The following is a 576,716-nucleotide window of genomic DNA, read 5'->3' as shown; positions in this document are numbered from 1 at the left end:
CTTGGCCAAGTTTGCAAAGTGGAAAAGAATAATCATATGATGTGAAGCTGTAATAAAAGGTGTGCCGACATTTTCAGTGAATGAGAGTAGAGAAAAAGCCATCACTTTGGGCTGAAAGATTGATTTAAATGCCAAGTTTCCCTTCATATTTTGAAATAAAATTGAAATAAATCTGGAGATTAAATGTTGCTTTGAGTGTGTGTTAAAAAAAGCTAAACATGCCACTACAAATGTCTGACTGAACTAGTATTTTCAGATTGGTTTACCCTGCTTTTGGTTTATTTTTATTATGGCTGTTTTCCCAAAGTAAAACCAAAATTCATGGAAAGTTTCAGGGCATTTAAGGAAGCCCCTATAAGCAACAACCCCCACCTCAGCCCTTGGTGGCATCTGTCTCAAAGCCTTGCCCAGTTCAGTACCTGCCCATGGCACAATCATCCCCTGTTCCCACAGGGCTGTGGGTCCTCTCCTGCGGCAGACAGCCCTACGCAAACCCTGCCCCCGTGTCCTGGGAAGGCGTGTGCTGCAGCCACGTAGCTGCTAACTGGCACGCCAATCTCATGTGATAAGTGTCAAACAGACTCTTCCAGTCAACAACGTTAAGGAGAAATCAAATAGGATAAGAGGGTTTCAAGAAATGACGTGCTTGGGCAGACGGCAATTAGGCACACGGGCTGAGTGAAGAGCAGATGTTTAATAGGGCTCCAGTGTAACTGAAACGATGTGCTATATTAATTTTTTTTCGTTTTCTATTGATCTCAAAAGCTTCAACCCAGCAAAAGAAAAAAATTGTACATTGCAGACTGAACAATATACTAAGGCTTATCTTAATTGAACATTAGGGGATGTTCATGTGGCCAGCTCTGAGCTTTTGCTAGTTCAGCATTCAGGATGGTATCTTCCAATTACTGCGATTAGCAGTATACTTAGAGGAAACGTTTTATTCTTTCACAGGGAGGCTGAGCACCTGGAGGTGTCACTGAGGATGAGCCAGGGTGCAGACCTGCAATTTGTTAGCTACTCTGTTGTAAGTGCCCTTGTACCTGCTTTTAACCTCCTGATAAATGTAATGTAGCTCACCCTTTTTTTTTACTGTTGAGTAAGACATCTGAAATTACTTCAGACAAAACTGTGGGATTAGAGCATGTGTGCAGGCAGACTCTTAAGTTACTATGGAGAAGACAGCATGCTGTAAATTCACATCCCAGTGTATACTGCAGTAACTTCTTTACACACATAACCCTTCCCACCCCTCACCTCCAGTATTGCAGATTGGAAGCTGCTATGGTGACTGGACTACTGAGAGAACCAGCACAACCAAGAGTGCTTTTCTGCAGGCAATTTCCGGCTATTCTCACACAGGAGTTTTGCTAGTTTATTGATTTACCCATTTCTTCCAGTCAGATTCATTCCAATACCAGAAATCCAGTTTGTCACATTATAATTTTCCCTTTGGAAATGATTTGTGACTAGAGCACTACAAAAATACATACTGGCTGCAGTGTTATTGGAAAAATCTATTTAAAAATATGTATTTTTTCACCATCCAAAGCTTAGGGAGATGATTTTTCATTCATCCACACCTTTTCCTGCTGGGTAGAAGTGCTGTGATACTGTAGATATCTTACATTATGCCCAGAATTGAAGAAAGCAAAACAGATATTTTCCTGCCTAACTTCACTCTTTTTCTGGGTTTTGGGGATGTTCCAGTGTATAGTAACTCTCACCAGATTTGTTTTCAGAATGCAGGCTTCTCCAGATGAAGTTTGGAGTCTGGTATAAAGAGTTTCAGCTGCCAGGTTATGCTGCACACAGCCTCAGAGATTTTGTTTATCGTATGGTTTCTTTACCAAAATACTGAAGATCATGTTTTTCACAGTTCTTTCCTGAAGACACGCACATAGTGATAGATGATTGTCATTTTGCATAGCTGATTGCTATCCAAGAGCTGTAAGTGAACACTCGCAGGCAGCTGCATCATGCACAGCTTTATAGAGAGATTTGCCATGCAACACTGCCTGGGCGAGCAGAAGCTACATGTTTCGGATGTAGGTTGCATATGACAGAGAAGACAACAGTCCCATAATCTGGTCATGAAGATGTAGGAAGGACATGAAGATGTAGGAAGGACAAGAAGATGTAGGAAGCAAAAATACTTCTTTTTTTTTTTTTTTTTGTAGACACTCTTTGGGCTTCTACAGCAACCTGGGGAACCAGGAACCATCAGTGCAGGCTTTGTCTAGGAAAAGAGATCACAGGGGAGGGAGTGCTTTTCTCTCTCTCTCAAATGTTCTGAGGAGAGTTGCCACCTTGATGCTAATTATATAGTATTCTCCTACCACCAGGGCCAAAAGTGATTGAAAGAGACTTTTTATCCTGTCGCGCAGTTTTAGTTGTCTGTGCCTAACTGAAATTTGTCTTTGGAATTCTCTCCGTACTTCTAGTATCTTGGAAACTGAACCTCTTCAAGGAAGAAACCTAATAATATATCTTCTTTTTCCCAGCCAGAACTTACCTTAACAAAAAAAAAAAAAAATTATTAAACTCAAAGTTCCAAGTAATTATAACCAATCAAGATGTGGAAGCTCTTTCAACAGCAAGAGTTTTGTGGTCTTTCTGCACTTCTACAAATTCCCTCTGTTCTCTCTCCAGACTTTAAAGCTTTAAACATTCAAGTTTCCTGTTTCCTCTTAATGCTCTGTATTTTAGCGATCAATAAGTCTGGATCAGGGTTTCCAAGCAAGTGTGTTCAATAATACAAATATATATACTTTTCATTCATTTTTTTAAAAAAGGCTGATTTGTTTAAGGGAAAAGGAATGGAAATAATCCGTCCTGTGTTACCATCACAGGTGGACATGGCCCATGCATGTGGAGTGTAGGACAAGGCTTGAGTTCCTTTACAATGTTTCTGGTTCTCCTTTTAGTTTTCATTTACAGCTGAAAACATCTGGCAGGAGGGAGCAGGAAACTCCTACACTTAAGAGTTTGTAAGGACCTTCCTCTCAGAAATGTATCTACTCTGTCTTCCCTTCCATTTACAGTATTGCTGTATAGATCCCTTCTAGTTATCTTCCATATTTTCAGATTATTTCAGCTCTGCTGGAACTTTTCTGCTGCTCCTGTCTTCCATTTAGGATATTTTCTTTAATTTCTCTTCACACCTGGTAGTTCACAGTATTCAATAATCTCTCAGGGTCCAAACCACTTGAAAGAGATCGTGCGTATGCAGTCTCACACTTGCAACTGCTTCAGTTTAAATGAGCATGAATTTCTTCAGCGTGTCATGCTCAAAATCCTCATTTCTGGGAACCCTTTCTTAGTTACAGTCCCCAGTACTACAGTTATCACCTTTATTAATCTTCTTTCTCCATTTTTATGTTGGGGAGTTCTTTTTAAGGGGCTCCAGGGGGGAACAAAGAGCCATAAAATTCTTCAGTCTCAGGGTCATATAAGAGCAGGTACAAATTTGGCAGACACCAGACTGGTGCCTCATCCCTCCATCTATAATGGTTCACTGAGGCAATGAGAATAGCTCAATCTATCCTACATAGGTCAGCTGTACGTCATGCTAAATTGTGTGTGATACTTCCAGGAGGAGCTGGACAGAAGGTGTTGGCTGTGGCGGGGCAAAGCTGGTAAAGCTCCGTTGCATTAATCCCCTTCTGGGCTGCCTTGGTCCAGATGAGCTGCAAGTATGACCTCAGCAACTTCTCTGGGGATTTCTGTGATTCCCATGACAAGTCAGATAGTCGTAACAGATAACAAGCAGCGAGAAGTGCATGAGTAAATATGGAGAAGCGTTGGGAATGCAGCTATGCCACTTGATCTAATTTGAGATTCTGGGATGAAATCCAATTTATTTACACTGTAATTTCAATACCTGTGCACTGGGAGCGAGCAGCAGGTAGATGCTACAGGGTAGGTGAATCCAGGTAGAGTCTGGGAGGGAGCAGAGAGCCTTACTGTTTGTTCCATTTCAGCTGCCTTCTTTGTGTCTTAACGAAGCTTCATCCTTGACAATAGCTTCTTCCTCTGAATGCTCACAAAGCTCTAGTGCAACGTGGCATTTTATCCAACGGAGCTGTAGAGCTAGACAGTCTCTTGCCTTGCTCTGCATGGGCTTGGGAGTAATAGAATGAGTCATCAGCTGGGAGCTTAAAATTACGATATGTGCCACTGCTTTTGAAAAGCTAAAGAGATTAATATTAAAAAAAACCCAAACAGATACAGTTCACTCACTGGTGTAATGAAGAGGCATTATACACACCAGGCACCTGTTGGTTAAGGTATATGTTTAACAATCTATTACCATTTGAATGCAGAGAAATTAAATACACATTAGAAACTAAGCATGGGGGAAGTTATACTGTTGTTTCTCCAGGACTGCACTATGAAAGAAAAGAAGCAGCAAGGAGAAATGTTAAAAAAAAAACCAACAACCAACCAAACAAACAAACAAACCCCAAACAGAAAAAGACTAAAAAAGATATTGCTGCTGTATATTTTGGGTGTCCTTGCTGCTCTCAGCACCAGGTGTTTTTCTGTAAAGTTACAAAGTCAAGGATAAAATGCAGTATGCTGGTTGGAGAGTTAGGTCCACCATCTTCCTTGCATGTGCAGGGATTGGTTCTAATGAGCCTGAATGGAGATGCCCCCAAATGAGTTTCCAAATTCGCAACTTTCCAGAACCCTCATATATGTCACTGACAGTCATGCTTTGTTGGAAATAGCACTCAAAAGAAGGTAGTTCTGTAATAAATGCCTGCCAGACTCCAAGAAACTAACACTTCATGCACAATGTCATCTTACCACACACTTACAAGCAAGTACTTCTCTTGCGTTTTCTTTCCCATCATTACTGATAAATAAAATAATCTTACTTTTATCTAGTGCCTTTGTGAGTGTTATACATGTTATTTGTGCAAGAAGAATGCCAATGAATGTATTCATTTCCCTTTACTTCCACAAGAATAAAGCCCAATTTCTCAGTAGAGGTAGTACCAGATCTCTAATATCTGGATGGGGAAAGCCAGATTATTCTTCTATTTTTAACTTGAAATTTAGCAGTGCTGAGTTTTCTAACACCAAAACTACAAAGCTTTTGGAGTATACCACTGACATAAAGAAGTGCTACAAAGTCATCAGGTGCCCTGCAAATCCCACAAGTCCCAGTACAACCTAATGTACTGATGGGTAGCTAAGCATTCTGCAGCTCAAGATAGGTTTTTGTGTTGGGTTTGCATGTGTTGTGGGGTTTTTGGTAGTGGGGGAGGGGGATACAGCGGTGGTCCCTGTGAGAAGCTTCTCCAGGATCCCCTGGCTCCAAGTCAGACCCACCTCTGGCCAAGGCTGAGCCAATTAGTGACCGTGGCTGCACCTCTCTGGTAAAATATTTGAGAAGAGAACCTGGGAGGAGGAGTGGGAGTTGTGAGGAGGGGTTGTGAGGGAGACATCTCTGCAAGCATCAAGGTCAGTGGGAGAAAGGAGGAGGAAGGGAGTGGGGGAGGTGTGCCTGTGCAGAGACTCCCCCCTGCATCCCACGGGGAGAGGGCAGGGCTGTCCCCCTGCCACCCATGGAGCAGATGCTGACCTGCAGCCCATGGAGGACCCCACGCTGGAGCAGGGGGCTGCGGCTGAAGAAGCTCGGGCCTCTGTAGGAGGAAGCCCACACTGTTGTAGTTTGGCATGGGCTGCAAGAGCCGGGAGGGACCCACGGTGGAGCATCTCAGGAAGAGCTGCAGCCTGTGCGAAGGGTTCATGTCAGAGAAAGCTCGTGGAGGACTGTATCCTGTGAGAGGGGAATCATGCTGGAGCAGGGGAAGAGTGCGAGGAGTCGTCCCCCCGAGGAGGACGGAGCAGTGGGACTGACCACATACCCCCATTCCCTGCCCCCTGTGCTGCTGGAGGGAGGAGATTAAGAGATTGGGAGCAAAGCTGAGCCCGGAAAGAAGGGAGGGGTAGGGGGAGGGTTTCTAAGATGTGGTAATGCTTCTCACTGTCCTACTCTGTCTGTTAAGTGTTGTTATTGTTAGTGTTTGAATTAAATTGATGTTCTTTCTCTTCCCCTAAGGAGTCTGTCTTTTGCCCATGACCATAATGGGTGAATCATCCCTACCTGTCCTTATCTCGATTCCCAAGCCTTTTGTTGTATTTCTCCTTCCCAGTCCTGAGGGGGAAGGGGTGAGTGAGTGGCTGCCTGGTGCTCAGTTTCCCTCTGGGCTCAAACCATTACAGCCCTATTGGTGGTCCTTTTATTGCTGCTTTTGTTAATGATGTCCCTGACCTCCCAGAAGGTATTCAAAAGTAAGCTCTTGATGTCTTCAACATGTTTTCGCCATCTGATGCCCCTCTGGCTGCCAAATTATGGAGGGGTGGTCTTTGGAGCAGAAAAGCTAGATCATGTTGCCACATTTCTCGGTCTTTGTTTCTCTTGGGAACTGTGGATGTCGGTACAAGCCAAACTGTGGCACTAGATGAGGCATAATCTTGGGATCATAGCCATGTTCAAATTTCTTTACACTTTATATAGATACATTTTCTTCTATACCCCCACCATTGTCCTGCATTCTCTTTGTACGGCAGCGTTTTATCAGGATATCCCCAAGCTATCCTGCAGAATTTGATTTGTTGTTTTATTTTCATTGAGAAAGATGGGTGGGTGAGGAGGAAGGATGTTGATTTTTCCTGCATTAAAGGCAGTAAAGAAAAGAAAGCAGCTGAAACCTAAGAAAATTGCACCACTAATCATATTTTCGTAAGCAGTCCTCTGTAGCATTACAGTCACAGAGTATATTTATAATTTGGTTTATATGAGCAACAGTTTAAGTTGAGGAAAATTGGTTTCCTTTTCAAAATGTCATGTTTCTCATTTCCTCGCAGAATCTTGGGCTGCTTCGAGCTCTTATCAGTCTTTAAATCATTCAAAAACACACTCCATAATTAAAATGCCGTAAATCCTCATGAATCAATTTAGGGGTTTTGATTTGTTCTAAAACACATTTAAATAAAGTTGAAGGCTTACTAAAATATCAGATAATACACACAAGTGCAAAGCAAAGGAAAGATAAACCCACCCTAGGATAGCTGCACGGGGTGAAGTTAGACTTGAGATCTCGAGAAACATGACTTCTTCCGAACACAAGGTACATGATGCTGGGCTCCCCAAAACAGGAACGAGCTGACTTTCTTTTCAGGTATGGGTGCTCTGACAGCTTTTTTAATTTGTTGCTGTTTTGGCTTTGGCCTCTGCTCCTGTGAGTATACTGTAACACGGTCATTTTTCTCCACTGAAGGATCAGTGGGTCTATTTGTCTCTAGACCCTCCTTACTTGTGCCAGTGGAGTAACAGGATTGTAAACTGTTACCAGCTGCTTATGTTCTACTTCTTACTACACTCATATAAAGGAAATGAGTTAGATGTAAGTATCCTTAGGCCTCATATCTTGCTTCAACAGCAGTTCCTCTACCTGGCTTGTATTTTTTTGTGCTTTTTCACTGGCCACTCTGTGTCCTGGGTTTAAAGGCTTCAATTTTCAACTTTGTGGGTTTTATTTTGCTTTGGATTTTTTTTCCTTCACCTCTTTTTTTCTGGAGTATTTAATGCTCTCTGTAGCACCCACAGTATCCCAGCTCCTTCTTGGCTCCATGAAGTCTCCTCTGGACCATATTTTATCCCATGTTCAAATCAAGATTGGTACTTCATAAGGTGAAGGCTCTGAGATGCTTTGTTGGAGTGGGAAGGGATACAGTTCTGCCACAGTTCACAGATGTTAAATATTTTGGACATTTATCACCATAAGGGTTAGAAACAAATCACTCACTGATCAACACAGGAATCTGCTTCTGAAGTTATGCATAGTCTTGTGACATGTGGTCTGGGGTTTGGACTTGTCCCATTTGTAATTATAAGAATGTGATAAAATCACAGTGTATGAAAAAACATGGAGAAAATATCAGTTGATTCATAGGACAAAAACTCTGAGCTTCACAATGCCATGTTGGTCAGCTGTCCCTTCCTTAAGCCTACTTTATCTTGCATGAAAATAGGTGGGTTTATAGTGTTACAGAAGACAGAAGTCCATGCTAAGGCTGTATCCAATTACTAGTAATGGTATTTAGATTTATTCAACCTGAGAAGTTGCCTTCAGATCTCCATAAGTGATAGAATAAGGGAAAATAAATTAAAATTTAACCAAAGAGAAATGAAAAGGAAAACAACTGACCCCTGGGCCCCAAGAATATCTTTGCTTTCTGAAATCCTAGTTGCAGAGCCAGATACAGTAACAAACTGGTTGTATAAGAAACAGCAAATAAAGATGCCACCCTAGAGGGAACAAAATATTAATATTTCAGAAAGGATATTTCCAGAAGAAAGATATTGGGCCTTTTTTGTTCAGACTTTTCATGTCTGTTGTTTGGGCAGGTAGAACCAAAGCCAATAATTAAACATTATGAAAAGATTTAATCCTTTTTCTAGAAATTTACCTTCAAGAAAATGTGGCGAGGGAAAAGCAGGTTGTTGAGGATAAGGGCTATTAATGCAACACTTCATGAAAAAAATGAAGTTTTCTTGGAAAGGCAGGGAGATCAGGATCCTTATATGTTTCTATTAAACTGTGATAAAACCCCATTCTCCCGGGTTACGGGATGTTGACAGACTCTCTGCATATAGATTTCTCTTCCCCTGCCAGCACTAGGCTGGATGAAAGCCCAGCAGTGCATTCTGTTAAGGAGCTTATTCATACAATTAAGTTTAATTGTCAGCAGTTTTGATACTTCAAACTAAAATGAAACCTGGCTCCATTTCTGCAGCTTAGATTCACCTGCAGCCTGGGAGAATTCTGACGGTATTAAAACTAGAGTCTTATATTGCTAAAATACCACCCAGTTGCGAGGACAAATTCCACATAAACAGGTTGTTTCCTCCCAGCTCTGGATAACAGAGCAGCAGGCTTTGGATAGAGTCTATTTATTTTTTTAAGCAATAGTTTCTCAAATACTGGAGCGTAGGGAGAGTCTTCCTTGTTCACGTTGGCAGTGTGGTCCTTCCAGAGCTCAGTGGGCTTCAGGACAGATATTTGAAATAAAGACATGCGTATCCTATTTCGAATTTACGTTAGGCTGAGGTATATGGCATTTTGCAAATATCACCAGACTCATATGCAATGTGCTAACGAGCCTTAACCTTGTTGTTGCCCTCAGTATTAGAACAGAAAATCTGAGAATTACTCCACTTTTGCTGTTGCTTCCTCTGACACTTAACCTTCATGCTCTCTGTCTCGAGAATTCCTATGCTTTGTTTCTCTTTCATTTTAAAACAGGATCTCAACAAATCAATATCTGCAGTCCTTCAGTATCATTTTTTGCATTAGGAATCCTGGTGCTCATGCACATCTCTCAACTGCCTGCAATGAGGATTTTATACAGTTAATAATAGTGCTAGCTCCCACACCATAATAGGTGGGTTCGTTACACATCATCTAAATTTTCCTTTAATGACAGTATCAGGATGGTGAGTAGGTAGTTCATCATCTATCTTGGCCTGTGTCTTAGGGTGAGGTTATGACCATGACTGGTCACTTTGGACTGTAGGATAATAACTGAGTTAAATGGCTTTTATTTGAGCAGAGATGGAACTGAAGTGCACTCCTCACTGTATGTGGAGGCTGGAGAGCCTAACGGCAAGAGGCACAGAGCCGCAGCAGAAGATTTGCAAGTCCCGTGACTGGGATACTCTCATAAAATGCAGGAGCATTTGGGTCAAATTACTGCCCTCAGTCAGTGTAATGGAGGCTTTGAACCTGAATTTCCATCATTTCAGACAAGTCCTTTAACACTTGTATATAAGACCAGAAGACTTGTATCCTATTTCCCCTACTGTTTCGTAAATGGTGGCAAACTCCTTTTCTAGATCCACCACTCCACTTCCATTTATCCTTCACTTTTTAAAGTACTGAAAATCAAAACAATGTATTTTGTTTAATTTAGACCACGGGTTCACATATTCACACATTTTGTTTTAAATGGTGTTTCCAGATGGTCTTAATGGACTGTTCCTTTTTTCCAAGACCTCTCATTATAGTCACCTTGCTCACACATTAGTGATCATTTATTTGTGCTATAATCAACACCAACAAAAGTGCTTTCAGGAACAAGAGTTTAGTGCACAGCCCAACTCACATTTCTGTGACATGAGCAGTGGTTTGCAGAAGCAGGATAGCCACAACTAATCACATTCTGGAAATCATGGAAATTGTGACATTACTTAATAATGTGTTGCTATAAACACCAAAACCTCTGTCCTCCTTTAGAAACCAAATTACAAGAGAAAGACAATTTCATCAGAGCTTTACCTGTCCATTATAGTACTGCTGGCTCATTAGGTAGAGTAATTAAACATCAAGCAGAAATAATTATTATAATTATACAACATTTGAGATGTCATTTGCCTTCATGAAATATGAGTTACATAAACTAATTCCTTCTGTAAAGTCCACTCATAATAGCAATGAATGTCTAAACAGCTATGCTCTTTGCCTACTTATTTTTGCAGCATTATTGGGCCAACCTTACAGAAGCCATTAAGAACTCAACAATTACCAACTATTATGATACCAGGATATCCAAATGGCCTCTATGTAGTTAGAAAATAGGAAATTACCATAGTAATTGTATTCATTCATTCTGTTCCTGCTTTCCAGGGGGAAAAAACTGTAGGGGAATAGTTCAGTATTTTCTCTACCACGCTGATTACTACTAGAAAACGTTCAGCTCCTGATAGCAACAGCCACTGCTTTTATTTATATCTCATGTTATATTTTGTGTGCAGCTGGATTTTGGTTCTGTGATTCCTTTGTCAGGGTACTGAGCTAATTTGGCATCTAAGTTCTGCAATATCCTCTCCTCCAGCTCCCCAGGAGCGGTTTGTTCTCGGTCTCTACCTGAGCTGTGTTTGCTCGAGAATCTTTGCCAGCACATCTGAGGCAATCTAAAGTGATCCAAATTCAAAATGCAGCACCACTGAAATATTTCGCAGTGAAATATTCTTTTCTAGTGAAGTTGTTAAGAGGAGTAAGCCATCTCGTATTGAAATGCAGGGCAGTTTCCCATGGGACACTAATGAGTGTGTTCTTCTGCAGCTAATCATAAGATTGCTTTGCCATGTGTATAGAAAAATATAGATGTTGCCAAAAGAGTGCATTAAGTTTGGACACCCAGACTTATGCAAACTACTTACCTCTATATTTACCTCAATAGACCAGACAACAAATGTACTGTATAAGGTAATCTCCTTCACAGAGGCTTGCAGTAAGAAGGCACCGGTCACGCAATAGCAAAGTGCATGTGTAGTAAGAAAAAGTGAAAGAAATAACGGGAATATCAAAAGCACCATTATAATACTATCTTATAATTGAATTTCTCCGGAAAAGGGAAGGTGTCAGACAAGTGGGGATGCGAGGCAATGTAAAAGATAGAAGTGAAACCAGAGAGATTGCATTTATGTAAAAAGCTTAAAATACTTAGTGTGGCTTGGCTAAACAAATGCTGTAGACCTAAATTCAGAGCACGCATACACCGACATTGTTACTACTGCCTTTAAACACCCCTGGATCAGTTTGTGGTTGGCAAGTGCTTTACATGCAGGGTACAGGGAGAAGGATACAGGCTTGAAAATATGTCCAGAAAAAGCTGCCAGCAACGGGGCAAAGCAACTTTATATTGCCTAATTTCTACTAAAGGCATTACTAGCAAATGTCCCTAAACTCAGCAGGATTTACTTCCTAATATTAAAGCAGTGGTAAAGGTCTCTCCCTGTGAGCCACTGCAAACTGGGCACAGCTAAGCAGTGACAGCACGCAAAACTCAGGTGGGAGGAGGTTATTTCTTAACTCTTTCTCCTGAATCATGAGTCTGGATACCTGGTATGCATTTTTAGTTTAACACCAGCCTTCCTATCTCTTTCCTTTCTGCCCTTTCATGATCGCAGCTCAGATCAGCTACGGCCACCCTACGGAGCTGCTCCAGCCATGATTTGCACCAGCTGCCCTTTCAAATGGAAATAAGTACAGACTGGTCTGTGAATACAGACTTCTTGAAAGGTTTCCAGGATTACATTAAAGCAGGCGATTTGGGCACAGAAGATCAAAAAAGAAAGTCACAGTCAAAGTTTACCTAGGTTTCCAGGGAGCAACCTAATAAAGAAGCATGAATAATACCCAACGAGAGGCTAAGACTCCTATTAATTCATTTGTTTACTTGGCTCCCAGAGAAGCTCCTGCTACATTATTCTGCAAAGGAGGCTCAGGTGGCTTTTTATTTGCTTATTTAAACACCTTCCCCACCTTATGCTGAGTCCTGGTGGGTTTTGTGAACACGTTAGGCTAACACTGCTACTGTTATTCCCTCGAATGTCTGAGTTTATTCAATTCTCTATGGGATTATTGGGCAAGGAAGAAGATAACAAAGAGATCCATCGTCTACAGGTAGGAGAATAGAAACATTTAAAATGAGTCCAGCATCTCCACAAAAGTATTAGCTCTGGCAAACTGTATCCCTTCTCCTCACATAATGAAAAAGTTATTAGAAAGCGTCATTGAGAAACCAAATTAATGCAACAAGGTACTGTTAATATACAAGCTCAGCAACCTTATTTTTAAAATGTTTTTCTCCTATTCAATTTCAAATGCACATAATTAATTATTGCATTTAATCTCTGTTCTCCCTCCAGTCTGCAGAATGCAGACCAGCACTTACTGGTGTCACAGCTCCTGTCAACATAAGACAAAAAAATATATGGGTTCTTGTCATACAATTTCTAGGCTTCTTCAGTATAGCCAGACTAGTAATTAAGATGTAATTGGAAAGAAATTAATTGAAATAAGTAAGTTATTAACATCACCATTGATTAAGTATAATCAAAATCAGTGTGTAGATGAGATATTCATTGCCACTCGCTTTTTGTAAGTGTAATTGTAGCATGAATTGTCTGTGTATGGCTGTGCCTTTTATTGTTGTAAATGTCCAACTGAAGCAAGAGATTAAATTCTGTAGAAGCTCTAAAATGTCTGAAATAAGTGTGATGCCCTTGCTTTCATTTGTTGCTGTGAAGATTTAAATAGAGTATGAAGGAATATTTTTCTGTTTCCTGGATTAGATTATGGTCCTTGTCATATTTGTATGAGGATAACAATCTCTAGACTGTGAGGCAGACTTACGAGACCAAAAATGTGTCTGCAGTCTCTCAGGTCATATCTGGCAATGTCCACAAAAGCCTAGCCTGATACAGGAAAAATCTAGTTCTGAGTCAGATGGGCAACTACATACGCACAATTTAACTTCTTGCATAAATTCTCCAACTTGACCATAGGATTTATCCAATACCTAACACAGTAGGATTTCAGTCCCAGTAAATTTGGAAGTGCCGCAAGTGCAAAATCACTGCATCTGATTTTTGCTTATGGCACGTTTTGGAAGTTGTGACCAGTCATGTTACTTGAAAATCTGACTACATGTTTCATCTGGAGTATTTATGCCATAAGAAAAATACAGACCTGATTGTGATGATTCATCCTTTTGAAGAAAATATTAAGAATTACAGTCTAAATAAAAAAATACAGTAGGTGATAGAAACATAGAATGGTTTGGGTTGAAAGGGACGTTAAAGAACATCCAGTTCACCCCCCACTGCCATGAGCAGGGAAACCTTCCACTAGCCCAGGTTGCCCAAAGCCCCGTCCAACCTGGCCTTGAACCCTTCCAGGGAGGGGGCAGCCACAGCTTCTCTGGGCAGCCTGTGCCAGTGTCTCACCACCCTCACAGGAAAAAATTTCTTCCTTTTATCTAATCTAAATCTACCCTCTTTCAGTTTAACACCGTTACCCCTCATCCTATCCCTACACCCCCTGATCAAGAGTCCCTCTCCATATTTCCTGTAGCCCCCTTTAAGTCCTGGGAGGCTGCTCTAAGGTCTCCCTGGAGCCTTCTCTTCTCCAGCTGAACACCCCCAACTCTCTCAGCCTGTCCTCACAGGGGAGGTGCTCCAGCCCCCTCATCATCTTTGTGGCCTCCTCTGGACCCACTCAAGCAGGTCCGTGTCCTTCTGTTGCTGGACACAACACTGCAGGGGAGGTCTCACAAGAGCGGAGTAGAGGAGGAGAATCCCCCCCCTTGACCTGCTGGCCATGCTTCTCTTGATGCAGCCCAGGACCATGGTTGGATTTCTGGGCTGTGAGCACACACTGCTGGCTTACAGTCAGTTTTCCACCCACTAACACCCCCAAGTCCTTCTCCTCAGGGCTTCTCTCAACCTAGTCCTCGCCCAGCCTGTATTTGTGCTTGGGATTGCCCTGACCCATGGGCAGGACCTTGCCCTTGGCCTCGTTGAACTCCATGAGGTTTGCATGTCCCACCTCCCCAGCCTGTCCAGGTCCCTCTGGATGGCACATCCCTTCCCTCCAGCATGTCACCGCACCACACAGCTTGGTGTCATTGGTGAACTTGCTGAGGGTGCCTCAATCCCACTGTCTGTGTCTCCAACAAAGATGTTAAACGGTGCCGGTCCCAACCCTGACCCCTGAGGATGCCACTCGTCACTGCTCTCCACTTGGACATGGAGCTGTTGACCACAACTCTCTGAGTGTGACCATCCAGCCAGTTCCTGATCCACCGAGTGGTCCATCCATCAAATCCATGTCTCTCCAATTTAGAGACAAGGATGTCATGGGGGACAGGGTCAAATGCTTTGCACAAGTCCAGGTAGATGATGTCAGTTGCTCTTCCCTGATCTACCAATGCTGTAATGCTGTCATAGGCCACCACATTTGTCAGGCACCATTTGACCTTAATGAAGCCACGTTGCATGTCACCAATCACCTTCTTATTTCCCATGTGCCCTAACAAAGTTTCCAGGAGGATCTGCTCCGTGATCTTGCTGGGCACGGAGGTGAGACTGACTGGCCTGTAGTTCCCCAGGTCTTCCTTTTTTCCCTTTTTAAAAATGGGTGTGATGTTTCCCCTTTTTCAGTCAGTGGGAACTTCACCAGACTGCCACAGCTTCTCAAATATGACAGATAGTGGCTGAGCCACTTCATCCGCAAGTTCCCTCAGGACCCATGGATGCATCTCATCAGGTCCCATGGACTTGTGCACCTTCAGGTTCCTTAGATCTTCTCCTACAGTGGGCAGTTCTTCATTCTCCCAGATCATGATGGTTAATTAGAAAAGTTATCTAATTAAGCTTTGTTTTTTTAAAAAAAACCTTGTTATTTTGAATCTGCTTACATTTTTTCCTTGCTTTACTTTCCCTTTGCAAATTCAATGCAGAGCAGTGGGAAGAGGTGGGGGCCAGCAGTCTCAGAGGGTCAGTATCAGACTATAATCTGGAATTCTTGCAGTGTTGGTGCAGTTTGACCAAAGTCTCCATAATTCCATAGCTGAGCTGCTCCTCTTCATCCAACCAGTGAGTCACTTTCTGCAGGTGGAAAATCAGGACCAAATATCAGCACTCAAGACAGCTAACATCGCCCTCAGATGGTTTATTAGCCACATGAGAAAATAATTTTGGAACCTTTTAGCTTCAGTATTGTTTTTTCAAATCAAAGATGAAGCACGCTGGTGGGGCAAGGCGAGAAAATCTGCGCAGCTACTGTGGGTGCTGCCTGTTCTGTGCATTGGAGATGTCATTCTGCAGCTCCACCACTGCTCAGTTCTTCTACTTAATTTTAATTAAACAAAATATAGATACTTATTTTCCTTGAAGATGTTGTTATCCATAGCTAGTATCAGAGATGCAATCAATTAAATTGCAATGGGATGGACACTTGCTCCTAAGCTATTTAGTGTGTTGGGTCCTGTCAATCCAAACTGGACTGAGCTCTTCATGCAAAGAACAAATGTAGGTTGTTTGAGAAGGGTTTCCAAAGCTGTTTCTTCACCCTCATCCGCAAATTTAGAAAGAAATTTGAACTGAATGCGTTTGGCTCTGGGAGTTGCCATGGTTGCAACACAGACGATCTAAATGTGGGAGATTATATAATCAGACAGAATGACTATTTATACAAAGAGTTTAATTTAAACAAAAAGGGAGTGAAAAGCAAATGTGCTGTACAATACATGACTTAGTCACTTTCCACTCCTGCGCGGCAGAGCTGCTGTAGCACCGATGGTGTTAAATCACAGTACTCGCACATCCGTTCTTTGCAAGGTGTTTATAATGTGCACTAAATCTAAAATAAAAATAAAAAAAGCATTAAGTAAAAAGTAACGGTCCAGATCTATCCAGGCAAGAAGGAGGCTGTTTTATTATACCTGGATCAGCGGCAGTATCTTCTTTATGGAAGATGTACAAGCTCTTCTATAATTTTTGTTGTTGTTTTACAATCCTATAGACTTTTAAAATGCAGTAGTGTGGATCTCCTTCTTTGGAAGGATCATCCTATGTAATGCTATCACAGGGATTAATTTATCTTCCCTTGAAGCAATTAAATGTATGGGAGCAGATGATATGGCCCATATGATGTTACCTATACATGGCGATTTCGTTCTTTCTATGTAATCTCCCAAACAACCTAAACACCTTCTAGAAAGGAAAGTTTCTGTTGAAAGGCTTTTTTTGTGTTTTGCACTGGGCTTTCGGGAAATGCAGTACTGAGTTGCACTATGGAGCTAAAGGTAGTTTATTTTAATTTTTTGACAACCTGGTGTGAGGGTCACTCTGGGGCCTTGCTGGGCTGCCTAAGGCTTGCAGCGCAGACAGAAAGGCCAAAACAGCCTTTGGCATGTCTTTGGCCTCCCCGTTAAGTCAAGCGTGTGAGCAGCATGCTTTTCTCCAAACAAGACAGTTCCTTTCTTCTCCCCTTTCCATTAACATAGGCTGGGCTGGTTCAGCAAATCCAGCCAGCTCTTAAACTGCTCCCTCAAGGCTGGCTCACTGCATCTCCCCATCTTGCACATAGGGGGCCATCTGCAGCATCAGTCAGAGGCTGGCTGGAGTGGGATTTCTCCCCTATAGATTTCTCTTCTGATAAGCAATGGGGTTCTATAAAAATGATTGAGTCGGGAGGAATTTTCCCACAAGGTGCTGTTAGCCGATAGTGTGGCAAGAAGCAGTGATAAAAATAAATATTTACTACAGGCAATGCAGGCAAATAGATGTGGCCCAAATGTAATGAGGGCTGTTTTCCTTTGGTGGTCACAGAGTAGACAGACATGAACAGATTGATTTCATGCTTTAGCATTATATGACTAGTGTCCCCAGGAGGACCCCTTAATGCCCATCAACCGGAATGTGGAAGGACCATGTATTTATTAGGCATCTTTTTGGAGTGGGGGAACTTTCTGCCTAGTGGCAGCAAACGCTGGGGTAACCAAACTAAGTTGATGCTGCATTCTGACATCAATCAGCTGAGCCATTAGTTTGAACAGTGGGTGTTTCTCCTCCCTGCCTTTCACTTTCTGTGATGATAAACTTTCCATGGAGGTATGGTTCTGCTCAAGTGACAAAGAGAAATGGGCTGTGTAACTGCAGAGAGCAAGGACAGAAGAAAATCTCTATTGCAGACACAAAAATGATATTAAAAATGTTAAGGCTGTGCAAGTAAATCCAGTTAGAGGAGAGATATACACAGCAGAATACCTCTATCCAACAAGCCATGGAGGAAAGTGTGTGCCTCGTTTCATCGTTTACTGATTTTCCAGGGGTTTTTTATTGCCTTGTAGCATAGTGTGAATACATCAAGACTGTGGTTTGAGTAAAAATGAGCTCTTTTTCTTTTTAGACGAGCTTGACCCAAGAACTGGTGGTTGTCACCTGACACCAAGAGCCAGTGATGGGGCTGCCATAACTTCCTGTAATGGGAATGTGAGACAGTGCTGACCTCTGATTTGTAAGGGAAGGGTTATGCTCTCCATGGCTGCAGGGAAGATCACAGCTGCTGTCACTGCAGAGCTGTCTGGGGAGGCGGCTCTGAGGGGAAACCTTGGTCCTGCAAGGAAAATGAAATCAATGTCAAGCAGTTTTCTCTTATGACTTGGGCTGTGCTGGGAGTTAGATCCTGTCTCACTGCTGAGAGAGAGATCTTGGGTGGTTGCAGAATGTAGAATATAGACAGTGTCTTTGGTAGGATACCCTGCTTTTTTCTATTGACTTCAAATCTTGTAACATGTGTCTCTTTCCAAGGTAGGGTTCCCCTCCTCTACCTTTTGGAGTGGAAAAAGACTTGCAAATGTCGTCTCTCTTCTGTGAAGTTCATTTTCATTTTAAGGGAGTGCAGGGAGAAAGCTTATATTTATAATTCAAGCAGGGAAAGCAGATTCTGTTCTAGTTTTCTAAACTAAAAGCACTGTGTGAGAAAGGCCTTGCAGCAGCCCAAAGCAAGTTCCTGCTGCTCTGCTATAAATCTCAGAAAACAGGGATGATGCAGCCTCAGCTCTGGTTTTGTACAGACTGTTGTCACTGGAACACAAGAGGTTTTTTTAAAGGTGATTAATGTTGCTGTCCCACACCGCAAGCAGCCACACACTTGCTGTCTGCAAGGCTCATTTCAAAGGAAGGGATATATGAGAGCTGAAGAGTCTCCTGGGAGAGCAGAGCACAAGCATCTTCCTGGTGGTCAGAGAGCTCGAGCAGCTGTGTGCCGCAGCCTTGCCGAGTAGATGGAGGTGTGCGGCACGTGTGTCTGAGTTCAATAGCCAGTGGTTTGTTCTCCTGTTGAGACTATTAGCTAAGAGCTTCAAACGGTACTGCTGCAGGCATACTGCTTTGTCTACCCTTCTGCCGCATCCTTCTTGGTAGACAGTGATGGGTCAAAATGAATATGAGAAGTGATCCTTAAGCAAGGTTACTGGATGTGCGAAGCATTTCCCATACACTTGTGGTCTGCTGGACTCTGTTGGGCTTCTTTAACTGTCAGTCTGAACACGGTCAGAGAAGATGGTCCTAACTGCATGTGCTTTCTAATCAAAGTCTAAATGGAGTTAGTTTTCCATTATTATATCTGCTGTATATCCTGAAGCACATCTCAGACAGCACCTGCTTCCTTCAAACCCTGTTTTACAGGAGGATGACCCTGGTACTTCTCCTCTGTCCTTCCAACCTCCCTTTAGCAACAGCTATGGATCTAGACAGATGAAAACTAAAATACAGGCAAGAAAGTTTTAAAAATCAGAGAGGCTTATTAGATCTCTCCCACCTCCTGTTCAGCCTCTGATGAACTAGCCTTTGGCAAACGGTTGGATGGTCATTTGAAGATGATTCATCCCTCTGAGCTTTAGAGGTCCATGGTGTAGACATGTCACTGGAGCGAGTGACCCTTGGCTCACCAGAGAAGAGTGGATGCTTTTACGGGGTGATTCACCTGACTCCTGTGCTAACACAGCAAAAACCACACCCTAAAAATACTTATTTCTCTCCTTTGATTTCAAAGGCATCCAGGGTGACTCACTGAAATGGAGACATTTACTTTGGGCAGAGTCTTACCTTGATGGGTCAACAGATCCACGAGTCTGCTGCGTGAGTGTCAGAAATTTAGATGATGAGATCATGAGCTCAGTTATTTGAAGAGGTTTTGTTGTGGGTTTTTACTGAGGTCTAAGGCAATATGCTTTGCATTGATTTAATTTCAGACTTTTCTTTTCATCAGGAATCTTCCTTACAAGCTCTCATGTTTATTTTGCCATCCCCCAAATCCTGTTCACTTATACCTGCTTCCATAGTGGCATTTCTGTGATGACATGGGATTGTACTCAGGCCTTAAGAGGTCCTTTTTCATCTAGCCTTTTATCTTTCTAAAGCTTCATGTTATCTGAGAAGTACTTCAAACTGAAGTCTCATTGTCCTCGCATGTCTTCTAAATAAAAAGTATGAAATAAGCTTAGTCCAAATCTCTGGAGGAATTTTTTCTGATTGACAAGTCCTTGCAAATATGTCCTGAGACCTGTCTGTTCTGCCTAATAAATCATCATTAACTCTCACCAGATAAAGAGAGCTTCTCTTCATCTGACAGGGTATCAATTCAGTTGCCTTAATGTATATAAGGTTTTAGGATTCTCCCCCAGCAGGCTCCAAGAGAGGCTTTTTGTCAAGCGAAAAAATGGAATTTGGGCAGCAGAACTCAGCTGCCAGGTTTGCCAGTGATGGACGATGCAGATGGGAATGCGGCTCTTTCCTCCTCTGCTTTATTGATCCTATGGCTCTGGCCGGTGTAGCAATGTTTCTATATCAGTAAAACCAAGCAGAAACGAATAAGGGGGGAGATGATGGCTTAAAGTCAGTGTCAAAGCCAGAGTACTCTCGGGTAGAGCTTTTGGGAGGTCAGTGCAATGGCAGCTCTAATGTGGGTCAGTGCTTGACCTCACAGGACAGGGAGTTACAGTGTAGTACCAACTCACTACATGGGAATACTACGTGGAAGGTAGTTTTCCATTTTCTTGGTCATCTTCTTATTTACGCATGTCAACAAAGAGCTCATGATGAGAAAATCAAGAAACCAATGTATGACATGCAAGCCACAGTTTCAATATTCATTGTTGGCCAGAACCATCCCGTGCTGGAGTTGAGAGGTCTGCTCTGGTTGTTGAAATATGCCTCATGTTATCTGGCTTTCTGTTCTGTAGTTCCTACACTTCTGTTGTCCAAAGTTTAAGAAAAAAACCCCAAACAACAACTCCAAAAACCCCCAAAATAACAAAAAACCCCACCACACTGTCCTCCTCTGCTCAGGCTATGATTCTGCAGCAGGTTTCTTACATGCTAGTAAATTAAAAGTAATCCCAAAATGATGCTGGTAGAATAAAGCAACTTCTAAAATAATAAAACCCACAATACTAATATAGTGCATGAATTCTTGCTAACATTAAATATAATCCAGATATTTCACTAACTCTTTAGTTTTCTTTAGTTGTCTTTCTCATTCTTAAGCTTTTTAAAAATGTACTTGTAGATTTTTAAAAAATACTGCTGTGTATAACTGCAAGTTATGTCCTTTTGCATTTTTTCCCCATAAACCACAAGATTTAAAAAAAAAAAAAAAAAGGATTTAAGGATTTTTTAACTTAATCCTTTCCCTGCAAGAGCTGAGCCATTAAGAAATGCACCAGACGGAAGTCTTTTAATGCACTTACAGAAATGGCAATACTGAAATCGCTGCAGTATTTTAGGCATTGTGTTTAATTCCCAGGATCCTGCTTAGAAAAAAATTAGTTGATACCCAACGTAGTTTATTGTCTATTTGTTATCTTAGTTACTATGGCAGAGAGTTCAACATGAGCGAATCTGTGGGGAGGCAAATGCTACCTTATATTTGAAATTGGGATGTGGTCCTTGAGGAAAACATCAACAGAATTTGTGCTGCCTATCAAAGGAGACGTACAGGGAAAAGACTGACTGTGTGTAGCCTTTGAAGAGTCCAGGGCTTTTCCGAGATGCTGATGTCCCAGCAGGAGGTCAGTGCTTCCAGATCCACACTGACAATAATAGTACCAGGGGAAGTCAGATAAATATACTGAGCTGGTTGTAACAAATTGTCTTGGATCAAATAGACACGGGTATCTTTGCCGAGTTGGGGCAAATTCTGAAGAAGTTGGGACATTCACCAAAACACCAAAGAAACATGTAGCAGATGGCCAGCAACCAGCAGAAGAAAAGATGAAGAAAGGAAAACTCAGTCTGGGTGCCCAGATAAAGGTGTCATCTGCTGGAAAGTAAAAATAAGTAGTTTTGTTCTGTTAGCATCGGTAAAGTTTGTGTCATGAAGTGCAAACAAGATTAAAAAGTCTAGTCAAATATTTCCTTCCTGAATGTGCAAAGATTTTAATAGTCATGCTCTTACAACTGTACTAGAGATAAACCAGGTTTTTTTTAATATATCTACACAAACTTGCTTTTCAGCCCTCCCTGAATGTTAGCTTCATTCCTTAGGTAAGCTGACCATTTGAGTCTGTTTTCCTTTGCAGCCTTGGCTCTATAAATAAATTAAGATTATTTCTATTGTATGGTCCAATTCTTCAAGCTTTTGACAGGGCTTTTAAAGGAAGCTACTTGAAATCCATGTTAACACAGAAAATAAAAATAAAATACCTATATCCCTCAAGACTCTTCCCAGTACTTAGACTGTGAGAGCATAGCAATGCAGCCAGGATGTAAACATGGCATTTGGGGAGTAGAACTGCTTCTTGCAGTGCCTCTGGGGCTTGAAGGAAAAACAGCGATTGGGGCATGGAACAAAACAACAAAGAAACATGTAGCAGATGGCCAGCAAACAGCAGAAGACAAGATGAAGAAAGAAAATTCAGCAACTCATGTCGTTGAAGCTGTGTTATAAACACAGTCTGGGTGCCCAGATAAAGGTATCATCTACCGGAAGGTAAAAATATGTAGTTAGCATCAGTGTCAAGAGTCATCAAACAAACAGCAGAGTCCTCCTTTTGTTTCTCAGGCCCATCAAATGAAGGAGGAGGCATTGACTTACAACAAAAAGGAAATTTCTCCCAGTGCTTTCCAGCACTCATCCCTACTGCAGTGCCTCTCCTGTTGAGTGAGAGACGTTGTAACACTTTTGTGGTGCAAGGTAAAACACTTTCACCCTGACTATCATGAACATAGACCTCTTGTTGGATGGACTCAGAGCTGCTGGAGTGCCAGAGGATTGTGGCTTATCCAATTTCTCAGTCCGACAAAGCAGAGGGAAACAACCCTGTGGAATAGGTCGTGTGTTCTGGTCCCGTTTTATGGCATGTATCATAAACTTACAACAGCACAAACACTGTCAGGCTTGTTACAGCATTACTGCCTGTTTATAGCTGGGTTAACAGCACGTGCACACACACACACACACACACACACACACAGAGTCCACCAAAGTTGAGTGAGGTTCATAGCAGAAACCAACAGCAGTTACTTAGTAAACATTTGTTAGTCGTGATCACTAAAGTAGGCCTCCTTTTGTAGCTTAACTAATGTTTTGTAATCTTCAGTGTTCTGGAAGAGGTTAAACAAGTGCTGGTTCTTACTGGCTGTGTTTTCTCATGCCCTGTTACTGAAATACCGCATCTGTTACCTTTCTGTTGATAGCAGCTTCAGAAAAGCTGGCCAGTTTACAGAACAGTACCTTTTCTTCATCACTGTCAGCTTCTGTCAGGTCATCTCTCAGTCATAAAAATTATAAAACAAAGTCCACTGTCTGTTGTCTAATATTCCTTCCATTAGACATGCCCTGCACTTTTATTGCGGGCATCTGACATTAACTTTTGGCACAGGTAATGTTTTACAAATCTTGAAATACCTTGCTGACACTACCCAACCCTCCCTTCACAGTTAGAGAATGGCCATAACTATCTTTATTTTACAGAAAAGCTTGAAAGGAGACTCAGACAGAAGTGCTACCCCAATTTTCATTCGGGGCCAGTAATTTAGGTGTCCTGTTAGTTCTGCTCCCGACACTTCCGCCTGAATCTCACCGCTGATAAATAATCAGTTCTAACAGGATATGTGTGTGCTTTATTCTTCTGGAAACAAGGAACTGATAACAAGATGCCGCAAAAGAATGTGTGCACAAGAGACATTTTAGCCCATGTAAACCTGAAGCTTCGGTCTTGAACAATAGACAAGGATCTTAAGGATCCTTGCAGATCCTCTGCAAGAATTTCAATGTGCTTACAACTTTTTTATTATCTGGCCTTCATTTATATTTTGTCCTTGTCTGTGCTGTTTTCCTGCAGTAATTTCCCAACCTTCTGCTGAGGTATGCTGTGTCCCAGCTAGCAGAGGTCTTGTTCCTCAGTATTGCCTGTGCTGCATTATTGGAACCTGTGGCTCAGTTTATAACCCATCATTTTTTCTCTGACTCTCTCCAGAGGAATAGTGCTTCTGATTAATTTTATTAGTGGGTTTATTTCAGTTCAAAATGAGGCGTGGGTTTCCAAGTGACAGAAAATAGTCTTTTTCTTAGAGTATAACAATGTAGTTCAGAGATGTATTATCCAGAGAAAATGAGAAGATTTTAAAGGCTTCTTTAAAGGAAGAAAATTTCAAGCTTGATTAAAAACAGAACTAAAGGGAAAAAAAAGGTTCAGCAGTAATTCCAAAACAGGAGTTGCAAAGATTGCTTCAGTGGGTTACTGCTGTAGTCTGTCATGCTCACAGCAAAACGGTCCTGAGCACTGGGTGGTAAAAAATTCTTCATACTAGGAGCTAGTGTACAAAATTTAGAAACTTCCAGATAGAAGAGAGGGAAGGGACTGGGAACTTGAGGAACTAAACCTTGGTACAAGAAGGAAGGGAGGGAACCACAAACTCTGCGGCAGTCTCTTGATCCAAGGGCTGTTGCACCAAGTGGAGCTCCCCTGCCTTGAGTAAGACTATTCATCTTAATGTCTTCCTCTTGCCTTGCAAATATCTGATGCCACTGGCCATCTAATGAATAATACTTGAACTCTTTCTTGCTCTCCCGAGACAGGTAGTATCCTTTCTATACCGAGGACCATGTTCCTCACGAAACATTTGCTCATTTCTATTCCAGCTTCCTACCTTTACAGCTGAGCTCCTTTCTCATCTTTGAATCATGTGCCTTGCCTCTTGATACCAGAAGTGATGTGACTACTATATTTTGCTTAAATTCAATGAACTTCTTTTTCAGCCCATCTCTTTTTAAAGCATTCATCAAGCAAATTATGGAGTCTCAAGAGCAACCAAGTCTTCCTGTTCAACCATTTTCATCAGTTTAGTTAAAGTTGTGAAGACAGAGAGCAGAACTCATTTACAGAGAACTGAATGTAACTTTTGTCTCTGCCTTGGCTCCAGAGAGCTCTTAATACAGAGCAATTTCCTCTCATCAAAAGCTTTCTCCAAGGTGGTGCTCGCTTTACTCAGAGTGAGCTTATGTGCATTCATCTTCCTCAATACTTCATTAAACACACAGGAGAGGGCTGTTGTGGTGGATCCTGACTGAAATTCTGCCTACTCTCTGGTTTAAAATGGGAGTTAATGGCTTAATACCTTTGTAGGAAAAACCTCTATGGAGCAGGGAGCCCCATGGCAAGGCTGGAAGAACTGGAAGCTCAGCTCAGCTCACAGTTGTTGACTCTACTGACTCATTTAAACCAGGAGTTTCCATTTAAGTTTTTCAATGTTATGAAGTTCAGCATTGCTTGATTCTAATATTGTTTATTGTGCCTTACAGAAGTGACTTACTTTTCCATGGTTGACATTTATAGTAATTTTCTAAATGAAAGATTGCGTTGCTTTGTTCATGGTTATGCAGTTGTTGACAGCTACATGTATTTAACTTCATTTTCATGAGTTATTTACAAGGGCAGAGTTAACTATAATTGTTTGCTACACAGTTTGCATACAGTATACTTACACACACAGTTCATATGAAATATTTATGATATTTGTGAATTTTTCTAAATGGCAAAGGTTGAACTACTGCAAAAAACTAAAGCCAAACAAGTAGCCCCTTTCCCCAAGAGCTATAATTTAGACTTCAGAATAAACTTCCACCCCAACAGTTACAAATCAAATAGAGAATTATACTAAAACTATTTTGCACTTCCATGTCCCTATATATTCCTGGTACACACATCTACCATGTACAAGACGTTCAAATTTTCATCCTTTACCTAAAGGCAGTTTCTTTTCATGTCATTTGTGGTAGCACAGTGTAGATCTACACAGGTAGATTGTTTTTAGCATCAGTAAAGTATAGTTGGAATATAAGACCGAATTTATTTATCATCTGATAGTTTATCAAATTTATTTATCACTTGAGTGTCTTCAAGAGATCATTGGTGAGTCCAACACATCAAGGCATACCTTGACAGGTGGAAGCAGTCATTCAAAAGAGGAAAGGAAATTATATAGGTTCAGAGTTGGTCATAGTTTAAGAAAGGATTGAAAGCATTTTAAGTAAGAAGAAAAGTATGATGGAACTCCAGACGCAGCACAAACATAGGCCTTGCTCCACCTTACCCCACTACTCATGGAAAAGAATAATGTCAATCTTCAGTGTTAAAAAGATACTTTGAATCAGGCCCCAAATTAGCAGAAGTCTGACCTATCACAAGACATACTATTTTTTCATTTCTGATTTTAAATTTTTAGGATTCAGCATGCCAACCTCCTTGACACAGGCTAATAGACAGAAATTTTACTTGTGAACTTCAGCTTAAATTTAATTGTAAGTCATCAGGAGTAACCCAATTATTTTACTTGAAAAGAGGGCTGAAATAAGGCTGTCAGCATGACCCTGCTAGTGTTGCACACTAACTAGTTAAACAAACTGTTGGGAGTTGAATTAATAGACTCCAGGCTGCTTAGTCCCATGGCAACAATCAGCCTTACAGATCTTTTTAACCTTTCATTAGAGATATAGGAAAAGGGAAAATAGTTAAAGAATTGACGATGTTAGGTATTAAGCAGGGCTTTCATTTTAACTATATTCCTTAATCCTTTTTCCTTTAGCTATTGAGAGAGCTTTTTCTAAGGAAAACTCAGGTTTGGAGACTTTCAGGTGGTACAAAAAAAAATATTTGGGAGAAAAGAGCGGTTAGTAGAGATAATGGAGCTGATGTTACTGCTGCTGCTATTGTTCCTGTTGAAATCTCATTCTAATTCCTGGGGGGGGGGGGGGGGGGGAAGAAAGAAAACACTCACAACAGGAGCAAGAAGAGATTAGGCAAAGAAAAGATGCATCCTCTGTCTTTTGTGGGACAGATTTTTCCTGGCAGTCACACTAGTAGAGAAACAGAGATAGCCTGTGATCTGATCAGCTTCGCCAGCATGGATGTGGTGATACTGAAGACTCTGCTTTTAGCTTCACTTCCAGTAGCAAACACAGCAGTGCTGCAAAAGAGATAGTGCAGTCCTGCCTGGCTGACACTGTCTTTTTTGTTCTAATAGAAGAAGAAAACAGAAAAGGGGAATAGAAAATACAAGTAGATCTATGAGGACTAAAAATAAGTGGAACCTTGTTTTTTATGGATGAGTGTCCAGTGGCTGACTGAATCTTCTGCCCAAGAAGGTTACAGTGGAAACTCCTGCATGTTTAAGACCCTTATCTTACAATGACTACCTTATGTCCAGTACCATTAGCTTATAATACAGCTCTTCACCCCATGCTGGGCATTTACTGGGGACGTTAATGTGTTTCTATTTCTCTTTCCCTTTCTCCCAGCTGTCTATCCTCACAAGACTTTTGAGGATCCAGTTGTCTTTGAGCTTTCTACTGTTCTGTCAAACTCGATCAAGACAGACCTACAGGCTTTAGAAGTGTGTGAGGTGAAAGGAATGAGAAAGACAGCAGGATCACACAAGCCTTGTTTCCATAGTAAATGAGGCTAAGAAGGTGGAGGAAGAAAGAGGAGGCATATGGCAAGTGGTGATAGCAGGAACCAGAGCTCTTCTGAGGGTGGTTTCAGGTTTTAGTCATATATTGGAGATGCAATTTCTCTGTATCAGTCAAGATGTCTTTCAGGATTACATCAAGTTGCAGGAATATCCATGATCCAGGTAATTATAAGATTTGCTCTTATGGTAAACACAGATCTTCCTCTTCAAGCCTTTCTATCCAATGTCACAATACTTGATCACCTTCCTTTTAAACTTTTTTAAAAAAATTATTTTATTTTAAAAGATCCCCAAATGCTGATGGCTTACATAGTTTTTTTGGGACCATTTTTTCCCTTGTTTTGCTGTTTAACACATTAGATATTGACAAATATTTGTATATCTTTTCATCCAGTTGTATTCAAAATAAATAGCATTTATTAGAGAATAGACCTCTGCATAACAAGTTTTAAAGAATTGCGACCAAATATCAAGAATTCATGATGTTAAGGGAATGGCCAGGGTGTATGTGTCTGCAGTTCTAGCAGAAAAAAACCTAATAATAATGCACCATTATATAGATGGGGTTTACTACTTGCTGTTTACTACTAATAATCTGTTTTATAATGTGTCCTTAATTATCTTCATTAAAAAGTGCTCAGAAAAATCTTGTTTACAGCAGTAATGCACTTATTGCCAAAAAAGCAAAGTGTTTTCCACACATTCTCAGGAGAAAATAGGTTTTAGATACACAGCTAAATGATTTGGATCACACACTGGAAGCAGCCGGGAAGAGGTAAGTGCTGTAAAGAACACAGGAATTTTCAGTCCTTCCAATACAGAAGAAAACAGGCGACTCTACCTCCTGACACACACTGCATGGTTAGAGAAGGGCTGCTATAGTCACAGCCTCCTGTCAATGCGATGTCAATAATTTGATGGACCCATGGGGTTGGGTTTCTTTCACCCAGCCCTGGCAGGAGCTGCTGCTGGGGGCTCAGCCTTCTGGTGCCTCCCCCAGACCCCACCACAATTCTTGGAGGTGGCAGTTGTTATCTGATCTGTATTTTCTGACTCCTTCTCTACACCCAACCCCAGCATCGGGTTAGACCGTGGGACATGTGGACATAGTCCTGGGCTGGAAGAGTTAGACTGTAATGGCAGATACCATACCTCTTTCCCATGTGCTTGGAAGACCATCAACTAGAGGTGCATTTCTTGACATGGCAGGCATTATCACCAGCAGTGACGAGAAAACCAGTGCAGGTCCTTCAAAGCAGGTGCATGTGATCCTTGTGCCGGGAATCGTGCCACCGAATCTGGATGCTTGATTAAATGCAACTTGTTTGACTCTGCCTGCCTCATTACCTCATGCTTTGAATGATTGTCAGAGTAAAGATAAAAGAAACCAGAGCATAAAGGTATCATTATCTGCAAGCCCTGTTCTCGGTGGATTACGGTTGTGGAGAGACCCAGCTCTGTGCTCCAGCTGCACATGGCAAGCAAGGATGCTGCTGTGGGGAGGTGCTGGAAATTGAAGCCACTTATATACCTTGTGCCGTGCTAAATCAAAGCTAACCTTGTCCCCTTCGGCTGCGCTCAAATCATGGGCTGCAGGGCAGCGAGAGGGAGGGAGAAACAGTCTTTTGCCAAGTGGCAAAGAGTGAATTAACACAGCGGGTAAAATTTTCTTGCTTTTAAGTAATTGTAAAACATAATGGCAGTTACCTGCCTGTTTTCTTGAGGGATTTGTACTGAAGAAGGGGAAGAACTGCTAACAGGATCCCAGGGTTGAGGAGAGATTTGAGAGAAAGGATCAGAAGAATTAAATATGTGGCATGTAGCGAGGAAAGATGACAATGAATGGTTATATCTTCCTGGTCCAGCACTGTGTCACTCAGTGCCAGCCTCTTGAATGAATTTATTTAGGGAAAGAAGCAAAACAGCTGAGTTATCATTATTCTCCATCCAGAAGCATACCCTTTTCTGTAAAACATATCAGTTAGCTTAAGGAAAGCCTTCCTTCCGGTACCATGGGGCTGAATTGTTCCTATAGGTCCACTTTTGGGATGATACAATAGTCATTCAAATCAGTGGAAACCCTTCCTTTGACCAAGATGTTACATCCAACTGTTTGAGGAGGAAGGGATGTGACAGAGCTCGCTGTATTTTGGAGGCTGTAAATGCTAAGGTGAGAGGAGGGGGTTATTTCATGTAGTACAAAGAGATCTATTTAAGCACAGAGTTACACTAAAATAGGAATTTTTATATGAGCCATAAGAGTGTCAGATGGCTCAGATAATAATAATATCACATAAAATAAAGTAATTGTACTGTATAAAGGTTGTCAGTTTATTTGCAACACATCTAGTCATAAAGCTGATCATTTTCTGTTAAATTAAAGTTGCACAATTTGCCTCTGAGCAAGAAATAAAGGGCCTGGTACTTTTCATTTTGTATTTGTAATTTGGGTTGCTCTGTTTATTGGATTTCTTAAGTCATTAACTGAAAGACAGAGGGCCAGACATCTGCTCGCTCAAAAAGAGTCCATTTCAACTGCAAAAGTTAAGTCAGCCTTAGAAAGTTGATTTTAAAAAAGCATTTGGATGATGGGAGAGTGTCTCAAGCAAGGCGGAACGAGCATTGTGACTCAGTGTGGTTAAACGAGGCAGGACAAGGCAGCAGAAGCCATGTTGGGTTGACTTCACACAAGGGCATGGACTAGATATCTGATTGGGCTCTTAGCAAGGCTGGGAACAACCTGTAGCAGAAAACTCTCTGTTACAGAAAAGCAGAGGCTGGGAAAAATTAAGTGACTGAGCCAGTGTTGTACAAGACAAAGTTCAGCCACAGCCCTTAGCAGTGGGCTGACATTAACCTTAAGCAGCTTGGCCTGTATGCCGGAATGTCTCTCAAACATGGGGTTGAAAGTGCATATTTGGGAAGAGGCGACAGTCTCGTTGCAGCACCTATGAAATGTCCGCAGGAAGGGGGATGCCTCAACAAAACTTTATTAGAAGTGTGCAATCTCAGCTGCCTGGTAGTTGCTGCTGGAGACTTTTATTTTTATGATGAGTGACAAACTGGTTCCAATTCTGTATACTCAGCAGCAAGTCCTGTACATCTTCCATCACAGGTCATCAGTTTGGTGGCCTGCATTTAGTGGCACAGCAAATAGGCACTCACATTTTATTTACTCTCTGGATCAGGGCATATATAATTGTCAAAACTTATAATAAAATCCTTTTTTTTTTGGTCCTTGCTAAATGAGTTTAAAACTCCAACCCTTCAGATCAGTGAGTAAGGAAGATAAAGTAGTAAAGCAGAGAAGATACTTGTTGCCAAATGGATTAGGAATTTGAGAACTCTCTCTATATAGGCTATAAGTCCCAAATCAGATTTGATAAATCAAGTGATATTAGAAGAGGAGATCTGCAGGGCTCAGTAGACTTAAATATTGCAAAGAACTATTTACTCTCATATCCATCTCAACAAACAACTGTATGCTGTATATTAAATGGCAATGGATCAGTCTCCCTACACTTGTTACATTTTTGAAAGACAATAGATCAGTAACTTAATAAAAATAAAAACAGTCCAAATTTCTATTCAACTGGAACTGCACGAAGGATGATTTTTAGCTATTCATTTATTTACAGATTAGTTTTATGTAGCAAAATTTGCTTCCCTTCCATGGGTGCAACACAGACACAGCTGGATATACCAGAATGGTGCATGGTTACAACCTCTGAGATTTGTGTATAATTTTCTATATTTTATTGAAATTATTCCAGCTAGAAATGAAAGCAGGGTTAGAGCATGGTCTCCACCTTTTACATATTCGGACAGCACAGGCAGAGAATCTCTATTAGAACTTTGATCCTTTCGGCTCAAAAAACACAGGCCAGTTCTACATGGAGTTACAGTGAAAATCAAACTCCTTTTTCTTGTGGAGGCTTGCTTCAGGTTTGTACCAGTTCATGCAGTGACACAGATGACATGTAACGAAACACTGCGTGTGTGACATGCTGTACTAAAAGGACACACCTCAGGGAAATTATTCAATATGCAGCTTCTGCATACACCGTGTTTACAACATACAAAGTTAGGAGTTTAGCATGCTCCGGTAAGACTTTAGAGCAGTAGGGAATGCATCTTTGTTCTTATCTTTTTTTGTGTCTAGTACTTCATTAAAATAAAATACGTGGCATAAATCTGCCATGCTTTCTGTCAGCCTGTCACCTCCACCACTGTGCAGGGAGGGCTGAAAGCAGCAGCTGATGGCTTCAATCTGGTCTCAGGGAAACAAAACTTGTCTCACAGAGAGCGCACCGCCAAGAACAGCACATTTGTGTCTTTGCATTTCTCCTGCCTCCAGTTCCTATATGTCCTAATTCCTGGTGAACTCCTGAAGAGTCAAGAGATGTCACTCAGCTGTTTGGTTCCCCCACCAGAAAGGTGCTGGGGGTGCCATGTGCCAGCGCAGGCAGAGCTGGTGCAGCGGAGAGCTGGGGTCAGCCAGGCAGCAACCGAGCAGCTGGGTACCTGCACTGTGCCTCAGGTTCCCCTGCCATGGAAGGTCTTCCACAGGGTTGAGGTTCCTTTCCTGCTACCAGGTTTCTTCCAGGTGTCCTGGAAATTTTTACTTCCTCAGCAAAAGTTACTTAGACCAAATATGATGGACTGGATAATTTTGAGGATATTCATGCCTTTTTAGGTTTGTAATGTAGCTACTCTAAACAGTCCTCTGCAGGTGTCCATAGTTCTTGGTAGACAATTTTATCTTCTAAATGTAGGTGCTCTAAATTTCAACTTGGATACCTGTAGCGCCCTGAAGTAGAGGCCACTAACACCGTTCAAACTGCCTATGTCTTCACAGCCAGTTCAGTTTTTACTTTAATTGGGGTCTGACAGCTCCAGTCTTGTTACCTCCTGTATAGATATCAGAATAACAGTACTTATCCCTGACAAACCAAGGATTATTTCAGATCCACTATTTTTTTTTCTTCCAGCCTCCCATGAAGTGTAAAAGTGGCTGCTAGAGAATCTGCTCAAAAAAGAAAGGTAAAAATACTTTTGTCAACTTAGTCTACAACCTGCCTTAAAAGCTTGGGTTGAATTCCACAGACAATTTTGCTCTCATAATTATGATCATTTTTCATTATTATCACAACCATGATCAATTTAACTGAAGATATTATCTTTAGTAATTTCTTTTTCTGCCATTCACCAGTGCATATACATTGCCAGCACCTATTTTTGTGTGTCCAGGTTATGGAATGACAAGCATAGATTGGCCAGGTAGGTGCAAAGTATGTCCATGTGCAAATATGTGAATTACTCCGTCTTGGAAATGAGCCCCCTATAAAATCACCTAATACAGGGAAATGTTTATGTAGTGTTCAATATAATCGAGCAATAGGGCTGAAAGGACTCGTCAAAGGGCTCCAATTAGGCTCCCGAAGAAGGGAATGCTGCCCAATCAGACACGCACCCTTGACTCTGAAAATCAGGCCCTAGACAGGTACAAATGTGTACACATGATGAGCCTATTTAAAGGGAAACTAATTAGAAGTATAGACAATCCACCTTTCTTCAAATGAAATTATTGTAGCCTCTGATCCATAAATCTGACATTTATACATATTTATAACCTATTGCTCAGTGAATACCTGATTAAGGAATACAGCTGCCAAGTGAATACATTTGTTGTTAATCAAATGATACTATAAAGACAGATCATCAGACCTATTAGAATATATTCATTCAGCAGATAAATCTGCATGCTGCAGCCTGTTAGTGCAATGTGTAATGCAAATCAAACTGTTCTTTAGAGGTAAACCTTGAGCTTTGCCAGAATAAAAAAGACTTTGCATGGAGGCAGATGAGATGAAATCCTATATATTTAGTGAGGGCATGAGAGCCCTTGGCATTATGTCTTGTATTGAAAGTAAATTTCACCCTAATTGAACACTAAAGACTAAGAAATGCTTAAGTCTGTGGACTGAAGATTTTACTGTGGTATATAATTGCCTCTCTCTTTTGTTAGTGTATCTAATTCAGCAGTATAAATTACCAGCTTAATTTTTTTCTTATTGTGTGATGTACTAATACTATTATTTTGCACTAGCAAGAATTAGCAACTGGCATTTACGTTTATAGATCCTTTCATCCAGGGAAAATCTAATAACAACATTGGTCTAAGTATTACGTTAAAGGGCTGAAAAGATAGCCCGAGGTAACTGTGAAATAGCCACAGTGTTTGCAGGGATCCGTCAAAATACTACAGTGACTTTCATGAGCTTTGAAATGTTAGTACATTTCTGAATTCAGATTTGAAGTGCTATTTGCAAGATTGTATTTCATGCTGAACCATGAAAACTATATTTGTGCTTCAGATAGTAATGAAGGGCAGAATCAAGGCTTCTAAAGCAGTCCGTGATGTGAACTCTGTGCCCGCTCTTCTCCAGCTGGCACTGATTCTAGCAGCATCAGCACCTGTAGCCTAAGTTTGTAAATGCAGGTGAAGAGCCTGCCTCTGCCTTTACTTCAGTCCCTTGCCAAATCGGGGCAATATTTTGATGAGAAATGCTACATCTGCATGTAGCTGAAGTGTTCAGGGCAGTTTTATATTCAGCACAACCCTTTTTACCCTAATCATGTATAACACATGCAAAAGTCCTGGTTAGCCTGCATAAAATATGAAATCAGGCAGATGACCCATTTCCCCCCCCAGCCTACTCTTACTCCCCCGCCTACTTTTCCTCCTCAGTCTACTTTTCACCTGATGAGTATTTGCAGATATAAATAGTAGATGTAAATATAATAGTCCTGCTTTAGGCCATGTTCAGTTGAAATTATTCCTGTTAGGTTTATTAGTATCTGTGAAGAAAAAAGTAATGTGAGGAAAAAGTCCAAGAAGAAGGGAAAAGCTTTGTGACTGCTGGGCGCAGACTGTGGTTGGGAAGAACAGGTATTTCCCTGAACTGATTTGCTTCCTCTAGCTGCAGAGGACTTGTCGGGAAAGTGGAAAAGGCTTGGAGAAAAGCAGGAGTAGGCTGGACTACAGCGTCTTCCTGAGCCACTTCCAAGGGAGATGGGTTGGTGCAAGGGAGAGTCAAGAGATGATAGTATATCCAGGGAAAGACTGTAGTCCTTCGCCTGTCTCCAGGAGCAAGGTGAAGGAAAGCGTTGTGACTGCCCCTTGTTTGCTGGTCTGCTCCTGGCACAGAAGAGCAGTTTCCCATTTTATCTGCTGTCCAGGATTGAATGTGAAAATCTAATCTGGTGCCTTATTAATTGCATTTATCATGTACTTTGACCATCTCATGTGAAGCTAACCCATCAATTTGTCTCTGATGGCTTGCTCTTAAGAAACCTTTGGAGCTGCTTCAGAAAACGTTTTTCAAGCCAGACATTCTGAGTAATTTCTCCTTAAATCCCAATTAAATCCCCTCAGTCTACTCCATTCATTGCCCACAGAATTGCGGTGGCAAGTGCACCAAATTCAGGTCAATCTGCTTTTTTGTGCTGTGAATGTTCCCTTCACCATTGACTATCCAGTGCGCCAACAGCAGCAGTCAGAGCTTCAGTGCTTGAGCCAAATAACCCAATAAATGCAATGGAGAAAACTAAAGACTCAAGTGGACAGGAAATTTCTTTGTCTTCCATTGACCCTTAGCATTATTATACATGTATGCAGATGTGAGCAGATGTGTGCAGATGTGTATGTGCACAGACGCACACACACTACAGTGCTTCTTGAGTGCTTGGATCTGGTCCTGGTGGTTTCCCAGCTTTGGTGGGGATCTGTTGTTCCACTCCCAAGCAAACTCTTTGTCCATAACTAAGCAGCCTTCTAGTATGATTAATGGGCTAGATGAAGGCTTTAGATACCCTCTTTTTTCCTAGTATACAGTATATTATTCTTTCCTTTAGCATGTGTTCAGACAGAGTCTTGATGATCTTTATTCCAGAATTTGTACAGAAGCTTTTCTTCACTGTGAGAAGTTTCAACTGGGATTCATTGTGCACTCATCAGCATTTCTGAGGTTTGCATTGAATAACTGAAATGTTGCTGAGAACAAGAAATATTAGTTTTGAGAGTCCCAGAAGTTTTGCAAACAGTGGAGTCCACCCTCGCATCTCAGTTGTGTCAAAAGGTCGGGGGTTTTTTTTTCATTTTTGAAGTTAACAAAACAAAACTGAGCAGCACTATCTTGTTTGCGAATACAGAGACTCAGAGGTAAGAAATTTGGAAACCTATATTCAGAACTATCAAATGTGTATAACCTTGGAAAAAACAAGGGTTCTTCTGAAAGCAGTGAGTGACAGTGGGAACAGAGGACAGGTGAGAATTTTTTTTTTCTTTTTTGGAGGTTGCATATGAAGAGGGAGAAATTGGCAAAAAATACTTATAAAATTCAGAACAGACAGAAGAGAAAAGATTAAGCAGTGATTATAAGCATGCTGTCTGAAGAATCAGGTCGTGCATATGCTTAGGTTATGCATAGCTCTGTGATCTCACATCACTCCCATCCATCTCCCTTCCTGTTTGTTCTGTTCCTTTGTGTCATCTGAAGCTAAATGGCAGGAAATCTGTGAAAAGACCTGTCTGCTGCCTTGCATTTATATATCATCCAATGCAAGGCTTTCAATACCAACTGGAGTTTCTGAATACTGTTGTAATACAAGTTCAACCCTCCTTTTCTATGTACCAGAGTCAATATGCATATAGATTAGTGTTCTAGTTTTTCAGTAGAGTACATATGATTTGAGTGGTTTAATACTTTCTGTTCAATTTTCTGTTTCATTTCAACACAGACAGTCCTTATCAGTGGTCCCATTGTGCTGAATCGTTACAACCGCCAGATTACGAGATGGGCACAGATTTCTAATAGCTCTCTCACGGCCAGGCTGAGCAGAGCGGGCGCCCTGTTTCATTTAGCTGAGGTCCTCATTCCCCATCAATCCCACCTGAAGGCCATGGTGTATGTTTTCCCTTGCTGTCTCCCATGGAGAAGAAAGATGTGTGGAAATGCCTATGAAACCGCATCATTGGCAAGTTTGAGAAAATTATTGAATCCACAGCGATGATAATCATAGCCTTAGCAAACTGACTGAAATTAATGCACCATCTGAACAGTTCTGTGTCCTCTGCCTTGATGTTCCTCATTTAAAATGAATCTCTCTAGACCTGAAGGCTGTTTGGAAACAGCTGATGGTGCCCATAATGAGGATTCCAATCTTCAAGTCTCCAAACTGAAATTAGACATATGTCCTGACATGTTGACATTAATTTGAGCTGTTATAGCTGTAATGGGTTTATTTTGCTAGCATTTTTAATAGAATTTCAGGGGAGACAGGCTTCAGTCCATGAGCCAAGTTGGGGAAAGGCTGTGGACAGCCATCATTCCAAAGGTTAATTTGAAAATGCTTTTCTCAACAGAACTTTTCTGAATTGCAAGGTTATTTGAAAACATGGTATCGCAATAGCTGATACTACAGTTGGAAAAGTGAGCTGGATGTTGCAGTTGGCATGCACTAGCCTTTCATTTCCAGGTATGAGTATTCAACTCCAGCTTGACTCCAAGTAAAATGCAATAATAAACAAAAGCAATAAAGTAAAAGTAATAGATTCATTCTACTCCCTATATACATCAATGTATAGGCCAAAAGTCCAGGTCCAAACCGCAATTTTCTACTAAAAAAACTTTTAAGTATTGACTAGAATAAACTGACTGAGCTTGTTAACCTCATACAGGGTGGGTTCAGTGACTGGTTTATGTGATTTTTAAACCCATGAAGTAACAGGCCGTGGCAAACCTTGCCTCCCTCAGGGCGCAGGGCCAGTGGCCCAGCCAGCATTGATGGTGGAGCACGGGGACAGCCGTCCCCTGGGCACCTCAGTGACCCTCCTCCGTCACAAGCCACTTCAGCTCCCCCAGGACGCCGTCTTCAAGACACTGGCTGTTTATGGGAAAACTGCAAGTGAGGGAGGCAAAATCAGTCGTGAGCATGGCCAAGTTAAAATTCTGTGTTTGAATCGAGGTGAATTTGTGGCATTTTCTGCACTCCTATGCTCTGGAACTGGTAGATAACTGGTCACTTAAGACCTATTGGATTAGTAATTTACTGTGTAGCACCTGAGGAATTAAAAAAGACCCAAAGGGAGAGAACGCCCTTGTCCTGACAGTTTCCTTCAAGCAGAATCCAGCTGGTTCCTCCAAAAACCCCCACCTGCCCCAGGGACCACTGACACTGATGGAGAGCCAGCCTGCTGCTCCACACTCCCACAGAAAGTCCCAAGATGAGCCAAAGGTAAGCCAAAACTATTCATCTGGTTTATTAGATACCATTTAGATCCCACAGTCTTTCTAGGGAGATTCTGTGGAGAAGATGAGTGTCAGCATTGGAAATAACTTGATTTAGGAGAACAGGATGTAGCAACTAGCTGTGTTTTGAAGGGTTTTGAAGGGTAAAATGTCGCTGATGGCAGATTTTTAACCCAGTGCAATTCAGCAGATATTTGATACTTTTATTTCCTTCTGCTGACTTTATGCAGTGGAACAGGAGGCTGTTTGCAGAGATTAAACAATATTCTGTCCACAAATTAAAATCAATAACTTATTTATAGGGCTGCCAATGCTCCCACAACAAAACAGGCCTGCCAAGTGGCTGTAAAGTCCTGAATCAAATGCCATGTATCTCCAGCCCATCTACACAGTTGACTGTCTGTGACCACAGATACAATGCCATCTATCTAGTAGCTGTATCACTTGATAATCGTAGTACATAAATAAAGATGATTCCTGAACCAAGTAGAGGTGATGGTTGTTTTCAGATCTATATGCTACCTAGTTGTTTCCCACACACATCATTGTTAAACCTAATACTGCTCATCAGGATTTTTTAGGAATCCATTTCTTTTCATGAAAGGGGGCTGGCCAGACACTGCACTGTGTTTTAACCTCCTGCAGATGCTCAAAATAGCAAATCATACAGCACTATTGGGAGCATGACAGAAGATCGAAGCCTAATAATTGTTTGGGTTTTTTTTTTCATATTCCTTTTGACAAACCCCTTCCCACTATGGCAGCAGTGGTATTTTGCAAAGACAGCTAGCAAAGTTCAGTGTAAGTGCAGATCTGCACTGTTGGTACGCTGTGCCATTATGTTCATCTGGGGGCTAAAATTCTTCCAAGATGGAATATCAGCAGCGAGATCATTATATGGACAGGAGGCCTGGCAGCATCTTCTTCCAATGGGAGAACACCCAAAAGTATTCTCTCCTTCCAGTAGTTGCCTTCTGTCTCCTCACTGGGTGCAAGACACCCTGAGAATGATGTTTGTTAAATCCTAAATATCTTTTTTCATCTGGTACCCAGCATTGAGAATGGATATTTCAAAGCACATCAGAAATGTGACTAAGTTGCCCACAGCAACTGAGGGATCACACAACCGTCTACTGATATACAGCCATCTTGAGAACAACAGTGCACAAAACCACTGGATGACAACGCCAGAAGGATTGTCATCTCCTTGAGTCTGACCTTCTGCCTAACACAGGCCATAGACTTCATTAAGTGACTGAAAGTAAAGAAAGTGCTATCCATTTATCTCTACATGGGAAGCTTCTGGAGGTAGGACATAGCTAGCCAGGGTGCAATATAGGCAGGACATCAGGGTCAATGCCTCTTGATTTTAGACCACATTCATGTGGCTTGACTCTGAGTTAAGTCCCCTAGGTTCATTGCTTTTGTCCATCCTTCTGGTCACCATTCCTCTTCCTTGAGGTCTTTTGGCTTGGAGTGACCTTTGTTGGGACACCAGCACCTCTTGGAGTCTTCACTGCAAGTCTCAGTGCGCAGCATTTTCACATGGAGCTCCACTATCTGAAGACAAATCACTACATAAGAATTGTTTTGAATAGTTTTATCCCTCAGAGTTGTGAAATGATCATCTTGGAAAGGTGAGCTCTGTTTTCAGAGAAGTTGTTTAAAATAAGAATCATATATTTAGGTGATGCTTTTGGTGGGCTTGATGAGATTTTTATACCTGGGACTGCATGAAGGATGTATTTGGCCTGTCTGTTCAGGTACTGTTCTTACCTGAAAAATCAGTAAGTGCTTGAGCATACAGACCTTGGTGGTGGTGGGATATAAACCGCCCATATTTTAGACTCTTTCTATCTCTTTCAGGCTGGGACCACTGTATCCAACACTTTCTGTGAGTTGTGGCTGAAGCAGATACATATTCAGGTTCTTGTGCATTGGGGTTTTGTTTTTCCTTCTCTTTGCCTATGTGATCTTTAGGTTTATATATCTGCTCTGAGACCTGTAAAATAGAGTAACTTTCCCATCCTGCTTTCTTCACAGTCTTTTTCAGAGCCCTAGAGCTTTCTGCCCTTTCCTTTTCTTCCCCCTGAGTTAGTGCACCGGGCAGCCTCAGTGCCTGCTTCGTTAGCAGCTCCCAGCAGCAGAGCAGTGATGGAGAAATCTCCCTGCTCCTGCCGAGAAAATCAAGTGAATGGGAATGGGAGGAGAGATGAAAATAGATGCAGCACAAATTGTCATTTTGCAAAATGACTTTTTACCAGAGCACTGCTCTGAATACATAGTGACACTGTACAGATGATTCTTGGCCCGTTAAATAACAGTTTTCCCCATATTTATTGCTCTTGAGTTGTGGCTGACAGTTTTATTGCACACAGACTGGCACATTATGAAAAGAAAAGTAAATAGGTCTGTGGAATCATGGCCGCAGTATTCCTGTTTAAGGGGAAAACAACTCTTTGGTTTTACCACGTTTGAAAAGAGAAGACAGTTCTCCCTCAGTGTTTTATGTCAGTTCTCCCTCCCACCTCCCCCTTCTACCTTAAACAGTCTGGATTTGTTTTGCTTGTATAATTAGGCAATAGCAGCTGATCGGATTTGAATCAATGGCATTATATCATTGCAAAAGCTGCGTCAATTGATAGACAAGAGAGGCACCAGTCTGTTTATTTGCAGACATAAAATGGCCTGCCTGTGCCATGCACACAGAAAAGTGCATTAGCTTCAGCTTTTTTATAATTCTTTGAGAGTAGATATACTGCCAAGGCACTTGAACTCTATTATGATGTCAAGCTTCTGCTATTTTCTATTATCCTTGGGACGAAAGCAAAAGAAATCCCGTATATGGTCTCATGAAAGAGAACCTATTCTTTGAAAATAATTGTGGCCATAGCCCTTAGTGAGCTGTCAAACCTATACAAATTAAAAGAACCATTATCAATGTTAGTACAGTATTTATTTAGGCTAAACCACCTCTTTGCTAAATAATTGCAATGATGGCGCACAGCAGCAGTGCTGAAAATGTGTTTTACTGATTTATTTCCTTCCTCACAAATCCTGCAAGAAAAGATACAGCTATCTTCTTCTATCAGCCAAGATTTGGATTTAATGACTTGCCCTCTTTCCTCCCAGCCTTTTCTGTCTGGTCAGTTAAGAGCAGAAGTAACTCTTTTTTCCCATGTATACCTCCCTGGTTTTGCCCTCAATTGCTCACTATTATCTCCAGCTGTGAACATCTTCTGGATAGCGTTTCTTGGTACGCCTGTGAGTGCAACAGCACCCCAAGGATGGCTGTACGTAAGGATGCTAACAAACTCAAGGAGGTAAAATCACACAAAGCCAGAAGTTTTTCACTGATTTAACTGAGGGTTAGAGACTTAACTAGTTGGGTATAAAGCTGTGCTTACTAGTTCAACCATATCCCTTCCAGTAAAATAGTTGAAATTGTCTGCAGGAACTCCTACAGGGTTAGAGCTAAATGACTTGCAAGACAAGACATATATCTAATGTATGCAGGGACCTGCTGCTTGTTCACAACCAGGTTCATTTACCACCTGAATTATTATTAATACTTTGAAATGCTTTTTTCATTTGAAGTTGAAAAGCAAGATGAGTTTTTCTCAGTGCCTAACCAATCACACAGATGTTTTGTGTCCCTGCACCCTCTGGCCCCTGCAGTCCCTGTGTTGGCAAGTGGGTTTGTGAGCAGGGGAATGAAGGCAGCCTGGCCTCCTACCAGCTTTGGTGGCTCAGAAGGGGCAAGCTCAGGCTCTCCTGATGTGGATTCCCTGGTGCCTGATAGGAATTGAACTCAAGATGCTTCAACCTCAGTGGAGCTGCTGGCAGGATGTGTTTCCTAAACCTGACTCCCTGTTTTAATGAATGCTTTGGGAACTAATATCTTGGAAGCCTGTCACATTAGGATGACATGGTCAAAAGTCTTAAAAGATTGGGTGTAGGGGAGAGGGAGGACTCACTGTTGGACAAAAGGATCACAGGAGCTTGTTTGCTTAGCTTAAGAAACCCTGCTGAAAACAAGCTTTTCTCCCTTTTGTTGCTCTTGTATCTATAATATAGCTCTAATAGTCTCCAGAGCTAAAATAAGTAGAAAGAATAAAACATGTATTTGAAAGAAAATTTCTGTAGCCACAGTAGTGCCATGGGTCAGCGTGGTTCTCTGCTGTCCCCACACCCCAGCTCCAATTGCTGCTCAGGTCACTATTAAAAATAAGTTTATGTGTCTCTCACAGGATACTTACTCATAACACCGAATGCGCCAGCATAATTGTGGCAGGCTGGGCTAGGAAAGGGTCTGCAGGGCTTTGCTGGCTGCTGCATGTCTCGGATCAGTGGCTGAGTGCACCAGCTGAGATATATGTGCAGGAAGATTACATTTTGTTGGGAGAGGCTGTGCCTGTCCTGGCTGGGGCTCTTGGTCTCATTTTCATAGATACCAGATTTATTGTGACATTACAGCGAGTATTTTTCTCCTATCTGAGAGGGGGGGAGAACAAGCCAAACAACAGCACTCAGCTAAACAGGCTCTTTCCATTCAGCTATATAAAAGGTACCCTGCCATACTTGTAAATATGAGATAGAAAATGGTGTCATCAGCCTGTAATAAAGTATTCGAGCCTCAGATTGCCATCTGTCAATGATATTTTAGCTTATTTTCTTTCAGGAAAGAAAGTGAGCTTATTTTCTTTAATCTCCTGAGAAATTACTCCAGCTATTTACAGCATTGGATTTCCTTAAAAAAAGATTGTGATGCAGCCAAGGGGATTATTTGACCAAATAGGGCTTTTTGCCTTTGTTTCACTGCATTAGACTATTTTAAAGGAGTAAAGAAAACCTTAGCTAGTGCTTTGTGGAGGCTGCTGCAAGTTTCTTTACTTGCCGTTTCTTCTTTCTCTGCAAAATACATTATTACCAACCACACACCCTTTAGAAGTTATGAAACCCAGACTATCCAGGACTGATACTTTTAAAAAAGTCAATTTTTACACTAATATTTTCATGCTTTTATTCGCTCTCTGTTTTGAGCCTCTGCTCACTGAATATGCCTATCATCTGGATGCTATCAGGCTAGAAACGTTTTGAGTGAAAACAGGGCTTTGCAATCACCTCAAAGAACTGAGACTCCAAATAAAATGTCCAAAAAACCGGAGCAGGCGCCAGTCAGTTGGCACCAGTTATGGTCTAGTTTTGGTGCAGATGTACAGCAGCAGGAGTAGAGAGAGGAAAAGTAGTTACAGTGAAGGAAAATACCCCCACTTGCCTTCAGATAGTCAGGGGTATATCACCAAGCGATAAGTAGTGTGCGACTCAATAAAATGACATGGTGTGGGCATATTCCCTTTCATAATTTCTAAGTCCTCCTTGAGGAACATGTTTCTCACCCCAGATCTACAACCTGCATTTAGTGAGCTGAGGCAGGATCAGGCATTCAGAATTTTAATTACACTCAAGGGGTTCTGGTGAGATCAAATCCCATCTCCTGAAAGAATAAGGCAGGGAATACACCTGGAGGCAGCTGCATGCAGCTACTGATGTGCAGATCTGAAAACTGGGAAACAATTCCCAACAGAATTACTCTTCCCTAAATATTGCAACTTCCATTCACTGAAGCTGCTGATGTTAGAAAAAGCCTAAAGAATCAGCTTCAAACCCCATTATTCTTTTTGCTACCAGCTAATGAATTTTCCCTCTGCCCTTCTACATTAGTTTTCTTTTAGCAAGAGACTTCTTTTTTCATATTACTTTCAGCTATCACTGGTGTTGGAGCTTTGATATCTAGTTAGTACAATCTGTAAATACGACTCTGCAGACATCGCTCAAGGGCAGATTTTGACCCTGAGCACTCCGGCAGTTTCTTCCTTAGAAATTATATCTACAAAGAGCTGTTTAAAGATGTGGGCTGACATTGCAGGCTTGCGCTTCAGCAAAGAGTTAATGTGAGAAGCGGGAAGTGGAATGTGACGGTGGCCGAGCTTATCCCTGTCACACAGTTGTTTTGGCATAAAAATATTCTATTATGACAAAGTGTTGCCAACTCTCACAGTTTTAATACGGTTCACACATTATATTTGTTTAGGCTTTTTCCCTTAAAGTTCTGGTGCCTGGAGTGATGCCAGTGTAGAGAAATTCAGCTTTCCCCCCCCCACCCCCCGAGAGTAAGTTTCTACTTCATGATTAAGAACAAAGGCTTGAAAATATGGTTTAAATGCATTTTAAAGATTAAAAAAAGCAGAAGATAAATAACAACATGTATTATTTTTCTGAAAGATAATACCTCATGTTTTTGTGAGGGCTGACTCGTGACTTTTAAATGCTGGTAGTTGGCAGCACTGTTGTTATAATTAATGACTAAGTTTGAAATGTTTTTTTGTTGTTATCAGTCATATCTACATCTATATATTTATATACATTCCAAAATAAATGGATGTAACTCACATGCTTGTATTGCAGGAACTGGTTTTTACGTATCTGTATCGATAGCTGTATAGATATAGTGTTAGTCGAAAGGGGAGAGAAGCACTAGGCAAGAGGTGTGGTTTAAATTTGAGTGTGGTATCTCTGTGTAGATGTGTAAAAAGGTGGTGAACTTAGACCCAGAAAACATCTTCCTCCTCCCCACAACAAGCTTATCTATTTTAGACTTGCTCAGGAGGAATTGTTTGCCCTCTTCATACTAATTTAAAGATTGCTTGATCTTGTTTCAAGATGGAGATGTTGCTCGCGCAGAGCAATGCCATCTCTGGTGGTACTTCAAGGGCTGATGAGCAGCTCTGGAAAAAGCAGACAGAGCTCCTCACTCCCAACACCTGCCTCCAGGACTGGGTCTTTTTACACTGTTTTTTAATGAGTTAACCTTGTACGAGCAGGTTTTACGCGGAATGAGGTGCCATCATAAAACATAAATCTGGATATCATCTGCTTTGACTGATCTGAGAGATGTGTAGCTGTGTGCCTACAGCCAACCTGGGTAAAACGCGTGCTGAGGAGCGACGCTAGTGGAGACCCTGCTCTGTTCTCAGCGTGTACACGTCAGTGGGAATTATCTCTGACACAGAGCTATGTCTCAACTTGCAAACTGGTAAATGCACTCATTACGGGGCTCAAACAGCCTTAACTCACTCCATTCACAACTGGCCATTTCAGAGCAATAACGGTGTGGGGGAGGCAGTTTGGCGAGCTCTCCCTGCTTGAGGGCTGGTTGAATTGTCAGACTCCGCTCCCGGGGTCACCCTGGCAAAAGGGCACCTGCGGGAGGATGTTGGCAGAAGAGAAGTAGGATTCACTGTTTGCTTTCCTTTTCATGAATCCTCCTTCCTTCAGCCCCAGAAACCTCCCTCGTCCTCATAAAGAAACCAACCAAAAACCCTGTATCATAGACATATGTATTTATTGAGGCTACTGCAAAGCAGAACATTTTATTATAAAGTATATTTCAGAAAATTGCAGCATACTGAGCAGTACTTTTTCAGCAGATTCTCTTCCATGTTGAAAATACAGGATTTCATGCGTGTGGGAATTTCTTGCCCAGCACAAAACCTAGCAAGGGTTGTTATTTCAGTAAAGCCCTGGCATTGCAGCAGTGAGCAAAATCTATTCAGGAAGCACATGAAAATGTATAGAAATAGTAACAAGGAACCAGCCATCTTAACCCCAGATATGCTGAACAATCACTGCAAAGCAGCACTTACTTCACTGAGAACTTTTTGTGCGTGTCCACAGGGAGAATAAAATGGATCCGTAGGTATGGGAAGTGCTGTGCTGCAGTTCTGGCACTGCGGAGCCGCGCTGCCTGCTCACTTGGTCCAGCTCTGCCCATCCCAGCACTCCCAGCAGTTCCAGTGCCAGATGGGACCAGGCTGGAGAACTGCCTTAGAGCATGTCTTGCTGAACTACCCTTTTGCAATTGGCCACTTGTGTTATTTTCTAATTGCACAGTTCACAGCTACATCTTCCAGTTCTAGGACTACTTTCCAAAGCCCCGAGTTCAGTATTTGCCTGGCTTCTGAACTCCCCAAAGTCCCCCCTTGCCAATCCACCACTGTGCCATGCGATCCGTCAGCTTGCCACGTGCTCCTTGAGCCAGCAAACAGGGCTGCTAGTCCACTGCTAATAATAGAGAGTTTGTTTGAACGCCTGCAGAAATAATACTGGAAATTTGATTTACAGTTTTCAGAGCCTCCTAAGGATTGCATCTCAAAATTAAGAAGGGAAAACTTATTTTTAACATCTTGGAGGATGAATAGAAACCAGTAACTGCTTGCTTTTCTTACTTAACTTACACTTTTGCTCCTCTCTGTCTAAACATAGCCTTGATACTTCATTATTTCAGCCTGGAAAATTCCTGAAGGTTGACTAGCTGGAAAATCTGGAGTAACATGCAGTTTAATCTTTTAGACTGAAAAGTATTTGAACTAATTTCATCCTAAACAATTTACCCACTTTTCACTGATGCTCTTTCTTTGTTTTGGTAAAATTCCACAAATTTAATCTGTCTGTATGTATACCTTTGGGCCAATAAAGAATTATTTCAATTAAATAATTCCTTACATTTTCATAACAGGCATTTGATTTTTTTCAAGGATTTATCTTTATATAACATCTCAATAAAAAATGTTATGTATTTTCAGTCCTGAAAAGTAAACCAGGGACCAACAAGACAGCTAAGGTCAAGGCAGTACCTGTGGAAGCACAGACTCTGCTCTTTAAAAATTTTATAAAGTTACAGAAACCATGACCAAGTGAAAACAAATTCTTGCTAGTTGAGGTACCTGTGAAATTCTCCAGCACACAGCTAGATCCCTCCTATAAACTGAAACTACCTGAAGGAAATCATGCAAAGATTCACGCAGCATAACAAGTTATTCTCAAAGGGGGAGCACAAAGCATCCTCCTAACGTGTCCCAGGTGACTGTCATTTTGAAGAGAGCCTCTTCCTGGCTGCTCACAGAGTTACAATCGTCTCTGAACTTGTGCTCTTGGTGCTCGATGAGGCTCCCTCGTTTGCGTTATCAAGACTTTGTGTGGCAGATAGCACTTAGGTAAAGTGTGCAGTGGGTGTAGATCAGCAGCCTCTTGTCCCTCTGTTAGCCATCACCATCTGCCTCTCAGTCTCACAGATGGGCACTCTGCTGGCACTGGCAGCGAGCAAAAACACCCTTTCCTGGGATCAAATGTCCAGGAAAAAGGCTTGTGAGCCAGACCAGCTGAGAATAAGCCAGGTCTCCCTGAGCAGCGAGAAAGTCTGCACTTCTAGTGTGGTCTTTTTTTTTTTTTTTCTCTAAGTAAGGAAAAACTTTTTCTAGTTTTCTACAGCAGCAACTTTTCCAAATCATACTGCATTTGCATGGGCGAGTCTGCCACAATATTTTAGCAGGATTTGGAGCATGACAGAGAAGTACATGATCTTATTTTTTAGTTCAGAAGACCCCGGTGCTACCAAGAGAGGGTTTGTAACACATAAAACACCCAGCTGGCAACAGCTGAGGAGCTTGAAAATCAAAGCACAGGCTACATAACAAAAATACTTGCACTTTAGGTGTTGGGGGGCGGGGGGGGGGGAGTTTAAGAAATGTTAAAATTTTGAAGAGTCCTAAGGATTGTTGGTCTCTTGAGGCTGGTTATTCTGTAGTCATATAGAAAAGAGACTCAGGCCCTTTGTTTATGTGATAGGATCTCTAATACACATGTGAATACTGAATGTAAGTAACTGTGTCCAACTCCATTGGGAGAAAAATTCATTGCTGCAGCAAAGGTTTTCCATCATATTGCTGTATTTTGATAATTTCAGTGCTGGTGGTAAGGGAGTCTACAGCAAAAGCTTAAAGAATTATCAGCTAATAGCTCCTGAAGGCCTGCAGCTGATATTAAACTTGAACTTTTATGAAACCAGATTTCCTTCTACAAAGTGGTAAAAAGCACATTGAATCTGTGCTAAATGAGAAAACATTTTCTCCGTTTGAGTGGGGAGTAGGTTATCCACTTCTTCAACACTCACCCTGCCAGACCTTTGGCTAGCAACTGGCAATATTTGGCCAATCCTGTTTGCAGAGCTGTTGCTGACACGGCTGTATAACTGCCCACTGTGAGAAAAGGGGTGACTTTTGCATTTGGCTTCTTAATTGCATGGATGCAAGCACACCTCACTTAGTGTTGATGGCAGGGCAGCTAAGTATAAAAGCTTCTGGAGACAATGAGACAGCTACCTGTGCTGTGGGCAAGAGTTAAAACCAGTAATATTGTACCCACAATGGTAAAGGGGCCAATAAATTCTTGCAATGCAGAGCCTGGATTCAAGGCTTGTGGATATGAATGGGAAGCTTATAACTTATTTCAGTAGGCTCAAGTGCAGAAGCTGTAATAATGAACAATTTAATAAAGAAACCATAATTCGACAAGCCTGAGGAAATAAAGGGCATAAGGAAAAAATCAAGAACTAAAAACCTGATGGTATATAACCTGCACTGGCACATTCTTGCACTTAGCTAATGTACTGAGTAGACAGCATTATTAGCAACAGAGTAAGATACTTCAGTCACTATCTTGTTGGATACAGTTGATATTGAGACAAAGAAAGAAGTGACGTTCTTGCTATGTGGTAGACAAACTAGAAAATAATGCTGAATTACTGTCTAAACCCCCAAAAAACTAGCTGAGGAAGGCCTTTGAGACAATACTGGATATTTTGACTCACTTTCTCTTTTAATAGACCTGTGGGACATGGAAAGTTGCCTTCATAAAAGCATAACAATGCAAAATCGATTATTTCAGTGCCATAGTGTGTCGGCTGGCATTTGTGTGCTACTTTTGTGACTTGCATGATGAGAATAAATCACATATCACACCATATTTTAATCACTCACATTTTATAGAAGAGGTCTTAGCAAGCTAAATGAAGCATGGTGAATAGCCTTTTAGCTACCTATTAATACCTAAATTGCCTGTCTGGGTAAAGTTGCTTCAGTCTGCAGGTAGGTGCTTGAGCAAGAGGATTTTAACGGAGAATGAGCAAATTTAGGCCAGCTGCTTGCAGCACCTGCACTTCACCCTATCTGAGCAAGGCCCCCACCTGGGAGGAGGTCCTGGCAATGGGGAGTGACCTTGAGCTTGCAGGCACTGCAGGTATTCTGCTCCCAGGAGGCAAGACTTCACAAAATAAATTTAGACTGCAAAATATGGGGAGTCTGGTGGCTGTGATCAATTCTCTTTTTTATAAATGATAATGTGTTTGTCTACTCTGTTCAGAAGACAATTAAAAGTACAGTCAGGAAAACCCCACAGTGGCATGAAGCTGACCAGGGAGACATCCAAGGGCTGGAAGACCCCCAGCTTGTCAGGCTCCAGAGCAAAGGGAGGAGAAGACCTCACAGGCTTGCCATCTTCTGGAAGGTCTGTGTAAGAATGAACTAGCTGTGAGTGAGGAAAAAGCTTTGTAGACAGAAGTAATGTCTTCTATTATCTATTCATGTACCAATTAATATATTTGTGGAAAAAATCCTGGTGAGATATTAAGTACAGAGGTTTTCAGGCTGAGGTATTTTTCCAGGGTACAACTGGGAGAACAGTCTCATAGGGCTTCCATTATCCATTGAGCATTTTGGATGGTTTCTTTCAATGTTAAAAATCTGAGTTTCACCAAAGTTGATAAAGGTCTGGTTGCAGCAACCTCGTGGTACATGTTTCTTGTGGTCTACAGTTAATCTGCTAATTGATCCCAGCTGGAATAGAGAAGCTAAGAAACTTTCAGTTGTGGTTACAAAAACATGGGGACATACAAAAGACAAAAGCTGCTCATACTTTTTCTAGGTTTTCACTAAGTTTCTCTGACCACTGTGAAAAAAACCCACCATGTAGTTTGCTTGCTTGTGTTGTTTAAAGCAGTGACTAGGTGAGGTGAGTCCATGCAGAGGGTGCAATACAGGACGCTGCTGTGCAGGGCTGGAGGAGGCAGTTTGCAGGGTACAAAGAAGGTGAGGGAAGAAAAGAGGTAATCAAATCCAGGTGTGAGCAGGGGAGGAGTTAGTAATCATGGAAAGGATAAATTCCCAGAGACGCAGAGGGGCTGTTCTGACTGTGTGGTAGGGCAGAAGGCCCTTGGGATCTGAAACTGAAGCCCTTGGAGAAGAATTCACCTGGAGGAATAGGGTAGGCTGGCAGAGAAAGGTTTAAAACTTCTTAAATTTCTGTTTTGTCTTTGGTGTTTTGTGCTTTCTTGTAGAAAAATTAATTAGTCTAACTTACATTCTGCTAAAATCTGACTCTCTCAGCTCAAAAGCTGTTTTAGTCTTTTGTGGTGGCCTGCAGTAAGGGAAAGGTCTAGACAAGTTTCCCTCAAAGCCCTCTGACTGATGATCCTGTATAGCCTACTCTACCTTTGATGCAGACTTGTGGGCTAGTACCCAGTGGTATTTGCACTTATATGTATTTAATTTTAACAAAAAGAAAGAATGCTGGAAGGAAATTAAGTATAAATCTAACTTATTCCAGGTCAACTTAATTAATTAAAGAGAAAAATCTAGCCTGCAGCAAAGTCCAGTAGGGTCTAAAGCAGAGAGAACAAGTAAAGATAAAAATATATTTAAAAATAACATGCTTTTGATCATTGCAGAGTTCCCATTCTTAAAGTCAAATCCTTCTCTGTCCAACAGCATTAACAAATGCTACTAACTTCTGTGGCAGTTCCATTGTTTGAAGCCTGCTGTGATAGGCAGCATTTCTTTTACTGCCTTGTTTTGTGATGCTGTGGGAGAGGGTGCATGTTTTTTTTTTAAATGAAGAAGCAATGTCTCTGGATAAAGGGAGGTCACACTTTGCACAGGGAGGTCGGTAGAGAAGGCTCCAGGCTGGGGGGATGCGGGCGGAGGGAGAGGGTGGGTCGTCAGAGGGACATGGCCAGCTGGGGACCCTGCTGAGATGGGGCTCAAGGAAAGCTCCCCCAAGAGATGAGGGGACCGTGTAGAGTTGGCAGCAACACAGAAATTTGCTAAACTGGATTAAAAGTAAACCTGAGAATACCTTGTGTGTATCGATACAGTGGCAGGGAGCAGGCTTCTTTTAAAGCCTCCACTTGCTTCTACTGTGTTTGTTTCCTCTGTTTTAAAACTGTATCCATTTAGTGCCTGTTCAAAAAGAAAGTGTTTTTTCAACTTCAGTGCTCTCAGGAGGTCTAGATACACCTACCTGAAAGCTATGGCTCACCCTGAATCCTACCATGTCTACCTCCTTGGCAAGGTGATTCTGCACCTTGTTTGCCATGATAAAATGGAGAGTTAGTAAAAAAAAAAAAAAAAAAACAAAAAAACCAACCAAAAATGTAGAACATCAGTTCATGAGATAACTTCTGACTTGAGGGATTTCATCTTGCTTTTAAGTATGAGGTTTTTTTTTTTTCTTTCTGATGATCTTTCTAGTAATGAGAATGCAAGTTATTCAGGAGGGTTTATAAATGTTGACAGTGAATTATTATTGGTCTTTTGGGTATTTAAATTGCAAATATTATACTCAAAATCATGCTTTACAAGGCAAGCTCTTCTTGAAAGATTTATGGCTACAGTCACATAGGGTATAGTAAATTTAACACTGAATAGAAGCTGTATCAGTCATGGCTTTGCTTACTGGATTACTCTTCGCATTAGCTGTGATAGTTGCTACCTGTTCTTGAGTCTTCAGCAAGTATATTTGAGTGCGTGACTTTGGCAGGAAAAGCTTTCTGGAAACTATAGAAGTCATCACTTGATATACAAGGACTGAAAAAATGATGTGTGTGTCTGGCTGGGGGCCTGCTAATGGAAGCAGGTCTCCTCTGTGTCTACCTGAAGGGGAAGAACAGGGAGATGAAGTCAGAACGGAGTTCCAGCCTTTAGAAATGACACTCTACACATGCTTCCAGATAACCTTATGGTAGCAAAAACGGAGGCAAAACTGAAAAGTCTTCTAAATAATGTAAGGTCCGTTATTAGCTATATGGTAGACGTTTTTTTTCTTAAGTTATGGACTTGGATGTGCTTCTTGGGTGTTTTCTTCAGAAGTAGATTGAATTTATTGATAATTCAGAACCTGAAATTCACCTGCTCATTTTAGTTCTCTTCTTGATACTGTGATGGCAGTGGCTGATCAGCTGCAGCAGAAACAACATCCAAATAGCTTACTGCACCAAGCACCTTAAAATCCCATCTACTCTCAATGAGTTGCTCAGAGGTATGTGTTTCACCTTCCCTTATTCATGCACACCAAAAGTAATCAAAGTTGCCTTTCTATTAATTTTGTTTTGTACTTCTGCCTAAAAGAGTTTTGAGGTGTAATTTAGAGCGCAGCTCCTGTGCTCCGCTCCATTCTGAAATAATTAGGAGATTATTTTGGTCAATATGACTGAACTATGATTTAATGCTTTTCAATGGCTAGTTGCATTAGTGACTCTTTAAGGATTAGAAGCTTAATGAAATGCACACATCAGGGCAGTGATTTAATCTTTTTCTCATAAAAATCTTCACAACAAGATAATAAACCATAGGAATAAAAATCATTTTGACAAACCTGTCTAGATTTCAGGCTGTGTGAAGTCTGAGATAATTACCTGTGGGCCACTTCTGCTATACCGAGGATTGTTGAAAGGGCAGCTTTCAGTAAAGGTGTAAAGTTCCTGTGTAAGCAATTACGGTTTGAAGGCAAGGCATGAAGAGCAGGAAACATCCTTTCCTTGCATACCAGGAGATTCATCCTCAAACATACCAAAGTGTGTGTTTACCAACAAGTCACTTTAAATTTTCTAGTGTTTATTTTTCAAAAAATTCTCAAATATTGTAGTGGAAGGAATCACCCTTATGAATCAACTAGGTTTTGATCAATTTTCAAAATTTAATAGAACAGCTAAGCATTAGCAACTTGACTGGTCTGTCTTTTGAAGCAGTATTGTCTCATTGCTATCAGTCAAACAAAATCTCTCTCTTTGGGTTATCAAGCTAAACTTCTCCAAGGTTCATAGAGAAGTGGAAGGCCCAATTTGGTAGCTGTCCAATGGCCTGTGTGAAACAAGTTTGGTGTCTCAGTCCAATTTGCAGTAGACAGACAGGTCTTGTGTCCTGTGTACATGTTGTCTTCTACTTCACGCCTGTACTGGAAGACCTTTTTTCGTCTCCCTATTAACTGGTGGATACAGGTAACAGACAGTCCTCTTGTAACCAGTCCTATTCTGTGCAACCTGCTAAACTCATGGCACTTCTTGAAAGTAATTAACTGCTGCTGGAGAAGGGATCTATGTGACAAAAAAAAAAAAGATTTTTTTTTTTTAAAAAAAGTTTAGAATTACTCATATTTATAACATGCAAAAATGTTTCTAAACTCAGGCTAGAGCTCTAGTGCTCATCTGTTGCAAGATGTGCTGTCCCACTCTTCCCCCCCCCCCCCCTTTCTGCTTAGCCCCCATTTAGTGTGTGTAGGTGGAGTCAGGTGCTACTAGACTCCATAGAAAAAGATACCACATCCCCAGACTGTCCTTCAGATAAGGAAATAAACAGAGATGTTGCATTGGAGACATGGCATATATGCAGAGATGTGCTTACTCCTGCACTTGGAAGCCTACAAGAAAAATATGTTCAAACAGAAAGGCAAATGTGACATTGTAAACAGCATACTGGAACTTAAATGTAAAAAATTTTCAATTTTTTAAAAAATACTTTAAAAATAGATGGAATAGAAAAATAAGGTGGCTGAAATTTGTTTCTCATTAAACTTTATTCTGGGCTTTGCATATTGTTCCCTCCCTCCTTTGAGAGCTTTCTGTAGACACAACTGAATTGCTTTGTAAATGGTTATAAAATGGAAAGTGCCCCTTAAATGGTGTGGTTTTGCCAGAAATAATACGGACTGACAGTTTAGGGTGAAACATAGTAAGTTTTTTGTATTTTAATATCTTTTGGCAGTCTCTTCTCCTTTTTTTGCGCGGCTCTAAACACAGAGCTTTCCTGGGAAAGCTGGGGATGGAAGGGGGAGCAGCATCTCTTTCTTGTTAGATTTATATAGCTGTTCGGGGAGGGGTAGAACTTGCATAGGGGAAATTTCATTTATCATTGGCACTACTGCTAAACTTGGACTTCTAAGACAGATGTGAGGAGGATGAATATGACTCCAGGGAGGTTGAAATGTATTTTCTTAGGGATAATGGCAAGACTTTCTAGAGAACTCTCTCTTGTTTCTGCAGACTGGATGCCCTTAAGCTGCTATCCTGACACTTCTCTCCATATTTCTGTCTTCCTGGTAATCAAAGCTGAAATGATTCTGAGAATTACTATATTTAAATGAACTGCTTTCTGGTACTGTGGTTCAGTGATGACTTTTTAGATAGTAATTTTGAGGTTGAAGTCTATTCTGAACTTGAGTGTAATACGGACCATACAATAATCTACTGGTTATCCAAGTAAACACTTGTTCATTATCTGAATATTTTTTTAACATTTATTTGACTTTGTGATACTGTGGTTAAAACTAAGATAGTTTTTCAAAAAGAAAAAGGCAAAATATCTTTCAGTATAATTTGAAAACAGGTAGGATATGAAGAGATGCCTTTTATCAGGGATCTGTACCAAAGCAAAAAAACTCAGAAGATGTTTTTTGACTCTGCTGCCATAAAAAGGAAATGCCACTGTTTGTTTAACCTTTTCTTACTGATGAACCAATCGACTGAGCCCAAATGTTGTGACCTGGTTCTGTGAATGTGCTTGATTTATAATCAACTTAGTCTGACAAGCTGTACTACTGCTACCTTTTTTGTTGGTTACTTTTGAGGTGATGTGAGGCTTGAAATGGTTCTTTTCATCTTTGAGATGTTACTAAACTATGCATGCTTTGCTAACTAGATTACCCAGCCACCCTGCCCCTTCCTTTGTTTGCTCACTGGCAGTCCTTCCAGTTTGATGTGTATAATAAAGAAGCCAATTCCAAGTGGTACTTTAAGGACAAAGTCCTGTTTTGGACGGGAATTGAAAGGTTGCATGGACAAAACCTGAAGGATAGGTAGGGTACTTTAGTGATGCCATGTCTGGAAAGAGTAGGGAGGAGAGGAATGGGGAACATGATCTTGTTCACCCTCAAAAAACAGGGCCTGCAGTATAATAAATAGCCACGTGAACCCACCGGTAACAAGGAAAATACAGCTGTGGGAAAATCATGAGCTTAATATATCCAAGGTGGAATGTTTAGCAGGAGCAGGCAATAGCCTCACTCAAGTTTCTTGAGAAGGAAATAATGACAGAAATAATTTTTTTTTTTTTCAGTATGTCTGGCAATAAAAACTATTCCCTCTTCAGAAGTCTAGCAACCCCAGAAATCAGGAGATGAAAGTACAGACCTGTGAAGGATCTTAAGAGAGTAGTACCTGCCACAGACAGGCTGCACTGGAAATCATTTCAAGTTTGGTAACAGGTGAGGAGGCAAGGTAGAACTGTAGCTGTGTATGTAGGAGAGTTTATTTAAAGAGAGTAGCAGCACGTAGCTCATTAAGGTGTGTGCTGCAGGATAGATGAGTCTGTGGCATTAATAATGAGAATCCACAGGTGATTGCTGGCAGAAAGCAGGTTCGTGTGGCTCAAAACTGCAGGAATTCATAGCAGCAGAAGCCAAAAAATGTGTGCAAGGCTTATGCATAGACAGCAAGGATTTAATAAGCTAAATGTGCCCCTTAAAAGGTGCTCAAGTTCTTAAGGGAAGTTTCCAGTGTGATAAGGTTTTAATTCTCATCTTCCACACACCTTTTGAAATCATAAGTGGCCCAGTGTTATAAATACCACAAAATTGTACACTTCAAAATACAAAGAGTTTTGGCTTTTACAATCTCTGGCAAATAACCTGGAAGTGAGAAGAAAAAAAAGAATTTTTGCCTTGGTAGAAGACTGATTCCTGTGAAGCAATGGGAAGAGTTAGTCATAAAATGTTGGTTATGTGGACTTCCCTTGTTGAAATAAAGTCATACACTTTACAGCAGTGCAGAGCAAAATTAAATATCCTGGTGAATTCAGAACTGGCCATGCATGCTAACAGAGGATAAGCCATGAGCTGGTCCCTGTCGAGAGGCTATTGGAATGACAAAAGAAGCAAATTGCTGAGTCTAATGATACTGGGCCAAAGACAAAGTCTGGTTGCAAGAAACTAAAACTACATTTGGGGAAAGCTTTACAAATAGGTTGTAGCCAAATGCCAGGGCCCTAGGAAAACTTGACTTTCAGCCAGTCATTTATAAAGGAGGTTTGCTGTATTTAGCAAACTTCATGGTTGGGATACATAGCTACATGGGGGGGTTCCATCCAAAATACTAGAAAGCGGGACTCCTGTATACCTTCAGAGAGAATGCTGGGAGACTTAAACATGCGTGAAAATGAGGACAGTATCTTAGAGCAATTTTCTGAATGTATCAGAATAGGTGATTGATAGACATGATTCTTGGCACGTAGAGATTATAAAAATATTATGAATGAAGTCTTTAGTTTAGGTGGTTGTTCTGTACACACATGACTTGCTGCTTGTGCTATGCATTAGTGTCTGTGTGGCTGGAGGAAGAAAGCTGATAGGTGAACACCTTGCATGTGAACTGCTGGACAAGGTATAATCAAGGTTAAATGCTATAAATAAAAAGGCTTATCCCAGGGGAAGACTGGAGTTTTCCGAGATGAGGAAAATCTGTTGAAAGACACATTTTGTAGTGAGGATTGACAGGCTTTCCATACTGAAAAAAATGAATCTGAACATATGTCAGCATTGGAAAAAGGTGTTTCAAAGATGACAACAAACATGTTTTTGCTTCTTCTTTTCCTCCTGGAGGCAGATGTGAAATACTTGAGATGGGGAGAAGGATGCGCTCGGTAGGAGAGCGTGATGCCTGGTAGTCGTGTTGCTCTCTGAATGCAAATGCCCTACAGGCTTGTTAGACGAGCTACGCTGCTGTTGCAGGTTTCCGCTCTGTTTTCAACATGTTCAACATCCGTCACCTGCTGAGAGCTGCCATGTGCATTGGGCAAAGAGCGGATTTTCCAAAGCCTGAAGTTCTTAGGGTCCTTGGAACTCTTGGAGTTGTTCTTTGCCAGCATCAAAATTATGCCAGCCAAGTTCTTATGTGAAGCAGCTGCCGCCTTCTCCCAGAAAATATAGGTTATTGGCAAACACTCTACTGCATATCCATCAAGGTCACCACTCACAGATGAACAGGGTTTCTCCCAGCTCTAGAAAGAAATCTATTTTTGTTTCTTTTGTTTTAATTTATATGTAAGTAATATTTCTCTGGAAATCTTTTTATTTTCCTGACAGATCTCAAGTCTAGCTGCAGGACTGTTAAATGAATGCAAAGGTATGAACGCTGTTCTCTGCCAATAACAGACCACATTTTCCCTGTGGAGTGCAGAGACTTGAGCAAGTGTCAAACCTTTGAATTGACTTTTACTGCACGAAAAAATGTAGGCTGGAAGAGACCTCTGAAGGTAATCTGGTATAAACCCTGTTGCCTAAAACAGGGACACTGTTGGATTGTGTTGCTGAGGGCCTTATTCCAGTTAAATTTAGAAGAACTCCATGGATGGAGATCTCATAACTGTCCTGTGCCCCTCTGGCAATTATTTACTGTCCTCATTGTGAAATATAAACATGTTCGTATTTATATTCCCCAAAATCTAATTGGACTTTCCCTTATTGCAACTTTTGTCCATGGCTTCTTTTCCTATCACTGTGCACCTCCAAAGATTCTGGCTTTATCTTCCCTATGATCTGCAGTTGTTAAAATTCTAGCTGGAAGACTTGTTAGTTTTGGGTTTTGATCGTTTTTGTTTCCTAAGAAGGCTTGAATAAAATGTTGGCAGTTGAAATCAAAACAGAATCAATGTGTTTGGTTTTGGGTTTTTTTTAAACAGACTATAGGGACCTAACTTTTGATAGTCATTTCCAAATTAATTGACCAAGATGGGGAGATTCATACAAAGGAGCTGATTTTTTTGACAAGCCCATAAATATCTAGCTAAACATGGAGCGCATGCTCTGAGTTTCAGTACCTGTAAGTGAATGTGGCTTTTAGTACTCTTCTTGAGGAAAAAGAGCTTCTGCCCTAGTGTTTAAGTGATGACAGTCATAAAGCATCATCCATATAATGTCATCTCGTGGAGGGATAAATCAGTTCTAGAGTTTTTTCTTGAGGTAGTAACTGTATGAAGGAGGAGTAGAGGATGTTGTCTTTGTTGCAAGAAAGGTATTTGGAGTAATAGCAGGTCTGCAGGACAAGGAGAAGTATGTCCTTTCCCTGAGGAGACACTTTGTAGCTGTGAAGAGGTAATATTTTACAAGAAAAGGACTCTGTTTAATTTCAAGACTATATATAAATGCAGTAAAACAGATGAGGGAGGGACGTTGACAGTTCTCGGGGCTTTACGTACAGTGGGGGCTGTTTCTGTTTCATCTTTTAAGTCAGTAAAAGTTTCTCTTTGTTTATAATTCAAGTAAAGCAGAAAGCTGTAACCCAAAGAGCTGAGAAGGCACTTCGCACCCTCCATGGCCTATCATCAGATCTGCTTCAAGGAGGGGTGAAGGAATTTCCAGGGAGAGTATGATTATGCTACAATACTGGTTTTGGATTGTTTCCTATTTGAAGAGGAAGGTGTTAAAGCAGTCTTGTTTTGTGTTCTTGATGTGGCCTAAATCCAGAAATCAGGTTATATTGAGAAGGAAAACAAAAGATTTTCATAATTTAGCAGAATACCCTCTCAGCTGCTTTTCCCTGAAGGGTACTATGGAGTGTTGGGGAGGAAATATGCAGATAACAAAGATCAGCTTCAAGTTAATTTTTTTAAAGTTTTTTAAAAGTTTAAAATGCATTAAAAAAAAAATTAAAGTGTTGATTTGAAAAAAAGGATTCAAAAACGTCCTGTGAAATTAAATAAATGAGATTACAACCCCTAAGCAGTGAAAATGGACCTGAAACTTTAAGACAGCAGCTGCAACTCTCCCAGCAAGTGCAGGGCTACCACTAGCGAGTGTTGTCACCTGTCTCACGTGGACTGTCATGGGGCCCATCCAGCATGGGCTGAGGAGTGGGAGAAAGTGTGAAATGAGCAGGTGCACAGCCAAAGAGCACAACCAAGTATAGCATATCTCAGTATTTGTAATATGCTTGGTCCAGTGTTCCCACAGGAATGACTTGCAGGAGATGTCATTCATGTTCTTCTGTCACCCCACTATTTGAAATGTGGCTGTACTAGGAATTTACGTGTTATGGCTTTGTGGAGTGTTAGTGTCCTTCACGTGGCTTTGCATTTATTCTGTGTACTTGTGGTGGCACACCCTGATTTCAGAGTGAAGCTCTGAGCAAGTGAGGGCTTTCTCCTGTGGTTTTCTCTTCCTTTTGCACAATGATTGAAAAAGTTTTGTGCGTTGATTGATGTCTCTACGCGAAGATATTGATTGGGTTTTTTGAAAATGGCCAAATAAAATAAAGCAGCATTTGGTTTGGTGCAGACTGAAAAATTCATCTTTTGCAGGCTCTTGGTGGTTAGATCGCACTGGGCTTTCTTTTCTTTGCACATCTTTGGCTCAACCTGGTACTAAAAACCTTTGTGATACCTTAGCTGAAAGACCACAGTAAATAGCTCAGCTGTGTTTCTGAGGGTCTTTAAAACTAACAAAAGAACCTCTCCCTGTGCAACAAATAAGGATTGATACAGTGACCTGACCCTTTCTTGAGCCCACCCATAAGAGGCAAGGCTGTCTTTTTTTTTTTTTTTAAGGCAAGAGTCACTTCCAGTGTTCCAGATATAAATGGTTGTGAATTTATTTTTGCCTTCCACAAAAAAACCCACCAAAAAAACACTTCAAAAAACCCACCACCTAAGCGACCAAAAAAAAAAAAAAAAAAATCCACAAAAAACCCTGAGACCCTTATATTTTGCTTTTACCTGTGAAGCTGATTACTATCACTGGAGACTAGGGTTTTGATGAGAATTGCTGAACAGTCAGATGAATGGTATTGATACCTTTCAATTTATTAAATCCAATTTGGTAACTTGAACTCCAAAAAACCCAACGAAGTCTGTCTCCTGACACCTCTGAGGACTATAGGCATTTTAAACTCAGGCATGGAAAAACTGTTTCTTGCCCAGCCCGGTTAGCAGGAAAGTGGACATACCTCTTTGTCAGGAGGGATCCTATATCAAGTTAGCCTTTTTGGACCCAAATTCTGGGGTTTGTAACCTCCAAGAGAAGCTGGGCTGCAATGCACACGTCTGAGGAAAGAGGGGCTGGCAGTCTGGGGCTATGCAGAAAGCATCAGGTTAAGATTGAAGAAGCACTTTGTTTCTGAAGGGCACTGCAGGAGAAGGGAGAAATGCAGAATAACTTTTTAGCCCATGGAGAGTTGCACAGTGGTCAAAGCACTGAGGTGAGCTCGAGTTCAAATTGGAGAATACTTTTGCCTCCAGAGAGTGAGGGAATAGGTTTAAATAACTTTGCTTGTTAATAGTAGCACAGTAGCCAGCTGTGACTTACTGTGCTGGATGGAATTTTCCCATAGCAGAATATAGGTAGTGCACTAAGCAGCCCTTGAACCCAGGTATTTGCCAGCTTAAAGGCTTTGGGATGTGTATGATCCACACTCACGCAGTTATATTTACAACTGCACATGGGAGTCATTAACAGCAAACATGCTTAACCTTGTATCACCTGATAGTCACAGGTGATGCTTCTGCAACTACAGTTCCATCTATTTTATGCCTGCTTATTTGGGACAAAAAGTTATAGTTGCAGTGTAAGAAATGAATGGTGGTGGTTGTTCTGCACTGACAGCTAAATGACTGGATCTGCATTGCTTGTTTGCTTCAGTGTGCTACTATCATAATAGAACATTTTCAGTGGATTAAAGATTTGCTTTAAAAACAGTTGCTTTGGCCTTCACTATAGCATTAAATTCTCTTATTCTGTTTTCTGTGAAATAATTTGTTTCCTTCTTTTGTTGTGTCTGAGAAGTATTTCAACCACTTGGCAGACGAATAAACAGATATAGCTTCAAAATAACTTGTTTGAAATAGCAAGGAGTCTCTTAAAATGAAAAGAGGAAAAAGCAGGTGTGGGGGAAGCTTATTGTATAACACTTTGCTAAAATAATAAATTTCCCAGTTCCAATGCTTTTATTGCTCTGTTAATGACATAACTTCATTTTTTGAAGTCATCAGATGGAAGGAAAATCATGGCTTCTCGAGACACCCACTGTAATCTCTGCTTTATACCATTTCAGTAAGGAATTTTGTTTTAATATGTTAGCATAGGAAAAGCTAATAGGTTTAAGGCAAGGATAGGTTTGATTTGGAAGTTTCTTAACTCTGAAGTCTTTTCTGTAAAATACAGCTATTTCTCAGTTGTAAACATAAATGTCAGTGTTCTGTTGTGTGGGTTAGCAGCACATTGTGCAGCTTCAACTCTGTTTTTCAGTCATTTTATTCAGCAGTGTTGTGCATATGCTTGAGCTCCTGTGGGTAAAAGGTGGGGGAATGTTGATGCAATCCAGATCAAGAGCTTTCTTGTTAAACATAGTTGCTTAGCTTTGTCGTAATGATAAGAAAACTGGTAAATGCCAGTGTCCTTGGTGTTTCGATCACTCTTCAGATTCCAGACGCTCATGGAAATTAAAAAAGGAGTTATTACATCAGACAGAAATATACATCAGAAGAATATTGATGCTGGTGAGAAGCCCCCGGTGAGCTATTGGGCTGGATGGACTGGGTTGTGTGGTCCCCTCTTACGCTCCATCATGTCACAAGGGAGCATAGGGGTAGCAGTGTGATTGACTGGTTATTACCATCTCCCCAGCTTCAAATATTCCCTTATCAAAATGTTGCCTCTGAACATACATAAATGCTGAGATGTTTCCTGCGTAGTTGGTTGTTGCTCCCTCTCTACAGTTGCACTTTTATCCTCTTCTGTATGAGGTGTGGTGTATTAGGAGGCATCTCCCAGTCTAGATTTTTAAACGTTACCATTCTGTGGTTTTGGATTGGTGGCATTTTGTTTTTTGTTTTTTTTCCAAGTCTGTGTCTGCAGAAATGGGACTATTATATCGTCACAGCAGCCTATGGGTGAGCTAAACCATGTTTGCAGACCGTGCTTAGTATGGCTTTTTTCCAACTTAATTTTTTAAAAAAATTATTTATTAACATAGCTTTCATAAGCCATTGTGTAAGGTACATGAGTTAGTTCATACAAGTGTTAAGGTACCTTGGGTGCTCCAGCTTTGGACAGAACTCCTCACATTTTGGCATCTGCTGCTACTTTGCATTTGTGATGTGCGAGATGCAGGTACTGTGTTAGTAGTGCTGCAAATGCAACTGATACGCTCTTGAGTGCCTTAGTAACATTATGTCATCTGATAACCCATTTTCTCCTGAATAGTTTGCTTCATTCCAGATTGTGTAATTAAATGGATTGATAGGTGCCAACAGATTGGACTGCAAAGTCTGCATGTGCTGTCTATACCTGTGTTAAAAGAAAAAGCAGGGGGAGTATGTCTTCTGAAAATCTAGGTTGGAGAGCACTAAATAAGCAATGCGACTGCCTGTGATATTCAGGGCTGTTTGAAATATAATTGTACTTTGTGCAAGTGTCTCTTGGTGTATTTTCTCATTGTAGGGCTCTTCTAAGTATTGCTAAAGTGCTGTTCCTATGCTATAAATTCCTAGAGTTAAAACCAGAGACACAGGTGAACCCACCTCTCCAAGAGACCCTGTAATTACATTTTTGATGACTCAAGGCTGGTGTTTGTCTTTTTGTTTGATGCTGGCAGGTAACAAGGAGCAAAAAGGCTTTTGAAGTTAACACATAATTAAGATGGATGGAGAAGGTCACAGCCCTGGTAGTGCTATTGGTTCAGGCTGTCGACTGCCTCAGTAAGACATCAGTGAGAAGATTTAGAGGGAACTGTTCTCTGCATCCAGGATGGGAAATGTTATTTAAAAATCAATTGGTAAACTAAAGTCCTGAGTTCTGCACACAGAGATAGCTGTCTGCCAAACATGAAAGCCAAGGTACTTAGCTTACTTCCCTGTAAGAACATCCTTGTCTCTCCTCTCCTCTGAATAAACAGAATGCAAGAGGGGTTAGATTCATCTGGGGAACTGGAAACGGTGCCACTGCATTCACAGGTGTGCAATGTAGATGCACCCACAGTTTATCAGGCTCTATCTAGATGGGGCAGTCAAGAGCTTTGGCTGATGTACCCCACTCCTCAGCTGTGTTTTGCAGCCTGTAGTTGATCTGTGCTGCCATAGCTGGATTACTACTGGTACCTATGGCAGCACAACGTTAAATCTAAATATAGGACACGAGCATCAAAATGCAAGATAGAGATATGTTCTTAAGTGTACACCTAATCCTGAGCTGATGTTAGTCTTTCAATGTAAGCTATGTATGAGCTTTAAGTGAACCCTAGACCATATGGCACGGGAGAAAGGGAAGCACAAGGCAAAGTTTTAGGTAACACTAAATTAATTAACACTTTTCAGAGCCCAGCTCTGTTCATTGTGTGGTGTGGATCAGAGATACTGATATCCTGAGACGGAGGTCAAACAATCTTACAATAACATCAAATGGACAAGAGAGCCAGACCATTTCTTACAGGCATGATGTGTTCTGTGTGCCTAATGCAGGCATGGACTAATGAGTGCCCGAGCTATGGGAAGTCACACTGCTGTTAGACTGGATATAGAAAAACAAACTAAAATACATAGACTGTCTTAGTCTGGTGTGTGCACCTATGAGTTTATGGACAGCAAACGTCTAACTTGTTGTGTCTCTGAATTGAGTTCCTGCTTGCTTATGTTTGCAGTGTTACTGCTCTTTCCTCACTGCTTCTGCTCAACTACATGAAAACTTCTCAAGGCTTAGATGAGGCGTTACTGCTATACTACAGAAATCTGACCCCAAGGTGGAGAGCTAGAAGAAGGTGGTGCCATTGGATAAGTAATACTTGAATTCATTCACACAGGCACCAGTAAATGTTTTGCACCACTTCAAAATTCAGGAGAGCTAGTGAGAAAACACTGTTGGATAATCACAGTACAGAAACTAGTTTCATCCTGGATAATTCCTTCTATCCGAAAATGAGGTCTTGGTGCTTTCTGAAGAATAAAAGCACTTTTTGGAAGAGCATCAGTAACCCAGATAGAATCTTCCTTTGCACAGGATGGCTCGGTCATATCAGAGGGATATAACACATATCTAGGTCTAGTGGTGGATAGGATGGCATGTTAGATTACAGAGAAAACCCCCTAACTTTTCCACATAACTCTGTGCTAACTACAACCTTGTTTCTTCGTGTCAGTTTGTTATTGCTGCCTCCTACACGTTCCTTAGCACGTTGGCCCTGTCATGGTCTCTCCTGCTGCTTCACATAGTTAGAAAAATATATACTCGTGCCTGCAGTAAAAGTACATGGTTAAACAGGGAAACTTTGGAGGTGTATTTATGAAGATGTGGAAAGACAGGATGGCTGGTTTAGCTGTTAGTTCTCGTGTGAAGGTGTGTGGGCATTGTAATGGGCCTTAACACTGGCTCAGCTACTTGAGAATGGTTGTATTCTGTAGTTATTTTCAATTAAATTTTATTCTTCTTGCTGCCTATGAAAATACTTACTACAGCAAAATGTCAAGATTGTTTATCATACTATATTTCTCTTTCAAAGCTAGTAAACAAGTCCTTCATAGTATTAACAGAAAAAAAAAAAAACTTGGAAAAAAGCAGTAATATAGGTTCAACATTGTTATAAGTATGTTATTACTGATTTTGGAGAAATTTCAGCTAGGGTTAAATTGGTCCCATTGTCTTACTTTGTCCAGCATCACCTTGGATTAATTATGGGGAGAGAAATTACAGTTTTACCACACTAGAAGAGATTGCTAAATATCTAGTTCAGTAGGCCACCAGAGCAGAGATAAAAGTGGAGAACTAAAATCTGAGCATTTGGACATCCATTAGTAATGCATTTTTCTTCAGTTTTTAGAGGTCCTATTCAGGAGTGGAAACTCAGTCCTGAATAACATGGAAAAAAAATCCTTGATTTAAAGGTGTTAAAGGTTTTGTGTGTTTAAAAGTCTACAGCACAGGGCACTGTCAGTTTGTAAACAGACATTGTATTTACAGTAGATCTGAGGATTTCCTCCTATTTAAAGACCTGAAAAGTAGCGGTGAGCGTTTCTGTGTGTGCATGACTGATTTTTACTGAACAGATCACCTTTGTTTGCATGAATATCACAGCTGAGTCTGGGAGGATATGTGTAGGGACTTATGTAGTATATTGCCCTTCGTATTCAGAATGGGTATGTTGCTAGGAGAATGGAGAGGGAGGAGGAGGAGGACCTTTGGGATCACCAACCAGAGAATATGCTGGTTTTCTGGTAGCTGTTTTGGGGGATGGAGCATTGTTATCTCCATCTGCTACACTGAATACCCAGCTATTGCCCCCCCTTTTTTTTAAAAAAAATTCCTTTAACCATGAGTGCTGCTGATATATTTGAAGAAGAGAGTGCAACAACAAATGTGTAAGCATTCAGAAAAGGCACTAGGAGTGCTTGCACTGAGATTTACATTGGATATTGAGTCTTCCAAGTGAAGCTGCTGGCAACCTGCAGAAGAGTGAAAGCATCCTCTCTGGCCAGTCATCCTGCTCCTCCTTTTCATGGCACATACTATCCCTGTATCTATTCACCCAGTGTGTTTCTTGGGTCCCTGAATTAATTCCTCTGACTCTTCTGTATTAATTCATATGGGAAATTAATCTCAGACTAATGATGCTTAATGGAGGTGGATATTAGATATCTGATGATGAACTCTGAAATACTGTAGAGCAGTGATGTCTGTCAGGGTGTTAAACTTTGCATGATGTAAATATGAGTGAATGCTGAGGTGGTGGAGAGACTTGTTTATTCTGAGTTGAGTCAGGATGTGGTAGGGTCAGGCCACCAGAGTAATATTTGTGGGTGACTGAGAACATGTAGAGGTAAAATAGGCTGTAAAGAAGAAACAGAATAAGAGGAGCAGCTGTTTATCAAGGGCTAAGGAACAAGAGAATCTAAGGGAGAAGACAGAAAGGGAGTTTAAAAGCGTGTGAGGAAGAAGAGCGGAGAAAGTAGAGGAAGAAGGTGTGTGTTTTATAGCAAAAAAAAAGTCAAACATTGCTAAAGAACCAAAAATAAAGTGGATTGACTAAAGGAGTTGCTACAAAACAAAGCAGTTTCAAGACTGAGGAAGCAGTAAACATCTGTAACTGTAATTACTACTGTAAACATCACACAAAGAAAAGATCTAGCGAGGATGACTTAGGACCTAGGAAGACATTATTTGGCAAGAATTTTAGGAAACTCTAATCATGTGTGTAATATTTCCCATGTGAGTGAAGAAATCCGTATGTTCCCAGGCTGATGAGTCTCCTGGGGACCAATGTACTGCAGTCCCTGGTGAGGGATAATGCAGAGCTCTGTGTCAAGGCTCCTGGGTGCGCCTCTGTCTGTCAAAGCTTCCTGGGGAAGCCCCAGTATTGCAGACTTGGGTTTGGGGGCAGAAAGGGCTGTATGGCTGAGGCTGCTCATGTTCTTTCCTGCTGTCACAGACTTTGTGGCTCCTGGAAGAGAGTGCCTGAAGTTTTCAGACTGCTTAAAAAAAATTGCATTATTTTTCAGCTGGCCCAGAGTGTTATCCAATGGCCTCATCTTGAGCACTGGGACAGCATGGGTTTGGAGTTGTTATTCTTGAGGTATTAACCCTGGTCTTTGGGTATCTTCCTCTGGTTGTTCAGTCCTATTTTAAACTGTTACTATTAATCAGGTTGTTCCCTGGGGGGAGATGACATTTGCTGCTTGTGTGTAGTCCTTTGCAGTTATTTTATATTTTAAGCAAAAATGTTGCTTCTGCACTTGGTCAGAGGGCACCATGTTGTCACTAGCCTCTTCCTAACACCCTTGCAAGCAGGCATGAATGAGATCTCCATTGCTAATATTTATTAGAGTGCTACACTACAAAGTACTTTATAACCCTTCTATCGTATGTTTCAAATGATTCTACTTCAGCCAAACAAATTGTCCAGGCTTAATTTCTGAGAAATCATTGTCAAAATTGCTGAACCAGTTTAATTCCAAAGCACATATTTATACTGAACTGCACAAATCACGCGGCCAAGTGAGATTACAAATGGGAGAGAGAAAAGTTTAATCAGAAATGAGATTAAATTTGAAAACGTAGAGTGTTAGTGATTGCTGCTGAGGCTCAGACAGGGTGTAAAGTCATAGATTTTTCTTAGCAGGGCTCAGAATAGCTCACTTGAGGAAGCTGGAGAGCACATATGCCCTTGCGCTGACAGCGGGAGAGTGTGGTGGTGGCCTGAAAACGGGGAGGCTGTTATTTGTAGCAGGTTGCTGCAATGTTGTGTTGTAGAATGAAGTTAAAGTGGGAGGAAGAAAATAATTCAAAAGGCGTGCCCTGGTGCCAAGTGGAGATGGGGGACAGGGAAGAAATGAGTTGGTTTGTGCTGATGATTTGGGAGGTCTGACGCCCCCCCAGCACCTCTGAGGTGACTGGCGAGGGCTGTTGGTTTGTCTTGAGCAGCTGGGCGACCTCTGTGCATCTCAGCAGAAGGACTTGCAAGCTGAATTTAGAGGATTAGTAAAATGGCATTTCTCAATGGATGTTAGTGTCTCTGCCACGCTCCAGCAGTAAAATAATGAGGCAGTGCTTACTGATACCAAGGGTCAGTTTTAAATGTTGCCTTAGCCCAGCCTCATCTGAGAGTTGCCTTTTTGTATCAATCCTTATGTCATTACAGGGGGATGGAGTGTCCTTGTTCTTAATGTTAATAAACAGTTGCATAAATACCTTGTATTTGTATCCATAGAGCTGTTGTACTGTGCATCCCAGTGCCTGGTTACTCTGTACAAACGAACATCAGTCTGATGCACGGAGGAGACAGGACTGCACACAAAATGTTGTCTCAACCTATTTTTCAGTGAAAATGTACACTTTTCAGCACTTCACTGTTTCTTGGATATAGCTGTTGATCATTTCAGCTGTAGGAGGAATTCTGAACCTCGAAATGGAATGTTTTGTCTTTGGGGAAACTTTTTTTTTAAACACTTTCTTGTTGTCTTTCCAAGCCACCTCTTAAACATTTCTAAATAGGAAAGAAGAATTGGTGCAAACCTGCTGTCATTTGCCATATTCCCTAAGCTTCACGATGAACTATGGAAAGCTGCAAAAAATCCTCTAATTGAGAACTGAGCAGGTCCCTGCCCCCAACACTTACAGAGATTATGTGCTGACTTATAATCACTACAGGGAGAAGCAAGACATAGCAGCAGCTTCTTTTATTACAGATGAGCCAGGATGTGCTCAGTAATCTCCCAGGCCTGTATTAAATCTGGGAGAACTCTCTTCAAATTTCAGGCTGATTAGAAGTGCAGCCCAGGAACAGCATTCCCATCAGTTTGACATGTAACATAGATTACACCAGCCACTGTTAAACTGCTAGTGTTGGCTGCACTCTGAAATGTGTACATCTTCTGACCACCATGGGGGGCCCTGAATATCCTTTTTTTTTTTTTTTTAAATTAAGGATCAGTGAAAGAATTCCCGATTTAAGTCTTGCACTTCTCTGTGACCAGTTATTTCTCAGCTCTGTTGGTTCTACCTTCTTTTCTCTCTTGCAGCTCTTTGTTTCTGTCTTTCCTCCTAAAATTTGTTTATCGGGTAGTTCTTTCTTGCTGATGGGTATTTTCAGCGTACAGTGGGGTGTAAATTAGAGGTGGTATCTGGGTTTAAAAGGCCATGACCCTCATTTAAGGGATCTTCCAAGGAGCACCAAAGTGCTGTCGCTTCTCTTTGTGCACATTTGCTGTGAGGGTAGAATGGAGAGAGAGGAGTCTATTCCTTTGTGGATGATGTCTGTGTGGAAAGTTAACCCATAGGATAGTTGCCAGTTGTGATCAATATAGAAAGGGCAAAAACTATAGAAGAGACGCTGACCACTTAGCTGCATTAATACATCAGGTGATGACAAATGTTGGGTAACTAAATAACCCTGCAGTAGGCAGTAATGGTGAAAAATTCAGTCTCAGGAAAGCCTCCTACCTTGTTTAAATAAAAGTCATGCTGCTTTTTAATTATCTATAAAGCTGCCTGAATATACATTGGGTAAATGTGTTTGTCCTGGGAATGGGGTAGAATATCCTAGGAACTGGGAAAAATTTTTTGTTCCTTTTCATACTTGTGGTTGATAACTTGGAGTATATGGTGCAATTGTTAATGGTGCTAGATTTATAGCTGCAGACTGAATTTCATGTTCAGTTACTGTGGCTGTGTTTAAAGAACTAGAAAACTGCAGAGTGCGGCGGCCGGGTGCTCAGCAGGCCTGGCTGCTTTGTACAGAATTGAAGCTTGCAATGGTGCACTTAATTGGTTAAGAAAAGGTCAGATATTATACAACAAAGTCAAGCCTTCTTTTACATATGGGTAGGCACAAGTCTTCTGAAATTATATCCATAATTAAAAAACCAACCAAACAGAAACCCCATACAAACAACCCCTCCCAAACTTCCTGACACGCAAACACCTGATTGCCTAACTCATTTCATATTCTGATTTTATTTCATTTAGTACAATGCCAGTTAGCCATAAACTAGATTGTAGAGCTTCTATTAGTATTGTATTTCATCTTTGAAACACTGGACAAGCTTTAAAAAACCTTTACTGACTTTCAATATAGTAATGGTAAAATCAGCCCAAGGATTATGTTGTCACTTCTACCTAATGTAGAATTATTAAAGTATATAAGGAGAGGAGCAGAACTGAAGGCCAATACATCATGCAATAGACTTTGTGTCAGGCTGCTGAGGGAATGATGCTCACGGAGGCTAGGGCAAAAGTGTTCCTTCACATGTGAACAAATTGATCAAAGTGGCAGAAAACTGTGCAAACATTAAACAGTGGCCTCCAATTAAGGAGGAGGAATGGCACTTCCGAGGAGAAGAGGAAGCTGGCAATCCTAGCGTAAGCCATGGGAAGGAAGGGCCGTGTTGATGAGATAAAAACTTGGTGCTGGGGAGAAATCCATAAGCATCCCAGAGGGACCCATTAGACAGTAAACACTGTATGTGGTCTTGCACTGGAATGGTTGTGAGAAGCAGAGGATGAATAACATGTGGGGTATTAAGTTGCTTGATAGTATGCCCTTAAGTGTAATGATTGCTACAGTGCTAAAGTTCCATGCATAAAATAGGCTCTGATGTACTGTATATATTTTCTCTGTAGCTCTAAAGGGGTGGCATTGTCTGCATATAACAAAAAAATGAAAATGTCAAGGAAAATCTGAAGTGCTACTGCTTCTTCGGAAAATTATTAGCTTTGCATTGAAAGGAAAGTTCCTCACCTGCATGAGCATGGATCCTCTCCTTGGTTATACATCCTGTTGTGGTGGTTTCCAGAAGCTATAGTGTAGGAAGGTACAAATTAGTCTGTAACCTAAATCTGAGCTTTTACACCAGGAGTGAATCTGACTTCTAATTGTGTAGTGCCAGTACAAATTGGATGGGTTTGAAATAGCTGGCCTGCACGTGGGTTAACCAAGCCATTAAAGCATGGCTTTTTGTAGTGCTGCTAGCATCCTATGAAGGACACTTATTCAATTATTTTCTTTTCCTCTACTGTGCCTAGGAGTATAGGTATAAAAGGAGACAAAGACTGAAGAGTGAGACAGTAATTTCGTGGCATTACAAGGACTCTTACTTTGTTCAGTTCTTTCCTTCTTTCCTCTCAATATTTTGTTTCACATCTACTTTAATTTCTAGTTGGCTATAGCTCCTTGCAGAGGACACCGCTGAGATGAGGTGACCTGTGTGAGTTAAGGGTGGCAACCAGCATGTAGCAAACTGTGTAAAGGGATGAAAAACTTTGGCTATGGGCACCAAGTTTACAAAATGTCTTTACAAAAATAAAATAACACTTAGATCTCAAGAGCTTTATCAAGTATTGAAGAAATTATTATCCTTACTCCATGCATCAGGGAGCTGGTAGCAGAGAACAGCAGTCTGACAGCTGTAAGGGAGGTTGTGTGTGACCAGTCCAACCCAGTGTTGTAGCCAGGAAACTGAATATGGGGGTCTCATTTGAAAGACCCCAGGGGAACTCTGTTACATTTTTAGGCTATAAAATGGTATGGCACTTTGGTTTTCTGCCTTAAGAGGAAACGGTGCCAAGCAGATCCTGTTGACATTTGAACTTGTAGCTCCACCAAGGCTAGCTATTTAAATATCAGACCCTTTGACCAAGCAGCTAACATGAAAGCAGCCAATTTGGTGTGTGAGTCACCACCAGCATCCTATGAAGGGTTATGCTTTTGTGATGGAAGATTCTCACTTGCTTCTGTCAGCCAGCCAGAAATGGATTATTCTGGAGGAACAAGAGGTGGACCCTGGGCTTTTGTCAGCTGCAGAGCTGTTTTTCTCTGGTTGGCAGCAGCAACTTGCTGTGCCTCTATCCTGTTCCTCAGCTGGGGTTCCTCAGACAAATTAAACTGCAGACATGATGGAGAAAGAAGTGGTAGTAGCACTAGAAGATGCCCCTCAGATTTACATTTGCTTAGTGAACCAGAAGATCCTGCAGAGTCTTACGGGGATGGAAGTGGCAGTGCTTAGCTCTGCTACATGAGATTCCCCCCCACTTTCTGTTATGACTGAAATGGGAACTGGGCTATGTTCCAGACCTGTAGCCTGTGGCATTGGGCTGAAGAGATAAGAATTCACAGAAATGTACAGCACTGCAAAGTGTACAAGAAAAATTGAAATGACAAAGTTCTTAAAGTAGAACTTCCATAATTGGAAACGTTTCAAACTGTTTTGTCCTTTCAGATAAATGCAGTCAGCTTTCATGCTTCTTTCGTATCTTCTCCTGCCATGTATGCAATTATTTAGAAAGTTTGTTTAAAAACTTCCCTTGCTTGGGTTTTCTGTTCTGCAGGAAATCCTTAGAGCCGAACTGGATGTGCACATAGGTGCTGCCTTCCAGAGGTCTGAGCAGGTGCTGGTGTATACAGTGGAGCAAGACTGGTGTTTACAGACAGCCACAGCCTAGGTAAGCCATGGTCATTGTGTATGCACAAAAAATAAACAGTTGTTTGCACTGAAATCAAGATATTGCTTGTTTGCAAATGGCAGATGCAGAATTTTGCATATGTAAACGATTTTGCAGGCACATTATTCTGCTAAAGAACTGCTTTGGTGCTGATATACAGCTACAATTTTATTGGCATTGTTCTCTGAATGAAGATGAGCTGGGCAAATCATCCTGCTGTGACCCTCTCCCCTCCAACCCCCATGTCTGCTTCTCATTGAGTTGTTTTGTCTTGTAGTAACTTGACAACACTTTGGGGAAGGAAGTGGTACTTGGCACCAAGAAGCCCGTAATCCTTCAGTGGGGCCCTTGCAGCTTGAGTAGCAATGAAGTTTTCACTGTTCCCTAGTCTGACACAAGGTGTTGCTCCACTGTGTTACAGGTGTGTGTATTGGTACTGTGGTGTTCACAGGGGTCATGAGCCAAAACCTGTAGGTTTTTACATTTTTAAACTCATTGGTCACTTTGCTAATGGGTAAGTTTTTGACTACTTCTTGCACCCTTAAAAATGGTCTGTCTTAATAGTGCCATTTATCATAGTTTCAATATAGCCTTACTAATGAACAGGTCTTTCCTTCATAATAATCCTGGCCAAACATCAGGAGGGGTGAGTAAGGCATGATCTTGGCCCCATTGCAATGTATCAACATTCTCATTCTTTCCTCCCCTTCTTAGAAAGCAGGATTCTTGTTCAAGACCAGCATTTGGGGGTGCTTCACTGGAACGTGTTCAAATTTCTATTGCATTCCTCTTACTATTGTTTTCTTTGCTTTTGATTCGGTGGTGTTGGGTAGGATTAGAGGATCATTGAGAGAGGAGTTCAAGAGTAAATGTGCCCATCTGTGCGTGTGTATGGTCTCCATCCCAAGTAATGTTCCTTTGCTAGCAGAAGAAAAAGGAAAGGATAATGTATAAATTTGCTAGATCAGGCTGATCTGATGAATGTCATCAGTCTGACAGAGCTCTTTATGACAATTCAATAGCTGGAATAGATTCAGTAAATTTTCCAAGCCCTGTAGCTCAGAATACATTACATACTCATCTATTGCTGGACTCCTGGCATTGTAGCTATTGACAGTTGTGTAAAGCGAGAGACCCTGAGCAGTTCTGTAATGTCATTCCATGGTAGTGTGATTTACATTACCAGGTTTAAGTGGTGCTATCTGTTAGAAATACAATGCAATTTTTTGCTTTTATATCATAATAGGAATAAATCCAACACCCATAAAGACTTCTTTATTACACGTGCTCTGTTTTATATAATATATGCATACATACTTTTCCATTGCACTGCAGGACTCTACAGGACTCTGCCTTATTTAAGTCTCTGGCGGTAGAAAAATCATACAATTAGGTTCATTAAGCAAGGCCACATTTTTGTTGGTGGGGGAGGGTAAAGGGGAGGAGGAGGAATGGGAGGGCAAAATAACAGTGACATTTATGAGTGAATAGATGGCAATAAATGAATGTTGTAACAAGAGACACAGCGATACTTTTCTTCTCTTACTGACATTCAGTGATGCTTTGAAGACAGCAGGAAGCTTTGCTTTGAATCCCGAGCATATCAAAATTAGATAATTTAAATTTTTTTTTTGCCTCCAAATATACCTTATCCTCGAGCAGTTTTTATTAAAGATGCTAATTGCCCAGACCCTGACTAATGCAGGCTGTACTGTGCTGCTGGATTATTCTCCTTTGCATCTTCTGAAGTCAGGCTAGGCAAAAATTAAAGCAGAAGATGTAAGTACTCCTTTAGTGCTTTAATATTGCAAATGCCATCGCAATGTAATTTAGCCTGAAGCCATGGCACCGATGGACAGCTTGTATAGTTCTTGTAGCTGCGTTCCCTATTAATACTCATGAACTAGTGGTGTTATGGACATAGTATCTTGCATATCAAGGAGCTGGCTACAAATTTATTTGTTCTATATCTTTAACATATATGGATATGCACACTGAATGGATGCTTGTATAGCTGTATATGTGAATTGGGTCACAGGTTCCATTATCACTTGATATATCAACTTCATCAGTTACATAATTAAATTGTATAAAGTGGAATAGCCATCCTGCAGTTGATGCCCAGGTATGCTCGTCCTTCAAATGTGTGGGGGATCTCCCCCATTCGTGTTTCACAGCAAAGAGCTTCTTGGCTGTGTTAGTGTGTGCATCTCGGATAAAAGGGACTCTATAAGCGACAGTCTGCTGTGTGCTTTCCTTTGTTGCTTTAAGGCAGCCTTCAGTTTTTTTCCTTTTAATTTTCTTGCATTAATAAATCTAATCTCTCAAAATATCAACACTTTCTAATGATTTTTTTCCTCAAATCAAGACTTATTTCCCTATAACCTTTTAAAAATCCTCACATTTATTGAGTTTATCTGTTTCAAGTAATTCAGTGCCTCTTTAAATAATAAATTAACTGTTGGACTATTTTCTTCTATATTGCCTTCATTGGTAAGAAAGGAGACTATAGATGTTTTCAGGTGAAAATAGTGTATAAGGCAGTGTTGTTTATGCTGGATAAGAGCCTGGGAATCTTAACAGCTTTCTTCACAGACTGTAAGCACAACTAACTTAATGGCTGTTTATGGATTGTATCGAGTTCTAGCTCTTCAGTGTTCTTGATGCTTATTTAGCTGATTTTTTTTTTTTTTTTAAGGATGCAGGATAATTCCATAGCATGCACTATATATTTTCATTGTCCTTATAATTTACATTTCAATCTACTCTTGCTCTTATAAGCTCTGCCAATTTAACTGGTGACTTATCTTGCTGCTTTTTATATGGAGAAGAAACTAATTAAAGATACAGCAGCAATCCAATTCATTGGCTGACAATACACAGCAGCTCTGCTGGATACCCACAGGATCTCATCTGGATTCCACCAGCAGTTTTGTCTCCTTGCTCCTTGGACTTGCTCCAGCATTGCCATTTTTCTGCTGCACCCCTCAAAGGCACAAATCTTGTACTGCTGACTATTTCTTTCTTAGCATAGGGGTGACCTGGGAAAGCAAGCTCTTCTGTGCAATGCCCATTACTGGGTTTATCAGAAGGAACAACTTGATTTGAGAATGAAGGTCTGGAAGGTCCTTATTTCCCTTGTCAGAAGGACTGTGTGAATCCGTCACTGCAGAGTGTGTTGGATTTTCATCTCAAGTGGAAGTTCAGCAAGTCAGCAAAAGTTAGGGTGTCCGTGGTTTGTTGAAGAATGATTGCCCGTTTTATCCTTATCTAATTCAATAGCCTACAGAGCATCTTTCAAGTTTCAGGACAAGATAAGCTGTTTTAAAGAAGTGTCCCTCTTATTTGCTTACCTGGGGTACAACTGTGGGTACAAAAAGGTTTGACGTTAGTGCTTCCATTCAAAGACCAGCTTTGCTCTGCATGTAGGGAGTGGTAAGTGTGTCTGAAATGCAAACTTTCAGAGGAACTGGGATTGGTCACATACTGACTAAGGTGTAGGTCTGCTCCTAGATTCTAAACCACATAGTCTTAATTTGAGTGGCTTAAATAGCTAATGGCAAGCAAAACTTCTTGTACCTCTGGTGAGGTGCAGGAGGTGAGGTGAGTAGCTATTGAGTACTGAATTTTTATGGGGGAGTAAAAAGAGTTCAGAAATACTTTATTTTTCCTTCCTTCTTGACTATCCACTTAAGTGTGTCATGTTCAAGTCTAAGTGGCTGAGTTGTTACAAGGAGACTTCTCATTTCTTTGTCACTGATCTGCCATTTTTTAAACTTATATTCTGGAAACTCTTGCTGTAGCAGTGCCTGTGATAACGGGCACGCTAAGTTGTGTTTTAGAGATGCATTAGAAATACTCTTTGGATCTAGACAGCTTTACAAACCCCCAGCTGGAAACCCCTGTATGTGATACCCTACAGATTCTCTTCATTGCTGGTGGATTCCAACTGTAGTGAAAGCATGTGCCTTACAAGTACAGGTTTAGGTGTTTTTACTCTGTGGTTGGAATGCTTTTCAGAATTAGAGAAGTCTTGGAGGTCAGTACTGGTGTCCTGTGAATTATTTCTTCAGCAATATGGACTGTAGGATCTTGCCCTGATATTAATGATTTGCTTATGACTGGAACTCAGCTTGTGCAACATCATGGTTGAAGGCTGAGAGAGAGGAAGGAATGATTGATCAAGACTAAATTCCGGTGAGAGTACCTTGTAGTCTACTGAAATGTATTCCTAAAATTGCAATCTTCTTCCTCGGTTCTATTTTGACTAGAGAGGGAGTTTGGAGAGTGAGGGTATATGCATAGGCATCTCCGGATGTGCTTAATCATTGCTTGCAATTTACCTTGAGCCTTTCAGATGAAAGATGCTATGAAAGAGTCAAAATACCATGTAAAGTAAAAGACTTGTTCGGAAGATATAGCATATGTAAACGAGCTAAACATCTGGTCTATGTGCTTAGTTGAAGCTCACAGAAAACTGACTTGACTGGGGGAGGTGGGCAACAGGGAAGCAGAGCTCTGCAGGCATTTTGCAGTGAGTGTAAGTGAACTTTGAAGCTGAGGAGTGAGCTTTTATGTCCTGATTACTCTTTATTATTTGTCATTTCTATTGAGTCTTCCCACTGGGTTTGTATTAGCTGTATAAAATATGTCTTCATGAAGGTGTAGAAATGTGTCATAGGTTCCTTTTTGTTTTGTTTCCTAAAAAGCACTGCATGCTGGGCAAAGTAAGACAAAGTAGTGTGTGTTTACAAACTGCAGGCAGAGACTAGAATAACAGGATTGTTGTGAATTATTCTGTATATAGTTTTATCTTCTTAATAGAGAAGCTTACCTTGAAACCAGTTTTGTTCATCAAGGTGATACCACACTGTCATTTTCATGGCAGAGTTTCAGCAGACCTAAGATTGCTAACTTTATAGAGATACCCATTTCTGTTTCAAAGTGCCATATTTAAGAATTAAGCCATGTCAGCTTGGTCTTCAGCTACTAACTTCAGCATCCCTAATGACCATTTCACACTGCTTCACAAGGTATAATTTTTTTATTAAGGATGGTGAGGGGGGTGGAAATAATGTTGCTGGGGCTTTGTGGTTTGTTTTGTTTTTTTCCCCATGTGGTTGGGCAAGGGAAAAAACTTGCCAAGTCTTTAAACTTGTCTGATTTGGCCTTGCAGACATTGCTTCTTGTTATGTTGTTCTCTATTACGTTAAGAAGCTCTTTAGTAGATGGTATCTTATCCCCAAGGACACACCTGTAATTGAGTCCCTTTCAATCTTTTTGATAAAATAAACAGACTGATCTCTCTCTCACTATCCATTGTGAGATACTTTCTCCTCTGGCCTTAAAACAAATATTCTGATGCTTTCCGTAGCATCTAGACTTTTTTTTTTTTCTTCAATATCATCTCTGAAAGTGAGCAAATCTTAACCATTCCACTAATAGTCTCTGTTCTACCATATGCAGTGTTGGGAATAACTGCTGTTCCTGTGTTTCATACGTTCTGGAAAACCTTATTGCTTTAAAATTGTTTGGTAATCAGTGTTTTAGTACTGGTTTTGTTACTGACCAATATGACCTATTGGTTGAGGGGAGACCTCATTGCCCTCTACAACTACCTGAAAGGAGGTTGCAGAGAGCTGGGGATGAGTCTCTTTAATGAAGTAACAAGTGATAGGACAAGAGGTAATGGCCTCAAGTTATGCCAGGGAAGGTTTAGACTAGATATTAGGAAGTATTTCTTCACAGAACGGGCTGTTGGGCATTGGAATGGGCTGCCCAGGGCAGGGGGGGAGTCCCCATCCCTGGAGGTGTTTAAGAGTTCTGTTGACATAGCGCTTAGGGATATGGTAGAGTTGAGAATGGTCAATGTGAGGTTAATGGTTGGGCTAGATGATCAAGGTCTTTTCCAACCCAGGTGATTCTGTGACCTGTTAACCCCTCTTGACTTCTTTCCTTACCAGAATCTCCCATTCCACAAGTACTCATGTCCTTTCTCAAAAGAGCACCTAGCATAGAGTTGTACTAAAATACTTTTTTTTTTGTGGGAGTGGATGCATGCATGCCAAAGCCCTCCAGGCTGCTGGACATGACTGGCCTTCCTGGTCCTCATTGACAAATTCTCCAAACACTAGTAATCAATGTGTTAGGTTTACCCCAGGTTATTGATAAAGATGATGCTATCTGATATACTTATTATCATCTTCTGGAGAACTCAGGACAAAACCATTTGATTACAGCTCCTGGATGACAATCACTGTTGTGGAGTAATCAACTTCCTACTGCTTACTCTAAGTGTTATATTTTTCTTGTAGCTTATAGTATCTATTAGGGAATGATGTACATCATTAAACCAAGCACCTTAAAACATTCAGAATACCCCACACCTGTCAAGGTCAATTTTATGAATGGTAATCAACCCAACCTTCTATAAATTCCTGCCCCATAACTCTCCATCAGTTAAAGAGTTGGGCCCATTTTTCCTTTTTGCCCAAGACTTAGCCCAGAGCTAACCAGTTTTTGTGAAGCTGAGTCATTTCACTTGCCTTTACTTGGATATTGGTATGATGTTATCAGCCTTCGGAGATGTATTAACATTAGTACCAGCATGTCAAACATGTCCCAGGGTGTTTTCAGTGAGTTCCTGTTGTTATCCTTTCTGAGTTGCTCTTGATTGCAGCTGCAGTATGAAGTACTTCATCTTTCTCAAGTGATATCCTCCTGCTTCTTTCAAAATGTAAACCAGAAATGTTTATTGAACTTTTCTGTCATTATTAATAATTTTACCCTTCTTATGCAGTAATGGGTCTATGCCAATGATAAAAATCTCATTATGCTTTAAAACAACAACTCTTTATCATACTTAGCCCTTCTGCTACAGATTTTCCCAAGTGCCTTCTGATTCTTCTGTTAGTTATTCTACATCTATAGTCTCTCATGTATATTGACTGACCTCTATTAATTCGTAAATGCTTGGTTTTATTTTGAATGCTCTCTTCAGTTTTTAGCTGAAGCAGGATGGATTATTAATCTTTCAGTTTCACATCTCTTGATGAGAGGGCTGTTGGCTCCATGTTAACCATATCAGAGGTGATAATGATAAAACTGTTCAGATGGGAATGAAAGAAGACAACTGGGCATCAGTGCAACGCTTTATGCAATTGACCTATTGTAAGTGATAGCCAAGTGCTATCTAGCCATTAAAGTCTGATGCTGGATAGTGCTTAAAATATTATTTTAGAACAAATCGACTTTTAAGAAACTTCTTTTTCAATGTCACCTAAGGGAATTAATTTTAACTTTCCTGGGATTTATTGGAAGCTTAATGCTACCTTTGAGTCTCTCTAAACTCCCAGCCTAATTTCTTTTTTCTAAATGTCATGAATACATGCTTAAGTGCTGTTGACTTTTTATGAGAAACTGACTGGTATCACTTTCAAAACTGTAACAATCCACTTCTGCAAATTGTTGCTTTTTGGTGTTGAACAGTCAATTGTATATCACTTAAGAACATGGAGCACAAAACATGTGCAAGATGGAACTGGATTATTCTCTAAGATTGATGTTATGCGCTTCTTGTTTTCAGGGGTAGATTTATTGGGGATTTGGGGGGAAGAGATACTAGATATTGCAGTGGACCAAAGTTGTACCAGCTTGTGATCATTGGGAGTATTTAATCTGATGTTATTACTGAGTGAGCTGGATTTTTATAAACTTTGTGTTGTGGTTGTGCCCTCAAGTTCAGAGGAAATCTTGTCTGTTTATCTGCAGAGGGAAGCAGAACCGAAAACTTCTGCCTTCTACGAGCTGTTTTGTTGCTGTTACTGTATGACATGGGCAGTGAAATTTAATCTTTGGCTTGCCTAGCCTTAAGGCTAAAAAAAGTTCACCTGTCATGTAAGGGAAAGTTTGAATATTATTAACTAGTACTTTGGGAAGGCTTTGAGATAATGTAATGGGGATGTCATGTAGGTGAAAGTGTTGGACTATATAACCTGTATTTTATTTGGTTTTTTTCCTTTCCCCAGTGGCAGGCCTGTTAAAAGGACTAGAAAAAGGGAAATCTGTTTCTGCTGGCTGAAGCAGTAAGAACTAGGTGAAACACCTCCTAAGTGGAAGCCACTTGTACATGTATTACAATTAGAAAAAATGTTCCCATGTGAGATTTATCTGATTATATAGATTTTGGAAGTTGTGCTTTTACAATTTCACTCGTTAAGGTATTGCTTTTACTGCACACTTAACAGGTTTATTTCTGGCTCCAGCAGAAAGCAATTACTGCAGCTACCAAAATATTGAGTATTGAACTAGAACGTTCAGCTTCAGAATTTCTGGATCAATTTTTTTCCTGTTGAAGCAGAATTTGGTGGTGGTATACCAAGATGAATTTTATTTATGGTAGTTTAATTAAAAAAACAAAACACCAAAAAAAAACCTACCCCCCACTCCCCCCCCAAAAATAACCCAACCTCCAAAAAAACCTCAAACCATGGCTTAATGCATGTCAGGGTCGGTTTTGTTAGTATGATGTGTGGGGTTGGGTGGCTTTGCCTGTGTGGGTTTCTTGTTTGGGTTTTGGTTGGGGATTTTTTTTTTGAGATCTTGATTCTGGTACAGCAGTGTCTTATTTTCATTTTTTGTGTATGATGGCTAGCTAAAGAGTTGGTGGTAGACTAGTTCTTAAATGAAAGGTGAGATGAAATCTCAGCTGAGGATAAAGTTTTGTGTTTAGGTGTCCAATTTGTCAGCCGGCTGAACAGGAGCCAGCAGTGTGCCCAGGTGGCCAAGAAGGCCAATGGCATCCTGGCCTGTATCAGCAATAGTGTGGCCAGCAGGGACAGGGAAGGGATCTTGCCCCTGTACTCAGCACTGGTGAGGCCGCACCTCGATTACTATGTTCACTTTTGGGCCCCTCACTACAAAAAGGACATTGAATGACTCGAGCGTGTCCAGAGAAGGGCAATAAAGCTGGTGAAGGGTCTGGAGCACATGTCGTATGAGGAGTGGCTGAGGGAACTGGGGGGGTTTAGTCTGGAGAAGAGGAGGCTGAGGGGAGACCTCATTGCCCTCTACAGCTACCTGAAAGGAGGTTGCAGAGAGCTGGGGATGAGTCTCTTGAACCAAGTAATGAGCTATAAGACAAGAGGGAATGGCCTCAAGTTGCACCAGGGAAGGTTTAGACTGGATATTAGGAAGTATTTCTTTACGGAACGGGTTGTTAGGCGTTGGAATGGGCTGCCCAGAGAGGTGGTGGAGTCCCCATCCCTGGAGGTGTTCAAGAGGCGGGTTGACATGGCGCTTAGGGATATGGTGTAGTTGGAAACTGTCAGTGCTGGGTTAACAGTTGGACTGGATGATCTTCAAGGTCCTTTCCAACCTAGATGATTCTGTGATTCTGTAATTTGAATTCAGTCTTGTATTCGCCAACATCCATGGCAATGTTCCTATCAGCTTCCTGGGCAGGGCAGCCTACTGTTACTTACAGGAATAGAAATAGTGCAACAAACACTGTATGAGTTCTCAACTCTTTATGCAAACACTAATTTCTAAATGCATTTGTGAAGAGTTCTTGCCTTCATTTAGCTCATTTATGTGACTCCTGTTCCATGGGATTTTCATGAATGTTCTTGTTTCATGAGATATTTAAATTGGGCATGCCTATTTCAGCAGATATACTTGAAAGAAATAGCTGTTTTAATGAAATTCTTGCTTAGTGTTAATAGAAACCAAATTTTGGCACTTCAACGTGTTACGCAGCCTGACTCTGCCAACTGCAGGCACTGCGTGGTCTGTGTGGTTTGAAGCCAACCAACAGCAGCAGCAGGAACTCCAAGTACCAAATCCTTGCAACAAGCTGCAAGCACCCCTTGCTCTGTCAAATGAGTCAAGCACGTGGGAAGTCTATCTGCAGCGGGTTTAAGCAAATAATTGAAACATTTCCATATATTTTTACTGAAAGCTGGGCTTTTGGAAAGAAACGGTGATTGTTGCTATGTTTTCAATTCTTGTTTTTTGTTTAACTGCTGTGGGCCATAAGGATACTGATAACACTGTAATAATTACAGGTTTTAATCCTAGTTCTGCTATGTACCTCTTCAGTATGTTGGGAGAACTTGACCCTTCTGTCTGTTTTCCATCTGTAAAATGGAGATAATGATGCTACTCTGTTCACCGGGGTTATTATAAGGGTAGGTGCTTGAATGTGTATGAAAGGATGTTAGCTGAAAAAGAAGCTTAAAAAAAAACGTTTAGGTATGCCTATATGTCATGTACGTAACCAGAAGAATTTGTGTTCTTAGTTTAAGAGTGGGAGTATGATAGCCATGCAGTCTCGTAGCAGGAGGGCTGAAAATGAGGTTAGATGCTTTTATAGAGAACTCTATAAAATTCTCTTTTCTACTAGATGGTAAAGCTGAGGCTTTTGGGTACAGAGATCCTTGCCACGTTCCTGGTAGGGGACTGATTCTTTACACATCTCTTTGAGTGCATCCCCACTTAGTAACTTCCTAGGCTAAAATGTTTTCTCCCATCAAAAGCTTAGAGCTTTTGTGTTGTTGGTTACGTGGTTGTTTTGTTTTTTTGTTTTTTTTAAGAGACCCTATGTAAGTGAGCTGGAAATATCACCGGTAGCTGTGATTCAAGCAAGATTCCTGCTGCTAATTACACAGGCTTTTTGCTAAAGGTAGTAAATAGAAATCATTCATGGGTCCTTAGAGGCCTCAAAATCATTCAGTATTCATGGTAAATATATCAGGGAGCTTCATAAGAGAATCATTTTAAAACAAAGCCTGGTCAGCTGTTTAATAATTTACTGATAGTGATAGCAAGAAGAATATCTAAATAACTAGCAAGACTGGCTTTCAAGTAGAAAATAAATGAGTATTAGAGGAGTGTTTTTTCAAAGAATCATAATTACTATTAGGGAAACATTTGGTTATCATGTCAGTTCCTGATTGCTTTACAAGCACTTACCAAGGCAAAGGCACTTTATTTGATTATTTAGGAAGCTGCAAAGTCGAATTTATTCACACAACGCTTATCTGAAATGGGCAGCTCTCAACAGTTTTATAAAGTCTAGTCTCAAAATATTTTATTGGACTGGGTGCAATATTTGATGCCAGTCCATACTCACTGGTCTGCCACATGAGGGGATGCTCCTTGACTTTGGCCAGCTGTATATGGCTACTTAATTTTTAAAAACTAAATTTAGAATAGTTACAGGAATTCAGTGGGCACTACAGACTTGCACAGAAAGGCAAGTCCTTGCTGTAGGATATCTTGTATCTGCTGATGGTGGTGACTACGGTAAACTCAGATTAGTCTGCAGAAAAACATTAAGAAAAAAAGTATATGAGCAGTCCTTGCCTGCATCCTTCAGGCCTTGGGTCTGTTTTGGTCCAAGTGGCCAAAGAGAGTCAGCCACTGAAACAGCAAGACCAGGGTGTTTTGGTAAATTTGTTTTTTATGAAGGATTTCAGGGGAGATTAAGGACCATAGTGTGGAAAACAGAGAGAGGTGGGGGCTTGTGCCCTTGTGTTAGTCTTGAGGGTTCATCTACAGTGATCAGTTGTGTTCATCTAAGCAGCTTTAGAGTTTTTGAGTTTCCTATGGGTCCTTTGTCTCTAGCACCATATTGGCATGAGGAAGAAATTGTTCCTTTGTTTCCAAAGCTAGTAAAGCTCTGATGTGTGATACTGTCTTCCTGCTTCTTCTACTAATGACTGCTAATGACACAGTGCTGTAGCACGGATAGGAAAATATAAGTATTCATCAGGGTTCATTAAAGCCATGTCTCAAAGGGATTAAGTGATATTTTTTGAGGGGTGAAGAGTGACGATACAGTAATACTGATTTTTTTTTTTTTTATGGTGCTCTATATTTTCCAAATACTTGATAAAGTTTATGCTTAGCTGTGGTGCTACAGTAAATTCCTAACAAAAAATATTTTGTTATGCTAGCTTATAAATTTCTCTGTAGATTTTATTAGATGAGCTTCATGAGCAATCCATTAAAAACAGGCGCTCTACAATTTGCAAGTTTTCTGTGTAGCTTTCTGTACACTTCTATGCTATCCTGAATGAGCGCATAATGGATGTGACTCTTTAGTCACAATTCATTGGCATATTGCTGGGGCTGGTGTTTAGCATGCTGTGCAGGAGGAAAGGCTTACACCTCCTGCAAATACTCAGCTGCTTTGTGTGGGCTCAAATCCCCCAGGTACAACTCATGAGAATAAGTGAACAATTTATGGTTAACTGTGAGCTAGTGCATATCGTCATAAATTTTAACTTAACTGGTGTATTTTAAAACAATTTGTACTTTTCACTAATGTTCTAGGCCTCTTTCTCCTCCTAGAGAACTTCTTATATTGATCGCTTCTGGGGTACATCCACGTAGTGACAGAGGTGCTGCTTATATCTGCAAAATGGAAGTGAAAAACCTGCTGTAGGTTCACATGCATGAAGTGCTGAAGACTTCTTGCTTTTCTATTCTGACAAACAGTGTTTTTGTAAATTTGATGAGTTAGAGCTGTTGAGAGCACTCTTTGCTGACCTCCATTCTTCAATGATTAAGTTAAATAGCCTTTACTGATATTTTTTTGCTTTTTTTTACCTGAGTTGGGAATTTGTGAAATGTGCCTTGTGGAATCTTAACTTTCGAATTAGGATTCTGCAGTTTCTTGGAAGGAAGACAGAGTGAGGCAGTGAAAGAACTGGCTGTGATTTGTCATACTGAGTTTGATGTATTGGGGGAGGAAAAAAATGACTTGCAGATACGCTAGCTAGAGTTAAACTTGTCAGAGTTGTTGATTCTTCTACCCCTAATAACCAAGGAAAGGTAAGGAGGAAAAGATACCACAGAAGTAGAATTTGTATCAAGATAACTGGAAAATATACATGTACACTGAAGATTAATAATTACTTTAGTACGCACAAATTAAACAATTTGCCTCCGTGAGTTCGGTGTGACACAAGTTGTCAAGTACTCTTATGATCATGCTTCATATTTCTCCTTGAGCATCTCTTGCTTCTGAATAAGCTTTGGCTGCAAAAGCGTGTAATAATATTCTTACTAATTGATTACTTGGCTTGTAAGGAGGAGCTGTTTGGCTTTATTGGTGCAGCAGGGTGTGATTTAGAATAGCTAAATTGAATGCTCAGTAAACTGGGGACACAGAAGATGGTGTTGGTTGTGCTGCCATGTCACCTTCTGACAGGCCTCACTGTTTAATTATTAATCACATTCATTATAGTGGTTTCTGATGGTCCCATTGCTCTAGGCATTGTATACACAGGGTTTCTGTGCCTGGGAGGTTTCCATTTCCAGGGCAGGCATGTGATGAGGTGTAACAGGCACTGTGGCTTGGTCTAACCCAGCCCATCTCCACATGCCTAACTCAGATGTCATTAGGAGACTGAAACTCCAAGGTTCAATGTGCAGCTGGTGGAGAGGGAGAGGCTCTTTCATGGGACAAATCAGTTTTCTCTAAGATCAAAGTCATCCTTCATGGATACTTTTGTATTCACCAACTCTCTAGTTAGTATGGGGCAACAAGGCTCTTAATTTAGCTGCTTGATCTGGATGAGCCCTGGTAAGAGTGAACTATAAGATGGCAGTAAGTAGTGTGTAAGTTCCCTTACTTTTAATAAATTCGCTTGAGATAGGAAAAAAAATTAAAAGGAGGGCAAAAGCAGAAGACAGTGTATTGAAATGTTGTGGAGGAGCAAGGGAGAGAGAAATTAAGGTAGAGGAACATGGCTGGGGAAAAAACATCAGGTTGAAATTCTAGAAAGGACTCCAAATACTTGGGGTTTTTTGGTTTTGTTTTCTGAGGTACCTCTGCTGGCTTCTCTTTGCTGAATTTATGGTCTCAAACAGCTGAGCATTTGAGCACGGTTTGTTCTTTCCCTTATTCACAAGCAGAACACACTTTGGTAGAGGGATGACTTCTTCCTATATTTAGATGTGAAGCTGAAGCACAAGGTCTACGTTGAGTTTCTACTTTCCTCAAAGAAAAAAGATTAATGACAAAGGATAAATATTATATTGTGTGGAGACAGAAAAACGACTTTCATCCAGAGGTGCTAATGCAGTCACCCTTGTTCTTCCTTCTGTTATGGCACTAAGTAGAGAATGGGGGAAAGCTCCCAAAAGCTGGAAATCTGCATTTGAAATTCTTTGTGTGTGATTGTTTTCCTGAATGTAATTGACCCTGACATGGCTCGATCACAAATTTTTAGAAATAGTCATTAAATCAGAGCTCATGCTACTGCCTGCTCCAGAAGCTGGGCTTGGATAAGTCTTTAGATGGAATGCAACTATTTGGCCTTCCTTCTTTATAGCTGACAGATTTGATAGTTATTTCTGAATCCAAATAGATTTAAATTTACAATGATATAATATCACTCTCAGATGTTTTTCTGAGGTCTCTTATTGCAATCAGAATCTGTGAGTTGTCTGAGGTAGATAACAAATTTATATCCCCTACCTGGAGGAGCTGTTCCTGTTTCTTGTGACTAATGAAAAGGCATCTGCTTCCCCATTCAATGGCAGAATCCTCTGGAAGGTTGTGCAGAACACATGTAACCACCTGCTTGATAACACATAGGTAATGTGGATACCCATTTCACAGTGTTAATTCAAGAAAATTTTATATTGAGCAAAACTTGCATGGAAGCTTTTAATGAGAAAACTGAGTAGTGTCAAGGACTAGTGCTTGGAATGTAACATGGTACATGAAGTGATGAAACCCAGGTAAAACATGAGTTATATCTGTTCAGTGCTTTGGAAACAGCTAAAATTAATAGAACCAGTGGAAAAATATTCCACACGGAAAATTATGCTCAAGGTACTACTGAGTCAGAAGATGGCAGTAATGACACTAACATCCCTTGTCTTTGTTCTTTACCTTGAAAATAAGTTACAGCTAGCACTGTTAGAACTGCAAACTTTCTAAAATAGCAAAAGCTCAGAGTGGTCTGGAAAATACTGAATAAAAATAAAAGATTGGCTAAGCAAGTCTTCCCCTGCCCACTCTCTCCCTTCAGTCAGCCTTGTCCTTCAGGTTTGCTTTCATCCAACAAAACAGTGAATTCCTGCAAACGCTGCAGCATCTATTCTGGGTGCTCAGAAAAGCCTCTCTTTATTCCATCCAAGGCCTGGCTGTGTATCTGCTCCTGCTCTTCTTTGCAGTCTCACTGGCTGCGTTGCTGATGCGGGCTCCCTTTTGGCTCTGATTTTTTTTTTTTTCTGATCCTGTCATCTCAACCTGCACATGAGGAACTTTCTCCACTGAGCATGTTCAGGTGTTTTCCAAAGGGAATATTCCCTCTCCCATTACAGGATTTCATCTACCTCGAGTCAGCAGCCAGCATGAAGAGCCAGGTGCTGCATCTTCTGCTGTTCAGCCTATTAAAAGAAGCAAAGTGTGTAGTAAGGTACAGACAAGCAGTCTAAATATTGTGTATTACAGCTGTCTCTGCAGTCTCATTAATTTTTATAAACTGAGCTACAACCATGAAAAACAGTTTTGTTTTAGAAAGACTTATCAGAGTACTCTGACCCTATTGTATTACATAGGAAGATGAAGAGTTCAAAATGGAGAACAACTGATGGGCTGTTTGACATTTTCAGACTCTTTCAATGTTGCCACCTTGCTGTACCTTTCTACTTGCCTGTGTCTCTCTATGGTATTAATATATTGCTTTTCCATGATACAGCATTGTCAAGATAAATTCGTGGATCCAGGCCTTTTTGGCATTTCCTGGAAAGTGTCATTGTGTTCATGTATAAAGGTGAACTTTATATTTCTAAATAATTGATGGCTGGTAGTTAGTTTTTTATCTTTGGAAAGGAAGAAACTTATTAATGAGGATGATGCCAATGTGTCTGACATCTATTAATGATTTCAGCTGGTATCTGCATTTGCACACATAGTTATCTGTGAATGTGCTGATAACTTGGTGGGAGTGGAAAAACAGACAAGGCACCACTTAAAGGGTAGAGGCAACTGGGCAGAGGTCTTCTCCCTGATAGTTGCTGAGTTGGCCTACTATTACCTCCTCAGGATTTAAGGTGATGCGCCACTGTGGTATGGGTTTCTTTTTTCTGCATGTGTGCATATGTAAATATGGGTGAGCTCATATGGAGAACTGAAACAGATGCTGGAGACACAGATTTAATTTTAACAATAAAAATTGAAATCAGGAAGACAGACGGGTGAAGTTGCAAGTGATATCAGGAAAACAGCACAAGGTGTTAAGTTTCCTTTCTTTAACTCCCCCCCTCTGCCCACCAGTGACAACAAAAAATTTAGCAGATCACGTTCTAGACCTGAATTTACAGTGCACAATATAAGGATGTGGGAACTTTAATGTGCCCTTTGAACTTGACCTACAACTTTGTCACGAATCCTGCTGACTAATTTGTACGGAAGGTACTGCATAACAGGTAACTCCATAATGAAAGCTGCAAATGTTGTGTGTATTTGTAAGAATATACATACTGCTTGCCTTGGGGGAGAAAAAGTAGTTTACCATATAGGATCAGACTGATTTTGATGTGTACTGAACTTCTCAAAGAATGATGAGGTTCTCTTTACGCACCCGTTGTGTGTGTGATGCTCTGTGCATGGAATGAAGTTTCTACTGTATCTCTAGGAATCTGCCTATACCCAGACAGCTGAGTGGCAGTTGTGCTTTGGTGACCTGTGCACCACTGAAGAAGCCCATAGAGCTGCAAAAAGATGTTTTTCTATCCTTTAAAAAAAGCACATGGGTTGTGGACTCTTATTTTTAGGAAGAGGAACTGTGTTGTCTGTTGGGGGCAGAGGTAGCCTGGCTACTGTCTGTGAGCTGGCTTTCTGCGGGAGGTGTGAGATGTTGTACACACTACAGGGGATTGGATGAGTTCTTCATGTTTCTGTTCTACCCTGGTAGCAGGCTTGGATATTTACAAACTAACTTGTTTGTTAAATACTTCAAAAACATATGTATTCAAGTCCATGAGACAATTTTTTTTTTTTGGATAGGTTTTCTTGGTTAAATGCATTTAATGGCAGAATATGAGAGTGCCTTCAGTTGATTAGCACTTTGTTTTCCAGGGGCAAGCTGTATCATTTGCAGGTGAGTAAAACTAAGAATTAAATTTTCTTCTCTCATCTGACACAGTGAGGGAATGGTTTTATGGAGTCAAGAAGCCTCGAGCAACAGGCTCCAGAAAACTTCAGAACTTACGTTGATGTTTTCTTTTTAAGGCACCTGAGACCTTGCTTGAGTTATTAGTACCAGCAAAATAAGCTATGATGATATACACTAGGATGGGATCAGACTTAGAACTTTTGTCATTTTTATAAAATAATGTTGTATAGGACATATTAGCTCAGAAAAGTAGAGATTTAGTAAGACCATTTTGTAGGGGTTTTAGCTCTTTGTGCCAGCTCAGAGGCCACACATTATTGTTGTGGTTTAAACCCAGCTGGCACTAAGCACCACTCAGCCACTTGCTCACTCCCCCCGGTGGGATGGGGGAGAGAATTGGGAAGGGTAAAAGTGAGAAAACTCGTGGGTTGAGATAAAGACAGTTTAAGTAAACCAAAAGCAGTGCACGCAAGCAAAGCAAAACAAGGAATTCATTCACCACTTCCCATTGGCAGGCAGGTGCTCAGCCTTTGCCAGGAAAGCAGCGCTCTATCGTGTGTAACAGTTCCTTAGGAAGACAAACACCATCACTCTGAACGTCCCCTTCTTCCCCCAGCTTTACACGCTGAGCATGCACCATATGGTCTGGGATATCCCTGTGGTCAGTTGGGGTCGGCTGTCCTGGCTGTGTCCCCTCCCAACTCCTCGTGCACCCCCGGCCCCCTCACTGGTGGGGTGAGAGGCAGAGAAGTCCTTGACTCTGTGTAAGCCCTGCTCAGCAATAACATCCCTGAATTATCAACACTGCTTCCAGCACAAATCCAAAACGCAGCCCCATATTGGCTATTGTGAAGAAAATTAACTCTGTCCCAGCCAAAACCAGCACAATTATATGAAAGCATATACAGTCATGTGTGTTATTTCTTGGTTAGTGTCAGGGTTTTGGAGCACAGCTTGTTCCTGTCTTGCTTGATCATTGAACCAATGTTATGGCCCTGTTTGAATTTCAGGGGTTCCCTTGGCTGTAAACCAGTTATACTGATGGTATGTCTTTTTATTTTTAAATTACACATTCCTGATCTGTAGAATGTTTTCTCATTGCCCTTCTCCAGTGATACAAGTTTTTTTTTAATGCTTTTATCTCATCCCACCACTACACATCCAGTCCTCAAAGGTGCTGTTGTTTGAAGGACTATTTCAATCCTGTAGTGTTACAAATATCTATTGACTTTGTCATCAGTATATTCCATTAGAAGCCAACCAGTGGTATTAATGTAAAAATTAAACTTTAACAAGATTCTAAAAGTACCTGGCTGTTAACCTCATGTCCTTGTGATCTCTGCTTGCAGCTCAGTCTTGTTGATTTTCTCTTTTAGCACAGTTCCTTGCTGTGTGTGTTTTCTTGTAATATTGCCTATTTTCCTACGTGCCATTCAATTGGATGTTTTGGTAAAACACTGATAGACATGACCTCATCGTACTTGTTTCATTTACAAAATAACCTGTGTGTTGAGGGGATTTTGGTTTGTGTTGTGGTTTTTTGTGTGGTTGGTTTTTTTTTTAAAAAAAAAAAAGGTTGGATCTCCCTAATTTCCAGTTGAAGATCCATGTTTTATTTTAAACTATTTTTTTTTTTTTTGTGTAGCTCTACAACTTTATTCCTTCATAGTTTCTTCTACCAAAGGCCTTGTACACTGTGAGAAGGTAAGTGGCTCCAGAGTTGATATTGTGTGTTCAACAGTTAGTACCAGCTCAGTGTTGTCATTAACTGAAGTATTCCCCTGAGGGTTTGGGTTTTTTGTGCTAGTATCTGCCTGGTTTTAGTTTATCCTATCTTCACTGCAGCCATCCTACATCTTATTTTTTGTTTTCCTCTCTCACAAGAAAATGTTTCCGAGTTCAGCAATCTTTTATAAGGTTTTAGCCTGATTTAGTTCAGCCTAATGTTTGGCTTTACAGTATTTGATGTCTAGGACACAGTTGTCTCTTCTGATCAGCCCTTTTTCTAGATTCTTGTAGATCATTTATTTTGAACCTCTTTCCACTTTATCCAGTTAGAGGTAAAAATCTTCTCTTCCACACTTCTTCACTTTGCTTACGACACAGATTCTTTTTCTTAGGTTGACACCTTTCCTTGGAAGAAGTATTAAGCTTTTCTGCTTTCCATTCCCTAAGCTCCTTGGACCTCAGTAAATCAGTTTACCAATTTTTTGTCATTCTGAACACTAATTCCAGGCTTGCTTTTGTTTCTTTTATTTGGAATATATGGAAACAACTAGTTTGTATGGACAATGTTTGTATAAACAACTATGTTTATATGGAAACAACTAGTGATCGCTTGATTTAGGGTTGTATTTTACAGCTTGTTTTTTGCTACTGTTTTCTTCACTTCTTACCAGCACCATCTTTGTGTTTCAGGACTCTCTGTTCTTGTTGTCCAAGCAATTTGCATTGATACAAGAATTATTCCAGCAGTTTCTGACTATGCCTGCTGTGCTGGTTGGATCCTTCCTACTACCTGGCAGACTACTTAGCGGTATTTTCTTTCTCCTTGCTGTTCTGTGCTCTGCTTTCCCTTTATCTCCAATTGTGTACTTGTTTGTGATTGTCCTTATACTCCACAAAAGATAGTGGTGTGCCATAGTTTTTTGAAGTGATGCTGACATCTAAAGAAAAGACCACACTTCATCGGTCGGAGGGCTTTTTTGGACTTGGGTGGGGTTGGTTTTCAGTGAGATATGTGGACCTCTCAAACTCAGCTCTGGATAGGGATTGCTGAACACTACTGAGGGGGGAGTATCAGCTGCAAACTGATGCTGTCTCCCTTGGCGAGCAGGGGAGCGCTCGCCCTTGACGCAGAGGAGGGTTGCAATGTGAAATTCTTCAGTGGTGACTTCAAAATGTCAAGTTTGGCCCTTCAGTGCTAAAACATGAAGCCTCTTCACCTGATGAGCCCTGCAGCCTTTTTGGTCTTTCCTAGTGACGGAACACGAGGTGGTTAAGGGGTAGCTAAACCCCTGCTTTGTGTCTGCAAGCAAACGCCTTTCCTCTAGCCCCAGCCACTTGCCCGTGGCCCTCAGGGTGACAGGGGCAGTGGCCCTGCCGTGGCGGTGGCCCAGGGGCAGGGGCCTGTGGCGTCGGCCGGGGGCCTGGAGACACTCAGGGCCCTGCACCAAATTCATCTTCATACTTCGCGCGCGACTTCTAAGCCTCTGGCGCTCTCAGGTATTTAATGTGAAGTGCAAACTACTAAGTTTTAAATGCACGTTGGTGTCAAGGGTGTAGTTCCTCTCCGGGCTTGGGCCTGGCCCAGACCGCGCCAAGACCGCGAGCACCAGGCACAGGCCTCCCCGCTGGGGCCCGCCCGGTGCCGCCGGCCCGGGCCCCGCAGTCAGGCGGGCGGGGAGGCCCCTCCCGCCGGGCAGGGCCGGGGCGGCCACGGCGGCGCAACAGCCCCCCCCTGCGGGCCGGGCTCCGCGGCGGCCGGGCGGGACGGAGGGGAGCAGGCCCGGCGGCTGAACCCCAGGGCCGGGGGGCTCGATGTCACGAGGAGCAGTGCTGGGTTTAGTGAGGAAACGGCGCCATTAAACGTGAAGTACCGTGAGGAAAAGCGTGCCCAGCCCCGCTGGAATTGCTGCTGAAACTTGAGTTACCGTCTAAAATAGCCCCTGCGCTGTCGGTGATTAACCAGGTGCTTTATCCAGGTGGTCATCGCTTCCCTTGGCCTGTGCAAATTCGTGCTCAGATAGCTGATGTGATATGTCTCCTATTTGTGTTGTGTTTTTTTTTTTTTTTTCTCTTGAGGCATGCTTTTTTGGTAAAGTTGCTAACCGAAAGCAGTTCTCAGCATTTTGTTACAGATTCTCTGCCTGTGTGTAAAAGCCTGGGAGTGCGGCAGTACCCGCTGTGATTCGGTATTTACCAGTTAACTCTCTTGAAAGTAAAGTAAATAATCCTGAAAATGACTGTTTTTAGCTGCAAACGCCTGTGCGCTGCTCGAACAAAGGACCCTCCGAAGCTGGCCACCGCTGGCCCCGCCGGGCTCCGGCGGAGGGGGGGGGGCACCCCCCCATTCCCGTCGCTCCCGTCCCCCCTCCCGGCCGCCGTGCCACCCCCCGGTTCATGCGATACCCTGCACTTACTCTCCATCCCCGCTGGAAACAGGGCAGGAGCAGGAAGCCCAGGTTTGCTGGCAAGATGCTGCACTTCAGCCGCTACCGATAGGAGATTTGTGTGTGTGTGTGTGTGCAGCTGGGCTGGCATAGGGATAAAAAAAGCCCAAGCCCAGCCACCCCCAGCCCAGCGGCTGACGAAGCCTGTGGAGCCGCGGGAGGGGGGCCGGGGGTGCTGCCCCCCGCCGCGGCGGGGCAGCGGGGCCGGCTCTGCGCGGGCGCGGCCGGCGCTGGCTCGGGGGGGCCGCCCGCCCGCCCGCCTCCCGCCCGCTCCCCGCGCCGCCCGCCGCCACTTCGGCGGCTCCTCCGAGCAGCACCGCGGCTCCGGCTGCCGGGGCCGCCGCCGCACCCGAGCCACCAATGCGGGGGATAGCTGCAGGGAGGCAGCGGCGCCGCGGCAGCGGGGAGGGCAGGTGAACTCCGGGGAAGGATGACCGGCGTCGCCGCGATCGTCTTTCTCCTGCAGCTCTTGCCCAAGGCGGAGGGACAGGTCTTCGCAGGTGAGTGCCGCCCAGCCTCGGCGCGCCCCGCCGGCTGCCCCCCCCCCCCCCCGTCCACGCCCGGCTCCGCCGGCCCCCGGGGTGTCCCCCCGGCACCTGAACTCTTCGCCTCGCCCCTTCTTCCAGCCCCTCGGCCTCGCAGGGAGCTCCCTGGGCAAGCCCCGGAGCAGGCAGGGATGGGAACGTCCCTCGGCAGGCGGCTGCTCGGCGGGGGAAGGAGCGGTCTGGGGGAAAGTCGGTCGCCGAGGCGAGCCCGGAGCCGCCGCGCGGGGCTGCGGAGGCTTCGCCGCGGGCGGAGTGTGTCCGCGTTTGGGACCGGGGAGGCTCGCTCCTCGGGAAGTTGCCCGTGGTGGGAGAGGACCGCAGCGCCTTTATTCCTGGATTCACGACCCTCGAGTCCTGGCTGCAGCTGACGGGCTTTCCGAGCCCCAGGCAGGGGCGGCAGCTCGGCAGCGGGCGCTGCCTTTCCCCGCCCGCCGGGCCCGGGGGCCGGGGGCGCTTCGCTGAAGTTTAGCGGCAGCTTTTTTCCCCCTTTTCTCTCAAGTAACTTCCTCGGGGGGGCTCAGCTACTCGGACTGGCCCCTTCCCAGTTGTCACTTTCTCTGTCGCTCTGACGTTAAGGAATACTTTGCTCCCTGGCATGTGTACATTAATAGTAGCCAGCTATTCCCCCCCTCCTACGAGTTCCTTTAGGCATAGTTTGAATTACTTGAAGATGACAGGTGCTTACAGAGCTAGTTTTCTCCTCTTGTGCTGTTTTGTAGGTAAACCAGAGATATGTGTGGTTTTATTTTTCTCCTGGATGTTGTAATATGATACTAATGTTCTCATTGCAGTTTTTGTTTATATTAAAAAATAAACAGTTGTAACTTTCTTCTCTCCTGACTTCATGTATCTTGGCTAAGTTGTTTGTCTTTTATCTCCCCCCCCCCCACCCCCCCCCCCCGTCAGTATACTTGAGGCAAGTAAAAATTCCCTGTGCAACATTGCTTAGTGTAGGGATAAATCTCCGTGCTTGTGACTTGATTTCGTACCTCCAACGTGCCTAAGTTGAGTTCAGCTCCAACAGTGGAAGATTTTTCTTAGTTAAGACTGAGAGCTCGAGTGACTTTGTCTCGCGTCTTCAGAACAGAAAGGGCGCCGAGGGTAGGAGCTGCCCGAGCCCCCTGCGTGCCGCGAACCGGTGGCTTCCGTGGCTGAGAGGAGGGTGCGGGGAGGCTGGGACCCACCCGGCACGCGTGGCACCGCCGTGGGCTCGGCTTTACATCGCCAGGCAACTGCGCGCATCGCCTGTTCCCGGCGCTTGTCACATCAGTTGAGCTTAGAGCCTCGGCTTTTGATGAATCATTTAGCCAGATGCTTAGAAAGAGGAGTGTGCTGTGAAAATGGCAAACTTTTAAGGGGGCAGAAAACACTCTGTGTTTGAGGGAATTAGCAATATAATATGAGCTAGACGCGTGCAAACTTAACGAATGTGTCCGACTAACCTCTATTTTCAGCAAGCCGTGAAATACTTTGTTTTCATTACCAGTTTAGTGGGGATGGTGACTGTGGGGCTTCCTAATCGTTAGTATCGCTTTCTGCCTCCTGTTTTAGCGCACTCCTTACCGTTCAAAATAAGAGGAGCTGATTTTAAGAAATAATGTTTTCTGAGCTGCTTCTGTTAATTAAGTTAAAAGATAGTTTTCTCCTCTTAGATTATATATCTGGCGTGAAGGGTCGTGGTCTGGACTCTGTCCATATAGCCGATATTTTTCTAGTAAAAAGCAAAGTTTTCTAGATGCACTTTGTCTCTAAAATTTCAGTGAAGTTTGGAGAGACTCGAGTTAATGCCGTCGGTGCATTTTCGCATCTTCCATGAGGTGGTGCTGTCTCCATAACTATTAGGATGCAAATACCTCCTGTCTCTTTCTGATTGAATTATTTTTCAAAGCCTAATGCGTTTATTTAGCAGCCTTTTGTTAAACATCCCGAAAAATCACTGTGCGAGGAGCTGGCTGGGTTTTTGGATTTATTTTCTTATACGTAGTTGGGCTAAGAAGTAGGAAAGACACAAGATGAAATGGTATTCAATTCCTACCCAACTTGCACAGCTGCTGCTGCTTCTTTCATATTATCCACAACACAGAAAATTAGGAGTACTACAGAGCGACAGCAGAATGCTGATGGCTTCTTCCTGGAATACCTAGTTTCACATGGAGGGAGCTGGTTAACACTTACTTCTTTATGTAATTTCTTTATTGCTCCATCTATAACTCTTCTTCCCAGCAATTACTTTCAGTTGCCTGCAGTCTCTGTATTTATTTACGACTGGAGGTATGGTTTTGAGGTTCTAAACTTTTTGTTAGCTTTAGGGTCAGCTACTCATTTAATTCTTCTACTTTTCCATAGAGGAGACAGAAGCAACACCAGGTAATTCTAGTAATTGCCAATTATTTCAGGATTTCAGAAATTAAGGAACTTTGCTTATGGGGAAGTATTTTCCTTAAAGCACGTGTACAGTTTTTCTCCCACCAAATATGTGAAGTATTCCTGCAGTTGCTCTGCACTCTGCTGTGGTCTGTTTTGTGTGCATTTTCAGCACAATAGAGCGGAGAATGGAGAGATTAAATCATTTGCAGCTGTGAAAAAGCATCCAGGGGGAAAGTAGGACACTGGGTTTACATTAGGACTGTTCACCTGAACACCAGATTACTTTGACGCTTGTTTTTCTTCTGATGTCAGTGTTTGCTTTAATTTTTCCCTATACTGCTCCTTGTTTCGCTATGGCAGAGCTCCTGAATGTTTGGACATGTAGCTGGCTGCTTTCAAAGACTGCTGCCACATCATAAAGTTATGGCAACTGATAGTTCATTACACAGGGTTTGTCCAGGGACAATTGAACGGGGGAGCAAGGGAGCCAACTGCAAGGAATTTTTTGGGGAAGATTAATTCATTTACTAGGAGTTCATTTACTCACAGATTTTGCTGTCAGTAAATTGGCAATGAAAAACGGATCTTTCTGTGCAAGCTACTCTATGTGGCAATTGTTAACAATGCAGCCATTTAACTCAATAATCACTTTTCACTCCCTCTGGGGAGCTGTTAGCACTACAATTCAACTTTATTTTTCATTCCTGGCTGGCTTGATTTGTTTTCTAATAAATAAACAATTAATATTTAAAAGGTGATGTTGTGAAACTGCCTGTTTCGACAGTGGCAACGAAAGGTCACTGTGTGTATAAAGGCATTTGTGAATCTGAGTGATAATCCTTCTCCTTTACAAATGCAGAGCCCTTTTTTTACCATCCACCCTCTTGAAAGTCCTCGAGCTCTTTTCTTGTTTAATTGTACTCTTTTAGTCTGTTATGCTCTGTGTGCAGGCCCACGTGCTCTAGTTCTCATTAATATTATGGGAATGATTTGGGACACTTACTGTAGAATATTATAGTATTTTTTTAGAAGGCACTGTCATCTGTTACCATGGAAACCTGAATAGTGGTAAAGATGTAGGTCTGAGGCTTTGTGAACCTAAAGATATGGACAAGGGTTGTTTCTTACAGGAACAATTACTTTTGTATATAAAATCCAGTTAAGTGGGGAGAAGAAAGGGAAATAAATTGATCTGTTCAGCATTGCACTGACAATTCTTCTGAATAACATTCAGCATAGAAGGATCAGTGTGTCTGATTCTCCCTCTGTATGTGTATGGTGGGGTTTTTTTTAAGCTCATTATTTATCCTAATATATGTTTTATGCCTCTGGTAATTTTCATTGTAATTTTTATAAATGAGGTAAATGAATGTGTATTGGCAGGTATTGTTCTTTGCTTGAATGAGAAGTGCTGAGTGTAGAATGGAGAGGTGTGCAACATTAGCGCTGGAGCTTAAATATTTTGGCAATGAGCAAATTTGAGATTGCCTTAACATGGCCCTAATAAAAAAAACTAAATTAAAAAAATAGCAGATGTCATCTGAAATCCACCTACCAAAATGTGATTGAGGTATATATGGGTTTGCTTACTAATGTGAGCAATAAGAGCAATAATATGTATCTGTTTTGCCACAGAAATGCTGAAGCCTACTTAACATTCATAAAAACTCTTATGATGTTTGGGTGACGAGCAGCAGGAGTGCGTGTGTGTATTGCTATATAAAGCGTATGTCCTTTAGAGAGAGATTTCTTAATTTTTTATGGAAACTGCTTCAGTCTGTTTCCTCGGTGTCTTGTAATGCATAGATAAAATATGTAATGAAGCTTCTAAAATGTGCTTGTAGGTACATTCATAGACGAGGCTTTCCTTGTAGAAATTTTCAACAGCAGCAGCATATAGAGGTCACCTGCTGTTACGAACTGACCCAAGTTGTAGTCCAGGTTTCTCGCTGCGATGCAGGAAGCCTCCTGTGCCTCCCATTGCCTCGGTACCGGAGGGCTCTACTTCCACCAAGAACAGCTTGTGGGTTGACATTTCTTGGCTCTGTGTTGTTGTTCTTGAGAAGAATATGGTACACTTGGCTTTTATGGTATTTCTTGAACATTTTATGAAGCAGTAGTACTTGGCTCATTTAAAATAGCATCTTTGGCCAAGAGTCACTTCTTCCTGGTACCACTCACGTTTCCTGGTTCCCTAATTTTTCTTCTGATGGTGCTTTCCCTGTTTATGCTGGCTAGCACTACTTGGATGGATATTGCTTCATTTAGATGATATTGATTTTTTGGGGGAAATCCTTACCCAACTCTTGACATATCACCTTCCTGGCCCTGTGCTGCCTCTTACTTTTGAATGCCACTTGTCACCCACCACCCTGCTCTTTCCAGGCAAACCCAGAGGAGAAGAGGAACCCTACGCACCTCAAAGCAGACACACAAAGAAGGTGAATGTTGATGGCATCAGTAAGGACTTCTTACAGCCTGGCCTTGTCTTTCTGTACACTCGGAATTACGTAACGAGCAATTGCTTCTAGTGTTCATTATTACAAGCTCTAAAGATTGTGTATCTTCATGGTAGAGGAGACAATTACTATGTCTTAATCAGACTATGCATCATTTAATCAGACCCACTTGGTTTTTAATACCCGATAAATACATCCCATCTATCATGCCACAGTTCAGAGATGTAAAATACTTTGCAAGTTGGACGGCAGGGTATTGCATATTCCAGAAGAATATGCTGATAAGTCAGTTAAAGAAAACAAGGACCTTTGGAGAATGAAGACTTTAAGTATTTAAATGCTACAGTTAAAGATGATGTAGTTCTGGGAAGCGCAAGCATTATCTGCCTGTGAACAAGACCTGGTGAATAGGACAAGAAACCCCAGGAAGAGTGAACCTGCTTAGTGCTTGGTCTCCTCTGGCTTGCTTGTTTTCTTTAAACTAGTGCTTGTAAATCAATCCAAGGCCAGACGGTTGTTTTCTTCTTTTTTTTTTCTAGCTAGATCCCTCTGGGACCACAGGCTTGGGAATCCAAGCTGACTTGGTGAATTCTGCTGCCGTCTGATGTGATGCAGCTCATGGAGTTAAAGAATGATTGAGCTGCTCATGAATTTTGGGAGGATGGGACCTGACTCTTATTCCTTGATATTTTTGAGTTTATCTTGCAGAAAGGCTGTGGGGTTTGACAGCTGATGATATTGTGTGGGCACAGATCAGTGCTGCAGCCTGAGCAACCTACGGTTACGCAAACTTTATTCAGCTATGCTGTTTCTTTTGTACTGGAAATGCTCAAAGTATCCCATATCTCATGTTTTGTTAGCTGAAATGTCTTCAGAACCTACGTAAAAGAGGAAACAGAGTTTACCACATTTTTTCACATACATCCTTCTCATAATCTCAGCTTCATTCCTGGGGAGTGACTATGTTAAATCACTGGGAAGCAGCTCTTGGCTGCTAATTCAGCTGTACATTGAGCGAAGGAGGGCTGTTTCACTACTTGTCCTCTGCAGTGTTGAAAAGAACAACGATATCAAGAGTATTACAACTTAATTGAGGCTTTATCCATTTACATGTTGGGGATCGATTCTTCTCTCTTTGAATTTGAAGAAAATATCATTACTTGCTTGAGCTGGAAGTAGGGCTTCATGCTGTACTGGGGATGATATTCTTGAAATGTTGTGCTTTTGACTCCAGTACTGCTGAATTTGTCACTGTTACTGGGATGACCTTAATGTGCTTGTGTGTGAGTCTTCATTTCCTTAGTATTGACTCAAAGGCCAGCCCCTAAATAGGCAAATACAGCAATTGTGTGCAGTGTGCTTTCATGTTCTTTTTTTAATGAAAAAGCATGGAGTTGAGTATGGGAATGGTGCCATGTGGTTTTGTTTATTTAAGAAGATAATGAAGATCAGTAAAAGTATGGCTTGGCAGAAAGCATGTGTGGTTGTGACCACCTAGTAGACATAGAGTGTGAAGATGAAGCGGGGGAGGAAGAAGGGAATTAAAGCAATTTGACTGCTATATAGATGGGTTTTTCTTCCTTTAGAAATACTCTTATTGGAATTGCAGCATTATTTGCTGGATAAGCAGAAGGGCACTTCTGTCAGCAAGATGGGAAGCTGCTGCGCTTGATGGCTCGTTTTTCCAGAACAGGGATTTTCTGTCAACGTGCACCCATTTGCGTGCTGGCAGCCCAAATCTTATTCTGTGTTTTTAGGTGTGAATTCAGTGCTCTAATAGAAACAGTTGTTGATGAAACCGTAAAGTGTAATGTATTTCCACCACAGTCAGTTGTTTCTCAGGGAAATACTTTGCGTTTTGGTGTTTTTTCAGAGGTGTGTGGCTGAAAGGTATATTAAAAAAACTAAAAAAACCCCCACAACACCCCCCCCAACAACAACAAAAAAACAACCACCAAACAAACCCCCAAAACTAAACCAAGAGGCTGTGTGTATGTAACTCCATACTTGACTGCGTTGTGTTGGTGTCAAGAATTTTTACTACTTTGTTCCTAAGAACTGAAAAGCACCAATAGAAACATGAACTATTTCTAGTGTTTTCCACACAAGTCCACCTGTTTGCAAGAGGTGTATGTACCTGCATTTCTGTTCTAGGGGGGGTAACCGCTTTCTCTAGTTTTTAGCTTGGGTGTGTTTGTAAGCTGGCTGAGCAGAAGAGCTGTTACCTTCCTTCTCGTTCTCCACTTGATAAGCAATTGTCAGTTTAACAGTATCAAGTCATCTCTTCCAGTGAGCATCTTTAATAGAAAGTTCCTTTTTTCCTCTTTTGGAAAGTTTATTGAATCTAATGCGATTGCTTTATTGTCTAGCAGCTTTGAAACCTTTGAAGAGCCAACAGTGTTAAACGCTTCAGAGGCACAAATGACTCATTTTTGTACCCTGAAGAACGTTTTCATCTTGCAGTTGTACAAGAGAGAAACAACAGAAGAAAAGGGAGCAGAAGCGCTGCAGCCGTGCAGCAAGGGTGGCAGCTGAGAAGATGCCGGCATGTTTGGGTGGGGGGTTAGTTATGGAGGAGGTGATGGGAAGGTGAATGTGATGAGATTATAGCAGTAGGAAGAGGAAGGGAGCAAGTATGAAAAGAAACATGAAAGGCAGGAGGAGCCTGGCAGGATAGAAACAGTGAGGAAGCAGACATAAAATGAAGCTCAGAAACTGGCTGCTGTTCCTGGTGCGCGCAGATGGGGAGGATGGCTGGCACTGCCATCATCTCTGCCATCTCCCTTTCTGTAAGTTAACTGTCAACCGAAGTTATTGCTAGATAGTTCATTGTTGCAAATTCTGGTCCTTAGGCTGAAACATGGGATGCAGCGCATATTTTTTTTATTGTCCTTCCTTAATTTCACAGTGATGTTTTCTCAAACTGGTTGAGCATATCTCTTCACAAACCAAACTGATACGAATATTTTGAATTTACTAGCACCCTGTTCTAGGTTTGCATAGAAAAGCATATGAGATGGAGACGTTAAATTTGCCAGTTGCTATATTTTAAGAGCCTAAAACGTGATAGAAGCAGTTTTCTTTTTTGTTACTCTAGCTCAACTGATATTTCGGAGATCTGTTCCTGTGTTCACACTACAGCTGTACATTGTTTATTTCCGTAATGAAAAAGAATAAGCATGCAAAAGGTTTATATATATTATATATAAATCTATTTTATATATTTGCCATCTGAAAAACACTGCTGTCCACCCCTGTCCATACCAGAGTAGCTCATCAGGATTGCAGCTATGTCTGGGTACCTTAGTGCATCGCTGGGCTTGGTTCAGAGCCTGTGCCAGGCAGCCCAGGTGTATTGCACAGTTTTGACCAGCAGCCAAACAAAACTAAATGTCCAGAAGCTGTTGTGTCCATCAGCAAGCTAAAGCAATTGCTCATCTTTGCTCCTTCCCTTCAAAAAAATTTTTTTGAACCTCAGTGTTGGTTTGAGGCACACCTTTTTGTTGCATTGTTGGCTCTGACTAAATAGGACATCATCTTCTGGTAAACTTGACTTTCAGATTGGTGGTTTCCAGCTCTCTGTGCTCCTGTGGTCTGGCTGTAACACTGATTCATTCCCTTTAGGGTGAACAGATCCCTCAGAGGCGCCCTGCAGCTCTCCGCTCCTCCTGCCTGCAAAAGCCAAGGAAGGAGGCAGCAATGACCGGTTTGTTTGTCAGTAATCCAGTTATTTCGTGTTAATCCTGCAAACACACACATGCATATAGTTATTCCCAGGGATGCTGCTGATGGTTTGCATGCTCTGTAGTTGAATTGGGCCCGCTATTAAATTTCTTTGGGGGGGGGGGGAACATTTTGTTAAATCTAGGACCAGTTGAAAAGTTTCCACAAATGTGATCTGAAAATTGATTTGTAGGAAAACAGGTGTTCTAAAACAAGCAGTTTCCCTGCAGTTCTTGAGATTCAAACATTCCAATATGAATTGGAAAAAAAATCTATATAATCTAGTACAAAATAATAGGTTTCAATAAATCTCAGAGGGAGTCCTATGTCTACCTTTTAAGGGGATTTCTGTTATGAAAAGGGTGGTCAAAACACTGCTCCAGCTGCCTGAATAAATTATTTTTGTTAGTAATAGGGTCTCATAGACAAACAGTAAATATACTTTTATGATTAAAAAATGGGAGATGGTGTATTTACTAACAGATATCAGCACGTGGTAGCAATAATCAGAGAAGTGGAAAGCTTGGAAATAAACAGACACACTGTCCCTGTTGGCACAGGGATAACCCTGGAGACTGCCAAGGCCACAGCCTGCAAAAATAAGAAAGTATAATTAATTGTCCTTAAATGAACCTGCCAAGCAAAAATAACCTTTTTAACGTAAACTCTCAACTTTGCATCTTTTATTATAAAGCTTTTCCATGTGCCAAAGGTTTTAACGTTCTATAATGGGCTTATTAATATTTCAGTGCATGTTTAGTGTAAGGAATCAGCATACGGAGTACAGCTGCATTGGACATCTGTTTTGCTCTTGCACTTTGATGCTTTTCTGACAATAACACAAAATTATTTATCAAAATGGCTGAGAAGTAATGTTTTGGAACAAAGTCTTGGTGGTGTTTGAAGGTCAGTCAGTAGTTATCTATATTAAATCATTGCCCTGGTTTGTTTTGTTTTTTTTTAAAAGAGGCTTTCTTTTCCTTCCAGTTGTTCCTATGGCTGTGTTGACGTGAAGTGAGAAGGCAGGAAAGTCTTATTCTGTGTCCTCCCCTGCCTCCCCCCCGGCTCTGTGCTGATGAGCTTCCATTGCTAACAGAATGCTAAATAAACGAGAGAGTTTCTTTCAAAGAAGCAGTAAATTTCCTTGTGTCACTTAGTGTAATTCCCAGTGGTTGCTGACTTCAGGGTGACTTGCGGGTGTTTGGGACCCAAAGCGTGCAGGAAGCAACAGAAGCATTATCAATACATGATGCAAGTTTGGACTGTACCCTGCTTGTCAAGTGTAATTCATGTCAAAATTTCTGAAGAGAGTACAGAATGAGTGTTTGGATTATATAGTGTATATAACGATTTACCCATAACATGCTTCCTCACAGTATAAGGGATGGCAGACACATTACTCATCAGGATCAGACTTCAAATACAATTTTCATTAAAGTTCAGGAGAAATTTAGAAGTAGTTCCTTTGTAAGTTTTTCTTAGTGAAGGTAAACTTTAAAGAACTGCAAATTGGAGAAATGGTCTGAGTTCAGAATCACAGGCAGAAATTTGGCCCAAATCTGAGGAAGTATTGCACTATAGATCCATCCAGAGTAGATGTTATTTTGAGTGGATGGGAGAAATTTGGGAGTGATTAATGCTGAGATTTTGAGAGAACTGACAGTTGACAGCATATTTGCATGCAGTTGAATATGAACTTGAAAAGAAGCAAGTACACTAAAGACAGAATGTGCCACCTGCTGTGCACGTAGTTTAAAAAAGTGTATGTCTGGGATTTTTTTCTGTCTGGAATATTCCCCTCAGCCCTGAACATCATCTTATTCCTGAGAGTGACAAATTAAAGTACTGAGAGTACCTACAAGTGACAGCAGCTTCTTCACTTTTGAACAAAGATTTACAATATCTTAAATACATTTAGCTTCTGGACCTGTAACTGAGAATGGAGCTGTGAAAGGGAGAGCACCTCAGAGGAAAGAAAGGGGAAGAAGAGAGAATTATTTAATGTGCACCAAGAGTACTAGAATGAGATTAAAACAAGAAAATAATTTACTTTGAGCATTATGAAAATCTTATTGCAGATCCATGAGGCTGTGGAATTGTGTCCCAAAGGAAATGGTGGAAACTCTGTTGCCCGAGTCATTTTAATTTAGACAGGACAAAATAATTGACTGTCTTCTGTAGAGGAAAGAGTACTGCACTCTGTGAGAAAATGAATAATCCACTGCAGACTTTTTTTCTCTAAATTTCTAACTTTCTTATAATGCTGTTGAAGAGAGAAAAGAGGAGGAGGTATAGTGAGGGGGGAAAAAAGAGGATGCTGTATTTAGCATATAATAAGTGTAAGTGATGTTAACACATGCTAATGCTTCTCAAATGTGTTTTTTAATTCATCTGATTTATCTGTTGCATATCTGTTAAATATCAGTAACATGGTGAAGTCAAGATTGCATGATTGCATTGTGTGCCCCCCCAAATTCTTCCCACTCCCCACCCCCGAGATCTGTATTCAGACTGTATCTAACCTGGGGGCAAATAGGGAGGGCAGTATTTAAAAAACAAAACAAACCCCACTGTAAGTGCCATGTATGATTTGTAGGTGCTAGAAAAGTACATAATGTACAAGTCGGAGAGAGGAGGAGTGTTAAGCATGTGATGCCTTATTTCTGCATTGAAGTTCCCGAATGATTCTGGGTGAGTTGTTCAAGCCAAGCTTCAGCAGGTGAGCATGAGCTGTTACCGCAGTGGGCCCTGAGTTGAGGCCCTGGATGTAACATTCAGAAGGGCTTTAGAAGTCATATCTGCAGCTGAAATCAGTGTCACTGTGTTTCCTGTGCGTGGGATTGATGCAGATGCCAGAGAACCCTGAAAATCCTTGGGTGCTTCAAAGGGGGACCATGGAGTTAACATGGGTATCTTCTTTAATCTCTCCTTGAGTCCCTAAAACAGGGAGGGTTGAACACAGTGCTCTGAGGTGGGGTGGTGAGTGCATCTGTGAATGTTTGTGAAGGAACAGAAACTCTATAGCTGTAGAGAAATCTGAGATGAAATTAATAATCCTCTTTGTGGAGATCAATTTGCATAGCATGCAGTAAATAATGCATAAGGCCACGGAGCTAACAATAAGAATAAAACAAACTATTGAATAGCTGCTCATTCAGTAAGTACCATCCGTCTTTTGCATAGAACAACAAAAGGTCCCGTGGCAGAAAAGAGTATATGATCAGGTAATTTTTTTAAAAGTCAAATCTACAAAGAGGATTGATACAGGATTTTGTGGACAACCTTCTTCTAAGGCAATTAATACCCTTCAAAAAGCTTGATTTTTTTTTTTTTTTTTTTTTTTTTAATTGATGTTAACAATATTACTTTTTTCTTAAGTCTCCCTTTGTGATAGGGAAGCCCAGACAGTAATTTGGGGGCTTCTCTTTTTGACTGCATGTGTGTACTGGTGGGGGCTTTTGTCTGCTGTTTTGCAATCATGAGCTGGTCTGTGTGTAATTGTGCAATAGCCTGCCTCTTCTTTTTTTGGTACAGTATCACCCCAGAATTGATAAAGGAAGCATACAAGCAAAAGTTTGGATGCTTGGGCAGAGTGAGCTGTGCCAACAACTCCTCTGTAAGGTGAATGTGTAGGGCTGCGAGGAATTGTATGGCTTAGACTTGACCTGCAAGCAGTCAGTTGAACTGTAATGAATCAGGATTTGAGGTTTTATGATTGTTTGTTTATAAATGTGTTTACTACATGATGCCTTGTGGTGCACTCACCCTTCTTGTGTGAATCAAAATCAGCGTTGTGTATGCAATTAAGGTCATCCTGTGCTTTGTTCACTTTAACTGAAATAGAAAGCTGGGTGGGAAAACCAGTGCTGTTGCAGTTAAATTGAATAATTGATTATTTGAATCCCATTAAAGAAAAAAGGAGGTGAGAAAACAGACTTGTTATTTATCAGTCAACTGGAGGGAATTCATGTCTTCTGAAAATTAACTTCAATTCTATTCTTATTGTTCTCAGTATTTACATTACTGCAGTGTGAAGAGAACAAATAATGAATTTCTTCAAAACTTGCTCCTTTTCCTTTATACCCTCTTTATACCCTCAGGCTTCCAATTCATTTTCCTTTGCTCTTTCCTTCTACGAGCCATATATAGTGGCCATTCACTCCTCCTGTGTGCAGTGTGCTTCCTGTAATGCCCATCAGTGGTGTTGGGTGACATTTTAGAATTCTGAGGCTGTAAGGTGAGTAGATTTATTTAGGAATACTCTCTAAATTCTCTTCACTGCAACAACTTTGTGCTAAGAAAAGTGAAAAGGCAAGAAAAAATCTTTTAGCAGAATTTTTTCTAAGTCTTTTTCTAAGTCTTCTTTTCTAAGACTGAAGACTAAGAAAAGACTTAAAATTTAAATGTTGAATGTGTTTGTTAGAGGGAAGACAGCACTGTGGTGGCTTTATGCCATGTGGTTGGTACAAGGAGGGGGAGGCCCTATCAAAGAGTATCTTCTAGTGTCATTGAGCTGCCATCAGCTCATGGGTTTTGTTTTCCCAAGGCTGGTATTTAAGCTCATCCCAACCAGCCATGAGTGCATCACAGGCCTGCTAGCTGCTGCTGTGTGTTAAAGCATCCTCTGCTGAGAATGCACACCTTGAAATCTCTAAGAAATCAGGAATAGTGTGGCCAGCAGGGCTAGGGAAGTGATTGTCCCCATGTACTCGGCACTGGTGAGGCTGCACCTCGAATACTGTGTTCAGTTTTGGGCCCCTCACTACAAGAAAGACATTGAGGGGCTGGAGCACGTCCAAAGATGGGCAACGAAGCTGATGAAGGGTCTAGAGCACAAGTCTTGTGAGGAGCGGCTGAGGGAATCGGGGTGGTTCAGTTTGGAGAAAAGACGGCTGAGGGGAGACCTTATTGCTCTCTACAACGGAGGAGGTTGTAGTGAGGTGGGTGTCAGTCTCTTCTACCAAGTAACAAGTGATAGGATGAGAGGAAATGGCTTCAGGTTGTGCCAGGGGAGGTTTAGATTGGGTATTAGGAAGAATTTCTTCACTGAAAGGGTTGTCAAGCATTGGAACAGGCTGCCCAGGGACGTGGTGGTCACCCTTGCTGGAGGTATTTAAAAGATGTGGCACTTAGGGACATAGTTTAGTGGTGGATTTGGCAGTACTAGGTTTATGGTTGGACTCGATCTTAAAGGTCTTTTCCAACCTAAATGATTCTATGATTCTATGTTGTGGAAGAAGTTTGTGATAAGTCACAAAAATTTGGGAGAAGCGTGGTGGGATTAATAAATTTGCTTTTTTACTCTCATGGATTTAGATTCCACTGGCATCTAATTCATGCAGAAAGGAAAGGCTGTAATTTTTCAGGATATCTGTGCTGGAATGGTGGCTTAGTTAATTGTTCAGAAATAGCTAGCACTTACAATTTTTATTTCATGGAAACTCAGGACAAAACAAAAGCCTGGAACTTAAACTGCAGTTTACTGATAGTACGTGTTCATAGGACACAGTAATGAAATAATATAAAGTAGTGGGAGCAGGAATCACATAATCAAGTTGGTTATTTGTGTAGGACTTGACCTTGACTCTTTCTGCTCCTTTCCTTCCACTTTAATGTTTTAAAAAAGAAAGTAAATAGAGATGAAGACGTATTTGTTGTATTGAATACTGTTCCCCAGGATACCTCTCTTCAGATAACTTTGATTCTAAAGATATTAAGGAGGAGGAAAATGTTTACATTGCCATTTTATAGCAAGGAGAATAGAGTACAAGAACATTATCTGTAATATATGTTTAATTACACAAGGGAAATGATTTAAAGAAAATGTATTCTAAGATGAATGTGAATCAAGGTTTTCCCCCTCCCACAATCCTTTATGATACTTTACTGTTAATTAATTCTTTTAGAAGTAAGTATATTGCAGCCCTCTGCACTCTCTCTGCTCCTGGTTTTCTAGGAGAATCGAAGAGCTCTGACTTGCCATGCAAGGCGTTTTGTAATCTTACAGGTGAAAATGAAGCCTTGCTCTTTTTAGCTAACTTCAGCTTTCCTTGATGACAAAGCAGCCTATTGAATGTTGTACTGAAATCATGCAAATTGTGTGAGAAGCATGCTCCCTTCATAATACTTTTTATACTCGCAGGAATTTCTGCATTGTGAGACAGTCAGGCAGGGAATAGATGAATATTTTGTAATGTGCTTAGATTGGGGATTTGGGATTTGGAGGCTCAGGTCTTCTGTTCCAAGCTCTGTCCCCATCTTGTTTTATAACCCTGGGCAAGTTAATTTTTCCATGTCTCAATTAAATCTATTGTCAATGGCATATATGTTTCTTTTCTATCTCACAGGAGTCTGGGGAAGCTTAATTAGCACTTGTGAAATACTTCAAGATCTCCTGATGAAAGGCATTATGAGTGCAGTGTGTTTTCAGGCTGGCTCCCTTCTCACTCCCAATATTATCAAATGATACCTTCTCTAGAAGGTTTGATAAGATCTTGACTGTCATCCATGAACATGAATTGAATGAAATCAGTAGAGGTGCTTATTTTTTACCTTCCAAAAGTGAACACTAAGTGGTGTACAGCTCTTCCTTGCAGGAAGTGATACCAGTCCTCTACTAACCAGTTGGAATGAGAACTGGTGGTCCCATCACTGTCTGTAAAACAAAAACAAAATCTGTCAGAACTTGCATACTGAGGCTTGTGTCTTCCAGAATTTGTCTTAGAGCGTGGCAGTTCTGTATCTTAAACTCTTCTGCCCTTGTTGCATTTCGTAGACAAAGCATAGAGGTCAGGGTTAGAAATGAAACTGTGCTTTCACTGTAGGACTTGTGTGCAAGATAAATAATGGTTTCACTTGGGGTTGGGAGAAGGTGGTTGTAATTATCTTTGGGGAGCTCATTTAGGTTAGGGACTGTGTGCGACCTTTCTAACAAAAGGAATTGGAGAGGTTTACTGGAGGATATGGATGTCTTGCTCCCCCACAACTAATTTTGTGCTTCCTCAGGCAAACTCCTGTAAGTGAGCCCCTGACCCAAGTGCGTACCCATATGCATGCTCATGCTCCTTTTCTCCTTACAGCTAGTCAGACTTGTGTTAATAGACTAGCACCTGAATGAGCAACGGAGCACAGTCACATTGCTTTTGCAAGGTAGATGCCTGGGGAAGTCTCCATCATTGATGAATTATGGAACTTGCCTTTTTGGAGGGTGCTCTGGGGCAGGGGACATGAGGCAGGGCAGACACTGACTGTCACACAGCTGACAAATATTCTTCTTAAGAAAGATGGTATGATAGTAAGTACACAAATGCTAGGAAGTGAAAGAGGTTTGTTTTTTCATTTCAGAAGTTGTTAAGAATTGATTTTCAGGTGAGACTGTCTTTTTCATTTGTGACTGATTTACGTCTGTGTTGTAGAGAAAAAATTTAATGTATTTCTTTTGGGCATTGGGGGCATTTATAATGGACCCAGGTCATGCTTTTCGATTTCGTCATGCAACGACAAGTTCGTGAGTGGTGAAGCACAGTGCTATTTGGATATGCTGTTGGGTTTTCCTCCTGAGTAAACAAAGCATTTAATCTGTCCTCTGAACCTCTCTCCCCATCCCCACCCCCCCAAGTCAGCAAGAAGTAGTTCCTCTTATCTTTATCATGTGTGGTTCATGTCAACAGTGAAGATGCCTCCAGTTTAAAATGGCCTAAACCAGTACTTTCTACCTTCTTGATCTGTGGTTGGTCGAGTATACATAGAGAGCTATGCAAGTGTTACATTAAAAGGCATTGATATTGGAAATGAATTGCAGAATGGTCGAGGTGAGGCAGGACCTCTGGAGATGGTCCAGTCCAATGTCCTGCTTAATGCAGGATCAACGCACCTTCAGCAGGTTGCTCAGAGCTGACTCCAGATGGGTTTTGAATATATCTAAAGATGGAGACCCACAAGCTCTCTGGGCAACCTGTTCCAGTGTTTGACCGCCTTCAAAGTAGAAAAGAATTTTCATGTTTAAATGGAAGCTTTTGCATTTCTATTCACGGCCTTTGCCTCCTGTCCTCTCACTGGCTGCCACCAAGAGGCATCTGGTTCAATCTTCTTTACTTCTTCCCATCAGGTGTTTATAGACACTAATAAGATCCCCATGAGCCTTCCCAAGGCTGAGCTATCCCAGCTTTCTCAGCCTTTCCTTGTATGTTGGGTGCTCCAATCCCTTAATCATCTTCATGTCCCTTTGCTGCATTTGCAGCAGTACATCCATGTCTGTCTTGTAATACTTGTTTTAATTCTCTTTGCACAGATCAGTGCAACCCTAATGCAGTATCTGTTCTGATTTACACATTTTGTCTGTGTATTTTCACACATATATATATATTTTAGGATTTTATTTGGAGATAGCTGATACATAGGGCAGGATTTCCCAGGTGGTTCTTGCTTGATTAAATTTCAGTGTGTGCTTCATCAAATATTTGGCTTTGTTGAATAAATTGGTATATTATGTTAGCTCATCCTGATTTACTGTCTCAGTGCTGTCCACTAGGTACAGAAAGGTAATAATCAGTGTGTCAGTACCTGTTATATTTTCATTTAAGGGAAAACATACTAATTCTTTTTGAGACAATATACAAGAGAGGAAGTAGAGTTGTTGCTGAAATACTGATTTACCTAAAATGTTTTCTGCTAGAAGCTGAGACATTTTTTAAGACATCTTGGGCAATTTATTTGGCTCTTGGAGACCTGAAAAGGCTTCTAGTACTAGGACCTCCTTAAGTCTGGAGGTGTCCTTGTTGTCCAGGTGGCTTGGCTTTGTAGAATTAAACTTAGAGTGTGTTCACATGCTGTAAATTGAAGAAACAAAGTCAATTTATTCTCTCTTATGGTATGGTGAATGAGTTGGGGCTGTTTGTGGTTTAACTTAGTAAACACTTTTACTGGGAGTGGTGTTACAAAGTATGGTGTTGCGTATTTGACACCTTCAAAATCCTTCTTCTGCCAGCTCTGTGTTTTAAACTTATTTTTGCATTTGTTCACATCTTAAAATAGCATAGTGGTCTTTGTAGGAAAAAGGGGAGGGCTTTTTCATTGATGGATTTAAACTTCCCTAGAGCAAACTCTCCATGGAAGTAGATTCCTGCTCAGTATTGTGGATGTGGACTGTCTGCCCAAATCCACCTCAGCTTAATCTGGCCTATGGTCGTTCACTCTTGTACGTTCACGAGTGACTCCACTGGTACTTCCAGTTCCCATTACAGGATTGATAGTACTGCTGCTCTGCCTGCTTGGACCAGTCTTATTAAATTTACTGATTTGCCTATCTGCTTGCAGTAGTCTGTAAACTGCAAGTAGTCTTGGAAACATGTTTAATAGTATTTTAAATGTATGCATTAAACAGGGTAAGATAAAGCTCCTTGGGGCAGGCTAGGCCTCTGCTCTAAGCTCCCGCTGCTTTAGTGAGGAAAGACGTAGAATCACAGAATGGTTGGAGTTGGAAGGGACCTTAAAGATACCTGGTTCCAATCCCCCTGCCATGGGCACGGACACCTTCCACTAGACATAAGCATTTATGTAGATTTGTATGTGTAACACAAGATCAATAGTGACTAGTGCTCTTTTTCCCTGAGTTTGAATGAACTCCTGGTTTAGCATTATTCTTCTCTGGATGAGCTGATTGCCAGGTTGTACAGGCTCTCTGGCTGTAGAGAGACTTTGGTTAGTATCTGGGTGTTCACAACAGCTGCTACCAGACCAGAGTTGGCCCCAGTAGTGTCTTTAGCAGACATGAGTCTTCTCAGGTGATGGATATTTCCCAGTAATAATGTCCCATCTTCTACTCAGAACTGGAGAACTCCACATCATTAGCCCCAGTCCTTGGGGACTTGATACCACTCTGGGCAGAGAAGGAAACAAATCCCCTGTGATTCTGGTTGTGATCCTGGCTAGAATATGGATCTATAAATGTGTCTACATCTTTCTCTTTATGGCCCATCACATACCTGTCTTGGGGAGTGGGTAACCTGTTAGGGCAGGGCTGTGGGTGCAGGCAGCAGACCTCATGCCTGAGACCTTGTTTGCTTTTATAGCACTGATCTCTTGCAGACTCACACAACTGAGTCTGCTTGTGCTTCGAGCTGACTGTAAGGTGGCTGGGCAGACTGCTCAGCATGACCTTGAGCACAGGGGAACTGGCTGTGTTGCAAAATACTGAGCTCATCAGGCTGTTAATGTAGCTGTAGCACTTCAAGTTTGACTTGTGGATGGAGCAAACTCTTCAGTTTAGGCCACAGACTAAGTGAGTTTCCTTCTATATAAGAAGACCTGCAGATGTCTGCATAACGTTATCCTCACGTTAAATTACCAGTAATATTGCCCATTAGTCTTGTTTAGGAGTGATAAAAGGGAAGGAGTGTAGAAAAGAAGTACAAGTTGTAAAGTGCCAGGGAACTTGAGAAGCTCAGGAGGAGGCAGGAGTGAGCAAAGCAAGCCCTGAGAGAGACATGGGCTGTGCTGAGCTTGGGCACTATGAAAGTGGACGTAAAAAAGGGGTCATATGCCATACTCTGCTCTGTATGCCTCCCTAAAAGATCTGTTACCAGCTGGAGGAAGGTGAGGATTTCTTAATCCTTAAGAAACCGTGGGAGGACCTGGGCTGCTGTTAGCCTGCTTGGTGACTTGCTGTTCCACAGATGATTTAAAGAGTTCTCCTTGTGAAGACTTATGCTGCAAGAAGCATTTTTTCCAGACTTGAAAGAAAATTCCTTTCCTCAGTGGAAGATAGGAGGGGGAAACAAGGCAGTACTGCGTAAGTCTCTTTTCTGAATGTATTTAGAATGCTGCCCTGGTTTTGTACCTTCTGTTCTGAGCACTGTTTGGATAGAAGGTGGGTGTCAGTCATGCTGATAAACAGCCTGAGACTGAATTACTGTGTAAAGCCACTTCAGGGAGTCCTTAGATGTGATGGCTGGTAAGAGGAAGGAGGCAGAAGGAAAACCAGGGGGGCTGTAAAAATGGCAGGAGTAGGGTATAAATGGGAGGAAAACACCATGTGGGGGATGTTTGGGACTAAGAACTGGTAACTTTTATTCCTGCCTTTTCTGTGATTCTGGGTATTCTGATTGATTTGGAGCAAGCCCAGTTCCCTTGGCTCCTAGTCCTAGGACAGGGGCTTCTGTCCTGACCATGCCAATGGCCCTCCACTAGGCTCAGTTTCCCCTGTCCTCCAGTCCATCCCTTATCTGAAGCTCAAATCTCCATCCTAGTTCAGATGGATCCTTGTCTGGATCATAAATCTGCTGGCAGAGATGCTCTTACCTGCTTTGTTGGATGAATGCTGTCTCTTGCTCATGGTCCTCAGCCCTTGGAGGTTCCTGGGGGTGTAAGAGCCCAAGTGCTCTGCCTGGGACACAAGCCATGCAGCTGTGTGTTAAATGCAACCTCAACCCGTACTTCTGCCCAGTAACATGCTGAAATCTCGTTATGACAGTGTTCTGCAAACTAAACACTGAAAGGAGCTGTGATAGCAGCTAATTACAAAAGGCTGTAATTTGTCTTCTCATTAGTTGGTGTTTCAGGGTTCTAGTTGCAAAACCACTTAAGGTACTTTTTTCTGTCTTTTTAATGAGGAATCCAGAGGTGCATTGCCTTGTTTAATGTCCCTATTATAATTTCCCACCAACTTCTAACTAAATATATTTTAAAATTGATTGTTAAATAAGCGTATCCTTCTTTGTTTCTTGTCTGCTTTGAAGAATCTTAACAGCTGACTGGAGCTCTTGGACAGAACTGTATTCCCTTAGACATGTGGTTATGGTGACAATAAGGTTGACAAACTAGAAACTTTTTGGAGGGGGTGGGAAGACAGGAAAAAACTGTGAGTTTTCACTGTATTCTTGGAGCATTGCTTAATTTTTTTTGGTTGGAAATTTCCAAGTTTCATAATGTAAGAGTTTGAAATTGAGTTTGTTTTACTGATGAGAAAAATCTTGATCAATAATAAATAATTGTTCAGGAGCTTTCTTTAGCAGAGAATGTGGAAATTCTTTTTGCTTCAATTCAGAGCAAAGCATTACTTTGCACTGAACAATTAAAATCTATTGATTTTTAACTTGGAGGTAAGTTAAGTAAGGAAGTTAATGTCAGGTTCTAAATTGCTTTCTCAGTGCTGTTTTCTCATACAGATAAAGCCTTGCATATATAGCCTACTACTTCCCCCCCCCCCCCCCCAGCACCTTCCTCCAAGTCTCTTAAAATGTCTGTGCTTCGCTGTAGATATGCACTGACTGTTGCTTGTCAGAATTACTAAGGGGTGTCTGTTTGCATGTCTAGAAATATTTCTGAATTTGATAGTAAGAGAAGTGCTTTTGTGAAGACTCTACTGGCTTTGGGAATCTGATGAACTTTCAAAGTAATTTTTGTCCTGTTTCTCTGCTCTGTATGCATCCTATCCCTGCTATGTGTATTTTCTACTGTGGTGAAAAGTACTAAGTTGTAAATTTTATCCCAAATCAGAGGTTGGGTCAAATGATACAAATGATACTCTTGGGAGTTTCTCTTTGAATTGAAGGATATTAATCTGCACACAAAAACTCTTCACACAAACTAGTGATCCCTGCTGAGAAAACAAAGCTGGGAATAATCACCCCACTCCCACAAAGCCATGCAGCCTACTCCAAATATATTCCTTTACTTCCTCAAAATAAGAAACTATTTGAACAGGCTTTTGGGTTTGGAGTTGATCACCCCCCCCCCTCCCCCCATGTTTTGGGTTTAAAAGTTAAAATAATGTAGCTGTGTGTAACTCAAATGGTGTACACTCAGTTATTTTGACTCTTATGCTTCAGGGTTTTCTGTACCTTTTTTTTAACTACAAAGGTTCAAGAGTGTGTGTATGTGTACATACATTTGTGCACATAGTCCGGTGTAGAAGAGGGTACAGAGGCTTCTGGGGAATTCTAGTGAAGAGAGTTTTTAATTTTAATGAAGCTGGGAAGTTGATTAGCAATCCCGTAAGTAAATGCTGTGATTTTGTTTTGAATTTCTTTGCTATTAATTATTAAAGGTAAATTACAGTGCTAAAAAAGGGTCTGTGGAAAGACTGTAATTTACATATATGGGCCAAAGTGCCTTTTCAGGTATGGTAATTTCCAATAAAGCAAAGAAGGATGCTAAAGAAAAGGCTTGGGGGGAGAGTTGGTAGATTAATTTTTAAACTGAAAAATCTGTGTTTCTGATCTAGCTTGCTTTCATTGATGCTGCTCACAGATAAAATGTAAGCCTCTGAATTTTGGATATGACATCAGCCATATAGAGGAGACATGAAGGCGTTCTTTGAATTTATTTAAAGGTTTGCGTATTAACAACTGAGCAGCTGTGCTCAAGGGTCTGCTTCAAAGCCCGTCAAAATTATGTGGAAAAGCTCCTGTCGACTTGTTGGAGCTGACCCACAACCATTCCCTACTTGCAGCTTTTTTTGAAACAGATGAGTCCCAGCAATTTTTAAGCCATCTTTCTTCTTGTGATCTTCTCTTGTCAGCATATCTCTGTTTGCAGACCTTAGACAGGATTATTGCCAACAGTTCAGGTGATAGACCGAGCACTTCTAGGAGGTGAAGGTGCTTAGCTCCAGTCCCAACAGGGACAGAGACCTTACGCCGCTTTGACTGTGAATCCTCACGCTCTGTCAATATTTGGTGGTTCTACTTCTCATCTATTGGCATATTGCCCTTCTCAGAAAAGCAAACATTTGCTCTTCCCTCATTTCAATATTGGGCTGTGAGAGAAAGGTGGTGATTACTGCTTCATACCAAGTGCCTAAAATGCATCTAACTGCTACTGTGGTTTTTTTTAAATGCCAACTTGTTTTTCTGCTTGGATTGCTGAAAATAATGTGTGTGTGTGTAACTGCTCCGTAATATATGCAGATGGAGGCCCTGACTAACTGTGAGTTTTGGGAGTAGCTTGGCCCAGTATTAAAATGATTAATCATATATGTGAAGTTATGCATGTAGTTTCACTTTTTCTGAATGTAAAGCTTTATCTGGCACCTACAGTATCATATTTGGGCTGATGGCCAAGAAGAAAACATGGTCAATAACGATTGCCAGCTAAGAACCAATTATCCCATCCTGTTTCCATCCCTCTATGCACATGTCGATAAATAATCACTCAGCCATGATCCGAATCAACTCTCTCTGATTAAACATATGTGTCCTGAAAGCTTCTAAACTGTTAGTGATGGCAAACATCAAAATGCCTTTACTCATTTGTATTTCTTTCGATCTGTTAAAATACCTATTAAGGCCTTAAATTATTTGAACACACTTAAAGTATACTATGGAAAATCAGTTACACATTGCAGGGACGATCCATATTGACACAGAAATACTCATACACCATCTGAACAGTGTAATAGCTCTAGGAAAGTGTCTCAGTACTGAATAATGGGATGCTGTGCTTCAAGTAACTGGATTTCTGTCTGTTTTGGAGCTGTTCAACTTTGAAAATCGTACAAAGTGACTTTGTAGTTGTTCTTGTTTGTGAGAAGATTATTATAAAACTGTTCTGCTTGCAAATTATGCATCTTAAAGTCTTGAAGATAAATCCAAGATTAAAAGAATTACTTTATAAACACTAGATATAGTTATTAGTAGATGGTGATAGAGATGGGTGATTTTAAAGACTGTGGGGTGGTTTTAGTGGTAGTTGTGAAGGCAGCATGTTCCCAGCATTGCCTGTAGATTCCCCAGCCCACAACCATGCTGTGCTCGAAAGTGTGACCACTCCAGTGCTTTGGTCCATCTCAGAACTGCAGCAGGCAGCATCAAATTGGTTCTTGGGTTCTGGAAAAGAGAGCAGCTGTGGCTGCGTGACTTCAAAACGAAGGTGGTATTTGTGCTTCCAGCAGCACAGGGCACGCACATGGAGAAGAAGAGCAGTTGTAGACAAAACTATAGTGACAGCAGCATGGGTTTTTCTAGGGACCCCTTGCGCTGTCAGTGTGTTCACTACTGCTGTAAATCTTGTGTTATGATGTCAAGTATTGTGTGATGCATCTTTCATTTTGATGACACGTTTTCATTTGAATGTTCAAGAGCAGATGTCCTTTTACTTTAGGAGTTAACATGTGGATGTTGGAAGAGTGGTGTAGGAATTGCTGCTGGAGTAAGAGACTGAAGCTTTGTAGGCAGAGAATGAAGTTTGCCAGAGGCACAATTTAATGTTAAATGTAAATGTAGGGCTGCAGATGGCATCCTCAGGTTTTGAGCATGTGAATTTAAGCTGCTGCTGAGATGGTTTCAAATTGTCTTCCAACGTGGAGAAAGTGAAGCTGCACAAATGAGACTTGGGTTTTCCTTTGTCTTGAGCAGAACAGATTGCTCATTTAATAACTGACAGCATTTTGTGCTGAAAAAAAGAGCAAGTACTCAGGAAGTTACAGGTGCAAGGTGCTTTGGCTGTGAATGGTGGTTTTTTGTCTTACTGCTTTGTTTACCTGATTCCAGCCATGTTGTGCTTCATGCATCAGTAATCATTTAATTTTTAATGGTCCTGCACTTCTGTGAACTTTGTGCCCTGTTTTCTGTCAAACAACATTTATTTTTTTAAAAAAGTGCTGCTTTTTGTTGACACTCCTAGAAAAAGCTGAGGTAAATAGTAGCATTCTACCTATTGTGTTTAGTTCTTTCATTTGGATGTGTAATTTTTCAGTCCTTGCTCCAAATTGTTGCTGAGTAGTGTTAGCAACTGGTTCACCCTGTCCCATCTGCGTTTTAGTACAGTGTGAGTTATAACACTATCAATTTTGTAAACATTTTCTTGAGATGAACAAAAATATTACATATAAAAGTTATGATATTTTCATTTGACAGTGTCTCAAATCTAGTAAAATCCTTCTCTGTGCTGCACTGAAACCTTGGCTGTAGATGTTTATCTTGCTGTCTTTCCTGGTGCATATACAAATGAGGTACATCCATATAAATCAGTTATTTTATATTCTGTAATGTAGTAACCACTATGGTTTAAAAAGGGAGGGGGGGAAGGCTAAGGTTTCTACTGCAGACTGTTTAGCTACAGCACAAGGTAGATCCAAGGATGTTAGTTCAGAGACTATTTGCTCCAATATATCATTGTGTTTAGACCTAATCTCAATTTTAAGGTAGTTTAGCTCTTAAGAAGATCAGTCTGCTTGACTTCAATAGGAGTGAACTTGAATATATAAATTTTATGCAAAGAAAGTAATATTTATCAAATGGTTCTTTCAGAGATCCTTCTGTGTATAGTGCTTCCTTCGATGCTCTGGTTTTGGGACTTCCCTATTTCTTACTCTCACAATTCATCTGGAACTCCTGCCTGTGGTAGAATTTGAGGTTATTTGGGCATAATTTGGGTATTTCCAGGTGCTCTACAGACCAGTCAGATCAATAACTTTAACTGAATTGCAGGACTTCTTGATCATATGTATTATGCACACAAAATGCGTGTTACCTAGAGCTGCTCAGATACCTTAAACATGTGGCAAAGGTGCTGTTCCAGTAGCATGCCTGTGCACGGTCAATACAGCACACTTGTGATGCTTTGGACATGCTGTTTGTGCACGACACGACCCAGGTCATGACACACTTGCCCACTCCTTTGTGAAGCTGCATAACATCAACTTCCATAAAACTTGCACGACTGTGCTTGAGAGAGTTTTGGAAGGACTCATGTGCTGGATCCATAGGAAGGAATTATGCTTCCAGGATCTTTGTGCAGTCAAGGCACAGCTGAATTCCATCAAGGAAGAAAATACATTTAAAGTATACACTCTTCTAAAGAGTAGTGCATTTTCTGTGCCTGAAGTCTGAGAACTAGTGTACAAGTTCAACTTCATCACAGTGCACGGCTCTTTCCCTCTTGTAGAACGCATGTGTAAGGGCACAGATGTTACAGGACAAGTATTAATTCCTTAACACACCAAGAATCTGTTTAGTTACTGCTGCATCACTTCTGTGGTAAAGAACTTCTATATAACAGAATTTGAGAAAAATAATTTGTAGAAGTCATTTTTATGGAAGAAGTTGGGGGGAGATAGTTTTTGTGCTTTTGTTGTTTAACTCCCTGGAAATAGTTTAGTAGTTCAACAGGAGCTGTTTTTAAATTAAGGAGGTCTTTGGTTAAGCAAGATGTGTAAATGGTTCTTAAAGCCCCTTCTGTGTTTCATAAAAGCTATAAATCATCTTCATTTATTGTCTTTCAGATCCTGAATTTTGCAAAATAGCTGGTCTGTATCTGGGATAGAGTTCACTGGCCATCTGATGAGATTGGGGCAATCGCTACAAAAAGGACATTGAATGACTCGAGCGTGTCCAGAGAAGGGCAACAAAGCTGGTGAAGGGTCTGGAGCACATGTCATGTGAGGAGCAGCTGAGGGAACTGAGGGTGTTTAGTCTGGAAAAGAGGAGGCTGAGGGGAGAGCTCATCGCCCTCTACAACTCCCTGAAAGGAGGGTGCAGAGAGCTGGGGATGAGTCTCTTTAACCAAGTAACAAGCGATAGGACAAGAGGTAATGGCCTCAAGTTGCACCAGGGAAGGTTTACACTAGATATTAGGAAGTATTTCTTTACAGAACGGGTTGTTGGGCGTTGGAATGGGCTGCCCAGGGAGGTGGTGGAGTCCCCATCCCTGGAGGTATTTAAGAGTTGGGTCGACATAGCACTTAGGGATATGGTGTAGTTGGGATCTGTCAGTGCTAGGTTAACGGTTGGACTGGATGATCTTCAAGGTCCTTTCCAACCTAGATGATTCTGTGATTCTGTAATCTTGTCAACTGCAGTAATTTGTCCAATCTAAATGGGCAGAGGCCACACTAAAAGTGATCCGTGTGTGTGTGTCCAGACGGTTATGTACAAAATATTCAGGAAGCTTAATTTTTATGACTCTGGGGCAAGCTAACAGCAGTTGTCACTGCACTGAACATGGAAAATTCCATAATGTGAACATACTCTGTGCCAAAGGAAACTTGATGGTGCTGTAGATGACATAATCAATAGAAAAAGAAATATGAACAGATCAATAACTTTAGATGGCTCTTCTGATTTGGAGAGAGGCACAGCATTGATTTTTAAGATAAGAGTATGGATGCAGCGGTTAAAATACGCTGTGTGTACATGCATTAGATAATAAAATAATGTGAAATGCCCTCAGCCTCAATCAAAGGCAGATAGTAAATCATCAGTCAGTAGCATGCATCCCTTCTGAAGCAGAAGGCTATGAAGCATGCAAATCAACGCTGGAGCCATGCAGAATGAACTGTCTATGAGAGACAGAAAATAAAACCTGAAGATGATGTTCATCAATCCGGAAGATGAACAGTTCTTGGTACACATTGTGTAGTTGTCCTGCGTGATGCCGTGTGAGAATTAAAAGTGCTAGAGGATCATAGCAAAACAAAAAGCAGCATCTGATTTGGTTCACTACTGTGGACATCTCAAAAGCTTTAGCCAGTAAACTCAGACAACTGTTCTGGGAACTACTTCAATATATAAAATCAGGAAAATTCACCTTTCTCCTGATGTATCCTGCTTCTTGCCAACGCAGACATACAGAGAGAAGAGCTGACTAGGGCTCACTGATGTGTCAGCATTTTTTTTTTCTTTATTTTGTTCTTAGACTTGACTCTGTTTATAGACTAGGTGGTGCACCCTTTCCTAGCCTCAGTTCCCTACGTGGGTACCAGTGTTATGGGGACAGAGGTTGCATATGATTCCACTGTTAGTAGTATATGAAGTGGGGAAATCCAACAAGATTGCAGGAATAGGTAAGGTCCAAATGGCATGCCTGTAATAAGCTCCTATATCTGGATGAGAAAAAGATGATGTGACATTGACCAAACATTAGTGTTAAAAGAATCGTATTAATAAAAAAACCTAATTGTTCTATGACAGTTCAGTGCCCCTTCCTCATATCCTTGTACCACTGTGTCTTTAACCGTTGCCGTGTTTCTAGATAAGCATATCAGTTTTAACATGCCATAGGTTATACTACTTCTTTGGGTATGTATTAAGCTAAACTAGACGGGTTTTGTGTTATGTGGGTTAACATGTGCAAAGGTAACATATGAACTTCCTTTATAAATTTCTTGCTCTGAACACATGATTGAAATTGGGTAGCTGGGATCCATGTGATACGGCACGCCGCAGAATTGCTCAGAATTGAATATTGATCTGCACGTTTTCTGGCAGTTTTCATTTTAGGTAGGCAGTGGCAATTATTATTAAGAACCATACATGCAGTTGTGATGTTTAATATTAAAGTTTCTTTCCTTTGTGGTTTTGGAAAGTGAGGTTTTGTTCTCCTGAATGCCCTGAGCTTGAGTGTATTCTTCCCTTGCTTTTGGGAAAACTTACGATAGTAGTGAGAATCAAAAGCTGCAGCTTTCTACTTGTTGGATGCCTTTGCTGCAGTGTTGGAGAGAATGACTGTCTTTTAAAGGACAGATTCCGGAAGTTCCTTACCCTGTGTCACAAAAGATGCAAGGGGAGTCTAGGTAGTAACTACAAGTGTGTACCCTGCACAGGTGTGTATGTTCTGTCTGTGTATTTGGGGAGGAGAGCCTCCAGATGTCCATATCTCCATGTCATATGGGCATTGTCTGTCCAATCCTGTAAGAACAGCCCATACTTAGGTTTAGAAGTTGTACAAGATAAGCACTGTCAGTGATTATAACTTGACATAACAAGATAAGCCCTCACCCTGGGCTGCTGAGTGGGCTCCTCTGTGCAGAGGAGACTTGATATAACACTTTGGAAAGGTGATGAGCAGCCTATTGCTGCAGTCTTTGTGAAGCAGATACCTGCATGAAGCCCTTGTGAGACTTACCTGAACAGAAACTGTACTTGAGGATTTGGAACCTCTATGCCTATGTTGATATGATAGGGAAAGTAAAAACAAAATAATCTCTCCAAAACAACTTCCAAATAAGCAGTTCTAGTTGTTCAGCCTTGCTTTGCATCTAAATGATATGTTGTCAAAGATAATGTTGTAGAGAGATATTGAAGTATTATAAAAATGTTATTGAATTAAAATGCAAGCAAGATCCAGCCCAAGCCATTCTATAAATATCTTATTATGAAAGGATCAGAGATGTTTCTCTTAGCAAATTTAAAATAATCATTAGAATCCTTCAGCAGATTGCTGTTAATTGGATTGAGAATTAAACAGCTTTGTATGAGTGCAAAGTTAATTAATAGCTCATTACTTTTTAATAAGGCAAATTCATTTGGAAATAAAAGAGATGCCGTGGAGTTTACCACAGATTTGATATGAGATTTGGAATATCAGATATTCTTTTTGTGGGAGAAAAGATTTATAATTAAGTTGCAAAGGTTGGCTGGTGGTGGGGGAAACGACACGGAATAGACTTGATTTCTAAGTCCTCAAAGGGCTCGAGCCCCCTCGGTGTGCCTCGTGCTGCTGGGGAGCAGCCGGCACTGTCTCCAAACCCCGCTCTGCTGCTGCGGAGTTGGGCGCTCTAGAAAGGTGAGGCACTGGAGAGCAATAATGGGAATCTAAGAAGCCTGAAAGCATTGTGTGGTTAAGTTTAAACCTTTGGAAAAAAAGGTTTAAAAAGTGCCTCCTATGTATCAAAATGTTTGTGACTTTTCTCCTTTCCTTGGCAAATATTCCCAATCACCAGAACTAGCTCACTTTCTCTATTGCTTCCTTTTTTCTCATCTCCCACATCCTCTGCCTGCTTCCATCTCCAGACAGGCTCTTGCTTTTATGACCCCTCCTAGTCCATTAAGTTGTCCGTATATCTCATGCCTCAAATGTGCTGGTTTAGCTTCATAGCAGCAAATTGGGGGGAAAAAGGACCCGCACCTCAATCTTTGTTGTGTCTCTGGGTGCTGTTATTGATGCCTTGTAAGCTGTACCGAGGAAATGTTTTGTGCCAGTGATCCTGAAGAAGGCCTGGAAAGCAGCCAGGCTGGCCCTGGTTCCTGAATATTGGAGACTGAGAAGATGTCTTCACCGTGCAGTAGATCTGGAAGTGGTGCAGTAACCAGTTCTTGTTCTGTTAGCGTGCACTCTGTTCTTGCAGCAGGCTGGTTCATTGAGCAAGATGTCAAATCACGCCAAGTGAAACTCCTTGTGAAAGTTTGAAGTATCTTTGTCAACACTTACCATTACTGGTATTTAATAAGTTTTTATGGAAAAGATCATGTTCATCTGTCAAGGCCTGTTACTTCAGCCAGCATGGGTTTATGGATGAATTGTATTAGTGTTCTTTAATTCTTTATTAATTGAGTTCTGTATCAGCTGTTCATTTATTTTACCTGGGATTGATGCCAAGCTGACAATTCTACAGTTGCTCAGGTCATCTAATTTGTCCTTTAAAAATATATCAATAAAAAACCTCCACTGCACATGTCCTCTAGGCTAAGTCATAGTTTTTGCTTTTTACTTGGTACATAAAAGTAAATCACATAGTTTTTGTCTCCCCCCACAAGCACACAAGGGTGTTTCTGAACATCATGTGTTCTAGAGCTAAATTTCTTCTGTTTCCTCATTTGCAGAGGTGACAATACATGGTAGGTATCTTCCCATGCAGGGGCAGAATTTAAAACTTGTCACTGTTCTGTATGCATAGATCCAGAAATCTGTTTTCTTTCACGTTCCTCCATTTTTCTTCCTTGGCTGCAGTTAGAAAAGTGGTTTCCAGTCATGTTGAAATATGATTAACACTTTGTACCATTTATTAAACCTTCTTGTTTTTAAAATCAATTTTTTTTCCCCCTTTTTTCCCCTCCCAAGTGAAGTCAGGCCACAATCACCATCTGCTTTCCCTCCTTCCACCCCTTTTCTCCCATATAAAATACAACTGATGTAAAACTTGGCCAAGTGAAAAGTGTATTATGATGGCTATAAAGAAATTTTTATTATTTCTTGATACCTTTGAGGGGAAGGAAATCCCCTTTGTGTTACCTTGCCACAGCCAGCCCTCCTGGCTCGTGCTGAGCAGGATCTGGCCATGCAGCAAGACCAGCCAGTTGCTTAACAAGTTACTTTTACAAGCAATAACTGGAAATTAATAAAGAGTGCAAGCTCATTAATTTTATGGCTTCTTCAACTATGACTTTTGGGAAGAGGTAAGAGATTTGACCTGGATTAAAAAAACCAAAGATGGTACCAAGTCTGAAAGCTGGGGGTGGGGGGGCTCACCCAGTATCGTTAGGGAGTGTTACAACTCCAGATAAAAGCTGATCATTAGCAGTAGCTATTTTTAGAGTAAGAACAAGGAAAGTAATTTAAATATGAAGAAGCAGTTTTGTTCCAGAGTCAGATAAAACTTCACTAGAATCCTCCTGTGAGCTAGTGTCAGTTAAGGAGTTCTACAAACTGATAAATACCTGACCGTGCATTTTTGACTGCCTCCATCATTTCTGATCCTCAGGACTCGCTGTGCCATGGGGATATACCTTGCTGATGGACCCATCTGTGCACTGACCTCAGGGGTCTCCAGTGATCAGTGGTTTGTCGTTTGAAATCTCTGCTTAAAAAATGTTCAGAGAACACTTAAAGACAGTTACCATCCCACCCCTCAGTTTATCTGTTATTAGTATTTTGAGAAGCGTTATCAAAATCACTGGGTTAGAAATGTGGTTAAGGATTTCCATTATTACCTGGAGAGAGGGGAGGGGGGAAATGCCCCAAACCCCTCTAGGCTTATTTAGAAATAATTAGGTCAGAATAAATGCCTGAACTATGCAGCTGATTTTTTCAGCTGTTTCTGGTCTATGTGGACTTACTTCCAGGACAGAGCACCCTGTTCCTAAGAGTTTTCAAAACTGGAGTGTGCAGGTGAAGTGATGGTCACTGTATCCTAGCCAAAACTTCATGTTATTAAATGCTTTGAATGGAGGAGTTCTCTAATTGAAGGTGCATTGTTGTAGACAGCTGATCAACTTGACTTAGATGGCAGCAGGAGTGCGGGTTTTGCCTTTAATATTGGGATTTCACCAGCCTGTGCTCAATTTTCATTTACTCACCGGAGTAAGTGCCGTGTGCCTTTACCATTTAGCACTCTGCAGTACTCATCACTGCCTGCTTCACAGCCAGAAGAGTTATGCAAAATCCTGATATGATAATCCACGGGTCTGTAGCTGCCATCTAATGGCAACTTAATGGTAACTTTTTAGCTGTTAACATGCTGTTTTGCTCCAGCGGTAGGGAGAGATGATGGTTCAAAGATCTAGGAGGCACTTTCAGGTATGATTGTCTAATTCGTGCAGAAAGGAATTGAGGGGTTGCATCTTGGGATTGAAAAAGCAAATGTGACCCTGATTAGTGCTGCAGGTAATGGCAGTGCAGGCACTGAGAAGTTGGTTGATGCAGCTCTTACTGATTTTAAAATAAAACCACCCCAAAACTAGACACTGACTGTGCATCGGTATTACTCGTAGGCATCAAACCTGGGCTTCATCTAAGCATTTTTTTTTTTATTTCAAGATCTTTTAAAATAAACTGAGATGAGCTGATACTTTTAATTTGGAGGTTACATTTCAAGCTTCAATAAAGGAGTGAATTTAAAAGAGCTTGAAATAATGTTTGTATTCTTGTAATATGGCAAATGATATCACTGGATCTTTAAGTGTACTGAAACAGTGGCCTTTAAAGAGCAAGGAAATTTGCTCAATGTAAGAAAACTATTTATTAAATAGAAGTCCATGAAAGCTATTCATGTCTGAAGCCATTTGTTACTACTTATTTCTGACTAGTCAGAAAAATCTTTCTTGACCACTAAGTCATTGCGGAGACTGTCTTGTGAATAAAAGATCTAATGGGGTGGATATTTTCTATTCTCTGGGTCATGCATGACTGCCTTAAATATCATAGGCATTCTCAAATTTTGGCTGATTTTGTGTAGATGCAGTGGAAAACTTAGTGTACTTTGTGCCATCTCAAGTGCTTGCTGCATCCCAGATGCCTTTTGAAGCATCTTCTCCAACAGGCATGTCTGGGGAGGAGCAGCACTGGCATGGAGAGAAGTGAGAGAATGAGGATGCTGCAGACTTCATCTTTTTGAGGCTAAAATTTAGAATGTTGCTTCTGCTGCCCTGGGGAAGTGGTCTTTAATCAAGAATCAGCAGAATAATTGTGTGTCTTAGTGTTTTCTCTATTAACGTAATGGGTTCAAGATCTTCATAAAACTGATGTTTCCTGGAGTCTGCTTGCTCCTTAACTGCTCTCGGGGTGCTGCTGGGTGGCTGCAGCTGGCAGGTTCAGCTCGCTGGGTGTTTGCTGTGTGGCTCTGTGCAGCTCAGCAGGGCAGCAGGCGTCTAACTTGGACCACGAGAAGCATCACCGCCTCTAACCAAGTCAGGGGTGTGAATGGAGTGGTCACGGGGGCAATAGCAATCCTACCTGCTACTTCAGCCGCTTTTCCAGAGAGAAGGTGGTGGTGAGGTGTGGCCTTTGCTTTGTTTCATGCTCTTCACTGAGGCCTGGAGGGAAGAAGTAGAGGCAGCAAGCTGGTGTTTCCCTTAGGTAAGAGTTAATTGTGTGGGATCATCAGGAGTGGTGAAAAATAGACATACAGGTGTGAAACAGTCTGCTCCTGTGCATTGTCTTTGGCAGAACAGCCTGTGATTAAAAAATTTGGGTTACCATCCAAATGGTCTCTCAGTTTAGGGGTCAACAAGATCCTTTCCTTGATGATGTGTTTAAAAATCTGGTAAAAACCCAAATGACCAAAACAAGTTGTTACGTGTAGAGTATTTAGTATTTGCTGTGGGATTGGGATTTTCTAGGTTTGTTTGAAGAGGTTTTGTTTCTTTTGTGGTTTCGTGACTTGTGGTAAATGATAAGGTAATGATAAATTGGGCTCATCTTTGTGCTTCTCAGCTTCTTCATTTCGACACCTGATTATAGCAGGAACTTAATGCACGTGAGCTCTCTGAAGAACTTCAGTTGTAAGTGTTATTGTAAACTAAATGCTTGATTGTCCTACAAGCAAATGAACGGAAATTGAAATACCTGGTGTTTCTGACAAGGCTATGGAAGAAGATGGCTGAGAGTTGTTTTGATTTTTCTTTTCTAAGCTCCTGTCATTTTTGTTATATTTTTCATACATACACAAACCACAAATTCTGCGTGTAAAATGCATTTTGTATTGGTGTGCAGATACCAACACTGCTTTTATTTACTTTGGTTTTGGAAAATGAAATTCTCTTGAAATTTTTCAAGAGGAATCGGTAACAAATTTGTAATATGTCTCTATGCCCAAAGCAAGTGTCTTTTAAGGTGATGAATAGCTGGAAAGATGAAATTTGCACCTTCTGTAGACTGATTTCCACCACTTACCTTCAGACAGGTATAAATCTTCCAGTATTTTTCCTTCCGGCGTTGCTGTGAGATCTCAGTCTTTTATCGGTTATTTTCATTATGTTTCAGGAATATTTGAGAACAATTGTATTTTCTATTGGTGAATGTAGCCAGAAGATGGACTTGGCCACTTGTTTCCTCATAGGCTAGCCTTGTCTGCTCTGTATTTCTGATCTTTTTCATAAAATGCCAGCTTTTATTCATTTTAAGACATTTAAATCTTTATTAAGGAAAAGCAGTTTTCCTAGATCCACAGGTCACAAACTTCGGCTTATAATGTATGTGGTCAGTCCTAAAGTGTTACACCACCTGCAAGACCCAGTTATCTCCAGGGAGATGTACATGATGCTGCATGTCAGTTTGACTTGTGCGTAGTTTCGGTGGGTTTTGTATCATGGTGCCCACGATATGTTTCATTTCCTTCAACTTTTTTCTTTTTCAGCTTAAAGAAGGTAAAGAATAATCAGTAGTGATGAGTAATAATAATGATTGATCAATACGAAATAGAAAATAGGAGTTCAAAGGCATAAATGGCTCTTCTGTGCTGCAGGAGCCTCACAGTGGAAGGGAAGCCTACGCTGTGGACATAAGCTGTTGTCTTCCCATTAGAGCCAGGCAAGTGACTACAAATACTGTGTGGTTGGTGTCCAGCTGACAGCCGCGTAGAAATCCCATCCTGTTTTCAGGATTGAGCCACAAGGGGATATGTAGGGCAAGGCTGAGGACCGATGTAGAGTCAGGAAGTTAAATGAATACTTCTTAAGATCTGTTCTAGCTTCCTATCAAACCTCCTTTCCAAAAGGGGCAAATAAGATTAATGCTGCTTTCAAAGAGAATGATGGTACTGGGGAAGAGTGCCTCAAGGAAATACATTTGAATAGGTGCTAGTTTCAACAACTGAACAATTCATTTTGAGAATAAGGCATAATTTTGTGTATTTCAAGTGTATAATTTTGGTCCTTACCTCAATAATCCTAAATTTAAGGAAATAAAGGAAACATTAGGTTTTTGTCCACGTCAGGTAATGCAGTGCTAGCTCTGTCAAAAGGCTTAATTTATTTCTCCAGTATATGTATTAGCTGAACTTGTTTTCAGACATGGGTGTTTAAAGAAGAAAACATAGCATAGGTACCTACATGCAGTGTCAGACTTCAATCCCTGATATTTAATGGTTTGGCCCAGCCAGTGTGACCATCCTGGCTGGAGTGTCGCACTGCTGGTGCGGGTGGCTGAACAGTCTCCGGCCACGCGTGTACCCGACGGTCTTCATGGGGCTGTCCTCCGACAGCAGCAGCTTTTGGGAAGTGCCTGGCTGTCCTGGGCATCTGCTTCTGGGGGAGAAAGTCTCTGTATGTTAATATTCTGATAACAGTCTTAAGAATGCTTTTTTTCTCATTTGAGAAACTTCTTGTCAAGTACTTGTGTGAAATCTCGGTGTATTTGGGGTTTTTTTGTTGTTTTTAAAAAAATGTCCTTTTAAATAAAGTAATAGTTTTCTTGTCTATTTTGGTGTATGTGGGAGGGGCAGAATGCAGGTCACTTCGAAAGCTGCACCCAAAGCGGAAGAGCAACAGAATGCAGACAACTAGTCAAATTTAAAATCACTCTTTGAGATCAATTCTCCTGTGCCCTGGGAGTTTGGGTGATGCATGGTCAGTGTTTGTGGTTAGCTTTTGTAGGACAGGAGAGGTGGTAAAGTCCCAAGCTGGATAGCTTTGTGAACTAAATTTTGCAGAAGTGTCTTTTGTGATGCTTGTAAGTGCCACAGGTGTGTTTGGTCTCCAGAGAGACAGAATTTAGGGGAGAATTCTAGGTGGAAATAAGCTTCACCTGCGTGCTTGCAGAGGGCCGGCTGTGCTGCGTGGGGGCTGTCGGCTGAGCAGGGCTGCCCGTGCTTCAGATGGAGCAGCTGTTCTATTTTATTTTGCTGGGCAGGGCAGATCATTGGTGATTCATGGAATAGAAATGTTGCTCTGAAACCTTAAAGCAGAAATAACAGGAGTCAAGGCATTTATTAAATTTTGCACCCTTATTGAGTAGAGATGGTTTACAAGAATCTTGCAGTTGCTTTTATAAAATGAGGGTTTGCGTTCAGAATTTGCATGGACAAGTGACATTGCCCAAGTTGTGAAGTATTATCAGTCTTTTCCTGTCTGAATGCATTGTCCAAATTGTGTGCTGTCTTATTTAACAAGTCCTTCTGCCTTTCCGTCTCATAGTCCTCTGCCTCTGCGTGGTGACTTTTTTTTTTTAAGATGCATTTAGGCGTTCAAAACTGAAAACAAAACAGATGCTGATTTATCCCATCTGGAAGGGGAGCCGCCTCCCTCCTCCTTCTCCCTCGTTGAGCTCCCCACAGTGCTGTCTCTGCCTGACTGAACATGTCCATTTATACCTATTTAGCACCACTGACAAGATAGCTAACCTGTGTTTGATGGATTTTTGGCACTCCCCACTCCACAGCATCTTATTTCTTCTCTGTTGAAGCTTTTGATGGTTTAAGGATTTGATCTACCTTTTCTTTCCACGTGGAGCAACTTTATCTCAATGCAGAGCAGGCGCAGCTGATGTTCTGTGTGTTACTACAAATGGCAACTGTGGTGCCAAATGCCACAAATAAGCCAGCTGATGCAAAGCATGGGCGGCTGTGGTGGGTCACATATGATAACAGCATCATACAGAAACACTACTCTATAATAGCAGGTTGGATGATTTCATAGTTATTAAACAGACTGTCTTGGACATGCTGCTGCTACGAATCCTCTTGTGTCAGCTTTGTAGCTACTTTGGGGAGGAGAGGAGGATCCTTTGCTGTGCCTCTTATGCCAGCTCTGATCTTGCTCTGCAACCCCCCCAAATGCCTCCTGTGCTGCGTGCCAGAGATCACCAAGAAAAGGAGCTGCTGGGGCCTCTCCAGTGAGTGGAGATGAGACCTGTGAGCTGCGCAGGACCTCCAGGAGGGAGGTTGTGGTCTTTGTGGGAGATTGGGTTGGGACAGAGGGGCTGGGTTGCTGGTTTCAGCTCCTCGGGGGCAAAGACCACTCACTTCTCTGTCTTGAACTTTAATTATTCTTGGGAACAAAACAAAAGTTCTGTCAGAAGAAACATCACATCAGCATTTGCTGTGGATAGTTCAGGAGGGATACTCTGCTGAACGGGCTTGTAATGTTCCTTCCCAAATGCCATTTACTGGTTTTGCTTGCTCTTGGTAAAAGAACCATGAACAGATTTAACATAGAAAGCTGGCTGGTGTGTATTGGGGTGGGGATTAAATTAATGATCCTGAATTTAAGGATGCTACTTATCTTTCTGCTTCTATTGCAGTCTTCAAATAAATGAAATTCATGAGGTTTATTGGCTTGTAGTTATAAAGCATCAATAACGTTCCCCTTGGCAGGCTTTTATATGTGTGTCTGAGTGTGTGTGTGGTGAATAGAGGGAAATGTAATCTCCAAGTTATCAAACTGTTTTACAGTGTTCTTCTGAACTGCAGAAACCCTTGGGAATATTTATGCCTCTCCTGAGTCTTATTACCACAAAAATTATATGTGTATTTTATGGGATAGGAAATATATTGTACTTCTTTCTGATCATAAACAAAACAGAAATATGAGCTCTTACCAAAAAAAAATATTGTAGTGGATGCTTTTGGGCTTGTTTCAGTTGTTACGTGTCTTAGAGATGCTTTTCCCTTGATTCTTGACACTGCTACCCCCAAGACAGTTCTTGGGTTCGTTTGCTTTCTTCCCTGGCGGTAACATCATGTGAGCTGGATGCTCCTGCTCATCGCAGCTCATTATCCCTCATCAGAGCTGTTCCCCAGGCTGTGCAAGGGCAGCCAGCTGCCCAGGACCCTCAAAGGAAACTCGTGGGTGAAGGGATAGAAGGGGCTGAATGCTGACTTTACTTTTTTCTCCCAGATAAATTGGTACAGGACCATGAGAAGAGTCTGTAGATCACATAGACTTCACTGGGAGGTGAATAGCTCATTGGATTACAAGATCAAGCACTTCTGCCACGTATTTTTGCTCTGGGCTTTTCCTTGGGTTGTGTATATGCTGCCTCTGCATATGAAAGGATTGTTTAATGATGTGAGGCTGAACTGTGGACCAGGATTCATTTGCCTTTTCTTTACAGAGTTTTTGCCTGATCTTGGATAACCAAGGTCTCCCGGAGCTAACAGAAATGCCTGCCAAGACCCTCTGTGTTTAGGCACCTGCTTGTCTTGACAAATCTGAGCTGTGGTTCTTGTGATTTATTTACAGGTGTACTATCAGAATAAAAGTTACTTCATGTCTAAGGATCTAGGCAAATGAATAAAAAAAACTTGATGTGTCCAGATGCTATGGTCTCGGGGGACTGCATAATTAATGTAGATGTAACTTACTGTTGGTAAGTGGCTGTACCCCAGATAACACACGTATTCCTTGTCCCAGACAGCATCCAGTCATAGAGGTGACTCTGAGGACTGGGGTTTGGAAGTTTCAGTGATGTTAGTATCTTTTGAATTTTACCCATGTGAGAGAGTTAAAGCAGGTGCAAGGATTAAAGGGTGGTGTGGAATAAACCTGCTCAAATGGGTCCTCTTAACAAGACCTGTAGTGGATTAGGTGTGTGACCATAAAAAGCTGTTTGATTGCTCCACAAGTGACAAATACCCGAGCATGAGAAAGGAGCGTTCAAAAACAGTATTTCTGTTTTCATTGTATTGATGTAAAATTTGTCTTTTATGAAACTTACGGAAATGTTTTCTGTTAAGATCATAATTATCACTTGCTTTCAAGATGGTTACACTCACTTGAAGGTTAGGAGGAAGAGACAACATCCTCTACAAGACTACTACTATCTGGGGAGCGGAGTTGAGGAGGTAGGACACGTTAGCTTTTTAGGTGCATGAGCGTGGTCTCTTGTGTTTTAATTATATATGTAATGCCAGACTTACAAAAACAAAAGTGAGAGTGCCCTGTCCTTTCTTTAAAAATGGAAAGCTGCTACATACCAGCTCAGGGAATACAGTCTATTCATCTGCTAGATGTGCTGATGGGTAAGTCTTGCTACTGTACCAAAGACTGTACTCACCTCGTTGTTGATGGTTTTTCTAATTGATTGTATCTTTTTATACTGTTTTTTGTGGATGCTGAAATCAAAAGGAAAAAAACCCAACCCAACAAAAACTGGACTATTCCTTACCAGAATACAGGAAGAGCTGAGGGAATTACTTTCTAGTCTGGCCTGTGGCCTTGAGGTCCACTGGTGACACACGTGCACCATTGTGTTTGCTGTAGTGCTGCTGGTGAGGAAGTTGGGATGAACCCCTATAGGATGAGGCAAGATGGCTTTAGATAAACCTTTAAAGATGTTTACTTAGTTTCTTCTCTATTATGCTATCACCAGGACTTAAAGGACTGTGCTGCAGTAGGGGCTGCTCTTTTTTTTTCCCTAGCTCAGTTTCTCTATAAATATTCAAAGTCCTTTCATCCTAAGCAACCCTAATTATTTTTAGAAATTGCTCAGTATTTTCTGCACTTGTTTTACCATGGAAGTGCAGCTACCCAAAACGTGAAATACGGTTCTTGCCCTGTCAGTACAGAGCTCCTCTGCTTTTACACTTGTTCTCACTGGTTTTGGGCTCGCAGGCCAGCTCCAGAGTATTACTTCTGATGTTAAAAGGCATTGTGCTAGCAATCCTAATTAGGAGTGCCATGAACCACAGTTAAGAACAGAGCAGCTAACTAGGACAAACAAATGTGCAAGTGACAGTATAATTGAAACTGCAGGGGAGTGTAGCAGGAATAGTTTTCCTCAATGCCCTTGCTGAATTTCTCATTGACATTTGCAAACTATTACTCTTAAAATTTGCAGTCGGAATTTCCTCAATGACCATAGGCAGTCAGGACCTCTGCTGAGTCTTTCATCCGTTTTTAATTAGCTGTTCCCTTCTGACTGATTCCTGCCTCTCGCGACCTCTTCTAACAGTTTTCATCTGTCCCAGCTGCTGCAGTGGCCGGACTGGCCTTTTGGTGGCCCATGGCTGCTCCTGCATAGGTGCCCTTCTTACATAGATTTGTGAGCCACTTGGCCTGTCCGTAGTTGTTTGTGTGGCTGAGGTGGATGCAAGTTCTGGAATTCAGTACTAATTAAGTTCCTGGACACGAACTGCTTCACAAACTCGACTTAGAGGATTTGTCTAATTGACTGAGGAAATAGTTTGAAGTGGAGGAACATTTCTTTCCATTAATGTTCAAATGAACTGCAAATTACAGAACTTTGAATCCTCCATATTTCCTTAAGATAAAAGCTTTTTAAAAAATGGCAATTGAACTTTGTTTTAAATCAGAAACAGATGCATTTATATGTGGTGGGGGGAGGGGTTTTAAGTAATTTTCTGCATGAATAATTTGAAAGCTGCTGATGACTAGTGAAGATGGGCTGCAACATTTTTCAGTCTTAGACTGGGGAATATATATAATTTTTTTTTTCTTTTTATAGAATGGGAACTGATGAGAGAGAGAAAGAAATTCCCTAGGCTTAGCAAATGTCTCAGCATCTGAGTTGACTAGTGCAGAGTCGTTCCCTTTATGCAGCTGTGGATATTAACTGTATCTAAGATCTACCTTGCTATCGTGATATAGTAGCAGAATTAAGGTGTGGATTGCAGAACACAGATGTGTTCCTTATGGGATGAAGTACTGGGGGGTGGTGGGGTGTATATGGAGGGGGGCTACTAAGCTCAAAATGGGAAGGAAGGGGCAGGGCTACCAGATGTCTGCTTTCCCTGTGACTCTTTGGAGAAGCATACGAGATCTCAAAAAATATTACATGGTCTGTGCAGTTAATTCAGGGTCTGACACCAGTTAAATTAGTCTATGTCAGCTGAACTGTGGTGGTTGATGTGTAGCAAATTCAGGGTATGTCTCTCCAGTGGTGGATCATTAAGCCATGTTTTATCAACTCCTATTTGTTGTGAGCTGAGAGCGTTCACGCGCGTCGTTACTGTGTGGTAGCGGGGTAGAGTACAGCTGCCTGGAAATAGATGTGGATGATTCTTTCCTTTCATCTCCTTCAAATCTTTCCCCTGCTAATGTAGACTAATACAAAAATCAGGAAACTGGCAAGTCTTCTGAATATGAATACTAGCTCTTATGCTTTTAGGGTATGTCGTGTCTGCTCTGCAGTAAAGGCATAGCCCGGGGTAAGAGGTAGTGGTCTAAACCTAGTTTGCATATTTTTACCTACTTTTCGTAGGATTCTGTCATTACACATAGCTGACTGTTTGTGGTCTACAGTGTGTATGTGCCACAATATGGTTAGTCATTATTAGGCAAGAAAATAAATATTTTACTTAATGGTTGTCTTGTTAAATTGTGGTATTATCCTGCGTATTTAATAGCAACGGACCTTGTACCAACCCTTCCACTACACTAGCTGTAACAGAGAAAAAAGGGCTTTGGATCGAAGGAACTATATGGACATATATATGTTTGCAATAAATAAAAGTAGAGTTGGTACATTAAGGTGGTAACCTGTTTTATAGAAATAAAATTTAAACTGATATTAAGCTGTACATTAGTCTTCCAAAAATAGTCTTTGGTCTTCCACTTCTGTCTTTTCCACACCGATGGAAACTCAGAGATAGTTTTAGTACTAAGAAATTTGTCAGATGTTTTGTCTCTGTGGGCAACTAAACCTTGCTCGTAGAGGGGTTTTTTTTAGCTCCTGGGGACTAGATTTTACCAATGTTGATTACAACAGTTGAGCAGTTGGACCTTTAAACAGAAAGCTGAGTAGAAGGTGTATGTTTTTGTGACAGAGGGGATGCTGGAGATCACCTCTTGGATAAAACAAACATTTCTTTTTAAGAGCATCTGTGATGTTTAACTCCTCTGATGAAAGAAATTGAAGAATGTGTGAATATCTCTCCTCCTATGATCAGTTAGGAGCTGAAGAGGTAATGATGCTTTTTAATGATGCTTTTTTTTTTTTTTTAATGATGTTTAAGCATTTGGCATGAAAGAATAGAGGCAGCTGGGTGCTGTAGAAGTACAGTCAGGGACTGATGCAAGAAGAGACCACCGTGAGAATGGGCTCACTGCTCTGTTTTGCATAGTGATGGAGTAACTCTTGAAAAAGGCCTCAAAAACTACTACTGTTTTACCATATTCCCTCTTCCTTTTAATCCAGATTACATATGGAACATTTTTAGTGTAAATGCTGCTGTTGAAAGTTACTTATTAAGATCTATTCTATGTAATCTGTAAATTTCCAGAAGCTGCAGTATACTTCTACAATTCACGCCCTACCCTTGTGTAATTATGTAAGGAACAGAACAACTGTTCCATGTAATATGGGTTTGTCCTAATAATATCCTTGTATTGGTTTTCCCCATCTGTTCTGCAGCCATTATATTTCTGTGCAGAGTTGTATACAAAGAATAAAGTCTTTACCTACAGCTAATGTGGGTACTCTCAGGGGATATAAATATCATGACACTTTTCTGGAAAGGGTAACAGATGGCACCTAGCCACATACACACTTTGATTTTCTGCGAGCTGTTTTGATGCTATCTCAGGGGGGAAAAAAGTTTAGCATGCAGCCATTCTTGCTACCTTCAGCAGCCAAAAGTCTCGAGTGAGCTGACCTCCAGTGAACAATGTCAGTGTGGTGAGCAAAGATGACTGGGAAATCTTTGCACATGCTTTTATTTTATGGAAAGAGAATGCCCTCTGAGTTCTGGTTCTCAGATGTAAAAGGCTGATGGGTTCTCACAACCACTCCAGCTCACCCACATCCTTAAAACAAAGATGAAAGATGTTTCCTAGGGAGAACAATGATGCAATATTTACTCAGAAGATAGAGAGGCAGATGAAAGGAGCCACTTTGTTCTTTCCCTACACTGTATGATGCTGTTTTGTCTTGAAGAATGTTAAAGGAAACTAGCTGTTCAAAACAAAGCCTAAAGAAATAAAGATAATAGGGATTGACTTCCATGGGGTTTATTTAGCTTCATAGCTCTGCATCTCCTTTTTACTATGGAGAAATGATCCCTGGTTTGTATTAAACTAATGTAGATCTATACTGTGTTAGCTTAATTCTGATGTACAACATGTATCTTACCCATTTTTCAAAGTATTTCAGTTCTCTAACTTTTAGAGACTCAGCTTTGTGATACTAGTTTAGGTTTATAAATTGTTTTTAACCCTGAGCCTGGGTGTGATGATCATTAATCTTTGACCTAAGAGCATTGCTGGTGTGAGCCGTTGCAGCTCTGTTGGTGTCAGTAGAATTGAATACCTGTGTACCATCACTCAGGGAGATTATTGTGTTTACAGAGAATTACAGGCTGTGAGTGTGCATACATAAACTGTATTGGGCATATTAAAGGAATTCCACACATACTAAAGAAATTTAGTCTTTTGGAATATATTTTGAGCATTCCAAGCATCAAGTAATTCCAGGTAACTGCCATTAGTAAAGCTAATTATCTTCTTCTGTTTCAGTGCCCTTTTGACCATTTCCTACAACAAACTCTGCCCTCGTGCTCAAGACAAGTTCAGTTCTGCAGCAATTACAGTTTTTTGCAGTCTTTGCTAGACTCTGTAATTAGAACCTGGGATCTTAGAGCTACAGAAGGAGCCCATCTTCACAACAGTGCAGGTTTACTATGGTTAGATACTATGCATATGGTGCTTAGCAGTGATCGTTTTAGAGGCTTTTATCGTTTGTCAAGGAAGAGTTCAGAAGAAAAAAAAAAACTCATAATGAACAGATATTGCCAGAAATGTCTCTGGCTCTGTATAGTGAAGAGGATACGTGCAGTATTCCCTGCCACACAGGTTAAACACTTTCTGGAATGTTTCTCCCCAGGGCAAAAATGATCCCAGAATTATGTCGTGGTCTGAGACAAGTATGTTATCGGCTGTAGTCTGTAGGGCATAAGCTGCGTGTGAGCATTGTATTGTCAAACTGAACTTCTGAGCAGACCCTGAATCATGCTGTAGGTTCTGCAGAGGAGGTGCAGCCTGCTTTGGGCGCTGGGGCAGTGCTTTGGCAGCGTTCTGTGCACTAGCAGCTTTGCGTTGTGTGTTTCAAGTCAGTGGTTCCTTAATGCACAGCAGTATCTAACTCTACTGAAGACTTGGAATTACGATTTTTGTTTAGGGCGCGCCTGAGCATTTTCTACCAATGCTGCTGTCCCATCTCTCTGTAAGGGCATTACTTGGTGAAGAATGGATGGGACATTTTTTGGTGGTATGAGCTGTGAATGAAAACCCTTGTATGGCTGGGATTTGCAAGATAGTTGTTGTGTAACTGGGAGCGAGGAGGAAAGCAAGACCCAGGTGCCAGAAGCAGACAGTTTCAGCTTGAGGAGCAGATCCTGCCTCTGCACTCTGGGGTGGGGCTGAAATAGATGTACAGCTAAAACCCTCAGTGGGGTCAGACCTAGCCCTTGTCAGAGATGGAGAATATCCATCAGCAGGGCGAGGTGCCACAGCTCTGATGTGAAAACTTCTCTTGAAGGCTTTTGAGCAGTTCATACGGCTGCAGAGGTTAGCCATCCAGCTGTAACATAATGTATAGGTAGCATCCTATAGAAAATTAGTTTTCTTCAAGTCTAATGTCATCAGTTCATTCATCTGTTGAAAGGAAATGATTATAATAATAGCTCTAAATGCCTTTAAGAGACTTTTCTTAGTTCCTGTGCAGTCACACACATCTCTCATTTTCCCCTCAAGGCTGCTAAGGAAAAGCCTAAATGATAAATCTGTAGAGACAACTAATGGGAAATAGTATTGATTGTTCTTTCAGCCTGTTAACTTTTTACGTGAATGGCCTGTATGTCAGTTGTTCATATTCACGTTGCGGTTTTTATTTTTTATTTTTACACAGGTTCTGTTACGGGGGCTCTAGGGATGTTTGGAGTGATGGCAGGTGGTGCAGGGAGTTGGTAGGAGCTTGTTTTCATTGACTTTAAATTCTGTGTTTCTGAGAAATAACAGATAATAGCTAATTCCTGAGTGTGTCATTTCTATCTATTAAGTACCATAGGGCTTTTTCTAGCCCTATGAGGACAACTGTTAGCACTCCTTATTTCAGCCTTTTATGTTGATGGAAGGAGTGTTTTACTGATGAATACTACATAACTGTGGATGCTCCTGCACAAAGCTGTGATATCTATCCATACAGTATAACTGTGGTATAGATTCTGCTGATAAAGCTGCAGATTTTTTTTCATGTCATTGTGACTTTTGCATAGCACTGACTCCAGCAGGGTGGAGCCATGCCCTGATGTGAGGTTTAGCCTTTGTCAATATGCTGCAGTCCTCAATGTGCATAATTGGTGTCCAGGACAATTGTAAAAGCTGGAAATTAGGCTGTGATGATAGCAAATTTCCGGCTTGCTTATTTGCCAAGGAATGAAAATAAGAGCATATTATGCCTTTAAAAACACACTGCATCTCCTCTTAGGATTTTCCAGCTATCACAGCCAGTTTCCATTGCCATCTCCAGCAACTGTCAGGAGCAGTGGGGTATGTTTCTAGTGAGATAAGCCACTAAGGTTGACCTCAAGCGGGGCTTGTTTGCAGTAGTATCGATAAGTAAGTGCAGATGCAGCGCTATTACATTGCTCTTACAGCCTCTCATGAGCATCTGTAAACCAGTTAGGTATTGCCTTCCTCTAAATTCATGTTCAGCAGCCTTGATCTACTTTGGATGCAACCACAATACCAGTAGTAAATGACCCTCTGCTATCTTTTTGTTGTTCCCAGTGTTACCAGAAAATCCCTGATTTTCTCAGCCCTTTATGATACAGCTTTCTAAACTGTTCAAGAAAACATTGTGCTATTGCACAATTAGCAAAAACGTATATAGATCTCCTGGAATATAAATGCTATGTCTGCTTTCAGTGGAATGAAAATGATTAAGTTTGTTTGTCATGGACTGCCCAGAAAGAATAAATCTCTTACTGGAACTCCTGAGAAGAGATCGAGTAGCACGCTTTTGTCTCCTTGAAATGTCATCTTTAAAAAATACTGTCACATAACTCTGGATGATGTGCTGTATAGCCATTAACATTGAAAAGTTGGTACTTTTTTGTAATCTCAGATGTTTATCTAGAACATATGTTGTGAGAGTGGAAGAAAAGCCGTTGCAGAGAAGAAATAGTCAAGGCTGTTCTGGGTGGGCTGAAGATGTCATCTTGGTTTCACATTTGAAAATGTTGGAAGCATTGCTGTAGCGTGGGAGAAGTCACAATATTTGGTACAGGGTTTTGAGGGTGGTTTTTTTCCCCTTCAAATCTTTACTCTCTCCACCATGTGTTTTTGTGAAAGTGTCAGCTGATGTTATTACACTTGGCATTCTGAACCCTAAGGTTTCTAAAAAAGAAATTTCAAGTGTACAATTGCTTTCTCTTCAATAAAGCAGACTTTTTGATGTTGTATGGTCTTTAGGGCAGGTACAGCTATGTTTGTACACTGCCTAGTACAAGGAGCAGCATACTGCAGCCTTTTCTCAGTCAGTGCAATATAAATATACCACCACCACCACTAGATTCTTTTGAGAAGGAAAAAACAACGAAAAGAAAATCAGGCCAATCTCATAGCTTCTGATGCACTTGACCTCTGCAGCAGCAGTTTAATCTGAGTTTCAGCTTTTTTTATACTTTGAGATATGGACTCAGTTTATTCTACCATACCCAGCAGTCAGGGTGAAGGCTCAGGATTTACATTCACAGCAGCCCTGGGTTTCTGGACCCTGTTCTCTTGCCTCATACAGGGGACATTCCTATTCCCTGGGTGCTGGAATAGGCTGTAGTACTTGGTGCAGGGAGTTGAGTGCAGTGGGAAAACGAAATATGAGACTATAGATACTCCATCACCTGTACAATTTGTGTGCAATCTCAGTCTTTGCTCATTTACAGCAAAAACTCTTATGTAAAGGCAGAATAAGTTTCAGCATAACAAATTGCTGAACATTGAACATTTAAAAAAACCCCCAAAACACTAATTACCTTAAAATCCAGTGACTTGAACCCAGGATATTAAAAGCAAAAGTTGCCTTCAAAGAATGAAGGCATGCGGCTGTTGGAGCATGCAATTGCTGCGCTGTAATCTTTAGTCTGCCCTTGTCTAGCTCGCGGTTGAGCCTTGCATGGGGATGAAGCGGGATGTGAGTGAGCATGAGAGCCCCAGTGTTTCCGCGCGCTGCCTGGACAGTTGGGCTGTGTTTCCAGCTCCGGCCGGTGAATGCCAGGATTGTTTTGACAGAGCACTGGCGGCGGCGGCTCCCGCTGTGGTGTGGCACAGGAAACCCTCCCGGGGCTGTGAGGAATACCGGGGGGCTCCTCTGACCCGCGCACGCAGCTGGGGGGTTCTGGGCGCTTTCTGCTCTGCCCTGCGAGTTGCGTGTGCAGTGTCCACAGGCTGTTCTGGGTTTGGAGGTATATGTACCCACTCTGATGAGATGCAGTGTTTGTATTACCAAGGTTTAAGCGTACACTGTGTTTGCTTATGGCCATTTGGCAGGGATTCGTTGCCTTAAAACCTCATAACCTTGCTTTTTATGTTACGTAGTATCAAAAATCCTCTTTCATTCAAAACTATAAACATAATAAAGTAATTATAATCTGTTTTTTTCCCATTATAGATTTGTGAATGTTATGGTAATGGTGCAGAATGTACTTTTAATCTCTTGTTTAAAGCTTGAGTTAATCTTTTATTTATATAAGTGTAAACTCAAAAACCCTAAACTACTTCCAAAATCACTCTCTCTATAGCAAGTAGTGTTGTACTTCTTTTTGCATGCAGGGTGTGTAGCCACGTATCTATGTGATCATAACTGCAAAGCAGCTAAATTACTCAAAGGGGATTTTCTACTTTGGAAACACAGTCTTACCTTGTGTACTAATAAAGCGAACGCCTGCCAGTCCTTTTGGTTTTTTATGGCATCTTTGTATAACTGTGGTCACTGAATGTGAGCTAGGTGTTATAAACAGTGTTAAACCAATGTCAGTGTTAAAACTACTGCTTTAATTGGTATTTCTCTCTCTGCAGAGGACCAGAAGGTGTGTGCCGTGCCCTTGGATGAAGGGATTATTTCAGAACTTTGGTCTTTGGGGTGCTGTTCTACCTCCTGCTGTGGGGTTACTGTGTTACCATTTCAGTTTATTTCTGTGTAAAATGAGAAAGGGAAAATACATTTAGAATATGCTGTGGAGGGGAACGGACAATGAAGGAAGCTTTGAAAGCGAGGAGAGAACAGAAGTCCAAAAGATATCCTCTGAAAACTTGGAAGTTAGCAGAGGAATGAGCAGTTATGCTGTTGTACGTCTATTGCGCTTCGCAGTGAAGTTCAAGAAGAATTAGCAAGCAGGGAAGCTGTAGGTGATATTTTTTAGCTGACTTGTGCAGTCACTGGTTTTATACCCAAGCAAATTTTGGAACCTTGAGAGTGCTGTGTGGAAGAGGAATTCATAGCAGAGACTTGAGTCCATGGATGGTTAATTTTGTATCCTTTTAAACTTGAACTTTAAAATTGAAACAGAGCATAATAATGCTGAGATTGGGCTCTGCTGAGTTTATAGCCAAAGTAACTTAATGATGTAGTCCTTTTCTGCTTCCTCACCACTGCCCTCGTTCCCAGAACACTACAAGTGTCTGCTTTGATTTTCTTTCAAAATCAAAGACATCCATATCGGGAGGCAGTATGAAGTCTCCGTAATAAACAACCAGTAATGGATGACATAAAGTCATTTTCTTTAGTAAGAACAGTCAAGGTCTATAGTAACCTGTGACAAAAGCAAATCTAGCATCAGCTATTCAATTTAGCATCAGCCAGCAAATTGGAAATGTGTAACAAAAAAAGGTGACTAGCTCTGCCAAGGACTGTGGGAGCAAAAGAATAAATGGCAAACATTATGAATTGCCATATTGACAAGCATGTGATGACCTCCGTGTCCCCTGGGGACTGCTGGTGGCAAAGCAGCATGGCTTTGCCCTTGGGTTACTTTGGAAAGTGATGTTTTCCAAAACTGACTGTTGAGCTGTGGCCAGGATTCATTCCTGATGAGATCACCAAGTTGGGGGAGGAAAGGAGATGAGAAAGGGGTGTTCTGCAGAGTTGCCTAACAGAGAGGACTGTAGGGATCGGGTTTTTCCCAGATACATTGAGATAGCTTCTGGCTGAAATACTGGTTTGAGTGGAAGTAAATATTTCTGAATGAGAAAGTTTTCCTGTCTTAGGGGAATTTATAAAGAAACTTCTCTACTGCAATCAGGTTATTAATGTTCAGTGGGTCCTGACACATCAAAGGGACTTGTGTGTCTGAATGCGTCTTCTTGGAAAGCAAAGCCATTCTGAGGAAACTCAACAGGGAAGTTCTTCAAAAGGGGGAACATAAGCCCCGGTCAGCCTGTCACAAAGCAGGCGAGTGCATTGCAGCTTTTCCAGTTGAGCCTTGGGCTCAAATTTTAAGACTTCCATTTCTCCTCTGGTTCACTCCCCAGCAATGCTGTCACAAGAGGTCAAGCCTGTAATATTAATGATCTCTCCCTAAAAAGTGATTACTCTTCCCCCCTACCTTTTTTTTTTTTTTTTTTTTTTTGGAGTGATTGTGTTGGTTATCTTGGGGTGGCCTGTGTGGGAGCATGCCAGGAGCTGCCCTGGGCTGGCGGCAGCTGGCCCGAGGTGGAGACTGACCCTCCAGTTGCTGTGCTGGTCTGGAGACCACTACTGCAGGCTTTTCCATAAGTTACTTTAGAAGTCCCAGGTGGAAGCACTTTATAAGGTTTAATGAGACAAGAGTGGATGGACAAATGGTCACTTTTCTGGAAGCAGTTTCTTGGCCAGCCCTGTGCTGCTGGGGAAGGCTTTTCCTGGGGACCTTGGGAAGTTGGGTGCCAGTGTCTGGCAAACAATTATTTTCTTATAATGACTCTGGAGTGGGGAATTGGGGGGAATATCTCACTTTAAGAATGCCTTTATTGGTCTTTAGCATAGAAGAAGTGGGGCTATAGTCCCTGTGGGCTGGAGAGGGGTTTTGGGTTTTTTTTGTTTCTTCTTTTTTTTTAACAGATGACATTTCTAGGAGAGTGGTTAAGAGAAGATAATTTGATCTTTTTTTTTTCCTAAGCCAGAGAAATCTCATGTCCCATGCAGAACATGAGCAAGGAGGGATGGACCAAAAGGTTTAGAAAAGCTTTCGTAGTATTAGTGTCTGATACATCTATTTATTATGCTTATTACCCAATTTTGTCAAATGGCAAACACAGTAAAAATTCTTTATCAAGCATTTACAGCACACCATTAAGTTCTTTAGACCTTGTATTGTACAGCACCTATAGCAGAGACACTCTGTAAATCACCATAAAAAGAATACATAGTGTTGAGATGGATAATCATGATTATTTAAATAGGAAATAACTTTGGTCAAGTAAAATGCTAACTTTTTCTTTTTAAAGACCACTCTAGAGAATATTCTGTAAAATAACTTGTCTCCTGCATAAATTTAGCACAGATTATCAGCTAATTTGCTTCTGCTTCATACTCAAGTATGCAAAGCTGCTAAAGACTTTTTGCCTTAAACATCTCTGGGCTTTTTTGTCCTAATTTATTCTGTATTTCCAATTAAGCTGTATGTTGTAAAAAAAGTTACATCTTCTTTCTTTTTTTTTTCTGAAAAATAAATTCCTCTTCTAGTTGAATAAATCCCCAATGGAAACTTTGTGCAGCCTTTATTAAGCCAAATTTACAACCGTTTTCCTGGAAGATCAAGATCTACTCCAGAGTAAGAAATACAAGATGGCAGCTGGAGAAGCCAGATGAAGACTTGATGTGAATATTATAGCATTCTTTGGCCTGAAAATTCATATGTGGAACACTTAAAAAGAGGGGAAGCAAAAGAAAATAGCATGTTTAGGCTTCATTTAACATTTTGGGGATAATTTCACTGCAGTTAAGTGCAGCTGCATCAATGGATCCTAGTATCGAGTCATTGCAGCCATGTGGTCATGATACAGGTTTTCCTTTTGTCGGAAATCATGATGAAGCAGTGCCTAGGCACTGTAAGGATGAACTAAAGGGTTACTTTTAGGCACAGGGCCAGTGCTGGCCCTCAAATCTGGTGCTACCATGCATTATTTCAAGATCTCAGTTAATTTGTGGGTTTCTTTTTCCCCTCCACCTGCCATTTACATCACAACTGTGGGAGCTGAGAGATCACATTTGAAATATCTTTATTGTTGATCTCTATAGCCAAAGCAGGTGAATGTAAGAGATAATTCCACATCCACATGATGACAGAGAACTTTGTGTTGTTCAGGGTTAGGATACGTGAGTGATGGCAGAGGGGGAAGGATAAGGGACGCATCTGTACAAGATCTGGTCAAACACAGCACTGGGTCTCCAGGGCAAGAATGTGTTATGCTTGAACTGAGTAGGTTTACAATACCAGATAATGATATATTAATGTTCCCCTCCAGGTATAGAGCTTCTTTGATTCTCAGTCATGGGTATTTCCTATAAACTTGTAGTTTTGATTTATATCTAGGAATGGTAACTAGTATCTTACAAGCAAGTAGGAAGATGTCTCGAAGGCAAATTCTGAGTTGAGGCTGTGATGCCTGGGATGGGAGAAGGTGAGATTGAACCCTTTTCTTCAAGGACTGTGCCACAGAATATTTTTTCGCTTTGGGACGACTCTCTGGTCTGTGCCGATCTCTGTGTAGCCGTGGCAGAAAACTGCATCGTTCTTCCTACTGCCACCCATACGCGGGTGCACGTGGTACTGCGGGGAGCAGAGACACAGGAGTTTCCAGAGATAACCGGTGCTTCCCTGCGACTGATCACTGAGTACTCGGGTTTTGAGGCTCTCAGGCTGTGGCTTTTGAGCCTCTTGGCTGAGATGAGAAGTTATTGGGAATAAAGTCACTGGAAAGCCAGGGCTGCAGTATCAAGATGTTTGTCATCACTAGCAGACTTTTTCCCTAAAGCCTAGTTCAAAGACATATAACAAGGACTTTGTGTTTCTGTCTTCATGTGACTTTTTAATGCTGTTTTGAGATGCTTTCAAGGGTGTGACAGTGGATATATATTTTTTTTAAATATAGGTAGCAAATACCTTGTCATTTACATACTACTATCAAACATCTATATGCAGAGGAAAATTAATTACTGCATACAATACTTACCAGGCAAAGGCAGGACAGTTTCTTGATAATTACAGCATCACTGCAGAGTAAATACATCGTTCTTCAGCTGACAATATAATTAATAACATCTGTTGAGCGGTTTGACTGCTGTACTTAGTTACTGTTATAAGAACGATTTTTTTCAGTGGTGCTGAGCAGCTGTAGGTCCTTGTAGTTATAACTGGAGCTGTTTGCTCAGTGCCCCTGGAAATCACACCAGCAATACCTAGTTTATCTATTTCTCTTTCTGATTGAGCTATTGAATTCTGAGAGTTGGGATTAATGCAAACTTGCTTTTTTGTAAAACCCCCTGCTCAGTCTGAAAAAGAGGGAGAAATCCAGAAATAGAAATCTCCAGTGTGAACTTTTGATGCCAGATTTTTTGACAGTTTAGTCATGGAAGTCATAAATTTGAACATTCTGGTAAAACCTCTGCTGAAGACAGACAATTTTAGCCTTTCTGTTCTAACAGGATGTGCTGTGCAGTTTAAATTTTAAACATGTCACTGAAAGAACAAAGACTCTCTCTCCATTTTGCCCTCCAACCCTCTGTTTTCTGACTGCTGCAATGTCCAGTTTTTGCAGCTCCCGAAGCCTTTACCATCACTGTCCCATTAGTGCTCATTGGCCTTTGGCCATCAAAGTGATATCAAGAGATAGTTTGTTGATTGCTTCTGTTCTTAGAACACAAGAAAAACAGGACAGGAAAAAAAACCCAGTCAAACCAGGGGGACCTTACTGCTGTCTTTCCAGTGGCTCATGTCTCTGCATTGTTGCCTTCACTGACAAAAGCACGAGTGTTTTGGACAAACTGCCACACTTCATAATGGTGATGTTTGAGGTGAATGATTTTGTTTTAAATTTAATTTTCTGCTTTTTTATTGCCTCCACCTTTCTGCTCCTGTTTGTTGTCGGGGCATACTTAAAAAAAAACAAACCCCAAACTAAAAAAAAAAAATCCCCAAACACACTTTACATGCTTTGTTGTCCAGATCTGTGAAACTTTTAAAGCCATGGTAGTATTAATTAATGTCATTAAGATTATATTGCCTCATCATTTTTAATCTTAAGCCTCAGGTAATAGTTAATGGTGCTGCAAAGCATATTAACAAAATTACTTGTAGTAATTAAGGAAGAAATGAGGAGTATGTGAGGAGCTCAGAGTGTAGATTGGAAAGAAATGGGAACGCAGCCCAAGGGGCTTCTGGCTGTTTGTCTCCATCCTCAGGGCAGCGTGTGGCCCATCGGGGCTGGACACGGGGCTTCCAGAGCTGTGTGAGAACATCCTCTGCCCCTCACTCCCTGTGGCAGGGGACTGGCATTTACGAAAAGGCAACTGAATGATAGATTGACCTGTAAGTGTTAAGTAAGAACAGGATAGACTTAATTCTCTCATTGTTTACTCAGAAGAATTAGTCATGGATCATTTACAGTGTTTTTGCTGCTGTAGAGAAGCAGTGTAAGGACCTGAAGATTGATTCGCAACTGCTGCTTTGCAGGAGCATCTCGAGTAGTTCTGCCAAAGCATCCTCCAGCTCTGGACGATGGCTGTTATCAACAACTTCTGGCATATAAAGTAAGAGGTGTGAACTGAGACATGAGAGCAAATGAGATTCTGATTTTGAGCAAAGCTGACTGCCACTGATCTATTTTGCTTCCATTCTTCCTTCTGTTCATGTGACTGGGTGCTTGTTTACAGCTAATCGTTAAAATCAAAGGGCTTTGGTTGGCCACATAAAGATTGCCCATCTTGCCACTCTGTTTGTTTACTAGTACATGGTTGCAATTACTTTGCTTATCGCCAAGCTGATCAACATGAATGAGGCATGGGATTTTGCAAAGTGGTGATCAAAAGACACATCTTCTGTCCCATGCTGCTTCCCCTTAGTGAAGCCCAAAGCATTCATTCCCAGACCCACGGTCATCTCTGCCCATGACAAACATTACTGCGTCCTATCATTGTTCATGTCACCTAATTTAGCAATCGGAGAGAAGAAGAGATGATCTCCTTATTTTGCTTTTCTTTCCCTGACTTCAAATGGTGGCACTAACCAGCTTCCTTCAATTAAATGTTACGGCGGAACAGCTGCTCATACTGCATGCTAGAGTGCATTGTTTGTCAGCAGATCTTTCCTTCAAGGATAACTATGCTCAGTGTAAGAGCACATACCACTGGGGGTGAAGAGGGAGAAGGTGGTTGCCACAAGAAATAGAAAAGGTAAAATATTGCCTTTGGATCTCTCTATTGAGAGAAAGAGAATTGAACTACTGTTAATAGCTCAAGATGCTGCATGGCCTTTTTTCAATCCCATGAAATACGTAGCATTGTGCTAATTACCAAAACCTCAACGGCTGCAATATTTTATGTTAATTCTGGAAACTTCCTCTATATTTAAATTAATTTGATCTTTCCTCCTGATACAACAGGAAGTGTGAATAAAAGCAGATCTCCCAGACGTTACACGACTATCTATGCTTGCTGAATTTCCAAACCATGTTTTTCTGTTCTGGCATTGCTTGTTGGTATTTGTAGCTTCCTCAGACGTTTTTGCTGGCTGCTTCAGAACAGACAGAAAGGACAAAAAAGGCAGTTGGAAGATTTATGACAATTGGAATTAATTGCAGGGGGTGCTTGTGGCCCAGCGGCCAGTGCCCAGCCCTAAAGGAACATTGAGGGGAAGAGAAGCTGCAATGAACAGTTCAAATATGAGTTGATTTACAGTTTTACATAAAAACTGCTTGGGAATTATTAATCCTAATTATTTTACGGTAGAAAGTGCAGTAGTATCTTCAAAGTCAATTTCTCTGTGGAAGTTTTAAGCCTAGAGTCTTGAAAACAAGCAAGCAACTCCTCCCTCCTCCCTGTTAAAGAAAAGAAAAACGAGAATATTTTTCTGATGGTCAGTACAAAAATATTGGTACACGGTCTGAAGTGTCTGAACTGTCTTCCAGTGTTTTCCTTTTGAATCAGAAAAATTGTCTGTGGCTTTATTTTGCTATGAAGTCCTTGCTGACTAGGAGTTGTGAAGCTGCCGAGAGCTCAGCTTACAGATAAAAGGCTTGAGCTTCATCTCCTGCAATAATGTTCCAGACTTCTGACAGATCACCAGAGTGCTGTAAGAGGGCGTCCACAAATAGATGGTCCTGCCAGCCTGCGAGGAGATGTGAGCTCTGTGTTGCAGTAGGAAAACATAATATCAAGCTGACTTGCAGCTTTGAGAACTGAAAGAAGTGTTTCGGAAATATCAAAATGTGTCATTTTGATTAAAAAGACTATCAAAACAGAGTTTGACAAGTCCTATTTTAGAGGTGAAAAGAAATTCAACTCCTTACTCTGATTTGGGATGCAGAGAAATATTTTCATGTTTGAATTTTTACTGGCCCAGAAATTTTGAATTTAATTCAACTTCTATTATAGCCTGGCAGAAATCTCTAGTGTCTTTGATTCTTCTGTTCGTTACAGAGAAATGTTAAATTAAGATGAGGATGTTTTTGGTTTATCCAAATGAGAAATTCTTCATCTAATTTGGGACTCGGAGCAAACAATCAATGTGAGTGTCTTCCAATATAGATCTATTTCCTCTTTGAAAATGTAGCAAGACCAAAAAAAAAAGAATCCAGATTGTGTTATCCTTTCACTGGTAGTAGCCTAAAAGAGTATTGTTGTTTAGCAGACAGAAGAGCACCAGATGGAGAGGCTGTGGGCTGTGTGTTCAGTTGAGTCCTTGTCTGTCTTATGGCTTTTGGGTAAATCACTTTTACTTTCTTCATTTGTAAAGAGTGAGTAATAGTACTTAACTCCCAAGAATGCTTAATGTACTCATCTTTCTGCAGATATTTGCTTTTATCATAGAAATAGAAAAGATAGTAATGTGCAAAGCCAGATTTCATCTTGTTTTCCTTAAGCCTGTCAGTTTAGCGTGGAATTTAAAAAGTACTTGATGTGGTCTTAGTTTTTATTCCCCTTGTAAGCCTGTAGCAGTACTTGTGCCAGCTTCATCCTGACTGGAACTGCACTTTGCTTGTTAAAAATGTCCCACTCTTAATCTTCTGTAGTTACGTAAGAAAAAAAGGGTATTTACCAAGTAAAAAGTATAAATTAGTTTTCTGGTAGCATTATGTAATAATATGTTTTGAAAAACAATTATTTCTCCAATTTTTTGGGGCTGATTTGGGCAGTAACAGAGGAAGGTCAGTGTGGGCCAGGAGATGGCTGTATGGGCATTTTAGTAGCTGATGTAATATTCATTGCACCGGTAGCACCGTTGTACTTCCTGCAGTTAATGCAAGGTAGATGAGAAAGCTGGCCCAGACAAGAGTTTCCTCAGTCCCTGAGTTAACAGGAATTTGTCAGATTTGTACTTGATGAGATCAGCAGGGAGATGGATAAAATGATAGATGTAGCAAACACTGGGATGGTCTCTTGCTCTCTCCTCTGTGCTGCCCACACCTTGTGACACGGCTGCTTGCTGGGTATAATAAACTTTGGGATGAGGCCTTTATTAGGAAGGTTAGAAAAAATGCCAATTAGCCCAGTCTTTCTGAAGTGACTGATACGGATCATAAAGAATGTAAATTAAAAGCATGCTGCTACTGTTCCTGCCACCGCAGCTGCTTTATGTGCAGTATCACTCTGGATGGGAGGTATGGGCTTTTGTCTTTTAAATTCAAAGTTGCAGTTTTGATCCTAGGCTCGATTGGTAACCTCTGAAAGTCACCGCCATCTGACAGCTCTCTTGTGGCCTATGTGGAAATGATTTATCGACTCCTATATTCGGTTTTAAAAATAAATGCACCTGTTTAGTGCAGTGTTGTTCTGGCTTGCATTCAGTTCAGAGCTGACCTGTGATTTTACCTCTATATATGGGTTCTCTGCTTTTTCAAGTATGTGTTCCACCTTAATTTTCTCTTGTTCCTGTTGCTACAGATGGATAGCTGTTTTCAGTTGTGGGCTCGTTATGCTTTTTTAACCTCTTGGAAGTATGGGCCTTGAGTTGCCTTCTGCGCCTGATACACAGCAGGGGAAAGTCTATTAAAGGTCTGGCCAGGGAGTTTCAGATGACTTTTTGTTGCTGCTTTTCCTTCGGGTGAAACAAAAGCCAGCTCAAGCAGTGAGAAAGGTATTTTTCCTTGGATATGGAAACCTAATGCAAACAAGTGGCCATGTCATAGCAGCTAGCAGAAATCATCAGTCTTGGGGACGAGGTTGTAGGCTGAATGAACCCTGAGCTGTACGTATAGCTCAGATGTGCGGAGTTGATGTCTGCAATGCACCGTAGGAAGCTTCCTGTTGCAATCTTCAGTTTGTAACTTTTCTTGTGGATTATCTGGAAGAGGACTAGGCCAGTCACTGCTATTTCCAGCAACTTCTGAGCTCTGAATTTCCCTCAGGCAGAGAAGAGCCCGATACAACCTTGTGCTACCTTGAAGAGCGCTGCCATGTGCTGCACTCTGCTCCATCGCTAGCATCTCACCAGTTGCCATCATGAAAAGCAAAGTTTTAGATACAGGGCATGCCAGCAATATATCCTATTGCAATTCCAAAAACTTCCCTTTTAATGGCCAACAGGGGCATTATAAAATCCATGTGCTTATGTAGACTGCCTAGAAGCTTTGAGAGTTGTGAAGAGGCACTAGTGAGCCAATTTTGGAGCCATTAAACCACAGCTCTTTTCCTGAGAGAAATTTTCATGAAACAAAAATTATGTTCAGTAAAGATGCTCATGTTTGTATTGCGGCTTTCATTCTCTGGAGGGTTATTTCATTAACATGTGACAGTCACTGTGGGTTTGGAAAAGTGATATTGAAAATGGAGCTAAAGGAAAAATGAAGATCAGTGGATATAACGCTCCCATATCTGATGGGAAGGAATTGAGCATCAAAAGGATGGGGTGCTAAAAGACGGAGAGGAGCTTGGGGTTATAATGAAAGAGAGGTAGCAGTTCATATTTGGAGCCTCCTACATCTCAAAGGCATATTAAGTCCTTTCTTCTTTCTGATTTTGAGAGATGGGAGTTGAGAGGAGCTGGTTCCTGAGGGGTCCAAGGTCCTCCTCTTACTTCCCAGATGGTATTGAGAGGTTAGAAGGTGTCTCTAGAGATCCTTCAGTCTAACCACCCTCCTCCAAGCAGGGTCCATTAGAGCAGCTTGCTCAGGGCCTTGTCTAGTTTTAAATATCTCCAAGGATGGAAACTCCACAGTTTTTCTGGGCAACCTGTTTTTGTGTTTGATCAAGTTTATGATAAAAATAAATTAATTCTTATGTTTAAATGGAATTAACTGTATTTCATTTTGTTCCCATTACCTCTTGTCCTTTCACTGGACACCAGTGAGAAGATCCATTGTCTTTATTCCCTCCTATACATGAGTCAGGTGGAGCAGTGATACCTGGCAACAACACAACCCTGAAGCTGCTTCTTGCAACAGTTCCTTTAGCAGAACTTCATCCCCTCTTGATGTTCTGCCTAAGTCTGGGTTTTTCACATACCTGTTGTCAAATTCATGGGCTCTCAGGCTTTCTCTCACCACTAGCTGATTTTTGATTTCTTTTACCCTGCTGTTGGCACAGGGCTGAAATGAGACTCCTGTATAGCCATCATGTATGCTTGCTTCTCCCCTTTGTTCTAGGCTGTCCAAACCCTCTGAGAGATGCAGGACCTCTTATCACTTTAAACTGTCATGCAGAGCCTGCAGAGCTGCTCTGGTGGTTTGTCTGCGGGTCAGTGCAATCACTTGATACACTTAATACTGCTGTGTTCTTGCAGCTGGTGATTATTAGCTTGCTCCTTGTCTTAATTTTCTGTCTTGCAAAAATGCTGGATGACCTATGATTTTTGTCAAATTGTTGGTCAAATCTGAAAACAGATTTAAGTAAATCTATGGTAATTGGCGTGCTAACAAACGGAAGTGTAGATATCTGAGGATTACTGTCACACCTAGATGAAAATCTTGAGCCAATTTATAGTGTGAATCAAAGGCTATTTAAACATGGTAACAGTAATCAGAGTGGTTGTGATACTAATCTCATACTTCAGGGAGACAGGAGGAAGTTCCTATAGAACAATTTCTGCTTTTATCTGGGGGATGGGCAGAGAAGATATTTCCCAGATTTTTTTTATTAGCATTTAAAAAAAAGATTAAAATTACATTTTAAATAATCAAATTTAAATCTTTATCTCCTTTAAAAGCACTGTCTAAATAAACCTGAGTATTTTAGACCTGTGACATTACTTAAGAGATCTGGCTGCATTATCTTGGTAACCTTTGTGAGCTGTTATTAACAGAGCTGCAGAGATTCCCAAAGCAGCGTTTGCAGTTTGCGGGGGGAGGGTTAGGATGAGGACACAAAATCCAACCAATCTAAACAAATTACAGAGCTCCAACCCCTTAGTCAAAATATGCGGAGGTATTTAAAGAGGAATTAGTAAATAAAATAACTGCTCAGAATTAATAAGAGGAGGAAAAGCTCTCCAGTCCCTGTTTTCATTCCAAGGTGTAAGATAACTGTTTTCTTGCATTTCACAGCATACCCAAAGCATCTGAGAAAGGGTTATTAACCCTTGCTGTCCCTGGCAGGTCAGAAGACCAGGATTGTCTTTTGCAGCTGGTAAAGGGAGGTTCACAGCTCTGACCTGTCAGATTTAACCTGAGAAAATATTGACAAATGGCAGAAGCAACCCACATCTTTAGATCCCCGCCCATGCATTATATAGCTACTAACTGTGAAATCAGCTTCTGGTTTTCTGTCCTTCAGTAGGATAAGTAAATTGGTTGTAAAGTCATTTTTACTGGCCAAATGTGCCAAAACAGCTGGAGCTCTGCCTTGCTGCTGCTATTTCAGTGTCTTTCCCACTGATTTCCCCCCCCCCCCCCCCCCCCTTATTATTTCCACGGTGGTGTAATTTTAGCTTAGTTAGTGGTGGCTCATCTGCTGCCTATTGTTTTTTACTTTTTCCTGTCCTGGCATTTAGAGGCTGCAGTACAGATACTGGCAAGTAATGGGTCTCTTACCAACTTCAGTACAGTTGGCAGTAGGAGAAGATAGCAGTCATTCTGATGAAAGTTGGTAAAATGGGAATCTTCAAGAACCTCATAATAACATGATAAAAAAAAAATCCTCCAAAATAATTTTGAATGTTGTAGTGACATCCAAAGAATCAGTAAACCAGCGCATATTCCACTGCAGAAAAACGTTTGTATTTGATATGGGTACTAAAGAAACATTGAAACTGTAACTCTGTAAATCATGCCCCTTGCCTCTTAGGGCAGTTTCTTCTTCATATTTTCCAGTATTGTCTCAGTTGTGCATAACCTGTGCACGTCTGGAGTCAGGAATAGCAAAGTCAGCAGATTCTAGCTTTGGTAAAATAGACCTACGTCAAAACCATACTGCATTTGCCATAATGGTTCATGGCAGTTATCTGTCATCTTCAGTGTCTTTTTTTCTAGCTGTGTCCAACACTTGATCCTTAAGAGAAAGGCAGTGCTCCTCCCAACAAACAGCACGGTAATCCTTTCAGTAAAGCGATCTGTTGTGATCTGTGTCCTGCAAGGGCAAATCTATGTGTGATTCTGTACTTTGTGTATACTATGGGAAAACAATGGCATTTATACCATTCTACTTTGTCACAGTGTTAGATGCAAACTGTTATTTCAGCTGATGGGATCCACTTATTCTCTAGAAGCTATAGCTAGCTCTTTGATATCCAATGAAAATATTTGCCACTTTCAGTACCTTACATATTCAAAGCACTGTATACACATTTAATTTAATACAAAACCCACTAGGGATGATAAATGAATGAAGTATCTACAAACTTGCACTTACAGGACTACAAGGCCTTTCACAGAATTGATGGAAAGTTACGCTTGCTTTACACAGCATGTTATTTATACCAGTGCTGACTTGTCCCTTGCAGGCAATACGCAGGTACGTCTTCCCTGGTCAGATAAGCATAGATAAGAACCTCTTTCCCCCTCCTTGGCGTTATTTGCAGCCATTCCTTTTATCACTGTCAAACACTTGTTTCCCTGTCAAAGTGGATATTCTAGGAAGGAAGTTTGCTGGCCCTTAAACTGCCAGTTGAACAGCCAGCAGAAAAGCCAGAGCTTCAGAATCTTTAAAAATTTTACTGCAGATCTAGTACCCTGTTTCAGTGTCCGGAGCGACGTCACCTTTCGTTTGACAGCACTAAGGTTTCTGGCTCACATCGTGCATGTTTTGCTATCATGGTGAAGGGATCTAGTGAAAGGTCTTAGAAGGAGCCTGTGACTTAGTTCCAGTGGATCCCCAGTGTAAAGCAAATACTTTTTCAGAGCCTTAGATGTGAGTGCAAGTCCAGGCACCTGTAACAACAGTTGGTTCACTCCTGTGCCTGCTTGCCTCTCTGTATTAAGTCAATGTTGTTAGCCTTTTCTCAACAATGAGTCTGATCTACCCACAAAAGTGTTTTTATTTCAGCTGTTGCTATCATAACATAAGCTTCCTGGATTAATCATTGTCATCTGCCTTGTCTGAGAGGCACACACAGCTACTGTGTGGGGTTTTGGTTAGAGCAGGCTCAGGTGTGGGATGCCCAACGCTATGGCAGCAGTGTGCAGCCAGGCTCATGCTGGCTGCTGGGGGCTGGTTATTGTCCTGCTGTGTTAATTGCCACTGGTTGAAATGCTGGGTTCATCCTTTTTGCTGCTGCTGCCACCCACTACCATGCTGTGTAGAAAGGTGCTGAGTGTTTTGGTGTTACCAAATAAATTGCAGAGCCTAATAAAGTCCAGGGTGATGAGCAAGCTCAATATGTTGCAATTAAAACTGCAGATTTCCAGCCAGATGCGGAGATTAGAAGCATTAAACTAACTTACAAAAGTCATACCACTGACCAACTTCCAAAGAGTTTCTTTTATCTTCAACCAACCAGAGATGTAGAGAATGCAGTCTGTCCTCCAAGGCATAGGAAATCTTTTTGTGCAGTACTCTCTGCTGTGTTTTACAGCTGATAATTTTGTGAGCTATTTCTCTGCTATATAGCTTCTGGTAAATAGATATCTGTAGAGACACAATTAGAGATGGGGCTCTATGAAGTGTGGTCACTGCTGGCTACCAACGCCCCAGCACAGTTTTCGGTGTGAGCTGGGCTGCCTGAGAAGGCACCCAGAGTCCTGTGAGCCAGAACTTGTATCGGCCCTTCTCCGTCACTGTTGATGCCCAAAGGCACGCTCTGCCAGCTGCCATGCAAATTCAACTTCAGGCAACACATGTACTTGAAATCAATGAAAGAGGGTCAAAGCAGGCAGCTCTGAGCACAGGCCTAACAGAGATGATACACAGTATCATATACTTTTTGCTTTATGACATTTGATTTTCAGGCGTGTTTCCATCCCCTGAAGGTGTTAGATTTGATGTGGTGTAGTAATTAATGCCTCTGAGTAGCTGTTTCCTTGCACCGTGTTCTGGATTCCTCATGGGTTTGTTAGTAAAAATCTAACACAAATTACCTTATTAATCTATCTTTTATAAATACCACTGTAAAAGGCACAAACTTTATATCCATGCGTCCTTTCATTATTATGGTAATTAATTTCAATTTGTAACTAATTAATGCTGTTCTACATCTAACCTGCCCCTTATTAGCAGTAGCAAGTGGGAATCAGTGAGTATATGAATTGCAGATGCTGGTCCATACATTGACAGAAAAGCTACCTGGCAGCTTTGTAAGGAGTCGATCCTGCAAGGAGCTGCCGCTTTGAGACTGTCATGTTTCCTGCTGCTGTAAACCATGACAGATATGTTGAGCTTTGCATCGCTGTGATGTGTGAGGAGGAAGGTGAGAAGTGGGAATGGCACGCAATTAAAAGTAACAATTTAGCTGACGGAGTGATCAGAAATACAAATCTGTCTCGTGGAGCAAAGAGAGGGAGGAGGAAATACAATAATGGTATGCACAGATGCTCTTTGATCTTGGCTGTAATTCAGAGCAGCACAGTCCTGCTGCAGGTGGCATTAGATAAGAAGATGTATTCCCTGGATAGATTTTGCTGGCACTCTGAAGCAATTAGCTTTTGCTTGTTTGTAAAGTGAACATAACCAGGTGCTCCCCCAAACCTTCCCAAAAAAGTGTGTTTGAGACATCCCCATCTCCCAAATGGATTAATTATGGTTTCATCTCCCTCCTGGATCAATTACAGAAGTCTATGCTACTGGGTTTGCTAAGGGGGTTTCTTGTTCCCTTTCTGTCTCTTTTTTTTTTTTTTCTTCCCCTCTTTCTGAAAGGTGCTCTTGAACTGAAATCTGTCTTAATGGGTGTAAAGCAAAAAGTTCAGAAGCTCTGTAACATTAAAATGAGACCCAGATAGTTTTAGTTTAAGGGCCAGAAAGATCCTTGTTGGCATGCATTGGCATTCTGAAAGTAGAGGAGGATGCAAGAGAGAGTTCCTCGGGGAGGGAGAGCTGTTCTTCAGAGCAGAGATGCTGCACATCCTGCTTCAGTGATACACCATTATTTTCCAGACTGTCTTTTACAGAATACAAATCTGTGTAGCTGCTTTTCTGCTTTGTCCTAACTTTCTGCTAGATGACCCTTACGAAAAATAATGATGTGCATTAGGAACTGCAGCTGGGCCCCCATGGCAGCAGCAGGAAGAGAAAGCTGCTCTGGCTTTGTAGAGCAGGAGAGGCACGTGCGGCGCTGCTCTGGAAGGTAAACCTGCAGCCCTGCAACCCTAGACTAAGGCCTCACCTTAACAGGTGTTTTCTTGCAGTCTGTAGGTGCCTGGCAGTGGGGCTCAGCTGAGCGCAGCCTTGGAGGTAGACGAGAGCTGCCAGCCAGGAGAGGTGTGCTGCTTGGTCAGGAGATCAGCTGTTACAGCTGGAGCTAAGCTCCGACTGCAGCTTATAAAATGAACATTTCAAATAAACCTCCTCTCTTCTGTGAAGAAATTCATAGGTAAAGAGGTGAGATGGCTCAGGTCACTTCCTCACCCAGTTGTTATTTTGTACCTTTTTCATCTCAAGGAAGATTGAAGGATGCTCTGTAGCATCCCCTAGAAAGCGTTGAGATTGCATTTTGAGCCATCACTTACCCAAGTTCTTACTTCCAGCAACTAGTCTAAGACGTCTTTCTCAAGATCCTCGGCCATTTGCTGCCTTACAGTGTAATTGTGCATGACTGTTCCTCATTAGACAGCAATATTTACCTCTAGGGAGTGGGCTTTTCAGCCTGGGATGAATTAAACTGAAACTTTGGCAAATGTCACTGCTTTTGTCAGGACTGAATTAAACGAGCTGGCTTTGAGCACATGTAGCTTTCAGCACCTGGATACTGTGTCACTGGACGCTGTACGCTAGTGGGGGGTTCGTCATGAAGCTCCGACAAAGCTGCTGCTCTTAAATCCTGCTGCTTTCCCATGAAGTGAGAATACAGACCTTGAGCAACATTGGAGCGTGTTTTATTGTGCGCATTTGGATCGCACTGGAGACCAATTGGCAGGGAGGCCTTATTCATACCAATGCTGCACAGGCTGCCAAACATGTCAGCAGTTGTGTTTTAGGATATACACATCTGTGATTCTGAGTTGGATCCAAACTATTAGCCTATTTGTGTGTGAAGGCAAGAGGTAAATTCCAGCTTTAAGCCTGAAGGTTGTAGTTCTCCCCTACATTCATCTCTGCAGGGGAAGGTTGGGAATTCCCCTTTGTTCAGGGTTTTGACAGAAGGAGGGGAAAAAGCTCTGCTTTTTCCAGTTTATCATGTATTTTATCATTTTATTTATCTTTTGTTGTCTTCATACAGTTCTGCTCTAGACAGTGGATTCTTATCTCCAGGGTCCAAGCACAAGAAGTTAATGAACCATTTGAACTCCAGTAACCACTGATCTCTGTTTAAGCTGAATAATGCATGCTGCAGCTGTCTGTGCTCCTGTAATCAGTGCGGAAGGGATGGCGACAGGATGGGGGTGTTGGGAGGAAAAGGAGGAACAGGTGAGTTCATAGAAGTTAACTGGCCTGAGATTATTTTTTTTTTCTTACAATTTATATTCTTCTACCAGTAGTTCATTCTTTAGGGCTCTGCATGGGTCCTTTGCCGCTATGAAATGAATTTGTTTCCTTTGGGCTTGCAGTGTATTTGTAAGGAGATGTTAGTAAGTTTGCAGATGACACCGAGTTGGGTGGGAGTGTTGATCTGCTCGAGGGTAGGGAGGCTCTGCAGAGAGACCTGGACAGGCTGGAGCGATGGGCTGAGGCCAACTGGAGGAGTTTCAATAAGGCCAAATGCCGGGTGCTGCCCTTGGGCCACAACAACCCCCAGCAGGGCTACAGGCTTGGGGAGGAGTGGCTGGAGAGCTGCCAGTCAGAGAGGGACCTGGGGGGGTTGATTGACAGCCAGCTGAACAGGAGCCAGCAGTGTGCCCAGGTGGCCAAGAAGGCCAATGGCATCCTGGCTTGTGTCAGAAATAGCGTGGCCAGCAGGGACAGGGAAGGGATCTTGCCCCTGTACTTGGCACTGGTGAGGCCGCACCTCTATTACTATGTTCAGTTTTAGGCCCCTCACTACAAAAAGGACATTGAATTACTCAAGCGTGTCCAGAGAAGGGCAGTAGAGCTGGTGCAGGGCCTGGAGCACAGGTCTGATGGGGAGCGGCTGAGGGAACTGGGGGGGTTTAGTCTGGAGAAGAGGAGGCTGAAAGGAGGGTGCAGGGAGCTGGGGATGAGTCTCTTGAACCAAGTAATTAGTGATAGGACAAGAGGTAATGGCCTCAAGTTGTGCCAGGGAAGGTTTAAACTGGATATTAGGAAGTATTTCTTTACAGAACGGGTAGTTGGGCTTTGGAATGGGCTGCCCAGGGAGGTGGTGGAGTCCCCATCCCTGGAGGTGTTCAAGAGGCGGGTTGACATAGCACTTAGGGATATGGTGTAGTTGGGAACTGTCAGTGCTAGGTTAATGGTTGGACTGGATGATCTTCAAGGTCCTTTCCAACCTAGATGATTCTGTGAATATAGTTAATACTGCCTGGTGACTACTTTTATGTTTTTCCCTGAAACTCTGGATGTGCCTACGTGGACAGGTGAGGCATCTGAGTTCCCATACCTTAACCCGGATGCTCCCTGCCCCTTGGACGTTCCTGGGAATGCCTGGTGTTGGTATCTGGCAAACAGAATCACCATCTTCTAATGCTGTAACTTTTTTCAGAGATTACTGCAATTCTTATCTCATTCTCCACTGTTCACTTTTCACTTATCAATATTAAGCAGTATATGCATTTTACCTTACGGACTGTAGATTTCCAAACATAAAATAGAGCAGACAGATATTTTTGTTAGGATGTCAGGTGGTTCAGCTTATCCTCCCCAGTGGTGGTACTCAGTTCAGTTCGTAACCATACCAGATTAAATGCTGCTCACTGAATTCATGTGGGGGTTAGATCCTTTGTTTAAAAAAAGAAAACCCCAACCCAAAAAACAACAAAATCAAAAAGTACTGAAGCTAACGGAGCTAGATCATTTCAGGATGGCTGAGTGAAGGGAGTCTGGTCATGGAAGAACATGGCTGTTCTAAGAATCGAGCTGGTACTTTTAATGTCTTGGTCAGATTTCAGTGGATGGATAGGGTACACTGTGCTTCTGAACCATGAAACAGGAAGGGTGAGATTCATCTCCCTTACTTTTAGATGTCTGTATTGTAGACAGCTGCACTGGAGTGAGTCTTCAGCTGCCTTTAGAGCCAGTGGAGAGGAATAGGTTGTTCTCAAGGATGATTCATCTCACCTAGACATCTACATGAGGATAAGATGACATTCAGAATAAAAGCACCAGTTTCTCTTTGCTAACTGTAAAGAGAGCAGAAATGATATGGCTGTCTGTTATAAACATCTAAAATTTAGATAAATCCCACCTGACGTGCTTTCTGTTCCTCTCTGAAGCTGGTAGGATTTCAAAGCATTCAGTTTGATGCAAGGGATGTTCAACATTCACAAAATCAAGCTTGAACTGCCTGTGCGAGATGTGAAAGCTGTTCCATGTTCGTCCTAAACTTCTGTGGGTGGCGAATGCATTGCTTGTACTTGTCAGGTGGAAAACCATTATTGTTGGGTACTATGACAGTAAGAAAAAAAATCTATGTATTCTTTTGATCTCTGCAATAAAATGTGATGTGGAGATTTGAAATGAGCCACTGTCCAGTGACATTTCAGCATAGCTCAGTGTATCAGCTTAAAAACTGAATATATCCAGATATTCAGAATTTTCAAAGATCTTACTTTGTTATACTCATTTCAGTGCTTTTCTAGGGCAACAGTTCATTTGCTTCCTCGCATTTCACATGCAAAGCATCCAGTTTAAATACAAATTAGTCTGAAAACAATCCTCTTTTTACTTTAAATTTTTAAAGCTTGGATTTAGCTTTTAGGCTCATTAATATTCACAAACACTGCTTAGTTAAGCTTGCTTTAATTTCTCTGTGTGCTTTGTTAACGGGGATTATAGTGGTGTTCGCATTTGCATGCGAGACTTTTACTATTGTGTAAATTTTGGTCATTATTATGGAAAAATGAAATTAAAAAAATGTTGAATATCTACCTCGGTCCCTCCAGTACTTTCTCTAACTTTTTTACTTCTTGATAGCTTTGTGAAAGTATTTCTTTCCATATTTATTAGGTGGATTTTTCATCTCTTGTTTTGAAAGATGTTTGAGAGCCTTGGAACCCCAGAGGAGAAGGCAGGCTTTTGGTCTCCAGGTATGCCTTTGGCACGCAGCATCGACAAGGGAACGTACCCCTTCGAATTTGGAAAGCAAAGACAGCCTTGGAAGAGTCCCACAGTTGTACAGTCTTTCACTCAACTGAGACAGTTGTAGGCATTAGTTACCAGTCTCTGCTGCCCTGGCCAAATGAGCTGGAAAGCACAGCAGCGTTTTCCTAATGATGTTCCGGAGCCAAAGTCTGCTCACAGCAAAACACCTGTATTTGCAGTCAGTGGTTGGCTGGCTGCGGAGGCTGTGAAGTGTTTACAGAAGGATAATCCATAGCTGCTTTTTTCCGTTTAATTCTAAACGTGTTCAGTGTTCTTGAAAAGTGGTAGATTAATAACCGTGGAAGCTACAGCCTGCTATCTGTCCTGAGAAGAGACAACTGGAGTTGCCGCCGGGCCGGCCCCGTGTGTGACTCTGGGGCTGTACCACAGATCTGTCCTGCTGGAGATGCCCGGTGGCAGAGCCTTCACCCCCAGCCTGCGGAGTCACAGTGCCTAGGCAGGGGCACACCCGATGGCTGGAACCAAGGTGGATGCCACAAACTCATCGTAGATGAGCAACCATTGCTGCTGTTGAGTTGGGGTGGTTGGGATCACCTTCTGAAAAGTGAGATGCCTTGATTTAATTTCAATTTCTTTTTCCTGAGTCACAGCTTTAATGTAGAAACTTTGGGGGATTTTTTTTTTTGTTGTTTATCTTAACATTTCCAAGATAGTCATATAGGTGTCGTTATAGTCCCATTTTAACGCTTAGTTTTGAAGTTCATTTCAGTTCCCTAAGCTAGGCCTTCCGTTTTGCTAGGTGCTATTGGCACCTTGATCCTTTACTCTTGGTGGGAAGGACAGCGCAAGACGGCTGTTATTTCCTGGGAACTGGATGACAGATAAGAGTTGCAACTGAGGCAGAATCTTGAAACTTCTTGTCCACAGAGTACACGTTACACCTGCCCAGGCTGCTAGATGTGAAAACCCATGACCTGTGGAAAACTCCACCGGTCTTCCGTTGAAATTGTGTCTTTGAGAGTGTCAATCAGTGAGAGGGAAGACATGTTATACTGAGGGTATGGAGTAATGAATAGGTTTGATCTTAAAGGCATAAACTTGCTCTCCTGAATCTTACAGGGTACTTTGTGTGCATTTTCTTGCATCATAGAGCAGTTTGTAATTCTCTTGCCCCCGACCTGTCAGCCTGACTTACAGAAGTACTGTAGCATGGCTTTCATGGTAACTTCCAACCTGTATGTTGCAAAGAAGCAAGTTTTGGCAGCTGTTGTCCATAGAGACCTCTACCTCATATATTAATGGCATAGATAACTCCTTCAGTCTTTGGAGGACCTCAGGCTATGGGGTTTTTGTCATGTATTTGCTGGCAGGTGTATCTAGGTATGTGAGGGACTAACGTTAACATAGGCTGCCTCTGTCTTGAGCCATAGAGGAAACCAGTGCCTGTGCAGAGGCTGTGTCAGTGCACCAAGGCAAAGCTTGAGCTGAGCAAATACGCTCTGCCTCTCAGCTGAGATTTTGAGCTTGGACTTGGTGCATGTAGCTTTTGGCAAGCATGGAAAATGGGGGAAGAAAGAGAGAATAAATGGCCACGTCATATAGACAACCTCCATTGCAGAGCAAGAGTGAGCAGGATACAGATCACTGCACAAGGCCGTGGATGATCAAGAGGAACAGTTCTTCACTGTGTGTAATTTAGGATAACTCTGCAAAGGGAGCAGACGTCAGCTGAGGCATACCTGGAAATAATCTTCAAATGTTACTGATGCTTGTCTGAACCCTAGATTCAGCATTGGTGCTTAGAGTGAGTATTCCCTTTCCTCTCCTCCTGTCCCTCCCCAAATTCTTCCAACTCACAAATCAGCAGCCAAAGGAAATTCATACATCTGGGAACTTCCCATGCAAAGAGAGAGCTTTCTTTTCCCTGACTGTTTTGAATGCATGCGTATTGCACCTTCCTTGTAGTCTGGAATTTCATGCATCTCTGTAATTCGTCACTCATACAGTTTTGGCTTGTGTAGCGAGAGATGCAGCAGAATCAGGTAAAATATTATCGTGCTTGCGTTATAAGACGTACGCATATTTGTTTCGTGTTATGTCTTCAAAAAATAGCTTTTGGGTGGTGTTTTTTTGGGGAGTGGGCATGTTAAGGGGAAAAAATACAACGGAATTGTCTGGCAGACCACCCTTTGCATTTAGACTTGGCAGGACATAATTCATTAATTATTTATTTCAGACCAGCAGTCTGCCCAGTCCACTTTTCTTGTACTGAGAATGTCTGTTGTGGAGTGCATCACAGGAGGAGCATGTAGGAAACATGGGAGGAAAGTCATGGTGTAACTCTTGGGGATGTTCTCTCTCCCACTTAGCTAGAAAGGTGCAGAAAGGTAATATGCCTTAGGATTTATTTATTTCTTTATTGAAGTTCAGTCTGATGGGTTGAACTTCAGCCCCTTAATAGGGGTTTCCATTATCCGTGTTGGTATCTAATCCTTTGTTGAATCAGTAGCAGGATGTAGTCTTTGTTTGCTCCAATCTAATAAACCATGGGAAAGGTTGCGGAAGGGTGTGGGGGGTAATAATTTCTGTATCTTTTTACATTATGGAATGCTTCATTTGAAGTGTCAGTAAAGTAATCTGTCCTACTCAAAAAGAGATGAGAACCTGAAGGTAGCCTTTGGTAAAATCTGAGATAGAAAGCAAATAATCCCTTTTTTTATTTAATACATGTACCAATTAAAACTCAGGTTGCATGACAGTTCCATAGATAGTTTTGGGCATCTTTCCACATTCATGAAGGAGATGTGCATATGTCTCTGTTGCTCATGCCTATTCAACTGCTTTACAAAGTCCAGTTGTGATGGGTGTTACTCTGGAGAGTCTTGTAAATTTGTGTAGCATCTGTCCATGTAAGTGAAGATTATAGGCTTGGGAAGTGTAGCTTGAAAGCAATATTATCAGTTGTTCACTGTTAAGTTTCTTCACAAGGATCCGCTTTTCTACTTTTATTCCATAAAATAATTGTCCGTTTTCTGACTGCAGTTACTGCTGTACCCTGACCCCCAGCGCTGGTCACAGACGCATGGCGTTAGGGCTCTGTAGAGCCCTACTGAATGTTCTTGTACAGATGTGTACGTGGGCCGGATTTTGGGCTGGCATTTGTGTATTAAAGAGAACAAACAGATGCAAAACCTGGTTCTTGTAGTTCAAACTGTCAGAACTTTTGGGGACAATATTGCACTAAAAATCAATCTTGGCTTTGGCTTTTGTGTTAGAGGTTCTGGCTTTCTGAAACTTATTAATTTTTTTTTGTGGTTTAGTTTTCTTATTTGAGTAGACTCCAGCAGAGTAGTGTTCAGAGATCAGTGCTGTAAGAGGCAAAACACTTCATCCTGTCAAATTCACACACGCATTGCTTGAGTCCTGCTGATTCAGAACAGAGTGCTTTTGATTATGTAAATGAGTATCAATATCTTTTGTAAGATCAGGAATTCAAATAGAGAATTTGCCATAGTTTACAGAATCTGTCACTCCAAGATAAAACTGCCAGAAAGTGATGAAATTTTGAGATTTAGTTTTAAAGTTTAGGAAAATAAGGTAGTTACAACTGCAAAAATCATACAGCATCACCAACGTGGAAGTGTTGGAGGAGGCAGAATCATTAGATCTGCCCCAGTTTGCTTTGATGCAGCCAGCACTGTCTTGCTGAATCCCGCCGAATCGAAGGATGTTCTGAGAACGAGCTGCTGGGGCTAGAGAGGGGCCTTCTTCAGGTGTGCATCTATAAAAACTGTTGGTATGCCTCACTAAATGGAAATTAGTAACTTAAATAGTTGTCAATCATTCTAACTATCTTTTATCTAGAACCAAGTAGCCTTTACTGTCTGTAGTTTTTGGTGTGGTATTTCAGGGTGAAAAATCCATATATATAGTCCCAATATTAAGGGCCTAATTACCTGAAACTTTACTGCTACAAAGAATTTCTTTAAGTGTGTAAATTGTATCATGGCTTCAAGGTATTATTTGTATCCATTACAGAATGAACCTGAGGCTTAAGGTGTGTTTGTGCTTCTTTGTGAAGCTTAGTGTAGCATCAAGGTTTAAGAATTCTTGTGTATGTGATGCATTCATTTATTATTGGGAAAGGAAAGAAGAAATATAAGAAAAAGGAAGTGGCTAAAGGTCCTATAACAGCCTTGAAAACATCCAGTTGCACAGATCCATAAACTGTAAAGTTTAGGACTTGTAAAGATGAGATTATTGTTTCTGAAAGCATGCTGTAATAATGCACTCTTTGCTTTTGAGACAATGATAAGTCTCTTCATATTCTTTCTCATTTTAAGAGATGAAAACTGCTAAGCAACAGAATATTTTAGCTGTGTACTGGCAAGATTTTTCTGATTACGTAGGAAGGTAATTGCAAGATCTTTTTTTTTTCTAAAGAAATGGCAGCAAAACCTGATTCCAAAGCAAAATCACCATTTTCTCTACTTAATAATAATGAAGTTCCAAAGCATTTGTTGAAATACACCTGAAATAGTTCTCTTTAGCCAAATCTTTTCATTCACGTTTTTTGTATCTTCAGATTTATGGTTATCTACTGTGAAGGGGTCAGTGTTGCCAGACATGTTCTTCTGAACAGATTATAAGTCTGCCTATGAGTCGGTTTTCTCAAGGAAGCTGGGAAAGGTGGCTAGGTTAGAACTACAAACCTTCAAGGCTGGGTGAACTGGAAATGAGACTTGTCTGGATGGTGGTGAAATCAGGAGCTGTGAGATTGAAATGGTTTTCATTTTCCCCCTCACCTTTTAGTTGAGTAAAGCTCTTAGAGCTCAGGACATTTGAACTGGTGTACAGAAGACAGAACAGATTAACTAGTTTATTGAATCCTCTTTGCTTTCATGCTCAAGCCATAGCAGTCACTTTTATTTGAAACAAAGGAATATTTCAGACTGGCTTATAGTATGATAAGAAAATACTTGTTAAGAATGAAATAATTATGTTATCTAAAATAAGACTATTTTAACATCCTATGGCTCAGTAGGCTTGAAATCTCAAGTTATTGCCTTAAAATTTTCTCTCAAAAAATCCCATAAATTCACTAAAAAAAGGTTCTTGTTTCCGTTCTTCTCTCAAAAGTGGATGCTCTCTTTCGGTCCACTGAAGCATGTCACCATCCTAAAGAAAACCTTGTAAAGTATATTATGGAATATGCTGTGTTAAACCTCTAGGACCTAACATTTCTAAGGGATATCAATCTAGCCTTTAAATTTATGCTGTCAGGTTTGTAATTTTTATTTTTTTGGGGGGTAGTGGTTGGGAATCTTTCCAGCTTTAAGTCATTTGCACGTTTCTGTTCCCCACTGCTCCTTTTGTCGTGCATACATGTATTCTTTGCCCTGGTAAGGATTCAATGCTGGAGCTGTGGATCTACCTGAAAATACAAAATCATAGTATATTGGGCATCTTTGATAAGAATGTGAAAGAGTTTCCACAGCATCATAGTTTTTATGTGTGTGTGTCTCACATTATTTTTTTTTTTTATTCTGTATTAACCTTTCCAGACCCCACCCTTCCAAAAGTATACTTAAACTGCATCTAACTCATCGACCAGCCCCAGAGAGAATCCCACTGTAACACCTGACTCTTCCAGCTGATTGTTCTGGGAAACTTTGACTGTACTCCAGAGGTAGAGCATCCTTTTTGTCAGATCTTGCGTATCTTTCAAGGCTGTCTCTTCTTACTCGTGCAGTTCTGTTGCTGCTACTCCGATGGTACAAAGGAAGTAGCAGGAGCGAGAGTGAAATAGAATCAATGGGGTTTTGTTTAGTTTTCCTCTAGAAAAAAACCCAGCATGCTAGCATGTAAACAATATTAGCATACATTTTGTCTAGATTATTCCTGACAATGTTAGTATTTATTCACAATAGTGAGGTTATGTTTTCAGCAGCAACTTCACTAGAATATTTTTTTAAGCCTGCTTGTTACATTTTTGGGGTTTCCCTTTTACCTATTTCTTTAAATCAAAGGTTTGATTCCCCCCCCCCCATATATAGTCATCTTCTGAAGAACTACTAGTCTGTCTCTTGCTCCTTTCCTTTGCTCTACTGCTTGCCTATTAATTCTCACTGAGCTTCTGCCCTGAATTTTAAAGCTCTTCATCTCACCAATAGACTTCAGTAAATACCTTACCGTATGAGTTTTCCTAAAGTTAGAGTGGCTACCTTGATTTTTATTGAAAGTCTTTCCCAGGCTGTTTGGCTTCTCTGTTACTTTCAGCAAGACAGCAAACTTATTACTTTCCTCCAGCCTGCTATTTTTAAACTGAGAGGCTTTACATTATGATTAAGGGTAGAATCATCCAAGGACTTCTCAGTCTCCGCAGTTTCTTCTTGTTCTGTTAAGGCATAGACAGTTCAGAAGTTTGCGAAGTTGTGTGTGAGAACGGTCATTAAAACTCATATTCACAGGAATTAGGCACAGGAGGGACCATCTAGTAGTATCCCATCTTCTGGTAGTCAGGTTACTCCTTTTCACTTACTTTCTCTTCCTCAGAGCCAAGAAATGACCTGTAACTGTTACCAATGCCTACCTTATATTTTTGGCTTATGTTGTGTCTTTCAGAAACTTTCCATCTCGTACATCAAGATACGGAGGATAGATACAGCCAGCCCCTCCCTTTGCAGCTTGCAATAGTGGTTAATCACCCTTACTGTTAAAAATGTGTCCCTTCTTTCTAATTTGAAATTGTCTGAAATGCCATGGAACAGCAGCTGCGAATCTGACAGAGCAGTGTTTCATGATCTTTCCCTGAAGTGATCTAATAGTATTTAACATCTGTGGACCACTCGGGTTGCCAAGATTTTACAAGCCTGCAGTGAGAGAGTTTGCATTATAAAGGACACCCCATTTTTGTACTGGCATCATACGTGCAATTTTGATGACTTTTTAGAAATCAGCTAACACTTGGTATCCAGGTAGGTATGGAGTAGATTTCATGTGCTTTAGAGTATTAGTGTAAATGTGCATTTGCTGTTTTCCTCATCTTTCATCCACATATCCATTCTAACTCCATATTCTCTGTGCTGTCCTAGAAAAAGGTGTCATGGACAGAAATAGTAATTAGACTTGGGGAAATGTTGCAAGCGTTCGTCAATCCTAGAAAAGTATTGAAAAAATTAAAACCTGGAGCGAGCACCAGTTTGTGCTTGAACTCAAGGCTGGTTTAAAAAAACCCAACAAAATAAAACATTATCTTTTGTTACTGTGAAAAAATATTTGTTTCAAGTATGTTTGTGCTGCTTTATATTGCTTTTCATAAATGAGAGTTTTGGTACTACTCAAAGAGCTTGTTATTTACTGAAGGACATGTATTTGGAGGCAGAATAGAGGATTTGTGCCTGAAGGTTACATGTTGTCTCTTCCTGGCTTTGTGAGATGCCCCAAAGAGCCTCTGAGCCAGGATGGTGCGGTGCAGCAAAGCTCCTTCCAGAGGAGAGCAGCCGAGTAGCTTTGGGGGGGGTTACGAGAGATGTGAACAGTGTCTCGACTTGTCAGGAGGATAAAAACGTGAACCCAAAGGTCTGTGAGTTGTGTGACTGCTTGGAAAAAACCAGGGGGGAGAGCAGAAGGGTGTGAGGGGACACGAGTCAGGTACCTGTGCCCGGTGCAAAGGCAAATGGAGCTTGCTGTTTGCAGTCTGTCAGCCATTGTTGGGCTTAGTTCTGCTTTTGCAAAGTGTTAAATATCAAGGGGGTTTTTTGGATGACAGCACAGACTGCTTCAGAGTACCCTGAAAACTAAGAAAGGACAAAGTTGCTTGCACTGCAAGCTGCTTAGGGCAAGCACTGTACTCTCTACTAGCCTGTTAAGACTGTCTTAAGGTACTTGGAGTGGTGTTGCAGTCATAGGAGTCTATTATAGCAAGTGTAGAAACACACTGAAAAGTGGAAATAACAGAAGGGTCGCAGTCCCAGAATTTTACTACTTGAGAAATACAGTATCTTTGCTACTCTTATGGTTTCTACTTTCAGATTAATTTCTCCTTAAACTAACCTCTACACACTTAACTTCTCTAGAGCTTTTTGACTCAGTGGCACAGAAATTCTGACTATTTGTACCGAGATACTAGCATAGGCTGAGTTGTTGAGTCATTCTTGTCTGACCGGGTGTCTAAGCTACAAGCCAGCGCTCATCATCTCTTGCCTTCTCCAGGCTTACTGGGACAAGAACAAATGACCCAGTGGCAGGTAGAGAGGAGCCTGGGTCGATCTTATCTGGATTCAGTTCTTTGACATCCTCTGGAGGTTTTGTGCAAATTTGATAAAAATTTCAAAGGTGTTAAGGACACAGGAGATGTATAGGAACTTAATGCCAGTTTTAGAAAGGTGTTAAGTGATTAGCTCCCACTGGTTTTCAATAGGGGTTATACACCTGGCTGCTGCTTTAAACCTTGCTAATTATAATTTTATAGCTTTAGGTACATTACTACATCTAAAAGCGTGTCCTGTGGTCTTCATATGACAGTTTCTTACTCGTACAATAGGGATGTTTCTTCATTTCACCATAATGAAAAGGGTGAGCATGTGAAAAATTGTTAGGTTCTTGAATTCTGTGGAATTATGAACTACACATTTAAACTAAACCTTTGAACGGCACTTGATCATAAGCAGTTCACTGCTCGTAACTGTAGTTGCTTGGTTTTCTGAGCAACGCCTGAAACATTTTGTCTTTCATTTGAAAGCTGAGTTTTATATGAAAAAACAAAGTTTTGTGTTTATCTTGCCTCTGGAGCAATGCCCTATGAGCATAAAACACTGGGGCAGAGGACATTTCAGAGAACTACAACTGACACATGATATTCGGGGGGGGATGCTTGAATTAATTTCATCTTGTTACAGGATACTTAACAGATTGTGTTCTGCATCACTGCAATCTCGCTGTGCTTCCAGTGGCTTTGGAAGGGATGGGATTAGAGGAATAGTGATTAAGATTATCCTTTTCTTTTAATGCTTGTGTTATGTCTGTGTTGGAATAGTCACTGTGATTATCCGTATACCTTGAGATTGATTTCTCGCTGTCCTCCTAAGACGCTGGAAATAGGAGTGTGGCTTTTATGCAAACATATTGCAAGTGTCTGACAAACTCAATATTGGTTATGAGCTGAGAGAATCTTTCTTTAGGCATTGGTCTGAGGTGCAATCTTTTTGTATTTTGCTCTTACATGAAAGATCTGCCTCTGGCCTTCAAACAAAATATTTTGGTCCATTCCTGCTCTTGATCTCCTGTAGTGTTTCTTGAAGTGGAATTAGTTTTTTCAGATTTCAAAATGCTGGTTTGTTGGATACCAGTCCACAATACATTTAACTTCAAATTATGTTGCATTAAAGTTCAGTGAAGCTGAACCTCTGTTTTTATTTCTTTGCCAGTCAAATCAATATCCTTCATCTATTTGCCAATGTGAGGTAGAAAAAAAATGGTTTGTGTAGGTGGGAGTGACTTGATTGGCACACATGATAGGAACAAACAGGAGGAGAGAAGTTCTGTTTTTTTCATGTTTCTTTGTTTTTGAAGTTCCAGGTTTTCCAGGAGGGTCTTAAGCAGTTCTCAAAATGATGCAGTTTCATCTTCTGAGGAACACATGCCCTGTCAGTGTATAATTTGTTGTCAGCTACAACAGAAGGCTCTTCCCTAGTGAAATCATTTAGGACCAGTTGCTACTGCAGGTGTCTGTCTTCCTCATATCATCCCAGTCAGACACAGTTGATTTCTCTGACAACACCTGGATACACACTAAAGAGATAAGTCTGCTTAGAAAGGAAAGCATGAATACGACCAACTACTTAAATCTATTCCTGCTTATAAGAAAGCCTTTTCAATTCTTAAAATGATAAGAATTATAGGATTTTATTATTGCTCTTTTTGAGTCAATTAAAGCTAAAATACCACTTTGATAGTCTGGAACAGAGAATAGAAACTAGGATAAAACTGACATAAGTGGTGACTGCAGTCATAGCACCCAGTGGAAGTATTAGTGGAGGTTAAGATTTTCAAAAATATGCTCCGCGGTGCTTTAATTCTGCTTACGTCAAGGGTGGTGGTGAAAGTCTCCCTGGTATCATTTAGAGCAAATGTAAGCTAATGAAGAATGCTTTGACAACTCCACGCTGTAAAGGTTGGCCACTGTAAAACTGCAGGCTGCTTTTTAAACCTGTCATCTCTAAAGTGCGTGGGCTCAATCAGTTCTGGAGTGGCTTGATCTTTAAATTTTAATTTAACATTTCAGTTTCTAATATGATTGTAAACTGGCAAGCAGGATGTCGTCTTGCTTTGCTTTTCTACCTGGTTATTTTCCCAGGTAAGATTCTCAATGGATAAATCATTTAAAGGTTAATGCAGGGTATATTCTTAGAGTTGAGTTTTTCAGTGCTAAAACTGCGATGTATGAGGATTTATTCAAGCAGGTTTACAGATTAATATAGATATGGGTTCTTGGTTTTCTCTATATTTTTATCAGTGGGTGAATCGTGTGCTGTTTTCATTAGATTTGGTTGTTACTTTTGATTTGTCTACATGTATTTGAATTGAGATTGGGGAAAAAAATGGTGTTTCAAGATAATTAGATACATAAAACAGTTTAAACATACTGTCTACAGAAGAAGAAAATAAGCTTATAAGAACATTTACATTAAAATTCATTTATGGAAGTAACTTAATAATATAAAGTTGAATTAGATGGATGTAATATGAGCTATGCAGAAACTTCCACTGACTTGCCTTGAGGGTGACTTATAAGAAACAGGGAGGTGGCTCGCTCTGTGGTTTTGCAGTGCGAGTGGGGGAAAAGGTCAAGGTGTGCCGAAGCGAAGGAGCAGGGCACGGGGGATTCCTGCGCTGGTGGCAGTGCTGCCCACAGGGGTGCAAATCAGTACTCTGAATTGGGGAGCTTGCTTCCTTTCAAATTCTTCCTTAAGTTAGTAACCTTTTTCCTAGCAAGCTGTAATACCTTACTAGTCTTCTTTAAAATGTTCTTTTGGATGAATCCACACTCCAAATTTTTACTTAATTCCCACATTTTCACTTCTGCTGGCCTCCTGATCACTGCAAATCCTCTTTATCCTGGTGAATGGTGAATATGGAAAACTTGTTTTAAATAATGCTCTGTATGAGCACAAGATAATTATGTTTATCTATTTCACGCAAACCCAGCTTTCACACCACATTAAGTCTGAGAAGTCAAGCATTTAGAAAAAGCAGTATTACAGCTGAACAGCAAATGTACGTGCTGTTTTTATTGCCACTTCAGAAGTCTGTTTCTGCCAGCTCTCCCTTTACCTTGTTTCTTCCTGTGATTTTGCTCAACTTATCACAGAAGGGCTGTCCTTGAAGGCAGTATTTCTTCTGTTGGAAATCTGTTTCTTCCCCTTGTCCCTTTTCCAGCGCTGCAGAGTAACTTTTGTAGTGGAGAAAGCAGTGGCCTCTGTAGCTGGTTCCCGTCAGGCAAATGGAAGCCGACTGATGGGAGGAGTGCCGGTTTGCACCGCTCGGGAAGCCTGCACCTCCCGAGCCTCCTGCGTGGTTGGGATGGAAACCCGTAACTCTCTTTGCTACCAGTAGCAAAGTTGGTTTCTTTTACTTCAACCGGACATTCAGCAACTGGTTGAAAAGTGACTCTTCACATCAGTTGTTGGATTCACCTGTTGGGGCTTTTTAAGAGCTGAGGAGTGGGGCTTGCTAGCACTTCACTTTCAAACATGTATTTCTGTCTGACTTCGTTGAAGTTACAGGTTTTTCTTTCATTCTAGACAAGCGTAGAACTTCAGCCAACTTTCAAATGAAACAGAAGTCATCTATTGGCGAACTCAGCTACTGATCAAGAACAAAATTTATGTGCTGCTTTTTTTTTAAAAAAAAAAACACCTCAAAGACTTAAGATTGAAGCTGTCATGCTGTAAGTTTTAGGCAAGGCTGCTGAAGTGGATTATTTTATACTTTGTGAAACTGCATAGAATGCAAGCGCTTAACAAGATCAGACCCTGCAGACACATCTGACAGCAGCTTTATAAAGCTGGTGTGCATACACTGAAGAAAAAATAACATGTAAAGGCCAGACATGTTTTTTCAGACAGATACACCACTCTTGATAAACCACTATTGATTCACAAACACGGGTACCTTCAAGCTTTGAGATGAGCGTCTGGCACAGGTGTAGCTGTGCCTCACAAAGAGCAGAGGAGTTTTGCCCTTTCATTGACAAATACGTAGTTAATAACTCAGTCTCACTTCTGTTCCAGAAATCAATCATAAGGCTTTTACTCAGCCCTTTGGTAACTTCCTACGCCTTAATAAACAAGACAGCTGTCCTCTAATGCCATGATTATAAATCTGGATAAGCATCCCTCTGTAACCGTGGTTGGTTTCTGCCTGCTCCGTGTTATGGTAACTCATAAAAGCAAGTTTTGCTGTGTGTAATACAAACACAAAGTAAAGAGGATCTGTGCCCCACAGTGTTCACAGCATAAATGCAAGGTGAGAGAGCACATGGATATCGATGATATGCAGAAGGAGATCATGAACTGGTGCCACTTTTGTGTTATCTTGGAGGGAGGAGTGTGAGGGCACAGGCGCTGGGTTGCCATCAACAGGTCAGGTTTCTCCTGTGGTCAAGAAGATGCTGCTCTGTGATGAAATGCCCTCAGCAAATGATGCTATGGGGTGCTGTGCAAGAATTCTCTACAAATTCTAACCTTACTATGGACAGGGCAAAAATCAGTGCTGTCTAGAAATTGTTCCCTGTTTTGTACAAATGTTCTTTTAACTGTCAATACTTACTACTTCAGGTTTACTGTCAACTCTAAGATTACAATGAAAGCTGCTCGTCCTGATTGAAATGTCATTGCTTTCTGTATAGGAGATATTTTCACTTGTTGAAACAAACCTGTACAGTATTGGGCAGTTTTACTGTACAGTAGTCTTCAAACTTATGCTGGCAGAAGGACAGAAAACCAATTCCAAGGGAATTCTCATTCTTTCCCTTAACAAAAGATCTCTCCGCTGAGGAGGACAGTCTGTTTGTAACTGTGCAGTGCTTATATTCTCTGCCTTGCTACTGCTCTGTGACTGAAATGTTAGCTCACTGGCTGACTTTGACTCATTGTAGAAATAGAGTTATTTTTTGTCAGCTGCATCTAACATATCAGTCAAAGATGACTCAAATGGCTTGGGAAGAATTGTGTCATCTTTGAGCTCTCTTGGTCAGATCCATTTTTTAACCAATTTATTCTGAAGGTTGAGGTATCAAGTGAAATAGTATGTTTGCATACCTAGACAAGAACGAGTAAGAAGACAGCCAATTAGTTATGTTTGATTTTCTCAACCTTTTCCTTTTTTTGTCTGTGTGTGATCTGTTTCCCTATAATGATTTTTAGATATACTAGCCAACTGAACTATTTGAAACTGGTTTTAAATTCAGTCACTGTGAAAGAGTTGAAGCATTTCTTTGTCAGCTCAAGTGCTGTTAGTTAGTAGCTGGGAGAAGAGGGGGACTGAAATTTGTAGGTAGCTGCAAGAAGATGCCTGGTTGAGCAGTTCTGTAGTAGATGGCCACTGCCTGGCCAGCCTGTACAGGCAGAGCTCCAGACTAACCCCGAATGCTGTCTCTGCTGCAGGGAACGGGGCAGGAATGGGAGAGAATATTGAGAGAAGGATGCAGAGGGAAACAAATCCAGGGAAAACTAGGTTTCATTACAGCCTCTGCAACTTGTTTGACGCTGCCGTTGCACGCCTTTCTCTCCCAAATCATTAAAGCCCCAAGGTTTGCAACACTGCAAAAACATCCGTGTTAAACGTATTTCAGGAACTGGACAGAACTTCTCGTGGAATAATCAGTCAGTCTTTAAAACCAGAGCTATGAGTGGCAGTTGCTGATCCAGTCCCAAGAGCTGTAACGCTGGAGAGCTGTGCTTGGTTGGTTTCGTCCAGGTCTCAGCAGCTGAGGCTGTTGCTCTGCATTCTTCTCTGTGCGTTCTGGGAGAGAGGTGGTCAAGACAGCATTAGTTTTGTGGCTTCTGGGACTATAGGCACTAGGGAGACGGAGGGTATCCAGCAGGTGTCTTGTTTTAGCAGAAAAAAACACCCCTTTGATTATGAGCATAGGAGGATCACTGCTGACAGCATGTATTGGAGCCAAGTTCTGTTCGGAAATGCGTTAGTACAGATGTAGAGTCGCTGCTTGAAAAAAATAAGACATCTGGATTTGTGCTGCTGTAACAAAGCGGGATGTTGTCCTGCAGGTATAGTTTCTATGCACTGAACAGATAGAGGCTCAAACATTTTAAATATTGAATTTCTACGTTTATTTTCAAGGTGCTCAATTAGCAAAAATTGACCGGGAAAACAGGGAAGGTAACTACTGCCTTTTCATGTGCCTCCAAGGGAGAGAATCCATTCTCCTGCAAGCAGAGAACTCAACAGCTCACCTGGAGACTTAGTAGCTCTCTAATGTAGTCAGTCCCTTCCCAAGGACTGGATCACACACTGTGAGAAAACACTTCCTCTGGACTGGCAGCACTTTTGTAACTCACACTCTTGGAGTCCAAGGTCTAGGAACTGAGAGCTGTCGGTATTTCTGTAACCTGAAATCTTGCCTTGATCGGGTGCACTTAATTCTCTTCTCCTCACACATATTGTGTTATCAACAGATATGTAGAGCAGAGTTTGCATAAGTGTTTGTTCATCTGCTCTTGGGTTTATTGGAATTCATAATCTAAATTGTGTATTAAAAATAATGGTAAATGTTGACACAGCATTTCCCTCTTCTAATTTCCTGCCTTTTCCCAGCAAGCTCAGCATCAAATCCTTGTTTTTTCAACCACTGCCACACTAGACTTGACGTGAAGACTATTCCATATTATGTTCTCTCTGTTCTGCCAAGTCAATATTTTCTGTCTGCTATTCTGTACATATCTCACATTGTTAAGTCTCTTTCCTTTATTACACCTCATTGTGCCCTACCTCCTGGCATAGGGCAAATATTTGCCTCCCTGGGATTGCAGCAAGACTCAAATACTAAGAGGCACCACCGAAGTGATTTTTTTTTTTTTTTCCTTGTACCTAATTAAGGTGGATATTTGTACATGTTTTTTTAAAAGCAGCCTAATTAGCCATAGCATTCTGCACTACGTAAGTCTTCCTCTGCTTAATTGCATGGCTCATTCCGTTGCTGTTGTAGATGTGTCCTGTTTGTCAGTGCATTTTTTTCTGTCCCTACTCAGTGATACCCGTTTCTTGGTTGTGTCCGAGTATTTTGGAAGCATGGCAGCTCTAGAAATAGCACTTTGTCTCGGTTTTTGAGAACGTAGGTTTTGGTGGCATTCCTGAGGTGTATTCCTGTCCTGAAGATGCTGTGAGGATCACTGTGCCAGGGCTTATTTTATTTACTGGAAACAGAAGAGAGCAGGAAGACAATGGGGAGATGTCTTGATAATGAAACTGAGATAATGAAATTCATCTTCCCTATGTCCTTGGTCTGCAGTCTCACCTCTGCTTCCCGACATAAAATAGTAAGAAGGAAATTAAATACTTGATTACTTTAAAATGGTAATGCTATTGAACTTAAAGCTCTAAGATTAGAGGAGACTTAAGTGGGTCCTATCATTTTAAGTGGCTCGTTACTGGGATGAAACAAACTTTCATCTTCACTAGATGCTATTAACAGTGATTGGATCAGGCACATCTTGTACTATGTGACTTACCTCATTATCTCAAAGATCGTTCACAATAAACCATTGCATTTCTTACGGGTCTTGGGCATGTGAAAGATATTTTTCTCCTACTTTCCAAAATGCAGGTATCCTCCTGGGGATGTGTTGCACATCTGCCTTGATAGCGAAGTCTGCTTATTCCTTTTTATTAAGGAAGTCAGAGATAGTCTTTGGCTTGCTCTACCTTCCATTATTTTCGAGATCTAAGAAATGAAGGGCCACTGTAATATGAAGTGATTGACTTGTCATTTCTGTCTTGATTTGTCACCTGCAACAAAGGGCCCTTCACACTGGGAAATGCAGGAGCTCAGTGTTTTGAGAACAGCACTGTATCTCGCAGGCTCTCTGATGCGGAGATGTCTGGTAGCTTTAAACTGAAGTTTATACATCAGTTAAAAGAAAATCACTGTCCTAATTGGGAAGGATGTGGAAGGTTTGGATGATGGTGTCAGTTTTCCACTAGTTATTATGTAAATAATGTAAATTCATAGGGTGTGTTTTGTTCCAGTGAATGCAGGAGACTTTTCTGCCTTTTTGAGGATTTGAAATATCAAATCTGTGTGAACCAACTAAATGTGATACTATGTCTAGGAGTACAGTGAACTTTTTTCAGTAGCTGCTGAACTGTATTTAGATGAAGACTTACTGGCTTCAGCCACTTTATATGGTTGTTCTTTATTTGCCTTTTCTCATCCTTTGCCCAACAAAGAGATTAACAGATCTTTTTTCAGTTTATTTTGCCTAAAGCAGAAAATCTACTCTGGAAATAGAAGCTTGAATTAATAATGTAAGCATTTAGAAGCACTTTGATTAACGACATCACCATTTTGCATTTTGGGATAAAATAGAAAAAATGCATTCTAGGCCTTTTGTAATGGAAATTTTAATTATTCCCATGTCTTTGGGAATAGATGATTTTCTCACTGGGTCATATTCATGGGAGTGAAGGGATTGTTTTGAGTGAATACTTCCCCCCCTTCACTTTTGCTCTTACAAATTCATCTGATGGTTCTTTTATATGGAGTGACCTAGAGTGAAGTATTTGCTCTACTTCTGAATACCCTACAGAAGTGACACTTTCACATTAAATTGCAAATACCTCTCTTTTTGAATATTGGCACTCCAATGACAGAACAAGGGAGGAAAAGGTTAATTTACAAACTTTGCAAGAGAGTTTGGAACCAGATTCAAAGATGTTAAAGACACGACATTTCATATGCTGTGTGCAAGCACTAAGGCTTTTCCTCCCATGCTGGCTGGAGGCACTAGCTGCTGAGAGTGGAAAAGGCTCCAGTCATTAACTAAATGCTTTCATCTCATTTGATGTGTGGAGCATTAGCTGAGAGAAGCTTTTTCTTATGAATAAAGTTGTCACCTTATATTTCATATGCAGTTTGTGAAGTCCATAACTTGGACTGTGTGTGGTTTTTCCTTGTATTTCTCTGCCTGTGTTGGTATGTCTGTTGGTTAAGTTTAGTTTGATTAAGTTTGTTTGCTTTGCTGTTTGATTTGAAACAATTTGGGTTACAGGCCTGAACGCTTGGCAGTATCTTAAAGCGGAGATGCTCAAAGCAGATCTGTGTAATTAAAGCTATAGAGGATTTCCCCCTGTCTGCTAACATGGAGCTGGGGTCAGGCAACTAGCTTAGAAAGGGAAAATGATTTTTCACTTAGTATTCCATTGATTTTTCTGGAGACTGTTAGCACTTTTTTTTAAGTGGCAGGGCACATGTGACAAATCAGCACTGTTCATAAGGTGGTCAAGAGGAGAAAAGCAAAGTATGTTCATGTGGCATTGAATCAGCACGGAGAGAACAGAACTGCAGGGGAGTTCTGCCGAGCCTTTGTGTTATGGGGATAAGAGTCTGACAAAGGGAAGGTGGATGTGGAGAAACATTAATGAATAAAACCTATGAAAGTCATCGTTGTCTTTCTTCTGTCTGTATCAGAGAACACACAGGAGTGCTGGATGGATAGCAACACTCTTGACAAGTGAAGTAGGGAATGGAGGCTTTGTCCTGGCCTTCTATTTATACACAAGGGATAAAAAAGTTGTATTGTTACCGCTAAGTAGAGAAGAGCTTGGGGTTGTTTCTTCTCCTTGTTCTTTCTCCAGTGAGATTGCACACATCTGCCACTCATAGGTCAATTCTCTTACCTTTTTCTTGACTTAGAATTATCTCTTTCTTTCCTGGTCCTGTTCTTGCCATCCTTTTGTTACAAATTACTTGAATTAGATATTCTGTGAGTTTAAAACTCAGAAGACGCTGTGTATTTTTTTGATATATCCATCCTGTTTATGGTTACCGTTACTCTGACTGGTTTTCCCTTTCTTGAGTACTGGGCATTAGCTGCAGATACAAACTTCACCAATAGGCCTTTTCCATCCTGGGCCCATGTGGGGCTCTTGGTTGACTCTTCAGTGCTGAGTTTTAATTAACTTGAGCAATGGGGCTTCTAAACTTTTACTTTAATGGTCTCACATTAAAATATGTATTGTTTGCTGCCTTTAGCTCTCTGGCTCTTTCCTGATACTTAGATAACAGCAAAACACTGTCCTGCATATAACATACTCCAAAGAGAAGATGAAAAAACAAAGCTCAAGTGACAGATGTTAATCACAATACTTAATGCTCTGGAAACACGACACTGATGAGGGCTGGATAAGAACCCACAACTGCTGATTCTCCTCTCTGCATACAGGGATGAATATGTGTGCAAGGGAACTAATGTCAGCAGAGCGACTCTAGGTTTACACTGATGTTACTCAGTACAAACCTATGCCCTTGATCGTATTTGACGTCTGGCAAACTGAAAGCCTTCCTTCTCACTGATCGTAATTGCAACATTTAAAGTAAAATCATAAAGCTTTATTACCCCTGCTGCTCTTACTGCCCCGTCCTTTCAGGTTTCTAGGGACCTGAGGGAGTCTCTTTCATCTCCTCATTGAGGTAAAGGGGGATCCTTTTTCTGCTGAATTCTGCTTTTGCTTGTTTAAAAGCTTTTCCTTCAGGCAACAGTCTGTGCAACAGTATTAACACCAAGTGGCAGGGTTTTTCTCCCTGTTCACTTGGGAGAAATTACAGAAGAAAGGGAATTAGCTGCTTCTGTAAAATTCTGGAAGTAGATGGTAACTTTTCATCAGAGTGTAGTATGCATGTATGAATTTCAGAAGGGTTGGTATATCTTTAAGTTACAGAGCACGTAATACAGGAGAAATATTTGGAAGAGACTGAGTTAAATAAATCTTCTAAATTTCAGTGGGGTGCACCACTCAGTCTGCTTTCAGTTCCTTTGCAAATCTTCCCTTTAACCCTTGGCATTGACATACCTTGTAGAGAATGCAGAATGCACTTAGCTTCTGGATGAATTTTTTTTCTCTAGATATCTTTGTCGTTTGGTGAAAGGATGCTGTACTTAGACGGTTAAATTTCTACATGTTTATATTAAACACATCTTGTTGCGACCCTGGGCCATCAGCAGTTGGGGAAGAATTTCTCCCTCTGAAGCAAGCCCTCCTGCCCCGTTCAGGCAGATGGATCATCAAGGCTCAGCTTTGCAGTGTGCTGTCAGGGTAACACGAGTCAAGGGAAGTGAATTGTGGAGCTAGAGGCCATCCCCATGGAGTGGATTGCATCGTGCCCTCGCATATACATCTGTTTTTTTCCACTGCTGTGTCTTAGGTCATTAGCAGAGAAACTAAGCAATTTTAGCTATTCCCAGGAGATATCTCCAGTTTTCCTTTTAGCTGACAAAATGCTTCATTTTTTCTAAAACCCTGGAGCATTGCAGACTTTAATTTACAGAAATTAGTTTCTTAAACTGAAATTAGTTTAAATCCATGAATTTTGCAGAACTTGAGGAAGCCATAGTGCATAAATAAAACAACAGCACTGAGTTGAAAGAGGTTCAGTGTACAGGACCAGCATGCAGGTTTTCTGCAGAATTGTTTGGGGCTGGTCTTTTTCAAATGGAATAATTTAGCAGCACATAATGCATTCACATTCAAAGTGCCTTGCACATGTTCCAAGTTACTCCCTGCCAAACCCCTTTGCATTGCTTCAGGAAAGGCAAAAAAACTCTTCCAATGCTATAGATGGGGGAATTGGGTTGAAAAGTGACTTGTTTAAAGTGGTAAGGAACATCTGTACAGAGATGATACTAGTATTTTGGAAACTGGTTGATCTTTGCTCAGATTTCCTGAGACCAAGTCCAATCCAAAGAGACTAAGCATCCTGTCTTGAATTTTGTTGCAAATGCTATTGATGTCAATGAATTTTGCATCAGGTCTAAATGATCATGTGGTACAATGCATTGAATTTTCATCGGTTTGGGTTTTTTAAACTTATATTTCTGGAGATGCCTAAGTGATTTGTGCCTGTATACAAAGGAATTTTTATATGTAATATCGTTCTGGAATTTACCTCAGGTAACATTTGTATTAAGAAACAGCTTGGCTTTGCAGTGCTGATTTTGAAAGCTGTCAGAGCATTTTTGAGAAATTTTAAATGCCTTGAAAACTTATCAATGCTATTTATAAAGGAAGGGAAGATAAGAAACATTGTGTATGCCAAGTCTGAAGTGGTAATCAAAAAATATATGTAGCTATAGCGAGTGTCGCTTTCCTTTTTTTGTGGTATAACATTGGTTTGTAAATGTAAATGAATGCCTCTTTCTAATTTATAACATTTTATTCTTCAATTAAAACTATTAATGCCAAGCATATAATGCGAACGCTCTGTTGTTTGCTGTTGCAATGGCGTAGGCTTTGGTGGGCACCACCCTGTTCTTTTACACTCGAAGGCCTGAACATTCTGCAAATAAAACCAGTGGAATGTAGCAACAGAGATTGCCCTTTGGCTTTGCAAAAAAGGGCACTTTCCTGAGGATGCTACCTCTAGTCCATCTCTTAGTTCTGCCTGTAAATGAAATAGATGCTACAGGAGCTTTAGTTGTAGTTCTAGTTTTCAGGAAAACTTTTTTCAGGACCCTTTCTTGATCTTTCACAGCTGAAGTTCTGGCCAGTCCTTCCCCACTGTGTGCCATTTCTGACAGTGTAACCAAAACTGCCTCCTAATTCTTTACAGTAACTTTGAAGCAGCCTTGTCAAGGAAGTGAACTTAACCCTAAAATAGCGGTCCGCTGTGCACGTGTAGGATGTTTCTCCATTTGCCCTATACGTGTGCAGTCATTGTTTGGAAGATGTGCACAAGAGCACAGTGGGAGACGACTCACCCTGTGATGAGCACTGCATTTCATTTAAGGTTTTGATAGCCAGGACATGCTTTTCTATTCTTTGATTATGGTGAAGCAAACTAAACTTATATAAACATAATCAGGAAACTTAACAGAGGGGCAGGTCACTGAATGAGGCTGGGGTGTAAATGCAGAGAAGATGGGGTATACGTGGAGACATCTGACAGCAAATCGCACAGATCAAGCCTCGGACATTTTTTGTAAGTTGGTTGTTTCCTATTACCTAAACACAGGAAATAAACCAAGGATTTTTTTTTCATGGATGGTACTGTGGTGGTGAGCTTTTTCAAACTCCTGGACACTAAAAGGATCTTAGCACTCCCATCTCTTCTTATAACACTGTCTTCATAACCAAACTGAAGATTTCCCATTGTGCACTGCAGATTGTTGTATCTGTTTACTGTTACTGCCTGTTCTGCTGTTCACCATCTTTGGGTTCTGTTTCCATTCTCAGAAAAAGAGCTTTTTCATGATGTCATTGTATGATCCAGTAGAAATGTTCTGCCCCATTTGGTTCTCTTCAGCCTTCCTCCCACCGGTCTCCCTGCCTACCTCCTCTTGCTCCTTGTGTTCACCAAGCATCCTCTCTACCCTAGTTCTCCTTTCCAAACTAATTTTTTCTGTACTTTTTTCACCGTGTATTCCATTGATTAACTAATCCAGAATGAAAATACAAATCACTAATGTTTATTTTTTGTGTATCTTGCTTATAATGCACAAAAATCCATCAGAGAGAATTGAACATCTGTGCAGTTCTTTGTTAGCTATTTGCCACTCTTGTAATGCGGGAACAAAGGGTCGTCCAAGAAATTTGGAAGGTAGTGTATTTAAAACTGATAAAAAAGAGCACACGTTTTACTTGTGCCATTCTGTCTTGAGGCAATTCAGGAAAATAACTTAGTAGGCTTGGCAAAAGATTAGACATTTACTTGAAAATCCACAGTTAAATTATGTAGGATGAAGTTCTAGAAGAGATATAAAGCTGCCTGCTTTAGGACATCAGCCAACCATTCATTGCCTGGGGTTAGGCACTGCCTTCCTCCCCATGAGCCTTGTTACTGTGTGTAACGATCTTTTGCTGGTTGCTTATACCTTCCTCAGCAGCCAGCTCCTGTTGGAGGCCGAGTACTGGACAAGCTGCTCCATTGTTTTAATCCAATATGTTACTCTTACTTTAGTTTACCTAAGTACACCAATTAATTGGTCATAAAGTTGTTCAGGCTTTTCATTAATAGGGAACGTGAGTGATTTACAACCCACGGGAATAATATATCTGTTGAACTGTGGAGTTTGGTCTAGCTTCTTTCTGAAAGACTCTGTATGGTTATGCCACTTGCATAGCAAAGAGCTGCACTGCAGCCATTGGTATTCAAGGAGTGCTACCCAAAGGGAATTTTTAAAAAATAATTATGGCGTTTTATCCTTTTCTTCCCTCTTTCCTTAGCGCTTTGCCTACATGATGATTTTGACGGAGATGTACGCGGCACAGGGCTCCCTCCCCCTGCTCGATGTACTTAGGCTTATTGTTACTGCAGCAAAGGGAGGCTGTTGCTATGAAAAGGAAGAAGGTTACTAGATCACATCCCTCATAAATATCGGATGAAACCAGCGGGAAGGAATTAGGTTGGGAGTAAATGACACAAAGCCCTGTGTTGGTTTTACACGTGTGGGGGGAAAACCTAAACAATCAATCTTTCTGTGCTGACAATTGAATATTTCTTCCCTTTGCTTTACTACAGTATTTCTGTTTCTATAGCAACCAGGGATTTTTGCAGGCTGGCAAACTCTCCCACAGCAAACCCAGAGAAACAGGTGTTGGCCAAGGCTTTTAGTTTTGCCAGGGATGCTCCAGCTATAGCCTCCAGAAGAGGATTGGCCCCCGGCTGTCGGATCCTCCTTGTGAGCGATGTTCTGCCATTGCATCCCGTGGGTCAGTGCAGCCCACGATTAGTGTTTTGTCTCCTGAGGATTTAGGCTGAAAATTGAAATGAAGTTATCAGGGCTTCCGTTTCAGAGTATAAGTTAAACATGCAGAAGGGCTCAGAAAGCCCCGACTTGTCTTTCACACACACAATTTTGTGGTGGTGTGGTATTTTAAGCAGGTGTTTTTTTCTTTCACATTAAGTGTGAATGACTGTGGTTGGAAGCTCAAACGCCTCATTACCTTATGTCCTCCAGATTGTTTCACTGATCCACGTTTTTTCTAATAAGCTGGGGTAATACCCAGCACACATTACCTTTGGATGCTAAGGAGTGTAAAAAATAGTTAGGCTTAATAATTTAGATCCATGAATTGCCACTGAAATAAACACCCTGGGCAAGTAAACTCAGAACTGTGCTATTCTGTTTTTATATATCCTCTGTTAAGAAAGGAAAAAAACTGCAAGCTTTTCTTAATCCTGTCTCCGTAGGCAGCCAGTGAGATGTCTTGCTGACGGTTGTACCAAGGGGAGAGGGAAAGCTTTCCATAAGCATGACTTTGTCAGCGCTTGGATGGGTGCAGCGATCCTGGCAGCTCCAGGCTGGCAGTGGGGAGATGCGCTGTCAGGTTGGGTTCCCATTTCCATCCCTCCTTGTGGTCTCAGCATCACAGCTGTGTCCTGACAGTTGCTTTTACTGTGAGACTGGAGAAAAGGGGATGTTTTTTAGACTGTAAAATCAGGCCTTTGAACTTGTATTGCAAAAGGACTTTGGGGTTTCTTTTTCTGTGTAGAGAAGGGCTTCCACATTGCTACAACCCACCAGTCATGTATCAGGAACTACAGTGCACTTACGCTGTGATTATAATATTCTGCTCTCCACATTATTTGTCTACTGCAGGACGTGTTACTTAATGAGGGGAAGGGGAGGAAGAGGGTCTTGCCAAGTGTGTCTCTTTCATTGGTAGCAACGAATGAAGTGTAAAATAGTCACTGAAGAAAAAGTTGTTTTGGTACAAAATGATATACCCTGTTTTCTTGCTGAGGAAAGAAGGTAAAATAAAACTACTAGAGATCAAAATGTATTGTTTTCCTCCCAGCACAACATTCAGTAATATAAAGATGTGAACTGTAAAGTATGAACTGGTATTTGTAATATTTAGGAAGAGCTGGCTACCTGACAGCAGCATGCACCTGCCTCCTCCCGTATGCTATCCAGTCTAACGTGGTTTTGTAAGAGACAGGTGAAATTAAGAAATACTGATTCTTAGCAAAGTGCTCAAATTCATAATGTATACCCAAGTCTCTTCAGAGTTGTTGTAGAAGTGTCACTGGATATCAGACTACCATACCATGACAGGATTGAAAAGGCTCTGAACAACCCTAATTGCTGATTTTGGATGTATCTATTTCTGTTCCAAGGTAGAGTCTGGAGGCAGAGGCCAATGTTGGGCTTTTTGTTGTGTGGGTGGGGTTTTTTTTCTTGTGTGTGTTTGTTTGTTTTTTAAAAAAGAAATTGGAGAAATTGGAGCTTTAAGGTGCTTGGTAGCTGCTTAGATGCAAATGTTCCATTTCTTCTGTGTCCATATCTGTTTGACAGAAGGAGCAAAATCTTAGAGGTCTCGAACTACCCAAATGTAAATGATCTTTCACTGATGAGCACATGTAACTGGGGTCTTTGTTCAGCCCCTGGTAGAATATTTTCTCTCTAAGTACCGTTCCTGTTTTGAATAGTTTGTATGTTCTGCAGGTCATACTCAGAAAAGTATCCATCCGCAGATGATTCCTTTAAAGCAGCGCATCTATCTACTCACCGTGGTGTCGAAGCAGTATTTATTTCTGCTAGACCTGGAGGGCTCCTCTGGGTGAAGTGGCAGGGTAGAAACCACGGTGCTGGGAGCCGAGTTCTTTCAAGCAGAGATGATTTGATTATGATCCTGCTGGATGTTCTCACTCTGCCTGTGCTATTGAGACACTGATGAGAAGTGAGGGGATGGACGTGGTACTTGTCTGAAACGAGCTTTAGCTAAGTCCACATGCTGGTTGAACAAATCAGCAGGGCCTATGATTTCTCCCTACTGAGTAGGAGAGATGGATTCAGGTACCGTGCCAGCCACTTCTCCTCCTCTTCCAGTCACAAATGTACAGAAATGTTCTTTTGCTCCCTGTACCCTGCAGAGATTAGAGTCCAATAATTAACCCAGTCTGAGTGCTCAGAGTTGCAGGAGGATTCAGTGCTTGTTTTTGCTGATAAAACCTTGAACTAATCGTGTAATCACTTGTCTTATTTAGCCATCTGTACAGGGAAGTACTAGGGGTGTTACTTAGCACTTAGAAAACATTTTCAAGTGAACCAAAAATTAAATCTGGAAGTTCAGCATGGCATTTTGTCAGGCTTTTCCCCAACACAGGATTAAGTCTGTCTGATCTTTAGAGGACAAAAGTCCAGGGCTGGAGATCCAGTAGCCTTCCCAGACAAGCTGGTCCCATTGCTGGACTCTACTTTAAAGAGAGATTTGTAAGCATCTCCCCTCTGCTGTGGTCCTCCACAGTTAGTTATGAAAATGCTTCCAGATGCTTCGAAAGCTTTCAGCATTGTGCCAGGCCACATTTTGTTTTGAAGTGTCTGATGCTTCATTAAGAATTTCTGAATCGTTGGGGAACTACTGTATTTACAAAATAAGGAGAACAAAAAAAAAAAAAGGACCTCTCCAAAATGAACGTGTTTCAGAAACAAGGTTTAGAATCTGTATGACAAGACAGTGTTGAAAGCCTCACTAGAGTCTAGATATCTAGCTTCTGTTATTGCTTTATCCAACAGTTTGTTACATGGCTATGGAAAGAAATTAGATTGATCCTTGACAAATCTGTGTTGGCTGTTACTCATCTCCTTATCCTCCAAATTGGATATACGTGGTTTGTCTACCAACATGTGCTATCACTTTGAGGAGGAAATTCAAGATGACTGGTCTATAATTAGCTGGCTTTTTGGTTTTTTTTAATAGGTACTATGGTTTACCTTTGTGTATCTTCTAGATTCTCATCAATCCTCTAAGCTTTATTCAAACAAAACAATGAAACCACCAGTTCTGAGAATTTTATCAGGTCCAGCCACGTTACGGACATCTGACATTTGTAGATATGTTCAATTCCCCCCACCCCCCCATTTTACCTGCTATCATAATACTGTTTTCTTACTAGCTTCTGTAAGTGTGACCTCTTCACTGCAGTACAGTGTTTTCTTGTCAGCTTTTATAGCCTATCTTTAGTTATTTCTGTGCCACTGGTCTTTCCAGTTTTGATCTTCACCTGCCCCTGCTGTGTTTTTGAGCTCACTTAAGTAACGTGGTCCAGTTTCACTTTCTTTAGACTTCCTGCTTGCACATGAGGTCACTGAAGAATTTTTGATTCGGTTCTTTCAGTTTCTCGCTGCCATCTATTCTCTGTGCTGTGAAAGTTTGCTTTAAAGAACTGCAAGATTTCCAGAACTGCTGCTACCTTTTGGCTTGTTTCACTTGGCAAATTATCTGCCAATCATCTGAACCCACCAAAACTGCTTTTTCAAAAGTTCATTGTTTCTGCTGTTCTTGTTCTTCTTCCATGAGCTGTGAACTCTACCCCTTCATGGTTGCTATTGTTAAAAATTGTTTCAGTTTTCATATTATTGACCACTTTCACTTCATTTGGTCAAGTTAAAGCTAAAGAGTCTTCTAGTTACCTTTCTCCTTGTGTGTCAAAAAATGGTTCCTAATATATTTATTTCCAAAGCCTTTTTTTTTTAACAGTTGGTGATGGCTTATATTACTTTTCCAACAAAGTGGTGGTCCTATCACTGCAGTTATCCAAGCATTGATCATGGTTCTGTCATCTGGGTTAAAAATTTTTCTGCATGGTTGATCTCAGTCCAAAGGTAAGAACCTGCAAAAACCGAAAAATGTAATAGTGTGCTTGTAGAAGAAGTATGGTTAGCAGAGCTGTAACGGGCCGTGTAATCAGGGTTGCCCTCTTTTCCTCATCTTTCCACAGCTGTTAAGGTTGCCCAGAATAGGGAATATTTTCTGCTAAGCTGCAAAGCATCTGGATGAGGGATGATACGTTATGAAGAAATTAATCCAGCACCCATTTGCACTCCAGAGAACAAATCCCAAACAGCACCATCATATAGAACTGGTTTTCTGCTTGCGTGGTGTGCTCATCTATGGGTTAAAGAAGGTAATTTAGCTCTAAGGAGCTGTAAGTGAGGATGGAATGACTGATGGGCTTTGCTCACTATTACCTAGGGTTAGATTTTCAAAACGGAACAGAGGGGTTCAACCAAATATGAATGAGAAGGAATGCCTTGCAAATAGTGGGGGGATTAGAAACATCTCTCCTCCTCCGGCACTAACACAGGTTTCATTACTAAACACTTCTCTCTTACTGTTTGATCTGATTGCAATTTAATTTTTTTGGGTTCCTTCCAGAAGGAGCTTGTGCCTTCTGTCTCTGGCACTTTCCACCTCATCCTCGCAGGAGAAGGGAGCACCTAATTAGATTTCATGTTCCAACCTAGGAACAAGCTCTGGTTTTGGCTGCCATGTCACAAAACCATAGTGAGAGGTTGAGGGGGAGATGGGAGAAAATAGTGATTCAGGCAGATGTTACAACTTTACAAAAAAGAGGAAAAAAAATGGGAACATGTTACCCTTCTCTAATTGTTGCAACATTGCTTAATATCTGACTTTTTGGGGGGGCATACAGCAAGCTATAGAGTACTCAGGGCTTTGACTTAAGGTTAAAGATGAACATCCTTATTCTCAAGAGCACAGAGCTCTCAGTGCTTTCTCAAGGCACAGAAGGGATAAAGGCAGAAAATTTCAAGTTAAATGAAGAACACTTCAGACTGCTTCAGAAGACCGTAGGTATTCAGCTCTGTTTTCACCTTTTTCCTTCCACCAGTGAACCTGGTGTGCTCTCTGATCCTGTGGCAGCTAGAAGTGCACCCATTGATGCCTGTTCAAAGTGACATGTCAGTGGAATTACAGGAACTTCATTTCAATTCTTGGCTGAGAAATAATGAACAGTGAGTTTAGGGAAAACCAGACTAATAAGAGATCTTAAGCAATGTGGGTTTTTAGAGCTATGTTATGTACCTTTAATCTTTCTGAAGATTATAGGGTGACAGGATTTTCTAGAAATGGGCAGGATTGTTAAAACAGTGTGTGGAGATCAGCTGCGAAATGACTACTTTTATCATAACCCCTCAAAGAGACCTCTCTTTATGCTGTTGGGAGATAAGCGTAGGTTGTACCTAGGAAGTTATAATAAATGCTAATTGTGTTTAAGAATTACTTCTAAAACTGCTGCTTTTTCTATTTCTAGGGGGGAAAGAAGGGGAAGAGGGTAGAATTGTGACTCCTTTGAATGGTGACTGAGCTAATTGACAAAACATGTTATTAGACTGTGTGTTTAAAACGTTTTTCTGTGCTTTGTAATAGATTCCTCTAGTTTACAGAAACACGCTTTGTTTAGAAACAGTTATGGTTGCATGAGAACTTGCTTTGCCCACCCACATGGTTGCAAACACAAATATATTAAGAATGAGGAAAAATGCCACCGTTCTTCATCATTTTTAGCTGCTTTCATAATATCTACTGAGGTACATGGTTCCTTTGCTTGCAGCAGGTACCAGAAAGCAAACGTGTATCCTGCTGTCACCCAGATTTTTTGGTTATGTAGTGAGTGACGCTGCTGTGGCAGTGGGTTGAGATGTTTTCTCACAACTGACAGTGCAGGTTTGCAGGTCCTTTGTGGTGGCATTTCATTTTCCTGCTTTTTAATCTGGGTCATGGGCAACAAACGTGACTGTTCTGGCTGACCAGTTAAGGTTTGCTGCCTGTGTAGCTTTGTCCTCTCTGTAGGTGTGATGAATGGGGTATGTGGGATATGAAGACAGCCTTTAAAAAAAGGCATTATAAAGAATAAAAAGTTGGGTCACCTTGTGGCAAAGGAGATCAAGGATTAAGAAAATGGCTCGTTCACAAATTCTACCTGTCTAAAAGCTTTACAAGACAGTAGCCTGGCAGACTGGCCTAACTGAGCTGCTTTGTCTCACCCTGATGTCTTGAACTAGACTTGCCAACACAGTACCTTTGCTCTCTGGAGAAATGTTTGCTGCTGTTCTTATCACAGGTTCATAGCTGTGACAGCATACATCCTCGCTCTCCTGGAAGCAAGGCACCTTCCCAATAAGTAACTGAGTCTGTTGCATCTTTGTGACCCTTGATGGGTTTTGTTGGAGGCATAATCTTTTTGCCCTCTTTTGCTTCCTGTACCCTGAAATTCTGATTGTAAGATAGCCAGTGCCACAACAGAGCATACAAAATGTAGGTTAGTATTAAGTTATGGGAAATTGTCCCCCCTATATGTTTTTCCAGTCTGGATGGATGTTGCCAGGAACTCTGTGCAAACTCTTCCCTTTGGATTTTGTGTCTGTCCCAGGAGCAGGTTTTGCTCCTGTTTGTGCTCTCCCATCCTGGGCAGAGGGAAGGAAATGGCATACTAAAGCCTACTTTTGATGAAAGGAGCTGAGTCTACAATAGCTAAATATTCCCCCTGGGTCTTTACAACTGTCAAGGAAGAAACTGTGGGTTTTTTGTGAAAATTCTACTCCAAGCATGTGCAATATAAACAGTGCTCCTGCTCCCGTCCCTCCCTTGTGTCACCATGCCATCTGAAGAGTTTAATGAGGCTCAAGTAAGCAGGAGGCTGAGAGATGTGGCTGTCAGTATCCCCATAGGCAGAGTGAGCTCTTCTGCCAGCAGTGACAGCAGGAAAGGACAGCATTGCCTGTTTTACTACCTGTTTGATGGTTTATATGCACATATACTGGGACTAGTAATTTTTTTTTACTGTAAGTTGCCCATGACACTTTTACTGCAAACATTGTGTAAATGCTGTGAACCCCTCTGTGGGTCTGGGTGTCTCTCCAGGAGCAGCATCGCCTGCTAAAGGTGAGATCTGGTGCCAGCCTTTGACCTACCTCTGAAACTTGTGTTTATAAATCCATCCCATGGTATTTGTTCCCTGGAGCAGACTTCAAGTAAAACGTCATTATGCATAAAGCAGCTACTAGGGAAGGGAGAAAACATCGAGTAACTGATGTTAACGCATGATGCGAAGTGCCACGGGCCACAGAAATTTAAGTATTCTGTGTGGGGACTGAACTTTGTGCTGCCAGGCAGAGCAGCAGCACCACCCAGTACTCAGGTCGGAGGAGGTAGTTTGTAAAGAATAGTATGTTCTAGCCTATATAGGTAGACTGGAAACTATAAAGAAAAAGCTGATGGTGTTGCGGAGGTTACAGACTGCTGCTAGTTGGGGAAAGCTTGAATTACATTTTGTGGGAACAAAAAAAGAACTTAATCCAACAACTTCATTGACTGAAAAACACAGAAGTGGAAGAGTGAAAGTCCTGGTCACTTGGGGAGAAGGGGGAACATTCAAATTGTAGGATAGCTTAAAATTGTACCTTCTGTGTGTCAGATAAGAGAGGAAGATAGCTGAAATCCTGCACTAATAACTGTGACTACTGTTAGTCTGTATGCAGGAATGTTGTTTTGATGGGGTCCTCCTTCAGGCAATTATACCTACTAAATGTCAGCAGTGACATCAGTTAATTATTACAGTGGTATCAAAAGCTTCTACACTTTAAAAGCCCTGGAAAACCATAACTATGAAGCAGTATCTATTGCAACTTGCAAATTCTTTGCTACAGGGAGGTTAACCCTGCATGATCCTTCTGTCTTCTGTATTAGGGTCTCCATTTAAAAAAAAAAAGACATGAGAAAGTTGCAGTCACGTGGCATGATGAAACAGCTGTGTTTAACTGTTCTTCCCTGTGCAAACTGCCAAAAGAAAAAAAAGAGGTTGTTCACAAGGTGTAATAAACACTTTCTATTGATGCACTGGCTTAGATTATTTGAGCTTTTTTACATCATTGCAATAGAAATCCTGATCAGCCATATCTCTACAACAGGAAATTACTTATTACAAGCAGGAAAGTACAAATACATAGAAGGTAATTTCTCTCAGGTCTTGAGAGAAAGGTAAGTGGCTTACAGGGAATTAGGAGAGGGCAGTCTAATTGGGGGTACAGGTAGGGAGACTGGGCATTCAAAACCTTTCTTGTTGATTAAAGAAATATTTTCCTGGTTTTCTTTCTTCCTTATTCATGTGAAGAAAATAATAGGGCAGAATTGATCAAATGTAATTCTAGGTGGACGAGTATGCTCTGTTATACAGAGGACAGTGGCAACTGCAGGGCCAGAAATGCCCTTTGAAGCTTATAAACCCTCCACCAGTACTGTTGGCCACAAAAGAAAATTTGAGACCTGTGTATGTATGTGTATTTTGGATGCAAGGTGTAGAAATAATTTGTAATTGCACACTTCAAATCTCTGTGCATTTCAAATGACAAGCCAATGAGAACCATGCCTGTATTTTGTATTTAGAGCAAACATCTGTGACACTGTATCCCCACTCCCACTCTAGGACGGGCAGAACAAGCGGGGAGCTACACACTGCATTTTGGTACCTTTTCAGGTTTGAGAGACCTTAGAGTATCTCTACAGACATTTTTAGCTGGCCAAATCGGTCATCTTCTGCGACCTACTTCTCATCAGGTAAGATCAGATTCTTATCTACAGGAGTGATAGCCTGTGATGTACGCTCACATTTTCAATATAGCTGCTGCTGAGGCACAGCTGACAGTATTAACAGGCAGTGGTTTTAGCCTGAGATTCCTAAGCTTCACTTACACGACAAGCTACCTTTACCAATGTTGCTCTATCTCTTTTCCTTGATAATTTTTGAAGCAAATAACCAACTTCAGCCAAATTCCAAACAGAAGTTAGTCTTGGGTAAAATTTTGGAAGGGTGGGGTAGGGGTGAAAGTAGGTAGGAAGGAGACACCCAGATTAGCTGATACGCAGCTCTGCTGGGTTCTGCTCCAGCTGGCTCAGGTCCGTGAGCTGTGGCTTTGGGAGGGGACGGGGAGGTGCTGACATTACCTTGTGGGAATGTAAGGAGATAAAAGGGACACCTCTTCAGAAAGCTTATTTATGCTAAATACATTACATTATGGTTTAGGTGGTTGGTTGTTCTTGTTGTTGACATGTTTTAATGATGCTATTAATTCCCTATTAATTAGCTTCGCTTTAGACGACTTTATTACTGCTAACAGCCCTTTCACTGTGACCCTTTTTGAGAAGCAGTCTCCTGGTTCAGCAGCCATAGGTGTGTGTTTGTGCTTTTCTGTTGTATCATGCTAAAAAGTGGGAAGGTATTTGCCCTGTTCTGGTTTGCAGTCTTAGGTGGCAAACGCTTTTTTTGCTGCACTCCAAAAGAGTAAGTCTCTACCTCGGAAACTACTTTTATGGTTCCTTTCAAATTAGCTGTGTATTTAAGTGCTATGTTATACCACATTAAAAATTCAGAAATTTGACTTCATCCGTGGAGAGGCTTTGAGCAGAGTATACTCACCCTCATGAGGACTTCTACGCAACGGCTTCAAAAGTAGTTCATTTTGGCTGGCACACTTTAGGCTGAAATTGCTGGTTGTGAGTGTGTGGAACCAGCAATTTATAACTGAAGGGCTTGTGAAATCTGCCCAACAGTGGAGACCTCCAGCCTGTCTCTGGCTTGCCCTGAGGTATGATTCCTTATTTAGGGTCATCAAAGCTAATGTTATGGCTGAATCTTTCATAGCTGCTGTTCCTTTGAAGTCCGCTTGGCTTGCCTTGTCATTTGCCCTCAACCAAATAGGGAAAAAAGTGAAGTCACTGGCGACTTCTGCTTTGGATTATGCTGTGCAATTCAACTCCGATCTTCAACCTGGTGAAGTCAGGTTGAAGTTCATATTTTTCCTCTGGCTTCAGTGAACTGCAAAGGGATTCCTTCTCTCTCTGAACTGTTTTTATCTGCTCTATTAATATTTTTGGGTTTGTTTCTCTTTGTTAGAATGCAGGACTCCTTATGCTGCTTTCTTTCTGAGGTATGGCTAGACTTGTCTCCATTCCATGTAAGCCTCTAATAACATTATATGTTTAAAAAAAATCAGAAAAACCCCACAAATCGAACACCCCAGGCTCTCCTCCTGTCTCCCCTTCAAAAAACCCAAAGAAAGAGTTCCAGGTTGAGTCGAGTGTTATTTGGGTCTCATTAGCCTTGTGCCTATACATTATTTGGGCGTCTGTTGTTAGAGATATTTAAATGAGTAGAGAAGAACTCTTCTTTGACAGCCATATGCTTTGGAACAAATCTAGTTGTTACTTTTGCCTTTTTAGCTGGAGCTGTCTACAGACATCATACTGCTCAGTATTTTTGCTTCAGAATGTATGTATCTGTTTCAAAGCTTGTGCTTATTTGCAATCCTGGATTTGTACACAGTTGATTATTTCCTACCTGAATGAAAATCATCTCAGGAGGTATTACAGATGCAATTTTTATTGCAAGACAGCGTGCATCTGTAAACATACTTTCAGCGAATATTTGTACACAGAGTTTAATGTTTTCTTTTTGTGAAGAGAGTATGCCAGAAATGACTCTATTTAAGAATTGTACACCTGGTATCAGTGTGATTAGAGGCAAGATTGCTTCCCAGTTTTAGAAAGAGTTTTTGCTGTTTGCTAACTTGTTGCCATGGTGGCACTAGTTTTGTTTCTGTAAATTTAGACTGTGCCTTCTTTGTTTTTAAAGCTGTATCAGTACTGTATTGGCTGCTTAGAGTTCAGATTGCTTGAATTCTCATTGTTTAAACAGGCGAGTCTGAAGATCTTGTACATAGAACTGGCAGATAAATGTTTAAATGGCTTACCAGAAAACTGCTATAGTCTTATCCCCCCACATCCAGGAGTTTTATCTTACTGGTTCCAAATTGCATTTTTTTTTTTTTAATTCACTTTTTGTTTTCTTCAAACAAGCGAGGGTAACGACTGAAGGTCCTGTCATCCTGTGAAGAGCAGAGACCTGGCTGCAGTTTGCTTTCTTCTTATTTTAGGCAAGTGGTAGGCATTAAAGAAAGTAAGAAAGTATTGTCTCCATCCTTTCTATCCTCATCATTTCAGGAGCTGGTTCATTTGACTGAAATGGGGCATGTATTTCATGGACCTAAATCTTCTGGTTATAGCTCTTATGGAGGAGGTGATTGGGCAACTGAGAATTTTTGGATGAATTGAACAGCGTGGAATCACAGGCAGTGTGAAGTAAACCAGCACATCCCTTCGTAGCCCTCTGATAACACGTTTAGGCAATTGAATATTTGACAATGGGTGAGAAATGGAAGAGTTTGGGTTTGTGTAAATACTCCAAATGAAAAGTGATAATTTCTGCATCATTTTTGATGTGCTAATGATAGCAGTGGTTTTATTGTGTTCCGCTGTCAGTAATGTCTGGAAATCAAGGTTACTTGGGTTGTCTGTATTTTCTGCAGTGTTGGAAAAAAATTTCTCCTACCTACTGGCTATGCCTCGGGGTCTGTTCAGGTCTACAAAGCTTCTGAGGACTTGGGGTTTGGTTTGCTGTTTGCAAAACACATCAGGAAAACAGCTGATGATACCTATATGTGGCTGTTGCACTGTTGAATAGAAGGACTGACATTTTTAATGACACCTCCTCTCCTGTGCAGGACGTCTAAACAATACAATTCATGTGAAAGAGAAATTAATTTTCTTTGCTCAACTGAGGTTGTTTCTTCTTCTCATGTTTGTTTACTTGGAGAATGCTACACAGGAGAAAAGGATCCAAAGTAACAATTTAGGAATTTTTTTGAGCCCCTAAGAAGTACCTGGTGCTTGTAGTACCCAGAAGTAAGGCTTTCAGTACCCATTTTACAAGTGGGAAAGATAGGCACAGAAATCCCAAATATCATAAGCACCAGAAAGTTCTTTCCTTCCAAAAATTAATCTTGTGAATATTTATAGTTTGCCTTGTGATTTAAGACAAACTTTAGATTTCTCACCTGAGTATTATATTTTCATTGTCACTTCCACTCAGCACCTGGACCAGCTGTTCCTAATTCCTTCACTTTGGTTTCCCAATTACTTGCAGCTGCAGGAGGTTTGAGTGATGATTTTCTGAATATCGACAAATTCTGCAAGTGTTTCAGGGAAGGGAAGCAATAGATTTTGTGACTCCTGAGTTTAGCAAAGCTTTACTGGCTTAAAGGCTTTGTAAAAATCACTAAGAATTAGGATTTGATCTGCACTTCCATTTGTAGCATGTGTAGGGTCACAGCTGTGAGTACAAAATTGTCAAAGAAAGTTCAATGTGTAAAAACCTCAGAGCATTCAGCAGTATTATTTATTGTTTGTTGGTTGTTTCTGTCTTCTACTGTTGCTGCTTTGTGTATAGTGACATGATCTCAGGTTGTGCCAGGGGAAAAATTTCTTCATTGAAAGGGTTGTCAAGCATTGGAACAGGCTGCCCAGGGAAGGGGTTGAGTCACCATCCCTGGGGGTATTTAAAAGACATGTAGATGTGGTGCTTAGGGACACGGTTTAGTGGTGGTCTTGGCAGTGCTGGGATAACGGTTGGAATCGATCTTAAAGGTCTTTTTCAACCTAAATAATTCTATGATTTTCTCTAATGCCGGCAATCCCGGCAGCTGGAGAAAAGGCTAAAATGGCAATGGTGTGAGTCAGGGGTGTGTCAGGGGCAGCCTGTGCTTTTGAAGGCAGCTGCTCTCAGGGGGTATGAATCTCCCCTCTCCTAGGATACCCCCAGCCCTGGCCCTTCCTAATCTGCAAAGCGTGGGTGCTGCTCCAGAGCTCCGGTGAAGGACATGCCGTACTGATACCGCAGGTTTTTTTAACCACTGAGTGAGCAAAGACATTTCTCTGCAGAACATGTGTTGTGCAGCTTTGCTTCAAGAGACAATGAAGTCTCCTTATAGTGCTCTGGCACGGGTTATTTATTTGTAAAGCAGAATTTACATGTCCTAAAAATAGGTGAAGTGACACTGGCCCCACGAACCAGAAAAAGTAGATTTGCTGGAAATGTTTAGAGATGGAACATAGCATTGCATTTCAAAATGATAGCACTTTGATTTTCAGGAAGCATTAGAAAAATTGAGAATTTTCCATTTCCGCCCCATTTGTGGAATTTCTCTGTTCAGCCAGTCACTTTCTGTGATGTAAAGTGGACACATATCTGTCTTAACCTCTGTGGGGAACTGATGCTGTTTAATTTGAAAGACAGTTTGAAGTTACTTGTATTCCTCTAGAACAATCAAATCGTCTCTGAGGAATTCTTGAATTACAAGATCAAGTAATTGCTTGAATGCACTGAGCATGAGGATATTCCTTGTGAAGCAGGAGCTGCTTGTATTCCTGCATTGTGTGAAGGAAGAAGAAATCCTGGCTTTCCTAATTGCAGCTCAGATAACAGGGCAAGATGGTCCTGATGGCCACAGCTTTTCTGTGCATGTGGTGGCAGGGAAGAGTGCACCAGGTGGGAATGGCTGTGGTTATTTCCCCACGTAGCTTTCTTTTCCAGATGACACTCAAAGCTGCAGGTGGTGGTGGCATGCGGTAAGCTCCTCTGGAAACTGCAACAAACCAAATGAATGTTTTGCTGTCATGCTGTTTCTTTTCCTCCCAGTACCCCATGATGGTCTGTCTCCAGAGTGCTTCTCGCTAACAGCAGCTGCTGGCTGAAATTTTGATAAGGCCTTTGGTATTTTAAATTCAAGAATCTTCAGATATTTAAGATCTGTATTAAAAAAAAAAAAAGCACCAGATGCTTAGTGTGGGGTGGGACGTGGAGAAAAAAGCATAGGAATTTTAAGTAAGCAAATGCTGTGTATTTAACAAAGGGTGGTTTCATCTGAGGCAGCAGTATGAGGCATTTTCAGGAAATTCTGTATGTTATGTTCCCCTGTAGCCCCAAATGTTTCTATAGTCAGTCCTTAAATGCACAGCAAAGAGGTCTTTGTGGAGTAACTGTGTTCCTAGTGGCTGCTTTGTATTTAAGTTACTACCAAGTAGGGTCAATGTAAGCTTTTGTGGGCAGGTGCACAAGCAAAAGCTTTCCAAGTCTGTTCAGGTTTTTGCACTAAAATGAGCTTTGCCATTCTAATTGTGTTTGTGTGAAAGGGTATTGCTGCTCTACTGCATGCCAGAATCATGATAGTGATAAAAATGCCAGGAGATTGTGTAACACTTGCAGAATGGGATGAAATAGAGTTTGGCACTTCTGGGTTCTGTTTCATGGAGTTGGCAAGTGTCTAAATATCTTACTTGGAATGCTGAAAACGTAGCAATTTTTTTAAAAAGCAATTTACCGAGGGATTAAGTGACGTTTCTGCTTGTGAAACTGTATTAAAGCTTGCAGGAACTCTTGTGCAATGCTACAATAAGTTAAAGTCCCAACATCCTATCTATTCTGCTGTATGACAGTAGTTGGAACCAGCGGTCATTTTCTTCCACAGTCATGAAAAAATCACTTTTGTGGGATTTATTTTGTTTTGGTCCCTCCCCTCACCAAGTTTTTATAATTTCTTGGGAAGATCAGAATTTTGCTCATCAAAGAAGAAATAGGAGGGAAGGATCTGCACCAGAAAGGAGCAGCGAGTTAGCTTTTGGGTCCGTGCACAAGCCCACACAAACACTTGAGCGGAACAGCAGTGTAGGTGGGGAGGGTGTTAAAGCTGGTAAGGGCTCGGGGATGCTTTGATATGACTGTGTAGGAAGGGAGGAAGAGAGGGAGCTCACACTGTACCATATATTCTTCATTTTTAAAAAACGACTGTCCATTCCACAGCCTTAGAAGATATATCAAATTAACTCCCCTCTCTCCCCATGCGTAGTTTTAATATGTCCACTTGTATTGCAGAAAAAATGCGATTAAACCCTTGCTTTCACCAAGGCGTCTGTACGGTGAGAACATTTGTTCATTCGCAGCAGTGGCAAGGCCACTAGCTGTAAACTTACTTCAATCTAATTTTTCTCTGTTCCTGGTTCTGTAGTTGACTTTTTAACTGAAATTTTCAGCTCTATAAATTAAATTTAAGCAGTGGATTTTTTTTTTCCCATCTAGGATTATCAGTTAAAAGGGAAAATGGGGGGGGAAAGCACAAACACTCCTTTTTGCTACTCCTTCTTGATTTGAATTCTGTGTGATGCTGTTAGTATTAGAAAAAACATGGAGCAGTCTGGAAGGTGAAACCTAGAGCTGTCACTGCTGGTGACAGGTGAAAGGAGGGGGGGTGATACCTGTTGTGGTCAGTTTAATATAACAGAGAAGGAAAGAAGAGACAATATGGTTGTTTCAGTGGTAGATAATCCCTTCAAGCAGTATTAATTAAACTCAGTTTCAGAAAGTTGTATTAAAATCATTCTTCAGAAAATCCACCATCAGAAGCCACTTCTGAAGCTAAATCACATTTTCCTAATACACTGAGCAGTTGCCAAAGGAGGTTCTTCAAACCTGTCTTGTCTCTCCATGTGCATGTTCTGCTCCTAATGCCCTTAGCTACTTTTATTCACTTATTTGACAAGTTAACTCTTCCTGGTATGCAGTGTTAGGGAGGTCTGCAAACAAGCCCAAATTAAAAGTCTGTCAGTATTTAAGTTTCTCACAGTTCAGTAAAAAGCACTGCTTTTATTGCAGCATTATCCTTAACACCAGATAATTCTATGAAAAGGTCTAAAAAGTAACACTTAGAAGTCTTTTTCACGTAATCTAAACTTATGGCAAGCATTGCCCCAAAACAATTGCCTTTTCCAGAAATACTGCTTTTCCCTATGGAAGAGAAATCTGGTTATTCTTCTATTTAGGCTTACTTTTCTAAGAGAGAATTTGAAGGGGAAATGACTGACCTGCTAATTGATCGATCTTATCCATGATTTTAATGTAGTCACCTAAGGATGCATTTGAATTGCCTATAGACACATCTATCCCAGGATTCCACGTTATGAAGCGTTTCCAACATCGTTTGCCTTTCAGGGAATTTTAAACCTAAATTGTAAGTGTAATCTTGATAGTCACAAGCAGTAAAAGTTTGCTCACTTGTGAATGCAAACATGACAGTGGAGTGTGCATGTGAATACAATCTTATATCAGAAAGTAAACTGCCAAGTTCTGCAGTTGTACTCTGTATATTAAGTGGGAGCAGAGCTGCACGTGTTACCAGACTTAAGGCTTATCATCTTGCTGCTGAGCTGTAGAGCAAGGGAGCATCAAACACGTTTGGTGCATAAACTGCTAGGGAGCTTCTGAGCTTGCAAAACCCCAGAAATGGGCAAGGGAACGCTTACAGATGGAAGTCTGCTTTCTCTTCTGGTGTAAATGAACCTGTCTGAAGTGAACGTAAATGATGATACAGGATCATGGCATTTGTTTCAGCTGAATGCAGTGTTTCATACCTTAGGAGAAAAAAAACCAACCAGTAACTCTTTCCTCAAAAGCTGTATTTGTCTTGAAAATTCCTGTTTGCTGTTGTATGGTGAACATTTGAGATCTTAGAGGAAGTTAGTGTATGCATTACTTTCTAGTTTTCCAGGAGTAGTAGCAGCATGGAGAGTAGAACATCACTCCTATAACCTGTCTCTCTTTATAGATGGGTGAAGGTAGTGGTGGTATGAACTTTGTCAGTCAAGCTTTTGCTAAGGCTTTAGCATCTTGCAGGCAGAGCAAGTGTGTTACTTGTGGGGGCTTTCAAGCAGATCATGCTTCTTTAAAAGTCATACAAAAAAGGAACACAACTTAATTAAAAAAATAATAAAAAAGGTAAAGAAGGGGTAGTGCAGTAAACTATTTTGTGTATCTCCTGGCAACCTTTTCAACATACCCGGTGTTAGTGGTTAGTATATATAATAGCTTAAGAGTTCATGAAGTCCACAAAGCTCATTAAAAACAGGTGAAGCCTTTTTGGTCTGTTGTAGAGAATCATGTTAGTGGATAGAATTATGTGACCTTTGTAGGAGCCTAGAAATATGCTAAGCTAACTGAAAAGTCATACAATATATTAAATAAACAAACTAAATCCCCTGGTAGACACACTTATTCTCATGTATGCAGATACCTTTTTAAAAAAATCTTAAATGACTAATGGTACTTTAGAATTCTGTGGTGGGGTGTTTTTTGTTGTTTTTTGTGGGATTTTGTTGGGGGTTTTTTTGTTTTTTGTTTTTGTTTGTTTTTTACCTATTATTTACCTGTTAGGTTACCTATTGCCTGCCTTGCATGAAAAACAGAGCAGTGACTGTTATTTGTGTACGTGTTTTTTCACACTGAAGGAAAAGCAACAGCTACTACCATTCCAGGTGTAATGTAGATCAACATCCTGAGTTTTACAGTTAGCAGTCAGAGGATAGAATCTCTTTTACTAGCTATGTGTATGAATATGCTTATTTTTATATGTATATAAAAAAGTAAACTTTCAAAGCCAGGGTAAGAACCAGCGTGCTTTCTACGTGTAGCGTGCATCAGCAATATTGTGAAGTTCTCCTAAGATTCAATGAGGGGAAAATCTAAGTTTGTAGTAACTAATAAAGGTGCTAATGAGTTACTAATTCTAGATTATTCATGTCAAAACAGTAGCTTCAGATTTGAGAAAGTCAAATGGAAACTTGTTAAATGAAGGGTTTTAGAACAAGTATACTTGTTCCAATGTTTTTCATTGTCACTTTCCTATCTGTTAAATACTGTGTCAATATAACAGTACTGGAAATCAGATTCTATTTAATAATTGCCCAATTTAATCAGTACCAGCATGCTAGCCAACTTGACTTTATCTAAGATACTAAATCACATAGTCAACACCTTTAATATCATTAAGTGTGGAACTGGATGAATGGATGGAAGATTGGTCCAAGTGGGTATAAATGTTTTCATTCACTGCTGAATCTTACCATGTTGATTGCTAAAGCTAAAGGCTGGGTGTTTGGAAATGCACTCACATAGATCCTAAAAGATAGACTTTACAAGGGAATCAGTTCATGGATATCCTGTTTGACTGGATGCTGTTGAAAAATTATTTGTGGGTTCGCGATGGGATGGACTGTTTCGAAAAAGGTAGTATAGTAGATCTATCGCAGGTTTCATAACATTTCTATAGAAGAAATGTGTTAAATGGGTGAGTTGAGGACTAACCTGGACGTTACTAGCTTTTTTGATACCTTTTTACTGTATCAGACTGGACGCATGTTAACTAAGGGATAATTCTTGAGATCTAAGGTTTTTTTTCACAGATGCTCTCAACATAAAAACAAGGAATGTGCTAATACAGGTAGTCAATCACACACAGCTGGAGGAAGATAAAATTATCAGACTGCAGGAATTAGGACTTTGAAATGTGATGAAATAAAAAAATGGGATGTAATTTAGCATTACAGAGTGCAAGGTCATGCATCTCAGGACTAATTAGTTTTTTGCTTTAAGATTAGAAATCAGTTGGAAGTGATAAGAAGCTGCTGGAGCATTAATACTAGGAGATTGAGATGAGTCTGTGAGATTTGCTCCTGAAAAGAGAATGTTTCTGTAAGGTGAGATGGTGAAATAAGAATGCTGTTATCTATATAAAAAATTATTTAATCTGGAGTATTCTGTAAAATTATTTCATCTGGAATATTCTGTACAGCAGAGGTACTCCTTCAGAAGAAAGATGAATTCAGCACATCACAGATGCAAAGAAGGGCCTTGACGATTATTGGCAAATTGAGAACTTTTCCTATGAGGAGACTACAAGTGGGTGGCTTGCTTAATCCAGTAAAACAGAGACTAGGAGGTGCTCCTTATGAAAACACATAGAGGTAAGGAAAGGAAAGCATGGAATGCTCCAGCCACTCCAGGTTAGAGAAAGAATGAATTGACCAGCCCTTCACTGGCTGTGAAGATCCAGAAATGTCATCACAGGACTTTTCAGAAGAACAAGTAACGGAGAGAGGCCCAGGAACAAGACGCAATGGTTTATGTGTCTTGGTACTTTCCGCTAGCTGAGGCAACTCAGTATTTTACTTTCACTTGTTATGTAGATATAAGTAAACTTCATTCTTGCATCCCCAGCTCTCGCATTCAGCAGAAGACAGTCTGTTGCAGGTTTGTGAGGACCATCCTCACAACTGTGTGCTTTAGATGAGATTTCTCTTTGGTGTGGGAACCTTGCACTAGGACAGCCAAACTTTTCTAAAGTGAAACTGTGATTTGCACAAACTCCTTATTTTCTTTTCCTAAACAGCAATAAGCAGTGTTCCACTTTTATACTATTCTGTCCTCACCATGGTGTCTTCCAGCCTTCCCAAGAAAGCTATAAGATGATCCCTGGTAACACTGGGAAGAAAGTGGCATGTTACCAAGGGATTGCCATGTCATTGGTTATAGCTCTCTCAAGTGTGCATAGCTATTTACTTCATCATTCAATGTTGCTTAAAAAAAATCAGATCATTTATCTGATTATCTGCTAATAAATGCTGTAGTTTTTACTTCAGGCATACAGCTTATGCTGTCGTCATGAATACGTGTTCCCAGCGGCTGCTGTCAACTTTAAGGAAAAGAGAGGGTCACTTTTTAATAGCTCATATTTTCATTTTCTTGTTTTCAGAGTTGAGTGTAATCAAATTCCATGTTTGTGATAATAACTCTATTAAAGAAGCGTTGTGGCAATTAGCTCTACATACATGAGAAATCTCACTGCAGAGATTGCACTGAGCTTCAGTGATTTTGTGAGGAGTGGGATCACTGAAGTGTAACTGTTTTAAAGGTTTGTAGTGTAACTAAAAGTCAGGTCAAATGTGTTCAGTAAGTCAATGTTCACACCAATCCTGCGGCTGAATGCAGATGATTTATGGCTGTATAATTTCTCTTTCTCTGGGGAAAGACTGGAGAGAAAACCTGATCTAGGCAACTCTGGTATAATCTTTATATTTGAAACCAAGTCCACTCACGTGGATTCTTTTTAGTCTTTATGCTAATAAAAGTATAACTGCTGGTTGAATATTCCTTTTTTTAAAGTCCATATTAATTGTAGTCTCTGTTCTGCGAAATTCTATTTGTTTTCGCCATAGATGAGTGTTTTCAAATGTAGTTAAGTAACATCTTTATTTCACCTGGGACCTCATCGTCAAGTTTCTGTTCATTATCTATTCTTAAAATGATCTGAAACTGCTACAAATGCTGTGGTACAGTCAAGTATCATAACTTTTTCCTCCCTGTGAGACAGTGCCGTAGGAAAAAAAACCAAACCTGTTGTTTGATAGCCTAGTGAGAAGTCTGTCTTGTCCCAAAGTGCAGAATGTGATTTAAAGCAGTTGTGCCTCCTGGGTACAGCCTGCCAGGCACAGTCATTTCCATGGAGAAGCAATACACTGCAGTCCCTTTCTCATCATTGGAACGTCAGTTCAGCACGTGGCAAATGCTCTCTCTGCAAACGGAGCGCCACTGTCCCGTGTTTGTATGGCCTTGTGTAAGGGCCAAAGTACCCCTGCCCCCCTGTTTCCAGCTATCCCCGTGAAGGTAATAGCCAGAAGCTCTCAGAATATGGCTGAGACGTAGAAGTCATCACAGAAGTTTACAGATTCCAGAAGTGCATGTAGATTCTGAAAACAATTGGGGAGATTCATTGAAAAAGAGCAGTTGCCATCAGTGAGGCTTGTTCAAGGCTGGGAAGGTGTTTCTGGGGAGATTCAATGCGTGCTTGCCCTGCTCTTGCATCTTTTCTAAGTAATGTCTAGCAGATGTCTGACATGCTTCAGCCTTTCTTCTGTTTTTGAGCTGGCTGTGTGAAACGCTCTGTTGTCTTTTCCTTTGCCAATCCCAGATATGTGTTGGTCAGGTGACTGAGAGAGGACTCTGGGGTAAAAAACACGGTCTAATGCCATAATTGTTCTAATAGGCTACAAAGTGTGTGGATAACAAATGGGGATGCCCGATTAGCTTATTTTATTATTGTTTTTAACCTTACTTTATGCAGTGTTCTAAGGCTTGCACAGGAAGAGTTACAGATTTTAGATTGCCTCAGTTTAGGAGAAGGACCATAAGGCAAACACCAAGAAAACATTGCTTTCACTCCATCTCTCTTACATTTTTGGCTGCAATAGCCTAATGTGTAGTTAGCTGAAGTATCAGTATAATTTCAGTATGGTTCTAATGGGGTAAGTATATTTAATACCAATTCAGTTGATCAGAAACTGAATCTAATTTCTGAATTACTTAATATCATAATCTTTTGAAGCATCATGTATTTAATGAATCAGATTCTTGCACAGGTATCTTAAAATTACAATGGCCTGTATAAAAATGAACAATTAATTTATTGGAAACTTTACACTCAGTTGAACTGCATAACTGAAGTCTTTAGGAGGACACTTTTTTTATAAATCTCTGCTTCTGAGCATCTGCACTTTTACCTGGGGACTCTGGGAATGCATTACATTTTAATGAAGTTTCCTGTGCTGTAAAATAGTGTATGCAGCTGTACTCACAAATACCCTTCCATCTACCAAAATCAAGTGGAAAGGTATTTTATAGGGCTTGATGAGGATGTGGATAAAACAGTATCACGCAGAAAGTATTTGTCTAATTTATGGAGACAGTGTCATTCAATGTCTAATGTAAAGAGGAATCGTTTAAGCAAAGACCATTATCTTCTTAAATTGCTGTTAAGCCCTTATTTCTGGAAGTAAATGTCCAATAAATGAGCTTTTTGTGCATCTGAATTGCACTTATGAGCCTAGACTACTTCAGTGTAGGAACAGCAATAGAAAGTTTGTCTACAGTACTTTCAAAGTGTCTTGTTTTACACTTACCTAGAACGTGTTAACACAATCCTCCTAGGTGACTAAAAGGAAATATTGATGTACTGTCAGTTAAACTATATCAAAGCACGTTTCAAATTTAGACTTTTAGAATCTGTCCTTCACTGGATGATCTCGGCTGCGTGTCTGTTTGGACTGCAACATGAAGTGTGCTTGGGGATAAAAAGCTCAGAGGATCTAGTTCACATATCTCTATGAAACAAGGATTAAATCATGACTGAAAACATGGTTTATATGACAGAAAAGGGTTTCTTCTTAGAATCTGGTCATTCAGTATCCTGAGAAGTGATTGCATTTGGATTCCTTCACCTTGTGACTTTCAAGTCTTAGAAAGAAGTGCCTTAAGCATTTAACGCTTCCTGGCAGAGTTCAGGCTTGATGCTGTTTGAAAGGAATATGAACTGGGGATTTCAGAAAATCGTTCTTTAAAAGTATTTTCTGTTGGAAATGTATTATTCCAAGTTTCAGCCTCAAACTGGAGATGATCTATCCCAGAAACAGGAAAAAAGGTCTTAGATGATGGAAGAGGAATCTTTTTCTGTGTGTTTGTTACCAAGCAAGTTCTGTACAACAAGGATTGTACAGCCTGAAAGTGTTCTGAAGTGACATGCATAGTCAACATAAAATGTTGAAGACTGTCCATTTTACAGTTTGGAATTCATCTAAAATCAAGCAGATATTGAATTGTTGACAACCTGTTATTAGCAAATAATTTCCCCACATCAGAGGAGGGAGGCAAGCTGCCTTGTAGTGACTAAGAGGGACTGCCTCAGAGAAATGTGGCCAGTTGTCATTTTTTCAGATTACCTGTGATTTGTCACTGGCTGTAGGTGGCTAGGATGTGTCAGAATAGCACACGGAGTGGTGAGATGTGCTGTGATGGCCTCCTTTTTAACAAAATCTGAGCTACATTTGAGTTGACATTGCCCTGAATTTTTTCTCCTTTCTCCTGCTGTCCCTCTTCAATAGGGGGTTTGGAACACTGCAACTGTAGCTCTGCTAAATGCATGTTCTGGGTCAGATATTGTAGATTCATAGCTGCAATTAGAGAGACACTCTTGCACATACGCTTACATACCACAGTAGGAAATTTCGTTAAACAGAAAAGGAGCTCTATATATTTTCAGGAACTCACATGTGCTATTAGGCACGGATCTATTTATTCCTGGCACGTATTTACTATATGTTATGCTCTTTGGGCAAAGAATTTACACAGAGGAATCTGGAGGCTAAAAGCAAGCAAATCTTCCCATCATTCCCATGTTTACAATGTGCTGCAGAGGACAGCAGGGCTTCCTGTGCTCTGTGTTTGCCCCACTTTGCTGTGATTCTGAAAAGCATCCTGGATATTGCAATGCTAATGGGACACCCAGGAACGTCAGGGGAGAAAATGTGTATGAAAAATGCAGAGATAGAATAAATGAACAACAACAACAACAAAATTTAAAAATGAGGTAACGTTATTAAAATTTGAATCTCTTAACTGATTGTTAGTGCCTCAACCATCAGTCAACTGATCAAACTTTGCAAGGTCTTTAGCATAGTCTAGCAGTTGCCCTCCTGCCCCCAGTCTGACTCGAGGGCACCTGAACTCAGAGCAGCTGGCTAACCACTGTCACTTCTGGGGTTGACTTGCTCCTGACACATTGAATGAAGATCATGGTTTAACTGAAAACAATTTAAAATACATATCTTCAAATATCCTTGACACTGCACTTTATATGTAATATGAAACAGCAACTGTCAGCAACAAGTAAAAGGATGTTTTGTAAGAGATAACCTCAGTCTGAGAAATGTACAAACTTGTAGCTATAAGAATTGTTAGACCTCAGTAAAAGTTTGTTTATACAGCCACTCCCTGGGAGTAGCTTGCAATAACCACCTTATTAAATATAACAAGATATACCAATTGCAACACTCGTTGCAAATTATTACCATTGTACTAGACAATTAGATTTTATTTGTTGATACTCAGTTACAGATGAGATCTATCTTTTTAGATAAACTTCTGATATTTAACCAGTATACAGCTGAGCTAGTACATATTAACTATGCTACCTCAAATATCAAGGAGCAGTCTTTGGACACCTGCACAATGCTGGAGCTTTAATTGCATGTGTTGTTCAGGAGCAATATAAACAAAATATCAGTATTGTTCACCAGGAATCAACCCACCATATTAGAGTCTTCTACAAGAAAACATTTAAACTATTGGTATTTCTTTTTGGAACTGCTTAGAATACAGATGGGATGTGTGTGTATACACACATACCTTTTTGTCCTTAGGTGTACTGTGGGTAGTTTTCGGTGAGTGCAAGAGTCAGATGTAGTCACTAGGCCATGCAAGGTGTTAGTGGGGGGTTGGGTTTGCTAATGTGATGGTGAAGCTTCAGAGAATGCCAAGTGCAAACAGCTTTACAGAGGCCTTTGGACTGGATGCTGGGAACTTCCAAAGAGAACAGGGGACTTTCTGAAGTTCAGTGTTGGTTTAATTTACTTCCTTTGGCTTCATTTGGGAAGACTATTGAGCTAATGGAATGACTGCCAGCCCAATAAGCACTTAATTTCTTCTCTAAAAATTATGTGTTTGTTATAGTTACATTTAATTGCAAGCAGATCATGTTTAATTTTATGCCATGTTCACTGGTGTGGCAATAAACCAGACTTCCTACCCTTATTTAAGCTACTGTCTTCATGTTTTCTGACCATGAACTTCAAAGAGAACATCTCAGCTACAAGGAGATCTTCCTCCAAAACAGGAGCCCCAACAGCACTCAAGGAAGAGCAGTACAGGGAAAGGAGAAAGATTAGAAGACTTGTACATGGTATTGGAATTCCTGAAATTGTGTCTTTTGAGACAGTATTTTATTCATCACCAAGGATAATATGAGTCAGTCAATGACTGCTTCTTGCTTAAAGTTCAAACACATTAATTTGAAGTTTGTATAAAAGCTTATTGAGAAAGATAGGCTTACTAATGGAATATAAAATAAGTGAGAAACAGCTATCTCCAGACAGTTTTTTGCTCCCTTGGTGTATGGTAAAAGTAAAATAAGTACATAATTTAAATGACTGTGCAGCTTGAATAGCTATTCCATGTGACATTACAAAATGCTGAAATGAAGTAAGTCAATAGAGAGTTCTGACTGATCAAGACTCTAGAGCAATAGTTGATGTAGAATTTGGAGAAAACGCACCATAAATACAATGTTAGACAATCCTGTTAAGGTACACTGAATAATTAGATGCAAGAATTTTCAGATGCTGGAAGGAAAGAAAAGCAGTGTTACCTTTTTTGCAGAAACAATGAATAGCCACAGATGGTTTTTACTCGTAACTTAGCTAAGCATGTCTTCAACAAACATGGCTAATCATTTAAGATAGATTTTTGGAATGCAGAACAGCATTATTTTAGGAAAAAATTTGGTCCTGTAACTTAAGAAACAAAGTAAGGCTTATCTTATATTTAGGCTACAAGAATAAAAGCAAGTGCTACAAATTTGCATTTTTAAAAAGCAGTCTTCATTTCATCGTACTATGAATAAAGCAGGAGCCTGCTTCAAGGGTGGAAAGCCACTGAACTAATGAATTAAAAAGATTATTAGCTAGAATCATAACAAAAGATGATGGAGAATATATTTTTAAGAATCTTCTATGGTTTTGAAAACCTGTGTTAATTTTACAAGTTTCATTACACCGGGATAGGCAAGTCTGAAAATTTTTCACATAAATAAATCTTGGTGTGTTACAGCAGACTGAAACTAAACTGAACTTGCAAAGTTAGGGTTCTCTGAAAATGTGCAGTGTATTAACTGACTTTGTTCCATATCTTAAAAAAAAAAAATCCAGTGGGATTATAGATACATATATACTTATGCTTAAATAAAGCAATAAAATGTTAATATTGAGCTATCGAAAGAGTGACAGCTAAGCTGTCAGAAGCAAAAAGATATTCTTGGTATTAAATAAAGGACATACATACTGGCAAGTGAAGTTAGGTGAGTCATCCTAGATTTGGACATATAAATTTAAACAAATGACATTTAGTGTTAGTTTTACTCCTAGGATACTTCAAAGCGATTTCACTGATCCTTGGTGGATTCTGAAGCAGCGAATTAGTAATGAATGTACAGGCTGGTCTGGGGCTCAAGTTATGAGACATGTAGGCAAGCTTTTGCAAAGAGAAACCTATAATAATGAATTTAAGAATGAAAACTTAGCTTAACCTGACAAGTTCAGGAAATACAGCTTAAATACTTGTTCCATATATATCAGGATCCTAGCCTCAATGCTTGTTTTGCAGCAGAGTAGTTCCATGGGATTAGGAGGATAACTGATAAACTTTGTCAGACTCTATTGCACATTTGGGACCAATAATTTCTGCAGAGAAGTGCTGGAAGAAAAGCTTCTTACTACTCGGGACACTTTGTCTTCAGGTGTTTCACTAGACAATGCTAGGCCTGTTGGATCTGTCCCTTTCATAACATTAAGCTGTTATTGGTGACGTTCATCGCGACGACCATACGTGATCCCTTGTGCAGTGTCAGCAATATTTTGATTTTAGCAAGGTTTCTATGCAATGAACATGCAACCAGTGATTGTATTCATGCACGTGTTGTGTGTGTGCGTGTGGAAACTGTGCTCATAAGCTGCTTCAGAGCATGTGGAAATAGATGTGTAATGTTGAACCTGCAAAGATAGCAGTATGACATGGCATACAAATTTGGAAAAGACTTTCAGAAAATGTATACCCATAGTATGGCAGTTTTCCTTAATAGGTTGATAGCACTTGAAATCACTGTGCTACAAAAAATTCCAGTCTTGAGCCTACTTTGGGACCATTACAGTTTCCAGTTAAAATGAAGAGCTTTTTGAAGCTACATTCAGTTTTTTCAAGGATTAACTTGATTTAGGAAAAAAACCCTAAACCTATGTATTTTAATCCTAAAGTGAAGTGATTTTCATCACTGCAGTCAAAAACAAGCACGCAGTTTATGAACATTCCCCTTCCCCATCCTGAAAAATCTGATTGTCAGGACAGAGAACATCCAAAAGGAACGAAATTTAAGTCAAATCTAACAAGAATGATCCATACCTAAGCCAGGCAATTGTTACCTATATCTCGGAGGACTAGTACCTTCCAGAGTGTAGATAAAACCTTCTCTGCTTACAAGTAAATCTAATAATACTACATTAAGAGTAAGATGGAAAGAAAAGAAATAGAACGGTCCTGTGGCAGATGACTCATGCCTTGACAATGAGGACTTATACTTGAGCAGAAACCAAATAGCATACAGGAATGTGTTTGAGGCACTAGAGAAATCACTGGTGTTTACTTCTAAAACCCGAACATCTGGATACCTTGAGAGAAGCACTTTTGTGAGCACCAGAAGTAGAGAAGCCTGGTTTTCAGTGGATTTGTGCTTCATGGTTGAGTAATTTATCTGAGTTTATGCTAGGTCTAAGCTCAGTTCTTAAACAATTGACATCAGAAAAAGATGTTATGAATGCTTTACTTTGGAGTTTATGCCTTATTACACACTGGGGATTCTGTTCCTCAGTTTGCTGATGTAGATCCTCTGTTAACTAATGAGGCACAAAAGTTGATCAAAGCTTTCCCTGCAGTTTGAGGAGTCGTAGCATCTTTCTCCCCCTTGTAGAATTTGAGTTTAAATACACGGTGAACATGTGGTGCCCTTAGACTCAGTAAAGATAACTCTTTTCTCTTTGCAGAAACCTTTTCCTTGAAAATCTGGGAATACAGAATAAATAGTTGAGTAAAATAATGAAGTACTGATTGAAATTGGCCAGTTACAACAGCAGGGTAGTAACGTGATGGCAAAAGGATGATTTTCTGACAAATGAGATACCCAGTTACTGCTGGCTCTTCTGAAGCTTCTCATCCTGGGCTGTGCAGATACCTAAGGCTATACAAAACGCATTGCTTCTAGGGTGTTACGGCTCAAGCTAATGACATCTCAAGTGACAAGTGCCCTCCCCCAATCCCTCCATGCTGGTCCTCTTTGGCATGACATCTGTGGAGAGCTGAGGCTGTTGGACAGTGCTCATTAGAAACAGGCCTGGTCTGCAGAATTTGGATCTGCTTTCTTGTTCAGCTTAGCGTTTTGGGTTGCTTGTATGCATGTTTATGGTGTCTTCTGTCTTAATCTTTCTGGAAGGAGTAGAAAGCACATAAAACACTAACTACACTTCCTGAGGGAGGAAACCCCAATAACCCTTCATTTATCCCATTTTAAACAAAGCAACTCAGCACAAGCTTTCCATGCATGTTTTTATTCTCCTCTCCCTCCCACCTCCACAAGAATATGTAATAAGATTTCTCAAGGATATACCATGTGAAGTCTACAGTCTGAAAAATAAGTTATAAATGGATTTCTATACAATAAATCCCATAACAGAAGTTATCCCAATGAGCCAAATGCATCTCTTGCAGCCCTTTTAAACAAGAATGTCTTTGGAAGAGATGAGAATGAATGATCAGAAACAGTGGTGTGTTAATTTCTGGAGTTTTATAGTTTACAAGTACTACCTCATCATAATAGCATTTGTTTCTTCCTCTACTTGCCTCCTATTTTGTGAGGCTGAGGTCTAAATTGTTGGACTAAATCTCAGCTCTCATAAGAGTTTCAAAAGGGATGTTCCACAAAAAAGTACTGCATGCTTTTTTAATTTCTGCCTTTTTTTCCCCTCTTTTTTTTTTTTTTTAATACATGAGGGAGAAAGGTAACTACTTATGCCCCAAAAGAAAGGCCTGGGACAAATGAGACTGATGTTCTTGCTGTCTCTATTCCCTCCCCACCTTGGGAATGCTGTAAATGCTCGATCAAATTATGTCTGATGCTGTGCTGTTTTCTGCGTGTATGTAGAAACGCAGGGTAACTGATGAGGTTTCTCCCATGAATATGTTTCTCTATCCCTTTTTAGCAGTATTGGGTTGTTTTTATCTAGTGAGTCCGTGAGAGTTTGACATTGGATGACTTTATAAAACATTCTACTAATTGGATTTGTTAAAATAAATAAATCACACACTAATTGGAACGTGCCCTGCCATTATTTTTGCTTACTGAATTAGATATAATGGCGTGAAGTTCTTTTTATCATATTTGTGCACTTATTTAAACACCCCCCTGGCGCACACTTCTGTAAATTCAATTATATATTCAAAGGAGGCATTCAATTTATGCAAGGCTGGTTTACATTTAATCCAGGGGCAAGTCTCAGTAACTGATGATAGGTCTGCTCAAGATTAATTAGCATCACTCAGATGAGCAGTGGCATTGTTACAAGCCTGCCGTGTAAAACAAGGGATATTTTATCCTTCCTATGTGAGCTGTTATTTGCTTCAGTATGACCCTTTTCAGGAAGGGAAAAGCTGCTTTCTTGTTTGGGTTTAATTTTGTGAAAAGGGGTCAACACCACATGTGTTATTTAACAATACCAAAGTCATCTCCATTTCCTTTTCTTTTGCCCCACTTAGCAAATGCATTTGTCACTGTTTAATTTTCAGCCAACCGGGGGAAGGACTCCAAGATCCCAGTTTGCTTCCTAAAAATCCTCATTCTTGTTAACAGTTTGTGAAGACATAGAACCCCATTTTGGTGAATGTGTAAATGTTTTCATTTTCCTCAAACAGCGTTGTGATACTGTGGCTAAATTTATAACGTGCAAACCTGGTACCTAAAGTCATTGAGTGGTATCTTTTTCTTCCAATTTGAGGATTATTTTTGCTATGTTAATTAATAGCCCTGTTCTGCTGCCAAGCAGCTATGTTTTCAGCCATGGATGATTTTGTATTAGGATGGATCTAACCTTTTTTCCCCCCTCTTTATGTTCCAGCAGATTTAGTTGTAACTCATATTTTGGTATCCACAGAGGTGGCATGTCTTAGGAAATGCTTAATACTAAGCTTATGCTGACACCAGTGAAAATAACACATCTGCTTGTTTTAGCCTGTTGGCCCATTTTGGAGTTAATATCCTTACTGAAGTGGACACTTAAAATCTATTAATAAATTTTTAGTTTAAACTGAAATTCAGTAGTGGGGACTGATGAATTTGTAAGGATCTTGCAGCTCGGTGCTTGTGTAGCAAAGGGGATCACTCGATCCCATTAGGTCACCATGAGGAGCACCTGTGCAAGTGCCATCGGACATCAAATGCACCTTTGCTCCATGTTTCCTCACAAGCGTGCTTCGGAGCTTATTGTCCTGAACGCGCACTTGAACACGAGAGCACTTTCATCTCCTAGGTCAACAATATTCCACAGAACATGCTTTTTCTCAAACTCTTCCTCCTCACCCCTATTGACCCTCCTCCAGCAGGGACCAGAGCGTGCAGAGTGTGCTCTGTTTGCAGGACCCCTTGCTGTGGCCAGGGTCTGGGCTCCCTGGGCCAGCTCGCTGCCCTCGGCCAGGCTGCTGGCCCGAAAGATGGATGGAGCCCACTTGGTTTGTCTGGGGTGGTGGCAAAGCTGTTGCTGAGGTGGATCCCAGTGTGGCGATGTGGTAATGGCGCTGCAGAGCGTCCCTCGGCCTGCCTGGCTCCTCTTCCAGGAGAGGGTCGGGGAAATACAACCCAACTCGGCCCCGAGGCTGGGTTTGAATTTAGAGGCCGATATTTCTGTGCTCAAGCGCTGTGTTCGTTCTCTGTGTCCATGTGCTGGTGGAGGCTGGGACGGGGGCTGTGAGGAGAGGCCTGTCCGGCCATTTCCTGGCAGGCCCTGGCGCAGTAGGTGGCTGAGGCCCTCAGCGATGGTGGCCGGGCCTCAGGGAAAAGCATGTTTAAGCAAGGGTGATGTGCCAGGAAGGGGGAGAGGACTTGTGCGAGAGGCCATCCTGCAGACACCGGGAGCAGGCACGGAGGAAGAGCATTTGAATTCCTGAGGCGAAGTTCGGTGGCAGTTTTACAACTGCTTTTCTGAAAGTGGCTGCCTGTAACTGAAGCAGTAATGTCATGTCTACCATCTTCTGCAAAAAAGATAGTCCTAAGATGACCTGTGATATCCTTGTTGGCAGATATGAATACAAACCACTGTGACTATTAGAGTAACTCCTAAATCTGTGATATTCTGGATGTTGTGGTTCCTTCCTTCCGCTTTGCGAAGTTTCTTTCCTGTTCCATAATACAATGTATGCTGTAATAGAGAAAGAGGACTTGCTGACTTTTTTGCTCACAAGTTAATGTGGCTCTGGGTCCCAGCTGAGTCTTTACTTCACTTTGAATTTTGCCCTCTTTTGACATACTATAGCAAGAAGCAGATGTACCTGAGATTCATGCAGCCAGCTTGCTTGTCTGAGCTTAAAATTGACTCCAGCTTTTTCTCCTTGTCCTTGTTTCTTGCAAATTCACCTCTCTAAATTCCAATTCTGTTGCTTCTAGTAAATGAATCCTTCTGGGTTATTGTCCTGTCTCTCTGCATTTGGAGGTTTCGCCACTAACTTCTTCTTTCTGTAAAACGTGGATGTCTTGCTGCTACTTTTAACGCTCTTCACTGTTTATCCTTCCCTTTCTTATCCAGTTGTATTACAAAGTTAGCTTTGACTTTCAGACAAGGCACTTTAAAGCTTTCTCAGGTGTTGTCTTTTATCAGTGGAAACTCCCAATTAATTTCCTGTTATTCTTACTGTATCCCCTTTTCAGCTTCTTCTCCAACTTTACCTACCTCAGCACGTACAAAATAACCTCTTTAGCTGATTATACCAAGATATTGACAATTACATTCCCTGTTAAATGAGGAGCACTGCTACCCCATATTTTGCTACTGTCGCTTGTTTTGCTTCTGGGACTCTATAGCAGCACCTGTGCAATTTTCTCTGTGTACATGAGGCCTCCACAATTGTCTGGCTCGATCAGAGAATTTGTTTACAATCCGTTCAAAGTAATAGCTCAGAGACAGCACTGTTATTGTGCGCTGCAGTATGCTGAACAGAGGTGGTGTGGAAATGGTGTATGTCTGAAGTTGTTCTATTAAAGTGAATCTATCAAAATTAGAATGCCCCGCTTGGAGACTGAGCAGCAAGTGAAAAAGGTGACTTTCAGTTGCATTGCATACTCCCACACAATCCAGAATACCTTCATTTTCCCTTAGACATTTTAATGAGCATGTTTAATATTTTAAAATTGAACTTTTTCACCTAAATTAAATTAAAAAAATTAGGGAAACAGCTTAAGTGTAATCCTGATCGTTTTGACATCTGGGAAACTTCACAAGTACGGTGAATTTTAAGCAACAATTATTAAAATATTGTAAAATAATGACACCAGAAATATTTGCAGACTGTATTGAAACAGGTAAGCTTGCAAGGGTCATAAAATCTGCTACAGTCAGATCCATTTATAATGAAAATATACAATATATCAAATTTAATTTTTTTTTTTTTTTTTTTTTGGGCAAGCTTGATCTTTAAACTTTTCTTTAGCAACAGAGTATTTTGGGGTGTCAGGTACTCCACCTGACAAATTCTTCTAGTATATACTTAAATAGAAATAATCTGTGAAGTTTTGTAGAATGACTTAGAAAACCAATTGCAGTTGGAGGGCAGATAAAGTCCTTTAACAGAATAAGGATTTAATAAATATAAGTGACATGATATTTATTTGTGTTTGTCATTTATGAGTTCCATAGGAGCTGAGACAAGTTTGGGCTTTCTTGGGAGCTAGAGAATAGAGAATATAGGTGAAAACTAAAGGCGGCCTCAATGTCCACAGGCTTGAATAATCCTTATTGCAAAGGAACCAAGATCACTCACATGCTGGCTATTTATTGTGTGTGTGTAGGCAACGTAGCCTGTGGGAAGGAGTAAAGAGTCAGGAACATCTCTGTGCGTGTAACTCTGATTAGTGTCAAGAGCAATTGGCAGTTTGTCTGGCAGAGCAAGTTAGTGTTGCCTTGAGCATTGCTCAGTCCTTGCAGCTCTGAAGTGTTAGATGTGTCCAGTGGACTTTGGAGGACTAGTATCTGCAGAGAAAAATTATCCTTGCTTCCCTAAGAGAGAAAACCAAAGCAGTACAGAGACACTGTTGGCACGATTAAGGTCTAAACAAAAGTACGCAGGCTGCCTAATCTAATGGATCCAGTACTGAAATATGTTTGGCAGACTAAGTTGGGTGGATGTGAAGAGGGATGTGCCTGAGGTAATGTAAGGGACACCAGTGTAGGAATATCCTACCAGGGAATAAGCGAGCTTGATTTGTCTGCGCGACACAAGTTTCAAAGATCTGTGTCGGAATACAAAATTTCATTCCACTGTTCATGGGTTTCCCTTGATTCACAAGTGTTCAGGCAGATGCCAGGTTATTTATGACAGTTAACTACTTCCAAGTATTTCAGGAATTGCAGCAGGAAAGATCACTTAGTCAACAGTCTGGGAGGTGTGAATGCTAGTTGCCATCCACTTCTTGTTATTCTCTTGTTGTTGAGAAACTAGAGGGTTGCACTCAAAAGTACCGACTTGAAAGACCTTGAGGAATCATCATGTGCCACACAGAGCTTCATGCTGTTATGCGTGAGAGATGATTAAAAGGAAGGTTGCACTTTCTGTAGGTATAACCCAACCTTGTGTTATTCAAGGCTTAAAAGTGAAAAGAAGTGAAGATCAGTGTGATGCTGTGGTTGTTCATCATTTGTGTTCCTTTTTTTTTGAGTATCTGACTTGGAGGTTTATGTAATTAAGTATTGATTACTGGGACCCCAGTGCAAACATTCCTACACATGCATATCATGTGCCATTGTCCTTGAAAATATAAAGGCAATAGGTGGAAATAAAGGGAACTGATCTAAGAAACAGTAGCATGGAGGGAAGAGAACAAAGGCTTCCAATGGATACAGAGTCTCGAAAGTACAAAAATATTTTTTGGATACCTTCTCTTCTGGATATTAGATTTCAGGCAGCAAATTAATCTAATTTTTCCTTTTCTTCCCCTATGTAAACTTGGGTACAAAATATTTAAATAAATGACTTCCCATAAAGAGATATAAATAATACAGGAATGTATTCTTTTTTTCTTGTTTTTAGGTGGTTGTTCATTTGATGAGCACTACAGTAATTGTGGTTATAGTGTGGCCTTGGGAACCAATGGATTTACCTGGGAGCAGATCAATACCTGGGAGAAGCCAACAATGGATCCTGCTGTCCCAACTGGTAAGTAATAAGTCTCAGCAACAGTGGGGAGATATTCTTTGAGAGAATCATCTGTAAGCCCTGTGTGGGTGCCCAGACCCAGTACATGCCCATAACAATGGGGTAGGATTTTATTCAGTGATGAAAAGATGACTTTTGTGTTCAAAATAATCTGACAACAGAATTCATAAACGTGATATGGCTTTTTACAACATCTGCCATTTGATATCCTTGCTGAATCATTTTACATTCCTTATTCCTGTTTTATTCCTGCATTTAATGGAGAGGAAATGTTTCAAGGTTTGGCCAGCTTTTTGCATGTTCCGGAATCAGAGAGCTGTCTTATCTGGGGAGATGCGTGTTTGAGAGGCCAGAAAAAGTAAAGCTTTGTAGTGTCTGGGAGTATCAGACCTTCCAGTTACCATTTAGCTCTTAACTGACTGCTTAAAATTCTAATTCTGAGAAAGACAAGAAAATTCCTAAAGAATTAACTGTAGTAGCTAGTACTTGATTAGGCTGGGATTTCAGACAGTGAAATTTCCATATACAAGAAGAACATCTCCAACAGAGAGTTACTAGAATATCTGATTTGCTAATACATATTGAGAACATGCAATAATAGCACAGTCTTTCACATGATACTTGGAACATTTTCTGAAGACCTCACAGTAATGGTAATTTTCAGTAGTTTTGTTTCTCATTGGAAGTTACCATTATGTTGTATATGGGAATAAGTTCTCTAGCCTTAATAAAAATGCTGTGGAATGCTTTGTTCACATTGAAAAATCACTTGTTTTAAGAAAGCACGCTAAAATTTTCTAAAAATCATAGTTTGTCTGTGTTCTTTGCCACCTAAAATAGCAGTGCAAGCCCCTTTAATGGACACAATGGCAAACAGACCTGACCAGCCAACTTCGAGTTCAGTCTGAAGAAAGTGATATTTGTTCTGGTTAGTGCACTGCACTCTGAGAAGTGTGAGCTACATGGCAGAACCAGAATATAATGTTGTTCAAGAGGTATTCTTATGCCTGTAATTATTGGGGTAAGAGACTTGTAATTGCTAGCTGGCTGTTAAGGATACCGTGTACAGCTGATACAACAATAGCTCCCTGCCATAGCTATGGATAGACAGCCCAGTCTTCAGCCCTGTGTGCTTGTCAGTAGAAAACAAGCGCACCAGATACCAGCCGAGCTGTAGTTTCTCCATCACCCAAAGGTTAAGTTGCGAGGTTTTTTATTATTTTGTTATTGGAAATTGTTCAGAACAAGATCTTTCAAAGTGTGTAATACTTAGGACCACTTGATTTGGCTGTGGCATCCCCAAAGAAGTTAATTGTGAAGGTTGCAGTTTTTTTGGTCTTGTCTGTAAGAATGTTTTTCATTATTCTGGATATTGTTGCTTTTTTAATGATTGACAAGTTTATCTCTATCGTTCCTCAGCTTCTAACCCTGTTGTGTCATATTCCCTGTCCCTGGTAAAGACATAGCTAGAGAGACATGATAGATCTTTGAATTAACTGATCCCAGAGTGATCTGAAGGAATAGGAACATACACAGTTTTGATGCAATTTGGAAAGCAAGGAATAAGTGGGAGGGCTTACCTGGCTTGGACTAGATGAGTTCAATAATTTGTCAGCTCTAAATGTTAAGGTAAACTTATCTTCCTGGCCTCCATATGGAGGTGTGTTGTCATCTGAAGTACGCTGGAACCGTGGAAAAATCAATAGACAAACAGGAGTCTGGAATGGCATGGTAAAAACAAAACAAAAAACCCAAAACATAAAACCAACCCCAAAACACTGCAATGTAATTTTTAACAAGGCTTTCAGAATTATTTCTTCTAAAACTAAATAAATAGAGGTGTGTATTTTCCCCCTTAGTACATCATTTCATGATCTCTAGTAGCACTAATAAATATACGAAGATGTTAGAACAGCTGCAAATTTAATAAAGGTTAGACATCAAATAAGGAACGCAGAAAGCTTTATTGTGGAAAGATGCAAAGGTAAAGCACTTGGATTGTGCTGCTAAAGAAATTATCTAAAGAGATTTTAAGAAGCATAAGGGGAAATTACTTCAATTTCTCATGTTACTAATTGATGTCTTAAGACTGTTCACACAGAGCAAAAGGCAAAATCAGTAGGTAGAAAAAGGTTGACCACAGCAAATGTGTACAGAAGGCTCTAGTAACAAAAACCTGTTTTCAAGAGCTGTCCAAGTGATGCTAACCTTGAAGTAAATTATAGTGGTCAATTAGACTGCCCGAAGCTAGCAGGGACGTTCAGAGCTGTTACTGAGACTCTGTATTGCTGGATAGAATCGTAATGCATGTTGTTTGTGTTGGTTACTCATTGAAAATCTGTTTCATGAGAATAAAAGATGTTTACTTAAAATTCATCTAGTGGCAAAGCCAGGTGAATAAACTAACGAACGGCACGTTCCACTCTTGCAAGCAGGGACATCTTTAAAACCAGAGTGCTAGAACATTTAGTGATTGACTTTCCATTCCATTGAATTTCTCCACAGCAGCTGAAAGCAGCAGGGTGGAAATCCACTGAGCTGCAGTGTGTGAGAGGTGGTAACAAAGAGGTGTTTGTGGAATAAGTGTCTTCTGGTGGCCAGCCATAGCCAGGAAAGCGCCTCAGCATGATCAGGGGCAACAGGAGTGCCCAAATGCATTGGGTTCTGAGAACGCAAGCAGTAATGTAGATTTTCTTTGTCAGGATGGAGTTTTAGACGCTACGTTAGTTTTGTATCTGGAAATAGATTGAAATACTACATTGTGGAAATGGTAAAAACAAAAAGTAAGCAGGCATTATATTGGTTCACTGATACTAAGTAAGTCTGCAGCGCACCTTGCTGGGAGAGAACGGCAAAAACCGTGGCCTGCCCCCACTCTGGTCAGCCAGCCTACATGAACGTTGCCGTCAGAGCTATTTTCTTCTGTAAAATGTATTGGCTTTCATAAGTACCAGGAGGTCTCTTTGAATTCAACCAAGCCGCAGAATTCTGTCCTCCTGAATACTAATGATAATATCTAGCACTTTTTACAGTACTTTTCATCATTAAATCTCCGAGTGCTCTTCAAAGGAGGTCAGTACTATGAATGAGAGCCTCAGTCTATAGTGCTGTGTAATTCTCTGCTGACATACTGCTGCAAAGGTCTCTGCCCAGGGACGACTTTCTGTTCTTTATTTTTTGAATTAAAATGTCAAAAAAAAAGGGCAATTAAGCGGCTCCATTAGCTATGTAGAAGTTTGTAGGCAATTTGTTTTACTCCATTCCTAGCAGATAAACTTTTCCATGAATTCTATGATTAATTACTTAAGTCTGGAAAAAGAGTTAATTGGGGGATTAAGAACCAGATGTTTGTTGTTCTGAATAAATGTTTCAAAAACATGAAATAAATGAATTGTAGGTATCCAATCCCCAGACTTTGGGACTCTCATTCCATCTCCTTGCATAATAGCAGGAGGGATTATAACAAAATATTCTTTAACAGATGGGTGTTTACTTAAGCCTGAATACCCTTAGTGATGAGTAATCTACAGCCTTTGGGCTGCTTGTTCCACTCAGTTACAAAGGTTCTCAGTCCTTCATTTTCCTTTTTATGGCTTCATCTCATTATTTTTTGTTCCAGCTTTGACTAGGGAGAATAATCAGTTGTTGCTCTCTTTTATAACCTATTTTATATAGTTGCATGCAGTTAAGTCTTTGTTTTGCAAGACTAAGCATGACCCAATCCTTTTAACTTTTCTTAATTCAGTGTCTCATTTCATTCCCTCTACCCTATGCCTTCAGTCATTGCTTTCTTATCTTTTTCGGGTATTTGTCTAAAGCTGTGTTACCAAGCAAGGATTCAATACTCTGCATGATGACACTGCTGGAGGGACTTCAATTCTGTTACAGAAGTTCAAAGTACAGCAAGTAGATTTCTCCTGCTCCTCTTTATTTCCATCTTGCCGTTTTCATTCCCCTTTTTCTGTAAATATTCAGTCTTTATGTGGTGGTATTAGATGATGTCAGATGGACATGGCCCTTTAGTTTGTGTTGGATCACAGAAATTATTTCCGTGGTGGTAAAGTAGGGCCTGAGCTTTTCTGTATTTTTGAGGCAGATACTTGATTAGTGCAACAAGGAAATGTGTCGTGTTTAAACTAGCCACACAAAAGTACTGGCCTTATCTTTCATGTTACAGCACTGCAGTATTCCAAGGACCGTGGACCTGCCTGCTCTTGTAGCAGCTGCAAGAATAATATTAATAACGGAAGTATTTAACATTTGCGTGTTCGAAGTATTTTACCATCATTTTCTCATTAACTCCAATGGAGACTCAACTAGGGCTGACTAGACCGAAGTAATTACTTTAATTGTATTAAATACGATTTTAATCTGAATACAAAGCCATCATGCCATGTGCCTTTCTACAGCAGTGTTCCTTGGTGTTAGACTTACTGTTAATATCAAATTTGCTTTTCTGAATTTTCCCTGTTCCAAGTTAGCAGATAAATAATCAGCACACAGAGGCTGAAGATCAGGCCCCATCTGCCTGACTGCTCACTTCCCTTCATGTATGTAAACTGGCACTTAGCATAAATGCTACTTTACTTTGTGTATATGTGTGTGTATATATACACAGATATGTATCTATATGCATGTTCCATATCACTTCTGTTTCTTGCAGTATTGCTTTCTAAGTAGACATCCTGTTTGCCTAGGAAACAGAAGCTTAGATATTATGAATTTAGGGATGAGCAAAATGTTTGGAACAAATTATAGTATTCAGAATTACAATGCTTGTGTGTTACTTAGCAAGTGCAAATTGCCTCACTTTGCTTATTCCACAAAGAGTCCACCAATTTTCTGCAAAGAGAAACAGGATCTGTTATCAACCGAAGGTGTTTTTGTGGTAGAAATTGATGCATTTTTATCTTCCTAAGAGACAAACTTGCTTGTGATGTCTAACTCATTGTTTGGAAGAGGCAAAATAGTTGTGGAAAATGCCACTGATACCTAGTTTTATGGATTTTGCATATGTATTTCTACAAAGCTTATCAAGTAGCAGACAAGTAGTGTTGCAGCAGTGGCTCAGAAGTGCACATACAGTGTCTTTGTGCTTCCTCTGTTTACAATTGAGCTGTAGGATTCAAACTGCTAATGGTGCTTCAGAAGACTATGGCAGGTTAGTACGAAATGGCTGTGAACTTACACCATTGGTGTTTGTGACAGCTGCAGCACTGACAGGTCTGGTTCTCCCTTCAGAGATGCAGTCAGCATTTGCTCTGTAATCTTCCCTCGTGAGTTTGGAGGAGGAGTCTGTGCTGAATCCTCTTAATGGTGGACATTTTGAGGTAATAGTTGGCAAGGTTAAGGCACGAATGGGTTCTTAGTGCTTTCTTAGGTGAGTCTGCATTGTGCGGCCCAATGAAGTGAACACAGCTGGAGAGCTGTTCAGTGTGTGCAACTCATCGCTTCTCATGAATGCATTGCACCACCTCACTGAGGATTTGTAGCAGAATGTCTTTCTTTTCTCTTGCAGCAGAGATAAGGGATGGGGATTCTTCCTACATCTAAGTGGCTGTGTGCTTTTGTTCCAGTAAATGGAGGGCTCTCTGAGCTCCTCACTGAAAGAACAGAAGGGTTATCATCATTAGTGTTGCTTCGCGAACTACTCATTTAGCAGGCGAACATCATAGACATGATGTATATATGAATACCAGATGGCTAAATTCTACTTGGACTCCACTGAACTGAGTGAGGTTTTATGTCAGTCTAATAGGCCAAATGCTTTCCTATGTCACCTTCCTCTTTTTTTTTTGAGTGGCACCATGGAGTTACAGCGTGAATGAATAATTATGAAACAGCTTTCCTTGAGGAAGGTGATAACCGTCCATCTATGCCCACACTGAAGATGGGCAGGATCCTTTAATTTCTTTCAGGAGATTACTGATGTGGTTAGTGTTAACCTCTACAAAGAATAGAAAACCTCTGTGCATAGGTCAGACATTTGTCTTTTTTTTTTTTTTCTTCTAGCTAGAATGAATGCCAACAGGAGTTAGACTCAACATTTGTAAATTTGAAAGGCAATCCAATAAAATTAACATTTTCCTGTGTCTGACTGTATTAATTCTTGCTTACTAGAAAATACACAAACTTGTTAAAAGAATAAATTAAAATTCAACTGTGTATATGATGAATCATGATCCAATTTTGTCTGAGAGGGAGAAAGAAATTTGGCTCAGCTGTCTATATATCATTTTTCTCCAAAAAATATTGTTAGCAGGGGAAGTTACTAAGAATGAGTCAAATATGTTTCTCCCCACTCTTTCACTTCCATACAAGTAAATAGATTAGTCTGGAGCTAGGTAATGAACGCAAAGTCATTTTGCAGCTTTTGAGGTCTCGGCAGAAAGGGATCTCTGGAAGCTTTCCCCAGTGCATTTTTATTTTGCTGTTTACTATGCAACTTCATGTCTGTATTTTGGGGTTCGTTATTACAGCTGCAGTTGTAAATAGTTCTTCCCCATTTCCAAAAGTTCATTCCTATTTGACGCTAAGCTGAGTTTTGGGGGTTGATTTCTTAGCTTCTCGGATTTATTTTAGTGGATGTGCGTGTGAATGTTTAGGCTATCAGGAAAGTGTACTATTTTGGCCTATTTATGCATATAGCTTTGGGAGGAATGTAACCTTGCAAGCAACTAGAGGGAACTTCTTCTGCACTATGGCCTTTAATTGCTTTATCTTACTCTATCCAGTAAGGCCTCCAAAAGCCATTACTATAACTGATTCTGTAATGGCTGCTCGACGTGCAGCATCAGGTTTTAGCTGTCAGAGGAATGTATTGTCATCCATATTTTTTAACTATCTCCAATCAGGTCCAGGTTGTCAGTACCTAAATTGTACTGTCATCGGTATACAATTCCGCTTCTTCAGGCAGGGAACCAGCAATCAAGACCATGAGCAATTGCTTCTTTTGCACAGAACTGATTTCAGAAAGGTAACAGCTTAAAGCAATTCGTCTTAAGAGTGATTCTTACCAAATATTTGCCTTCTGCCTTGCGTCCCTACGTTCTCACATAAAGTAGAACCTTTATTCTGCAATTATGCATACTAGTTTTTGGATGGAATAGAAATAGTGAAGGACCATTTGACCTAAGAACCTGTGACATTGCAGACCTGTAAATGAAGAATATCACTCTTAAAATAGCTAGCTATTCCATGATGTAAGATGCAAGAGGAGTTGATTTAATTAAGAACATTTACCCCTCTAGAGGCCTTCTGCTGAAAGGAAATTACATCTCACTTTTTAATACTTTGGCATTCATATTGTAAATGTGAGAGAGAATTTTTCCTTATGTGCCATTGCGAGAGGTCAGCAGAAGCGTGCTTCCGCTTACATGTAGATGGTACTTTGGTACCAAGCTTAGCAAGGATGTGTAGCCTTCTCTGAACATGCATGGTGTAAAGAAATGTTATCAAAGGAATCTGAAAGAATGATTTCTAGGAAGGCCTTTTAATGACCCTGAAGGGATTGCTGTCTGAAGGGAATACATGTAGTTATACTGCACCTTGATGTGTTAAATGGTACATTTGAACTGTTGTCAGTCTATTTCTGATCCTCTTCTTTGAAAGCTGTCAGAAACAGAGCTGTTTGTGAATGTCAGGACCTTTCCATTATCACCATTAGTGAGACCACGACACTTCCAAAGCACTGCTGTACCATCATTCAGCATCACACTAGGAGGAAGGACAAGAAAGCCATTGTTGTACATGTTTTTCCTCCGTGGTTTTAGTACTGAGGCATATTAAATTTTTCTCAGCACCTGTTGGCTCTAGCAGGAACTGATGTCTTTCAGCACACAGCCTGTGTTTTTCGTAATCTATTATTTTGAGGTCTATTAGGACATGCTGTCCAGATGCCAAGTGTGTTAAAACTGTTTTTTGTTTGAGAGCTGAGTTAGGGAATTGTATAGTCACAGCAATGGAAAAACATTTCTCATTAAAAACTTCAAAAGCTTCAGGAGTTGGGGGATAGAAGGAAGAGAGGTTTCTTCCAAGTAGATGAAATCTAGCTTAAATTCTGTTGAAATACATATGGTTGCATTGAAATAAGGCCAGAATGCAAAACAAGCTTTGACTAAGGTCTTTTGTTTGAAATACTTTTTTCTGTGGAAATTCTTTCTGTAGTAAGGATCAGATTTGATAATTTAATACCCCTTCACTCATATTAGAAAATTCAGAGCAAGAAGAGAAGCATGCTTAAGGAAGAACAGGAATAAACAAAGGTGCATGGGTAGAATGAGGGATGGGGAAGGTCTTCGTGGCAAAGATGGGATACTAAAATTGATAAATGTGGAGCTGGTGGATGTTAAGGAACAGAGGAGAAGCAGTGACTAAAGTAGGAACAAATGTTTCAGGAGGAATAGATTCTAGTGATACTGAAGGAATTGACAGGATTTGGGAATATCACAGGTCTAGTGAGAGCTAAGGCATTTGTCACAACCCTTCAGGAGTGAATTTTTAAGTATACAGAATTCTGATTTTTTCCAAACTGTGAACCTTCTCTCCATGGGGTATTTCTTCTCCTGGAAGGTTGGCTAGCAAGCTAGAGATGGAAAAATCTAATAGGAAGGAAGTTCCAAGAGAAGAATGACCTGAGAAATCTGCATGGGGCAGATGGCTGAAGTCAAGACAGACCAGATTTGAAAAGAGGAAGGAGAAGGTGATGAATGAACAGACGAATGCTGACAGGTAAGGATTTACAAAAGGAAATGCTGAGGAAATTGTAGGCAAAATTACTACTCAGAATTGACCCAAGAAAGCAACTGAGGCATTAAATAGGCATTCAAAGAAGAGGCTGAGCAGAATACAGGAAATGCAAAAAGTATACTTAAGGTTGTTGCTCAGTTCCTCACGTGCTTTAATAGCAGAGCCTTGCTAAGTCCATCTGTATGAATTTTCAGCTTTTTGCAGTGCTTAACATAGAGTCAGTGGAATTCTCCTGAAGTCCCTTAAATTCAGTGGGAACCGGGTGTTATCTCTTCCAGAGACTGTATACTGCAGTGGATTGTCTGGCTAATGCACTAGTTTTTTTTCCCATTTGTCTTGTTTTTGCCAGTGAACTCTCATCTTTTTCCTTTCTTACTTTTTTCTTTTTTTACTTGTATCACAAAACCCTCACACCATTTAACAGACTCTCAGTATCTGAGTACAAAGCTGAGATTCTGGTACAGTAGCTAAGATTCCAGTGTTAAGAATTATGTAACTAATGCTGTTTCTCTACCATAAGCCTGATTCAGTGTATAGTGAAGTAACTGGAAGTCTTTCCATCAGCTTCAAAATAAACAGGATGGGATTCATAATAAGCAGTGTACACGGTCTAGATTTTCAAATACTTCACTATTTGGTTAGAAGGATACAGATTGTTTGGACTGAATGGTAATAATAACCTCTGTTCACTGATTGAGAACTGTTGCTATTGAGAATTTTTGGGGAAAAGAGAGTTTATTTTTTATGCTTAGGAAATATTAGCATTTGCTATTCCCAGTATTAGATGTTTAGTGTGTGTCATTTGGCACATGAAAAGTACTGGCTTTAAATAAGTCTATTTTCCAAAAGTCATTTATACATGTACAAAAGGAAGTTGATAGCAACAATATTAATATATTCTCACAGGGGAGAATAATGTATGCATCTCCTGCATAGGCAATCCAACCTCCTCCATATCATTCACCTCTTTTAGAAGGGAGTAGAAAATGTTTTGGTTGTATTCCTTTGAGTTGAAAGTTGTTATATTACAAATTATCACTTGTTTTCAGTATTGACTAGAAAAATAAATGCAATTATGTTTATGAATGTTGAAAATTAAGCAAAATAAAGCAATTGTATGTGTTTGAGGATCTTTTCAAATGAAAAGCTGTATTCACTGAATTCTCATCGGCTCTTTTTCTCACTGTCATGTTTCATGACGTTAACTCCCAATTGAATGAACAGCTGCAGGAAAAATGGCGCCAGCCAAGTCACAGGGAATTCACAGGAAATTGAGACATTTCAGGCTGTAACACCGAGACTTTCTAGGCCCTCATTTACCTTGAGAAATGCTTGGCTTTTTATTAGTATAATGTCTATGAATACAGAGAGGTGTGAAGCCCTTATCTGCAGTACTTACACTTGGTACTTTGAGGTAGGCCTTGTTCAAGGAGAACAAGGACACTTCACTCTCGCTATAGAGAGGGTTTACATTTCTAATTGTGGAAACAGTTAGAAAGGGTCTTCTGCTACTTTGAATTTACTTACAGTGGAAGCAGGAGGGTAGTATGAAAGACACATCAGTGCTGATCAGAAGGATATTCTAAGGAAAGCAGAATAGGAAATCTGCAACAGCCCAGGTGCCTAAGAGCCTCCTTGGTTCATCTGATTCTTCTACAACAAGACTATACTTAACATTAAAGATCTGACCACATCCCTTTGATCTTTGAAAATACTGTCTATTGCCTTGTATGGATGTTGGCTGAGTCAGGTAATCTCAATGGATGTTTTATCTAATCTTCCCACTATGCCTCTGGCAGACACAGCAGCATAACTGCGTGTGGAAGCGTGCTGAAAGAACAAACTCGAGGCAGCAAGTGGCCTGCCGTCTTCAAAACCATGAAATAGCAGAGCTGTTTCTCTGATTAATTTTAAGATGCTTTAGAACAAATGTTTTATGTACTGAAGGTTTATGCAGTGCTTCCATTTTTTAATTCACTTCTATACCACACATCTTTAATGCCCATGTTAGTAACTCTTTAAGCAGTGAGATTAACTTTCACGGGATGACTGTTAATGACACCTCCTCATGAGTCAGTCTGCCCCATAAACTCAGACTTAGCTACTCGCCAGTCAGATACCATATGAAAATGTAAACCCTTCAAAAGTTCCCTTTCACTTTATCCCTCTTTTGTTTTCCATGTTTGTGAGACTTTTTTGTATTTCTTTTTTCCAGCAATACCGTCTTCATTTTATAACCTACTCCAGTTATGGTAGTGAAGATCAAGCTGTGAAGAATCTTGACAATATAAAACCCGAATCACGTTCTCCCTCACCTCCAGCCTAACTAGGATATAATCAAGGGTTTTTTTTTAAAAAAAAAACCCAAACCCCAAAAAAACCCCAAAACAAAACTATAAGCTAAATTAGCTTTCTGCTAAATTTGATGCAGTCTAGGGTGACTGAGTGAAGATGTACCATGGATATCGCTGTGCATTCTCATGGCCAGTTTTACTACTCCATCTGTCCATAGCAGACAAATGTCTTTCCCTCTTTCAGTTTTATAGGTTCAAGTTGTTTAGCAGCATAGTTATGGGAATATTCAAAGGAAGAATCATAACCAGAAAAAAGTGTTTTAGCTTAGTTCTCATTAGCTGTTCATCTAGAACAGATTGCATAGGATGGTCTTCTGGAGTGTGTCTAATTGCTGCAGCATGGTAATTTAATGGGGACACATTTTTATAAGCTTGTTTAAGTGCGTCTGTGCCAACTGACCTCGCAGCTTGGTGTGCAGTGATTCAGCTCTAGAAACTAGAGTTTAAATATAGGATCTCATTTGTATGGCCCCCTTTGAACTTCATTCACTGTTACATATTTGTTTGATTTTTATATGGCATCTGGCATCACTGTGATATCTGAACTAAAACTCTTCGCCCTCCATCCCATTTGCCATCCATAAGTGTTTGTTGTTCTTCAGTCCAGCTTTCAAGTCCAAACAATCCTGTTCCCTACATTTTTACTTTTTTTCCTTACGTTCTGAGATTTTCTTCTCATACGACATTCATGTTCCTTATCTTTTTTTGCCTAGGAACTCGCTTACTCAGAAGTGTTTTTACGTAGCATCAAACCAAGAAGCTTTCAAAACTCTCTACTCCTGCAGCTCTTACCACACCATTTCCGTGTGTCTTTGAGAAAAGACCTTGTGTCTTTTTTGTTTTTTCCTTTGTTGCCTTCTTTGGCCTCATCCCTCAGGATTCTCGGTCACTCACAGCCTCAAGTCCAGTGAGCCACAGATCTGTAAAACTGTTTCCTTCAGGCTGCTAGGAAAACAGGACGTGCATGCTGTGTTGCAGCTCCTCTGAATTGGTACAAAAAGCATTCTGCAGCCTTGTAGCCTTTAAGTGAGAAACAGGATTTCAAAAGCTAATTTGCTTGTTTTCATAGCATGATCTTAATTCTACAAGGGAGAGAAGATGATCTAATCTAATTTAATTTTGCTCTTTGAGAAGAAGGGAGATCACTTGGCCAGCTGCTGCTCTGAGCAAACACGGAGCGTGCAGGCTACAAGATAAGCTTTGAACTTTATCAAGTCTCTTGGCAGTATATGCTAATGTATGCTGTTGGGAGATTTCTGAAACTTTTGCCTCTGATTGTATTAATTAGTGTGCTGCTCCAAATGAGCTGTAACTCACTGTAAAATAAGTAAGGGCTGTTACACACTGGGGTTTCTCTGTCCCTGATGCTTTAGTATTTGGGCAGGCTGAACTGTGAGGAGAGGTGTATTTGGCCTGATTTGTGAAATCACAGTACTGCTGTCTATTTTGATTTCTTTTAAAAACTTTTAAGCATAATCTCTTCTATTCAAGCTGTTTGTTTGTTAGAAGAGGAAAAAAGTGTGTGCTTCAATCCTGTGTTTGAAGAGGAAGCCTTTTTTCCCCAAAGTATTTGAACTTCTAAAATATAAGGTAAGGAAGCATCTCAGAGCTTCGGTGGTCATACTAAATTTCCCTCTAGACAGTGACAAACTCCCTTGCAAACCAAATCCAATATCATTTATGGCCTCAGTGCACTTGAACGAATATTCCCCTGAGGTTGATTTGTTGTATTCTTAAACCTGCGGTTTCCAGGTGGAGTAAGTTTGCCAGTATGTTAAGATATGGTTCATGTCTGTCACTTTTTCAATAGTCTGCCACCTTTCTCCTGCCTGCAGTGCCTCAGACCCTCCAAACCTTCCATTAACTGCAGTTTGCCTTCTCTGCTTCCATCCCTGTTGTGCATCCCTGGTGTGAGATCTGGCTTCCCAGGAAATCTATAGAGATGTACTACAAGGTGTGTAGTGTTGGCAGGTGTGTGTTTTAGCCATGTGCAATCATGTTTTGGAAAAATTTGGAGCTTTGTAGTGATTACCATCTTAGTTCATCTTGCTGATGATATCATCAAGCTAAGCTAGTATCTGTGGAATAAGCAGTCTGCCCTATCTCTTTACGTTCTTGATCTTCTTCCATGCAGTAGTGGTCCAGGCTGCTTGGCAGAGACATGCCTGTCTTCAGAAAGATAAAATTAACCAGGGGTTAAGTTACAGGAATTCTGTCCTGTATTCTTAGATGTACGGCAGACATCTGTGACTGCTCCAAGAGAAGAGTCAGTCTTACAGTGCTTGAGAGACTTCGCTGCTGCCCTGTACTGCAACCTGAATAAGACACGGGGGGAGAACCAATACAGAGTGGGGGTCATAGTGCACTGTGCGTGAAACCTGCTCACCCTGGTTGGGAGGTTATGACTGTATGAAGTTGGTAACTTTAGTCTGCCTCACTCCCTGTACTCCAGACTTTCTTCTTCACATCCATTTTCATAAATTTGCAGTCTGTTAGAACAAAAAGCTCAACTTTTTCTTCATTATATAATCTTAAAGATATTATAATTTCATACATGTGGTTTAAATCAATAACTGACTTTCTCATCACCTGTTGCGAGATTCTGGCAAGCACAGGGCCAGACTGCAGCTTCACGTCTAGTTTGGCCCATTGCTAAACTTGATACATCACATGCCTGCAGCATCTAGGTTATATTTAGCCACCTCAGACATCTCTCTAAGCAAAGAGATCAAAACATTTAGCTAAAATCTTGGTGTTGGCACAAAGACAAGTGCGAACTCCTCAGAAATTCTCCTTTGGATCCAGACACTGCTCTGTGAGAGCCTTTCCAATACAGGTAATACACTGAGAATGATTTTGGCTTTCTTATTCTATCAGCTATCTCTTTAGATTTCTTTTTCCCTTTATCTGAGAGAGACTTAAGAAATAGATGAATCACCAGCATCCTTCCTCTGAAATAAAGAGTTCATACCTTCCATATTAAAAATAAAGCATTGAATCAAGTCCTTCATAAGGACTCCACTCAGTCTCCAACTTTTGTGGAAAAAGAGAAGCCACTGACATTTCTGTCTGAAATTAACTCTTAGCTCAAATTGATTCTCCCCTACTAATTTTAATTAAAGAAATGTGATGAACAGTAGATTTTTTTTTCATAGTCACCCTACAGCTCTATACTTACTTTTTTTTTTTAAGCTCTTGAGATAGCAGGCTTAATGCTCCCAACTATTTTTCCTGAATACTTTTTCATTATTCCAAAAGCAAGAAGGGCAATAAGTATTATCTCACTTGATGATAAATATATTTAAAGGTTTCTTAAATTAAGTTCAGATATTAATCTGAGAAGCATGCATCAGGGTCATAAATGTACAATATAATAGCCTATACAGAACTCAGTGGGCTATGGTAAATTTTCTAGAAGCACCAATACTATGCTGTGTATTTTATGCATGTACTCCCATACATCTCCTTGAACTTAAGAGAAAGTGATAAAAACCTGTCAACCTTAAAGCCTGTGCCATGCTTTATTTAATAGGTGTTTTTAGAGCATTGACTTAAGTCTTTTCATTCAGTTTACATACACTTTGGGAAATTTGTTGACTGTGTAGGGGTCTCCCTGTTTGAGTTGAGAGATGAAGCTCTTCCCTTTTGTATCTCTGTCTACGGGGCATGCTTGGACTGCAGCTGAGCCTTCTTGTGCATCTATGGTCGAAGTGTAATTCTGTGGTAGAATGATTATAAAGCTGTAGGATGTGTACCTAATTTTCCATTAAATGTTTTTTCTGCCATTACCTCATCCTGCAACCTGAGATCCAAACACCAATCTACATTTTTTCCTTGCTATTTACATCACCGTAGATTATAATATTTTTACAAGCCGATTATGTTTTCAAAAATACATGCATAATCATTGTTGCCTTCATTTATTGTCTCTAATTGGAAGTTTGCTACAAAAACTCTGTTATCCAGGACAGTATAACAATTTCTATTGTGTTTGTTACTTTTAGCTTATATTGTTAACAGTACTGCAGTGGCCACTGCTGCACTGATATCGAAGTGACATCAAGAAATCCCTGTACACAAATAATAAGCTATGCAATCACTTCATACCAACACAGCTGCAGCTGTGCTAAGAGAGGGCAAGTGTTCAGGTGTAGAGGTGAAAGACAGTAGGTTTGGTAGACATCTTAGGTAATTAGTTCAGGCATGTAAGAGAATTCAGCTAATTTTTGATTAGCTAAATGGAGATTCTGGTTCAGAAGTGAAGGAAATGGTTCCAGCTTCAGTAAACACACAGTAAACTATATTTTCCATAGTCTTTTCACTGCAGCTTTACTTCAGAATACGTAACAGTTCAAAGTACTTAGCTCTAAAAATCCCATCATGAACATGAAAAATGTTTTTTTCAGCGTACTGGTATAACTGCAGCAGCAGTCAATCAACATTACAGTAGTGCAATCTTATTGAATTTCTGCCAGGAATGTAAATGAGAAGCCATTCTGTTTTAAAAGCTTCAGCTAATATAATTAATTGCATTCATTTTCAAGGTGATGTCTTGCTTGTTTGGGGGAATGAGCAATAGGGGATTAAAAAAAAAAGAAAATTTCATCAGTGATTACAAAAGAGATAGTGATGTACTAATTACCTTTTGCCATTTCCTGACAGTTTGTATCTCTTGCCAGTGAAACAGTCTGCCTCAAGTCACTGAAAACATTTGTGTGTTGAGAGATTAGGATAAATATACTAAAGTAATTCTTCAGTGGTAAATTTGTTGTTTGCTTTCATGGGGAACTAGATTTGTCTCCTGTGTTTTGTAGCAAGTGCAGTCATTTCTGCTGTGACCCCTGTGCTTTGGATTAAAGTATATTCTGAAGACCTTAAGTGGGACTTGAGCAGAGCAAACCTCTCTTGCTGGGTGCAGTGGAACAGAGCCCTGTTGGCACTTGTTTCTCAGGAAACATTAAAAAAGTAGTTATTTACATGAGTTGAACAAAGGGACAAAGGCTGCTGCAGATTCTGCATAGTTCCCCATGTTGGTGTTTTATCAAAACTCAAGTCTCCCACAAATTAAATGAAGAAAATCAAACTTCATAGTCTCGTTCATCTGCTTGGTATCTGGTAGGGCTGCAGCTCACCTACTGGGATGACTCCCAGTTCCTTTATTTCTTTACTGCATGAAATTTCATTGTGCAGTGACCTGTGCTAGAGGCAATATATGATCTATTTACAGCTGTGTAGGATTGTGAAGGAGCAGAGGTTTACCTGGAAATTAAGGATTTTAGAGTGCTCAGAATTTAAGGGAAATATTCCTTTTACATGAATGTAAATGCAGCTGGATCTTCTCCCCTCTAGTTCAAAGCTAGGAACCTGGCTTAAATTTTACAGTAAAAATTTTAAAAAGAAAACGCTTCAGAATAAAAGAACCGTGAGAACAGATGTGAGGACGTTCAGGAATGTTTTTCAAAGCTATTTGAGCTTTGATATGAAATGTATTTGCACTTCTGACAGTTACATTTATTACTCCTACATTTAAATGTTATGCATTTCATATCTACAGCAAACTACCTGTGATGTGGCTCAGAATGTCCAACATACCACCTACATGGATAAAGAACACGGGAGTTTGGTTTTAATCCTGACATCTCTGTTACTGAAGGCATAGCATCACCCCCTTAATAATTAATGGGGAATAAAGGGTTAGGAAGATTTCTTTAGTTTTTGAGAGACAGGAATAGGTTTCCTGTTGAAGATCTCATTGGTAATCTAGGGCAATCAAAGAAGTAAAATGAACAATATGCCTTGTTCCTGTTGTCACTGGTAACTGAAGTAAGAAATAAAGTAACTTGCATTTTGCAAATTATCAGCATCCCTGACAAAAAATTGTTTGAGAATTGGGGTCAGAACCTATTCTGCTGAACCTTAGGCACAAAATATTTCCTTTTAACGTCCCAAAAGCAAAGCTAAAAAGGTGGAGCTTGCCCCCCCCCCTCCACTTTACAGGTATGTTATTGAGTTTCATGGGTTGCCTGTAATATCAATGTACTATTTGTAAGGTTTAAACAAGTATTAAAGGAAAAGGAAATACTTAATATGTGACAAGAATCTTCTGTATGTACAAGTGAAATGAGTGTCTCTGTTATGATGGGCCTTTCATTCCAGAGCTCTGTGAGCCTGAGGTGGGAGTGAGGAGAGGATAATCATCTCTTCCGTGGCTGCAGCAGCACCATGTGAGCAAGGGCTGAATCAGGGCAATAGTTTCTGCAATCTTTCTTCTCTGCACTGTGGTATATGCTCACTGGCAGCATGTCGATAACTTGTTAAATTAATCTGTATAATGATATCTGTTTGATCCTGTTGAATTCTGTAGAAAAACACTGAATGTAGATTGAATCGTGGAAGTGAAGGCTCAGACAAGTGTCTGACATGTATGGGTTCCTTCAGGCATTTCTAAGTTTCACATACAAATAGAAAAGGTGTTGACTTTGTGATCCAAGTGAATTGGCAGATTTGGATCCACGTGCCTGTGGATTCAGTGAGGCAGAGACCCTGCTGATGCCAGCGGTAAGCCAGTTCCACACCAGGGGCCTCTAAAAAATATCAGTAGATAAACAGAAAGTATCAGAAGCTGAATAAACAATAAAGGATTGGACAGCGTACGGAAAAAGATCACAAACGACTCTTGCTGGTTCACTGAGTCTTAAATCATTTCCCTGTAGCCAATTCTATTTGGGGAAGAATAAGTAAATATTTTGTATTGCAAGACTGGTTGCTTCTCTAATAAAAACAAGTTGACAGTTGCTTTTTTCTTTCCCTGAGATACTTTTTTCTAAGTAAAATCAACACAAAAGAGCAGACGAGCCTAGAAGTAACAAGGTGTTAAATGAAGCTGCCCTGGATAACTGTGTGCCAGGTCTACCTCTCCCACTGTTGCAAGAGTAAGATTTGACATTTCTGTGATGCTTTTGAAATTATCCTTCAGTACTTTGCAGGCTGGCTCTGTTGCGAATTTGCTTCATTTTTCCTTGGTTCATCTGCTATTCTTCTTGAGGGAAAAGTGGGGCAGGAGGGAAATGAAGTAGTGCTTCTGCTTCATGTGGAGGATACTTCTCCCTTGTGTTACAAGCTTGTGCGTTGCCTGTGTCACCATAAGTGGTGGCAGAAATCTGAAACTACTTAGGTCACCCATTAAACTCTGAATTCAGCACTTACTCTTTTTAATCCCAGTAGCTGTTACTAGCATTTAAAGCCCCTGAGCCCTCTTGAGTTAACTGTTGTGACTGTCACCCAGTTGTTTTTCTTTCCTGCCCAAATGAGATGTCTCCCCTGAAAATAACATGAGCCTCAGATGCAGGAGGCACAGCTTTCAAATGTTAAACCAGATGGCAATTATCCTGAATTAGTCTCTCATTTGCAATACTCCCATTTTTTGGAGTTGTTTTCTTTTTTTTTTTAAAGCACTTGTGATTACTGTGGTTTGACATTTAAAGACTTGTTTGCTTTTTAACTGGTTGCTAAAGTCATGTACTGTTTCTTGTGCCTTGGGAAGGCAATGGAGTCCTCCTGGGGACAGCACGGCACAGACGTACGGGAGGGACCTGGCTTCCTTCTCATCTGTATGGTCCACTATATAACAGGGGACTATGTGACCTGTTTTCCCATTCAGACAATCTACGTTATTTCCCTTTAAATGCCATATTTGCTATATACCATATTCCTCTGGGTTTTGAGCTTTTTTTAAAAATTGCATTTAGAGCTATAACGTAGAATACAAGTCAGAAGGCAGAAGACTCCCTGTGTGCTTATTTAACTTCCAAGTTACGTAGACTCAAGATGGGTTGTTGAAAATTTCCTTTTGAGAACTAGTAAAACTCTTCATTTGCTGAAGTAACCTGAGCATCAATTTTTTGTAGCTACTGCTCCAGAGAGGTCTTATTATCTCTGAGATACGTGTATCTGTCAGGGATATCAAATATATTTCTTCTTTATCTACCAAAGTGCACTTGATTGTTATTTGTATGTTTGAAAAGAAATCTTGAATAAAATAAATCTTAAATAAATCTGTTCCTCCCTTCCACCCCTAATTATTTATTTTAATGATAGACTCAACATTTTATTTGACTTATGGTGAGGAAGAGGAGATGATAAATAGGAGGGAACAAAATTTCTTTTCAGCTGATGTGGAAGCCTATCTCATAGAAATTATTAGAAGGCTGATGATAAACATTTGATATTTTTTCAAACCTGCATTCCAGTGCTGAATATAATAAACAGTTTTGTTTAATATTTTGAGACAGCTATGAGAATTTTTTCTTTATCAATTTAAAAATCTCATAATAGAAATTTACAGAGAACTTTCAGCAAGTGCTCAAGGGATTCAGATACTTAAATCCCATTTTCACAGATGACTCAGTGTTTTGAAATGAAAGTCCTATTGGTATGCTTTCTTTATATCTCTTAGGTACTTTGGAGAATGTTACATTTAAAGTATTTATTTGTAGCTGTTGACTGTTCTATGTGCGACAAGATACTGCATATTTCTAATATAATTCCTAATCATATTGTAAGAGGCCACTGACAGGTTTCCTATATCACAATCAATGAGTTGTTCAATGTTCAAAGTCACGATCTACTACATAGATCACTACAAAAAGGACATTGAATTACTCGAGTGTGTCCAGAGAAGGGCGGCGAAGCTGGTGCAGGGTTTGGAGCACAGGTCTGATGGGGAGCAGCTGAGGGAACTGGGGTTGTTTAGTCTGGAGAAGAGGAGGCTGAGGGGAGACCTCATCGCCCTCTACAACTACCTGAAAGGAGGGTGCAGAGAGGGGGGATGAGTCTCTTGAACCAAGTAACAAGCGATAGGACAAGAGGTAATGGCCTCAAGTTGTGCCAGGGAAGGTTTAGACTGGCTATTAGGAAGTATTTCTTTCCAGAAGGGGTTGTTGGGCGTTGGAATGGGCTGCCCAGGGCAGGGGTGGAGTCCCCATCCCTGGAGGGGTTTAAGAGTCGGGTTGACACAGTGCTGAGGGTTCTGGTGGAGTTGAGAATGGTCACTGTGAGGTTAGTGGTTGGGCTAGATGATCTTCAAGGTCTTTTCCAACCTAGATGATTCTGTGATAGATCCAAATTTTAAAACAGGAGGTTGGAAGTTGTGAAAAGTTTGTACTCTTTTTTCCAAATCTGTCCTTCCAAAGATGTAAAGTGAGATACTAAATGCAAGAGAAAACCAGCTGTTGAATTTATTCTTGACTCTAGTTGGGTCGAGTAGGCAACAGAAATAAAAAGTGGAGTAGTTCTTGTGTAAAAGTGGTGATAAAAGAATAATGAGCATAATCTGGAGTAGGGGAAGGAATTGCATCATCCTCTGGAATGAGGGTTGATATTTGTATACGTTAAAAAAAATAGTTAGAAACATTTATGGAGGAAGAATCCCTGGAAGATCTGAAATCAGTGTGTGAGCTGGGCTTAAGTATGTATTTTATCCCTTTGCTGTATAGCAACTTGTCAAAACGATAATTCCTAGAATTGGCCTGTGGAATTCTTACAGGGGTGTGACTGGGATGTCTGTAGCAAGATGCTGAAAATACAAACTTAAAGTTTTGTATAAAGGTTATTTATAATCAAAGAATGTTCCAGCCCAGAGGTTAGGACAATAAATGATTTGGGAGTTGTAGATGAATGTAAGGCAATGAAGCTGTAAAAGCTGAAAACAAGGGGAATATAAGTAATCATACAGTTTAAAAAAAAATAAATGAAAAAGGCAGTAATAGAGAAAAGGGTTATAAAGGATAAAGCTGATGCCAGTAATGCATTACTCGGCAGCATTAAAAGCACAGTAAAAAGCAAACAAATGCTGGAATGAATGAGCAGAATGAACGAAAATTCTAGCTGTCTTCAGGGCTCCTGGGGTGACTGCATTAAGTGAAGCTCACCCTATTATAGGAGGGCTGTTAAACAAGAGATGAGGATACACCAGAGGTCAAACTGGAATGGTCTGGGGTCCTGAGGATCTAAAAGTATTAAGGGAGGTTGGAAAAATATAGGTTTAACAGCCTTTAGAAAATAGAGGTGTGAAAAGCGATTAACAGGGGGCCTCATTGAATTATAAAGATGTTCTGCTGGGAATAAAATGAGCAGATGCTACAGGAATATTTGAGCTGGTGATGCATTTAAGAACAAGGTGTTGTGAACTAGAAGTGAGAGAGGGCTATGCACATTAATCACAATTCCTTGAAATAAAGAGAAATACATCAAATAGAGACTTTCAAGGAGAAGAGTAGGGTAAATGCTCTAAGTACTTTTAAAACATTAGCTAAGCTGTGTAACTCTCAGTGTGGGGAGGTAGAGGGACGTGGCTTTCTACCAGCCCTTCGCTCCATAAAAATTTCCCAGACTTTCTTTGCAAAAATGTTTTATACATCTAAAATCTTCTCAGTTGGAATAGTGTTGGAGAGTGGAGATTTTAAGGTTTATGTGGCTACTGGGATTGTTAATGAAAATCCAGGCTAAAGAGTGGAGAAAAGCCTCTGAGTTTATACTGAAAAACGAGCATTACTTTGACACTGCTGTTAAACTAGACCTTCCCCCAAAAGTTTGTGTCATAGTTCTAGAGGTATAGCATTCCTTACATTTTCTTAGTAGAAGCTTTTCTGAAGATGCAGGCATCCCAGTCAAAGTGCTTGTGCAAACAGACCTTTATACACACTCCGGATTGTTTGAGCCTTGTGAGGTATCTGCAGTACTAAGCACTGGACTTTGTGTCAACTGTATGTAATCTTTCTAAAAAGGCTAGAGAAGGGTTCGTGCGCTGGTAGAATAAAAGTTTCTAGAGAAATGTACTCGTTTTAATTTAAGATTAATAACATTAAAATGGAAACTTTATTGCCTGAAGTTGATTTCCAACTGTCCCGCTCATGAGTCCCAGCTCTTCAGTGATTATGGTTCACTTAGTAGTGACAGTGCTCCAGTATGTATTAGTCCTGTTATTTTACTCAACTTTTCCCAACTACAGAACTCAATTTTGTTGCTTACATTATTTTATTAAGGAAATAACACTCTACTAGTGACAAAAATAATATACAGTAGAGCTGAAGGCAGAGAACTGAAAGCAGGTTTTTGTATGAGTTTACTTAAGTATACATGGTATCGTATATGGTACTGTTGTCTGTTACCTTTTTAATTGACTGCTTTAATTATATATTAAGCATCCATTTAGACTGCAGTCATAGTGAAAACAATGTGTTTGGTACATTCTGTATATCCTAAGCATTACATTTGGCCAGTCTGTGTGTTCTTCCTGAAGTGGAGGAGTATTCTGGTGCTAGTTTGACTAAGAGACATTGAGCTCATTAGCGTGTCTAGATGCTTATTGTTTATACGTCAAATTTTTCAACGCTTGCACAGATGATGTTTTTCAGGCTGTGAAGACGTTGCTTTGTTCTGAAGGAATGATAGTTGTTTGTCGTAGTGGTTAAGAATTAGCATCAGTATCTTGATAAATAGTAAATAGAACAAAGTCATAAATATTCTTTCATTAAAAAAAATTGATTTTTTTAGCATGTTTCCAAACTAATTTTTGCAGGCAAGAAGTAAACGTTTACATGCGTTAATAAGCATTATATTTGTTCATGAAACTGTCCGTTTTCCCAGAATGTGTGCTCCTGATTCCCAGGTTGGTTTTGATATCTGTACACAAGAATGCAATTACTATGCTGTCAAAATGTCTGATAATACTTGAGAGCAGAGAAAAAGTAGTACTGCCTATGACCCTGTTCTTTGTTCGACACTTAGTGGTAGGGCTGTCCCTCCTTTTCTATCTGTTTGCCCTGACTTGCCCATGTATGTTTGAATATTTTAGCAATTGCCTTGAAATGACTCCAGTGACAAGTATTCCATCGTTTCTCACAGGTGACTCTTTCACAGATTGTTGACTTTGCTTTGAGAAAACATTGTGAAATATCCAACATAAATGTTTCTTTGATTGGTTGTGTCTCTTTGGAGGATTGTTCTACTGTAGGAAGAAATTTTAAATTTCCTATATGGAGCAATTTTTTTCTAAAGAATCTTGATGAATGTGAGGGATGGTTGCCACTATCTAGAGCTGTGTTGTTAATATAATGTGGTTGTACTGCAGGTAGTTGTATTGCTGCACCTCAACCCTGGGCTGAAGGACTTTGCTGTTCACCAGTACAATAACAGTAGTAGAACATGTATCTCTTCAGAAAGGAATTTGTATGCTCACTGTGGTCCTCCTGCCTGTGGTGAAAATTAAAGTGCTTCCACCCATTTTATTTTTGGGACGTCCTTCAGTTTGGGAATGTCTCTTAATCTTTCAGTGTGTTTTCATCTCACCTCCAAAAGGAGTAATTCGCAGACAGGCCCCATGGAGAGCTGGTTACTGTGGTCCATTTCCTCTTCCAGTAGGAAGTGCTGTTAGGAAAGGTTGTGAGTTTCTGAATGACCATCTCTGTCATCAGTAAAGTACTGGCTGTGGTGGACTTTTGGTGAAGTCCAGGGTTAAAGTGTGAGCCTTCAGAATAATCTTCAGAAGAGATGGATTGTTTACTGCCATAGGGCAATCTTACACAAACTTTGTTGTGTCTCTTTGCCATTGTCTAACACTTAGGATGAGGACTTAAATCCCATTAGCAAGGAAAAAACTGCACTTGAGAAATACTGAAGATTTGTGCTTACTTTATGATCTTTGCAAATAACAAAGGCAGCGTTGTATCCTTACGCTAAACTTGAAACTAAGTGGAGCTTTGTGGACTTTTCTGGTTCTATGGGGGTCTTGTTTTGTGGTTTTGTTTTTGGTTGGTTGGGGTTTTTTTTCCTTTTTAATTCTTAAATTTAGGTCTTAACCAACAGGTCAGATTATCACATTATGGTTTCGGTGTATGTCTTATCTCTCTTGGCTTTCTTGGAGCCTGGCCAGTTTGCAGCAGTTGAGGATTTAATTTTTTTCTTGAAGGGCATGTCTCTGTCAACTGCAGTTGTTTTCCCAAGAAAAAAACAGTCATTTTTCCCATTCTGCAACCTGCCTTTGTCATTCATGGTGCTTTTCAAAGGTTGTAATATCTTAGCACATTCTAAATGTCGCAAAGGATTTCAATAGCTTCAACATATGGTATGTATCATCAGTGAACTCCGCTACAGATACTGAGAGCTGAAAGCAAACTGCATGAGGGAATCTAGGCAGAAAGTTAATTAGGTGGGGAAAAAAATGAAAATGTGGAACAGTGAGATAAATCAATAAACCCATTTTAAATATTTGGATAAAATAATATGCTTGAAATACCCAGGAGAAATTACTGGCTTGTGTTAAGTCCATGCCTCACGTTTATTTCATTTTGTCTTCTGCCTGTTTGTAATGTGCTTTTCTAAAAAAAAAAAAAAAAAATATAGCTGTGCACATTTGAGGTAGTTTTAAGTAATGGCAGAAACAGATACTTGAAATTTAAAAGTAATCATCTATTAATTAACAACCAGAAGACAAGCCAAGTTAAACTTGCTTGTGGTCAGAGAAGGTCTGTAGAGAACTAGAGAAGGAAGGAACATTTCCTTTCGTATCCCCAGAAAACCCTGTGTAAACACAAATTATTTATCAAGAGCACGCAGGTCAGAGAGTTACTTGGTACTTAATGGTATTTTGGGGAATTTGTTTCTTTTCATTGTGGTTATTTCCAGTTGTTGAAGTACTCTGTTATGCATGAGTGTACTGTGACTATATATGTAGGCGTTTTCTGCCAAGGAGGGATGGAACAGGCAAGACTATATGGGGACTTAATGAATTTCCAAGTAGGTTGTTCTGAATTCCAATTTGACTGTTGGCTCTTTCTGTGGGCATGTCTGACTCCAGCCTTCCTTGACTGAACTAATGTAATTGGATCACCAAAATGCACAGCGGCACTCTTAAGGGTGCAGTTGTGCTTCCCCAGTCTGCCTCTTGGCAAATAGCTTGGTGCCTTTTCAAAGTTGGTAAGGAGATTGTTTTGAACACTTGCCCATACCTCAAAAAAATGGGGGGAAAAAAAAAAAAAGCTGAAGTGCCCTGGAATGGTGTTGAAACTATTTGTGGAGGTAAATGAGTAACTTGTTAGAGGCCAGTTCTTCTCTCCTTGCAACTTACTCTTTCTTCTTTACTTGCAACATATTCTGCATATCTACTTGAGAAATTAATGCTTATTTTACTGTGCTACCTGGCCTCTTTCATGTCATGTGTTCAGGTGAAAAACACTATTCAGGGCTTTGTTATCTTACTGTGTGCTTTCTGATGCAGCAGGTCATGGAGAAAAGATAATGGTAGGGAGTTGTTGTACAGGATTTTTACATTCCAGTGAAAGTGCTTTCATTTAACTTGTGTCTCTTTCTGCCACTCTGGTCTGAGCAGTGTTCACTTCTTCAGTTTTGCACAAAAGGTAGAAATACTGCATGTAGTTTGTCTTAATCACCTCAGTCTGACTTCAGACCATCAGAGGCCAAATTTCTCTTACAACAGCAGGAATTAGGACTCTTTAAGGGTCACCATTTATCACATGCAGGTACACAATATGTCTTGCTTCACTCAAACTGGACTTTCATAGATTTAACTGAACTGTGTTGCTGTTGGGGGAATTTGCTGCTGTTTGGTCTCACTTTACTGGATATCCAAAACAGCTGTTAAAATCAAAATTAAAGCTGATTGAAAAAAAAACTGCAGGAAAACAAAATGTTACAGGAGGCAGATACCCCTATATGGTTTACAGAAATAGGACTTAAGTTGCCAGAGGCATTTGTTTGTGACTTCATAGCTGAAATTGAATGTTCTAAACCATGTGGAAAACTAAAAGATGGCACAGTGTAATGCAAGATTTATAAATGTAGACAAGCACAGAGCTGTTTGTTTTTGTCTGGAAGCATAGACAGGATCTGTGGTATTTTTAGGAATAAATCAGCTCAGATGAGTGACATACAAAACTCTATTAGCCTAGTCTTTTTAGTGTTCCTCAGCTGTGTTCTCTGTCGAGGCACAGGCTACATCACAGTCCTTAAGATGTAAACAGCTATTTAGAAGTGTGTTAGAAATAAAAAAATTTCTTGAGAAACATGTTTTAAAACAGCATCTGCAATATATGCTGGCACTTGTTTTCAAATAGCTATTACAGAAAACTTTCGTAAGTGTTTCCAAGCTTGGTTGCTCTTTTGTAAGCTGACAACATAAATGTTTTCCGTGTCATTGTGTGATAGTGATGGTGGAGACACTTGCAATGTAGATATGCCGTTGACCAAAATCCCCAAAGATAGCAAGGCACAGCTACTTGTGATTGCCCCCATTAGATCTGTTAGAAGTACAGATACCTGTTTTGATGACTTGCAAGTATATTTGTGTAGGATCTTAGCTTAAGTCATAAGCTATTATGTGTTATTGCAGTGATACTGAGCAAGCTGCTTTTCTGCTCATGTTCTAGTAAGTGGCAAGAACATGTCTCCTTAGGGGAAAAAAATACAGAGCATCTTAGCACTCAGGACACTTGCACACCTTTGAGCGACGACATGGGCTACATTGGTGCAAAAGGATCAGAATAGAATGAAAGGCTAAAGGAGTACATGAGATTTTTGTGTGCTCAATAGTGTGCTTGAGGCCCCCAGCTAAAATGGTACTTAAAGTAAGTTTGGCATTGAGCACTAAATTAAAGATTTGCTATCAGTATTTCAGACCCAAAATCCGTTAAAATACAAGTACTTCTAAGATGATTGATAGTGTATCTTCCAAAATGTTTAAAAGCAAAATAAATTTTCTTGCAGTGCTTTTTAATTAAAATTCTTCAAAGGCATTACTGTTCACATAGTGTGTTGGGAATACGATTCTTGGGTCTTTCTTACCTGTGCATCCCCTGTGTATGGTTTTTTTCCAGATCAGTTCTATCACTAAGACTGGTGTTTCTTTCTGCTCCAAAAGAGGTTTGTTCAGGACTTGGAAAAGAAAGGTTCTTTTCCACAAATACTGCCCCAGCTCCCAAAGCTGTTACAGTCCATTCAAAATCTTGCGTGCTGTCTGTCACTCCTGTCAGAACCTGCCTGTCCTGGGCTGATGATTCGTGTGTGTTTCTAAGGATGTTCATCTTATTCTCTTGATGAAGGCCAAATAAAAACCAAGTTGGGGAGAGCAAGAGAAATATTGCGAAATTAGTCACAGTGTGAGTAGGTTTGGGTTTTAGCGGGTGGGAAACTTAAAAATTTGTGCAAATGACTGTTAGTGAAAATTCCAGTGCCTGTGTGAAAAAATCTGTCTGATATTTGCTATTTGTTGTGGAAGCAGTTTGTTCCTTGCTTGTAAAAGGCTCAGTGATCCAATCCAGGAATAGAAACAGTGCTTTTGTTGCTTAGAGGCACATGTTGTGATGAGCAAAAATGAACAGTGAGTAACCCATCAGCTGAAAAATGCCACATGCAGGACTCATACTATTACAGAGCCCAAACAAATTCATAGGTGTCAAGCTGGGTTGGTGAATAATTCATAAATTAAAAAAGTGTCCATGTTACTGGGTAAACCACTCATACAAGGTCTTGCTCAGCCCTTCTGATGGTGGTGACTTAGACCCCTGCACAACCTTTTTTGTTTCATTTAACTGAATAGCCATGTCAGGAATTCAACTGGCATCCATACCCCTCTGCCAGAATTTCACAGGGAGCTGAGGCACAGACCTCCATGATCTTTTCTTCAACAGGTGGCCTAGCGGGGAAAAAAGAATCTAGTTAATGCCAGGATGGCCACTTACATTACTTCCTCAAGACCCTGCTTCTATATGAGCAGAAACAGAGTAATGCAAAGCATTTGCTGTCACATGCCTTGCAAGGGTTTGTAGAGCAGTATGGCATGGAAGGAAAGCTGATGTTGCACAGAATGCTGGTGTGAGGGGCTGGGTGCTTCTAATACTTCTACGTTTTTCTGTGGATTTTTTTTCTCTCTGAGAGATACTTCATACCAGGGAAGTATAAGATTATCAGTGATTTATTCATTTTGCCAAGCATAGGATCACCCTTGCTGAGATTAAATTTTCCAGGGAGTTAGTGTCATGTTTGTTTGGTTTTTGATGATGTGGCAGTAAGCAGGAAGACTCTGGCCTTAAGGGGCAAAGAAGGCAGCTGGCATAGGAGAGACAGAAACAGCTGAACCACTCAGATGTTTGAATAATTTCTAATGTATTATCACCTCCTTTTTCATCATTGTATTAGAATTCATTCAAAAGATTTGGTTCTTTGAACTGGTTGACACAATATTCACTGAAATGTTTTGCCCGGCTCCTGAAACTAGCTTGCATTTTAATAAGTGAAGCTCTAAGTCTGACCCTTGGTTTTGAAATCCTCTGCATCCTCTGGTAGCATGTCAGTACTGGGGAATAAGATTGTAATTGGATTTTTAACAGATATGACTATGTTTTAAGTTCTCCTTGAACTCTGTGAATGGCAGTGATGGATTGCGCCAGTAAGCAGGGAGGAGGCACGTAAACACAGAATTTGGAGCATAATGGTCACTCTGTATCCCCTAATTTCTAAAAGAATCTCTGGGACACTCTTCCAGCAAGCACAAATTAGCAAGGTCAGACAGCTGCTGTAAATAATACTGGTAGCCACTTTGAATGAAAATTCAAGTGAGGCATAAAGACATTCTGGATTTTTTCTATTTCATTATTCAACGTAGAAAATCAATGTATATGTGTATGCTGCACGCATTAACAAGGTGTTATTTGTAGCATCTGGATGCCTTGTGAGGCAAAAGCCCCAAAGAAAATCACAAATAAAACTTAGGAGTTAGAATGTTGAGATCGGACAATAGCAGACTTGACAGGCCTTGTTGTGATTGTTAGTAATAGGACTTGGCTATTGTTATCCTAATGACTTATTCATTAAACAGAAGAAAATCTATATGGACAGAACAAGATAAATCCATTTTTCTTCACAAACATATGCATCAGCACATACTTCAGCGAGTGCTATAAAAGTATGTACTCTTCTCTAAGCCTGTTATAAAGGACTAAATTATCCTGCTATGCTATGTGGTGGGATAATATATTTGAGCAATTCTGACTTTAGAACACTAAGGACATGTCTCTCCATTAATTAGGGAGCTCATTCTGTTGTGTTTGCCTTTAGTCAGGGAAAGTGCACTAGCTGGGCACTTTGAGAAAGAAGGACAACTTGTTTTCCTTGCACACCTTTGGTTTCTGCTTTCACTTTTGGCACATTTACATGGCGGGGCAGGAAGGGGCAAATCCCTAGTGAAGTTGAGGTATAAGGACAAAAAAACATCAGGAAAGTGTCTACTGATTCGTGAAAGAAAGGAAATTCTGAATTTTATGGTGTTGGAGGTGGTCTTCAGATCCTTATCTTACCTAAAACTTGTCTTAGCAACAAATTTTCTGGTAGCATATCTTCAAGAAGTAGCAAATATGATTCTCAGTAGCTGAATAGAATTTATTTTTCTTGTGATTTTTCCCTATATAATAATCCTCAAACATCTTAAGTTTGAAGGTTTCAAGGTTGATAACTAATTACCCAGCCTTAGAAGAATTTCTGTAAAAGGTGTTGCTCTGCAACTGTTCGCTATAAGATTTCTTGTCCTATTTTACTTGAAAGCATTACAGGCTAGCTGATTCTAAAGAGAAAATACCAGACTAATTAGTTGTCTATCAGTGTGGTATGTCAATTTCTATATTCTTTATCTGAAGTAAAAAAACACAGTCTCACACTAATGAAATATAAACTAGTAGGACTGATTTCAGGTTGACCTTTATGTTTGCTCTCTCTTTGCTTTGAAGGAAGAACTGTTCTCTCAATATTTATGTTTATTAGGAAAGTGTTTATTTTTAAGGAGCTGGTGGGAGATTTGCATGACGAGGCTGCAACAGAATTGATTAAATTGCTTCACTCCTGCATTAGCTGTTGGAGTAGCTCCTGGTTGTGGACTGATAGACTTGAGGCCAAAATCAGTTTGTGTTTTCTTCTGTGGCCACCTTAGCTATTCTGTCAGCCTGAGCAAAGTGTCGCTTCACATGTTCTTGCTGGCTGCGAAAACTAAACAGCCGTGGTGTGAGGAGCGAGTCCTAGAAACCCTGCCCTGCTGCTGCTACCCCCTTGGCATGAGGTGCCTTGGCTCTGGTCTTGCTGCAGCTTCACATATTGAAAGCTGTGAGTTTTAACAAGGTGCTGGGCATGGCCTGAGCTGTAACAGCTGAGAACAGGCAAATTCAATGTCAAATGTATTGTTGAAATGTTTGTGAAGACTTTGGGGTTTTTTGGGGGTGTTTGCTAACTGCCCAGCAGCTCCTGTGGTGACTCTGTGTCCAGCTCTGCCTTTCCTTGTCTGGGTATCCCCATGTCATACTGCACATGATGCCTGGTCACACCATGCTGAGGATCGTAGCTTGACTTATCTGTAGAACATCTTAGACATCAGAGTACTAATAACATCTTAAAGAGCTTGATGAGTAATTAAAATTCACATTTATTTCAAAATTGCAAATATGTAGTGCTTCACATTTTAATGCATACTATAAGCATGCTTGAGTCTTTTGCTGTCAAATTGTGTGGTTGAGAAATCCTGCCATGCAGCAAGCATACATGCTTGAGAATGCAGAAATGGAGAAGCAACAGGCGCTTGAAAATTGTACCTGTAGTTTGAAATGTAGTTTAAAGGCACCTGGAGTTGTAGGGAGTGTGGATGACATCGACAGGGACTTGGTGTTTTGCATTTATTGACATCGCTGCAGCCTGTGGTCAGTGTCCTTAGTTTTCAGTATTGTCACAGTGTTGGTCAAAGTACTTGGAAACATGCTGTACTGGTGTTAATGTCCAGACTTTTATTTTAGATTTCTGAAAAACAACAGAATATTCCACAACTTGGTGCTATATGGAGTTTTAGATGCTTCTTGATGTTTGATCTCTAGCATCATTGTCTATGACATAGACTTGTTTGATAGTTTCCTAAATAGCAAGTGGTTCAAACAGTCTTTTACATGGATGCATAATGGAAATTAGGGAAAAATAAGTCTGTTAATGACCCAAAGAATTCCAGGAAGATTAAGGATATAATCTCTGGAAACACAGCTCTTAGAAAACTGATAGGGAAATGGTTCCATGCTGAGTCTAACCAATTCTGTGAACAGGAAGAAATTACACTCTGCTGTTCTTCCAAATTAGTCCCCTTGATAGAAGCTGTCTGAATACAAAATAGAAATTGATCCAAATGGGGCAAATTATCTTAATTCTTGTTAATTCATTTATGCATTGTTACGAATACACTGACTAAAGAAATCTTGAACTGCTTAAAATTAAAATGGTCTAATACTGGATCCACTATTTTAGAAGAAAAGACAAATAGGATAGGATTTTTAACGATTTTTCTTTTTTTGAGGAAGGAGTTACACTTAGCATGTGGTATCTACAGCACTGTGAAGTCAAAATTTCATAAAGATATCTATATTGCAAATGTAAACCTAGGGCATGTTACCAGTTTTTTGTGGAATATGCTGAGCCTTTGCCTTACGAGGGTGAAACATAATTGCATGTCCTCAAAACACAAGCTGCAAGTGGTATGTGTTCAAAATGGAAAGATGTGTTTTAAATGGACTGCCTGTAGGTTTGGAAATTGAATTCTTCTGTACAGTATAAGGAGGCAAACCTGCAAAGGAAATTGTCAGATGGGGGGACTGCTCAAACTCCATTCCTCTGGTGGCTCACATCACGGTGCTCTGTATACCAAAAGCAACAGAGAAGACTGAAAAAATGGAAAAGAGCTTTGTTTTTTTAAATGCATTTGTTGCATTTGTATCATGATCAGCAGTGGTCCATCTCAGGAACATTTCTTACTCAACCACTGAAAATGGTATGTTTTACAGAGCCATTTTGAGCAGAGAATTAAGAGTGACTATGTCTTAAGCTATTAACATTCTCACTGTTCTTTTAGAAAAAAATGTTTGTTTTAATATAGCATATTATTCTCTGTCCCTTACTGTCCAGAGCTGGGAAGAGAGTTCTGTGTGCAGAACAGCACTGGGCTCTTCATCTGGACAGCACTACTGTCCTCTGAGTTATCTCAGATTGCTGACACAAATGAGGTGCTAAACTTGAAGGATTAGTGCCACACAGTATTCAGGATCTGTGTTCCAGTGCATCTCGGTGCTTAATCAAATAACTAGAGAAGACAGTCTGAATGCCCTTGGTGTGTGGTTTTTTTTTTTGTTGGTGTGTGTTTGTTTTTTTTCAGAAATTTTGATAGCTTCAGAAATACTCAAGCTATCCAACATCCAGTACCATTGTTCTTGATAAATTGATTATCCTGGCAATACAGTAGGCTACCTGTACATACACTCTCATTTGAAGGAAAATATTATGGGTTTCATGAGGTTACTCATCACAATGAGTTTAATATGGCAGTGTTCCATGTGAAGGCCAAAGTCATGAGCAAGTTATGCATGTTACTCTGATCAAGTGTCAGCAGAACCTGCAAAGAAAAAATACTGTTGCCTACCTGTCATAAATGTTGAGATTATTTCAACAGTTGTTTTTCAGAGGTATAAACTTTCTAATTTAGTCTTTATTACTCTTCACCTGTGAGTGGAGTGCCATTCTAGTACCTGTGGACAGAGTATGTATGCTGACCCTGCTCTAGTGCACGCGGAGTTGTCACTAGTAGTAGTCAATCAAAATGAAAGTGTCCTCTAGAAGGGGAGAAGTTGTTTAAAACATCCATCAGATGTTTTTACTGTTAACACTGCTACTTGTTTAACTGCCTGGTTTTTGGACCGTGTTGCAGGCTTAAGTAATGTTAACAAACAAGATTTTGTATTGATATATTTTATGTTGTATACAACTATTGGAGGAAGAAATCTTAATTATGCATTTTGAGACATTTTCTTATTTCGCCTGTGATTTTTGTCTCCAAAGCTGTCTAGATGAGTGCAATCAAAAGTGGTATTCTGTTTTCCTTTTGAGTTGCCTTCTTAGCAAAGATGGTTTAGGATAAAGTACCCCGCTGACTCTTGTGCTACCTGTTTTCTGCACAGATCAGAAAATAGTTCTGAACAGTTATTTGACAAATACTTTAAAGATTTGGGGGATGTATCTGCAAAATACAAAGTTTTCAGGGTAGTTTCCTTGCATGAAGACATCTGAAAGCTTTAATCACTTTAGGGAAATATCAGCAACTTGTAACTGTATGACATGCACAGACACACGTTTTTCAAGTGAATATGCTGAATTATTTTTCTTACAAGCAAGGCATCTCTTTAATTCTTAGTTTGATACTGTGAAGACAGCTGAAGGAATAAGGGAATAAGTGACACTAAGAAGCATTTCTAGTGCCAGTAAAAGTACAGTGAATATCTGTCACACAGCGTACGATTTTGATAAAACTAATATACACCTGGAATTGCAATATTATTGTCAGTGGATTAAAAGTTCCTGTGTCCAGAACCTGACAGGAAGCCAGGGTGTGTGTATGCATATGCAGAGGATGTGATCCTTCCTTCAACTCTTGTTTCAATTCAAAAGTGAAAAGTAGAATGAAAATCATCCCAGTTTGCCAGAAACTCATGTGGCCATTTAAACTGGGTTCTAAAAATGAACGGAATATGGATGCTAGGGAAATTTCTATCCCAAAAATCTGTGTCAGAATGGTGTCGACTCTTGGAGCTGTCTACAACACAAATAACTCTTGCAGTGGGAGTAGAATTTGTTATATTAAACTAAGAAGACTAGAATTACGATCCTGGGCTAGATTTCTGTAATAGAGATTAATGGGAAAACTGAAAGATTAATTGCGTCCACATGCTTAGAAGGTTAGCTTGTTTGCATGAATTAGTGAAAATTCTAGTTAACGCAGTGTAGATCGTACGTAAATGGCTCGTTTGTTTGCAAGGCCGTGAAGAGCAATTATTTTTCAGAGATAGATAATCCTACTGAGAAAAAAATGCTTGTTAATAATTTGGCACTAATCCTGATCATGCTGAGTTCAGGGAGGATGTTCATTAGTCATTTAGAACAGGATCAGAACCTGAGAAAACTGCTCAAGTATATTTTAATTTGAGTTCCTTCTACCCAGGGTATTTACAACCTGTTTCAACTGCAAACTCTTGGAATAGTAGGGATAAGCCTTGCCTGTGGAAAAATCTCTGTTCCCTTTTGAAGTCGTGCCAGTACTGAAAACTTCATTCAGGTTCTGAAAACATGCTGAAATTTTCACTTTACCTCTTGGCCATCTGAAATGCTCTGCTGCAATTACCTAACACTCCAATCAAGTCTCAGTTCTTTATATTGTTCCAAGACATTTAATTTAGAATTTTAGTTTTTATTCCTACTTATGCTGGGAACATCTCCCAGTATTCATTGTCTGTTAATGACTAAAATATGTAATCCCCCAAAAATGTTTCATACCTGCTTAAATTACAACAATTCTAATAGATAGAATTAGTGAATTGAAAGTGTGTTAGAGCAGCCCTTTTACTGAAGTACATGCATATCTTGCCATTGGTTTCAGTGGAAGAATTAAGATGAGGATGTATGTAGAAAATGGTACTGCCGTTTGTACTTTAGATCAAGAAGAGTAGCTTATATATTGGAGCAAGTCATTCAACCGTTGCTGTATTTGGTGTCATCTTTGAAGACTTTGAAAGTTCTGAGAGAGACTGCTGGGACTGTGATGACTAGCAAATAAATGTGAACTTAAGAGGATAAAAATAACATTCTATTTTAAAAAATGAAAAGGACCCTATTAAGAATAATTTCAAACTCTAGTGTAGACACTTGAAATTTGGGTGAAGAGGTAACTTCAGAAGAAGATAATGGGAAATACTAGGTTTATTTAAATCTCCTAGTTGCAGGAAACAAGAACTGGTGAGTCAGCTAGAATATCAGTAATTAGCTTCTTCACTTGGTGAAAAATGTATGCTTCAGATGGTCTAAATGATTACTTTGCACTAGTCTTAATTCTAGAAATTATCATGTCTTTGGACCTTTCTGCATGGATGTCAGACTAAGGTTCTGTGGGGCAAACGACCAGTTGTGGTTTTGGTAAGGAACAACAAGTCTTTCTGATAATCTGAGGAAATTTTTAAGTGAAGTGATTGTTTTGCTAATGTGTTTTTTTCATAGCTGTTTAATTGGCCACTAGAAAGAAGAGCAGGGGGATTTTTTTTCTTTAAAGAAAGAAAAAGGGATGATCCTAGCAAGCTTGGAGGTAGAACGGTTGAAACAATAACAAATAGGTGAATCCACTCAGGGTGAATCCAGCATGGAAGATGAACCAGCAGAGCGTTTGCGGAGGAAAACTATTGACTTTCTACTCTACAGAAATTACTTCTATGCCAGTGTAATAATGGATTAAAACTGGATTTACCAGGGATTTCAAAGCTTTTGAAATACCTCCTGAGAGTTTATTTAATAAAGTAATCCTCAGGGGGAACAAAATTCTGTGTGGGATTTGAAGACTAGTGGATACAGAAAACAGTCAAATGTGGCAGAAGGTTAACAACTGGTGGCCCAAATGCCTTTTCTAATGATATATTAAATTGCATTCTGTAAGAGGAAATGAGCAATTAAATAAGTAGCACAGCACTGACAGGAAAATTTGTTGAGAGCTGTGAGGAACTTTAGACAAACTAATGGCTGGCATACTTGGGGTAGGTTAGGGGCTGTCTCATGTATAATTTAGGATATCTGGTTAACATTACGGACTCTTGTTTACTCTGCAAACTAAAACTCTCTGTGGAAAGCTCAGTCTTGTACTGTCTGTAATTTTTAGCTCCAGCCATTTAATCAAAGTGCCAAGAGCTGGTGCAATGTTTGTAATGTGGTTATATTTACCTTTTATTTAAGTGAAATTCTCCTAGTCAGTTCAATGCATTTATGACCATATAAACCAGTCATTCTGGTGTGGCAGGTATTACATAAAAGTTACTTGGTGGGAGAAAAGGTGGATTTAGACTGGATCAAGGAAGTCACCAGGTACAATATTTGAAGTTTCCATCCAAATGGTGGTATTGTCAGTCTGCTGTCACATGCAGAGCTCAGAATGGGTGTTGTAGTATGCAGCCCTGTTGGTTTTCAGCAGGAAAATCTTGACCAGAAAATGTGATTCAGTAGATACCATTAATTTCTAATAAAAATATAACATCATGCGTATAACACTGTTAGATTCTAAATGAACTGCAGTCCCCAGGAAATAAATCTATATGTACTTTTGGACAATTTAGTAGAAAATATTTACAGAGGCATCCAGCTGGGCTCAAAAAGCACACAGGAATAATAGCCTTTGTAGATACTGATACTATTGCTGCCTAATATCAAAAAGACCAGGAAGTGAATCATGATAAAATATTACAAGCTATGTGTACATTAAATGTACTGAGCATATTTGATTAAAACATGGGGATGTATACAGTGGCTCAAAGACAACATATTTCAAGCTAGTCAAAGAAATGCTCTGTTTTTGAACACAACTCAATTTATTTAAGTAAAAATATTTGTCAAGTTTCAGTAACTATCAGATGTTTACACAAAAGTCTGTTAATTTGTGTAATGATGGATCTAGTTTAATAATCTTGAATTGCAAATGCATGGTTTGGGATTTTTTTAAGCACAAATACTGTCTTGTGTCATGAGCCAGTCACCAAATTAATCACTTTATCAAGCAATGTCTTCATTTGGATTAAATTATCAGGGAGACTTAGGCACCTTCTCTGAATGCTAGTACTAGCCACTGTTGGCAACTGAGGTGATTCACGTTGGCATTTCCTTTTCTCTTCTTGAAATATAAGTCAGTAACATGCAGCTAGAAATCGTCCACCCGAACAGTACAATACCCCTGAAAAAGAGGATGCTGATACTAACTCCCCTCTTCAGGCTGCTGTAATTACAACAGGAGTTAAGATAGGCAAATAAACATTGCCCATTTAAAAGAAAAATCTGGTCTAATTTAATTCCCATGGGAATGAGCAAATGATAGTGATCACAGCTGGTAAAGATGTGGGTTGAAATGACTGAGGCTCCTTTCTCCTGTGCCAATACGCCTCCATGGGGGTCTGCATCAGCCTCTGCTTTTGCAGTTTTGAGCTGCTCCTTTTGAGAAATTCTTGTGCTGCCATATTGTGTGGTGACTTATGAGATGGCCTTAATTATTTTCTGAATTCGCTGTGCCAAATTCCATCCTTGGCTATACTTCAGTACACCCAGAATAGCATCATGGACTTCAACAGCACCCAACACTTTGTTGAAACTGAGCTCAGCAAAGTTGAAAATTTGATGCAAAAATAGCTCAGCATATAACCTTTAACATATTCTGAGTTTAGAACTGTAGTGTTGATTTCTTAAATGTGCAAATAAGTGACCATATGGTTAGAACACAGTTATGTAAAAACAAACTGTTTAAGAGACAATTCCTCTTCAGACATCTTTTGCTATAGCTGCCTTTTGGCATTACGATTAATATGTAGTTTCTGTCACAAATGTAAAAGGTAATAATCCCTCTGCAGTTTCCTAGAAAATGTTACATACACAAAACATACGGAATTACACAAGTTGCAGAGATCATAAATGTTGGCTAGTAATGTAGCTGCATGCCTGCTAATGAGTTATTTAATTCTGGCTGACATGTGAACCACTTCTAATACTCTAGAATTATGTAATAAAAAAAATACTCAACTATTTGTCTTTAATGATTAAGCAGACAACGAGTCCAGTGTACTGAAAATAAGTATGTGCTTGAACTACATGGAGTTCAGTACTTCGTAATATTTTCACCAAAATACTTCCGGCAGCTGTCTTGCTGATGCCAAAGGTGATTCCAGGGTGTCTTTCAGCAAGTCCTCATTGGTTCAATCTGTAGGGCCCAACTGGCCCAGCAATTTAGATTTTATGTCAGTTTTAATTAAGCACAACAGCAAGAAGATAAGCATGGTTTATTAACTTATCAAGAACAGGAGGCTATGGACACAGCTGTCTCAGATGATGATCTCATGAGGCATTGGAGACATGCAAGTAGGCTTTGTCTGATGCAGACTGTTGGCCACAGTAGGCTAGTGTCCAAGAACCTTCAACGACACCAGGGTAACCACTTGATAGAGTTCAATGTTGGTAGCCTTAGAATAGGAAAATTAAAACAAATTAATCTGAACCATGAGCCATCCATCCACATACCTCTGACACATGAGACTGCAGCCAACAGATAGCTGTTGCACCCTTGGAAAGGGAGAGAAAGGCGTAGTGGAGTTTGTAGTCTGTCCCCTTCGTCTTTTAAAATGTTGTTAGAGGAAAGAATTAGGCAAAAATGAAAAAATGTGTTCAGAGACAAACCAGAATTGGAGAACAAGATCAACACAAACTGAAAAATACAAAGGGTACTCTGGAAAAATATTGTTGTTAAGTTTTAATGGCATAAGTGGTCAACCATTGTATCTGGATGATGCAGAATAGTTTATGAGGATAATCATCTAGGTTATTTGTGCTTACTGACCATTACATACACGTGACATTCATGAGAAACATAGCTTTTGCAAACAGAAAGAAATTTTAAACCTAATTTTGTGCACGTCATGTACATTTAGGCATATCAAATCATGTTTCTGTTGAGAGTTTTGATACCAAAAGGCATCAGACTTTTGACCTTTGTCTTGCTGCCCCCTCCAAGGAGAGTTGATGTTGCAATAGCTGAGATGTAGTGATTTAATTCCTTGTGGTCACCAACCTAAGACATGATTTCCTTGAATCTGTATCCACCTGGTTGGAGAGATTTTTATTTTTACCCATTGAGTTTTAAAAAGATACAGAATTTTAGAAATAAGTACCATATTTAAAAAGAAAGCTGAGGCATGCATAATAAGTAGCAATTACTTTTTCTGAAAAGTCTTTACTGACCACTACTTCCGAACTCCTTTATTGTTGGTATTTCACCCTAAGAGACTTCTTTAGCATCTAATTATAGATTATGCTGATTACACAATTAGTTATGTCTTGAACTTAAAAATTTGATGAGTTTTTTTTCCAGAGGGTGTGTACAGAGGCTGCTTACTGAAATACTGTCATTTCCATGACAGAGAGAGGCATGTGGCAGCAGTTTATGCCACAGGTTAAATCAGGTGAGGAAGATACTTTGTATTCTGCTGTATCCTGAGCCTTCTTGGAAAGGCGTTTGGAGAGGCTTTGAACAGAGGCTTACTCATGTCCCTACAACTCATTTCTGTGGGCCTTCTCTTCCAAGGCTTAGCTGTAATAAAGCTCTTGGGTGCTAAGAACAAATCTGCAATGTCTTTAAATGAAGATATTATGTTGAATGATGGTCATTCCTCCTATTTTGTTTATTTGCCCATTTAATAACTGAAACTTTATTAAGTGTTTAAATCAATTGCCTACATTTTAATGAAGTGTTAAGATAGTGATTGATAGGATAAATAGTTGTCAGGCTACTGGAATTAAAAAGCAACAAAACCTGTTCAGTCTTCAGGGTTTAGTGTACACTTTCATCAGTTTTAAAAGATGACAGTGTAACGAAGAAGGTATAATTAAAGTTATAGAGAATTCTTGTCTATTGTTTATAGAGAATTATATGTTTATCATTACAAGATTCCTTTACCCGATAGACTGGGATAGCTCCACTGCTAATGGCCTTTTTTTTTATAACACTGCCAAACAATTTATACCGTATTTATAAATGATGGAATAAGGACACTCTTGAAGTATACTACAGCAGTGACCTTAGCAGTGTTGAATGCTGGCAATGAATCTATTAAAAAGTTTTTCACTGTTGAGATTTATAGAATTGCCTCTGATTCTACAGCGCACACCATTTTTTCTCAGGGAACCTAGGCTTACAACTGTGGAAATTGGTCTTTTATTAAAGAAATGTTAATGAAATGTAGGAAAAAAATTCTAGATATAACTGTGGAGCCTAGAGATAAACATGAGATATACAGAACAGATGCCAGATGACTGTAACTTTGGAGCCATTGCTTTCTTCTGAGATTTAACAAACAACAATTTCTGCTTTGTAAATCAAAATCTGAGTTTGTTAGTGAAGAGGAAAAGGTGATTTGACTGCTGATGCTATTCCAGCAAACATCAGTTGCAAATGTTCTTCAGCTGATTTCTAAGGAGGGAAGGCCTGTGCTCTAGAGATGCAGGTGGAAAGCAACACTGGACATGACCTTGCACCACTGAAGTGAGAAATTTCGTCATGAATCTTTGTGCTAAACTGTGCAGTCCTTATTGCAGACTAGAATGATTAGATGTCAGTGCTTTCAGGAACTGTCTGAGCCAATGTTTAGAACAAGCTTTTTGGACATCTTGAGATATAGTTAAGTATCACTGTTGTGTTTGTGTCTATGCAGATATGAATTAACCTTTATCTGCTTATTTTCCACACTGGATCTAACAGGTTCTCATATTGAATACAGGCTACTAGAGACCACTCTGGACTGTAGCTGAGACCAGAAACTAGCAGTAGAGAAAAGGCGCTTCCCCCCCCCCCCTCTTTTTTTTTCTGCTTTGTCATATCTGTAGTTTTACAGTCAGTTGTCTTGCAGTGCAAGGATTTCTAGCTCAGTGATGATGCCTATGCAAGAAATTGAGACAACAGGAGGTCCCTCCTGTGCTTAAAAATCTCCTCTTGCTTCTACTGTGTTGGATACTATCACTCTCCCAAGTGCTTCTTTTCATTTCTATTTTTATAAGAGTTCTGCCTTCACATTTCAGTTTAATTTTCTTTGGGCCAATGAAAAATACCCCATTTGTCACTGAGAAAATTACAAAGTCAGAACCTGAATCCTGCATGTTAGCTTTATATTGCAAATATGTCAATCTCTATCATTGCATGTCCTTGGTAAATGCCACAGAATGATGTGACCAAGAGCTATACATATATGTTATGTTATAAGAAGAATGCTTTTGACAATAGAGCAGGGAGGAAGCTATTTTCACTTGATGATTTAAATATTGTTGTAAGGTTAAAAGTGCATCCCTTTAACATATAGGGTCCTTCCCTATGCATGAAGTGAAAAAAGCAGCATATAGCAGTAACAGAAATGGCAAACAAATTTTGGGTGGATCACAGTATGTTGCTGGGACAGCTATAATGCAGAGTGGACCACATGGCTTCTGGGCTCTGAATCCCATCTCGTAAGGAGACCATCTCTCTGCTAAGAGAACTGGGGTTCTGAAACTTCTGACAAAACATTTAATCCTCAAGTCCCTGCTTCACAGCCTCTTGCAGAAATCCCATTATCCACCCTAAAGCCCTCTGCTAATTAGACCCTTGTTGGCTTCGTCAGTCATTTGATCTCTTCCCATCTGGATTTTGTAGCTGAAGAGGGTTTGCTGACTGATCCACCAGCATGTAAAGAGGCAAGCCACTAAAATGAGGTTTTTTTTTTTCTTTGTAATATGTGATATATTTTTGTCTTGTTTCTTCTGTCAGGGGTAGTTTAATGTTTCCCATTTTGGATGGTAAAGCCCCTGCAGTGTATGTCGCTTACTTCAGCATTTACTTCAGGAGTGAATAAAGGGAAGCTGTCATTTGGCTGGAGGCCACTCCTGGGTTGTTGGTATCTTTCAATGTCCGTGGGTCACCATTATTCAGACATTGGAAAACATTTGTAAGAGGAGTGTAGTTTGATAACACCTGTGATTTAGTGGTAACAGTGCCTGAATACCACTGAAAATGCCAGCAGTCATTTATGGCTCAATCAGTGGAATCAATGAACAAGGCTGCAGTTTGCAATTATGTAACTGTGGGAAACCCAGTTTCCCTAGTTCTGAGTATTGTCCTATAATTATCTGGTTTTATATAAAAGCAGAAGAGTTGCAAACTTCTCCCAAGGACATTTGCAAATGTGCAAACCAGACCCGCTTTTCTTACACACCTAGTCTTTCAGGGAAAATTGGTAAAGCATTTATGCCCCAGTCTTCACTGTCTTTAAATAATTACAGCAAGTATTTGCAGTGACTGAAGTAATATGGGATTGGTATTGTTCTCAGAGATTTTTCTTACAAAAAAACCCAACAACACAATTCTTTTTATGACATTAATTTCCAGAAAAAAAACTTTTTACAAATAGTACACTGTCTCTTTAAATAATACTTTCCTATTATCCAACAATTTCCCAAGTGAATGAATTATCCTCATGAATTATACTGAACTCAACTTGCAGTTTATATTCATATTTCTCTGTGAATCAAATTCTTTTTATTTCACTAGTAGATTAATTCAGTATGACCCACATTTGAGCAATAAACCTCATGGGTCTGATTTTGTCTTAATACTTGAAAAAGGGTTAGCAGCTCTGAAATACACCTTGTTTAATTTTGAGTTTGTACAGACACTTCTGTCTGTAGTACATCAGTCGGGGAAGAGATTTCTGAGCCTTGTTCAGTTGTTGTACATGAGTATGAAGAGTAGGGATGTCAAGATGTGGGAAGTGTGAAGCAGGTAGGTAGTCGTAACTTTTCGTAAAATAAGAACTACAAATTAAGTGGCAGTAGCTTCAAGCAAGTGCACAAAAATATTTATTTATTTTCCCCAGCACAATGTATGATTAAACTATAGAGCTTGTTGTTAGACTCCTATTCCTGACTGACTTAACAAGATTTATGGAGGAAGATCAATCTGTGGCTAGTCAATGAAAGGGGTAGATGCAGCATTTTAAAATCTTGATATCAGCTGACTGTCAGAAGCTTGAAATCGTAAATTCTGCTTCATAGTACCCTGGTTCTTATGTTCTTATGGCCACTTTGTCACTGCTGGAAACCAAGTCTTGAGGTAGACGGACTTTTTTCTTATATTGTCCTTAAACGCGTTTTTTCATACTTAGTGTAGATGCTTTTCAGTATCTGTTCTATGGCATTCAGATTGACTTGACAGTATTATAAATATGTGCTTTACCAAAAGATATGTGAAAACATGGTATGTGGAAACCTTGCCAGGAAAGGCATGAGCTTGCTTGGCTGGCTGGCATAGGTACCTCTTGCTTGATCTGTCCTTCTGTAAAAATACCTGTGATAAGGGACTTCCAGGTCAGTATATGAGATAGTGAACTGGCTCTGACCCTAATCCTAGTCCACTGAGAATGAAATACTGGGCAAGAACCAAAGCACTCTTGCAAAGGAAAGTCACACTTCACAAATCTATTGAAATACTTTGACTTTTTTAAAAAAAGTCAAGTAAATTGGATATTGTTGTTAAAATGACTTTCAAAAACAATGCAATGGATTTCCAAAAGATGTTTGAGAAGACTCTTCCTTAAAAGAAATGAGGCTGCAGTAGAAGCGACAAAGTGCTCAGAAGGTGAGCAGGTAAGAGGCAAAGACCAGCAGTAAACTCTCAGTAGGGGAGATTATCAGAGGTGTTCCTCTAGGATCTCTGCTGTGGTCTGTGCTCTGTAACATACTCATAATAACCTTGAAAGGATGGTGAAAAGTATGGTGAGAAATCATACCTGTAAAGCTGCCGATGTACTAATGTTCTTCTAAAGAACTTTGTTCTCCTTGACCACGAACTGTCCTTCGTTTTGATATCCATCTGCACAGTCCGTGTGGCAGTTGTTTCTTGTGTATTGGGGACTTACAGTAGCAGGCTTTCCTTCTCATGTATCATTTAAAACTGCAAAGATATATACTCATTCATTTACATATATAGGTTAAAATGACTGGTAAATACTGTGGTTTACTATTCTAATAAGCATCCTTCTTAGCACATTTTGGTTTTGTATCCAATTAGAACAGCTTAATTTCCCCTGTATTTTTGATTAAGTACGAAGTTATCGGAGCTCTTTTGTTACTGTAGTTGAACTGCAGAAGAGTAAGTCCTATCTATGTGGCTGCTGCTGTCGGAGGCAGCACAGAGCTTCACACGTTTCCAAGTTAGGGTGTTATGGTCTGGATGGGTGGTGGCAGTTAGATGGGTCAAAGCTGCTTGGATGGTGTCAAACTCAGGGAACAGTTGATACAGTTGGGGGTAAGGCCATCTTTTAGAGGGACAGACACAGACTGAAGGACTGGGCCAAGAGGAACATTTTGAAATGTGATGTGGACCAATACAGCCATACCTGGGAAGACAGCTTGGGGGCTAACTGGCTGGGGACCAGCTCTGTCGAATAGGACCTGAGGATCCTGGCAGATGGCAAGCTGAAGGTGAGCCAGTGGTGTGCTCTGGAAGCAGAGCAGGCTAATGGCGTCCTGGGTTGTTTCGACAGGGCCATACCCAGCAGACAAATGGAAGTGGTTGCCCTTCATTGCCACTCACTGGATTGCGTTGAGCATACTGTGCCCAGTTTTGGGTGTCATAATATCAGAGACTGATGAACTGGAGCGAGTTCAATGAAGGCCATCAAGTCTGTGGGGCTGGAGCACTTGCCCTGTAAGAAGAGGCTAAGGAGTTACCAGGGATTGTTCAGCCTGGGGCAGGAAGGCTTTGGGGGGACCTAGCAGAGGCCCCCATGTACCAACAAGGAGGTTATCGGGAATACCGAGTTAGGATCTTTACTGCAGCGAGTGTCTGGAGGATGAGAGATAAAGAGTATAAATTGAAACAAGAGGTTTTGGACTGAATGTAAGGAAAAACTATGAGGGCAATGAAGCAATGGAGCAGGTTTCCCAGAGGAAATGGGCAGTCCTACTGGGATCTTTGTGAGACACAGTAGGTAAAAGCTCTGAGAAACCTGATCTGGCCTCATAGCTGACCCTGCTTTGAGCAGGGCTTGGCCTGAGGTCCATTCCAACCTGGATTATTCTGTGTTGCTTTGTTCTACCTTAATGAGGACAGATTTCAGACTTACTTTCCTGGGGATAGAGTTGCTCTTCAGAAATAAGCAAAACTGTCTAAAAATGCTCGTGCACCTGATACAGCTGCTGGAAAACCCATTCATTTATTTTGGGAAGGAGTTTGCTCTTTAAAAGAACATTCTGTACCTGATTCTGGTTTTCAAGGTTTTAGAAATCTCGTTTTGCAGTTAAGCATTTTGACAGCTTTCTTTTCAAGTTTACATTCAGTCTTTAATGGTTGCTATAATTTCACTTTTAAACAGCATGGTTCTTCAAAGCCAACAGTGAAACAGCATCAACTGAGGTCTGTCTGGTGATCACGAGGGGTTCTCAGTGGCTCATTTCTTCAGCTGTCATTTGTCAGCACACACTCATGTAATCTTAATGAACAATGTGCAAAGCCATTAAAAACTCAATTACGGCTTTCTTTTTACTGCAGACGTGAGAAAATGCAATCATAAAGTGCTGATGTGTAAACACAATAGCCACCATCTGCTACAGAGTAGCATTTCAGCTCCAAAAAGAGGATATATGTTGCAGATGCATCAATAATAGGATGCTTATCAAGGCATCATTATGCACCAAGCAGGGGAAAAATTGAAATTTATGGCCAGCTAGAGAGCACTTCATGGTTTAATTCCCCAATTTTCAGTGGTATGTTTAATAACTATGAGAGAGTGCCGTTTTATGTTCCTGTCGTTTGAACGGATTTTTAAAAATGAATTTATTTACCGTCTTCCCATCCTCCTTGCTTCTGACTGATCCAAACATAACACATTCATTTTTGGTTATTCAGGACAAAACCAGCAAGATATTAATGAATCTAACCTGTTGTTCCAAGAACACTAAATTTAATTGACCTGATATTCAATCTGCTTTAATGAGCAAATACTTATGTGTCCAATAAATATAAAACAGAACTTTTACACAGCATAGGTAATTTTTCCCCTGGACTCATTTTTTTCAGTTCAGTGTTGACTTTATGACATTTGAACTCTCTGGATGGAGGTAAACAAAACAATGAGGCTAAATGATTTTTTTTTTCTACTGTTACTATTTTTCAACATTGTATATTCAGTGGTCTAAATAAGAGTTTCTCCAAGATACCTTTTGTTTTATTCAGATTTTTGCCTGAAGATATTTAAGTGGCTTTCAGTCATCCATTGATCAATAATTTCCATTTGTGACATGTTAATTCTTTCCCTTGTTCTTTATATGAGTGGAAAATGTGACAAGTGGTTTGTTGGTGCCAGACCAGATTGTTATCTCTTTTATTTGCACATATAGGCCTATAAATTGAGAATGAGTCCCATCAGCTTCAATTCTGTGTTCAGTCTGAAGAAGGCTGTCAGGCTCTGAATCACAATATGTCAATTTTTATTAAGGATAATAAGGGAAACCATACTTGTCCTTAAAAGGCTGTTGTGGTTTGTTTTTTTTTTTTTTCTGGTGGGAGCAATTTCCATGATCTCTCACCTACCTCTAAGTGATGTACCCTGCCCAGACAAGCTTCACTGGGCATAGGCGTTTATAATACAACAGTGGATCTCAGCTGTTGATCTTGGAGCATGCAGAGCAACCTTCTGAGGGTCCCAGAGGACAGGGGACAGGATATGCCTTCAAGTCCACACTGTGAAAAGAAAAATGAAAACATGTACAGATGGGTATATTTGAAGGCCAGTTAACAGAAGACAGGATATAATTTACTCACAACTGAATTTTGTGGATTGGTGTGTTCTTGTATCCGATGTCAATTATAGTCTTGATGAAACTACAAGTTTACACCCGCGTACGATGGCTGGGCTTGAGGTGTTGTGCACTATGCCTTGACTAGCCAGGGAAAGGGTTTGTTGTGGAAGGTGCCACACTAAGTCTCTGCAGAAATAAGGGATGTGGTATAGTTAGTAGGTGACAAACTGATTTAAACAAGGTGTGAGTACTTTTCTCTGACAGAGATGGCACTGTAAGTGGAAATGTTTCATTTTTTGCACCGTCATATAAAATAAGACCTCTTCCCAGGACTTCACTGGAGACTAGTTTTTTATAGTACTTCCTCCTGCATCTCTAGGAATACAGTATTAAAAAAAAATCATAAGCTATAAATAAGAACCTATGAATAATCTGCATGTGACAATTGTTTGTAAGGCTATTCTTTTAGTAACTAAGACTAATTATTTTAAGTGCTTTTTGGTGGATGGATATTTTACTTGCTCATGTTGTCAGTAGCTAGATTCAGGCTCCATACTCTCTCTAAAATTGTCAGCAGTTGCACAAAAGGCCATTGTCATACCACGAATAGCTTGTGATTCATTTTTTTGTGGGTGGCAAAAAATAAAATTGTAATTATTGCTTTGAACTTTTTATAAAAGCTGATGTTTTTTCTCCCAGAGGAAAGCTCAGTATTTTTATACATGAATCTGTGAAAGTGAAATACTCCTTAAATTTTTCTGTTATTGAAACACTTCTCTACTCCAGTGCAGTTCAAGACCATATTGTGTAAGACACAGTACCAGTACAGCTTCAGAGTAGTTCTTTACAGTAGGAATCCATGTATTATCCAAATCTAAAAAAAAAAAAAAAAAAAAAAGAGAAGGATGCGCACAAGGGAAATGATCCAGTCAATGATGGTGCAAAAATTGCTTTTCCTGGGTTCCTACCCAGTGCAGCAGGCTCTTGGTCAAAAACCCTGTGGATGCACAGGAGCTCTGCTTTTCTTTACTGACTTTTAACTGACTGCACCATCATCCTCAAGTATGAGATTGGGCAAATGTAGAACTTGTCTTCTTTGTATCTTGTACTGTTTCTCAAAATGGCATTGAAATGCTGCAGGCAGCGTGTCTCACAGCAGCTGCTACACTCCTCTATATGATACTACTGTTACTCAGCAGTTTTACAGCGTCTTTCCTCCCAGATTCTCAGTAGAAGAGTGGTTCTTACAACTATTCTTGCTTTATTTGTAAGGGAAGATAAGGCAGACTATGTGTACTGACTGAGATCCTGGAAGTGAGTGTCACAGTCTTAGAAACCAGGCTGTCAGGTTTCTAGCCTGCTGCCTTCACTGTCAGGCTGTGCCGCCTCTTCAAGCCTATTGGCAATTGTGCTTTCTGGTGATAAATTATCTTAGGTCATGGAAACAGAATCCAAATTGCTGTTTCTCAAAACTTTAGTTTATTTTGGGTGGATTTTTAAGACTAGCATGTATATGGTACTTGCTGAAGAAGGGGATTTTGTGATTGACTGGGAGCAGAATTAGATCAGCAGTGAACATTAGTCAGGATCCCATCTTATGGACTTTGATTATTAGAAATTGAAAAGTTTGGATTCAGCTCTTATGTTTTTCAAAGTCCTTGCTGTGAATCTGGAATTTCTTGACTTGGGACCATTTTGATTTTCAGCATAGCAAAATGACAGATAGGATTGCCAGAGAGCATCTTGTCTATAAATTTTCATATTTCTTAGTACAGCCTCTTCCCCAGCTGTGCTTGCATTGTGCTTGAATTTTCCAAGGTCTCTAGAGTGTGTGGGTTTTTTTTGAAAGATTGACTTCCTTCTGCATCCGTGCTTTTCAATCTTTTACAAAATGCATATATATCTCATAAACACAGGGGGAAAAACACTTTTGTGGGAGAAAGTTGCTGGTATCTGTTGATACAAATTTAGAATATATGGCTGTTCACTGCACAGAATTGATCAAAATGTTTATCTGGCTCATCTGAGTGTCACGCTGCTATGGCATGGAATAGGGAAAAGTCAGTAGGTTAGAAGTGAGGCAGGGCTTTTCGAATTCAATCTTCTGTGAACTGCAAGAGGCCAGCAGAGAAATATGTTTGTAGCATGTCTTGGCAACAGCATCAGACTGAGAGTGTCAAGAGGGCTGCATCTGATTAAAAATTATCATGCCTGGCTGCTGACACACAGATTTTCTCCCCCCCCCAGTCTCGGTATTTTCTTCAGCTTTTTCTGAGTGTGAATGTCTGTACACACATAAAGGAGATCCTTTAGACAAAATTGAATCAAATAACTCTCATAATGTTTTTCCTTATTGCTAACATTTGTCACCTTGATGCATCTGTGAAGAGATGAGTTGAGACACAATGTGCTGTAAAATAACTGCTTGATGAATCAAAATCCGAGTTCAACATCAAGTGCCATGGTTAATATGATGCAAGCTTCCAGGTTAACAAACTCATAAATTGCCTTAGTATATCTTTTCCTCCCTAAATTCAGCCTGACCTTCTCTCCTAGAAGAATAATTGTCCTTGTTGCATTATTTCTAGTTGAGATGTTGCTGTTATTCTAAACAAGCCTAATTCATTTGGGCTCTGAAAATTGGGTTTTTCTTAACACATTACAACCTTCAAAAGTTTATAGTGCCAAGGTGGAGGGTTCACAGGTATAGATTGGCACAAAGTGGGTAGGGGCCAGGCAGGCAACCATCAGCTGAGAAGTTGGCCCATTGTTGTAGTTTTTTTTATTGAATGTGCCTTTGGGGGATTCTATGCTGTAAGAGACCCTTGTTGCTGCTTGAAGTGTGAATATGCTTCTGTTTAGAGTGACTGTTTTATCACAAGGATATAAAAAAATAAAAGCAAAATAGTATTTTTATTTTGTTTCTTAAGTTATCTAATTAAAGTATTTCTAGTTGACCCTGAATGTATTTGTGTATATACCATTTTAATACCCTTTCTTTCTGTTACTAACAACAAGCATAAAACAGCTAGTTTGAGTTCTTCAGATGAATGTTTTGTTTTCTGGCTTTTAAGGGAGTCATTGACTTTTCTAATGGAACTGTTTTTACTGAAAAAGCCAAGCAAAACCACACTTTCTTCTCTTTTTGCTTTCCTCTGTAGGCTCCTTCATGATGGTGAACAGCTCTGGGCGGGCATCTGGGCAGAAAGCTCACTTGCTGTTGCCTACGCTGAAGGAAAACGACACGCACTGCATCGACTTCCACTATTACTTATCCAGCAGAGACCGTTCGAGCCCTGGCTCTCTGAACGTCTACGTGAAGGTGAACGGGGGACCACAGGGCAATCCCATATGGAATGTCTCGGGGGTTGTTACAGAAGGATGGGTGAAAGCAGAACTTGCCATCAGCACATTCTGGCCACATTTTTATCAGGTATGTGTTTGTAATACTTTTTTCTCTTTTTCCTTTGAACATAGGTATGAGCTAAACTGTTAGCAACAGGTATTCTGAAAATCAGATCTACCCCTCCCAACTTTTTCCTATCAGAATGAATAGCATTCATATAGCAGCTTTAGAGAACATACAGCACATTTATAGCAAAAGGGTTATATAGGCATCTTGAGATATTTGTTCCCACTTCACCCTTTTTCTTCAGTTGTTGTCAGGTCACAGAGTGGTGGATAGACTGCAGGGAGTCAAATTATCAGCAAGTTAAACCCCACTTGTTTATCATGAAATTGGCACATAAACAGACTTGTATTGGCGCTTTCCATGGCAGTATGTAAATGTAAATACAACTGAGTGTCTAGATGTTTAACTATCTCTGCATAAATTTGCCTGAACTATTTTTGGCCCTTGGTTGGTTCCATAAGAAGGAACATTTGTTCACTCAGCTTTGCATCTGGACTTTTCCTGTGCCCATATGAGGGGTGTATGTACATAAGCTACTAATAAAATCTTTTACCATGTTATCAGCATGAGTATACTCTTCACCAGATCCCCTATTCCTTTTCTTTTTAGCACTGCTTGTAACATAGTTTTACTTGTTCTGTTAGGAGATGTATTTTTTTTTTTAAAGAAGCACAAAGTTGAAGAATGTAGTGGGTAAGTTGGTTTTTCAGTTATATTAATTTTACAGCTACTTATTAGTTGTCCACTTCAAACTTCATGTTCATGACTTTGCAGTCATTGTTGTAGTTTTAATTAGATGAGATTGCACACAATGAACTCACATACTTCTTGTTAGGTGTTGAAGGTGTGTTTTTGTCTTGTTTTATATTCAAGACCAAAAAAACCAACCTGGGAGGTAATTGTATTCTAAACCTTGCAGGAAAAGCTGGTGTACATATGATACTAATAAAATACATGAGTGAGGTAGGAATTAAGATAGAATAAACCATGAAAAGGCAGCAAATAATCTGTGGATAGAAAACAGCAGATAGAAGATCTTGCCTTTTTTTTTTTTTTTTCTTTCTTCTTAATAGCTTGCTAGGAGGTCTATAAAATCTGAGCTGAAGTAGAATGCTTTAACGGTCTGCCTCTGAAAAAGAGTTGGGGATATCAGCAGAATACATAGAGCACACTATGCAGGGTGAGAGGAAGGGATAAAGAGATGCAAATGTGTGGAAAGTAGTGTTTTAAGGGCTGTGCACAACTTGTCACTTGTTCTGAAGTCACATAAAAGTGCTTATACTACATTCATATTAACATGAACCAGGTTACAAACCAGAATTTGCTTCATAGTAGGTGGTCTACAGAGATAACAGAAATGATCTTTCACCCAGATAATCAGTGCTTGAAAAACCTGGAAAAGACAGTCTTGATCTCACATTAAGAGAGATCCTACTCTTAGATATACCAGTAGTAGACTTCCTGAGCCTTACTTATTACTTTTGCAAGTCCTTTTGAGGTCAAGTTTGCTTTTCCTGAGAAAAAAATCCTCTAAATCAAACAAGAATTTTTCACTGCAGCGCAAAAATGAACAGATTGGAAGCCAGCACTAACTGCCTAGGAGTAGTTCCTTCCTAGAAAATGCAAGGGATTTCTTTTTACTTTTTGATGAACAGGGATGATGTTTCCTTCTGCTTATATTTGTATTCTTACTCCTTAAGTGTGGCTTTCAAAATTTGAGATCTGTCCTACTATTGTGGGGGATCTAATAGACTGATCTGTTATCAGTTGCTGATTTTATAAACCATCTTCTGTTGATGGTCTGCAGTCCTGTGAGTTTCTACATTTAATCAAAGTTTGGGTTTTTTTTAAAAAAAAAAAAAAAAAAAGGAAAGAAGAAAACTTCAAGCTTGCAAAAGTGAAGAGGAAAGCACAGTGAAAGTCTTAGTCAGAATTATTGTTATTTGGCAGCCTAAAGTAACACTTTGGCTAAAGGAGTCCAGAGGTGGCAGGATGACAAAAGCTTGGGTGTACTGTTGCCTAGAGAGTATCTCATTTGACACTCACAATGTAGGATGTGCCATTGGAGTGTTATTTGTCAGCTTTAAATCAAAATGGCATGTATGGAGAACTCCTTGTATGCTAGAGGCCTGAAGGCATGTTCTGTATTTCAAAACCACCAGGTTACACAGGAAAAAAAATAGCATTTTTCCTAAATAAATTAAATCTGTGTCAGGCAAAATATGGGTTACTCTCTCAATGCGCAGAAACCACACCATCTTGAATTGCGGTGTGCGTTGAAAATTCAGTCAGGCAAAAGATGGGAAACTCTCTGCCCTGGGTCTGAGGCTTCGAGAAGTACTTTGAGCTTTGGAGATGTGACTAGTGGAACACTAGTAACCAAGCCAATTGCCAGAGATTGTGTTTTAGGTCTGGCAGTTCTGTGCAAGGGTCATATGAGTCATCTGGATCCAAAAACACTCTGCTGAGATATAAACATGGGAATGGTGGAGATTTATAATGTCTCCCTAGAGTTACTTGTACTTGGACTCCCAGCCTGCAAATGTTTTTAGTGTAGCGAGAAAAAGCCGTAATAGTTCTTGGAGAAAGGTAATACATGTAATCTTGAATTACTGCTTGCCATAAGGATGAACTTAGTCCCAGAATGCACCAAGGGCAACACTAGAGTCCGCCAGAAAGAGTTTTTTTGATATATAGCAAGGAACGTTATTGATCCATGCCTGAAGAAAACTGTTGTACCACAACAGATGAGCCAAGCTACATCGCTAACACAGACATTGTTGGTATATAGCAGCAGTGAAATGTAGGATTGTTTATTGGTAAGGAAACATGAAATGACTTAGTATTTGCAGTTCCAGGAGCATTTGAGAACGTTTTTTAAGAGTAAAGCTTTGCATTTGTCATCTATATTAATTTCTAGAAAAGTTCCTTAAATGTAAAGGATTGTTAAATGCCTATGGCTCAACCATTATACTACATTTCCAAGTGAAGTTAAAAGGACGTGAGACATATTCAGTGTGAAATTTGCAGAACTGGGCCCCATAAGCATGGATTTCTGCTTTTTCCTCGTGTTGGCTCTTGGTTCCCTGTTTTCAGGAAAATCTGGGTGCTTCTGTGCTTCTCGCTTTGATAGGGCTGAGATGCTGCAGAATACAGAAAAAGACAGTAATGTGGAAGTTTGAACTGGGAAATAACAAGAATTTCTGAGTGTAAAGTGGAACAGATAATAAAATAGTCTGTCAAAACAATATTGTGTGAAATGAGAGGAATCCTTCACTCGTTTCAGTGGATTCTGCATGAGTTTTTTAGGAGCTGACTTGGTTGTTACCAGCTTAAGTTGTGCTGTATTAAAGACTCTCTACATGTTGGTAATTAACAGAGGACAATTCTTTATGTATTGGTGCTTACTTTTGCCATGCACTAATAGGTAATGCCAGTGTCTTGGAGAACTTTTCTTTCCAAGTTCTTGGCTTGCAAGAAATTCAGAATTAGTTCATTGTGGCTTGTGGCTACTCACAAATGCAAAACTTAAATAAGATTTTGTAGCTGTAATGTTTCACTTCAAGTCTGAAGGGAGTCGCAGTAGCTGCTTACACAACCTTGCCAATAAGTGTAATTTTTGCCACGAATGACATTTAATTTCTAAAATAAATTGTAATTTCTGTATTAAGGACTTGCATTATACGCTTACACAGTCCCTAAAAAGCCTGTCAAGAACCTTGATAACACAAAACGCTTGTTGCAGTTTTTTGGATTATTTTATCTTCCAGAGACTTGCTTCCTCCTGCTGTTCTTTGGGCAGCCTGTTTTTTGTCCACCTTCTTCTAGAGTAGAACATTGTTTCTACATATTGTTAGCACTTGAGCTTTTCTTAGCTTATATCTTTGCCTATTAATTTTTGTGTGCTACCTGGTTTTATCATGTCTTTTTTTCTAATGGATGTATTTCAGAAGATCTCACATTGGGATGTGTTTTGAATTGGGGGAGCAGATCTTAGGAAGTCATGGAAACATGAGTAGAAACTACATTCTGGAAGCCCAAATGCAAAGCAAAATGATTAATGGCAATTCTATACTTACGAATGACACACTTGTCTACTTTCCTAGCCAGGGCATGCAGTGATCAGCATTCGGACAGTTGAATCTTTTACTGTATTAAATCTTCTGATGAAGGAGTTGAAGAAGAGGCTAAACAGTGACAAACTGGGGATACCAGTCTTTTATTTATAATGAAAAAAAGTGTTGAAAACTGGCTTTAAGTAGTAAACTTTGTGTTCTAGTAATGGATTTTAGAGGTTACAAATTACTGAAATACTTTCTCCTATGAAACAAATAGCTGCAGTAGAATACTGCTCTAATAGTAATAACTCTGCCAGCTGAACATATTAATTAACTCTGTCTTTGAAAGCATTATTGTATACTCATGCAAAAGTGAGCAATTTAATACAGTGTGAACATTAGTTTAGGAAGAGGGAATGGAACTGGGGACATGCCTTTCAGATGCAGAGGACAGCATCCATTACATCTCCACCCTTTTTTTTTTTTTAAAAAATAGTAAAGGAGAGCACTTTATTCCTTTGGAAAGAGAAACACTACCTTGAGAGGTAGCATTACCAAGATGTTAAATAATCAGCCTGCATTTTTCTTTTTTTTTTTCTATTGCAGTTTAACATTTCTAAACTTCTGTTCCTCATAGAATCATAGAATATCTCAGGTTGGAAGGGACCCATAAGGATCATCGAGTCCAACTCCCTGCTCCTCACAGGACTACCGAAAACTAAACCATATGGTGAAGAGCGTCGTCCAGACGCTCCTTGAACTGACAGGCTTGGTGCCATGAACACTTCCCTGGGGAGCCTGTTCCAGGGACCAGCCACCCTCCCAGTGAAGAATCTCTTCCTGATGTCCAACCTGAACTTCCCCTGATGCAGCTTCATCCCGTTTCTTGTGCTGTCATCAGAGAGAGGAGATCGGCACTTCCCCCCCACAGCCCCCCTTGAGGAGGTTGTAGACTGCTATGAGGGCACAGTCTACAACTCATGTCCTACTGTTCTTTAACTGAGGGGCAAACTGCACATACTTAGTACTGTTTTCTCCTGAATTTTTAGTTAGCTTATATGGCAGTAGTTAACTTACTTTTATTGATCTCTGTCAGTTTTTTAGGCTTTTTTTCCCCCACACCACCGATTTTCAGATAGCCTGTATAGTTTTAGTAACAGATCCTTTGCATTGGGGCAGTTTTCCAGGTAAAATCACAAAGCCATAGGGAAGAATTAGATTTTTGTTCATCTGTAACTGAATATCTGCCTATTCAGACCTAGATTAGTGGAACGCTTTCATTATCTAGATACATCAATAAAACAGAAAGTGCTAGTTCATGTACCATTAATATAGAGAAACACTACATGTGGTTTTTAAGAATATTCATTCTCAGACCATGTCACTTCAATCCAGGGAAAGGCAGAAACAACTTTATTGTGTCTGGGAGAATCTTATTTCAGCCCAGTAACTAGCATCCAGGGTCATCTGTTGCTTGTAATTTGCTTTCTATTATTGCACTGGCATGCATGTCAAATCAAGGTTTTCTTGAGATGAATCCATGGAGGGTTATTGATTCAATAAGAGAATTTTATCTCATGTGCAGCATTCTCCAACTTTCCAAGGCATGCTATAAGAACAAGATGTCAAATGATTATCCACTTAATGTTCTTGGACTGGTGCTTAAAGTGAATATAGTTGCATATATACACAGGGTATTTTTTGCTCTTCCAAATTAAAGAAGCACATAGTTGTCTCTAATCCTAATGAATGTTGCTTTAACTTTTTGTTTTCCATATCAAACAGATTTTCAATCTTTGGTATGCATGTACGTGCTGAATTGCCTTGGTATTCCTTCATTATTAATGATGAAATGCCTTGAATGACTTAGACATTGGAATAAGAGCAGAATATGGTGACTGGCCAAATGACTAGTGTAGCTGTTCTTTTTAAGAAAACTTTTTCATATTTTGTATTTCAGGTGATATTTGAATCTGTCTCTTTGAAAGGACATCCAGGGTACATCGCTGTGGATGAAGTCAGAGTTCTCGCCCATCCATGCAGTGAGCACTCTTTGTTTTTCTAACTGTATCAATGTGTTATATAGCAGGCTTTACAGTCTAAAGGAGTGATTTACCCACTTTGGTCAGCACTAAAATGTCTTCTTGTATCACTCTGAAACACCTAAAGACAATCAGCCTTGCAAAATTACATAAGTTTTCAAGTTGTGCAAAAGGCAGAACTGCGCTCATTCTATAGCTAGTGCCAGGACATCTGTGGGAGTCTCTCTTCCTCTCTTGTTACAAGAGCATAAAACTGATTGTTTTATTATTTCTGAATCATATTGCTGTAGAAAACAATCTAAAAAGCTTCTGATAATATCCTGTGTGGTTAACTTAAGAAAAGAGGAAACAAACAAATTGTTTCATTATTTCCTTGGTAAAGGACATATCCCAGAGGTGCCTCTCTCAACAAATGTTAAACCCACTCAGCACCCCTGTAAAGCTATTAAAAATAAATCTCATTCAGACAATACAGTTGCACAGGAGTAGATTCAGGTTCATTATGCTGTTCAAAAATATTAGCACCCATTTCTTCTATTGCAGCCATAATAATAAGCTTAGGGTTTTTTGTTTGTTTGTTTGTTTGTTTGTTTTTATATTTAAAGAAACCTTGAGCCTCAAGCTTTGAGCCTGAACTTGTTTGGTTTCTTTATGCATCTATGATGTGGCTTGAGGACTTTGTGTGTCTATATTGTGTATGTAGTATACAGTTTCTTCTAAAGATTTTTTTTCTCACTAGTTCACAGTTTTAGTAAGTCAGTGACACCTGCTCACAAAAAAAACATGGATCATATTGATGGAGCAAAATCAACTGGTTTTCTTGCAATACAGAGTTTCAAAGAATAGCTGCCATTCAGTGTGACAGACAGGGTTCTGCTGAAGTTTAACAGGACATTTCTGATAACTGCAGTATGGTTAATTGCTGTTTAACTAAATTATATTTGTATTTACCATGTGCTCATTGCTCAGGCCTTTGGGTGCATTTACTTCATTAAGAAATACTTACAATCTGTATTAACCAGATGTTGCTGATAACAGGCAGCATCCAGACAAATCCCCCAAATGGTCCGTGTGCGTTCCACAGCATGTTGGGTGATGACTGATCCCTTTACTGGGAAAGAGGCCAATGAACAAAGTATGGGGTAAAGCCTAGGCGAGAAAGTTATGGAATTTTAAAAAAAAAAGCCAGGATGCTGTGTTACACCCCTGCTTAATCAAATATTTAAACTGATTTTAAATCCATTTCTCCAAGTATATGCACGTCACTCTTCAAATTTAAGCACATTCTTGGTGACTCAAAACTGAAATGATTCAGTTGACTAGTCCATTTTGAATCAGTTTGCAACCTGCAGCGCACGGAACTTATTACAAGCTGCAAGTTCTCTGCAGTCTTTGTAAATGCTTCTCCTGTCTGATTCCCCGTGTTGCTTTTGTTGTTCAGCAATGACAGCCACCAGGGTAAATGTCACCAGAGTGTGTTCCATTGACTTGTACAGGCTTTGCCCCTCATACTCACTTTACAATTGTTATAACTCAAAACGCAGGGACCATGAAGCTCCTGATGACCCTGGAGGTTACTGAAATTATTGGTGTTATTTCTTCATTTCTGCTTTACCTTCATAGATGACAGTATAGCAGACAGACCTAAGTATCAGCAAAAATGCAGTGAAATGCCCTAATGACCCAGTAATGGAGAAAAAGAAATATCTTGCTGGTGTTGACTCTTTTTTTTTTTTTTTTTTTTTCTCATCTTGTGAAGAAATGCACTGTAGTATCAATTTACCTTGTGCTAAAAGCTCATTGACTATGTGTGCAGGAGCAGGCATAGGAGAGCCCTGTGCTCCGGATGCTGGGCAGACCTGGGCACCAGGAGTTTGGGGCTGGTGTGACTGCCCTCACCACCCAGGCTGCGCAGCTTCATAAGTGGAGCTGGCTTGTACCTGCCCACCTTAGACTGCAGGCAGAAATTACTAGTATTAGCCTGCAAATATCACGTAGTACGTTCTGACTGTCACCCAGAGGTAGTTTTCCAGTAAACTTTGATGCAAATTACTGATCCCTAGAAGGCACGATGGTATGGAGTCACTGTCTTTCAGGAGCTGTCAGCAAACTGAGCGTGTGGTGAATGGGATACAGAAGCTAGATAAAAATATTTGGCATAATGTATATGCATGTGTTCTCTGTTTATGTGCCTATAGTACACAAATACTTACATGTCAAGCTTCATGCATGCACAGATACAGATGCCCACATCCTTTTGAAGCTACTTGATTCTAGTAGAAAAAGATGGCTTGGCATGTCATCTGGAATTATGTATTTCATTGGTGTCTAATCATACAAGAAGATGTAAAGATAAAGTTGAAAAACTCTGACCTTTAGAGTCTCGTAAGGCTGTTCAGTGTGTCCTACTAAAAGTTTTCAAATGGTGCACAAACTTTCTTCTGAAAGTCAGCAAGAACTAAGTTCATTTAAAAGTGTCAGATTCACTACTATAATCTTTTTTTATTTTCTTGTAAGTTAACTTACAGAGGTAAATGAGTCTGGTATTTAGTCAAAAAGCTAATCCTCTGATCTATTTCCTTTGTGAACAAATGCAGTGTCTTTTTTTTATGTCAGTGGCTTAATATTGAATTAATACTGAATTTAGTATCAGCAAAACACTGATATCAGTGATCTTAAACTAATACAGTGATACAATGCTGTCAGTTATATGAATATTTCATTTAATACCTGATTTGATATTAATGACACAATATTATTCTAAAGGCCTAGGATGTTTTTGATAGTCAATAAAATAAAAAGGAAAGAAAGACCCTTGTGAAAATTTGGTTTGGGTCATTCATTCTTGACAAGGTCAGAAGCATTTGATTGTTTTTGATCTTTTTAGAAATACAATTTTCTGAAGAAATTACTTGACTGCTCTTTATAGCAAGCAGTAAGAAATTGTGCCGATGACCATGAACCTGTGTTGTGATTTGATCTGTGTTTTGAGATGTGCCAGAGCTCTGTATGATCCCTTAGGCCATCCTCAGTCAAATCCATCATCCACCTCACTCTGCTGTGAATAGTTAAATACTGAAGGACAGCTTTATTTTGCAAAATCACCTTGTCAAAGATAGGCTCTAGTGCTTTGCTGAGTATTTCTATCTGTGTTGGTGTGGCACAGTCAATTACTGCCTTGCTCTACCCTTGCAATACTTTGCATCTTTTGTTAGGAAAAGCACCTCATTTCCTACGACTTCAGAACGTGGAGGTTAATGTGGGACAGAACGCAACATTCCAGTGCATTGCTGGGGGGAAGTGGTCGCAGCATGACAAACTCTGGCTCCAGGTAAAGTAATGTGCTTTTTTTTAGTGGTGGTTTCTTTTTGCTGGTTTGGTTTTGGTTTGTTTACTTTCTCAAGTAAAATAAGTAGAAAGACTGGGATGGTGGTGCAAAATCTTTTCATCAAGATCCTTTCAGAACTGCCTTAAATTGTTTCTAGGTGAGAGTTTAAGGTGACAGAGTACAGATTTGTGATAAAGAAGATGGCATAAATGGTCCATGACAGCAAAATTTTAGTTTCAAACAAATGCCCACGCACCTGTGAACACTCAGTCATAAAAAGACAGAACAAGTAGAATAGTTCTTCGCTTTCTGCTTTATTATGCAATCTTCTTTCCTCTCATGCTCCAGAACTGTCCTTAGCTCAGAATCAGTGACAATATGTTAAGAAGGAAGTCTACTCTGAACTCTGAGATTACTACCTGGATGGTGAAAACAGGGAAAACCAGTTTGTACTCACTGTTTTTCTTCCTCCCAATTTCCCTTGGCTGCATTGATAGCAGATTCTTCATTTAGTCACTCACTAAAAGACCAAAACACTCCCTCTCTCAATGTCTGTATTTTCACTATACTGGTTGGACTTGAAACACTGGGTCGTGCTATTCAGGTGGGTATAGTAACAACCTTAAGAACTCATTTGCAGTTCTAGAGTTAGAAATGGAACATCTGCCAAACTGAAGATGCGGAGAACATGTTTCCCAGTGAGGGACAAAATTATTTCTTCTGCCATTTGAAGTGCCCTGATATGTGGTCCCATCATTACCATGCACTGTACATAGAGCTCTTCTAGAAGCTTTTAAAATAGTTGAGCTCTTCACTTCTTCTAAACTTCTGTGCCATTGAACACCTAACGTCCCAAACGAGTCAAGAGGATTCTCTTGCTATATGTACTGTGCATGTACACAGGGCTGGTGTAAACTTTCAGAATGCTTAAGCCAGTCAACAGTTTTTATTCTCAGTTTGGACTGATGTGGCTGAGGGCCTGACCACCCCATATTTGTAGCATCTGAGGCAGACAAGAATGGCCTTTATCACGGTTGCTATGGCATTTGAAGTCAAAAAACTGGCAGATGTTCTCAAACTTTTTTATTGACTTCAGACATTTTAATAAACTTTAAAAATAACCATTTCAAATTAGTTTAAATACTAGGGGAGGATTCAGTTTACCTAATCACAAAAATGAAAATTAGTACTGGGAAAAAAGCTTGTGTTGGTGAGAAATGTAGTTAGCATCATTTAAAAATAACTTGACAGTCACTTTAATTGTACTCTTACCACAGCTGTTCTCATAAAAATTACATTTTAATCTGAAATTTATTAACCTATGGTGTACTTTTAGCATCCACTGAGATTTATTTTTGGCTTATTCTTTATCTTTTTTGAGTTCTTTCAGTGAAATCTTTCCACAGATATGACTAGATGTGTGTAAAAACACTTCTCACCTGAAGCAGTATGAACCTTGTCCTGTGAGAAGCAGGGGTTTGGAAGGAAATCGTTATTGTTGCTAGTGGAAACCTGTTTTCCGTTCTCTAAAATTGAAACATTTAATGAAAATGGCCTTGGAAACACCCCCAAAACCTGATTATTGGAAATCAGCAAAACAGCAGTGTATTTTCTTTTGAAAGTCCTAACAAAGTAGACCACTGAGCAAGTTCAGGTGTTTATGCTGTGGAGAACTTTTATTTCTATTCATTATGTGTCCCTTTTCCAGTTGGGGAAATGTAGTCTGGCATTGGTAGAGAGGTTTATTGAGGAATGTTGGACGTATAAGGATGTCTGCTCATCCAACCAGTTTATTTAAATTGGTCCAGAATCAAAGTTTTACATCAGAAAATGCCAAATTTACAAAATCTGTTCATCTGTAGCAGTTTCCAAGGTGAACAAAGTCCATTCATTTGTAGTATTTTCATATCCTAGCCAGGCCTCTATATATACTGTGTACAGTTGCATAGTCTGAACTGTCACTCTCCAGCCTTTTCAATACATGTAACACATCAGATGCCCAAACACGTTTCAAAAATTAAATAAACATGAAAACTTAAATATTTGTGTAAGAATATTTAAGCCCTAGTTCATACACCCCTGTAAATTTTTCAGGGGTAATGGCTAGCAGTATTCTCTTTCAAAATTGTGCTTGTATAAAATCTAACCTGGTGATGTGAACATGAAGGTCTGAACAACGTTAAGAAGCGTAATAAGGAATTAATTACATATAGATGCGTAATCTGTGTGCCTTTGTGACTTATATTATTCTTGTCTGCCTTTACAGCAGTGGAATGGAAGGGACACAGCATTAATGGTCACTCGAGTGGTCAACCACAGACGTTTTTCTGCTACTGTCAGTGTAGCTGACACCTCTCAACGCAGTATCAGCAAGTACCGATGTGTCATTCGTTCAGATGGTGGATCTGGAGTTTCAAATTATGCAGAGTTAATAGTGAAAGGTAAGTTGCAGTAAAACAGCAGATTTATGCAAGGTATTTCCTCCAGGATGTCTGTGTATAAAAATTGACATCCTATGGAACCACCTTCTTTAATTCATACTAAATTTAAGTAAGAAAAAAAAGTGTAAAAGTGACATGAATTTCAGTCATTTTCTTCGCTTGAATCAAAACTTTGTCTGCATACAACCCTCTTCATAAACTTTTGTAGTAGTGCATGGTAGCTATGGATACTTTAACTGCAGTCAGCTAAACAGTTTGTCAGTCAGCTTCATCTACCTTCCTTTACAGTATTTTATCAGGCGTCACTAATCTTGTGATGGAGCCTTGCATGTCAGAGGAGTTTGCTCAGCGCTGCTGGGAGTAAATGATGGGATTGATTCTGCTGATGTCTTGAAGTACACGGTAGAAACATCAGCTAAAAATCCAGCCCTGTTACTTACTGTGATTCAGGAACTGATACTGAGCCTGACACATGCAAGATCCCTCTCACTGCCTCTTAGGTGATGAGATCAGAAGGTGGCGAAGTTGCTCCTGAGGCATTCTGTGTTTGGGGTGGGGGGTGATGTGAGGTGGGATGAATTTGAAGTATGGGTCTGCCCATGCAGTTTAGTTTCATTGATCTAAATGTTTCACTTTTCTGTGAAAACGGAGGGATGCTGTAGAAACGAGATCACTTTTGTCCACTGTACTACTTCCTGCCAACTTTGTCATTTGATCAGGATACTGATGCCTTTGCAATGCCTTGAATATAGAGTGTCGTGTGGTGCAGATACTCAGACTACACAGATCATGAAGAGAATGCTCCTATTAGATGCCAAGTGCTTTTAATTCCCACTTGGTGATCTTGCATCTTGTTCAAATCCAGAGGAATTAATTCATGATTAAATGGAATTGAGTTGCCAGGAGTAGCATATCTAGTGTTGTATCATAGCTAAATAGAGGGAAAGCAATCTTCCAGAGCAACGAAATATCAGAATATGCAAATCAGAATATGCTTGACACTTTCTTGTTCATCGATGTATGAAGGGAAAAACCAGAAAAATAAGTTATAAACATGAATGGTTGGATGTCCACCAAGGGAGAGATGTTGACAGATTCATTGCTGGATTACTCAGGCAGACACCTAGTTAGAAGAAGTTTTAGGAGAGTAATGTTATGATGGGAAGGTACACTACTCTGCTTTTTTTTAAGGTTAAGTGGTTCATTTGAGGTTAGTTTGATGCAGCACTGTGACACACTGGGATTGCATGGATGAGTGCTTCCGAACAGTCTGACTAATTTTAGTGTGGATAATAGCAAATATGTAATGCATGCACACAGGCTGAAATGAAAGCAAATTGGATTGTTTAATTCTGAAGAGATGTTTATTGAATTGCAGTAATGTACTTGGATATACATTAAATTAGTCTGTAATTGAAGTTTTGCTCAACTGATAGTCCTGCCCCTAAACCCGCTAAATCCAAGCTAATACCCTGCTTCTCATGTGCTTTCTCTTGATCAGTTGAACATAAAATCATAGGGGATTTCTTCAACAAAAGTTAAGGTTTGAAAGTGTACCCTGTGTATCTTATTAATGTAAAGATCTGCTTGCTTTCCTATGCAGAAAATGTTTTATTGTAGTGTTGAGAAAGGAAAGAGTAATTTACATTTCTCAATATTGATAATATTTGGTGCTTTGAAGTACATGTACTTTTTCTACACCCTAATTTGGAACAATAGATACCTATTTCAGCAATGGAAATAATCAGTGAAATTAAACACACACAACCTCCTGTCACCCCCACCCCCCACCAAGTCCTCCCCTTGTCTGTGTGGACATCTTTAATAAGAACAGTGTATTATTGTAAAGTAATCACTGCAAATCTTGTACAAAAGATCGTGACTTCATTAGTTTCAAATTATTACAGTATATTTAGTGGCAGGAGATACCTTTGTAGTACTGTGAAAATGCTTTTCTGTAGGCAGCTATTTGCTGTATATGCTAATACTTTTCTGTCTTCTGAGTCGGTTGCAAGGCTTGCATAAATGACAATACATTTATTCTTCTCTTTGCGCTCTAGAATCATAATAGTCAAAGCCAGAGAAACCTATCATTTCCATCTGTACACCTTACCATCCTTTGGTGCTCCAATGGAAATATTTCTCTGTTTCTTATTTCTCACTTCTCTGTTTCTTATTTCTCCCTATTTCTTATTTCTCACTGTTGCACATATAGTAATTTAATACAATCTTGTACAGGGCAGTTTTCAAAAAACCCAGAGATTCTACATCTTGCTATACTGATCGCATATGAATAGAATGCTTCTTGTCTGTAATTTTCTTTAAAGTAAAAGCTACGTGGCAGTTACTTACATTCTGAACTAAATGTAAGTTTTGCTTGAGTAAAGATTGTTTAAAATACTGTGGAAATTGGCTGGAATCTTATTATTTGAAGTCTGTATTAATGATAGTGTCCTTCCAGGACAACTGTCACATTATGTAAGGTTGTGAATACCATTTTAAACTCTGTGTGTGTGAATATGGAGGTTTCTTTGCAATTGTTTTTCTTTCCTGATCCCTTTCAGATATTCTGGATGCCTAAATTAATGACTGAATACATGGTGGGAATCCATGGAGAGCTGATAAATAGGGTTCATGAGCCAATTTTTCTGAGATTTTCACTCTCCAGGAAGTCCCTCAAAATTATTTTGTTACTGCCTGATGGAAATTCTTTTAAGGCTCATGGCATTTTCTTAAGGTCTGTTCTGCTACTACAGGGGTAGGAATACTCAACAGAGATCCTCTGCAGACCTCCAAGGGTATGTTCTAGTTCTCTTCAGTTTTGTCTTGGTTGATTTTCAGTGTTCAGTTAGTCAGCAGAGATGAAAAACATTCTGTCTCCTAACTTGAGTGACTTTCTGTCATCCTTCTGATATTTGGGACAGCTTGTCTTTTATCAGGTACTGTTTTCTTGAGGTTTTTAGATGTGAGAAGCTGATGCCTTCAGTGACACCAGAGAGAGAGGTGGTTTCTTTTTCAGAGTTGTTTACTGCATTTTCTCTAGGTCTTTTCTGGTATGATGCTTGTCACTGTATTTGCACTGTCTGTTATTAACTCACCAGCTACCCAGTGGAAACTGCTTTAGTGATCTGGGTGTTCTCCTAATAAGTAGACACAGGGATTTAAAAAAAAAACCAAAACAAACCAAACCACAAAGCAAAAAAAACACATACACAAATACCAAACAAAAAAACCACAACAAAACCCCCCTGTCAAGTTGTTAGAGTTGAGACACTCAAGTGTGAAAAGCATGCTAAATAATTAGACATTTAAATAAACCTATATATTTAAGCTTCTCCAGTATTAAACATAATGTGCAACTTTCAGATTCGCAGTTATAAGGCAGACTCGTCAAGGAAAGCCTCTACAGATATTTTGACTATCTCCGTATTTATTATTGGACCTGTGTCCAGAATAGTTTCAGTTAATTATTAAACAGCAGGAAGTCCTATTAGGAGGAAGAGCTTCCTAGAGCTTAAAAGTAGTAAGGAATAAAAACATCTCTATTCTACAGCTGAGCCTGATCTTGGGCTGGAGCTGGCCCTAGAAATGTTGCATCAGGCCCTCCATATGTTTCCTTGAATAAAACAAGTGCAGTGTAGGTATGGAAGCATATAATATGGCATTACACATATACTCAAGAGTAGAGCTTCTTCCTGGGATGAAAATATAATTGTCTTCAACATAATTGTTTAGGACGCTCACAAACTTCATATAAAGGACTTACTAAGAGAAGTGGTGGATATGAAAAAGATGTTTTAAAGTTTTGGCTGGTTAGTTGGTTGGTTTTTTAAAATTGATTTTCATGCCCGATGCATGGATAGTTCTATACCCCAGGATATTCTTGACATATGTACTCATTAAAACTAACATAATATCCTTGCCATCGTGGGGTGATATAACCATTGTTTCCTTGGTGATACTCAAGTCCCCATATTTCACTCAGGAGATCGGGGGTGCAACTATCCTCTTTTGCCATCAGGGTGACTGGAAGACTAAGTCCATTCCCTCCCTTGGAACCATTTATGAGGTAAGCTCAGCTGTGGTGTATGTGCGTTTTAGATTTCACTGTTAAAAAAGTATTTTTTCTAGTATGCATTAATAAGTTCAGATAGGAATTTTCATGCCTTCCAGCTACTTATCAGACTCATCCAGATCGCAGAAGTTGCTGGGTAGATTTGAATTCATTTGCCTGAGTAATGCACATTAATCAAGGTCCTCGAAGTTATCGCCTTGTGAACAGGAGAAAGTCTCTTGCTGACGCTACCAACAGTATCAGTAAAGCTGTGATAATGAGGGTTCCCCTCAGGCTGTGTGCTATCTCTTTCTCTATTTTTTCCAGTTTACACAAATAGATTCAATCTGCAGAATTTACATGTACTGTACCATGAGAAGTTAGGTATAGATTTGATAAAGCATGTAATGATGATACTCTTTTGAACACTACATCAGCACAGAATGGGTTTTGTGTGTGTGTGCATGGGAACCATTTATGAAGGTTACGCTGCCTGTGAAATTACTGAACAAGGGAGAATGGCTTCGTGATTGTAGGGTGTCTGAAAAAGCCACTTACATTCTTTTATTTCTTTGCAGTCACAGTGGTGTAGGGAATGTAATACTCCCTTTCTTGGTGTTCGCATCTGGCTGGTAATTACTTGAACTTGTTGTTGCTCTGTTTAATTGTCTAGTTCAGTGTAGTCTAATAGTAGTTGCTTTAACTCAGTTTTAATCATTAGGTGGGTGTGTGGTGAGAGAAAGGGAGGCAAAGACATTACAAACACTCATTCACTCTCACCAAGAGCTTTAACTCCACTTTCTCTTCTTTCAGTTCAACAATATCTTTCTGTGAGGTGGATGGGGAAGATATGAAGACAAAGCCATTGTTTTGTAGAAATCAGCAGTTAGTATGAACCATACGTGTTCTTTCAAAAGGAGACGTTTCCTTCTCCTTCTGTTTAACCTCCAAAATAGAACTGGGAAATGAAGCCATTTCCTTGAGAACTGATTAATGTGTACTTTATATACAGGATCCAATTTTCAGAATTGCACCAAGTGCCATGCAGACTTGCAGTCATGTTCAAGCACATGCATGCATTGTTTCTCATGTTTACGTAAGTCAACAGGGTATAAATTAGAATAAGCATATCTAGGAAGAATGCAAAGCTACAGCTGGGGTACAGAGAAACTTCATGAACTAGTGGTGTATTGACAATTCAGTCTATATTGTTTCCAACTTTTTATATTTCTTTCTTCAGTAGCCTTTCTGTTTCTGTGTAAAACGAGCAGGGAGTACTGTCTTAAACTTTATCCTGATTGTAGCCACTTGGGAAATTATAATGGCTTACCTATCGCACCATGGAGTTGAGTTTCAGGAATTTCTTGAAAGATTAATGGTGTGCATCATTTGTGGGTTTTTGTTTGTTTTTCTTCTTGAGGCAAATGTAAGTCCAAGAGTTCTGGTTTTATTCTGACTGAAATTTTACTTGAGACTGGTAGAGAGGTAGGCATGGGATGAATTTCTTTGGACTTGTTTTTAATGTATAGATGTATGTATGTAAGTATGACGTTGATGTATAAAGGTCTTGACTAAATACAAGATATAAATGGAGAAACGTTAAGGAACAATCTTTTTGAAGCAGAGGGGACTCCAGTAAATATCTTTCAGTTTTTGAAGGATGAAGAGCGTTATGGAAAGCTGTTTGTTCCTTCCTTGTCTGTGGGATTGTTTCTAGCCTCCCTGATGAATCTTGGGTACCAGTTGTTGCTGTGGCATGGTGAGCAGACAGCTCATGTCAATTGTGGTTCTGCTGACTGGAAGTCATGGGGGAAGGAGTCCTCACCAGTCTTAGAGAAAGCTCTAAATCTAGTGAGGAGATATCTCAGGGTTACTTTTTTCTCTCTCAAGACTCTAAGAAATAGCTTTTCCTTATATGAAACTGTGATTAACTTGGTAAAAGATTTGAGTTTTTTTATTTATCTTTAATTGCAGTTAGTTGAACTGAGTAACTGCAAGATTCCCTGTGGGGAGAAGGGAGCTTTCTTGCTGCTTTGGTTAGTAACTGTCTTTCGTTCTTTATCTAGGTCATGTTCCTTCTTGCCTCCGTTCAAAGGGAACAGAGGGAATCTCCAAAGAACAGAAACAATGAAAGCGAAAGCATCACTGGGTGGTAGACCTTCTCCTTTCTCTAGACTCTCTCTGCTTTCCTTGACTTTTCCGTGAATTGCTCTTGTAGGGTAGATCTCTGTAGGAAAGGGGATAAGCCTTGTTCTCTCATCTGCGGTTCTGAGATGCCTTATCCCGTCAGACAATATAAAGGAGAGAATGGTCATCAAAGTCTAAATAAGCTGTCTTGTCAGAGCATCCTCAATCCGAAAATGTTAAAAATGCTTCAATAACTTATATTAAGTGTTGGTCTTCAGATAAAAGATACGATCCAAAAATTAGTGGAAATAGAATGTTATTTGCTGGTGTGTATTCCAATAAACCATACCTACCTGTTAACTTCCTATTTTAGAGAAAGCTCCCAACAAACAGCGCAGCTGGTGGAAGCAGGGATGCTGGCAAAACACAAATGAATGCATTTCAGCCTACCTAGGATTACACTTATGTTTGCAAAATATGGACAAGGTAATTTCACATACTTAATGCTGCCTTACATCTTGCAGAAAGATAGCAGTAATGTGACTTTCAAGTATATTTCTGCTGGGTGTAAAGAGTGTTAACTATTAACTCGAGTTCTTGCGTTTTCAAGCTGGAGTCTTCCCTTGTGCTCTAGTATCCATTTGTCAGTCTACAGAGTCTTGCAACTACCAGTGCTCATTTGCTTATTTTTAAGAGGGAGGAGTAGCAGTTGCTTGACCAATATTACTTCTCCCCATTAGCTTTCTAGCATCCTTGCCAAGTGTAGTCAAAATACAGAATTAACACTTTATATCACTTTTTCTCCAACCTATGCTGCTGTTTCCAGTAGGGTGTGTTCCTGCCAGATTATCCCTATGGTTTATGTTCTGTAGTCAGAAGTCTCAGCCTTTTCAGTTTCTAGTTAAAATTATCAGGAAGGTTTAAGGCAACTGCAAAGAAATTCAAGACTATCGATGCTCAGAAGACAGCATCAAATGCCAAGGATATATCCCGAATGCCTTTGCTAACTGGAAACTTCCTTGCAGTGGATAGGTTGGTAACTCGCACTGCGTGTGTGCCATTGTTAAATGTGTCTGGCAGCTTTTCATTGGTTTTTGTTTCTTTTTAATGTACAATTTTTCATGCAAGTTGATTGCTATTGATGCTCATGTGACACTACAATACAAAATTGCGCTTTTTTTTTGCTTATGCCTTAGCTAAAAAATTTAGCAGAAAAGATGAGTCACAGTCATTGTTAACTCCCTTCTCATCCTTCTTCTGCCTGCTTAATTATAGGGAAGTTATTAATGGGCCCCTCTTGGAAAATAGAATCTAAAGCTGTTCTTAATTTACCCACCCTGTGGTTACAATCCTGTTAAATGCTTTTAATTCAAGAGAAGTCCCTTGAAGTATCATCTGTCACCATACTTGGATGTTGGTGAAGAGTCTGGTGTGATTTAGGCATACTTGGACACTTGTGAAATATAATTGGTGGGTATGAGCTGTTATCTCGGCAGGAAAGATATCCTTTTCACATCAAAATATTATTTCTGTTGCAGTGGAAAAAAACAACCTAAAAAGTAGTGCTTTACTTAATATGAAATGCAGGCAAGGATGCATCAGATTTCTTAGAATGAAAGGATGATAATTAATGTGAGATCCTCTAAGAATTAATTGGCAAAACAAAGAGTGTGTTTACAATACAGTGAGACCTATAGATCCCATCTGTATAGGAGAAAAAAATTAGTTTCCATTGAAGGGAGCAGACTGTTTCTGTAGGCGCAAATGCCTCAGACCAACGTGATTATTGGAACTTTTAAAAATTTTGCAGCACTGAACACAGTGTAAAGAAGCATAGTTACTGATATCTTTCAGAAATGCAGTAGTTACTGCAGCTAATAGGCTTTCTGCAAAGGTACTGTATTTGTTGTAGGAGGACTGAACTAAGAAGTTAAAAATCACCTGTGGAAGGGACAATTCCTTTCCTGAGCAAGGTGCTAATGAATCCCCCAGCCTTGATTTAATCTTTACTCTTTGTTGACAGCTACGGTGAATCTGTTTAGGGCATGGTTGGGTTTCTTCGGATGTGTGAAATGTCTGCCCAGCTTCTATATTTAATTTTATTGTTCTTTTAAAAATTGCAAAGGAAGATACAGAATAGTTAAAAGCAATATGTTGGTTCCTTACCTTGATTTATTTTACTTACCTTTTTTTCCCATTGTACATCTTTGTGTTGAGGTCTAACCCTTTCTTAAACAATCTCTCCTCATGTGCATACTCAGCCTTCTTACAAGGCTTCCAGGACTGTGCTATACACACCCTTCTACCTCCTTTTCTTTTAGCATACCACTCACTACACGTGCTGCAACTGATCTACTGTATGGGCAGTTGTTAAACTAACCTGCTGGGTTTGGAGGTTGGCAGTTACCAGCTGTAGCTCTGATCCTGAAGTAAAGAAGGTTGCAAGTTGTGGAGGAAAGCATGGTGGACCTTTGTAAACACTGAATGGTTGAGTTCAGAGCTAAGGATGTTAGCATTATGGCAGCTCCAGAATCTTTTGAGCTTCAGAGCTAGGAGATGACAAAAAAGTCTTTTGAAGTCTGTTAGGGGTGCTGAATGGAGGCCATTCAGCAACCTTATATTAGGTATTTAGGTGGATGGGATTTTTAAAGTTTACATAACATTTACCTCTGAATGATGGAGCTGAATGGCTTTGCCTTCCAAGCCAGTATAACTGAACTCCGGGGAGAAGCTGGCTGTTGGTTATGTTTGCATTTGGCCTGTCTGAATGAAGAGATTAAAGAGCATGTTTCTGTGTTAAGGAAAGAGTGATCACTTTGAAGTTAGTTCCCCACTCAACTATGAGAATATTTGAGAAAGAAAATAGCCAAAATTGCAGTTTTGAATTGAGACTTTGCAGTCTTTCTTCTCCTTCTCTACCCAATTAAAGAATGCTTCATGTTTCCGAGCAAGTGATTTCCCAGCATCCCTTCTAGCTGTAAGATGATGAAATACACTTCTCATAGAATCGCCATCCTAAAATCTGTTGTGCTGGTTTTTAGCTTTGATCTGTTAATCTTCTGCCATGTTAAATACCAGCACTTGTTCCCCTCTTTTACTGGTGCCGAGACACAGGTTCAGATCACATCATCGCTGTTACCCATGTCCAGCTGTGACTTTTAAAGAATGCTTTAGATCTAAGAGCAGAAACCTGCTGAGCAGCAGTTAAATAGGATGATGATTACAGCAAGCCCTGCAACTATTTTAATAATTAGCCTATGAATTTAGGCAGAAAAAACCCCATGATACAATATTCCCTAGCTCTCTACTGTCCATACTGCCTGCTGAATGCTGTAACACATTCAAGGTGAACCTTGTAAAATGCAGACTTGGCTTGTTCATAGACCTCTCCTCGTGTTGCTGATTTTTCTAACTTTCCTTTTATTATGAATTTAAGCTGCAGCATTGTGCTCTCCTATGCTGCAAAAATATGTAAAATCCCCTCTGAAGAAGTTATTCTAGTTCGTTGTTCTTTTTTTTTAACCAGGTTTCTCTCCAGTGCATCTCTTCCCGCTCTTTCTTTCTCAGCAGGAAACTTTCCATCAGTGCTTGTTTCTATGTGAGGAAGATTCAAATAGCTGCAAGACTTAGGCTATCTCTGTTTGGATCCTATAAATCAGTCTTTGCATATGCTTTACTGTCCTATTTATTAGCCTGCGGCTAATACTGAATTACATGAGAGACTACAACTTACAAACTGTTCCCTCAGCAGGATACAGACACAAATTAAAATGGAAAAGGTTTGGATTGCTGACTTGCTTAATTTTCTCTTTTATTTTCTAAATATTATGGCAAATCCTTCTTTTGTTGCTGCTGCTTATGAGTTTTTGACTGACCCTGCTGAACACTGCTGACCATATCATAGTGCTTTTTAATCAGCAGTATGGTATTATTCAGTCTTCTGAGCTAGGTTGCTCACTAAATAGTGATTTGTCAGTATTTTCCATGATTTCGAGGCTGAAACTCTAAATATAAGCCTTTCTGTGCTTGCTCTTCCTTTTTTTTTTTTTACCACTTCCCTTTTACTTAACCTTACCTCTTTTACATACCTTTGCTCTACTTGACGAGTATTGCAAATCATTTACTTTGTTTGCCTTGTGTCAAGAATATGGTACTTTAGGGATGACCAGGAATTTTGGTACATTGGTTTTGTTGCCTATTGGTTAGGCTGTTCTGAGCATGCAGCAATTGCTTAGCTAGTAGAAAATTCTATGATTATTGTTGTAGTCACACACCCATATGCTCTTGAGAACTGAAGTCTTGTAGTGGACAAGCATTTTGTATCAATTTCTATATATCTAACTATGAGAAGTCCTAAGTGTAATATTTTTCAGTAGTTTCTTTTTCAAGATTTGAAATAGGGGATGTTCACTTGATGCCAATATTAGATTAGGTGTTCAGAGCTTTGAGAGCCTGAGTCTTGACTTTGTAAAATGACCCCTGACAATTGAGTGTGCTGTTTATTTTCTATTGCCTACTAAGAAAGGGCGGGACTACATTAAAAGCTGTATGGATCAGGGGACACATGCTGAAGGCACACAAGGCTTAACCCTGATATCTAGAATTGAATTGCACGCTGACAGCAACTAGGAAATACACATTCTTTGTCTCCAAGATGTAACCTTTTCACCATATGCGTGGTCCTCTCCAAAGTTCTGCCAGTTGGATATCATTTAGCATTGGTTAACACTGCATTTAGTCAAGGAGTCTGAAGAAGCTCATTCTGATGTAGAATTATCCTAAAATTCACCATAATACCTTTTTATGGCATTTTACTGGAATCACAGTACTGTTACAGTCTTTGCAGTAGGATTATTGGTATTTCCTGAGCAAAAAGGAAATTTTAATACTCTTTGTTAAAGCTGGGATAGTTTCGGTAGGAATTAGACTATTCTGTCTTCCAAGATTTACTTTCAAAATAGAGGATCTGAATTTTCTGCATGCCTCAGCCCCAGGTGTAGCAGTTCTATACTCATAAGGAAGTTTTATTGTTTTTCATATATCTCATTTCACTTATAGATGTAATGACAGAAAGAAAAAATGTTTAATCTAATTTGACCTTTTGCAATATGCAAGCCATAGAATTTACAAGTCATTCTTGCATATGTATAAAGCAGAATAGTTTCCAAAAGAGATTGATCATGATTAAAAGTTTTTAAATTATAGAAAATCTCAACAGCCTTAGGTAAGCTCTTTAAATACTTAATTATCTTCACTGCTTAGCATCTGTACCTTATTCCAGTCAAATGTTTCCAGTTTTTACATCTAACAGTCAGATTTTAAGTCCTTCTGCTAAATATAAAATAAATCTTGAAATATTGAATGTTTTGTTGTTGTGTAGGAACTTGTACTGACCATGACCTTGGCTTTGCTTGGTTAACTTAGGTAGGTGTCTTAAGTATCTTTGCAAGGTCCATTGTTCTGTTGAAGTGCTGTTATCAGTTCTGGGGAAAGTATCTCAAACTGGATTTTCACATATGTTTGAGAAACATCCTCTTTTGTTTCCACAATGAATACTTTTGCTTACCACGTTTGTTCTCTTTCTTGATAAGGAATGGGAAACTTTTAAGCATGTGGATTTCCCCCCCCCCTCCCAATTCTAACCCAAGCCTCTTCAGCAATGACAAAGAAAAGAACTATAAACATGTACTTGCATGCTTAAGAAAAAGCACTTTTCCCACACAGAATGTTTCAGATTGTTTCATAGGTCAGGAGATTGTCATTGCCTATGTGATGGACTTCTGGACTTAATATAGTAACAAATAATAAATGTATTAAGAAGAAAGTGTACAGGATGCCTCAAGGAATGGCTAAAGATGACTTGACAAAAGTTGTTGGTTTTCAGTTCAGGTGTGGTGAAACTTAACTTTTTTTTTTTATCAGACAGCCTTTTGGTGTCAGTCACAAAAAGAAAAAAGGAATGTCTTGAGCCCCCCCACAAGGCATTTATGTGTCACAGAAAAGCTTTCATTATTGGGACATGCAAGTATTTTTGTGTGTTCACTTGCACCAAATTTCTAACATTGCCTGCATACCATGAGGGCTGAACTTGTTCTATAGTATCAAGATGTGTTCCCTGGCACGTTAGATTTTAGATATTTTGAGGGAATATGGGGGCTCTTGCACACCCACTGTTCCTAGCCTTCGGATCCGTGCGTGAGTGCCTCAGGAACCATCTGCTGTTTATCAGCATTGAACTGGCTAGCAAAAATGTGAGCAAAAGGGTAAATGAAGTGATGTTGTCTGTGGCCTTCTTGCTCCGACAGCTGTGAACTCTGTCACTGTCATCTTTGTTTCTCAGCTCCATAGCATGTGCTGTGGAGTTCAGTAATTCATCCAGGAGGTAAATTTTTCAGATTTTTAGTTGGATTTTAGCAAACATTTTTCAGAATTCCTTGTGTTTCTCTCTGTGTTTATGCACCTTAATCCTGATAGGAATAAAGCACAGAAAGTATTTTGTGAGCATTGGCAACCAGTCTGTCATTGGCAACCAGGTGAACTGGTAGTTTGGCCATAATGGAAAATGAAATGCGTATGCTTCTGGAATAAATGAGACTCAGATCTTGCTCAGTGCTGGTTCTCCCACCCTTTTCCTTTTTTTGCAGGAGTATTGTGTGGTAGTTTCAATCTTCCCCAGTTTCTTGCAGGCTCTGGAATGCTTTCTGTGGAAATACCGAGACCTATCACCCATCGTTACAGCTATCATAGTGAACAGCACACCATGCAGTGTATTGGAATTTCTAGCATTTATTACTGCCTTGAAATGCATTTTGTGAGAAAAGAGAAAGAATTGATCTTTCCGTGTAATACTTTGGAGTCTCTCATAGGGAACAACCTAAATCAAGAAGTATGTTTCAAGGCTGAGATTTAAACTGAAAATAAGCAGATGTACAGCCCAGGAGAGGTGAAAGATGGAAGGATTGTTCTGATCCGCAGGGTATTCTGAAACTCTATGTATCATGAAAACCTGAAATAAAAAGATAAGTATTGGGTGGTGAAGAAAGATTCACCCAGTTTTCGTATGACTTAACAGGTTAGCAGGCACTTCTGGTGTGTCCACCTATTACATCCGTGACACTAGATTACTAGGGGTGGTGATAATACTATTTATTGCACTTAATATGGGAAGTGAGGTGAGATTTTTAGCACAAATCCTGAAGTTTGCTTCAGCTACATTTGGGGTTATTTCAGGTGGGAAGTGTTCCCAGCCAGACTAATACCTCCCTGGTTATCACAGACGTTGTAAGGAGGTCTGTGTTGACTGAACGTTCAGACTAATGGAGTAAAGGTTTTATGATAATGTTCACCTGTCCAAACCAATACAAGGGGTTGACTGGAGCACAGACATGTAGGGAAATCTTAATTAAGGTTCACAGTAAGCTTAAAGGGCTTCAGTTGTTAACTGCTTAGGGTAACACTGTGATGTGCAAGATGGGCAGAGTCTAACCTTGGGTTAATATTGGAAAATTTTGGGTTTATATGAACACTTAAGATGCTGCTTGCTCACTATAGCAGTTAATCACTAGATTTTTTTTTTTTTTTTACATCTGAAACTTACTGGTGCTTAGCAAAGGCTCTGTTTTTATCAATTAAATTTTGGTTTTGCTGCTCAAATATCAGTAGGTTTGCAGACTTAGCTGTTTGGTTTTTTTTTTCCTTTCAAGTTTGACTTGAAAATTTTGGATTAGTAGACCTACAACCTGACCTTCAAGTGAGGCTTTTTTCTGTGTCTTACAATGCTACTTCCTGCTGTGAGTTGAGATAGAACCTCCCTAGCCATTATAGCTAGAAGATAGTCAAATGGAGCGAAACTGGGGGGGGGGGGGGGGGGGGGCGCGGCGCGGGGGGAAGAACTGAACAGATGTATTTACTTGAAAAATACAACTTAGTGCTCACTACCCAAGCTGGCATATGAATTGGCATATGCACAGCGTGGAATGTCTGTGACCTCTAAAGGCATGCAAAACACTCCACAATATTTTTATGTGATGTTCTCATATGATTTGCTTAACTCTCCAAAGTTTTAAGCAACCTCGGTACCGTCTTTACTCAGTGGCAGCTGAACTTTCTTAAGAGCCTGCACCTTACTCCTGGGCTTTCTGGGGTGAGGGTTGTTCCTGAGTTTTGGCAGAGGATTGTATCTCCACTTCAAAAGCACTGTAGCAGTAACGAACGGCAGGGATGGGCCAGATTTCTCTGAGATGTCAGCAGGAAAAAATAAATAATGTAGAGGCAAGTGCATCAGCAGCGGACTTGCTACTTACCTGAGTAAGGGCTTCCGCAATGAAACTGCCGGGAACTACAGGAAAACAAATTCTCCGACACTAAGCATGATCTGAAGATCACATGAGAGCAGGAAGAAATAGCCTTCTGAAGTTCAGTACCGTGCAGTTGCTGAGGTTCTCTAGATGAAAATTAGTTCATGTGTCTTGTGTACACTAAATTAGCAACCTCTGATATTTACTGCATTCACTGGTATATGCTGTACTACCTGCTTGAAAAAAATAAAAAAGGAGGTTTCTGTTCTATGTAAAGCCATTGTACATCTTTGTGTCAGTTCTTACATTTTTGTATGTACCCGTTACTTCTCTTTCTCATTAGCTGCTCTCTAGGGCAGCAGTTCAAGTGACAGGCCATAATGTTATCCACTCATCGACGTGTCTGTCCACATCAAAATGTTCTGCTGCAGGTGAGGTGATAATTTTCCTTACATCAATCAAAATTTTGTCAGTAAGATCAGACAAATGGCCCTCTAGTTTCTGCAACATGTATTTATCCTGTTTCGAATTTGAACAAAGGAAAATATAGTAGGTAATTCTGGTAGAAGTGAATGGAGAAAATAACTAATAATTGTCTAGGAAGACATTTGAGTTACTAGGGTTACTCCAAAATAATAGAGGTTTATTTAAATTACAGCAGTGCAGTTCCTTGTATGGGGACCGCACTATCGATACCCATTGCTTTATATGTGTTTTTGTAAAAAGCAAAAGAGGAAAGCCAGTTTATTTCAAAACAAGTCATGAGAATATTGTATGCAAAATGTTGCTTGTTTTATTTTTGTTTCTCCATTAAACCAGAATTGCTTGGGCATTGCTAAGCAGAATTTGGTGTCAGATATATACAAGTTACAGTCTGTAATGTGTTCTTTCTCCTACCATTTGTGTCTGTTGAACAAACTAATATCCCAGGCAGTCATATCACAAACTGAGAGTAAAAAGAAGTTCAGCTTGTTACTCGATATGTGAGATACTATGTTTATATCCATGGGGAGAAATGACTCAACTTTTATGATCAAACTATGATTCAGAAGTGTTTTGTGACAAAATGTATTTGAGTAACAAAAAAATCAAAACAAAACCCAAAACTATATTAGTACAAAGCACGAAAGAATCTAACTTGCAGCACAAGCGTTGATTACCTCCGTGTGTTCTTGTCCCATTGACCATTGCAGACTCCGTCATGACTTGCTCATCTTCAAGTTCCTTTTAGGGAAAAAGTCATCTATACCTGCCAAATCTGGACTATGTGATATATAAATTGGCCAGTGGAGCTACACGCTTATAAAGGAACAGAACACTTAGCTCTTCTCTTCTGCTGTTTTCTCCTCAGGTATTACCTACTGGTTATTCCAAAAATACATGTAATACTTAGAGATCTAGATAGTTTTTTGTTCACTTGCTTTTAACTGTATTTTTTTTGATACTTACCATTCCCTGTCTGGCCTGGGTAGTAGCTCTGACTATTACTCAAAAATTGCTTCAGTGTCACAGTAATGTATGTACTGCACATCAAGAACCTCCTGTGTTTTAAGGCTCCTTAAAGCAAAAAGTCATTCTACATGCACAGTAGAGAATCAAATTGTGTATTTGCTAAACCTTTGTAAATAGATGGCGACAGGAGACAAACTAAAAGACAGTAATTCTGGTGGTGTTTGTAATTCTTGGAAGCTTTCGAACAGAAAAATGGTTGTTAGTTGACAATACATGGCATCCAGTCTGCCAGAGCTGAGTACCTAAACGTGAACAGACCAGATCTTCCTCTTGAGAACTTCTCAATTAACTGTATAAGTGACTGAGGCACTTGCTCTCTGTGGCCATTTCATTAGACCACTAAAATGAATGCTCAAAATAGCTGTGCTAGATATCACTTAATGTGAATATTATTTTTTATTATGTCTAAAGTGGCTGTAGCTGTATGCCACAGTAAGTTTAAACCAGTCTGTGTAGTTAGGACAGTGGAGTACAAGCGTAGGTACAAATCTTGCTGTGCGCTGTGTCGCATGCATGAAAGCTGCACATCTAAGCCTGTATTTGTCAACATTTGTGAAAAACTGAACCCAGGGGACTTAACGTGATATCTAACTAAATGACTGTGATTGGGGCCCTGAGGCTAATGGCATAAAATGTGGCAGTGCATTAGGATCGCTTACCTGAAATAATACCTCAAACAATTTATATGTTAAATGAGTTGTCACATATCTTGGTAGGGTCTGCAGCCTGATTTTCATTATAGATGTTATTATATTCCTGTCTGGAACCATCACTTGGAGAGAGGAAAAAAAGAAGTATTCAGGAAAACCCCGCTGGGTTCAATTTTCAGGAAAATTAACAAATGCAAACTTAATTAGAGTAATAAAATTGTGAAGGATGGGGTGTGGTTAATATTGCATGAAACACACATCCAGGAAGAAAAGGAAAACAAAATTTTGTAAGGATGTGCATTTGTATCCTAACAAGTGTGCTGTTCAAATCTGTGCATGTTGCTCTCTGATCCTAGAAGTTAATCCAGTGTAGCAAGTGTACATATTGACTTTGTGTTTGAATACACTGGTTAGGCACCCCCCCTACCCCTCAGTAGTAGGAAAATTCACTTTTTCATTTAGTTATATGTAGTTCATTTGCACTGAGCGTTCTTTTGGGATGAGATCTAGATGTCTGTCGGAGGACTTGATCGGAGCTTCTCAAATTTAGTTGACAATGGTCAACTTCCACCATCTGTGGGAGGGTTGCCTTCTGTGCAGGGCTATATATTACATAATTACTTAAATCCACCTCTTCTTGCATTATTTTGTGCATCCATCAGAACCACAGAGCTTCCCATGTTATTTATCCTCCTACTGTATCTCTCCTCTCTTGCCCAATTCTTCCTGCATCACTCTGCTTTGATCCTGTTCCTATGTCCTGACCAGGAAACAGGTCTCTAATGTGCATTCTGGAATAAATGGATGAGACTGGGAGCTGGGAGTCCCTGATGCCCTTAGGAAGGAATTACTCTGTTTGGATCTCTGTGTAGTCACACAATGAACTGTAAGAGGGAAAAATAAGTTCCTGTCCTGTCCCCAGCCACAACTCTTGCAAAAGGAAGCCACTATAGAATCCGTTCTGCCATGCAGTTTCTGTGAAGTGGGAGAGCTAAAAGGAGAGGTTTTCTAGGTGAATATTGCTGCTTGTTGAGGTCATTGTATCATCAAGCCACAGGCTAATACTACAGGGCTGAAAGTTTGAATTCTCCAGCCTTTCCAAGTGAAAGGTAGGCAGACCATTAGCACAGTGCCTGGGATATCTTAAGTTCACCTCAGTTATGGCCAATTAGTATTTTACTTAATCAATTGAAAAAAGGGGTTTCAAATTTATTTAGTCAACAAAAGCCTTTACTGTCCTCTGAAGACAGCCTTAGGGAATGCTGGCTTTACACAGGTTAAAGCTAGTTCTTTTTTAATATGGTCAGTTTGAGTGTTGTAACAAGGTTTATTTTAGTGCAAGACACTTTACAGTTGAATGGTTAAAAAGAAACTTGTTGAAAACAGCTTTTTCTTTGTGGATTTTTGGAGGAAGAGAAACCACAGTAAATACCGCTGCCATCTGTTTCATATAGGAAATTTTGGGCTGTGAATGTCCTTGCAAAAGCTGAAAAGCCCATACAGATTTTTTTAGTAGTTAAAAATGAGTAATTTTAGAATTTTTGTTTAATTTTTCATTGATTTGATTGCATTGAACCAGATGTTGTTTTTTTCCCTAAGAGCCTGCACCAAATCAGTGTGTTGTATGGTACATGCTTTGAGAAAATACGTGGCTAGCAAATTTTGAGAGCATGATCTAGAGATTTGAAGACGCAGTGTCTCACATTTCTAAACACTTAAGTATGGAAATAGCTGCAAACCTGCTATACTACCTATGATGAATGAGCTTATTTGTCCAAAGAGATTTTCTGTGTATAATGCACATTTTTGCATCTGTCCACTCCCTTCCCTAGTGTATTCACTGTGACAGTAAACCAACTTTGATTTCAGAAAGTCTTTTACTCTCTGAGGCAGTGTTCATCACTATTATCTGCCACATGAATGGAGCAAAAGCTGTGTATCGACCAGAACAAGTAGAACTTCTGCATTGGTTGGAAACTGCAGATATAATCACGAATGCTTTTATGTATCTGGAAACAGCGTGTTCCTCTAAAAGCTTGCTAATTTTATTTTAAATAGGGAACATAAATATCTGACTCATTCTCTCATACGTCTGTTGTTCTTCTATGGAAAATGCCTTCGCTTCAGTATTCAAGGCATCTAACAATACTTATTCACATTCCACTTGTCTTTTTGATAACTAAATAAGGATTTCTGAATGAGTACCATTAAACAAATTAGTACAGAGCATAAACATCTATTTTATTATTCCTGATAAAGAAATAGCCTGTATTTCCACTCTCTGATTCAACCCTTTCTTTTATTGATAAATGTCTTCTGAGGAATCTGTGCTAGCAGATCTGCTTGACCTCTCTAATCTTCTGTACCAAAGTGACACATAACACTTCTTTAGGAAAGGATTTTATTTTTTATTCTGTGTGGTGAATTAAATAAGCATCACTTGAGTTTCTGAGTACCTTCCAGGAATTTACTTTAAATGAACCTTAAATATTCTGTTTCTCAGGAAGTGCAGTTCCTGTTGGGTGCCACAGTTGCTAGATTTGGACTCGAATGCTCCCAGTTGGAGCCTACTAGTAGCAGTGTTTGGCACTGTGGACTGACCTTGCATATATATTCATGGTGCATCTCCAGGCATCATTCCTCTGAGCAGCACCCCTTGGCTCTCCCAAAGCCTTGGACAAAGTGTTCTGCATTGTTCCCTTTACCATACTTCTGATTTGGCTCCTTGATCTCATTTCTTTATCTGTTTCTTGTCAGCAGTTGTCTCCTAAAGTCTGCTTTCTGTCTGTCTTGAACTTCCTCCCCCTTGTTAATGTGAAGAACTTGCTTGTGGATAGTCCTGAGTTCCCAGTGGTTTTACAGTAGATGAGGCCTATTAAGCAATTAATGAACATTAAGGCCATTTAGTTTGGATCGTGGAGGCGATGATTTGCTCATCATCTGAACTTTGTTGCTGGGGCCAGTAGAGCTGGCAGCATCTGTAGACCCTGCTGAAGCCTGGGGCTGTATTCCTAAGCCTTCTCCCTGAGCTAGGTTGTACCTTGGCTCTGATTTCTCACCTTCTGCCTGCTAAGATGAAAGACCCTAGTGCTGTCCTTTGGGCAAGATTGCCCGTACTTTGGTCCCTATGGTCGTGCTTAATGTCATCAATCCGTCTGGCTGTCTGTTGCTGGTTATGCTATCATATCAGTTCATACTTGGAGCCCGATAAGTTTGTAAATATATATGGAAATCCATCTTTTTTGTTTAAAGCTATATATGTCACTACTGAATGTGTATGAAATAATGAAATTTTGGGTCCCATCTTGGTGTTACATAATTTTACCCCAGCATCATTGTCTGGGTGTGTTAATAAGGAAAGCACCTGGTTATGGAATAGTTTTGCTCTCTTATCCCAGTGGCAGGGCAATCAGTGCATCTCTGCTGGCCACTGACTGAATCATGTGTAGTTATAGTGCTTTTATTCACAAGCTGTCACTATTACTCTCTAATCTATCTAGTTCACAGGCAAATAAACTATGCCATCTTTCAGGATTGCATTATAGAATGGAAATAAAAGAAAAAAGATTCAGTAAAAAAGTAATGCCTAAATAGTAGCCTTTTTCTTCAGGGAGAAAATAAAATACCTGCTGACAGCTCTTACCTTAATGATGTTCTTGCTTCTGTCAAAACATCAGACGCCCCATCATTTCCATTGGCATTTGCAAGACTCTTTAAAGAGATGCATAGGAAAGCAGAGTGTTTTGATGGGTGCTTTTTTTTTAGTTGGAATCCCTTTCCATAGCCACTGTTTTACTTGAAAAGGATATTTTTTCCATCTGTCCCCTCTCAGGTAGATTAGAGAAGGGTAGATAAGATATGAATATTACTCGAGTCACAAGTTTCTCTCCTGTAACATAATTAATCTGTGGGAACCACTACTACACAGTATGATTGTAATGATTACAAAAAGAGGTATTTGTAACCTGTACAAGCTGGCAGTGGGGGGCTGGGATACTCTGCTAATCCAGTGTCTTTGTGTGTGTTTACAAGATACTGAAATTCCTCCTTTTCAGAGGTGTAAGGTGGAGCAACGTCCACTTGGAAATAAATACAATTTTTCAGCATTCCGGATCAGTCCTAGCCTCCTCCCTGCCAGTTCTGGTGCTCTTTACAATACTGCTGCCCCTTCCTAGGTGCACATCTCTGTTCTGGCCTTTCCAGAACAGCCCTGCACATTGCGGTGTGGACACCAGTACTCAGCACTGTGGTACTTCTGATGTGTTGGAAAGCTTGCACGAGGGTGAGCTGCAACCCATACTATAAAATGAGTTGTTTGTTGTCAAATAATGTAAAATCTACATCCATCTGATTAATATAGGAGAAGAATGAGGGTGATGTAATTGGGATTACAGCACTAAGCCCAAGTGCTTGCCTGAGGTGTCATTGAAAATGAAGGAGGCTCATTGCCTATGGGAAAGGAAAGCCTCAGAAAGCTAATAACTGGTAAATCTGGGATTCTAAATTAATTCAAACTCACAGAGCCAGTCTGTGAATTTAGTGGTCTTTGATTGTTGGCTCTCGAGGTCTTACCATTTGTTAGCTTTTCTCTCAAAACTCTAAATCAAAGTGTGCTTGAAAGCCTTATACCAAAGGTAAGGCAGAGCTCCAAGTCTTGCACTTATAGAGGAGTTAAAAAATGTGAAGAGTGCCATCACGAAGGGGATGGTGGCCCTTGTGCTGCCATACTGGAGCAGGGACACTACTGAGGAAAGAGAGCGACAAAAGGACACCAGTAAGCCCAAAGCATCAGGAAGAAGGTGTTAACACACCAACGTCCTGCACTGCCCTGCTCCTCTCTAAAAGAACTGGGAGGGACTGAGCCATAACCTGTGACAAAAATGAGGGGAGTTGACACTGGATGGGTGGTAAGAGAAGTTTCTGGCTTAAGCTAAGCAAGGGCAAAGGAGAGGAAAGGTGGTTACATAACTATTTGTGCAATTGTGTATGTTCTCCTTTTATAACTCAACATCCCAAATCAGAAATTTGCATCAGATGGTAACAGATTAAGGAAAAAAATCCCAAATTGAGACTGTTAGACCATCTGTGACAGCAAGCCATCTTTTTGACTTCCCTTGATATTTTTTTTTTATATATCTTTTTTTTATCTCTATCACTGGTCTTGATACTACCTGGAGGAGGGTATTTTGCACACAGAAGATTTGTCTGCTCTGGCATGGGCTCTTCCACAGGCTGCAGGTGGATATCTGCTCCACTGTCATCCTCTGTGGGCTGCAGGTGGACAACCTGCTTCACCATGGTCTTTTCCATGGGCTGCAGAGGAATCCCTGCTCTGACACCTGGAGCACCTCCTCTTCTTCCTCCTTCACTGGCCTCGGTGTCTGCAGGACTGTTTCTCTCACGTTTTTCACACTCCTCTTGCAGAGAGCTGCTGCACAGCGTTTTTTACCCTGCGTTAAATACGTTATCACAAAGGCATCACCAGTGTTGTTGATGGGCTTAGCTTTGGGTAGTGGTGGGTCCATCTTGGAGCTGGCTGAAACTGGCTGTGTCTGACGTGGGGGCAGCTCCTGGTCTTTTCTCACAGAAGCCTTTCCTGCGGACAAAACCTTGCCACATTAAACCAAATATAGCTAGATATGGGGCAACCACAAATCATCTAGTTAAGAGAAAACAGCATCCAGTGTTTTCATAGCATAACAAGTGCTTGTGGCTTGCTTGCTTTGGGGTATAAATTGCTCGAGCAAGTTCAGAGAAGGTTCCCTTCCTCCTTCTACAGAAGTATCCCCTAAAGACGAGGTATGGATATATCTATTTTTGAGAGTGCCAACAACTAGCCAGTACTGGGGCAGGGTACCATACTCGTTACACTGCCGATCCATGATAGCTGGACATTTATACTTGGTGCCTGGTGGTGATGGAAAGGATGGCAGACTCAAATGCGGAGTATATTAAGTAATAACAAGTGTTACTTCATATATTTTTTATCGGTAGTAAACACCCTAGGACCCCAATCTCTTTTTGTCCATGTCCACTCACAAGGCAGAGAGAGGATGAAACTATAGAGAAAGAGGCATCGTGGAGCCTAAGCAGCGAAAATGAGAAAGTGATTCCCTGTCCAATTACCCTTTATCCACACAGTTGTTGTTTGCAATCACTCTGTCTGGCTGTGTCATGCTGACTGGCAGGGAGATGCGGACAGGATAAGAATGAATCCATTGCAGAGGGACAGCTTTTTCTCTTTTGCCATGTACATTTAGCAGTAAGCTGCTTGTCCCAAAGTTGAATCACCTTGTTTTTTACTTGCAGTTTATTTACATGCCCCCTCAAGTATTCTGGTATTTATTGCATCTCTTGCTGTCCCTTACTGTTGTCATGACAGGAACTGGAAACATTTAAAATAGATTTGCCATCAAAAGTAGAGATATAATTTAGCTGACACAGGGAGGATTCTAATTTTCATCTTGATTCACGTCATGGCTTGTGCTGCTTCCCACAGGTAGTATTGCTTTTTAAATTTTTATTATAAAAATTGCTTTTTAATTATCTCTTAGGACTTTCCTGAATCTATTCTGAAAATTTTCAGACTTTACTACCCCAAAAATGCTCTCAGTGTTCACATTTCATGGAAGGACCAAGTTCTTAATGTAAAAATGATCTGCTTCTCTGTTCCGTGGGCAGGTTTTCTGCATTGCAGGGCCTGTACAGGGATGTGGGGAGCAAATAGTTTGTGACACCCTCACTGGTGAAATAGGATATAATGCAAAACATATGACTCTGATTCACTGAAGATTTTCACTTAAATGACTGCTTTATGAAAAGTGTTTTTCTCCTTTAACTGTTTCTTACTTTCTTCCTGTATCTTACTTTCTTGACCAGATGGAGTAGAATTCAAATACAGGCAGCTCTACCTTCATTCTAAGGGGGCTTTTAAAGGAAATAACAGATCATGGAAAATTATATTCTTCCTCATCTCTGCTCTTCAGAACAGATTTAAATTGCCTCATTACAAATCCTATTTTCTTTACTTTGAGAAATTTCTTAGAAGCTTTGTTTTCCATTTTATATACCTCTACAGTGTGGAAGTTACCTTCCTACTTTCTGCCTTTGTTGTGTGTTTTTAACAAGAAAAGTTAATCGGGCTGGTATTTTAGAATGCACAGACTTAGGAAATGCATTTGGGAGACTACTCTAAATGTAGGAGGTTGTCTAAAATGTAAGCCTTTGTAACACTCTTCCCTTCTCATTGTTGTCATGGAGTAATTTTCAACAGCTGCCCCTTTACTGCAAATTCTGCCAGATTTTGCAACACATGTTAAAGGTAAAGATCTTGATCCCTCAGGCCAGCGCCTCTGAAAATATTTGTGTAAAAAATGTGTTATCATAACCATAGCTCCAACAGCAGAACCTGTTGTGCTATTAGACTCTGAAAAGGAACTGTTGCTGCTGTATCAAATACCTGCTGCTCCTCACTGGTTCATCTGTTGGGTATCTGTTTATCTTATTAAAGCAAATAAAACAAGCAGTACTTTAAGCCATTACACTGTATAAAAGGGACACTGAGCTCTGGCAAACAACCAGAAAAGATAACCTGCTAAACAAGCTGGCCTTAAAACTGCATATTACAGGCATAAATCCTGGAGTGTTCCTGTCAGTCCTTAATGCCACATGTAGACGGAAAGGCAGAAGCCGTGTTCTTTCTCTGTGATGGGCCTGTGTCATTCTTTATGGATGCACTCGAGGCTTGTACCAGGTCTTCTTTGTTTGGTAGTTGGAAGTGTCTTGTACGGTGAACACATTTGATGTTATGTAATGGGTGTATAGCTGGTTATGTGATCAGAAATGCCTGAACTTTGATCATGATTTACTTGCCCCCAGGTGTGAAGTGAGTGGGCAGAGGGTAGCACATAATCGTATCATATCACAGCATGGTTTGGGCTGGAAGGGACCTTAAAGATCATCCAGTTCCAACCCCCCCTGCCACGGGCAGGGACACCTTCCACTAGCCCAGGTTGCCCAAAGCCCCGTCCAACCTGGCCTTGAACCCTTCCAGGGAGGGGGCAGCCACAGCTGCTCTGGGCAACCTGTGCCAGTGCCTCACCACCCTCACAGGAAAGAATTTCTTCCTTACATCTAATCTAAATCTGCCCTCTTTCAGTTTAAAACCATTATCCCTCATTCTATCCCTACACTCCCTGATAGAGTCCCTCCCCACCTTTCCTGTAGCCCCTTTAAGTGCTGGAAGGCTGCTCTAAGGTCTCCCTGGAGCCTTCTCTTCTCCAGCTGAACAACCCCAGCGCTCTCATAATCTCTATGTCCACTGGGAACAGGGGGCAGAACAGTTCCTATGGCCCCAAGAATGAATCCACATCCATTTTTGAGAACCTTTTAGGAAAAAGAGAATGGGATCATATGTTTAATAGAGGTGGGATGAATCATTTAGGAAGTCTGGATCCACTTGACTGTAAATTGGACATGCTGACATGGGTTAACTAGAAAAAAATAAAGACCAGTTAAGTAGGAATAGCAGAATATAGATCTTACCTGTTGTATCTTTTTAGGCTAAACCACATCACAGGATTTACCACTGACAGTGAGTTTTTGTGCATCACAGTGTATCATCCAATCCTGATGGTAGAAGAAGAAGGGATTGTAAGTGTGTTGCATATTCAGTTTGCAATTCGTAACTATTCCATGAGCAATAAATAATCATAATAATCATAAATGAACCATGATCACATTTTCCACTGCTGTTTTCAACAGATGAAGCAATAGTAGCGTATCCTTTAAATCCTATAATACAGGTAATCTTGGGGTAGAGGTAATGAGCAGATATTTTTCGCAGTACAAACCATACTGCAGTTCTTCTAGCTTCTTTTATGTGTCAAATGATATTTGTACCTTGCCTAGATATGACTGTATTCAACTGTTGTGTTTGTACATCCTTCATCTAGATTTCCAGTCTTCTTAACAGGACTCGTTAAGTTTGCCTTGAAATTAGCGGTATACAGGAGAGCTGTGGTGTCCAAGTGCTAGTCTGAGTCATTGCTTTTCTCTTCTGTATCACGCTAGTCTATAGTTAATTCTACTGAATAAGTTGTAGAAACATTCTGAAAGATGTTTTTTAGCAAGAAACACAAGAATCCTAGGATTGCCAATTGTTTCCTCATCATATGCAACTACTAAGCATTTTTTCTTTAAATGATGCCTTTAGATTTATTTCACAACTACTTGTGAGATGCATATGCTATTATTATCCACATAAATTACTTTTCATTGAAAAATCTTGTATGTAAACACAACTGAATTTAATGCCTGGGCACTTCTAACTGAACAACGAAGAATTAATAATTCTGATTAAGCTGACATCACACTGGGACATCTTTCTTTCTTACTGAATTCCAATGAATTTGGAAACAAACTGCTCAGAGCAAGTAAGCTGGTAGTGCTGCTGCTGCCCTACCTCAGCTCAGTTGCAGGAGCTTGTTGTCCTGAGAAGGTGTTAGGTGTAAGGATTTTCATCACTGGATCTTTGATGTCTGGTTATTAGGACTCATTTAGGAAATGTTGATTCACTGGCTTAGAATTGTACATCGGTACTGCCATTTCTGAGGATAGGAATTGGGTGCAATTCAGTGGTAAATTAACCTAGCCAAGTAATTAATCATATCAGATGAAGTTTTTAAAAATCTCAAGTTCCATGTGCCTGTGCTCCTTTCATGTGGTTACCTTAGCTCTCTTGAAGGACTCTGGTGATTGAAGAGCCCAGATACTGCTGTTACTAAGTGTGTGAAGGAGGCATTGAACTTAATGAATCAAAGAAATGAAGGGGTTTGTAACATACAATTCAAGTAAAAGGCACTTAAAAGATACTTGAAAAGGCCATGTGGGTCAAGTTATCTAATTGTGGATATTAACTTGTGGATTGTATTCTGGCTAAATAATACAGGCACAGCTTTGGATACCTGAGGGAGTGTGCTGTGGGAACACTGTGTGCTGCTTTCTTCATGATCTGTTATGTTGTCTGCTGTCTTTACACAATTAAAGCTTAGTGAAGGCCTTTGCGTACCTTAGGTTGCTAAGACAAACTGCACCGCAGTCTACTTTTATTTCTTCAGAATTTTTTGTCTCCTTGTGTTGAATAATGTGAAGAAATGGTTTGGTTTGGTTTTTTTATCTCAGTGTTTTCAGGAAGCTGGAGACCTGCTCTTAGTTTTTGCAAGTTCTGTTTGGTAGGTGTTACAGGTAAATCTTTAGAAGTCCAGATCTTTAAAAGCCAAAAACCTTGTTTATGCCTGCAGTGAAAACAGACTTAAACATGTAAGTGTAAATTGTAGTGGTAATTCTGATGAACACGTACACAAAACCGTTATGAAAATTTTGGCTTTCTGATGAAGAAAATCTTTAATATACTGCAAGCACAAAATTGACAGTCTGTTTGTGGAACCACCAGCAACTAGCTACAACAGATTTGAACCTGTCCTGGTTTAGCCAGGATGGGGTTAAGTTTCCCCAGCAGTGGGGGGGAGCTCTAGCCGGGTTATTCATATGCCATGCTGACGTCAGGTCCGGGCGCCAGAGCGCGGGAAGAATCGGTGATCGAGTGGGTGGCGCAGCCGGTTCTCTCACTGCTGTATCGGTACATACCTCGCTCTGTTCATTGTTATTACTGTTATCATTATTGTTATTGGTGTTGTTTGTTGTGTTGCTGTTGCACTGTTGTATTAAACCTGTCCTTATCTCAGCCCCGGGGCTTTGTTTTTCACTCCCTTTGTGGGGGAGGGGCAGCGGCCGCGTGGTCTCAGACTCTGGCAGGGACTAAACCATCACACTGATGAAGAAAATCTTTAATATACTGCAAGCACAAAATTGACAGTCTGTTTGTGGAACCACCAGCAACTAGCTACAACAGATTTGAACCCTGTCTGGCTTCACTAGGTACAGTGTTCTTTCCTAGTCCTGAGCTGTGCAGGGTGCTGATCTGTACGTTTCCTTGAAATTTCAAGTTGTATATGTTATTCTGAGCTGAGTGTGCACCTCAGAATCCTGAAATCAGTTCCAGTAGTGGTATGTTGTCAGTGGTAATAACTGAATGAGCAGCTTATTCACCAGTTAACACTGAGCTTTGATGAGGTGATCCTTGAAAATTGGCCAGTTCTGCTGGACCCCTGTTCTGTCCCGGACCCATGGGATTCTTCCAAGCAGAACCATGAACAGGCTAAAGTCTGCTTTCCTGACATGTAGGATTATGATCCTGCTTAATTCCTTGTTCCTGCCTCTCAGGATCATGAACTACTGGAGGATGTCCAGTTACTCCTATAGCTCTTATAAATGCATTGTGCTGGATTTCCCAGCAAAAGAAATGCTTCTCTTTGTAGCAGGGTGGGCAGAAGACATTGCCTGCTGACCTTTCAGTCGTTCTAGTTCACGCTCTGGAATATGAAGCTCTACCAGTCATTTCAGCTAATAAGATGGAAGAGGTAGCAGTGTCATCTTTTTTTTTTTTTTTTTGTTCTCTCCTGCTCTTACCTGCTGTGGTAATATGTCATAAAAGAAGGACCTTAAACTCTTGTGGTTAAATTTAATAGCTATCTGTAAAAGTCATTTTGGTATTGAAATACTTTGCTGTGGAACAGAGCTTGTTTTGTAGCCTCCTGTGTGTTCTTGTTTCCATTATAAAACATTGGGCAATGTTTCATCGTAAGCACACCTTATTTGGGAGGTGGTATGAAATGTTAATACTGTGGTTTCCACAGGATAACAAGATCATCTAAATAGTAAGCAACGGGCTGTAAGGACTAGAATCCAAAACTGGTGCCACAGGCAGTTAGGAGTTGTAAGTTAAAATTGCAAGGGATTGTGTAATGGATTGGCAGCTAACGCAGTACTTGAAATTCATTTGGCATTTACATGCACGGTAAATTCCAAATGAGCTCCTAAGAACCCTATAAAAAGAAAAAAAGTGTGCGTGTGTGTGAACTGCTTGTAACGTGTATATATCCTCCTAGTTCTAGATTATAGTTTGCCTTTGTATCATTGGGAGGTTTTTTATTTTATATAAAGAGGTGATTTACATTCTTAGATATAAGTGCAGGCATTTCCAGTAGTATCAGAATAAGTGGATGACTGTTACCTTTGCATGTACATTCTGTGTGAATTCACCTCAGTTTTACTGCCCATGTTTCGGGGCAGCTTGCTTTTATGCAATGAATATTGGTAGATCCCAAGAAAATATAGCCACAGATTTTATTAACAATGAAGTGAATGCCTGCCAGTTGCATGGCAGATCACGTTCAAACGGGCAGTTTGTGACAGATGTGTATGTAATGGCTCTAAATCACTGTGTGGATTCACTGTATTTCATATTTTACTCAACTTCCAATAAGAGTTACACAAATAAATTAAAGTGCAGCTGTCAAGATCAGCAGCAAAGTTGAAGGCATACGTATAATACAATGTATTAAAGAGCTGATGCCTTCTCCTGGAAAACTTTTGAAATATATTTTGCTAAATGAAAGCAGCAGATTTGTTCCCACTGTTTGTTTTTCTTGTGTTACATTTAATAATCAAGAACACCTGTAATCAAGCTGATTCCAGAGGGTTTTGTTCCAGTTTTGGAACTGATTCTCTATCTTCCATTAGTCCCAGTGTTCCCTTTTCTGGTTATTTCATCACTTTAACTCTCCTGGAAATCCTGTAATGCTTTGCTTAGGGGTGTATAATACCTGTGCATGAACCAACCACAGTTGCTTCAAAGGTCCAGATGGGTTTAGCTCAGTTCTTTCCTTTTATGAAATTATTGCACACTTCTTAAAATCAGGTTTTTGTGTAATTGTATCACAGAGCATCTACAGACAACTCTATTTAAAACCCTATTATTTTGTCTCTGTGCCCCAGAGAGGCCTGCTCTGGATATCGTCAGTGTGTGCCTGTCAGTTTGACTAGCTCCCCACCAATTTCATTTTTCTCTAGACACTTTTTATCCAGTTGGCATTGCTTGTTTTGACTGTAAGCTGCTGGCTCTGCTTTTCCCTGGATTTGTTAGGGAGTCGAGCCAGACCCTCAGAGGCAGGCTTCACTCCACTGCCTTGCAACAACTGTGTTTGCTGAGTAGTGTCCTTTCTTCACTAGCTCTCTCATCATCTTCTATTTCCCAGTACCGCAGCATCTAATCAAATATTCATGTTGTGGTGAAAAGTATAGGCAGGCGTGCAGTGGTTTCTTTTCTCTTGCCTCTACTTTTTGCTCCTGGTCGTTGCAGAGTTTTTGACAGTTAATGGAATTAGGATGCTTCAAATTTCTGTACTCAGGTCCATAGATCTATCATTTAAACAATTCTAGAAAGCATAAAATATTTCTACCTAGCAGATAGTGGTTTTCCTCTCCCTCCAGACTGGTTATAGCCACCTGTTCAATAGACTAAATTCATCAAGTCATTTTTAATCATGTTCATTGGACTGTGGAGCTGTGCCAGGTCCTACTAAGCAAGAAATGGGTTCAGAGCAGGCACAGTGCAGATTCTGTTAGAAAATAGTTCCCTCTGGTGCTGGTTCTTATCAGCTTGCCTGTGAAGGATAAGAAATCATCATTTCAGATTACTGGGGAACAAAAGAGCAGAAACTTGGTTTATTTGCATCACAGTGGTAACTCCATTTATTTTGGATTTGTACCAGCATAAACTAGAGAAGAATTAGGCACAAAGCCAAATAATCTTTGTATTTCTTAAATAATTAAGTGAATCTACGAGGAACTAAGCTGATGAATGGTTAACAAATGATAGTGAAATGATCAGATGCTGTTCATTAAAGCAAAACATTACACCATCATCTGTATCTGCCTGTTCTCAGCTCAGGAGATGTTCTACTGTTTTAAGGATACCTTGGAACTCTGAGTGAAGCAAAAAGAATTTGGTTTAAATAGCCTTACAAAGCAGTAGACTTCCCTGATGCAAGTAATTTGGGTAAGATTTGACCTATAATATCTTTCTCTAGCTCTTCTGAAGGTCATGATTATGTCTAATAGTTCACGAGATTTTTATTTGGGCTCTAAGGAGAGAACGTAAATTTATGAGTTTGAGCAATAAATGGTTTTCTGTGGCACTGAAGAAAGATCTCATCAGATATTAACTGGAGTTTATTTGGACAGTGTAGGTTTCTGCTTGTAAAGACAGAAAATAAATAGAAGAAAAATTGAAGAACTGAATACTTTGGTCAGGTCCTTTTAGACAATTGTGCAAGGTTGTTCTAGGTGTTCTGTGTTGCTCATCTTCCTTACAGTTTCTGTGTTTCAGTGAAACACTGTTTGATGTTGAGATGTGTTAGAAATTCAGGGTTTTGCCAGGTACCTGACAGGAATTACTGACAGTATGAAAGGTGAGTTTTGACCCCATGCTTAATAATTATCCCCATGCAGTAAAATCACTAACAGAGACATTCATGATGATATATATCACAGCTTATACAGTGAGTTCTCTGCTTAAAATTTTCCATTGATCTGCATCAGCAGGAATTCCACATATACAAAGTAATGGGAAAATAAACTCTTATGTGTCCTAACTCCATTTTATGTATGTAACAAATGCTCAGATAGTCAAACTTTGATGTTTTGCTTCAAAGTGGAAGATGCAGCTCTGGAGTTCAAAACTTAGATTTCTAAACTCCGTGGCATTTCCTTGCTGAACTTGTTTATCCATCAACAATTCAAATCACAGAATAATGGAATTGAACATAATGACTTCTCTACTGAATTAAGAAGTACAGTCCTTGTACAAAGTGATAAACATACCTTACAAAGGAGGAAAATAATCTTGCAAGTCATGATTTGAAACTAATGTAGGAAGAAAAGTTTTTGTACCTAATAGTAGGTTGGTCATTTTGCCTGTCGATTGCTGATTCTTCAGTTTTACAGGATGACATGTTGTTCAGGCTGCTGCTAATTATGTGCTCGCTATTATGGTAATTGACATCCCTCAATTTTGTTGTTATGACTACAAAGCACTTGGTAACCGGCTGATAATGCATACAGACTGCAGCCTGTCTTGCTGGCTCAGACTCATCACTGTTTCTTTCTATTCTGTCTGTCCCCGTGTGCTGAGTTACAAGCTGTTGGGTGTAGAGACTGTTGGTACACTGTTTGTACAGTGCTTGTCCCTATGATGTTAGAGACATCACGGCAAGACAAATACTGCAGGTATGTACATATATAAACGTGTATAATCCACTTCCCTCGATCAGTGGTGATCTCAAATCCCACTCTGCAGTAGTGTAGTGCTAAATCAGATTTTGCCTTATGCTTAGGTAGTCCGGTGAGCTTGTCTCAGCCAGAAAGCATGGATGAATTGCTGTTTCCTGATGTTTCTTGACCTGTTTGATAGCCATACTTAGGGAATACTGGTGTGAAAAACTGGCAGATTGTGTATCAAAGCTTGTATACCAGTGTGCATTGTCCTGAAAAGATGACCAATCATTATGATCCGAGTCATTTGTACCGTTCTTCAGATAGTTAAAAAAAAAGTTTCTCCCATGTCTTACTAGATTTCCCATCCTCCTTTTCCCCTGTTTTTAGCCTTTGCAGCACGTGCTGAATCTCAGGAACTTACTAAATGTATGCCTGTAGGGGACTAGACTATGTAAGAAACTCTCAGCTGATTAAATCAGTAAATCCAAATTGAATCTGAACCTTCTGAGGAAAGCCCAGGTTCATTTTGCATTAGTTGCGAGAGAAATAATATACTGTGAGCAGAAAACTGGATGGAAGAGTGTGCTTCAGTGAGGAAACTACTAGTAGTCTACTTAGTCATATATGCAGATAATGCTTCAACATCTGCAGATTCTGTTTTAGGAAGATTTGTAGCACAGTAAATACTCTGCTAATCCTTGATAAAACCTTTTAACCTACTATTTCTGCCATTGGAAAACATATTTTGATGATATGGTTTTTCTTTGAACGAACCTGATTTGAGGTCTTGGTGGATATACATAAAACTTGGTATAATGGGAATCAAACATAACTTCTACTTTAGGTGAATGGGTTTCTGTTGCATAACCTCAAATGCAGGAGAATCTTGTCTGTGCAGGACCCAGGCTGACTTAACACTGGTTTTCAGGTACAGGACCCATTAAAAACACTTCAGTTTTACAGTCTAAACTCCATAGGCCATGCTGCAGCTCCAAAGTCTGAATAGGCTCCCACGTTTGTCTGATGGTAGGAGATCTTGATTTTATTAACTGTCTCAAGGACAACACAATAGCAAGCAAAGAATATGCATGTAACAAAAGAATTCCTTAAGTAACTGCAGACATTCTTGGGAATATTGGGACACTTATGAAAAAACAGTTAAACTATAACATCCAGGATCCTGGATCTCTGGTGGCCTTCAAGTCTAGGAAAAATACTGTGTTTGCTTTTTCTTAGTTGGGCTATTAAATTTATTGGAGTGGTCTGGCTTCTTGGTTGGGGAATTGCTCCCTGTGCTTGGACATTTTCCCCATTGTGCTGCAGCTGGGGAAATTACCACCTCTCACTTCCCATCCCTGGTAATTTCTCCGCTATTGGCTGCTGGTTGGTGGCTCTAAGAATAGATGAGCAGAAATGTCATTCATTGTTCACCACTGTAGATTGCTGTCTTAGGCCTTCAATCTCTTGTCTTTAATGGCTCCAAAATAGGTTCTTTCATACACAAAAGAGGTTTTGAAATGTCTCGTCTGTGCTGCTTCACAGGGAAGGTGGTGATACAGGATTAAGACTCTTGAAATAAAATGGGGTTTATCAGACTGAAGTTCATGATGTCAACCAGCATGACTTCTGAACTGTCTGCAAGTATAGTGCAGCATTAAAAGTGTAAGTGTATTGCGTGGGTTCAATCTCCATGGATCCCTGTGTTCCGAACCAAGCCATGCTTCAAAAGGATGAATGTGATTGAGAAGAAAAAGAAGACAGAAAACAAATTGAATGTAGTTTGCATTGTCTCTAAATCAGCAAGGCTTTTAGGTCTATCTAGGTAATACCAGATATTTTTGAACTGTAACTTATGAATAAGGTGAAGATCATGGTTCAAAGCCCTGTTCAACTTAAGGTAAAATGGAATAAGCAGAAAAAGTATTTTCTGAAAAAATTCTTCATACTGTTGGAGCATTATTAGGATTGACTGTCATGTATTCTTTCAGTTCCATTCAGAAGTAGCAAGTTTATTTTTTTTCCAGGAAAAAGTTGGAATACATAAGTTTTAATGTAAACATTCAGATTTGGGAGTATGTCTCTGTGTAGCAGGCAGACTTTCTTCTTTTGTGCGTATTTTACACAAGCTGAACAGACTGGCATGTGGCTTAAAGGTGGCTTAAAGGTGGTATGTTCTGGAAATTGCCATGGAACTTCAAGTTGTTCTTCTGATGTTTATCTTGCTAGACAATATGATTCTTTTTGCAACCAGAAGCAAAGGTGCTTGCCACACTGACCTGTTAATAAAGGATTAGATTGCTCACATAGCTGTATAAGCAGTGTGGTCTTTGTGGCAGCAGAATAGTTACTGGCAGCAACTTGGTTCTTCTTTACACTTAGTTGCATATTTGTTGTCAGTAAAAGTGGAAAAATGATTAATCTCTGTGTTTAATTTCTGGGATGAAAAGTGCTACTTTAGGTGTAAACCATAGGACAATTTATGTAGGTGTTATTACTGTAAATGTTTTGGAATCTGCGTAAGGAATATTTAAAAAATAAATTTTTTGAAATCCAGGTATTAAAGTAGTTTCTTTAGGTTTCCTGGGGTGTATATCTGTACTTACTCCCAGAGAAAGAAGAGAGAAAACTTTTAAATTTGAAGGAAGCAAAGACTGCTCTTCCTTTGTGCTAACCATCTTCCTCACAGTCTGCCCGAGTATGTAATTTCAGTCAGTTAAGACAGGAGTGAAATCAGCACTCAGAAAAGTTCCTTTTAAAATTAGTCAGTTCTGATTCATCCAAGTTTCACATGAATACTGACTGAGATCTGAACTATATTCTTGCTCAGATTAATATCAAGAAAACATGCACTCATGTGGCATCCACTCTTGAGGCTTAGTTTTCTGGATAGTTTGTTCGATGCTGCTTCATGTGATAGAGGTATGTTTGTTGAGAAGTTCCTAGGGTGCTGCTTTAGTGGTGTGGCTCCCCAAGATCCCTGTTGGAAGTCTGTTATGTGCTATTACAGCATCATCTCTTTAGAGGCCATGTCAGATTTGACTTGCTTCCTCGTGGTCAAATGTGATTAGTGTTTTTCACAGATCTGTCATGGGAAAATAAATGCTTAAATGAGAACATTTTGCTTTATGGGCTAAAAGAGCCTAAATTTGTATGTCAAGCCTGGCATATGCTTCTCTGTAGGGGGTCATAAAGTCTGTAGGCTGGAACACAAGACTGCATTCAGTCTCTGGCCCTACAGCATCCACTAATCATTGTTTTCACTTATGCTGATACTTGCTTCACCAATCTATTGTGAGAATTAACTATGAGCAGTTCCATGAAATGCATGGGCACACACCGGTGTCCTCACTCTTTAAGTTGACCCAGCTCTGGGGTACATAATATATTTGCAAGAATAGAGATCAGTATCAGTGGTGTAACAGCAGAATGGACATCGTTGAGTCTACAAGTCCCTGCCATGGTGGTCTCACATGTTTAAACTCCAGCCTGGCTGTTGCCTCAGTTCTCCTTACTGCGCCTCATCTGTTCTGCACATCTCTAGGTGGTGGACACGGGGTAAAGGGCAATGGGATGTTTAATTCCCCACTTTGCATTAAATGAAATGAAGAATCTTGCCTCAGGCTTTTCCTGCAAGCCTAGCAGGTTGCTATGGATTAAGCTACTTAATCAATCCAGACAAACCATTCTGTGCTGCTTCGTAGTAGTCAATACCTCCAGTCACTTGCCATTTCAGCAGCTTAGTGACTAACAATCTTTCATTCTGCAGACAGAGATGTGCCAGAAAGCAAAAGTTGCTAAATAGCCACTATAGACGAAGCTATAAAATCTTTTTGTCTTCATCCTTTCCCACCATCATAAGCTGGTAGCATAGCAACTGATGAAGCTGCTTGAACTTGAGTTGACCTGAAATTACATGTTTCATGGTTTATGTGTTTATTCCCGCCTTTCTACTTTTTTAGGTGCTTGTAGAGTTTACATTTTCAGTCCCTATGGGAGATTAGCAGCTTGTTCATGCAGAAAGCTGAAATAGATTTAATAAGACATGATATATGAGTTTAAATAGTCCATGGAGTTAGAAACACGAGAGCTAAAGCTGACCCTAACTGGTAGAGAGGCCCTTCTTTTTGATAGGGTGTGGATGCAATTTTTCATATCTTTGTGCAGACCTGGTGGAGCCGTAAGAAAGAGCAGCCTCGCAAAGACCAATGTTTCAAACTGTAGTGTTACAGAATTGGCTGTTAAAGAAAGCAGCGTAGAGTGTGAATGTGCATAGATTATAGTAACCCTGGGATTTCTCACACGGGGAAAGAGAGAACTCAGACACGGGTTCAGAAGTAACCAAGTAAGCAACTTGAGTGACTTGGTCATGCACAGTGGCAGCGGTTTCTAGTGCAGAAGTCAGTATGTTTTCACCAGTTTCTGGAAAGCTCCAGTATTTTCATCTCAGTCGCTGAAGGAGAGATGATGCTCAGTTCTCATACGGTGTGATACTTTTGTAATTACTGTATTCAGATATGTTCTTATGTTAAACCCTAACTCAGTTTTCTTCATTGGTCATTTCAAGACTAATATGAAATGTTAGTCCACACATACCTGATGTGTCTGTCCTTCAGGGCAAGTTCCAAGAAATGAGGGAAGTAGGAAAAATTAAAAATGAATTACAGAATTACGGAATCATCTAGGCTGGAAAAGACCTTGAAGATCATCTAGTCCAACCATTAACCTCACACTGACAGTTCTCAACTACACCAGGTCCCTGAGCGCTAGGTCGACCCAATACTAATTGTTGTGTGAGGAAAATATATCAAGGATGAGTTTGGAGAACAGGACTTGGTTCAAGCGTCCTGGACATGCTCCTGGAGGAGCAAAATGGAGCAGTTAGGTGCTGGTTAGAGAAAGTATGGTCTTTCTATTTTTACTGGTTTTTTGGTCAAATGAAAACTGAACCTTTTTTCTATGTGTGACATAGTCTCAACAGATTCGGGTAAGACGCTCCAGCCTCAGAAAAGTCTTAGTAAGAGATTGAAATTCTTTCTTTGACAAGCACTTTTAATTATTGAATTATTAAATGAAAGGGCATCGCTGTCACCAGTGCATGCTCTGGCTGCATATATAAAAGGAAAGTGAGTTGTGCTTATCTTTTCCAGAGAAAAGCATAATCATTTATCTTCATGGGATGATTTTAGACTGCAGCGCCTGAGTTCTGCTGCCCTGAATGAGGGCATTCAGAGAGCATTCAAAGAGCGTACAGGTGCTCAGTATTATTTCTTGCTGAGCAGTTCTTTGCACAGCTCACTTTGTGGCTTCCCCCTTAATAGACTAACTGATCTGATACCTCACTGTATTTCACACTGAAGGCCAGGCACTGAGAAAATAAGGATAAGGAGGTAAAATGCATCTCACCTAAATTTTAATACCAGTCAAAAGAGGGAGGGATGAGGGAGCAGTTATTTTTATCTGTCTTAGATTTAGGTATCTACCATAAGAGGAGTCCATTTCTCTCCATTGACTATAAAGGGAACCTGAGATCACTAGGACAGGCTTGAAATACAGAAGCTACCTAGTAAAAGGTAATTTAAGGTATTTGTAATCAGCCTAACTTCTTAATGCACAAAAGTCTTTGTGTTGGGCCTCTCATGGTTCATGAAAGTTCTCTGTAAATAGAATGACATTCCATAACGGTGTCATTCCATAAGCAATAAGAAGCATACTACTGCTCTTGTTCATGATGACATTTTGTAGCCTTTTTGCAGTTGAAAAACTCAGAAAATTACATGCACTTTAAAAATGAAGTTAATTGTCCATGATTCCCAACCCTGGGAGTTTGTCATTCTTAGAGATTACCTAGAGAGACTGCCTGTGCACTGTATAGGGTAGCACTCCTATCCATGGGAAGAAAGGTTGCCTTCTAGCCCTCTCAGTGCACAAGACTTGTGTGTTGCTGCAGTCCAGATTCCCACATGTTAATACTGAGCCGTTAGGGAGCCGTGGGAGAGTCTATAGTCACCTTTTTTTCCTCTTGCAGTACAAATGATGACTCAAAGAGAAGCATTCAGTTCTAATCTATGTGAGTTCTTGTAATAAGCTTTACAATTAGAGCACACAGTCTTCCATCTAATTCACTTAATTTACGCTGGGAAATGAGATACTGTTCAACTAATCCGATGCTATTTTCCTCTTTATTAGAAAATGAAAGCATCCTCTGAGGCTCTGGTGGGATTCAGGCTAAGCTTCTGAGGCACAAATAGTGTGAAATGCTAATGAAATAGTATGCTACTGTAATTCCCCTTGGTATCTGGTGCTCCCCTCCTTTAACCTGTAACGCAATTAGAAGAGTTGGTAGGAGGCAATGGGCCTCTACCAACTCCTTCTGGTCTCAGGGAGACTTTGTAAATTATTATTTTTCTTAAGATGACACTAATACAGATGAACTTCCTTCAACCAGGGTTTGTTCCAGCTGTCTTGCATGGTAACTGCAGTGCTTTCAGGAAATGGTTAAGAAGTTTTCTACTTCTTTGTAGTAACTCCTGTAAGCATTACTGTGTTCTTCTCTTTAAACCTAGGTAGCCCAGTTGCTTAATTTAGAAATACGTATTCAAATCACCAAGGAGCATTTCCACTGCTTCTTAAGGGGAAAATACATAGAGAATATATATTCTTCATTTTCATCAGGCTGCAGCAGGTTCTCCCTTCGTATACAAGTGCTACACCTACACTGTTGTAGGATGTAATGGAAATAGTCTGTAGGCTTTGAATTTTGGAGTTTGGGGAATGTCAGATGAGCATCCTGCCAAATATTTGGTCTCTTGCTCCATTGGCTTTCTTTGGTGCTACTGATTGCTGTCCCCTGAGATCCTCTCGTTTCTTGTTGTGCTGATTCTTTGACCACTTTGCTCAATTCTTTCACATCTTTCTGGATCATTTTTATTTTCTCCCCCATTTCTTGTCCATGAAACGTATGTCAAGTCCCGCGTAGACAAGAGCATTATCTCTTAAGGGAAAAGTGAGAAGAAAAAAGTGCATGACATGCTGTGGCAAATGAGTATTTTGTATCATAGAGTTACTTACCACTGTGTTAGTAAATTCTGTATTGGGAAGAAGCATCAGATGGAGAGTTCAGATGGAGAGTACTGACTTTAAATTTGCTAATCTATAGAACAATATAGCAGTGCCTAAATGCAGCCCCCCACTTACTGCTTTGATGTCCTAGCTCTTTAGCTAAATAACCAACCTGCCACAAGCTAAAAGGGTAAATTTCCATTTTTGTCTGTTAGTCTTTGATTACTAAGCACATAAGCATCTTGTGGGTGATGGTTCGTGAGGATGAATGCAGTGTTGATCTCGACGGGGGCAAGAAGAGCATATCCGCAGGGCTGCATCACACAGTGTGGGAATGCTCATGGAGGATAAGAGGTTAAATTTTGCTGTGTAAGCGTGATGTTTGCCTGCTGGGCTGCTCTGTCTCATAATGGGACACAGAACCAACAGTAAAGGCTTTTGCACCTGCAAAATGTGTAAACCTGTGAAACTGCCGCCCCTTGCTCTGTAGGCTGTAGAAATCCTGAATCTTCCTCTTCTCTCACTTTCCTGGAGTTTGGCGTTAATTAAATATTCAAAATCGTTGATTTCAGAATTGGTTCTGGACACTTTTCTTTGGGAGCAGACAGACTGTATTGGTCGCTGGTACAATTCACCCATCCAGGTGAATTAATGAATCGCTTTATTAATGCTGCTGGCACTCTCTTCCAACACGGTTGACATGTGCCACTGCTGTCAGCCTGTTACATTACTGTGAGGCAGATCTGAATGTCTCTCTTTGAGACAAAAAACTCAGTACAGTGTCAGCACAGTGAAATAGTCTTATGCTAAATACTGTAAAATCCTTGTGCCATTTCTTTGTGCAATAAATGGGACTGGAAGTTTGGACAATCACTGGAAAACAAAATTCAACTGCTGCATTTATTACAATAGTAGGAAGCATGCTAATAAGCTATGCCAGTATAAATGCTGTCCTTCAGAGCTCAGACTGCTATTGCAGTGATGTAAAACTAGAAAGGGTCCTCATGGATGCTGCTCAGACAATCAAGTGAGTCTGTAATAGCCAGCAATAAGGTAGGCAAACAGTTGTGCAAAGATAACAAATTTGGCCTTAAAGGATGGAAGAGCAAAAAATAGGAATGAAGGCATTTTAACATGATTCCATTTTTTCTTAAAACAGCTGGGTTTGCCTTCATAAATGCACATTTAAGTACCTACATTCTCAATAGCTTTTAAATTGTAACGCTCTGTGGCTGTTGTGTAGAAAACTATACCGATAACGTTTTGTTCTGTATTTTTTGCTTAAAAAAGTTCCGAGAAGCTTGAAATTGAGTTCCCTTGCCTTCCAGTCCCATCCTTACCTGTTTGGCAAGCGCAGTCCGCAGCTTCTCATTTAGGACCCTGTGGGAAAAGCTTACAATTCCCATTAGTCGGGGAGTAAGCAGTATCGTGTTTGAAAACATCTTTTGGTAGCAGCTCTCATCTCCACCTCTTCAACCCCCAAAGAATAAAAAACGCTGTGTCTCTACTGATCTTATTTTTAGAACCTGTGCTGTATGTTGTGTATATGTGAGAAAACCAAACAGGGCTGTCTGTGTGCATGCTAGAGCTGGCTTCCTGCTGCTCTGGAGGTCTGGCTATGCGTGGGGCGCACACAGCGGATGCTTTGGAAGGGCTTTACAGGGTCATCAAGCAGTGTAAAAGGTACAGACTGGATGGCCCAGCCAGATGCAGACCTGCATTCCTCCTCTATTTAATGGGTGTGACAGGCTTTTCTAGGTCCTCTCTAGTTTTGTTTTCTGATTCTCTTCAGTCCTACGTTTATTTCAGAGTTTGAGAGAGTCATGTTACAAATTTCATGTGTTGACATGATTGTTCAGTAATGAAATAAGGTAGAGGTTAGCACTTCAGAAACAGAACTGTTGAACTTGCGTTATACTAGTGTTTTGTGGCATTAGGGGTTCTTTTTGTCCAAAACCATCCATAGGCCATCACATGCAAATGAGGGTTCATGGTTCCCTTGACTGTACGTTTTGTCAGATGATCTTGCTATGAACAAGGAAGGAATTTTCAAAAAATAAAAGTTTTACACATACAAGAATTAATGAAGCCCGTTTTTGTTCAGTGTCTAACAGTTACTTACAGCTGACTTCCTTAGAAAATCACATAGAGGAATATTCCAGTAGCAGAGTAGAAATACTCAGGAGCAGTTGTTGAAGAGTAAAATACATGGGTTTTCCACAGTAGTTGGGAAGTACAGTGTTCATTGCAGCAAGCCTGTCAGAGTTCAAGCAGAGTCTGAATGACACTCTTAATCATATGGTTTAGTTTTAGGTAGTCCTGCGAGGAGCAGGGAGTTGTACTCGATGATCCTTGTGGGTCCCTTCCAACTTGAGATATTCTATGGTTCTATTTGGTCTATTTTAGTCCTTCATGTTAGTTTTGTTTTCTCACACTCTTTGCATTACTAAACTTTCTGCCATTTCAAAGCCCTAACAGTGGCCTTTTGTTTCCTTGAAAGAGGGCACCTGGGAACCACGTTTTTCTGTGTCCTTCCTGAGTCTGGGATTCAGGCTAGATATTGTTCCAGTTGGAGCAGTCCAGTTCCAGATGCCCTTGTTGCTGGGGAGCCCGTGGCTTTCTACTCTGTGCCCAGAGGAGGAGGGAGAATGGCTGAAAGGGAGCAACAGGCTAGACACAGCTTGCAATATAAAATACTGTCTGGATCAAATGGGGCTTAAAATATGGTTGATCACAATTACATGTGTACAGGGCCAATCTGTCACCATGTTTATTTAATCAAGGTCGCGTAGAGATTTTAATTAAAATAGTGAGCTCATAACATCAGGCTGGTCATCTGTAACTGACAAGTGTATTTAGTTAAAAGGGCAAAAAATGGTCCTTATTTATGTGCTAGTTTTGCTAAATAATGGGTAACTTGTTTAGATCACTTGCAGTAATTTGGCACAGAGTGATATAAAAAAAATTGCTACTTGTCCAGTTGGTGCCAGTAGGAAAGAGCTCATTATTTTCAGTGGGGTGGGATTGAGCCTTGAATAACTACTGTAATGGCTGCTTATCTTTGTTTCTTAAATTTGTTAAGATGGAAGCAACAGTTTAAACTCCTAATTTTCTAATGTTCTGCTGCACCTGTTTTTCAAATGGTACTTAGAAAGGGAAAAATTAATGGGGGGAAAAAGGGGAAACCATCGTCACTTTTGGGGGGGTGTGGAGGTTTAGACTTGGCCTCAGATAGAGAAGACAGTAATGCTGGGTGTCTTCTTAATTTAAATCAGTTTGGTAACAGTAGTTTCTAAACTTGCTAGATGAGACTTTCATGTCTGTTTATCACGACAAACTGCTCGATTAATTAAGCTCAGTCCCATAAAGCTCTTCTAACTTGCAATCAAATCCCAAAGTAACCTGGATCATGTTGCTATTGAAGTCTGCAGCCCAGGAGAATGGAGTTCAATATTTCATTTGTCTTGTGTTCAGCTATGATGTGACTTGTGAGATGTCATTTTCGCATTAGGAATAAAAATCACTAAGTCTATCCTTTAATTGTCTTGCACCAAGAAACAAGTAATAAACTGTTTGTGATTTATAATAATTTGATTTTTAATGAAAATATATCTACATGCATTTCTTGAAAACAAATTTCTTGGAAAAATAATCTTACTAAGTCAAAACATAATTAGCCTGACATTTCATATCAGAAAAAGATTCTGTCAGGAGTTATGAGAATTGTGCAAAATAAAAGCAGAAACAAACACTCCACAGAAAACTTAGCTTGTGACAGTAGTTTTTGTTCATGTTGGACACCTGCTACAATTGCAATTCAGATTGCTTTTTTTCAGAGGTACGATGCACAACTCCTGCAGTCAGTCTCAAGGAGATAGTGTGGCTCACTGTTATTAGTTAGCCAGAGGAAATGAAATTAAGCAACATTTCCGTTGATCATTTTGTATAATAATGGTTTCTGTGCATTTGTTTCTCTTCACTGAGCAGATGGTAACCTGCAAGACTTCTCCAGAGGGGAAAGTCCCATCTTCCTCCCATCATGTGGTGCTCAAACTCCTTTGTTCCACATTTCTTCCAGTTCCCTGGGTTCTTTGAGGAATCACCTTTAAGAAGGGTTTAGAATAACTCCCACGGAACTCTAAAATTAATGTCATGCTGTAACATTTATAGGTTTCTTTTTCCGAGACAGAGATGTCCTTTTTGTCACCTTATTTTCACAAGAGAATAGAGTTTGTGTCCTCTGGGCTGAGGGCAAACCACATTAGAGTGTGACAGAGAGAAAGCTAGATGAGATTAAAGAAACTGCTCATAATCTTGCACAGTTCAGCTCAGGTTTTCAAAACCACAAGGCATACACTATTCATGCAGTTTCCAATATGCAAGTGTTATTTATACACTGACACAGAGGGGGAAAAAAATAAAAATCAGGCAGACAGCCAGAGCCCTGTAGATTGGGGGTTTTTTTGTAGCTTTCATCAAAGGGTGCTGCTGAGATGTCTTTTATTGGTTTGCTTTTCTTTTTATCACAGAGGCGATATTCAGCGGCCAGGTTCCTGCCTCCTCATGATGCTTTTCAGACATCTAGGCACTCTTCGAGTGTCATGCAGACTTTGCTTGAGTACCTGTGCTCATGAAGTTAAGCAACTTAGCAATCGAACATGACAGGAGGTGTTGATTCACTGTTGCCTTAGAATTTTTTCTTAGTTCTGAGCTACCAAGAGCCCCAGTTAGTCAGTTTAGCAGCATCCTGACTGCTGATATCGTTGACCATGGGAAGATCCCTGGTGTTTAAATTTGCTAGTATTTTCTCAGGCACACAGCCAGTGCTTTGATTAAAAAATCTATCCTATTTTTAACCTTTATTTTGCTTGGTAAAATCACAAAATGAGCAAGTGATTTGAATTTTCCACTTATTGCTAATTGTGTCACATGAAGCATTACACTTTGGCTGAACCACAATACCATGATCAATGATCGTCGTATTCTGCTGTGTCGGGTCACAGGGCAGAGGAAGGGCTGTTGTGCTGCAGCCTTTTTATATGTGGTGTATGCTAAATGCACTCGGTCTTCTTTATTTAAGACTCTTTCTCCCCTCACTTTCCAATATTATATTGAGTGCTATTGCTCATATGCTTAAAGGAAGGGAAAAGTATAAACCTTCTGATCTTTTAAAAGTGAGTTTTCTGTTTTATTTTAAACAGAAGTTGCTTTGTGGTTACTGTATTTTTGCAGGTGTTTCTGAATTGGTAACACTACCCCCAGTGTAACGGGCTGAATTCCTAGTGAAAAAAAAAAGCAGCCAAATTCTTTTCAGTAACAGATTTAATTCTTATGAAAGATTTGGTAAATGACAGGAGAAACTGTGCCTGTGTAACAAGAGATGTTGTGACAGTCTTGCTATACAGATACATAACGGAAATTGGATCCTTTTGATTCTTTCAGGCCTCATGATTTCTTTTTGTCTACAGAACCCCCAACTCCTATCGCCCCTCCCGAGCTGCTGGCTGTCGGAGCCACGTACCTGTGGATCAAACCCAACGCCAACTCTATCATTGGAGATGGGCCCATCATATTGAAAGAGGTGGAGTATCGGACAACCACTGGGAATTGGGCAGAAACGCACATTGTAGACTCTCCTAATTACAAACTGTGGCATTTGGATCCTGATGTGGAGTATGAGATCAGAGTGCTGCTCACTCGCCCCGGAGAGGGAGGCACAGGGCCCCCTGGACCACCACTCACAACAAGGACCAAATGTGCAGGTAGGCTTTCTGCTGCTTCCCAATACAGCACAGATGCCTTGGTTCACTTGCTAACAATTTAACAAATGGTCCTTCACACGTCCTTACTGTAGATGTGCTTTGTCAGTGATCTGAATTGACATTATGAATTTTGATATAGCCTGGAATATTTTACTTTTTATTCTATAGGCAAGTGTTTAAGAAACTGTTGTTTTTGCACATGTAGTGTGTTTGCCAGACTTTCTGCTAGAGTGTGTGGCTGCTTTCTGTTGAAATGGGCAAGCAGATGAGAGTTTTCCAACCAATTTTCCAGTAGGCAAACTGTTCTTAAGACTAGTCTATTATAAAATTTTCACCCTGTAAGTACTTACAAAATATATGTTGTTCTTGGATAATGGTTCAGCATTGTTTATTAACAAATTGACAGTTCTATCAATTTATGAGTGCAATGTGGTGAAGCAGGAAGCATTTAGTTTTTAAAATACATTTTTGTATTCCATTTGATGGAACTGATTCTTCTCACTTCTGACAAAGAAACCTGTTCAAACACTGTGCAGCGTCTTCCCTTTGTCTTTCATATTGGAACAGATCAATTTTGATCCAGTCATGGGAAAAGTCTATCTTCTTTTTAAGCCATATTGGCCTCCCCAGGAAAAACTAAAGGATCATATTCCTCATGTTTCAGATATATTGGCTATTCGTCCTGTTTTCATACATTAATCATTAGCCATTAAGGGAAATCAAGCTCTGTGCCTTGCAGTTTTCTACCTAGCAGCTTTTTTCCACCACACAACTGTCTTCCCAAGGTTTGCAGTTTTGTAATTTTTGCAAGGTCCTTACTGTGGTGGGAACAAAGGGCAGAGACTAAAAGGCTGCTCTCCTTTTTCTACAACCTCCCTTTCCTCCCCACAAATTAATGGTTTACGGCAAGTGGATGTAAGTAGTGGAAAGCTTATACAAAAGCATTCTGGTTCCTGTTACCCTTTCTGACCAAATAGCAAGTCTGAAGTGTGAAGAATGCATCAAGAACAGCCAGATGCCATCCTGAGATGGGATTAAGCAGTGCAATGTTAGCGTTCCTCATCCGCTGTCACAGCATGAGCATCCCCAGCAACATCCTCTTCCTCTACCAGAAGAGGAAGGCTGGCAGGTTGCATTGTGGGGTGGAGGGGCACACATCCTTACTGCCTTTCCTTTATTATACAGGTTATATAAAGCAGTGAACATTTAGTGTCTCCTTGAGAAGAATTGGTTAAAAAAAAAAGAAATCTGAGCATGAGGATCTGGCATGGAGGAGTTTGCTATATTCAGCACCTGTCCATTGGTAGGAGACAGGTTGGGAGGCTTTCCTGCAGCTGGGTGGAAAGCGTGAAGTGATGTTGGATGATGTCCTGGCCTATATTGGGAAATCGGCACATGCTCTGCTACTTTGTCTTTTGGCTGTCTCCCCCCTTCACTAAAGTGGTCTAATTCTCTAACCCTCAACAGAAATAAGTGCAGACCTGGCCTAGGACTGTGCATTTGCATATGGAAATATGATGTGCTGAGATTTGGTCTGTAGTTTATGCGTTGTGACTTTGCAGGCACACTCTCTGCAGCAGCCAAACTTGCTAAGTTTTCTGTATTACCTGTAAAGAATGCTTCCTTTAGTTTAATTCAGGGGTCAAAAAACCAAGGATGTTGGCTTTGTGCTTAATGATGTCTTGTACTAGATCCCAAATTGCTGAGTTTCCTTGCTCAGCATAGGTATCGACTGGCATTGTGAAGGATGACGTAGATAATTTGTTCAAATTGGCTAAGCTGAGCCACTCACTATTTTCCATCCTAATTTACTAATGAAAATCTAACTGGAGAAGGTCATTCTATTAATGTTAGATGTCATACAGAGCTTGTTGAGATTGATGGTGATGGCATTTATGTTTTGTTTTGGGCATTGGGTAGGAGAAATTGTAATGATCTTGATTGAAGCATGGACTCGAAGGAAGGAAGAGACATACCCAATATCTAAAGATGTACAACTTCCACAAAATGCCAACTGAAATGATAGGAAAATGCAACTCATTATTCCAATTTCTATATGTTGTGAAACTCCTTCAAAATACCCTATTTTGAGGGTAATTACACAAAACTTCCACTGTAAAGATTTTAAAAAATGTGCTGAACCAAGAAAGCAGCACTGCTTCCTTGATTTGTCTTAGAGTACCTAATGAATGACATCAATGAAAATTGAAGGGTTTTTTTAATAGTTGAGGGATGAGTGATGGTGCCTTCCTCAAGTGAATTTTTTGGTTCTTTTCTTTGTCATTACTTTTTCTTAGCAAGAGGGAAGTACCAAACTCCTACACATTTGTACGCAGTCAGTAGATGACTGGAGTAGTCCTGTTTTGCTGGACTGTTTAGTGTTGGCCCTGTGTTTATTAGGCCCACTAATAAAGATAACAAAATTGACTGCAGAAGTAGTTGTAGAGAGTATCGCCTATACTGGGGAATTACTCACTATTTAAGTTACAAGAAATCAGTGTAACCATAAACAGAAGGTGTCTGCAACCTTCCAACAGTGAGAAGTCAATGTCCCTTTTACTAAAAAAATCTTCTTAATGTCTTTTCACATAGACCTTGCATACTTCTGTGCTAGGGAGTCCGAGTAACTGCCAGCATAGTCTTCAATTTAGGCACATATTGTGAAAAGATTCTTATTTTTTATTTTCATCTCTAAATTAAAGCATGATCTGGGGAGGACCATGCTTTTCTTCCACTTCAAATCAAGTGACAGAAGCTCATTTATAAAGTTGCAGTTGTCTGCTGTGAGTTTCTTGACTGTTGGCCTTGTATCAGAGCAAGAGCATGACCAGAATGGCTCAGCATGAGCTTAGAAAGTCATTACACCATGACACAACTCTTATCAAGATCATTCATGATTTTCAGATTTTTGATCAGAGTGAATGGAAGTTATTTACATGGACTTTAAAAAGTTTTTCATTATATAAACCCCATAAAAACTAATTATGAAAGGTCTTGCTCTAAATGAGCACAAAGAAATTTTATTAAACTCGATAATATCTAAATTTCTATAAACAGTATGTGCCTGGGCATCTGTTATCCCACTGGTGATGCTTTTGGTTTTCTACAGGACAGCATTACAAGACTTCATTTATATTTGATCTTTAGAAATGATACTGAAAATTAAGTCCCAGCTTGTCTCCTTCCAGGAAGAGCCAACTGCCAGAAAAGATGACAAACCCTGCCTTTGTAAATGAATGATTTTTTTGTTGTTGTTATTCTGGGTTTTGCGTTTTGTTTTGTTGTATGTGGATTTGTTGTTGGTTTTTTTTTTTTTTTTTTTTTTATAGACTCTGATAGGTTGTGACTTGGGACAGGAGAAGATTAAATGACCTTGAGGCATCAAACAGTAAACTGTCAGTCAGAGGGAAGAGTGGCTCAGCAGGGAATGGGGAAAAGAGAAAGACTGTTTAAGGTTAAGAGCAGACATAGCGGTGAGGAGTGGTTAAAGGAAAGGAAGATATAAAATACTAGTTTTTACTCCCAAAATAATAGATTGGGGGACATAGCAGGGTCAGAGTAGTATGTCTGAACACAGTTCACAGTAGTGCCTAGTGGTTCAGCACTGGTTTTCTGAGTGTGTTTTTTTTCTAGCCATCCTCAAGAGTTAAACAGAGCTCTTTAAAATCCTTGTTTTATGGGCTTCATTCAAAAGAGTATGCTTTGGAATTGTGATTTCGGCAGCTTGGGGCTTGTTTTCTTCTCCGTGCTTATTTACTATTCCCCTGCGTTTTTTCTTTCCCCAGTTGCCACAGAAGGAAGAATAGGGGAGAAGTCCTTTTTTCCCTGTGGTGGGTGGGAAAGAGAAGACCTTGCAAATGAGGTCATCGTTGGAGGGTGGAAATCTCATCTGAAAAGTGTTTGCCTTCTCATGGAATGAACTCACATGAAAAGCAAGGCCAAAGAGTAACATTTAAATGAATATTAATAAAAGGACAGACTCTCTTTAAAAATAATATTTAGACCTGATTAAAGTACTACCTGGAAAAGCTATCTTGAACATTAGCTTCTCTGCTTTTTTGGATGATGACAGCAGGTGACTCATAAGACAAGGAGGGTTCTGTGACCCTGAGACTTGGAAGCAGGAAACTTTCCAGAATGACAGGAGAATTGCTTGGTAAGGAATGGGAGGGGAGAAAAAGTCCTGAGAAACACCATAATCTTCCCACAGAAAAAAAGGTGTGGCAATGAGTCTTCACAGAACAAGCTTACCGTAATAGGAGGTTTGTCCTCATATGAAAAAATTCACATGGATCACATGGCAACCTATCTGGTAAGATAAACTGCTAGAGACTGGGTTATTCAGCAGGAGGATGCGATTTAGCTCCCGGAGAAAGGAGCAGTTGTCAAGATCAATACTCAATTTTTGTTGTTGGCCTAGGGAAATAAAAGTTAGTCTTGAACGATGTTGCTGAATTCAATACTCCTTTTAAAAAGGAGTCAGGATAAAGTAGCTGATATAAATGCAAATAATCTGTACATTCAGAGTGTCATACGGTATTACAAAGGAGTTGGAAAACTTTTTCCTTTAGTTATTATTAAAGTACTTTGTTGCCATGAAATCTTGAAAAGTTTACAAGTCTGAGCAGCTTTTGCCATTTTCTTGTTGTTTTAAGACTGCAATTTCATATTTTATAGAAATGATTTTGTCTGTTGCTCTGTTACAAATGTTAGAAAAAGGGGGTGGTTGTGTGCTGTTATGGAATGCACAAACTGAACAACCAGAAGGTTACTTTGTTGTGCGCCGAGTTAGTATGAGTTGTTACAACAGGTTCAAAAATACTTCTGATTTAATTTTAAGGTGATAGGTCCCATTAAATAGGAAACATTCACATGTTAATGTTGAAAAATAAGATTCAGGGTTGCTATGCTGCTGCCTTCTTTTTTTTTTCTTTTTTTCCCCAAGCTTACAAAAAAAACCCAAACCTGAAAAAACCTGATATATGAGTCAAAGCACTACACAAATGGCATATCAAGTGATTTGAAAGAGAGCTCTGTACGACTGATGTGTGGGTATTATTAGAATCACTGATTCACAGACTTATTTAACTTGGACTTACTCTAAGCCTTGTCCTGAAACATACGTTCATCTTCCTATTAATATCAGTTAAATTTTACCTCTTAGCTCCACTGTCTTCCATAACTTTAAATGTGGACATGGGGAAAATAGAAGTTTTTTAGCAAGATTGCCTACTTGGAAAAACACTTCCTATAGACTATTAGCAGTGAAGAAAAACCTTACCTGCGTTTCTTGTTTTCTGTATTGGTAAATGTTGTGAGGGATTTTCTTCTCTCAGCTATGATAAGACAAGCCTTTGCAGTGCATGTTCTGCTTTTGCTCTCTTGCTAAATTCCCTGAAACAAAGGTTTGTGTAGCACAGTGAAATGCATTTGTTCTTCTCTTGATAATGCCTATTCCCCAGAGCTGCGGAGTGCTGCAGGTGAGCTGTTGGGAATGGCAAGATCTTGTGTCTGAGTTTCGGTATGTGGATCCCGCAAAGCCTGTGGGACTGGTACCCATTTTAGTAACTTTGTCCACTTAGCTTGATGATTGAAACTCTGTTTTCATTCCGCCTCAATAGCCTTTGGCATGTCAGCTCGAGAGGTAAGAGTAGAGTTACAAAAATACAATGTTCCTTCTTTTTGATCCTTGATCCCCATCTTGTGCTTGGAAACAGCCTGGTAGCATTGTTGAAAGACTGGGGCTTCATCTGTATCATGTCCTAACAGCTTAAGGCCATTTTGCATGTAAGATGATGATTTTCCTAGCCAAGTTGATCAAATAGATAACAAATGTATCTTGATTTCTGCTTTATTCTTTCCCCCTCCTCACCTAATTTTTGACAGAGTAGGAAGACACCATCTACCCTTTAAATAACAGCTGAAAGAAAAGGTGAAGTATTTCTTGATGATACGCATTTTGTGGCCATGAGCATGTCGGAGCAGTACACTTTTCTTGTCTCTCTTTGTCAGGTCTCAACTTCTTTTAGCCCGTAATGTGTACCTTCAGACCACTTGGACAACATAGACAGGGCTTCAGTTGAAACTACAGAGCTCTGTAGGAAGCAAAGTGTATTATTTCTGGTTTCTCTTCACATTGCAGAGGTGCAGTTGGTTGCATATATGGGGTGTTCCAAGCAGAAGATGTCTTGAGGAGCTATTAGTATCAAGTTATATTGGCTGTAGAAATGTGGTCAAACTGGAAAGATACCTTTCAAAGAACAGAGGGTAGATTAGATCTCTGAATTAGTTACTGGAAAAGAACTGAAAAAAGGAGCAGCTGTGTTGTCTGGGATATAACAACAGTGATGACCTATATGGAACAGGAGGAGCTTGGGAGGAGAAAGGGAGGTAATTAAATGGTGAAAGGGGAAGCAGAGAGTTTTGGTGCACTTTGGGTGACTGGCTGAATACAGGACTCCTGAAAATCCAGCTTGTTCGACCTGACAAGGTACTTGGTTTGGGGTGAGGCCATGGTCCATCCAAAGTTCAGGCACTAAATTCAGTGTGTTGGAAAGCAGCAATGTGCAGAGGAGAGGCTGGGATTTACTACTGGGGCACATCAGTATGCCACAAATCTGATACTTGTTTTTAGCAGTGACCCATGCCTGAAAATTCCCTAGTCTAGCAAAGCATGTCCACTATTGCCTTTAACCATGGTACATATGGTGAGGAATTTTCTTTATCCTGATCCCTGCTGAAGTCCTGAGGCATGTGGATTGATTGCCCTTATCTTAGTCTGCATAAAGACAGTTATGAATATAAAGGCAGTCATAATAGTGCTTTGGTCTGGATTTTTTTCCAGAGGGATTTTGCTCGCGATGGATTTAAATTCTAGGGATTTACTTTTTATCTGCAAAGGCAGTTTGTTATCCAGAAATAGTTTTTATTTATTAGGATGAAGTCTAGTTATTCATTTCCACACCACACTGTTTCTGCTTGGTGGTGTTGCTGTTTAATTTAATGACTTTCTATGATGTGGTTTGAATATAGCATTATTTTCTGAATGGGCAGGCTGGTCAATAAAATGACTACTTTCATAAAGGCATGAGGCTTTCATGCTAACAACAGTTCTTGCTAGTGATGGAACCTCACAACTTCTTCCAAAAGAAGTGAACCTGCCAAGCACTTTGTTTCACACCAGCTTAATTTAGGACACTGTTCTTTTTGATATTTCTTGGCTCCTGAGTTTTGTCCAGGCTTCATCCCAAACAGCCTGAGTATTCCTAATCTGAAGAGGCAAAAATGAGGAGAGAGAAAGCGAGAAGAAAACAAAACAAAAAAGCCCCAAACAATAACAAAAAACCTCATCCTGTTTTGTTCAACGCTGAGAAATCAGTGAGCACTGGTTGACTTAGTGGTATTGTAGATTTGAGACAGGCAAACATCTGTTATAGCCTTCTAAGTAAAAAGTGGTTTTGAATGAAATTTTAAGTGAATACAAACCAGTTTGATTTTTCTCTTGTTCCAGTTTTTCCAGGCTGTATTTCTACTTGCAATATGCTGGGCACACATGAAGGCTATGTACGAGAAGGTCACTGACAGGACAGTCAGGCCCACGTTAATGATTTCAGATCTTCTGGACTGGAGTCTGGACACAAGTGATGCACAGAGAACCTAAAACAAAATTACGTCAACTTCTGTGTCACCAAGTCACCCTGGGTTAATCAGGGAACCGAGTTCTCATCTTTGCACAACACAATGTTGTTTGAGTTTTCTTGTATGCATTCAGATAATTGTGTGATTCCTCTTTTTCAGCTCACTTAAAGAAACTGTAGAGGGAGGAAAGCAAAAGAAGCAGATATTTGATGTGTTAATAGCTTCTTTCCTCTTTGCTTACACAGCTTCATTTCAGCATCCTCAATTTAAGGGTATCTCCAGTGTGATCCTAAAAATGCGACTTGCCAGGACTATATCCTTAGCAAAGCTGGCACTGCTTTACCAAAGTCAGCATTTTACACCCGTTGAAAATCTGGCCCACAATTTGCAAAAATGGGCCAGGCACTCAGTCCCCTGCTAAAAGCAATTTATTTAAATTGCATGGTGTCTTTTAGTCTTCAGTTAAGTGGCATCTTTCATAAAATTTCATCCCTTATTACCATATTATTACTGCTTCTGTTAGTTTTTTGAGGGTGAGATGAGATGATCGTTTCCAGATGTCGCTTTATACGAGTGTGAAAAGCCCAGCTAGTGGGAGGAAACTGGAAAGGATAATGCTATGTGTGTATTCTTGCAGTGCATGTGTTAAGCATTGAACTTCCACTGAGGAGCGACTGAAGGGAGGTGTCTGTTTTCCTTCTGTGTGTAATATATACCATAACTCGTCCTGGGAGTGAAATGACAGACCCAGTCTTGCAAAGCATTTATTAAGCTCTATGGATTTGCATAGTCATGATCCTATCTTTGTCCTGGGACAAACACTGCTCACTGCTTCCTGCTTATGTTTGTCTTCTTGCTTTTCCAGAGACAGCTGAAAGACAAATGCCTTTCGTTTTTAAATGTATTTTTAATGTACACAAGTCTGCATTAAAAAGCACTCAAATAATAAGAGATGTTTAGAGTTTATACACTAAAAGTGCCCAATTTTAAACATTTGAAAGACTAAAATGCACACTAATTGATTTTCTTGGAAGCTCTAACATGTAATACAAAAGCAAGGCAGGGGCAAATGGAAGAACACACTACGTTTTTAACCTTGTGCTTTTAACCCTGAGATATTTATGAGACGTGTAGGAACAGTTTTGTTCCTTACATGTTTAGTTATTTTACATTTTGTCATAAATATTTTACCCTTTTATTTTTCCCCAGTGGACTCTGAAATATTGAGATGAACATGACTTCTTGTTTAACACTTGCCAACATATCCAGATGCGCAGGGGTGTTGCGTAGCTTGGGGGGGTGGGGAGAGCATGTTGATGTCTTAAATACTGTTGCGGAACCAGCAGATGGAGTATGAGAGTACAAAACCTTTTTTATAATGGTGTGTATGTCTGTCTGCACAAGTACGTTGCATTTTCATTCTGGTTGAGCTTGAAAATTGAATTTTATTTTACTTTTTTAACCGTCTGTTCTGTTCATGGACATTTCTGTGATCTGTTATGTTACAGTATCTGAACATGATAAAACCATGAACCAGAGCTCTCGTTCCCCTTTGGGGGATGCAGGGATCCCCTTGTTCACATTACACAGGTGGAGAAGCAAAGACCCCCAATCTCCCCAGCTTTTGGATTGTGATCCAGATGATTGCCATGGCCGTGGGACTGGGTAGGGGTTTATAAACTTAGTCACCATTTTAATTATTTGTTATTCCACTGAGTGCAATGAGGAAAAAAAAAATGCTTTCAACTCCTTCTAACTTATTTTTGCTTTTTAGTTTTATAAGCTAAAAAGCTTAAAAGCTTTTTCTTTTTTTCTTTTTTTTTTAAGATGGGCTTTTTGAAAATATGAAGCAGTGAAATGTTTTATGACTTTAGAAATAGTATTCAAGGAGACCATAGCTGTGACCATATCAAAGTACTCAGATATTGCTGGAGAGGCATACAGGCCTGAGCATCAAAATCAGACTGACAGTTGTTATTACAATATATTTTACTCAAGATCCGCAAATCCTCATTTTAGCTGCCAATAATCCTTCAAATCGTTAAACTAAAATCTTGTGCAGAGACCGTTGGAAGGGCATTTAAAGTGAGACCACAACTCAGAAGATAACAAAATCTGAAAGCCTTAACGTCACAGTTTCCTCCCTGTGGCACTTTGAAAGGTTTTCTAGCATTTACTAGAGAACAAAAAAGAAGCAGGAGGGAAGTAGGTCTTGCAATTAGATCCAAACCTCCAGAAGTTGATTTGTCAATTAATGAAGTTTGACGAAAATCTTTGGTGAGCTTGAAAGATTAGATTATATATCAAGGAAGTCCGCCACTTTGAAGATAAAGCCTTCAAGTGATAAATTTATTTAATAATGTTTTTAATAGGAAGATAAACTGTTGGCGTTGTCTTTTTTAACAGAGGAGGGAGAGAGGCAGAGGACTGGGATGCCAAATATAAGAGAAGGAATACTGAACTGAAGGCAATCTTATGTATGAACTACTGTATATGTGTGTAAGTGCAAACCCAGTCCTTCACAGCTGGTTTTATTTTCCTCAGATGGATTATTTGTTAGCCTACTATCAGAGTAAAGCTTTCCACCTGCTGTTCTATAGGTCACTTCGCTATAATATTTATTTTTGCATTCATAACACATTCCTCTGTAGAAAGAGGAATGGTTCTTTTTCCTGGGCGGAAAGAAGCCCATTGTCACTAAAGAAACTGCCTGAAAGCAAGTCTACAACTGCGATGGTTTTTTCTTTCATACAGAATTAAAACTGTGGTAAGCTGATTCAGGCAAAGCGGATACCACTGCTGCTGTAAGAGAGCCCACATGTCTTTGAGGTGTTGCCAATACATGCAGTGGATTAAAATCCTGGTGTAAAGTGTTGCAAGTTGCATCCTATAATGTATAGAAATCACCACATTGCATGTTGCATCCTATAATTTGCTTTGTGGGGATGGAAGGGGTTTTAGGTGATAAGTTTCTTGTAAACACTGATTGCCATCACATCTCAAGGCATATATGATGTTTTTCTTCAAAATCACTTGACAATGCACATGTGCTAGTTTCAGTTGTAAGACTCCCCTTTCCTTTGTGAAAACTCAACTTTTTTGATTCTGGGCTCTGTCCTACTCTTCCAAAGAAATCAGGAACCACAGAATTAAAAGATGAACTTTGCAATACCTGACATAAAATCCATGGTGTAAAGATGAGTTTTGTACCTACTTCTGGTGTTCCCATTTATGTGCTGGAGCTGTTTTCAATAGTTGTTGCTTCCGATTAGTGTTGTGCACGCAAACTCCGGATACACACCTTCTGCCAGCCTTCCACTGTCTGTGAAAGACTTCGGCAATTTATAGCTTTCCCCTGATCCAGCTGGCACAGCAGAGCAAATATTTACTTATTTTCACACAGAAGCAAATATCTCGGTGTAAAAGAGTTGGAATCTCACTCTGTGCAAGCAGGTGCTTCATGAAATATTGGTACATTATGCTGCAACCGATCAGGAGTTTATATTGAATCTTCCAAGCGTGTCACGCTGCTGGCAGCGCAGTTGGACCGAGGCTCCCAGGTTAGTGTCAGTGCTCCCGGGTGATCAGACTTGGTTCATTAGTATGAGTGATAGTTTGTCTATCCTTATTTGTCTCTGCCTATGTCTCAATGTAAAAGATGCTCTTGCTTGTACCAAGAAATAATCTCCAAACCTGATCGTGGTGGTTTGTGCTAAAAGTAATATTATCTTGTTAAAGTACTCTTTAGGCTGTAGAAATGTACCTGTGTGCTGAAGGCATAATCGTTATCAGCTTGTTATTCCTGCCTTTTCTCTGTCACCGGGGTGTCCCTTGGCAGTAAAACACTGAGATGTTTTAAGGTAAGTGTTGTTTATCGATGGAGGGGAAGGCAGAGCATTGCCTGTGATGCAGATGTGTTAAGCAAAGGCAACGTTGTTAAAAGTGCAATGTAAGAACCTAAAAAGTAAGGAGTGGTGGGATATTTTTACTCTGTAGCAAAATACTCTAAAAATTCTTTTCAATCAACATCCTGTTTGCTGGGGTGTATGTTTTCTGTTCTGAATTGCTTCAGTGCTGTTGAGTTTCTTTGTTCAGGAAAAGAGTTTTTTCTCTTCTGGTTAGAGCAATTTCACTAAAATATTTGCACTTCATCACCTTAACTTTGTGCATTTCTTGTAACAACAATAATTAAAAATGAAGGAACTTCTGCTCATATGTTAGTTCTTAAACCAGAATTTTCCAGTAACAAGCAGATCCTGTGACGACCTCCTCTCCTTTGCAACACGCAGCTCTGAAACACTCACCCTTTGTCTCATTTATTCAGCTTGTTAGGGTAGAGTGTCTGCCATGAAGAATCTATAGGGTGCCTGGCGCAGGAGATCCTTTTTTATTTTTATGAGGGGGCACAAGCCTGTCTTCTGTTTTTCATGCTAGGTGTCTAAAGGTTCATCATCCACAACTGCATTTGTTCCACTTAGAAGCTGATTCTGTTAACACCTGCAACAAGATGCCATACTTTTCCAAAATGATGGGAGTTAAGGAGAAGTAGGAGCAGTTGTAGAAACACAGAATATACCTGAAGCTCAATTTTAGATGACAGTGTAATGAATTAATATTAAAATCTGCATATGTTCTGTGAAATGTACTGTTTGTCTAGCAAAAATAACTGAAGGCTATTTGACCTGCTGTTGGCATGGCCATGCTTGGCATTTGCATATATGCAAAAGATTGAATTTTCTACTCAGAAGTGCTTTGCCATGAGGTCAGCACTGGGTGAGGTTGGTGGGGAAGGGACGGGGTCTTCATTTAAATATCCTCCAGAGTACTTAGGCTTCAGAAACAGCAATGTTTTAAAGAATGGGAAGTGAGCTTTGCTTTTTTCAAATACACTTCTCATTCATAGTATGAAAAAGGACCTTGCAAATAATTCAGCATTTCTTTGTCTGTGATTGCTGCGGTGTGTCCATGATTACCTAATTTCAGATCTGGCAGTGTTAATCTCTACAAAAGTGCTTAGAAATCACAGTTTAAATTAGTGAAATGGAAAGGATTATGAGTTGCTATGCTATTCATCTTACAGAAATATTATAATTTTTTCTTGTATGAGTATTAGGAAGAATAATGTCAGAGCAATACGATGCTATATACAACTCATTGGGGAGGAGGCACCAGAGGTTTTTGCAATTGCATCTGAGATCTAGAACTGTGTATTAGTTTGTGACGCCAAGGAAACTGCCCTGCTCTTCCCCTGATCCAGGGAAGCAGGCTCTGGCAGCCGTGGGGCTGGTGTTCTGTGTTACTGTGGCCCAGCTGCCCCTGGTACCTGATGCTGACTGCCCCCCTGCCCTCGACAGTGGTATACGGACTGTGTGATTTCTCAGAGTGCTCAGCTTGCGGGAACTCTGGATTTATAGCTTTTGTGTTGGGAATGGCCCATCGTTCAAAATGCATATGAGAAGGTTTTATAAATGAAATCACATCTGATTGCTGCTATAAAGAGCACAAAGATTTAGACATCTACATACATTTTTTGGCTCACCAGTCTCTGCCTCATTCTTAAACAGGTTTTGCATGTGAGGCTGTTTCAGCTAACTCAACTCTTCCCTCCAAATGATGTTTTCTCCTGCTGTCTCCAAGTTCTGAAGTTGGGGTCCAAGTTTCCTCCTACATCACTAAAATCCTGTAACCTTCTGTCCCTGTAAAACAGCTTTTCCATGCTGGATGATGTATTTCTCTCTCGAAGTAGCACCTGTCCTCTGCTAACCGTCCCACTTGGCACAATCAGTTTTATCCATTTGACCACTTTCAGCTGGATTGCTTAGACCTTTTCAGTTGTCAGGAAATCTTAACAGTTACTCTCTTAACCCAGACATGCCCACCTAGACATGTGTTTGTCTGCTGACCACATATTTCCCATTGTAGGTACATAACTCTAAAAACAGGTTATCCTCTAGAGGTTAGGCAAAAAAGGGCAGGACAAGATTAAATTGCTGCCTGAGCTACAGACTTCATAAACATCGTGCAGAAATCTTCCATATTCATCACAGGATGACAAAACCTGCAACACTGTGCATGAGATTTGCACAGGAATCACGAAATGGCATTGCCTCTGATCATGTACTTGAATGTGTTGACAAATAGGAATGCTTTTAAACTCAAATACCTTTAAGACTTTATGAAACAAATCCTGCCTTAGGTTGTCCCCAGGGTTAAGGACCAGGGTACTACTGGTATATCACCTTCAACATTTTCTTTCAATTTGTCTTCCTTAAAGGAGTCAGGCTGAAATAGCAAATTGTAGCCTGCAGCACTCCATCTGTTCCCTCCTGAGAGCATGAGGACACTGTGAGATGCTCTGGGCACCCTTCACACCACTGCAGGTTGCCCTGTTGTGTATTCAGAGCACAGAAATAACAATAACGTGGTCATATTCTGGGCAGCAAAACTGAGCAATTCCCAGACTGTGTTGACAGGTCTATCCTTAAAAATCCTTTCTGCTTTGCTTTTGTGATATTTATGAGAGTTACAGTACTGCTGGTCCAAAGAGCTCAAAAATACTGAGTCAGAAACCAACTACCTCTTTCCCCACTCCATACATAGTAGACTCTCACTAAATTTGTTTTTTGTTTGGTTTTAAACCTTGCTTTTGCTTATCTTTTCATCAGTATGTGATAGTCACAAGTCGCTCATTCATTCTCCATGGAAAACTGCAGGCATTGACCCCCTGCTTCCAGGCTGCTTTCTATGTTCCTCCTCTCTGCTACATTGTTCCACCTCAAGATGGAAAATCTTTCTGTAGTGGCAAAGCCGATGGCTTTCCCTGTGATGACCTGGCAGAGGAAAATGGGAGTTCATTTTAGTTGTGTGGTGGGTGCATGTCTAGTTCTGTGAATAAGGAGTTTAAGGCAGGGGGCAGGTTGCTAAAACAACTTTCTTGGATCTGCTCCCCGTTTGCCCTCATGTCCAGCCCCAAGAGAGTCAACAGATGGTGGGATGTGGAGCCAGAGCTTTGTGCTTGGCTGAGAACGTGGCTGGAAGTGCTGTTCTCCAGCCTCCAAAGGCTGCTGAGAAAGATTCCCTCACTACCTGCATTTACTCTTTTTGCTGTACTGGAGGGGAGATGGCAGAAGATCTGGTGCCTGTTCCAGAGATCCCCATAGAGCATCAGGGATGTCTTTGTTGCGGTGGAAATACGCGGCACTGTGGCCTCTACTGGTCACAATTAGCTCAAACAATTCCTTTGAGCTTTCTGGGTTTCTTATGAAGGTACCTACCAAATTATATAGCTTGCAATAATTTTAGCTTTGCTTATACTAAAATACTATCCTAGACTATCTAGGGAGCCTTGTTCTGTGTAGTATGTTGTCTGCTAGAAGAGAAGCGTGGGAGCCTCAGGAACTGTGCCAGTCAGTGTGATCTGCAAAGCTTTACATGTCCTACATTGCTGAGACAACATATGGGTGTCAAGATGTACCATACTGGAGAGACATTTATAAGGGGAGGTTTGACATGAAGTTTCAGAACAGCACGGCTTCTTGGCAGCCTTTACAACTGCATTGTACGAGGTTTTTGTGTATGGTGCTTTTTGGTTTGGGGGTTTTGTTTTATTGTTTGTTTTTCATAGAAAGCTATTATGGTATTAATGTGCACTGTTCAACTTACAGGAGAGGAACAGTGGATGTTCACTGTGGATATAGCAGTGCTGGGTTGAGCGCTGTTCAACTTTTACATTATCATCTCTCCTTTATTTTCTTTAAATTTTATTATCTCTTCTAGTGAAAAAGAAGTATTTGAATTTCAGAGCTGAGCTGGTGCTTCATCCTCATGGGAATAAGAGCTCAGCTTCTCCTCCCTCAAAGCAGAGTCTCAGATCTCTGTTTCCTTTAAGTGCTGTGCCAGCTTTCAGCTCTCGAGTGCCTGTTTGCTTTGACTGGTGTGTTAAGTGGGTAGTGAGTCCTGCTGCCTTCAGATTCTAGGTATTGTCCTAGGAGGATGAGGCATTACAGAATAGGGTTTTTTCATCCTGCAGATTGTGTTGTCCATGCAAGACCTTTGCGTTATAATTAATCTTCTTAGGAACTTGCATGGCATGGTATATAAGGCATTTTCAAATAAGAGTTCAACCATTATAATGTTCCTTAGATACAGTTTCATAACTGGGGGGCAAATTGCCCGAGGACCTAAACTTTCAAAGTTGTGTGTTTGTAGGGAGGGGGAAGTAACGTCTGAGTAAAATGTATGGCAATTAAGTATCTAAGCAACGGCAGGTGCTTAGAAGCAGCTTTGGGGAAGATCTCATTATTTGATATCATATAATGTGTTCTTTATAATAACTTAAGTTGGGGACATTTTGTTTCTGCAGTATATCGTATAGATAAACTGATGCCTACTCTGTGTGTGTGTGTGCATACCTATATAAATGCTCAACAGAATCTGCCATCTTGTGTGTTTATGCTGTAGGAACCTGATTTGTATCTGGGGCTCATACGTCCTCATACAATACTAATAAATACAGAAGGAGGCATAAAATGTGGTAAGATCATTGTTAAGTCATCGCATGAAAATTTGGCAACCCAACGGATGTGCTTTGCCCCTTTTCCATTCTGCATGTGCATATGCAAACAAGCAGACACCCAACTACCTTTGGGAAAGGAGGAGGGGTCCAACCCCCCAGGTATTGCAGTTCACTTCGGTGACATTTCTGCTCCCTGCTTCCTCAGATAATCACTGTTACATTTATTTAGACAATGTATAAATATTTATTTATTTATACACTGAGACCACTGTCTAAAACTGAAAAATCTGAAGATTGTTACTGTTTTCAGTGTGGCTGAGGCTGAAGTAGCAGATGAAAGAGGAGGAATCTCCTAATTGTTGCCTAATTCTAAGCATTGGTGTTCGAGTATGAAGTGTTAGTAAAGTAATTAAAATGGAGGAGAAACAATGAAACGTTCCTGTTGTTGAAATGTTAAGCTTAACATATAACACTGAAAATACAGAAACTTCCTGTTAAGCTTTCTATGTTAATCAGTGCTGAGGAGCTATTTTCTTTATAATAACAACTCCAAGTATCTATCAATAGCATGCAAGTGTTGATTGTATGTTATAATACTTCATTTTAATTAGACTCCATAGGAGATAGTTAAAGGGTTGATGGGGAAAGATATTGTAGCAGTAAATATTATGGCACATTTGGAAATAGAGAGGATAAGAACGTGTTGGCTTCAACGTTTGATATAACTAACACTCTGCACTCTGGGACACACTTGTCACTGCTTTTGACTGTAGAAATTCAGTGATATATCGCATTTCAGTTTGGTAAATCTTCCTTAGGGGACCAGTTTGTCATTGAAACACCCTGGTGAGGCAGATGCAGCAAGCCTTGCCTGTATTAATCAGCAATTGCTGGGTCACACTGGCAGATGAGAGATTGTGGTGTGGGCCCTTGGTTGGAGAGCAGATCATACGGAGTTGGATGCTGGGCCCAGAACCAGAAGACGTGAGCCGGGGCCAGGGCTGGTCAGGGCTCAGCAGCCCATCTCAACTTGCTGTGACTAAGGAGGTTCCTTCCAGAAGGGCTCGGTGACATGAGGAGCAGCTCCGCAGGCAGTAGGGGACAGAGGAGTGTCTCTGCAAAAGGAAATATAAGGGCATGCACTCAAATGACTGTCCCAATCCTGTAGTCCCAGTTTCTGGCAGTGGTGCTTTTATTGCCATTTTGCTTTTATTTGCTGATTGATTTCTTTTTGGCCGGTAGCCCATTCAGTGAGTCTTTAGCCCTTTGCATCGTGCTTTATTGAAATCAGAGTCCTTTTTCTTGCTTTTTGGATGTAACTCATTGCAGGTTCAGCAGGCTGTGACCTTTATTCACGCTAAATACTAAACAGACTCTAAAGCCTAATTAGAAAACTGAGCAGCTTCCTTCCTATCCCTGCACGTGGTGGGGAAGGTAGTTTCAGTGAAATTAAGTAACCTGGCTTAGGTTCTAAAAATAAGGAACTAAATAAAATCTGTGGCAAATGTGGATTTCAGTCTGGCTCCTGGCCCAAGCAGTAACTATCACATTTAAAATGCAGTGCAGGTTCTCATCTGGATTCTTAGTTACTGGTTCTGCCATCCCGAGATGAGACAAAATGAGGTTTCGTCTTGTATAGTAGGTGGCAGTTTGAAGCATTAACTGCTGTGGAAGAAGATTTGAAAGCCAATTTCCCTTCTCAATTTTCTCTTAAGTCATTAAAATTCATCTTTGGTTCTTGAAACATCCAAATTTCTGTTCTGCTTAGGTGTCTGGATTGGAGATCTTACGACTGTTCGCTGCACTGAATATCCCTTAAATTTATGGCAAACTGTTTGACATCATTTTACAAATTGTCCATGATTCTACAGATTTATCTTAGAAGTTTAATTTTTTCCCCTGCCAAATCGACGCTAATCTCACTATGAACTGAGTTTAAAACTACTTAAACCTGAAGCTACTTCTTTGCTTTTTACTTATTAGAGTTTTGCACTGCTGAGACGCTTTCTTGATACCTGTCTGTCTTCAGGTTGGATGTATTCTGACTCCCTAGTCATTTGGTTTAATACATTGTTCTGTGGTACTAATCACCCTGTTATCATTAAGTAAATGGTGTGAGGAACTGGCATGTACTGTTTACTCATCTGTGCCTTAAAAGCACCTATTTGGGAAGTGAGAAGAATCAAAGTTTGTCTTAGAAATGCAGAAGAGTATAAAAATAACTTAATAACTGTGGCACCTTATTTGAATTTAAAATAGCTCTTTTTTAATTCATAAAAGCTCATGGCAGGAGTTGTCAGGCTTTGGGTGTCAGAAGGGTGATGAATTTGTGTGGGAGTGTGGAGGCTATAAGAATACATAGGACTTTCTGTGCCTCTTATGGAAGCTTGTGGAAGGGGAATAGCCTTTTGTCATACTCGTGTCACATTTTATTTTGGTTTGAGAGTGATGAGAGAAGAGAGAAATTGGGCATCAAGAGCAGCCTGTCTCCTCTCGCGTGTCTTTTTTGCTCCTCCGATCCTCAACTTCTGCCGTTCCTTGGAGTACGGAAGAGGCAAAGCTCTAGCTAAGCCAGGCAGAAGCATTGGAGGGGGATTTTCTTCTGGTCTCTGATGCTAACTGCTCCTGCTCGTACCACTGACTTTAACTAATGCAGTGATGTACTCTCATCTCTTCTTAATATTGGCTCCATGCCACACTTGTTTGTACTAGTTATGTTTAACACTACAACCAATTTAAGTGTGAGCACTCTGTGATGTGTTAATTCACCTGGGATACAGGAACTGTGCATGGTTTTTATGTCTAGACAATAACCCTAATAAATGACAATTTCAAAAATTTAAGGTTAATCACAACACTCTTTTCAAGATGCTGCAATAATATGATACTAGGAAGTGAAACATGGATGTAAACAGTATTTATTTATATCTTAGCTGTTACACTTCTCTGTCCTGGAAGAGACTGCTGGCAACTCTTGCTGTCTGTCAAGTACAGTAGAAAAGTGAGGGTATGAGGAGGTTCATCTTGTTCTCTGAAGTTATTTTGTGTTTAAAGGCAGACACTAAAAAAGAAGGTTAAATGAATAGTGAGAACCTCTTCTTCTTTTCCTTAATTTTTTTTCTTCAATTGTGCCTGTAATTGTGTGCTCCTCATTAAGTAGCCAAAGGCCTTTTGAAAACTACTTTCATTTGAGAAAGATGCCAGACAGAGCTGCTTGTGAAATAATTATAGAAAATGAGTGTTGATGCATGTTTTGACTCTGCTGCAGAAGTAATTCTGTCTTCTCTAGTTGAAGTAATTACATTTGTTTCTAAATAGAGGAAAAGAAATGGTAATTGTCAAAAAAAAATGCGTAGATCTGACTTCTACATTTATGTAGTGGCAGATAGATGGGAAGCAAAAAACTAATTATTATATTAGTGTAGTCATTATTGTGTATTATTCATTGAAGTGAGGTACCGTTATTAAACACAATGAGTTGTGAAAGATTTGCGGGATATACAGATGGTTACTTTAGTAATCTGATGGTTACTAAAGAAACTAACTTTAATAGCCTGATGGTTACTTTCGTTAGCACTGTGGAGTATAAACTTTTTTACAGTATGGTAGGTTAATAATGAATTTAGTGTAGATATCTGCAGGAACTCACTAGCCATTAATTTAAAATTATTTTTTTTCCTAGAGAAAGAAGGCTTTCAGTCATTGTAAACTAGAACCCTCACAGAGTGAAGGGGCTACAGCTTATATTTCTATGCCTGTGAAGTTTCTTCTGAGTTCAGATGGCCGGAGGGGTAAAATTGTGCTAGCAGCTGCGGTGATGCATTTGCTAGTTTAGAAGTGGGATGGAACTGCCATTTTTTATGTGCCTGGAAGCCCTGTCAGTCAATTCCCATTTCACCCTCCATCTCTGCAAAAGATGTGAAATATGGCTTCTCACCCCGACACTAATATCCCTGTGTTTTCGTTGCAGTATCAAATGATGCGAGAGCCTACTGCAATCAGTGAGGACAAGGGTTAAGTATATGTTAGGGACACAAATTCAAAAGCACTGTGTGAGCAAGCCTAGGTTGCAACTAACTGCTCAAGCATGCTGATGATGGATGCTGTTTGTTTTTCTGTCAGGAATGTGGGCCTTCTGAAAAGCACCGGTATTCCTGGTCTGCAAGAAAAACTAAAATTCCTAGAAATAAGAGATGAACCTGCAGCGGACTTGCCAGCAGCCCTGTCAAAAGAAGCGCTTGTCAGAGAATACTGCTCCTTCCGTATGAAAACAGGAACACTGTGTCTATCAAAATACAACAGGCAAAGAAAATGTGTTATTGTGCATGTCATAGGTAGCACATCACAGTGCTGTGGGAGATCCACATGTCCTTGCAATAACCAGCAGGACAGGCAATTACCTGTGAGTAAATGATGGCTGCATGGCAGGGGTAATTTTTCCTGTGTTGGCTTTCCTACATGTCACTGTGTTTCTGCTGACCACAGTGCTTAGCCAGGCCTTGATGAGTTCAGAGTTGCTCATGGCTTAATGTGATGGACACTGAATTGTCCTTCAGGCCTTGCTGTGGTACTTGGTCTTCTCGATTTTACCGTCAGTCCTTCACAGTCCAGGGATGTAGGGCAGAGATCTGTTCTTCTGGCCCCTGCAATTCTTGTGACCGTAGCTACCTAAGATGTGAAAGTGCACGGAGGGGATCAGAACATGTCAGAGTAGCAGTCTTCATTCCCCTGTGACTATTACCAATACCTGCTGTTACATCTCTGGCAGAACTTGAAGCCCAGGCTATGTGTAGTTACTGCTAGCTAACACACAGACAACTTAAAGAGAAGATTTAGGGAGGTCCTCTAAACATCCAAACAATAATCTCCTTGGGTATTGTGTAATCTTGCAAAGTCTCCATGCCTTTCATGTAATAATGAAAACTTTTTCCTAGTCATAGGTCAGGAAGGACAAGTTTTTGCTGAAGGCAAAATCAGATATGTTGGTAAAACTGGGCTTGCAAGACCAGATCTGACAATTCCCCTAAAACAAGAGCTGCAAATATTCATACTTGCCCCTTCCTCACTGTGGGTTTTTTGTGTGGATGAGCTGTTTCCATGAGGTCTGCATTGGCATAGGGCTTTTGTACCTACAGACGTGTGCGTACACTGGAGGGACGGTATTCAGGTGTGTGCTTTGTGCATAGAGCTGTAGTTACTCCAGCTTTGTGTGTCCAAGAAGATATAGCTCTGTATATTTGCTAAGCTTCCATTTCAGCTTGACCTTCTTTAAAAATTTTGGTAGTTATTTTTGGAGAAAACTTCCCACAGAAATGATTTTGCCGAGGAGTGTAGCATTTACTTTGCTTTCCTTCCTGGTGCTCTTGTCATGTAAAAGATGAACTGGTTAGTCAAAAATAATTATCTCCAATTTAATTTATCTACAAAGTCATGCATTCCTACTGATGTCAGATACCTTTTTTTTTTTTTCTCTGAAGAATCCACTCTTGTGCTATATATAACTGAAAATGTGACCCTAATTGGGAACTGGACCTTCACTGAAAATTGGAATTAAACTTTTTGGAATAAATTTCGGATACATTTTGGCCCAATGTACTAAAGTCTTATTGGTACATATCTGAAAGCAGAATTAGGCATCCGGAATACATATTGTATGCTTATGTGAGTTGTTTAATGATAGACTTTTAATTGTTGAGTATATTGTTAAATACAGAAGTTAAAGTGAAAGGAATTAAGTGGAATGATGCTTTAAGTTCTTGATGAGACACCTGATCCTCTGTTCAGTGTCAGTTAATTTCCTTGTTTCCTGAGAGGCTTCTTATCTCTCTGTCTTCCTAATGCTTTTACTCGTCTGGCAAGATTCATTTGCATTTCCAGGATTGAATAGTGCATATTTAACAGGTGTACATCAGTGTGATACTGTGAACTTCAATGGACATATATTGGTAATGGATTTGACCTAGCACTTTTTGCATTTCTGAGATCTGTGACAATTGGGAAAATTCTGCATCCCCCAGCTGGTCACTGGTCATGGAAAACCTGTCCGTGGAAAATCCCTTAACACGGTTCCAGGATTAATGTTGAGAGCTTGCTTTGTGTTTCAGCATGTTTTCCAAACAGGACAGTGTTCAGTTGCTAACTGCCCTTTGCGTGGTGAACGGAGCAGCACAGTAGGCAACAAACCTCCCTATTCCAGGCCACTAGCAAGACGCATATGAGATTTTAAACAAAAATTAAACTCTTTGTTAGTTTCAGTGGCCTTTTATCATCCTCCAGGGTTGAATTCTAATTTGCAAGGAAGTTCTTCTTTCAGTTTTTAAGGGAGAGCTGTCAAAAGTGAGGCAAGAATCCTCTCTGCTTTTTGGAGAGCAGAAGGTCAGAGTCCCAAGAGTTTTGTTTTGGTGTAAAATTTTGATGAGTTAACCAAACCAATGTGCAGACTTGCATAAAAATCCGCCCCTTAGCGAGTCATGAAATAATACTCCATTTCCATTTTTATTTTTCACTTGCTTGTGCTGGAAAGCTTTGGAAGACACATGATGCTGTCAAGACTGTCAAAACTTCATATAGTCAGTTTCAGCTCTAAAAAAAAAATAAATAAAAAATACAACTCCGGTGTGAATGGGAACAGGGAGAACCTGGCAAACTCTCTGACATCAAGGAATGAGGAGGGTGTTGAGAAATTCCCCCTCTCCAAGATCATGAGCAACATATGTTCAGCTTGGTTTTTCTTGTTTCTTGGGGAGTAAAAAAAAAAGGCCATCTTTTTCCCCCAAAAATTCCCATGCTTGTGAAAGAAAACAGTATATGCTAAATTTTTGTGCTAGCATAGGTTTAATGGGGAGGAATGTCTATCTCTGTGACTGGCTTCAGATCGTACTGATAACATTGAGCTACGGACTGGCAGGTGTGCAGTCTATTGGTGGGGTCTCATGGAAGCCTGTGGGTTACTGGAGCTTCCTGGAAATGCTGTTTTCATGCAGAAATTTAATCACCCCATCATCTGCTGGAAGGGCAGCGTGGTGGGACGTAAACAATCCAAGAGGTTTTTGGAGTGCAGCAAGAATAGTCTTAGGTTGCAAGTGCTGGATGAGCCAAAAAGAGGAGCTTCTCAGTTGAACCTGTTACTCATGAACAGTTTGGGACTCTGAAGATTAGTGGCAGCTTTGGCTGCTGTGACTGTAAGATTGATGGTATGTAAGGTCCTGAGGGAAGTGAGGCAGGTGAGTGGCTGAATAAAGAGGAGAGAGCCACATCATCTTGGAGATGCGTAGTGAGAGGACCACAAGAAATGGATCTGTTCAAATTTCAAAGCTGAATGTAACTTCGAAGTTAGCTGTGCTTTGGGTGGAGAGATGGACCAGATAACTTGCGAATGTCTCCTCCAACCTGAATTATTCTATATTTTATTCCGTATTTGTCATGGCCTTTAGTGGGGTATTATCACAGGTTATTGTCTCCTGCTTTAACAGGAATCTTTAATTTACTGTTCCTCTTACTGAAAAAGCTCACTCTTCTGACCAGGAGTCCAAGTTCCCTCATCCTTGATTTTTAATGTTGCAGTATCAGCTATTAGCGTGTATTGGAAGGGGATGATGAGTGAGGAAGCTGCAGACTAAATCAAGGACCTGAGTATTTTTAGTCAGGAGTTGAGAACTGGGAAAGAAAACAGGACTTCATGGTCATCTTGTTAGGGGATTGTTCCTACTCCAGCCAGACCAAAGCCAGTCATTCTCCCAGAGGTGTTATGACTGAGTCAGGCCACACTGCATGAGGAACTGCTGCAGAGATCTTAATGCAAATATTTTTCTCTACACTGTTCTTTATGAACCTTCACTGTGTATTTTTAACTCCGAGGGAATGGCATTTTGTGTTAACTCTATTATGCAGCCTTTATAAATTGCCTGAGCTATCAGATGGATCACAGACTACCGAAGAGCAGCTGTATGAGGAGTGCAGTCATTTTACTCAATGGGGAGTTGCATACACTGGACTTTGAAAGACTCCATTTAAGGGGTAAAAAAAAAAAAAAAAGAGATCTTCAAAGCCGGCATTTTTCAAGTAAATAACTCTTTAGCTTTGATATGCCTGCTTCATGCTGCCTTGTCAGTCTAGAGGAAAGATGTACCTTAAATCAAAGTGGACAACTGAGAATGAAAGCTAATAAAAGATTACAATAAAATAAAGGAATCCCTGACATAAAAAAAAAAATACAAGACATGTTTTTATATCTGTTGCAGCAAGCGTTCATAGGAGTGAATAGCTAATGTACAGTACAGGCTGAGACACTTTTGGTGAACTTCTATCATGTACTTAAAGCTCTTCAGAGTGATGTGAAAAATAATAACGGGGGGAAAAAAAATCCCCAACCACAGAGTTTTTCTGTCACCTTGCAGAATTTCATAATGTTACCATTATGAAAGCAAAATCTCTAATGGGCTGATACTAGTTTTGCTGAGCAGGCAGGTACACAGTGCATAAGCACACGGATCAGGATTCATTAGCCTTATATTTTAAAACTGAAATCAACGTGATTAATATTTAGCAGAGCAGTAGGTCACTGACCCGGAGCAGTCCTGTAGAGGCCATCATTAGAGACCAGGCATGGAGGAGGCAATAGTACATGGTTATAATTGAGAGCATTTATCACTTTTAAGGAAGTTTGTTTGAGCTCCTGGACTTGAGTGAGCATTTCAGACTAGTAATCACTGCTGAAAATAGGACAGGCCAGTTTGGAGTTTGGTCCTCTTTCTCCAAGTAGCTGCTGGTTTGGGGTGAATAGATGTTTCTAGCTTGAACACATTTCCACATCTAACTCAGCAGTACAGCACAGGGGTGCACGTACATTGATGTAACCCTGAGGCAGAATCTACCATGTTTTAGTGAATGTGACTCAGTGGTGTGGCTCTGTGGGGCCTTCAAAGTTGCTGGCTTTTTTGCTAAAGTCTCAGAATGGAGAGAGCAAAGGGGATTGTCAAGATGTGTCTATTCAAGTACATGGGACACAAATGGAGAAACGAATCTGCCCTTGTTGTAAGAGTATGAGGTATGTTACAGAGGTGGTGATGTGAGGTATGAGAACAGGATGGGCACAAGTCTATCTAAACCTACTTTTGAAACTTTGTTAGCATGGTGGACATGGAGAACACTTCAGTCTGACCTGTCCTGGGACCACTGCCACGTGCTATTTCTAGCTCATTGAATAGAGAAAGGGACAGGAGGTGTCCCCCTTCCCATTTGTGTGGCTTTGTTCCTTTGCTTCTGAATGCTGAATGGTTTGTGGGACAAGGATGGCTCCAGCAGAGAACTGACTTGTTGAGAGGCCTGGGAGAACCAGTTTGAAGAGATGGTGAAAATAGAGTTAATTGCTTTGCTTCATTTTCTCCATGTATAAAAGAAGGGTTAGCAACACTTCTCCTGCTTTGCATGGTGAGAATGGATGTACTATGGTTTCGTTTCAGCTGGTGCAATTGTAGGGAACATGCCATAGCTGTAGCATTTGCCATCCTGGTGTCTTTGGTAAGGTAAATAGCGACTGCATGTCACCTCAGAGGCCTTGGTGTATTCAGCATTTCCACAGTGTTCTTCCAGTGGGGACTATTTTGGTGTTTGTTTCATTCCTAATTTGTGTAAATATGGTTGCAGAGAGGATGTCAGGACAGGCTTCCATGCAAAAAAGATTTAGTAGCATCTGTTGCTGATGGCAGTGAAAGTTACTGGGGGAAGAGGGGGGAATGGGATGACCAAAACCCGAAACGAAAAGAAAGAGAAGGGAAAGTGGAAAAGTCTTCACAGCGGCCAGCTGGAAGAGAAGCGATGAAATCCTTCCCCCAACGCCTCTGCAGCAAAGCTCTGTAATACTTTGATACAAGAAACTATGTCCTTTCATCAGGACCTTCTCAAACTCCCAGGTGGTTGCAACTGCTTGAGCTGGGGTTTGTGCTGGGGGGAGCATGTTTTGGGCAGGGGGAGGTGCTGCCTGCTGAGTTGAGCTAAGGGAAAGCTGTCAGCACTGCACAGGTTGAGGCATGTGAGACACTGTGTACATGCACGTCCCACGTGGGTTTCCCTCACTGGGGCTGGGCAGTAGGCATCTTGTAATTACGGATTTTCCACGCTCTACTTTCCTTGCCGTGGATTCTGTAGGAGAAAGTGTTAGTATGGAAAAGTTCTCCTTCGAGAAAAAAACTTTCATGACTTGACAGATGAAATGATGCCACAGTTCTGAAGCAGAAGAGCATGTGTCACTGTGAAGAGTAGGCTCTGGCTGACCCTCAAATTACTGTTGAAGTTTTATCTTTTTGTAGGGAAGGATTGTGGCAAGTTTTACCTTTTGTAGGCAAGTGTCCTGCAACAAAAGCAGTAAAGCAATAGTATCAGCACATCCCTCTCCCACTAATGCCTTGCTGTTTATCCACATCTTAGAAAACCATTCTCACAGTGTGGAAAATTGTCAAAAGATTTCCAGAGTACTTCATGCTGAATTGCACCAAAACTGTGCTGCACAGTTCTCTGAATGTGATAACGGCTCATTTTTTTTATAGTCAATGCAAATGAATTAATAATGGTTTGCCACTTACTATAAATAATGCCCTATTTCCTCCATGTAACTGTGCAGATCCTGCAGAAGATCATGTTTTTGAGACTGTAGGCCCAACAGAGCTGTTTCTCTAGAAACAGTTTGGACTGGTAGAAATGATGTGTGCGTGGTTTTAGGCATATCTGCATATCTGGGAGCAGCTAGTTTTTTCTTCCTTTTCTTCTGTGGTCTCTCCTACAACATCTAAAAAAACCCGACAGTCAAGTGACCAAACTGTGTTTGACAGAGACTCAGTCCCAGGAAAATGAAAAGATTTGAATTTAACCAGGGAGTGAATATCAAATAGAGACTGGGATTATGGGTGATAAAGTAACAGATGAGGAGTGGTGCAAGGGAGGACAGCTTCATTAGGGAGAAGTAGCAACGGTATGCTGTATGCAAAATATGTTGTTATTTCATCTAAAATATTACTGCTTCTGCATGTCAGTCCTTCAGGAGATTTGCATGAACATAAACTTGGCATGAACAGAGTTCTGTCCAAGCCGATGGAGTTCTGTTTGAGTCAGATTTACGTGATCAGATCTCCTTGAAGTTTGAGTTGCAAATCTTTAAGGATGGCACTTAACCAAATTTTGGGCCATCACATAAATAATTTTGAGACATAGAATATATTATGGGTGATGCTTATTACCATGCTGCAAAGCACTAGGTGGAAACTACCCAGTACAAAATGTCTCGGATAATAAACTCTGTCCATGTTGTACCTCACCAATCATACATGGCTTGTTAAAGCAATCAGGGGGAAAAAACCTCTTCTATACTCACATGCTTTGCTTAGAGGAACTGCCTGGCTGAGGTACGGAGATAGCAACAACACTAGTTAAAGGTGCTTTTTCATTAAGAGATACTCGCAGGTTCCTGGGTTATCCTTTGAGAGCAATGTTTCACTTGTAGTGTGGTCTGCTGTGAACTCTCATGGGGAATCACATGGGATAACTTGTTCCTGAAATTACCTTAAGTGCTCCCTAACACTTTAACCTGGATTTGCAGTGCGTAAAGGCTTATTTTGAGAAGGATAAATTCAGTGGCAATTTAGATATATGGTATGACCCGGTATTTTAAAAATCTGTTGTAATCTTAAACCAAAATATCTTCAATGCTACAGCATACTGTGTACAGCGATACACAAAGAAATGTGTAGGTTGTGAAGTGTTTGTAAATGTTTTGCTTTAATTTTTAGAAAAAACATGTAGTGAAGAAGAGAAAAATAAGGAAAGAGAGGTTGAAGCAGCTCAGCTAAACAGTCTTTTTTTTTTTTTTTTTTGAGTACTGACAAGTTTAAATGTCAAGGCCATAATAGCCATTAATTCAAAATGTTCAATTCTAGTTTTGTTTCCAGATTTGCTCTCCATGCCACAAAGCCAAATATAAGTTAAACTGTGTACTGCTGAAACGTGGCCACTAAGAGAGTAAGGTGTAGTAGACATTTTACTTGAGGAACGTTACATAATGACCAATAATTTTGGTTAAAATGAGGTGGCAACATCTCTTAAGTCTCTGGTTTAGTATGCAAAAAAGCACCGTCTTGGTATATCTCACATAGCTGTGTTTTGTATCAGCCAGAATGGCTAGAGACTTACCTCAAAATGCTGGATGTTGCACTGGGGATGAATTTTTGCAGTTAGCTACGTTTACCGAGGCATACAAATGCTTTACTGCCCTGGGCTTTATGGTGTGTGTTTTGAGTAAGAGAGTTTGTCAGCAAACAATGCAGCATATTCCAGGAGAGCGGGGAAAGCAATTATCTTCCCTGGCACCCTCAGTTCAAAAAACAGCAATATTGTGGGGCAGGGAGCTAATTGCTCCATCTGTTGCTTTGGGCCTCTCCAAGGGAGAAGAGGTCTGTCTGCCACATTGTCTAGTGCACGACACACCGAACGTGAAGGGTAGTCCGTCCAGACAGGCTGGGACTCAGGAGCAGGCATGAGCAGACTCTCGTTGGAAGTGCAATTTTGCTGTTATTGCATTGGCTTTATTATAACCTTAATGATTTTCAGTACATCATTGCAGTAGCCAGAGTTCTTGTGTGTGTTATCTGTCAGACTGGAATCAATGAGGTTCGTTGTTTTCAATCAGAACTTGTATTGGATACATTTTTCTGCCTGTTGGTTCAGTATGATCTTGAACAAAGTAAAGCTTTCTGTGTGTGCGAACTACTGTGCAAAAATGCATTTTGGTGTCTGCACAAATTGCCGTGGCCCAATATTACGTCTACATTTGCAAAAAAGTCCTAAGTGTACACCAGTTTGTATTGATGGTCTATTTTACTTTGTGTAAAAGAAGTGCATTGGCTTTTCCATCTTCAGACTTGTCCTGCAGTGTCTTTATGCCCTTATACATATGTATGATGTTTTGATATATATTAGCATTGCGTTGTAATCTTATATTTATGAACTGCTTGGGGATTCTGGAATGGCAACTGCAAGATATTTGTGAATTAAAAATATGGATTGAGCTGTTTACTGGTATATACTTTTTGTTACTGTTCATGCTACACCTTAAAAAGTAAAAAGGCCTTAATGTACTCTAGCTCACATGAAGCCTGGAGCTTCAGCTTTCATCCAGTACATCAGCACTCCGCACCAGGCCTCTGGCAACTCCTGCTACGGTTTTCGGTAGCTTAAAGTAATAAGAACAAAATTCAAGCCCTGACAGGGAGAATTTCTGATTATTCAGAGTTTGTTAGAGCTTTTACTGGTCAACACCTTCCATTGTTTAACATGCCTGTGAACATCCTGCTTGCAGACTACGTGGTGTCTCAGGGAGTGACTGAAAAGTCATGAAAGAGCTGGATTTGTATCATCTGAGCCATCTTCCATGACAGCACTGCGTTACATTCTTATTTCTTTCTGGGAGCTTCTTGGTTTAATATAAGTTTTAAAACCTAGTTTTATGCTGTTTATAAATGGCTGCTGGCAAGGTTTGTCAGTTACTTGCAGAGTAGACATAAAAGGAAAGGGAGGGAAGTTATTAATACTCAAATATCATTTTCTGTCTGGATGGCTTCAACGGGACATGAATGTGAGCTGTGGTTACACATTTCTGGGTGTGTAACCTGGTCAAGTTCAGCTGAAGATGTATTTATGTAGATACATCCACAAAAATTGGTAAGATGGCAGTGGGGTTTCTTTCTCAAAACAAGAATGTCCTTTTGTGGCTATGTATGTAAATATTAGCATTGAACTTGTTAGGGTAGTTTTGTTAGGGCATGTGGTTGAAGGTGAGATCTCATAAGCCTTATGAATACGACCAAGGGATGTGGGAGACAGTTCATTATTCTGTCTCTCATATGAGGAAAAAGAGCTCGTGAAGGCTGAGATAGCAGTTAGTTATTATAGGTACAGTAGTTTTGAAATAACCAGACATGGAAGGGCCCTGGAAGGATTGCACTGTTTCTGACAGTGCAATCTTGTTTTGTGTAGAGAATTGTACTCTTCTGTGTTGTGTCCAATCCAGATTTAGATTACTAAAACGATGGGATTGTCACAGGGTGCTTGTACAGCTGTGGATTTTAGTTGCCTTTTGCTTTCGTTGCTTACATTATGCATATCCCCAAAACTTGAGTCAGCTCTGCTGATTAGCTCATCAAATGTATGAACTCCTCAGCACCAAACTTTGTTTGATCTTTGCTGTGTTAGAGTTTTAAATGATAAAGCAAGTCTGTGCTTTTCTGTTGAGTCAGAAATAAAAAGCACAAATTTAAAGAGCCCAGGAGGTTTCTTAGTAGTCTATCATTTCTATTTATGATACTTTATTTTGCCATATGCTCCACTTAAATCTCTCTCCTTCTCTAAATACCATCATTTAGCCTTCCAGCCAGAGACAGAGTGATGTGCTTCCTTTGGTCAGGCTGCTGGGGGTATATGCAGAGAAAGCAAAACTGAAGCACCAACTTGAAACTTTCTTCCCATCTGGCGAGCACAGCAGACCAAGGGAGCAGCTCCCTGCCTTCCCGGCTAGTTAAGCTGGTAACAGGACAGGCTGCACTGGGAGCTGCTGCCGCTGTTACTCTTTGCTGTTCTGCTACTTCTCAGCCCCGTCGTGGTGGTAGCAGCGGCAATTCAAAGAGTGAAGGTTGCATAGCTCTGTCTTAAAAGTACCACCCTCAGAGGTAAAAAGCACCTTAATACAAAGAGCTCTTATCACCAGGTCCCGTTTGTTACATGCTTGTCTGTAGCACGTTTTGCTATCCCTGGAAGAGGATGAAGATGCCTGTTTGCAAAACTGAATTGTTTCCCTGAGCCTCATTCAGTGCACAGGTGGTAAATCAGGCCATGGTGAAAAGGTTAATTTTACCTTACTCGCTTCCCGAATTTTTATGTTTTGAGGTTGAGAAAAGGATGAGTTCTCTTTCTTAAGCGTAAGATTAATTTTTAGAATTTACAATTGATGTGAGTGTGGTTTTAGATGGATACTGCTATTTTCAACCAAAGCTTAAAAATACGAAGATCAACACTTTAGAGTTGAGGGGGTGGCTCTCAGTTTGAAGTTAAAGATAATTGAACTGGCTACAGAAGAAAAACTCAGATTTGCATTTAGGGCTGATTTGGGGGGAATCGTTAGCTGTAGTAAGTAATATTGATTTGTTTTGGGGGATTCAAGAGTTCAGAAAGAGCACTTTTCATCTTGTACCTGGTTTTTCAGTTACACAAAGGAAAACTGTGAGACGGATTTTTTTTTTTTTTTCTCCTGTTCTCAATGCCCAGGTACATAACTGTGACTAAGCTGTCCAACTAAGTGACATGCCTGCAACATATTCTTGGCACCTGCAATAGTGGCTGCAGTTTATTCTTTTTAAAAGTTTCAAACAAGCGTCTTCCCAATTGGTGGGGGACTTCTTCCAGATCAGGAATTTGACATTGTTTAAAATGTAAAAATATTTACTGCTTGAAATACTAAATAGCCTGTAAGAAAATACATTTACACTAAAAGCAAACAAAGCCAGAAGTCCCAAAGAGTTAAAATATTTGGGGGGGGGGGGGGCAACCAAAGCCAAAACAAGTTTGCAGATACTGAAAAAATTATCTCCCACATTTTCCCCTACATGAAATGAGTCTCACGATCTTGTTACTATTTTTGTTTAAAGACCCCTGAGTATGTGTGTACTTACTGGCTGCTACAGCAGGAAGGTCAGTGAGGAACAAATTCTTGAGGCTGAAATCGCAGGTGCCTTCCAGTAGAGCTGCATCCAAAGAAAGCTGAAGCATCCCAACGAGTTGCATAGGGCGGAGGAGGATTTTTGCCTACCGTTGCTCATGTGCTTGTTTTGTTGACACCAGTTTCCATAAGAGTCAGAACTGAATCCTCTCATGTCACCTCCACAGATCAGAAGAAAAATCTGAGGCAATAACAATCCTTGGTTTGATTTTTGTAGCTTAGCATAGAACAAACATGACAGGAAGAAGCTTGCTCTCTTGTTTAAACCCAAACAAAAACGTAGGTGCTTGGGTGTTCTGTGAAGATTTATTTCATGTGCAATAAAACATACAACCTAAGGAAGTAAGGCTTCTTGTAGAGCATGGCTCACTGAAGAAATAAAATAGGCAGACATGCACAGACAGGCATACATGTGCATGCGTGCATTCACGTGGACTTTAATACTTCATTTTATATACATGAAAGTCAATGACATGTAGTAAATGTGACCTGACACACTTTAAATAACTTTGTGATTTGGTGGTGTTCCATGTTCTAAAACTTGAAAGCATTGCTATAAAGAGCTTTTGGAATATAGATGATCTTGGCAGAGCAAACCCTGAGTGTTTGATTGGCTCAGAGAATATTGCGAACTAAGTGATAAGAAGAATCGCATAAAGACGAAGTTTCAGTTCCTAGAAGAAGCTTGGATAATATAAAGGTGCAGATAATTTGACATTTATCTATTTTCAGTTTTGATTCATTTCTGTAGTTGTAGATGTTCTGTTGATGGAAGTGTACGTGTGTAATCTGCGTATCAGCCTGTAAGGAGGAACTCATTAATTTACAAAGCTTTCAGGGAAACATAAGCATCAGGAAAACAGGAGCCATGCACAGACAGGCAGCTCTGGTGGTGAGCAGATGGGGCTCTTGGCTCTCCTTCCCTCCCACTGTCATGCCCTGCCAGTCTTCCTGGGACAGGGACCCTCTCCCCCTGTTTCTTAGCACTTGTGCACATAATTCCATGAATAGCACTTACCTGCAGTGTTAAAGACCCACATCAAGACCTTTTTTAACTTGCTTTACTGTCAAAATTGGTAATTCGAAATCTGCTTAGACCAGGCATTATATGGAAACTTTCAGATAGAGGCGCCGTATGGGAGCCTCCAAGCATACTGCATTGACTATTGCCCCTTCCTGAGCTGCAGCATCAACCATTGCCCGTGAACAAACACCAATCACGGGACTGAAAGGCGAGTTGAAACTTGGTCAGAAGACACCCTAACAATTCAGCCCATGTCTTTTTTCTGTGCACAGCAGTTGATAAGAGCTGTGGAGCAGTTGAAAAGAGGCACTGGAGGAGCAATCTGTGCTATGAAAGGGCAGGTCACAGTCAGGGGAGAAGGGGAAACAACATCTTCAGAAACGCTGTGGTTTGAATTGGATTATTATTAACCCCTTTGCCAGGTGGTATCCTGCGTGCAGCCAGCAACTTTGACTTTTTTTTAAGTCTCCATATGCATATAATTTAAAGTATTAGGCCGTATTTGCATCTCAGGTCACAGAGGAAGCAGAGCAGAATATAGAAATCCTTTTAACAGCAATATTGTATCTGTTACAGATACCAGACACAGAATAGTAGCTAATCCTCTCTCTTGAAAAGAAACCCCTAAATGATCCTGGATCAGTGACCCTGAATCCGTGGTTGTTCCTTCAAGTTCAGGATGGGGATTTAAATGGGAAACAAGTACGGTGCTAGATGATGTGTAGATAGGTAAAAGAGGAAGAAAAAAATAGCAGAAGGGATAAATTGAATGTGTCAGTACAGGCAAAATGTACAACACTGCAGCATTAATATAGCACAGTGGTGGAGCCATCAGTAATGGGAATCCACAGAAAAACAAGGCTAGGAAACAGCAGAGGTCTTTTTCACTATTAAGCCTATGAACCTTTAGGCTATTCCCCATTAAGGGCATGTAATAAAACATTCTCAGCTGTTTCCAGAACACATTTTGTGGCAGTGACCATAGCAATACAGTGAAAGCGTTGGCTGCATTTTATAGAGGCTTCTGGAAGCATGAGATACTTGAAAAATACATTGGAGAAATGCTTGAAAACACTTTGGGTCTGCCCTCAGGCTGCTACTATAATGTTGGGCTGCTTGCTTCTTTCCTGTATTGTTAATCTGTCCTTTTTCTGTGTACTTGGTTCCATGCCAGTCCTGCAGTATAGAAAATCAAAATGTCATCGATGACAAAGACGTTTGAAGACTGAATCCATGCTGACAAGGAGCCAGGTGGTGGCCACCCTGTCAGCACCATCCTCTCTCTGTAACTGAAGATCATTATTAAAATAAAATTTAGCAGTACATTTTCCTAGTTGTTGAGGGTGGATGAAGTTGAATGTATTTTGATGAAGTCCAACTGAATCGCACTGTCTTGCTCTTTTAAAATACTTCATTAAAGTAAGCAGTTATGTAATTGCCTGTGCAGGCCAGTGTTACAGACTGGTTTTCTTTCCCATCCATCCCTGGAAGCCATTGCTGAGTTTTAAGCAATGTTTCCCCTTTCCTCTAGTGTTGTATATTAAATTATGTGACCAATTGTGGTCTATTTCCATATCTTGTTTTATGTTTCTCCTAGAAAGTTCATTTCAAACTGTACTTACATGAAAGGGGCACATCAATCATTTTCAAAGGAACTGGTGTTGGATGGGAAAAGGATTTGATGCAAGTTCATTGTTTGACAGATTCAGCCCTTCCTTGCTGGCCTTGTGGTCCCTCAACCCTGTAAATAGTCAGTTGTTTGGGTTTTTTTTGGTTTTTTTTTTTTTATGCTGAAGGGTCTCCTGCTTCTTAAACAGAAACTGAGTGCTTAGTATGTTTTTTAAATGTATGGAAATCCAGTGATGTAAAAATTGGAGCTTTTTGAATGCTGCAGTGTGTTCCATTCAAGTAATCGTTTCCTTTTGGCCACAATAATACTGGTTTAAAACAGTTATTTGTCATGAAAGATGATAGCTAGCCCCTTGTGATCATACTGTTCATAAAGTGCAAAATGTAGGATGACAAATACAATTTCTTAGAGGACCCAAAAAGGATATGATTCAATACATTGTACACAAGAATAACTGAACTGTTCCTGAGCATGCAGAAAAATAACAGACATGCCAAGTTCGGTGGGTTTTGTTGCGTTGGCAGTGTGTATTCAACACATTGATGGGAACAGTGTGTCAAGTCATGTGGTGGAGAGATAATGTTCATTCTGAAACAAATAGCAAATTTCACATTTTTTGTAGTGGGTGAAGAAGCTGGAGCTTAACACCAGCATAGTTACCTATTTATAAAGAGACAAAGAGTTGAATGACCCTGAGTAGTTCAACACAAGTTGTCCTACCTCAGAGTTTAAGCATGCTAAAGATACTGTGGTCCATATCATCTGTACCTGTTCAGTGAACCTTTATGAACTATATCTGAAGAATTTATTAAGGATGAAAGCAAAGAGGCCCTATAGGAGTTACTTTAAAAACCAGTAGAAATTAATAAAGAATTATGTCTACTCCTAAAGATTTTTAAGACCACCCTATAAAATTCTACAGCGGGAATAAAATTAAGTGTTAGGTTCTATACAATGATATGAAAACACCACATATAGAATGTAATAGAAGATTAAATATTTTGTAAGGTACATTCTTGTAAGAGATAACTAAATATCACTAGTTTGCCTGGACCTTTAATCAATATGAAATTCAATTTGAAAGTGAATAAAAGGGGTAACAACATTTCTGCAAAGAAAAAATCACACTATATCACAGTCCTGGGAACATATGCAGTTCTAAAGTATGGCAGAAATGCTTCAGCAGCAGAAAATGATAGCGAAAAATGTCCTCTGAATGGTATTTGCACACCAGAAAAGAACTGTTGTCAGAGTGCTCCAGTGTTTCATGGAGGTAGTGAAGACATCAACGGTACAGGACGTAAAATGAGGGAAGGCCAGGCTCCAGGCTTTGTAGTATCAAATAGAGGTGACTTTATTTTTTTAAAAATAGCCTCAATAATTTTACTGGTGTTCCTTATTCAGTTGCAGAACAGTGAGTAGTATTCCACATGACTGCACTCAGGCAGACCTGGGGATAGATAATAATTCAAATCACCAGAAACACGCAGACTGCAGAGGTTTTAAAACCACATAGCAAATGCACCATTACTCTTTGTGGAGAAGAATACTGGTTGATTATTTTCTGAGGGCTACTGGTCACACACTGTACTTGTTCAGATTCTCAGTTATGTCTATGAGGTTTTATTTTGTCTGTAATTGCATAAAATCCAAAAACTGTGTTATGAACAACATCAAAGTTCATGATCTGTACTATGTTGAAGGAATTGCATTTTCAGTGATCCTTACTGTGAAGATGCACTTCCTTCAAATATTTGCCAACAGATGGTTTTGGTTTCTTCAGCTGCTTCGTGAAATTATCAAAATCTCACAACTACTAGTTTGAAAGATTTAATCATTGTTAGGGCTTTTAGTACAAAAAGCATTTTTCAGATAGCTGATCTTTTCAGTTCTGCTTACTATAAATGCAATTAATGCTCAATTTTCTTTAGAGCTACAATATTAAGAAATGTCAATGGCATGTTTTAGGTGATTTGATGCTTTAAAAGAGACATATAAGAAAGGAAGAAATAAAGGGGAAAAAATAGACAATTTCATAGGATAGTGGGTACTTGTAGAGCTGCTTCTTATCTGTGCAAGTCATTGTACTACAATCATACTGATATTTTTGATGTTCTGGTTTGTTTTGGATTTCATCATGAATGTGGTAGATGAGATGTATTTTAGTCCAAGATCTCTCAAACCACTTGACCCCATTTCAAAAATGAATTTTTAAAGGTGATGTGTTGAAGTATGACAAAGGTGTGCTACCATAAGGGCTCTCAAATGCCCTTGTGCCATTGAACAGATCTTAGTAATATCTCACATTTGCCTCACATCATATTAAAGTCACATAAACCATTTTTTCCTCCACCCTGTCCTTCTTCCATATCAGAAGTGAGATTGCTGTGGTACCTGCAGAATGGGTTTTTTTTCTTGAAAATGAAAGCAGCAGCATTTAGTGACCAGCATTTCAAATGGAGCTAGTAGCATGGTTTCAAGTAGTTCTTTTAGATTTAAATAACTTCTGACCAAAATACAGGCTTTTAACATTTAGGCCAGTACTGTGAAGTAGAAAATGTCAAAAGAAAAAAAAAAAAAATCTTATTGTTTGGTCTGTGCATGTAGCTGTAAATATTTTATAAAGCTACGGCCAGCCAACAAGTAACTATTCAGTCTGCCCATTGTGACTAATTAGGAGATATCTGAGCGTTCTACTGACACAGAGCCTTCAAACACAAATAGCTAGCAGCACAGCAGAGAAATATTCCTTGTTGACTTGTACTGGTTTATGTTTTTACCTTTATGCTGTACTGCTACAGACAACATTAGATGTCTGCTGCTCAAACAGAAATCTAATTGAGCTTCCTGATCTAGTATATAGTTCTACTAACGTGAAAATAGATGGACTGAAACTTTGTTATCACTCTCTCTATATATTGAAAATTAAACAAAAAATAAGTGGGCAGAATACCTGTATTTTATAGCTGTAGCCTTTGGCAAGAGCAGTATATGCTTCTATAAATTCTGTTTGATACTGTTGGATCCCTTATGTGACAGCAATGTTGAAAGAGGATTATTGCAGAGAATCCAGGCATGAATAACATGTCAGCCTAGTGGTGTTCAGACATGGGAAGGTGGTCGCAGCTTTGAAACCAAGGTGTTTGCTTTGTTTTCCTTTCTCCTTTCTGGAAGACTGGGAAAAACACATTTGAATGATGCTTATTTACAGCAAGTAACTTGGTTGTTCACACAACCTTCATTGTCTTCCCCCCCCCCCCCCCCCCCCTTCTCTACAAATAAATTGCTAGAGGAAAATGTGGCTGAAGAAGATGTTTTTAGATGCCTTTGAAGATGTAAAAACAGCAAATGGAACCTGCGGTGGCATAAACATCAAAGATCAGCCCAAGGAAAATCAAAGGATTTCTTTGAGTATATCAGCTTGCCCATAAATTGAAATGCTTCAACTGCTGTATGTATCCTCTATACTGGGCACCTTACTATTGATTTTGATGCCACCCAAACATAAAAGGATGTGCAGTACTTAACAACTGTTTTTCTGTAGAATTCTACATCTCAATTCTAAAACAGTAGTTTTGCGAAACTATGCCAAACTTTCTTTCTTAAATTGCCCATTTTTAAAAGTTTGGGGATACAGCCAGCAACCCTTCTCACTCAAAGGTGAAGAAACCAGTCGCTGTTGTCCTGAACTGGTAGTGGGTGTTGCTAGCAACCTTTGACTCTAATATCAGGTTGATTAGTTGAATGATTATTATTGGTCTTAGTACTACGATATTTTGTTATCAAATGTTGTGAGTCGATATACTCACATAGAGTGTGTATGATATAAGATTAAATAGTTCAGTATTAAATGCATAGTAGTAGTACTTATTAGTTGGCTAATTATTCTGGGCTCCTAGTTTCTTTTAATATGTGGGAGGAGATGTGTGCATGGCTTTGCTGAGGGGGGAGGATGAAAGAGGAATATCTTGCTGTGAGCTGGACGTGGATGTCATGGGCAGTACAGGTTGCCAGTAGAATAGAAAACCACCACTAGCTCCTGCATCCCAATCTTCTCTTTGTCTCCTGCAGACTTACTCCTGTATCAGGACAGCCAAAGATTAATATTAATGTCATTAGGACATCCACATTATATTCTTTACGTATTATTATGAATGTTTTCCTCTTTATGGCTTTTCAGACTGAAAAAACAAGTTGAACTCTGTTTGACCTTATATTGGCCACTACTGCAGTCTCTCTCAAACTGAATCTCTCTGTTTGGGGGACAGTGACACTGTTAGGGGCAAGTGAAAGATCCTTTTCAGTATAAAGCAGAGAGTGAATTCTGAGGTATCGAACATAGGTGTTAATACTGCAGGTGTTTGTTTCTCCAAGGAAGAGTGAAGTGCTGCTTTGTGACAATTTTATGTAATTATTATCTTTGGATGTCTTCTAAACTACTGGGTATTAGAGGAGGGTTTTTTTGGTGAGTTGTTGGTTTGGTTTTGTTGTTGGGTTTTTTTAATGTTGTGAGTTAAGTGTATTTTATGCAATAGCCACTTATTCCTATTTATTGCTTACAACACCAGTTTTATTTTGATATGATTCTGTTTCCTAAAAGCAAAGCAGAAAAACTAATTTACTGGTTAAACGTTGTTCCTGAAAGTTTTAAACCTGAGCAATCCTTTATGATCTGAACAGGGGAAGACTCAAAATGCTTAGTCAGGAGAGCAGTTAAGGGAAACTATTTTCTGAGTATTCACTGGGTTGTAGTCCTGCTGTCTGTCAGTGTCTGAAAGATTTTCATTATTAGAGGAAAACATCTTGAAAACACTTTAATAAATTCTAAAGGTACATAGGTTTGATAGAGGGTTTGTTCTCTTGGTGTAGATCAGCAATTCCTCTCCTTCTCAGGCATTGTTTGTAGGAGTTATGATGAGCTGTATGCTGTAGGGACCTTCTACATACGCGAGTGCCACCATGGAATGAAGTTCAGGCGTCATCAGCAGTAACTGCAGCTGTGGCTTCTGTGTTATGTTTTGTTTGTCTGCTGGAGGTGTGGAAGGGGATTTGATCAGCAATTCATCCTGGGAGATAAAGCCCTTCACTGGTAATACCAATGTAAGGAAACAGTTTTTCCTTTTGGGGTATAACACTGGTTTGCCCATTACAGAACAATAGTAACTATTTTATCTGGACAACAACTAAATAGCCTTTATTGTTTGCATGTGCCTTGAGAATTTTGGGGCCAGGAGGAGAGAACAAAATGAGACATTTCTGGGTGAAGCCTTTGTTTTGGAACCAGGATTAGGACGTCTTGAGAGGCTCTTGGTTTGATAGCTATGTCTAGGGCTGTGGCTCTGCTGCAGACCAGCCAGTGATCCTTGACATGAAGCACTGCAGAGGGCTTTTGGCATCTGTATCTCTTGGGCAGGTTGCCCTGGGGACCTGGGAAGTCCTGTTGAATGCCTGCCTTGCACTTAGAAGAATCTCGCCCCAAAGCAAGATGTTTGAAAGGAAATCTCAGTTGCTTGAGCTTCAGATACTTTCTGTTGAAGTTTTTCTTTCGATAATTTTCAAATTGCTTTAGTCCTCTGCCTATTGCTCAAGTTTCTGTGCCTCCAGCACCACACAGGCAGTGTCAGGGGAAGCTGTTGATGTTAAACTGATAAAAGAGTGAAAAGAAGAAAAGGAACAGCTTTGACAACTTGAGAGTAAAATACCAGTTTAATAGCTGTACCCTGTAAAGCTGTGCTGCTGGCTCTAGCATAGTGTCCCTGCCAGCTTGGCCTACAGAAGCAAAGCACAGTGTGATCCACTAGTTTTATTTCTTCTATAAATGAGAAAATTCCTCTTATGTTTCCCCACACACACCTTGGCCAGAAGCAGCTCAATCCATTTAACACCTCTCCTTTGGCATTAATGGAGTTAGGAAGGTTTGATAAATGGAAAGCATTGTTTGTATCCTTTCTGCTCTTGCAATCACCCAAGATTGGCCCATTACTGTGTGTCCCATTGTCGGGCATTCATGTGAATGCTAAAAACTTGTTAGATGCTTGATCTAGTTACCTTTCTCACAGCCTGAATTGAAAACCTTATTTCCTTTTCCCTGGCTCACCTCAAAAGCTTTTCTCCTGTCCTCTGAGGATTTTATTGCTATCAAAGGCTGCAAAGGAATATCCTTGACCACGAGGTCAGAAGCATGTGGGAGTATTTACAAGTGATTGGTTTGGGAGAAAGAGGAAAGATGGCGTGAGATTGGTTCCTTCTACCAAGCTAGATTAGTTGGAAATGTCTTTGGATATTGTTGGAGCGTTGCTGCATGTTCCTCTGCTGCCCAGTGCTGCACTTGTTCTATTTAACAAGTTTTCCAGTACCTTTCTGAGAATGACTGAAAAATGTTCTCCTATCAGCTGATGCTCATTTAAGCAGGTTCTTCTTCACATTAATGAGCAAAGCAACTACTTGCTGGTAGCTGAAGATTTTCTGTTGCATGTAGGTCAAGGCAGAACACCAAACTTAAGGGGTGCTGCCTACAAAGGGACATCTCCAAATGGCTGCAGTGACATTGCTTCCATCCAAGGATTTCTGTAATCCTGCTATGGCAGGGAGCAGGAATTCCCTGTCAGCAAACTTCCCATAGGGTTCACAACTTACTTTGTGTGCGGCAAGTTCCTTTTGTTGATTTTTTTCATGGCCTACTTTTTATCTGTCCTCCTAATCTTGCTTTGATTCAGAGATTAGCTCACTAAAACTAGAGACAAAGGAATATGAGGCCAATTTGAAACACCTTTTGTTTCTGTAGCACAAGGTGCTGTACGCTGGTCTTCTCATGTGTGGTGTTTTTCCTAGAAGAACTGTAAGTATATAGCAAATCTGAGGAATGTCTATATTTCACATTATGAAATATTTGATTTTGAGAGTTGTTTATTAAAGACAGAAGTGCAATTTTGAAACTGCCAGGACTATTCAGACTGTATATCGAGAAGTATCATCATTCAAAGTAGATTATTATGTTGCTGAACCAACCAGGTGTTGTATGTCGTATTTTTTTCACTCCTGGTGGGATAAGAAGCTAATATAATTCTCTAGGTCTATAAACTGAACTCAGGAAAAATCACATCTTTCTTATACCATGCTTTGCTAGGAAAAAAAATGTGTGCAGTGTTTTGTTCTGGTGTGAAAAATAACACATAGAAGTGAGAGGTCTTAAAACAAGAGAACCCTGAACCACGGTGGTGGACTTGCACATAGATGCAAAGAGGCACTGAACTACAATCTGTCTCTGTACCCCTCGGGAGTCTGTAGTGAAGGTATTTAATAAGTTAACATTGTGTGTCAGGTGTTTTTTCATGAAGATTTCTCTGAAGTGGCTTTGTCCTATAGCAGCGGTACTTTGATTTCTCACTTTATACACTTGTATTTGCTTTGCTGAGTGGTCACAGGGATTTAAGTCAGCTAAATTTAAGTCAGCTGTAATAGCTTAGTCACAGTGAAGTGGAAGGAACTTCTGACTCTGCTCTTCAGAGACAGGGATGTGAGTATCCACCAGTGAGGAGTGATAGCAGGAGATGATGATGAGACCACGAGTGCCCAAGCTGTGGTTGGTACTGACGCTGTGACAATACTTGTATTAGAAAATGATGATTTAATTACAAATGGCATGATAGATTGCTATGATTTTAAAAGGCTCTCGGTAATGATTAGTTTAAGTTGTTGGTACAACATGAACATCATGAATAAAATCTTCGTGCAGTGCTAAGGAAGCATTAACTTTTTTAATGACCTACATCCATAAACTCCTAATAAATGCTGTTCCAATCTAACTTTACAGGCATTCAGAGTCTCCACCTCGTACAGTTGATTAAAACTTCTCCATGGCTTCATGTGCAAAGGTATATTTTGCATTTCTGTGCCTATATGGATGGGAAAAGTTGATGTCAGATTACATAAATGTTAAACTATTAATTAAAAAACTTCCAGACTCCAATTTTATGCCTCATGGCTTGACAAGTTGAAGAATATGTGTTCATTTAAGGAAAAAAAGCATTATTGCTTGTTGTTCATGGTATAGTCAGCAGTCTCTGTATAGGAGAGGTCTTTATATTAGATAGCAGCTGGGCAGCTTCTGAAGTGGGCAAAAATATAGCAGGACCCAGTAGAAACTTTTTTCTTTTTTTGAAAATTAATGCATTTTGTCTCTCACCTGAAGGAGGTTGTTTATTGCCAGGTTTCTCTTTTTATTCTCCTCTTTCTTGAATGGCCTGGAACGTGCTTTTACAAATGAAACATTATTATCTACATAAAAAGTGCCTATCCCTCTTAATGCTCACAACACCACTAAATCTAATTCAGGTACTTCTTAAATCTAATTCAGGTACTTCTTGGGGAAAATACACAGTTCATTCAAGTACTGTTTCAAAGAATGCCCACTGGCTCAAAAACAACGAATCACACATCCTAAAGCAATACAAGGATTACATGTGTGGTTGCTGAAAGATCAAACTCACTGTCCTGTATGGCAAAGGAAATCATCTAAGCTGTTCAAAGAGTTCCTTTTTTATCCCCTGTGCTGACTGCAGGGCTTTGAACAAAAATCGCTTTTAAAAAGTGTTTCTCAAGATTACATTTTTTTTCACTGTTGTGTGTTAAAAAAAAGGTGTGTATTCTGTGTTTTGGAAAGAGGTGTGTAGAATTAGGAAGGAGGCTAGTATTTTAAGTGCAAAACTCATATATGAATCAAGGGGTACCATAGTTAAACCTCACATCTTGAAGATCTTGACTTATACCTGTATCACTAGAAAATGTTTAGAAACTCAACTATGTGGGAGAGTCCAAGGCTGGTAGAATACACTAAAATTCAGTGTTTTTTCTGCCATGCCTTCACACAGTCTCTGTAATCTACTTTTGTCATTAGTCTGCAGTATCAGATGCTCAGAAATATGTGGTGCTTCTTCTTTAGTCAGAAACAATACATTTGGTTTTATGGGACTGTTCCTGACTTCTTAGGGCTATTTGATGTAAAATGCAGGTGGTCACACAATTAATAAAATAATACTGTTATTCTTTCTGACACAAATGTGATAGCTCTTGATGCAATTGGCAAAAAAACCCAACTCAAAACATACAAACAGAAAATGGGGACCTGTAGCTGTCGAGTACCTGGTTTGACATGAATGTTATTGCCTCCAAAGTACCAGCCTCATTTGTGGCTCTGTAGTTCAATTTGCCATAAACTTTGAAAAGAAAATGCCTTTTGCCTCTGCAAGAAGTGTGGGTCCTGAAGTACTGGGGTACTTCAGGGTGTAAAAGAAGGATGTTAAAATGTTGTTCTGTGCTTTAAGCAGTTCAGTTCTGTGTAAATTTGGAAGCTTGAAGTGTAGATGGGGAAGATTATCCCTTCTAGTAACCTCAGATGACCTGCTGGTTGCATCAGATTACGCACAACATGGAATGGCCCCATTATAGTTCACTGTGTCGAGTAGAAAAGTGGTAACTTGTACAAGAGGAAGACTGTGTTTTCTGGTGTAACCTGAACCTGTAGTAGTTATAGGGGCATAAAGAGAGAAGGAGGAGTGGCACAGAACAACTGCATTAATGGCAGGGGTAGATCAATAACATCCTTCACTGTTTTGGTAAACCCACCGTGATTTATCTCCTCTGACCTTACAGTGCTCCTGCATGCTCTAGCATGTGAAAAAGTGGCTTGCAGTTGTTTCCCCTCATACAGCACTATAGAATATTGGGGTTTTTACCTTCCAGATTTATCAGCTTACCATATTTTTTGAGCAATATACCATTTGTGTTTTTCCTTTAGTTAAAAAGTCGTTGCTCCTTTTTCAGTAAATATATCCTGAATCTTGCAAATATTCTGAAGTGGGTCATCAGTATTTTAGCCACCACAAAGTATGAGAGCTGAAGCTCTACTGTTCTTGCTGCTTTAAAACAGCAGCCCCTTCTGACTCATTCAGTGTCATGGGACTGCTTTTCTCTGTCTTTGGTTAAATATGTTAATGAGATATTAAATAAATGCAAATCTCATTTCTGTGCTGTGTTACCTGGGCAGACCTGTCCTTGGAATATGTTCATTGTTCCATACCTTAAAGTCTAAAATGATCGAATTGAATTCTCGTTCAAGAGAGTGAGCTATTAACCAGGAAGGAAGAAAACAAGCACAGTGAAAAGCCCCAAAAGCAAAGAGCTCCGCACCCAATGGCTACATTTCTGGCTGTGTGTATTTTGTGACAGGCTTCTCACAGCAAACTCTTTGAGCTCTTCCAGCAGATTTCCTCTCTCCTGCCTAGATACATGACTTGTGTGATAGTTGAAGCAGATCCTAAAGAGATCGCATTACTCACTGTAGACCAGTCTTTGAAGTGCATGTGAAAACCTGGCCTGCAGGTGTTTTGGGAACAACACAAAATTATAAAATTTGAGTAAGTATTCACCCAAGATTTTGTCCGTATCACTGTTGCTGTCAGCTGTTGCTTCAAGGCAAACTTCAGGTGCTGCAGTCACTGTTTAAGAGGCTCTGGAAGTCCTGCAGTACAGTGTGTCTTGCTTTGAATCTGTTTGGAATATGCTGAAAGAGAAACTCTGTCTCCAGCATCACCCTTTTTACCCAATTAAAAAATGTTGCCTGTTGTCCTAGCAGCAGGCCTGTCTGAACACCTACTAGATATCTGCATGCTTGATTATTCTGTCCTCTGTCAAGGTTTTTTTGGTTTGTTTGTTTTATTTTGTGATGTGAAGCTGTTGAGCAGCATTTCCCTTAACATAGTTATCTCTTGACTGTAATAAGACTTTAATAAGAGTTCAGTTTCAACTGAAGAACCAAATCCAGTTTTGAACACTGCAAAGTTAGGCATGGAAAGCAACAGAAAGAGCCCAGAGGAAAGCAGTAAGAACAATCAGGGGTATGGAAGGCAAGATTTAATAATTAGAACAGTTTTGTCTGGGCGACAGCACCTAAAGAACATAATATTCTTCAAGAACATAAAAGAAGAGAGTAGTCTTTTCCACATGTCTATGGTGGACAGTAATAGAAGTAATCTGGTTAAATAGCAGCAGCAAAGCTTCAGTTTAGGCTTTAAGAAAAACTTCTTAAGGTTAGAGCTACTGAAGCAGTGGCCTGGATTGTGTGAGGAGGTTGTGCAGATGTCACATCATTGAAGAAGAATTTAGCCAGCCACCTGTCACGAATGACACAGATAAAGATAATTATGGTGTATATAACATAGCAAGGTTCTTTCCCATCTTGTTTTTCTGCATGTCTTTTCAAACTGTGCCTTGCAGGTACTTGCAGCTGCTGATTAATGAAATGATAGTACTTTTGCCAAGTGGGTAATTTTACAGATGCTGATAAGCCCTAGGAGGGAAGGGCTTGGGAGGGCACGCCTCACCCGTTTGGAGCTGATGTACAGACCCACGTCTTCCCTCCTCAGGTCACAACTCGATAAATTACTTTCTTCAGCATAACCAAGATGAGTGCTTTAGGGCAGGCAGTTGAGAGGAAGGGATTTCCTTCTTGCACCCAAAGAGATTTGGATTCAGTCTACTGGCTGGGGTTGTGATAACCTTGCTTTGGATATGCGTTGGCTTCACAGAAAATCAATTTGACCCGACATTAATACATGAGAGCCAATGCTTGATACACAATTTCTGCTGCAAGATTCATTTGGCAAAATTAAAAACTATGCTCCAAAGTATAATTTAATATCATGCAAGAATGAAACAACAACAACAAAAAAGATAAACGATACTCTTTAGCTAAGTGAACTTTTTTGGTAGTAATGCTTAGAGATCTGTGTGCTTACAATTAAATGCCCAATTAAATATGAGCATCTCACCTTGATAATTAAGCAATAAAGACACATCAGGCAATGCATTTCTGGGGTGATACTTGGGTGGTACTGTAAGGCATGAGGCCAAAGATTAAGTGGCTTAAACCACCTGAGAAATTCATTAATACCTAGAAACTTGCTGTCTAGAGTGTTTTGTTGCCGTTGAGAACTAGACTTGTACATAAAACCAAGGAAAAATGCATCATTTTATTGAGAATTTTATACAATGTGGCTAAGGTGTGGCTGAAAGCTTTAGGGTTCTTGCAACAGCAGGTATATCGAGTACTATCAGAGGATCATTTCAGGTTTTATTATGCTAATTTAGGAAGACTATCTAAAGGGACAGTGCTGGTTTTAAGGCTCTCAGATGGCTGTAGAATAAAGCATTAGAATGATTCTGAAAACATGAATAATTTTTTTTCGCCTTCATCTTGTTCCTGTTGATCCCTTCTTGTACTTCCCTTCACATTTTTTCAAAAACCAAAGAATTATGTGTATATTCCACCTAATAATATGCTCCTTATATGCTGTAACAAAATGTAGGTGAATGCATATGGCTCTTGCTTGCAATTTTTATCTTTAACTCTGTAAGACTTCTCTTAATATATTCTAAGTCACTGGATAGACCCTGTGACTTCACCGAGCTCTGTACGCGTGTTAGCGTGTTAACCTTAACTGGATTCTCTGGGCACCACTTTGAGATAAGCATTAGGCAATAAAACATACTGTGGTAGGTATTAAGCAGAGAAGAGTGCTGAATGTTTAATACTTTTGTGATTCTATGTGTTTGCTTCATAAAACAACCGACATCAGAGTCTTTTCTCTTGTATCCAGCTTTCCACCAGAGCTCTAGCATTAATGGAGTTAGTGTGGATTTACAGGCATGTAGGAAATCTGAAATAATCAAGACATTGTAGTATATTTTGACAAATGAAACCATTATACATTTTGATGGTTTTTTTCCCTTTTGATTCATTCAAGATTTATGTTCTTAATTTCCCTCTGCTCCCATGCACATCCCCAGAATGTCTCTCTAAAATTTTGTTTTCCGATTACTCCAATGTAATGCATTCCTAGACTAGCACAAATACCCATGTACAATTTTGAGTCAGTGGGGACCTGATGAGCGCTATACAGATGATAGTTTTGCCTGTCATCAAAGATGTGATGCCTGTCTGTTTATTTTTGGTTGGATGAAATATAATTGCTCTTCTGGTTGACATTGATAAATGGTGTTGACTGGAGTGTGTTCTTCTGATTGCTTCAATGAATGACGTGTACCATGTGCTGATTTTTAACTGTGAAACAAACATCTCGTCAAAAGAAAGTAGATTATTAACCTCATGCAATGACATGAGAATTAGACACTATAAAAATGGGACTAAACAAGAGTCTCGTGCTCCTTGGTGTTTAGTGAGGTTGAAGTTTCATGAAGTTATTAGTAAGATCAACAGGAAACAAGCTCAATTTGTGCTCCCAGCATAAGATGCGTGCTTATTTTTTTATTCTAAATATTAGTGAAAGAAATGAAGGTAAGACAAGAACCTTGGAGTTTAATCAAATTTATTCAGAATCCTATGTTTCACTTTTTTTAATGCAAAACTGGCATTTCTCAGCACAGATGTAATTGCTGTTTCAGAATTAGAACTGAGATTTGGGATACACTAAATGTCTTTGATGACATTTTGGCTCAAGTTCTGCTTCATTTGAATAAACAAACTTTGGAAAGGTTTTTGGGTAAGTGATTGAAAGGGAGAGATTAGTATTTCCTTGCCATTTCCAAAAAGAAGTGTCTTCCAAGCTCTCCTTGTTTCCGCCTGCAGTGTTTGAAACATCTTACCCTTTCTCTTGTGGCTCTGCAAATGTTCTGCCTAGCGCTCATCTCATCTCCCTCTGTGTTTGATTTCTAAACTCATTTTCTAATGTTTATTTGTGACATTTTTCTTTGCTTACTCATATTCCTAAAACAATGCCTAAATTTGTGCACTAAAATTTGTCTTCAAGTACATCTTCCCAGAGAATTTTGTGATACTGAGTTCAAAATGAGGGCAAAAAGAGGCTTGGAATCATGGAATCACAGAATGTTTTGGGTTGGAAGGGACCTTAAAGATCATCCAGTTCCACCCCCCCTGCCATGGGCAGGGACACCTTCCACTAGCCCAGGTTGCTCAAAGCCCCGTCCAACCTGGCCTTGAACCCTTCCATGGAGGGGACAGCCACAGCTGCTCTGGGCAACCTGTGCCAGTGTCTCACCACCCTCACGGTAAAGAATTTCTTCCTTATATTATAAATATGCCCTCTTTCAGTTAATTCAGGCTTGTAAATGCCTGTATCCCAACGTGAATGGAGTACCTGCCAGCTTCATTTGGTTCTTCCAGAAATCTTCCTCACATACCCATCTCCTGTGTACAAGAATTTCCTGAAAGACAGCAAAAATGCTCCTTGATAAGACTTGAGTCTTCCATTGCTCACTTAACCTCACTTAAATTGTTTTTTGACTTTTCCTATGTAAGATGATTTCATTTATTGCATTCATTTTACTTTGCAGGCAGAGCACTTAGGGAATGCTAGAGATCCTGACATAACTAAAATGTTGGTACTCAGCAAGACTGTGTTTCTCGCCAGCTGATTATTTTTTCTTGTCTTTCTTGTGTCAATTGAATTTAGAATGTTTTTTGACATTTACATAATATTCCAGGTACAACTTCTGGACCTACCAATCTTCTGAGTTAGGAGGTATATCTAATGTTCAGGTTCAAAACATGAAGAGAGGTGGAGGAAACTATGTTCCTGAACATGTTACAATAATCAGTCGTTATCTTTGAGATGCTGAAAAAATGGAGGGATTTGAAATAATTGCTCTCACAATGCTCAGGGAAATAGAAGGAGATACTGTGGGCTGTAAAGACATAATTAGACATACATGTTGTGCGTCTACTGGGCAACATCTGGGCAGAAAGTAAAAAAATAGATACATAATTTAGGCATTTGTAAACACTTAGGGGGAAGAAGAATGTAGGGAGATACCAAGAATATAGCTATGAATAGCTGAATGGAAATTAAGAAAGAAAAAAGCAAACTAATTCTATTAAACCTCAGTCTTGGGAAATATATTAGAATTAGTAGCCTCTTTGCCTGGGGCATTTAAGCTTAGAATGGAAATTGCAGTGCCAGATCATTTCCTACAGTATGCTTTACAAAGGCAGAGAAGATTATCTTAATGATCTGTGGTCCTGAGGCATTTCTAAGTTAAACTTCTTTGTTCATGTAAACATAATGCTTTGGAAAAGACGAATATTTATCTTTTTCTGTCACCTTTTCTGCTATTTGTTGATGTCCAAGACCCAATAGCAACATGAGTATTTGTGTTGGCAAGTTAGAAGAGTACCACATCAAAACTTGTTCCTTTAGTGACTGTGCTTCTGAACCTCTTACGTGGAAACCTAATGGATGTGATATATAATTGAGCAATGCGTGATGGTATGTGCCTTTGCTCACTGTATAAGTGTACCACACACTTCAGCTTGTTCAGTCTAGCAGTTTTTGACTTGAAAGTCTTTGGGTAACAGGTGACCGAAAAAAAATTATAAGGAAAAGCTGTATTTAAAAGTATGTGTTGTAACATGTGGCTTGAGGATTTCCAGTCATGATGTGATTGATCTCTTTGGTACCTTTTCCAGGAATTTGCATCTTTAGTCTTTTCCCTTCTGATACTATCTATTCTATTGATCACTCATCGAAGGTCAATCACAGGTCAGTAGCTACTAATTTACAAATGTCCTTGCAGTTTTGAGAACTTCTGAAACTCGTAATGAGAAACTCTTGAGTGCCTTTATCTTGATTGGAACAGAGAAATAGCCAAAGCATTGTCCAGGGACCATTAGAAAGCAGCCATGTCAGAATGCCATCGAACCCTTCCTTATGTTACTGCTTGCATGGACTCTTTAAGGCCCCTTAGATGAAATCTTTTTGAATGTGCTGCTTCCTAACCCGGAGGTTTATTGTTCTTTGGTCATGTTTCTGATGTAATGATCTCAGTACTGTCTGCAGAGGGCACATCTGGGCTACAGAGCTTTCTATTACCTTGGGAGAAAAGTGGGAACTGTAGACCTTTTTCTTGTTTTAGATGCTCTATGTATTCCAGCACACGCCTCTTTTATATTGTTTAGTCTGTAGCATAATGCACATACAAGTTCCTATAATTTGAATGCAAAGTAACTTGTGAAAGTAGATAGAAATAAATGTGTTCTGTTTGCATTGAAATGCAAAAGGAAACTATTCAAGATGTACTACAAATTGCACACAGGCAAACCAATGCATTCCTGTTTAGCAAGGGAGATTTCAGTGCTTTTGTAACACTGCCTGCCATAGCAGGGCAATTACACAGCTACTAACCACCCACCCCCAGTCCTCCTCCTGTGAGCCTAAGCATGTAATTGAAAAAGCCACAAGTACATTGAAGAGCCACCTGTTTCCTCTTAGGATTATATAAGGATGTAAATATCTCACTTCAGAAAATCTTAAGAACATACGCAAGTATTTGCTGATTCATGAACAATTTATCTCCAAGGTTACCTACCCTGTGCAGCAGTCATACTAAACACAATCTAAAATATTTTGTAAGCAGCGTGGAAACCTCAGAAACTTGACAGTGGCTCTCACTTTGGAACCTACCCTGTGCTTCATCTCCTGCACAGGCGTTTCCTTCCTTGGGTTTTCCTGCCCTGTTCTTCCTTATTGTATATGAAAATCCATAAAGATTGAAGACACCTTAAGGGCACATTCAAATCTGGAGAGCAGTCAGTGGAGGCTGCAGGAGCTGGAGACAATCAACTTTCATTTCTTCTTGAGCAGGCTAAAACAAAATGGTTGCCCTCTGAACTAGGGGCAATGTCAGCTATTGAAAACCTGGAGAGCAGCTATTTTGAAAGGAGTTTGAAGACTATTTTATGTACTAGGTCTGTGCTAAAGGGCAAACTTGCATTTTTGACAAATGGGACCATTACACTTTTTGAACACTTCTGAGAAGCGCCTTTTAAAAAGCTTCCCATTCTATTATAACCATTTGAGATTTTAAATAGGTCAATATAAACACACCAACATCTATGATTATCAGCTGACAAAAGCTTTGCCTGGTACGGACAAAATAATATCTGAATATGAAATTCAGACCTTGCTATTAAAAATGATGGAAACAAACTAAACAGAAGTTTGCTAAAGAAAAGGCAACAGAAAGCAATATGGAAATGCTAAATGAAAAGACTACTGATAAAGACTGCTGACATACTGATAAAGGGAACATTATGGCTTGTCTTAATCCCAGAATTCAATGACAAATACAGAATTTTCAGGGACTAGCAAGAGGGGGCTGCTCCATGAGGGCTGACGAGCCGGGAGCCAAGGGAGATGGCCGGGCTGACGAAGGCACAGCGCCCCAGCACCTGCACCTGCACAAGACAAGCTGAGCGTGTCTGGTGGTGACACTTGGGGTCAGGAGACAGCCCAAATTGCCAACAAGCCCATAGCGATGAGGCAAGCCTGAAGTCAAGCAAGAAAGTCAAGTTGGAAGAAACGGTTGGGTCTAGATCAGTGAGGCCGAGGCATAGCTGCTACATAGGTCGAGTATGGACTGAGGGAAGAGGCATGAACTTGGATGCAGATCTGCAGACCTGCTGAGGGCTGGCCCTGGGCAGCTGAACTCCAGCAAAGCACTGGCAGGAATTAAGCAGCACCTTCACCTCCTATGCAGAATTTCATTCATAAAAATACCCCTTCAAGGACTGCCACACAACAGGGAGAAGCTCTTAAATGCCAACGTCTGTTAATGTTTATGGTTCTTGTCTACAAAGAGGGCTTCTGCTGCTTTTCATCAGCATGACATGCTCATCAAAGAAAACTCCTTTTATTTCCGTTTGATTACTACTGTGATTTTGGACTAGGAAAAGAAAGTTTAGAGATAAAAGCAGACTATCACTAGTGAGTGAGAGTTTTTTTCCCTCTGTCTCTGGTTGGCTGTAGACTCTGTGAGTTCTGTAAGCATTGATACTCAAATGACAAATTCAGTACACAGAACAGACTTGTTCTGTCATTTCATGCTCCCAGACACAGCTTTTTGTAGCCTAAGTTCTTTCTCAGTGGTGGCCCCTTTATAGGGGCCACTTCATTCCTGCTGTTGCTATGTAATGTCTAATTTTAGTCATGAGCTGACCCCAGAGGCTTTATTGTTAAAATTGGAGTTACTTCAGTAGCTGAGGCAGAATCCTCAGCTCTTGCATAGTTCAGGGCCTGGAAGGGGGAGCAGATTCCCACAGATAACCAGTGTATATTCCTATTGCTTCTGGTTCAGCAGCAGGATCCTCCCAAACTGTCTGACCTTTTACAAGAATTTTAGATGAAACAGAAATCAAGTTACAGCAGTCATGGTGTCAGGGTAAGTTGGAAGCTTCCAAGCATGAAGCAGAGAATGGCTGTCTCTAATACAATGATTACAGTATTTATTGTATCAAAGGGCCAAGCCTTTTTTTCCTGCTCAACCTGCAGAATGGTTTTTCCTACTGGATATAGGTAGAAATTGAAATCTAAGGCCATTTAAATGTTCCCTTTTTGCACGTCATGCTCACTTAGGGCTACTGATGGATAGCAGACTTCAGATATTTTAGTATTTTCCAGTACTCTATTTAAAAGTTCTAAGGGGAAAAAAACATGAAGAGCTTTTTTACCTTACTCCTATTCCAAGAATGAAATTTGTTCTTCAGAGCATCAGCTTCTGAGCATGCAGCCTCCACCTATGTCTCCTTACCTACAATGCTGTACAACTAATTTGGTGTGTTCTTTTTTATTTCTTTTGAAGCATTAGGCACAAAATGAGAGAAAAAAGGCAGTTGCAGACTTTTTATCAAATCTGTTAGATCTTACATGTCTCTATTCAAAGCACAGACGTCAAATTTCTTACTTCCTTTTGCAACAGACTGAGTGTATTGTAGGCAAAAATACACAGGCCTGCCTTTTCCAGAGTACAATTATAGTCTGATCCCGATTACAGCAGTTATCTTCCCAGGAAAGCTCTTACCATATTCATGTATTGAAGTAGTTTTGATCCGTTTTCTATCTGAATCCTGTGGATCTTTATGCATATACAATGATTACTTGCATAAGAAAATCCATCCAGTTCTTGAGTCAGGCCTGAACTGCTGAGCTGCTTCACGATCAAGTTATTCATTATTGACGTATTTAGTTTTGGAACTGGCATCTCAGAAGCCTGTCGCTTTCAAACATAATTCGGGATGTACCTCTCCTCCTTCCCAGCTTCTAAGATGGTGCCGAATGCCCACGCACGGTGAGCACATCCACCTCCCGCGTGCTGGCGGTTCAGGCTCTGAGCAGTCGGAGGCATGCTCCACTTCTCAGCTTCCCACCCGTCCCGATTAGCAGACCAGGATTAAGAGACAAGTCTGGCTTTTTATCACAATGAAGTGTAAGATTGGAAATGCCAAAAATGTATTCTTATGTAAAGGCTGGTATTTCAGCTGATGAGCTAAGTAAGACTGATTTATGGTTATTTCTACCTGGGTATTAATTTCTGCTTATAATAGAAGCACCAGACATGTGCTGTCCACCGCAGCTGAATGCAGCTTTATTTCACGTCTCAAAGCCATCTCCCAGGAAGTTGGATTTGTCACATCTTGGACAGGAGGATTATCTTCACAAGAATATTAACCCTGTAGCTGAAAATTTCTGGTTCTTCATTTCTGGTTCTTCTTTCTTCATACATTACTTATTTTCTGGCTGATGGACTGTATGTTTACAGTGTACTATGCTTTCTTTTTTTCTCTTTGATACTATTGCCTACTGTTTGTGGAGACATGCTCAAGTTAGTTTTAAACTACCTGTTGAAAACATATCCCAGAAGAGAGTGGGATTCAATGGGAGAACATGTCTTTGTATTTAATGAATTTATTCAGCGGCACTTGAAGTGTATATAGAGTTTCAGCGGCTGCACTAAGGATGCCCAATCCGTGCATTTTAAAGCTAGGCTGGAATGAGTAAGTAGGTAAGCATGATTGAGAGGTGACAGGCATGTTGCTTTGCACCCTCATTCCTGGAAATTAAAATCTCCTTCCTCTAGGAAGGAACAGAAAGGAAGGAACGTTTCTTAGCAAGCTATCACATGGGTGTATGCTTTGACAGTGATGTCAGGAAATTCTTCATCGCTTTGTAGTTTCTACAAATTATCACTATAGGCTGTTGTGGTATCAGTGCTTCCTTTTCATGCCACTTTGCTTTAGATATAAATGGATTAAGCAATAACATTAATTGAAATGTTTTATGCAGGGGCGTGTAAAAGGGGATTTCACACATAAGAGCAGTATTTCTTGTATCTCATCTGGCACAATGACCTCTTCAGTCTGTGGGGTTGGAGGTTTATCTTTCGGCACAAGGAAGTTCCTAGTTTTATTAAGCTGAAGCCTGTAGCCCCTACTATTGATAGCTTTAAGGAATTTAGCTCGATGGTAGACCCTGCATGGTGAAAAGGTTATTGCTTTGCTTTGTGTTCTCCAGCTGACACCCCGGGAGTCGTAGCTGGGTACATTGCCTCTAATGAGACAGCCTTAAGTGGATACGTTATTCAAACTGACTCTGATGAATTTATTCCAATCGACTGCAAGTCTTGTTGCGGTAATAGTTTTGACAAAAATTGAAGTTACAAATTTGAACTGTTATGAGTTGGTATAGAAATCTCCTTACACTACTCCCTGTATAATAACATTAACTTTTCTTTTGGTGTACTGCTGTAGCAGTTGCTAGGGAAGTATATAAAGAGATTAGTACTGTATGGGTAATCTATAACTTTGAAACTGTTCTCTCTCCTTCATTAACCCTTATGTGCTCTCCTATTAAATACACAGTGCTGGGATCATCTTTACCACACCCAGGCAGTGTAGTTGTTGGTACAAAGAGTAGTATGAGAGTAAGAAACATTCAGAAAGATGTCCAGCAAAAATGAAATGATAGTACAGTGATTTTCTTTTTTTATTTATATACATGATGTTTCAGTTTTGAGCTTGAGTCCAGATGCAAATATATTCCATCTTCATCTTAATACACATTTTCTTAAATTGATAATCACATCATAGTTACTGTGTGAGAAAGTAGCACCTTTTTTTTTTTTTTCCAGTAGTTGATGCCTGACACAGTTATTGAACAAAACTCAACCTGAGCCTCTGTATAATGGCAAAGGTCATCTTCTGAGCAAAATGTGTAGATACCGGTTCCCATTTAAAGTGAGTGTCTTAGGTCTGATGGTCTCCTCATTGCTATATATGGGGAGGGGAGCCTCCATGTTTTACTTTTGAGTTTTGTGGTGGCTTTCCCCCAGCAGTATCACAAATCACTGAAAACATAAAAAAATGCAGCATTCTAATGTAGAACAAGAAGTGTCCTGGTTTAGCCAGGATGGGGTTAAGTTTCCCCAGCAGTGGGGGGAAGCTCTAGCCGGGTTATTCATATGCCATGCTGACGTCAGGTCCGGGCGCCAGAGCGCGGGAAGAATCGGTGATCGAGTGGGTGGCGCAGCCGGTTCTCTCACTGCTGTATCGGTACATACCTCGCTCTGTTCATTGTTATCACTGTTATTCTTATTGTTATTGTTTGTTGTGTTGCTGTTGCTCTGTTGTATTAAACCTGTCCTTATCTCAGCCCCGGGACTTTGTATTTCACTCCCTTTGTGGGGGAGGGGCAGCGGCCGCGTGGTCTCAGACCCCGGCAGGGACTAAACCATCACAAGAAGTCAGAAAAAATTAATCAGAACTTAGTTCGTACAGAAGGTCTGAGCTGCATCTGATGGGTCTGTTATGAATTGTAACTTACTTCAAGGTGTTTTCTCAGGTTTTTTAACATTTTCAGTGCAATTCATGTAACTCCAAACAGTGTTTGGCACTATCAAATCTCATTGCCTCATATTGCTACCCATTATTATGTAAAATCTTTTTTTCGTACAATTACTGAGGTCCACTTTAAAAACTAAATTAATTATTTATTTATTTTTAGCTACACTTAAATCAGGTTATTTCTCCTGGCATTTGGAAATACAAGAGTGTATTTTTTGTACATTATTGGTTACTGCTGGCCCTTCATTTCTTCAATGGAAACAGGAAAATGGATATGACCCTTTCCCTGTCCATCAGCCATCTTCTCCAGGAACAGGTCACTAGATTATGTATTCATCTTTGCTTTTAGACAGGATGCTTCATCTGCAGTGGTTGATCTGGGTTAATTGCCTATCAGACCAGCTAAAATTGTGAGAGTACTGGGGAAAGAAATGAAGTTTATGACTCTTGATCCTGATCAATCTTATATACTGTCTTTTACATAGAAGGTATCACCAGAACTCCCTGGCTACAGGAAAAAAATCTTTCCTGGCTGGAATTGCTGGAGGGTAAAACAAACAGAAGACATTAACACAAATGCCATACTGGAGATGAAGGGCAGCATGATTCATGGTAAATTATTGGAGATAGCTTGCTGAGTTAATTCACTTTTGAATCTGAAAGCCATCAGTGCCATACATCAGGACTTGCGAACTATTCAGATGAGTGTCAGTCATCTTGTGAATATGTTAAATATGCTTTGTTGGGATAATGGGATGTTAGCCAGGATGGAAGGGATTCGTAGGCTCTAATTTTCTTTACTGCTTAGGACAGAATCTGCCATGCCATTTGTGTGAGTCAGAGTGGTGGATAAGGATGCTCCAGAGCAGAATTTCTAACTGAAGAAACTAGGGTTTTGCCTATTTTGCATATGGATTAATGCATATATTTGAAAACTTGGCTGAGAAAGAGCACAATGTCAGAAACAGAGATGCAGACTATACCTGTAGACAGCCTGCGGCTGGCACATGCTGTATTTGCCCCCTGTATCCAATGCGTACCCAGCTAGCGAGCTAGTGTTCAGGCACCTGGTGCTGTGTGTGCATGCCTGGAAATATCCCAGGCACTATTTGTAGGGCAGATCACAAATTAAAATCCCAAACCTTGTTCTATTACAGAAGAAAAATCCCAGAATGTTCTGCAGTTCATCGTCCTGTGAAGCAGATACACGTAGTGTTTTGCTGCTTATTTCACCAAAAAGCCTATTTAGTTGCTTAAGGTACAGCATAAAGTTATTCTACATTTTACTGTTTTCTGCTACTTTCTCTTCACATAATTTCTGAGTAAAATAATTCCGTTTGGCTGATTGATTCAGGAATTTGACTGTCACATTCAAAGCGTGACATTTGAAAATGCATACTAATGGACTTTAAATGTGTTGCTATAAGTTTTAAAGTGATTTTTTTTTTAACGTCGAGGTGGAGCACTAATATCTCTTCGGGTAAAATCTATTGCCCCTAGAAACAATATTTTAAAGTTCAGTAATATTCATGACTATATTCCCCTTGTAATTGCATCACTAAAAGAAAACCAATGTGCTTTGCAGGCTGTCCTTGTCTGAAAGAACTTTGCAAAGACCTGATTTTTACAACAGTCTGTTGCAAAGACAAAAATAGTGCCAGAGCAGACGAATAGCTCAAATACAGTAAAACTCCAGTGCAGTGGTCTGGAACTCCAGTGTTCCATCTCTGCCTGGTCTCAGAGTGACTTTTTGGTCCAGTCTATAGCTAACCCTGGTGCTGCTCTGAATTCAAAGAGCAGTCTTGCTCACACCTGTGTGGACGAGCGTATAGGCCACCCTAAGAGAGTGCAGCTAGCAGCTTCATTGCCTTACTGAACTGCTTGTATTATAAAATGGGTAGATCCTCTTAGAGCTGAGGAAACAGGTATTCTTCAGAAATGCAAATTGGGAGGTGCAAGCATTTATTTAAATTCACCATATTACCACACATCTACCTTTAACAAAGCTCACATTGACACTGTTAGTGGGCATGTGGCTGCCAGTAAGGTCATCTGTTCGATGAGTGTTAAAATTGAGGGTTGTGATCACCCAGGGCACCGTTTGCAAGTTGAACTATGGCTGTAATGTCCCTGCCACATAAAACACAAGGATGATTCTCCTAGTGCATTATTCATTATGAAATCATCCTACTGGAGTTTTAAGTTTGGAGTGTGTGGATTTTCATATTTGAGGAATTGAAGCCAGTTCTGTCTGATGACTGCACAGCAAAGCTCACGTCATGCAAACGGAAGGGAGCACAGGTCAACTCCTTGTTACGTGTGCCCCTCAAACAAGACAGCAAGATCCTGATTCCAGGCGCTGCATTGGTTGTGATGTGTGCAGCAAAACAGAAGTGATGTGAGTCCACATCCCACATTGAAACAGAGGGTTGGCGATTAAAAATACCTAATTTTTTTTCTTGCAAGCAGAGCATGAAAAGCTTTTAGTGAAGAATGAATGCAGACCAGCAAAATGACATTTTCATGGTCTCTTGACCACCACCACGCTTTAAGCATCTTCAGCGATGCTACAAGATAGCAGTGGAAATTATATGCTGTGTTTGTATTTATAAGTGGTGATAAATTACTAATCATATCAACAATTAGCAAGCAGCTCACCTGATGAAAGGAGATGCAGTCAGATAGCTTCTGCAGATTGTCACTTGCTCAAGGACAAATAATGTACTTTGTTGGAAATATGCTAGCTTCAGCCAGAATAATTAACGAAAATGTAGATGAGAGCTGTATGTGTGATGGAGTTACTCTCCACTGTTGCTCTCAGAGGGTTCTCTTGAAAATCGGATCCGTAATGGATATTATGCAGATTTGAAAGAAAAATTGAAACATGCGACTTTTTTATCTGCTTTTGATGTTACATTCAGCTGCTTTCATCTCAGAGGATAAAAGTAATTGAACAATAATCCCAAAGAGAGTCAAATATACAAATCAATAAACTGCTCTCACAGGAGAATATATTTTGATGAGTATTCTGGTACCCAACACTTCCCCAAGCTGTTAGGTTTCCATTAGGTGGTCTTGTACACTTTAATACAGATAGTGATGTCTAGATTGGGGAACACAGACCATGAATGAGGCAGATACGCTCTCTGAATATCACAAAACAAGTACAGCTTTTTACCTCCTTTGATTGGCATCCTAAATCTCAATTGAGTGCTGAGAGTCAGTTTTTGTCCTTTCATTTTTGTGTTCTTTAGGGAAGTATAATAAAAGCAAAGGGCTAGTGCTTTCATTAGACATAGTAGTAATGTAGGCAGTCGTTAGGCAAGCTTGCTCTGTTGAGCATTTTTGTATCTTGGCTGTGCTGTGCGGGGGAATTTTTGGTCTTTTGTATTCCTTGTCTCTGCAGTGGTATCCAGTCATCTTGGATATTATTTTTTTTTAATATTACATTTTTTGAAATGTATTTTTTAACAATTTCATTAATTGTTTAATTCTTTAATAAATACTTTGATAGTCCCCCTCCCCTTTGTGTGAGGCACTACGATAGGCACATAGAGAAAGGGAATCCATGTTCCAGGTTCTTAAAGTCTGTATACGAGAACAAGTTGAACATTACTCTCTTGTATACAGTTTTGACTAGGTTTGACTACGCAGGAAGCTTGCCTCAGACGTACATTAAGCCCCTTTCCATAACCCAGACCGTGAAGATACCAGGAAGGGTTGGAGGTGGAGCAGATGCTACGATCTGTTACCTGAAACTTTCTATAGTCCTGTATAAGGACCATCTCTTTAGGGCCTGTCAAACTTTATAATTTTGGCTGAAAATCTTAAAGGTAAGCAAACCCCCAACATGATGAATGTTTTGGAAATCTTCAACCATTTCCAGGAAGGTGATAAAGGGGAACATAGGTTTTATTCAAGTTTATTCAGTTGTTAAGCTTAAGCCTTCTGGAGGAAGCAACTGATGTATGTGGCTAACTTTCCCCTCTGAAGAGTGGTGAGTTTTTTGGGGGGTTGGTTTTCTTGGTGTGGGTTTTTTTTTTTTTCTCCTGTCAACATGAAAACCCACCACAATCTGTCTGTGTGATTGAATTAGATTAAATGGAAAAATTGTAGTTCATGTGTACGCAGTAGAAAGTTCACAGATGATAATAGCTAGATTTTCAAAAGACTTCAGTTGCTCTAAGTTGGTCTTGTCTTGTCCAAGGTTAAATTCGATGTTAGAAGTGAAAGGATCCTTAATCCTCTAGCAAAAATGGTTTCCCTGCTGTGCTCAGTCACTCTGGAGGAGAAATCTGTTGGACTTGAACTTAGAGCTGAGAGATGTGTTGGCAGAAGGGAAATGGGGAACTGGGTTTAGGGAGGAATTAGGAGAAGAAGGTGGGAAAGATGATCGTGTAGGGCAGCTGGGCATGAAGAGCAGGAGAGGGAGCTGGGATGTCTTTTAAGGATGAAGGAGGAACATATGAGCAAGGTCTGAGACTGAGACCCAGTGGCTGACAGGATCAGGAACCCAGGCTGATGAGGAACTACTGTCCCTGATGGAGAGTGGATTGGGGTGAGCTGCAGTTCCGACTGGAATAAGAAGTCTTAGGAGCAGATGTAGTTAAGGACTTTGAGAATGCTGGAGCAGAGAAGAGGCTGGGCTGAGGTAGGCAGAAGAAACAGTCATAGTGGAAGATACGGAGCAAGGAAGAGGATTGTGTAGAACAGGCAGTCGGTAGAAAATGTTCTCAACCATAATCAAAGTTAAATCTTATGATTCCTTTGCTACCCACTGGCACAGCTGAAACATAAGTGGCTGCAATCTACTGTGATCTGCTAGTCAGATCATTAGTTCACTGAATTGACAGGCTGTATTGACACTTGCATCTGTTTTACATAGAACTAAAGATGATCCGTGTGCTTGGGGGAGACAGTGCTCCTGTGGGGAAAAATACTACTTCAATATAGTAGTCCCTGGGCAAGAGGCACAGAGATGCTTGGGTGCTGTGATGGTCGGGCCTGAACAAGTGTTTTTACCCTTAAAGGGAGGCTTGGGCTGCTGTAAAACACCAGAATACTGCAGGGGTTAGATGGGCTCTTTTTGAGTCCTCTGATACTGTAGACACTTAAAAATCTCTAGAAGTCCTTGGGCACAGTGCATAGGCACAAATAATACAAAATTCACATTGCATGTGCAAGCTTAATTCTAACTGGACCCAACCCTTGATTGCTTCACTTGGTAGCTGTAATGCTCTTGGATTTTAAGTTTCATAGGAGATTTTCTGAAGATTACAAGGGAAAAGAAAGTGGTTCTATCTGTAAATCTTGAGAGACTAGAGCTGAATGGATGCCAGTTGGAGATCCCTGACGTTTCTAATCTGCTTCTCGAGATAAATTACAACCATCTAGGGAGCAAATGCTAACACATCTCTAGTAGGAATATTGTTATTTTAATAGCAAAGCAGTAACTATTTTTCCTCTGCCCTTCTTTCTTGCCCTCTGCTCTGAACAGAAGGAATCATTAATAGCTGGAGGACAACCAACCATCAAACTGACTTTTTCAGCAGTTGTTCTAGGTAGGAGTACTAGAGGAAAATGAAATTAGGAACACAGTATTTTCTTTATATAAATTCAATGGTATATTAAATGAAGAAAAAGTGTGTCTCATCATAAATCCTGTTACAACTTGCAGACCTTGGGGTGCCAAGCTGTGGCAGTAGTTATTGGAATGTTTCAGTGATATATTAACAGATCTTTTCTTAGAAACTCTTAGCTTTCCTTAACACACTTTCAGCAAATGGATTTCCAATAAGCATCTACCTTCTTTCTCCTCTTTCCATTTCAAAATAAACTCTTTCAAGGCATAGTAGTGCATTTGTGTGGAAATGGCTTTCCTGAGGAATTGAAAGGCAGGATCTGGATCAGTTCCCTGCACAAGCATTGCAATATCCCTGAAAAGTGTTGTGATCTGTATTTGGGGCCCAGAGCATTGCTTAAGCTAGTGTGGGGGGGGAAACTAATCTCTTGCGCTTTCCTTGGCAGCACTGTCTCATAGACTGATCCTAATGGGGTGGAAATGAGCTCAGCTGCCTGATTCTGTTAAAAACACAGGCGCTTTTTTTCACACATGACTGCTCATCTACTTCCTTCTAGCCTTGTTGTTAAAGCCATGGCAGCAAAGAATCAAGCCATAGTTGCCGGAAACAAAACATGCCTCTTTTTTTCCACTTCTTTTTTTTTTTTTTTTTTTTATGTGCACTAAGAAATGGTCAGTGCAAGAGACTTTAATTCACCCAGAAAAAAACATTCTAAAGATCTTGATATGGACAAATGAGACTTTCCCTAACTTTTGGGGCATGACTAACTTGCTCATTAGTATTGTAATTTTAAGTAGTGCTGTAAACCTTGTTTCACTGTCTGTGGTTCAGAACCCAGAGATGAGGGCAGCGCACCCTCAGAACCAGATGTGGCTCTTTGCAGTCCGGCTTCATTCACTTCAGCTGTGATGCATGTGTGAGCAGACAGCCCAAGATCTTCCATGGGCTGGCTCGGCTTTGTGTCTGAAGTTGTTGGCTGTAGTAACACACAGCTCTTTGGTCACGGTAAATCTAATTTCCTAGCTAGTGGAAGACCAGTTCCCTGCTGCTGCCTATCGGAGATGAAGAAATTAAGCAGAGCTGTAAATCTGCCTCTTCATTTCCATGACTGTAAATGAGGACATGACCATTTTCTGTCATAGAGCCAGTCCGTTGCTATGCCTGTACCTTTAGGTCCATTGGGGTTGACCTTCCTGTGCTCATTAAAAGCGGGGCTCCGAGTTTTACTTCTGAGATAAATGTATCGGTAGTACAGGACTTCGTAGGGAAGCTTAAAAACTGAACACCAACATGCTTTGCATGGATATCAGTGTCTTTATTACATCCTTCGTCTTTTTCCCTTCTGAAGGCTGCAGGAAGTTTCCTCGCAGCAGACTCCAGTTTCACCCTCTGAGGGAGCTGTAGATGTTCCTCAGGCAGAACTGGCTGTGTGCAGGGAGGATGTGTGCGCCCATGCGGGCACATGCACAGGTTCCTGCCACGGTGTCCCTTCCCTGACTATTAATTAAACCTGTAGCTGGCTGCTAATTGCTTGCTTTGCTATACGGATGAGCTGAGAAGTGGTTCAAAGGCTGTGTCCAGGCCTGCACAGCGAATAGGAATTACAGCTTTCTCTTAGAAGACAGTATTGAGCAAAAGAGGACAGCAATAATTTGGTATTTTTTTGGTGAACCATCCTACTTCTTGGGGGTTCGTGAGCTTTTTTGCTTGTTTTTTTAAACAAAACCAGAAGTATCTCAAAGTTTATTAAGCAAGCAATCTGAAGTTCCCCTGGGGGATTTTCCTGGATTTTCCTGGCTCTACTGTGAGCATAGTGGAGACTCTACCAACTCCCTGGCCCTCCCGTAGGAGCAGTACCTTGGCTATTGCAGATTCATGCCTCCTGCAGTGCGGAGCACTGAACAGTGAACAAAACCTGAGCGTGTCTGGTAACAGAAAGCTGTAGTCATGCAGTGGGGTCATGTGGCAGCAGGGAGATTAGAGGTATTAGGAACAATTTGGAATTGTTCAGAATTGAGTCATTTTCTGAGCAGGCAATTAAGCCAGTTGCATTTAAAAAAAAAGAAAGTTGCTGAGTTAAAAAAGGTATACTTGGGCTAAAAGAAGGACTTAAATTCCAATAAGACTTTTAAAAATGTGTGTTGGGGGTATTAACAAAGCTGCTGTAATCCCAACACTATGGTCTGTATGTTCAGATTACACTAGGAGTCCTAGCTGTGTTAGAAGCTACAGTCTGTAGGCTTGACAGTGTTTCTGAAGAACTGGTTTAGTATTTTCTTGTATGTAATGCCTGTATTGAAATCCTTTAAGAGTATTTTCTTAGTGGCACACCGATCAGATATAAATGGTTTTAAGAAGTGCTGGTCCTGCTCCTCAGACTCTGCTCTCCTCGCACTTTTGTCTGGCCTAAAGTTATTCTGCTTTATTTTTGTTTGAGCTAAAAGTGCAACCATATGCTAGGAAAAGGGCAATTATTGAGCTAAATGCAGTGCATTGATTTTGTTCAGAGCAAACTTTTGTCTGTCCTCCGCTATCCCAAAGAGTGTCTATAGCATTTGGAAATGAACATTTGTTCAAATATGTACATTCACATAAGAGCTAACCATCCATGCCATTAGTGGCATTGCATTGCTGACTTCAACACCCTAGTGGAAGGCAGGCATGAGCATGAAATTACAATTTATGAGCAGCTGTTAATTCTATCTAGACCCTTTCTAAAAATGTGTTTCTGGAATACATTGCCACCAGTACTCAGCTGCAGGAATTTGAAAGTCTCTTGGTCTAGTTAAGGGAATAACTGGGAAAAGAAACTGGTTGACACAGAGTTACAGTAAGTCTCTGTCCTCTTTTCCACTAGCTCAGTTTCCAACCACCTGCTCCCAAGGACTCCCCATTTGTCTAACCTTTTTATTATGGTTGTGACATATTCTACTTGGCTCTAAGTAATTATCCAATCTTAGCATTCTTAGCAATTGAATTTTTTTTTTTCCTCTTCTGACAATATGGTAGAGAAAATCCCCTTAGATGTCATCAAGTACAGGGAATCAGCTAGTCCCCATCATACGGAGATTCCTCATGTGCTACCGATAGCTGATGCAGAAGGGAGTTGCTGCTGCTCCTGCATCTTGAATACAGTGGACAAGCCTCAAGGGCAGTTAGTGCCCACAAAGCCAGTGTTTCGTCAACTGATAGCTCCTTCTGCTAGATCTACAAGTAGAACTGGAAATTTTTTTTTTTTAATTTTGTTTTTGAAAGACAGTATTTCAAAAGAACATACATAGAGAGTTTCTCGGGCAGATTGCACAGACATGAAAGGAAGCCACAGTTACAAATGAGAGAAAGCCTATCTGCCAGAGCAGTGCTTTTCTCTGCTACTTAGAATAATTCAATATGCCCATGACTGTGTAGAGGAAGCCTCTCTTTTACCTACTATTTCAATTACCTTATTTATTTTTATGGAGATAATTTATGTTTTGTCAGGAACTAGCTTGTATGTTATTCTAATGTCTTACACTTGTTCAATTACATTTATATTAGATGTGAGGAAAAAATTCTTTAACGTGATGAGACACTGGCACAGGTTGCCCAGAGATGCTGGGGCTGCCCCCTCCCTGGAAGGGTTCAAGGCCAGGTTGGACGGGGCTTTGGGCAACCTGGGCTGGTGGAAGGTGTCCCTGCCCATGGCAGGGGGTTGGAACTGGATGAGCTTTAAGGTCCTTTCCAACCCAAACCATTCTGTGATAACAGCAGAAGTACACGGAGGAAGAGGTAATAAAAATAAATGTACATATGCGATAGTAAAACAAATAGTTAAGATAAATATTTTATTTATACGTAATAGAATAAATTTATGAAAAACACACATTTTACTTTTGTTTGACAAAACCAAGTGGTTTACCTGCTCTGTAATCTCACTTTCATTAGCATATTTAATTATGCTTTTGCATTTAATCATCAAAATGCTCAATAATGTGCATTTTGTTCCCAGTCATGGAATGCCACTGCTATGTGTATCCATGATAGATGTTTTTAATAAAACCAGTAATTACCCTTTATTGTTGTTTTAAATTATTATTTTTAAGTTTGTTAGGGAACAATACTTTTAGGTATAAGAGAAAGAAAGCTTTCCTTTTACCATTTCACAATATAATGAAAAAAAAATCCATTTAAACAGATGCTAATAAACCTTTTTTAAAAACTAGTGCTTAATTATCTTGAAGTTGTTTACAAGTGAAGACTTGGCAGCTGAGCTCTGGGTGTACGTGGAGCCAGCCCAGGGCGGCAGTGCTGTGGCAGGCGCTGGGAGCTGGCTGTGCCAGCGCCTTGTGGCCCGGCTCCCCGGCACCCTTTGCTTTTTGGGTGACCTTGGGCACCTGCCAGCGTGCGGGCTTTTAGTCTGTGAGCCTGACAGGCACGTTTTGTAACAAATTGAAAGGTCTGCCAGGCTTTTTAAACATCAGATAGATCTGGGCTCAGTTTTAAAGGCATTTGGTTGATTTTTTAATTTTTTTTTTTTTTTTTTTTTTGGTTAACAAGGTTGAACTACGAAATCAGAGGATGTTAATGGGATTTGTAATGTATCAAATATTTTCCTTCTTTTCAAAAAAAAAAAAATCTTGGGTTTCTTTCAGTATAGAATACAAGGTAAAATTTGTAACTGAAATGGAACCAGATCAGTCAAAAAATGAAGATGCTGTGCTGTGAACTGAAGTAAAATGATCATCTTAACTGTTGAGAGAGCTCAGTCCCTGGCTTACCTAAGCACATACTCCATTATCTCACTTAGTTCATCTTTCTTTTAGAATACATTCGTCTGTGTGGCAGGGCTCCTCCTTCTTCATTGCTCAGAGAATGCCATGAAATAGCCTTTTTTAGTTCATCAGCTGTAATGACACCTATTTCTTTGGGTATAACTTGGGGTTTAGTTGATTGTAGGTATCTCAACAAACAGGTGGTTTGTTCAGTGGTGATTTTATTGTATTAGTCTCACTCCTTTTTTCTCTTCTCTCTGTTGCAAGTCTTTTCTCAGAACATGCCTTTCTATATAACTGCCTGCTTTCAGTGTTGTCTGTTCTCTTTGGACCAGTGATGATATCCAAACTGGTTAAAAAAAAAAAAAAAATTATATCCAAATTTTAAGGAGATGTTCTTTCTCCAGAAAAGGGCAAAGCCAAAACACTTTTACAGTGTTGAAAGACTAGTGAACTCTATTTAATCAGTGTTTTTATCTGTCACATCTGAAAAGGCATTTATACCACATTCAGGCTCAGAAGGCATTGAAATGTGATGGGCAGCAGCTGTGTGAGCTGTGACGCTCGGCAAAGGAACTCTGTCACAGAAAGACATGATGTACTTCAGGGACGGACAGAGTTGTCCGTCATTCTGAAATGTCCACGTATAGGACATAAATATGGAAGGTGTTCATGAAACAATTCATCTGTCAGGATCTCTTTGAAGAGATGAACAGCATGCACTGTAGAGTTGGTTGTTTTATCCTGAACCATCACACACACTTGAATTGTGCATTTAAGGCAAACCACTTGAATGCTTCTGCTCTGTTTATCTTGCTGTGCTTTTTGATGGTAGGTATGTTTCCCTAGACTTGTTTCATGCTATTGAAATTTAAGAGGAAGAGGGAATAAAGGCAAGATAGAGAAGGCTTCAGCTCTAATTTAATATCTGGAGTAAAATCATTGTCAGAAAAATTACATTACTGTTTGGTTTTCCACCTGTAGAACAAGAACAACATCTTTCAAAAACACAAAGGAAACATTCTGATGATTCACTGTCATTACGAGTTTTGTTGCTGTTGCAGCAACAGTGGCCACTGTCTCAATTTATTGTGAGAGTGAAATATTCTATGAAGTTCTCAACCATTCTGCGATACTACCAAATTTGTATTTTGTAATTGAAGTGAGTTTAAATATTTTCTGGGCTACAGAGAGAGGTCATACCATGCTGGTAGTTGGAAGAACACGTTTCGGTCTTCTTATCAACTACTGATGCACCAGTCTCCTCCCAGTCTGCCTAGAAGGAAGGGATGGGGACCTTACTGGGGTGTCCAGATGTTGGCTGACCTGCTCTGGTTGGAGTGACTGGCTGAGCTGCGGGTGCGTTGAGGGGGAGGCAGGAATTGGACTCACACCTATTTTGCTTCTCTTTCTGTATCAGAAAGCACCCGTTCAGGACTCACAAAAAGCTGCTACACCTGTCACACTCATTTTTCTTGCCTTTGTGCGTTCTCAGTCTCTGTAACCTACTGCTGAGAAACAGAATTTAGTCAGTGGACACCTGCACTGCTAATAAACTCTGCCTCCTGCTCTCCATAGGGTCAGGGGACATGGGCATGGGGCCTCAGACGAGTACGGACATCTTCTGCTCAATGTCATGTCTTCACTGACAGCAGCAATTTCTTGCAATTAGGCTCCTGCAGCAGGTGGTTAACCTGGGGGCAACAGCTGATTGTCTCTATTTAACTTCACTGCTCAACTTGAGATTCTTGTTCAAAGCCCAGTGTTTCACCATTGCTTCCTTTCCTCTCTGTTCTTCTCTTGATGGAGGGGTATAAAGCAGAGACAATTGTTATTAATAATCTAAATCAACCTTTGCTTTTCTACACCTCACCTTGAGCAAGAAGACTACAGAGAACAAAATGAAATCTGTAACACTTAATAAGGAAAGAGCAAAACCAGCTATAAAAGTCAACTTTTCTGAAAATTGCGATAGCAGAAAATGCAGTCTCTGAATGTTGCAGGTCACTGTTGGGTCAAAAATGTCTGCTTACCTGGACTAAGGACTTGAGAGCACAGCTGAAGGATCCCTGGGAGAGTTTGTTTCGTTTGGGCCACTTGTACATCACAAATGCTTCAGAAAGGTTCCTGGCCTGCAGTGTTTGCATCAGCCTACCAGAGTAATGATAAGTATCAAAGCATCAGTGGGAGATGCAATATTAAAAAATACGGTTCAGTTCACGATTTTGTTGTGAACTTTCAAAATGTAATTAATAGTTCAACCAGGCTGAAATAAAAATACAGCATTTGCACAGTGAAATCCCAGAGACTGCAATTTTCTTTGCATGGGTTCAAGTCTAGTTTTAATAGATCGGTGGCAGATGGTTCATTGCTCCTGCCTCATAAGAATTTCCTTTTTTTTTTTCTGAGGTTTCAGGACACTTAGAAATTTTTATTTCCTTTTATGCAGGTTACACTAATGTCTTTTTATATATGATCTCTTAAGTATTCAAATTGGGCCAGTCTGTTCCTGTCTTGCTTTGGTAGGTATTTTTGTAAAGCTGAAGTTGAGATACATATTAGCAGCTTTTCTTACACTAACCCAGTGAAAGGTTAACAATTTTCAGGTTTTTTCTTGTGTTTTTTGGAAGCTATAATTCCAAGAATACAGAAATGGAGAAGTTTGTCCAGTTTCAAGTATTCACTACAACTAGAGGATTGTTGATCGATTATAAACCTTTTTAGTTTTCTTGCTTCTTTTGGGGGAAAATAAATCTTTATGACATTATGAAAAAACAGTGATGTTTGACAGTAGATTCCCGGGGATAGGCTCTGTAGACTTTTTGAGATTGTGTACTTACAAAGCTAAAATGTGGAAGGAATTAAACGGAGAAGGTAGTAGGCACCACTGTCCTTTAAAAACAACAGTACAAAATCTCATCTTTGAAACTGAGTTTCAATGACTTATGCTGCAGAGGAAATCAGTGTGGCAGCAGGAGAATATTTTCCAAATTACGTAGTCTCAGTTTTCAGAAAAAGGAGATTGAAACTGAGAGAAGGCAGCCAGAGAGAATATAAAGCTTTCCAGGTCCAGCTTCTATTTGTTGATTTAATGCCAGTTTGTTTTCTTCCTCTCTGAACCTAAAGTTTAAATAGGTTTTACTTATTTCTCCTTTGCTCAAGAATCTAGAAGGCCATTTGCTGTCAAGTCTCTACGCCTGTCGTCGGAGACTCCTCAGACTAGGGGTGTTTCTGACACCTGCATCCCCTTCCTGCTGTCACTATGACCTATACAGAATCATGATCTAATTTTTTCACTGCACTGAACAATCTCACTTTTTAGGATTATTAGCCTGAGCACATACAGTTCTTGGGAAAACGTGGCATGTTCTGTGTTTATGTAGTGAGGTCTGGACTATGCTTGTAATCTGTATTTTTAGCTTCTCACTTTGTAACTCAAAGTCATCTGCAGTTTATAGGCTGGTTACTCTATTGAAAAGATTGTGTTGCAAAACCAAAGAAGGGCCTCAGGATATCTGAGAGCATTTATAATACAATTTTAAGTAGAATTAGAAAATGGTTGATACAAGGCAGCTTCCAAGATTTACAGTTTGGGGTAAGAAAGGAAAGGGAAATGTGAACAAGATGAGAAAGCAAGTTAAAACTACAGGTAATCTTCCATAGTCCAGGTTTTGGACGTAGGACGTGGTGAGATGATGCCGAATCAGAGTTGCTCTTTACCCTCTGATAAAGTCAGCACATCTGACATCAACAAATGTCGCACACCCTCTGATTACCCATTCATTCCATAACATGGCTGACTTAAAGAAAATAACTGTGATTTAAAAACCCAGTATAGCATTAACATGGAGGTTAATGGCCACCTTCAGCTGCATCATTGTCCTGGCATGAAATGTTTTTGCTGTGTCTCAGCCACATTCTGCGTTGGGATCCAGAGTTGATTTATTTGGTGTAGTGGCGAGTTCAGAAGGACAAGCATCTGCTTTGGTTTTCTTTCCTTTCAGTGCACCTTGGAATGAGACTTGCGCTTACCATTACAGTTTCAGAGGCTGCAAGTTTTCATGGAAACATTCTTTTATTCACCTTATTTCTCTATACAATTCATCTACAGAAATGTTCTTCTCATGAGTTTATAGTAAAGGAATGATTATCACCTAATGCTAAGTACGTATGTGTATATTTATGCCTATAAACCTTTTCATTTCTAAATTATAATTTTTTGACACATACAGTACTAAAGAATCTCATTTAAGAGGTGTATTCTGGATGCTAAGGCCTTGACATGACTTACATGAAATCCTAAACCAGTTGCTAGTTTTAGACTCCTGGTCGTTTAATACCCATCCTATTTCAAAAGTGGCTGCATGTGTGTGTATCTATATAAAGATTCAGAACAGTGTTCATTTCAGAAGTAGCTATTTTCCCATTGCCAGACACTAGGGTTTTTTTAGAAGACAGAATATGCTGGTTGTTATAGTGTATTTTCCGCTTATGCATTAGCAGACTGAAGGCAGTATGGCTGGTGCATGCTTTACTTTCAAAAATTACTAGAAGGCTTTTTCTCTGCTTTAATTATCTTCCAAAGAAACGTAACAAGTATTTGGGAGTCCTTGTGACTTTTTTTGTTCCCATGAAAATGTTCTGTTCCTTTCATAGGTTGAATCGTGAGAGAACATGAGAAGTGGGCGAAACACTGAATTGTGCTATTAATCAAATAACTTTATAGGAAATTATGTATTTTCTAATTACCTTGCTTAGATATATATTGAGCAAAAAAGGAAACAAGCTACACAAGTTGACGAAATGTCAGATAAACAAACTATGACATGTGTAGTATTATTACCATCTGACATATCTCAAACACTGATTTTACTCACTCATCCTTCATTCTTTATATCCGCATGTCTAGCAGTGCATGCATTTATGTTTTATGTAAAGGGCGAAGTCTGTAGTCAGAGCATTTGAGCTACGCTGTTAAAAATAAATTAAGGAACAGCAGGTGAGAATGGTTCCTACACATGAATATTCAAACTGTACCTCAGTCAGATACTGTAGAAAGAATAATAAAGAGCAATAAAACTTCGGTGGGGCCAAGGCACTGATATGATCTGAAATAAAAGTTTTATTGGCACAAGAGTGATATGACTCCAAAAACTTATATCTGCTCGTATGCCCCATTGCCAAAATGTTCACGAGTTTAAAAAATTGAGGGGGCAGTGGCACTGAGATGTTGAAAGTCTAACAGTCAGGCTCTTAACCCTGGTGTGCTTTAGTCTCTGAGCAGAATGTGTTTAGGGTCAGCAGGACGGTGTAGGAACTAAGTAGCTAATTTGAAATCTGGGAGAGAGACTTAAATTCATTCCTTCTCTGGCAGCCATTTCCTATGTATTTGCATCACTTAGGGCTGAACTCACCCAGGCATTTAGGCACTTTCAAGCAGATCATCAGCTACCTTTTTTTTTTTTTTTAATTGGTATGAATGAAGGTGACTTTCACACTGCTGCCATTGTTGGATTCAGTGAGGTTTCACAGGAATCAGGAGCACGACCACTGTTCAGGGCACTGTGACGGGATTTTCAGGGAGAACTCAGGAACCAGAGTGCATTTGTGGAGCTGACATTCATCTCTCCGTCACTTATACATTGTAAAGACAAGAACGTTCAGAACTGTGAAATACTTTGATACTCTGGAAGGAAGCATATTAATAGATGACTGAATTCTTTTAATGTAAAATTTTTATTTTTTTTCTGTGCTTGCTTCACAGATCCCGTCCATGGACCACAAAACGTAGAAGTTGTTGATATTCGCTCCCGGCAGCTGACGTTGCAGTGGGAGCCCTTTGGTTATGCAGTGACCCGCTGCCACAGCTACAATCTCACAGTCCAGTACCAGTATGTGTTTAACCAGCAAAAATTTGAGGCAGAGGAACTCATCCAAACTTCTTCCCACTACACCTTGCGAGGTCTTCGGCCCTTCATGACCATCAGACTGAGGTTAGCCCTCTCTAACCCAGAAGGCAAAATGGAAAGTGAGGAGTTGGTTGTACAGACTGAGGAAGATGGTAAGTTATGTTGGGTTTGTTTGCATGCTTGTTTTTTGGGAGAAGACTAGTATTTTCAAGTTGTGAATAACAACATAACCTTTTCTCCCATAGACTTATAAATGTCTTCTCTGGACAGTGGGTGTTTGTTATGCAAGTAAAATTTGTAGGTGTAAACAATTTCCATTTCACAGCCATGTTCTTGAAGGGGCAAGGATCCCTGAAGTGACAAACGCCAGTCTGAGCAGTTGCCAAACAGTGGTAGGTTTAATTCTATAGAAGTTGTGTTCTGAACTACCCAGGACCCCCAGATTGGCTTCTTTGTCATACGGGCAAATGTAATCCTGGCATTTGTTGATTTTTCTTGTGCCTTCACATCACTGTTCCAAAACGAAGTATAACGTCTTCCTTTCCAGAGTGTAACTTTTCTTAATACTGATCTTCTGGATATAGCATTTTATATACGTCTCGGAAGCTAAATTAATTAGGTGCTAACTCTTCTGTTCTTGATACAAAAGAAGTGTTTTCTGGAAGGAAAGCTTTGAAGTGTTACTATCCCATCTGAGCTATTTCAGACCAAGGACTCTCACAGACTACAAGCCTCCATCCTGTCCAGTGTGTTAAAAAAGAAATGTTCTTCCTCTGCCAGAGCTGTAAGGAGTTGCTGTCCTAAGTTTCTCTCAGCTGAAGGTGGTTCTTGCAGTCCAGTATATCATACGGGGGGGACATAAGAGGATGGCAGATCTTTCAGAAAAATGAACAGGGTTTTTATCAGACAGGCTTGGGAGTGCATTTAGTTAGTTATCTTCCACAGTATTAAAATTTTGCTTGAGTCGGTGGATTTTTTAGCTGGCCTTGTAGCCATAATGAAATATAAATCTTACATTGTTACTTTGCTAAGGAAATAAATCTTTCAATTGATAAAGGTGTGCAGCCCAGTAGCATCTTTATGCCGAGGTGCAATCTGGCTCTTTAGGTGGATAGAGCTTTGCTGTTGTGTGGGCGGAGAAGGACAAATTAAATTTCCTGCTGCTGCTGTGCTGCACTCGAATAAGGATGTACTGAAATTAGTTTCATATTTTCATGGATTCTGATTTATTTATCACTTAGTGGTTAGATTAGGGTACTCTTATTTGAACCAAAGTTTGAGAATAGGCCTTTCATATTGAGAGTGCCTTGGTAATGGCAGTGCCTTGAGGTTTTTTTTTTATTTTTTAATTTTTTTTATTTTTTTTAATTTTCAGCTCTGAACTTCCCATCTGGTGGCCTCTTGGTGTCTTCTGATGTGTGTGCAGCTGGAGCTGGTGGTAGCTTCTAACACAGTTTTTTGTTGGTTTTTTTTCCTGTAGTTCCTGGACCAGTTCCCTTGGAATCCATCCAGGGAGGACCTTTTGAAGAGAAGATCTATGTTCAGTGGAAGCCTCCAAATGAGACAAATGGCATCATTACACTCTATGAGGTGAGGAGAACAGATTGTTGTCAAGGAATACATGCCACAGGGCCCTTTTCATACGTATTTAAGCCAATCCTGAGCTCTGAGAGATTTCAGCAGGTGCTAAAAGAAGCTTGATTAAAATACATAAGAATCTTCAAGATAGTCTGTGCTATCACTGGAAAAGTTTTCTAGTCCAAAAAAGAAAAGATTTCTTTACCAATATTCCCCCATGTCTCAGGTGTTCAATTCCAGCCCTTTTTTCTTCTGCAGTATCTCCAAGATCTGGTTTTTTTCTTTTTTTTCTTGAGGTAAACTTCTGTTAGGTTTTATACCTAAATACCTAAACTAACTCCTCTGTGCCGTTCCAATAGTCGTAAAACTTCCTGGCAATCTCAGCAGAATATAGCCATTAAGTCTTATCTTTAGTGTTCTTATTGAATCTTTCAATGATACATCTATCTAGCCCAATCACTTCTCCTGCTGCCAAAATAAATATACAGGAGGTTATAGGATGATCACTGACCGTCCTACGCTGGATGAAAAAAAAAATTTAAAAGTAATTTTAGAGTGTATCAGAGATGTTTCTTGTTAAGGTAAGGAAGCGTTACCGTTGTCATGTGCTTCTGGTGAGACTGTATCCATAATGTCATGTACACCCAAAGGTGCAGAAAAGGAATATAAATGGAGGACTGCTTTAGAGGATCATGTGAAATGAAAGACAGTCCTACAAGAGAAGATAAAGGCACTTTTATTAAAGTGCACTGGCGCACCAGTGCTGGCTGAGCATGTTTCAGTTTATAGGTTCAGCATTTACCACAGTAAGATTAGAAAAAATGAAAAAAAGTTTTGGTTTTATGGTGATGTAAAAATCAACACCGTGGGCTTGTGCAGCATTTTCTGATACAGAGAGGCAAGAACCACTTTTTTGCTTCCTCTTTTTTGCTGGGTGAACGTAGAAACTTACTTTGGAAAAGACATGGGTGCAAGAAGCAACTCTGCCATCACCAGTGAGGTGGTTCTCCTTTCCTCCTCCCATCCAGCTCCTCAGTTTGGAACAGCATGTCTTCTAACATGTCACTCCTAGATCTCCTTGCTAACACTGGCTGTCACTGTGTGACAAGTTCATCAGCTGGAGATAAAAATACAGATGAGCAGTTACACATAACCTGGAGAGATGGCCAGAGCATTCTCAGGGTAGTTGTCAGGCTGTTAGGTCTGTATCACAAGCAGGTATGAGCATCTCTTCCAAGTAACAGGAGATCCTAGTTTTGAAATTGCTCACTAAATAAAGGTACAGGTCTTTGCACAGACGCATCTCATCCTGCTACCTACAACTGAAGTTTAATCTTCCTAAAAATACAGAGAAACTTCCAGTATTGTCCAGGTAGTTGCATCTTCTGCATTGCTTGTTTAATCCCTAGCCTACTATAGATGCTTAAACCTGCATCTCTGTCTCTGCTGGTGTTATTTTAAGATTTCATGCCATGTGTCTAGGACCAGAGTAATTCCTCAGCAGTAATGACCTCCAAAGTGTTGTTTTAGACAGGATTCAGCCATTTTTCAGTATCATCATGGCCTTACACTGCTTTAACAGAGTTCAGCTGACCTACTTGTTAAAGAGATAAAGAAAAGCTAGTGGTTAGTCTCCGAGAGGTTTTCAGTTCTTTCCCATGGCCTACAGCACCGATCCAGGTAGAATCAGAAAGCTTTAAAGACAACAGAAGAAAAAAGGTCAAACTATGAACTTGTGCAGTGCTACTTTAAAGAGGTCTCTGCAGGGAGCAGAGTTCCTGCAGCCCAGCACTGCTCTGTCACCAGGAGGAGCTGGGAGGCTCAGTGATGTGTTAGAAAACTTGCAGCTATCTAGAAATTCTGCAATTGTGTCGCTGTCTTTAGGGATGTCCTGGTTTAACCAGGATAGGGTTAAGTTTCCCCAGCAGTCGGGGGGGAGCTCTAGCCGGGTTATTCAGATACCATGCGGACGTCACATCCTGGCAGGTCACATTTTCCTGGCGCGGAGCGCGGTGCACTCGTGGTTTTGTACATCGTGCTTCTCACTGCTGTTATTTGGTAACTATTTTACTCTGTTCATTGCTATCACTATTACTGTTATTCTTATTGTTGTTGTTGGTTGTGTTGTTGTTGCACTGTTGTATTAAACCTTTCCTTATTTCAGTCTTGGGGCTTTGTATTTCACTCCCTTTGTGGGGGAGGGGCAGCGGCCGCGTGGTCTCAGACCCCGGCAGGGGCTAAACCACCACAAGGGAGAAACAAACCCAAGAGCCTACTAACATTTATTAATGAAAAATTCCCTGCGACATACAGAATCAAGAAATACCACTTTATGAATTTGAGTTAGTGGTGTTGAGTTCTGCATTACACCTGGAAGTAGCTGGCTAAGATTCACACGTAGGTATCATACAAGTGATGGTCTCTCAAACTCTCTTGGGCACAAGACCTTCTAATAAAAACAAATTTAAAAACCTACTTCTCCTCCTAAATAATAGTTACCTCCTTGCCATCACCATCAAGATCTGATTCATTGTATTCTAAAATGCTTCCAAATAATCACACTGTCTATTCTACTTACATACCACTTGCTTTTCCTTGGGACAGATTTTCTTCTCAGATCCCTAATCATTCTTGCAGTTCCCTGCCAGGCAGACTTCCATATCGCACAAATTGCCATTGCAGTTTGCATGCACACTGCTTATATGCCAACTGGGCTGAAATTCAGCTGCACAACCTTCAGCAAGTCATTTGGCAGCCAGAATCACTAATTTCATCATGACTGAATGCTTCTAAAGAGCCTGACCAAAATGGAAGGACCTTAATGAACCTTTTTGACTTATGTTAGTCTCCTCTGATTGATATTTATCCTTCAAAATGCTATTGTAGTCTTTTAATAAAGGCAGCAATAGCCTTGCATTTAAAGCTGGTTTCAAAACCCCCTGCGTTCGGTTGGAGAATTGATTGTTTCACTGGGTACGGCCACAGCTGGATTTTTAAACAAAGGAACCTTCTAGATCCCCAAATTGGTATGTAATTGCAGTCTGTTTCTAGGGAGCAGAAACCTCTTGTTCAAGAGAACTTGCAAAGCTCTGGGAATTGCAAGTCAGTTAATCAGTATGCTGAAAAGATTAGGTTATGAGCCTTGTAGAAAGCGAGTGATGGTACCGTTCATTCTGGGGGTGTTGGGGGAGCACAGCAAAGCAGTTAATAACACGAGCATACTCTTGAGTTAGTAGGTGTCAGTTGATCTGTCCAGTCAAGAAAGCCATTAGGGAGATGCACAGGCTGCTGTTGCAAGTAAGCCCTGCAACAGAGATAAAGCTTAAGAGCTCTAGCTGTAGTCAAGTCTCCAGGTAGCTTCAAGGTGTGTAGGTGCTTACCTGAGATAAGTAGATCAATCTGTGTTCTGACACACAGCTAAACAGTGAGAATGGATTTTGGTGGTGCATTGGGTTGGGTTGAATGCTCTACAGACACGTTTTTGCACGTGGCATTCATGAAAGAGGCGTTATTACAGCTGTCTCTTGTAGCGAGCTGTGACTGGCAGAATATAATAATGTTGTAATAAGTCCTGTCCCCCTTTCAGTCTTCTGGCAGACTGAAAGCACCACAACTTGTTTATTTTTTTTATCAGTCCTGAAAAGCTGCTATGCTTTAAAATCCCTAATAATCAAATGCTGCTTAGTGTGCTTATACCATGTGGGAATTCAGCTTCAAAGCCTTTGTGTACAAAGACATGCAACAAAGATACTTTTTTTTAAAAAAAATTTGTATCCTAAGTGTGTGTAAAGTCAAACCACCATCAAACAGCAGAAAGACCTATGCTGTCATTGGACTGCAGGAACAAGTAATCTAATTTAAGGTCATGGACCAGCTTTGGCACTTAAATTCTCCTGCTTTTAGATGACATGAGGTTGTCTTAAGTGTTTGCTCCATAATCCATATTGAAGTGCTTCAGATACATGCGTGGACCCAGATATTCTGTGCAAACTTGCATCTTGAAAATGTAAATAAACAAAACTTATTTATATATGCATTTCACTATTCATTTGGGCAGCTGGAAGCTTACAGGTCCACTCAGTAAGTGGTGTTGGCTTTCACCTTTGTAAATACATTTTTTGAGTGTAATCTCTTAGAATTGTGAGTTTTAGAATATTTTGCCCTCAAAGGGGAAGAAGGAAAAAAAACCCCACCTAGCATTCCTAAGATATTTGTCACATTACTTGGGGGAAGGCATTAGATAAGGTATTACAGTCCTAGAAGCATTGGAAGAGTGGCTACAGTATACTGAGCTCCTTGGCTGGAAAAATGACTCTTGACTGTTGAAGTCCTTTCAGTGAGCCATGCCTAAAGGCAGTGTTTAAACAGGAAGCTGTCTTTTTAAACGTTGCGAGGTGTAGTCTTGTAATCACTTATGTTCTCATCTTTATGATGATTAAGTCCCATGTGGGTTGCACATGGGTCTTGGGAAAAATAAGAATGCATTTGCGGCTTCTAACTAGCTAGTTTTCTCAGTCACTGTTTCTGAAATGCTGTAAATCTCTATTTAGATGCCAGGAATAATAATATAACGGACTTTCATACACAATTTCAGCTCTTTAATGGCATGCTTGGAGCCTAGTTCTTCTAATCCCAGTGGATTTGAGTTTAAATTGCACTTCAGAGGTTACAGATCCTCTTAGTTGCCATGCAAAATTGCAGTTTGCCCTTCATCATCTCTTCAGTTGCCAATATGCCATTTCTTCTCCATCACTTCACTCACTTGTTCTCTGCAGGAGAGGTCATTACATGGAAACTGCCTCTTGGAAGGTCATGCATGAGGTCAATATTTGTGGGATGCACTGCCTGCATTTACGATAAGGCAGAAACAAATTTCTTCCACCTTTGACCCCTGAAAGTGCATACTTATTGTAACACAAAGCATGATTATCTGGCGTAATAGCTATCCACTGCATGGATATGCATGCATTTCTATTCATAGCCCTTTTTTAAGCTATTCATGAAACCTGACATTTTTAGGATAAAATCTTCCCTGCTAAAAGGTGTAGCAAAAAACGGTTTCCTGAAAAAGCTGAAAGGGTTGGGGACTCAACTTGGCTTAGTCATTTGTTTGTTTATTTGAAGGCTTTTTTTGGTTAAGAAGAGTGAAAAATGGCTCCCACAAGAAGGAAAGCAACAACCACGAAATCTTGCAACCAATTTATATAAAGCTCTACAGTCGAAATAGTAGAAAAATGACAATTCTCGGAAATTGCCTTCAGTGAGAAGTGGCTTTGAATGTTCCCATGAAAATCAATCATGTTACAGCTTCTCAATTGCATTCTGTGGATGCACGATACTCCTGGGACGAAGCTTTCTCACTTAAGCTCACTAAGTGTGCACTGAAGGAAGTCCATGCTACACACAGCTGGCTCCTGCATTTATCTGAACATTAAGAGAACATTAAGGAGACACTGTTAAGTGCTCAAAACCCAGGAAATGATCAATTAAGGATTGTATATTCGGTCATAGCTTTATCACTCTTCTGTACAGGCATTTGACCATGCAGTCTTCACGCAATCGGATAGTACTCTCTGTTCATCTGCAGCACTAATGTTGTTTTCCTTTGACACTGGATTTATACAGTGTCTTGTACTGCAGTATATTGTTTGTCCGGAGTCCATGAAAGTCAATTACATTAAGAATAAGCGTTTTACTGCATCTGTACTATGTTGAATTAGAATTCTTTAATAATCTAAACTAGCAATGAAACTGTGTGGCCATGTATAATCTGTTTAAGTTTGATACTCTATCAGCTGTACAGTAGGCTGCGTCATCCTCTCAATGACATGTAAGGGAAGCTGTGCGTATATACCCAGCTAAATTAGTTCTGTAGTTTACGGCTTTTTGCACAGAATTGCACTAGAAGAGGGCTGGGCTGGCTGAAGAGAAACTCTTTATTACATGGTTGCTGACTGTAGTATTTACTGAGCACTTGGTGGACAGGTTGTTTAGATGCTGCCAATGTTCTAGGCCCCTCTTAGGCAGGATTGAGGCCAGAATTTGGAAAATGAATGGTGCTGATTGCACTGATCTATTACAAATTTTTTTTGGCAATTGAGAAAGGCTATAAATCTGGGTGTTGCTCACTTTCTTAGCAGGTTGGGATGCCGTGTCAGCCACAGACCCTGTTGTTCTGTTTCTGGGACAAGGCAGGGCTTAGCGAGGCAGCTTTCTGGTGAAATTTTAGGAGTACAGAGTGACAAGAAATATCTTTTCAGTCAGCAGAATCCCACAGAGAGCTCTTTCTCCCCCTTCTATGCTCTTTAAAAAAGTAATATGGCTTATAAGCTCCCTGTCAGCCCTAGAATTCTAGTATGTGCTTGAGTGACCCCTCTGCCATACACAGGGCATTTAAGATGGCTTCTTTGATGCTGCAAGGAAAACCTAATTTACCCGTGCACAATAATATAGAAGCCAACATATGCGGCTGCTGTTCTGGTGAAACAGGATGGCTTTCCTTCCCCTATCACGCCTGGAAACATAAAATGCTGTGGCAGAACTGAAGTCAGTTGGAGGCATGTTGGTTTTTAGCTGATGGGGGATAACAGGAATGAGGCCCAGAACGTCCTGGGGCCATGGCTGCTGGCTGTTCATGCTCCCTACAGCCAAGGAGGACAGCAGCAGGGAGGATACACCAGGTGCAGGCTGGCTGGCTGTTTACTCAGGTGCTAAACCCTATGGAAAAGAGCCGCCTGTATCTTTGTTGCTGCTGTTTCTCTCCATCCTATCCCAGTTAGTTTAACACAGCCTTAAATTTAGGAAATGATTAAATGATTTTTTGCTTAGGGATATTTTTCTGAATAAACACCTTAAAGAGCTTTTGAACAAACTTCTTCAAATGATACAGGATTCTTATTTGTGCACTAACTCACTCTCTGGTACTTGCAAGATATACTTAACTTGGAAGCATTTGTTAATGATGCTCTTTTAAATCTTATGGTTTCCAGTAACATCTTGATGAGAAAATGAGAGAGTTTGTTGAGAAACTCAGATGTCAGGGTTTTTTTCGATGTATGACATCCTCCAGGTAAATAGCATACTTGTCTTATAAATAGTATGAATCAACTGTTTAAAAAAATTGCTTGATCAAGCTTTCCAGAAATAAAAGCATAATACAGTCCCTTGAGCACAACAATTTCTTTGATTACCTTTTTATTGTTCTTTTGAAGCCATTAGACTTGCAGCAATATAAATCCAATGCAAATGAGAAAAGATATTTGGCTACAACAAAACATTTTTTTTTAAAGGAAGGAACTGGATTATTTTAATGTGCATGTTGGGCTCTTTCGAAGCTAATCTAAGTGATAAGAACTGAAAAAAAAACCCAAACTTATTCTTTCTTATAATGAAGTTCAAATTAAAAAAATCCTTTTGTGGATATGTGAGCATCTTGTCTTTTTGCCTTCCAATGCTTTATTTTCTTTCCTAGAAAAAATACAATTTTGGTCTATTATTCTTTATTCAGGCATGCTGTTTCTCTTTAGTGTCATCCAGCAAACCAGTTGATTCTTAATCCCATTTCTTCTGTCTAATCTTTTCAAGGGCCAGCGTACCTGTGCAGTTATGGTGATACAGATAACGCTCTTTAACAATTCCATATTCAGATCTTACAATATCTTGTTTACCAAAATGTAGTAGTTAACTGAGTTGAAAGCAAACTACAGATATGTGTTTGTACTTCTTTCCTAGATGGTTATTTCTGTTTCATCTTAAGTATTGCTTAATGTAGCAAATAGATAGGATAGAAAAATCCAGATGTGATGGCTTTATTCTGTTAATTGGTGCAACTGAGGAACTGTGTAAAAGAGGAAAAGCCAGTCAAGGTGATCTTCTCATCGCCTTCAAAAGGCAGAGATGCCAGCATTATGGTTCCTTTTGGGAAATTAATCGTATTGCTGTTCTTTGTGTTGTGTGTATTAGACCCAGTCTTTAACTATGATCCTGCTATCCAGAGGACAGCATGGGATTAGGTTTAGTTTCCTGTGCCCTACTCTCTTTACTGATCTCTGTCGCTTTGAGTCCCTTGGCTCCCTTTTTGCCTTCTCCTTTCGCCCTCCCTTTTTGCTACTATTTTTTCCTGATTTCTGTTCTCTATGCTGTCCAGGTGGTGCTGCTGACAGCAAGGGTGGGACAGCTTTCAGAAGGCTGCTGGCAGCTACTAGGTTTTAGCACTGGGGGAACAACTGGATTCCTTACTCTCCCTTTTGTTTCTAATTCAACCACTTCTGTCTGAAATTGTGAAAAGCACCTTAGGGTGAGGCAGACCCTTGACTTGGAAAATAAGCACAAATGGGTAGTTTAAGACTTAAGTGACTAAAAATATATAGTCTTACAATTATCAGCTACAGTAATAGCTAGGACTGATATTTTATCTATAAATGTGGCAAAACCATTTTATGCGTATGTGGGTCTTGCTGCCGTTACTTTACGGTGTATAGCAAACAGAGCAGCTGTAAGTGATGTTGTTAATACTCTATTGTGTTGGTTTGAGTTTTTGTTCATTGCCCACAGCTTTTGCTACACCCAGCGTAGCATGGCAAACCAGCCATGAGATATATTAAGCAGTGCTTTCAGCATCAAGGACTAACTGAGGAACAAGTATGGAGATTGAGTAACCACCTCAATGCTGCAATCCTATCAAAGCAATTTCTATAGTTGTCATTTTCTGCTATTAAACTGAACAATGAGGCTTTCCAATAAAATCATATGAAATAACAGCTCATTAAAAACTCTCCTTAATATATAGCATGCTAATTAATGTCAGTGGGGTGCAAGCTTGAATGGCAGAATAGACTATAATGTTTAGAAAGTAGGTAAAATAAAAGAAGATATTTTATCATTAATGACCTTTTAGTAAACCTAATGAAATCCTTAATGGCCTGAATACATTACTGAGGCACTCCCAATTGCTTTGTTACCTACTCCATTCTTCCTCCCTTTCTCATAGACATTAAACTTGGTTTTATTTATAGAAAACAAAAAGCCATAAAGTCCCAAGGAAATATGAACAGGAAGAAGGCGTCTGAGCAAGGAGATTAGATGAGTCTTCTCAGCTCTGCTATCCTTGTTCCTGGTCAAGAGAAAGGCTGGCTGTAGGACCATGTTGTGTTCTGTCTGGTATATATGTTGTCTGTATTCAGGTTTAATTGACTCCGTGTTTATGTGACTTCGGTAAATAGGCAAGGGAGCAAATGGGCCTCTTTTATTCACGGGGGCTCCCTAGGTTAGCTTCCATATTAATTCCTAGAGCTGTGCTATGGCTTTTTATACTGTTACCAACTATGCTGTGCTTGTGCTGTGACTAAATTAAAGGACTTTATTCTTCAGGGCTTTTAGTCTTTCACATGTTGCCAGCCTTAAATATAACTTGCAAAAATGCTGTTTAACTCTCCCTTAACCTTCTCCCAAAAGAAGTAGTACAGGAATGGAAAAATGAAAAGCCTTTGCTTCCTCCCATTTCCTGGATGAAATTTAGTGAGCTGGAGAGGGATGCAAGTAGCAATAATTGACTGCCTTAAACTGAGTTTTAAGATGGAAAATGTGCCCAATCATCTGGTCATAAAATACATTCTTTAGTTCTGAAGTCCAACACTGGAGAAGGATTGTTCACTAACCTGTTCACTAACCCTTTCCTGTCCATTAGAAGATAACTTTCTTCAAATGATTCCTTTTGTGTAACACTGGGTGCAATTAACTTTAGTCTTGTACCCCAAATGTCTGAAACTTCCTGATAAGATTGAAATGAATGTCCATCCTGGCTGCAGTCTGAAGTCACCTGCAGTAGTAATTGTTGCTAAGAAGCACAGGCGGTTGGTGAGTCTTAGAAAAAGGAGCCCATTGCTTGCTGTGTAATCATGTTTCAATCAGCTTTATAGAACCATGAAATTGATTGTCCCCCTGACGCACCGTACACTTTGGAGCAGATACTGTGCTAGGCAAGTTAATTCCTTATTTGGCTCCAAGCACACAAAAGAAGAGAGCTTTTTGCTTCCCTCCGATTTTCACAACCAAGGGGGAAGGGAGCACAAATCACCTTGAAATCAGAATTTGAGAGCATAGCTACATCAGCCAGCCCTGTTTTCTTTTCCTAATCATCCAGTGAAAAGCGTGGTGATTTAGGAGAAAGATGCCCAGGCTGTTGGCTGCATACAAGAGAGCTTGGATGACTGACAAACCCAGTGGTGGTGATGACCAGGTAATCAAAGAGCTATAGGAATCGTACAAGTCTGACAGAAAGGAGAGCTGAGAGAGCGTCTCGTTAATGTGGTGTCCTCTTCAATATTGGAATCAGCTTCTCTCTTCTGCTGTGAAGATAGTCTTGAGGCAATGAAGAACATTCCTCTTCAGATACCTGCAGAGAAGCTCTGACCCTGTCTTCACAGAATTTAGTTCCTGTTTCAAACTCCCTCATTTCAGGAATATTTTAGTCTTTCAACATAAGTGAAACTGCATTCAAAAAAAATCCAAAATCAACCCACCAGTGAAAATTCTAGGAGCTCCTTCTTAACCTGGGTCTCATCCCTGGAAGATTTAACATCTCCAGCATTTTTATATTTTGTGTTGAAATGATACCAATTCAGGGTCACTCTTCAGTCTGAAAAGCTTCTTCTGCTGAAAGTGGTTCATTAGTCCCTGGGCTTTCATGGGCTAACTCTAAAGTTCACAAGAAGGAATCAAGAAAAGCAAGGCTGTTGCTGTCATCCTTAAAATGGTCCTACGAGGCCCATATCTCAGACAGAAACTCCGAGGGAAGACACAAGCTAGAAAATATATAATTAAAAAAGTACACACCGAAACAAAACAAAAAAACCCTGCTGAAATGGCAAAAGGTGCTTCTATCCAGATTTATGTTGTCTTTCAGAATGAATGGGCTTTCTCTAAGGCTCACTTTGGTGACTTTTCCAGAGTCAGAAATGTGGTCCCCCAAACTGCTGGGCACGTTCAGGCCTGTTCTCCGTGAGCTCCTGCACAGGACGGCTTTCACCTGTGAATGATGGTTGCTCCAACCTGCAACCCCCAGCTCTTCCTGTAGCTGCAGTACTGGCAGCAGAGCAATGTGATGCAGTGGGGTTTTTTGTCTGGTTTGGTTTGGTTTGTTTTGCACAGACCACAAGGGGCTTGTGGCTGTAGAATAATTACTAGTTTGTTTATTAGGGAAGAAAAATACAAACAAGTCATGACTCCCACATATCACTGTCTAGGATCTTTTTCCTTTTAGTGCTTGATAAGGTTCCTTTTTCCACTGAGCCAAAAGGTTTTTCTGAGCTATTTAATTTTTCGGTCTCTGTGACAGTGTTAAACTTTCATTAAGTTTAGAGGGAAACAAAATAATGCATATACAGCATTATTAACTTGCCATTTTCTTATTTAGGACACAGACAAATTGTAAATTGTTCAGGTTATCCAGACAAAAGTTACATGCTCACCTAGCCATCATCCTGATTAAGGATGAACCTTGTGGACTTATCCATGCTGCTGCGGAGCAAACAGTGCTGCTTGGTAGATGGAACTCAATCCTTTACCTGGATACTGTAATCTTTCTCTCTCGTTATATTTTATAAGATCTGTTTTGTAATGCTCCACATTCCAGAAACATTCTCCCATCTTTCCAAACCTCTCTGTACAGTAGACCAGACTTCCAGCTAAATAAAACCACGGCTCCTGCGTTCAGAGGAGTGCCAGCAAAAGACAAGTCTGTTGCTCAACTGACACTGAAGTTCGAACAACCTTGGCTTGGGCAGGAGTAATGAGACACAGCCCTGGGCTATAAATTACATTGACTTGGGAACGAGGGGAATTCATTCTGCTTTGCCTGAGGCAAAGGTCTGCTGTGCTGTCAGCTGAGTTTCTTAGACGCTCAGTTTCCTCTGTCATGGTAATAAGTACCAAGAAAGCTGATTATGAAAGAGTTTTGAGGAAATCCCTTGTTACCTGCTACTAGTTTAACTTGTGTAATCTCAGCAGCAGAGGGACATCTATTTCTAGCTGCTTTACTGACAGATTTAAATAAAGACGGTGGACTTTGTGGACCTTTGGCACAGCCTTTCTGGAATCATGAGAAATTCCCTGAAGCTAGTGGTTTGCTAATAGCTGTCATGTGAAAAAATGGTATTGATGAGCTGCAGTTCTGTCTGCTGCATGGAGATCTTGGTGTTTTCCCTTGTTACTCTGAGCTCCTCAGTGGCATGGGAAGAAAATTATGTCAGAGTGTTTGATGTTTCTAACAGAGGAAGCATGGTAGGAATGGCTCTTTTTTTCCCAAACAAATCTGAGATAAAGAGGAAGCCCTAGTGAAGCTTTCTTGCCTAGGAAGAATCAAGATGTGCAGTTTACCCACTTCTTTTTCATGTCATTACATAATTATTTTAGCAGCTTTACTCCTGAAGGGCTCCATGCACATCTCAGTGACCAAATTATTTGCTGGGATTTAGCACAGTGCTGTCTAAACAGAGTATCTGTGAACATAATCCTTAATGATATGCTGGGGGCACACACTGCTTGTGGAAGTGTTGCCTGTGATTAATCAATTAAGAATAAGATAAACCGAACAGTGGTTCCTCTGTTTTGGTAGACGATTCAAAACATGCTGAAGCTGAACACACATCTGTACTTGTTTACAGTTCCATATAGCCTTTTCAGTGTTGTCTCAAATTAGATAAGCATAGAAATAAAATACTCTGCCAATTGTTGCTGTGCACAGCAGGTCCTTTAAGAATGACAGCATCTGTTTTTTGGAGAAAGCCTCCTCCTTGTACCATAAGTAGTATTTATGGCACAGACCAGGACAGTCTGTGTATAGGTGGTTAAGAGAATGTGTTTGCTGATCTGTCTGTGTTATTGGGCTGTTTGAGGTTGAGTCCTGGATAAGATTGGCTGAATTGCCATCTGGTGAGGAGATTCTCAGAGTTTTCCCAAGTCTATTACAGGTCTTTTCAGAACTTATGTACTATGTCAGTGTGGATGAGAAAACCGACAGAAACTCTTAACCAATGAAGAGTTACTGTTGTGCTATATTGATCTCATTAGGAGACCTGCTTGCTGCATGTCTTTACAGCACAGTGCAGACATTTTGTCCCTGAGCGCTCAAGTGTTTGCATCATGTGTAATGCATGTCTCTTACCTCTCTCCTCAAATAAACAGAGTGAAATAAAATAATTGCAAAAGCAATTAAGAGCTTTGAATTAATTTTCATGCCCCACATTAACTGTTGGAAGAGAAAGGTGGCATTTTGGAAGATAAAGATACATTTTATTTTTCATTTAGTTACCTTCTGAAAATGTAGAAGCTCCTGCTGATAATGTTTCTGGGATTTCATACTAAAAAAGGACAAGTACTAATTTATGGGAAGAACACTTCTCACCTAAGGGGATGCAGGATTTGGGCAGCGTACTCTGTGACATGGTTAGTACAGCTTTTAGCAACATGTCAATCTCTAAATTTTCTGTTTATAAATATTTCTGCATATAAACTGCTGATTATAAATATTGCCAGCAGCTAAACGCATTGCAATCCAGTACAACCCATTCAGCCTTGTTTGCCCCTCAGAGAGCCATTATTATTACCATTATGAGAGAACCTCATGAAGTTCAGCAAGGCCAGGTGCAAGGTCCTGCACATGGATCAGGGCAATCCCACGAAGACGATCGGCGTGCTGGAGCACCTCCCTTACGAGGACAGCCTGGAGAAGAGAAGGCTCCAGGGAGACCTTACAGTGGCCTTCTAGTACTTAAAGGGGGCTACAGGAAAGATGGGGAGGGACTCTCTTGATCAGGGGCTGTAGGGATAGGACGAGGGGTAACAGTTTTAAACTGAAAGAGGGTAGATTTAGATTAGATATAAGGAAGAAATCATTTGCGTGAGGGCGATGAGACACTGGCACAGGTTGCCCAGGGAAGCTGTGGCTGCCCCCTCCCTGGAAGGGTTCAAGGCCAGGTTGGACGGGGCTTTGGGCAACCTGGGCTAGTGGAAGGTGTCCCTGCCCGTGGCAGGGGGTGGAACTGGATGATCTTTAGGGTCCCTTCCAGCCCAAACCATTCTATGATTTTGTTGAAGAAGGTAACAGATGAGGTGACAGCGCTCTGCTCTGAGGTGGCACTTGTTTTTTCTAATTCTTGCCACTGTAAGTAGATATGTCCCTGGATTTAAATGCAGAGGAAGATACATTGCCTTCTGTTCAACAGCTTTTCCTTTTCATGCTGAAGTCCCTAGAGAGGAAAATGCTTCAGTGGATGGGACTATTGCTAGGTATTGTTGCAATCTTCTGCTATTATACGAAGCTTAGCATCACTTCCAAGAACCAGGAACCAATGTCACGCATTCGAGGAAGGGACAAGAGATGACCACCTAAGAGCTGATGGGTTCTTGCCTTCTTCTAAAAATTTGGAAAATCAGTTGATGGCTAGGTACAGTTTTGTAGCTCAAGAACCTAAAGCACTTTGCAGATGTCTGTGTGAAAATCTATCTAAATCTGACTTGAGTCTGACTTCTAGAGAGATTTCTGGCATCAGCACTTTTATTCAGAACACTGTAAGAACAGCCCTGGCTATTGAGTTTCTGGGTGCATCTGCATCCAAGTTCTAAATAATTATGATGATAGACTTACCTTATAATAGTGGACTTGCAGTTTGGTTGTTGGTTTTGCTTGGCTCTTAACCAAAACTGGCTTTTCTTCCCTTGTTACCTGGTTTGTAGCTGTGGTCCCTGGCCAGTACCATTCCTTGGAAATGTTACCATTTCTTCAGCCTCTTTTGGGTGTTAGAGACACTGCAAAGGGAGAGTCTGTGCGGGGGACCTTATCTTGTATCCAAGTGTCTCTAACATAAGTGTTTCTAGCAACCGTGTCCTCAGTTCATTGATTTTTGTCAATATAATAGTAAAAATAAAAGTAACTGTGCTTGAGAGTGACAAAAGGGTGAACAAAAAGCCCACCCACGTACCTGCCAGTATCTGAAATTAAGCAGGTCCTCGTTGCTGTAAGAGTGGAAAGAGTGCTCTGTCTGCTGATGAGTTTTGTGAGCAGCAGGTCATGCAGACATCAGAGACTATAAAATAATGACTTCGTGTCAGAGTGCAGCTTGTGCTCTTGTACTTGCATTACTTCTCTTCCCACTTAGAGTACTCATTGTGCCATAATTCTAACATGATAAACATATCTGTAATGAAAATGCTTAGCTGTATCCTAATTATGGGAGCGCTGTTTCTTATTTTGGGAGGTATCCTGAGGTTATGATGACATGCTGAATGAATGCAAAGTGGTACTTCTGAAGAGTTTCTAAAGAGTAATTCTGGCTTGTCTTGCTTCTGTTAATGTTGTCGGCATTTTGGGGTCAGTCTGCTTCCATGATGGATGTGTTTTCATGTTGCATCTTGACTTGTACAATGCTGTCCTAGGCATGCTGTGATTAGATCTGTCTCACCATTCTCATTCTAATAGTCACTGGAATGTTTGGACCTGCAGAATGCAAGTAATGAATGGATCTACTCTACGGATCTACTAGTGACAGTATGTAGCTTGTTCATAGCAGGTGGGCGTCATCTGGGAAGGTAGATGCGGTTGTGAGAAATGTCTGTGTAAACTAATACTTCTGGAGGGAGTAGGCCTGTCTTGTTCATGGACATTTTAGCTTCGTGTTGTGAGAAGTAAAAACTTGAAGTTGTTAGCCTTACACAGCCAGCGTTCTGCAGCAGTGTCCTGTGCTCCCCCATGGTTCTTCGTCATGTACTGGTCACACCGGGTTTGTGTGACTGCATTAAAAGAAACAGGGTTTGAAAAAAACCCACATGGGTCAGATTTGGCCTGCAGGAGCCAACATTAGCAAGACATGAGAAGAGTTGGACCTGGCTTGGCGCCTAGAGTAAAAAGGGAATTTGTAAGACTGGCAGCTGGAGAGATCAGGGTTTTGCAAAATGACCAGCTCATGCAAACAGCCCGACTCCACTAACTTCCAACTTCAGTAAGGTTTCCCTCTTTACCTCAGCTGAGAATATGGTTCAGTATTTTCTTTGCAAACTTCAGTGCATTTTTTAATGAAATTCAAGCCATTAAGAATGAAAGTCTGCAATACATTTCTAATTTTTAAAAATTGCTTAAAAATAGGATCATAATTAGATCAGTAGGAGGCAATTTTTTTAAAATTTATTGCACCATGAAAACTAATGGAAACTTGATGCAGTAATCAAAGTGCCTGGGTCTGTTTTAAGTTATGCCAGTTTTCTCCAGAAATGGCCCATAAAAATTTATATTATTTTTAGAGCTTTAATTAGCTAAGTATGTAAACTAAAATGAATTTGAGTTTTGGAGACATTCCGAGGGGAAGGAAAGACAATATAAATGTTCATTCTAATTCTTATTTACTTGAGGAGTAATTATTTCCTTTGATGCTAAATCACCTTTTCTTCTTCTCACTCAATCCATGAATTCTCTCTCTGCTAACAGAACCTTGGAATTTTATTCCCAACACTTTGGCCCTGTCATTCAGCTTTATTAAACTGGCAGTTTGTTTGAACACTTCAGTTACTCATTAAATTTTACATTTTCTCTGGCTGTATTAGTCACTGCTTTTTACGAACTGGGAATGTAAATGATCCCTTTGCCATCTATGCCATGTGATAATTTGCCTTTGTGAGAGGCTCCTCAGCATTTCATGCAGTTTTCCTAGTTATGTAATAAGTGGGGTTTTTCCCCTTCACTGTAAGATTTACATTGGATCCTGCTTTTTACTATTGTTTTCCACAGAGCAATTCCCCAAAAAGTCAGATTTTCATAAAGCTAACATTCTCGTTTGTGTGCTTCTCTGGTATTAAACTGTATGTATGCAAATGGAAAAATGCAAACTTAAGAGTCTGTTCAAACAAGCCACTCTGTGACTCAGGGAGGGTAATTGCTTCTATCAAATCCTTGACCATTCAGAGCATGTACACGTAAATGGAAACTGGCTTAAGTCCCTTGTGAAAATTCAGCTTACTGAGATCAGTAAGGTGCATGTGTGCCCCATACGCTGCACAAATAGCCTGTTCACGGAGACTAAATTTCTGATAAAATTGCCTGTGATCTGACAGCAGGGTAACGTGGTGAAGGCAGGTAAATGTCGTGTGCCTTTCTTTTGGTGTTTTACGCTCAGTTATTCACAACAAATTTTCTCATAAACTTGAATGCTTTGTAGTAAGGAGCTCCAGAAGAAATGGGCTTGTTTCAAGAGCCGGGAAAGGGAATCCAGTGTTCCAGCAAGTGTCTTAGGGGAGTTGATGGTGGTAGGAGCGCCCAGGAATCTTGTTTCTTGCCACAGCTGAGGAGGATGAGGAAAGAGATACTGCTCTTTATCACCAGTGCTATGTCCTCCTGGTCCTACTGGTACTCCAGTTGAATCCTGGTGTTTGTAGCCAGTGGTACTATCCCTGTAACTGGCTGTAGGGAACCTGGTACTGAAAGACAGAGCATTTAGGTTAGGAAATGTTGGTGTGTTTATATGTTGAGGTGCACATGAGTGCCCTGGAGATTCTCCAAGACTGCTGTGATTTCTCTAACTTCACAGTTTGTCTAGGTTTATCACTGACGATTGAAACCTACGTTTGAGAAATGCCAAACCTGGAAGGCTTGAGCTTCCCTACGAAGCAATACGCTTCCCTTGGCAAACAGTTTTGATATAGAAAACACCAACATTTTTGGGACTGAGACGTACGCTCAAATGTCCTCAGTGGTAACCTGATCTCCCTGGGATAGTTCAGATTTGCTCTGTTTCCCAGGGCTATGAACTGTGCAACAGAGGCACCTCAAATTTCCTGTAAGGATGAAGACAGCTGACGAGGGGTCCTGGGGCTCATCAAAGCCAGAGGACGATTAGGTTTTGTTGCCTGGGAGGGTCAGAGTAGGTAAGAATGACCAGACTGCTTGTGATAGTTTAAAAGAGGGGAGAAGCTTCTCTTGAAGTGCCTAAGGGTTGAGTTATCTCAGAGCAAAGTCTTATGACCGATTGGTTTTATCTTGCTGGACAATCATAAACTAAAGAAACGACTGCAGAGCAGTACTGCTTGCTAATTCCCTCTGCTGGCAGCGTGCATTGCACTGAACAGTCTGTGTGTGTGTGTGTATGCGTAACATATATCAAAACACACTTAGCCTGCTGTGTCTTTAGGCAACGTCTTTCATGCAAATCATGGCTTTTTTTTCAATAAATTACCCTTAATTTGAATCAATAAAAAAAAATCTGCCTTTCCATTACTGTGTGATGACTCTCTCAGGCTCCCTAGTGAATTCATAAATCTGTTTCACTTTCAAGCCTCCAAATTATTTTAATAAGAAACAAGGAGAAGCAGTATAAACTAAGTTTTCTGCATGACTTTACAGGACCAGGTGTCTGCACTCTAATTTGCCAAATTTTGATGCTACCCTACTTATGTTTTAGACTTTAGGAACCTAAGCTGAACCTCATTCAAATTCACATTCTCATCATTACTATTCAGAGTCTGAATGCTTGTTGGTAAAAGGCACTAATACTGCAGTAAGTCCAGGAGCAGCTGGGAAGTCTATTTGAATTATACTTTGTAGCAAACTCAAAATGTCAATATAGGATCTTTTTCCTTCTATAAAATGCCCTGATGTTATTTTCAGGGTAAGTTTAGGCAGCAGCCATTTGAAGGTATTTTATTTAGGCATGGCGAAACATAATGTTTTTATGCTTCTCTTTTGAAACCTGTCGCCATCTTTCAACTGATGTACTAGATTTGGAGAATTCTTATGAGGGGTCTGTAACATCTGGAGATTGGCCTAAAGAACCTGGCACAAAATACCATATTCACAGCTTTGATATGTCCAATGACAAGCAATTATTTTCATGGTTTGGGGGGCTGAATCACTATAGGCTTTGAGGTTGAAACCATGAATCGTTTGAGACTATCAGAAAATATAGGCTTGCGCTAATCAAGGGCTTTTTTTGTTGGAAGTTACAGCTCAGGCTTGACCACAAGTAGACATACGTTTTCTAATGTTGTCATTTAGAGTTTTGAGGCCTTTTTTGTGAGTCCTAACAGGAATGTGTACATACTGTACTCATTTGTGGAAACCCCTGAACTACTTCCTTCCCCTGAAATTTTTTTTATGCAGGTGCAGACCGCCGTACAGCAAATTTAACTATCCTGGCTGGCTTGCTTTTCTTATTACCTTTAAAATAGCCTGCAGAGTGTCAAGCATCCATAGGGGGAGGAAAGGAAAAAAAAAAAAAAAGTTAGGAATTGGAAATCATACTCTGGTGGATGGAGGGAAGGGTGGCATTAGGACAATGTGCTGCATGAATCGCTGTGACTAAGTGTCCTTTACATACTTGCCTGGGGTTGCGCGTTCAGAGCTGAGGGAGTTCTTCCTGCCTTTTGCTCCCATTGCCCTGCTGCAGTCAGCTGGCAGTGTAGGAGGCATGGCTTAGGGTTACAGCATTTGGAAGTACGGGACAGTGTGGGAAGGAGTGCTAAAAGAAATGCCTTAAAGATGGAGAAAATATTTTCTTCTTCATCAGAGAAAAAAACTCCACTGTTTCTTGTTCTCTGGTCCTCTAATTTTGCTTTATAATTGAAACCTAATGAAGTACATTTTGAAAAGTGCCTGAGCCTTTCAAGTTTAGTTTTATTCTGTGATTCCCAGCATGCAAAGTTTAAGTCTACATCTGTGGCAATTAACCTTGTTCACCTCCTCACCATGACAAGTTAAAAACTCTTGGCTTCCTCTGGTCGCTCATCAAGGTGCCGCTGCTCTGCCTCTCTGCCACACACTCCAGCTCTGTGTCCAGATGTTGACACAGCAGTGATGTTGGCAACATGGCTTTTCTTGGCACTGTGTGACAGTGTCAGTGAGAAGCCAAGCTGTTTTCTTCCACTTCTGCCCCCTTCAAATGCTTCAAGAGTTCAGGGGAGGGAGGGGAGGGAGATAATTGCACCAAATAGGACAGAGCTAGTGCAGGTTCCCGATGGTGCTGATGGAGGCCAGGGAAGATCCTTGCCAAGGTGGAGGGCTGTAACAGGGGGACCAGAGAGTTGAGGTACAGTTTTCATAGAGATTTTGCTCCTTATTTATAAAGCAGAGATGGAGCCAGTCAGACTCATCTGACAGCTTGGTGCTTGATTTTACAGCTCATTAGTGAAAGGGAAAGAAGCAGAGCTAGATCATCCTAAGGGGGGAGGGAGCTGGAACAATAAATTGGACTATTTTAAACTTAGTCTTTTGAGACTCTTTTAACTGTGGTGCTTTTTAATGCAACCTAAACCAATCCAAAGAATCTTTGGAGCATCACAAGGAATTTGGTGATAAAAAGGAGGGGTGGAGTGAAGACTGCTTGGAATATCGCTGCTAGTGTGGAGAACAAAGAAAAGGAGTTTGAGCCAATCTAATGGATTATTTGATGTGAACCCAATCTAGGGTTGACTATATTCCTACAGATGAAGTAAAAGGACCATCTAACAGGCCATTAAAAAAGGGAACAGAAATGTATCTTTTTTCACTCTTGTTTTGAATTTAAGAGCAGGCAAATGTAATGGAGTACAGCAAGTGTATTATGCCAGGAGTTTTTCAAAACATTTTAAAAGTGCAATGAAAGTGTTTTCATGTGGATTGGAAGTTGATTACAGGACCATAAAACCAGAATTGGAGTCGAGAGGTATCTAGAGATCTTAATAGTTCACTTTTCATTCATGTGGTCTCCCCAATATGCATTCAGAAAACAAAATAATACAGCTGAAAAAAACCACCTTACAACATAAAATATACTATAATGCACATAATACAGTTATTTCTGTGCTAGTCAGTGTTTGAGTGAATGCTGTATTTTCTCAAATTGAATAAAAAACAAAAATCAATGTAACATGGTGTCTAAAGCTGGCTTAGTTTTTCCTTGTGCAAACAAAATGAATTGGACTTTGCTCTGAGTGTGCTCTGTGTGTGGCCATCAGTGATGCAGATCTCAGACTTGCCCATTTGGACACGTCCCTCTCTTTTGACCAGGCAGTAATATCTGAAGAAAGCAGGATTTCAGTCTCTGAAAATAAACTGGTTTGTCTGTGCTCTGCTCAAGTTTCTCACTGGAGCCATCCACCTTGTGCAGCGACGAACAGAGGCTACACCAAGCTTCAGAATTAATCCAGGATCCTAGTTCAGCCACTCAAAGTGGGTGAGTGAGATAACAGCACTCAGGAGAGCCAGGGTGACGTCCGTGCTGGGAAAGAGAAGTATGTGGGCATCATGCGATGGTTTGTCTGTTGACTGGTGGCAATGGAGAGACACAGGGAACAGAAACTCTTCTGCCCAGAGAAGGCAATAGACCATCACAGGGAGAGGTGGGTCATGACACTGTTTTTCCACAGTCTTTTTTTAGGGGCCAGGAGGCTGGTGGGCACTCACTTTTTAGGCCTTATCCTCTGAACAGTCCCGTCAGGCCAGTTCTTTCCAGTGTCCTGGGCGCAGGGTGGGAGAGATGCCCCCGCTGATACTGCAGCACTGTGAAGAGTTGAGGGGAAATGTTGCTTCGGCTTTGGACTTCTGAACGCATTTTCTAAACGTAGGCTACTGCATGTTTTTTCCCCTCTACAAAGAGTATTTAGTTGTTCAGTGAGACATATCTTACTTTCAGCTAATGTATAGCTCAGAGACACCTTTGTGTGGGAAGTCACTTAAAAAAAAATTGAAACATTTTTTTGGTAGGAATTTTTATCTTGCTTTATACACCATGCATTTTACAGCCTCTGGCTTTTGTGAAAATATAGTTCAGGTGAATAAACCAGAAAACTTACTGCAGCAAACCTGATTGGAGACGACCTCTTCTGCAATAGTAATAGGATTTTATTCATGTAGTATCTAAAGTATCTGCAAAAGCTATATCCCAGGTATTTGCTCTAAAGCAATTATGTCCTGAGGAACAAGGGATGTTGTTTTTCCAAGGTGATGGAGGATTTCCAGCTCTCTTCTGATTTTGGACTCTCCCCAGGACATTAGACAATCCGGCCCAGGATTTATTCAAGAGGAAACCAGCAACAGTGACTTTTTTCAGCAAAAGTCGTAAACATCCTGTGCACAAATGAAAGCCCTCTGGGTGTAAACACTGTGAAGTCTCTTTAGAGGCCCTGATATATCAGGCACAAGATTCGTTCTTTCTGATGAAATATTTTGATTAGGGTAGAAAGCAAAATCACAGTGTAAAGTCATGCCCCTGGGTGAGAAAGGGAGAAGGAACTTTCCAGCAGGGGTGGGAAGAAGCAGGATGTTACGTGATGATTAGGAATTCATGGGTTTAGGGGAACTGTGAACGGCTTTTTCAAATGAAAACATAGGACAAATCCTGTAAGGTTTAGATGATACCAAATGTATATCATTGAGATGTAAAAACATTGTCAGAAAAGATTTTTGGGACTGGGGGGTGGTAGACTGTTTCCTCCCCAGGCTCAGCGTCTGCATGCTGTGAAGCAGGGTCTGTGCTGCCATGGTGTGGGCTGGCGTGTGCCCGTCTCCCCCGCAGAGCCGGTGGTGTGGCACAGCCTGGGCACCCCACCTGTGCTGAGGCTCTTGTGGGTGCCTCCCATCCACGCGTTGCAAAGGTGTTCACAAACATGGGGGCACGTCACACCCAGGCAAGGGTTGGTGCCTCAGCCGTGGTGGTATTTCTATTTGTTTGTGCAGCTGCAGGGCTTCTTAATGCTGGTTGACTCCTAGGTGTTCCCTGTTTGGGGTCCTCCCTCTGTTTCAGGGGAGAAGATACTGCATAGAGGGCGGGGTGCGATCCCAGTGTAACCCACTGTGGTACCAGTTCTGCTAGGGCCTGTCCTCCCCTTCTCCATTTCCCCAGGCCCAGACCTGTGAGATGGGTCAGGCTCCTTAACGTTTTATTGTGCTGTTGCAGCAAGATGAGGCCAGCAGGTCCACTCTTCAAATTCCAGCTACATGAACAACTAAGTAATATTCATGAGAACTTCAACCTTGCCTACCTTCGCAAAGCTACTCAAGAAAATATGTTCCATCTTGCTATAAATACTAATATGCAAGACAGCATCTTAGCCACTAAATTCCAAGCAAATATTTTGCATATAAAAATTTATTTTCTTCACTGTTGTCTGACTGCAAAGCTGACCATTTTTCTGCTAGAATGTTGCAGAAGCAACTTGGCTTTTTTGCTGGCTGAAGCAGTTCAGGTGGATTTATTTGCTATTACTTAAAACATTAAAACAAGGATTTTTACATTGGCTTCAGGAAGAATTTCTTGCCGTCTTATTTATGACAGGTATGCATTAGTGAGAGAGCTAGGTTATCTTTCCTTCTATTTCCTAAGACCGAATTAGACTTTCGGCAGTTTTCAAAATCTTTGCAACTGGCCAGCCTGTATTTTTGGTAATTATGCTAGACAGGAAGGGTGGAGGTATTAATTGAAAAAATAGAAAAAAGAGTTTGGAAATTGTACGGCCTATTTCCATCCTTCACTTACTCTGTACAGCTGCTTTTTCATCCTTCTGGTGATAAAAATCCAAAGTTGGCACAACTTGATGGCATAACTTGAGAGACAGCTGTAAAAACAGCAGTCAGAGTCATTGTTTTAACACACAATGCCAAAAAATGGTTGTACCTTCCATTGTAATGCATCCTGCCTTTCTGGCATGCTATGGCAAACACATCTTGGTGTATGAAGAGCATGGCAAGGTACAGGCAATCAGATTATTTGATAATTAGCAAAGCATGACCACTCTTACACATTTTAGTCCTGGGCATTTGGTGTTTGAGATGCCAGTTTTCAGTTCTGCTCTAAGTCTGAAAATTGAAAGATCCAGGCAGAAAATGGAGGACCAGAAAATCAACATATAAAATTAAGGCTTGATTTAGGTATGTTTGTGTGAAAGAGGAAAGATAGGCTAAACATTTGGGTCCTGGATTGTGTCAGAACTGATTTGCAAGTGAGTTCCCATCCTTAGTGCTCAGCGATTCCTTCATTGAAGATAAATTTTTAATTTTTTGTGTGAGCTTTCAGAGGTTGATCTTAGGATAAGAATGCAGCTCAGGACTTGATTTGCTTATCCTCTGCTTTTGAAATGAGCATGTAGACATGCACTTAAAATTCCCTTGGCAGTAAAGGAAGCTAAATGTGTGTTTGAGTGGTTTGCTGGGCTCAAAACATGTGTTTAGGTGCTTCCAGTTGGTGTGCTGTCTAAAGTAGTCTTACTGATGGTAATCCCTTGCTGCGGTGTGTTCAGGTGTGTAGGCAGGCTTCTTGCGATTTTTGTTCCGTACGAACATCGAGTCTTTTCACGTGGCCTGATTTGGGGTTTAAGCTGTGATCTGACCAGTCCGTGCTGCTTTTGCTTCTGTGTTAGTTATCTTCCGTCTGCTGCAGGGCTGATCATTTTGTGGAAGCTCTGAATATGTACCTTATTTGAATTAGCTATCTGACACCTTTTTTCCCCTCCGCCTCCTATGTGATAACCTGTTTCAGTAAGTTGATGAAAAAAGTGCATGCTTTAGTTTGATTTATGAACTAAATTGAAGCTTTTACCACTGGTTATTGTTTCTATCTGGTGAAGCAAGTGTATTCCCCGGCATCTCGGGGGTTGGGCCCCACACACGTGCCTCCGTTTCCATCGCTGCATGCTGAAAACTGCACTCCTGCTTTCCTTAGCCTACATCCAGATTTATTTTCTTGCAATGCCTATAGGTATCAGGTTGATTTGACCATATTAACAGAGGTCACCTCAAGCAATTGGGGGAATACAGTCTCTCATATTGCACTCCTTCAAAAAGCACAGCGAGCAACAGCCAGAGGGGCATTATAGAGGGATCATGCCTCTCTCCTGTTCCTTTCAAGAAAACAACCAGCTCTGATGATACATGTGGAAAAGAAGGGGCTCCTGACATTCTTCATGTCTTGTCTTTCACACCCAAGTGAGACTTGTGCTGGAACTTGAAGATGGAGGTGAGCTCTACAAAATATCTGCGTGCTTTGATGTAAAAACCCAGAGCTGCATCCTCCACCTCTGACACTCTCAGCTTTGAACTTGAAATCAAATGTATAGCCCACATGCAGGGCCCTGGTTTTTTATGATTTGCACTCTGCTTGATACCAGCCATGGAAATGTAAGTGGCAAGTGTTACCAGGCGGTGATGTTGTAAACAGGATTGGGGACTGTGCCAGTTTTCATGTGGCTGGGAACCTGGAGCAGAATCTCTGTAGCAGGAGGAATAAGCTACTTAAAATTACACAAAACAACAAATTATGTTTCACCTTTGGAAAGCAAAAGAAAAGATCTTTAATTGTCTGCTGAAACTGCAGTTTTGCCAAGATTAAATGTAGGATTAATACCGGAAGGTCAAGATTTCTGCAGAAAAATCAGTATAACGTAAGTTTGGTCTCTGCCTCATGAATCCATAACTGCTCTTTGCTGTTTGCTTTCAGCTGATAGTGATGCTACTTTGTAATTTACTCCCTGTATTGCATCAGCTTCTTAAAACATTGGGTAGTTGTCTGTGTGGTGGTGTTTTACCATGGAAGTGTGGTTTTGAGAGTGACCCTGAGCAAGAGGCTGTGGGGAAGAAAAGAGCTGATTTTCATTGCGAAATAAATTTCAGGCTGGGAGAAGGTGTTGGATTGTCAGGTTTGAATTCTGCAGTGCTAATTGTCGTTATTCAGCTTAAGCCCTGATCCTAAGAGATGTCACTGAAGAGGAGGGGGCAATTAAACCTTCATCGCTTAGCCTGATGTGCAGTGACTAGGGAGAAGCCACATCACGCTCACTGGTGGTGCTGGGCTGATCTGTGTAAGGAATATATGTATAATTTTAAGAACATCTTGCTAATCTTCTTGTTGTCAGGTCCAGCTAGAAAGTAGGAAGGGAAAGCTGTGGTTGGGAGTAGCTATTCTTTGCTGTTCTTTGCACTGAAATCTGAAGCTGCCTTTGTTAGGTATCTTGCAAGTGATACACACTCAGGTTCAAAAAGGTATGTTTCAGAAACTCAGTGTTGACTGTGTGAGAGTAACCCAGATGTAGTATGAATTGAGAAGAAGCCTTGCAAAATTTCTGGAAGATCAGCGGTGCCTGAAATGGTAGCAAGGGAGATGCTCAGTAAAACACCGTCACCTTGTACACCCTCTGGACATGTTGAATTCAAAGAAAACATTTCCAGGAGACACCATGAGCTAGAGCTTGTTTCCTTCCACCATAAAAAGTCATTTGCACAGTTAATTCACATTACACATGGCTTCTTAACACCTGGTTGGGGAACACTGCTTCCCTGAGGCAGCAACTCTGGAAATGAAGGAAATGTTTGGGTAACTTCGAGTTCAAGGATATTTCTGTCAAGACTTTAATGCATCAGTTTATTTGTGTTTATTTTTGAGAAACGGGGTGAAAATGAAGTTTTCTTGTAGGCTTTATTAGAGCATGGAGTGGAATATGTAAAGCAAGATTAAAAACTAAATAGCCTGTTGTTTCCCAAGGTACATTCAATCCCGAAGCCTTTCAGTTGGTTCCCCCTCCCCTCCCTCTGCAGTGCTGAAGCCTGTGAAACACATCCAGCGCTCTCCACTGATACCTGACTCCCTTATCTCTGCACTCCTATGAATTGCATAATGATTTCTAGCCCTGGAAAATCACGTTTGCCAGTGACAAACTTCCTTCTCATCCACTTGTGAAATTTTGTGCTGACCCTGTTATGAAATTGAAGCAAGTGGCATAGGAAAGCACAGGGGGAAGTTGCTGTTTTCTGCAGCCTGCGGGTGCTGGGCAGGCAGGACCACAGCCTGGCAGGCAGATGTTCTGCTCGGCAGTGGAGTGGGAATGCACTGGTGCTGGGCTCCAGACAGCCCGGTATTGAGCTTTTCTAAAGCTCCACTAAGTCAGACTTAAACATCCCTACGTCAGGCTTGTACACCACTGAGTCTGCCTGGTTGTCTTCTTTTTAAATAGAAGTGATTCTAATTCAAGAGAGGATTATGTAGTTGGGAAGTAGCAACATCTCTCTAGTTAAGAGGTTTCCAAAATGAGGGGCCCTTTTAAAAAGAAAGGAATTAAAGATGTGTGGTTTCCGTTTTCTGGGATGCTAGCAGCTTTTTCTTATTTCGGTGGTTTTGATACCAGCATTTTGTTTTGATACCATCATCTAAAGCAGCTGGAGGTGGGGCTGGCCGGGACGTGGTGGCAGCGTGTGGGTCCCACGGGGTAGGGGAGAACTGAGCCCAGCTCTAGTGTGGGCAGCGACTCTAGGTGTGGGGCTGTTCTGGGTGGGTGGACAGGCTGCCCTCCTCATCTCCCGCTGGCTGAGCAGCGCTGGAGGAGCTGACATCTGTGACAGTCACCAGGGATCCTTACTCCCAGTGCCCCTTCCACAGGCAGCCCTCCCCCCTTGCCCCTGCATGCAGCATGGTGTGATAAAAACCAATGGATTAAAAAAGTCTTCATTCCAGGCCTTGCTTCACAAGCCAGCAGTGAGTTCAAAAAACAGCAATAAGTCAGGCAAAGCTTCCTTTTCTTCTGGCTCAGTAAAGTGAGAGACACTAGTCAGGCTGTCCCGGCAGACCCAGCTTCTGACCCCAGCACAGCCATGCATATAGTGGCTGTGTAATGTTCCTAGTTCTGGCTCCTCTCTTGTCCATAGCAAGGTACGGCTTCAGTCTTGAGGCATTAGTAAATGAAAAGGGGGAAAAAAAAAATTATATGTATATATAGCAGCTAGCTGTCAGCTCCAAAGCATCCCCAGAAGTTAGGGTTGTAAGTTGTATGAGGGGTATGGAGAGGCAGAATGGGCTGTTTTATAAAGACAGGGACATAAAACATCAATGGGAATGTAGGGGATAATGTAATGGATTTATAGGTTTCAAATGCCTTCCCCAAACTGCTATGCAGGCTGTCACTATAATGGAAAATAGATATAAGGTTGCATAATGTATCTACAAAGTAATGTTTGATTTAACAGCAGTACTTACCATTTGCATTCAAACAGGCTGCAATTGCTAAAATCAGAGGGGAAGCTTAAAGTCCTAATGTTTGATGGTGAATATGGTTGTAGAGAGCAAAATTCTGCTCGCCGTGGTTGATTAATTCTGTATGACAAAAGATAGAAGATAAAGTGGTGTGTATACTGGGATCAATTGCTGTGGGAAGAAACATATGAGCATATTTTTTTGCCTTGACTGGCAAGCTCTCAATCCTGAGACATTGGAGTTTGCTGCCCTCAGTTTTAAGGTTATGAACACATGAAATCCTGACAACTCAGTTATTCATCAGTGTGAAAGCTTACTCGAATGTATCAAATGTATGGGAAGGCTAAATGGATACATCAGCCCTGATTTGAGCAGAATATTCTGTCTTGTTAATTTATTTATTTAAGAGGATTAAAGAGAATCTGAACAGCCATCCAGAGTTCCCAAAGGATTTTAGTAGTGGAGGGCAAGAAGGACCATTACAATGAAGTGATGAGATCTTTGTCACAATTGTTCTTGTATTAAGCTTAGGGCCTCATGATTGTACCGTAATACATTCCTCCAAAGGAAGGTCTAAACCCGAAGGGTAATTTATCACATTGCTTGACAGTCCATTTCACTGTTTAATTACCACATTTTTAACAATATGTACCCTTTTTTCTACAGGAATTTTTTTTTTAACCTCCAGTTTTCAACAACTCTTACTGATATTTTTATTTTAAAAAGCCCAGGACAAAGCCCCTCCTGCCTCCACCATGCAAAGATGGAGTAAAATTCACCAGACTTGTGTTATTGACTGTATTTACTAAGTGTAGAGATTCAGCGAGCACCTGGGCACTGGACACAGGGAAGCTGCTGAAGTAGAGGGTGAACCACTTGCTACATGTTCTTGAGCAGATTGTGACGACCTTGCAGAGTTTTGTGCTCTGGGCCATGGCTGATACTCAGGCTGAACAGACATATTCAAGATACAACTGATGAAGCATAGTACGTTATGTATAATAGGTTATTATATGTACAGTAATATATTCCAGTATCACAATCTCCTTTTGCTTTTGTGGATGCACAGTTGCCCATACACCTGTGGGGTGTTGGAGAATCTAAGTAGGTTAAGGGTGGGGGGGGGTTAAAATTTTTTTTATTATGTGTTTTCTTCTGAAAGATTTGCAGTGGAAAATAGCCTTGTGCTTCCTAGTTTAGTTAATACCTCTTCTGTGGTCTTTCCCTTCACAATGAAAGTTTTATAAGTCCTCATATTGTAAAAGAAGTTTTACAGTCACAGATGATGACAGTTAGCAAAGTATTCACATTTCCCTAGAAAATTGTGTTAAATTAAGCTCTGTGAAGGAGAAAAGAGCCGTGCTCATGCTCTCAATATTATATCTTCATCTTCATGGTTTTTAGCGTAGTATTTGCTCAGTGATTTCAAGGAGTTAATATTCTGAATTTTTAAAATGGATAAAAAACAGAGGGGAGGATGGAATAAGAGGGGGTGCTTCTTGTTAGTGGAGACTGAGAGTGCACTGGTGTAGATAGGATTTCTGCTTAAATAACAACAAGGACTGAACTCGCTGACCATCCCATCTCTTACACTGATCTCTTGTTATTTTATTCTCCATAGTCAATCACAGCAATTATATGTCACTGAACACTTGGAAGTTAAATATATAAAGCCTTTTTTGGTAGTTTCCAGTACACTTGACAGTAAACTGTTGACATGTTTTACATTTCACAAAGAATTTGGACTCGTGTAGCCAAATTTTGCGCAGTTGACCGGGGACTTGAATCATCTGTGCACCTCCTGAGTAAATCATTTCTGTCCAGGTGGGTGGATGCTGGGCTCAGTGTTTCGTCCCTCCTGTGCTGGTGGGAATGTGGCTATTCTTTATCCCTCCGAGTTCCTGTGCCATCTGACTTTCTGATTACTTCAAATTTACTGTTGTTGTTGCTTCAGTTTGAGAACCATTTCATTAACTCAATGAAGGAGATTCCAAGGAAGATTTAGGATTTATTAATGTATATTTCTTGGGTTTGATGTATTTTAGCCTGCACCACTTTTTGCTGTGATTAGAACCATAGCAGTGTCGGCCACTAAACTTTTCCTTGGGACCATCCAGTTGCCCTGAAGACGATATGTAAGCTCTACATTACATATGCAAACTCTGGACAGCTGTTCCAGTTTGGAGAGGAAAGACAGCTTTCAACTTATGACAAGTGCCTGCTGCGCAGGAGATAACCAGGGAGCTGGTTAAAAAACATAGAGTTTCAGTCTTGTGAGAAGTTTCCTCATCTTTGTATTTGCATTTATTTTGCATCAGAATAAAACCAAATATTTTCAATCAGACTGAAATCCTTAAATATATTTTTGAGTATTTTCTTGTTTGTTTTCTGTCTAGGTTTTTAAATGTTTAAATTAATATTGTTGTTTCTTTTTTTCAGAATACAGAAGTATTATATGACATGGCTTGTCTTTAAAATAGATTATTTTAAAATAATTTAGAACAGCTGCTTTCTAGTGATTGAGTCATCTCATTTTCTAGATTAGAATCTCTTGTTTGTTTTGTAATGAAATGGTTTGACACTTGGAAGAAGAAATTAAGATAAATACTCAGCATACCAACTAGAAGAGCAGGTGTTTTTTTCAGTATCCTTCTTATTCCCGGAAAGTGCCGTATTTCTTCTCCAGACGTGTCTCTGCGCTTTTATAATTTACTCCAGAGTTGGAAATTTCCATAGTTTCTCCTTGAACATTTTTCAGTGTCTGATTCCCTGAAATTTCTCTGCTTCAGAAATTTTAGTTTAAATCAATTAAGGAGAAGAGTGGCAACTTACTGGTGTCTTCATTTCACCTGATTATAATTTGATACATGATACATTTATACATGAAAACCAACATATAAGTGATATATTACATCTTCTTTTCTTTCTGTAGGAGAAATCTTCTGACACAGAGACATGCATACACACACATGTATACGGTGTAGCACTTTTCAGATATTCCAGTGAGGAAATACCAACTTCAGTAGCTGGGGATGATGCTGGCCGTGGGAACTGTTGCAGAGCTGGCTGGGCAGCCTTGGCTGGGGCAGCACGGGTGTGTGCCGGCTCAGCGGGGCGCAGCCAGCCCGTGCTCAGGGAGGCTCTGCTGGCAGAACAGCTATCGCTCTGGCTGAAGTTGCAGCTGCTTTAGCTGTACTGGGAGGCCCATAGAGGAACAGACTGAGACAGAGCTCTCAGATGTTAATCCACACTTGGGGTAGCACTAATACCTAATAAATAGCAGATATCTCACATGGAAGAGAAAAATTATTCTTTTTTTTTCTGAGCTAGAAGAGAATTTGCCTCCTTTTCTGAATAGAAGGGTCTGTTTTCAGGGCTACGTCATCTGTTTCACCTTGGTTTTGCTGCTTAACCATCAGCACTCAGCAATTACAGAAATCCACAGAACCTCTCAACAGCCGAAATTTTTGCGTAGAGGAGTTTAATAGCCCTCATTTTATAAATGGCAAAGTGGGGACTTGGAGATCATCAGCTTATCGTGGTCATGATGAAAGTCATCAGCAGAGGTGGGCACAGCGCCCATAGGCTCTCCTGGCAGTGTCTGTATGTAGTTTCCTCACCACTTCAGTCACTCAGAGCTCTTGTGGAAAGCAGAGAAGAGCTCGAGACTAACTCTGATGAGAATAATAAGCTGGTAACTAGCTGTATCTGTGGGCACCATTGCTCTTACCAGTCCCTTAAATATTGCTGCTTATGGACTGAATGAAACTGGACCGCATGCACAGTTCTGTACTATTGTTTTCCCATTCTCTGTGTTGCATCCAGGTACTGCTCGTGTATTAAATGTTATGTTTTGGGGACAACTATTGCTTTCTCTGAATGTCTGCACATCACCTGCTTTAACGGGGTTCATATCTGTTGGAATACAGTGTCTGCTGCAGAAACAATAATCTTGCAGTTTGGTTATGCAATGAATCTCTCTTTACTGTAGTTTATATATCCTAAAAGAAAGTTTTTGGAAATACTGTAGTCTGATTTGAGGGAGCAGTCTTTCTGAAAACTGACCCATACTACAATCTCAAAATATGGATGTCCTCTCTCTCAAGTATAGTTTTCTCCTTCCCTGCTTTTTGTGAGTTGACCCAGGGTGTTTTAAGGTCCCTTGTACACATATTCTCTGCTATAGTCAACAGAAAAAAGAAAAACTGTTATTTTTAAAATCAGTGACTTCTTTTTTTCTCTCTCTTGAAAGCTTTTGTAGCTCTATTTGCCTTAAGGGGATAGTTTTTTTAATGAAGAAAAATAACTCTTTTTGTAGCGATTTTAGAACTGGTAAGCGTAGCTGAATACTTTTATTTATGTGGAGATCAAGGACAAGTGCATCTTCCATTTATATTTATAGCCTTTTGTATAATGTGCTTGAAAATAAATACCACTGATTTCGCATAGGCTACTACCCGAGTATCCTGTGAATGTGGTTTTCAGTGGCCCAGCAATAGGAGGTTCCCTTTCTTTTTCCCAGACTCCTATTTTGCTGATTCCTCTGGAGTTTTATAGAATTGCTGTTTCTCTAGCACTTGATTTGCAAATAGAGCATACAGATTGCATCGGTTCATTCCTACCTAACAGATTAAATACACTTTTCTTTCTGGATTTGGCTATGGCGTCGACTGGGTTTAAGGTCTTTGATGCTCACTCTAACTCCGATGGTGTTTTTACAGATTCCCTTGCCTCAAACTACCTTGATGCAGTAAGAACTGTCAAAATACTGTCCCATGCCATGCTGCCTTGCATGGTCCTCACCTTACCGAAGGAAAAGCAGCAAGTGTAAAGATTTCTCCTCCCTGCATTTAATTTTTTTGTTTTAATGACTGTTGTGCTAAGATCTCTCTCTTTCTCATGTTTCTGGCAGGTAATAAAAATTTAAAACCAGGTTGTAATTCCTGGAAGAATCAGTAGGTTTTCAGTGAAATCACCTTCAAGCTTCTTTAATTATAATTCCTTTAAGTGTTCTGCTTTTGCAGTTCTTGCTGCTCTGTGGGCCTGGTGTAATTCACGGCCCTTCTCTGTTGTGCTGCCTCGTCTTGGGTGTCACCTCTGTCTAAATTGTTCTTCTCCATCCAAATAATAGGAATCACAGGCTCACACCCTTCTCTGGTGTCAGTAGCATCAGTCTATGTCTCTTATTTATCCTGTTATTATTAAAGCCCCCTTTTTAAACATTGTGTATTTATTTTTCCTCAAAATGCAACATTTTCCTTCTGTCATAAAGCGACTTAAAAATTTTCAAAGGCTCTTTCAGCAAAGCTGGGAATTAGATTCTTGTGGAGTCCTTCATAAAAAATTGAAGACTTCGTGTATTAACATACATTGATTTATTCATAGTGTTTCATTACAAATAAGCAAGGATCCCATAATATCAGGAGAGGTTAGGAGAGCAGTGGAGCACGTTACATTATATTGACAGCTTAGTTGAAATTGAGCTGCCTTTGGATTGAATTTGGAACGCAGGCAAGGAATTGGCTGGTAAATAAGTCATGAGTTTTACTTGCAAGTGTCTGTATATCAACAGAATTGCCATGGATAAGCATAATGGAGCTCAAGCAGAATTTCAGAGGTGTGCTTTCAGCTTGGATGCCTCTAAAGGTGCGTTAGCACCAGCAGCGGGGATATTCCTGAACAGCTCTCTAGGTCTGTAACCCTGCTGACTTACTCTCTTCCACAAAAACCAGGCATGGAACCCCGTGTACACCTGCAAACTGAGGCTCAAAACAGGGACAGGGAAATGACATCGGAAGCTCGTTTACAAGCTTAGAGAAGAAAAGGACTTTTGTCTAAAGACCTGATGATATTTATTGCATTTAAATACACCATTTCATTTCAGCATTTTCTATTTAACACATGAAAAGATTTCCAAAACCTTTGTTGTCAGTAAAAGGCTCCCATTGTTTTCAGTGGCCTTATGAGAAGACCATTTTCCAGAAGAAAAAAAAAAAGTTGATGGAAAATTTATCCACATTTGCACCAAAAGTTTTCGTATGCTGTAGTGGGATTGTATGGGAAATTCTCATGAAAATTCTGCTGGTTGTGCTGTGTGCTTTGGTTTGGCTGCAGAAGTTCTGAGATTTGGAACAAAAAGCAATTCTTTGCATCTTTTGTTGTAAATCAGCACATGCTGAGGTTTTAGTTGAGAGAAGAAATTAGTTTTGTCCTAAGTAAAGCCTTGGAAAAATTGTGTGTGTTTGATGGCATCCAGATACAGAACCGCTCACTAGAGATACTGAAATAATATTTGTCCTTGTGTTTCCAATGTCTGGTCTCCAGAGATGGCAGAAGAGGGGAGCAGAGAAAGGCCAGGTGCAGAAGGGCCCTTATCACCTTACTTTCCTTGTTCTTCATTTGCAGATTACGTACAAGGCCGTTGGGTCTCTGGATCCCAGTGCTGAGCTGTCCAGCCAAAGAGGGAAAGTCTTCAAACTAAGGAATGAAACACATCACCTCTTTGTAGGATTATACCCAGGGACTACGTATTCATTCACCATCAAAGCCAGCACAGTCAAGGGCTTTGGGCCACCCATCACAACACGGATTGCAACTAAGATTTCAGGTACTGCTTTGGAGAAGAAGAAAAAAGAGCTTTCTAGGGCTTTGTTCTTTACACCCACAGATGATGCATAAAACAATAAAAAGGTATTCAGCTTAGTGTCTCTTCTACAAGTTTCATAAGGCAAATTTTTAAAACGGCCACAATCCAGTATCTGTGTTTGTTCAAGTTACAAACGCAGTGGTTAATTTGTGGATATCTTAAATATCCATGAATAGCTTTGTGGAGCGTTTTAAATGAGAACCTTCATTAGTTCTACAAACGAACTATCCCTACAATAATTGTTAGTATTATCTGTGTGGCTGGGGAAGCTCCTTCAATAATGTGGCTTTTATTTTCAGAGTGCACCAAAATGGATATAATCAAGTAATTGAATTAATAGTGCAAGGAGTCTAAAAATAGAGGAAAGCTGTTTTTTATGTTTTCTTTCTGAGTAAGCACAGAGGGAGTGCTTGAGGTAGGCAGACAAGTATATGAAAGGCACTAAAATCAGGAGGTATTTCAAAGAGAAGGCGCATGTGTCTCTAGGAAAAAAAGGAAACTTAGGCTAGCTATCAAAAAAAATGGATGAAGGTATGGTAGAGATGATATTGGGCAGATATATGTAAATTTTAACTTTTAATTGATAGCACTGAAATAGGTTCTCTAACAGAGTTTAAAACTGTCATTTTTTGGAATAACTTAACTGTTTTTTCAGGAAAGCCAGAATAAACATTTAGAACATTCAGGACACTTGTAATGCTTGAAATTAAGTCTGGGTGCCATAGAAAAGTGTGCACAACAGTGCATGTTTTCCATTGCCCTATTTCAAAATTGGTTAATAAAGTAAGTGACAGTGTAAATTTTAAGGAAGTAAAATGTATCCATTCCCTCCACTAACCATCAGCATGGTTTGAACCCTTAACATTTAGCGCAAAAGCCCGTGTCTCAACCACTCGAAGTAAAGCCATTAGCTGTCCTAACAGCTCCACGGACTGTTGGGGTTTCTGCAGCCCTGCTGGGAAGGGAAGGCACAGCGCGCACGCTGCTCACTTGTGACCAGAAAAATGAAATAGCACAGTAATGGTAGTGATTTTTCCCTCTGATTCAGTTTCTTTTCATTTTATTATTCAGTGAGTGCTCAAATTGTGTTAGAAGCCTGCATGATTATTAACTGTAGGCACACTGAGCTTGGGTTATCATCTTTTTTTTTTTTTTTTTCTTCCATCTTCCAAACATCTGGTTTGCAATAGGTGGGCACAGACTCCAGGCAGGCACTAGGGTAGTCTCTGACATTAGATTATCTCGTTGCATGGTCGGTCCTATACATGTAATTTGGAAATTATTGTTAAACTTGCTCTAAGAGACAGTCCCAAGGTTACTAGTGAGAAGAAGGATTTTTGCATTGACTGTAATGTCCTTATTAGACTATATATATTTTTAAATGAAAAGACACCTGTGCTGTACCAATGTGTGAGTATGTGTTTATATGAGTGGACACATCTGTTCGTGTCTCAATCACAATTAAATGGCAAAATTCCTGAGGACTTCTCTTTGGGCAGGACTGGGATCTTGCAAAATAGGCATTAAATTGATTAGTGGTGCTTGCTGTTTTAGAGATATCACTGCCAATTGTAGTTTTATCCAGGTACTGCACAACTGTTCTGTGTTGAGAACAGAAGAAAGTACTATATCTTATTTCAGTGTCTTGTGACTAATACAGACCCTGATTGCTGAATTATACTCAATACCATTAGCTAGTCCTGCCAAGACCTATGTTTCTTGCATTTACCTCTTAACTATATGTTGTCTGAAAGAAAGATTGTAAATTCTGTGTGGCAGGTGCAGTGTTTTACATAGAAGATAACTAAAGAGGTCTCATGCACAGCCAGGAGGAGACATCCAAGCTAGCTAACATATCAGAAACAATTTAGTGGCACCAGTGCAGTGCTGCAGCTAGGCTGGAAGAAGCTGCTTCGAAGGAGGATGATGGAGCCTACAAAGGCAGAGCCCAGCCTGTTTCTGGTGTCCAAACTGGCCTTGCAACCTTTTTGTAGCACTGCATTGTGCTTAGCACCATCCCCCTCTGGCCAGAGCAGGTGCTGAACAAGTCTTGCTGTGGCATCTCCAGCAACTAGAGTGATCTCCTGTATAGAAGACAGCTGGTGACATGCATCTTCTTTGATTGACTCACACTGCTTCCCCTTGATGCAGAGCACCTTTTTCAGAGACATCTTCGTTAAGGAATTGGCATTCATTCTGATTCATTGCCAGCTTATTGACAGGGAAGTCAGTAGCTGAGCTGATAATAGCAACCACCGTTCTTGACAGGCATTTAGATGAAAATCCCAATTGTAAACAGGATTGCAGCAGAAATCACACTGAGATGATTAAATATGGGATCCCCTGCAATTCAGCTTGCCCTTGTGAGTTACAGGTGAACTATTTGTATGAATTCTTCTGTTTGCTTTCTACTTTAAAGATATTTCAGCAAAACTTGCATCTTTGGAATAAATTTGATGCTGGTTTGATCTCGTGAACTTTTCAGTTCTTGCACAGTGAAATTGTCCCAAACAGATGTCTGCTATTGGGGAAGGAAGAAGTAATGTAAGAAGTAAAATATGTTTCCTAAGGAAAGCTATCCTGCTGTCATGAAGTGATCCTAATAGAAGATAACAAAACAGGAGTAGAAACTAGACTATGGGTAGATGTGAATATTCAGTGGTGTCCTGTATTGCTTTGGGGAACACGTCAGCGAAGCGATGGGGATACCATGGCTGGGTACTGCCCGGGTATGCTGTTGGGAGCCGTGCAGCTGCCTTTTGATTCAATATCACTAGAGCACTGGGGTGAAGTGTCATGGGTTTGAGTGCTAAAATAACCTGGCATTTGTGCTCTCTTCTCTTCTTTCGTGCTTCATAACACAACCTCCAGCTGATCAAGGCGACACAGCTTAAGTCTATGTTTGAAAAACTCTGTGTAAGATGTGGGAGGTCTAATCCAATGACCAGAACAGTGAACAAGAGCCAGGTTTCCTGGGTGCTGTTCTTAGCTTTGCTACTAATTCAGTCATCCTAAGTGGTCTTTTATAATGACCATGCAGTTTTCTTTCTTCACCTTTAAAATTGAAGGAATGATCCTATCTCAAAGGATTACTAAGTCTTAAAAATTTGAGACAGGTTTTTCAAAGCCAGCTTGAAGATTTGGGTGTCCAATTCCCATTTAATTTTAATAGGAAAAGAGTGTACAAATATTTAAGCAGTTTTGACAGTTTTGGTCATAACATTGGGATATATTTTGATGTTTCATGTGAGAAATGTTAAACGGTCTCCAAGAAATGTTAATATTATGTTGTCAACACTACCAAAGGCAGTAACTGGTGTATAACTAACGTGTTGCTCTTTGTTCTGCTGTAGCACCGTCGATGCCAGAATACGACACGGACTCCCCCCTGAATGAGACTGACACTACCATCACCGTTATGCTGAAGCCCGCTCAGTCCCGGGGAGCACCTGTCAGGTAGGTGTTTTGTCTTCTCTTTTCACAGCTCTCCCCTCTCCTTCCTCCCCAGGCTTCTCTCACGCCTCTCTCATTCTTGTCTGATAATGTAACTGCTGAAAGCGAACGCTGACTAAAAGGCCAACTCTGCTGTTGATTCTGCCTTTCACAGTCTCCTTTTGTAAACGCCTCAACCTACTTGCCTCCCGCTGTTAACCTCCGGGAAGGACTACTGATAGCATTGCACGGGGTTATTACCCTTTCAGCATCACTTCAGATGCCTTTGCAGCGCTGGAGTAGAGCCGTACGTGCCGGTGTGTGCTGTGACGCTGTGAACTGAGCAAAGGTGGAGGAGCCTTCAGGCCTCCGTCGCCTGCCCTCTCTTCCAGGATGGACAAGGCCGTTTTGTAACTATCGTACGAATGCCTAAACTATCCTTAATACTGGCGGGTGCATTTGTTCAGATTCTGGATGTAACTCCTCACATCTTCATGTTACAATCCAGCTGTTGCTCCTGCTCTGGCTGTGCAATGAAGTAGTGATCTAGTCCAGAAAAGATGATCTCTGGTTTAGTGAGACTTTGCCAGTTGTAGGCAAGCAGTTTCCACTGGCTCAGTAGAGGATTCAGGGGCAGGGAGCTGCACAGGCACCAGTGGAACAGAGAAAGGACCTTGCAGAAAACATTCCTGACTGTCTCTGAGCTGGGTCCTGTTCTTACTCATGAGATACTGAAATGGGATGGTCAGCTGCAGATCGCTCCCTGACTGTGGAAACATGACTGAGAGGTCCGTACTTCATTGCTCTCTTCCACCTAGTTGAATTTGTACGTGGCAAAAGGCATCAGCACAGATGAACAAACTTCCCTTCTGAGCTGGCACTGCCTTATCTGTTGCTGGCAGAAGTGCCAGTTGGTCATTCATCCTGTCAGTCTCCTCAGCTGAGAGCATGAATTAGAATTGCTTATGATAAAAATAGTGGATACGGCTTTCCAGAGGTATCCAGCAGCCATTACCTCCCTGTAGGCTCTTCAGGCTTTTACCTCCAGTTTTCACAAGAGACTTTTGAAATTTTTCCTATGGGTGGTATTTTAAAAACCCATAGTCTCTTCTTTCAAAGTGACTTGGGTTTGTACACCCCACTGACAAGTTCTTAGTGCTTTTGAAGGATGTCCCACTAAGTATTCAGGAGCAAATTGCTCAGATGTAAACTGCCTGATTTAATGAAATATCCTGTAGCAGTTGGTGGTCCACCCTATGTCACAGCTTTCCCCCAAATTGCATTGATACTCTCAAGCAAAAAACCTGCTCTTTAAGGCTTAGCACCATGCCTTTTCTAGTTTTTCTGAGTAATGTATTTTAAAGTTTCTCTTTCAATCTCTGGTACTCCATATGAGCGAATTTAGGAGCCTATTTTCTGAGTCCTTTAGGGATGTTTTTCTGCTGGAAAAGAGCAGTAAAATCACACAGCTCTGTTTTGTTTTATTTCTTTATATGGGGGAACATTCCTGTATCTCGTTTTACCACCTGCTGTCTTAAGAGTGTTGCTATTTTCTCTTTTTATTGAAAAGTCTTGTGATTTTTCTCGAAGTTAATTTACTATACTTTTAACTGCATTCAGTGAATAATGACTTTTCCAGCAAATGCATCTGTTATAAAAAATTTGGTAGAGATTTTTATAAATTTTCACTCTGGTTTCTTTAATTGCATTGTAGCCTATTCTGCACACATTTTCAGAATGTGCACTATTTACATGCCACAACTAAGTGATAAGATTACTTCCCATTATGAGCCCATTTCATTGACTGACAGATGTGTGTATGAAAACCAGAATGGAGGGGGAGGGCGTCTTGGGGAGAATTTTAGCTTTTTATTAACTATGACGGCCTCAGAATGTGTGAATACCTTTCCCTGTATAACTCGACAGACTAGTCTTAGTCTAGCAAATAACAAATCGTTATTGCAACCTTAGATTCTCCCAGTCTCTTTCCTTTTCTTCCAGTCTGCACACTCTCCAAGCTGTGTAATTTCTTTCAAAATGCCATATCCAAAAGCAGGTAGTGTTCCCTTGGAGGCCTCAACAGCGCCAGCAGATGAGAGGAATAACATACGTGAACTGCTTGTGACACTCTTTAACACAGGAGAGTGAGGTGTTTTTTCCTCCTCAGTGTTTTTTTTTTGCGTTCAAGCTCTGAGATCCAATGTATCCTCTTTATTGTTGTGTAGTTAGTTGTTCTACCGTTTCATTGTGTGTGTTTCAGTTCTCCTTCACAAGTATAGTATTTTCCATTCACCTGTAATATGATAAAATTGATTTTCAAAATGCTTTAAAATTCTGATACAAACTTAAATGACTTAGAGCCCTTCTTAGCCTGATGCCATGCTCTGTGCAGTTACTGAGGGCATTAATGCAAACACAGAGTCAAGACAAATGACTGAGAAATCTCCATGTGCAGCAGCGAGGTGGCGCGGAGGTGATGGGAGGGGATCCCGCATGATGCAGCATGCTGCCGAGATGCCTGTTCTCCTGGCCTCCCTTTCCTAGCTCCCTTCCCTTTTGCGCGCTGGCCTTTCATATCCCAGCCTGCTGAGATGGGTCTGAAAAGGTACTTGAAAGTAGTCCGAAATAGATTTTCCTCACACCTTCTTATAAAACCTCTGATACTCAGATCTTTCACTATGCAGGAATACAGTCAACCCCTCATCTCATCACCCTGAGTTTCTGCTCTGCAGTGCTCCAGGTTTTTATTATAGTCCTCCCAAACTGTGAAGATGAAAAAAAATTACTACACAGTAATTACTGTTAATATTTCCTCTTATGCTGGGGATGGTGAGTTGGAGTATGTGTGGGGATGTGACTGTAAACTGGTATCAATACATATGATAGTTATGTGACTTTGACTTGTGTTACTTCATTCTGCTGTAGTCTGAGCAGCATACAGATGGGAGTATGGTCTGCAAGATCATTTTTAGAGTAATATTATAGAATATTTAAAATAATATTCATTGTATTTCCATTCATCTGAAATGCAGGTACACCAAATCCAAAGTCACTTTCAACATTAAGACATTTCTGATGTTCCCCAGGGCTCATGATAAATAACTTAGATGAGGTTGTTTATAAAACTAATGATCATGAACTTGGCATTGCTAATGATCTATAGATAACATTGATAACACTTTCATATAAACTAATAAGAAGAATATACACTTAGATATTCTTTGATCTATTTTGTCCTATTGCCAAAAGAAAGATGAAGCCTCAGCAAGCTTAAATATTCTCCCTTGTGGCATAGGCATTTAATTCTTGCCTTTATTTTCCATGGTATAACCTCCAGAGCTTGACTCCACGTTGCCCTTTAAAAATAACTTTTAGGTGTTCTTATATCAATCTAAAACCCGTGAATGGTGCTTTGATTGATTTGCTGAAGACTGACATTCATCTATAATAGATTCAGAAGAGGAAAGAAGAATGCAAGTGTTCTCAATCTTTACTCCTCAACACTTTCCTGAAAATCTCCAATGTGATCTTGAGGATAATTCTGCCTTTGAATCTGTTATTGTCAGGAGGGCTGAGCCAGTCCTTCATAGATTATTCACATACGACATCTTTAGACCTCTATTTGAGAATTTATATCCCATTCACTGCTTGAAAATACCACTATGAGGGATTTTATCTACATGACATGTCCACTGCGCTGTTTTTTGTGTGTTGGATGTTTGAAAGTCCATCTGGTTTATTAACATGCAGTTGGTTCTATCAATCTACCTATACTAGTCTTATGGAGAAAACCAAATTTCCAGAGCATGTATTAGTTTTGAGGATTTCAGAGTTTAAGTAAATGCTCCCCTTAGGTGTGATTGCCTTGTCAATATGTTGCTCTGTGTATTGGAGCTGTAGGACACTGTAGAAGGACATTAGAAAAGAGTTTGCAATTATTTTGGGGCTTTCAGACAATGGAGAAATTTTTTGTTGGAAAAAGATGGATTTAATCTCCCTGTCTTCTTGCAGTGCTCTGAGGTCTATCAGTAAATAATCGGTGATGTTTTCAGTGTCTGCCAGCATGCAGGTACAGGATGGTCTTTAGACAACTGACCCCTGTGCTGTGCTAAGGAACAGTATTATTAGAACAAAGGTATTCACTATTTCACTTGGCTTTATACATATATATATATATATGTGGAGGGGATTATATATATGTGTGTGTGTGAGCAGGGTACAAAGCATGTATAAGTGATACTGCAGAAATATATACAGGTAACAGTCACTTATTGTCTATGTGTGCAATGATCAGATACTGGTAATCACTTTGATGGCGGGGAAGGATAGGTTAGTTTATTAATGTACATGTTAAAGGAAATAACTATATACAAGCACAGGCTGGAAGCACCGTTGCAGGCTAGCTTGCTGGAATTGGGTCGACCTGCATGGCCTCCTGTTCGTCGTCGGCCATGGGGTCAACCTCCATGGCCTCCTCTTCGTCCTCGGCCACGGGGTCAACCTCCATGGCCTCCTCTTCGTCCTCGGCCACGGGGTCAACCTCCATGGCCTCCTCCTCGTCATCGGCCACGGGGTCGACCTCCATGGCCTCCTGTTCGTCGTTGGCCACTGGGTCGACCTGCATCCGCTCTGTTCCTTCGGCTGGTGTTTGATGCTTCCAGCCTGCGAGCTTCCGCGCGCCCTCTTTCCTCTGGCAGCTTGTAGGAGCCGCGAGCTGTTTTGTGGCAGCTTTGCTGGGCGCTGGGCTGCAGCACCCAGAAGCTGCCATCGCTGCTGAGGCTTCCGCGGGGTCCTGCTCCCGTCTCTGGCGGCACAGGCGTGAGCATCTCAGCGTGCGGTGGCCAAGATCAGGTCTGTCCTGTTACAGGACGGGAGAGAGAGGGCAGTGAGGAGCTGGTTTGTACCATCAGGAGGCCGCTGTGATGGTGGCCAGCTGCGATGGCTGAGCATGGGTCCCTTTGGCTGGCCTGAAGGAGGACCTGCCTGGGAAGGGCAGGGTGCCCAGGACTGAGGTGCTCTGCCCCTGCCCAGTCCCACCGTGGTGGGACCCGATCCCCACCCTGCCCCCCGCCGCCCCGTGCGTGTCTGTGAGAGCAACTGCTGCTCTGGTCAGCAGAAGGTGAAGCATCCCCTGGCTCTGACAGGGCCAATTTCCTTCCCTGGCCGTGGCTGCCTGGGAGCAGAGCCAAGCCTTGCAGCCCTGGGGGCTCGCAGCCTGCGGGTGGGCTGCCCCAAGCCCGTCCTTTGCAGACTTTGCCGTGACTTTGCGATGGGACCCCGCTTGTTGGCAGTAGCCTCTCAACTCCAGCCCTGGCCCTGCTGGCAGGCTGGGTGCTCCAGCCAGCACCCTCTGCTCCGCCAGGCAGAGGCCAAGGTACGGTACAAAAACTAAAGAATGTGGTTAGGGGATATCTGTGAGTAAAGTGGCCCTGTGCTGTGCGCACGTGGTGTTAGAGCTTTCCTTTCCCCAGAAACCTCCCTGCTCGCCCACACTCCCTTTCACCTTGGCCTTCACGCCTGTGCGGTCCCCAGGAGGGAGGAGGAGGTTCCTGCAGGGAGGAGGGGGCTTGACAGCTTCCCCTCTCCTCTTCTGTGCAGTCGGCAGGGTGGGGAGAGGGGAGCGTGGCCCGAGAGGGGCTGCGAAGTAGCGGAGCATGCCTCCCACGGGTGCTGCCTGCTCTGCTCTGCACGCTGGTGGAGCTGTTAGGGAGTTGTGATGGCAACGGCAGGCTGAGCCCCACAGGTGGTGGTTCCCACGGCAGGGCTTCTGCCCCTGCCCTGCGGGGGGGCGGGGCTGTCCCCGAGTGGCAGCTCTGCAGGGGACGGGGATGGTGGGGACGAGGCGGTGGAGAACTGTGCTCGGTGCTGGGCTTCCCGCTGCAGCAGTTGCTGTTTTCTTGGCCCCCTCTTGCCCCCTTTGTGCTGGGGGGCTGACCAGTGCCAGGGAGCTGGGCCCCCCCCCAATAGAGTCTTGGGTGGGGCCGGACCGGGCTCCTGTCTTCAAGACCAGCCTGGCCTCAGCCTTGCAGTGCCATCGCACTGAGCCAGGCCTTGCACGCCTGCCTTTGCACGCCAGGGCTGTTGCTGGAAGAGGAGTCCGTGTGCGTGCAGGGTTTGCAGGAGCACGGGCTCTGCGGCGCGGTGGGGACGCTTGCGCGGTGGTGCCCCGCACAGCCCCAGCGATGATCTTTCTGAACCAGCTTGGGCCCATTTGTAGCCAAAACGTTTCCTTAAGTGTGGCCTTTTTTATTCAAAAGACCTGAAGAAAAAGCAGCAACCAACAGCATCTTCCTTACTGGTAAATGCTGGAAAGCGGCTTGGCGAGCAGCCCAGCCAGCTCCTTCAGCACCCTCGGGTGTATCCCATGCGGTGCCATAGACTTGTGTGTGGAGAGGAAGCATCTCTGGAGCCATAGGCGAGACCTTTAATCTGCAGATAATTCTTTCTTTTTTTGTGATTTCAGGCATCACATGTTCAACCTGAGCTTACCTTTCCTCTATCCCTCTCACTAGCATCCTTATTTTGGTTTTGGTTTTAATGCCCAGTAGTTCTTTTCATCCTGCCGAAGGAGTGGTTTGCAAGCCTAGTGACCTTGATTCTGTGGTGGAGGAGGACTGAGACCAGAAGCTCTAAACTTGCCTATTTGCTGGGGTTTTTGTCTTACAGATGGTGGCTTTGGTGTATAGATCTCCACAGCTATATGGGGAGCTATGGTGTTCAGGTCCTGCTTTGCAACTTCTCAGTGGCATGCCATGAGCCTTGCCTCAGGCATTTATGTTGATAATTAATTCATTCATGGCAAGAAGGGGTGGCAATTTCTTGTACTTAAATCTCACCCGCACTGTACCTTTTGTTTCAAAAAAAAGACTGGAGTCAAGGATCAGTGAAAGAATAAAAAAGGTGCGCAATGATCAGATACTGGTAATCACTTTGATGGCGGGGAAGGATAGGTTAGTTTATTAATGTACGTATTAAAGGAAATAACTATATACAAGCACAGGCTGGAAGCACCGTTGCAGGCTAGCTTGCTGGAATTGGGTCGACCTGCATGGCCTCCTGTTCGTCGTCGGCCATGGGGTCAACCTGCATGGCCTCCTCTTCGTCCTCGGCCACGGGGTCAACCTCCATGGCCTCCTCCTCGTCATCAGCCATGGGGTCAACCTCCATGGCCTCCAGTTCGTCGTCGGCCACGGGGTCGACCTCCATGGCCTCCGGTTCGTCGTTGGCCACCGGGTCGACCTGCATCCGCTCTGTTCCTTCGGCTGGTGTTTGATGCTTCCAGCCTGCGAGCTTCCGCGCGCCCTCTTTCCTCTGGCAGCTTGTAGGAGCCGCGAGCTGTTTTGTGGCAGCTTTGCTGGGCGCTGGGCTGCAGCACCCAGAAGCTGCCATCGCTGCTGAGGCTTCCGCGGGGTCCTGCTCCCGTCTCTGGCGGCACAGGCGTGAGCATCTCAGCGTGCGGTGGCCAAGATCAGGTCTGTCCTGTTACAGGACGGGGGAGAGAGGGCAGTGAGGAGCTGGTTTGTACCATCAGGAGGCCGCTGTGATGGTGGCCAGCTGCGATGGCTGAGCATGGGTCCCTTTGGCTGGCCTGAAGGAGGACCTGCCTGGGAAGGGCAGGGTGCCCAGGACTGAGGTGCTCTGCCCCTGCCCAGTCCCACCGTGGTGGGACCCGATCCCCACCCTGCCCCCCGCCGCCCCGCGCGTGTCTGTGAGAGCAACTGCTGCTCTGGTCAGCAGAAGGTGAAGCATCCCCTGGCTCTGACAGGGCCAATTTCCTTCCCTGGCCGTGGCTGCCTGGGAGCAGAGCCAAGCCTTGCAGCCCTGGGGGCTCGCAGCCTGCGGGTGGGCTGCCCCAAGCCCGTCCTTTGCAGAATTTGCCGTGACTTTGCGATGGGACCCCGCTTGTTGGCAGTAGCCTCTCTCCTCCAGCCCTGGCCCTGCTGGCAGGCCGGGTGCTCCAGCCAGCACCCTCTGCTCCGCCAGGCAGAGGCCAAGGTACGGTACAAAAACTAAAGAATGTGGTTAGGGGATATCTGTGAGTAAAGTGGCCATGTGCTGTGCGCACGTGGTGTCAGAGCTTTCCTTTCCCCAGAAACCTCCCTGCTCGCCCACACTCCCTTTCACCTTGGCCTTCACGCCTGTGCGGTCCCCAGGAGGGAGGAGGAGGTTCCTGCAGGGAGGAGGGGGCTTGACAGCTTCCCCTCTCCTCTTCTGTGCAGTCGGCAGGGTGGGGAGAGGGGAGCGTGGCCCGAGAGGGGCTGCGAAGTAGCGGAGCATGCCTCCCACGGGTGCTGCCTGCTCTGCTCTGCACGCTGGTGGAGCTGTTAGGGGGTTGTGATGGCAACGGCAGGCTGAGCCCCACAGGTGGTGGTTCCCACGGCAGGGCTTCTGCCCCTGCCCTGCGGGGGGGCGGGGCTGTCCCCGAGTGGCAGCTCTGCAGGGGACGGGGATGGTGGGGACGAGGCGGTGGAGAACTGTGCTCGGTGCTGGGCTTCCCGCTGCAGCAGTTGCTGTTTTCTTGGCCCCCTCTTGGCCCCTTTGTGCTGGGGGGCTGACCAGTGCCAGGGAGCTGGGCCCCCCCCCAATAGAGTCTTGGGTGGGGCCGGACCGGGCTCCTGTCTTCAAGACCAGCCTGGCCTCGGCCTTGCAGTGCCGTCGCACTGAGCCAGGCCTTGCACGCCTGCCTTTGCACGCCAGGGCTGTTGCTGGAAGAGGAGTCCGTGTGCGCGCAGGGTTTGCAGGAGCACGGGCTCTGCGGCGCGGTGGGGACGCTTGCGCGGTGGTGCCCCGCACAGCCCCAGCGATGATCTTTCTGAACCAGCTTGGGCCCATTTGTAGCCAAAACGTTTCCTTAAGTGTGGCCTTTTTTATTCAAAAGACCTGAAGAAAAAGCAGCAACCAACAGCATCTTCCTTACTGGTAAATGCTGGAAAGCGGCTTGGCGAGCAGCCCAGCCAGCTCCTTCAGCACCCTCGGGTGTATCCCATGCGGTGCCATAGACTTGTGTGTGGAGAGGAAGCATCTCTGGAGCCATAGGCGAGACCTTTAATCTGCAGATAATTCTTTCTTTTTTTGTGATTTCAGGCATCACATGTTCAACCTGAGCTTACCTTTCCTCTATCCCTCTCACTAGCATCCTTATTTTGGTTTTGGTTTTAATGCCCAGTAGTTCTTTTCATCCTGCCGAAGGAGTGGTTTGCAAGCCTAGTGACCTTGATTCTGTGGTGGAGGAGGACTGAGACCAGAAGCTCTAAACTTGCCTATTTGCTGGGGTTTTTGTCTTACAGATGGTGGCTTTGGTGTATAGATCTCCACAGCTATATGGGGAGCTATGGTGTTCAGGTCCTGCTTTGCAACTTCTCAGTGGCATGCCATGAGCCTTGCCTCAGGCATTTATGTTGATAATTAATTCATTCATGGCAAGAAGGGGTGGCAATTTCTTGTACTTAAAACTCACCGGCACTGTATCTTTTGTTTCAAAAAAAAGACTGGAGTCAAGGATTAGTGAAAGAATAAAAAAGGTGCGCAATGATCAGATACTGGTAATCACTTTGATGGCGGGGAAGGATAGGTTAGTTTATTAATGTACATGTTAAAGGAAATAACTATATACAAGCACAGGCTGGAAGCACCGTTGCAGGCTAGCTTGCTGGAATTGGGTCGACCTGCATGGCCTCCTGTTCGTCGTCGGCCATGGGGTCAACCTCCATGGCCTCCTCTTCGTCCTCGGCCACGGGGTCAACCTCCATGGCCTCCTCCTCGTCATCGGCCATGGGGTCAACCTCCATGGCCTCCAGTTCGTCATCAGCCACGGGGTCGACCTCCATGGCCTCCTCCTCGTCATCGGCCATGGGGTCAACCTCCATGGCCTCCGGTTCGTCGTTGGCCACTGGGTCGACCTGCATCCGCTCTGTTCCTTCGGCTGGTGTTTGATGCTTCCAGCCTGCGAGCTTCCGCGCGCCCTCTTTCCTCTGGCAGCTTGTAGGAGCCGCGAGCTGTTTTGTGGCAGCTTTGCTGGGCGCTGGGCTGCAGCACCCAGAAGCTGCCATCGCTGCTGAGGCTTCCGCGGGGTCCTGCTCCCGTCTCTGGCGGCACAGGCGTGAGCATCTCAGCGTGCGGTGGCCAAGGTCAGGTCTGTCCTGTTACAGGACGGGAGAGAGAGGGCAGTGAGGAGCTGGTTTGTACCATCAGGAGGCCGCTGTGATGGTGGCCAGCTGCGATGGCTGAGCATGGGTCCCTTTGGCTGGCCTGAAGGAGGACCTGCCTGGGAAGGGCAGGGTGCCCAGGTCTGAGGTGCTCTGCCCCTGCCCAGTCCCACCGTGGTGGGACCCGATCCCCACCCTGCCCCCCGCCGCCCCGCGCGTGTCTGTGAGAGCAACTGCTGCTCTGGTCAGCAGAAGGTGAAGCATCCCCTGGCTCTGACAGGGCCAATTTCCTTCCCTGGCCGTGGCTGCCTGGGAGCAGAGCCAAGCCTTGCAGCCCTGGGGGCTCGCAGCCTGCGGGTGGGCTGCCCCAAGCCCGTCCTTTGCAGAATTTGCCGTGACTTTGCGATGGGACCCCGCTTGTTGGCAGTAGCCTCTCTCCTCCAGCCCTGGCCCTGCTGGCAGGCCGGGTGCTCCAGCCAGCACCCTCTGCTCCGCCAGGCAGAGGCCAAGGTACGGTACAAAAACTAAAGAATGTGGTTAGGGGATATCTGTGAGTAAAGTGGCCATGTGCTGTGCGCACGTGGTGTCAGAGCTTTCCTTTCCCCAGAAACCTCCCTGCTCGCCCACACTCCCTTTCACCTTGGCCTTCACGCCTGTGCGGTCCCCAGGAGGGAGGAGGAGGTTCCTGCAGGGAGGAGGGGGCTTGACAGCTTCCCCTCTCCTCTTCTGTGCAGTCGGCAGGGTGGGGAGAGGGGAGCGTGGCCCGAGAGGGGCTGCGAAGTAGCGGAGCATGCCTCCCACGGGTGCTGCCTGCTCTGCTCTGCACGCTGGTGGAGCTGTTAGGGGGTTGTGATGGCAACGGCAGGCTGAGCCCCACAGGTGGTGGTTCCCACGGCAGGGCTTCTGCCCCTGCCCTGCGGGGGGGCGGGGCTGTCCCCGAGTGGCAGCTCTGCAGGGGACGGGGATGGTGGGGACGAGGCGGTGGAGAACTGTGCTCGGTGCTGGGCTTCCCGCTGCAGCAGTTGCTGTTTTCTTGGCCCCCTCTTGGCCCCTTTGTGCTGGGGGGCTGACCAGTGCCAGGGAGCTGGGCCCCCCCCCCCAATAGAGTCTTGGGTGGGGCCGGACCGGGCTCCTGTCTTCAAGACCAGCCTGGCCTCGGCCTTGCAGTGCCGTCGCACTGAGCCAGGCCTTGCACGCCTGCCTTTGCACGCCAGGGCTGTTGCTGGAAGAGGAGTCCGTGTGCGCGCAGGGTTTGCAGGAGCACGGGCTCTGCGGCGCGGTGGGGACGCTTGCGCGGTGGTGCCCCGCACAGCCCCAGCGATGATCTTTCTGAACCAGCTTGGGCCCATTTGTAGCCAAAACGTTTCCTTAAGTGTGGCCTTTTTTATTCAAAAGACCTGAAGAAAAAGCAGCAACCAACAGCATCTTCCTTACTGGTAAATGCTGGAAAGCGGCTTGGCGAGCAGCCCAGCCAGCTCCTTCAGCACCCTCGGGTGTATCCCATGCGGTGCCATAGACTTGTGTGTGGAGAGGAAGCATCTCTGGAGCCATAGGCGAGACCTTTAATCTGCAGATAATTCTTTCTTTTTTTGTGATTTCAGGCATCACATGTTCAACCTGAGCTTACCTTTCCTCTATCCCTCTCACTAGCATCCTTGTTTTGGTTTTGGTTTTAATGCCCAGTAGTTCTTTTCATCCTGCCGAAGGAGTGGTTTGCAAGCCTAGTGACCTTGATTCTGTGGTGGAGGAGGACTGAGACCAGAAGCTCTAAACTTGCCTATTTGCTGGGGTTTTTGTCTTACAGATGGTGGCTTTGGTGTATAGATCTCCACAGCTATATGGGGAGCTATGGTGTTCAGGTCCTGCTTTGCAACTTCTCAGTGGCATGCCATGAGCCTTGCCTCAGGCATTTATGTTGATAATTAATTCATTCATGGCAAGAAGGGGTGGCAATTTCTTGTACTTAAATCTCACCCGCACTGTACCTTTTGTTTCAAAAAAAAGACTGGAGTCAAGGATCAGTGAAAGAATAAAAAAGGTGCGCAATGATCAGATACTGGTAATCACTTTGATGGCGGGGAAGGATAGGTTAGTTTATTAATGTACATGTTAAAGGAAATAACTATATACAAGCACAGGCTGGAAGCACCGTTGCAGGCTAGCTTGCTGGAATTGGGTCGACCTGCATGGCCTCCTGTTCGTCGTCGGCCATGGGGTCAACCTCCATGGCCTCCTCTTCGTCCTCGGCCACGGGGTCAACCTCCATGGCCTCCTCCTCGTCATCGGCCATGGGGTCAACCTCCATGGCCTCCAGTTCGTCATCAGCCACGGGGTCGACCTCCATGGCCTCCTCCTCGTCATCGGCCATGGGGTCAACCTCCATGGCCTCCGGTTCGTCGCTGGCCACCGGGTCGACCTGCATCCCCTCTGTTCCTTCGGCTGGTGTTTGATGCTTCCAGCCTGCGAGCTTCCGCGCGCCCTCTTTCCTCTGGCAGCTTGTAGGAGCCGCGAGCTGTTTTGTGGCAGCTTTGCTGGGCGCTGGGCTGCAGCACCCAGAAGCTGCCATCGCTGCTGAGGCTTCCGCGGGGTCCTGCTCCCGTCTCTGGCGGCACAGGCGTGAGCATCTCAGCGTGCGGTGGCCAAGATCAGGTCTGTCCTGTTACAGGACGGGAGAGAGAGGGCAGTGAGGAGCTGGTTTGTACCATCAGGAGGCCGCTGTGATGGTGGCCAGCTGCGATGGCTGAGCATGGGTCCCTTTGGCTGGCCTGAAGGAGGACCTGCCTGGGAAGGGCAGGGTGCCCAGGTCTGAGGTGCTCTGCCCCTGCCCAGTCCCACCGTGGTGGGACCCGATCCCCACCCTGCCCCCCGCCGCCCCGCGCGTGTCTGTGAGAGCAACTGCTGCTCTGGTCAGCAGAAGGTGAAGCATCCCCTGGCTCTGACAGGGCCAATTTCCTTCCCTGGCCGTGGCTGCCTGGGAGCAGAGCCAAGCCTTGCAGCCCTGGGGGCTCGCAGCCTGCGGGTGGGCTGCCCCAAGCCCGTCCTTTGCAGAATTTGCCGTGACTTTGCGATGGGACCCCGCTTGTTGGCAGTAGCCTCTCTCCTCCAGCCCTGGCCCTGCTGGCAGGCCGGGTGCTCCAGCCAGCACCCTCTGCTCCGCCAGGCAGAGGCCAAGGTACGGTACAAAAACTAAAGAATGTGGTTAGGGGATATCTGTGAGTAAAGTGGCCCTGTGCTGTGCGCACGTGGTGTCAGAGCTTTCCTTTCCCCAGAAACCTCCCTGCTCGCCCACACTCCCTTTCACCTTGGCCTTCACGCCTGTGCGGTCCCCAGGAGGGAGGAGGAGGTTCCTGCAGGGAGGAGGGGGCTTGACAGCTTCCCCTCTCCTCTTCTGTGCAGTCGGCAGGGTGGGGAGAGGGGAGCGTGGCCCGAGAGGGGCTGCGAAGTAGCGGAGCATGCCTCCCACGGGTGCTGCCTGCTCTGCTCTGCACGCTGGTGGAGCTGTTAGGGGGTTGTGATGGCAACGGCAGGCTGAGCCCCACAGGTGGTGGTTCCCACGGCAGGGCTTCTGCCCCTGCCCTGCGGGGGGGCGGGGCTGTCCCCGAGTGGCAGCTCTGCAGGGGACGGGGATGGTGGGGACGAGGCGGTGGAGAACTGTGCTCGGTGCTGGGCTTCCCGCTGCAGCAGTTGCTGTTTTCTTGGCCCCCTCTTGGCCCCTTTGTGCTGGGGGGCTGACCAGTGCCAGGGAGCTGGGCCCCCCCCCCCAATAGAGTCTTGGGTGGGGCCGGACCGGGCTCCTGTCTTCAAGACCAGCCTGGCCTCGGCCTTGCAGTGCCGTCGCACTGAGCCAGGCCTTGCACGCCTGCCTTTGCACGCCAGGGCTGTTGCTGGAAGAGGAGTCCGTGTGCGCGCAGGGTTTGCAGGAGCACGGGCTCTGCGGCGCGGTGGGGACGCTTGCGCGGTGGTGCCCCGCACAGCCCCAGCGATGATCTTTCTGAACCAGCTTGGGCCCATTTGTAGCCAAAACGTTTCCTTAAGTGTGGCCTTTTTTATTCAAAAGACCTGAAGAAAAAGCAGCAACCAACAGCATCTTCCTTACTGGTAAATGCTGGAAAGCGGCTTGGCGAGCAGCCCAGCCAGCTCCTTCAGCACCCTCGGGTGTATCCCATGCGGTGCCATAGACTTGTGTGTGGAGAGGAAGCATCTCTGGAGCCATAGGCGAGACCTTTAATCTGCAAATAATTCTTTCTTTTTTTGTGATTTCAGGCATCACGTGTTCAACCTGAGCTTACCTTTCCTCTATCCCTCTCACTAGCATCCTTGTTTTGGTTTTGGTTTTAATGCCCAGTAGTTCTTTTCATCCTGCCGAAGGAGTGGTTTGCAAGCCTAGTGACCTTGATTCTGTGGTGGAGGAGGACTGAGACCAGAAGCTCTAAACTTGCCTATTTGCTGGGGTTTTTGTCTTACAGATGGTGGCTTTGGTGTATAGATCTCCACAGCTATATGGGGAGCTATGGTGTTCAGGTCCTGCTTTGCAACTTCTCAGTGGCATGCCATGAGCCTTGCCTCAGGCATTTATGTTGATAATTAATTCATTCATGGCAAGAAGGGGTGGCGATTTCTTGTACTTAAAACTCACCGGCACTGTATCTTTTGTTTCAAAAAAAAGACTGGAGTCAAGGATCAGTGAAAGAATAAAAAAGGTTCTAATGTTGAAAGCGATGGGAAGCGTAACAAATTATCATGCCCTTGGTAATTCTGAAAGTTCAGTTGCCTTGATAGGCATGTTATAAATACCTTGAAAATAAAACTCCTGTCCTGCTTTTTTTAAACTCATATTCAAATGTATGCGTCACATGACTTGGTTGATTGAATACAGGGCAAACAGTCATCACATTAGATCTTTTAATTTTGTAGTATCTAATGAGGAATGAGGTTATCAATCTAGGCTTCTGATACTATAAGCCTAATTATCTGTGTTAATTAACATCTCCTATAATATACCTCAGGGATACTGTTCTGAAATCATTCAAGCTGGGTTTCTCCTGCATGGCATTCTGTCTTTAATTTAGGCAGGATTCTGAAGGTAAATGAGCGAATTTCTTTCCTCTTTCCCCAGATCTGCTTTTGCTTTTAACTATGTGTGAATGTGAGAGAATGAAGGTGAGAATTTGGTTGAAAGGTGTGGAATAATGGCAGCTGCATAGATCAGCATGATGTTTGTTATACCAAAAAGGAACAGAATAGGGTTGCACAGTAAGTATTTGCAGGTTTGACCTCATCGGTGTGTCCGAACCCTGGTGAGCTGCCCAGAGCACTGCAAGCCTGAGCAGACACTTCCACTTCAGCTGGAGTCTTCGAATGGTGGGTTTGGTTCATACATGATCCAGACACTTCAGTGGCACTTGAAGTTACTCTGGATCTTATAAGTGCTTTGACTACTGTATCAGGAGAGAAACATAATGGAGATATAGGGATGCATCAGGATGCACGGTGACAACCATAAGTATCAGGAAGGAGTATTTAGTCTTTTATGTAGCATGGCATAATTAGTTGAATAGGTGTTTCAAGGCTTCTTTAGTTCTTCCTGAAGTCAGGCATTGGCCCTAAAAAGTGAGGATAAGGGGCATTTTGGGTCAATTGTTCTCATCTGGTACAGGAAATGCATTTTCTTACTGGATCAGCATACTGTTCATCTGTGAATACTGTCTCTTAAAAGGTCATAAAACTGCCTTTGCCCATTTCTCAGCCATCAGAAGCATAGCCGTTCTCTGAGACTGGGTGACCTGCTGTGTCTTACTAACCATTCCAGTAGACAGAAATGGGAGAGAAAAGTCATAAAATCTGCATATATTGTGATGATAATATTTTAACAATCAAATTACACATAGAGCCAATTCTTTTGTGTCAAGCAGCATTTTATTAGCTCTACAGTGAAGCTTTTGCTAACACTTTTTAGTTTTATAAAGGCCTGAGGATACTGAGAGTGGGGGAGTGAACGTTTTTGCGTAAATCTTTTATGCTGTCCACATAACTGTCAGATTAAATTCCAGCAATCAAAAGGTTAATGAAGTCTGAACTTTAAGCTGAGAATCACAAATTGATGGCCATTTTCTCACATCAAGCTGTCAACCAGTAAGATGAGGGAACAGGAGAAAATACCCATGGTTGCCAGTTTGAAGGTTTCTTTTTCCAAGACATTTCTTTGCTTCACAGCTCCCAGAGCCAATATGCCCCTTCCTTGTTAGCACGGAATAAAAGGGTAATAGCAAACTGCGTAAAAGATTTTCAAAATTAGAAGCTCTGAATTTCTCGAGGCGTACGGCCAAGCCTCCTTTTGCCTGTGAGAGCCCTTGGATCGGATCCTTCGGTGGGATGAACTGAGCTTGACCATAGCTACTCAGGGTCGGAGCAGCCCCTAGGAAGGAGCTTGGCTCTTTTTGCAGACCACAGAGGATGATTTACCTAATTGAAGCAGCTCCTTAAGGTACTTAAAATGAGATGGGATGAGTTTGGGCACAAGTCCCTGGCAAATGTCCACCCCTCAGAAGCAGTGCACAAGCTTTATCCAGCCAGCAGTCCCTCTACCAGGAGTGAGGATGATGAGTTCAGAGAGCAAGTGGGCTCTTCTCTGTTGCATGTGGCAGGCTATGTTTACGCTAGCAGGTGCCCCTCAACGTGTCTATAATAACACAAAAACGCGATAAAAGGGACGATGAGTAAGCTCTGCTTTGCTGTTGCAGACTAAGGCATTTCAGGATTTAATTATACTACAGGTATATAAATTCCGGAAACATGTTAATGCTCCCGTGATTAAAATTATAGAGGGCCTAATTGAAAAAGCATAAACCGAATTGAAGAATTCCTAATTATAGTTTGCTTTGAGGTGTTAATTTCCTCCATAATGAATGCATAATTTCTTGAAACTAGAAAAGGGGGTTGCTGCACCAGTGCGTGGGCTGCAGATGGAATGAAGGGATTATCATAAGTGCAGCCAGACAATTCAGAAGAATAAACCTCTGCAGCCATGATGCTCTTCTGCCTCTCTGTAATTTCAGTTCTCCTTGCACAGCACTTTTCCAAAGCAAAAGACAGAGCTAGGAGATGGTGAGGGATTTGCTTACTGTGCAGAAGGAAGGGGAAATAGGACTGGTTTAATTAAAAGTAGTCATGGTGCAGAAGAGCAAGGTGAGGAGAAGCAGAGCGCGCAGTATTTGTAGGTGAAAGGTCCGACAGCAAGATGGAAGAGGAGGCAATTCCTTTGTTGCCCACCTTGACAGATCCCCAAGTAACTGCAGGAGCTGATGTTGATGCAGGTTGAGGGCTTTTTCTGCCAAAGGATACACCGTGTATTTAATGCTTTCTCTTGTATCAAAAATACACCTAGTTTTGAAGGGAGTTGGTGAACTACAGGATTATCAGATACAACATTAGGGATATGGTGTAGTTGGGATCTGTCAGTGCTAGGTTGACGGTTGGACTAGATGATCTTCAAGGTCCTTTCCAACCGAGATGATTCTGTGAAGATCTTAATGTTTATATCTGCCCCATTCCCACTATCGTGGAGGTAAGAGGTGTTTCCAGATGATGTCAGACTGTCTGTGAATTGATGGAGAGAAGTCCTTCCCTTTTTCCATCCTCAATTTTCCTTTGTTGTGGGGCAGGAGATGTTGCAGTGAAGGTACCATGTAAGACCTCTCCCTGGTGCCAGAAGGATGATTGCTTTGCACTTTCTGAAAAGCCCAAAGTGTTCAGAAAAGGTGCAAAGAATCTGGCTGATACTCCTGCAGCTTCAGATGCTGAAAATCTGTATTACCCTTACCCAGGAGAGCTCATCTTTTCTATTGTACATTGATGATGCAAATGTGAGTAGACTGTTACCTGACCATATGGGCCTTGTCTAGTAATGAAGTTTTTTCTGAGGCTAGAAACAGAGCAGGTTCCCCCTTTTTGTCTTGTGTTTTTCTTAGCCTTTTACTTGAAAAAATACACACAAAACCAACAAAAATATTTTTCTAATGTTCTCTCTTAAAAAATACGTCATATCCTTATGTACAGGTTTTCCCTCCATGGTCTGGTAGCTATGATTGTGGAAAAGGGAGAGAAGGCTTTGAAATCCAAACTAGATTATTTCTGCATCCAAATGGACCTAATTTCATGGAAGCTATTTGAAATACCCAAATTAATTCTGACTGAGAATATATGCAAATACACCCATCGCCTTGTCCAAGCCACCTCTTTTATGAAGGACATGGCACATTGTCCTGCAGGTTGTTCAAGAACCACTTTCGCTTTTCTCGTCCTTGAAACTTCCTTCTTGTCTTAAACCAGTGAACACTGAGGATGATGATGGCCTCAGCAATGCCTCTTTAATGCTAAGCGACATGAACAAAAAAGGGGTTGGTTTTCTTTGTAGATCAAACAGATGGCAGGTGGCTCAGGAGGGAAAAAACACCTCCAAAGCCACTAACATTAGCTCCTGTTGCAGTGAAAGCCGTATCTGTCTGCACTCATTATCTTTAATCTGCCAGCACAAAATAACATTGAACTGGCGAGATAGGGACTGGGCCTGTTCCACCAGGGAACAGCAGCTATTATGTCTGATCTGTGTTGCAAGCCAGGTCAGGCTTATGGAGATGGTTGAGATAATGGAACACAGAGCTTTGAAATGCCCTCTGGTTTTGTTGGGTTTTTTTTTCCTTTTTAAAAATTTTTAATTCCAAGAAGATTAAACTGAGAGAATTTAAAACATTTAAAAGAGTGATGCATATATAATATGAGTAAATAGATGCAGTAGCAGTGTTCTGGGGGTCTGGGAATGGAAAGAAGGTAATTTTGTGAGTATGGATAGCATCTTTTATTAGACCAAATGACACAGCTGGGGAAAATGGGCTTTTAAGCACACAAATCCTTTTTTTGGTCAGTAAATACTGACAGTCAATACAGTTGTCTTTTTGACAACTACTTACATTTTGTGCATGTTACCACATTTCTGTTTGCTGTGCACAGACACTGCAGCCGTGATTGGACTTGCTTAGAACTATATGGGGATATTTGCATTTTTAGATTTCTTCCAATAGCTGTCCTTGCTTGGAAAGACATGGTCATTACTCATAGAAGAGTAATGGTGAGTGGAGCATTATGAGGTTGGAAGCACTGATTTTAATGGCTGTATTGATGTATAGATACACACGTATGTGCACACACAGAGGTATTTAGATGCGCACACATGCACACAGCTGATTGTTTAAACCATCATTAAACCTGAGTATTGGCACAACATTGTTACTGGCATTCGTGGAAGTTTGACAATCCGTTGTGTCTTCTGTGTGGTGTGGTTTTAAGAAAGAGACAGTCTCCAGAACACTTCTCTTTCCCAGCGCTGTCTGTTCTTCCTTCATCTCTGCGGGTCACATCTTGAGTGATGCCCAGAAGTAGCATTTTTTTTTTTTAATTTTGCCTTTTGAAACACTTTGTAGGTTTATCATGTGTTCAGGCTGGAAACTCCAGACTCCATTAGACAGGACATATTGTCTGCTGTGTGAAAGTAGGAATATGGGAGAAGAATGTGGGGATTTGTGTACGTACACCCGATACTGTGTGATGCTGGACAAGTCATGCTCTGCACTTTCTCCATGCCACTGTTTATACATCTGCAATGGTTCAGCAATTCACAGAATCACAGAATCATCTAGGTTGGAAAAGACCTTGAAGATCATCCAGTCCAACCTTTAGCCTAACATCAACAGTTCTCAACTACACCATATCCCTAAGTGCTATGTCAACCCGACTCTTAAATACCTCCAGGGATGGGGACTCTACCACCTCCCTGGGCAGCCCATTCCAACGCCTGACTACCCGTTCTGTAAAGAAATGCTTCCTAATATCCAGTCTAAACCTTCCCTGGTACAACTTGAGGCCATTAACTCTTGTCCTATCACTTATTACTTGGTTCAAGAGGCTCATCCCCAGCTCTCTGCACCCTCCTTTCAGGTAGCTGTAGAGGGCCATGAGGTCTCCCCTCAGCCTCCTCTTCTCCAGACTAAACAACCCCAGTTCCCTCAGCCGCTCCCCATCAGACCTGTGCTCCAGACCCTTCACCAGCTCCGTTGCCCTTCTCTGGACACGCTCGAGTAAATCAATGACCTTTTTGTAGTGAGGGGCCCAAAACTGAACATAGTAATCGAGGTGCGGCCTTACTAGTGTGTTATACCTCTGAGGACTGTCAGGATAAAAGTCTACCCACCTATGGTCTGAGGCCATGTGATGTTACATTTGACATTATCACTTCTTTTTACCAAAAAAACCCGAAACCAAAACCCCAGCCAACAACAACAAACGAAAACCCCCACAGCTACTTTCTAATAGGTTTTCCCAGTTTTTAGTCAGTTGTGGGAATTTATGTGATGCTGCAGTATGACTGAAAAGAAATTTCACACAAAGTATTCTGGCCAAAGATAACATTTGATATAGTGATGCTGGCAGGATGCTTTTTGTTTGGTTTTGCCTTTTTTTTTAAGCTTGTCACAGTGCACAATTTCTTGTAGGTACCACCGCCTGTCCCAGAGACAGCTTATCACAGTTACTGATACTGGTTGGGGAGAACTCGGGACCATCTCTCTTTTCTATACAAGGAGCATGCAGTCTTTAAACTTTCTTACTTTTTCTAGAGTCCGTTTCAATCACTATAGAAATTTAACAAAGCTTGAAATTTTAGTGATAAAAGAATGCCCATGTGAAAGCTCTGACTCTAAATAGCATTATCCAAGTGTGAAATCGCTAACCTTTGTTTCATGAATTTCAGGGTACAACATGCCTTGGTAGTAAATCTAGACTATTGAACTGAATATGAATGTAGAAGAAAATGTGATCTTCGCACTGTAGAAGAAAATATGACTCTTACCAGCCTTCTTGATTAAATGGATTACATTATTATTATTGGCTCTATCTCAGCAGGTTTTTTTCATAGCAATGGCAGTAATTACCATCTCTTCTTTCTATGCCATTTTTACAAATTTGGCTGAATTTGGACATTTTGTTGGTATTCTTCAACTTCAGTGAATGTAGTAGAAGAGTTGTTTAATTTTAAATGAATGTTAAAAGAACACACAAAAATAACTTCAAAATGAAGGATCTGGTGTGAATAACTTTGCGATATGAGAGACTATTTCCTCGAGTAGCATCACTATTATAAGCTTTATTTTTGTGAATGCGTTGCAGATGCGAACAAGCTGATTGATGACAGTGCAGCCCAATATTCATAATGGGCTAGTTTTTGAATCTTTGTAAAAGCTAAGCATATTCCAAGAGATGACATCGCAGAACAATCTTTTTTTTTTATTTATTTTCTGCATTAAAATGTTTATTGAAAGCTAACCTTAACTTCAGCATATTGTATTCTGCATGGAGCTGTTCCAAAGTGTAATGGGAATAGTAGCAATCTTTAATTGATTTTAATGGGTTTCGAATCAGTTCTTAAATAGACAGAAAATTGCAGAACAGTGCACTGGGTCTTGTAGGTACATCCTAGGTGGCTATGAAACTCAGTTCTTTATGTTTTGTAGATTAGTTTCAGAGCTTCTGATTAAAATTGCTATTGAAGATATTAAGGGTGACATTTTAGAACATGTGAAGTAGATAACTCAATTTTGAGGAATATATTGCCACCTGTTTGAACCTAGGAATCTTTATAAACTTGGAAGCTCTCTGCAGAGTTGATTCTAAATGCCTGAACATTTGATCACAGGACTGCAGGAGGAGGTGAGGAAATATTCACCATTATAGCCAAAGGAAAGCGGTGCTGGGAATGCTCAGAATAGCACATCTCGGCATCAGGCTTTATGGCAGTTATCCATTTAGTTCTTGAAAATTTTAGTAGAATTTATTTTATATAAATCTCTTTTAGAGTTTAGTGGTCTTTGGTTGAATTTTTTACAAAATCCCTTCTATGCAAGTTCATGGGAGGGCTGGAGGCACACTGTGAGAAGGATCTCATGTACTGTTTAATTTCAGTTTTTTAGAGTAAGCTCTGTAGAGTACTGATAGATTTTTATAGGATATTTCTAGCTTCCATCCCTATTATTTCCTCAAATTTCCCATTATTTTATTTCTTATTGTCTGTGTGGCAGAATTCAGGCTTTTATTTAGATATCTTTAAGAAAGAGAAAATAAAGATGTTGATGTCTGTTTGCATCCCTGAGATCAACTTGGCCATGAAACAAGCACATGCACATTCAATAGCTAATCTGAATTCTAAATGTGGGTGTCAGGGAACACATCAAACCCTCTCCCATTCCAGTATCCTGGGAGATGGCTCCATGCTGTCAGAATAATGGCAGTGAACCTTCATGGATATATACAAATATAGTTATATTGGCACAACTAAATTTACTGGGATCATAAGTTAAATGGAAAACCAGATGATAAAAAAACTATTGTTAAGTATCTGTTGCCTAGCTTCAGTGACTTAACTGTTAACTTAAAAAATGGGCTCTTAAAAAAAAAGGCTGGCTGGTATCAGGACCTCCATGTTTAAATAATCCAGGGAAACTGGTCTGAGGGTGTATTTCCAGTGAACCTTTCCAGTGGGCAGGGCTGGTGTTTGATGGCTGAAGTTGTATCTGATTTCTGCAGTTTGTTGCAGAGCTGCGCGGTAGGAAATCAGCACTCGGTATCTGGGACTTCTGTGTGATGCTTGCCGAGGGTATGAACCAGCATGCTGACAATGCTCTCATGGTCTTAAGAGCATGTTTCTTAGAAACATTTGCATTGTAAATAAAAGAAGCTGAATTGGTTGTTGGCCCCTCCAATTATTGTACCTTTGTCCCTGTTCGTATGCATCCGATGCCTTTTATATACCTCTCTGCAGCATTTACTCCTGTGGATTGGTCAGATAGTATTTGGATTTGATTTTCCTGGGTTTGGATAGCCTTTTCAGAAGTGCTGAATCTGTTAATGCCATAGAATAGGTGCAACAGTGGAAATTCAATGCCCATCTCCATGTTGGCTGCTACATCCCACATGCCTTCAGTCTGAGATGACACAGCTGTTGGAAGATGCAAGTCTTTTCCATCCTTACTTGTGTTGCCCCTTTTTGTCCTTCGTTCTTTGAATTAAGATAACCATTAATAAGGAAACCACTACCCTTTGGTACTGTCTTATTTCCTGTAGCCTGTCAAACAGTTACTCTGTAACTAATGTGTTCATTTGAGCTAGAGGTGAGAAGTTCCTGTTCTGTGTAGGGTGGACTACAAAACTGGCTCACAACAGTCTGCTAAAAAATGCATGACAAGATCAAGATGTACTAATTGCCACTTATTTTTGTTCCCCAGGAGAAAATATTATTGGAAATAATATATGGCTGATAATATATTTATGTGTTAAATATTAAAATTAAATGAAAATATATTAAATCTTCATATGATATGTTTAAGAAAATTGAGTACCAGAATTGGTACAGAGGGAGTACTAAACTGCAGAAGCATTGTTTCTTTTAAGCTTTTATAAGTCAGGTGAGGGGATCATTGTTAAGTGTACAAAGAAGTTATATTCCTTTTCATAGCCTACCATTATCTGCGTATAGTGAAGATTTTACCTTGTTGATAAGTACTGTGACAGGATACGAAAGTGCACCGACCAGATGTTGAATGCTTTATGCAGTGCTCTGACTCAGCTCTTCCTCTCTGTATTCATGCACATCCTACATCCAAAACTTGAGTCTGGTCTAAATACATGGCTACATTTGTGGACAAGTGCTTGCTCAGTCCATCCTCAAATTGTGCTGCAAGCAGCACAAAAAAATCAAGAGCAGGGGAAGAAGAAATCTAACAGTGCTCAGAGAGATCTCAGTTGCACGGAAACAGGCTGTGATTTGGCATGTTGATTATCTGTACTTGTGCTTCCACAATGAATAGAAAACTCATCATTTAAAAGATTACCTTGTAGATGATGATAAGAGCACATTTTCTTCCTCTGCAGACAACATTTGTGCTGTGGGTACCATTATGCCTTGTGCTTTTATCAGTGATTTAGAATGGAGCTGTCAAAAACTTTAAAAAGCTTCTATTAATGTAGATTTATCTATCTAAGACCTGTGAAATTTATCAAGGACCCCAGTTTTGGCCTCCTTTTCTAAGAGCGTGCAGCTGCACCACAGGGCAGTCAGCTCCCCAGCCTTCTAGGAAGTCAGGCATTCGGTTAGTGGCCCAGGTGTGAGAACCCCTAGAGAGCTCTCTGGAGAGCAAAGCTTAGGGATGTTTGCAAACCAGTCCTTTCCTGTTGTTTACTGGGACAGCGTGTAACTTGGCTGCAGTGAGGTGGTGTGGAGTAGCTTAGCACGAGGAACACAAGACCCCTGTTTCTGTTGCCCTGCAGCATGCACATGTGTGGATTTGATTGCAGTGTTTGCAAATGTGGCTGAATATTAAAAATTGAAATGCAGTAGTTAGTTTTACTGTATCATCTTTCAGTTTATTGGTACTGAAGTTGTTATATAGTGTTGAGAGTTTTAATGCTCTGCTTTTGTTGTCTCTTTTAATATAATTTCAATGTATGACACTGAAACTTTCTTTTATCCAGCTGGGCATTTGCAGCTGATGTATTGATTCCTGCTCTGAAAGCAGTGTTAGCTGATACTGGCTGGAAGCAGTAGCTTCGAAGCTTCAGATGAGGAGAGCCCCAGGAGGTTCATGTTACTGCCTACATGGTAGCCAGAATAAGAGCTATTAGAATAGTTTGGATATCTCCTCATTCCCATTGCCCACTTTTTTTTCCTTCCCTCTAGCACTCCTTTTTGGAAAACTACTCCTTCTTTCCCTTAGTTGTAATCACACTGCTGTGGATTACAAAACTGTCAGTCGTAACAAGTTGCAAACGGTTGACCCTCATGAGCACCAAAACAGAGGAATGACTGCAGCTGAAGTGTGTTTGCAGGCCAAAAGGGCAGATCCTACTCAGAGTTTATTTTGAGTTAGTGCCCGACCACAATCTTAAGGTCATAATGTATCATAGAAAGTTATAATCTTCTGAGCAAAGTTGAATTACTTTTACTCTTTTGAGAATTGTTGTAGTAATGCAGATGATTTGGCCAAACTTTACAGTGGGTAATTGCATGCTTGCTACTCAGAATTCCCACAGGAATTCCATTTGGATGTAGGATTGTTGGCTTTTTGCTCCAATGAAAAGGCAGTTATGAGAGCATCTTAATGCTAGTGGTAGCGGGTGTGCAAGCGCTTGATGTGCCTTGCAGCACTTCACTGGTTAATGCAGAGAAGTTGATCTCTGAAAAGGCCCTAAAGGCAGTCAGGAAAATTCTGCTCCTACTTAAAAACAAAACATGAGGAAAAGAGTGTAACCTGAAATACAAAGATATGGCAAAAAAGAAGAAAAAAGAAAATGAGACTGTACCAGTCTGTGTACTGAGTAGTGGTGAACTGTGAATCCTGAACTTCTGGAGGGTCTAAGACAGATCAAAATATCAGAAAGCGAGACCCAGAGTAACCATTTGATAAGAAAACAATTTCTCAGAGTGGTAATCTTCAGTCCAGAGTAATCTTTGAAATCAGCCATGCTCTTGGCCACTTGACCACCTCCTTTGAGAGTGGCCACTTCACCACCACCAAATAACTGAGACTCAGAAGAGTGAGGCTGAAGGATGATGGTCACCAAGTCAAGCAGAGAGAGCACATAGAAATGAAGGTGCTGTGTCAGTTGGTGTGAGCTGAGGCATAAAGGAAAAAATGCCAAGAAAGCAGTCAGTCACTCATCCTAAATTTCACCAGAGTAGGATTTTTAGACAGAGGGAACAATGACAGCAGCACTAGCTCAGATACAGAGAAAAGGAGGCAGTATTTGAGCAGGAGATCAACAGGGTTTTAACTTGAACACAAATAGGACATCTATTACATTTCAGTTGAATGCTCATGAACATACCGTTGTGCTTCCAGAGACACCTCAATTTATTCCAAAAGAATAAACATTAAGAGTAAAATTTCAAGTCATTAAAAGATTGAGTTATCCCCGTGAAAGGAAGTGCATTAATGGCTAAGTAGAAAAGAGAAAATGTGGAAGAATACAGGCCAAAGAGTATCAGTTATTAGGTTCTATATGTATCAAAACTGTTGCTCGTGATAAAAAAGGGTTCCTATACTGGTGGAGCATATATTAGTGTCATCAAGGGAGAAACTGAGAATGTCTTCAAAGGTAAATAAGTTCTCTAACAATTAGGGAAAGTTTAGGGGAAGTGTTGCTGAGAAACCTATTTATCTTTTTAAAAATTTTAAAATAAAGATCAGAGAAGGTCTAAAATATTTTATTAAAGCTTCCAATGAACCGTAGGATCGAGGGACGTTTTCCAAAATGCTGACACGACATCATTCAAAGCTGCAGTCCATACGTCTGCTGGATGCTTCTGCTGCATTAGCAAATGCTAGTAGGAGCCTGCGTAAGGACAACTTCAGTACTGAGTAATTCATAAATTGGTCGTACTTGTAAAAATTAGTTGTTTTTGTGTGTAGCAGCGGGAGCCAAATGCTTTCCAAGTGATTCACTGACCGCCTCATTGTTAACAGTGAGTGTGCCAGATACCTGCAGACCTGAGGTAACAGTTAATTCAAAAGCATGAGCTAGGTTTTGTTCCATTCCTGCTTGTTGAAAGTGCCAGAACTTCACTTCCCACAGCAGCATTGATGAGCTATTGCTATGCTAGAAATTTTTCAGACCAATCTTTCTGCAACAATGAGCCTGTGAAAGCTGGGAGAATGATACACTGCTGGCTGTTTCCAATCTTTTAATCGATCTCCCCTGTCTAACTAAACAAAGGACCAGTCTCACACAGACAGGCGAGGGCAGCACATGTGAATATCCTGACAAAAAGTAAAATGACTGCAGCGGTATCTTTCTTTGTCAAATGGGTGAGTGGTGTTAAGCAGACAGTAAACCTGCCTCAGCTGTAGCAGCACTGAATTTAAGGGCTTTGTTAACTGCCTGAGGAAAAAAAAAAAAAAAAGAAAAAAGCAGAGTGCATTTGAATGCCTTGCAGCCTCTCTGAGCCTGGAATAGTAAGCTAGAAATAACAAGATTGCTATTACATAACAGAGAGGCCAAAAGCTTAGCAGGAATCAAAAAGGATTAACATTTCATAGAGTTGGAAAGAATATGAAGAGTTGTTATTGTTTCCTGAAACAAAAGTGAATTGGGAGAGCTACAAAGCCACCTGTTCAGTATCTAAGCTAGCCCTTTAGTGACAGAAGATAGGAGAAGACTTGCCATCAGGAATTAATGTTAGAGAACTCTGCATCCCAGGATATATTCCAAAAAAGAGATGTGAAGGTGGGCCAAAAAAAGTTACTTTCTTAGAAGATGTGAGAATGTTTTTGATCTAAACTGGTTCTTGCACCCTGAATCGTTTCAAAAGGGATCTGACACCATTGCCACCTGCTAATGCTCTCCTCTAGCACAATCACCATTTGGCCTGAACAAGCAGTTCATGTTTCCACTTGGTGGCTGAAGAAGAAAGTATCTGCTTTCTAATATTCAGCATGTTAAAAATTCATTATAGACTGGATATTTTATTAGTTATTCATTTTCCCAAAGAGTGACATGATTGAAATCTATTCTGACTTTCACCAAGGTGTATCTTGATTATCTCAACTAAATCAACAGAGCAAGTGATCAGCATCTTGCCCACACAGTAACTTTTGGTGGCTGCTGCCACTGTTACTGGTGTGCCACAAACTGTGCTTGCTGTGATGCCCTAGCTGTGTATTTCTTACTTTGTTTTACTCTTTTCCATTAATTGTTGGAAACATTCGTGATATTTAAGGCTCTTGGGGCTCTAATCTTACCTTCCTCTCTCCCTCCTAGTGTCTATCAACTTGTTGTCAAGGAGGAAAAGCTGCAGAAAGCACGGAGAGCTGCAGACATCATTGAATGCTTCTCTGTCCCAGTGAGCTACAAGAACGCTTCCAGTCTGGACTCACCACACTACTTTGCAGCCGAGCTGAAACCCATCAACCTGCCTGTCACACAGCCATTCACAGTGGGTGACAACAAAACCTACAACGGCTACTGGAATGCTCCACTTTCTCCCCTGAAAAGCTACAGCATTTACTTCCAGGCTCTTAGCAAGGCAAATGGAGTAAGTGCAGGGAAAATTGAACTGGATCTGTACATATGACCACCTGTGTCTATCCTCCTCATCTTTCTCCTTCTTTCTCCATTGGATACCAGTTTAACTCCTCCTTATTATCACCCTCTTACAGAAATTTGATAAAACTTAAACATGCCATTACTTGGCCTTCACTCAAGTCTCTCTCTGCTGCCTAGATCCAATGAGAAACCTGTTGGGGAGCCAGACTCTGTAAAGGCATGTGTTGGCATGTGATTTACAAAACAAATTGCTTAGCATTTGGATTTTTTTTCCTTGCATATGCATGAATGTCAGAGTAGGGGCTACTGGGCTTTTAAAAGACATAACTCCAATATCCTGGCAGTCTCCATTTCACAGCACTTGTGATTCTGGGGGAGACGTTATGAGATGAGACCTACCTAAAAGCTATGAGGTTGGATTCCCTTGTAGCTTGTATTTGGTCACATCATAATGTAGGACTTACAGCTGGGAGTTTCAGTTTGAGTAATTCGTACTACAAGGAGGACTACGTGCATGTCTGTCTTGCTCCTTTTGAATACCCTGGACTATATTTTTACTTACTTTGTGATACTACATTTAAAATAGAAACTGCACAGGAAACATAGTCTGCCTTGTTCTCAGACTGAAATGACACACACATAATGCCTCACAGATCCCGCCATAGGAAGAGGGAAGGCCTCTTTTCCCCTCTTCTATTCCAGCCTAGGATAGTTTGTGACCTTCTCTTTTAACTCTCCTGTTTCACGTCCGTTCAGCTAACAGTGTCCAGGCCAGATCTAAGCAGTCATTCACCTTCCTCCCCTTTGACTCCTCTAATTGTTTTTCATTATCACATAACATGATACAATTTGACACTCCGGCCTCTTGAAGACTCTTAGAGCATTAATATGGCATCAAGAAGTTGGGTAGCCAAGTCTGTTACTAGCACATTTGCCAGTGCTTTCATGAATCTAACTTTAACATAGATAAATTCTCTGAGACATTACCTCTGAAAGAGCAAAATTAGAAAAATCAATCAAAGGTTTAGGCTTTGGTCTCCACTTGGGATCATGTCTTTTATACCCAAAATGCAGCCACACATCACAGAGGACTGTGTGTTGTTTAACAGGCTAGCAATGCCAATGAATGTTCACAACATATCTTGGTGTTTTACTACCTTCATTTATCACCATTCTCCTGCAGAGTTTCTGCTGTGTGGCTGACAAGCACAAATCTCTTCAATACTGTGCTGGTTTTCACATTCTTTCCTTTCTAGTCGATACAGTTTCCTTACAGCACAACTCAATTAATTCAATTTTGGATTTGCCTTTATAAAGGAAATTGTGAAATATATGTATGTGTCTCTCTGTGTCTAGTTAGTTCCCCCTTGTGTGATAGTTAATTGCTAGTGAATGGATCCCCAGGGAAGAAGAAACTTTATTTGCTTAAGTACAATATAATATGCCATAAATGTGTTATATGAATGGAAATGTAGGCATCCCTTGGCATTCTGGATTAAGGCAGCACTAATGGTGGTTCCTGCTTTTTCTGGATTACTGTAGCTGGCAGGTTGCATCACACTCTCTGCATACACAGTGGTAAGGTCTCAAAAAAGGATGACTTGCCTGGGCTGCTCTGATAGGAACATGAGATTGTAAAGGAGTTTTTAAGTATAAGTTAGTCAAAAGAGTCTGTATGCAACAATACACATTTTATGACAGCATGAGAAATATCCTGCCAGACAAAGCGAATTCCTGTTTGAGCAAGCAATTGCCTCTTGTGTTAGTAATTTATATTGGTACAGTATATGCTTATATATCCTCAAAGTGTAGTGCTATGGGAAAAAATATAGAGGAGATGTCCAAGAGTGGAATGTGGATTTTCAGAGGAGTAGCTGTGATGCTTTTTTTTGGTGATAAAATCCTTAAGCCCCACATTTCAAACATTAGGGTCTGATTTGCATCCAGTCTTTTGCAGCTGTAATAAGTTTTCTTTCATTCCCAGAATTGTTTACAGGTATAATTAGTATTTCAGAGTTCTGGGTTTTCACTTACATCTGTAACCTGAGCAGCTTTGACTGGTCTTCGTAAAGCCTACTAATAATTATGGCTGCAACATGGCATTTTTGATAATGCACACCTGCAAAAAAATCTGAAACAGTAACATTTTAGCACAATTAAAATATAGCCTTATGTTCCCTTGCACATGAAAAACTTAACAGAACACTGCCACTCACTTTTTAATTAGGATATTCTATAGTTTCATTAATCACTGACAGTTGCAGAATGATGAAACTTCTTTCCACACCTGGAACCTGCAATGAGAAATCTTTGTGCAATGAACCAGAACATCTTCCTTTGGAAATGCAGGACTCTGGGGACAGTTTAATTTGAAGAAACATTCTGTATTTGGTCAAAAAGCTTGATTAGGAGAAGGTAGAATTGTTATGGAAGTTCCGCATTGTTTCAGCTCCTCTGTACGTGGAGGGTTGTGCTCATTTGGTGTTCTCGTCTGCTCTGCAGCCATTAGCCATGATTGTTACAGTGAAAGGAACATAATTAACAGCTGGATGCAAAACAAGTGTGGCAAATTGCTGCAAAATCAGATCATGAGCTTTTCTGCCTTCTCTTGTGCAATGTTGTTGTTTGAAAGTTTGAATGAGATAGCTGTTGCTTGTTGCTGGCTGAATTCTTTTCTGTGGACAGTTGCATGAAGTTTGGTCAACGTGGTGTTGCTTCCAGAGAGGGGTCTAAATAGAACGTGTGAAACAGATTGGTTTTCAGCTTTGTTATACAAAACGCTTCCAAATTGTGTGAATTTCCCTCCTAGGGACTGTTGAAAGCCAGATGCTGAACTGAAATGTGTCAGAGTTTGAAGTAAGAGGGGAAAAAAGAGAAAAGGAAACAGAAGCTTCTGGTTTTGTAACTGTGTGCATGAGAAGCACTGTTAGTTACTGTTTAATTGGTAGAAGGAGTTAGCACAAGAAGTGGCACAGGAAGAAGAATGGACAACTGGCTTCACTCTCCTCTGGCAGGAACTTCACACACGCTGTCGCAGCCATCCAGGTAGTTAACTGATGTTTGCTGGTTGTCCTGGTGCCACCTGCTCCAGATGGCTGCCTGACAGAGCATGAAGTTTTCCTTCTCTGAAAAACCTCCCTGAGCTCAGCCCCTTTCAAACACCAGCCCTTTCAGTGTTTCTCCCCCTGAAAGGTGAGGCCAGGGTGTCAGCACCATGTTACTCCTTATCCTCTCTTATCCTTATACTGACTTAATAATCAAAATTAAGTGTTGCAGGTTTTGCTGTCCCCAGGTTCTTCATCTGGGTCATTGTAGGTGACAGTCTCTGGTTAGTGATCCAGCAACACATTCAAATGGGGAGAATTTTTTGGCTGCTGTGTGAAACCTGCCTGAATTTTTGAGCAGCTCAGAAATGAGAGCTTCCTAAAAACCCTTCCTGGAGTTGCATTTTACCTCATTGAGTTAAAATGAAATCTGTAACAGCACAGTTGCAATCAATAACTTTTGGCTATTTTTCCTCTAAATGGGAGATAAGGCAGGAGCCTTTGTACCACAGCTGGAGATGATGTGGGAGATGCTGCCAGCTGCCCCTGCAGCCTGGTGGTCCAACAGGCGAATGATGTTTTCAGGCCAGAATTGTGAAAAGTAACACCACAGGAATCAATGAGATTATTATTTTTGAGGGAATGATAGACTCTAAGGAGATTCTTATTGATTTTTTTCCTCTCTAATGATTTGTACTACATGCACAATCGGGCAGTTCATTATTATCAGGGGAATTCAGGCAGGATTTCTAGATGCTGACAAGTCTACTCACAGTACACAACATTCCTCTCCTGGGACATTGTGGATGTATGGATAGAGCTGCCAACAGAGAGGTGGCATTCATCCCTGTGGAGATGGCTCGTGAAAAAAAAAAAAAAGTGAGATACTACAGTTCAACACGAGCAGTGTTCTGAAAAATGAAGTGGCCCCAAGGCTTTAAACAGCTTTGAGGAGCTCTGTGTTCAGTAGGATTTCAGGTGTTACAGTTTTGTTCACTTACGTTTACTCCTTAATCTCATGTTGGAGCTGCTGGAGCAGAAATAAAGCAGCTGTGGAAGCACGTCACTCTTTGTAAGCCCCTGTTTCCACATCTGGTTGGCCATCTTGGGCCAGAACATGTGGATCTGAGTGTTTTCTGGGTAGTAAATAAAATCATCCTCCAGTCTACCTCACATTCAAAAGGTGTGGGGTATTCAATGATTAACTATATGTCATTGAAATAACTTCTATTGTAAATAGTAAAAGCCCTAACCACTTTGTTAAACCTCCCTTCTCCAAATGACACAGATTCTAAAAATAGCTGATAATTGGAAAGGCAATACAAGATTTGCTTAGTCTCTCAGAGAACTATTGGTTTCCTTAAGCTGTCAATAAGAATTATAGGGGAGTCTATTGACCCTGCACAGACAATTTTAAAGACAGCAAACAGTTGGCTTCAGTGGGATGAAAAAGAAACACACAGTCTAGAACTCCCCTGAACTTGGGCAAAATTTGTTGAAGACCAAAAAAATAATTCCTTAAGATGTTCAGTGGACAGAGCCATGGTTTCTATCCTGCGTGAAGCAGGTTGCCAACAAGCATGCTTAGTGTATAGCTCTGGGACATGGGGAACTGAAGTTGTAACTGAGGCCAAGTGGGAGATTGGTAATTACTTGTCTTGTCTGTGCACCAGCAAAAGTTAAAATTGCCTCTCCCTGATTTGAGCTGCCTGATGAAACTGTGCCTGTTGCAGGGCAGCCTCGAATGGTACGTCTGGGGACAGCAGGTCTCACTGGTGCTGGCAGGTGGTTCTTCAGGCAAAGCAAGCACTGTTTAACTAATGCAAAGCATAATACTAGTAAAGGAAAGAAAAAATTGTGGGTGTGCAAACAGATGGATGAAAAAGCTCTGCTTCTTTTATTGTTGTTCGTAGTCTGTAAACAGCAAGCTGTCATTTTGGAAAAAAAAGAGAAAAAATCATTCGTCCTTTTAGGTTGTGAAGACGCAGCTGTCACATAAACGTATGTCCTGGTGCCCTCATAGCCCTTTTCTGCAGAAAATTGTTCCCATCCAAACACTGAAGAGACAGAGGCAGAACTTGTTATCATCAGTGTACTTGACTGAAATGTGCATTTAGGAACCTAAGTAATTAGCAGACAGCATCAGCTACCTTGCTTTGAAAAAGAAAGACATGAAATATATTAAAAGAATGTTTAAAAAAAATCTGAAAATCCAGAGGGATGCTAAAACAGGCTGCTGGCTGTGTGCATGAGCTGTGTCAGCAGGGAGGGTTTACCCAGCTCCTCAGCACAGTCTGTGTTCCCTTCAGAGGGTCTCCCGCTCTCTCTGCCCTCCAGGAACAGTCTGCCAGCTCTCCCAACCACAGGCCTCATATGGGCTATGTCCATTTAGCTGGGGTTCAGCCTTGAGTGAGGGTATGCCGTAACCATGGTTTATTGATATGGAAGTTCCAGAAAACAAACTTACATAAATATGTTCTAGTAAACATGTAGATGGGCTTAATATACAGTAAGCTTTCTGGGTGCGAAGCATGTTGGAAAACAAAGGCTGGATCAAGAGCTGTAGGACGTATTTATCAGTGTTTTCCTATTCCAGGATCTTGGTCAAAGTATGCCCACGTTGTTCTATTACTGTTTGGATACGCTGTAATCTGGCAGTGATAGAAAGCTGAAGTAGTGCTAGTGGGATCTTGAACTGAATTCTTCCTGTGACTTCAGCCGTAATACGAAACAGGTATCTTGTGCTGAATGTGTAGGAACTTGGGTCATCATTAAGATTGTTGTAGACATAAGGCGTTGTAAAACTTCTGTGAGATCATAAAATGGGAGTTAGGTATCAGAGCATTTGAAAGAACATTCAAAAACAACACAGACTGAAATTTGTGGAAATCTTTTTTTTTTTTTTTACAACTTTTTAATTATCTCTTTATTTCATTATTTTTCTTATAATTGCTTTAAGCCATCTGGATGGATAATTGAGAATTACCTATGTTGTTTATTCCCACTTTACTATTGGCTAGACAGAAGCACCTTACTTTACTGAGGGCAGGAAAGCAAAGTCAAAAGTAGTCTTTTTCAGAAGACAAATGTGACTGTGAGAAAATGGTGTTACTGTTTTTTGGGAAAAAAAAGTGTATTTTTTCTGTTTTGTGGTAGAAAAGTTCATACAAACTCACATTTCTCAGCATTGTCAGAATCAATCAAAGAAAAATAGAGTAAATTTAAAGAGATCTCATTTTTTTGAGACACCAAAGAGATGAGCAGTGGGTTGATCAATGAGGTCATTAATGGAAATTGATTGAACAATCAGCCATAATCAGGAATATGGACTAAGTTCAAGTCTTTAAAATTTAGCATCCCTAGTAGCTGGACATCTGTTGTCTGTGCAGGTTTTTTATGTTTTCCTTCTGAGAAGTTGCAATTTGAAATGGAGTTCTGAAGTCCAGATGTCTTGTTCCTCTAGTGATGGATTGCTCTTGCTTTTGGCAGTGCCAGATCACGGTCTTCTAATAACTATGATTGTCTGTGCTAAATGCAGCAATTAGTAGATGTGGATGCAAACAGAACACACTGCATCCTGTCTTCTGCAATTACCCTGTGGGAAGGTAATGTGCAGGAATATGCACATGCTCAAATGAGATCAGTTACAGCATCATTAACAAGATCTCGGGTTTTGTTTTCTCACCTCTTCTTTTCTCAGCATTGACTAATTTCTCCAGCTTTTTGTTGCACTTTGAAGCTAGCAGAAAGCAACAAATACACAAGAAAATGTTCCTCAACAAAATGTGAGCAAGTGTCCACCTACTTTTAGACTGCAAAAATACTATCTTGATATTTTTTTATTTTTCATCGCTGACTTTCCAGGTCACCTTGTCGTAGATTGTAAGCTACATCAGGATCTGTCTTATAATTCCCAGCATTATGTGCTGAGACTGTTCTCTGTGTTTTTTCTGCTTCATATATCATCACTAGCAATAAAGATTTTGGATTTCCAGAATAGCTGGCAATTCGAGCTGATTATACATGAGGCAGAGACAAATGGGGAGCTCTGTTGTACATCTGTGTTGACTTTGCAGTGCTGACGGTTGTACAGGTAGTGTAGGGGAGTTGATTTTTGAGGAAGAGAAGGATTGGTGCACAAAGAGAGATGCCTCTGGTTTACTGGGAGAAGCTGCTTCAGTCCCACTCTGGGGGCCGTGTGGCTGGGAGAGGGTGTCCTTCATATGATTTGTCTTTGGTGATCCAGGAGTTACTTAAGAGAGTTTGAATGCAAGATCAAAGGGACAGTTTGTCCTTCTGAATATCTTGTGGTTTCTAGACTACACACAGAGCTGCTTATATCCAGATACTGTGGCTGACTGGTATCTTGAGGTGTGCATAGAAAGGGATCAGAGGGAATTGCTCTTGTGTTTCGTGGTGTGGATCCTGCAGTTGTCCCCTTGCTATGTGCAACCTAAGTGGGAGGAGAAAGGCACAGTGGGACAGTGTGTTTCTGCTCAGGCCAAGGAGGGTCTGTCACAGGTGGAACAAATTTTCTCCAAGAGCAAATTCAGACTTTCACAGTATTCACCTTACTGCTCGAGGATGGAATGAGGTGCTCAGCAATGCATTTGCTAGGCTGTTGTTTCCAGAGCACAGACAGCATCCACATTGAGGTAGCATTGTTACACATAGTAATTTATGCAGTATTCATTACACCTGAGACACGTACAAGAGCGTGTAAAGACATAAAGTGCTATGAAAACCCTGCAGTAGATTACTGCCTGACAAAGTCAGCTCTTTAACCAAAGCAACACATTAAGATTTGGATGGCAATCGTGCATCGGACAGAAGCAACCTGTGCCAATAAGGGCTGTAGAATGAGGAGCTGGGGATACCAGAAAGGATGTGTTTTCAGCGGAGGCGGCCTGAGAAGGCTGCCGACTTTGAGCTGTTAGTTAAGCCAAATACAACATTGCTGTTCCGATCCAAACTCCTGTTCGTGCAGATCTGCAGGCTCTGAGGTGGATTGAACAAAAGCGTTGGTTTTTATCCCAGCTCCGCAATGAAAAACTGCAGTGGTGTGGGTTGTGTTTGAATAGCTCATTTGGCAGAGCTAGCCATACAGCATGCTGTTTTGCTTCACATACATATCAGAGAGCTGAAATATTCAAATGACTACTTCGGTGTCTGTTTGCCATGTGTTTAAATAAATACCCAATTTGCAAAATTTGCAGTAATGGTGCACGAAAATTAGATGTACAGTTGCATGTACTTTTGACCCAGGGCTTGTCTGCCTATTACAGATCAGGTCATTTAACTGGTAAATTCTATTAGTTAATCAGGCAGTTACGCAGGACCCATCACTCACACATCAAGTGTGGAAAAACATGTTGTCACTCTTAACTTCTCAACAGTTAGAGAAGCAGCTGTAGGCAAATCCATTAGTATGGAGTGTTTTATGCAACTGAAACTGTTGGTGGTATTTTCAGAGATGGAGTGTAAGAAAAATGCTTATTTGTTTTAGTACCTTTTTAAAGGAATGTATATTTATTGTAGATGGGCAAATTACACACCTTGATGTTTTCCTTTTTCTCTTTTTTATTTTTCAGGAAACAAAAATCAACTGTGTCCGGCTGGCAACAAAAGGTATGTGGGTCTCTCTTTCCTGCAAAGCACAGTGCCAGTAATGTAAAAGCTGCAGTGGTGACACAACTTGATTACAGCTACTATTCAAAGAACAAGCCTCTTTCTTTTTTTTCTTTTCTTGCTTTCCCTCTCTTTTTTTTTTTTTTTTTTTACGTATGGTAGATTACAAAGGCAGAACAAGAATTTTCAGAACCACTCCACTATATGTGTGGACTCTGTTATTTCTTTGAGACAGGGTGTGTTTCTCTGTCTCTGCCGTTCCTCCTTTCCCCCATTCTGTGGACAGCTTTCCTGTCCTGAGCACCGTTCTTGCTATTGGCAGAACATCACTGAAAAAGCGACATTAACTTCCTATTAAATTCGTCCTCTCTGCAGCTATGTAAAGTAGATAAGTAAGAGGAGATCTCATGTAAGCCTAACTTTGAACACCACAGGGCACAATTCTTATATCACACCATTTTTATGGTATAATTCAACAAACTAATACAGTACATTCCTTATTTTCATTGCGGTTAGTTCAGAATAGACCAAACTGGTAGGTCAAATAGACCAGACCCAGCAAACCCGAGACAAATATTGTTATTGTTCAAATATTGTTATTATATTGATCCCCAGGTTGCTTCACAAGGTGTAGCTCTTGAGGGACCAATGATGACAATGTCTGGGTTCCTTCTTCAAGTTTAGAGTTGCTTTTAACAACTCTTCTAAGGACTTCAAAATCGCCCCAGGGGCTGCTTTGCGAGCAAAGGTGTCAGAAACCAATTTACTTGTAACACAGATGAGCAGCTGTATAAAGACTTCCTCAACACATGTAATAGTCTCAGAATGAGCTGTAAGGAAATGATAGGGTAATTGCCATGGGCCATGCTACAGGTAGCTCTCCATTTCCAAAACTTGGGATTGTCATCTTGTGCTCTCGCTGCTTTGCTGTAATGTGAAATAACGGTGTTACTGCCTGTGGAGTCTTCTGAGAGTTAAACAGAATTGGCTGGAACCTGTGAGTTTTTTTCTTTTTTACTTTGAGGCACCATCCCATTTTTTCCCATTCTTTTCACTCCTTTCTGTCTTGTGGCAGTAACAGAAGTTAGGTACTTTCTCCTGATCAGTTCTGCATCTGCACTTAGAGGAGTTGGGAGAGCTTAAAGAAGCCCAAGCTAAGAGTTGTTGGGTAGCAGCAGAGGACTTTTTCTATCTTCATATGGAGACATGCCCCAGTCTGTTACAGGCCGTGCACTGGGATGGCAGTGCTGCATGAAGTTCCCAGTTTTCACTGCTGAGACCTGATATGCGAACTGGTGGGGCTGTAAGTAGTTGTGTCACCACTGAAAGCCAAGGAGGATGAGCCATTTCTCCCCTTTCTCCTTTTCATCTGTGGCTCTGGTGCTCCTCATATCCTCTTGTTGCTTTCCTTTTTAAAAGTTCCTTGTAAACTCTTTGTTTAGTTGAGTTACAGACATTCTGTGTGTCTCAGTCTCCCCTCCTTCCCCCTCAGTTTTTCCAGTTGGTAGTGACGTGACCATTTTGAATACCTTATTTTGGCTTTCTGGTGGTAGAAAGAGCAGGACTGGATAAGATGAGTCTGAGTGAAATGAGTCTCCTCAGGGCTGAGCATGACTAGAGGTCTCTTCATGAGATCAGAGAAACTGGATTAATTCATGTTTGGAAACCTGTAGTTTCTTCTGTTTCAGTTGTTCCTTTTTCTGGAGCTTGTGGAAGAATGTTGTCATATTTGCTCTATGATTATTCAAAGAAGAATAACCTAGGTACCTTGAAAAGTCCCATTCTTGCATAACCTTTTGATTTGCACTGTCTGATTTGGGTACTCGAGAAGAGTGTCACATAAGTGTTTGACCTTGAGTTGGCTTTGGCAAACTGATTTAATTTTCATTAACCTGTTAGGTCACCAGGAAGAGTCAATAAGCTACCCTCATTCTCTTGTTTGTGAATGTCGTCTCTTTTTTAAAAAAGGATCTACTAATGTTAATTTGATAAGAGATATAAAACAGATGGGTAGAGCCTGAGGATGCCTCGAGCCACTGCTTTTTGGTGATTTTATTCTTTGGGATTTTTCTTGATTGACATGCATGGAAAAGGACAAGAAGTGATGGCAATTCTAGTGTTTGGTCTCAGTGGATATCACCATTGATTTACAGGCAGATATCTTATTTCTATACATGGAGTGTAGAAATCTCTGTGGAAATTTTTTCCTCTTGTCCTCACTCTGTGAATTGCAGTGTTGTGTTTCTCAGTGCCTGACCATTAGCAAGAGCACTGGAATACACACAGCTGTGACTAATTTTATGCAGTTTTAGCTCTTCAAAGGTGCAGTGTTGCCTGCAGCTCACAAGCAAGGTAGCATCACAAGTGAAATCCGTAGTCTTGATACCATAACAGTATCTTCCATTGCTGGCAGCTGTGAAGTCTGAGCAGCTGAGCAATAGCTGAACAACGTGGTTCTGTGGTTTGGAGCTTTCCCATAGTTTCAGATTTCTGTATGTCCTGCGGCTGAATTCCCACCATACATTGACTCCATATGAATAAAAGGACTCAGACACTCCACATCCCAGCCCCTGAAGAGGGGTGTCGCATCTGTCCACTCTCTGCTGTGTGGCAATGGACAGAGACACTCACGAAACTATAATTACGTTGTGACCTGATCAAAGGCTGATAGCTGGGATGTTCTAGATGACCTACTGTGTCTGTGCTGTCTTCTGTCTACTCATTATATTGATTATCTTTAATGGCATTGCCCTGTAGTTGCCTTTATTTTCATCATTGTCTTTCTGAGGGTAGAATGAGAGACCCTGTAGTCTGCCTTGAATGAAATAATCAGAGCTGCAGCAAAGATACTGCTGTGGTGTCTTTGGTAAGAGTCAGAAAAAAACCCTTTTTTGGAGAAGGTGCTAATCTCGGCATTGACAGCTTAAAAGCTCTGCTTTGAGTTGGTACTCTGAGCATATTTTGTTTTGACGCAAGAAAATAAATACATACTACTGGTGCCAGACTAAATGTTCATTTTGGCATATAGGCCTAATTTCTCCATTCCTAGACGTGACACTGCAGTAGTTCCATTAACTTTAGTGAAATGAGTTCTGATTTACACCAGTGACAGGAAGATTAAGATCAAGACATGTTTAAGCAAAGCAAGTATTCTCTTGAAGTACTGGATTAACAAGGGCACTAAACGTGAGTGTGGGAGTAATTAGGCAATAAAATGTGTTAGGCAGTGTGTTACTGGGGGATTATAACACATCTTGGGTGTTGCTGCAAGGCACCTGCTCAGAAGCTGAGTAGCTTTAATTACTTGAGGGACGCATGAGGCTGTTCCACTGTCGCTACTTCAGCAGGCTGGGAGGCAATTTGCTTTGTATGTCCCATTGCCTCAAAACAAAGAAAATGAAAATAGACAACTCTTTAAAAAGTGTTTTAGTCCATTAAGGAGAGTTCTTGAGATTTCGTAGTTTTCTCTCCTCCCCTTTTAGCAAGAAATAGACTGTTCAGATTGATCCCTTTTCAGCTCAGCTCCATGCAGGAGCTGCTTCCCATCTCTCCCAGTGGTGCACTCTTAGATGAACTGGATTCTTGTGCTTGCAAGAAGGATCTCTCAAATCTTTGTGTATTGGCTTATTAAATGTCGCGGAGGAGGGACGGGTCAGCATTTCAGAGCACTAGGCCATGACACCAGTAGTGCATCCTCCAAAGCAGAGCTAGTAGATACCCAGCTGGGCAAGCACCTCTGTTGAGCTCGATTCCTTCCATCCAGCGTCTCAGTACAAGAGCTGGCTGATGCCAGTAGAAAGGGCCAGTGGCAGGGACTCATTGTCAGCCTTTGCTGTGGTGACATTTGACAATCCATCAGAAAGCTCTCCGCGTTTGTCCAGTCTGTGTAGCCATTTCACATTTTGCCAGCATGTTTTAAATCCACAAGCATTATTAACCTTTTGTATGTACGTATGTATTTATTTTCAGATTAACTGGTCTCAGATTTCTTCCCACTTCCAGCCATAAACACCTCTCCTCACATGGGCTACTCCTCTTTTTTAAATAACTGGAGTAATGTCATCTTTCACAGCATTAATCACTTGGATGCATATCATTAGCATAAAACACTCTTTAGAAATAAGTTTCTAATTAAACCCCTATTTACCAGCTCTCTGCCATACAATTTTCATTCAGCCAGTTTATTTATTAGTTTTGCCATTTGGTTTCCTTGATAGCATTTGTTTTAATGTGTCCCATTCTTTCTGAATTAACTGACTTATTCTCCCTGTCTTAAAGCAACATATTTATATTGACACTTTATTAGAGAAAATTGCAACCTCTTACCAAGAGAGAACGATTACCTCTTGTATTCTTAAAGTGCATTAAATTAATTTCACAGTGTAATTGAAACCAAGGCAGAGGGCTCACTAATGGTTCCTTATCTCTTGATACTCATTTCTTCTTTCTTTAAAATGTGAATTCTTGCAAATAAAAGAATGGAACTTTAACAATCATTATGAGGTACATTTTTATTTTTTCCTTTTTTTTCTTGTGCATGCTGCCTGGGAACGATTTTGCTTGTTCTTAGCAGTAATAGGTAGGCAACAGGTGACCACGCGAAACCCGCCCAGCCTCTTGAGCACAGGTGATTATCAGTTCAGGAAAAGGAAAACTGTTCAAACTTCCAGAAGTCTGAGCAGCTTCATGACTGCCTGTGTCATATTTGGTTTGCATGGGAAAATACTTTGACAATTATTCTAACTACAGTATAAAGGGGGCACTCCTTACACTGTCAGTCCTTGTGCATTGAAGTGACTATGTGCCTGTGCAGAGGGTCATCTGGAGGTCCAGACACCACTTAACTCTGCATAGGAGCACTTGAGCATGCCTGAAGAGCCCCATAGATCCCTTGTTGGCCTTCTGCAGAGGCTATCTCCCTGAGCATGCGTGGAGATGACCTTGCATTTTTGAATTAAAGTAGCTACGGCATTTTCTGGGACTGATTATTACACTTGTAGAGAGCTGAGTCCTGCTGTTGAAGAAATGATCGGCAGGAAAATGAAAACTAGATTCTGTCAGGCCTCTGTATAAAAACTTCTGCTGGAATCAGAGGTGTTGCAGAATCGAACCTCAGTAGCACTGTGTAGTCATTCACAGATCACTAGTGGGGAGGCTCAGAACTCTCAAGGGTTTTGCAGTTTCCGTCAGAATGAACTTGAAGGTCTGTGTATCATAAACTTGCCTAGTTGTGTATAACACTGGGACCAGTACCATCACTTCACAACAGAAAATTTAAATATAGAGAGGAAATCCTCTCAACTTGTGGAAATAGTTTCTTCTACTTTAGCCTGTTGTGCACAGAACGACTTATTGGGATGTAACAGAGTTATATGTGATTAATACAAAAGGGAGGGGAAAGGAGGGCTGGTTTCTTAGTTTTGGGATGGATTAAATTTTTGTAGGAATGTTCCTCTTCCAGTGCTCCTGCATGGTTATATTCCTGTCTAGCTATGCCTTCCTCACCTAGGAATTATTTTAGCTACACATACAGGGGCAAAAAGATACTGGGATGACTGTGAAGTTCAAATGCCTTTCAGATTGAGAGAAATGCTCCTGCTTTTTTGTAGTGCATCAGCACTGAAAAAGAGAACTTCCTGGGAGATGAGTGCTTAACAACCTTGAGACCTCAGAAATGAACCTGGGTCTGAAAGGTGATGAGTGAAATCATAGAGGGGAGACTGCAAAAAAACAGTGGAAAATGAGGAGGAAAAAAATTCCTACTGTTTACACACAGGTTTGCTGCATATGAAAACTGTTCATTTAATAGGCCTTGCTCCCTCAAATTAATTTAAGAGGGCTCTGTTGTTTTCTGAAATATATTCTGGTTTTGTAGACAGATAATGTATTTTTTAAACAGATCTAATCCCACTTCAAATCTGTTTGTTACTGCATTTTGTCTTCTGATACACTGGAATGTTATTCCTCTGACAGGTTTATTCTGTTTTGTGCTATTTATTTCAGAGGGTTTTATCACAATTTTTAAGTTGAATGCATGAAAATGGTGTGTTTTTTTTCTTTTTTGTTTTGTTCCACTGAACAAATCTCTGCCTCCTAAAAGTTATTTTTTAGCACAAGTTTGTGTATCACCATAATTAATTGTTAATAACAGACACACGTTGCTTTTACTGAAAAATATTCTCCACTGAGAAGACAACTCAAACTTCCTAACATGTAAATGCCCACTTAACCCAGTGAGCATCTTTATTTTCACTGAATTTGTTACCAAGACTTACTTAGAGGGATTTAAAATGTTGACTTTAGGGGCCTCCTTAACCCAGGGAGCTAATGAACCAACTTTGAAATAGTGAAGTACCTGATGGAAGACTGGATGAGGCCACAAGTGAACTGTGTTTGATAACCTCAGCCCAGTTTCTAGAGGACATTGTCTGCTCCAGAGCTCTGCTGTGCTGACAGACCCTAATCTTGGGCTCCCCAATTTAAATAAGCAGTGGGAGGGGAGAGGCTGGCAGAGGCATGACGTTTAAAGTGGAATTTGGCATAGATCAGCAACAGTAGACTGAAAATATCACCTCTGTAATTCAAAGCATCCGCTGCTGGAATACACTGGGTCACTTCTGAAAAGAAGGGTCTTTAGAAAAAGCAGAATAAAATGGATTATTGCTGTGTAAGCCAAGTCCTTCTGGAATCAAAGCAGACATAGATTTACCTGGAGTACTCTGGAGGCTGTTGTCCCCTTGCAAGACCCGGCTGGTGTGAAAGGATGCTGTTGGCCATGTGTTGTGCCTGTGGCTGGTAGCTTTGTTTGCAGATGAACTGGTAGCCAGGCAAGGAGGGGGAAAGAAAAAAGGCAGTAGTTGGACATTAAAGCCAGAAGTGAAGTCAAATCAGAAAGGATTTGTTTGCTTTATTTAGTTTTAACGCAAGGAGCAATGCATGGTGACTCGCCTGTGAAATTCAGAGTTGGTTTTTTCCCTTCTCTTCTGGTTGAAGGTTTGTCGGAAGAACTGTCTGAATGACCCCTGAAGCCTTCTGCACAGGGGCTGAGAGATGGGGCAGAGGAGGGGGCAGTGCAGGTGAAGAAGCAGGAGGACAGCAGTGTTGCATGTTCCTATCCTTCATACGCTTACACCTACTTACTTGGGTAGTCAGTATTTCTTCTCCGTTTCATGATATCTGGAGATGCTTTCTAAGGTGTATCAGGTCAGGTACTGTGCATCACTTTAAAAGGTTTTCATAAATTATCACTGTCAATGTCCTTAAACAGCACTTCCAAAGGCATGACAAACCCAACGCTATTATAAATACACTATGCCTCTGTTTCCTTAAATAGATTTTTCAATGAGCCAATGTTCAGAAACATGGGTGTTACTAATGCATTAGCCTCTCAGTTTCTTACAGGAACTGGGCATATAAAAAACTGTACGGTAGCTTTAGGATATGTGACAATACCACAAGGAGGTAGGTATGAAAGAGACTGTTTCATAATTCCACTGTAGCAGAAAAGAAAAATCTTCATTCAAGACATGCCTGAAAGTGCTGCTTCAACTTGGCAAAGTACAGAAAGTTTCCCAGTATTTTATGCAGCACACGTAGAGCGTGTATGCACGGACTCCCTAATGCAGTTGGCCATATGACTCCCTTTTTACTGTAAAATGGTGAATATCCTCCTTTGCATGCTGCTCAGCCAGCTCGAGGGTGAAGTCTTATCGGGCATGGTTTTTGTAGGCCACCGTGGTACTTAAAGCACCTTTGACCAGCCGGGCTTGGAAAGTGGCCTTATTTCAGTATTCATTTTATAGCCACCTCTGGACTTTGCTCACTGGTTTTGTAATTTCTGCAGGTGGTGTGTCTGTGGATTTTTAATGATAACCATGATGAGAGCAGAGTAACTGCTTAGAGGGGACTGGCTGGTGCAAAGGTTAATTAGTTTTTGTTCGTAGGGGCAACAAGTCTATTATACATCCATAGCATTGTCGTGCACTGTAAAGTTTTTGCCTGTATCAGTCCAAAGATTGATCTCCCTGTGTCTGTTTAAGACCATACAAAAATTAAGTCACATCTGTAAATTTGAACTTGTGATAATGGAAATTTTACTTGTTTTCCATTTTGATAATTTCAAGCTAGTTTCTAGCTTTGCGAAAGTGGAGAGTTAAAATGAAACCATGCTATCACCCTCTGAACCATTGCATCACTTGTAGGCATCACAACAGCTGCTCTTTATCTGAGCTCTTCTTTCAAGTAAACGTAATAACCTTTCTCATTCTTGGAGGCCATATATCTGCCTTTAGCACAAATTAAGTGCTTCTGTTCTGAAGAGAGGAAGAAAAACAGGAGGAGAAAAGAAAAGCCTTTGTGGTGGATTTGCCTGGAATCTCCAGAATCAATTATTCTCTTACTGCTATTTTTTAATTCTCACTCAGTTTAGTAATGGTAATCTTGATTCCTTGCTGTGTGTTTACTCGCATCCTCCTACAGATTCAACCTGTATGCCTGATAATCCCTCATATAAATTCTGGTCTGTCTTTCTTTCCAGGACTGCTTTGTTTTGCTGCTCTCTCCGCTTATAATATGGTTGAAAGCTTTTGGCTCTCATCATTCTTTCCATTCCTTTTGAGCTTTTTTAAGGAAATGAGAATGTCTCATTGTAGTCTTAAGCCTGTGCTGTTTGCAGTCTGCAATAACTGGAGGCGGAAAATTGGTGTAGTGACGTTATGTTTAGTGATACTATTGGTGGTATTCATTCTTTTAATGAATTACAACAAAGAAATAACCAAAGTGGAATCTGTCTTTCAGATTTGGTGAGCTGTTCCACTTTGTTGGCTTATGCAGAAGCACTGGCATCGTGCGTAGCTTTTTTTAGGCCCAGTGCTCTGGTATACAGTGCTGAAGGTTGCAAACTAGTGTGTCTTCCACAACCCATGCATGCAGCCAGCTGATGCACAGGGCTGTTGCTGGGTAGTGCTGGCTAGCCAGTATTCCGGATCAAGATGTAAAGCAGTGCCCTTCCACCCTTATCTCAACATTACCATTCTTGGAGGTACCTGTCTGCCCTTGTGTTTGTGTATCAGAGGCTATGTTTCAGAAGTATAGATATAATCAGGATCCGAAAACATTTCTACATGTAGAGATGCTTTAATAATTTGTAGGCCACTCGCATAGAAAGCACCATAAGAAAAAAAAAAAAAAAAAAAAGGAAATCATGTTTACAAGTGATTTGAGAATAACTGTCTTTTGAAAATAAGCCTCTAGGTCTATTAGGAAATTTTACATTCAGCATGCTGCCTGGCCATTATGTGCTACAAAGAAATTACTCTGAGCAGCTTATTTTAACTCATAATGACTTGGAACCCATTATTTTTCATTAATTTTTCTGGGTTAAATAATGCATTGAAGTTATTTTTCTGATTGGTTTTTGTTTCAAGAGTGACTTTCTACCTTAAAGGAGTTACATTCTTAGGTGTTAAAAATCTGAAGCCAAACCTAGTCTTTGCCCAGCTGACTTGTCCACTTCTGGGTTTTTCCTGTCATCTGGCCATGGCTGAACCTCCCATTACTTGTGTTGCCTGTCTCATTTTGTCCCTCCCTCATTTACACTTTCACTGCCTTTTTCTTGCCCCCAGGTGTTTGACCCAGCTGTTCTTAGAGCCATTTTGGTTGCTCTCTCTTCTCCTCCTGTTGTGGTATCAGATGCTCTTTCCCCTGTGCAGTGGTACATCTGCTGATGATTGTGGGTACCACTTCCATCGCAGGACTTTCTTCTTTATGCCTCGCCAGTTGGAAATCTCACATAAATACCCATCTTTTTCTCCTGGCTATGACTCTTTTGAATTCTTTTTCCTGTCAGTTACATTTTTTTAATGCAGTATTGAAATTGCTGGTTTAAATAAAGAACATTTCAAATTACAGTTTGTGAAACAGGTTTTATAGAAGAAACTTGTATTATCGGTCCTGCTTAGTTACATGTACTCAATAATCATTCTTTCCTGGATGTTCTTCAGTGTGCCGCCTCCACAGAAAAGGTCACTTTATATCTGGTGGCTTATTGTTTTCAAATAATATATCTGTGCATAAATTGCTGGGTGAAAGATTGCCATGCTATCTTTCACTTAGCTGCCGTTGCTGTTTCTCCCTCCATCCCTCCCTCCCCCGTCTGTGAGAGGTTGCGTGGTCTGATGGATTTACCACGGGGTGTCAGTCCAGGAAAGTCAGTTCCCAGCTCTGCTGCTGGGTGCCTATGATGCCAAAGGCATATCCTTAATCTTTCCAGATCTATAAAGTAAATAACATAATTTATTACTTACCTTGCATGAACATTAAGAGGATTTAAAGTACATATGAATATTGCTCTAGGAGTGTATAGCGCTATGTATGAATGCTTGCTGGTAAGTGGATGATTTTTCACTTTCTTAGTGTTTAGAGAAGGTTCTCCTCTTTAGTTATGACTGGCAAAAACTTGAGTTTAGGCTGTTGGAATCGCTTACAAACTATCTCCCAGCTCAAAGTAGCTAAACATGTCATCTCTTCCTTGTGGACAGAAACACTTTCAGCTGAAGAGATCTTCTGAAAGACTTAACTCTGGGATACAAATGGCAGCCCTCTATACTGAAATTAATTTGGGATTTCAAAACTCTTGCCCTTAAGTTATCAGCCACTGCAGGGCCAGTTTTAACCATGGTCTGAAGCAAGGAGGAATTGAAAATGTTGAAAGCCACAAGGAGCTGCCACAATATGAAACCATGCTTCCAGTAGTTGCACCTTACTGAACTAGTCTGGGCTTTAGGTATCTATGAATCCACAGCAGGATAGCCGGATTAGACCTTGTGTGCCTGCATGTGAGTTACAAAAAAACCCCATCAGTGCTTGATGGTCCACAAACCTGACTTCTCGTGGGCTGATGAGGCAGGCGACTCTGGGAAAGAACCCATTTGCCGCTGCTTTGCTCACTTTGCATCTCTGCAGCATCACCAGAACACCATCTCCTATGAACGTGCTGCCTGTAATGTGTTTTGTCTCACTGCAAGATGCTGGATCTCTGGGAGTCTTGAAAGGGTTGAAAAAGCAAAGTAAATTAGGTTGCTGGGAAAGGACTAGAATTTGAAATAGCTATGAATGGAACATGGAGTGCTGGGTGAGCACCGATGCCTGTGAAAGTCAGATTCATGCCACTGGTCAAGCTTCTGCGAAAGTGCGTTTTGTACAGTACATAAATGTATATCTCTGAGTTGCCTGGTCTAGTAGATAATGCAGAGATAGGGAGTCAAGGGACCTACAGTCTTCGCTTTCTGGCACTGTCTTCTGTCATTTGCCTTCCTTATTAAGTAAGTAAGCTTAGGGCAGAAAATTGTCCTACTTCATGTTAGTACAGTGTAATGGGGTCCTGGCCTTAGCGGGGGCTCTGGGTGCCACTGAAATACACACAGTAATAACAGTGGTGACCTGTTCTATATCCTATTATTCCAGTATTCAACTTTAGTTATGAGGAGCAATTTATTCCACAAAATGTGGTGGAAGTAACCACTAGAATATATGGTTATAGTTTAGTTTCTTTCCCTTTTAGTGTCAGTAGTATATAAACATTGTTTTTCAGAAAGGAAAGGATGGGCCCTCAAGTACAGTAGTGCAGAGCTTTCCAAGTGTGTTTAAAGACATTTGTATGAAATGGCCATCTGGGCAGTTTTTATGGGCTTTTGTGCTCAGAGGGTTTCAGATATGCCTGCATGCTGGTAGAGAAGCAAAACAGGAGCAGCAGAAGTCATCTTCTGCCACAACAGAAGTGTTCTCCTTACCTACAGCTGGTGGTGGTGCAGGTGGAAGTGTAAGCAACCATAGTAGATTTAAGCATCTACAAGGAAAATACACTAGAACAGAAGAAAAACAAGGGACTTTTGCGGTAATGTTTCATTGCAAAGCTTTAAGAACCCAAGACCCAGGAATTTACCGATACTGTCATATTATCAATTCCTAGGCACTATTAGCTGAGACAACTTACAAATGGTTGGACTAGTAGCCTAAAGGAATTGTTGGCCTTTGCCAAGATAGATAGAAAGAGTTACATAGAAGATTCAAGTGAATCAGTCACCACAGTGTGTAGGTGTCAGGATGGATAATAAGCTTTAATTCTCTGTTTAGAACTGCAGTAGCCTACAATGGGATAAGGAATATCGAATAAAAATACACTGACCACGCATTGCCTGTAGTAACAAGCAACAGCCTGGCAAAATCAAACCGATCTAGGGGATTAGAGGATGGAGTTGACAGCACATCCTCATTTTTTTTTAATGTGGCTCGCAATTCATGAGGGTATTCACATGATACAAAAATGAGGGGGGTCTGACTGTGCTGTTTGTGGTAGAAAACCATTCTCCAACACCTACTATTTAGGGTCATAGGAGTAACTGCAACTCAAGTGAAGGATAATTTGGAGTACTTCTGAGTTTCACTTCAAGCAAATAGAGTTTTAGCCATTGTCAGGGAAAAATTGTACCTTTATCATTTACTTTGTTGTGTGATAGTGTCAGGATTGCCTGTATGATGGTATATAGCTCACCTCTTGGTCAGATTTGCTCCAAGATTGTAAGAGATGTTGTCAAATAAAGATGGTAATATGTAACTGATACGTTATTTTATTTTCATGCTCAGGAGTCCCATTAGTGCATTTCAGACATATGAGCACAGAAGTTACCAGTGAACTCTTAACTGAATGGGAAAATTGGTGGATGCAGCAGAGCAGTAGAGTTGTCAGGGACAAAAAGCTGAAAATTACATGTGTGTTTGAAACAGCCGGCATTTTTGCTTGCTAAATATTGTGTTTTGCTGTGGCAAAATAGATTAACGGCTTAGCTGTAGGAAAAGAGAAATCATACTTTTATCACTGCGTGTGGTGAATTTTCTTGTTTTGCATTTACTGTGTTATTGTTCTATATATACCCTTCAAGATATGATGAGAGGAGAATATAACATTTTCTCCTAGATCAGATCCTCATCTCTGGAAGTCCATCAGCTAAGGCCCTATTCAGAACATATCAGAAAGCCCTGTATTCAGTTATATGGTTTGATCATGGTAACCATTAGGACTCATCCTTGCAGACAGAGATCTTTTAAAGCATATGCAGTCTAACATGTGGCAAATGGGCAAAAGAATAACCCAGTGAAGCTTTCTACTGTCTTGCCAACATATGGACTTGATTGAATATTGTCTCCCCAAGCTATTGACTTCATGAACAGAAGCTTTTCCTGAAGGACAGCAACACACAGTTGTTAAAAGAGCAAAACATTATGGTCTTCTGATGATAGCACTCTGTTTTCATCTTTGATTCCCCTTTCCTACTGTGTTTAAGCTGTAGAGGAAGACTTGACTGACTTGAACAGCAAAGGTGAAACCCAAGATAAGATTGTGATCTCATGTAACATAAATCTATTTAACTTCATTAAATGCAATGGTGATATTTTTAGGATTAGTTAAGTATATCAGAAATATAATAAAGATAGGCTTATTTAATCTTTAGAGTAGCCACAACTCAAATCTTGTGGGGCTTTCTAAATCAAGCTCAGTGGTTTAAGCTGTATCTGGAAAAATTCTGCACAGCAAGTAAAGTCAGGAGAGCTAAGGTGTATCATAAGCACTGTACAAATAGTCCCAGCAACAAGGGAGAAGGTAGCATTCTGCAATGGCCTCAGTTATTGCAGGTGCAAAAGACTCTTAAAGTCAGATCACGGCAAGGAATCATCACAGAATGTTTTGGGTTGGAAGGGACCTTAAAGATCATCCAGTTCCACCCCCCCTGCCATGGGCAGGGACACCTTCCACTAGCCCAGGTTGCCCAAAGCCCCGTCCAACCTGGCCTTGAACCCTTCCAGGGAGGGGGCAGCCCCAGCATCTCTGGGCAACCTGTGCCAGTGCCTCACCACCCTCACAGGGAAGAATTTCTTCCTTATATCTAATCTAAATCTACCCTCTTTCAGTTTAACACCGTTACCCCTCATCCTATCCCTACACCCCCTAATAAAAAGTCCCTCCCCACCTTTCCTGTAGCCCCCTTTAAGTCCTGGGAGGCTGCTCTAAGGTCTCCCTGGAGCCTTCTCTTCTCCAGCTGAACACTCCCAACTCTCTCAGCCTGTCCTCACAGGGGAGGTGCTTTGTGACCCTCCTTTGCACTTGCTTGAGCAGGTCCATGTCCTTCTGATGCTGGGAGTCCCAGAGCTGGACAGAGCTCTGTGTAGAGAAGTAAACGAAGAAATACTGTGCAAATAATGTTCCTCAATATGGTTTTTTTTTTTTTAAGTTCGTAGGCTTCACTCTTAAAAACCCAAAACTTTCAGATAGAAATTCTGTTGTCTTGCTGGGGCTGCAGAAGAGCTCATGCATGGAGTACATTAGATGATGCGGAGGGTGCTCTGTGCATTGGATTAATGCTTGTTACATGCATAATTGTAACCGTATGTTTCCAAAACCTAGGCCTCCAGTACAATGAGAAATAAAAATGTGTTCTGATTTTAGAAGAAAAAAAGTTTCTGCAAGTAGTATTATGGGATATTTTATTGCAAACTTTTACATTCTTTATTTCCATGAGTAAGGATTGCACCTCCACTTAAGCTATTTGAGATGAAAATTATAACTGCTATTAATTCTCCTGCTTCTGGGTGTATGCTGAGTGCTTCAGAAGAGTAAATTCCCCATTACGGTATAATATGGTAAAATATTAGTCAGTTACATTACACTGGGATTTTACACCCTATTACTGCTCTGAATTATCTGTCATTAGCTCTTATTAAAGGCAGATTTAGTTAGATGGACAGTTGTCTGTTGCAATTTGATAGCAAATATGTTGTTAGGCTTTCAAATGGATATTTAAAGTGGATCACTGCACGATTTTTCTACAAATTCTCTTTTTTATCTCCTCCTTCCTCTGCCTGAATCTTTTAAGGAGCTTCCACCCAGAATTCCAATGCAGTGGAACCAGAAAAACAAGTTGACAGCACGGTGAAAATGGCTGGAGTTATAGCTGGTCTGTTGATGTTTGTTATTATCCTCTTGGGAGCAATGCTTACCATCAAGAGAAGGTAAGTTTCTGCTTTGCTTCCATCTTTGACCTTCTGGCTACAGTGTTATTATTTCAAAAAGAAGAATGAAATTGGTAGAGAGAAAACATTCCATTTGTGTTACAGAGGGCAGCAGGTAATACCTATTAACGTAACGCTATCACTAAGAAGTTGAGGTGCCTGTTCTGGCAGATACTATATGAGCAACAAAAGAATGGTTGTTACTGCAAGGAGTTAATGATAAATAAATGATAATTAATAAGAAGGGATAGCTCATGGAGAAGTACAAAGTGATAATGAGGCAATGGAAGTAGGAATGTGAGCCTGTGCAGGTAGCACAACAGTGGTCTAATAGAAGATAAGAATTCTTTCTTAAGAGTCAAGAAAAAGAACGTCTTAAAATAATGTGATCATTGAGGAGACATACTTTCACACAGCAATTTCTTTGCAACCAGTGTTCAGCTGGAATATTACATCTTGCTGAGGGTTAGAATCTTTCCAAGAATTAGCTTTAGTTTACAGGGGAATGAAGCTTGGACAAATCATGTATGGTAATGAAATTTGTTCAAACAGTTTATTTTGTGTGATTTTTTTTTTTGGACCATTTGCACTTACACTTTGAAGAAGACTCTTGTTGTTTCCACTATTTTAAGAGCTCCATATTTGCAGTGTAATATACTGATTCAGAAAACCACTTAGGCAAGAGATTTTTTTGAGAAGAGGATGCATTTTGTATCTATTTTTACCAGTCACGTTTCTGAAGTGAACCCTACTTTTCAGCAGAAATTTGATCCTGATTGAAACAGGAGCTAGGTAGCCCGGCAGCCCCTTGTCTAGGGTACAGGTAGTATGACAAGTGAGAGCCTTGGTGATTTGACTTGGTCTGTTGCAGGGTATGCAGCTTTTCAAAGCAAAGTTCTGTTCCTTTGAGATCTCTTATCTCTATGACAAACAGTCACACATCTCCCAAAAATAAGAGCAGCAGTTAAATCTAGATATGATCTCCTCTATCTTAATCTGGAGCACACAGGCAAATGGAATAGCTCTGTGCTACAGATGCTTGAGTGCAGGGCAGAAGGACCTTGAGAGGATGGAGAAATGGGCTGATGGGGACCTCATGAAATTTAGCAAAGGCAGAGTCCTGCATCTGGGATGGAGTAACCCCATGCAACAGTACAGGCAGGTTTGCAGAGAAGGACCTGGAGGTCTTGGTGGACAAGTGGAACACAAGTCAGCAATGTGCCCTTGCAGCAAAGATCAACTGCATCTGGGGCAGCGTGGTTAGAGTGTAGCCAGCAGGTTGAGGCGAGTGATTATTCCCTTCTGTTTGCCATTGGTGAGATTGCTCTGGGCATACTGTGTCCAGTCAGGGGATCCTCAGTACAAGAAAGGCACTGATATATTAGAGCAAGTCCAGAGGAGGGTTAGCAAGATGGTTTAGAGGTAGAGAATCTCCATTCTTGGATAAATTAAAAACTTGACTTGGACAAGGCCCTGAAGGATTTTCTGCAAGTGAAACTGGTTTAAGCAGGAGGTTGGACTACGTGTCCTTTGATTAAGCCTTTCCAAATGAGGTAATTCTACAAAACTGATCGCATATGTACTGACTACTGTGAAATCCTATTGAATTAACTGAAGATGTGGGCAATCTAGATTTTTAATCCAACTTCTGTTGTTTGTAAAAATTTCAGATTTTGTGGACAAATGTGTATGTGTTTTAGTCACATGTACTGCAGTTTTGTTCAATGTTAAGCCCAAGCAGTATAGATGTTGCTGATTCCAGTCCCCTGGGAGCTTTTCAGTTCAGAAGCAGAAAAAAATCAGATGCCTCCAATGAAAAACAGAAAAAGGGTTTCAGCAAAAATAGAGTTGGGTTTCTGGTTTGGTTAATGCCCAGCCCTCATCCATTCCTGTTACCTTCCTAAAAGTTATTTAAGAAAAGCTTTTATTTTCAGCTTGAAAGATGAAACTTATAAGGAAAGCTGTCAGAGCAGTGCCCCATCTGAACATCCTGGTGTATTTCACAAGCTACTAAAAGTTGATAGCATTTCTCTCCCATAATGTATTATTATTATAAATCATGTATATTGCTGGGCAGAAAAGAAACAATGTTTTTTCGTGATGACAAGGAATTTCTTATTTGAGGAGAGTTTTTCTGTGGTATAGACTGCCAACAACTAAGTCAGAAAGGTAAGGATATTCTTATGAGACAATATACTTTAAAAATTAAGGAGGTAGTACTCATAAGCTCTGTATTTTCTCAAATATGGAGTTAAAAGCGCAAAATGGGAGGAACTTGGATGATTAGACAGTTTGTCATTGTATGTACGCTTACAAATGCTTCAGTGACAAAGAAGGAAGACAGTAAAACTCGTGATGGTTGTTCCTGTGTGAGAGACGTCTTCAATAGGTTTGGATCAAAGAGGAAATCCAAAAGTCAAATCTTCATTGCAGTAGACCATAGGTTCATTTTCAGGATTTGCACAGACAATGTTGATCCCCTGTCTGCATGCCATAGGTCAGAATTTCCGTAGTTGTCCATAATTTGTTTCATTGTATTTTCAGTCAGTTACGTGTGGTAGCATATCTCGCTACTTCATTCTCCAAAGGCCATTTTTTCCAATTTTCAGATTTCACATCAAACTCGTATTCCCAAACAGTCTACTATGTCTTTTGAAATGTAAATGTGGGACTCTTGCTGTTAAACACTGTGATTGCTGCCAATCTATTTTTTGTATAAATTTGAAAACAGGAAATTTCTCAGAGGTAGAATTATAGGCAAGTAATTTTTTTCTCCAAACACTATGGAAGAAATCTTCATTGTTCTAACTCTGATGAATGCATTGATATAAGATGTCTTGATACATATCAGTGATACAACATCTTTGCTTAATCTTCTGTCTTCCACTGGAAACTGGAAAACCAGCAAATGCCAAGTTATCAATATGTAGGAATTTTTCAAAGAAAAAAGTAAAAATTTACCATTTATTCAGATTATCAGGTTTTTTTACTCTTGTTTGTTCTTAAATGGACTCTACATATTTTCTGCATAATATAACAAACTTTTATTAGTGGTCAGGAGAAAATTTAAGAGACTATTATTGTTTAGTTAGGAGGTATATAAAATCAATGGATTCGAGCTTTTCTGATGTATTTTTAACTCAGGTAAGTAAATGATGGGGAGATCTATAAAGATCCAGCTTTTTCCAACATTTGATTCTTCTGAGGTTTTGGCTGTCATGACTGCAGCAATATAAGTTGATATCTCACAGACAGAGGAACACACACAAACCCAGAATCAAAAATACTCGTAATGCAGAGCAGGTTCTAGAAGCTGGAGACTGAGGACCCATTTGCTTGATATAAAAACTCCCAAGCTAGTGCTGACCAGAGCTGGCCCCCTAACACAGTGCACATCTGTAGAACTAGCCTGGTCCCAAAAGCATGGACAGAAGTTTGCGATATCTGGCTTTGCCATAGGCTCTGTTAACCTGGGCATCTTTCTTCAAAATTAAAATTAGAAAGGTGGTGAGTGGGAGTATTAGAAATATAAATTCTCCCCTTTGTCTTTCTAGAGCTGGAAAATTACATTTTCCTCTGTGTCGATCCCCACCTCCTAGTGCAAACAGCAAAATCACCGCAGTCTGTATCTCTCTGCCTGTTTGCTGTCATTTGCAAGGTTACCCACTGGAATACCTACTATTATAAGAAATAACCTGGCTCATCGACTTGAAAATCTTTTGCAATTTAGAAGCTATAACAGTGCAGAAAGAGTTTTTGGAGGCTTACTTTGTGTGTAGCACACCTCCAGCATCGCTGACAAACCTGCTGCTTGCATCGGTCCTGGGTCTCCCCTGAACAGGCACCACCAGTGACGTCCAGTTGAGGCTTGGAGCTGCATATGGACAAGTGTTCCCTAAAGATGAACTTAAGCCTGTCAGGCTCATTTAATTTGTAAACCAATGCGGATTGGGACCAGCTTTTATAAAAGGGAAAGGCTGCTTTGGACCACAGATTGATTTGAACTTCTGGAAGAGCACAGCTGAAAGCTTGCACTTGTGTGAGAGAACAGTTTAACAACAAAGTTCTCTTTCTATTCTACAGACAGTAACATTAGGAGCTTAGGCTCTTGCATTCAATTTTTGCATTAACCTTGCTTTAAAAACAGTTCCTCTTTTCAGTTCTCTAAGGCTAATGCCACAGTGTAGTCTTGCAAGGCAACAATGCAGAAAAATAATTTAATTAAACTTGAGGCTTTTTCTTCAAATGGAGCTGGAAAATATCACAGTGACATTTGTTCATGGTCCAGGGCATCATAGTTCATTGATAATAGTCACAGGAGTGGATTTCCCGAATGAAGCATTTTGTTAACCAGTGCAGCGAGCAAAGGAAGGAGAGAGAATAGAAGAGACAGAAACACTAAGAGAAGGCAGATACTGGTTTGCAATTTAGGCAAATCATCAGAAGCTGCTTTTTGTTTCTGTGAGATGCACCAAATCAGCCCACTTTTTTGAACCTTTCATATGCCAGGCATGAGCAAGGGTTGCCCAGTTGCTTCTAGTTTCAATAGGCCATACTGCAAAAACTCTAGCGACTTGCAAATTTCTGGGGACTGCCAATGTTTTATAGGGTTTAGTCATATATCTGAAGCTAAATTAAGCCAGCCAGAATGTTTATACACTGGAAAGTTTGGGTTTGACTTTACGTTTGTTATCTAAAGGTTTTAGTTGAACTCTGGGGTTGCCTAAAGTCTGTGACACTTTCTGTATGTGTATATCTATGTAAAAATTGTGTGTGTGTATATATAAATTTCTGTTTCAAATATGACTGTCTTACAGTATCTAAAATCAAAACCATTAGCAAAATTTGTTTTCTTGGTTTTGGGAACCCACTAGCTGTATGAGTTACATGTTTTCATCTCTAGTGTCATTATATGTATATGGACACAAAAATTGCTCCAACATAATTTTGCCTGTCAATTTACAGGTGGTGATCAGTGCCCACATGGATGCATTTGCCCACATAAGGCATCACCTCTTTCTCTCATTAATAGATACATACCTCATTTTTGTTGTATCAAAACATTGCTAATTCATTAACAAGCTTGTTTGTTTCTCCTTAATATTAGTTAAATATTTTTGTGTAATACAGGACTGGTTAGTAAAAACAAGCTGAAACAAGAAAAACAAGACATTTGTAAACTTCTTTTCTGGAGAAAATACCCTTTGACTTTGCCCCCTGAAAGGATTAAGTTTTGGTCAGTTCTGATTTCATCTGGACAGTTTTAAGTCTGGTGTAATAGTGACTTGTATTTCCCTGGAGTGAAGAATGTGACACTTTGCAGGCTTATGCGTTTGAGCGGACAAAGCCTCTACTGACCTCTTTAAGTGTAAGACTGAATAAATAGGATCAGACAGCCTGTCATGGGTGCACTGTAAATAAGTTCTTTAAACTGCTGTCGGTAGCAAAAAAGGAGATTTGGGGCTATGTAGGGTCTAGGATTAGTTTCTTCAATGAAAATTCAGCTCCTTGTTCTGGATTAGGATTTAGGTTGTTACCTTAAACTAATTAAATAAAACCCGAAAGCCTCTTGAGCAGAACATACGCAAGCTATAGGATAGAATTAACAGAGGGATATTTGCACATTCAGTGGCTTGTGTCCATATTTAAGGTGGACGATAGGCAGGGTTTTCAGGTTGTCCAATACATTCTAGGATCGGGTCATGTTTTGAGTGATCCATAACACTGATTGATTTTAGCATTAGTTTTGAAATATTCCTTAGGAAGTTGTTAATTTAGGTTGCATATTTGGGGAGAATTTGAGCCAAAATGGCCTGTCCGATTCCAAAATATGATCCTCCTTTTGTTTGTCTTCCTTTATTTTCTGTCCTTACGGAGTAAGTCTTTCTGAGCTTTCCTCTGCAGCCTTGAGGGATGCGCAGCTTTTTAATGAGAAGTAAGAGTCTCATGTGATCACGTCTACTGGGCAAGACATGAGAAAAGTACAGCAAGATGGTCAACGGTATAATTACAGTTGATAGTGCTGTGTGAAACCTGGCACTGGTCTATCAGAAGGGTTGGTTTAATGGAATAATTTTGAGGTTGTAGGGGGTTCAGCTGTGTGGGATCTCATTTTCCACATCCTGGTGATTTTTCCCTTTGCTTAGAGGTTCAGAGGAACTTGGAATTTCCCAGTGAAGCTCAGTGGCAATCACTGCACCTTAACTGATGCATTGCTTTGGTGTGTAGAATTTCTGGGTTTCAGGAGAACCATTATGTTAAAAATACATTCAGGCGTGTCTTGGAATTGGTGTCATTCAAATAACTTGGCGTAGATTAGAAATCTGGCCAGAATTTCAGGTTTATAGGAAGGGCCACCACCAGGCAAAACATGTCATTTCAGATTAATCCTCTTGAACGTCTGTAAGTCACTGTCCTTTACTCAAGCGTGTGCATAACAAAGAGGGTGATTGCGCACAGAGAGTAACTGCGCTGAATCTGGTTTCCACGTGTGCTTACGAACGTTGTGTTCAGAGTAACTATAAAAGTGAACACTGGAACCCTGCATTTATACTTCTCAGTACTTCCTAGTATTTGTAACGTCTTCAAGGATGGGATTTTGAAGTTGTGCAGTAGGTTGAAGTTTGTGCTTCATTGGTTTTCCCTGTCTTGACCATAGCTGCTGCTTCTGAGGCTCCCTTGTGACTTGCTGTTAATCTGTAATAACGTGTTCTAGATCTGTTGTGAAACGGCCGTTTCAGAGAAACCCTTTTCCAGTTATAAAAGGGAAGACATCACCTCTTCAGTTATAACTGATTGCCGAGTCTTGTTTTGTGGCGCTCCTTAAAAATATATCAAAAAGTTCTGAAGTGTATTGTTGAAAAACTATAATAGAAAATGCTTAATCACAGTGACGCAGAAAGCTAATGCATACCTCCAGTGATCATCTATAAATATGTCGTGATGCTTGAATTTTTAATGAACTATTTGCATTTCAGAGTTTGATGAAGCTTGATTTATCATTACACAATTTGCTCATTGTCTAAATATTCCAAAATTGTGGTGTTCTTACATTGTCACTTTCCTATTTATTGTTTTTTTATATTAATAGCCCTTACATATTTCTTTCCATTCCAAAAATCTCAAAGCACTTTACAGGCAAAGGTAAGTCTCATTGTTACTGACATGGCAAAGTTAAAGAAGAAAAGGTGAGGGGATTTATTCACAGTGACACAAGTCAGAAGTCGGTAGCAGAAGCAGAAACACAACCTGTGTTACCTGTCTCCAGCTCAGTATCCGTTCCTCACCAGCGTATAGCTCCTGAAAGCAGTGTAGGAGACTCGTAGCTCAGTACAAGAGGCAGCCCAAATACTGTGTTTATTGAAAAAAATCTTGGAGTTCATATAAATCTAATTATGTGTTTTTCTTTTTTTCTCCTTTTGGATATTTTGTTTATCTGTCTGGCCGGCGATTTTTAGAAGAAATGCATATTCCTACTCCTATTACTTGTAAGTACTTGGCTGGGAATGACGTTTCTTGAGTGTACTCACCCTGTGGTAATTTTGTGCTTTGTCATATTCTTTTATTTTACCACTTTTTACCATTCCATTTATCCTTGTGTTTTATTTTCTCCGTTTCACACTGTTATGTTTTCCCTGTTTTACCATTGCACCTATAACTGTGCCTGCAAACACAGAAATGTCTACAGATAGGTCAGTTATGGTTTATAGTTCTTCAAATGCTAATGGACAAATACAGAGTGTCCCAACTGCACCTTTTTTAATTGTCTATCGTATTTAGCCAGACTGCAGGAAAATTCACACCTGAAAGTTATTGTTGGGAATTTCTCAGCCATGGATATAAGCTTTTTAAAAATGTAAGGTTTCTCACAACTAGGACTTAACATTATCTCAACAAATATCCCTGTTCCTGGAGTTGCCAGGTTCTGAGTGTCAGTTTAGACCGTTAGATGATGAAGTGGTTCAGATATTCAGATCTAAATCACCTGTCCAGTCCTAATGACAATGCTGCATAATTAAGGCAGTTGTTAAGGTGCATGAAAATTCTTCACACATCAGTACTTCCAGAGCCATCTGTTGTCTAAAGATCAAGGGGCTGGAGAGTAATCAGGGCCAAGCTGTTTCTGTCATGATAATAGTTGTCTGAAGATCAGGAGGAAGAGAGGACTGGGTCAATGATCTGAGGAGAGTCCTAGAGAATTGAGTTGGATGCCTTTGCTGCCACCAGAGGGTTAGGAGGGATGGAGAAGGCAACTGTGGCTGCTGAGAGAAACAGGTCTCCCCAGTTCATAACTGTAAATGCAGAGTAACTCCATTTCCTATAGCCTTCACACCAAGAATGGAATTTGACCTTAAGTAGTCAGATTTCAAGAGAAGTTTAACTGAGTGTTGAAGTAGGGGACAGTTTTAACACATAGGTGCTACTAGCTAGTTGCATTTCTTGGTACAACCTTTCCTCTTCTGCACATTTCTCATGAACTTCAGGAAAGTGCTCTCTGCACTCTTCTACTGTTTTGGTTCCTTCAACCACTCAGCACCATTGCCTGAAAAATTCAGTCCCCAGTTTTCCGTTACAATTTTGTCTCCTTCCAGCAGGCAGTATGTGGTCAGAATGTTCCCTGCTTTATTTTATTTTGAGATTTGTGTATTTAAAAAGATGAATCAACTTCTGAGCCCTGTGTGACCCCTTTTTACAGCTGCACAACAATATTGTTTTAAGCAGTCAGCTGAGGATTACTCTACTACAGAGACAGTAAGGGTATTATTAAGCAGTCCCTGTGCTGTCTTGTAATGGCTCTTGTGGATCAATATACTAGAAGTCTTTTCTCAAGGAACTGGACAGTGTCTCAGGAAAAGTGAAGAGACAACCTGTGGAGGTCACCCAAGCTCGAAGTTGCATTGAGCTTCAGCAGTAGCAGAAGCAAGTGCTTTAATAAGATTTAATAAGGCAGATGTACACCATGAAGCATATCATCAGGCACGTTTATGTGTTCATATCAGCCCACTGAAGCACTTGATGGAGATATAAGCTCAGGATACAGAAATCTTATATCTCCCTAGTACTGCACCCAACTTTTTTTGCAGAGAGCTCTGTGCTTATGGTGTCCCAGGTGCCCCATCAAGCATGACCTCTGCTAGCTGGAGCATCGGTATAGTAGAGGTAACACATATATAGTAATCACACAGTAAATACTTCCATCATCAGGCTGTGCATGTCAGCATTTGGCTTCAGATTGACATTTGGCCTGTCCCCTGATCGGGCAAAACCAAGCTCTGTTTGTTTTTTTTTGTTTTTTTTTTTCCCTGAACAATAGTCAAGGTACAAGGGATGTTCCAACAGTGAGGAAAGAAAGCAGGAGAATCCATGAAGGAGCGTATGATGAAGTTTTATTGAGTTTCATGTTTCAGGTTTCACGTGAAATAGGATGTTTCATTGTGATTGCAGATGAAAATCTTAAATTGCTAAGGACTGTGTAATTCTTAACCAAAGCTGATAGAAATTGCTACAACCTCTTATGAGCAGAGAGATTTGATTTAAGTTTATTTGAAACATGAAATCAGAGCAGCAATATGTGTATATATATATTTTTAAGTAGAATTGGTTTCTATGCTATGACCTTGTATGAATGTTTTAGTCCTGAAGCAAAATTCAGTTGGATGCATTGCCAGTATTGAAAAGTAGATTCTCAAATAGATTTGCTGGCAGACCTTTAAAGCCGACCATATGGACTACATCACTTTATTTTTAGTTTCAGTTTCTGGACTTCAAAGTTGTGCTTCTTAGAGTAATTCTCGTCTGCTTTCAGATAATTCCTCTCAACTCTTTGTCATCTGCTATACTGGCATTTCTTCTTGTTAGGGACCAAAATCTCCAACCCTAACTCTTCTCAACTGTTCTTAACCATACGTCTATTAAAGTCACGAAGACTTATATCATGTTTTTTACAGAGATGAGCCATAAGTGTTGCAGTAATCTTTAGACTGGAGTTCTGCCTTCAGCCTGTCTTGTGTTCTGCTGCAATCCAGGACTGTAAAATCTGATTCTGTAAGATGGTTGAGTACTTGCAGCTTCGGTGAAACAGAAGTCAAAAATACTAATTTGTAAGAGCAGCTCTTTTAGCCATTGTGTGCATACATAGTTATGGGTAAATAGTTACGGGATTTTTGTATAGCAGCACTTAATTAAAAACTTCCTACAACATACAGGAAGGGATATTATTGTGGCTGAAAGAGAAGGCTGTAAAGATCTTTAACATGCTTTAAGTGGAAATACAAATCCAGGAGGCCTCTATTCCTAACTTGCTAGGTCATCGTGCAGGATTGACATCATTTTATGTACTTCTGTTTACCCATCATTAAAAGTTAGTTGCTTATGATTTGAGATCCTTGAACAGAAAATGGTTTTGTGATGGGAAGAGAAGGACGTGGAACTAGGAGCTCCTGTCCTGGTGCACTCACTGCATCACTGTCGCCAGGGTGATGCATGAACCTTTTCAGGGGAGTTACTCTGTATTTACACCAATACAAATGTTGTCTAAGGTTTGTACAGAATTGCCAGCTCTGTCACATTGCACTTAAGTTTAATGCACTGTAAGATACGATGTGCAATGTAAGATAGCAACCCATCCACATCTGAAAGTTTTTGTTCCTTTTCCTAGCTGAAGCTGTAAAACACAGACAGCAATTCATCCGGTTTAAAGGAGGTTTTGCATTTAATGACAGACACCTCTTTTGCAACAGTATTTTCAACCGCAGCAAGCCCTATCAAGGCTTTCTTATTTCCTCACCAGGAAAAGGAATTGAGATGTTTTCTGTGTGGGGGTTGTTTTGTTTTGTTTTGTTTCTTTCTCCTGGGCTGGGTAATGGTTGCAGAATGAAATTTAATCAAGAGTGGTATCAGACCAGAGGAGTATTTCTGGAAATACATAGATTCGTGTATGTGTTACAAGCACTCAGTTTAATGTTATTTATAAGAAAAGGGCACTCAATGGCCAATATGTTGTTTTCCTTTTTCCCCTGAACTGGGCAGAGTACTGAGGATGCAACTGCAATGCAGGAAGCCCCTTCAGCTCCCATCATAATTTCATATCAATTTTAATTGTGGTGGTGGTTTCAGTTTCTATTCACGGGAGAGGTTCTGTCAGAGGTATTCAGCTAAATTTATGTTGCATCTTCTGAAATAACAGAGTTTGTGCTGAATTTATTTCCACCGTCTGTGGGACATTTGAAAAGAAATAAAACATTATTTTATTTATAGGCATACTTCTGTATAACCATATACATACATAAATATCTCCATATATTTCCATGGATGGTGGGATCTGCCTGCACAGGTCAGCTTGCTAAATCAGAATTTTAAGAAGAAACTGGTATCTCATTAGATGCTGGAAAAACAGAATCACGAATCAGTGGTTATGCCAGTCTAATGAAAGCAAATGAAAAAAAATTATAATTAAAATCCAGAAAGTAAGGGAGATTTTATTTAGAACATGTCTGTTTGGTGATTGCAAGCCTAAACTTTGCAGAGGGCAGTGTTTGCTGGCTGTCTGTACCAGCATATACTTACACTGTATGGCTCTTACCTGCACCTGTCTTTGAAATTTATATGGTTGTGAGTAAATGTCCTCCACAAATAGTGATTAATTTGATCAAGTAAAGCTTAGAGAGCGCAGCCCTACCTACATTTTTCAAGATTCCGTGTTTGTAGACACACAGTACAAAATATTCAGAGCACCTTTTGACTTTTATCTATGTTACATCATTTTCTTGTGTCAGGTAATGTTTGCTTTGTAAGTAAAAGTGGTGCAGCTGGTCCTCACTCTTTGCTTCACCTTTACCCTTGTGAATTAATTCCTTCTGCTGCTGCAATAACCTGCGCTGCGTTTGGCTTCACCATGGCAGGTGCTAAAAAAGTGCAGGTAAACCTGTCTACGCTTGCCTGTAAGTGGAGGATTTGCCCTTATAGTGACTATAAGAAGCAGTAAGCTGCCTATGTGCTTAGGCCAGAGAATATTTCTCAGCTCTGCGTGTGATGAGCTGCAGTTTTAGGCAGGACCATGGGAGCACAGAAGGGATACCCCACCTGTGAGGCTGCCAGAAGCCTGTACTGCTTTTAGCTCTCATTCCTCTTGCTCTCTGTGTAAAGACTCCTAGTGACCAAGGTTTCACAGCCTACCTGCCCACTCAGCTTGAGAGATGGGCAGTGTCTACTGCATAGAGTTTTCCCAAAGTTTAAAATGAACTGCCCTTCCTATAGCTTAACCCCATTGCTTTTTTCCCAGCCCCTGTAGACAGGGAGAACAGTTTCCTTGTGGTGTCTTTTCATATGTTTGAAGACCTATCAGCCCTATTTAATTTTCTTTCCTCTAGATTACAGATTCGTATTTCCTTTGGCCTTTGCTTGTAGGTCACATTTTCTAGATTTACCTTTCTTGTTCTGCCTTTGTATGTGTGCCTTTGACACCCATCTTATTTCAAGTGCAATACTGCAGCAGAGGCCTTACTGATCCTTGGTTGGAGCAAAAGGATTACCTGTGGCTTGCAGACCTTAGTGCCATGTATAATCCCTCCCTTATTTTTACACCAGCATGAAAGTGTTCTTCCAAATTGAGTTTGTGATCTGCTACGGGTTTAGGGGACAGAGATCCTTTTCAATAGAACTACTGTTTAACCAGTGCTCCCAGTTGGGTATTTGCATGGCTGATCACTGCCTGCCTTAAATTTGTGCAGATTTCATCATAAATAATACGTGTGCTCCTAGCAGGCTGCTGCGCACAAATATCTAAAAAGGAATTGTATTTTGTAGCTTCCTTAAATTGCTTATTGAAAATGAGGGCAATATGCAATTCCTGTCTGTAGGAGGAAATTTCATGTTTAACTTACGTGATCTATACCTAATGTCTAAATTACCTGTGCATGCAAATCTACATTATAGTGTATATAATCCATCCTTGTGAAACATCTAAAATTAAATCTGTCAACGTACAAGAGCTCTTTAAGAGTGGCAGTTACAGATTTAACATTCACGCATGTAAAATTGATATAAAAAGTTAGAGATGAGTTTGAAGCTGCGTTTAAAATATAATCCCTGACGTTTATCCGGACCTCTGCAAAACAGGAATCTGATCCTGCAGATACTTCTAACTGAAAATGTTGCTTGAGCTTTTGGATTAATGCCCATGGCAGTAAATGCTTTGTACTTGATACTAAGTTTGCATTCCTTGACTGTTAAACTGGAACTCCCACAATTTTGATATAGTGCTTCAGCATTTTATATCTATTCTCTGATAGCAGTAGAAGTTTCCAAAATAGCTGAATCAAATCTCCATCCTTTTTTTATTTTTTTTCCAAATTCACACTTACTTTAGGTTCACTGCCAATAGTTCTTATCCTTACTTTAGTTGGGTTAGCTTCAACTGCCTGATTATACAGCTGGTTTCATTTTTTTATTCTGCTTTGAGCATCTTTCTGTCTCATCCCTCCTGTGTGTGTATAGTGCCTGTAAACATCATCTCTTCATTTACAAACCCTCTTGAACTGAAAAGGGCAACCCAGTAACCCCCATCCATGCACCCCTGTTTTCTTCTTTGCACATTTTCCTTACACTTAAATGTAAAATGGCCATTAATATCACCTTATTCACATTTTGACATTTCAGTCTCTTCACCCTGTGTTGACTGTATCAGACTCTTCTTCCAAATATCTGCCCGGTCCTTTATTTCTTCCCCTTCTCAACTGCATAATGCATGAGACGCAAAGTGTCTTCTCGGTGCCTGGTGACAGACGGTGCTGGGTACGCGCTGGCCCGCAGCTGGCCCGTGAGTGACACTAATACCCTGATAGCAGCTTCATCCGGGTGTTGCAGTGGTTGTGTTTAGGGGAGGCTGGTCAGTGAGGAGAGCAGGAGCCGTGTCACTGATGCAGCTTGTCAGTGATGCACAGAGATCTCTTGAAGTGCCCTATTTTTGGAAACAGCATTTCCAGATAAATGCTTTTCCAATTCCAAAGACATTCTGACATGCTGGGAAATAAAACTCTACCTAGCTGTGGGTTTAAGTCACATCCCTAACATTCTAGAAATTGCTAGTCATTTGATTTTATAATCCTTTCGATGAATTACAATGATGGTAAGGACCAAATAGGCTTAGTCCTGTGCTGCCACTCTATCCAGACACGTAACGGAGGCAGAAAAGGCACATTTAGAAACCGAGAGCCCCCTTGATGTGTCTGGCAAGCTTAGCTCTGAAATCCTCAAAAGAGATCTGTCTTCCTTTTCCCTCTAAATTTAGATGAAGAATTTTTACATTCTTGGAATAGAGAGGGAGAAAGGTGGAAATTGATAACATGCTGTTGAAAGAACATGGTAACGTTTTCAGATGCAGAACAATTTTCTGTGTGGCTTCTCTCTAAACGTGCATAAGCATTAGCTGGTCCACCTGTGAGCAGCCTGGTTTGTGTGTGCGAGTTAGATTGAGAACTTTAAACTCATGTCACCTTTTCTTTTTAGGCATTCAAGCCAATGTTTTAGGGGCCTCTCTGTCTTCTACAGGACCAGGTAGAACTGCTTTGCATAGGGCTTTTGTAAGCAGGCCTGTGGGGACTAATGGGCTTGGGTTTGGGGTTATTTTTTCCTGCCTAGCACATGCAGAAATGTTATTGCTCATTCACCGAAAGAGAAAATGAGCTTGCCAGTTCCGGCTCTTTGCAGCTTGTTGGCATCCCTGAAAAGATACCAGGCAATGGGACTTACAGATAATGACTGCCACAAATAATTTAATCTGGATCTAATAAGGAAGTCACCCTTTTTGACTCACCGTTTTTAAACGTCAGTAGTGGTCGTCTGTAATGGCTCACCCCAGCAGTCCAGAGTGCTTGTTATTAAGGACTTTGGCATTTTGGATTAGTGTTTCCCACTGAGAAATTTTAATTCCTGTGGCCAAAGAATTCACATAGCCATGTATGATTAGCAAATCTAAAGGATTAAAATAACCACCCAGCAGGGTTAATACACTTCAAGACTATTGTTGTTACCTCAGGTACCACAGCACAAAAAAAGGGGGCTCCCATGGCTGCAGCTCATAGTTAATAAATCTGACTGTGCTAACATTGCTGAACACTGGAAGCAAAGCTTTTAACATCATTAAATGCCAGCTTTTTGCTTCATCACTCAAGGACAGTTTCTCTGTTTGCATCTTCCTCTGCAGAAGTGGATATGCCATGGAGATTTTGTGAGATCTAAATATGCACTCTGTAATTACGTACCCAATTTGAATAGCTATTGGGTTGAATTGAAACCACTAACTGTAAAAGCCTGAACCTCAACTGGTTGAGCAGATGAAGCAGATGTATTTGCTCAAAAGTTTGCATCAAACGTTGGATACTTCTCCATAAATCTGTGCTCTCCTGGTGTGGGTTATCAGCTTGCCTTAAAATAGACATTTCCCACAGACATAGGCAAAGGTTTTAGTTCTCTTTGACCCTTCCTTGCAAATGAGTGTAACTGGCCTAGCTACCCATCTCACGAAGGGCTGGGGCTCAGCTGTGTGCTTGAACTTGCTTGTAAATGCCACTCTGACATGTGCTGTGAATAAATAAAGCCTGTTGGAATATGTTGCAAGGAATATCCTTTTACGAATCTAATGAAGTTTAAAAGATGGGTAGTACTTACCATAAGTATGTCATTTTAGTGAAGAAAAACCTCTTTGCAAAATGATTTAGTTGTTAGGATTTTTTTTTTTCTTTGAGTTGGAGGAAAAAAGAAAAGTAAAGCTCCTTCTTACAGTAATCTGTTTTTCTCCCCTTTATTTTGTTTTATTTTCTTATCTACGGAAGTCGTGTAAGCAAAGTTCTTTGCCGGTGCTAGGGATCTGTGGGATGTTTTTTCAAGGTGTGGGTTTGTAGAATGTCACACATTCATTTTTAAACAGTTTTGCGCTCTGATATGAATGAAGCACAGGGCAGTCAAATGTCAATGGAAGCTTAGCAGCTCACTTTTTCTGCTTCTCTCCCTTTTCTTATTATTAGCTGTGTTTGCAAAAGAGGAGCCGCTTATGTTCTTGGCTTTGTTAGTGTTTTCAGAGCAGGCAGTGTTTCTGCTTTTGCTGATGTTTTTGACGTCTCCTCAAAATAAGACCCGTTTTCCCAGAACAGAGGGATATTTGGACATTTCTAAGATAACCTCAACCTTTAATTTGCCCCACCCTTCACTGGCTGTCGATCCTTAGTGCAGTTTGGGTGTGTGTCAAAATTTAGTAGAGACTGCTGTCCTCATTGCTCTGCGTGGAGACAGGGCAGAAGTCCTGCTCCAGCTCTCAGGTCGCACAGAGCCAGGTCGCACTCTCCACCGAAGCACCCAGAGGAGCTCCCCGGTGCAGGTGCCCCCGTGGGATGGATCCAGACGTCCCGTTTGCCGCCTAGTGAGCGGTTCCGATTGCCGCCCTCACCCCTGCCCTCTGCTCTTCCTGGGGTGGTTGACACCCACTCGAGGGGCTTTGCCTATGCCACCCTCTTCAAGGATGACGTAGCACTCCTACTGCTGGGGTGATGCAGGTTTGTGCAAGATAAGTTACCGGGAGGGACGGCTAAGCTCAAAGACTGGTATCACTATATTTATTGTTGCTCCACAACAGTTATATTAAAAAGTTGTGGGGTTTCCTCTCATGCGGCTTGCCACATGCCCTGCATGTCTGACCAAGTGGGATAAGCGTGGTTTTCAAAATATTTTGTCATTGCTTTGTTTTTAATGAGGGAAAACTGACCTTAATTTCTCCCCTCTTCAAAATACCCTAAAGGAAGCTAGCCAAGAAGCAGAAGGAGACTCAGACCAGCACACAGAGGGAGATGGGTCCCGTGGCTACTTCCGACAAGACCTCTACCAAACTCAGTGCTGTTCACAATGAAGAAGCTTTTTCTTCCAGCTGCCAAGATGTTAATGGATTCAGTAAGTTTAACTTGCTTGCAATGGATATGTCCCCCTTGGAGAGCTCTAGGTTCTTAAAAGGACCTATTCCTATGGGCACAATATTGAGGAGCTAGGAATTACAGTGATAGAGATCATTGCAAAAGCTTGATAGAAATCAGTTGTCTGAGATGTCTCCGACACTGCCCCTATTTTAACTGTCAGATAGGTGGAGAGCATTCCTTCTGACTCTAAATCTACTGAGAACAATTTTTAAAGTCTGTTCTAATAACTACATCAGACAGTCAAAAGGCACATGTTTATTTGTTCTTCAGAAATATTTTTTCCTTTGTGAGTAGAAGAGTTGAATGAAATCACTTAGCTGACTTGTAGGATGAAACACCATTTTCTGTATGAAATTGTTATGAAAGAAAGCATGGGTTAGAGAACTGGTATGGAAAGACAGTGTTTCTTCTTTTGTCTGTGTCCTTGGTTAATTCTTCACATGGGTTCAGTAAAATTAATCTTAGTTAATACTTGTAAACCACTCAGACTTATGTAGCTGGAAGAGTTTTGTGAGTAAAGCAGCACAAAGTCATACTTCAGCCTCACTACATCCAGTTTGAGTGCATGGTGGATTGCATGGTGGATTTGTAAACTTTTTCGTATTAAATAAATTTTAACTTAGACACTATGGGAATGTCACTCTTCTTTTGACACTTAGCCTGCTAGTTTGAATAGGGAACAGCTCTGAAACACAAGTCTTTCTTAAAACATCTTTAGTGAAGTGTTTTTTCCCCTAATTACTAACATGGAAGTGCTTACAGTACAAAATGTGTTTTATCGTTGAAACCTTTCTTTGTAATCTCAGATTGATTGGGACAGGCTCAGTGAATTCTTCTTTTCCCTCTACCTATGGGTCATGTCAAATTCCATCTGCATGTGTTGCTACTGCCACTCTGCATAACCTACCTGTGAGATGGATAAATAGGTGTTTGGGACCATCAAGGCTAGCAGTGAACACATCTCTCTGATTTTAAATTGACTTGAGTCAAGATCTAATTTTCTCAGGTGCTGAGTAGCTATATCTACTAAAGAGACAGCGGGAGTTGTCAGTGGTTCATATCTTTGAAAGATGGGATAGCAGAGGACAGCATTGTAACAGGCATCCTAGAAACAGCAAGGTAGCTTGTTTAAAATGTGTGGGGAAAATGAAGTTTTTAACACTTTCTTCAGAATCCGGATTTTTAAAAGTTCGGGGCTTTTTTTCCAACCAGAAAATAAGAGATGAGCTTGAAATGTGACCTCATTTTTTTTTCCCCTTGGTATTTTGAGAGACTAATTAAAATAGCTGAGTCATTTACTTGAAATGGCAACTATAGAAAATATGTTGTATCTAATTTTGTAAAAAAGCATCCCTCCAGGTTTTCTTTTTTTTTTTAATCAGTTAGTCCTTTGCTTGTCTGACATCACTGCAGATTTTATCACTACCTCCCTCTATAACACAGCCTGAGTGAAGTCATGGGTCAATTCTTTTCTTTTTTTCCTCTTTATACCCATGAGAAACAATTACCAGTAAGCCTTCATGATTTCTCCAACTTTTTTACTGCCAAGCCCAGGATGCTGAGGTGTTGGAGGTAAGTTCTCTTCTGTGAAGTAGTGTACACATGCTGATACAGGAATTTTATGAGTAAAAGACTTTCTTTTAAAAAAAATTGCCTTAATAGAGTTTAATGCTTGAGGGTTTCTATACAGGCTTACTCTAACTTTGGAATAACATAATAGGATTACTTCTTAACCCTCCTGTTAACTAACAGAGTTTTACAGGGGGTTATCCATCCTAGGTTTTGAAATCAGCTGTCTGTCTTAAGCAGCAGTCAAATTCCTTCTTAAATTGTCCTTTTGCCTCCCAACAGTGAATAACATTTGCAGATACCTCATGATAGGTAGCCATCCTCTCCATCTTGACCTCAATTATGGGAGCTCAAGTTGCCTGTAGCAGTGACATGGAAATACCCCTCTCTTTTTTGAAGAAAGTCCACCAAGAGAAGCTAAGCGTTTTCAATCCCAAGATCACCTTGTTAGCTCACAAAAGCAATAAAATAGAACAAGACAGCTGGTTGAGTGGGATACCTCACAATTATTGAACGACTTGCAAACAAGTTTATCTCCAGATAACAGTGTCCTTGCAGGGCATGTGTCCTTCCCTCCAGTTTTTCCTTCCTGTCTCAATAATTTTAATGACTTTTCAGACAGAACAAATTCAGTAAGTCCCTATAGAAGCTTTTTTTTTTTCCCATAGTCCTTCCAGCTTGGCCACTGGTTTGCTCCTGCTGCAGGAGGACTTTTGCCATTCTTGGGTGACCCCTGGCTGCCCCCCTGCTATAGCCTCCCCGTTTACTGCCTCCAGCACTGTCACCCCACAAGGAGCTCCCATCTGACAGGTCCAGCAACTGTAAAGGGTGCTGCCTGGTGCTGTGCATCATGAAAGACATCACAGATGAGCAACTGTCTTTCTGCTTATCAGCCCTTCCTTTTCTGAGGAGGCACAGGCCTGACCACTGGTACAGGCAACTCTTAATAAAATCTGCTGTGTAGTAACAGTGGTTCTTTCACCACTAAGAGTTACCATCCTCCTGTCTCTGCTGTTGGTAAAAATGCAGATTTCGTCACCTACTCTCTCTCAGTGCTTTAGGGGAAAATGCTTGTATTTTCAGTATAAACCCATGCAAATGGCATCATCCATAAAGTCATTGTTGTTTGGGTGCAACAGAGTCCTTTGTCAAGGCCAGTGCAGTGCTCAGGAGCACACAGTCCTGTTGGACATTTGTAGTTTTGAATTTTGTCATTTGGCAGAAGTGTCCATTATCGAATGTAATTACATTCTGGAAGATCTGTATCTGGAATGGGGAGACCTCAAGTCTTGCTGAAAAGTGGAAGAGAAATGGGCATTTATCTTTCCTGGCCCCAAGCAAAGCCCCTCATCCCTCTTTCTGTTCTACAATGTTAGTCGTTATTCGGGCAGAATTCTCACTGGTACATATTGGAGTTTAAACTGAAGAGATTTTGTGGACTCAGCCTCTGTCTCTGACACCATATGGAATCAGATTAGGTGTTTGCTGAAAGACAGATTAGTCCATGGCTATTCCAGTTTGTCTGGTTTTACCCAGGGATTATGTGGAGATGAAGCAGGCTCATCACAGTTGTTCATTTTCTCAAATATCTTGCTTCCTAAAAAATAAAAATATATCCTAAATCCATTAAAGGTAGTTGATGGTACTTGCAGTGTTTGAGCCTGCTCTTCAGTTTGCAGGAGTGTTTGGGAAGCAGTGGTGTTTTCCTCTGAGTGACACAGCACAGTCACATGTAGGCATTGACTCTGTGCAGGGTTATCGTGAAACAAGATGTGACAGATTGGAGACAAGGTGGTATCTGGGCACTAATCAGAAAGGGTGTGCAAGGCATTGTTATTGCACATAAATTGTGCACAATTTGGCAGCCCATCTGTGTGATGGGAGAAGCAGTAGTATATCATTTCAGCAGTGATGCGCTAATGATCATAGAATCATAGAGTACCAGGTTGGAGGGGACCTTAAGGATCATATGGTCCAGCATTTCTCAGCAAATGCAGGGTCTAGGCAAGATGGCCCAGCACCCTGTCCATAATGGTATGTCCTGCACAAAGGAACTGCTCTTCTGGCTTTGCAGGGCTAAAACGCCATGGATTGGGCTTGTCCAGGAGAATGCCATCTCACCAGCATGACAGTTTTCCTAGAGACTGATTTATTAGGGTGTGCTTAGTTTTTATGACATCTCAGTTTGGGAGGAGTCTGCTTTCCAGACAACCTTCAGGAGTGAGACTGATCCAGGTTAGGTAGGTGGCTTTAATGTTACAGCCAGAAGCACAGTTTGAAGACAGCGTTTTGGAAGTTGTAGGGAACTGAGTTTTGCATTAGTGGGCACTACTTAACAGTTACCAAGTTAATGCCTTTACTAGCGAGAACAAGGAGGTAAGAGGAAGATGTAGGTAAGTGGCACTCAGGGTATTAAGGATTGCTTTTAACCAAGAAACATCTAAATTTACACCTTTCCATATCCTGCATGTTTTTGTGATGAATGAAATGCAAAGGTGTTTAGATTTGCTGCAAGTCACAACATCAAGATCTGGTCTTTTCCCTACCCCATAGATAATTTTCACTCTTAGTTAGGTTATCTGCTAAATGCAGTCCAAGGACTTGTAGGATCAGGACTGTGAGATGTTTTCTTTAGTGAAAAATTCTAAAATGAATTTAAAAATAAAAAACAGAGCCACAATTCATCAAAGGCATAAAAGGAAAAGATATCAAAATCCCTTTTACAGGTTTTCGTGCTGGTTTGGGATTTTGGTGGGGTTTGCTAGTTCAGAAAATCTTATAAAAAATGAGAATCATTTTCAGAATAGGAAGAAGCCTCCACCATTCTGCATGACTAGAGGGATCTGTGTGGCCCCACACGCCTCTCTAGGGAGTACAAAGAGAATTTTTGATGAAGTCTTAATCTCTACCCTGATGTGAAATCCTCTCTGGAAGTGTTTCCTGTGAAACTAGTGCTTGTAAGAACCTCTGGTTAGGAAGCAGCACTGTGTAAACATCTCTCATGATACAAGCCACTACCTGACTGATTTTGGGAATGAGCTTTCCGAAGTTTTGGGAAACTATTTTTTGGTGGGGTTTTTTTACCTCCCTTTTTCTTCTGAATCTAGAAATCACCTCCCTGTCTCACAAATACAGTTCATTTAATAAACCTCAATTGGTAACGTTTTCAATCAAACTCACTGAAGTGAGGTATATATCTTCAGCTGCCTAAGTAATTTATCGTTAGCAATTCCTGGAAAGGCTGTATGGCCCAATGAGTTCTTGTATACTCCCCAATTTCAGAAAATCTGAGTCCTGCTCCAGGCCCTGACTTTTGACTTGCTCAGTGACCCTGGGCAAACAATTACTCTTTTTAGACCTTATTTTATGTATCTGCAAAAGTGACCATGTTCTAAGCACAATAAGAGGAGGGTCTGATTGAGGCTGACAAACACAGGGGAAAAAGTGTAAGAGGCCCCAGAGGAGAGATGCTTTATGGCTTGAAGGCAGCTGGGGCAGAACTCCAGCAGACTAAGCTTTGAGAAATTTGATTATTTTAATGTGTTTTCAAGTGGTGTAAGTCTGAAAATATGGCAGGAGAATGTAGAATGAAAGCGAGTTCATTTAGTAGATGATTATAAACTGCTTGGGAAGTAATTCTGCTGACTTTATGAAACTCCCTAGACTAGTGACTTCTTCTTTCATTCACCCCATAGAATAACTTGAAATTTTTAAGTGGTGTTTGCTCTAGAGATACAAAAAATTGCTTCTGAAATTACTTTGATGTATACTGAGTTTTATCTACTTCTATTGGATTATGGAATAGTTTTTCCTGTGTTATCTATTGTCATCTTTCTGATGTACTGAGATTTGCATTAGCTTGTTTCCCAACATGTTGAGGAGGAGGTAAATAAATGCCTGTAACTCTAAGAGTGAATGCAGAATGATAACAAAAGAATATGCCTTCAGAAATGATGGATTACCGTAAGAATGTACTGTATTGCAGATATAAACCAGCCTCATAAATTTACTATCAAGAAAAGAGTCTACTGTGAAGATGTTGATCCCTACCTCCTTTCCATAAATATTTGATTAATATGGAAATAATTTCTGGATTCTTGTCCAGAGAAAGCTAACATTTTAATGGGAGAAAGCAGGGATGCTTGTCCTGCTGCAAGAACACATCTCACAGGGGAAAGGATTACAGGATTTGCTATGAACAGTCCTGGGTTGAAGAACAAGTCCCTTGTTATCTTGTATTGTTTTAACAAAAATATTACTACCCTACCTGTGTATTTTTGTGGTACTAGTGTACATTGTTTGAGCAGGCTTATTTTACTGTTAATACTGCATTTGAGTCTCTGTAGTTTGTATTTTGGGGGTTGTTTTTAAGGATCTTTCTCCTAGAAACAAAACCACAAGTTTGTACCTTTTGTTAAAAAAAGGATATCTAGAATATAGTCCCATATGTGTATCCTGTGTAAGAACACATTGATTTACAATGACTATAATACTATATTTGGGGTCTGGAGTGCTTATATTAAAGAAAATCCATCATGATGACAATGTAATAAATGTAATATGCATGTCGAGATGAAAAATATAATTCATTTTGATAAGCCTTATATATCCCATATTACTGAGTTCTTTGAGGAACATTCTCCCTGTTCTCTTTCTCTCTCTTAATATATGTCTAAAGTCTTTTCCTTATGTCTTTCCTACCTAGCATCACCCTCTCCTTGTTCATTTTCTGTCCAAAGCAAAACCCTTCAGAGCAAATCTTTGTTGAATTCCTACTACTCAGGTACTAGTGCCAGACTTTTCTTTCATTTCTAAATTTTCTTTGCTTTTGTATGTTTCCCAATATGACCTATAGACTGAATCTTCTGAGTGTGAGATACAGCTAACCTTGTTTTCATTTTTTGTAACTTTTTTTCCTATTGATCTTCTGTTGATTTCCATTGATCCGTGTCGTGTGGGTGAACGGAATTCCATCTCAAAGTATCATCAGACACTGTTCCATCGACCACGCTGTTAGGTAAGAAGACAGGTATGGCATACTGCACTTCACTGGAGAGCAAACACACTCATTGTGTCTTGAAGATAACTTGGAGAGAGCACTGTTAAGTGGCTGGGCTCCAAAATCATAATTAATCCTGTGGTCATGTGCTGGGTTAATTAGAAAGCCTTTTGTTTTACTCATGCTTTATTATTGCTATTAATTGATGTATTTTTTTAAAAAAAGGTAAGAACAGTTCAAAAATTAAGGTTTAGGGGTTCTATCAAGTATTCATTGTTTTTTTCTGTGAATGGAATTTGACATTCTGTGCCAAATTCTCACATGCCGCCTTGCCTTTGGCTTAGTTTTAACTCACATAGGTGGTTGTGCCTGTGCAGCTGGATAGGATCATAGAATGGTTTGGGTTGGAAGGGACCTTAAAGCTCATCCAGTTCCAACCCCCTGCCATGGGCAGGGACACCTTCCACTAGCCCAGGTTGCCCAAAGCCCCGTCCAACCTGGCCTTGAACCCTTCCAGGGAGGGGGCAGCCACAGCTTCTCTGGGCAACCTGTCCCAGTGCCTCACCACCCTCATCATAAAAAATTTCTTCCTTATATCTAGTCTGAATCTACACCCTTCTAGTTTAAAACCATTACCCCTTGTCCTGTGAGTGAGGCTCAGCTCCAAACTGCCTCAAGACTTGCAAATTTAGGTGAGGATTTGCGTGTCCGAAGCAGGTGGGAGCCTACAGTTTTGGACTCAGTTGCAAGTATAAAGGTTATTTGGAGAAATTAGAGGCTGGATTTGGGCAAGTGGCCCCACTTCATTCTGTGTATGCTGAGAGTTAAATGCTAAGTATTCAAGCAGTCTGGTGTAGATTTGAGAGGAGAACAGAAAGGCAGGTTCTGAGAGGCAGAGGCTGTTCGGTGGCTGCTGGTAACTTTAGAGGGAGGTGTTAGTGTTCAGCATCTCTGAAAATCAACTTTTCTTGTTCAGATGATAAATAAAGCATCCAGTGTGCAGCTCTTAGCTTTTGGATTTTTAAAAATAATACATTTTTACAGGAAGTTAACAGAGACAGCAAAATCGGCAGAAACAGTTAGCTGATAAAAGAAGTTATCCAGAAACTTACTGGAGGTGTTCCCTTGAAAGTGAGTAATAACAGCCTACAACTTCAGGCTCTCCCTGGAGGATGCTGCCTGCATGTGGAATTTGAAGAAGGCAATTCCTCCGCTATGAATCAGAAAGATGATGTGTGGTTGATCAGAATCTAACCAGTGGTATTTATCAGACCTGTCATTTTGGATTATCCACAGTAAATGTTCACTTCCAGGCACAGGAATCTACCATGGCTGCTTTAAACATTACTCTGAGCACGTTGAATGCCCACAGTTAGACCAGGAAGAAATTACAACTGATCGCTTAAGTGCCTTGGCTTACAGACTAACAACCAGGGCACAGAGGCTTGGAGGGACTGCCAGAATACACATATTTGTCCTGCTATCTTTTTTAACAAGGTAGGGAAGGAAAGGAGTCCTTTTTCCAGAAGGTTTGTTCTTGTTTCCCAGAGACTCGGTATTGTCGATAGAAAAGTCTAGAAGTAGATTTATCTTCTGGCTATACTTTAGAAACAGGGCCCAGACCTATAGTTTACTGGAAGATGTCAAACTGCTCTCAGTCTGGTACTGAGCATCTGTGAAAACTGGACCCTCATTTGAGGGAGCTTTTTTCCCACCTCTGTCCTGATAGTGAGAATTACCATGTGAACCGCACACTTCGTAATCTGAAGCTCAAGAAGCAATAAGCAGATTGAATCTGTCGTTCTCCTGGGAAAGTAAAAGCCAAAAAAGCCCCCAAAACTTCCAAAATCCCAGATTTTAGAGAGGAAAAAGAGGAAATAGGAATTAAACCGGTCTTGTGCTTATGTATTCAAAACTCTTTCAAACTTACTTACCTCTATATCTGAGTAGGGATTAATATCCCTGTTTTACACACACAAATTTAAGTACAGAGCACTTCTAAGACATGATTTACACAGACTGGTCACACACACACATGCATCAGTTCCATCTTTATTTAACAGCCACAGGTGCTGTGAAGCAGCCCTTGGCATTGAAGAAATTTCTATCTTGTGAGTTGAAGACAAATTAAAACCTTGACGTTCTGGCTTGTCGGATTCACCAGACGTTGGATGTTTCTGTATGAGCAAAATAAGTTTAATTTTTGACGTTTATTAATATTCATTCCTAGGAAAGAAAAAGAGATCTTTAAAAGGGCATCAGTTATCCCAATACCAGTATCTGTCTTTGGGCACTACCTGCAGTTCAGTGCTATTTGTTCCCATCTGTTGCACCTTCTGCTAATAAATGTTCCGTATCTGCAATAGTGGATGGCTCCTTAGGCTTGGCTGTGACATGATTTGTTCATAGTAAGATATAGGGGATTTTGGTTTTGCCTCTACCCTATCCCATGCTTGGTTAAGACTGTTTTATGTAATGCATGTTTTTAGTTCCTTAATTTTCTCTTCCAGTTGTAGACAACTCAATTTAAATGTTTTGTGCAGGTATCTTCACAAGGGAAGTAAATATGTAATACTAACAAATAAAGGAGGTCGATTTCCCTATTTTTAATACTTCAGTAGACCCATGTTGTACCAGTACTGCAAAACCTGAAGAGGGGCAGTACAACCTTCGAGGTTGGTTCTGGAGAGAATGTGCATGGCCAGTAGCTCTCAAAGCTGTTCAGCAGGGGCCATCAGGGCAGTCTCTTCAGGGGAGCCAGCGTGTCCTTCCCTTGCAGCCATTAACATCTCCTGGCAGTATGTAAGGACGTTTGCCCTTGTTCTCATTTCAGCTGCTCAAGAGGATCCTAACAAGAGTCGCTGCTCTCCAGAGAGGATGAGGACTGTAGTGCCTTTTAGTTCCTTACAGATGGGCAGAACAAGCAGAGAAAGCTCTCTGTCATGAGATCTCACACAAAAACTGTCTTGTGCTTAGAAAGAAGTAGAAATTTAACCTGAATTTCACTCTTCTGTAGTTGGATGGGCTTTTGCCTATGCCTCATCTGCTGTGGGTACATCCACAATCTAATGTTTGAAGAACTAAAAAAGTACTAAGATGATGTTGCTGCATTAGCGAGTCTTACCATTACTGGCTTTTTAAATTGTGAGATGAGTTATTTTTATGCAATGGAAACTTGAAAAATTAGTGACTTGATCTGTTCAGTTGTATCTGTAGCCTTCCAGGCCATGTCAGCCTCTAAGGAGCTGTGGGAGAGGCTTTCACACCAGTGTGCTGTGCTAATGTTGGCCTGTAGCAGGGCGAGCAACGGAGATGCATACCCTTGTAGGCTCTTGAACTGAATTTCTCTTGCACTTCTTTCTGCCTGCAGATGATCAGGTGGCTTGGAAAGCTCCGGTCTTTAGCAGCTTCTAGTTTTGTGTGCTGTTTTGAAGTTACCAGTAGTTTTTCAGCTGTAACTAATGAATTGCTCTGTAAGGCTGGTAGATCTGTGACAGCCTCTTTCACCGAGGAGGCAAAGAGAGATTTGACTTGAAGTCCACGCATTCGAAGAGCTACACTGTTATGCATGTACCAAATAGTCTCAAGGCTTAGCCCAGCTCACCAAAGCATCTTCCTTACATCTCTAAGGGGATTTTCTTCTATGCTAACTGATGAAAACAAATGTATGCAACAGTTTTTATAAGATTAGAATACACTTGTGCAAGGTGTTTACCAAGCAATTCTTAAAAATCTCTTCAGAATCTAGAGAAAATTACTTTCTCCAGCATTTTCTTTTCTTTTTTAATGCACATGTAGCTTCTTCATAGCCTTTGAAATGAAAGTTGCATCCTCCACTCTCTGTCAAACCTGATGTCAGAAGGCTTTTTGTTAAGGAACATGCCTTTTTATAGCTCAGGTGATATCATTAGACAAATGATATTTTGACTTTGGTTTGCCATACCACTTTTTATATTGTATATAGCATATTATAACTGGATATTTATCATATAGTAAAGCTTTGATGCACATAAAAAAAAAGCAAATTAATTTCACCAGCTCGCACCATATCCCTAGTGTAAGGGGAAGAGATATTAGCCATGCTGTAGTCATCCTTGGAAGATGTCAAATAATTGACAACCCTTACTCTAGTGTAGAGAGACTGGATATGTGTGTAATTAAATCCATCACAAACACCACTCAAAATATAATTTATTTTGTGCAAAGGATGCCTTATCAACTTACACACTTGCCAAGGCTAAGAGAATAAAAATATAAGCAGAGATGATAGGCCTGTCATTTCAGACACAGAAGGAATTTGTGGATATTAAAGCAAACATTTTGAAAGAAACTTCTCATACACAAGATGACACATCAGTGCAGCATTGCTTTTAGTTGTTTGAGGCATAGTCTGGTTTTCTGGTCAGAAGGCAACATCATACTCTGTGTCCAGATATCTATCTCTCAGGCTAACAAAACTCTGTATGAAACAAGATGACATCTATAAAAGGATCTAAAGACTCAATCCCCCAAAGCTGCTCTGGATGAGCAGGTCCCCTCCCACCAGGCTTACTGGGACATTGCACAGGGACCTGATCATACAGAGCCACTTCCAGGCTGGGAATCTAATTTCTCAGCTGCTCTTCATCTTATCCGTGACATCTGTGGAGGAGTTTATCAGTTTTTCTGTGGAGGGAGACATACTTACTTTACTTGTCTGGGTAGCAACAGAAGTACATAATACAAGGTGGTGTAGCAGCAGGCAGGCAATAATATCTCACCCTCCGGGTTAGGGGAAAGATGTCTCCTAGCTGGCCTCTGCTTCAGCTTTTCTCTGCACACTGGACTCTGTTATGTTTCGCTTGACAGAGTCAGACCTCAGAGTTTATTTCAGCAAGTTCATGGTTATTTCTCCAGCAAAGAAGAGAGTCACAAGAAGCACCATTTCATAAGCAGGGAGAGTTTGTGAATATTAAAAGTGGCATCAACATCATTAAATTTGATTATCTGCAGTTACACCCTAAACAGATATGCTGAGATGTCTGAAGAGTTTCCCAATCAGGACAGTTATGTGAGAGCCAATGAATCATTGATTCAACGTCTTACACAAAATTTCAGGGTATTCTGCGAATTCTGAGGCTGATAATGAAAGTGCCAGCTTCCAGAAATCAGAATATCTGCGTTGGCAACAACATCTTAGTGTGGGGAGCAAGTGTATTGCGCTAAAAAGGGTTAACAAACAAGATGACAACATATTTTGCTATTGCAGCTGCTAATATTAGAAATGATCCTCTTACAAACAGCATGTTTCCAGCAACATGCAGAATACCTGTTTTATTTACAGCTGCACAGAGAGAACTGTGGAAAATTGGAAATGGTTCTAGGAAGAAACTGGAGCCCTGAAGAGCCTGCCCTAATGAGACTTCAGAAGCTCTCAATTGATTTACTTTATCAAAGAGAAACTGAAGAAGTGATTTGATCAGTGCCTGCATGGGTCAAGATTTCAAATGCTCAGAGGGCTCTTTAATCTCACAGAAGATATAATAAGATTCAGTGCCTGCAAGTCAAAGCTAAGCAAAGTCAAATTGCAATTAAGAAATGTTTAGACAGCAAGGGTAATTAACCGTTGCCACAATTTTTGGGGTCAGAATAGAATCACCATCTCTTGAAATGTTTTCATTTGGATTATTTCTTGGAACTGTATTCCATCTGTGGTGTGCAATGAAATATGATGGTGTGTGTTCCGATCAACAAAATGAGGACATATGACTAGAAATAAGATGTGCATGCGAAATATAATCCAAAAAAACCTGCTGCACGATTCTGTATGTTTAGTAGTTTCTGAGTATTAGAGTGAATAATTTCAAGCATCTTTCCAAAAAAAAATCTATTTTCTTGATTTGCTGTTCTCACTGAAAACTCATAAAAGGCACACATGCTTTAGAGGCAGTGCTGAAACTTTAGTGAAAGTCTTGGCCAATTTGTCCTACAAACTCATCCTCATTTGCAAGGGAATGGGGCATGTTTGTGAGAAGGGGACAGAGAGAAGGGACTGGGAAGGATTGCTGTGACTTGCCTTTAGTGCAACAATTAAAGCAGAAGTCTGACTTTGCTGAGGGACTGGTATTTTTGTTGTCTTTTCCAGTAATAATGCTGCCAAAAGGAATGAGATGTGGTTTATAGCTGCAACCTGCAGGAAAAGCAAAGTCTGTTTGCAAGCCCTCCAAAGACCCTTTTAGTTGATTGTCCTAGTGAGAGATCAGTTTGCTGCTACCTCCCTTTCAACCTGCATTTTGAATTGTTCACAAAATTGCTGCAAACAGCACATCTTGAGAGAAGGTGTCGTGCCTTGCGTGAGCGCCTCATTAACCATGCTTAGGTTCATGCTCGTGGTGTGATTAGACAGAGAAGGAACAATATGTTTCTTGCATCAGGCTTTATTAGCAGAACATAAGAATGCTAGGCTCGCCTCCTACGTAGCAATTTGTCTCCATAAAAGCCCCTCCACTCTTGCCTTGGCTCAGATAAAATGCTGGTGGGAATAACCGACAGCCGTCCTGAGCTGGTGCAATTGTTGGGCTTGGGTTTTCTTTCAGGTGGTGCAGAGGCCATTCAAGATGTGTTTGTCACGGACATCCAGAGGAGGTGATCTTGTGCCTAGTTTCAGTTCTGTGTGTCATAGGGTTGAGAGTAGGATGACGCAAATAGTGTGACACTTTTTTAATTAGAAACACTTGGCTCCGTGAGAGGCACCCAAATGGTGTGATGCCACGGACCATGCTGCAAGAGCTACTACTACAATCCGTGAGTTTTGTACCATCTTTTATCTGTCTGACCAGAGACCAGGAGCACAGTTGTCACTATAAACTCAAAGGCCAGAGTCAGATCCCTCTTTGCTGCTGAGCAGCTTCAAGTTCCAGAGCCGGGTGCCTACTCGGAGGGAAGTTATACTGGAAAGGAGGGGGCACCATTTTCCTGGCTTTCACCTCTCCCTATGATACTTCTCTCTGTGAAGAGAGCCAAGCACACCAGAATTAAAGGATCTGATGAAGAGAGACATTAATAATTGCCTGCAAAGGAGCTGACTGATTTGAGCTACATTTTACAAGTAGCCTATGCTCTGCATGTGCCCTTACTGTATTAGCACTAGAACCACACATTAGTTTTAAGACTCCCTCTTGAATAGGGATATTGTAATGTTTTTTAATTGGGGCTGATAAAAATGTGGCATTACTTGTAGGTTCCTCAGAGAAGCCAATTGTGAAATTGGGTTTGTATTAAACCTAATGATGGAAAATTAAGCATAGTACGTCTGTCGGAAATGGTCCGCGATAAAAATCTTCTCCTCTCCATTACAGGAGGTTAATAGGGAATAGGCGAGGAAAGATGCACTGGGAAAGCGAATCCAACTAGGGGAATTAATAAGCCTTGAAATTCCCTCTGTTCAGAGTTCTCACACTGTCATTAGTCGGAGCATTAGGGATGATTATACAAATGCTTTGGATGTTACTCTTCCTTAAATCCCAAATTTATTCACATTTTGTATGTGAGGGTTGCTTCGCTAGAGCCATAGCTCTGTAAATCTTCAGGTGTCCTGGGAATGTGACTGTATTTATGAGAACCTGGGATTCAGAAATCCTTAAATTCAGTAGCCTAATCTTCAGAGCAGATGATCACTTTGTGCTAATTTATTTCAGAAGAAGCATGATGTGTTCGGCATCTCTGATAATTCAGCCATCAGACTTCTTTATCTCACAGTGGAGATCAACTTGCCCTGCAGCAGTGTCCACTGCTGGCATTCCTTTCTCCTTCATAGTCCTGCAGCTTCAAAACAGAGCATATGCCTGTCTTGATATCTTCCCCCTAATATAACAGTAAACCAGCTAAAGCATTGTTTGTTGTGTTTTGTCATGTTGTTTTGCCAGCTGCTGAGAAGGCATCTCTCTGCTCCTACCCACCTTTGCCATGAGGGACACAGCAGAGATCCTGATCAAAACTCCAGGGCGATTTCTCAAGGATAGCAATGTCTAGAGTAGCATTTGGGACATATGTCTGCCTCACAAAAATCACCCTGAAATTGCAATTTGATTTATTTATTCTTTATCCATTCAAAAATGTGACTGTAGTATTGCTGACAAGGGAGAGTGTTTAGGCTCTTTGTCAGTAAGCTTTCTGCAAGAAACAAGCCTTGTGTATGCAGTCTTAAAGGGTTTTTTATGAACAATCTGAGGGAGATACATTTTCTGTTTACTATTTTGGGTTTGAATAAGACCGGAAAGAATTGATGCAGAATGTTAAGGCCTGTATGCGCGAAAGAACCCAAGCATCTCAGATGCCTGTAATCAAGGAAAAACCAATGGTTTATTTGGACAACTATTTAAAATGCGTCAACCCTGGCAGATAAGAAACTGAATTTTTTATTTAATCTTAGTTTCTGTTGTTAAAAATAAATATTGTGACAGTCAATTGTTTGGTTATTTAAGTTCTTTTCTATTAGTTCACCAGGAATATTTAGTTGTGTATATAGAGTTTTGCTGGGGATGTAAGAGGTTGCAATTCCATCTGCATAGTGATAGAGAATTTTTTTAATCCATTTCTTTCAAAAAGAAAATTTACATATCTGAAATATAAGTTTCTGCATGCATGATAACTATATGCTGGTTTATTATTTCTGATAATATTAGATCTTTGTAATTGACATATAAATTTTAGACCTGAGCTGGCAGAGCAGTTTAATTTGCCTCTAACATCCTGTGTGACTTATTTGAAATGCTAATAATTTGTTTGCTATTAACTTGGTCCCCTTTCAGTTATCTCTTACTGTACACCCCAAATCCCGCTTCAGTATCTTGCTCATCTGTGTGTATCTTTCAGTTGTGTTTGCAGGTTTGTGAAGAAAGGTATGTAATTCAGTTGGAGTTGTTATGCAGAGCTCACCCTTACAAAATGTGCTACTTCGCTCTATGTGCTGTATCCTCATTAGCCTGATTGGCTGTTTATTCTATTCCTATCTCTTTGGGTTTATCTCCTTGACACAAAAAATACTCAAGTGTAATGTGGTGTTTCTAGGCAGCTGTAGGCAAGTGTGAGTTTCCTACTTATTTCTATACTTTCTTTTGCCTGCACCAACCTGTGGGGTGGTGGAGAAACAATAACCAAACAAAGCAGGAATGAGACTGGAAATACCAGATAGGTGAAAGCTTGTTTTGCCTCCCTGTCTTTAAAACAGACAGTAGCCATGGAGAGATGACCCAGCCAACCCTGACTATCCAGACCCACCCGTACCGGAGCTGCGAGCCGGTGGAAATGTCCTACCCCCGGGGGCAGTTCCAGCCAGCCATCCGAGTGGCCGACCTGCTGCAGCACATCACCCAGATGAAGCGAGGACAGGGCTATGGATTTAAAGAGGAGTATGAGGTGAGAGGAACCTTTGCTCACATGAATGAGTACAGAAGTTGCACTTGCGAGGAATACGTGCTTGGGAGGGGAGGATAACTGTTTTTAAGAGCTTTTCCTTAATTCCCTTAGCCTCTTAATCCTTTCCTTTCTCCATCTTATTTCTGTTTATGAGGGTAGGATTTTAGAGCCCTAGCAATCTTTGGTGGCCCTCTAGTCCAAAGAAAAGGTGTTTACTACAGCAGTAAGGTAATGACATTGTGCTCATCTGTTAGCATGTGCCCTCTCTCCCATAAAGAGCAGACAATAAATATTTAACAGGTGCTGAACTCAATGAAAGACTTGGAATCCCATGGTCCCTTATTTATTGATGTGCTTTTGTTGACAATAGTGCAAGCCAAGCTTTAAGGAAAGGAAGGGTTTTATTTGAGCTTTTTGGGAGCTCCAGATCCTCTGTAACAATTGATCAAATTAAATCACAGCTTAATGACCTGAATGCAGAATTGTAAAAGCAAAGATCTTGTGTATCTTAAATGAAGGTGGAGTTTTCCAGTATGCTCAAACCTCTGGCTCAGAATATGTGCGACTGATTTACTCTTCCAACTCCATGTGAGGAGAGAAGCAAAGACTTAAGCTGCAAAAATGAAAGCGGCCCTCTTCCCCTCCAAGCTGGAATGACCAGGAATGTAATCCAAATGACAAGAAGAAACATGACATCGGGGAGGAGTTAGAAGGGGAATATACATTTAGAGCAGAGAGAACAGAAGAGGGAAATAGCATCAAACATATGTGAGACTTTGCTCTAGCAAGAGATAATTATAATGAATGTAGTAAGCTTGTGGGAAAGCAATAAGCAATTAATATGCATAGTGGCATTAAAACTACTTAAAAATAACATAACAGCTGTGAAAAATAAGTTACTTAATGAAAACAGCTCACTTTTCCACCCTGCAAGTAAGAGTCCATGGGATTTGTATCATTGATTCTGGGTTTTGCTGTAATTGAGAGGCAATCTTTTCCTGGTTGTCACCAGGGAGTATTTTTTTAATCAGATGGCATCAAAGACTGTCATAATAAATGTTTCTGGTAACTGTATGTTAACCAGGTCTAGTCACTCATGCCCCACAATCAAGCACGCTAATTAAACTATCAATATAAAGAGCTCTGTTTAATATTGAAAAAGGGTAATAATTCTCTTAGGAGATTTGCTTAGCTCCCCCTTGGCCTCCATTTCCATGAATAGTACCCAGAACTACATTCAGCTCAATTACAGTTGCCCTGAGACCTAGTTCGTGATGTTCAAGAAGAAAACAGGTGCTGGCATATATGTAATTTTCTGGCACTGGCATTGGCAATTATCAAAATAGCACATTAGCATGAAAAATGTCAATGCAACTTTCAGCTCCACAAGTTCTGCCTTTCCCAGAAAGTGCTATCTACATATGTATATAATGATGATGACATTATATAGATTTGCATAATTCCTTTCTTCACAAGAAATAGCCTGGAGAATGCCACAAGCTCTCGAATCACATGCGCTGTTCTACCCTTCAATCAGAGGTAATTGCCTGAAGGAGCAGTCGCTTTCAGTGGTGAAATTTGGATTTTAGAGCATGGGACACAGGCAGCACTTCAGTTCCAGATAGCTTTCAGCCACCACCAGCAATACCACAAATGCAGGGAGGATGTCAAGGAGTGTTAGAACTCCCGGGAAGTGGGAGGTTTAAGTTGGCTGAGAGTGGTGTCTCAGGCTGGAATCTAGAGGAACACAAAGCTGCAAAACTGGCTTTGCAAAACGTTTTGCAGGATGGTTGATAAAATCTTGGAAGAGAATTTGATGTCTCTTTTAAAATGTGTTTTCATACACTAATATCAGTGTCACCTCCAAATATGTTTTTTCTTCTAAGGAGCTGATTTTCTACTTACTTTGCAAATTGATAGCATAAATTACAGCCTATTTAGTGACATGTTACCAAATAATTTTACTCTCATGAAAAATCACTTCGAACAGAGCGTATCAGTCACACATGACAATCTCTCTTCTCTGTACAGTCTCATCTTCACTGAATAACCTGGAAATGACATTCGATATTTGTTTAAAGTATACCTTCACCTACAGACCATTAGAGCACAGGCAGCATGTTTTACCGAGGGCATCTACAAAAATATTTCTGTAACTCCACACTGAGATGAAAAGTAGGATGTGATTGTGTAAGTGGTGTCACTGCTGGTGTGAAATGGATGATAACTCTGTGTGTGTGAACGTGGGAATCTGTCAGCACTTGCCGTGTGTGTTATTTGGGTCTGCCTGCTGCACCTGAGGCCAAAGTGTGACTTGGGCCTTTTTGGCTGCTGCTTCTGTATAGCCATAAAGCATGTAGACCACATGAGAAGAATGTATCGCTGGCACTGGGTGTAGATAGCACTATCTGGGATTAGGCATAGCTGTAAACATGTGAACAGGACACGTTTAAGTGTCACCTGTCCCTTTTTCAGAACACATCAGCCCCGATTTGTTGTGCAAGACTAGTCCCACAGACTTACTGCGAACACCAATTACTGGCTGCGGAGATAATAAGCTTAAGTATCGAAACTCATTTTCCGTTATGATTTAGGATGTCACTAAAGCACATTTGCCTGCTGCATTAGTGAGACCATTTAGTTATTTTGGATTTTGTGGCTCCTTCCTCAAGCATCGTAGTGTTGAGACTCTCCAGCTTATTGATGTAATCTGTGGGTTTTAACACTTTCATTTCTGTCTGGCTACACATCTTCTATGTGGTCAAAAGAATAGATCCTGTGGTCCAGGCTGTGATGTGACATTGCAAAGTGTTTGGCAGCAGGGTGTTACTGTAGATGCTGTCCATGGGCAGTGTTGGCCTAAGGCTTTGCTACAAACTAGAATGGGGAACTGAACTGGCTGAAATATTTCTTCTCAGGTTATATTTTTTAGCCAAAGCAGTTTTTGACCCCGGGTTACAACAGAGTTGTGGAAACAGTTTTGCCGTCACTGTTGAGAAGATAGTGACTGCAGGGAGAGGGCCAGGACTCTGTGTCACGCTTTGAGATGAGCAGCAAGGCTTTTAATTGATGTTGTTGCCTTTGGCAGCAATACTGCAGCATTGGGGTAGATCAGTGCAGATGAATGATTCAAGTTTTCGTATTTAAATTAAAAACAAACAGCGAACTAACTAAATGCATCCATTGGAAATTTAAATTGGCTTGCAATAAGCCTCAATTTAATGTGAACAATTTAGTTATGTTTGGGCTGTGGTGCTTAGAAGGCTTGATTGAGATGAAGCTGACTTTTAGAGATCTATCCTTGTAATTTCAGATAAAAATTAGATCAATTGAGTTTAAAAAGCATCATTGTAACATAAATTCCACTACTGGAAAGATATTTCAGTGTAAATTATTCTCTAAAAGTATAAAAGTAAGAAAAGCCTAAAAATCAAGTCCAGATTTCTGAACACTGAAATTTTGCTGTTAACAAATCAAGGAAAGAAGGGGAAGTGTTTCCTGAGACATGCGGATCAAATTCCATTGCCTCAGTGATCTGTCCTGATTTACCATTTCTGATAATGCAGAGAGAAACAGAAATATTAACCCTTCTTGCTGTTATAGAGATACTTATTGTACAAACAAAAACTGAAGGAAGAAAACATTAGGTATGCTCCTCTTTTTCTGGACGCAACCAAATTATAATTGATATTTTTGCCTTTATATTTCTAACGCGGTTTCAGTTCTTGGTGGTGCATTTTTAGTGATCTCACAATAAAAATATTTGTGCTGTACCACCCGTGTACGTGCAGTTACTCCAATTTGTTCATCTGGTGCCTATAAAAGTAGGAGTGTAAGGTACACCTGTGCAAAGGTAGTTTGTGTTCCTCACCAACCAGAGCTGTGCTTCCTCTCTTCAGAGATGGATAGTTCTGTGAAAAGCAGAGATTTCTTTGGTATTGAATGAGATGAAAAATCCTGGACTCTTAAATCTTTGGAGGCTATATCAGGCAAATATAAAAACATCCATTTCAATAGAGAATTTCATCTTCAAATCGCATGAAAGGATAGGGTTTGTTGAAAAGGGATTTATTGGACCTGAATGTATTTTCTTTGGCCAAGATAGCTTCTCCCACGTGGAAGTCATAAGAAAAGACTTTCTTTTTTTTTCTTTTTCTTTTCAGATGGCTATGATTAGATGTCTAATGACTGTTGCCATTCTCTGGTCAATCTGCTGTAATTTGATATTAGTGGAAAAATAAGACACCTTTTTCCTCAGTCTTTGAAGATGAAAATGAACCTTCCTCACCTTTTGTCCTTTACTCGTGGATTTTTTTGTTGTGTGTGGGTTTGTTGGTTGCGGTTTTTTTGCTCAGGAGATGAGCTTCTATTTGGAAACAGCTGTCTGTAAAGGAAATATATGTGTGATCAAAGCCCTCACCAATTACAGAGTTATTGCTCTTTCTCCTGGGCTTTTGAGTAGGAGCTCACTGTCCCTGTCTTTTGTCAGCGATGCTCGTGGCAGTGCTGCAGTGCCTGACATTTTCTGTCCTGGAACCCCTTTGGGGGAAATTCACAACGATCTGGTCTGCCAGGGGTTTGCTCATATTAAGTTTAATTGTAATGTCAGTGTTGTAGATCCTAATAATTGTGTCTCTCTGCTATTGCATTCAGGCACTGTAATAGACCTGGATGGTTTGTGAAGATGAATATAAATTCATTTTCTAGCACAGCTGTGTTAAACTACCCGCTGTTAGCTAAGGCAGATACGATTCTACAATGATTGCAGTATAAAACCCCCATAAGTCTGTAGGGACCATAAATAATACAGTTTACGATGCTGCTGTGTTTTTAGTAATGTAGGATCATGTTATGGAGCAGATCATGGAGGAGGCAGATCTATAGTCAGTTCAGCGGGAGCTGTTCTCCTTACCCGTGTTTTCGGCCCAGCCGAAACAGCAGCAGCCGTTTGCAGGTCGTGGCCTTCTGTCCAGTTGTGATGCCGGCGATTCCCAGGGAGCCGGGGCTGTTGCTCTTGAGGCAGAAAGCACAGCTTGTGCTTGCTGCTGTGATCGGCCTGTGCTGACATCCCCAACCGTGCGGAGACAGGGAGAGAGATCATCCTGCTTACAGGCAGCCGGGCCATCTTCCAGGGACCGTCCGCCAGCCAGATCCCGTAACAACTGCCATTTTCCTGGCTCTGCCTTGAAGATCCTTCCTGGATGTGTCTCAAGGGGAAAGTGGCTCATTTGAGTGTGTTCAGAATAGTTGTAGGGCTCCCCTGTAGGGTAGGGTAGCACTGTGTGTTGCCAGTTTCCTTATCCCATCCTTTCTCAACTTAAAAGAGCAGATTTTAGGAAAATGACTCTTCATGCTTCATGAGCATGTTTTACCTCTTTTTGCCTCTCTTCCTTATACATGATCTCAAACCTGGCGCTTTCTCATTTTTCCCCAGAGAAAACCAGCTAGTCATTTGTGTTGCATCACCCAATTATTAATTATATAGAAATAGGTGAAACCACTGTATCTGTTTTCAACTTAAATATGCAAGACTGAGCGCTATGTTTCAACCATCTCGGTTTTCTTAGAAGTATATGTACGTGAAATCTCCACAAACCCTGTTCTACAGGGGAATGAGGTTAACCTGTGAGTGTGCAGCCAGAAACAAATTCCCCTGATCCTTTTAGATCTGAAGTAGCAGGAGGAAAATGATTCTCCATTGGCAAAAGCCAAGAGATACAAATGGCTGCACCAAGCTCCGCTTTTTGCATTAGTGGATGTGCCCTTTCCTCAAGAACAGTTGTTTTCTTGGTTGACTACTGAATTATGCAGCACCTTTATTTTTGCCCTGCTCAGTCATCTTAATCCACCTGAAGGCATTGGCCAGATTTTTATAAACACTCCACTATTGTTTGTTTTGCAGGCTCTACCCGAGGGCCAGACAGCATCCTGGGATACAGCCAAGGAAGACGAAAACCGCAATAAGAACAGATATGGAAACATAATCTCCTGTAGGTGTAAATTCACATTAAACTGAGCTTTCTGTAAGATTTTATATGCATTCTGTGGAAAAGGGTGTGTTTGAGAATCTTACTAAAAGCTGGTTTATAGCGCTGAGCGTTCAGTAGTTCAGTCTGTTTGTACAAGCTATGTTTCTATGATTTATTTTACGTTTTTTTCATTGTTTTACATAAAGTCATTGTAGGACTTTACAGTTTTTTACACAGTTTCTATCTACCTTGCTTTGTGCTTAATGTTTGTAATTTAAGGGGTAAATCCTTTTGTCAGATGTTCACAGTGGGTGATGATGCCCATTTTCTGTCCATTTTTACTGCATAACCCAGAGCTTTCAGTGCCATGAATGGGAGCAGAAAAAAAAGAGATGCAGATATATCAGATTTTTAGGTATGAATCAGAGATCAGATTCTCTCCTTCCTTGTGGTCAGTAACCAGTGGAGCAGTCACTGCATGTCCCCAGAGAGCTGGCTTGATGTGTGGGACAAGCTTAGCTTCTGCCTCAGAAATACAATAAGGCAGCTGAAAATGCACTAAAGCTTTTAGTTCTACTCCTTTCAACAACCAATTACTGTTGATGTTACAGGAATATTGATACATTGCAGAACTGCAGGGCAGTGAAGGTCTCCATAAAACCATTTAGGTCAGCTTTATTCTCCAAGTCAGGACTAGATTCACCTCTGTCATTTTTATCAGATATTTGTGAAGCCTCTTCCTAACAATCTCCAAAGTTGAGCTTCCCACGAGCTCTCCAGGCAGCTTACCCCAGTGTTTCATTATACCTTGTAATGACTGGGGAAAGGAGGTGTGAGAAGTAATTCTTTTCAAGGGCTGCTGAGCAGCATCAAATGGAGAAGCCGAGCCTGAGACCATCAGAACAAGAAATAGCAATATAAATGAATGTGCCATAGATTTTCATGTCTAGATAAATCTATAGAACACTGTAAGAGCAAAATTAAGTCACACTGAGTGATATATTTAATACTATATTTTTTTCTTAGGTTAAATATGTATTTCCTGTAGAACAGACTTCACTAAGGAATTAAAAAAAACCCCTTGGCCTCAAAGAAACATCATCTCATACATAACTACTCCTCTCTTTCTCTTAAGACTTGAAGGAAATTACTCATGTAACAGTTTTGGGGAAATGGCATAAAACAGCTCAGTTCAGGGACTCTGTGGTAAAGATTAAGAAATCTGGAAATGAAGATCAGAAGTTTGTGAGCCCTGATTTGATCCCACTTCTGCTGCTGTCTTTCTGCATTCGTTGTGAGCCGGTCACCAGTTCCATCAGTCTTTGTTCCTCCATGTGGAAAATGGAAGTGGTAGTACCTGGAGTATTACAGTTAGTGTGAAAATTGTCTCCCTTAACTTCAGCTGCCTAAAAGCTCCGCCTCGCTGTAAGTCCCCAGTGTTCTTAGTGGTGAAGAGAGATCCCTCCAGACAGAGGTTCAATTTACCTCTCTATGCTATTGGCTTAGTTTAAATTAGTCTAATACAGAAAAATCGTTCAGCTGTAACAACTACACACTGGATTGAAGATGGAAGTGCCATAGTATGCTATAAGGAAGGAAATGTGAAAGACTCTTTGTTTTTCTGTGTGATTTTGAGGAAGCAGTTGACATAATGTAAAAGTGGAGGTGAAAAGAGACAAGTCTGTCTGCAATACCCACCCTCTAATTTATGTTGAAGGTGGTCACAGAGAAAATGTTGAACTCAAAGTGAAATGTGAGAAGAAATTAAGGAAGCAAAATCAAGGAAGATAAATGGGGTATTATCAAAAGGGAAGGCGTTCACAAAGATTAATTGTTGTCTAACGAAGAGTGATGTTAGCCTTTTAGCTATAAATATAAATACAGTAGTAATACAGATATGAGGTGATGTGCTTGAAGAAGGGAATGCAAAATGTAATTCAAAGCTAAGAAGGAAGTATCTGCACATTATAAAACACCAGAAAAGAAGCTCAAGCTTGAGGGCTGTTGGGAAAGATTTTAGAATGAGGTAGAGAGGTTGGAAAGGCATAGATAAAATAAGGTAGTGAAACAGCGGAAGGATACAGAAGAGTTGAAGGTTAATAACAAAGTTGAGTGGGTTTTCCTAACTTCAAACATGGATCAGAACAAAGAGTTTGAGGAGACAACAGCTCTTCTAAAAGACAGCAAGAAGAATTTAGTAATGCGCAATAAAGAGTGATAAGATGGAGTGAAATCCTTGCTTCACTTTGGAGAGGCTAGGGAGAAGGGAGAGAGGATGCCTAAGGAAGGAGCATATCATTCATCAGACATTTTGTAAAACCATTGGGAAATTATCAATGGTGTCACTGGCTAAGCTTTGAGCCAGACCCTACTGATGGGCAATGACAGGATCCAGAATTGAGAATTGATAGCAGAGCTGAGAATAGCAGTAGAGTAGTTCCCTCTGGGCAGATCATGAAAACGAATCGTGCTCAGTGAGTACAAACTGTGCAAAAGCCTGAGCAGAGGAGGGGAAGTGGAAAACGATTGCACCCTTAGCTGCTTTGTTGTGCTGGAATTCTAATTGCTGTTAAAACCCAGAGTATGCACTGATTGCTCCTACCGGTTTATTTGGTAAAAGGCTGCAGATGGCAATTAACATTATTTATTTAACCTCAGTTGCCATTTCATCACTCCTGGAACAAGATATCCCATGCCTTTTGGGGAGTGAACTGAAAAGTCAGGTTCTGATCTAACTTTTGTAACTGCTTCAGAGACTTTTGTTAAAATGTGGGTTTGTAAGCTCTTGCAGTAAGTAGCATTGCTCAGTGAATCACAGAAGATTAGATCTTGTCTTTATGGCCTTCTGGGTAATAGTACACTTACAGGACTGTTTTACTCGGCTCACTGCTTTCCCAGGGCTGTATTAACGTCGTGCCTCTCTGAAAATCTAGATCTTACTGCCAGCCCCAACATCTGCTGTTCTTACATTTGCAAATCAAAACTGCAGATGAGGCTAATCTGTTCATGGAGAGGAGATGCAAGAGAGCTCTAAGCTCTCCCATGCTTTAAACCCTTGCTTGTCAGAGTTCCCTTCAATCTGCAACACTGGTATGTTTTTTGAAGAAAAGGAGAAGCTGAGGAGTGGATTTGAGGTTTGTATGACCACAGAAATCCACTGTTGATGGTGGAAAGAGGCACCGTAAGTGCACAGATTTACCATGCTGGAAGAAGCTGCCCTACTCGGAATTTTTATGTCAACAGAGTCCATGAGCTTTGCTCCTGCACTTTGGGTATAAAAGCTGCAAACACAAAGACAGTTGTGGAGATGCAAGATTTTTCTTTAGGGGGCAAGGGTAGGTAGTGTATCCATTCATGTGCTGAATCAAAATAATTTAATTTAGGGCCTAGATATTGAGGCCTTCAAAGTGCATCAGCAAATCATTGTGAGGGGAGAGATGTTGAGTTTTTGTGGGTTGAGCTGAACCCATTGCATAGAAGAGAAAATATCCAGAAGCTGTATGGGACCTTTGGTTCTATTTCTCCCTGTCTTGTCCAGATTTAGAGCCATTACCTTATGGGAGAGTAAAGACTATCAGGTGAGAGCTGAAGACAGAGAGATGCAGGATTGGGTTTTGTTTTGACTTACAGGAGAGCACTTACTTTCCCTTTCTTTTCTCCCATTATTGAGCACATTACAGGAGGAGGTCAGCACTCACAGGAGTGCTCGTACTGGTGCTACTTTAGACACATCTTCCCGTCTGCAGTGGAGCATCTTCCCACTTAGGCACAGTGGTTTTAAAGCCTTGTGATGGTCTGTTAAAAACTATTGAGTTGATGGCAAAAGACAGTAGAGAAATTTGCTTTGTTTCCTTCATGCTCTGACTACCATATGCTTCGGGCTGGAAGACTCTGAATTAATCAGTGAATTTTGTGGTGGAAGAGACGAGCAACAGAGATTAACAGAGCTCTCAGCTGAAACTCAGGTGGAGTGTATTTCTTGGCCGTGGGCAGGGATAATGCGTAAAATTAAAAAAACCCCAACAAAACAGTATTGGATTTAGAAAGAGAAGTCTTTCACCCTCCAAGCATTTTTATTCCATGGTTTCTTTTGTAGTGCCTAAACTCGCTTGTCTGTGCAGTGTCCACGGTATGTGATCCTGAGAGGGTGGGATACATCACCCCTCGCTGTTACCCAGTTCTCAAGGCACAGTCCAGGATTAGTGGGGAAAGAAAGGAGAGGACAGCGTGCCTTGGGAGCACAAATCATCCTTTCGTACCAGAGCTGGATTGAACCCTCTCAAAAGATGTCTGCATTTCTCCATTGACTATGTGGGGAACCTTGACAGCCAGTTTAGACTAGCTGCATAATATTTAGATGGCGAAAGTTGTGGGAGATTAATCCAGTGCTGGTGCCAGAATGAGATGTGGAAAAATTGCAATGATATTTCAAATGATCACTAATGGGAATTTTGACAGAAGTTTGAAGTGATAACGTTTTTGTGCTAAAATGGAAGCACAGTGCTTTTCAGTGAAATTCTTGTCATTTTTTAAATCTGTTTTAAGACCAATTTTCAGTCAAAGTACTCTTCATACAAATTTAGAGTTCTGCTAACTTGCATACAGGCTTTAGTAAACAGGGAGAAATAAAATCATTTATACATTTGTTAAAGTATATTTCCATTTTTTGCAGTACTGAATGCAATTTTTCTCCTGCTTCTCCCTCCATTTTTGAAGTTTCTTATAATCCATTTGTGACATGGTGATATGATTTCTGATAAATTTACAGAAGAGTTGAGTGACACTTTCATTTCAGTGTGCCAAATATGTAGTCTCCCTGGCTAGCGTAGCCCAGTGGAAAGGATGCAAAATCAGAATTCTGACCCGTGGGAGAATATATAGTGAAAACATTTGCTGTTCTTTAAAAAGTTCTTTAAAGTCTGTAGATGAAAAAAACTAAGTACAAGATCATTACTGTTAGTAGCATAATAAATTGCATTAGTTTTTGCCCCTTTCAATTTAAAAAAAAAGCTAAATAAATTTCTATATTTGGGGGAAAAAAGGGATTTACAAGGTAAGTTATTTCATGAACTTTTATTCAGGCTGTGCTCCTAAACTTATGAACAAGATTAAAGGCACCATTAAGACATCATTAATATTTAGGGTGCTTACCCTGTACACAGATTTTTTTTTTTCTGCTGCACTGCTCACATTCATAAGAGAAATAAATCTCCCACAGGAATTAATCTCATTTTTGTAAAATATGCAATGAAATATTGTGAATTCTGTCCTCCTGAAGCAAAGTTCAACTATAAGTATTTTTCATTTGGTCCCAAATTATAATTGGACCTAAACCCGAATGTCTCCTTTTTAAAAAATATCATTAATTTCCAGTGGTCCTTTCTTCATCTGTTACTGTTCTACACAGACAGAATAACCGTACTTAGGCTAAAGGGAAAAAAAGCATCAACACTTTTTACAGCTACAGAGCATCTTTTCTTTATCCGTAATTGTCTTAAATGCCTAGACCTCTTCTGCAATCTCCATCTTGGGTCTTTCACATCTTGCTCCCTCAGGAGGTTTTCATCCTGTCTGTTTTAAGTTTTGAACTAAAGAGTGGCTGAAAGAGCTGAAACTTAATTTTGGGGTTTGGTTCTATTAAATGAAGAGAGGCAGGTTCTTCCTGGAGGGCTATTCAGAGCACTTCAGCTACACACTGTGCGTAGACAGTGTCTTTGTCACACTTAAAAAATCAACCTGAGATTCTTTTCACCTGCCATTAGGGTCATTTTTTGTCTCATCACTTTTTAGTTCTGTTGTTGCAGTAAGTTAAGACTTTCATAACATTGTTATATTGTGGCATCACAAGAGGAGTTAGTAAATGTTCCTCTCCCGGCCATTAGCTCTAGGGGTTTTTGCTTTGCTTTTGCTCTGTGTGATTCTTAACTAGCTTAGTTTGCTGCCTTGAATTGCAAGTGTGAAATTGTCTACAGGAGATTCTGTGTATTTCATCTAGATGTCCGGTTTAATCAGCTCTTTGTCTGTCTTTGTGAATTGCTCTAAGTATAAATTCTGTTGTTGTCTGTCTAACCACATGATTTACTGCAACTCCTAGTGCAGTTGCCTTGGGTGCAGGTAATTGTCTAGAGATGGGCACAACATCAGCACTCTGAGAAATATACCTGCTTCCACTGCATCTACAAAGGTTATATTTATTAATACAAATATAAGAGAGCTTTTGATGGATTCACCTGCGTAATATTTCTGACTGCAAATATGGGATTTGGTACAGCAATGTGGTTGTATCTTTTGGGTGTGAAAATCTCACTCAAAGAATGAACAGAGTGTGAGAATCATTGCTTTACCTAACTAAAGGACTAATATATATCCAGATCTTGGTTTTCAGAACTGCATTCACATCTGTCTTCACAATTATTATCCGATTCTACATTTAATTAAGTGATGACTTTTTGACTGAGTTACTGCAGAATCACACCTCGTATTTTTATGTTTCATTGCTATGATTCTTTTTAATTCAATGTAAATCATGCTTAGGCCTCTATTTTGCAAAGTGCTTCTAAACATTAATGCTTTACTGACTGAGAGCTAGGGTCTACAGAGCTGGTAGAGAGGAAATAAACTTAATGGACTCCATATTATGCTTCTTTAAAAAATCCTTTAAAAATGATCCCAGTATGCCCAGCAGTGACCTCTGTAGCCCAGTAGCCTTTGCCAAGCAACTGGCCCTTAGATAGCAGTTCAGCAATTAATTGCATTCCAGTGCTGGGATTGCCAGACCAAATCAGCTCAACAGCCCAGCTCGTGGAGCATCTCCTGTGACAGAGCCCAGCACCAGCTGTTCCAAAGAAAGATCAAAATATTCCCTTGGTGGAAAATCATGACATAATCTGCCCGCTGGGGTAGTTCCTTTCTGCGTCCGAACTGTAGAGCGTGCTGGGAGATGGAAAGTTTGATATCTGTTATTTTATTGCCTTATCTAAAGTAACTTTGAACGTCCTGAAAAACATGAACGTTTCTAATTTTGGGTTTTCTTAGCACTGCCTTGATGCTGCTGTGAGTTCTTTAGGTTGCACAAAGGAACATTGCTTTGATTTCCTTTGGTATTTCCTTTCAGGTTTCTGGGTTGCCTCATTTCTCATTTGCAGGTTTTCATTTGCCATTTTACACTCCTTAATCTTTTATCTGTCGTGACCTATTTATTTTTATCCTGATGTGGACAGTTTTAGCTCTTGCCTCAGTTTCCGTAGGTCAGATGAAGCCAAGGGAGGCTGTTACTTCCAAGCGTGAAGATGGCTTTTGTAATGGAGATCCATCCTGCAAAGATCTGTCCTGAGACCCTCCAGCCAAGCAACATTTGTGGTCTGTGTAAAAGCTCTATAAGGGTTATGGTGACAGCAGTGAATATAATGAACACAGTGTATGAATGAACAGTAACCTAAAGATCTACATGTTACATCTTAGACACAAAAGAAAGGGCTTGTAGGAGGAGGAATATATGTGATATTCTTTCATTTTCTATTGTAAGTATTCAGTTACCTACTTGCAGAAATCAGCAGATAAAGTGAAGAACTTACAAAGTCCTCTTTATTGTTACTGTCACTTTTTTTTCTTTCCTTCTTTCAGATGATCATTCAAGAGTGAGATTGCAACTGCTGGATGGGGACCCTCACTCTGACTACATAAACGCCAATTACATCGACGTAAGGCTCCTGGACATCCCCGCTATGACAAACACTCCTGCTGACAAGTTGCTTATGACTTTGGTGCATCTTACATAGGGACAGACTGTTGATCTGATATGAATGACAGCTGAACGTTATACAAACATCGTGTTGTGACAGGGAGAAGGTTCTCGGTCTCCAGTTTATTCTGTCTGACCAATCTGGACAGATGGAGATTTCCTATGTTTGACAGATCCGCCAACATAAGTGGAGTGTGGGCTAAATGACGTATGCAGAAATCAGTATCAGCCCCTCACAATAGCATTAGTAGATCTCTGAGACGGTTACCAACTTCTTAGAAAGTTGCAGTGCAGAAGGCGTGTAAATAGATTGGCATATTTTTTTTACTGTTATAAAATAACAATCAAAAAGCAGCCTCCCTCGCACACACAGAATGATCAAATGAACATGCTTTTCTTGTATGCAACTCCTAATTCTTAGGAACATGACAACGTTCAGAAGAGTTTCTTTAAGGGATGAAATAGACACCTAATAAAGTTACATAAGACTGATATGCAGCATTTTCATACAGAGGCAAATGCACACCTTTCTTTTTTTTCAGACAAGAAGGTGCAACTTTTTGCCTATTAGTTTTCAGAGTTGCCCACAGGTCAGTGACAGAACTCGTGTTTCTTCAAGGAAATAGTGAAAACTGCCCCATTCCTGTTTTCTCTTTGGCATAATGAGATCTTATTATTCAGCCTGAGCAAGATGCTATCACTTAAAATATCAGAGGGCAACCTGGCTGCCTATGTTCACTCATTCGATAACCAGTGTTAGTACACTGTTAAGAGTGCAGCAGCTGTTGGTACCTGGAAGGTATGAAATACATACAAATGGTGTGCTTTGTCTGAACTGTCATCTCACAGACTGACACATACTTTCTTCTTTTCCAGGGATACCACCGGCCTCGCCATTACATTGCAACTCAAGGCAAGTTCATTCTTGTATGTCTAAGTATTTGTAAAACCACTGCTGCTTTAAACTGTTGTAAGAGCTATTTATAGGGTGACATCTTCTGTTTCGGGGAACATCTGAAAACTTGCTACAGGGGCACAAAAGGGAAGGATATAGGGTATAGGATGTTCCAAGAGCAAAATGCATTCAATGCACTCAAATGCAAAACTTGAGCTACAGGAATAAAAAATGCTGCAGACTTAGAGGTGGCAGTACAATCTATAATGTGTCTGTTGTGCATGAAGTATGAGATTAGAACTAAAAGGGACTTTACGGAGCTTGGGTTTGCCTTTTGGAGTGAAATTGCTTGAGGAGAGCAGTATGAATAAGCCTGTGACTGATGAACTTTTGGTTAGTGGGAACTAGTAGGAAATGCATTTGAACACCACCTTCTGTAAGCTAGTTGATGAGTTTCATGTCCCTTTAGGGAGGAAAAAAAAAAAAAAGGAAAAACCAACACAATTCAATGCTGAGGGCTATCCATGTTAGATGACAAACCTCCCTACTCCTGTTCTTTATACTAGGATGCTGTTTTCCTGCATCGCTGGCCAAACTCTTATGCCATGACCACTTCCTCTACCATTATTTGTCCTCATTTTTGTGCATTCCTTACCTGCAAAAGGGATGTTCACAGAAATGACTCTGTTCTTAAATTCTGCTTTATGACTTCATTGCTGGCTTGTACCTGTTGAAAGAGTAAAGAAACATATTAGAATAAAAATGGCACTTGAGGATGTACGGGTACAGGGAATGCAGCAAGGCAGGGAACATGGAGGATGGAGTATGGGCAGAGTGAGTGAAAGGGAGGATTTCATCTACAGTGTAGAAGAGAGGAAGGAAACAAGGTCAGAGGGAGGCTCTACTCTAATAAAACTCTTGTGAGTACTGGCTGTTTGGCTGTTGGAACCTGAAAATTTTCTCTCTGGGGAAACTTCAGGAAAAGGGTAATTTCTGCATGTTTCCTTCCTCCTTCATAATTAAAAAATATTAAAATGTGAAATGGAGGAATTTTAGTGGTGCATCAGGTACAGATTTCAATACAGCCTTAATTACACACTCACTATAGGATGCATCCATGTCCCATCACTTACACATGCTTACCCACTGAGCTATCTCCACTATTTACACTACAGCCATCACCTCTCTTTCCAGGGTGCTGGAACCTTAAATACCCTCTGCGAGAAAGGATGAGGTGTCTGATCTCTCAGCTCCAGGCTCTTCTGTGTCTGTAACCCTGAATCGCAGAGGGATGCTCTGAAAGGGAGAAGTAGGATCCTGTGGGAGCAGGGCAATGGCTGAGGAACAGCTGAAAAATTTGTTGGCATTTGATACACTCTTTTAAGATCTCCTTTTGTCTTTTCTCCTGCCCCAGGGCCAATGCAAGAGACAGTGAAGGACTTCTGGAGAATGATTTGGCAAGAAAACTCTGCAAGTGTTGTCATGGTCACCAATTTGGTGGAAGTGGGCAGGGTAAGGGTACCACTTTCCCAACATGTAAAGCCAAACCATTGCTGGGTGCTGCTGTTCAGGCAAGCTCAACAAGTGAAGTGCCTTTTGCTTACTGTACTAAGGGAATGAATTAAGCCACTCTGGGTTTTTCTCTAAAATGCTAGATTTTGTAATACTTGGCTACTTTGCTTCTAGACTAATAAGGATCATGTTCCTGGTGTAAGTCTCGGCTTTAGCAGCGTTACACAAATTTATGCTAGCTGAGAAGCTGTCTCCTTTTTCAATACAGAAGGAAAAATGTAATTCTGTAATAATTATTCTTTATCTCTATCTGTATAATTTGAATACTTTTCTACCCACAAAAATCCAGAAGGGTGAGAACGTGTGACTGGTCTCTATCCAAAGAGCTCTTTAAATGACAGTTCAAAGCCTGGAGTTCCAGTCACTTCAGAAGATCACTATTGTGTGGGGGTACAGGACTGTGCACAGCTGGATCCTGGGGCTGCCCAGCAGTGTTGGCCTCCTCAACACCCACCGCTTCACTCTCCTGGACTCAGATGAACCAGGAGTCCCTGTGTCAGCACAAGGCAGTTGTCAAAGCCCATGATGGGAGCAAATATGAATAACTCAAAAAGATACAGACTAGACTTCAGGGAATAAAAAAAGGCATGTCTGGGAGGCTTTCCCCAGTATATTCTTCCCACTCCTGGTGGTCTTTGTTTTAGAGACATTCTCAACCAGAAACTGGAGCTCTTAAAAATGTTGTCCTGATGTTGGTCACCTTCCATTCCTTTGGCACTAAGAAAAATTTGAATGATAGTTTACTCACAGCCATTAGCAATTCAGCTGCTTTGTATTTGATTTTCTTTAGATCTCATGGTTGAATGCCAGCTGGTTCTGTTCATTTATTGTTATTTATTCTACTTTATCTTCTACTGACACTTCAGTTTGAAATAAATGCCTCTGTGTAAAAAAACCCCAACAAACCTACATTAATCATATTTAATATTTATAAAACCCCTTCCAATTATGACTGGAACTGGAACATGAAAACTGCTTCTCAGAAGCTAATTGCTTCAGCTTTTCAGTGTGTTCCACCCTTTCATGCTAGAGCATTTAATAACCTGATAGTCTTTGTTAGCCTAAATATCCCTTCTAGAGCTTCACAGCCTTGGCTTTAATTTCTACTATTAGTTTTGCACATGGCTCTAGAAGTGGCTAAGCTTGGAATATGTTTACGTGATCAGGAGATTTCTTTCCTGAGCCTTAGCTGAGACCTGTCACAGCTGGTAAAATGTCAAATTTGTGTCCACATCTGATAAGGAAAGCTTAGAGTAAAACAAATTTAATGTATCAACAAGTATCTCACAATCCCTGTGAACTGAAATTCTTTGACTAAACAGAGTTCAGAATTACAGTAGCAATAGCAAGAGCACAGATTTTTCTCCGAGGAGATGGTGGTAGTGACTGCCAGATATTCTGTAAACCTGATATATGGTCGGGTCATGTATGGAAATTTAAGGAGGACTATCTTAAAGAAGAAGAGCTAAATGCATCTTTTTCATTTGTATTCACAACACAGGAAGCATAAAACAAATCCTCCCTGTGGTTTCTATATATTGTAAAGGAAGTTTGATCTACTTTATACAGTTAATTTTGACAAGGTCTGTACATCAGAAGAAAGCCCAATTTGCATTAGTTTCAGCTTGAAAGTGGAATAAAATGTAGGTCAGCTCTGACTCAACTTGAGCTAGTTCCTCTCAATATTTTCTTTTTTCCCCCCAGGTAAAGTGTGTTCGATACTGGCCAGATGACACAGAGGTCTATGGAGATATTAAAGTCACATTAATTGAGACAGAACCATTGGCAGAGTATGTCATACGCACATTTACTGTTCAAAAGGTAAGGAAATCTTTAGTCAGCTGAAATTTTGATACAACACTTCATTTGCGTTCAAAATGTGAACTCTGGGAAACTTATCCAGAATGCTCTTGAAGATGGAAGCTGTTAGTATTTGGACAGGTTTCACTTCAAAAACCTAAATTTTTGACAGAGATTCCAATTTTGGACTAATTATTTTACATGAACATCTTGATGTAGCCACAAAAGTAGAATCCACAGTGCATGAAGTTTAAGTGCATCCAAAAGGCAGCAGATAGTTGATGGAATAATAACTGTCGTGTTTCACAGTGGCAAATTACGAATGAAAAAAGGTATCAGTTAAACTGGATGCCAGGTAGGGTCCCCTTTCAGCAGAAATAAAAATATAATAAAGGCGAGAGTATAAAAATTGTCCCCAGATTGGCAGGATTTGGAAGATTTTTGTTACTTGTAATTCAAAATCGGAAGTGTTAAGTGTCAGAGCATTCCAGGTCTGTCCAAAGTACTCTTCAAGCACTCAGTATGTGGTTTTAAAGCTTTTCAAAAATTCCTGCTAAATGAACTTCAGCCACTCTAGGAACATTTTTTTCTAATACATAAGCTCCATATTACATTAAATCACTGAAAAACTTGGTAAGAAAAGCTACTGCCAAAATCTTGACAGGTTAGAGGGCCTGCTGCTGGATTCCACCTACATTTCCTGTACGCAAAATGTCACAGCTAGCTGACACTTCTGTGTTACCCTTTGCAGGCCATATACAAGTGGTGTCAATTTTCATGTACCAATAACTTGGTCTCACCAGAAAAGCCAAGTGATGGGTCTGGGTACCAGTTTCTGCCCTTTTCACCACCAGCTGTAAGCTCAAACTTAGATTTTTTGGTAGGTGATGGCAGAAAATCTACCATTGCCTGGGGCATGCCAGCTTCCTAGAAGTTCATTCCCCAGGCTGTTGCTTCAATGCCTCAGGAAGGGTTTAAGAATGACTTCTTGGTGGTTTATGGCAGCTACACCAAAGGAGGCTGGATAAATGCAGCCATAGTGTGCTGGGGCTGAAGTCACCCTGTAAAGTTCCTAATCAGCTGGGTTTGAACTCTAAGACCACAGGTTTGAATTGGGAGCTGGCATTTACCTTCATAGTCCTCAGTTGTGTATTACCCACTTCATTTGTAAACTGGAGTTCGGCTTGAAATCTCTCAGAGTCGAAAGCGGCATAGCTCACATTTCTGCCTATGATGAGAGCTAAAGAGTTGTTTTGCCCTCTGCATGAAGGAAAAGAGCAGTGATCAGAATATGCTGTTTGAAGTCTGATGGAAGAAAAATAGAGGCTGTGTTGTCTCCTCAGAAAGGCTACCATGAGATCCGAGAGATTCGGCAGTTCCACTTCACCAGCTGGCCGGACCATGGGGTTCCTTGCTATGCCACAGGCCTCCTGGGCTTCGTTCGTCAAGTGAAGTTTCTCAATCCCCCAGAAGCAGGACCCATTGTTGTGCACTGCAGGTATGCAAGCTCTTTGTCTGAGCCTTTCCCCCATCAGCTTTTTCAGCCTTTTTCTTTTTTTTTTTTTCCTCATCTGGCAATAATCAACTATGTTTTGTTTGTTAAAGAGTATAATTTGTGGGCCTCACCAGGAAACAAAGTAGAATTTGCCACTTTAGAAAAGAAAACCAGCTCTGGAGCTTAGCTGGCATGAGTTGGAGATGATGCAAGTAGTTCAGAGAGGGCCGTTTGCATGTAGAACACTCTCTGGTGGCCTATACTTTCTTAGATGCTCATAGCAGAGCTGGGAAAATGATGAATATCTGGGACTGCCAGTTGTCATACAACAAACCTCACATGGCAGAGGGGACAATGCCCACAAAGAGACAAGGAATTTTAAAGCAACTTTGCTTTTCTGTACCCACATGCACTGCCGTTCAGCTTTGTACCAGCATCAGTAGTCTTATCTGAACCATTAGTCTGTCTTCCTGGGTCTGGATGCCAGCCGTCGTGCATCTTGGTCTCCTCAAAGCCTAGGAGCTAAAATGGGAATGTCAGACTGAAAACCTGCCCAGTGCCTTCCAGCTAGCAAATAAAGGGGAATGCCTGAGGAAACCTCACTGCTTGGTTTACAGCTGTGAAAATTCTGACTATTGCATCACGTGCTTGCTAACTCCCTGGCTGCTGCCATTACTGGTGAGGGCTCTTCTGCACTCTTTTCTTCCAACTGAGCTTAAAGCCCTACAGTGCAAGGCGCTATGTGAATGTGTGGGAGAGTGTCCCTGCCATGAAGAACTAACAGTCTGAGGTATAATCGGGCATGCTGCTGGTGGTGGGAGAGCAGGCATGCACACACAGCCTGGCATCAGACTTAGGTGACTTCAAATGCAAGGAAAGACATTGCTACAAAAACAGAGTTTGGGTCTGTAGCAGCTACTTCTGCAGTGCTCAGGCCACAGCTCAGGGCACGTGTTCTATAAAGGAGACTTGACTGGAGCGTAAGGCTAGAGAGCAGAGCTGGTTATCCCAAAATCTTACCCCTAATGAATCTGCAGGCAATTACCTCTAAGTGCCATGCAGTGTGGTCAGGACGAGAGAGGGAATACATCCCACAACCTCTTTGGAAAGGAAAATCAATTAAATCTTACCTTTTTAAAATAGTTTTGGGTTGGGGGGATGTTTTGGTGTGGGTTTTTTTGCAAGCAACGAGTCAGTTCTATAATAAAATACAGCTAAGCCTGAGGAACTGGCAGAAGGAAATTCATTCAGAGCTCAGGGCCTGAATTTGCTACCTTGGTGCCATGACATGAGTCTGGCCCTGGAACGAGTCTGAACCTGATTCATTGTCACCAAGAAAGCAAGGAGAAATTTTTCATCCTTCACATTTTAATGAATAAATGCCATTTCCTCTCCGTTATTTATCTGCTTTTGAATTTTAATGACTTGCTTTAAGTGGTAATTACCAAATTCTCCCTACCGATGCCTGGCTGGATAATATCACTGTTCGATATTTATGAAGTGCCAGGATCCTCTAAATATAGAAATGTTATAACTATTTGTTAAAATTCTGAAAAGCTGAGAGATAAAGGGAGAGGAAATGCCACTTATTCATTAAAATTCTGCAAATGAAAAATATCTTCTCTCTATTCAGCAGTTGATTAATCTGGTCCATTAATTTATGGTCATTCATATCTCCTTGCTTTCGGCTCTGCTGGAATTTTCATGCAACTGAAGTTTCCCTGATTTGAGCTGAGTTTTCCTTCTTCCTTTGGAGTAATGTGAAGAGACATTCTCCTCTCTCTATCCTTCACACCTAAACAGCTTGGATGTTTTCCCAGGAAGGAAGGAGGACACAATGACAACACAGTTTTGCAGTAGAGGGTCCAATTCTCGCAAGCAGCGGGGGGCTCTCAACTCAAGGTTTTGAGTAGCCTCGAGCTCCTTTCTCTAGGATATTACAATCCACAACTTGAAATCACCCTCCTCGGGACCCAGACTCCTCTGGATTAAAAAGGGAAAAGAAATGTTTGAGGTGGAGGACTAAGCCCCTTTTATCATGCCCACTTGAGTAAACGTGTGCATGCCTTCTAGAGTCCCATGGAAGACAATTTCTGGAATTGTGTCTATTTGCAACCTGGAGGCTGCTCTCCCACATCCTGTGTGATGAGAGGTGTGCAGCTGCACTGACCTGTAAAATTATAATGATTGTTTTCATAGAGTAATTTTTTTGTTAATGTTCAAGAACACAAAGCTTTTTTCTCGCTACCCGCGTCCATTTCCCTTTCAAGAAATATTTTACCTCATTCTCTTAAATCCTAAGCTAATTTAGCTCCGCACAAAAAATCAGCCCATTGGGGAGAGGTAAGCAGCTTCCAAGAGAAGACAGCTGTGTCTGTGATACAGTTATTTTCTCCTCCTTAAAGCCCTGCCCTTCCACGGTCCCTTGATCATGCAGACTCTCATTGTTTTTTCTTTTTTTAGTGCCGGGGCCGGGAGAACAGGGTGCTTTATTGCCATTGACATAATGCTTGACATGGCAGAGAACGAAGGCGTGGTAGATATATTTAACTGTGTGCGAGAGCTGCGATCCCAAAGGGTCAATCTGGTGCAGACGGAGGTAGGTGCCAGCGGGTCTTCTCTCACGATGTACTGCTTTTCTGTCAGCTTCTCTGCAAAACAGGAGCCCAGCAATTCATTAAGTCAACACTTGCTGCCTCTGTGATGTGATTATACAGAACTTTTGGTGGCTAAACATGACCAGATGTGCACCAGATCACATTCACTGGCAGCTACGCAGGGCCTCCAAGACAAGAGGGCAAGCCTTGAAGTTTAGGTCTTAGCATTGCTGATTAATTTTATTCTCCCAGTAGGAAAAAGCTAGCTCCTGAATCTTCTCATGACTCATTCATAGGTATACTGCAAACTCGAATAGTACCTAGTTTATATCAGTTGTGAGTTAAACAAATGAAATGTCCTTGATTTAAGCTTTGGGTGCTGATTAAGCAAGCTGCTCCATCACGTAGCATCCAGCAGCTGCACAAACTTCTATGGAACCATTATCCTGCTACCCAAGTTTTTCCTACATGCTTCAATGCCTTCCCCCTGTGGGACAGGACAATAGCCTGGAACAGAGAAGAGCTTTTAACTTTGTTGGATTTCTCATGTTTAGCTCTAGAAAAGAACTTTACCCAGAATACCAGGAGTCCAGAGTTTTGAAGAGACAGATGGAGCAGACCTGTTAGTACAGTAGTTTCTGCTGGTGTTACAGGTTCAAAGCACAGTCCATTCCTGACCATTACCTCATGATTGTGAACAGAAAAGCTTTACACCCTGATTTTCTCCTCAGCCCACCCCCATTTTGTCCTAGCATTCCTGAGAGTGGCGACTTCACATTTTACTTATAAATTTGAAATGAATACATGAGGCCTCACGTTCAATGATGGATGAAATATGCTCACAAAGCTGTCACATAGCACACTGTGTAATTTGTCTCCACATGAAACAGAGCCAAATATGCATATTGGGCATGATTTAAGGAAAAAAAAAAAAAAAACAAAATGTGATATTTCATGAACTGTAACGATTTTAATATGTTATTCCGTCCCCTGTGCAGGAGCAGTATGTATTTGTCCATGATGCCATTTTGGAGGCATGTCTCTGTGGCAACACGGCCATTCCAGTTTGTGAATTCAGGTCCATATATTACAACATCAGCAGACTAGATCCACAGACCAATTCCAGCCAGATAAAAGATGAGTTTCAGGTAATTTCATGTGCCTCCTCATTGCAGTTGGTGTTTTGAAGGTGTTTAATCAATTTCTGTGTGTTATTTTACAATTTCCAACAGAGCAGAGAATGGGGGGGACACTGAGCCAAGGTCTGATTTCAGCTGATTTTTGTTGGTTTACTGCTGGGTCAAGGTTTGGTTTTGAGCATGGACTTTTCAGCCTTTGGCAAGGAAAAAATTTCCCCATCACTTCAGTAGAGTAAGGGTACTAATTTTCACACATAATGTCGTACTTCTCATTTCAACAAATACTCTGTTGTTCGTTGTCTTCTGTAATTTATGCGGAAACGTTTATGCCTCAAGGTCCCTTATTATCCATTCTTGTGGCTCATATGCTGTTTCTGAGTCTTGACAATCGACTTGTTGATGTCCTTCCATACAAAGGAGAAAGTGAGCTCAGTGAGCATTACTTTCACTATTACTGATTTTCAGTGAACTGAATCCCTCAGGTCACTACAGATGTTTTGCCAAGTACCTGGTGATGAGAACTGAAATGACATGCAGTAAAACTCACAGGTGCTGGCATAGAGCAGTTTGCCTGGGACAAGCAACGAAATGGGGACCCCCTCCACCTTTTACTATCACCATTGCTTATCGCACCCTAATAAATGGGCTTTGGGACACACGAGCCACGAGCCCTGTGCAGTTGTACCTCCTGCAAAGTAGAGATCGCACCCTGCAGAACACCAAACTAAGTTTTCCAGTTTTACTCCCCATGTATCTGTAAATCCCTTTAGGATTTTCAGCCAACATCAATGTATGGAAAAAACATAATATTGTGGGAAATTTGGGGCAAGGTGAATTTGATGGGAAAGAGAGAGACTTCTGCTATTTGTGAGGCCATTATTCTTAGTCAGCAGTAAAAAGCTGGAGATTCTCCTTTAATTGTAGGAATGCCCACCCCCTTTCCCACAAAATATCTTTTGCAGCAAGAGAATGCCTTTTGGGAGCCCCAGTCTGAGTCAGATGCCTCTTTTCCTCCCTCTCTGTGCAAAGGGAGAATGTGTGTTTTTTATCTGAAACCTTACAGGGAATCATCAGGGTTGGTATAGTGAGAGAAAGAATGTGGATCCCAACTGATGACAGTTCAATTTTAAAAAGATCTGGTTTTATCAAGTGATATCAGATCTGTAAAAGTGTTTCTGGTTCTGGACGCTTGTCATGAAGGAGCCAAAGCCTAGCTTCATCAAATGATGTTACGCTGTTAAGAAAAAAAGTCATCACTTGCTGGGCTTATTTTGTCAGGACATGAGATGAGATTTGTCGCCTGTGTGCTTGTTCTTTTGAGCTGCCAGGGGCTGGCAGCTCCTGTGGAAAGGGAATGCTCCACCGTACTTTGCATTAGAGGTTCATTCTCTGTCTAGTTGTAGAGTCTATTTTTACAGGATTTTGGCTCAGAGCATTCTTCAGTCCTAATTGTCTGGATTTAATGCAAAAGATAGTATCTTCTGCTGCAATCTTTATGAACCAGTTGATCTAACTGTAGATCTGTTGGTGCAATTTGTATTATTTAGGTCCCACTGGCCCTCAGGTAAGGCTGGATGTATTTCTCATGCAGTACATGTTGTGTGAACGTGCAAAAGCTCATTCTGGAGAGTTTTTGTAATCTGAATAAGTACAAAAACAATGGAGAGAGGGGAAGGGCGTAAAATCACGAAGAAGTCACCTGTCTAATTATCTGCACTGTCAGAGATCTGAGATTTCATGTTGCTTCCTCAGCCAGACTACCTGCTTTCTATCTCCAGACAAAGGGACTTTTATGTAGAACCTGCATAATTTAGAGCAACTGTATTATTTCAAATTTTTGACTTTGACACATTATTTCATCTTGGATTGTTTGACCTTCCTCTTTTCTCCATTCACAACCTCACTGTAGCAGAAGTCAAGCTCTTTATAAGAATTTTTGGTCCCTAAATATTCTGTGTTCCTCTGATGGCTGCAAAGGAGTTCACTGTGTGACTGCATGGGCTTTGCTCAGAAAGAGGACACATAACAAGTAAAAGTAGAATGGCATCAGATAGCCACTGATCTACCACGACTTAAGCAACAGTGTTAACATGCATGCACTTTGATTTGCTATTTTTGATCCCTGCTGACCAACCTGGATTGGTTTGTCAGGAGGCGTCCACAATGGATAACACAAAAGAAAATTAGATTTAAAGAAATACAGTTTGTCAAGCTGTGGGAAAGACAGATAACAGTAAAAGAATGACAGCAAGACTCCAGGGATAAGTTATGACTATGTAAGTGAAGCATCCTATGTGTCACACCAAAAAGAAAGTAGCAATCTAAATAATATATGAAACAAATAGACTTTCCTATTAAAAAACCCCAACATTTTCTCATAAGTTTTTATATGCATTGTCAAGATAAATCAATAGTTTGACTGAGGAATCACCAGAGGATTTGAACCCAGTCTGACCTGCTGGGCAACCCAGGTCAGTACTCAGGGTACTTCTGCTCAGGATCTGCTTGAAGAGGGAGAAGGATCACCCTAGGGATGGTAGAAACACGAGGAGGTTTCACTCCGTGACAGGGTGAAAGCTGCAACGTGTACCTGTGACAGCTATTTCCAACCTCTAGGAAAGAACAGAAATGTTATCTAACTGCTGTGGGGTTTTGGAGCTGGAATTTGTTGGAAGGTATATAGAGCCCTCAATTTTTGCTGTAGCTTAAGGTTTTCAGAAGAACACCTCAGGACGATGTACAAAATAGCAATGTGTTATAACAGCAACAAGCTCCTCAGTGCTCCTTTTTCCTTCTCTGGGATCCCAAAGATCTGCTAGTCTAAATACCTTTAAAATAAACATATTTTGCAGATGGCATGCTTCTTGGAAGTAAATTCAAAGACACTCAGTGTGCTTCTGTCTTTCTTTCCCTTCTTCTCTCCCCCCTTCACAGACTCTCAATATTGTGACACCGCGTGTTCGGCCAGAAGATTGCAGCATCGGTCTTTTGCCAAGGAACCATGACAAGAACCGCTGCATGGATGTGTTGCCCTTGGACCGGTGCCTGCCTTTCCTCATCTCCGTGGATGGCGAATCAAGTAACTACATCAATGCTGCACTCATGGATGTAAGCAGCACTGCGCTGTCCCCACTGATCCCAGTCGGCATCGAGCTCATTCATTCTCAGAATACTTTTCTGGGAGAAGTGATCCAAAGCAAAAAACCTTTTTTTACCTGCAGTTTCTGGGGCTGACATCTCCAAACTGGGCAAAGGCACACAGAAACGTGTCACCTAGACTATGATTATCACACTACCGTTGTAGTTCTGCGTCGCATTGGTGGAAAATATTTGACAAAGAAGTTAAGGAGCATGAAGTCTGAGGTTGTATTGTAGACAGTCAGGTGGACGAAGAAGTGGTGGAACAACTGTTCCCATACATTGGTTATCATATAACTTGGAAGAGAAATGTTTGCAAGTTGCTGCCAGGTCAGCTCTTTGATAAGAATAGTTTGCAACGTGGAGCAAGTGATTTATTTGAGCTTGTGCAGTTAAGAATACGGGAGTACAGGGATCAGATGTGCAAAATACTTTAAGGCTGAAGGACATGAGTTAAGCTGATGTGAACCTGTCTGAAGACTTTGTTTATTGGCTAGAATCGCACAGCACAGGTCATTTGTATAGGGTGAATTATGTTGATGGTTTCTTTTTGCTGTGGCTCCTAACTGCCTTTGGACAGAAATGTCCTTAAAGCCACTAATTACTGCAGTTGGAGTATATGTAAATATGATCCAGGGTGAAAAGTCATCATTTTTTCCCTGGTGATGTTGGGGTCAGTCTTTTTTAATTTTCTCTGTTCTTTCAGTCTTTTGGGGAACAGTGATACTACTGTATTTAAGAGGTTAAGTCAAATGGTCATAGAATTAATTTTAGATTTTTTTCAGAAAGATTATGATGTTTTCATTGCAAATGCGCCTAAGGAAACTTTTTGTTTCTTTAAAGTGTGTTTTGCGCTTTGGCAAATCTGCAGAAGCACAATCAACTCCTCTCTGGTTTCTTAGGGACTGGGAATGTGTTTGCGCATTTCAGCCCTCATTACCTCAAATCACTTTGCCAATACTTGCGTCCTTCCTCACAAAATTCCTGCTAATTAAAAATCTTGTAAAAAGGTATTTTTCATTTGTCATTGAAATTCAACCACTATGATGTTTTCTAGCTCTCTCTTATCCTTCCATAGAGGAATCAGCAGATTTTGAAAAAAATCAGAGAGGGAAACAGCCAAAATCCCACATTTTCATAGACATTCTTGTTGAGGACAGACCTTGCAAATTCTTTGTCTTTTCCAGTAGCTTCATTTCTGCAGTCTAGTACCAAGCACGGACTCTTGCAAGAGATCATCCATCCCATATTGCCTTGAACTATCATTAGTTCTTTCATTGTGTGAAGATAGGCGCATGCTGGGGAACACTTGATAACACAGTCCCAGTGCTGATCATTTTACTTACCTCTACCTTACAGATTTCTCATGTTTATCTTTTTTTAAACTTCTCCCCAAACCTTATTTGACTTGCAACTTGCCCTGTGTATTACGTGAAAGCTATGATGGAAGAAGTACTAGAGCAGGAAGGGATGATGGTACACCAGAATGGGTTACAGCCTCAGTTTGGAAGCATGAATCGTCCCGGGAAGGCAATCTGGCAGGCTGCTCTGGACTGTGTTCACCAAAATTAACCTTAAATAATTAACCTGGACACCGTTTGAACCATCTCTCAGGGAGTGAAGCACTCAGTCTGAGCTCCTAGTTAAATCTCAGTCTGTTGACTGCAGAGCGTTAAAAACCAGCGTCTTCTGCCTTAACTTAGCTTTTGGGAATACAGCCAAAGGGCTACTGTTGCCCACAGAAGGGAGGAATTCTCCCCCAGCAGATTTCAAGACTCCTGACCTTTCCTCTTCATGTCCTCTGTCCCTTTCAAGCAAACAAACCTTAGGATCTTTCCTATGAGGATCACTGGAAAGCCCTGTTTGCATTTGCAAAATGGTTTGTTAAGAAGAAAGGTGAAATACTGTCCCTCACCTTCGCCTAAAGCAATTGAATGTAATCCTTAAGCAAAGAGACTTTGCCCACATCTCTGAGTCAAGCCATACAGAAGCGGGGATAGGTTTGTATTTAATGCATGGGGCTTGGAGAAGAACATGAGTCCATGTCGTGTCCCTGTCACCATCCCAAGATCCTACATGTTCTCTTACATGAGTAATTAACATCTCTGTGTCACCTTCCCTTTAAAATAGGACAGTGAGACTGGTTCCTCACCTGTAGCAAAGAAAACAGGTAGGGCATGTTTCTTTTTTCTCCTAATGGCAAAACCCACAAACACATTTTACCTTCAGCCAGCACTTTAGCCAGTTATGCAACCCGATGTATTGGTGCACAGTGAAGAAACATAGCAGAAACATTGTCATGTTCTTAAATCTAGTTAAGAGATAAGTTTCACTATTTTATTTACCACTCTGTTGCTTCTGTTGGTCTTGTACAACATAGCTTTTGACCCATACTGATGCTCCTAGGTTTGAAATTCAGAGTAGGGAGAAAGAGAAAAATCCATTCCAAGACCACTCATTTCCCAAGAAATCATTCCCTTTTGCTTCTCTCTACTTCATGACCCACCACCCTCCTCACACGTGCACCCTCAGAAGCATGGCACAGCCACACTGCAAGCTGATGCAGAGTGTGCACAACACCCTTTCCCCCTCCCAGCATGGTCTGCTCAGCACTTCCACCCACACCTGACTCATATGGAGGAGAAGAGGCAAGCCCCCACAACTGCCATCTTACTACTTTGGGATTTTATTTATTTATTTACTTTAAATCCAAAATCTCAATCTTTTTTTTCTTTTTTTTTTTTTTTTTAAACCCAGAAATATTGTGCTTTTTGATTCAAGTCTGCTTCACAGATGTACAGCAGAAAGGACTGTGCAGCTTGTAGGCTCATCTGAGTATTGCCTGCCGTGGTTGGAAAGCAATAAAGTTTTGAGCTTGTACCCTTTCATCTCAAAGTGCCTCGCAAACATTCATTAACACAGCCCCGCAGAGGTTAGGAGCACAGTTCCTCCCCATCGTGGTTAGGGAGATTGAGGTCAGAGGGCTTTTTTTGAGGAGAAAGAATAGCATCAGAAATTAAATGCCAATGTTGCAGGCTCTGAGTATTGCCCCACAAGCTCTTAAAGGATGGCTGGGATCCAAATGTGACACCTCTCGCAGCACTACATCTCCAGGGAGTAATAGCAGACGGGGGCGGGGGGGCTAATCCCTTCTGTAGTTCCTAAGAGTCCATTGCAGCAAAAAGAATAGCATTTGCTTCCAGCTGTTTTCTTTCCAATTATTAATATTACTGATAGTAGTAGTAGTAGTAATCGTAGAATTAGTATTATTTGCTGAGTTTCAAAATATAAATAATTGATTTGGGTAATCTCTGCTCTTGTGACACTTCTTTAATGAAATGTCTTCATTGGGAGCAAAAGAATCCCATTATGAGACATTCATTCATTGCAGAGCGATAACAAGGAGAAGGATATGTGATTTGTATAATCTGGTTAAATGGCTCAGATTGCCTAGCCGTAGCCTCCCGGGTATAATATTCGTTTGAATAAAAGTTGATTGAATTTTTTTTTAACTAATCTTATTCTTTTGTTAGAGCCACAAGCAACCTGCTGCCTTTATTGTAACCCAACACCCTTTGCCCAACACCATAGCAGACTTCTGGAGGCTGGTGTTTGATTATAACTGCTCCTCTGTTGTGATGCTGAATGAGATGGATGCAGCACAGGTAAGTGATTTTTCATCATTTCTGGCATGTAACTTCTCAAATCCAGATGGATTTAAGAGCATTTCTGCTGCCATTTTCTTGTGTCCCCCCTCCCCACCCCAATAAAGGGGAACTGGAAAGTAATAGGTAATGTTTTGGGGTATAATGAAGAATAAGTCCACGTTCTTGGCTCCTTTTAAGGCACCTAATTCTTACTGCAGTTAACAGGGATATCTATTCTGTGTTTGCGGGCCTAAATCTTCCTCCCAAACCCTCTTTCTTCCCTTTCATATTTTTTCTCTGTCTTTGGTTTAGAAAAATGTTCCACAGCCCCAGTGTGCTTCATGCTTGCCTGTTCACATGACATTTCCAGAAGAATAAAACCAAGAGAGATGCTGAAATAGTTTGAAGGATCTTTTCCCTGAGATTGACAATGCAATTCTGTAATACTGAGAAGTGTGGTTTGCACAGTTTCTGGAGAAGCACATTGTACTGTGTTGGCTTTTTTTTTTCCTTTCTAGTGTCATGTGTAAGTTGGTTTCTTGGCTACTAAACACACCATTATTTTCCGGAGTTGAGCTTGCCAGGGGAGAAGCCGTTGTAGTTCCTCCTGTACTAGCATTTCCAGCCACCTTGCTGATGAGTGGCAGAAGATAACAGCTTTCAAAAAGGCGTAATCATGCAATTTGTGTGAAGAGTACATTTGGCATGGCTAATTCACCCGTTACAGCACTTGTTAAACAAGAGGAGAGGAACCCTCAAGTAGTTGGTACTTCATGGATTAATTTTTCGTTTGTCTCTTCTCTGTCTTCAAAATCTTACCACGCTTGAAGGCAGTGAGGTTATTGGTTTCTTTTTTCAATGGTAATGGAGAAGCCAATCACCCCGTTAGGTGAGGGAATCTCCCTTCAGGGTGAACGCTGTGGGATTTCATCTCCAGCACAGTAAGAGCTCTGCTCAGAAGTGGGCTCTCTTGGTGACCCTCAGAGTCCCACCGCTGTGCAAGGAATTGGAGGTCCTGTGGTTTTGCTGCCTCCTGTCCGATTCACCCTGCCTGATTCTGCATCTTGGCACTGAATCCAGAGGTGAACTTCATCTTTTCTTTTTTTTCTGACACTTTAAAGAAAAACACAGCTTCTTCTGGAAATGACACGCTTTCTCACACTTCGTTCTTGGAAAACACAAGCCTGTCAGCCTCAGACAGTGTTATTCTTGTGACTATCTTTCTGCATGAGACTTTACCTGCTTTGTTTTATTCCCAGCAAAGTTTTGTTTTTATGAGGTAGTCTGTAGGCACAGAAAAGGAGATTTGGAAATGCATAAAATCATTTTGATGGTTACTCTAGCAGGGTGTCACCTAGCTCAAGTCTGCAGCCAATGCCAAAAACACCAAGGTAGCACTGGAAGTTAAGGATGATTTTAAAGTTTGTATCTTATGAGATTTCAAGGCAAGGTATGACAGTTTCATATCACAGAATCATTTAGGTTAGAAAAGACTTAAGATCATTGAGTCCAACCATTAACCTAGCACTGCCAAGTCACACTAAACCATGTCCCTGAGTGCCACATTACAGGTCTTCTAAATACCTGCAGGGATGGTGACTCAACCACTTCCCAGGACAGCCTGTTCCAATGCTTGACAACCCTTTTGGTGAAGGAAGTTTTTCCTAATATCTAATCTAAACCTCCCCTGGTGCAACTTGAGGCCATTTCCTCTCATCCTATCGCTTACTACTTGGGAAAAGAGACCAATGGGTGTTGGTCTCTTGAGGTCTCCCCTCAACCTCCTCTTCTGAGACTAAACTCCCCCAATTCCCTCAGCCGCTTCCCATCAGACCTGTGCTCCAGATCCTGCACCAGCTCCGTTGCCCTTCTCTGAACACGCTCCAGTCCCTCAATGTCTTTCTCGTAGTGTGCGGCCCAAAACTGAACACAGTATTCGAGGTGCAGCCTCACCAGTGCCAAGTACAGGGGACAGTCACTTCCCTGTCCCTGCTGGTCACACATTTCTGACACAAGCCAGGATGCCATTGGCCTTCTCAGCCACCTGGGCACACTGCTGGCTCATATTCAGCCGTCCATTGACCAACATCCCCAGATCCTTTTCTGCTGGGCAGCTTTCCAGCCACTCTTGCTCAAGCCTGTAGCATTGCGTGGGGTTGTTGTGACCCAAGCGCAGGACCCGGCACTGAGCCTTGTTGAATCTCATACAGTTGGCCTCAGCCCATCGATCCAGCCTGTCCAGATCCCTATGTAGAGACTTCTTACCCTCAAGCAGATCAGCAGATCCATTGTAGAAGTGAGGTTTCTGAAAAGGAAACTTAACAACATTGTGCTTGTACTGTCATTGTATGACAATGTTGTAATTATCTACCTGTTCATCACTGCCTAATCCAAGTGCTGCACCGTAAGCACTACGAAACTGTTGGTGTACAATTGCTTGAGATACTGTATTTGTGTGCATGAGCAGGTTGTGTTACTCATCTCAATGAGTAGAACACAAATACAAAAATTGCTTCTATAAAAGCTGTGGCTGAACTGTAGGGAGGAAAGAGTTAAAATAAACACCTAAGTGAACCTTTAATCCACTATGCAGGGAAAAGGCGCAAGTAAAGCCATGTAGAGGTCAGAGAACATAACAGACAATTTAAGACTTTATATACATAAACATTTGGGTAGATGGCCATTCACAGACCTGCTTTGTGAAAAGCAGATTTTCAATATTAAGGAAAGGTTTAATCTTTTTCTTCTTTCCAATGCACCTTGAGGTTGTTTCCTAAAGCACCTGCTCAGCTCAGATCTCCCTGCCTATTGGACAGATGCTTCAGAGGAGATCTGTAGGCTGCTTGAAAGTCTGAATGAAGAGTGAAGACAACGTTCAAAGGAGGACTTGCTTATGTGGTCTTGCCTGGCTTGCTTAAGCTTGTAAAACTAACAAGGGCAAAGATGCATAAGATTGCATGAATATCCCACCCAATTTCGATCCCATATGATTGAAGGAATAACAGGAATACAGAATTAATGCAGTAGCATGCATACACTTGACGTTATTACTGGCAGTGATTGAACTTGAAAAGCTTGAGAGCAAGTTCAAATGAGCATCTGGGGGTTTCAAAACTTCTAAAAAATTACACTTGAAAATAGGAAGAAAGAAACAGAAAGAAATACAATCTCAGCAGAAACTGCTAATGAGATCTCATGCAAAATATTTTTCTCACCATGATCTATTTCCAGATGGATTTGAAATACTTAGATTGTAATTTGTGTGGATACGATTTTTTTTGTACTTTCAATTCAGTAATATCAGCATAAGAAAAAAGACTTCCAACCTGCTTCATAAACTTCAGAGATTCAGTTGTGGTTCACCCTGCAATCGGAGTTGCTCTTGGAGCAAACTCATTCTCCCTCCCCTGCTCTCTGGTAGAGTCAGAAAGCTAAAAAGTTCATCATACAGAAAACAGAAGTTCCACTTTGCTTGAATTAAGATTAATTTTCTTAGCGCATGTACTGTTTTCTCATCAACACCAAACCTGTGTGGTTCCTATTAAATTTACCTACAGACACTAATCTTTTAATGTTCATTTTAAATCTATACCCCTACAGAAGCTTCATGTGTCAGCCACCTTTTCTGCACCTTTAGACCCCAGAATTCAATCAGTTACAAAATGCATTCATACAAAAAAAAAGGGAAAAGAAGTCAAGCTTTTAAAATTTATTCCTTTTTTTTTCTTCATATTCATGATATAAAAAATGTTTGCTGAGCTAGAATAAGGTCTTCTCTGAGCAAATACATGTAAGACAAGATTGGTTATGGGTTTTGAGCTGGTTAGAAATTTGAAAGGAAGTAAGACTGAACATGCGTTTCCTTGTTAATAGTTAAGGTGCTTTCTGTTTCTTTTGGCGTTTTCTCTAGCTCTGCATGCAGTACTGGCCAGAGAAGACGTCCTGTTGTTATGGCCCAATTCAAGTAGAGTTTGTTTCAGCAGACATTGATGAAGATATCATCAACCGGATATTCCGGATCTGCAACATGGCCAGGGTAAGATCAGTGAAATACCAGATTCCCTGTGTATTCTCAAAAATACATTTTGACATGAAGAAGAGGCAGAACCAAGAGTTGTGGTTTAGAGATGCTGAATCTCTCACCTAGGAACAAAATTCCACTGCAGAATGTAGTAGCTACTTCCTTTAATTAACATTTAATTGCATCAGTCTGTATTGGTAAAAGACTCTTGGCTGAAAGTAGAAAGTGGATGATATGAGCTGAAAAATCTGTATTTAAATGGAAAGCATTTTTTTGTGTATATTTGAGAACAATTAATCACCCAGTAGCCAATATAAAATCATCGGTATCATAGGAAATAAACTGGGATAGTATCAGCAGCTCTCCATCTGTCAACTGCTATGCAGTGTCTCTGAAGACAGATGCAACATTTACTGGCTAGACTGGGATTCCCAATTGCCACTGTTTTCCCTATAAATAAGCAACTGCCATTTCAGTAAGCAACTCTTTCTCTGTATCCCACAGCACCAGGACAGCTGAAATGATAGAAACAAAGTTTATCTGCGCACTGGACCCTGGCCATGCAACTTCAGGGCTGCAGGAAGGGGGTTCACTAGAGAATTTCTCTCTCATTAGTTGTTTTCCAGATTGATTATATCTCCTCTTTTGTTCCTTTTTCACTTTTTCTAATCAGTAATGGAAACAGGCTCCACAAATTACATTTCCATGCTGTTTAACACATCAGTCTCTCATTGTGTGGTCAGAGCCTGGGCAGCAATTCAGTCATGGCATTGCAGAGTGAAGCTTGTGGTCCAACTACACAAATTGATAAATTGCTTCAATATTCACCTTTCTGTATCCCAGGCCAACTGCTTTTGAACCAGGGACAGCCTTGAAGTCATGCAGCTAATAAGACTAAAGCTCTGTGACTCTCGGAATGAAGCTGGCTCGTAAATGCAGAGCTGGCAGGGTGGATGCTGTGAACTCACAGCTCTCTGCACCCGTCTATGTTCAACATCAGTGGCTGCTGCTAAAATCTTTATGAGGATCCTTTTCCTGCCACAGTCCCCAGGGAATTTTTTGAGGGCCTTCTTCGCCTTTAGTTCTTACGGCACAACTAATCTCCAGCACAGGCAATCGGGAAAGACACATCTGATCTATTTGTACAGTTTAATGAGACTTTATTCTCTGCTGGAAACAAAACAAGAGATCCTATGCACCTGGTTTCTGCCTGGCTCTGTAATATCTGAAGTCATCATTGTTATCTGGATTACTGAAAAGTCCTTGTTCCTCACTTTATCCGGTAACCAGAGCGGAGGATGTTAACATTGATGACATCAGATCCAGGGGGGAGATGCCATGTAACCAGTGCCTCCTGCTTTACCCTGACTCTCTGCTTCCTGCCCTGCCCCGTTTAGCATCTTGAAAGTGCTCTTTGTTTTAGCCTCAGGACGGGTATCGCATAGTTCAGCACCTGCAGTACATCGGCTGGCCAGCATACAGGGACACCCCTCCTTCCAAACGCTCCCTCCTGAAGGTGGTCAGAAGGTTGGAGAAGTGGCAAGAACAGTACGATGGGAGAGACGGACGGACTGTTGTCCACTGCCTGTAAGTAGGACTTGAAAATATCTGTCACCTGACGAAATGCTGTCTGAAGAGCACTGATTATGGATCTGGAAATTTGGTGGTTTGCCAGGCTTCAGCTGGGGAAAATGAAGTTAAATTACATTCGTAATACACTTCAAGTTGAATATTGTGCTACGTTAGAGCATCCTGGCCTAGAGATTTTACTGATTGCGGTGAAGAGTAGCTGAAAAAGCTCTGCTACTTTCTGTTGTGTAGGTAGGTCTCGTGACTGGAGCCCAGACACAACCGAGGCAGCGCTGCCGCGTGTTCAGCTCTGAGCTCAGAGCTGCTGTGAGCCCAGAGCCATGAGGAGCAGCACTGCAGTCCCTGGGGCTGCCCTGGCCACCAGACCAGGCACCGGCTTGGCCCTTCCATCCCTGTCTCCTGCCCTGCAGGTCTCCACTTCCACAAACCCATGAACGTCCTTAACCAGCCCTTATGTTACAGTCTTTTCTTAGCATCTGTGGTGTGCGAGCTGCTGTGTGAGCAGCGCTCTCACCCGTTCCCTCAGCCTTGCCTTCACCTTTTGCCTCTTTTCTCCTGCGCCCAGGAACGGTGGGGGACGCAGCGGCACCTTCTGTGCCATCTGCAGCGTGTGTGAAATGATTCAACAGCAAAATATCATTGATGTGTTCCACATAGTGAAAACATTACGGAATAACAAATCCAACATGGTGGAGTCACTGGTAAGCTTTTTCCCCTGCACCTTACCCCACCCAGCGTATGCATGGGGACCTTAGGATAGGCAAAAAAGATTTCGTGACTTAGACCAGTATGAATCAAGATGAATCATAACATGAAGCCATCAGAATTAACGTCAGTCCTATTTTAGCACATACAGTGAACCCCGCACTCCCACTGCTGCTCTCCTTGAGCGGGGGGCCCGCTGCCCTGGCAGTGTGACAAACACTGTCTCCATCCATGCCCAGCTGCCTCCAGGAGGTGAGACCCCACGTAGCTCTCACCATGGCTGTGGGGATGGGGGCATTTGTCCTCCCGTGCATGCGTACAGCCAGTGCTTAATGCTGTGACATGCCTTGAACCCAGGAACAGTCCAAACCCCAGGCCTTGCTCCCTGCAGCCGAAGAGATTAAACTGTCCTGAATTCAATCATCTCGATTGATCACACTGAATTCTTTCCTCAAAACCAACGCATGCAGTGAGGGCTTGAAGCAAATAATGAATAGTCCATACGGTGGCTGTCTCTTTGCATGTTTTTCTTTTCCATTGACAATACCATCTCTTAGTAATTCTTGTTCAGGATCACATAGAAATGCAATTAATTTTTGCCTGGTCTTGCCAAACAGTATAAGAGGGAGGAGGCATTTTTGGCAGCTTGTAGGATGAGGCTCTTAAGAATTTACCTGTGTCCTAATGCCATTGATTTCTGTTCTGTCTTTCAGGAACAGTATAAATTTGTATATGAGGTTGCACTGGAATACTTGAGTTCCTTTTAGCCCAGCGGAGGGAGGGGAGCCTCCAAAATGCCAGACCCCAACCTCTGGCAGACGCTTCTCCCCTCTCCCACACTGGAAGGCAGTAACAAGTGTGGGAAGGAAAACCTCTCCTTCCCAGAGCAAGAGACTGAGATTGCACAGACCTCGCTGGAAGGAGGAGACAATGCCTGTGTTTGCTGCTGCCTGCTTTCTATTGGAACATCTACCGCTTCTTAAATAACCTACTGTAAAAATTAGCAAAATGGGAGACAGGCTGAAAGACTGGACTTTCTAATCCCCTCTGACTTCTTCTCTCCCCTTTTGGATTGTATTTTTGCTCTCCTTGCTGCAGAGTGGGGAAGGAATGAAACCCTTAGGAAATTCTCTTTTAAATGTCTCTTTTTTAATTTATAATTTTGTTCTCAAATCCCAGTCTTTAATTTTTTAATTTTATGCAGCAGTCATTTGGGAAAAATGAGATAGCCATAGGGGATATATGAAATGTTTCATTACAATTTGTCTACCTTATCTGTCTCCTTTTATTTGTTTTTCCAAATGAAAAGGCCAACACAAAAAAACCCCACTGGAATTCTTTTCCCATATGTAGTCCCTTTTAGCATGAAAATAGATGGTGGAGATGAGAAGCTGTTCATGGATTCACTGCCTCGCCTTCTACACAAATGTTTCCTCCCAGTTTCTGCTAGACTCCCAAGGCTGTGCATGAACCGGTTACATCTCTCTGGTCTGTGTTCGTTTCAGTGCTGGTGGAGCAATACCATTAATGAGTTTCCCAGCCACTTGAACCTTAAATATTTGCATCAAACAAATTGCATTTGTCTTGCAACTTTTGGTAACTTTGTTACCATATTTTTCAAGTATTTGCTGGGGTGCAGTGTGTCTTTGAAAAACAGGGTATAAAGTAGGTATTATTGATCATATACTATGTATTATTATTTTTTATTTATTATTTGTATTGCTGTAGAACTTAGGACCCCTAGTCATGACAGGACCCTGCTGAACTAGGCACTGTGCAAACAGAGAACAAAGAAGGTTCCTGCTCAAGAGCTTAAAATCTGAAGGTAATCTCAAAATTGGGTTTGGTCAAGATTTCCTCACTATTTCCAAACTGTTGTACAGTCAGATGTAGTTGAGTGATTTATTCAGGTTTCCAGGCTATACAAGCTTCAAAATGGTAACCCATCCAAGCTGTAGGAAAGGTGATGTACATACACAGAAACCTATTCTGACATGTGTTAAGAAAAGTGTTAGACTAGCACAGCAACTTTCCTTCTTAAGCAAAACAGCTTTTGTTCTGTTCTGCAAAAATGCCTGTGCAACTCTTGTTCTTTGAAACAAACACCAGATGTGTTTTGCCATGGTTCTGGATCTCACTCTGACTTCTTAGCAGCTAAGAAATTGCTTTTCTGAAAGAGTATGTTTAAGTAGTTAATCATTAAGGTCTGCAGGGTAATCTTGGAGAAAAAAATAATTGAATGAACAAGTCTTTACAATATTCAGTACTTCAGTTTATCCATTTATTTATCTTGAGGGTGAGGGGATACGAGGTTGTGCTGTGTGTAAATTAGATTCTGGGAGATGTAGGTTTCTTCAAATACAGACTTGCTAAAAGATAGACCGAGGGTAAGAGTTTAAGGAAACTCCACTTTCTTACCACCCTGTAGTTTTCCACCCTCAGGTAAATACTCAGAGACTGTGCTGCAACCTCTGTCATGTTGATGCCTGGCATAGAGCATGCCAGAATTTGAAAAAAATTTTGCTAATTCTATATGTAAATTCAAAAGGCACCTCCACTTCACGGTCATTCTTTTTTTAATAGTCATACCTTTGCCTTGACAATGAAGGATGAAAATTAAATCTGATAAAAGCAACTCTCTACTCAAACATACCAGTACCTAACCAAAAAGTTGTCATCTCTACCAGGACCTGCAACAGTCTAAGGAAGGATGCTTGGAACAGCAGTAACCCTCTTCCTGCTAAGCAGAGGAGAGGCTTCATAGGATGCTGAACTGCCTAGCTCATATTCTTTCCAGGGGCTTTGGATTCTTGGCTTGTTCCAAGTGAGTATCATGAAGGTCTTCAACGAGCTTGAACCACATTGTCCCTGATGTAGCCAGTGTGCCATAAAGTATTGGTGAGAACCCCCTCACAGGTGCCTCTGCTCTGTTTCTAGTTGGTCCTTTTTGTTGTCTGCAAGAAATCACAAAATCACTTTCAGTTCCCATTGGGGCTGTAGGTAGATGTCTGACATCTCATGAAACAATCTAGTGGTTTTAATTGTTTTTTCTCCTTTTGCCACTAAGCAACACAAACAATTCTGCAGAAAAAATAGAAAGCAAAGCAAAGCTATGAGATAAAAATGAGAAGGAAGGCATGTTAGTGTTTTGATTACAGGCGGCTTGCTGTAACAGTGTAGGTCAGGAGTTGGGAGCCATTAGCAAAGAAGAGGGAAGAGGGAATCCTGATCTCAGAATGAGATTTTTCAACAACTGCCCAGGTAGGAAGAAACTACCAGTCAGCAAAGTGTTCATGACTTTGCTAACTCCCAAAAGCCAGAGGGAATCACTCCCTGTGGGTACTATGGAAATATTAATTAGTATTTAGGATTCTGTTAATTCTACATGGAAACTAGCATAGTGATAGGTCCCCCTCATGAGTTACTAAAAGACTAGTACAAGCACCGAGGGTGACAGGCAGGATAAAAGGAATAGAGAGGTAGAAGAAATGGCAGTATGACTGAGATGTGAAGTGTAGGAGGTAATTCAAGGCTGAACAGTAGCATGAAAGAAAGTGGATTAGAAAGACAGGAGTAAGCCCATAGGAGGGCTGTGTGCGTGGAGAGAAGGAGGTGTTGGATGAGCAGAGCAGAATAGCACTTGTAGTGGAGTAGTTGTTTAAGGTCTTGAGGTAGGTTTGAATGTGTTTTATGGTATGAAAAATGCTACAAAAGGGTCAGGTACATGTATCAGCTGACCCACAACAACTCACTATGTGCTTTTGGCCCTCTGCAAATGCAAAATGACATTAACATAAACTGCAGGGAAAGATATTTAAGCTAAATTTTACCTTGTATTTGCAAGGAACAAGTTTAATGCAAACATTAGTTACCACAGCCCAACTGTTAGTCACAGCTTAATATGTGACAACTCAGCCATGTGTCTCAACCTTCTTCTACAGTCCAGCCTGCAATCCATGTGGAAGGATGCTCAGGAAACACTACAGATTATGTTGCCAAGGTGTTATATTGTCATGCAGTTACGTTGCTTTTGGGGGACCGACCCAGCTCCAGTCTGTGTTGGCTCAGGGATCTGTATGCTGTTCCTTACTGCACAATGCATATATGCTGAATGTGAGTTAATGATGAAGGGAATTGTGTGGAAAGAGAAGAGAAGCTCGCTTTAAATAACCTTACTACCTTGAGGTTGTTTAAACCCTGGAGAACAGCCTGTAGCAAAATAGGTAATGTGTTTGAAGCAAGATCATGGGTGATGGGTTTGTTTTCGCTGAGAAAGAGAGAAATTATGAGATGAGATAAAGGAGGCTTTCTCAGTCCTGAAAGGATTAATAGTCAGGGCAAGCTTTCCAAGTTAAGCATCCCCTGCTGCGGATGGAAAGCAATAATGTACGGTAGAAAAGGTGAATTCCTCAATGACCAAGTTTTAGGCTGGAAAAATAAGATATTGACAATATTTGAATGGTCATAATGAAGATAAACTTATTCCCATTCAGACACCCTTCAGCGGTGAGGGAGCACTTTTTATTGATAGCATAGTATTGGTCTGACGTTTAATCTGAAATACAGGGTACTAGAAATAGTTAAAGATGGATGCTTCAGGGATGACTATCACATACAGGGGGTAACTAACATCTTAAATTATTAAGGGATGTAACTGAAGCAAAGAATCCCAGAGCTATCTAGACTGGCTGCTGGAGAAGGAAGACCCTGAGTTGTCTGCAGGAAAGAGATAGACCAAAACCCCTAAAAGGTACAGTAGGTCTTAACAACCATTTCTTTTTTTAGTTTTGTGTTTGTCTGGTGGTGGTTTGTGGGTTTGGTGGGGGTTTTTTTAATTAAAATTTCTGCAGGAACTGTGTTCTATGCTGGGTTGTTTGGTTTTTTTTTTTCCCTTCTTCAGATTACCTGTAAGGAAACAGGTGTTTGACCTTCTGTAAATAGACTTGATTATTAACATAAAGAGAAAAAACCATGCAAGGGAGTACAAGGGTACATGTGAAAGTAACTGAATCAGGACTTCTGGTAGCAAGCAAGCAAATGGAAATTCAGTGGTTTTATTTATGTCTGCAGATTGAAATAATTGGTATTCTCTGATCAGGGAAGTCTCTGGACTATGGTTAAGTAGGAGGCCTTTCAATTTGTGATTTAAGTTCTTCAGCAGGGTTGCACAGAATTATGTCTGCCTTTGCCATGCTCTGGTGGGTCCCTCTTAATTTATTCACATTTTAGCTATTTATGTGAGCTAGAGTTGTCCATTTTGGTCCATGGGCAACAGGTACTTGGCAATGAAAGGTTTTTACATGCATTGCAAAGCTGTAACTTTAGTGGCCTTTACCCCCAAATCAAACCGCCGTTTCTGTGCCCCATCTGCCCTGCTCAGCCCTCATGCAGCCCACACGCACACACAAGTCCAGGTAACTCCCAAAAAAGCAGACAGAGGTTTTGGGAAATGCCTGTGACCCCTAATCAGTCTGGTCCATGTAACTCTGTAGGGCAGAGGAAAGAATCCCAAAGCTTTTGCCTAGAGCAGTATGTATTTGTGTGTCAGTAGTTCCCAGGTTTTTATTCTGGATCTGTAAATTCCCTTCAATAAAAATTCCAGCCTGGTGGCAATGAAGACCCCACAGTAGTAGATTTAAGCCTGCAGATAGTAGACTTGTTTTTCCATTTACTTTTCAGAGGCCCTTTAGACGTAGTTTGTGAGGTTTCCCTTGGGAATCTCAAGCCAGGGATTGCTGGTCACTGCTCTTGATGTGCTGTAGAGTCAGAGAAAGGAGGGAGGCTCCTGCAGCAGGTGATTCAGAAGGCAGTTAAACGAATTGCCATCTGAAAGAGAAGAAAAGGAGAAGAAATCTCCTTTAGAAGAAACCAAACATTGGAGGAGGAGGCAGATTAAATGGAGTCCTGAAACAGGTAGGAAACTTGCACCTTGTTCTGTCTCTCATTCTTGCACAGCTGCTCTTATATCTTTCTTACTCTTCTGAGTTTGTGCCAAGATCATAAAAAACAGGTAATGCCACATTCCGTGCTGTGGAGCTCTGTGGAGACGGAGCAGTCAGAGTGTAACAGAGGGAGTAAATCCTGAGGGACAAAGATAAAAGTCGGTTTGCTTGAGAGAGGAATCTTCAAATATGAGGTGCCTCTATCTGTCAGACTTGCAGAATTCTTAACAAGTCATCACAGAGCAGCGCACAGTCCTGCCGCGGTCCTGGACGTGCAATGCAGTGGAAATGTTCCGCTCGGAAAACTTCATTGTCCTGTAATAAATTTAAAACAATCAATTCCATTACATTGGTAGCACAGTTAATTTTTATGGTATCTCCAGACAGTGCAAGGGGCATCTCAAGAACTTTGTGTGAGCTATATTTTCACTTGAGATTCTTTCATTTGTCTTAAGTGTGCAAACTTCAGTCAACCTCAGTTTGTTAGAAAAATAAAGGGGGTCATGTGGCAAAAGTTATTCAGCATATCCACTGCCTTTGGGTCAAAAATTCAGTATACCTCCCAGGAAACTGTGAAATGATAGAACAAACTACTGCATCTTCCCTGCACAGATGTTTACAGGAGTAGAACCGGGGGGAGCCAGCTAATTAAAGTCAGGGAGACAGAAGTGAGTAATAAGGATTCTATTAACCCTCCTGTGTTCCTGTTTATTTAGACTGCAGTCTTCTATAGCCATACATACATAATATACAATTTAAATGCAAGTGCTCTTTCTTTCCCTGTTCCCAAAAATACCTACAGCTCTTCTTTCATCGAGGGCGAGCCAACAGCATAGCAAGCAAAGCCCACTTTCTGCAGTTTTGGCAAGGACCACTAGGATCATGTATTGTCTGTTCATTGACTTGGAAAAGGTAGCAGTGATCTTCCTCATATACGTATTTGAAGAATGTACAATTTGCTGTAACTGTCAAGCAAAATCATACATTTTCATACATCAAGACCATATCCTGGTGGTACTGAATGTGATGGAAAGAAAAAAGAAAAATCTTGCTGACTTCCAGTGACCTCTAGTCTATAATCTTTATTTGCTGTGTTAAAGTATTTTAAAAGCCTCCCTTGTAAAAAATAAACTATACTCAGAATATCCTACAGTTTCATGTTGGACTAGCATAATTGTGAAAACCTGGCAGCTTTTTCAGTTTGTAAAAACATGAGAGATCTAAATCAGCCTTTCCATCCTTTGTCCCAGTGCATGCAGCAGATTTTTCACCACTATTCTGTTTTCAACCTGAGCCTTAAAAAACAAAATAATGCAGCAGACTGAATGACAGTTGCTGGTGTTCCCATAGTGTTTCCTGGTGGAAAAAGAAAAAAAAAAAAAAGAATGAAATGGGAAAAGAACAAGATAAAATGTTTTTCCTGCAACTCAGTTCAGTGTGAGCTGTTTCTAAGCAGTATAAACATGGGCCAGTCCATGCCACTTTGTCTGGAGCAAGGATTTGCTTGTTGCAAGGTGAAGGCACGCTGTAGATGGACCCTCTGGGACCACTCCTGGTATTTCATATATAGGTATCCAACAGTATAGTGGCTACTTAGTGGAGGCACTTGTCACAGAATGACAGTGTTTCAGCAGAGATATTTTTCATTGGGAGATCTGGTACTCTGAAAGGCTACTATCAGGGGGACTTTGTGAGGTACCTCAAGCATGTTGAACTATGGAGATTTATTTCCTTGTGTGAGTACATCATCTTTCAATGGGGACCTCCCGGAAATCTTACTTGTGTGAAATTATGGAAAGGAGTGCTTTTTCGGGGATGGAAGTGGGAGTGCGGCCAGCACTTTACAAGCTTTCATGAATTTAGATACTCTAGCAAGACTCCCCAGGACAAATGATGGTCAGTTGTTTGCATTGCTGAAAGTCTAAACAGAGTTTATGTGCTGGACTTTCATGTACCTGGAACAGAACTGGCATTACCTCCTCATCGCCCCTGTAGCCTTTTCTTACATCTCCAGCACTTAAATGCTGTAGTTCTATGCCACAAGTTTGAGCTGTATCCTTAACACTTCCTTTAACCCATACTGACTCACCACATTGACAAAATTCCCTCCCATATTGATTTAAACTCCTTCACCTCCTTCCCCCCCTTCCCTGCCCAGTCCTGATGAAATTACAATCTACTAGCATCACTTGTTGCCAGACTTGTCACTACTTCACACAGCAATGCTGTGGCTGCAACTGGATCAGCAGTGTCCTGTTCCAGCTCCCTGGGTGCATTTTGCCAGCAGGGAGGAGTGCTGCATGAGAGCTAATCTCTGCTGTTGCGATGCCGCCCCCCATCTTCCCCCCCCCCGCCCCTTTGGCCTTTATGGATTACTGGTGAAACTCACTTGTACAGTTTGGATGTTTGATAGATAAAGCACGTATGAAAAAAAAAGGAAAAAAATATAAATACAAAAATCTCAACACTGTGCATTCAGTGTCTTTTCTTTCTAGCTTAAAAGAAGGAAGGTAAATAATGTCAAGTCAATGAATATCAGATATATTTTTTGACTGTACATTACAGTGAAGTGTAATCTTTTTTTTACAACTGCGAGTCCATCTTATTTATTCTTGTAAATGTTCCCAGACAATGTTTGTAATATGGGCTGTGTTGCAAATCCATAAAATAAATCTGTGATCTGAGATTAATGTTTTACTAAGAGACTCTTGTACTTGTGCCTTTTCTTTGCACTTAGAGGGGACAATGCACTGCAAGTAGTACTACTAGAAATGACGGTGTGATTGCATGGAAAAGAACAAGGCCAGCTTCTTGTCGCAGTGATGGGCAGGTGGCTTTGCATCATGGTTATCGTTCAGAAGGAGCTCAAGGGCAGCAAAGAGAATCACCAGGCACTTCAGTCTAGTTGCAGATTTTGAGTCAGCCCTCTCAGAAGTGAGCTGTGTATGTGAGCTAAGTATTTTTGAGAATTACAGTCTTAGCAGCATGGGTTAGAGCAAAGCATATTTCTGCAATGTTTTCTTTCTAACAGGTATTACTATATTGTTTCCTTGGTATTCAAGTGCTGAAAAGAGATTGCTAATATGTTACTGAGATTTTTCTGGTGTTTTCCATAGACAGACGCACAAGGGGTTTCTGTGCAGATGTTGTATGCCAAACCCAGCCATAGGATATGGGTGTCAGTAGTGAATATTTTCACACATTTACCAGCAGGCTGCCATCTTCTGGTCTTCTACCCGCAGTTACCAATAGACCCAGGTGGCAGCGCTTGCCATCCGACTCAGTCAGTGCAAAGGAGTAGGCTGTAGGCAGAAAGTAGACAAGGCTTCTGTGCTCTGAAGACTGCTTTATGCCCAGAATACAAGCAGGAGTGCATCAAGATTCACAGCTTAGTGTCAGAACAGGAGAGTCCAGTCATGCTACACTCATACAACCCACCTGGTAAGAGCTACTCTTTTTGGCATTGTTAATTAGCCTGACTAAAAAAAAAAAATTAAGGCATCTTAACAAGGATGATGTAGCTCCTGTTTTTCTTAAAGCATAGTAAATCTACCTTGGAAGCACACTTTACTATTCCTTTCTGTATGTATTCACTATTCTCTTTTGAAAATATTTGTTTTCATTCTTCACGGCTATGAACAAAATTCTGTTACTGCACTAGGTGTGAGTGTTTGGCTCAGACACAGATGTTTTTTCATTGGCCTGATGGAGCAAATTCCCCAGCTTAATTGTGGTGAACATTCAGATATAACAACTGTTCATTCGAAGGGTTCATTATAATGAGGTTAGACTGTATAAAACACCCTTCAGTTACACACAGTTACTGTTACACCAGGGAACCAGTTAGAAGAAGTTGATACCAAAGAAAGCTCCTCACCACAGTGTTAGATTGAGGGGAAATTTTACCCGTACAGTCCTGAACTGTTTCAAGAGGCAGTTGTATATTCATAGTGATTAATTACAGTTCATCTTGGCACTTTATCCAGATTTATCAAAAATATTTTACTGACACTTGATAATAACAACAGGTTGCATTCATGGAAGGTAGGCAGCAGAGACAGCTCTGCTGTATTCCAGATGGTCTTGAAAGATACACATTGAAGTGCCAGCATTGAGGAGCAGACACAAATTCACCTTTGTCCCCTTGCCTGCCCAGCACAGGGATAGCAGTGGGTTAAAGCTGCTGAGGGAAGACAGATGCGGAAGCCTTAAACCCACTGAGGTCCAAAGTCCTTCACACCCTGTTCCTGCTGCCGTGAGTGACACGTGCCAAGGTATGAATCCCACAGACATTTTTCCCAGGTCAGTCATTCCCTTCAAGTATCAGCTGCTACTTTTCCATCCATCCCCCTGATAACCCGTATCATCATACTGATACTATGCAAGGTCTGTCAAGTTTGATAGACACTCTCTGCCTGAGCTGAAGATCTCAGTTTCACAAGTTAAACCTTTAAATATCATATCTCACTCTGAGCTGACTGTGCAGCTGTTGTTTAACAGCAGACTTCAAAACTGGGACCTATTCACATGGCTGTCTCCATGATACTTGTCCAGCTGAGAGGGAACGTGGATGACTGTCCTGCTGGTGAGAAAAAGGCCTCTCCAGAGGCTGAGTGTATCTTGGATAAAGCAATATAAGATGGAGGGGTTGGCTTGTCCTCTGGATGTGCCCGTTTTACTCCACCAATTGAGTTAGCTAGGTGACCAATACTGACTTGGGCAACTAATTCTGAGATGGCTGCAGTTAGATGAGATGTGTTCCCCCTGTTAGTACATACCTGCAAGCAAATGACCTGTGACATAAATAAAATGACATAAAGAGAGAAGGAACAGATTTAATGCTTCTTGTTTATGCTTGGCAATTATTCTTCTGAGCCATCTAGCTTGGCTGTTTCAGGTCCTTTTTTGTCAAGTTCCACATTTGAAAAACAATGAAAAATTATTTTTTAAAAAAATGCTGTTCTGTGTTAATTTTACTTTTGTAGACTGAGGTGTAACTTTTTAATTTACAGGCACTAAATAAAAAGACGTACTCTTTCTTGAAATGATCTTGGTTTTTATGAATTATTTCTGTGTCTGTTTGGGATTATGTCATATTTCTTACTAAGAGTGTATTTATAAATAGCTTGTAAAAGTTTATCCATAAAGTGTTTATATATTGTGAATCAGTAGCTACAGAGCGTTTATGCTACAGGTCAATAGGGTTACTTAAAAGTCTGTAACGTTTACTGATGTGTTTATAAATACCTATAATGTACTCTTTATGCCAAAAGCAATATAATATTTAGTACTCCTTTATTAATACATTGTAAATGATATACTGTTAAGATAAACTGTAACGTGATGGAATTTTCAGCAATGTGGTGAAATAGCTTTTTTATTGCATATATAAATGGTTCCCTCTAAAACAACTGTGAGAGAAAGCCTGTCTTGCATAGAAAAGTCAGTGAAATATGCAGAACCCTATTCTGGAGATGGATAAAGCCAGAAGTTTCTAGCAATAATCCCCTCAGTAGGCTCATGTATAGGATGAGTGCAAGCCTTGATCCATGTAAGATTGAGAGACTGAAGAGCTTGTACTAAATATCCTTTTATTTTAAATTTCCAAAGGTGTTCCTGGGAGTATTGTTTCACTTACATTTTATGACTGAGTATGCTGAGAAGGAAGGAGAAGCCACCAGTTATTGCCTGAGCCTGTTACGTAGGAAACACTTATCTCAGCCCTTGGCTCCACCATGGACTTACCATCTGTTAGTAGCAAAGTTATGTTGTTGGTACTTAAAATGGGAAGTTTGTAACGGCCTTCTCTGGTACAGTGCCTGAGTGTGGGATATCACAAATGTGGGGTGATACCTAGATGGATCTTTCTTCCAAGTAATGTACTGAATTGAACTGACTCAGACTTTTTCCATCCATAGGGTCCATGTAGAGCTCCTTACCCAACAGCAGAGCATGCCGAGAGCACATACAACAGCAAGAATCTCCATTCAGGATTGAGATAGTCTGGTTTCGTGCATCACTCTTGCAAGTAGGGAAGCAATTGTGTGTGCAACTCTGTGTGCAAGTGTGCTTGCCTGTGTCTTCTGTCATCTTCTCCTCCGAAAAGCTGAGCACAAATATACCTCTAAAACAAGAGTGACTGGAAGGCTTATTGACAGTGTTTATACAATCCAGAGTGCTGACAATGAAAGAACGGGTTGTCTAGGAAAGTGCTGGTGATGTGCAAAGAACCAAAATTATTGTTTATTCTGGTGCCATAGGAACTATCTTGCAAGGAAAAATAGGCTTTGACAAAGGAGGTAATGAGCAACCCCAGTTCTCTGTGCTTGTGTGTACACGCAGTTGAATTATAATTATACCACATGGCTGAATGTGCAAATACACCACTTGTAAGCAGCCAGTTTCCAGCTCATTTGTATAATAAGAGGCATCACAACATGTGCTACTGGTTCCTGCGTTGGTTGGAGTGTGAAGGATTAGCTGTGGCTTGAGTCAAAATTAATACCAAAATCCAAAATAAGCACTTGGTTTGTTTTGTTTCTACTCTGGATCCTAATGAAATTTCTTGTTTTTCGGAGGTTGTATGTAGAAATTATTTTAGCCTTTACAGATCTGGTTTTTTTGCTTACTCCATACAAATGGTAACGCTCTCTCTGTTGCAGCAGACAGAAACTTTGCTTAAGAAACATGCATGGTATAGGAGGAAGGTTTTCTCTGACATTTGGTGAGGCGTTTATTGCTTCCAGTCACGGAGGTCCTCCACACATCCCTTAACCGGGCTTTTGCACAAAACTGAGATCTGTTGCTCAGTCTTGTGTTGTTCAGAGCTGTTTTGTATCAGGTGAAGTAAGAACTAAGTGCTGCTATTCTCTTTTAGTAACATTTTGACACTGAAGTCTAGAACCTGCAAGCTTTTTATGATGAATGGGATCTGTTACACATGTTCACTGCTTGCTGTGTTACTGGCGTATGACCCTTTTATTTTAATCTGGCACACTCCAGGTTTCATTGTCTAAAATTGTTCTTGTTTTAGCAGGTGTTGAAATAAAGCTCCCTACCTCTAGAAATTCAAATGCTACTTAGTGTGGATGTGCTCACCCTGCAGTCAGGTCAGGACTAAAGTGTGAATCTGTGGCTTGGCCCCAGCTCAGGGTGGGAAAATGAGACGCAAGTGAGTATGGGCAGGAGGGCTTCACCCCTGCTCTGGCTCCCTCCGCACATCTCCAACGAATGGCAGCCTCTCGCCAGCCTCCCACTCTCAGCTGGTGTGCAGGGTCCGAGTCAAATAGTCCCCTTCCACCAGCCTCACATCCCTTTTTAAACAGAATAGCTGCAAAAATATTCATCATGCCATAAAGAAGTATTAAGTCAAAACTCAGTTTGGGCTGTAAACATGCAAATAATTCTCTTTGACAAACTCCTGCTGCTGCTGTTGCTCGTGTGAATCAGCTTTGCAGGTTTGGAAACTAATTTTTGCAAATTGCAGTTTAGAAGTGATAGGACCAGGTTAAAAAGACACACTAACGCTGTGGAAGTACAAAGCAGATAGTAACTTGCTGAAAGAGAATGGATCTCTGCCAGTACCAGACGTAACAGTTTTTAGTCTGAAAGCATGTTGAATAACGTCAGAAATTTATATGCATTGCTCTGTGGAAAACACTGCCCTTTCTTCAGTGCTGCTACTTTTCCTTTTTTGTCTGCTGCTTTTAAAGTAATTTTCCCACTGTGGAGCCTGCATGAAACTGCTCAAGCAGTGGCCAGCCTTTGCAAGCAGGGGCTACAAGGAGATCAGAGAGAAACGTTTATTCCTGGGAATCGTGCTGGATTTTTAGGGAGATAACTCCATCACTTCAGGATGCAATTATTTGCAATTTTCTCGCTCTCTCACAGACTTCTGAAAGAAGGGGAAGGCTTAGAAGTTATCGGTCCCAAAGCAAGCTCTGAGGGGTTGATAAGAGCATGCTGCACCCTTTGAACCTGAGGGGCAAACTTAAAAAAAAAGTATTGCAGATGGATTTAACCTTTCTGGTAAATGCAGTCACATGGAGTGGAAAGATGAAAATGAAATGTTTTCCTAACACATCCATCCAATTTGAAATGACCTAAGCACTGAAATCACTGTCTCTTGCTTTTTCCTCACCTTGTTTGGTGGTCTTCATTGGAAAGCAATTTTCTCTGGTCATCATATCCTTGTGCGAAGCTGGCCAGGCCTGCCCAGCTGCCTGCCTCATGGGTGAGGCGACAGCACAGCACGGGGTGCAGCCTGGGCCCCCAGACAGGGGCATGCGTGCTCATTTGGATTAAATATCATTTTGATCTTGCTGGCATTTTGCACTTTCACTTTTGGGCGATCCAAGCTTATTTTTTCTTATAAACGGAAAACTTGTATAAGTACTGTCTTCTGTCAGGACATGTATCGTTACATCCTGTATATCTGTATGTCCTATATACATATGTAGAACACGTATATATATGTACACACAACTTGTAAACACTGTTTACATATATATGTGTATCTATGTGTGTGTGTAAATAGCTTTTATGCTACTTATATGGCATAACATATAAACATGCAACTTGTATAGCATAACATATATATATACGACTTGTAAACTTATTTACACATATATACATGTATGTGTGTGTATATATATGTAAATAACTTCTATGCCACTTCATGTGGGGTTATCTAGCAAGCTTGAGGCTGTGTATGTTATCTTGGGAAGGTGTTAGCCGGGGAGGATGTGCACTGGAGTGATACCTGGCGAAAGAGATGCGGGGGGGTGTTTCCTCCATCATCACAAAGGCCACAATTTTGATGTCTTTGGAATTTTCTCCCAAACCTTTCCAAACTTTGCTGCTTATTTTGAACACAACTGCTATTTCTCTTAGCAGGTGCTGTGAGGACATGGCTAATCAGGTGACAATGATTTAGTTTTTCTTACAATCTCACATCTCAGTTCAGTTTGGGAATTTATAGAGACCTAAAATTCTTTTCTATTTCTGCTATACCCACTGCCCAAGCATTTCCCTCAAGCTGAATTGAGTTAGGACTTTACCTTAATTTATATCACTCCTTTTGGAGGAATATTTGTGTGCTAGGAGGGGGCTGTGTGTGTTCATCAGCATGGTATGAACTGTGTGCTGAGAAGCAGAGGAGGCTACTAGGTGGTAAACAGAGAATTTAAATTTCTGAAAGCTCTCTTAAACCTGTTCAAATCTCTGTGCTGTGTAGATAAGGCCAAGCTGTTGTATGAGCTGACACAGTAGGAACAAACTTCTGGCATATGTGCAGCAGTTACAGCATTAGAATTGTAAAGCATCCCTTTTTTTTAATCAAGGTAGGAGCAAGTTTGAAAGGATGATTTGTGTTATGTGTTTTCAGCTACAAACAGAAAAAATCAAGAGGGATTGGAAAGGAAGTGAGGAATCTGAGCAAAAACAAACAGTCTGATCTAATCAATCTGGTTGCCTCTAATGTCATCACTATTTTACCTCAATTTTTTACTTGTCTCAGGGTATCACAGATTTTAGTGATTTTTTAGATAAATTTTAGTTTAGAGAAAAAACCCCTTCTTCCTTAATGCTGTCCTTCCTTCAAGGAAGCATTAACCTAAAACCTGTGCCTGAACTGACTTTTACCTTTATTGTGGTGATAAAAATGTACAATGAGAGGGAAGCAAGTGGATTTGTTTTTCTGCTTAGACACTTGTTTGGGTTGATACAAACAGGTGACAGCAGGCAGCCTGGGGTGCTGCCAAACCCAGGCACCCTTCCCTATAAAGGGTTTGTTTTCTTTGGCTCCACAGCCAAGTAGGAATCAAACAGACTTAAAAACTTTGGAGACTCTGACTTCCACCTACAGGAGAACATAAGCATATTTTAAAATTGTGACTACTTCAGGTCTAAAACATATACAAAGCAAACATTACCATGTCAAATAAGGATGTGATGTATGTCACTCAGCAAAACACCTCCTAGCAAACTTGCACTCTGTCTCGTTTCCTTCTTCCCTGCCTGCTCTGAGACAGGCTAATTGCAAAGCTCTGAGTTCTGTTTGAAGTGCTGCCTTTAAAATCTGAGTGCTACGGTCTAGCCCTGGTTATAGTAATGCTGCAGGGGGAAAAAAAAAAAAAAAAAAAAAAAAAAAAAATTAATGTATTTTCTGATTGCAAAAGTACTAATTTAACCTGAATCTCAGGTATAGCCATCTTCTTCAGAAATTTGAGTCAGAATTTTCTGTTATGATGTTACAAAAAACATCTGAAAGGGTAGAGACTGTGTGTATAAGGTCAAGTGTGTTGCTCTGTGGCTGTATTCTCGAAATAAAATAGTGGGATGTTCCCAGAAGGTGGAGAGAGCAGTGCACAGGACCTGGAAATGCTACAAAATGGAGGGAATCAGAGGAAAAGAGTGAAGGGACTCAGAGCAATTTCTTAAAAAACGTGGTCCACAAACATAGTAGCAGCCAGATTGTACAGAAGACCTCCTTACCCTACTGCACACCGAGCAGACAAAAATCTGGATCATTTGATACCCACCTTTGTGGTCCAGCCAGCTGTTGTGTTCAGATCTGCTGCTGATGGCAAGCAAAGCTGTTCCTGTACTACGTGCTTCTTGAAAATGCGGCTGTAGCCCAGGGGGAGAGGGCCAGGTGAGCACCACTGGGCTCTCCTGGAAAGAAGTTCTGTGTGTGAGAGCTAACAATGATGCTGCAGAGGTGGAGCATCCCTTCAGGCAGCTGTTTGAGGGAGATGCCAAATAGGAGCATATATATTTATTAATCTGTGGATACTTTAAAGCACAAATACGCAATGTCTGATTAGACAGGAGGTGACATGGAGGCTACTCTGGAGTGCCAGAGTATCTCAGCCCACCTTGCATGGATGCTTGGTGCTGTCGGTGCCGTTACCACTGATTGCACTGGGCATTACCCAGCCCCCTAGTCTCGAGTAACTACTGCTCTCAGGGGTGAACCTCCTACCTCTGGTCTTGAACTTGGGGGAAATCCTTGAACTAACTGAAGGAGAGAAGATGCTGACGGCTGCTTTCGTCACAGGATTCGGACATCAGCAGAGAGAGAGATGTTAAAATGAACTAATGAGCATTGCTAACAACAAAAGAACTGCTGCCTCCAGGAAAAATTTTCCTGTCTTTCAGCTCATATACTGATTAAACTATGACCAAAGCAGAAAATGTTGTAGGTTTCTTTTTAAAGAACATAAACAATAGCATTGTATGAATGCATCAGTTCCAGAAGGAATGAATATTTTGGCTTCCTCCATGAGATGGAGTTGCCAAGAGAGGTGTTCAGCTACTGTCCCAGCTTTGTGATCCCCACAGCACATATGCCTAAGAAATGCAATCCTTCTGCTATTATCTCCCTGCATTCCTTTCACACTTGCAATTGCAGGCATGAAAAACAATTGGAGATGGGAACATTTGTTAGTTTTAAAACTTCCTGGATGACAGCTCAGCATGACTTCCAACACAGATGATCAAGGGAAGAACTGATTCTGCCAGAGAATATGGGGTCCCACATCCAGACACGAAGGACTCTGCTGAGCCTTGTGTAGGACCATCTTTCATTTTCTGTTGATAGGAATTTACTCTGCCTGGTTAGCGCTGTTAAGACTCTGCACAAACTTGTTTTTCTTTTGTTCCCCATTGCTCTAACTCTATCCTAAATACAAAAGGGCTCTTGGGAAGAACATCCCATTGGGCTGTCATGTTGAACAGCCTCCGTAACCAGATTATAATGATGGGAACTTTAGCATTATATGGGATCAGTGGGCGAATAAGAATGAATTTTCAGCACAGTTAATTGCTTTAAAGCATTGCAAATATTACAAAATGCCTATTTCTAAAATCATGTCTCCCTTTTAAAATGGTGGTGGTGATGTGTGTGCATTGGAAAGGAGAAGTACTGGTAAAAATCAAAGGTTTCTGCCTTTCCCTTTACTGAAAGCCCAGGCTGTTTTCCTTCTATTAATTCTCCTGAAAGTCTATAGCTACCTATTACCTTAGACTGCAATGACTTCAATGGGGTTTTATAAACCTTTGGCCCTTTTGCTATAAAAACCTTCCATGTTTTTGCCAAACTTCCCTCAGAAAGATTACTTTTGCTTTGAAGATGCCAATAAAGGAAATTGCTTTCACAGGGAAAGAGCTAGGAAGACAACCCTAGACCCTTAATTTGGATTTCCTCCAATCTTAAATTTATTGCAACTGAAGAGCAATCCCAAATATATTATAAAATGCACTGTGGTCCAAGCAGCAAGGTCTCTCTGGGCAGTGCTTAGTCATGTTTCAGTGCTTCCTGCCCCTTCTTCAGCTTTTGAGCAAAAGCTTCAAAGAATAAAACAAAAATTCACCCAACCAGCCGAGCTATGAAGCATTTGGCACAGGACTGTGGCTGCAGCGGGGAGGTGACGAGCCATCCCGCCGCATGGCACGGCCTCCGTCAGTCAGCTGCTCGCAGGGATGAAAAATCCCAGATGGTGAGTAGCAAACCTGGGTCTTGTCT

At 40.8% G+C, this 576,716-nt stretch overlaps 1 protein-coding gene across 9 annotated transcripts; it reads left to right on the top strand.

The window, feature by feature from the left end:
* The first annotated feature begins 93,401 nt into the window (after positions 1-93,401).
* Positions 93,402-566,880, top strand: PTPRT (protein tyrosine phosphatase receptor type T). Of its 9 annotated transcripts, XR_012631402.1 has the most exons (36): positions 93,402-93,600; positions 218,233-218,358; positions 268,091-268,362; positions 274,360-274,441; positions 277,657-277,772; positions 280,036-280,210; positions 324,555-324,848; positions 397,219-397,515; positions 398,844-398,953; positions 433,318-433,519; positions 436,912-437,014; positions 464,995-465,268; positions 473,915-473,951; positions 488,879-489,014; positions 496,472-496,501; positions 503,520-503,567; positions 505,804-505,952; positions 512,250-512,327; positions 512,526-512,573; positions 521,752-521,939; positions 527,842-527,929; positions 535,532-535,608; positions 536,526-536,562; positions 537,959-538,056; positions 539,821-539,937; positions 541,260-541,414; positions 543,875-544,010; positions 545,007-545,156; positions 548,082-548,255; positions 551,819-551,950; positions 555,843-555,968; positions 557,377-557,540; positions 558,109-558,244; positions 558,962-560,073; positions 560,936-561,072; positions 562,895-566,880. XR_012631402.1 is itself a non-coding variant. In XM_074888112.1 (34 exons), the coding sequence occupies exons 1-34, from the start codon at positions 93,531-93,533 to the stop codon at positions 559,013-559,015; spliced, it is 4,467 nt and encodes a 1,488-aa protein (XP_074744213.1). In that variant the 5' UTR covers positions 93,402-93,530; the 3' UTR covers positions 559,016-566,880. The 9 variants fall into 9 exon arrangements, 6 of the variants coding, with proteins under 6 accessions (XP_074744213.1, XP_074744212.1, XP_074744214.1 ...); XR_012631400.1 differs by having other exon boundaries at positions 558,962-561,072; XR_012631401.1 differs by having other exon boundaries at positions 558,962-564,161; positions 564,993-566,880.
* Positions 566,881-576,716: the final 9,836 nt, after the last annotated feature.

This window comes from Strix uralensis, chromosome 18, assembly GCF_047716275.1.
Source record: "Strix uralensis isolate ZFMK-TIS-50842 chromosome 18, bStrUra1, whole genome shotgun sequence".
Classification (NCBI taxonomy): domain Eukaryota; kingdom Metazoa; phylum Chordata; class Aves; order Strigiformes; family Strigidae; genus Strix; species Strix uralensis.
The sequence above is the reverse complement of the archived record's forward strand: the minus strand, read 5'-3'. Positions and strand labels throughout refer to the sequence as shown.

Excerpts from the sequence above, each read along its gene's own strand:
- PTPRT (XM_074888111.1), top strand. The coding sequence starts at position 93,531 with ATGACCGGCGTCGCCGCGATCGTCTTTCTCCTGCAGCTCTTGCCCAAG. Across the intron at positions 218,359-268,090 it reads GGATCCTGCTGTCCCAACTG|GCTCCTTCATGATGGTGAAC; the intron begins GTAAGTAATAAG and ends TTTCCTCTGTAG. Across the intron at positions 277,773-280,035 it reads ATGACAAACTCTGGCTCCAG|CAGTGGAATGGAAGGGACAC; the intron begins GTAAAGTAATGT and ends CTGCCTTTACAG.